We start from the raw sequence: 461,371 nt of genomic DNA on the forward strand, positions 1-461,371 counted from the left end.
AATTTTGTATCTTGTCTTTTAGTAGCTTTGTGATTTCATTTTGCATTTTGATAGCAGATTTCAACCAGTATTAGCATTGTGTACTCTAGGTGAGCATGGGGTATACACTCACTGCCGTCTCCTTATTTTGTAGCACTGAGTAAATTTGGTAATGAAGGATGGTAATAGGAATTCTGTGTAAGAGAGGGTGCATGAGGGAGAGAGAGGTACAACCAGGCAAGCACTTCCATTCTTGGTAGTGCCTGGAGCTACCCTTGCAAGCATCCTATCGAAGTCTCATTGTTTTGTTGAGGATTTGCCATTTAAGAGTTGGGCCCAAACCAAGCAGATTTCAAACCAAGACACTACAACAAAATATTGTTACAGCACAGCATTTAAACAAAAGCCCTTGTTGCCCTCACAATTTGCTTCTGCAAGCATCAAGAATGAAACCTTAAATACACAGGCACATATTTGTAGGGTTTGCATTTTAGAGCCTTTTGAGTTGAGCTCACCACAATTCATAGGATTGTGATTCTCAAAATAGCCATATTGACCATAAATGTATATATTTACTTATTGTAAATATATATACATATATATATATATATATATATATATATATATATATATTATATATATATATATATATTATTATATTATATATTATATATATATATATATATATATATATATTTACTTATTGTAAATATATATACATTTAGAAAGTTGACACTCAGGCTTATTTTAGCACAATAAACCTAACCACAAAAAAGTTCTGGGAAATTAATTGTGGGTTAAATTGTGGGTTAAAAGAATTTGAATGTGTACTTCTCAGAGCTTTTGGTGTCATTAATCTCTTCTGGGATGGCAACCTGAGTCAATGATTAATTACACTAACAACAGTGCCTTGTCACAGAATTAAAGCTAACAGGGAGAGAATTTTGCAGTGGGAATCGCCCACTGCTACTTACCAGCTTAAAAAAACAATATTGCCCATATTTTGAAGGGGGTGGAGTCTAAGAAAGCTTAGTTGGCAATTCAACCAGAAGGGAACTCTATCTGGTGGCTTGGATTCAGACTCGTTTGATACTATTGAAAAACCAAACTAAAAGTCAAGCATATTATTCAAATCTGCAACTTGTATAGGGTATTTAAAAAAGAACCTTTTGAAATAGCTGCTTAGACAATGTAGAATTGGAGAACCTGTTGCTCTGACAATCTTTTTCAGACTCCAGCAACAAAATTGTACACATAAACCACCTGCAACTCTTGTTACAAAATCTAATATTAGTTAGTAATATCAAGGAAGACTATACCCAACCTGTCCGTTAGTGTGGAACTCGGAGCACATGGAAAACGAGAAAGGGGAAAGTGGCAGACTTCTTACAGGACCATCCTGCATGTTGAATTTGGCTAGAAAAGAAACAGAAATGTTGCTAAGGGAACTGGTATAACAGGAGCTAAATGGGACAGTACCTAAGTTTACAACTTACTCCCTCTCTCCTTTCTGCAAATTCAAGCCAGGAAGCACCGTGATACATTGTTCCCTTTTGAACTCTGTTTTACAACTATTTGAATAGGATCTGGTCAACTATCCAATAAAGTTAAGAGGAATTCTGCCTTTGGGACAGGTTTTTATTAGGGAACATCCAGAACCCATCAAAGCACCCTCAAACTTTTCACTTGTTGTTACCATTTTATGTTCTTGTATTTTATACTACCCTTCAACCAAAATTTTCAGTAAATTAAACATAAACCCAACAATATAATTATTAATTATTATTTAATTAAACTGGAGCTGGTATTGTTTTGTTTTTTACCTGTAATCCTGGGTGAAGGGCAGTATAGAAATTTAGTTAATAATTGAATTACAAAGTCTATTCAATGCAGAAGTGAAGTGAACAGGAACTGACTAACCACCTATTTGGTCCTCAAAAGCCAGACAAAACAGGTGTCTTTAGCAGGTGTCAGAAAGCCATCAGAGAGGGAGATCAATGTACCTCTAATGGGAGGGAGTGCCCACATTCCACTGATAAGGGCTCAATGTTCCTGTTTCGTGAATATGTATTCTCCTGTTTTGTACATTAATTGAATCCCAAACCACCAAAGTAGGAATCGGAAGTACCCCATAAATGAGATTCTTCATGGAGAGAGAACTGAGGTAACATATAAGATGGATTAAGGAACACCAGGCAGCCTTCCGATGTAGCTTTGATCCAGTCTGGCCCCTGTAACATTACCAACTAGGTTTGGTTTAGTATGCTGTCCAAGCCCAGGATTATGGTTAAGGTCTCGCCTTAAAACCACACTCTGTAGCCAAGGTTTGCCCTGTGGTGACAGTTTGTGGCGAAGGATGATAACACATGATTCCAAGTTTGGAAAATGCACTAAGCCAAACTTTCATTGAACTCAAGACCCCAGGGGGGAAACAAGTGGGTGCAAGCGTCGCTCTAGGAGCCACATGTTTGCAAGTCATTCTCTGACTTACCGTGAGGTGTGACCCAGGCCACAGTCCCCAAGTACGCCTTTCGCCTTCTTCCATATAAATGAATGGTTGTCATTTAATCGGGGCAGGAAGGAAAGAGTTGCACTTGTGTGTGACCTCCATGCTTGGTTTGTAACAGAAACCCCTCCCTGTGCTGGTTGGGTGTGGGATCCCTCCATAGCTTGGAAGTACTTGGAACCTTAGTCTTAGCTGTGTGGCAAGTCTTTGGTGCTGCACTGAACTGCTCATCTTTTGTTCACAAATAAATACAGCTCCTGAGGTTTTATTGACTCTTGCTGCTTCATAGTATTAGGACTTAAACAGGGAGCACCCTTCACAAACCCCAGGGAATACTCAGGTAGTTGGTGACAATACTGCAGCAGAGGCAAAGTCTCCCTGGCTCTCTCTAGGAAGGACCCTGCAGAATTGCACTGTGGGGTTTTGTTGCCATTTACAAGCTTAGACATGCAGCCCTAGGTCCATCATCATGACAAGCATTTTGAAAGCTATTCATCCAATCCAAATCAATTTTACAAAGGGCATATTGAAGAATATTCACTCTGTAAAATTGCTGCAACTGCTAAAGTAGCCCTTTCCAGCTGTTTTTGGAATTCTGATGAGAGGAATGCGTAATTTGAAAATGACAGCCAACAAAATAGAAAGGGCCTAGATGCACAGTGCCAGCCCTGCACTGAGTTAACAGCACCTAACTATTGGTTTCAGTGGGTTTGGCGCCCCTTAACTGCAGCCTTTATACTTGGGAGATCAATTGAAAGCACTCAACTCCCGAGAAAACCTCTACAGAAGTTGCTACACCTTCCCATTTCTTGTGGGAAAGCTCTTGGCTGCAAAGCACACAACTGAGCCTAGAAGGGAGGGGAAAACAGATGGTAGTTCACAAAATTGCCCGCTCACTTGTATGGAAGTGCTTCCCTTTACTCCCACCAATACCTTGCTTCCAACTCCTTGATTATCCCTTTAATTCAGAAAAGATTGAAATATTTTTTAACAAGGAAGAAATGCATCTATCCATATTTTTATAAATGAATTTTACTAACTACAAGAACAACCCACTTTGCCCTTTTGTTTTTCTGTGCCCTGTCTATATATTATATACATAGCTTATATGCACACAATGTGCTTGAATTTTAAAAATTCTTTTTTCCCCTTCAAAATACCATTTTCAGGATACAAGTAGTTAATCTGAACTTGCTCAGGCTTAGAAAGTTTTATAGCTTTTGCCCTGAGGGATATTTTCTTTTAAATTGAATTATGCAGAGCATGTAAAATATTAAAGAACAATCCCTATGTTTTTATTAAAAAGCTAATTTTTAAAAAATAAAAAGTTCTACACAAAGGCAGTGGTATTTCTTTGCAAATGCCTCCAGGTGGGAAATAATCTTCTCTGTTGAAAGACTCCATTCTCCTGGGTAATCTGTGTTTGGAGTTCACAGAATCGCTGTATCCGTTGTTTCATATCTATATTTACACATTTTTATAGATATAACTCCTAGACTACCTTTGTGATCAGAGGGCAATAACACTCTGGTTTGCTGTGGTACTTTGCTGTATACTCTGTGGCATACATGTTACTGTGTAAATAAACTAGTTTTATTACACTGAGAATCCAGGTGTGCCCTCGCCTTCACTTCTTCCCCTACTGGGAGTGTTGCTGACAATAAAGCGGCCTGAGTGTGGCTCTTTTGTGACAGATGCAAACAGGTGCAGCTTAGGGGAAGGAAGGATCTTTCTTGAGGATACCTGGCAGAAACGGATAGCAGCTTTTAAGGCCAGTGTCCCTACTGCATTCTGGATGCCAACATCTGTGGTGCCTCCCCTGCGGAAGATCTCACACCAGATGGAACTGACCTGTAGAAAGGACTCCATGAATGGAAAGCAGAGACGTATAATGCACCCTTGTTATCTATGAAAACACTTTAAGTGATAGCATGCAGTCTGAAAGACACAAAACAAGGGGAAAGTAATGGGCAGATGGGAAAAATTCTTGTGCAACACTTCACAGACTTTCATTGACACTGTGGGAGGAGAGGAGCCATCTTGTCCTTGGTCCCAGGAGAGTGGGGGAGTGGGGGGGTGAAGAGGCAGCCTCCCCTTTCCCCTTCTGCAGCCAAGAGAAATACTTGCTAGTGGAGGCACTTTGGGTAGGGAAGGAGTCCAGCATTCCTTGGTTGCTGTCCAGGGGGATAGTGTGAGTCTCACTTCATGACTTCTACCATACAAAAGCATTATTATTATTATTATTATTATTATTATTATTATTATTATTACTACTACCACTTACTTATAAATTTATTAATGTCCCACCATTTTCCCATTCTAGGACTCAAGGCAGTTAACATAGATAAAATAGGAAATGAGGTAACTTGATGAAATTGGGGTTGAACAAGGTAGCTGTTAAGCGGCTTTGTAGCTGGTTGACTGATCGAAGAGGACTCATTAATGGTTCCTTGTCATCCTGGGGGAAATGAATGTTTTAGTTGAGCTTCCTGCATTGCGGGGATGGACTAGATGACCCTTGGAGTCCCTTTCAAATCTACAATTATATCATTCTATGACGCTAAGAAAATAAACTATCAGGCACCATGCAGGGGGCTGCTGCGTGGGATCATGCAGCCTGGCAGTCATGCTCGGAGCACTCCATGCAGGAGAAATAACAGGCAAACACTCGAGCTTTGTTACTCACAGGAGAGGCACCAGTTTCATAGAGGGAGAAACCAGTTTAGCTCTGTTCAGGTATTTTCTGCTCCTGTATTGAAAAAGGGCACACACCCCTCCCAACATTAGACCTGCCTTCCCTGGAGCCTGCACATGCATCACAAACATCGTTGGGAAACCTGTAAGCAGGGTTTGAGCTCAGGAGCACGCTCCTCCTCCTCCTCCTGTGGCTTCCAGCAACTGGTACTCTGGGCACAGCTGTTCTATGCAAGTGTGCTACAGCATTCTGTACTCACTGCAGCTTTTGGATCAAGTGCAAGAGAAGCGCACCCCGCACCCCTTCTTATGAGAATATTTTTTGTCAGTTGCTCTGAGAGTCTCCCAGGGTTACGGAGCACGCATTCTACATGCACGCATGCATGTGGAACTCAGTACCACAAGATGTTGCAGTAGCCACCTGATAGCTTAGCTGGCAGAAGCCTAAATGCTATTTTGCTTTAGAACACGCATTGTGGAAGATGCATGTCCTCATCCAAATTCTAACGCACCAAATTTGAGTCCTTTGCTTCCGGATGATGTCGCTGGCGCCTCTAAACTATAAAACAGCACTGAAAAGTGATGAGAGGGGCTGAATGAGAAACTAGCCAAGCAGATCAAAAGAAAGGGTGCAGGATCTCCTGTTCACGAGACAGAACAACATCTCTTTTCCTCCTGACATAAATAGGTTGTGCCCACTTTTGATCCACGGTGGTCTGGTTCTTTAGAAGTGATGCTTACTCAATTACACACACAAGGGGAGGAAAACCCCACTCATGGAGCAAGAGGCATGTCAGTTCTCAATGAAGGCAACATATGTTTTTTGACTAGTGACAGGACCAAAAATGGACTACCAACACTTATTTGATCTGTGACGTGGTCTGGTGTGCTATTTCTCTAGGAACTGACAGCGTTCCAGGCATCTGTGTGCATCTGGCCTGAAGAGCAGCCTTCCTGGATGAGACCAAAGGTCCATGTAGTCCAGCAGCCTCTTTCTGGTAGGGAGCCAGCCACAGGCAAGACAAGAAGACAGCCCCCCTTCCATGCAGCTGGCCTCATGAACCAGCTTGGAGTGGTATACTGCCACCACACAGAGAGGCTTTGTTTAGGAAATGTGGTCCACAGCAATTGAGATATACATTTCCTGCTTAGGTTATGACAGTTCTATCCTGCCTTTCTGGAAAGGAGCTCAAGAAGAGCCCAGCTTGATCAGGCAAGTGGCCCATTGAGTCCAGCATCCTCTCTTGCAGCTGACCAGATACTTGAATGTGTGGCCCCAAATTCTAGCATTAAGAGAGAGGGGGAGAAAACATGCTATCCATTTTCTCCACATCATAGAGGATGAAGGTCCTCGTGACCACAATCCAACACAAACATAGACAGGCTTAAGGTGATTGCAGGCTCCAACTGTTTTGCATTGTACCCATTGTGGGTATTTTTTCCCAAAAAAATAAATACATCATCACCTTCCATTCCAAATGCATCATTAGCTTGCCATCTAGAGGACACTTTAAGAAAAGACAGGATCTTTGCATGAGGATAAATAACAATGGCAGGAGGGAGCCTGACCTTATTAGTTCTAACAAAATGAATGCACTGCTTCATGGTAAGAGAATCTCTAAGCACCAAGGCTTTTAGCTTGTTCTTTTCCTCAAGCAGTAGAGGGATTTTGTCTGCTATTTTTTTCTTCCACCATTCATAGAATCACAGAATTGTAGAGTTGGAATCATCTCAGACTTGAAGTCGTCCTGGGAGGGGCAGACCAGCAACACGACAGGTTATCATTTGGATGGATCAGAGGCAGGATGTTGCGGAGTCCAGGGTAGGTGCAGAGCCCTTTCCATTTTTTGTAATGACAAAGTGTAGTTCCTCTGTTCTTCTCAGCTAGCATCCTTCAAGTCAGGCAGGAGGTCAGCAGAGCATCTGTGTCTCTTGCAGAAGTCCCAGGGTCCAGCTGCCAGCACCTCCAGCAGACGAGTGAGGAGCCAATCCTACTCCCTGCGGGGTTCTGTTTCACCAGCATGTCCCTGGCAGAGCCAGTGGGGTGTAGTGATTAGAGTGTCATACCAGGGTTCAAATCCCCACTCAGCCTTGAAGCTCTTTGGGTGAGCTTGGGCCAGCCCCTGCCCCTCAGCCTCACCTACCTCACAGGGTTGTTGGGGTTAAATGAGGAGGGAGAGAACCATGGGTGCCACCTTGAGCTCTCTGGAGACAAAAGTGGGGGGTGGATGCAACTAACTAAATAAATAAGCCTGCCCCAACCATCAGCTGTCAATATTTCCATCTGGGGTTCCCAAGACAGTGTCTGTGGGCAGGGTGCCCTCAGAAAGCACTTTTGGCACCAGCCAAGGCCTTCTGCCCCTCCCAGTTGATTTAACATAATAATAATTGAGGGGGTGCGGTGGGGGCATTGCCTGCTTTTTTGTATGAGGGAATAGCTGGTTTTCCTGCTGCTTTGGAGGGTGTGCATTTTCTTCTTTGAAATGCTTGTTTTGTAGTACCCACGGCAGTTTATTAGATTCCCAAATCTGCCTCCAGGCCCCAAATTTTGAAATGTGACAAGCAGACCAGGTTGCACTGGAGACCCTTCAGGCTCACTCTGCTGGGTGGGGCCCGGGGTCTCTGCCCCAAAGTCCTGTCCTGTTGGTACCACAAGCCCCAGGCTCTTCCTGGGATGCTTTGCATCTTTGCTAAGCTCAGAGTGTTCCCCCTCCCCACATCCTTTGAATAAGGCTATGCCCCTTAATTAAATGTCAACTTCCTGTTGCCTGTAATCAGATTATCCAATAATACCTGCTCAAAGAAGTCAGAAAATTAAGTCTGGCCACCATATGATTCCTTTTCACTATGAATCATTTGATTCCTGAGGCTTGGATTGAAATAAATTGGAGATCAAATTGTTGCATGAATTAATTAAATCAGACACAGTATCTTTAACAAAGCAACCCATATCCCAGACATAGGCTGGCACTGTTACTGGGAACTTAAAAGGAAATCAGAAGCTTCTTGAAAATAATAAAATAAAATCATTCTTCTACATGTGAAATGGAAAGTCCCTAAAGGATGGATAAAACAAGTGCCAAATCACGTGCCATTGTGATAAAAGACGACTGAGCAGGGATCTTGTAATGATGATAAGAGCATGGTGCTCAGAAGGCTGTGTGTTGCAACATGCCAGGCTCCCCTTTGTAAAACCCACCCAAAGAGCAGCTGAAAGACAAGCCCTCTGAGATCAGACTAAGGGTCCACCAAGTCCAGCTGCAGCCCACATCATGCTCCATGGAAGTTAAATTAACTATGAACCCAATGTTGTCTGCTTCACTCCAAACCAGTGCCAAAGTGTGGCAACAATTTAGCAGTGTTTTGCAGCAAAAATAAAAATAAAACCCCCACATTTTGCAATGTCCCAACAACTGGGCAATTGCTACTCAAACCTACGTTAGTATTTTCACTGCAAAACTTTGGGTTTGGGGGTGATAACTATGACCCCAGTTTGGGCAGCAGTTGCCCAGTTGGTGGGGCCCTGCAAAATGCTGCTAAACTGTTGCCGCACTTTGGCACTGGTTTGGAGTGAAGCAGACAATGTTGGATTTTGGGGGTGATAGCTATCACCTCAGGTTTGAGTAGGATTGCTCAGTTGGTAGGGTGCTTCAAAATGTGGGGTTTTCACTGCCAAATGGGTTTGTAGTTAATGTTAAGTACTAACCCTGAGTTGATGTATCAATTACTCGGTTTGTGGGGCACCGCAAAACACGGGGGGGGGGTGCTGCAAAACTGCTGCAAAAAACCTGCAAAACTTTGACACAGGTTTGCAGAGGGTCCCAAATTTTGGAGTTAGACATGGCTGGACTACACTTCCCATTTTTTCCTGGCCATTAGCCACGTCAGATCAGCTGAGCTCCACCATCCTGTTTCCGGAACCATTACTGAGACCTCTGGGTACAGGGCAGTTTATAAATACAATAAATAAATAAATATTGCCCCCTCTAGCAACTGGCATTCAGAGATACACTGCCTTTGGACAGGGAGGTGATATTTAGCTAGCATGGCTGGAGAAGAGCCCTTTCTCATTCACTTGGAAATGCTGATTTGGTTTCATTCGTTTTGTTTTAACCATGTAGGATAGAACCTGCTCCTTTAAAAGCAAAAAACCCTCATTAATTTGCAGGCCCAAATTTAAGGGGTTTGGGTTGTTTGAGCGCTTGGCAGGCTGGCCTGTTTGGCTGTTTTGTGTGTTTCCTCTTTGTGATAGATGTTAATTACATAACAAGGCAGATTGGTTCCTCGCAGCCTCCCTTCTTTCCTTATAGCTATCTGGCTGCTTCCCAACATGCATAAAAATTGCATTTAAAAATATTGCTTTGTGCTTGAAGAATAATTCAGCAAAGTGCAGAGAGTGGATTATTCCCTTTGGGACATTTCAAATTCAGTCAAGTGCCCTTAAAAAGCAGTAAGCAAAGCAAGAGGGAAATCTTGGCACTGCAGCACCGTGTGACCTGATTTTCTCCTTTGCTACTCTAACTTGATGCCTCATCCCCTCTCCAGCGAGAGAGAATTCTCCCAGCAGGGGGAAGAGTCTTCATTCATTTATTTCTGATCTGATGGATGCTGCAAGAACAAAGCAGGCGAGGGGAAATTGTATCGTCCTAGAACACAAATCCTCCTCTGCTCAGATGACTTTGGGAAAGCAAAAGCAAAATCCATTATTGGGCAAATCAGAGTGGCAATAGGGAGAGGGAAATTGTAGGTCAGTTTTTTCAACCTGATCCTAGGCAAGGGCAGAGAGAAGTTGAGCCCACCCACCCCCACCCCCTCTGCATTTTATTTCTTTCCTGTCTGCACCTTAGGGCCAAGACAGATGTGGGCATTGAAGGCATCCGTGCATTTCACTTGAGCATTTTCCTTTCACAATAGGAGCTGAGAGGGGGCCAGGACCGTGGCATGCAGAGAGAGAGCCAAACTCTCCCCTCCATCGCAGTCCTGCCAGAACCCCACTCTTCCCCCCTCCCCATCCTCCAAGCTGCTATTCATCCCAGGAGGGAGGCTGTTGTTGCATTGTGTCTGGGTGAGATTTGGGGCAGTGGTCTGATGTGAACTGGGAAGCCAGGAGTCGTGGAGCAAAGCTGCCAAAAGAGGACTGAGAAGCAAATCAGGACCACAGACAAACTGGGAGGCAGGATCAAAGAGCAAGCAAAAGAGACAGGGTCAAGCCAGAGCTCCGTTGCTCCTCAACTGAAAGGCACAACTGGAACATGGCGTCTGGTGTAAGCCTCATCAGTTCCTGGCATCTTGGCAGCACCAATTGCCTTAGAATCACAGGTCAGGGTCACCAATTGCACAGAGACCTTCAAACAAGCACAAAGTAGATATGCTATGAACTGCCCTGAGATCTTTGGATGAAGGGTGGTATACAAAATTAATAAATACAAAATAATGAAATAACCCCCTTTCAATCTCCTTGCTGGGAGTGGAAACATCAAGTTCAGAGGAGTCAGGGCTGCTGGCACATATGACCACAACGCCCCAACACTGCGAGATATTTCCTGTTTGGGCATAATATCTGGGCAGTGTCCCCTGTGAAAAGGTTATTGTTCCAGCACCCAACAACTATTCCCCAATGTATCATAAAAGAAGCCTGGATCTGAGTACAAAAGCAACACTCTTCCCTCCTGCAACTGGTATCCCAAAGCATTGCTGCCTCCAACTGTGGAGGCAAGGTAAAGGTAAAGAACCCCTGGGCAGTTAAGTCCAGTCAAAGGCAACAATGGGGTTGCAGTGCTCATCTCACTTTTCAGGCCGAGGGAGCCAGCGTTTGTCCACAGACAGCTTTCCAGGTCATGTGGCCAGCAGGACTAAACCGCTTCTGGTGCAACAGAACACTGTGATGGAAGCCAGAGCACATGGAAACACCGTTTACTTTCCCACCGCAGTGGTACCTATTTATCTACTCGTGCTGGTGTGCTTTCGAACTGCTGGATTGGCAGGAGCTAGAACAGAGCAATGGGAGCTCACTCCATTGTGGGGATTCGAACTGCCAACCTTCTGATTGGCAAGCCCAAGAGGCTCAGTGGTTTAGACCACAGTGCCACCCGCGTCAGTCCTCATGGCTAGTAGCCACTGATAGCCTCTTCCACCACCATGAATTTGTGTAATTCTCTTTTAAAGCCATCCAGGTTGGTGGCCACCCCTCCCTTTTGGTTTAATAGTTTAACCATCTTGGCCGTTATCATACTGAGCCAAATTTTCTTGCATCAATCCATTATTAGAGGTGTGGCAGTGTATTTTTCCAGAGTTTAAAACAACCACAACAACAACAACACATTCAACCCCAGATATAATAGTTTGTGATCCTCAAGGTTTCTGTTGTGTCCCCTCCTGGTGTGCCAGCAGATCAACTTCCAGCTAATTCTCCCCAGTCACCTGTTTGAGGCAGTGTTAAGTGTGTGCGCATGTGAACTTCCAGAGACACGTGCTCACAGTAGCTCTACGGGACTGAATTTGGATTGTGCTGGGTGTTCCTGAGGATGGCTGCCACAAAGGTGGGCCTGGTGCCAGAGGGCAGACCCAGCCAGGCTGTTGCAAATAACAAAGATTGCTGCAAGTTGCCATCCACAAAATGGGACCCAAAAGCTTCCCCAGAGTGTTTCTATTCATTTTCTGACTTTTCCTTCCAGCCCCACACTGGGGAACACTGCTTGGCAGGGGGTTGGACTCGATGGCCCTTGTGGTCTCTTCCGATTCTATGATTCTAAAAACACAGCTTGGGCACTTCTGGTGCTTACTTCCTTAATGGATGTAGCTCCCATGCTAGCAGAGATCATTTGAGGAAGAAAGCAAGGATGATTTGGGAGTAATTGTCCTTGCAAGCTCCCCCAGGGCCTGGGGGGAGTGAGCTTCACTCGTAGATTGTCTTGATAAGTGGCTCTCGCTCTGGTATGGAACCCGAGAGGCAATAGAAGCTGAGTGTAAAAGCGCTTCACATATCGGTACCCCCCCCCCACGCAGCCGTGAAGAGCAGAGGTGCTTCTGTTTATTAGGATGAAATTGGCTCTAATTTACAGACAGGTGCAGAATGAAGGGGACAAGATTATAAACTGGCAAGTGAATCCCATTACTGGGTTGCAACGTTTCAAACTGGAAAGATTTCCTTCACTGAAAAATACGGTACGTGAGGGAGGAGGGGAGTTTTTACCCTTTTTTACATATACTATATTTGCTACATAAATGATTTGGCAAACCTCCCCCTAAACGATAACAAATTGATAAAAAGCAAGAAGAGAAAAAGAGAACGGAATTATATTTATGGATTAATATGAAAATAGTACTGTGTGAGAACACTGAAATGATTTAAAGCATCTAACTTCCACTGGACGGCAATTCGGATTATGGCCTTAGAAGACCTGGCGGGACGCCAGATTGTTAAGAGATCTAAGAATTGGAAGGAGAACTGGAATTTCGCCCAGAGCTACGGCGGGAAACCAGATTACTCCCTTACCCAGACACAAACAACAAAGATGGCGTAATGACGCAGCTTGAATTTCAGCAGAAGAAGAGCAAGATTGGAAAAGCGGAAGAAGAGATGCTCCTGCAGGACATGATTAGAACAATGAAGAAGTAAATGGGAAAATAAACATCTCACACAGAGAATTTACAGGATACAGAACTCTCCTGGCGGGGAAAAAATCTTTTTATTAAATATCTCAACACGAATGGAAGTCAAGAACTCTGTAGCTATGGATAAAGGACTTAATGCAACTGGATTAACTAAGATTTTGGAAGCAGGGGAAAATAAGAACTTTGCATCCCAAAACCCAGCACACAGGAAGTCACTCAAAAATTATAATTGGCTGTATAATTGATCTATATTTGGATGGGAATGGTAATATGATATTGATAAAATGTGGCTGTTATTGGAGTTTAATAACTGAAAATTAATAAAAAATATTTACCAAAAATAACACCGCACAGCTTGGGCTATCTGAGATATTTTTAATTTAAGTAGAGGATCTAAGATTGAACTTGGGACTTTCTGCATGAAAATATGTGCTGTACTGCTGAGCTATGGCACCACTTATGTCTGAGAGGGCAGGGTCTTTTGCCTCACCATCCCCACTACTGACTCCCCGTTGCTACTCAGCTTCAAAGTGTACCTGGATTCATTGAAAAAAATCTGGAAACCATATGATAGGAGGCAGGCACCAAGAACAAAGTTGGTCACAACTTTTAAAGGTTAGCATTTTGGCGTGGACATCCCCTTTGCAAACGTCAGTGGCACAAGGGTAGAGCGTCAGAAATACATCACACATAAGGTGGGAGTATAGTGGCTCAGGCGCAGGTCAAGGTGTCACATTCCTCAGGATTAGTAAAATTTACATAGTTCCAGACAGAGGTTAGGCAGAGCTGGGAATAGGTTCTCCTAGGAATTCATTGATACGGGAATCAGAACATCTGGAAGAAACTGGAGATCCTTTCAGGCGACACACCTGGGGAAACTCTGTCAGGAAGCAGCCTCCATGATCTCAGGAAAGGGGGATTGTGGGGGGTGAACAGCACAAAGAGGCACACATGACCAATGATATAAGATAAAAAACTGTTCCTTTTCCATTAAGGGGTACCCAAGAGCCCATATAGAGTCCTTTTGTAGGTTCTCTATCGGTAGGAGAAAATAACAGAGACCAACCAGAGAATATTGAGAAGCAAAGCAGCTAGTAAGCCTGATCTTTATTAACCGTTGCAACAAGGTGCCCCCTTCACATGCAGGAGAGACGAGGAAGACCCCGATCCATGCATGCAAGCCTTTATATAGACATTTTACATTGCCCGCCCTGGAGTCCAAGACCACCCCCAGAAACATCTGTCTTGGGCCCGGTCTTATTCAACATCTTTATCAACGACTTGGATGATGGACTCAAGGGCATCCTGATCAAATTTGCAGATGACACCAAACTGGGAGTGGTGGCTAACACCCCAGAGGACAGGATCACACTTCAAAACGACCTGGACAGATTAGAGAACTGGGCCAAAACAAACAAGATGAATTTTAATAGGGAGAAATGTAAAGTATTGCACTTGGGCAAAAAAAATGAGAGGCACAAATACAAGATGGGTGACACCTGGCTTGAGAGCAGTACATGTGAAAAGGATCTAGGAGTCTTGGTTGACCACAAACTTGACAGGAGCCAACAGTGTGACGCGGCAGCTAAAAAAGCCAATGCAATTCTGGGCTGCATCAATAGGAGTATAGCATCTAGATCAAGGGAAGTAATAGTGCCACTGTATTCTGCTCTGGTCAGACCTCACCTGGAGTATTGTGTCCAGTTCTGGGCACCACAGTTCAAGAAGGACACTGACAAACTGGAACGTGTCCAGAGGAGGGCAACCAAAATGGTCAAAGGCCTGGAAACGATGCCTTATGAGGAACGGCTAAGGGAGCTGGGCATGTTTAGCCTGGAGAAGAGGAGGTTAAGGGGTGATATGATAGCCATGTTCAAATATATAAAAGGATGTCACATAGAGGAGGGAGAAAGGTTGTTTTCTGCTGCTCCAGAGAAGCGGACACGGGGCAATGGTTCCAAACTACAAGAAAGAAGATTCCACCTAAACATTAGGAGGAACTTCCTGAGTGAGAGCTGTTCAACAGTGGAATTTGCTGCCAAGGAGTGTGGTGGAATCTCCTTCTTTGGAGGTCTTTAAGCAGAGGCTTGACAACCATATGTCAGGAGTGCTCTGATGGTGTTTCCTGCTTGGCAGGGGGTTGGACTCGATGGCCCTTGTGGTCTCTTCCAACTCTATGATTCTATGACATCATACATACATCACAGAAAAGGCGGTCTACAACAGAAATCTGAATGCGTTGTTTATCTCCTGTCTGGCAAGTTACCTGATTGCATTATCTGGGTTTTGGCTGCTCTTTGGTTATTATAACTACTTAATTCCTGAATCTAGGTCACAGGTCACAGGCTTACACCCTCTTTATATCTTGAATGTGCCCTTAAGAGAGGATTTGTGAGGAAAGAGACAATGGGGAGGTTTCCACTTTGACCTTGCAGAGAAATTTTTGAGGTCAATTTGTTCAGGACCTAATCTGAGGGGTTTCAAACATGTGGTTTATATATACAGTTATGAACATATTTTTTATGTGTATGACCTTAAAATTCTTATAACAACCAACAAGTTTCAAAAGCAATAATTATATACATTTATAAACAATTTTATACACTGTTTCATAGGGAAATACATTTTCCTTGTTTTAACATGCTAGCATGAAGGATGAAGGAAGATTGGGGAACATGCCTCCATTAGAACCAGGCAAACAAGGGGGGGAGCTTTCCCTGGGGAGCATGTGACGTGTGGTGCTTTGGGGCAACACAAGGATGTACTTATTTTATGTGCATCCTGGGGACTGTGGGGCACAGGGTGGTGCAAAATTAATGTACAGAGATAAGAAGGGGGAAAGTCCATGGGCATTTTTCTGGTAGTACAGTGGTACCTCGGGTTACATACACTTCAGGTTACATACGCTTCAGGTTACAGACTCCGCTAACCCATAAATAGTACCTCGGGTTAAGAACTTTGCTTCAGGATGAGAACAGAAATCGTGGCGTGGCAGCAGCGGGAGGCCTCATTAGCTAAAGTGGTGCTTCAGGTTAAGAACAGTTTCAGGTTAAGAACAGACCTCCAGTGCACCAGGGGATCACCTGGGTCACCAGGTGTCAAGAAGTATTTAGTCAGTGCCTCTCACTGAAAATGACTCAGAAACAGATTCCAGGAGTACGATGCTCCTTTTTGTCCTGTTGTGTCTGGTTCTGCGCATCACAACATACAGATGGCCTTGTTTTCTCATAGCCTGCAGCTAGGATCAAATTTGTGGAATACCGTTTACTTGAAAGTAATGCCTGAATCCTGAATTTAGGAATTTGGAATGTGAGTCTGGGCTTGCAAGTCCTGTTGCAAAGTTGCCCAATTAAATGGGCACTTTTGACCTTTGGATACAAAGACGGCTGCTACACACTTTTTATTTCCAAGGAAGCAAAGCGCTGTAGAACTTGTGCAGTTTTGTAGTGTGACAGAAAGACCATTTACAACGGATGCTTGAGTTTGCTTTTATCCGGATTTCTTTTCTGGGGTGTCTTCTGGATTGTAAGCCTGAGACAGGGCCTACCTTTTTACTGATCTTTGTAAGCTGCTCTGGGAGCCTCTTTTTTTGGCTGAAGATTAGGGTAAAAATACTTTAAATAAATAAAATCAGAAAGCTGGAAAGGAATGTAAATTACATCTGGTCAAAAATCACTGGTGATGCAGGAAATCAGAGAGAGAAATTTAAGAAATTACTGCTATTTACTTCACGTTTGTTCCCAAATGAGCTACTCAAGTGTTACTTATTACTAGGACTGCCATCTGATTTTTAAAATGTCAGTTAATCAAAGGAGTTTCAATCAATTGATTAAGACAGTGCATGACCAAACCAATAGCTTTTTTTAGGGGAGAAAAGCATAGTTTGTTCTTCACTGGAGCAAAGATTAATTTAGCATCAGACACATTAAGGAAATGCATTCTCACATGCCATCCCTGACCACTGGCCATGCTCATGAGAGCCCAACATCCCAGGGCTGTAAGTGAATGGGCTATCCCCAAATCCTGGCTCACTAACCAGACACAATATAAAACAAGATGAGGAACTCTCAGAAGAAATGTACTTCTCCAGTTACACAAATAGTAGCAAACCTCGGCTGTAACCCCTTCCAACCAGGGGTTCCACCTTGACTAAAATGGGGGGGGGGCAGGTGAACTCCAGCCCACATAATTGATCACATGACAGCACCCACCCACACCATTTTAATGGCAATGCCCATCAACGTGGGGGTGGGATGCTGGCCCCCTCCAATATTTTATGGGGGGGGCAAAGGGACCTCAGCCCCTAGCTGTTGGCTCCCATGCTTCCTACTGAAGCCCTGAGTCACCAGTCCATCAAATTCCATTTTGATCCTGTGAATAATGTTCCTGGCAGGCAGCAGAGTCGCAATTCCTAGGCTCAGTATTTGCAGGCTCTCTTAGAAAAGTAGGTCACAAGGCAGCTATTCAATGAATCAGTCTTCAAATCCACAGGCAAGAAACAGCCACACAAGCCTCTGTTGTGTAACTTTCCTAGCATCGTTCTTTATCTGTTTACAAACCACTGCATCCTAAAATAGTCAAACGATTATTTCCCAAAATAATCCAAAAACACATTATATATTTCACAGAAAGCTGTGTAGAGCAATATTTCACAGGTAACAATATCATTCATTTCAATTTATTGTATATCACCAAAGGCCTTCACAATGAACAAAGAGGATCAAAAGCAAAACATTCCTCTAAAATCACATATTTACAGCATAAAAATTGAAAATTACAAAGCATTAACATAACTGGAATGAAGCTTCTTAGGTGCCAGAGCAAATATGGCTACCAGATGTGTATTTATTGGCTAAGAATTCAACTATCACTTCCTGGGAGGATCAATTTGAGAACCAATAGAGAATTTAAAAATTTCTCTGAACACCATATGTAAAGGGCAAATCTACAAGCAGTGCATCTGCAACCTGATTACATCCAAAAATGCCATTCCATGTGTGCTATTCCAACCAAGTATGCTGAGGGCATCTGTTGAAACCTAAGTTCAACAAGGGCTCAACGTAATTGCAGAAAAGCCAGCATCTCAAGGTAGTGAAGCCCTGAATTGTTGTCCTTGATTTGAGGGGATGAAATAGAATAACAGGCTGTGATAATGGATGCTTGTTCTTGGCTGGCGTCATGGTCCAGTTTCCAGTAAGTACAAAGAGTGCCTGACCACCGTATCTCAACAGGAATACTGCTGTTCCACAAAACAGGGACCTCCTCCCTGAAAACTCTGCTCCAAGTTACTCAGGAGCAGGCTACTGATATTATTGGGACCTGCAAAGTCCAATTTTGTTCACAGAAAACAAAACTAGGTCATCAGCTTATAACAGAATGGACACATTGCGATCCCCAAGAATCAGAGAGCCTGCTCCATTGTGGCACCTAACTGAACCAGTTCAAAACTCTTGAACTACTTCTGAGAGTAGTTCCCAGAGTTGCCAGGTAAACTGAAGGTGAATTAAGTTCATTTTGGGGTAGAACTTTGAATGATTTCATCTTCATGTTCATTCCTGCACTTTCGTGTTTCATCTTCTTTCTTTTTTAATGTCAGTTGGACACCTATAAAGAAAATTAGAAAGCAAAATATGAAGACAGCATTCCAAGTCTTATTAAGCAGATACAGAGACACCGCTGTTGCTGAGGCTGCTCAGTCAGTTAATCACTATTGCTAAGCAATCGGAGGGAATCTGAGGCATTTCCTTTATCTTCCTTGCTGAAGAGACTGACTCTCTTCCAACAGAAGCAGCTTGCAGTGAAAACAGGCACAAGAAAGGATGTGATGCCTTACACCTTTAACAGCTGTGGGGCTAGCACAAATTAAGGAGGGCAAAACTTTTTTTTAGTAGAATACAATTATGGGGAAATTGTCACTCTCTGTCAGACATCTTACACTGCATTACTTGTGTGGCCCTGAATAACACTTGGATCCTGTATTTTGGCACAACAGCTTATAACATTCTGAACCCGGGGGGAGGGGGGGAGGGATGGCTAAGGATGAACCCGAGCTGAACTAGCTAGTTTTGTAAAAAGAAAAACTGGAGTTAGTTCCTTTATGGGCCAGAGAAACTTGAACAACTTCCTTTTTAAAATGAACTTCACAAGCACTATTTATCATCCTGCTGTTCCCCTTTTTAATCGACCTTGTTTTTGTGGTGAACCACAGTACGAGTTTGAACCCTTCTAAGCCAAGAAAAATGAGGCAGAGCAGCAGAAAGACCAAATCAGTTCCTGACTGTGCCTATATTTAGTCTGCCCAAGTTAATCTGGGACAAAGCTAACCAGAAACATCAAACTTGATTGAGATGGGGAAATTTTTTAGGTATTTCTAGCCCTGTTCATTTGGGGCTAGTTTAGATTAATGGGCTAGTGAGATGATGGGATAAGAAGTTCTAAGATGGTAAACCCCACAAGGTCAGTTAATCCAAAAGCGGGTTGGGGATACTCTTGGGGCTCAGAGATGCTAGACCATGGGTAGGCAAACTAAGGCCCAGGGGCCGGATCCGGCCCAATCGCCTTCTAAATCCAGCCCGCGGATGGTCCGGGAATTAGTGTGTTTTTATGAGTAGAATGTGTGCTTTTATTTAAAATGCATTTCTGGGTTATTTGTGGGGCATAGAAATTCGTTCATTCCCCCCCCCCCCCCCGCCCAAAAAAATATTGTCCAGACCCCAACAAGGTCTGATGGACAGGGGACCGGCTACCTGCTGAAAAAGTTTGCTGACCCGTGCTAGACAATGAGCAAAAAGGCTCATCACAAACTACATGCATTAGTTGCAGACATTACGATTTCACCCTTGCTTTAGGCACAAATTGGTAGACGTGTGTTCAGGAAATACAAGTGGTGCCTACCTACATCAAAATGTTGCAGTATGGACCACTCCTGTATAGGGCAGCCAGCCAGTCATACCCTTTTCCAGGATACTCCATTGCACAGAAATACCATTTTCTCCCCTGCAGCTCCTGTGGCCTCAGCATCTTGCCTAAAGCTTTTTTGTTATTCTGTACACCTAGGGGCTTCCCCAACCCTAAGCAGATCTCCCTCCTGTGACTAGACAGTGTGTGCCTTTTGTCAGTTCTTTGCCACATTAGGAAGAGAATGAGAGAATGAGTTTGGTATGACTTTGGAGGCATTCCATAAAGGTCTCTGCAGGAAACAGGACCTAAAAAAAACACCCGAAAGCAAAACACTTCCCCATGGAAACTTCCACAGGTCCCATGTAATTGAACTTGACCTGTCAATCAATAGCTGGCCTGCAAGTGTCAGGACGTTGCCCATAATAGTAATAATAACAACAACAACAACAACAACAACAATAATAATAATAATAATATTTATTTATGCCCCGCCCATCTGGCTGGGTTTCCCAGCCCCTCTGGGCGGCTCCCAACAGAATATTAAAAACCCAATAAAACACCAGTCCTTAAAACCTTCCCTCAAGAGGGACTTCCGGGTTGGTGCCTTCGGCAATGGTAGAATTCCTCTGACCGGGAGGAATTTGCCTCATGGAAATCCGGGTCTGGCCACCACTGCGAAGGCGGAGACCCATCAAAAATCACAGGCGAGTGAAGCCTGTGAACGTGGGATTCAGCGGGCACCTTTTGCGCCTCCCCTACTCGTGGGGAAACCCGGTTTCGGGGATCCGGAGCGACGTGGGGTGAGCGGCACGGTGCTTCAAATCGACTGCTTTTTTCACGGAGCGAAGCCGTATAGCTGTTGCCGGAGAGCGCTGACTTTTTCCTGTGGACAATTTGATCTTAAAGCAACTACCCGTGAGTAGAGTGAAGAATTGGATTTTTAAACGTCTTAATTTGGCATCGAAACGGGGAGGTTCAAAACAGGAAGTCCGCCTTCCCCTTTTGTAAATAGACTGAAGCAAAGAGACTGTAAGCTAGAGTCTTGGAAAGCCTATTGTAAAGGACTAAATTTCCATGAGTAAAAAATATTAAACCCCCCTTGGAAGCAGGAGAAGAGGGGGGAAGTTTTGGATTGTATATGCCTGCAGGAGAGAGTGAAGGAAGCAAAAATACCACCGCTCCGAACCTGGAAACGGGCTGCTAGCAAGATTGATGTGCTTTGGATTGTTTATTGATTGCGAATAGAACGTTTGCTGACAGCTAACTGACAGCTAGCTAAATAAGAGAGATACATTGTTTCAATTGTCTCCGTCTGACCTTAAAAAGGAGTAAAAGTACAGTGGTGCCTCGCAAGACGAAAAGAATCCGTTCCGCGAGTCTCTTCGTCTAGCGGTTTTTTTGTCTTGCGAAGCAAGCCCATTGACGGCTTAGCGGATTAGCGCTATTAGCGGTTTAGCGGCTTTTAGCGGCTTTGCGGATAAGCGGCTTAGCGGCTTAGAAAAAGGGGGGGAGGGGAAAAAACCCACAGGAACTCGCAAGACATTTTCGTCTTGCGAAGCAAGCCCATAGGAAATTTGTTTTGCGAAGCACCTCCAAAACGGAAAACTCTTTCGTCTAGCGAGTTTTCCGTCTTGCGAGGCATTCATCTTGCGGGGCACCACTGTAACTGAAAACTGAAACTAACTTTATTGTTTGAACTGTGTTGTAAAAGGGAACATTAGGTATTGATACAAATAGCAACTGTTTCCCCCTAAAGGAAGCTTTTGAAATCGTTACAAGAGTTGGATTGGGGGAATCTCCAGCTGCAAGATAAAAATTGTGGGACTGTGGGATTGACCTTGAATTTCTTAAGTGTTATGGCAGATGGAAAGGAAAAAATAGACCAGTCAATTCCTGAAAAAAACACAAGGTCTGGGAAGACCTGGTAGCAACCTAGGAGGGCCTCAACATTGGGCCCCCCTGCTTCCTCTGCGGCTGTACCAGTACACTCTAAATCAAGAGGAATGTCAACAGAAAAGACTTTAGCGCTGGCATTAAGTAAGATAAATGACTCATTGGAACAGCTTAACAAGAAAGTGGATGCGGCAACTATTAAAATCGATTTAAATACAGAAAGTATAAATAATCTGGGACAAAAGGTGAATACCAATACAGAAACCATCCAGAAAATGATTCAGGAATCTACCTTGATACGGCAGACTGTGGAGGAAGCTAGGGAAAAAGCTGTTGCTGTGGATTGTAAAGTAACACAACTGGAGAGAGAGAGAGTCCCAGCCCTACAGAGGCAACTTGATGAGCATAAGTTGACGCTTTCTATGATTGAACTTAAAGAAAAACAGACAAATCTGAGGATCAGAGCTTTACCTGAATTGGAGAAGGATAGTTTGATAGATTTTCTTACGCAGGAATTTGCTGATTTTTGGGACTTGGACTTGGAGCAAGAGGAGTTCAGAATTGTGAGAGCCTTCAGACTTGGAAGAGGAGGGAAAAAAGAGAAGAATAGAATAAGAGACTGTTTGATCACCCTCTGAACTAAAGAAGAGACAGAATTTTGGGTTGGCACTACCAGAAGACCTTGGAAGTACAACAGTCAAGAGTGGAAATTTTTAAAGACATCCCGAAATATCTTTTGGATCTCAGATCTAACTATGGAGATTTGGTGGCCCTATTGAGAAGGAATAAAATCGTCTTCAGGTGGGAATTTCCCCAAGGTCTATCTTTCAGTTTCAAAGGAAGGAAAATGAAATTAAGATCAGTAGAAGACAAAGTAAAGTTCTTGTATAATCACGAAGAAGATCTGCAGAAGGAACTTGGAAAAGACCCAAGAGCATCGGATAGAAGATCACCAGATAGAGGACTAGAGCAAAGAGCATTGGACAGAAGATCATCAAATAGAGGAATTGTGGATATAGCAACATTATCCTTTGGACTGGACCCCCCAGTGAATGTGACACCTACACTACTAACAGAAGAAGAGCAAGCATTGGATGCAGTTGGAGGAAAATCAGAGTAATTATATCATGGCGTTGCAAGTATTGAGTTGGAATGTCAATGGACTGAACTCCCCGGAAAAAAGACGGAGAGTCTTTCATTTATTGAAAAAAGAACAATTGGACTTGATTTGCCTACAAGAAACACATGTGATAAGGCTACACAGGAAGATATTGAGTAATAAAAGATTGGGCCATGAATTTATTTCATCAGATAAAGTTTAAAAAAGAGGTGTAGTTCTTTATGCAAAGGAGAGCCTATAACTGAAATTTATATTCAAAGATGACCAAGAAAGATTTGTTGCAATTGAAATCCAATCACAAGGAGATAAATTCTTGATAGTAGGCACTTATGCACCAAATGAAGGAAAATCGGATTTTTTTAAGAGGTTACATGAGACTCTGTTGGACTATATGGATTACAATATGATTTTGATGGGAGATATAAATGGAGTGGTGTCTACAAATATGGATAAGGCACAGATACAGGTAATTACCAAAGATGGTAGACTACCAAAAACCTTCTTTGACATGACTGAAAATATGGATTTAGTTGATATCTGGAGAGTGAAGAATCCTCTGGGAAGAGAGGGAACTTTCTTCTCTGAGGCTAAAATGACATGGACAAGAATTGACCAAATATGGGTAACTAGAGGACTGGCTCCGAAGACCAGCAAAGTGGAGATTTGCCCCAAAACTTGTTCTGACCATAATGCTGTGAAGATGGAATTGAAATTGACGCCAATTGGTTCTTTTAAATGGAGGATGAATGATACTTTATTTAGGAATGAAGAAGTGACCAAGAAGGCCCAAAAAACCTTGAGAGATTATTTTGAGATAAATATGAATACTACAGTGGAAAAAAGAGTAATCTGGGACGCAAGTAAAGCGGTTATGAGAGGATTTTTGATACAACAGAATGCAATTAAGAAGAGAACCCAAAATGGAAAAAAAATATAAAATCCTGGAGAAAATAAAGGAAGGAGAGAAGAAACTGAGAGCAAAACCAAAGTCACAGGAGATCCTGAAAGAGATAAAGTTATACCAAGTACAATATATGAAAATGATGAATCAGGAAATAGAATGGAAGATTAAACAGATGAGACAAAAGACATTTGAATTGGCATATAAGTGTGGAAAATTGTTGGCTTGGCAAATGAAAAAAAGACAAAAACTTAATACTATTATGAATTTGGAAGTGCAAGGAAAGAATGTACAGAACCCAGTGGAGATCAGGAAGTGCTTCCAGAGGTACTTTAAACAACTTTATACACAGGAGAAGCAGAAAGAAATGGACATTGATCGATTTTTGAAAATAAATGGACTACAGAAAATCTCTCAGGAAAATAAGTTAATGTTGAACTATAAAATAACGGATCAGGAGGTGGAAGGGGCCATCCAGAATATGCAATTAGGTAAATCTCCAGGACCAGATGGTTTGACTTCAAGATACTACGGATCTTTGAAAGAATGGTTAATACAACCATTGAAGGAAGTCTGTAACGAAATTTTGGAAGGGAGAAAGGCACCAGAGTCGTGGAAGGAAGCTTATATTACACTTATACCAAAAACAGAGACTGAAAAGACAAAGCTTAAGAACTACCGCCCCATATCGCTGCTTAATGTGGATTATAAAATTTTTGCAGACATTTTGGCTAAAAGATTTAAAAAGGTTCTAGTAGAAGAAATTCATAAAGACCAAGCGGGCTTTCTCCCGGGCAGACATTTGTCTGACAACATGAGGAATATAATTAATATTCTAGAAAAATTACAAGTGAATATCAATACCAAGGCAGTTTTAATATTTGTGGACGCGGAGAAAGCTTTCGATAATATTTATTGGAACTTTATGAAGAAGAATTTACAGGGGATGGGGGTAGGTCAAGGCTTTGAAAATGGTATAGGTGCAATTTATTCAGAACAAAAGGCAAAATTAATTGTGAACAATGTAGTGACAGAAGAGTTTAAGATTGAGAAAGGAACACGACAAGGCTGCCCAATCTCTCCATTGCTTTTCATATCGGTCCTGGAGGTATTGTTAAATATGATTAGAAAGGACCAAGAGGTTAAAGGTATACAAGTGGGAGCTAAACAGTACAAACTGAAAGCATTTGCTGATGACTTAGTATTGACTTTACAGGAGCCAGAATCTAGTACCAAAAGGGTACTGGAACTGATTCAAGAATTTGGACAGGTAGCAGGCTTCAAGTTGAATAAAATGAAAACTAAGGTCTTAGAGAAAAATTTAACTGTGAATGAGAGAGAGAAGTTCCAGGAGGAGACAGGATTAACATTGGTCAAGAAAGTGAAATATTTAGGGGTTAACATGACTGCCAAGAATGTGAACCTGTTTAAGGATAATTATGAAAAATGTTGGATTGAAGTGAAAAAGGACTTAGAAATATGGTCAAATTTGAAGCTATCATTGCTAGGTCGAATTGCTGCGATAAAAATGAATGTATTGCCAAGGATGTTGTTCTTGTTTCAGACATTGCAAATTATAGACAAGATGGATTGCTTCAAGAAGTGGCAGAGAGATATTTCCAGATTTGTCTGGCAGGGCAAGAAGCCTCGAATAAAATTTAAGATATTAACTGATGCTAAAGAAAGAGATGGATTTGCCCTGCCAGACCTTAAACTTTACTATGAATCAGCTGCTTTTTGCTGGCTGAAAGAGTGGCTGCTTCTTGAAAACACTGATGTGCTGGATTTAGAAGGTTTTAACAATGTATTTGGTTGGCATGCATATTTGTGGTATGATAAGGTAAAAGCACATAAAGCGTTTAAAAACCATATTGTTAGAAAAGCACTGTTTAATGTTTGGATAAGATATAAGGACTTGTTAGAAAATAAAACCCCAAGATGGTTGTCACCAATGGAAGCGAAGGCACAGAAAAAACTCAATATGGAGGCCAAATGGCCGAAATATTGGGAAATTTTGGAACAAGATGGAGACAGAGTAAAACTGCAGAGCTTTGAAAAATTAAAAAACAAAGTGCGAGATTGGCTCCATTATTACCAAATAATGGAGGCATATAATTTGGACAAAAAAATTGGCTTCCAGGTGGAAAAATCAAAATTAGAAACAGAATTGTTAGATCCCAAAATTAAGAATTTGTCAAGAATGTATAACTTGCTGTTGAAATGGAACACTCAGGATGAAATGGTGAAATCTGCCATGATTAAATGGGCACAAGATGTTGGACATAACATTATGATGGCTGACTGGGAACAGTTATGGACCACAGGTATGAAATTTATGGCATGTAATGCCCTAAGAGAGAATTTAATGAAAATGATTTACAGATGGTACATGACACCAGTCAACCTTGCAAAAATTTACCATTTGCCCAAAAATAAATGTTGGAAATGTAATGAGATTGAAGGTACATTTTTTCACCTTTGGTGGACATGCCCAAGGATTAAGACCTTCTGGGAGATGATCTATAATGAAATGAAAAAGGTATTCAAATATACCTTCCTGAAGAAACCAGAGGCCTTTCTCCTGGGCATGGTCGGCCAATTGGTGCCAAAGAAGAATAGAACATTTTTAATGTATGCAACAACAGCAGCAAGAATACTCATCGCGAAGTATTGGAAGACACAAGATCTGCCCACCCGGGAAGAATGGCAGATGAAGTTGATGGACTATATGGAATTGGCGGAAATGACTGGCAGAATCCGAGACCAGGGAGAAGAGTCGGTGGAGGAAGATTGGAGGAAATTTAAAGATTATTTACAGAAATATTGTAAAATTAATGAATGTTAGAAAAATGATGGAATGAAGTTATATGGCTTTAGCAGAAATGTTATAAGGAATTAGGTACAGACGGATTGTAAATGTATTAAAGGGAAAAAACAAGGTTAGAATATGTTAAGATAAATTACAGGACAGAAAACAGAGGAAGATGGAAAGGAATTGCTGAAACAGTTAAGTGAAGTGGAATACAAAAAGGGAGGTGTGAGGAGGTCCCTGAAACAAGTGAATGAAAGTGATGATATCGAAATTATTGGATGTGTTTTTAATTGTTTTTGTTTTGTTTGGTTGATTCAAAGTTTTAGGGTTTGGGTGGTGTGGTGGTGTTTTTGTTTTGTTTTTGTATTGTATTGTCTTGATTTTTCTTTTCTTTTGTAATCTTTAAACGGCTAATAAATATTATTTTTTTTTTAAAAAAAAAACCCTTCCCTCCAGAGGGCTGCCTTCAGATGCCTTCTAAACGTCAGCTAGTTGTTTCGTTCCTTGACGCTCCGCAGGGCGGGCGCCACCACCGAGGAGGCGGCCGAGGATCCAGGGGGTGCAGGGCGACCCCTCGGGGAAGACAAGGCAGGCGGAAGGCGGCCAGAGATGCTTCTGCCCAGCGGGGAGGCCGGGGCGAGACAGGATCAGGCCAGCGAAGGCCTTCCTCGGGCGGCTGCGCTTCGGGGGTCCCCCTCCGAGAGGAGGCCCCGCCTGCCGGGACGCGCGTGCGCAGACGCCCTGCAGGCCGGCGGCCATCTTAGAGGCCCTTCCGCCGCTGAGCGCGGCCTCCGGCATCACGTGACGCGGGCGGCGCCATCTTAAGCCTCGGCGAGCCTCGCCCTCCTCGCCGCCGCGATGGCGTCACAAAGGGGCGGAGCCACGTGGCGCAGGGCGGCGGAGGGAGCGCAGTCGGGAGAGCCGAGGAAGAAGAGGAGGCGGCGGCGGCGGAGGCGGCGGCGCCGGCCATGGGGCAGTGCGGGATCACGTCCTCCAAGACCGTCCTCGTCTTCCTCAACCTCATCTTCTGGGTGAGGCGCCGCGCGAGCGAGGGGGGAGGGCCCCTCCCGCCCCCCGCCCTGTTCCGACACGGATATAAACTACACGTGTGGACGCTGCACACGCGGGGCAGACCCGCCCAGGCCTGAATGGCGAGGGATCCCCGGGGGACGCGGGAGAGGCGGGCCGGGGAGGCGGGCCCCGAAAGAGCCGCCCGGGCCAGCCCCTTCCCCCTCCGGGGCCGGGAGGGATTCGCCGGGCCTCAAATTCTCTTCCCGCCGTTTTCGCTCCCTGGAAGAGTGGTTGGGTTAGGAAAAAAGCCAAGGCCGCCTCAGCAGGCGGGCCTCGTCAGCCGGGGGCCGGAGGAAGAGGCCTGTGGGGACCCGGCTGAGGTCCCGCCCCGTTTGCTTCCCCACTTCATCCTCGGCCATAGTTGGGAGAAGGGAAGCTGCGACGCGGCGCTCTTCTTCCTTGGCGACCGCAGGAGCGCGGGGGAAGGGGGTCTGCCCCCAACTAGGACAGTGTGCGGGGCTGGCAGGGCTGCCATTTAGGATTAGGTCGGGCACAAAGTGTGCACAATTTTCAAGACTGGCCCTGTGTTCTGTTTACATAAATGGTTTGTGCCAAATTTTTATTCCCCCTCATTTAAATTTATATCCAGCTGAGCTCAGACTTTTTTGGGGGGGGGAGGGGCTGTTGTCAATATTAAGGTGATGTGTGCAGGTTAGTAGAACAGCAGTTTAGAAAAAAAATACCTCTAGAAGATGGAGAGATGGGAAGGAAGACATGAGATCAGCATAACCTAACTTAAGGGAATACAATTGAAGAACATGATGGCATGTACAGTATAACCTTCAAGCGCCAGTGGGCTGGAGTTCAAATTACTGTAATGTCAGATTCATTATGCCAGCTGTTTGAAAAAAAGGCTCTGGAATGCGGTAATACTATATTAATAAGCAAAAATAATATTGCTATAAATAGTACTTCTACAGTTCAGTTGTTACCCACTTCTAGTCCTTTCAGTGTTATGTGGCATGTTTCTTTGGCAGCTCTCAGTAAGTTTTTCCTGATTTTCTTCTACTTGTTTTGGTATGGCAGTATGAACAGATGCCAATAAAAAAATACAACATTAGGCAGTTTCAAAGTTTTTAGCTTTGTTTACCAAATAAAAGTAAAATAATCATGCTACGTTAGATCACACTCTAGTCTAGGACATCAGAAAATGTTCCAGTTCAAAGGGAAAAAATATTGTGCTATTTGTACGAATATATATATACACACACTCTCTCTCTCTCCTGGCCTTACCTGGAGATGCCAGGGATTGAATCTGGGACGCTCTGCATGAAAATTGGGTGCCCTGCCACTGGGCAATGATCCTTCTTCATCAAACGTCCCAGATAAGATTAGGGTACAGTAGTTTGCAGCAGCAGAAATATAGTTGCAGACGGAAACATTTGTGCCACAGCTGTTTGTAGATCATAGAGGTGATTTTGTATACAAAGGAAAAGTAGAATTAAAGAAATACAAGTAAAAAAGTCAAAATAAACCAAGCTATAATTTAAAGACTAGAAAAGTAAGCAAACCAGTGTTAGAAACTGGAATAGAAAAGCTATTTGCCTCCTGGAACCTGGGTTACAGGAGCAAAAATAGAATGGCTAGTTACCATCCCCCCCCCCCAGATGTGGGAGCACTTTCAATGTTTTTGAAACACCTGAACACAATTCATATCAGTGACACATTGTTAATATCACATTTTTAAGAGCAATTCTTAATTGGACGCCGCAAACATAAATGGGGCTCTGTCTCAGCAATAGTGGTCCACCATAAGTATTTGTAAACACTAGGGTGGTATGTACAGTGGTGCCCCGCAAGACGGAAAACCCGCTAGACGAAAGGGTTTTCCGTTTTGGAGGCGCTTCGCAAAACGAATTTCCCTATGAGCTTGCTTCGCAAGACGAAAATGTCTTGTGAGTTCCTGCGGGGTTTTTTCCCTCCTCCCCCCCTTTTCCTAAGCCCTAAGCCGCTTATCAGTTGATCCGCTAAAAGCTGCTAAACCGCTAATAGCGCTAATCCGCTAAGCTGTCAATGGTCTTGCTTCGCAAGACGAAAAAACCGCTATACGAAGAGCCTCACGGAATGGATTAATTTCGTCTTGCGAGGCACCACTGTATATATATATGTATGTGTCACACACACACACACACACACACACACACACACACACTTAGCCAATTGTGTTCACAATGGAGTCTCTTCAGCATGTAAAAAGGCTTTCTGGGGAGGGAATGCCAGATGCTCAGCCGCAGAAACCTTGCAGCAGGAAATCTCTGCTTGGTTCCAAGGGGGCTTTCCTGAGTTGCCAAAGGTGCCTGGTTGGTTTCGAACACTGAGGCAAATGCAAGGCTTTTTAAAAACAGTGCCTTATAAAAGATTTCAACCAGACCATTGTGTGCTTAAAGTGCCGAGCAATGTGCTTCTGTAGAAGGCAGGATTTTGAAAGATGTATGGGATACAGTGGACACTATGGTCAGCTTTTCTTTCGCGCTAAGATGAGAAGGGATGGCTCATCCATTGTTTCCAAGTTAGTGTCGCTCTGAAGGCAATATTGCTGCTGAGCTAAGTGCATTGTTCAGTTCTCTGGGAATTTCAGAAAATCTGTAAGCGAAAGATACAAATAGCTTGGCCTGTATCAATTTAGAGCTAGTGGGAAATGTTGCATTTCAAACTACCTGTTGTTGTGTAAAAACATTTGAGTTAAAGCTGTTGTCGATAGGTAATTCTAAGACTCTGGGGAGGCGGAGGCATAGGTAGGTGGGCCTGAGCTGCCCTGGAGTAGCAGCTCCGATATTGACAAAAAAAGTCACTATATATTTCAGGAGGGTTTCTGGTATTCAAATCCATTTTTTTCTACAACTAGGAGAAACTACTGTAGTCTGAAAAATGACAGTGGAAACATGCTTTTTTTCATCACAGGCTAGGGGAAATTAGAAAATTCATCTGCTATTTTAACTGGAGATGGTGCCTCTTTTATATACAAGAATTGGAGCTTGTCAAATTAATAGGCAGTAGGGTTACTAAAGACAATAGAAAAGACTTCCCACAATTCATATGGAATTTATTACCACAGCATGATGGGATGGCTTTAGAAGGCGATTTGACAAATGAGTGGAGGAAGAGAGCACTTTCTGTACTGGAGGCAAATGGAACCCCCTTGTTTAGAGGCAGATGTGCAGGATACAGTTTGCCAGAGGAGGGGTGGGTAAAAGTAAGAAAGGGCAACTGCCTTCATGCCCAGTTTGTGGTTGGCCTCTCTGACAAAGAGGACGCTGGACTAGCTAGATACAGTGGTGCCCCGCAAGACGAACGCCTCGCAAACCGGCTAGACGAAAGGGTTTTCCGTTTTGGAGGCGCTTCGCAAAGCGAATTTCCCTATGGGCTTGCTTCGCAAGACGAAAATATCTTGCGAGTTCCTGCGGGGTTTTTTCCCTTTTTTCCCCCTTTTCCTAGGCCCTAAGCCGCTTATCAGCTGATCCGCTGATAAGCCGCTTATCAGCTGATCCACTAAAAGCCGCTAAACCGCTAATAGCACTAATCCGCTAAGCTAAGCTGTCAATGGGCTTGCTTCGCAAGACGAAAAAACCGCTATACGAAGAGCCTCACGGAATGGATTAATTTCGTCTTGCGAGGCACCACTGTACCCTGCTTTGTATGTTCTTATTACATTTTCACAGGGGCACATTTAGTACAGAATAGGGACACGTTTACTCCCCTAACCCTTGGTCAACCAGTGCATCCTTAGATGTTTTATATCTATCTCACCATGGTTTAATATGTGTAGCTATTAAGATCTTGCTATTTAACAAATTTGATTTAAGAAATGTAAAAACACACCAGAGCATTACAGAACAGACAGTTGGAAGTTCTCTGCAGATTTTAAAAAACTGTTTTCTTGGCGGCTTTTCTACCATACAGCTCTCAAAGGTGTTGCGTTGTACAGAACAATTGCAGCACATTCCTTAATAGCTTTGCGCGTATACTAGTTTAGCTTGGCTCCTGTCTGGGTTCAGCCTAGTGCTGCAAAGGTGCACCAAATAAGATTGATTAGTACCTGAGCCTATGAATTATTACTAAGATTGAAACTTGAGAACTACAGCTAATGTTCTCTCCTCCTCTTCAAAACTGAACTAGTGTAATGTGAACACCATTTGAGAGCAGTGAGCTCCTAAGGCAGAACAAGTGGCTCACAGTTGCTTAGAGGTGCATCAGTTGCTGTTTCTCTTGGGATCTTTCTGGGCACCTTTTCTTTCATGGCAGCCTTGAACTGCATGTAACTTCATCTTGGAAGAAGCTTGCTGTGGGCTGCATTGTTCTTACACAGATCAAGGAAGCTGGTAGTGCTGAAGAGCCAGCTCAAGTTACAAAGTGAACAGAAGAGAATGAGGCTATTGTTGTCCTGCTTACCTTTCTTTCCCATTCTTCCCTCCCCCTCCTCCCCCCCCCATTTCCTCTTGCCACTCATTGGGAGTTTTTTTCAATACTAAGCCAGAGGTTTTCAACCTTTTTGAGTTCCTGGCTCCCTTGACCAGCTACATTTTTTTTGCAGCTCCTCTGTGGAGAAAGCAGTTCTTTAAAGGGCAAAATGCATTTGCAAATGATACCTGTTCCATCTGATTCTGGTAATCTTGGGTCAGAGACTGTATGACTCTGAACACCAGTTCTTGGGACATAATAGCAGAAGAGGGCTTTTGCCTTTATATCCTTCCTATGACATCTGGTTGACTTATTAGTGGAAATGGCACACTGGACAATGTTCCAGCAGGGCATTTCTGTTTTGTGATGCTTTTTACCAAACAACAACTGCTGTAGTTTTGAACTGGATTTCAGTCAAGAGATGAGAATGGGGCTTGTCTCTTAGTATTGACAACCTTTATATGAAGAGAAATGTATTCAGTGTACATGTGTGGACATAATTTGAAGCCCAGGCTGTATCAGTGGTTGCAGTGCCTACAACAGGCATTCCCAAACTGCTTTCCACAAACCATCAGTGGTCAGCAGCTCTATTGACCAGATGCCCCTTAAATCTACGTTACAGACGCAACATTGAAATGTCTAGTCACCTTTTCCCCCTTTAAGATTACAAAGCAAAAAAATGCTTTTTGTATATTGTTGACGTTAATATATTTTACAATTCAGTCACACATTTTACCAATTACAGTAATCTTTTTTTTAAAAAAACACGTGAACTAATACAGTGGTACCTCGGGTTGCATACGCTTCAGGTTACATACGCTTCAGGTTACAGACTCCGCTAACCCAGAAATAGTACTTCAGGTTAAGAACTTTGCTTCAGGATGAGAACAGAAATTGTGCTCTGGTGGCGCGGCGGCAGCAGGAGGCCCCATTAGCTAAAGTGGTTAAGAACAGTTTCAGGTTAAGAACAGACCTCCAGAAGGAATTAAGCACTTAACCCGAGTGACACATTTGTAATATCACATTTGTAATAGAAATTTAATAGCAATTGTTAATTGAACACCACAAAAATAAATGGGGTTCAGCCTCAGCAATAGTGGCCACCCATAAGTATTTGTAAATACTGGGGTGTATGAGTGTAGACAAACACACACACAATCACACAATTTCAATCTCTCTCCTCCCCCTCTCTGTGCCAAATACATTGTTTCATTTTCAGCAAGTACTGCAGCCACAGTACTATTATATCAAAATTAATAGTCTATTATATCAAAATTCTTGGAAGAACAGGCCTAACAGCACAATCCTAACCATTTATACACAGAAATAGATCCTATTGCAATCAAAAGGGCTTACTTTCAGGCATATGGAATTGGGATTGCAACCTAATTATTTTTGAATAGCACCTCTCCAGCAACATGCTTATGAACACTCCTTTCACAAGATACCGTTTTTTTGCAGGACTGCCTGTACAGCTGAGTCTTCAAAATCTTGATACATTAAAGGTTGGGCATACCTGAGATGCCACAATTACCATGGCAAAATAACTATGTAAATGTTAATGCATTTTGCAGATATCCACAATTTGAGAATCTCTTAAAACATTGAAAAATTAATGATAGCACCATCCTCCCCCTCCCCCTTCATGGAGGCTATGTCCACTCAAGAGTGTTTCCTTGTGTAAATGCAGCTAATGGGACCCCATTATTAGAGATTCATCTCAATAAAACAACAAGATGTCAGACTTGTGCTACAGTGGCATAAATGAAGCAAACATTTGTAGACTGCAGCCACCTTCATTACCTACTTGATTTGTAAGTTTAAAATTAAAAAGTATGACAATATCCTTGTGTTCTCTCTAACACAACTGTGTTTCAGTGATGCTGTGCATGCATTTTTTCTGAAGAGCAGAAATGCTGTGCTGGGATAGACCCTGTGTGCTCTGCAAGTTTTGCAGCTGTCTTACAAATGGTTCCGTGATCTCCTGGTGAGCCCTTTCTTTTCCTTCTGCACAGTCAATCTAGAAGCAGGCCTCTCTTTCAGATACTTAAGGGAATCTCCATGGACACAAGTATTTGTACTGGCAACTGAATCCCTGCATGTTTAATGAAGGTGCAGCTAAACACTCGCTTGGGATTTCCTCATGCAAACACACTTAACATTGTTACCCTTGAAGAACCATTAATAACTATGATCAGGTTTGATGGATGGATGAGTGTTTCTGGGCGATGAGTGCAGAGATCAAGTTCTCTCCTGGTAGTTCAGGGACATTGAGTTTTCTGTGAATGGGAGAAAGTAGATACCTTTGCTCAAGCCATAGCCTATGATTGGTAACAATCAAAAGGAATGGTGGTACAGTGGTACCTTGGGTTACAAACACTTCGGGTTACAGACTCCGCTAACCTAGAAGTAGTACCTCAGGTTAAGAACTTTGCCCCAGGATGAGAACAGAAATTGGTCGGCAGCGGGAGGGCCCATTAGCTAAAGTGGTACCTCAGGTTAAGAACGGGTTTCAGGTTAAGAGCGGACCTCCAGAACGAATTAAGTTTGGAACCAGAGGTACCATTGTATTTCAGAGACATGAGTCTTCCCTGTTGGATTGGAAATAATATATTGTGGTATTTTAATTGACTTCAGATTGCCGTTTGACTTCTTAGGAGATAACATGAAAGACTCCCCAAATGTGTGTGACAACTTTGTTTCTAACATCTGCTCTACTTGGAACAGGTATTGCTTTTTTTCTTTAAATAAAAGCCCTTTAATTCTGCATGTTTGGATGCCTCATTCGGAAGTTTCCCTGATTTCTGGCCAGTGTGATTACGTGTTTCTTTAAGCTGGTGTGGGACAGAGCAGAACAACGTGGTGTGACACTGATTTTGCCATACTGATTTAAAAAAATAAATGCGTTCGAAATGATTTCTACAGACATTCCACAGTTGCATTAACTTGAGTCAAACGCATACTTGACTGGCATTATGACTGTGGCATTTGTTAAACAACTTTGATAGCCATGTATGGACCCAATCTAAAGTAGCTGTGGTGGGGCTTTGGCAGGTAGCTCAATGTAGGGTTGGAACACCAGTCAATTAGCTGCCTGTTTTGTGGTTGGGAGTTACCGTATTTTTCCTTCTATAACACGCAGATTTTTTCTTCTAAAAAGGAAGGGGAAATGTCTGTGCGTGTTATAGAGCGAATGTGTGGTCCCTGGAGCCGAAAAATCATGCAAAAATCAAATCGCGGCGCTGCACGCTGCACGGAGAAGCGAAACCTGAAAAGAGGAAGCGGCTGCTTTCCTGCATTCTGCCTCAGGGTCTTACTGCCCACCCTCCTCTGTTTCGTTGCTGTGTTTGCTGAAACGGAACAAAGAGCAGGGAAAGCCCCTCCCCTCCAGGCAAGCTCCGGTGCTGCTGGGGGAGAGGGAGAGAGAGGGGGGAAGGGAGAGGGAGGGGGGAGGGGGAGGGGGGAGGGCGAGAGAGGGGGAGGGAGGGAGGGGAGAGAGAGAGAGAGAGAGAGATGGCTGGCTTGGGTGGGGGGAAACTTTTGCCTTTCTTTCCTCCCTCCCGTTAAATCCCTCTCCTGCATTCTTAGCCAGCTGCTTCTCTGCACACCCCTCTAATGTCCCTTCTTTGTTTTTCCTTCGCTCCCCACTTAAAATGTGGTTACAAAGCATGGATCCACAGGGATCCTCAGGATCTTTGCATTGGGTCACCCCAAATTCACCATCAGATCACATAGCATGTCCATGGCTACAGCCTGCACCAAAAAAATCAGGCACCCACTGTTGCTTGGGGCTGCAGTGGTGCAAAAATGTGGTTTAAAAGCATGGATCCACAGGGATTCTCAGGATCCTTGCATTGGGTCACCCCAAATTCACCATCAGATCACATAGCATGTCCATGGCTACAGCCTGCACCAAAAAAATCACGCACCCACTGTTGCCTGGGGCTGCAATGGTGCAAAAATGTGGTTACAAAGCATGGATCCACAGGGATTCTCAGGATCTTTGCATTGGGTCACCCCAAATTCACCATCAGATCACATAGCATGTCCATGGCTACAGCCTGCCCCCCCAAAATCACGCACCCACTGTTGCCTGGGGCTGCAATGGTGCAAAAATGTGGTTAAAAAGCATGGATCCCCAGGGATTCTCAGGATCCTTGCATTGGGTCACCCCAAATTCACCATCAGATCACATAGCATGTCCATGGCTACAGCCTGCCCCCCCAAAATCACGCACCCACTGTTGCCTGGGGCTGCAATGGTGCAAAAATGTGGTTAAAAAGCATGGATCCACAGGAATTCTCAGGATTTTGGCATTGGGTCACCCCAAATTCACCATCAGATCACATAGCATGTCCATGGCTACAGCCTGCCCCCCCCCAAATCACATACCCACTGTTGCCTGGGGCTGCAATGGTGCAAAAACGTGGTTACAAACCATGGATCCACATGGATCCTCAGGATCTTTGCATTGGGTCAGCCCAAATTCACCATCAGAGCACATAGCATGTCCATGGCTACAGCCTGCCCCCAAAAAATCACGCACCCACTGTTGCCTGGGGATGCAATGGTGCAAAAACGTGGTTACAAACCATGGATGCACAGGGATTCTCAGGATTTTTGCATTGGGTCAGCCCAAATTCACCATCAGATCACATGTCTGTGGCCACAGCATGAAGCACAAAAATGATACATCCACTGTTTCATTCAGAATGTTTTTTCCCTTGTTTTCCTCCTCTAAAAACGATGTGCGTGTTATGGTCAGGTGCGTGTTATAGAGCGAAAAATACGGTATATAGTCCATGAATCGAATAAATACTCTTCCCATAAGAAGCGACCTTTTCAATTGTATTATGGGTTGGTTCCCATCTTTAGAATTTCCTCCTCAGAAAGGCTTGTCTGGCACCCTTCCTTTTCACATGTTAGCTGTTAGCACTGGGTTAAAATGACTTTCTTTACCTTGGTTTTTTATCAACAACGAGGTGCTTTGCTGCTGCTGTTTTGTGGTCCTGGTTTTATTGATACTTGTTTATTTTGTAGTTTTGCTGGATGTTTTGGTTCACTTCAGTTGTAAACGTAACTTGTGAACCCGTTGGATTAAAAAAGCTAGATATGCATGTCTGAATTAAATAAATAAATGCCTTGGGTGTGTGGCTGCTATTGCTGCTGTTCTTGCTTGGGGGCATGAGCAGCTGCCAAGGAAACTTAAAAGTTATTTGAAGTTTGTATTAGGAAATAGAGCCCAGCCAAACAGTATTATAAGAGATTGTGTCAACTATTCTAAAACAGATTTGAATGGATTTTACAGTATTTATTTTTTTAAAAGAGTGGTGTACGATATTTGATAAGCCTAGTCGCTTTTTGCTTATTTCTGCTCCTGATGTTGAGACAGGAGTAGCTACTTTTGCTAAACTTTCATTGAAGTACAGTATGATTTTGGAATGGTTGTTTGCTTCCATTTTTCAAAAGGCCACACCTGAAATAACCCAAAAGAATCAAAACAGCAGCAAAAAAGTGGGAAAACACCACATTACGCTTTTAAATTTTTATTGTGCTGGCAATATTCACAATTCATTTTCAGCTCTGTGATCTTGTTTTATTTTAGTTTTTAAAAAAGAGTTCCTAGACATTGTGTTGTTGCAACTGTAACCTAGGCCTCTTCTTAAAACACTTGCTAGACTTCGGAGAACCACAGGCAATTATAGGCTCTTTATGCATTGCTTAATAACCTGTGGCATATGCTGCCATAGAATGTGCCACAGAATAGGCTGGTTTATGTAGGGGGGTTTTAGGAGCACATTAAAGAAGCATGGATACATCAGTAACTATTAACTATGATGACCAAATGGAACCTCTGAATATTAGACAGGAGGGGAGAGCTGGTTCCTTCATTTTCTGAGTGTCCCAGAAGTGCTGGTCGCTATGAAAAAGGAGGGGGGAGCCGATGCACCCTTTGGGTCAGATTCATTGGACTCTCTTTGTTCTTAAGCTTGCCATTTGCCACTCTGCTCTTGGTGTCCCAGGCTGAGGTGGATTATCTTGATCCATTCCAGTTGGGCTTCAAACTAGTCTTTGGGTGATATTCCATGTGTTTGTCTTGGAGTAGACTTGTCAAAATCAGTGGAACTGTTCTGAGGGTGACCAGTATTGGATATCACCTTATATTTTGACTCTATACCAGAGGGCGACATGATTGCCCTTTTTCCAAGGATCCCAGGATAGCTCCATGGTTCTCGCTCTCTCTTTCCTAGTCTCCACTCCCATGCCTTCTTTTGTCACAATCCTGTGAGTAAACTGCGGTTATGAGTGGCCCCAATCCCCCATGAGCTTCATGTTTGCCTGGAAATGTCAACTGGGATCTTCCTAGTCGTAGCTCAACACTAACAGCTGCACCACACATAGGAAGCTGCCTTACGTTGAGTCAGACTGTTGGTGGGACAGGCAGTGTCTTGCCCTGTGTGTGCCGTGCAGTGTTCAGTGGGTTTTCCGAAGTCTTCAAAATGCTTGATCTTCTCTTGTGCAAACTCAACCCTCTGATTGGCATCATGGGGCCTGGCAGTGTTAGAAACTCGGATATGTTGTTGTTGTTTAGTCGTGTCCGACTCTCCGTGACCCCATGGACCAGAACACGCCAGGCACTTCTGTCTTCCACTGCTTCCCGCAGTTTGGTCAAACTCATGCTGGTAGCTTCGAGAACACTATCCAACCATCTTGTCCTCTGTCGTCCCCTTCTCCTTGTGCCCTCCATCTTTCCCAACATCAGGGTCTTTTCCAGGGAGTCTTCTCTTCTCATGAGGTGGCCATAGTATTAGAGTCACAGCTTCAGGATCTGTCCTTCCAGTGAGCACTCAGGGCTGATTTCCTTAAGAATGGATCAGTTTGTTCATCTTGCTCTCTCAAGATGGGACTCTCAAGAGTCTCCTCCAGCACCATAATTCAAAAGCCATCAATTCTTCAGCGATCAGCCTTCTTTATGGTCCAGCTCTCACTTCCATACATCACTACTGGGAAAACCATAGCTTTAACTATACGGACCTTTGTTGGCAAGGTGATGTCTCTACTTTTTAAGATGCTGTCTAGGTTTGTCATTGCTTTTCTCTCAAGAAGCAGGCGTCTTTTAATTAATGGATAATGAATTGTAATCTGGTACATGGTCCAATATGGCCTACGTAGAGGCTGCTGTCCCATAATCTTCTCTACCTATTTTAAGATTTGGATTGTTGCCAAGATCGCAAAAGTGTTTCCGCTGGTATATTTTAGGCCGCCAGTCATTTTCCAGGCTCAGTTTGAGATGCAGGCTGCTGCCTGCAAACCCCTACATGGTCTTGGCCCAACGTACCTTGGCATGCCGTTCCCTGTGCAGAGACTCCTGCCCATTAGCATCTATGGGTGGCTCTCCAGACAGTTGGTGGTAGCAGATAAATTAATTCAGCTCCCTTCCAAGGGCCTGCTATTAAACAACAACAACAACAACAACAACAACAACGTATACACCACCACCACCACCACAACAACGTATACACAACAACAACAACAACAACAACAACAACGTATAAACAACAACAACAACAACGTATACACAACAACGTATACACAACAACAACGTATAAACAACAACAACAACGTACACCTGGCCAGAGCCGGGCTCAGGGCAGCTAACATCAGTAAAATTACAATAAAAACATAATGTGGGGGACAACAACAAAACAATTTAAAATACAGGTTTATATGCAATTTAAAATGCAGCCTCATTTTAAAGGTAGCCCATGGATCAAAGCCGTAAGGGGAGGGAAAACATAAGGGTCAGACTGAGTCCAAACCCAAGGCCAGGCGGAACAGCTCTGTCTTGCAGGCCCGGCCGAAAGATGTCAAGTCCCGCAGGGCCCTAGTCTCTTGTGACAGAGCGTCCCACCAAGTCACGGCGAGTACTGAAAATGCCCTGGCCCCAGTTGAGACCAATCTAACGACCTTGCGACTTGGGACCTCCAAAGTGTTGTCATTTGTGGACCTTAAGGTCCTCTGCAGTGAATACCAGGAGAGGCGGTCCAGTAGGTACATGGGTCCTAGGCCGCTTAGGCCTTTATAGGTCAAAACCAGCACCTTAAACCTGACCCTGTACTCCACCAGGAGCCAGTGCAGCTGGTAAAGCACTGGATGAAAGTGGTCCTGCGGCAAGGACCCCGTAAGGAGCCTTGCTGCGGCATTCTGCACCCGCTGGAGTTTCTGGGTCAGCTTCAAGGGCAGCCCCATGTAGAGCGAGTTAGAATAATCAAACCTGGAGGTGACAGTCACATGGATCACTGTGGCCAGATCAGGGCGAGAAAGGTAAGGGACCAACTGCTTAATACAGCGGAGATGGAAAAATGCCACCTTTTCTGTGGCTGCAACCTGCACCTCCATGTAAAGGGAGGCGTCAAAGGTTACACCCAAGGTCTTGACAGAAGGCGCTGGCATTAATTGAGCCCCTGCAAGAGATGGGAGTTGGGCCCCCCCAACCCCATGTCGTCCTGACCCAGCCAGAAGACTTCAGGATTTAACTTCAACCAGCTCCCACACAGCCATCCAGCCACAGCTTTCCAAGTCAGTGTGTCCGGGGCCGAGTCAGGGCAGCCGTCCATTAACAGATAAACCTGGGTGTCATCATATTGATGACAACCCAGCCCAAAGCTCCGGACAATCTGGGCAAGGGGGCACATAAAGATGTTGAAAAGCATCAGAGAAAGGATTGCGCCCTGTGGGACTCCACACACCAAGGAGTACTGCGGCGACAACTCCCTCCCTAGGTCCACCCTCTGTCCCCAAACTAAGATAAAGGAGCGCAGCCATTGTCAGACTGTGCCCTGAATGCCCACATCGGCAAAGCTGTGGTCTAAAAGTTTGTGATCGACCACGCCGAAGGCTCCTGACAAATCTGAAAGAATCAGCAGTCCCAACCTGCCTCGATCTAGCTGTCTACGAAGATCATCTGTTAGGGCAACCAGCGCCGTCTCAGTCCTGTAACCATGGTGAAAGCTGGACTGAAATGGGTCCAGAGCCGATGTTTCATCCAGAAACCTACCAAGCTGTTCAGCAACCACTCTCTCAATTACCTTACCTGGGTACGGAAGATTCGAAACCGGGTGGTAATTGGATAGATCTAAAGGATCTAGAGATGTTTTCTTTAAGAACGGATGCACCACTGCTTCCTTCAACTCCCCTGGGAAAGTCCCTGTGCCAAGGGACTGACCAGGGGAGCCTGCACCTCGTCTGGACACGCTCTAATCAGCCAGGACGGGCACAGGTCAAGGGACAAGTGGTGGGTCTTCCAGTTCAGAGGAATCTGTCTACATCGGCAGGGCGTATCCAATTGAAGTGGTCCAATACTGGACCCGAGGACAGTTGAGGAGCCTCCAGTTCTATTATTGTATCCAAATTGGCAGGGAGGTCATGGCGGAGCAGCAAGACTTTCTCTGGAAAAAAGCTTGCAAATGCCTCACAGCTATGGCTCAAATTTGTATTTAAATTTGGCTGTTCCTCTAGGGTTGTTAAAGACCTAATTATTCTAAATAGATGAGCGGGGCGAGAGCTAGCAGATGCAATGGAAGCTGAGAAGTAAAATTTCTTTGCAGCTTTCACTGACATCTATAAGATGTTCTTGAGACTCCGTCGCGAGCACACCGCCAAACTCGCTCTAGCCGTCTGAGGTCCCGCTTCATTTTCTGGAGCTCCTCGGTAAACCAGGGGGCCCAGTTTGAGCGGGGTCACAGAGAGCGCTTAGGTGTGATCGCATTGATGGCTGCCGAGAGCCGGTTATTCCAGTTCTCGACAAGCTCATTTAGTGAGCCGTTAGGGGGAGCAGGGTCCCACAAAGCCTGATTAAATCCATCAGGATCCATCAGCCTTCGCGGGCGAGCCCAAATAGGCTTGCCACCCAAGCGGGGTGGGGGCAGGAAGTCAATCCTGGCTTTCAGAGCATAGTGATCAGACCATGGCACTTCCACAAGAGAGGACATGATCACATCTATACCTGCACCAAAAATCAAATCCAGTGTGTGGCCTGCTTGGTGTGTGGCACCCGAAACAAACTGGGAGAGCCTTAATGTCGCCATGGAAGACACCAGGTCCAGAGCCCGTGAGGAGGGGGTGGCATCAACATGGACGTTGAAGTCCCCCAAAACCATCAATAGGAGTATAGCATCTAGATCAAGGGAAGTAATAGTGCCACTGTCTTCTGCTCTGGTCACACCTCACCTGGAGTACTGTGTCCAGTTCTGGGCACCACAGTTCAAGAAGGACACTGACAAACTGGAACGTGTCCAGAGGAGGGCAACCAAAATGGTCAAAGGCCTGGAAACAATGCCTCTAGTCAATGCTTTTTGAAATTAAGTACCATTCGGTACAACTGAGGTGTAATAGTAGCACATACTGAGCAGCGTTAATTCAGATTCACATTATGCAAGGATAGTATCTTGCAATAAGATTATAGTGCTTGTGCCACATAAAAACATTAGCATAATAAGATTTCAGGCTTGTGGTTTCATTTGGTTCTTTATCACTCAACACAATGGTCTCCCTATCTGTTTTAATAAATTAGACTGAGATTTAAATGAACCTTTTGCCTGCCTAGTTTACATTTTGGGGAGACTTGGGCAGCTGGATGTTAAGCTTCTTTCTGATGGCAGGATGGAAGTGTTGGGAGGTTCCTATAGCCCTTGTACTTCTTTTCTGGAGCAACACTGCAGTAATCTGTAGTAGCAATGCAGAGAACTAGACCCTTGGAAGCAAACAGCATCAGCAACAGCTGAGTTTTCAGTGGCCTGGAGAAGCCGGCATTAGGGAACTACAGGGTAGCTTGCAGGAGAGCCAAGATGGTGGAGGGAACTAAGTTCATGGGACAGGTGTAAAGACAGATGTGTGTCCCTTGCAAATGGGCACCAGTGGGGAACATCCATTCTCCATATTTGGGGCCAGCCTGTCTTCATCTTGCACTTTTGCTTAGAACTTTAGCCCTTGATTACGGTTGCTACCACAGAATGTCTAGGCACCCTTTTTGCAATGGAGTTATTATTATTATTATTATTCCACTTTATATTTTAAAGAACACATCTCAAAGCGGTTTGCAACACATTAAAATATCAAATAAAACAATCCAGAATAAAAGAAATTCAAACTGCAAGGGAAATATTTCAGATCCTCCTGTTTTCTGTAGCCTGGCATCCAGAGATCTCCACATGGTTGCAATTGGCCCTGTGCCAGTCACAAAACACGCCTGGCGCCAGGGTGATTTCTAACACTGCCCACAGTGGATCTTTGCATTGGTAGTTAATGGTGATATGGTGGTTTATAATCCAGGACAGGCCCGTCTCCACAATTCCCGCTTTCAGGCAGTGTTTGAAATTAACCAGGGTGCCTGGGAACCGTTCTAATGAGACTCAGCCAAGATTTCTGGTCGCTTGATTTGCACCAGTCTGTGAGAAGCAGAGAAACTTCATTCTTTTCTGGCTGCAGTGCCACCTGAACCCCACCCTGCTTCCTTCAGAAGGACTCCTTGGGCGTCATGAAGGGGGCCGGTGTGAAACCTCAAGCTGAGGAGCCTCCCCTCCATAGCTGTCAACTTACAGATTTGAAAATAAGGGACCAGCAGCCTTGAAAATAAGGGACCAGCAGCCTCACCTGTTCCAGGCACTCCAGTCTTCCTGTCCTCCTGCAGTCTGGTCAAACTCATGCTGGTAGCTTCGAGAACACTGTCCAACCAACTTTGTAACCAGAGGTTCAACTGAATAGAATCTGAATCACATGCACCACAAGGCCTATGCAGCCTCAACTTAAGATGGCTCCCCGGCCTGGCTTGCACCGCAAAGTTTGCAGCAGCACGGGCAACAAAATGGCGTCCAGCATTCAAAAACCTCCTCAGCTTGCATTAACTAGCCACACACAAGGCATTCAAGCTCCACCCCCCCAGTCGTTCTTAGACTTCTTATTGGGTAAGCAACACAGCCAAGCAACACAGTTGGAGCCTCCCTCCTCCCTGGCCGACAGGGAGGGAAGGAGAGGAGCTGCTTCCTTTGAAATTTAAGGGACATCTATCAATAAGGGACAGCAGCGGGACATGGCGCTGGAATAAGGGACTGTCCCTTCAAATAAGGGACACTTGACAGCTATGCTCCCCCCCCCCCCAGCCGCGTGGCTGGCCGGATGGGGTGGCTGCCTGGTGGAAGCAGAGAGGAGCTGCGGTTTTTTAAAGATTGTTGTTGTTGTTGTTGTTGTTGTTGTTGTTGTTGTTGTTGTTGTTATTGTTATTAACTTAGCCCAGGCAAGAGGAGTTGGTAGGGAAGAGCAGCTTGCAGCTCCGGCCATGAGGGGGCTTCCACGTGGGGCTGTCCCTTTCGCTCCGTATCCCCTCACTCACATCCACTGAAACGGACGCCAGTCCTGCTCGCTCTTGTGAAACTCCTTCCTTGAACCTGCCAGAGGAATGGGCTTGTCTGCTGCAGCAGCAGATTCTGTAGGGACACCCTGAAAGGAGGGGGGGGGGAGAGGAAGAGGAGAAATTGGGCCCCTGAGCAGCAACTCTGTGTCTGCTTGCTTGGTGTGTGTGTTTTTGTGTGTAAGGAAGAGAAAAAGAGTAGTGTGTGTACACGCACACACACACACACACACACTCACTATCTCTATATATAGTAGCACTGCCTGCCTGCCTGCCTGTTGGGTTTTGCATTTCTCTCTCATCTTAAGGGAGGCTCCAAAACAGCTGGGCGTCTGCCTCATACTTCCACCCTTTCTTTCCCTGAGGCAGAGGGAATGAATCACACACCCAAAAGTCTAAAGTCCTAATCAATTGAAAATGAAAAGGCAGCCAATAAAAGCACTCCAAAAATCTTCACAAAACCAGGCACAGATGCTAATGGACCAGGGAGCCCAAGACAAAAAGAAGGGAGGGGGAGAGTAGTACAGTGGTACCTCGGGTTAAGTACTTAATTCATTCTGGAGGTCTGTTCTTAACCTGAAACTGTTCTTAACCTGAAGCACCACTTTAGCTAATGGGGCTTCCTGCTGCCACTGCGCCGCCGCTGCACGATTTCTAATCTCATCCTGAAGCAAAGTTCTTAACCCGAAGTAATATTTCTGGGTTAGCGGAGTCTGTAACCTGAAGCGTATGTAACCCGAGGTACACTGTATAATTTTATGGAATTCAAACTGTAATACAATAAATACAATTTATAAGAAACAAAAGAAGCAATTTGGGTACCATTTGGAAAAAGAAAAGGGTTGTTTCCAATCCTGATCTGGAGGCTGCCTTCTACTTGAAAGTAAATCCCTACAGTTCAGTGGGGTTTCCTCCCAAGTAAAGTGTGCATGGATGGGGACCTCAATGGCTAAAGCTGTGTGTGTGTAAGAGAGAGAGAGAGAGATTATTAAGGCTAGGGTAAAAGGGCACATATTAGATATCTAAATATTTATCTACACACACACATATGTTGGTATTTGTAAATATTAATTATTCAAATGACTTACGGTTTTGGCCATTTTTACAGGGTCTGAGCCCCATTTACGTTTATGGTGTCCAATTAAGAATTGCTTTTAAACATGTGATATTAAAAGTGTGTCACTGGTGTGAATTGTGAATTAGTTCATGCATTTCAAAAAAAAAACAAATATAAAGTGTTGCTGAACTGTGAAGAAAAGGCAATTAGCCACTTATGTTTTTTGTGGCCGTAGCCTAGGTTCCAGGAGCCGTGTGGCAAATAGCTGTTCTATCCCAGTTTCTAACACTCCTTTCAGGTAGACAATCCTAGTTGTCCTCAAGAACATAGATTTGAAGACATCCGGCAAAGTTGCTTACACTGAAGCCAGACGTTGCAGGTGGTTCTGGCCAAAAGGTGGTGCCTGACAGCTCTAGTGCTGTAAATTGAAAGCAACAGATATAATGGAGTTTTTCTAGTACGTGTCCTGAAGAATGTTAACTGCTTGATGAATATCCCATGTAGGATCAGACTTGGGACCTATGGTGTGATCCTGTGCAAATTGATTTGTGGAACTTAACCCACTGTACCTGAGGCTGTGTGAGAGCACCTCTTTATGTGTATGGAGGTTAGAAAAACATTCACCAGCATTAATGCTGCTGGTATTGGTGTGGGATGTAATCCACTGGGAGCAGTCAAATACTGGGAGCAGTCAAATACAACATTCCTTGTTTTTCTAGAGTGGACATGCAAGGGAATGTTTGGTCCAGCCAGTTGAAACTTCCTGTTCCTCCTGGCCTGGAGCATCCTTCTTTTCATGCAACTAGTAGGTGGGTGTGACCTTTCCAGACCCGAGAAAAGGCCAAGTCATGCACCCACCTCTCTCTTTTCCATCTTCCTTTCGTCCTGTGAACTGCCGGACTGATAACTGCAGTCACTAGGTCAACCCTTATGGGATAAACCTGTTAGTATAAGTTTGTAACTTTAAGCCTAAAGCCTGCCTTCAGGGATCACACTGTGCTTTGCCTGATCGTGAGTAAACTTTCTTTTTGTTAATTATGAATAAGACACTGGTGTCTTTATTCTTTTAGGAGGGATTCAAGGGGTTTTACCAGGAAAATATTAGAACACATTTCAATCTGGACAGGCCAGATCGAATTGCGTATTGTCAAGAAACTCACACAAGTTTGCAACAAGTTTTCTGCTGTGTAAAGGAACTTGCTAGTGCAATTTAGCAAGGATGTTAATAAACAATATATCCTCTCCTGCCACCCTGAACGTTTCAACAGTTGGAAGTGGAAATAATTTTGCGCTATTAGCACAATCAGCAGCTTGAGTTGGAAGTTTGCTGGGTTTGGGCAATGGGGCTTAAGTTGGCAATGACCTTCGGTGCAGTCGCAATGAATAATATATAACGTAGCTTTTCTGGTTTCTGGGATTGAGGAATATCAGTTCCTCAAGTTGAGAGGGGAAGGAGTTGGTGCATTTCCCATCTGCTAGAAAGTAGGTCGTTAATTGTCAGGGATGTAATGCTTAGCACCTCAATCCTTAGTAGAAGCTTTGTGTGTGAGGCAATTAATAGCATCTCATGCTGAAGTTTGCTGCGGTTCATGCTTAACCAGTAGCTTGTATTAAGTGGTTATGATTGCAACCATAGATTTGCATAATGCTGCATTTAGTTTGGTATTACTGAGCTACAGCATAACCTGTAAAGAAATCACCCCATAAAATATTTGTATATTTGTTGAGCAGAAGCCTGAAAACCTGTGTGTGTTTGCACAAATACACACAACCCAAGTGTTAGGCTAAAAGGAATTCTGATCTTACCTCCCTTTTTTTTGCAGGCAGCAGCTGGCATCTTGTGCTACGTGGGAGCCTATGTCTTCATCACATACGATGACTACGATCACTTCTTTGAAGATGTTTATACACTCATCCCTGCAGTGGTTATCATAGCAGTGGGGACACTTCTCTTTATCATTGGTTTGATTGGCTGTTGTGCCACGATCCGGGAAAGCCGCTGTGGACTCGCTACAGTAAGTCTGATGTTTGGAAAGGGTTTTCTGTTTGACACACTGGCAAGCATTTCCTCAGAACTGCCAGTGTGTTTTGGAGCCTAATAGTTGCTGTAAATGCTACCTGTCTTTATCATAAAATAATTGCTTCTTGAAATGCACCATTTGGAATGCTGAGTCAGCTTCCTAAGCTTAGTGTACCTTGTCTAAAGAAGCTGTATGCTGAACTTGACGACCATTTTGATGTTTTTGAAATGGCGTGTTTGCTTCCTCAAATTACCGGCAAAGACTCTTTAACACAATGGGTATTGAGTGCATTCACCATTAGCGAAGGACTTTATTAGATTATCTGGGTGTAACCTATAAATAGCATAGTTATATCTTCACAGAACTGTAAGTTGCCAACATAACATGTTTTTTCTTGCAGTTTGTGATCATCCTTCTGTTGGTTTTTATCACTGAAGTTGTGGTGGTTGTTCTGGGCTATATCTACAGAGCAAAGGTAGTTGTCTCTTCTTAAGTGCTAAGTATTGTGGTTAACTGTGCTTAGGATTCTGTAGCATTGTATTTCTGATAAATAAAATTGCTGGAGGCTATTGGAATGGAATTATAGATGTAAAAATAAAGTGGGCACATGCTAAGAAAAGTATTTTAAAATTTCAAAGAGATAAAAAGCTAGAGAAAAATAAGGTAGTAAGCAAAGAATTTGGATGACTGTAGCTAACAGAATCCTTCAACCTTGGCGTTATCAGTACCACGCTCTAACCTGCTGAGCTATCCAGGAAGTTACTACTGTATGCCCAGCTGCTGTTCTTATGGCATTCTATTCTGCCTTTGTAGAAATTTCTAAAAACAAAAACCCTAGGGTTAACACTGAACTAGACCCACAGAAATTTCACTAATTTCAAAGAGCTGGATGAATTTTAAACAAATGTACAGTATTAAAATGTGTTTTTTAACATCGTACATCATTTGTTGCTTGTTGCGGGGCCTCAAACTCTTACTGGTCTCTCCAGTTTTTTATGGTCAGATGCTTACTGTTTAATATGTTTGTGTACTGTTGTTTTGTGAGTTTTCAGTTGCGTTTTTGTTTACTGGTATTGTTTGTTATTCTACACCACTTAGAAATTTTTTCAATATTAAGTGTTTATAAATGCTTTTAAGTAAATCATAAAATCATGGAATTGTTCAGTTGAAAGGGACCACCTCAGTTGATAAGTAGATTTCAGTTTTAAAAATTTCCCAAAGCTTTTCCCTTGGTTGAGGGAGGGTAGAAGCGAAGGAGACCAGAAAATGCACGAGGGTTGCAGACATACCAGCTTCCACACTAGAAGGCTGCTGTTTGCCTTCACCCCATCCATTAGTCTTCAACCCATCTTTGCCCCATTTGGGGGCCCCACTTAGATCAGGCTTTGACCAGGTAGTGAGAACCAGCCAAGCCAATCAGCTTGAAGCCTTTGCCCTCCAGCTGTTTTGAATTCCATTCAGCCCCCCCCCCCCCGGCCAGCATGGCTCAATGGACCAGGATGGTCAGAGTTGTAGTTCAAAGCATCTGATCAGACCCAGGTTGGGCAAGGCTGGTAGAGGCCACCATTTCCAAATGGTGAGTCAGAGCAATACAAGCAAATACAGTTGCTTCCAGCTTGGGTGTTGCATTCAAGGTACAGCAGCCTTGCTCTTCCTATGGCAATAGCCGTCTTGTGAGTGAGAAAAGCCCAAAGTCACCACCTGCCTTGCTTCAGAAGGTGAGGGCCCCCTAAGCGATGCATCAGGGAACTATACCTGTACACACTGATCAATAGACTCATAGAGGGAATGGGGGCTCAGCAGGCCTCTAAATGGGATAACTTTAGAAAAGAACTTGCACTTGTTTGTTTTAATAGGTGGAGGCTGAAGTCGATCACAGTATTAAGAAGGTGTATGACACGTATAATGGAACTAACCCGGATGCTGCGAGCCGTGCCATTGATTATGTGCAGAGGCAGGTGAGAGCCAATGTAAACACTGTCAAGGCAAGCACTGTCCTGCTTCCTGAAAAGGGAAGAAGTCCACATTTACAGCTCCTGGCTTGTTGCTTTCTATAAGATAGTATTCCTCTTTTCCCTTCCCAACAATGCTAGGGAGGATGCTGTCAGAAGGGGTCTTCTGTTTCAGTTCTTGCAGGCATTTTGCTTTCTGTGCAGAAGGAAATTTTGAGTGTGGAGCAGCATTTCATCACAAGCTCCTGCCTGTAGCCTGATCTGGGGAAGCCCAGGCTTACCACCTCAGTGAGAACTGGCCTAAGTCTCTGGCCTGGAAGCAGCTGGAGGCACTCTGTGCATGATGTTGCTCACGTAGAAGGGTGCAGGTGTATTGTTCACACATGCTTTATGTGCTGAAGTACGTTAGTTGGAAGATACCCAATTGCTGCTCATCTTTCGAGATAGGAAGAAGTCTTTCTTTCTGAAGTAAGCAGAGGAATCCTGGGACATGCTGCCTCGCCCCACAGACCTTTATGCTTTGCTAAATATGTATCCCTTTTTAGTGAGCACAATTTGATTCACTGAGGGAATTTTTCACCCTTTCTCTCCTTCTTTGTAGCTGCGCTGCTGTGGGATCCGCAACTACAGTGACTGGGAGACCACAAACTGGTTCAAAGAAACGAAAAACAACAGTGTCCCTCTCAGCTGCTGTAAAGCCACCAGCAGCAATTGCACAGGAAGTTTGACTCACCCCACAGACCTTTATGCCGAGGTGAATAGCTCTTTTGCTTAAGCTACAAAATTTGCAAGGAAAAGGAGCCACTCTGTGAGGTAGGCTAGGCTGGGGGTGCGCGGGCGGACCTGATGCAAGGCCATCCAGCCAGCAAGGCAAAGGTGGCTCTGAACCTAAATGGTCTCATATTTTGTCTGCCATAGCCTGCTGACTATTACATATTGGCTAGCAAATACCTTAATTGGGACCTATGGTTCCATTAGAACCTATGAACCCCCCCCCATATGCATATTTTTCTTTTCTCTTGGAAAATTCAGGTATGTGATAACACTTCTGTAAGGGTTTTGCACTGTGTTTTCACCCAAGTGATTTGTATGTGAGTCCTCATATGCTAAAACAAAATGCTATAAAACCCAGGTTATCACAGTGTAGAAAAGGATGATACCAGCAGCGCCATCCGTAAAAGGGTTCCGTGGAGAAGCACAAGTGCCAAGACCTGCTGTTGCAGGCAGTGCATCTCAGCCCTCTTCTAAGGCAGCAACTGTAAGCAAGGGCTTGAGGACAGCTGTTTGTTTCTTGCCTTTCTGGTTAATGCTTAGAACAGCCAAGGCTTCCCTTTTGCCTGGCAAGAGTACAGAGGACACTGGAGGGCAGAGAGAGCAGTACACACAATCTGCAGTTTTCTAAGCTTCATAAATCTAACAGATAGCAAAGGGTTTGGATTGAGGAGAGGGGTGTCCCAGAATGTAGCATAAGCATTTTAGAAGAGAAATACTACCGCTAACAGCACCACTGGCTTGTTCTTTTTCCTTAAGGGATGCAAGGCTTTGGTTGTAAAGAAACTACAAGAGATCATGATGTATGTTATTTGGGCAGCTCTGGCATTTGCTGCCATCCAGGTAAGACTTAAAATATATAACTTTTGATGTGTGTGTTCTCCATCTCCTACAGAGATTTCTACAAAGCTTTCCCATTTTCTCTGTATTCTTCTGACCAGGTTTACCAGGCAAAAAAACCCTCAAATATCATTCTGTCTCCATACATGATGGTTCTTAAATGGCCTCATCTCAATATGGGCATTTCTGGAATTGCCAACACTGTTTCTTCAAAGACTGGTTAAACAGTGTGTTGAACTAAGCACACAAACATCTGCACAGAACAACTAGTCCTGAAGTATTGACAAAAGTGATATTACACATGGGACTATGCAATGTGCCCTTCCCAAAACTGGATGGTTAAACATCCAGTTCCGGAACAGATTGAAGTATGCCGGCAAGCAAAGAGGCTTTGCCTGTTGGCACAGTCCCATCCCTGGTGGGGGCAGGGAGTAAGATGCCAGAAGGATTATTCTCTCACCTATGTCCTTGTCCATCACAAGCTGTTCCAAGAAGCCAGGCAGGGAAAGGGTGTTTGCAGTGGATTCTCCTCCCACCAGGCCTTCCCATGTGGACTGGTTTTCATTAAACCACATCCATCTGACACCAGGTGTGGGAACAGGGAGAATCGGCACCACACCAAGTCTTCATTGCCGAGTCTTCATTTTTCCTTTGCAAGAGATATTCTTTCAAAGATTTTTCTTTGCAGCCTCTGCTTCAGTTCAAGGTGGGCTGCAAAGGAAGAGTTACCTGACATCAGGTAATTGACAAGTGAACAGCTCCGCCCACATGTTCAGATGACCCAGAGGGAGAATTTTGAATCTGGCTTATCAACCAGATAAGCACTTTCCTCGAGTCCAATTTACCTGGTGGTGGTTCATGCTGAAAAGGCATCAACACAAATCAGAAGTTTGAACCTTTACCCTCTTTGCAATAATTTTAGATGTACCATTTTAGCATGTTATGTTTGAGAGGAAACTGATCTCCAGTGAAATTCTCAGATTTTATAAAAGCTGTAGTCAGGGTGCCAAACACTACTAAATACTTGAGTGTGTTTGAACATCAAGATCTGCACAGATACACAGATGCTGTACTTTCTTATATTAAAGTGTGCACCGATAATGTAACAACAGAGAGGTGCATCAGAGTCTATGGGAACTGCAAACCCTGGATGACTGCTGAAGTAAGGTCACTCCTGAAAGCTCGGGAAACTGCCTTCAAGGCAGGGAACATAGATATATACAGAGGGGCAAGAATAAAGCTCAGGAAAGGTATTAAGGCGGCAAAACAACAATATAAGCTTAGGGTGGAGAATTGCCCTAGCTGATAACAACAGGAAACAAGTGTGGCAGGGACTGCAGCATCTAACCAACTACAAAGGCAATACGAGGAACACTGTTAAGGCTGATGATTTGTTGGCAGAGGAGCTGAACATCTTTGCCCCCTATGAGGTAAAAAGATCAGGTATCATAGCGCCTGCCTGCCAGCCTACAAACTCTCAGCCACTTATTCTGTATGACCATCAAGTAAAAGCTGCAATGAGGGCGGTGAATCCCAGTAAAGCTGCTGGTCCAGATGGGGTGCTGGGGATAGTGGTAAAAAACTGTGCCGATCCACTAGCAGGGGTCTTGACAAGGATTTTTAACATCTCTCTGCAAACGGCTTGTGTTCCATCATGTTTGAAAGCAGCCACCATTGTCCCAGTCCCAAAGAAAACAGCAACTAACTGCCGAAATGACTACAGACCTATTGCACTGACACCTGTAGTGATGAAATGCTTTGAGAGATTGGTCCTTCAACACCTTAGGACATGTTTTCCACTGGATTTTGATAAACATCAGTTCACCAATAGGAGAAACAGGTCAACAGATGATGCCATAGCTACAGCCTTTCACCTTGCGGCGAGTCATCTGGAGAGACCGGGGAATTATGTTACAATGTTGTTTATTGATTATAGCTCGGCTTTTAATACCATCCATTCTCAACAAAAGGCTGATGGAACTAGACCTTTCTTCTACCATCTGTGACTGGATTAAAGACTTTCTGAGGGATCGGAAACAAAACAGTGAGGATTGGGCCTGTTACATCTACCTCCCTGAAGCTCAGCACTGGCGCCCCACAGGGAGGTGTGCTGAGTCCCTGCCTGTAATCGTTGTATACATGTATGCTGTATTTCATCTGATCCATCCACTGCAATTATTAAGTTTGGTCTAATTACAGGTGGAGATGAATCAGTGTACAGGAGGGAGGTTCAAAAAGTATCTACATGGTACCTAGAGAATAACTTGCACCTAAATATTATCAAGACAAAGGAGATGGTATTGGACTTTTGGAGGAAGAGAGGGGAACTAGCCGCGTTGTATATCGGAGGGTTGTGTGGAGAGAGTCTCTTTCTTTAAATTCCTGGGAGTTTACCTTAGTGAAGTCCTCACTTGGAAAAACAATATAACTCAGGTGGTTAGGAAGGCCCAACAGAGACTCCATTTCCTCAGGTTCTTGCGAAAGAACAATATTAAACAATAATTGATGACCTCCTCCTACTGGTCCACAATAGAAAGTGTCCTCTCATATTATATCACAGTGTGGTACGTTGGCTTGACAGCCACGGACAGAAAGTCTTTATAGAGGGTGGTGAACACAGCACATGATAGCATGGGCCGTCCCCTGAGCCCGCTAGACAATATCGCAAGGGATCGTTGCCTTAGGAGAGCGAGAAAAATTCTCAGGGATGATTCACACCCCGGGCAGCACCTCTATAATCTTCTGCCCTCGGGCAGGAGATATAGAAGTATAATCAGTTGTAAAGCTAAAGGGACCCCTGACCATTAAGTCCAGTTGCAGATGACTCTGGGGTTGCGGCGCTCCTCTCGCTTTACTGGCCGAGGGAGCCGGCGTACAGCTTCCGGGTCATGTGGCCACCATGACTAAGCCGCTTCTGGCGAACCAGAGCAGCGCACGGAAACGCCGTTTACCTTCCCGCCGGAGCAGTACCTATTTATCTACTTGCACTTTGACGTGCTTTCGAACTGCTAGGTGGGCAGGAATAATCAGTCGTACCAACAGGCTAAAAAAACGTTTCTATCCGTGGGCTGTTAGGCTGCTGAATGGAAAATAATATGGTGCAACTGACTTTCGGGGTTGGTGTGTTCTACGACAAGCACACAGAGAGCAAGGAGATTGAGTGTATGGGGGGGAGGCTCAGTTAATTTCATTATACACAGGTTGTACCTTGACAATAAAGGTATTATTATTATTATTATTATTATTATTATTATTATTATTATTATACTTGAACTTTCCCTACAGAAAACACATGGCAACCAATGACAGCGCTTTTCCCCATGAGGCCTCACTGAATATCATTTCTCCTGTTGTGAGTCAGGGCACTTGTGTGATTGATAAACATGCCTAGTGTGCCTGTGCCAAGTTCTGCATATGTCACAGCCACAGATTTGAACTGTTCCTGCTGAGTACCAGGACCAGATATGCGTGCAGGTTCCTGCATGTGCCAGGTGGCACCCCCCCCTTCAGCTCATGGCAGCCCCCATGGTGGGTTGATTCCTAAAACCTCTGGTGCTAAAGGGAGTTGCAAATAGCAAGCACTTCTGATTCTGAATGAAACACAGAACAAATGAGGGATTGCACAATGGAAAGTAGCTTGAAGGGAGAGGTCTCCTGAAACAGAATGGCTTGAATTGCATCTGTGTGGTGTCTAGGCAGCTTTCAGAAAGCCAATACCTGGTACAAATAATGCTCCTGTGTTCTCCTGTGTTTCCTTCTCCTCTTCTCTGCAGCTGCTGGGTATGCTGTGTGCCTGCATTGTGCTCTGCAGGAGGAGTCGGGACCCTGCTTACGAGTTGCTCATCACAGGAGGAACCTACGCATAGAAGAAGCTGCAAACCTAAGCTTGAACTTCATTTTCTCCACTTCGGAAGGTGGCTTGCCTGAGTCAGCTGCAGCAGTTCCTTTGCTGGCTTTGACTGGGTGAAAGTCCATTTTTCATAAACTAGGAAGACAGGCACATTCACTGGTGATGGGCAAAGGCTTTTGGTTACTGTGACCCCCTACTACCTTAGCCAACTTTCCACATATCTAGACATCATAGTAACCAAGTAAACACTATTTTGAGGCCAACTAGGGGAAGAGAGCAGCTTGGCACAAAAGCCAAAGGTAAATTTGGTAAGTTACTGCTAGAAGTTGTACTGATTTGATTCTTGTATGTGGAGTCCTTCCGATCTTCACTGAGCAACTGGCCAAAGTCTATACGAAGGAAGTCTGGTACCTTAATTTTGCAACACCTTCTTTCCCACCCCACCCCCCTTTTTGCCGCTTGCCTGTCACCAGTGTTTGTTGAGCATTACGTCAAGTCCAGGACACGACAACATGACTACTAACCAAAATTTTAGAATCACACGAGTGCATCTCTTGACCTTAAATTCAAATGAACAAATCTTCCAAACTTTTAGTGTGTTAAAGTACAGGCTGGCTTTTCAGGAGTATAATGTATGCACTACTGTTCTATAATGAATATTTCATTTTTTCTATGAAAAGGCTGTTGATGTGTTGAGTGAATTGTTATCATAGAGTAGCAAAATAGTATGTGAAAGTGAAATGTAAATAGGAAACTTGATTAAATAAATTGTCTGTACATCCCTCTCCAAACTAAATCATGCTTAACTATTTTTTATCAATGCCTCACTCTTAAGATATTTATGCTTTTCGTTTATGTAAAGGATGGGGCAACTTGTACCTGTGGGGATAATATCCAAAGCCCCCCGGATCCTGCCAGCTCAAACCTCCCTCCCCCTGCAGCCTCTGGGGAAGAGGGGTGGGCTGCTCTGCTTTGTGCTCTGGTCCACCCCCCCCCCCCAGTGCTCCCCTCAGCCACATCCTCCACCAGCGTGTGGCCCCTGGACAGGTTCCCCCGAGGGAACGCAGCTGTGGATAGACAGAAAGAAACTCCTCCTCTCTGATGTGTAGCCATAATTAAGCATTTGTAACAGACTGGTGGTGCTTTTTGGGGTGTTCGACACAACAGTCTATCTGGCTGCAGCAAACAGGCTGTGGTCTATCAATCCTTCACCTTTCCACATTTTTTCAGTCCAAATATTATGGTAGCATAAGTTTTCGTGGGCCAGAGCCTACTTCAGCCTGAAGTGTTACCTCCGATTGGCAGGTGCCTCTCTCTTTTTAGAGAGGTGTAGAGCATGGGGGTTGCTATTGCAAGGTGAGGCCCAGGAGCTACAGGCAAGTAAACACAGTCAACTGAAAAGGGCAGAAGATTGCAGGGGTAGTGACCCACTTCCAGCTCTGAAATGAATAGGCAAAACAAGAACTGTTCTAGTCCCTACCAGACTCCATTTAGCCCCAGAACGGATAAGGATGGTGTCTTCATAAGAATTCTAATTCTGCAGCTTCTTTCTGGAGTCCCACTTTTGATACTTTGCAGCGAAAGCATAGCAACTTCCAATTCTGTTAATGAATGTCCAACAAGACTGAAAGGCTCCCACTATTTTGAGTGTTAACATTTTTAATGTCTGATTTGTGTCCGTTTATTCCCCTGCAACTGATTGTATATAAACAGCAGCAGGGTATTGCTGGCACACATTATCAGATTGGAAGATGTGAAGGGATTTTTGATGATGACTTAATTGCTTTTCTTTCTTTTTTTCAAAACACTTGGGGTTAATCTGTCCTCCCTGAGCCTGTAGCAATTGGTGGGTTTACACATTCAAATTAATAGATTAAGAAATACGCCCCAGCATCTGGAATGTGGAACTCCTAACAGCAATGAGTTTCAAGGAGAAGCCAGCTCTGAGCAAGTATAGATCAAAGGCAGTCCCTTTCTTGAGTGCCGCTTGGGTCCCACATTTTGCCCCCCCCCCCCGCCTCCTTGCTCAGCTTAGTATTGAATATCCTAAGCCTACAGTGGCCATTTAGTGTCACTTGCAGTGCCAAGATCTGAGGCACCTGCCATTTTCCATTCAGAGGCAACACTTTTCTCACACCTCCCAGCCCCATTGTCTGATCCCACTTCTGGCTGGGAGAAGGGTGAAAGATCACCACTTTCCCAAGCAGCTCCTCCACTGGCCTCTGTCTGCTCCCTGCAGCCAAATCCCCCCTTCCTGAATGCCACTGGTTGAAGTCACCCTGAGCACAAGCCTTTTGTCATACAGCACCTCCCCTGTACACCATCCGTCAAATCAAATTACAAATCCTGACAAGGGAGCCAAATGAACCAGCTTTCCTCTGGGTCCAGCTGCAAAGAAACCTTCACCAGACGCTTTTGTTTTGACTGAAGTAGGGATTAAGCTGCACCAGTGACAGGCCTTATTTTCCAAGCTCATCAGCTAATGAACACCCATGTTATTTCAAAGGAAATAAGCCTATTTTCATGTCCTTTTCTATTGAAAGAGCAGTAGTTGAAGTGCATGTATCTTAAAAGATTTATCCATAACTGCAAGTGAAGACAGTGGCAGACTCACCCGAGGAAGAAGAAAATAGGAGAAAGATTGACTCTTAACATTTTAATAAGGTTCTCTATAATGCCTGCTAATGGAATTCTGCGGGAAGAGGAAGAAATGTAGTCATTGGAATTTCCTGCAAAACATACCTACAAAAAGTGCTTCAGGTGTGATCTTCCACTATTGTGCAATGCCAGCAGTTATGAAGTGATCTGGACAAGGAATGTGGGGGAAGAACATCATTCAATATAAGACCACTTGTCTAGCCCTGGGACTAGTGGGACTAGAGAGGGAGCTATGTTAGTCTTTTGCAGCAAAAGCAACAGCCTTGTGACATCTTGAAGATTAGCCACTTCATAAGATTGTTATTATTCATTGAATTTATATACCGCCCTATACCCAGGGGTCTCAGGGCAGTTCACAGAATATGCCATGATAAACTTGTCTAGGCTTAAAGGTCCCCACAAAAGTGTGTTTTCTCTGGCCAGAGGGTTATGGTTTGAGCTGTGGGGCCTGCCACTCTTAAGGCGCAGCTCCACACGTTAATCTGAAGACGGCGTTAGGGAGAAGGAAGCCCCTGTTACTCCTAACATTTCTGTTCCTCTGATTTGAGCACTTGGCATTGTGCAGCTATCTTTGGATGGACAAGAGATAAATGTAGCTGAAAGACACATGATACATGGTTTGCATGAATTGGATGTAGTGGTGTGGTGACTTAGCAATGGGAAATTAGGCAGCTATAGTAGTATTAGGTGGTCTTGGAACAGCAAATGTCTTGTCCAAACTCTCCGTCTGTAAAATGACAAGCTAAGAGAGCTTAACAGAAAATTACACCATTCTGCTCATTGCAATCTATTTTTTATTATTTTAAAACTTTTGGATATGCTGTTAAATGATATGTCTGCAATTAAATACTTTAGACTACATTTTTAAAAATATAACATCGTTAATGTTTTACTTGTAACATAACTTTCATCAGTGAAACACGGAAAATTCATTGACTTTTTTGTTTAAAACATATATTAAATTACTCTTAGTATTCACATCACTTGCCGTCTCACACAACCCTGTCAGGTTACAAGACCATTCTTGTCTCCTTCCTTTTTCATTTATTAAAGGCACCTGCTTCCTTTCTATACCTTTAGAGTCAACCCCAAAGCACAGGAGATGCTCTCCCGCCTCCTTCCCAAAGCAAGCAAACTGTGCCTCCAGAGCAAAGCTGGACTGAGTTCCCAGGTGACTTGTTTCTGCGCTCTCTCCTCGTGTAGCTCCTGCATGTGGTGCAATTGGGCGGCAAATAAACGCTGGCATAGTTTGGTGTGGATGGCTCAGAAGGGGCTCAAAAAGGCCCTTGCTCAGTCTATCCAACCTGTGAGCAAATTTGTGGAGGGTATGAGACTTCAGGGTGCGCATACATAGTTGGCTTCCATTGGGAGATGAGTACGTCAGTAGCCTTAGGACACCTGCAGGAATCTGCAAGTTGAAAGAATTTACAGGATGGGTTTCTTTCTATCTAATGAAAGAAACGGTCTGGCGTGTCATTGCAAGAGGGGTCCCTGGAACAGGTTATGTGAGTATTTCTCAGGCCTTCCACTTGCTGCTTGCCACTTGTACAGTGGTACCTTGGCTTTCGAACATCTCCGTTGACTAACATTTTGGTTTTCGAATGCCATAAACCTGGAAGTAGATGCTTCGGAAATTCAACATGCCACACGGCTTCCACTGAGTGCAAGATCCTGAGGCCTAGCTGTCAGCTGTTGAGTTTTCGGTTTTCAAACGTTTCAGAACTTGAACGGTCTTCCAGAATGGATTACATTCAAAAACCGAGGTACCACTGTATTCAAATTCTCAGCTGTTGGTACCCTAAACTCAAGCTGCGGCAGAAACCAGTGTTGGCACCCCAGTGGAACAACTGCAAGTGCAATTCATCCCCCTCCAAAGGAGCTTTTGATCCCAGGCAGCTGAGAATTTGAATGATTGCTGAGTGCAGCTCCAATGACAGCTCCCCCACCTTCATTTCCAGGGGGCAACTGCAGAGCCAGGAAGGGGCTGGTTTGATCTATGTGCTTTGGGTTCTGTCCGCTGGAGAGAAGAGGAATGACACCAGCACCAAGACATCCCTCCAGAGTGGCACTTGAAATGGCTGCGTTGCTGCCCAGTTGGGCTGCGTTGCAACAAAAGGGTCTTTTAGAGAGGTCCTCTGTGGATCCCTTATGAGGCCATCATCTTAGAAATCATAAACCTGGGGTTGCTAACCTGCGCCACCCCCAACTCCAATCACACCCAACCAGTGGTCAGGGATGACAAAGAGTTGCAGTTCAGCAACAGCAGGAAGACTGCAAGTTACCAAAGCCTGCTAAAATAGGGGTGTATCTTGTAGTTGTGCTGTTTTGTTTTTAGCAGCATGGGACACTAGGCAGCAATCTGTTAAATTTAAGTGTAGACCCATAGCTCTTCATTTAATGACATTCACAAAGATTATTAAAAGGCATATCTGGAGGGGGGGGGGATTGGAGAAGGGAAAATCCAAACACTCCAGGTTGCTCCTCTCATCAAAGTTTTTCCAGATAAGACCCAGGCACAAATCCTTGCTTTCCGTTCTGTTCTGCAGTCCACCAGCCATCATCGCCTACTTCGATGATGGAGATGACATCACCTGCTTGGATATCCAGTTCATCCTCATTCTAGAAAAAGAGAACAAATGGAGGACTGAAGAGAGGTTTGCTCCAGCAGCAGCTAGAAGGTCCCAGGCTTCTCCATCACCATCCCAGGTAGAAGGCTAGGCCAGATCCCTTCTGCCTGACTCCCTTGTTGTTCAGGTGGAGACAGCATTTTGCTGCTGTTGGTCCGTGCTTTTCCCACACCTATAGTTGGGAGTGGAGCTGCCCAGTCCCACCCAGGTGCTGCTACAGGTGCTCTGATGGGTGGGCAACCTTGCTCAGCCAGAGGCAAAAGTGGGTGGAGTAACAAGACTAAAGTTTTCCTTTGCACATTAGACAGGCTTCTGCGCGCACACACACACACACACACACGCCAGACAAGCAAGGGAGGTTATCGGATATCAAGGACACATTCATGCCAGGCAAAAACATTCATGCCAGGCAAAAACATTCCAGGTTTGAAGCAGAGCTAGTGGCTGGGAAGTGGAGTGTTGCCTGGGAAGAGTTTGGAGGGCCAGGTAAAGAGACCTGGAGGGCCACAATCAGCCTGTGGCCTTGAAGTGCCCTCCCCCCGGCCCTGCATACCATAAAGGGCCAAGGAGCCCCTCCAGCCTCTTCCCCCTTTTTCAGAATGTTAATTTTAGTAACAAGCACAACCTTAAGCAAAATTAAGTGACTGACTGACCAATTAATTATAACTTAGTTGATAGATCAACACGTTTCTTTAATCAGGTGATGGCCTTCCTTTTCGTTAATGTATGCTAAACTCTATAACCTGGTTACCATGACCCAAATCAAATTGTGAACATACACAGCAGCCAAAGCTGCTCTGGGTACCAGGCGCCCAGACGGAGCTCATTGCTGACTTGTGACTTTGGCGCCCACAAAGCGTTTCTTTACCTGGAGCTCTAGCAGCTGATGACATTCAGAACTACCTGACATTCAGAAGACATCTTAAGGCAGCCCTGTTCAGGGAAGTTTTTAACGTGTGATATTTTACTGTATTTTTGGTTTCTATGGAAGCCGCCCAGAGTGACTGGGGAAACCCAGCCAGATGGGCGGGGTACAAATAATAAATTATTATTATTATTATTATTATTATTATTATTATTATTATTATTATTATATGATGGAGCTGCCATTCAACTTCCCAACATGAATACCATCTGCAGCATTGTGGAGAACAGCAGCAGCAGCAGCAGGACCCAACAGCCCTGCTCCCAGCCACCCTGTGAGGCCAGGGGCTTGTCACTTTGCCCAGGAACCAGCTCTGATAGCAGTGGGGCTTCAGGAAATCCTACCCACGGGCTCTTTGCCTTGGAGTGTGGAGTTAGGGATCTCGAGGTAGTTCTGCTGTGCTCCTGGGCTTCAGCTGATGTCTCCTGTCACTGATTTTTCTTCAAGGCCTACACTAGCTCTCAGGACGTTTCCGAGCACAATTCAAAGTGTTGGTGCTGACCTTGAAAGCCCTAAACTCCCTGGGTTCAGTATACCTGAAGGAGCGTCTCCACCCCCAACATTCTGCCCGGACGCTGAGGTCCAGCTCTGAGGGCCTTCTGGCAGTTCCCTCCTGTGAGAAGTGAGGTTACAGGAAACCAGGCAGAGGGCCTTCTTGGTAGTGGCACCCGCCCTGTGGAACGCCCTCCCATCAGATATCAAGGAGATAAACAGCTATCTGACTTTTAGAAGGCATCTAAAGGCAACCCTGTATCAGGAAATTGTTAATGTCTAATGTTTTACAATTTTTTATGTGCTGTAAGCCACCCAGAGTGGCTGGGGAAACCCAGCCAGATAAGCAGGGTATAAATAATAAAATTACTACTACTACTACTGCATGCAGAGAGATCAGGGGAAGAGCTCTCTCTGCAGCTCCCATTTCTTGGGATAGTTTAACTGGAACTGCTTTGTGGCTTTGTGTTTAAGGATTTTCATCCTTGTTTTTGGGATCACGAAAGCAGCCTGCGAGGGAGCACGGCAGCTGTGCATGGCCTCCACTTAAAGGCAATTCATTCAATCAATCAGCCAATAAAAATAAAACCACATTTACCTCCTGGAGTTTGTGTTCAGATTGATATTGATTTTGTTTAAGCAGATTCTATGCCAGGGGTCCCCAAACTAAGGGAAGGATAAGGCCCGAGGGACTCATTTATCCGGCCCACTTCTGGGTTGGAGGAGCACCGGAAATAATGCTTGCGCATGCGGACAAGCTATTTTCGGTGCTCCTCCAACCCGGAAGTGCGCCGGAAATAGCGTGTGCCCACGCATATGGGCACGTGCTCCCCCACCCTCCAGCCCTCTGGCCCGTAGCGCGATCAGCGCTGGAGATACTGTCCCGAGGTGCAGTAAGTTTGCGGACCCCTGCTCTATGCACCTGGGGGGATTTGATGCTTACCTGGGCTGTGTAATCATAGAGGACTCTGTAGTCCTCAGATGTAGAAAACTCTTCTTCTTGGGCTACGTGAATTGCTGCATAAACACCATCTGCTTTCTCAGCTGTGGGAACAAAGGGGTTAACTGCTTGGAGAGGTGAAGGATCCTGTGCAAGTGCTCAGAAAGGGAGAGAATCTGTTCTCTATACAGGCAACTCCCAGGAATGTACTGAGGCATTCCAAGGTGGCAGCTCAGCAGGTGCCATTGAAACCGTCTATCTAGATTTAGCCTTAGTAACCACATTAATTCCATGATGCATTCATAGCACAAAGAAAATATTTTGGCCTCAGCAATTGTTTTCAAGTACCGGTGCTGTTTTGAAACCTCAAAGAATGGGATCATTTTTTAAAAGGGATTTTATTGTTTATTATGAGTATTTATTAACCACCAGCTCATTAAAAGACTACCATGGCAGTGTACAATAAAATCATTAAAATATCATAAAATTATACAGAACAAACTAGCAACACCAAATCAGATTAATTCTCTGGGGTGGATAACTATTAGAGATCATTGATTTCTATCCTCCTAAAAGGCAACAAACACTATACAAAAAGTGTAAAACAAAAGCAATTGCATCTCACAGCTACTTTTTTCACAGTCGCCAATAACTGTATTTCAGCCATCAAAAGTCTGTGTGAACAGAAGTGTTTTAAAATTCCTCCAGACATGGGTGAGAGAGACGCACATCCGCAAGGAGAGCATTCCATCAATATCAATATTTGCACCAGCTGATATTGGGGGAGGTGCTCTTTGGTCTCAGAGCATGGAGGGCTTCAAGGATGCCTGAGCAGCAGCAACTGGAAAGGGAAGGCCCTAAGTGTGGCAGCACCTCATCTTTGGAACTCCCTGCCTATTGAAATCGAGCTGGCGCCTTCACTGGACTCATTCATTTTGGCACCGGATAAAAATATTCTTGCTTAGACAAGGCCACACATGCTTAGAAAGTTGAGGTAATCTTAATATGCATGTTAACTTTGAGAGGTTTCTTTTACATTCAAGTGGTGTATGAATCTTATGAACTAACTAAATACACAGTTTATCGTCGTCGTCATCATCACACTGCACTGAGCAGCAGGAGGAGGCAGGCAGGCAGCTTTGCACAACGCCTCTTCTGTGCCAAACCCAAACTCAGGTAATCTTTGTTTCTCCAGGCTCCTTCTGCCTGCTCCTGCTTCTTCCAGGGCTGGTATGACCTGAGGTTCCACTTCCTTTGCAAGACAGAGTCCTGACAGCATTGCTGCAATAGCTGCACCCTGTGAACCAGGCCTCCCCATGTGGCCCACAAGCATGTTTTGGCCAAGTCACGCCCACCATCCCACCAGGGGGACCCAAGGGCCTTTGCAGGCACAGCTCCAAAGGGGCGCCAGGTTTTGCCAGGGGCAATAATCAGCTGGTTTCCAGGGACTACATAGCTCTGTGCACAAAGCGCCCAAGCCCCAGCCACCAGCTGATGATGGGGGCCTGCACAGAGCTCTGTGAGGTGCTTTTGCTGATGGCCTTGATTGCTTGGGCAAAAACAGATCACCTGGCGCCACTGTTCCTGTCCCTCTCCCCTGCCACCCCCCTCATCTTACACAGAGGCAAGCAGAGCCTGACGGGAGGCGAACAGCAGCCCCTCCCTTCCCCTGCTGGGCCCCCCTTTCTCCATCAAGTGCTCTTGGTGGAATGGGAAAAAACACCCATCTGTTGCAAGCTTTGAGTCCCTTTAAACAGATTAACACAGCAATGCCCAAAAGAGTGAAGGGGGTGGATTTGTTTAACCCTGAGAAGGTGCCAATGGCCCTTTTAAAATGTGGGCTCGCTTCCTAAGAAGAACATCAGTTGAACAAACATACCAGCTGGTGGAGCTGTGGGAACAATACTGTCGGAGGTGTTTCGATTGTTTCCATGGAGCAATCCAGAGAATCTGTGGAGCCATAAGAACCCAGGATGAGCTTCAGAGCAAGAGGCATTGTCAGCCCCCTCCTTTCTTATTTATCATGGCTCCTGCGCTCATGGCCAGCGTTGAGGGTCATCCTCAGTGGGCCCCTGCCAGCGCCCAGACCCCATCAGGGCCCCCACAGAGGACTTCCATAGCCGCCTGGCCATGCCCCCCTCTTAGGAACGTGAGAGGAGCCCTGCTAGATCAGACCCAAGGCCTGCCTGCTTCACCAGGTGCCTCTGGGAAGCAGGACAAAAGGGCAACAGGCCTCTCCTGCTGCAACTGCTGTGCAGGGGTAGACTGCCCCTGATCATGGTGGTTTCATGTTGCCGTCCTGGTTAGTATCAATGGGCAGCCCCATCCTCCATGAAATACATCAACGCTTCTCGAAGCCAGAATGCAGTGCTTGAAGGGGCAATGAATCCCACAGGCTAACTCTTGCCCCCGCCTCACCCTTGCTGCCTGGACACCTGACCTCCAAGTGTGCAAGCAGTGGCAAAAGTCAGTCCCCTTGCCCTTTCCTGCTAGGTGGATTGGGCCCAGAGTCGGAAGGAAAGCCCATTGCCAGCCATCAAGATGGCACAGTGTCATTGCTCAGGCCTGGAGAGACAGTTCATGCGACACCCGAGATCACTGGTTCAAGAGAGTTGTGTTCATTGGTATTTCAGAGGAACTGAGCTGCAACTTTCCCTGCAGCCCGGGGGGGGGGGGGATGCTGATCCCTCTGGTCTCAAGTCTGTCTTGAGGTTATTTATTACATATATGGCAACGCAGTCGCGTGGGTGGCAAACTCCTTCCCAACTCCTTCCCTTTCTTATTTATTTAATAAAATTTATAGACTCTTTGATTGCAGAAGGACCTCAAGGTGATTTACAATATGATTTTATTTGGCAGCTTCTCTGTCTATTAAATTGCTGTGTTTTCGTACCCAATTTTAATAATATAATAATCATATCTGTTTTATTCCCTCCTGACTTTTTATTTTTATTTTGACTTTAACAAAAGCTCTGTGTGTCGATTATTTTGTTATTCAATTTTATTTTATTTTTTAAAGATAGCAGAGATGTCCTAACTCACAGAGGGGAGCCTGGTGACTGCATATTCCCCAAAACACCCCCCAAAAAAACACATGGCTCTGCACCTGTGCAGAGAAAGCTTCCCCAAAGTCTCTTGGGAGAGTCCCCCATATTCAAGTTGCCCAATGGGCCTGTGTTACCTCTTCATCATTCCACATGTTGGGACGGGGCTGCTGCAGGTTTTAGCCGTCAGGACTCGGTCGTAGTAGTTTTCGTAGCCAATGGCAGCTGCATTGGAGAAGGGGTGGAAGGCATGGGAAAAACCAGCTCAGCATCGTTGTACCATTCCCCCCCCCCCCACTACCGCATGGTCATTCTCTCCTCTGAAGCTCACATTTAAAACCTTTCACAATATTTTAAGAATGGCACGTTTCTAATGGTCTGGCAGGGGAATGCTACTGGTGATGGCTTGGGAGTGGAATGGGAAGCAAAAGATCTTCTGGACATTCCCCTTTGAAGAGGGCACAAGGGGGGTCGGGGGGGGCTCGGAAAAGCCCCAAGGGCCAGATAGGAAGTTCCCCATTCCTGCTGCAGCAGAACGTGGAATCCAAACAAAACACATTCAAATTCCACAAAAAGGGATCTCAGCTAAGTATGTGAACTTCCTGGCAGTGTGGGCCATTCAAGAGTGGAACAGGCTGCTCAGGAAAGATGGTGGACTCTCCTTTCTTAGAAGCTCATCAGCAGTGTTAGAAATTCAGATCTATAAGCTTGGTGTCAAATGGCTCCTTAAACCAAGGTTACAGTTGCCAAAACGGAATGCCTAGTTGCCACCCCCACCCCCCAGAATACAACTTTTTGGTTTCTGAAATTCATTCCGATCGTGTGGATAAAATATAATGGATATAATTTTACAGGTTGTGGTACTGGTGTGTGAAAGCAGTCTAGATCCAAGGACCCCAGGGAGGCCCCGGGCATCTTCATTTGGTCGCAAGGGGATGAGAGCCAGGTGCAACGGGTGCCTGGTGAATTTTGAACGCTGCTTATAAACAGAGGCTGGATGGTCGCCACCTACAAGCAATGCTGCTGCTGCAGAAAGTCTCCTGCAGCAGCAGCAGCTGCAGCAGCCGGGGGCTGGACTAGCTGCCTGGGAAGGGCCCTCCAGTCGCCCTTATTCCCACCCCTCCTTTCTGGAGTTCAGAGGTGACAATCAGACAACCAAAAACGCTAAATAAAAAAGTTCCCTCAGCTGGGTTACCTGGTGGCTCCATCCCAGTCATCTTATTCTGAACGAAGTGATTCATATCCGAGTCTATGTTGCAGTTCTCCAGGCTCACGCGGACCTCTTCATACAGCTGGGAGAGCAAGAAAGGGAAGACATGGGTTGGCTCCTGATCAGCACATTTTATGAACCAAAAACTTTTGCTTCTTTTGACACCAGTCATCTTAGTTCCTTCCTTGAAAATGGGTTTTTCTGAGGCTAAGATTCTAAGACTGTGGGCAGAGCCTGTTGCAGCCTTAATTCTGATGAGGCTACTGAGCACCTTCAGATGCTTCATAAATAAATAGAACAAAAACATGTTTTTTAGGAGTTAAGTTGCGGTTGAAAGTGTTGCGCTCTTCCTCAATGCTCTGGGCCATTTTGTTGTTTAATGGTTACTAGGAATCCCTTGGATCTCTTCTGAGTTTCTGGGATTCCCTTCCACTTTAGCCTCAGTTTTATTTATTTCCTTTCTATCCCACCTTCTTCCCTCCAGGGAGCTCAAGGTGGTGGTAGATAGCCCTCCTCGCCCACCACTGGATCCTCACAGCAACAACCCAGTAAGGTAGGTCAAGCTGAGAGCTGGCCCAAGTGGAGAGCTTCCAGGGGAGAGCTTCATGGCAAAGGGGGGCAGGATTCCAACCCTGGCCTCCCAGGTCCTAGGCTGGCATTCTAACCACTACACCACCGCTGGCATGCATTTCCCTTACCTCATCGTCCTTCACGCACTGCATGGAGAGCTGGTTGCAATGGACCCACAGGGAATTCCGGAGAATGGTGATTCGGTCGCATTCCTGGAGCTGGAAGGCCTGTATCCATGAAGGACAAAGGGGGTTCCGTTGGCTCCATGGTGTTCTGCGTCAGGGCCGCCGTCCAAAGGTGGCAGCTTGGGCATTTGGCAAGGGGCCACACACAGGAGGGGAGCCACACCTAGGGGCCCCCGGGACCTGCTGCAGCAAGGTGGTGCAGACTCACGGAAGGGCTTTGCAAAACCTGGACCTGACCCCATTCCAACATGGCATGCAGAAGTCCCACATGTCAACACGGAGAATGCATAGGCGTCAGTGGACCACGAAAGCTGCAGCTCATATTGAGCCGTGGATACAAAGTGCTTTCCAAATGCAAACCTCTCACCTCGCAAGTGCTGATATGCTCCTGCTCCCAGGCAGTCCGGGCCTGATCCAGTAATTCTATGTTCTGCTTGTACACTCTTTCTGCAGCAGCAGAAAAACAAATGAGAGGTGTTCACCAATGAGGTACAAGTCTCTCTTTGTGTAGCCCCATCCCATGATTAGGAATCCTCCAGGACAAAATACCCAGGACTTAAAAGAACAGGAAGGCCCTCCTGGATGGCTGGCTTGCCAGGACCTGTGCCTGCCCCAGCAGTGTGGGGCACATGGGACCTACTGTAGGTTTTCTGGACAGTACCTGCTTCATTTGCTGCCTCTTTGCACTGCCTTGCTTTGGTCTGACTCTGAAATATAAAAAGAGAAGACTGTCATGGCTCTGCAGAAGAAAGAGAAGGGATGCTAATTATTGTAAATACTGGATACCCTTGCCAACACAAGAAGAGCCAAAATGGCCTCTCTAGTCCTGTTCTCACAATGTCCAACCAAATACCTAGATGGAAAACCCACAAGCAGGACTCAAGCACAAGAGCCATCCGCTCTCCACCTGCGGTTTCCAGAAACTAGTATTCAGAAGCATTGCTGCCTCCAACTGTGGAGCCAGAGCAGAGCGCCCCCCCCCCCCGGCTCCCAGCCACTGACCCTCCATCGAGGTTGCTGGACATCCCTGCCCATTTGGCCAAGGCTGGCCCAGGAATTCCTCTGCAGCTGACATTTCTCCCTTCACATCCCAAATAATCCAAATCCTGCCATTTATTAATTTCTAGGGTTTGGAGGCTTCCCCCCAAATCTATAACAATATACAACATATACAGAGTACATATATCAGAGTTACAGCTCAAATCACCTCCAAACCCCACCCAGCTACCCTCAGTAGTTACCAAAATTCTTCCCATTAGCACAATATACAACACTATCAAAAGCCAGCCCATACAAGGAATAAATATACCATCTTTAGCATACAAGCCAACTGACTAAAATAGCCAACCCAATCTGCACTGAACAGGAACAGACTTATTATTCTTTTTGTGTTAGAGAATTCAATAAAAGGGTACCAGATAAATACAAATGGGTCATTTTCCTGTTGACCACGCACACAAGTTTCTAACAAAGCAATCCTTGGGAACTGTGAATTTTGAAGGATAGCTGTGTTTCAGTTTGCATTAAAATACAGGCCAACCCAAATTTCTCCTCCACCTCTAGCTAAGGGAGAAATGACACCCTAGTTTTCCCACTGTGTAGGAATATTTCATCAGCTGAGTCAAATGGGACAACCCAGGAACCACGGAACTAGGGAGACCACCACAGCGAAAAGCAGGCGTTTGCTGGAGGCCCAACGCCCAGCTGCTCCCGGAAAGACCACTGAGATTCTAGGATACCTTTTCTGTTTGCTTTGGGTTGCCCACGGCACTTATCCTCTCCAAGGTCTGTTCAGCCTCATCGGTGTCTTTGCACTTCTGCTCATAAGACTTCTTTGACTGCAGGCAAAGATATAAATACCGTCGATGTGTTGTGAACCACCTTGAGATCAATGGGTATAGGGCAGTATAAATTTAATAAATAAAATGAATAAAAAATAAGTAAATGAGATTGGGTGGGACGTGGGTGGCGCTGTGGGTAAAACCTCAGCGCCTAGGACTTGCCGATCGCATGGTCGGCAGTTCGAATCCCTGCGGCGGGCTGAGCTCCTGTCGTTCAGTCCCAGCTCCTGCCCACCTAGCAGTTCAAAAGCACCCCAAGTGCAAGTAGATAAATAGGTACTGCTTTATAGAGGGAAGGTAAACGGCGTTTCCGTGTGCGGCGCTGGGGCCGGCTCGCCAGAGCAGCTTCGTCACGCTGGCCACGTGACCCGGAAGTGTCTCCGGACAGCGCTGGCCCCCGGCCTCTAGAGTGAGATGGGCGCACAACCCTAGAGTCGGACACGACTGGCCCGTATGGGCAGGGGTACCTTTACCTTTACCTTTAAATGAGATTGGAGGAGAGGGAGGGAGGGAGGGAGGGAGCTGGCGGCACGACAGCAGGGAATCCCCAGAAGCTGAAGGCCCTTCTTAGGATAGTGTCCTAGGCTAGTCCTACTCGGAATGGACTCACTGACGAACTTGGGCTCATTAATTCCTAGTGACATTAAAATGCATTGCATTTAAAGCCTGCATTGCGGGGGTTGGACTAGATGACCTTTGGGAATCCCTACGAATGTAGGATTCACTGTGATATCGCTTTAGAGTCATGGCTTCCCCAGCGGCGGAGCATATGCCCGCGCTGCCCAGGGCGGGTGCACTCCTGAGGGGGGTGGGGCGCAAAGGGTGCCCTCCCAGGCGCAGGGTAGCCACTGGGGTGCGCCCAGTGGCCGGGGGCGGAGCAAGTCGCCAATGGCAGACATTCGGTGCACCGCCTGCCCGTGACTGCCAAATGTCACCCCCCTCAGTGAAAACACCCAGGGGTGTCCGCCCCCGCCACACACCCCTTCCTGTGCCCCCGGCTTCCCCCGAAAGGATTATGAGAAGTGTAGTTTGTTATAAGAGCTAAGAGTTGTAGGGAGACCCCTAGTGCCCTCACAGTGCAGTCTAACAGTCAATCCCTCTTCAGCACACTGAACAAACTACAGCTCCCAGAATTCTTTGCAAGGAGCTAGACCTCTTTAAAGGGGTATAATAGTGCTTTGAATGCATAGGGTGAATGTGGCCCAAGTGCTACTCAGAGAAGAACCTAAGTTAGTTAACTTCAATGGGTCTACTCTGAGTAGCATCCTAAAAATCTATGCACCTCAATGGATCATACCAAGGTCAAAGGTGGATTCTGGACAGGGTGGCCGGTGTCTCTGCACAGGGCACCGCAGCTATAATGGAAGGAGGGAGGCAGGGTTGCCAAATTTTGGGCTCACTCAGGGCACCACTGGAATTTTAAAGTCTGCCACTGCCAAGGGCCTCTTTCCCATGGTGGCCAACCAAGTGCCTCTGGGAATCCCATAATCCCATGTTTGGAGGGCAACTCTCTTCCTCAGAGGAGACCCACCGGCCAGAAGGGACTTCAGTCACTCATGCCTAGGTGAGCTCCATGGTAAGGGGCCCGATCCTCAGCCTGATTAAAGCCATTATTTAGGTTGTGGTGAAATACGTGTGCTCTTTAAGCTCATTTCTTACCTCCATGGTCTTCTTGTACATTGAGAGCTTGTTCTTGTGCACTCGCTCCATTGTACTTTCATACTGCAGGAAACACAGAAGATTTACAACTCTTGTCCCCCAGCAAAAGAGCTTTTAAACTGGGGCTGCACTACATCTGGAATTTCCTGGATAGAACTGGGATTTGGGGCAGAAATTGCTGAAATGTCCGGGAAAATCCAGACGTATGCAACCCATGTTGGAGGTCTATATTTTGACAAATTTCCTTAAAAATAGCTTAACAACTTTGTCTGCCCCCTCCCATAAAAAAAAACCTTTGGATTTTCCCTTTTTGAAACTGGGCAACCCAATTTTAAGCTCTCCGCCTTGCTTAGATTAAATTTGTGTGATTTCAACAAGCCTGCCGTCAACCGCGCAGAGCTGAAATAGTGCAAGTTACAGACACATCAGATACAATCTTGCAGCATTCACACAATTCCAGACAACTGGTGAACCTTGGAACACCACCTCAAACAGACAAAACCCCTGTGCACACCTCAAAGCAGAACACAGGCAAGAAAAGCAGGCAGCGCCCAACCCACCACCAAACAAGTAAAAAACCAAAGCATAAAAAGTAAACATTTGGAAGGAAGCCTTGAAGGTGTCTGGTCTCCCTTTGGGGATCTGACTGACACAGCGCTTCTCCCTGTGCTCTGGCTGTCTGTTTGTCAGTAGAGCCAATAGGGCAACATCCTCAGAAAGCCCTTCTCCACAGTTGAACCCAGCGGCACTTATCACCTCCATTCAGGAAAAGCGGAGAGTTAGGATACAGCCTGTCTGTCAATCACATCCAATATATTAATGTCTCTCAAACATCAGAGAACCATTTACAGGGATGTTGTCCCTAAGTTATTGGGCGAAGTTAAGTCCCTTCGTACTCTGATCTGCAGCCTGGAGGGACCTGGGTCAGAATTCACGTCTTTGAAAAGAAGCCCCTCAATATCTGATGCAAGTTAGGCTTCATGGAAGGTCAAAGTGCACACGATGGACAGTTTCTTTCTTTCTTTCTTTCTTTCTTTCTTTCTTTCTTTCTTTCTTTCTTTCTTTCTTCTCCCTAAAGTTTTCTTTTAAAATGAAAAATAGCCAAGGAAAGCTGGAATTGGAAGGCACGGAGTGTTGGGAGAGGGGATTGTTTAACCATTTCCCTCCCTGTAGTTCCCCCCAAATTTCCCCACCAGATCTCTTCCTTCTGAATGAGAAAAGCAGCTTAGAGAGGAATGTAAGCAACCAAAGGGAAACAGGAAGGGGGAAGACCAAGTTGTTCTGCCTGTTTTCTCTACTTCTGATTACAGCCTCCTTCAGCTTTTTTCATTTGGAAGAAAGAGCTACAATTCCCAGCATCCTTAAACTACAGTTCCCAGGATTCTTTGGATGAAGTCACATGCTTTAAATGTAAACGCTGAACGTCTTCAAATGTATGGGGTGGATCTGCCCTTCCAAGAATCACAGCAGTGCCTGTCATGTGAAGTTTGGCTCTCAGTCTGACTGAAAGCACAAGAGACAAACTGATTTCACTGGGATTGAGCTGCAACAATTTTAGGTGCATCAGGCCCTGCAGGGTTCTTGTTTTGTTTAAAAAGTATATTTCTACATTGCCTGGGCTGATTTAGCCTTTTAAATAATACACAGGTGTGTATAAAATAGATGAGCAAGAGGAACAAATGAGATTTCCAGTGCATTTGCCCCTCTCAATTATGCACCTGTCCCTTAAGTCTCACATATATTTTAAAGTTACCGTATTTTTCGCCCTATAGGACGCACTTTTCCCCCTCCAAAAATGAAGGGGAAATGTGTGTGTGTCCTATGGGGCAAATGCAGGCTTTCGCTGAAGCCTGGAGAGCGAGAGGGGTCGGTGCGCAGCAACCCCTCTCGCTCTCCAGGCTTCAGGAGAGCCGCAGCACCAGCCCCACAAGGTCGGGGGACAGCGGGGAGGCGGAACGCCGCCATCCTGCGGTCTCCCAATGTGGTTTGGAGGCTGACGGCAGGGAGACGCGTGCTTCTCCCCGCCGCCAGCCCCGCAAGCTCCGGGGACAGCGGGGAGGCGCAGCCACTGGCCATGCTGGCTGGGCAAGAAAAGTGTCCCTGTCTCTTTTGCTTGGAGGAAATAAGGCCACCGTACCCAGCTGGGCCTGGGTACATCAAACAGACTGCTGCTAACTCTCTTGCTCCACAGTTGACTCCAGTTTCTGCTCTGGAGAGAAGGGAACGGGGAAGGCTTCTTTAAAGGCCATGTCTGCCTGTGATGCCTGGATGCATCCTCTGAAAACAAAGAAAAATTCTCTCTCTCTTTAGAACTATTGTTCTTTTCCCACTTGATGCAGACTTAATCAACTGAAATGCATAGTTAATCAACTAACCTTCTTTAATTGGGTTATGGTCATTATCATCACCATTCATATTATTTATACAGTAATTAATATTCATTTTCATTATTAATGATGGTGATATAAACATCTTCATAATCAATAATATAATACATAAATGTCTTTGCTGCTGCTCTGTGCCTTTGCTATCTAGTTGGGGACCCAACTGTTCACTCCTCCTGGGGTGACCATTATTTTATGCCTCACCTTTTTCCTCTGCTCCTTCTGCCTTTCTCTGAATTCTTCCAGGCCCTTCAGTTCCTCCTTCATCATTATGGCCAGCTGGATGTGAGAGTTCCCAATACTTTCAATTTCTGCAGAAAATCAGAATGCAGAGTTTGTCCGGATGAATCTTCTACACAGGAGCTGAGCAACCCCACCTTTGCAGGTGACCTTTCCTTCACAGTCACAGTGAAAGTATCCTTAGCCAGCATGAGGATGTTCACTGTTGGTGTGTCTGCTCAGCATTGCTGGTCTTTGCGTACAAACTGACAGCATCCTTTATTCCCAGTGAGTAAAGTAAAATAAGCAAGCTGCACAAACACACTTCAAAACTAGTGCCTGGTGGGGCACTTTCAACCTGCCACTATCACATCTTGGAAAATTCAGGTTGGGCAATTAGTGCGGATTGAGAGGTCTTGCGCAACAAACCCACTTCCCCAAAACAGATTCAGTTTTTTGCAGTAACAAAAGTGATGAGGAAATACAGGAAAGGGTGAAATAATATTTCCTTCAACAGCGCTTTCTAACCTCCCCACAGACAAATCAGGGTGAATGCTCATTAAAAAGTTGGCATCACCCTCCTATCACCCTGCAAATGAATCAGGATGGCTGTTCAGTAAACAGGTCAGCTTGAAGCACAAGTATTTGTAACTAAGCACACCAGGGACCCTCCCACAAGTTTCCTTCAGGAGAAACCAAGCCTAGGAAAGTGCTTAGCCCCCGGAGCTTCTCACTGCTGAGAGAACTGTAATGTGTGTTACACTTCAAGTGGTCAGAGACTCCAGGGATTCCACAATATTAATTATTGTACTCTCCTTCTGTCTCTTTTTAGTTGCCAAGCCAATAATTTTCCGCATTTATTTGGGGATTCCAAGCTCTTTTTCAGGGTTCAGATTCCTTAGAAAGAGGGTCAAGGGACACTGCAGCGTCTTTAGGCTATATGGTTTTGTTTAAACACATATACCACCTGGGCATAGGATGGAGGGACTTGCAGCGTTAACACCCTGAAAAATCTTACTTCCTCATTAGGGTTCCAGGGGAGCCCCAAAGTCCAGCACAGGTTCAGCATAAAGCAAGACATGCCTCTCTGTGTCCCCACCCACAATTATGTCCATTGTTCTTCTACCTACCAGCCAAGGTAGGGGCCTGGGGGAAAGACACAGCGCGACTTCTCAGGGTATGCTAAATTGTGGACTTTAACCAGCCCAAGTCATCACCTTAACAAAGGAACTGGTTTGGCAAGCTGCTGCTTTCTCAGATACAGGATCCCAGGTTTGGGAGGGCCCCCAGGGCCCCATCCAGACTGACCCCCCACAAACTCATAACAATCTATTAGCATATGAGCTGCAATAAAAACAGTTAACACACTCTAATGCTGCACTTAAAGGGATAAAAACACCCATCTGCAGTGAAAGTAAACTTCTTACTGGTGGGAGACGTGTAAAACCTGCTCTGTTAATCTGCAGCCTGGCTGGCCTCTTCCCCTGAGTAACCTTAGATGTTCTGCCCTTCCACAAATTACTCTCCAAGTGGAAAAGGGCAGCAAGAGGAGCTTCCTACTATACTTACGTTGCTTTAGGATTTCAAATGAAGCTTTCAGAGTGCTGAGAAGGAAGAGATAAAAGGGCAGTTATTTTTCTTACAGATAGAAATAACAAAACAGAAGAGTCCACAGCCACTCGCTTCATCATCCAGACTGCCAACACAACAATCACAGCTGAGGAACACAGGAGGAGCCTGGCTGCAGGATCAGTCCAGAGGCCCATCCAGCCCAGCAGCCTCTGGAACACAACGAAGAACCTGAGCGCAACAGACTCACTTTCTCCCCGCTTGCAATTCCCAGCAACTGGAGCTCACAGTGGTGGCTGGTGCCCTCTGGGACTGGTAGGCAGGAAGCTGGGACCCCAACAGAAGGTGGCGCCAGAGCCTAGGGCAAGCAGAGCCAGCTAACTCTAGTTTTGCCCTCTCCTCCTCCCTGCCAAGTTCTGCAAGGCCGGGTAGATGAGGGCTGGCCAGAGGCAGAGTGACTTTGGACAGCCTCCATGGGGTATTCAGAGGCCGGTTGTCTCTAGCAGTGGAGGTAGAACATCCTTTTCATGGCTAGTAGCCATGACACGGGTGGCACTGTGGTCTAAACCACTGAGCTTAAGGATTGCCAATCGGAAAGTCGGTGGTTCGAATCCCCGCGACGGGGTGAGCTCCTGTTGCTCGGTCCCTGCTCCTGCCAACCTAGCATTTCGAAAGCACCTCAAAGTGCAAGTAGATAAATAGGTACCACTCTGGTGGGAAGGTAAATGGCATTTCCGTGCGCTGCTCTGGTTCACCAGTCATGCTGGCCACATGACCCGGAAGCTGTACGCCGGCTCCCTCAGCCAGTAAAGCAAGATGAGTGCTGCAACCCCAGAGTCGGCCATGACTGGACTTATCCGTCAGGGGTCCCTTTACCTTTACCTTTACCTTTAGCCATTGAGAGGCATATCTTTTGTGAGACCTTTAGCTGAGATTCCAGCATTGCAGGGCTTGGACTAGATGACCCTTGGAGTCCCTTCCAACTCTATAACTCCATGATTCCACAACCTGATCAAGCCCCTTAATGTCTACACACGCAGCAACCACAAGTCAGACGTATACTGTAGACCAACTCACAGAGAAAAGATGTGTGAAATTGATTTCAGAATATCTTATAACCCCAGGAACAAATTTTCTACCTATCTGCTAACTGTCCTAACCTAAAAGCTAACTATATTCAGTATAAATCACTAGCATTTATAGAGAGGGAGAAAGAGAAAGAGTTGGCGAAAGCAATTAAATGCTTAGTGGAGCAGTGAGCTAAAGATGCCTTTGAGCTTTATGTGCCTTTCTTATCAATCCAACCTTACTTACTGTTATCTCCAAACAGCTCCATTTCTTATCATTTTTACTGGGATTTGTGTGTGCGCATAGCAATTTTCTGATCTGTATCAGTGTGCTGGAATGTTACAAAAGCAACTGTGATAATGGATCTGCCTTTTTTAGTGCCTGAAAAGAAATCCGAGCCAATTACTGGTCATTGAACTCCTATATCTTAATTTTCCCTCGCTTCTCCGGCTTCCTTCAAACGAAAACAGGTAGCCCATAATAGAGTCCATAACGATGTTTCTTGGCCGCCCTCTTGTGGCATCGTTCCACCTTCTGCTTAAGACTCCTTAAGTCCTCTGGACAGCGCTTCTCCAACCAAGGGGCCTTGGACCACTTCCAGGTGGAGCTGAGGGCTGCCGCCGCCACCGCCTGCCTAGCGCCTCCTCGCTTGCCCAGCCGCCCCTCTGGCTGTGCCACAGCCTTCAAGTTGGACCAATGGCAGCGCCAGCAGCTCTTTGTCTGCTGAGCAAAGGTTGCCAGGAGGCAGAGGGGATGAGAGGAAGAGGAAGGTAGGAAAGTCTCCCACCACTTCTGAGGGGAGAGGCCCTAAGGAGGGGTCACTGGGAACTGTAGTGCAGTGTATTAACCTTATCCCAACTATTAAATTTAAGTAGTGCACATATTTCCAAATCACTAGTAATCTCCTTAAACATCTGGTCCAAAATCATTTTAATCACTTGAGAAATATCTATCGGAACTAAAATGCCTAGATATGTTACAACATCTGGTCACCAACAAAATGGCCAGTTAGTGTATTAATGCCCATTGGCATTAATTTAAATTTTGACAAATTAATTGTATACCCTGAAATTCTATCAACATGATTAAATATTTTGATTAATACCAATATGGATGTTCCAAGTCTACTAATAAATAATAATAATAAATCGACATCCTGGTTCTGGGGAGTTTGTCACATGCCTTTCCCCCAGCCGGACTCATCTCTGCTTTGTGGCCTCCCTCCTCTCCTGTTTCAGCTTCTGCCTCAGTCTGGACTTCTTTCTGCCCCAGACTCCCCCTGCTCATTAAGCCCTGTGACATTTTCAGCTTCCGACACCTCCTCCCCCCAGTCTTCTTCCTCTCATTGTCATCTCACCCCCAGGCTCTGAGCCTTCCTCCCTGGGGGGCTCCCCAGCTTGTTCCTCCTCGCATCCATCCAGTTCAAGACAACTTCATAAACTCTTGAGGAAATCCACCTTTTTCCAAAGTAATAAACATAACCTCCTAATATACTTTGTCAAATGCTTTTTCAGCATCTAAGGAAAGAGGTGCAGCTGGATCCATTCTGTTATTGTTTAAGGCCACCAGATCAGTTACCAGTGTTAGGTGATCAGTGCCTGACTATGCTACATAAAACCCACTTGATCCCTGTGCATTACTGCCTAAGCTCTACTAGCTAAAATCACGGTTAGTACAGTGGTACCTTGGGTTACGAACTTAATTCATTCCAGAGGTCCATTCTTAACCCAAAACCGTTCTTAACCTGAGGCGCGCTTTAGCTAATGTGGCCTCCTGCTGCCGCACAATTTCTGTTCTCATCCTGGGGCAAAGTTTGTAACCCAAGGTACTACTTCTGGGTTAGCGGACTTTGTGTTTGTAACCTGAGGTACCACTGTATTTCAATATCTATAATTTACACAGTTGGTGTGGTCTTGGCCAGGCTTCGATTTAGTAGGACTATAAGCACCATACATTGAAAGAGACAAAGTGCCTAATCCAAAGCCCTTTTGATAAACACAGAGAAGCTTACAGGTCAAAAGACCTGGATGGGTTTCATACCATTCTGCAGAAAAGAAATCTGGTCCCCAGCACTTTCTCAGTACTTGTTTTATGAATGACATTCCTAATTTCTTCCATCTGTAATGGTTTTGCAAGAATCTCCTTTTGCTACATGTGATGCAGCACAAACAGGAGTGTGCTAATGCAGTAGATGTGTGCAAACGAAATAGATGTGAGATTATGCTAAGATGTTAAAAGGAACTATAGCTACCAAAACCATGAAGTGTGAAGAGGAGGGGAACGTGCTTTTTAAAAACATGATAAAGATCTGTATGTTCTGGGCATCTGTTTTGGAGTCAGAGCAGAAGCTACAGGAGACTTGATGCCCCAGGCCGCAGACTGATTGCAGAAGTCTTAGAGCCCATCTGTGAGCCCTGTTACGCTTGCCCTTTCTGCATTCTCCGTGCCATTTCTCCTTGCAAGACTGAATCTTCATATTTTTGCAGAGTGCAATTGCAGGGAAGATAGATACCGAAACCTCCCCATTTGAAAGACAGGAAGTGAACACTGAAGATGTTGAACAACATCACTCACTCTTTGGGGACTGTTTGTTTCCCAGTTGCCTAGGGAAATATAATCAACTTCTCTCTAAAGACCCATCCTCTTAACAGGAACTGACTCTGGCTTTTCTGAAACTGGGGCTGGCTTTGCCTGCCGATTCAGGCAGCAGACGCCAGAGAGAGGGGGCCATGAGGTCCCTCCTAAGTGAGCGGGAGAATAAAAGGGGAACCACCGGAGAATCAAGCTGAAGGCCAAAATTGGTTAGGAATTATGGCAGATCACAGTGAGAGTCTGGAAGAAGAACCTGGGCCTCCTGTTGAGTTAGATATGACATGGAAGGGTACCAGCTAACAGTAAAAGATTTCCTGGATCTTCCCTATCCAGTCTAATATGCTAAGTCACCTTTTCTGTATAGCCAAAGCCCCAACACTGTTCCACCAGCCCTGAAGCTCAATGTATAATATCTCCTGTGTTGCACAATTTCTATACAATCAGCCACAAGCAAAAACAAGATTAAGTCCTGGTATATAATGTTTTGCCTTGTCTCCAGAAAAAAATGGCAATAAAGCTAACTCAAGGCCTTTCAGAATGCCCACTTGTCAATCGCCTGATGTCATATGCTGTCGGGTGAGTCTTCCTTCTTCCTTGGAAGGTGTGGCTCTGCTTCAAGATGCGCCTGCAACTCTCGATTCTTCCTTTCCAACTGTAAGTGAGTGCATTTTGAATTTGGCTCTATTTTCTGTTGCTGTAGGGCAAAAGGGAAAAAGGTGCCAAATGCTAAAAGCATCAGATTCTACCAATATCTGGAAAGGAAGAATCTGGAGCAGGAAAAGCCAGAAGCTCATCTCCAGAAACCTGTACACTCTGCATGTTCACCTTAAGCCAAATTAGCTGTGATTCCTGCATTGCATGGGGGGGGGGGTAGGAGCACATGGCCCTTTGTGCCCCTCCCAACACTACAATTCTTTGCTTCTATGTTTTGGCTTAGCATTGCATTCAAATCAGCTTGTGTTGTGAGAGCACCCCGCCTTCTATGCTCATCTGCAGGAATATTATACAAGCTCAACAGAGGGAATAGGACAGGCACACTTAGTTATGGCTTCCCGTGGATAAGTGCATAATGCTTAAGCCAGACATTGCAGGGATCAGATGTGCAACCAGGGATGGTCAAATCTGCCAATTTCACTTTCTTTTTTTCCTGTATTTAAGTTCAGTTCTCCAGACCAGTTTGCAATAAAAAAAAGAGTCATCCTGAAAATTCATCAACATTTTAGCACAATTTTTTCCTAATATACACTTTTTTATATGCAATTTAGCCTAACACAATGCATTTTGGTATGTCATTTTCTCTAATATGTGCATTTTATACACACTTCACCCTAGTATATGCATTTATAATGCTTTATACTTGACGGAAGTCATCCAGAAAGGCTGGAGCAACCCACTCAGACGGGGGGGGGGGGGGGGTTACAAGTAAAATCATTCTCATTCTCATTCACACTCCATGGCTAGAGAACTGCACTGCAGACTTCAGAGGTCAGCTAATTCCAAGGGATGGCTGTGCTTCAGCTCTTCTCTTATTCCAGAAAGTACATACAGTGGTACCTCAGATCACAGACGCTTCAGGTTACAGACTCCGCTAACCCAGAAATATTACCTCAGGTTAAGAACTTTGCTTCAGGATGAGAACAGAAATCGTATTTGGTAACTTCACCTTTGAGTGCAAACTGAATCGATTTCTCCCCAGGATTTCTTTGCAACAAACAGGAAATGCACTAGCTGGCTCAAGAGTACATTTTTGCTCCTCCATCTGCAACTATGATTCTATATAAAGCCTAACACAGGAAGTTTCTACAAAGCATAGCTATTTTTCCTGCTAACATGAGTCAGAACTTCTAACATGTACTGGGTTTTGCATTCTGATTGCATTTCTTAAGGACTTCAGCACAGTTGTGACACTCCAAAAGGCTTGGCTACCTTTTCTGATTTTGCACATGGGAATTCATGACACATGTTGTGACAAAGCGTAATTACAAGTTACAGTGGTACCTTGGTTTAAGAACAGCTTAGTTTATGAACAACTTGGATTAGGAACGCTGCAAACCCGGAAGTAGGTGTTTTGGTTTGTGAACTTTGCCTTGGAATAAAAACATGTTTCTTAACTTATTTTAACCTTATTTCCATTAATACTATAATACTTATTTATGCTTAACTCCTTATAACACTTCTACTAAGGCCATATAATTTCATTCCAACATTTTTCTAACACTCATTAATTTTACCCTATTTCTATAAATAAACTTTAAACTTTTTCCAATCTTCTTCCACCGTCTCTTCTCCCTGGTCTCGGATTCTGCCAGTCATTTCCGTCAATTCCATATAGTCCATCAACCTGGTGATCTTCTGTCCAAGGCTCTTAACTCTTTTCCAGGTCCCTTCTGCAAGTCTTCTTCGTATTTACTTTGTCTTCTGCTGATCTTGTTCTTAATTTCCTTTCTTTGATGCTGAAGAGTAGGTCTCAGGGGAGCTCCAACCTAACAATGTTTTTATTCCTTCTCGACATGTCATCCACATCTCCGTGGTTAAAACTAAAATCCAAAAGATATTTCAGGACATGTTTCAAAGTCCCTCCAAATCTGCAGGTCCCCACAACTCCAATTTCCTCCTGACCCAGGTCCAGATCCCAAAGGTCAGTAAATCCCTGCATGAGGTGATCTATCCAACTTTCCTTCTCCAGTCCAAGCAGGGTTCCAATCTGACTTTCTCTTTATATGACAGAAAATAGTGAAAGATGGAAAGGATTTGCTGAAACAATTAATAGAAGTGGAATACAAAAAGGGAGGTGAGAGGAAGTCGATGAAACAAGGGAATGAAAGATAAGGCATTGAAATGGTATGATGTATGTTTTTAAATTGTTTTTGTTCTGTTTTGTTTAGTTTAATGCGTTAATGTTGTGTGGTGTATTGTTTATGTATTGTATTGTATTGTTTTTTCTTTCTTTTGTTTTTTCTTCTTTTTTCTCCTTTTCTTTTTCTTCTTGTTTGTAAGGTTTAAAAGTAATAAATATTATTTATAAAAAAAGGAATAAGAACATGTTTCACTTCCTGTTGATTGTGTTCCATATGTAAACTGAATCCCCCACTGCTATGGGAAAGCATGCCTTGGTTTAAGAACAGACTTCCGGAGTGGATTAAGTTCATAAACCAAGGTACCACTGTATTGACCGTGTGAGTTTGAGCCAAGGCACCTTTGCTTCAATGGGGCAGAAGACAAGCAAAGGAGGCCCTGGATCTTCGGTGGAGAACCTCCTGGTCTTTCTGTGTAGCCCTCAGGACTCTCCGCTGGGCCACCCGCTCCTCCACTGGCCCCGATCCCTAGGCTTTTACCCAGCTGGCATGTGTGCTTGGACTGAGACCATGCCTCAACTGAGGATGGATTGAGGATGTTTTTTGGCAAAATGTTCTTGTTTAGTCAAGTCTACCTAGATATGTAAGCTTGACATGTATGTCATTTAATATTTGATATGTCATTTAACTAATAATAATGTACAAGCGACTTGCCACTTATGCAGGGGTAGCGTTTTGGGGACCCATGCACATAAGTGGGGTGTCCACTGCAATACATACAGCTTCCCCCCATAAGCCCTTGGAGTCTTTAAGAAATAGGGTTTATTCACCTATTTACAGCTTCAGTCTGCAAGGAGGAAGTGCAGATCTCACAGCAGGGTCATCTCAAGAGGGGCTTGTCCCTCAGAGCAGTGCAGTCCTGCAGTCCAAGGCATCTCTCCCAGCCAGCCAGCCTGCAGCCAGCCTACCCAAAGATGGAGCCCAGTCTTTCTTCTCCCATTCTTCTTCCCTGAACACCCTACTAAAAACTCTTTTCCTGTCATCTCACACCCAGTTACCCTGGCAACCTTCCAAGCTCCCAGTCTCTGTTCACACCTCAGGGCAAGAAGGGAGGACAGTTCTTTTGCATTACCAGTGGCCTCCATGGCCCTCTATTGTTCCTTAATGGCCCTTGCTTGACCAGGCTTTTGGCAGAGGCTAGCCCAGGCGATCCCCCTCCCAAATCTATGACAATACTGTACGTTGGTGTGAAAAAGTCACATAATCATCAAAATTTTGCACCTTGTTTGTGTAACCACTGATTGTGTAATCACTATTAATTAAAATCAGAGGTATCGTATTTTTCACCCTATAAGGTGCACTGGCCCATAGGACGCACCTTGGTTTTTGGAGGGGAAATGAATAAAAAATATATATTCCCCCCCCCCCCAGCAGCTCTGCACCCCGCCCCGTGCTTCGGGCTGCTGGCTGCCGCCCCAAGCCTTGCGCGCCCGGCGGGACCTCCCGCGGATAGCTTGCGGATAGCTTCCTGAAGCGTGGAGAGGGGTCGGTGCGCACCAACCCCTCTCGCTCTCCAGGCTTCAGCGAAAGCCTGCATTCACCCCATAGGATGCACACACATTTCCCCTTCATTTTTGGAGGGGGAAAAGTGCGTCCTATAGGGCGAAAAATACGGTACTTTGCAGTCATTGCTATCATGTTACATTCAAAAGGACTTACTTGATTTCTGTTTGGCCTCCTGCCTTCCGAGCAATTTGAACCAGCTCCTTCCCGTACCGCTCTTCTGCTTGTGCCCTGCAAAAAGAGAAGAAAAAACTTCATTATTTGAAGTTCAAAGAGTACCAACGCCCATATATTTTGGGGTCTCTTGCCCTGACAGGCCTTGTACTGGTCACTATTTGGGTACATTAAAAACAGTAAGAAAAGGGAGGTGGTGCAAGCCAGTATTGGAAAGGGGCAGGTGCACACCCCATAAATGAAGACAAAACTGAATGGGATTCTTGCAATAATTAAGAACTGATGCTGGGAGGGAGAAGTAGGTGGGATTTTCCAAAAAGGCCACATGGGCAGTTGTGCTGCACAGCTGCAAAAGGCTCGCCCTTTGCAGAATTAAAGACATGCAGCGGACATGAGCCTTGTGATGTGAGCACTGTGCAACAGTTGCACGGCAAAGTGACACATCACAGTCACTGATAGTGCTAGATGGTGATTGAGTTGCTTTTCTCTGACAATTGCAATTTCTTGTTAGAACTATTGGAGGAACAAAATCTGTCACAAGGGAGGTGCAAAATAATAAAAGTTCCAAGGCCATGGAAACAATTCTAATAGCTCAAGCAACAATGTGTTGTCTTGGTCATCTTCACAGCAACCCTGAAGAAGCAAGTCACTAATATTCCCAGTTTGCAGAGAAAGCCTAAGAAACAGCAGTCTCTCCCACATCAAAGGAATTCAGTTCATATGCTCAAAGAAATAGTTTTTTGTCGTGGATGCGATGGCAGGACAGAGATGCAAAGCCACAGCTGGTTGCATGGCAACATTTCCTAATCCAATGCACTGCCAAGTCCCACATGTCTACGCAAATTCATAGTGGCATTCTTTTCTTGTGAATCTGGTCTGGGACCGTAATACATTTCTTTCTTTCATTCTTTTCTTGTGCCCAGGGCTAGCAGGAATTACAAAACCCAAACAGCACTGAAGGCAGACTGCAAAGCAAGGTCACGTATCCACATCACAAAATTGCCAAGTTCCCCTTTGCCTGGTGACAGCTCTCTTTTTTATCTCCGGACTTAGAACTTGGAAACCCAAACAATCACCGTATGTTTTGCATGTCATGGCAGTCAGAGGAGAGTGTCTGCACAATTGTAACTGCTTGGGGAGGAGCAAGCCAGCTAAACAGTCGTTTGCTTATTTTACTTGTATGATTGTTTGTTATGCTTTTTCAGGTCTATGGCCACATAATGTAGAATCTGAATCAAATTTAACTGAGAAAATGAGAAATTGAGAGAAACTGAAAATGACCCATCCCCCCTCACCTTCTCCAACCCGGCACCATCCAGATGTTGTACAGTGGACTACAATTCCCATCACCCCTGGCCATTGGCCATTCTGGCTAGGGTTGATGGGAACTGTGGTCCAAAACATGGAGGTCACCAGGTTAAGGAGGCTGGCCTCACCCCTTCACCGTCCCACAGCGTCGCCTCATTTGACCAGCTTCATGTCCTGGAGGTCACCCAAAAAACCCCCTAATGCCTCCCATATATTTTAAATGACAGCTCCAGTTGGGAGGAACCAGAAGGATGATGGGGGAAGGTATCCCTTAAACCAGCCAAGTGAGCCACCCCCAAATTAGTTCCAGGGGCCCAGAGCCACTCAAACCCACCTGCGCTTCTCACTCTGCCTCCACCCACAGCAGGTTAACCACTCTGGCGCCTATGCAAAGCCACTGTTTCCACCAGGAGAAAGAAAACTTTGCTCACATGTTTTAAAATAGCTCTGGAGAGATGACAGGGGTCTGTGTCACTTGTGAGTGTATAATGATTCATTAGCAGGACACTGGGAGAGCCCATTTTACTCTCAGGGGCTGTGCTCCTACAAAGGTGGGGGGGGGACAGAAGGGAGCACTGGGTGGGGAGACCACACTGCTTTCCTGAAGCTGAATGTTGGGCAGCTGAAAGACTTCTTCAGGCAGCCCATAGTTACACTATGAAACTCCCTCCCTCCCTCCCTCCCCCAGGAGACAGGGAGGGCCACCAGCTGGGATGGCTTTAGAGAGGATTGGACAAGTTCCTGGAGGAGAAGGCGATCAAGGGCTGCTAGCCAGGATGGCTCTGCTCTGCCTCCACAGTCAGAGGCAGCAGTGCTGGAAACCGCAGGAGGGGAGACGGGGCTCTTGTGCTCCAGTCCTGGTTGTGGGTTTCACTTTGGCGCATCTGCTCAGCCGCTGTGAGAACAGGATGAGGATCTATATGTGCCACTGGCCTGATCCACCAGGCTTCCATTATTCTCTTCTCTTCCAAGTATATAAATATGCATTAGGAAAAATTCACAATTTTCATAATTCATCAGCATCTTAGCGTGAATTTTTCCTAATGCATACTTATATTTCTCTGCAGTTTTGCCTAATACCCACATTTTTGCCAAGCAGCTCTCACCTAATACAATGCACGTTTTCACGTTCCTCTTTAACAACACTTAGCCCCTGGACTTACTACTTCAGCCAAGAAATGTGCTAGGAAATTCAAAGAAGTGAACATTTTGAAGGATGGCGTTGTTTCAGCAAGCACAGATATCAGCTTTCATCCCCACTCAGAGGAGTGCAAGGCGACATATGTGGCTCCCTGCTTCCCCATTTTCTTCCCCTTCTTCCCTTCCCTGTGAGGGAGGTTTCACTGTGGCCCTCGGCCAGAGATGGTAGTGCACTCATAGATTTGCACCAGCAGGACTAGCACCTTGAATTCATCCCAAAACCTAACTGGGAGCTGGATCATTAACCATTACTGTTGCATGTTTTCTCACTGGCTGAGTGGAGATTTGAACTCTGGCCTCCCAGTCCTGGTCTGGCACTTTTAATCTCTACCCCACACTAGATCTCTCCAGCTCAGTGTCTTTGCTTGTTTGCAACTCTCTCTCTCTCTCTCTCTCTCTCTCTCTCTCTCTCTCTCTCTCTCTCCCCTTCCTCCCTATTCAGCAAGGAACAGCAGGTGGAGGAGGAACTTCTTAGTCTCTCCTTCCTCCAGCAACTTGCTCTGCTTCTGAGCTGGCCAGGAAGGAAGAGGTCTCTCTGCTGCCAGCCCAGAAACCAAGTGAGCTGCTGCAGGAGGGACATTGTGTCCCACTACTACCCACCACAGAGCTGGAAGAAATCCCAAGGGTCATCTAGTCCACCCCCTGCAATGCAGTGGAGGAGAGTCCACCACCCTCTGAGGGTGTCAGTCCCACCATTGAATGAAGGTTACCACCGGCAAGTTCTTCGTAATGTTTAGCTGGAATCTCCTTCCTTACAATTTGAATCTATTGGTTTGGGTCATCTCCTCTGGAGCAACAGAAAGCAAGCCTGCTCCATCTTGGTCCATGGTGCGCCCAGCGCCCCAACAGAGGCAGGGCAGTCAGTGTTCCTTCTTAATTACCCTTTTCAGTTACCTTTGTTTGATGAGGTCCTCCACATCCTTGCACATCTTCCTCCCATCCAGCAGTCGTTGTAGAAGTGCATCGTACCCAGCATGGACAGTGAATTCTTTACACTAGGAAATGGAAATTATGAATTCCAATTAGCTAAAACCATTCTCACCACATAAACAACTAGATTAGTCAGTCTAGATCAGGTGGGGGATCTTAGCGCTGCACAGTCATTTCCAATGCAAGTTGCTATCGCTCAGCAGCTCACCAAGCGCTGCCCTTGGTTGCTCCCTTGGTGCTCTGGACAGTGAAAAGACCCACCGCCCTGGGGGAAAGGAGGACAGAGCAAAGAAAAATCACATCTCATGCATGTTTACCTTGCACAATTCCAGCCATAAACGGTTGAAGGCCAGCGGTTGAAATGCCACAAGTTAAATGCAAGTTTAAAAGTTTCAGATGAATTTAATTTGTTTTGGTCTATTTTACTGTCGTTTTAACTTACTGTAGTTTTAAATTATGGTTGTAAATTTTTTACTGATCATTTTATTGATTCATCTTTTTCATAAGCCGTTTTGAGGGGTTTTTCTGCAATCAAACAGTATATAAATTTCATGAAATAAAAAAATACATAGATAGAATGCAAGGAAGGCAGAGAGCTTGGGGGGGCAGCAAAGGTCCAGGAGGCTGGGGGTGCTTGAGCAGAGGTGGTTCTAAGGGGTGGGCTGAGGATGTGATGATGCTGCACCCCAGAGCTACGCCATGTGCCAAGAGAGCATGGAGGAATCTTTACAAATGTGGTTGTACTGTGTTGTTTTATGCAAGCAGCCAAGGGGGTTCCTTTGGCTTGAAACAGAGGAATTAAATAAAATGAATCAGTATCATGATGCAAATTCACAACTGATGTTCTACGCTTCATCACGTATAGCACTCTGTGTGTCCCAGTTGGTTTCATCCACCTCCCCGGGGGTGGCAGTGCCACGCAGGCAAGAGAATACGGATGCTCTTGGGTGTGAGTCCTGGCAGAACTGCTCCCTGTTTGGCAGCCTTTTCCACCTGGCCTGGGAGGGCAGGGCCCTGACGGACTCTAGCAGCAAAAGCTGAGGCTGCTGAAGAGGCCAGAGACCATCTTGACGGTCTCTTGGGGCAGACCCAGGTCTGAGTTTCCACAGCCACCATCCGCCATGAACCACCACTGGCAGGTGAAGGAGTTTGGGGCAAAGGCGCCTGTTCCTGGGGTGACAAAAAAGCAAATAATCACTTCCAGGGGTGGAAATTTCCCCAGACAATCTTACATGACCTTACAGGTCTAAAATACAGAAACAGCTGCTGCAGGATACAAACACACATGGGATGGGATGGGATGTATGGTTGAAAAGGAGAAGGAGTTCAACCGTTTCTACTGCTCCCAGCAGGAGATTTCCTCCATTTGCAAAAGGCAGCAAGGAAGGGATTTATTGGGATTACTGTAGGGAGAGAGGTGAAACTCTTCCTCTTTGCCCACCTTACTCCTAATCCTGCGTGGGCCTCCCATGGTGCCTATTTCCTTTTTTAAAAAATGCCCATTAAAGAGACAAAACGATGGATACACCTAGAGAGGGACACAATTGAAAATACCTGCGCCACAGCATACCCTCTCCTCCCAAACAAACTAAGGAAAATTCCCACAACACTTAACAGGTACACACAGACCACGCTCAAAGCATGGAAAGCAGAAATAGACAAACTATCGCCAACCCCACTAATTCTCCTGGCGCACCACCCATTATTGCACCACACAGCACAAAACCTCCAGATAAAAACCTGGCAAACCAAAGACTTTTATCGCCTAATAGACTTATATAAAAATAAGAAACCTTTGTCAACACAAGAAATACAGGGCAAACTAGAAGACTCCTAAATGCCCACCAATTACATGCCCTCTTAAATAATCCAGCAGTAAAATCAGCAGCAACTAGGCCCCTGACAACCTTTGAAAACCTCTTCCTAACAACAAAGGAACACGGCAAAGGGTTGGTATCCGCCATATACAAAATATACAAAATACTACTCCAAAATACCATGAACCCCCTAGATGCAATCAAAAAACAATGGGAGGATGACATAGGCTTAATCCCATAGGATTAACCCCACTCAGTGGACCAGAATATGGTCTAAACCCCCCTTTAAATCCATATCAACGAAAACGGAAGAACTCACTCTGAAACTCACCTACAGCTGGTACCTAACAACAAGAAAATTAGCGCTAATATGCATAGGAACCTCACCAAATGCTGGAGAGGGTGCACCTCCACAGGCACATACCTCCACATGTGGTGGGAATGTCGCAAAATCCAACTATTCTGGACAACAGCCATATGAGAAACAGCCTTACTAAAAAAATTAACAAATAAACTGAAACTGACACAGGGACAAATAGAAGAAGATGCCTTCACACCGGTATGGCTCCCCTTTATCACATACACAGCTCAACAAGACAACAACAAGAATCCATCAACAGCATACAAATCAATCTGGCTAACCTGATCCAAAACACCCACCCACCCCACTCACACATGAAGACAAAGCTCACCACAGCCAATCACAAATGGAAAACCACACCCTCGGCCAACCCCAACCTCTCTCACCACCAAAGGAACACAAGTGAACAGCAGAGAACCTGCACAAGCGACGCTGGCACAAAACCCCACACATACATTAAGTAAAATAGAAACATCGCCACCTGACACCCCCCCACTCATCTTCCCCCCTCCACCTCTTTCCCCCTTTTCTTCCTAATGTAACACTAATGTCTCAACAAATGAAACTGATCTGTAAAAATGTTGCTTGAAAATAAATGCACATACTTTTTTAAACCAAGAAAATCTTCAATAAAAATACATTTTTAAAAAATGCCTGTTAAATGCCCTATCACTTTTAATGTCGCTTCTTGTTTGGCCCTATGACTTGTGGATGAGTGGAGATTTGAACCTGGGTCTCCCTGGCCTAGTCTGACCTGCCACACATGCCTACCCTTCTTAAAAGTAGAGACAAAGGTTTCCAACTTCGCTGAAGCACAGGAGAAAAGTCAGGTCGTGTAATGACCCAATTAGCCTAAAGAGATAATATGTCACAGTCACAAAATTGACACATAAGGCAGCTGGCTGTAAGAAAAGCAAAAAAAAAAAAAAAAAACACGTTTAAAAACTCTCTCTCTCTATATATATATATATTCTAAGCATATCAAGTGGACCAGCAGCAACTGGTGTGGGTGGGGAAGGGAACAGGTGCCTAAGGCATATACAACTCTTCCTTTAAGGCTTTCTTTAAAAAATGGAATACATCCTAACTTGTCTCCAAAAGGATGGGGGGGGGGAGACACCTTCCAGGCCTCCTGGTGGAAAAGATCCCTAGAGAGGGGGCCACCAAAGGTAAGGCTGTGTCTCCAGCAGCCACTATCCTGCACTAAGCACACTTCCCTGAGAGGAAACGCCAGGGAATTCATAGGACCTGCTTCTGAATAAACATATGTAGGATTTGTGCTGCCATTTCCAGATTTTGTGCTATAGATACAATGACAACACACCGGTAGAGTAGCACAGTGGATATTTCCCAGCCAACATTTAAAAAGAAAACGGATTGCACCATGGTGTAAAATGCCTTTCAGAGCATCTTTTTTCAACCCCCCCCCCCAATAACTGAATAAGCAAACCTACAGTTGTGTTCGCCATCTCTCGAGTGTTCTGCCACATGGCTGGAGACGGACAGCCTGGAGGGCTCTGAGCCTTCTGGAACAGGCTTCTGAAGGGAGCAACTGCTGGTGCTGCTGGCGCTGGTGTGCCAAATGGTCACAGCCACGTTGCCCGTCCCCTTCTGAGGCTGCCTTTGAATCATCAGATTCAAGACAGGGCTCAGCCACTGTCAGGTTTTCCCACCAGGGAAATTACAATGGATATTAGAATACAGGAAGATGAAAAACTGTATTGCAATAAGTCAGATAATGGGCTAATTAGCACAGGGTCATAAGAACATATAGGAAGCGGGTGGTGTTGTGGTCTAAACCACTGAGCCACTTGGGCTTGTTGATCAGAAGGTTGGCAGTTCAAATTCCCATGATGGTGGTGAGCTCCTGTTGCTCTGTCCCAGCTCCTGCCAACCTAGCAGTTTGAAAGCACACCAGTGCAAGTAGATGAATAGGTACCACTGCGGCAGGAAGGTAAATGGCATTTCCGTGTGTTCTGCCACTCATCACGGTGTCCCATTGTGCCAGAAGCAGTTTAGTCCTGCTGGTCACATGACCCAGAAAGCTGTCTGTGGGCAAACACTGGCTTCCTCAGTCTGAAGCGAGATGAGCGCCACACCCCATAGTTGCCTTTGACTGGACTTAACCATCCAGCGGTCCTTTACCTTAACCCAGGCATAGGCAAACTTGGCCCTCCAGATGTTTTGGGACTACAACTCCCATCACCCCTAGCTAACAGGACCAGTGGTCAGGGGTGATGGGAACTGTAGTCTCAAAACATCTGGAGGGCCGAGTTTACCTATTCCTGCCTTAACTCATAAGAACATGAGAAGAGCCTTCTGGATCAGGCCCAGAAGGGGGGCCCATCTAGTTCAGCATCCTGTTCTCAATGTGGTCAGCTGGATGCCCCCCGTGGAAACCCACAAGCAGGACTTAAGCACAGGAGCCCCCTCCCCTCCTGTGGCTTCCAGCAGCAGGCATGCAGAAGCATTAATAGCCCTCTTCTCCATGAACATGTCCATTCATGTTGGTGGCCATCCCTGCCTCCTGTGGGAGCGAGTTCCACAGGATATCTGCCATGTGCCTATACCTGACCCGCACTGGCTGATCTCCAGGAGCCGTAGCCAGCGCAGGTATTGGAAGGACTTGGGAGCAGCACAGGCCCACATAAGAGAGGAACACAGAAAGACACCTACACCAAGACAGACCTGCTAGTTCACATAACACAGCATGGTCTCCACTGACTGACAGTGGTCATTGAGGGTTTCAGGGTCTCTCCTGGAGCTACCTGGAGATGCCGGGGAATGAATCTGGGACCTTCTGTATACAAAATAAATGCTCTACCCCTGAACCATGGCCTTTCCCCTGCCAGCGGGATGTCAGAGAAGTCAGACCACCACAGCGAAAACAGAAAGATTACTTTCCTAGCTCAAAGAATACAGCACGGAAAGTAGATCGTCATAAAGGTGGAAAGTTAGATTTCCTGTTTAGCAGCCTTTTTTTTTTTTAAAGGCATTTCCTTCTTACCAAATGCTTGCACTTGCTACGTAAGTCACCTGACATTGGGCTGGGCAGGTACAGAAACAACTAACCATAAGAAACAGTGCACAGAATGTCCATGGTGTCTCTTGCACATTGCAATCATGTTTTTATTTATTTAATTACAGGCACCTGCATTTTAGAAAGACCACAGTAAAGTAGTTAGGTTTTGTTGGGGGGGGGGATTTCTGTTGCTCTTGGTAGAAGCTTTTTTCAAAGCCAAATTTGCATCACAAGAAAGGCGGGCCAGTACAGATTTTCATTGCAGTTATGATGGTTAAAGTCCCTGTTATGAATGGGGGGGGGGCAGATTCCCCCATAATTCCTGGGTGCCAGATTCCCCCCCCATAAGTTCTAGAGTTAGTAAATGTAGGGGATTGAATGCTTGACATCTTCACCCAGGTGTGAGACAGCTGAGCAGTGCAGAAATGCAGTCTGAATCACCTGGGGAGAAGAACCATCTTGTAATACAAAGGAAGGTGCCTAGTTGGTTTTTTTAAAATCAATTCTATTAAGAGTTTTCAACATACAATACAATAAAAGCCAAACTAATCTAAAGAAGATAAATAGGACAGAAGCAAGAATAAGCAAAAGAAGAAAATAAAAAAGAAGAGAAAAAGAAAACTAAAAATAAATAAAATAAAATAAAAACCAGGTCCACTATTACAATTATATCGTAACCCTTATTCCACACACAGAAGAGTGAGCCATCCCAGCTCTCACCTGGGAGCTTCCCCCTCTTCCCCCAGTCTCCCACCCTGAGAGATCCTCTCTATCATCCATCACCTTCCTGGAAGCATCTTCATCAATCCAAGATAGGAAACTTCAAAAAACGAAGCATAGATATAGATAGACTTAACTGAGAGAAAACAAGAATTAAAGAAAACAGAAAAACAAAATAAGAAGAGAAACAAAAGAAAAGAAAAGAGGATCGTCTGATTCTCTCTGCTGATGATTATGCATATGACAATTATGCAAAATATTCAAAGTATGCCAGGATACCATCTAGCTGCATTAATAGCCAGCCTTTTCTCAGTCTGCTAGGTGTTGTTTTCTCAGTCTCCAGTCCCCCAGGCATCTCAAATTTGCCGTTTTCCACTCAAAAAGTCCAAAAGTAGCTCTTCCGTTATTATTATGTGACCAAAATAGTCCTTCTGTGGTCCAATATGATGAATTTCTCCCCAGGTTTTCTAACAAATCTTAATAGTGTAATAGTCTGTACTTATTTGCTTGTGTCTTCATTAAACCATAGTCAGTTCCTTATATTCCAGTTCCATTTCCTGTTGGTCCTGCTTTATCCTGATTTAAAGAAAAAAGGAAAAATCCTTCTTCCATTATTTTTCCAAACCAATCACTGAGAGCTTAGAGGCTTTTTCTTCCGTGTTTGCTTCAGTTTCTGGCCTCGGCCCTTTCTCTCTCTGCCTCATCTCTGCCATCTCCAATTGCCTCTTAAACCCCTTCCTTTCTCCTGTTTCCATCCTCCCATCCACTCCAACTCCTGCTGCTGTCCCATGCTCAGGCAGAAGTCAATCCGCATCTTTCCCCACAGCTCCTGTGCATTCTGTAGTCTGACAGAGATCAGATCTAACTTCTCTTAAAGTTCTGCGCACCTCGGATTTTAACTCTGCCAGCTGTTCATCTGGGAGGCTTTGTAGGATATCAACGATTGGAGAAGCATATGGTGTTGGCTTTGCCACATTGGGTTCTGCTAAGCTACCCCTTGGGAGAAGTTCCACTTCCAGGAACTTGGTCTCTGCTTGCACATTCCTTCCTCTTAAGAACCTCTGTTTCATTTTCGCAGCCAGCACAGCACGTACAAGACAGAGATTTATAGGCTGTATAAACTGAAAATTTAAAGCAGATTCAGAGCTATCTTATCAGTTAATAATAATAAAAAAATTATTTTTATTTATATCCCGCCCAAGCCAGGCTCAGGGCGGCTAACAACAATAAAATTAATTCAAATCAAATTGATGGCAACCATTGGGCTAGAGTTCTGTGAAGATTGCCAAAGGAGGGAGTCAGGCTGCGCCCTGGCCAAAGGCTTGGTGGAACAGCTGTCTTGCAGGCCCTGTGGAAAGATGTCAAGTCCTGCAGGGCCCTAGTCTCTTGTGGCAGAGCATTCCACCAGATCGGGGCCACAGCCGAAAAAGCCCTGGCTCTGGTTGAGGCCAGCTTAACCTCTCTGTGGCCTGGGACCTCCAAGATGTTTTTGTTTGAAGATTGTAAGTTCCTCTGGGGGGCATACCAGAAGAGGCGGTCCCGTAGGTACGAGGGTCCTAGGCCGTATAGGGCTTTAAAGGTTAAAACCAGCACCTTAAACCTGATCCTGTACTCCACCGGGAGCCAGTGCAGCTGGTATAGCACTGGGTGAATGTGATCTCGCAGTGAGAACCCAGTAAGGAGTCTCACTGCAGAATTCTGCACCCGCTGGAGTTTTTGGGTCAGTCTCAAGGGCAGCCCCACATAGAGCGAGTTACAATAATCCAGTCTGGAGGTGACCGTCACGTGGATCACAGTGGCTAGGTCAGGGCGAGAGAGATAAGGAGCCAACTGCTTAGCTTGGCGGAGATGGAAAAATGCTGCCTTTGTTATAGCTGCAATCTGCACCTCCATGGAAAGGGAGGTGTCGAAGATTACACCCAAACTCTTAAGGGACGGTGCTGGCACTCTTGCCCCTGCAAGAGATGGGAGTTGCCCCCCCCCCAATCCCATATCGTCCCGACCCAACCAAAGGACCTCTGTCTTGGAAGGATTTAACTTCAACCGGCTTTCCCGTAACCATCCAGCCACAGCTTCCAAACATCTGATCAGTGTGTCTGGGGCTGAGTCAGGATGGCCATCCATCAACAGATAGAGTTGGGTGTCATCAGCATACTGATAGCAGCCCAGCCCAAAACTCCGGACAAGCTGGGCGAAGGGGGCGCATAAAGATGTTGAAAAGCATCGGGGAGAGTATCGCACCCTGGGGCACTCCACACACCAGGGAGTGGCACGATGACAATTCCCCCCCAAACGCCACCCTCTGTCCCCGACCAGAGAGAAACGAGCGCAGCCATTGAAGGACTGTGCCCTGGATCCCCATGTCAGCAAGGCGGTGGTCCAGGAGTTTGTGATCGACCATGTCGAAGGCTGCTGACAGGTCTAGAAGAATCAGCAGCCCGACCCGCCTCGATCCAGCTGCCTGCGGAGATCATCTGTTAGGGCAACCACTTCAAAACGACCTTGACAGATTAGAGAACTGGGCCAAAACAAACAAGATGAATTTTAATAGGGAGAAATGTAAAGTATTGCACTTGGGCAAAAAAAATGAGAGGCACAAATACAAGATGGGTGACACCTGGCTTGAGAGCAGTACATGTGAAAAGGATCTAGGAGTCTTGGTTGACCACAAACTTGACATGAGCCAACAGTGTGACGCGGCAGCTAAAAAAGCCAATGCAATTCTGGGCTGCATCAATAGGAGTATAGCATCTAGATCAAGGGAAGTAATAGTGCCACTGTATTCTGCTCTGGTCAGACCTCACCTGGAGTACTGTGTCCAGTTCTGGGCACCACAGTTCAAAAAGGACACTGACAAACTGGAACGTGTCCAGAGGAGGGCAACCAAAATGGTCAAAGGCCTGGAAACGATGCCTTATGAAGAACGGCTAAGGGAGCTGGGCATGTTTAGCCTGGAGAAGAGGAGGTTAAGGGGTGATATGATAGCCATGTTCAAATATATAAAAGGATGTCACATAGAGGAGGGAGAAAGGTTGTTTTCTGCTGCTCCAGAGAAGCGGACACGGAGCAATGGTTCCAAACTACAAGAAAGAAGATTCCACCTAAACATTAGGAAGAACTTCCTGACAGTTACAGATAGGTAGCCGTGTTGGTCTGCCATAGTCAAAACAAAAAAATTCCTTCCAGTAGCACCTTAAAGACCAACTAAGTCAGTTCTTGGTATGAGCTTTCGTGTGCATGCACACTTCTTCAGATACACTGAAACAGAAGTTTCCAGACCTTTCTATATAGTGAGAAGGTGGGGAGGGGTATTACTCAGAAGGGTGGTAGGAATGGGTGATTGGCAGATAGCTGTGATGAGCCTGTGATGAGGCTCATCACAGCTATCTGCCAATCACCCATTCCTACCACCCTTCTGAGTAATACCCCTCCCCACCTTCTCACTATATAGAAAGGTCTGGAAACTTCTGTTTCAGTGTATCTGAAGAAGTGTGCATGCACACGAAAGCTCATACCAAGAACTGACTTAGTTGGTCTTTAAGGTGCTACTGGAAGGAATTTTTTTGTTTTAACTTCCTGACAGTAAGAGCTGTTCGACAGTGGAATTTGCTGCCAAGGAGTGTGGTGGAGTCTGCTTCTTTGGAGGTCTTTAAGCAGAGGCTTGACAACCATATGTCAGGAGTGCTCTGATGGTGTTTCCTGCTTGGCAGGGGGTTGGACTCGATGGCCCTTGTGGTCTCTTCCAACTCTATGATTCTATGATTCTATGATTCTAACCAGAGCCGTCTCAGTCCCATGACCAGTGCGGAAGCTGAATTGGAATGGATCCAGGGCCGATGTTTCATCCATAAACCCACCAAGCTGTTCAGCAACCGCTCTCTCAATCACCTTACCCAGAAACGGAAGATTCAAAACCAGATAGATCTAAAGGATCTAATGATGTTTTCTTTAAGAGCGGGCGCACCATTGCCTCCTTCAGTTCCCCTGGGAATGTCCTGGTGAGAGCCAGTGTGGTGTAGTGGTTAAGAGCGGTAGACTCATAATCTGGGGAACCGGGTTCGAGTCTCCGCTCCTCCACCTGCAGCTGCTGGGTGACCTTGGGCCAGTCACACTTCTCTGAAGTCTCTCAGCCCCACTCACCTCACAGAGTGTTTGTTGTGGGGGAGGAAGGGAAAGGAGAATGTTAGCCGCTTTGAGACTCCTGAAGGGGAGTGATAAAGCGGGATATCAAATCCAAACTCTTCTTCTTCCTCTTCTTCTTCTGGTGCCAAGGGACAAATTGATGATATCTCCCAGGGGGGCCCGCACCTCGTCTGGACACGCTCTAATCAGCCAGGACAGGCACGAGTCAAAAGGACTGGTGGTGGGCTTTCCAGCTCGGAGGAATCTGTCCACATCGGCTGGGGATATCCGGTCAAAGTGGTTGAATACTAGACCCGAGGACAGTCGAGGGGCCTCCAGTTTCGTTATTGTATCCAAATTGGCAGGGAGGTCACGGTGAAGCAACAGGACCTTCTCCGCAAAAAAGCTCACAAATGCCTCACAGCTGTGTGTCAAATTGTTATTTAAATTTGGCTGTCCCTCCAGGGACGTTATAGACCTAATTATACTAAATAATTGCATCAGGAGAGATAACGGATGCAATGGAGGCCGAGAAGTAAGACTTCTTAGCAGCCTTCACCGCCAGCTCGTAGGTTTTCATTAAAGCCCTATAAGATGTTCTTGAGGCTCCGTCACGGGCACCCCGCCATACTCGCTCTAGCCGTCTGAGGTCCCGCTTCATTTTCCGGAGCTCCTCGGTAAACCAGGGAGCCCAGTTTCTGCGGGGTCGCAGAGGGCGCTTCGGTGCGATCTCATCGATGGCTGCCAGGAGCTGGATATTCCAGCCCTCAACAAGCTCAGTCAATGAGTCGCCAGGGGGAGCAAGGTCCCACAAGGCTTGACGGAATCTATCAGGGCCCATCAGCCTCTGCAGGCGAGCCCAAATCGGCTCACCACCTAAGCAGGGTGGGGGTGGAAAGTCAATCCTGGCTTTCAGAGCATAGTGATCAGACCATGGCACCTTCATCGAAGGAGACATGATCACATCTATACCTACGCCAAAGATCATATCCAGCGTGTGGCCTGCTTGATGTGTGGGGCCCGAAACAAACTGGGAGAGCCCTAGTGTCGCCATGGAAGGCACCAGGTCCAGAGCCTGTGAGGAGGGAGTGGCATCAGCATGGATGTTGAAGTCCCCCAATACCAATAGGTTAGGGAACTCCAAGGCCCAGCAGGCCACTGCCTCCAGCAGGCCTGACAGGGTGGCTGCTGGTGCGCTAGGTGGCCGGTACACCAGCCAGACAGCCAAGCTCTCCTCGGAGCCCCACACTAGGCCAACACATTCAATGCCGGGGATCGATGGCGATGGTAGAGCCCTGAAAGAACAATCTTCCCAGATTAATAATGCCACCCCTCCCCCCCCCGGCCCACAGTCCACGACTGGTGGAAGACAGAGAAACCCAGGGGTGCCATCTCTCGTAAGGTAACTGTTTCCCCTTCGCACACCCAGATCTCCGTCACACAAGCCAGGTTGACCCCCTGCGAGGTAAAGAAATCTTGCAGGGTGGCGGTTTTGTTGCCTATAGACCTGGCATTGCACAGCACCAGTGACACCCTACCCTCGTCCCTCAGGATGGGGCGCAGATTGGAAGGGGTACGAGCAAATCCGTATCTCGGTCCCCTTCGCCGATAACATCTGCCCCCACCACCATACCTCCCTCGCCCCTCCACGGTAGCAATCCCAAGCCTCATACTAGCCTCCATTGATGGCAATTGGTGTTATTCTTTCCTAGCCTAGTTGTTCTACTTATAGTATCAACAACTCGATAATTCTAATTAGTCGAGTAGAACAAGCCAGCTAACCTCAGCTACCTCTCTGATTATATGAAACTATTATGTTCTTTATCAGCCTACTATTATAATATTAGACAAACCAATTAATAAAATTAAAAAATAACCCCCAAAACATTCCACAGCTAAACAGAACTACCATATAACATACATAAAGGAAGAAAAAACACCTAAATAACAGGAGAACAACAATCAGGCATCTCACAGTAAGCAAGCAAAAACTTAAATATTATCATGAAACAAAGGACTAAAACAAATGGCAAAGGAAGGGGGGAGGAGGAAAGGGGGAAAAAAGGTTCTTGTAGCAGATGAAGTTCTTGTAGCATCATGCGCCAGCTCAAGTCTGCACGAATGATCTCTGAATCTGCCAACCTGAACAACCAGGCGACATCGGGGGATGGGCAGAGGAAGGCGGGGCAGGCTCAGTAAATGCCCTGTTTGATGCCAGTGCCGTGCCCGATGGTCTCGGGCAACTATTCTCTCAAAGAATAGTTGTATTCTTTTGAAGTCGCCAGTAATTAATTTAAACCTTTTGGTTTATTTTCTAGCCTGTTAACCAGTGTTTCTTCAGCCCCCAGCAGCCCACCTGTTCTTTGGTGCTAATTAACTGACAGATAGAAAATCCAATTAGAATTTACTTCTAGTCTTAAAGGTAAAGGGACCCCTGACTGTTAGGTCCAGTCACGAACGACTGGGGTTTCAGCGCTCATCTCGCTTTATTGGCCGAGGGAGCCGGCGTACAGCTTCCGGGTCATGTGGCCAGCATGACTAAGCCGCTTCTGGCGAACCAGAGCAGTGCATGGAAACGCCGTTTACCCTCCCACCGGAGCGATATCTATTTATCTACTTGCACTTTGATGTGTTTTCGAACTGCTAGGTTGGCAGGAGCTGGGATCGAGCAACAGGAGCTCACCCCGTCGCGGGGATTTGAACCGCCAACCTTCTGATCGGCAAGCCCAAGAAGCTCAGTGGTTTAGACCACAGCGCCACCCGCGTCCCACTTCTAGTCTCAGAAATAGTTAAAAGAATGAGGTTTGCTGACCTGACGCCCTAATTTAAGGGCCATTGTGTGGTGCATGGGATTGGTGAATGTTCCTTCCTTGAGATGTTCCTCCACCCCTGAAAACTTCTGTCTCTGGTATGATGAATGTCTCCTTCTGTAGACATGTGAGGTTTATCCCTGAACTCCCTTATCTCAAAAGGGAGTTTTGGTATACCTTGGTTTCTTAATCAATACATTTCATCTCTGTATAAGCAGTCGATGACCAGTCCACCATCTTTCCTCCCCAGAGGTCCACAAACAATTAACTTTTGTGGTTTTGTGAGACCCTCCTCCCATGAGAGGAAGATGATCAGAGATGGAGGTCAAGGTTAGAATTTCAGTGACCAATGATATAAGCTGGGAGGGGGGAGGTTGCTGGGAGGCATGATGTCACCGTAGGAATAAAAGGGGTTTAGAGGAACAGGAGGAGAATTCCATGCAGGGCTGGCTGGGAAAGGCTGCATGCAGAGACCAGGGAGCCTGGCTGTTTACTGCTCTGGGCCCAAGCAGGCTGTATCTATGAGGGGAGCAACAAGAGACACTCTTGGGGTGTAATGCTCTGCATCCCCTGCACCTAAACTCAGGTGTAAATATGTGTAAATAAACCATTTTTCTAAAAGACACTACCGTCTCCACTGTGCCTTAATCCATAGGAACACAAACCCTGGTTACGTGCCAAGACCCCTGAAATCTTGCACCTGCTCAGCAGAGACGGGGGTAAAGCCCCCTTCCCTGTATGCTGCCGTCCTGATAAAAGCCACACCTTCCCCACTGCTGCCTCTGTAGCTAAATAAAACAGAAAATGAAGATGCGGCTGCAAGAGATGCAATGAGAAGCACATATAGTTAGGCCCATAGAGAATAAAAGTTTGAGAAGAGGTTTAAGACATGGCTGCAGAAAGAAGTTCTTGTGAGATTTCCCAACATAACCACACTTGGGACCCTATGTGCTCTCGGGGCAGCAAGGGCCTTGCCATTTGCTGTTCTGACACAACAACATGTATTGGGGCAGCCCTAGGGTGAGGAAGTTGCCAGGGTACGTCCACACACCATGACCTGTAGCTCCTAACTGGACATGATAGCCTGGAAGGCAAATTCTGAAAAATGTCCCTGTGATAGCAGAGTGTGATGGCCAATCCATAGGCAAAGTGGAGCAGAAACATAGCCTGAAGCCCCCTACATCCAGAAACAAGAGGCCATTCATCATGTTAGATAGATCAGTGCTCCTCAAACTTGGGACTCCAGACGTTCTCAGACTACAGCTCCCATCATCCCCAGCCAGCTTAGCCAAATGGTTATGGATAATAGGAGCTGTAGTCCAACATCTGGGGATACAAGCTTGAGGAACCATGGGCTGGATTTACCCTCCAGATTCAGAGGCAGTACCGGAATATCACTGAATGTCAGTACTGGAGGGCAAGAGGAGCAGAGGGCTGTTTCCTCTATGACGCATTTGCTGGTTTCCTAAGGCATCTGGCTGGACCACGACATCACAGGGGGCTGCATCCGATGGACCCAGTGGCGTAGCGTGGGGGGTGCGGGGGGGCCGGCCGCACCGGGTGCAACATCTGGGGTTAGGGTTAGGGGGCGCGAATCCATGGGTTAGGGGGCGCAAATTACTTGCCTTGCCCCGGGTGCTGACAACCCACGCTACGCCACTGGATGGACCTTTGGTCTGACGGAGGAGGGCTCTTCATGCCCTTATTTTTAGAAACAGCCCCCACCAACTGGGAAAGGTCAAGATATTCAAGGGTGACACCTGAGCACCAGGGTGGGGCAACCTTTGCATAATAACATTCAGGTTTTGCATAAGACACTCTCTGTGTGGTGCCATGAGCATCCCCTCCACCCAAATAAAAGCGGCGCTAGCAAAGTTGTATATCTAACACAAAAAGCACCACGTAAGAACAGAAACATGAGCTGTCAACAGCAATGAACATTAGACCCATGTTCTGCCAGCATCCCCAAGAAAGAAGTTAGTTGTTCAAAATTTTTAAAAAATTAAACATTTAGGAGTTCATTTCCTTCTCTCTTTTTTAGCAATTAAAAGTTTGAAATAAGTGATTCTTTTAACTATAGTACAAGTGGACCCTAGAAGTTCCTTACCTTTTGACTGTGAGGATTCAGGTGTCCTAAAGAGGCCCCTTCCGCAGTTTCCTGTGGTAACCAGTTTGCAAACGTGCCCCAAAAACCTTCCTAACCAAACTTGCAGGCAAAATTGTGACAGCGCGGCACCAGGTCAATTCAGACCACGCAGCCAGCCAGTGTTGCCTCTTTATCTCCATGAAGGTGAAAATCAAGATGTTGGCACTTACCCAGAAGGCGTCTTTGAACTGCAGGTGTGTCATGAGAAGATGCTGGAAAGGCCCCCTTTGGGCAGGCTTCCCCACAGCACCAAAAGTTTGACGGAGAGGAACCCAGTTGGCTCTGGCTGCCAAGCACACGGAAGCCGAAAGAGGAATGCTCTCTTTTGCAGCTTGCAAAACAGCTCTGGGCGGTTTAAGGAAGCTGAGTGTGAAATGACTTGCTACTCCGAAGGAGAAAGCACACCCCAAACCTCACAGGTCTCCCCTTCCTCTTTCCCTCCTCTTGCCCCACCCCTATGCTCTGCTATCAACCTCACTTCAGTTCTGGCAAATGGTGAGTATTGAAATGAGGAAGCAAAAAAACACCCTATCATCTGTGTACAAATGAGGTAGGTTTTTTTATTGGGGGGGGGGTTAGTGACAAGATTAGCTACACCCCAGAAAGCCAAAGTGTTGTCTGATCAATGGACAAAGCTACAAACTCTGGGAAGAAAACTGAGAGCAGGCCCATTCTGTTGACCACGGAGGCTGCATTTCTTGATGCAAGGCAGTTTGCGTGTGTTTTTGGTAATCTTTTGTGCTGGGCTCAAATCATACCCACAGGAAGCAGACCTGTGACATTGCAGGCTCAGCAATTGCTGCAGTAACAGAAGTATTTTCCAATTCTCATAAAAATTAAGGAAATGGGTAGATGGCACTTGCTTCAGCTTAGCCTATTTGGATCTATATGTAGCTTTTGGATGTGCTGTGTTCATTCATTGCAGCTGTGAATATGAATGAAGTGGTAGCACACAAGGAACGTCCCTGGAATACTAATAGAGAGTCTTCTCCCATGAATATCACTGGGCAAGAAGTTTTAAAATGTGACATTTCAGTCGCTGTTTGCAGACGGACCCGAGAACCATCATTTCCTTTGTTTTGCCATTTGCAGATAAAACATAGCAGAGGTTGCTTTTTGCCTGGCTATTTAGCTGGCAAGCACTTTCTTCAAATGAAATGGCAAACATTTTCACTGTTGCTAAGCTGGAAACAAAGAGCAGAAGAGAGTTAGATGCTCAGTAGAACAAAGAAACTTCCAAAGTATCTTAAAAGGGAAATGTAATTCAATGTACAAAATACATGCCCATTAAGAAGCAGCTCTTGAAGGAGTTAATGATGAGCTTTCAGTATAACAACCAGTGCTCTGAACTGGGCTCAGAAATGCACTAGAAAACCAGAACAGCTTAAGCAGGAACAAAATCAGATGCTCTGAAAAGCCAGAAGTGCCTGCATGTGTCAAAATGGCTATAGTGGCTTCCATCAGAGAAGCCAAGCCTGCATTTTGCAATGTAAAAAATAACAACAGTTGTAATACCATGACAAACAACAAGAATATATTATTTAAATATTTATTTTAATGTATACCGTAGATCAAGAAAGGTACTGCTCAGTCCATGAGGATGCCTGCATGGTTAATGAGCAGAGTAAAAATGCTATCAGATGCAAGGAGGCTTCCTTTAGAAAATGGAAGCCTTATCCAATGGAGGAGAACAGAAAGGAGCACAAATTTTGCCAAAAATGCAAGCAGGCAATAAGGGATGCTCCGCATGCTTCATCCTAGTTTTGGCCCTGCTCCGTGTTACGGCTTTGAGCTGAAAACTCATTTTTTGGTGCCTGGGTTATGCTGGAGAGAAGGACCAGCTGGATACAATGCCTGTGCTTCAGAGGGACTAGAAGGGGGGCATCACATGCTCTGCAAGTTGCACCCCAGAATCCTTCACTGAGCAGGGGTGAGGATGCGCACCACAGTGACTGCTGAGCCCCCAGCACTATCACAGATGCCAGAAATCTCTGTTCACTACGTGGCACTTAGAGCCAGCCCAAGACTGGGGGGAAGAATCCAAGCAGAACATAAACCTGCCTCATCAGTTGTATTATTCCCTGCCTCTCATGAACTTTAACAAGACCACCTTCCCATTTGTAAACACATTATATGCATATAAATTGCTCTAAATCAAAGTGCTCAGTTTCACTAGTGGAGGCTGGATTGACTCAGGGGTGCCCTCCAGAGGTGGCTAGACCATAAGAGAGCCAGTGTGGTGTAGTGGTTAAGAGCGGTAGACACGTAATCTGGGGAACCGGGTTCGCATCTCCGCTCCTCCACATGCAGCTGCTGGGTGACCTTGGGCCAATCACACTTCTCTGAAGTCTCTCAGCCCCACTCACCTCACAGAGTGTTTGTTGTGGGGGAGGAAGGGAAAGGAGAATGTTAGCCGCTTTGAGACTCCTGAAGGGGAGTGAAAGGCGGGATATCAAATCCAAACTCTTCTTCTTCTTCTAATTTCTATCAGCCTCAGTCAGCAAAACCCAATGGTTGGGGGCAGGGGTAGAATTCTAATCCGGGCATAGGCAAACTCCGCCCTCCAGATGTTTTGGGACTACAACTCCCATCATCCTGACCACTGGTCCTGTTAGCTAGGGATGATGGGAGTTGTAGTCCCAAAACATCTGGAGGGCTGAGTTTGCCTATGCCTGTTCTAATCTAACAGTATCTGGAGTGCACTGCATTGACTACCCTGGCATGAACTGAGTATCAGTCATGGGGGACAATAAGGAATTGCCTCCACACCACTACTTTGCACCCTGACTCCAATTTTTGGGCCTTGTGATTTCGAGTGAAAACAAAGTCGATTCCACAAGCTTGAAGTCTGACCACCCTCCTTTTCCACAGCACGTCCCATTCTCCAGATTGCTTGTTCCAATTGCAGTGGGAGAAGCAGCAGGAAAAGTTGTGCCTTGGAGGGAGAGATGCTGCTTCAAGAAGCCAGTCTCATCTGTGAATATGCAGTGGTACCTCGGGTTAAGGACTTAATTCGTTCTGGAGGTCCATTCTTAACCTGAAACTGTTCTTACCCTGAAGCACCACTTTAGCTAATGGGGCCTACTGCTGCCGCCACACGATTTCTGTTGTCATCCTGAAGCAAAGTTCTTAACCCGAGGTACTATTTCTGGGTTAGCGGAGTCTGTAACCTGAAGCGTCTGTAACCCGAGGTACCACTGTATATTATTCTAATCTCACTCTGTCCTATTGTCCATCCCATTCCCTAAGTAGGAAAAGCCAGGGGTTGGGTTGGGGCTGCTTTGGCCTGGGGGAACCTCTGCCAACCTTGCACCCTCCAGAGATGTTCTGGACTGCAGTTCCTGTGATGCTACAGCTGATGGGAGTCCTAGTCCAGAATATCTGGAGGACAGTGGCAAAGGCTGGTCTAGGGCGTAGCAAATATTTTTCTATTCCAGACCAGCCTGAAAGGCCTGTCGCTTCACCTGCAAATGGAGGGGTGGAGGCTGTTAAGAGAGGAGAGCTTATTCCTCTAGCAGCCAGTCATGCAAACCCACTTCCTCCAGTGTCACTCCAATGAAATCAATGAGTCTATTCAGCAGTGCCTGCAAGCCTTATCTACTGGCAGCTCCTGAAATAAGGAACTGGGCTGTTTCTTCCCATCTTACAGCTGTAACAAAATGGAGCAAGCAGAATTTGCTAATCCACATAAAAGAGCAGCTGCTGCCTCTGCTGCCACCCTGTCCACATCCACTCCCTTCTCCTTTCCGTGAGTATTCCAGCACAGATGTGGCTGGGCACCTGCGGAGAGCCCAGGCTGAGCACCAGAACTCCCTGCTGAGGATCCTCTTGCTGCTGCCCTTCTCTCTCACTCTAGCCTAGAAGCAGGCCACATTCACAGGTGCTTACCATGACCATGCAAATAGGCTGGCTCCCCAGAGACCACACCTGCTTTGCTGTTCCCTGGGCTTTTTAAGTCAGTGCAGGATGGCAGCTAAGTGAAGGCAATAAGGTAGGAAGAGCCTGCAGCAGCTAGACTGGGGACTGGGACTGGCCGCCGGGACCAGTGGTGTAGCATGGGGGCCCCCGGGTGCATCTTCTGGAGGGGGTGTGACTAGGCACCCCACAGCAGGCTCCCACCAGAGCCTGGCTCCGGGATGCAAGTGAGCTGCTGAAGCATCTTCTTCACACCCAGCCACAGCTCCACTCGTCCCAGCCCCCTCCCAGCTCCTGGGGTCCCAGGCGGGGGCAGGGGTACACAGAGGGCGCCTGGTGGTGGCTGGGGATGTCGGCTCCCTGAATATTGGGGGGTGCTGGGCCCTCTGCCTCAAACTATTGAGGGGGCTAAAGCCCCCTGCGCCCCCTATGCCCAGCACCGCTGTACCAGTATAAAGGGAAGTTGCAGGTCTAATTCTGGTCTCACCAGAATTGTGCTGGGCCTGCTTGGACTCTGGAGAACCAGACTTCTAAGGTTGGATTTCCTCTGCAGAAGACCCTTTGCCACACTAAACTGAGCCAGCCAAAATAAAGCCAGTCATATAAAGTAGCAGCCAGTAATCATTGCTCCTCCAGATGTTGCTGAACTACAACTCCAATCAACCCAAGCAAGCATGGCAAATAGCCAGGGAGGATGGGAGTTGTAGTTGAGCCACATCTGGAGGGCCAAATGTTTCTCACACTTGGCATAGAGGGTTAAATCAAAAGGTAGCCATGCTCACAGTAGACACACTGAGATGAATGTGCAACTTAGGTAATTGCAATGGACATCCTCTGAGTAGAAAGTAGTTGCATATGACTCACATACCAGAGGTAACTCATCAGCGTGTGTCCCCTATGTAGAGGAGGGTGAAAGGTTTAGTAAGCTGTTTGTGAGGTTTTATACCACAAATCTATTTACTACAAGTGTTTTCACATTTACTCTAAAATGCTAAATTTGTCTTTGGTGTTTTCTGAAGTTTCCAACAGTTGAGACAAGAAAAAACAAGCTGATGCCTTCTTCTCTACTACGGTCTTCTTCCCCCCATAACCCTGAACAGCCTGGCCCCTGCCCCATATTCTAGCGCTGGTTTTTGAGCCCTCCTCTCTTCCACTCCCTTCCCCTTCAGGCTGGCCAAAGATTGAAGTGCTCAGCTCTAATTCTCACTGCAGAAGCAAAGCTCTTTTACAACACAAACCTATGCAGGTTTACTCCGCAGTCATTCCAGTTCCTTAACGGACCTTACTTCCATGTCAGGGTGCATGACTGCACCATTAGCGCTTTGAGGGTTATTTGTTATCTATTTCTTTCCACAGCTCTCTAAGTACTTGGATCTGTACTGTATGCATTTTCCCTTCCCTACCAGTCGGAGACCACTGAGACCTTATCTGATGCCCTCAGTAACAACCATAATCTCCAGATTCCACTGGGGAAAAGTTAAGTTTCTAAAGTTTTTATATCCTGAGATACAAGGCAAATTGAGGATGCCACTTGTCTCATTTTTTGGTAAGAAATTAGTGCAGACTTCTAGTGGGCAAGAGGATTATGTTTGCTGACTGGGAACAGTTATGGACCACCGGTATGAAATTTACGGCATGTAATGCCTTAAGAGAAAACTTAATGAAAATGATGTACAGGTGGTACATGACCCCAGTCAAGCTTGCAAAAATTTATCATTTGCCCGATAACAAATGTTGGAAATGTAAAGAGACTGAAGGTACATTCTTTCACCTTTGGTGGACGTGCCCAAGGATTAAGGCTTTCTGGGAAATGATCTATAATGAAATGAAAAAGGTATTTAAATATACCTTCCTGAAGAAACCAGAGGCCTTTCTCCTGGGCATGGTCGGCCAATTGGTGCCAAAGAAGGATAGAACTTTTTTTATGTACGCGACAACAGCAGCAAGAATACTTATCGCAAAATATTGGAAGACACAAGATCTACCCACTCTGGAAGAATGGCAGATGAAGATGATGGACTATATGGGACTGGCAGAAATGACCGGCAGAATCCGAGACCAGGGAAAAGAGTCGGCGGAAGAAGATTGGAAGAAATTTAAAGACTATTTACAGAAATATTGCAAAATTAATGAATGTTAGAATGATGTTGGACAGAAATTAAGTGGCTTCCAGCTGTAATGCTTAAGAGATATGAAAAATAAGGTTTAGAAATAAATAAAAACTAATGGGGAGAATTTGCGGAATTAACAATTTGAAATGGAATACAAGAAAGGGAGGTATGAGGAGGTCTGGAAAATAAATTAAGAGAAAATAAGTAATGGAAATTTTATGGTTTTTCTTTTAATTGTTTTTGTATTTTTGTTATTTTTTCTTTTTTTATTTTATATTGTACTATTTCTTGAAAATTTTAATAAATATTCTACAAAAAAAAAAAAGAGAGAGAGAGAGGGTGCGGGTGGTTGGGCGAGAGAGAAAACACATCTGCCTGCCTGGTCTGTGCTCTTGGGCAGAGATAAATGTACGGGTGAGAAAGACATGCGTGTCTGTGGTCTTTGGGTGCATAAGAGTACACTCTTTCCTGTACAGCAACAGAATCAGTATCTCCACAATCAGGGCCAGAAGCACAGAGCTTCCTTCCCAGGGCAAGCCTGATGTTGTTGTGTTATGCCATGTCCCCCACGGCAGCCATTTTGTGACTGGTGCCCACCAGACTTCCACAGCACTTCCATGTTGATTCATGTTTTCTTTTTGAACTTATTCAATTCATTTATTGTTTCCCACAGAGCAATCCAAAGCGATTTTAACAATAAAAACAATTTCAAATCCAGTACACATACATACAACCTGGGATAAAAATCGCCACTTAAAAGGCTTGATGGAAAAGGGAAGATCTTAAATAGGTGTTGGAAAGACAGGTATTGCACCTGCCTGGTATTTAGCAGGCAGAGTTTCTAAAATGCACATACATCTAGCATAAATCACTGGGAAATGCAATCCTGGCTTGATACAAATATACTTTCAAGTTAAGCATTTAGGATCCTAACAAATGACAAGGAATACATAGCAACAGTGAAGAGTGATACTGTGGACATGGAACAGGCTCCTAAGAGACTCAGCTGGTCCCTTTGCCACTTTCTTTTAAGCGGCTGGAGAAAACAAGGCTTTCAGAGGCATGTAGTTAACAGGGCTTTAAAGAATTTTGATTTGCTGTTTCAAACCAATGTTGGCTTTTAAAGCTTGTATCTGTATCCCTGCATTATATTTGTTTCATGTAAACCACGTTGTGTGCTTTTGGGAGAATAGTGGGTCTAATGTATTAATTTAGCCCTAGTTAAGGGAGTCATAGCAAGAATGACAAGAAAAAATGAGGACATTTTGAGTTTTTAATCTTTAGTGTTTAAAGTTTGTTTCTTACTTAAATACAATACACTTTCTAAAGCGATCATCATTACAGTAAAAATAATTGCTATCTAGCTGCAAAAATAAGATTCTCAGATTATAAACACCATCTGCAGAAGTTAATATACACAGAAACCTTACAAATATGTAAGGTTTTAGTCCTTCTGGATATTCATACAGAAAGATTCTTACAAAGATGAAACAAACACCGTAATAGTTTTTCCTCTTTCCCAAAATCTAACACAAACTAGTGGTATTCTCTATCCTATCACATAGTCACATCTTTACATTTTTTCAAGTATGTTTCAAAAAGCAGGACTAAAACATGAAATGCTGGAGAAGGCTTCTGCTCCCTTTAAAAGTACAATAGGTTTGTAGTACCAAAATTATGGAGGCTAAAACATCGAAGGCAATGTACAAAGAAACCCAGGGATGCAGAAACTGCTGCAGACACCAGTATATTACTGTGTTGCTGTCTTCAAAGCTGAACACATAAAAAAAAATCCAACTCTGGAACAAAGAATAGAGTCTCTTGGAAACTAGAGTTCTTCATGGTAAAAGCTTTCATCATGCAGCTGCCTGCCATAATCTGTGGCTTCACTGTTGAGAAACAGATCTGGATTCTCAAGAATCTCTGCCTCTGCCAGCCTTCCGTTACCATCCAAGTCCATTTCTTCAATGAGGTGGACAGCCTAGAGAATAAAATTAACAAGCATTAAAGTAGTTCACAAATTCATCTCTTGTCTGCCTGTCTGTCTTTCTTATTTGAAAAGACTGTACGGTACCTGTAAAGAGTTTCATAGAAATAATGTATCATCTGCTGTGTAAATATGATAAAAACATGTGATGGAAAGGAGAAATCCAAGTAGTTTCTGCATTCTCTTTTGGCTGTCCATATTACACTGGTGTGTTGCCAGGGGTCAGGGTTGGATTGCCAGATTAAAGTCTCATCCTCCAAAAATCTCTATGCTGCTCAGATATTGCAGCAAGGGAGTAAAGAAATATATAGTGCTGAGCTGGGGAGTTATTTTTTGCTAGAGACCCGGATGCTTAGGTTCCACCAATCTCTTCAGGCCCTCTTAACAGGTAGATACGGCTGCCTACCTATCAATCACCTGATGTCAGGTGAGGCGTTTTCTGTTGCCTATGTGGTTTGCCATCACTCAAGCTAGGACACAAGGTTTTGCAGGCACGGGGGCTGTAATCTGAAGGTTGCCTGTGCAGTGGCAGTCGCAAAGGCACAGGGTTCTGCCTAAGCCAAGGATCAGATAAACCCACTTTCAGCACAAAATTGCATCTTTACCTGCTTAATAATAATAATAATTTTATTATTTATACCCCACCCACCTGGCTGGGTTTCGCCATCCACTCTGGGTGGCTCCCAACAGAATACAGTCAAACCTTGGTTGTCGAACATAATCCGTTCTGGAAGCCTGTTCAGCTTCCAAAATGTTTGACAACTGAGGCACAGCTTCCAATTGGCTGCAGGAGCTTCCTGCACTCAAGTGGAAGCCACGTCGGATGTTCAGCTTCTGAAAAACATTCGAAAACTGGAGAATTTACTTCCGTGTTTTTGGCGTTCAGGAGCCAAAACGTTCCAAAACGGAGGTGTTCGGAATCTGAGGTTTGACTGTATTAAAAACACGATAAAACAGCAAACATTAAAAACTTCCCTAAACAGGGCTGCCTTCAGATGTCTTCTAAAAGTCTGGTAGGGAGGGCAGGTGCCACTACCGAGAAGGCCCTCTGCCTGGTTCCCTGTAACTTCGCTTCTCGCACTGAGAGGACCGCCAGAAGGCCCTCAGCGCTGGACCTCAGTGTCCACACCAAATGATGAGGATGGAGACACTCCTTTAGGTATACTGCTCCACACTAGATGGGCACAGGCTGGCCAAAATGGCCTTGCAGGCCAAATGGGGGAGGCCTTCCGCACTACTGCTAGAGTAGGCTGTTACAGTGCTGAGCCACAATTAGGTGTGTTAAAGTCTAATGGATTCCAGGGAGGACTCAGAACATTTGCAACTGTGTGATTGAAGTCTGGCTATCAAGTTCATAAACACTTACCTCTTCCTGAGCAATACCTTCATTATTAGGTACTACCCAGCTTAATAACTCTTTAGGGTTGAGTTTCCCATCCTTATCCTTGTCGTAATCATTTGTAAATCGATCCTTCTCCACAAGTATCCATTCTGGGTCTTCACTGGCAGCTAAACACAATTTTTCACATGGATTAAGACTCTTTCCTTTGTATACCATCAGTTAAAATAAAGGAATTGGAAAAGCAACCATGCTTTCTGAAACAGTATCAGAAGAAACTTTAAAAATGCTGTCACGGCAATTATTAACAAAATGAAAACTATGTTCCAAATGTTGGATGTGCCAAAAAGGCTACCATTTGGTATAATGCAAAAAAGAAAAAAGAAAAAAAGAGCATTGTGGGGAAATTTAATTAAATAAAAATATCTGAATTATTTTTATTTTTTAAAAATAAACAATTCATATATTACAATTCATTCCAGTGAGGACCAAAGTGATTTACAACCAAAGCAACGTAACAATAAATCATAAACCTCATTGATAAAAAGTCTCTAAAAATCTATCAGCAAAATATATACTATCCCATAGGATCTTTTGCTTATGATCTTAACCTATCTGAATAATACAGATAATTATTATTTCAACTCAGCACCTCTGGCATAGGGAGGTACCGTCTACTACAGAGAGATATTGGAGGCTTAACACTGGGAAAGGCGGGTTGAGGCAAATGGCGTGAGGCTGTCCAGTGTACACACTTTCTGGTCTGACTGCGGTATCTGAATGAATTTTGTCATTACCTTGTGGATCCTTTTCTGGACATTTGGAAGGCTTTTATGAAACATTTAAGTTAACTTAAGATGTATGTTATTGTATCCATGATGTGAATGGATGAGGGACTGTTTGGTTACTATTGGTGTATAGACAGATTAGATCGGGGTCAGCAACCTTTTTCAGCCGTGGGCTGGTCCACCGACCCTCAGACCATGTGGTGGGCTGGACTTATTTTGGAAAAAAAATTAACGAATTCCTATGCCCCACAAATAACCCAGAGATGCATTTTAAATTAAAGGACACATTCTACTCATGTAAAAACACGCTGATTCCAAGACTGACTGCGGGCCAGATTCAGTAGGTGATTGGGCCGCACTCGGCCCCCGGGCTTTAGGTTGCCTACTCCTGGATTAGATAGAGGAAGGCCCCCCCCCATTTACACACGTTTGATGTATGTGCAGCTGTGCATTGCACCGAACCCACAAGTGACCCGGAAACATCATAAAGTCACTGAAATGGGCAGGATGAGGGCGGGGGCAGAATGGGGTTTGCAGGCTTTTTCAATGGGTTTCAATCATACAGGATTTCACCGACGCACGTGGTGCCTCAGAACGTAACCCCTGCATAAACAGGGACTGCTTGTACACACTCCTTATTTTATTGGTTTAATTATTTTTTTCTCTTCCTCCTCTAGTTTGTTAAATCTGCAAATAATTAAAAAACAACTATGCTGATGACAGCATACCTACTGGAACCTGAGAACAGGTTAACATAAATATTTATAGCAACCAGAATCACAGCAGACAAGCAAAACTACCAAGTATGGGCAATATAGAACAGATTCTGATTTCCGCTTGTGCAGCAGGACTTCCACTTTCTCAGAACATCCTATGCATCACACACCCCGCCAAAAAAATGTGGTAGAGAATTGGGGGACCTTCCTAGGAGATGGAGGGGCTGCATGGCAGAGGAAGGGAGTTGAGCTTGTGCAATGCTGGTTATCACCCACTGACTCAACAAGGGTGTTTTTCATTAAATGTGAATGAACACCTTCTGATGGCACACCCCCCCCCAAATTATATTCTTGTTAGTTCAGTTCAGTTCTGAAAAAAATGATATTGCTGTATCAAAAACCAGACAGCTTATATTAACTCCCCACATTACTCCAAAGATTTAGGGCCAAAGAGCATTACTGCCATAGAAAAGTAGATGGACAGATTCCTATTTAAATGCTTACAAACTGAACAGCAATAGTCATAGAACTGCAGAAGCTTAATCTCCTTTCTCCTTCCCACATTTACAAGGCACACAAGGTCACTGCTATTCAGAAACCAACCAGTTGCCAAAGGGAAGATGAGTGGAAAGTTTATGGAGAACACCTGTGTAAAATTAAGGGGCTTGACAGATGTACTTTGCAAATGCAATGCAAAGAATTTATGACACTTCTAAGATCATTCCCCGCCCACTCACTTGGATCTCTTCTGTAGTCACCAAGGAACTCTTCAAGGCTCACAAATCCATCGCCATTCTTATCATGTTCGTCCAAAGCCTCCTGAATTACAAACTCCTAGCGGGGAGAGAAAAGGTCGGGTAACTTTGGCCAGTTAACCAACAGTGTTTAAAGCGCCTGCAAAAATTCACAGGATTCTTAATTAGATGAGGTGCACTAAATTCCAAGTAGAAATACAAGAGGCAAGAATGAACGCACTGTGTAGCTGGGCAAATTCTCACCAACACAGTGAATGCTCATTCTCGTATTTGCATTTTCCTTAGAACTTGTTTCATCATCATCCAAATAAGTGAGCAAGTTGCACTAAGACAACAATTTGAACTTGTGTACTCAGGTAAATAATTTTGTTAGTGAAGTCCAACCATTGTCCTAGGCAAGTGTGAGAGCACAGGAGATAGAACTAAATGGTGCACAAATGGTGCAGAAGATACTGAATATTCTCCCATGCTAAAATTTGTTGAGGTGAGGGCAAAGGAAGGGCCATTCAAGAACACACACTTTTTTTACATGAAGCAGCTATAAGGGTTTCTAACTTGACAGCATCAGAAACAAATACTGAAATGAGGGTTCCGTGATTTCTCCCCTTCATTTCAATGTGGCATATGCAGGACCGCTTGCCTTCAGCTGTTACACAGCATTGCAGGGCCCCAGCCTGGGGAGAGAGAGAGGAAATCCTGCCCCCCAGCGGCTGAGCCCTGGATTGCAGTCTGAAGAAACATCATTGCCACCACCTTTCCTGCGTATGTAAAAGCCCAGTGGTGGATTTTCAATGCTATGGAGAAGCTTGTTTTACTCAGAAAAATCTGTATGTTGTGCACCCCTATAGTGTCCCTCAGGATCTGAAGAATGAACAAACAGCATTCCCCGTGGTAGCCACTTTCTCTCAAAACTTGCCTTCATGTATTCTGCTTCCTCAGGATGTTCAAATGCAATGAATTCATCCAGATTCAGGCCAGAACTTCCATCCCTATTAGCCTTTTCAAACCTCTTCTTGTCCTTTAAATGGAGCTTAGAAAACAGTTTGGGGAATAACAGTTACATGAACGGAAGTCATATTGTATTCATTAGTTTCAAGCTACATAAACCTAACCTGCTTTTCCTTTTATTTTAAATACACGTTACAAGATCAATCTTATATACACTGAGAGGAGTTAGAAGTTCATCATAACTTATATCTAGCTAAAAGAGGGTTGATAAAGGATCTAGTCAGAGTGTGATTAGTGATGTAAAATGAAAAAATACAGAAACTACAAAATTATGTAAGCAAATGCCACATCTGTCATGGAAACCTATGAAGTACAATGTGTCATATTAGTATACATAGTGCTTAATTTTTTAAAAAGCTTCACACAGATGAGTAACTTTACAAAAAACTGTTTACATGCAAGTTATAATTATTATTCTTTCCTTTTGTCAAGCCGACTGGCAAGGAAGGGGGAATTAGTGCAATGGCTAGAAAACTTAGAGAGGATCTCTCATACTCTGAACTTGTGGCATTCTCATCCACAGGGCTGGCCTTGACCAAGGGAGGCAACAGATGTTCCAGGCTGGAGCTACAGGGAAACACATGGTGTCTCACCTGCCGGAAAGATTCTTCTTCGGCATCTTCCAAAGTCGTATCATCATCAAAGTCTATTACACGATCATACATCTGAACATTGTATTCTTCCCAGGATACATATCCATCTCCATCTTTGTCATATTCACCAAACTGTTGCTTCGCATCTTCTACAACGTAATGCTTAAAAGATTGCTGGATCCATGAACTCAGCTCACCTGTGGAGATTCCCCATAACATAAGGAGATGAAGGGATTCCCCCCTCCCCGCCATAAATATTAAGAGGAAGCCAGCATTTTCTAGACTGCTTTAAGCACAGATGCAACCCTCATGCTACCTCCACAACAAATGGTGCCCCACCTGCACTAAACATTTAAAATACTATTATAGCACGTTTCATTTCAATTTCATAATATTTATACACCAAAAAATTGGAAAACTAATAAAAACTATTGGGCAAAATAAAATTTATACACTGCTTGATTGTAGGGGAAAACCCTCAAAGCAGTTTAAAAAAAGGTAAAACAGTGAAAACAGGAAAAAATCACAACCATACTTTAAAACATACAAACAGATTCAAATTACCTCAACTTTCTAAGCATCTTGGTAGGCTTGTCTAAACAAGAATGGTTGTAGCAGGTCCCAAAAGAGTACAGGGAAGGCACCTGCTTGCTCTCAGTAGGCAGGGAATCAACCGCGATAGCTTCCCCCAAAGAATCCTGGGAGCTGCGGTTTGTCAAGTGTGCTGACAGTTGTTGGGGTGCCCCATTCCCCTCCCTAAGCTACAATTCCCAGTGTGGCTCTACAATCAATTCCTCATCCCAGAGATGTGAAATGTAGTTATGTGAGGGCAATAGGGGCACCCTAACAACTCTCAATACCCTTAACAAACTTTGTTTGAAGTGATAACAGTGCTCTAAATATATAGTGCAGATGAGCCCTTGGACTGCAAAAAGATAATGCAGACACAGAATTTGCTGATTAAATGTTGCAAGACTATTTCACACCGTATGTATGCATCAAATCTTTATTACAGTCATAGAGAGGCATAAGTAGGGTGGGGAACAATCATTTTAAATCTGTAAAACATTTTGGGAAACTAAAATTATTAAAACAGAAGGTATATATAAAAAACTGTAAGAGGCATAAAGAATCTAAAAGAAGGGTTGGGATCATTAAATGGGTGTGGAAGAGCATAAAAGGTTAGTATATAAAAGGCTATGGCTATCAATTTACAGAGCACCCTGATATGAGTGTTCATTAAATCTAGTTTGTGGCACAGGTCATCATCCAACAAATTTTGAGCACTGCTATGCAGAACCTGGAAACATTGTACGTTGTAGCAGGGCCGGTCCTCCTTGCAATACAGTGTTAGCGCTCAGTGCTCTTTTGAGGCCAATGGGTGTTCATGAAAGCTTTGCTGCATTGTCTGCCTAGAGCAGAACAGGGATGTGTCTTCCAGCAAGTTTGGGGGAGTGAAAGTTTGAGCTATGGAGATGACCCACCATGGAGTTGATGTAGAAATTAAACAAGAGTAGGGCCAGTATGCAGCCTTGCTTGACACCTTGCTCAGTTTCAAAGGCATTGGTGAGATGGCCCCAGGGGTTACATCTTACTTTTTGAGGTCCCTTCATGTAACATACAAATTAAATGGAGTAGACGTGGATCTATTGAGATGGCCTCCAGTTTTTTTCCAGTTTAGCTCCGAGTATGGAATCAAATGCTGCTTTGAAATCTATAGAAGCAGCAAAGAGGGAGGTTGTGTTGCGGGAGGAATACTTCTCAATGAGATGGTGGAGTACTAGGCACAGGTCAATAGTGGATTGGCCTTACCTAAAGCCAGCTTGCTCCTCTGAAAGTATATTTTCTTGTTCCATCCAGTCGTGGTGTCTTGCGTAAAGTTTGCTCATTACGTTAAGGAGGCTAATCAGTCTGTAGTTTGTAGGATCATCCTTTTTCCCTTTTTTATATATAGGGGCAATGATTACAAGCCCCCAGTCCTTGGGGGCTCGGCCATGGGTGTCAGTGCAGGTGAAGAGTGAGGCCAGAATAGGGGCCCAGAAATCCATATTGTTTTTAATGGCCTCTGGAGGAATTAGGTCTTCCCCTGGGGCCTTCCCCAGTCTTAGCTGAGCTACCAGGTTGTTAATCTCTTGTTACCATCACTGGTGCCCACATAGGCAGATTCTCTATAGTTTGACTAGAGCCTCCACTTTTAGCAGAGGTGTCTGAGTAGAGTTCCTGAAAGTGAGCCTCCCAGGTCTCTGGCGGGATGTGAAAGTCCACCATGGTTGGGCCATTGCTTTGTGGGCTAGATGTAATATGCCAAAATGTGGCTGAATCATTGGATTTGGCTGCCTGGATAAGTCATGTCCAGGTGTTCTTCATGGCATCCCTTTTCTTTCGTGCCAGAAGGTACTTGTAGTATCTCTCCTGCTGGAGGAGGACCATTGCAGTTGTCGGTTTGGTCTTGGATACATAAGCCTTGTAAGTGGCAGCAAGAACTTTTCTGGCATTAACACAGTCCTTGTCAAAGCATGGCTTGGAGTGGTGCTGTTGTTGTCTCAAGGGTGTGCTATTATTCCAGGTTAGGTGCTGGTGGGGCTCTTGCATAAGGGTGTTATAATTCTCCAAGAGTGCATCAGGAACTCAGCAGATGTCAGGGCAGACCAAAGGCACTGTAGGCGATCTGAGGCCAGTAGTTCAGTTATCATTTGGTTTAGATGAGGAGTCCACTTGGGTCAACGGTAAGTTCTTCCTGCTGGCATTAGGAAGGGTTGGTAGCAGTCCTCAGTATGTATCACTTTGGGTGAAGGCTGTTAGCTAAAGGAGAATTGGGAAGTGATCACTGTCAAATTTAGGCATAACTTCTAGGGTCTTAACGTAAGGAAGGAGGTCCCTAGAAACATATAATCTATAGCACTCATTCTGGAGCCAGATAGGTAGGTGAATTCAGCTGGGTAGTCACTTTCAAGGGCACCATTTAAAATGTAGAGGTTTAGCCTAAATGGTGTTTGAGCCAAGCAGAGGACTGCGAAGTTTGATTTCTGATCTTTTGAGCTGCGAGTGAGAAGGAATCCATCAGCTTCAAGGTTGGGAGAAGGACATTTGTGCCGTGCATACAGTGAGTGGTCATTATGGCCCAGTCTGGCGTTGAGGTCCCCTCTCAGAACTACAATTGCATTTGGATTGAGCAGGATAAGGTCAGTGATATAAGTTTCCAGATCAGTCCACAAGACTCTGATCTGAGGATTCTGCCTCATTGGTGGCATATAAGCATTTATTACCAACAGCGCATGACTGGATTAACACTGCCATGGCATATGACTTGAATGGGGGGGGGGGTTGAAATGGCACGTCGAGTAGTGGAGACTAGGACCCCCCAGGACCCCTTTTGCTCTTCTGTGCTTTACCCCTGGTTCTGCCCCAGTTGAGAATGAATGAAATCCATTGAGTAGTAGTATTAAGTAGTGGGTGGACATAGCAGATGGCACAGAGATTTCTCCAAGTGGTTCTTTATAGTAAGCTGGAACTGAACTGAACTGAACTGCTCAGCCGGCCTGCTTTTATAGGCAGGTAGCTGTCAACATTGTAACAACAACACTCCAGGGTTTCCCACCTATATTAACTGACATGGACCTGAGTGAAAACTATATACACAATACCCCTGGTGCCAGGGCGAAAACTTCAATACACAACAAGTAGTTCATCCACAGTCGGTGTTTCCTGGATCCTGATGTTGTCATGATAGGAGAGGAAGTCTTTAAAGCCAGGCTCTCTGGTGGATGCAAACCATCCAGCCACATTCCAAGTTAGAAGAGTGACCTCATGCAGGTCATGTTTTGCTCTTGCTCAGAAGGGGTCTGTGAAGATTTTTTGAGATTTTCTTCCAGGGTCTCATTTTCCAATGGCACGTTTATACCCAGGCCTAGGTCGACCCACCCAGGGAGGAGCATCCTTTTGGGCCCATTTTATGGAACTCACCCTGTCCCCGTTAGTAGTTTCCGGAGGGTCGACTTTGTCCCTTTCTGCTAGAATCACTAATCAGTTGGAAATAGTAGTCTGTGGTGGGTAAAAGTCTTCATTTCCTAGCTGTTTAGCAGCAGAAAGGATGTAATTCTCACAATCTTTCAGGCAATTTAATCCTTGTCAATCCCAGGGCAATGTATTTTTAAGGTTTGCCCATTTTTGTTGCAGCTCAATATCATTATTTTTCGTTGTTTCTTTACTCAAGGTAGCATCTGGATATTCAATCGTTTTGGTCATTGGACATATTATACTCACACCTGTAATCACTGGGCATTTCCTTTCTAAATTGGCCAATGGAGTAATTTCCTTTTGTGTTGATCCAATTTCCTCCTAGGTATCTCATTTCTGTCCAGAGCCCAGGATTTGACATCTTATGAATTGTTTTGGTCGCAGGAGGAAATAAGTTTTCCTTTTCCTCCTTTTTACTTTGTACATTATTATTTGATAACAGATTTATCTCTGCCGTAATGTAATGTGGGGTCATTTTGGGGAGTGATCTGTCCGTTCACTGTACCATCATCCATCACATCTCTGGGCTTGACTTTCCCAGGACTTGTTCTCCCTTTCCCATTTTTTATCTCCTTTATCACTTGCAACTTAAATTCCTTTAATTTTAAGCCCGTTTCTTCTTCTGTGTTGCTTCTCAATAAGTCTAGCCTTTCCAAGATTTCTTTTTGGGCCACAGTTGGCAAGGTCCAATATCGACGCATTAAGGCTTTCTCTTCTGAAGTAAAATTTTCTATCCACTTCATCACAGAGTATTGTGGGTTATGTGTAGGTGGAGTCTTCCATTCTAGTTTTGATGTCTCTTGTTTATAATAGAGGAGGAAGGATTCTTGGGTCCAATTCAAATCTATAAGGTTTTCATCACTGTTTGGTTTCGGAGAATCTCTATCTTTGCACTCGACAGCCATATCACCAAGAAAGGATGCCACTGGTGCCCCGTTTTTAGAAAAATCTTATAATTTCTAGCCTGTCTATTATTTAAAAAAACTCCCTGATTTTATAAATAAAGTTGGCTAGATCTGGGCCCTTGAAAGTAACCACTGCTCATGCCCTAACACTGTCATGGTATAGATATTCTATGAAGACAGTATCATCGGGCCTCTTTGCTCCTGGTAAGGTCTTATCTAGAATAAGCAGCAGATGTGTTATACGTTCTGCCAAGGTAAGAAGGCCTTTCAGTTTTGGATCATTTGCGGTAACTAGTTTTTGTGGGATCATCACCAAATTCCACCCTTTTTCCTGGTGAAAAGTCACGTTGGGCTTCTGGATAATCAGTTGTTGGGTCAAGTTCAGTTTTGTGGACAGTATCCTCTCTGTTTCCCTCGTTCCCAGGTGCTTTCCCTCCTGGAGTCAAAGCAGCAACCTCAACTGAGGCATCTGTTTTATTTTCCTCTGTCGGATTTTCCTTCTCTAACATTTGCTGTGATTTAGCAGCATTTGCTACTATCTTCTTCCTTTCCTCTTTTTCCCTCTGGGCTTTTGATGCAGACTTATTTGTATCCAAAGTGGAATCTGTTGGTATCAACATGTAAAGCTTCTGTAATTGATTTTTACATGCACATTGAGTTTTATTCTTCTTCTGTAAGTCTTTAATATTTTTACTTTTCTTCAGTGCTTTAGATTTTTTGTTATACAGTCTTTTGGTGATTTCTTCAGTATTTTCCTTTGCCAATGCAGTGATTACCGGCTGGGTTTGTCTAGATGTCCTTTCAGTATCTTTTGGCTCTAAAGCTCTCTCTTGAGTTGTAAAATTTTCCACCAATGTTGTAAGCAGCCCCATGCTTACTGTAAGAAAGTTTTTGATGAGGGTTAATTCTGAGCAAACCATATGAAGCTGATCGTGGAGGTCAGTGTCCCTTTCCTCTGCTTGTGTGCCTTTAGAAATGGCTTGTTGTTGGGTGGGTTTTTGCTTAGTTCAAAAGAATGCCTCTGTATAGGTTAACCCCAATTTATTTCTCAAATTGGCCTTGTTTATGTCCTCTGCCAAGGCCAAGTCTAGGGCTAATTTATTGAGGGACTTATGTTCCTAGGTTCCTGCATGTCCCTTTTAAGATGTATTGACCAGTCCAATGCAGGAAGTATAGGGGATACTTCATCTTGTATCAGCTTGCTCGACTCTTCTTTACTCTCCTGAAGGAAAAACTTTGTGATTTTACTTTGTCTTCTCCGAGGTTCAGGAGAGCTACTTGTAAAGTTTGGCGTAATTCCCAGGACTTTACATGCCTTCCTTGTGTTACCATATTGGTCAACCACTCAGGGAGACAATGGAGCCAAGGCTTAAGTCTTAATCTTGCGCAGAGTCCCACAAAGAGTTACATCCAATGAAATGGAGGGGAGTTAATTCTTTCGTTTCTTTTCTTCCTCACCTTACCGGTAAAACACTGACTCACCCAGCGTTTTTCTCAGCCCAGCACTTCTCGTATCCCAGCAGTTTTCTCAACGGTTTCTCAACTGGATTGTCTCATCTGGTAAGTTGCAGTTAGTGCGAATGCGTTAGACTCAGAGGTCGGTGGCCATCTTGAAACCTCCACCCCATATATATTATTTGGGCCAACTCAAACTTATGTAGTGCATTCATACAGAAGCAACTGTATTGGACGGGTCATCTGCCAGCTTGTCCTCTCGCTTCTCATCCTTCAGCCGTTTGCTGAGCAGTTGTTGAAGTTCAGGAAATATTCTAACTGGCCAGAGTGAAGTGGTCCACCTGCAGTTGTGGTCAGACTGCAGGCCCACAAAGAAGCCCACCCTTGGGCTACCCAACAGCTGAATTATGTGGTTTGGTTAGGATTCATATCTGCTGCAAGCTGACGTAAAGATCTTTATACAGTGGTGCCCCGCAAGACGAACGCCTCGCAAGACGGAAAACCCGCTAGACGAAAGGGTTTTCCGTTTTGGAGGCGCTTCGCAAGACGAATTTCCCTATGGGCTTGCTTCGCAAGACGACAGCCCATAGGGAAATCTCCGGGACAGTGGGGAAGCGCAGCTCGTCTTCCCCGCTGTCCTCGGACCTCCTCCGAAGCCTGGCGGCGGGGCGGGGACACCTCCTCCCACCGCCGGGCTTCGGAAGGATGCCCCGATGCCGGGCGGCGAGGCGGGAACGCCTCCCCCTGCCGCCCGGCATCGGAACGATGTCCCGAAGCCGAGCGGCGGGGCGGGAAAGCCTCCCCCCGCCGCCCGGCTTCGGGGCATCGTCCCGATGCCGGGCGGCGGGGCAGGAACGCCTCCCCCCGCCGCCCGGCTTCGGGGCATCGTCCCGATGCCGGGCGGCGGGGCCGCGAAGCCTGGGCGCGCTGGCAACTCTCCGCAAGGAGCGCTCCCGCTGCTTGCGGAGAGGTCCGCGAAGCCTGTCCTGGACCTCTTCTGAAGGCAGGCGGGGGGCAAAAGTCTTTGTCCCCCCTGCTTGCCTTCCCAGGGGCTTTTAAATCGCCCGGACAGCGGAGAAGTCCTCCGCTGTCCCGGGCGATTTTAAAATGCCGCCCGCCAGAAGAGGTCGGGGGAAGGCGGTTTCCATAGGAACGCATTAATTGATTTTCAATGCATTCCTATGGAAAACCGTGCATCGCAAGACGAAAAACTCGCAAGACGAAGAGACTTGCGGAACGAATTAATTTCGTCTTGCGAGGCACCACTGTATATAGTACAATGTCTATATTTTTCATGAATAATTGGTAAATACTCTTTTCATAACATCATACCTTCTGTGAGAAAGCCATCAGCGTCCACATCAATTTTTTTTATAATACCCTTCAATCTTTTCTGCTGCTCATCTGGACTCAGTCTGGCAAACTCTTCCACTTCTTCCTTTGGAGGGAACAAGAAATCATTAAAAATGAGCACGTAATCTGGGTGGGTTTATCACTTTTGGCGTGCTGTCAAAGAAGGTATTTTCAGCAGACAAAACATCTTTGGATCCTCCATTCCTACCATCAAATGCCCAGCTGCTGCTCACTAAAAGGAACTGTGTGGCAGTTGGGCCCCTTCCCAAAACTGGGGAAAGTTGCCTGACTGCTAAGGCTACAACCCGGGGCTTGGGAGTAAGAATGACTCTCAGCCATGGGCATAGCCATGATTTTTGTTATGAAGGACAGGACTTTTGTTAGGGGGGGCAGAACCACCGTGATTGGTCAGTTAAGTATTTCTATTGTTTTACTTGATGGGGGGGGGGCTTGGCTACTCGCATGCTCTCAGTGACACTTTGGAGTTGGAAGGGGCCCAAGGGTCATCTAGTCCAACCCCCTGCAATGCAGGAATCTCAGCTGAAGCTTCTATGACAGCTAGCTATTCAACCTCTGCTTAAAAACCTCCAAGGAAGGCGAGTCCACCACCTCTCGTGGGAGTCTGTTCTCAGTAAACATGAGTAAAGCTGTGGTATATATCACTTTATTCCAGCTGGTTCATCTAAAATTACAGCTGCTGTTAGACTCAGAATCCAGCCTAATAATTGCACAGGGAGGAGATGAGAGATTCTAGCAAGTAGGCAACAAACTGGCTAGAAATAGTTTAAATAACTGTTTCATCATCTGAAATCTTACCAGTTACACAAACATGCCCTCTTTTATCATCATCATCTGAAGGTCCTATTTTGAGGTTCAGATAAGGGGCAGTCCAAAAATCTTTGCCACCTAGTGCTCTCCAGCAATGGCAACTGCCACCCTGCCACTACCAATCTCTTCAGGATCTAGCAGACACTAAGGCTTGGAACAAGAGCATCACCTAAACAGCATGTATGGAAAGGAAAGAGAGCATCAAGGATATTCCAGATTAATAGGCAATTGCCAATGCCTTGGTCCTGCACATCACATATCAGAAATCCTTCTTTGCATAAAACCATACACTGAAACAGTGCAGTGTGGGGAAAGCAATATTTCAATTGCCCTGCCATCCTGATTTTGAATGGCAACTGATGTAAGTGATATGCATTTGTAAACTTGAATGAGGAGTTTGTGTGTCCCAGGGGGAAGGAGTTGTTCCACAAGGGGGGGGGGGAATCTGTGAACCTCCAGATATTGCAGGACTCCCATTCCCACCAGCCCCCACCAGCATGGGTAATGGGCAGAGATGATCAGAGATGTAATCTAGCAACATCTGGAGTGTGATAGGTGTCTCACTTCTGGCTTACAGGATATTTGGTGGCAACTTAAGTTTATTTGTGCAGAGGCAGAGCCACCCCAAGGCAAGATGCAGGAGCAACCTCAGGCAGGCAAATCTGGCGGGCAAATCTGACTCCAAAGTACACAACCCAAGGGAACGTTTTCTGGAACAAGCTCCATTGTCATGAATAGGAACTGTGCAAGAGCACAATGTTATAATAATAAATAATAATAAATTTTATTTATATCCCACCCTCCCCAGCCGAAGCCGGGCTCAGGGCGGCTAACAACACTAAAACAGTGCAACATTCTAAAAACATTATAAAAATTAATTAAAATCAAAATTGATGGCAACCATAAACTAAAGTTCTGTAAAGATTGCCAAAGGAGGGAGTCAGGCTGCGCCCTGACCAAAGGCCTGGTGGAACAGCTCTGTCTTGCAGGCCCTGAGGACAGGATCACACTTCAAAACGACCTGGACAGATTAGAGAACTGGGCCAAAACAAACAAGATGAATTTTAACAGGGAGAAATGTAAAGTATTGCACTTGGGCAAAAAAAATGAGAGGCACAAATACAAGATGGGGGACACCTGGCTTGAGAGCAGTACATGTGAAAAGGATCTAGGAGTCTTGGTTGACCACAAACTTGACATGAGCCAACAGTGTGACGCGGCAGCTAAAAAAGCCAATGCAATTCTGGGCTGCATCAATAGGAGTATAGCATCTAGATCAAGGGAAGTAATAGTGCCACTGTATTCTGCTCTGGTCAGACCTCACCTGGAGTACTGTGTCCAGTTCTGGGCACCACAGTTCAAGAAGGACACTGACAAACTGGAACGTGTCCAGAGGAGGGCAACCAAAATGGTCAAAGGCCTGGAAACGATGCCTTATGAAGAACGGCTAAGGGAGCTGGGCATGTTTAGCCTGGAGAAGAGGAGGTTAAGGGGTGATATGATAGCCATGTTCAAATATATAAAAGGATGTCACATAGAGGAGGGAGAAAGGTTGTTTTCTGCTGCTCCAGAGAAGCGGACACGGAGCATAGAATCATAGAGTTGGAAGAGATCGAAAATGGCTGTTCCTCTTGTTGCTTCTCCCACTTTCTGGACAACGAAGTTGTCTGCAAGGCCAGTGAGGAATCTGTTTGACCTTATGCTCTTGGTTGCCCGCCTCTGGACACGTTCCAGTTTGTCAGTGTCCTTCTTGAACTGTGGTGCCCAGAACTGGACACAGTACTCCAGGTGAGGTCTGACCAGAGCAGAATACAGTGGCACTATTACTTCCCTTGATCTAGATGCTATACTCCTATTGATGCAGCCCAGAATTGCATTGGCTTTTTTAGCTGCAGCGTTACACTGTTGGCTCATGTCAAGTTTGTGGTCAACCAAGACTCCTAGATCCTTTTCACATGTACTGCTCTCAAGCCAGGTGTCCCCCATCTTGTATTTGTGCCTCTCATTTTTTTTGCCCAAGTGCAATACTTTACATTTCTCCCTGTTAAAATTCATCTTGTTTGTTTTGGCCCAGTTCTCTAATCTGTCCAGGTCGTTTTGAAGTGTGATTCTGTCCTCTGGGGTGTTAGCCACCCCTCCCAGTTTGGTGTCATCTGCAAATTTGATCAGGATGCCCTTGAGTCCATCATCCAAGTCGTTGATAAAGATGTTGAATAAGACCGGCCCCAAGACAGAACCCTGTGGCACCCCACTAGTCACTCTTCTCCAGGATGAAGAGGAACCATTGATGAGCACCCTTTGGGTTCGCTCAGTCAGCCAGTTACAAATCCACTGAGTGGTAGCATAGTCAAGTCCGCATTTTACCAGCTTCTTTACAAGAATATCATGGGACACCTTGTCAAATGCCTTGCTGAAATCAAGGTAGGCTACCTATCCCCAAAGAAGGGGGGTCACTGTCCTCATTTTTTTGCCTTTTGTGAGTGCCTTATTCTGATGGGGGGGGGGTTGGTGCATCATCTTTGTATGTGGGGTCACAGTCCCCCTCGCCTAGAAGTAAACCCCACTGAGCTGGGAGGGGCTGGATGCCCGGGCACCTGGCGAAAGCGCGGCCCTCTGCTCCCCAGCCCCTCCCGCCGCCCTCGGCAGCCTCCGGGCCACAGCTCGGGGTGTTTTGCTTCGGGTGTGGAGGGAGGCGGCCTGCCTCAAGCATGGAACCCCGGGGCAGCTGGAGGCGCTGCAGCCGCAGCCTGGCCAGCCCGAAGCCGCCCTCCCGGCTCCCCCGCGGCCGCTGAGGCGACGCTGCGCGCTGGCCGGGTGATTCTCCGCGGGCGCCCAGGGACTCGAAGGGCCTCTCTGCCTCTGTGCGCGGGGAGCGAGAGCGCGGCTTCCCCCGGCCCGGCCGGGCCCGGCGCCGGCGCGCCTCCCTTCCCTCCCTCCCTCCCTCCGGGCGACCCACCTGGCCTCCCAGCAGCGCCTGGCGGTCGTAGTCCGGGCGGTGCTCGCCGTCGCCGTAGTGCTGCTGCCTCTCGGCCGCCCCGCCCAGGGCCAGGCCCAGCAGCAGCAGCAGCAGCGCCAGCGCCAGCGGAGGGCCAGGCGCCGCCCGCATCACGGCCTCGCTCTCGCTCTCGCTCTCTCGCTCCCGCGGCGCCGGCCCGGGCGAGGCTGCCGAGCGACGGGGGGCTGCTGCTGCTGCTCCTCCGCCCGCCCGCCCGCGAGGCCGCGCCGCGCGCTCTCGCCTCCTCCCTCGCCCTGCGCAGCCGCGGACGCCGCCGGGCGCCTGGAAGGCGCGAAACCGTCGCAAAGCAAGCTTTCAACGGGGCGAAGAAACGTCTCGTGAGGAACGGGGAAGCAGCGCACACGCCACGTTCCCTTTCCGTACATAGGGTTTTCGGGGGGGGGGGTTGGGTTGCCGGTATTATATCCTGCTTTGGAAGGAATTCCTAATTAAAATAGGGGAACAAATTACCTGCATTGCACAGGAACGCTAAAAATCAAACTACAAAATCCAAGCTTTTTAAAATCCATTTTGAAAGGTTCCCCACACCATGTTCCCAATGTACAGAAATCGCTTCTGTGCATGCCCAGACGCCAGAAATTGCACCTGCGCAGAAGTGATTTCCGGCATCTGGGCATGCGCAGGAGCTATTTCCAGAGCCACAGAAGAGAGTCCCCACACTGTGCAGCACTGGTTTAGTGCAGCGCATGGGGACTTGCTGAGCAGACAGCTCAATTCGGGGCTGGCTCATGTGCCGGTTAAGCAACCCTCATGGGCCGCTTCCGGCCCATAGGCCTTAGGTTGCCGACCTCTGGTATAGACCAAGACCTGCTCCTTCATTTCGGGAACCTTCATGCAAAAATTGGTTAAAAGCAGCACAGTTCTGAAAATTTCACTCTGCCCTCTTGATTGAAAATGGTGTCCAATTGTATCCACAAAACCTGCTCCTTGATATTAAGAAGCATGAAACAGAATTTAGTTATGACATCTTAAGAGGCGACTTAATGTTTCACAAACAAACATTTCAAAATACCGTATTGTGCGGCTCTTGGGGGCTTTTCCTCGAAGAGGGAGAAGGGACTGACAGGCTGCCCTTCTCCCTCCCCAGGGAAAAGCCCCCAAGATCCCTCTTCGCCGTGCGAAGCCTCTTCAGGACAGGGGGAGCCTTCATCCCGCTGCCCTGAAGAGGCTGTGTGCGGCTATCACAGAAGCCACAACAGCGAGAGGGATCGATGCGCAGTGATCCCTCTTGCTGTTCTGGCTTCTGGGATTCAGAATATTTTTTTTCTTGTTTTCCTCCTCCAAAAACTAGGTGCGTCTTATGGTCTGGTGCGTCTTATAGAGCGAAAAATACTAGTAGATACTCGGAGAGGGAGGAAAAGCATAGTGAAGCATAGTGGACCAACACCAGCTGATGACATGGCTCCCCAAATCAACAGACTGTGGAAACTTCACACTGGACTTCAAGCATCTGGCATTGTGTGCCTCCCCATTCTTCCTCCAGACTCTGGGTCCTTGGTTTCCAAATGAGATGCAAAAGCTGCTCTCATCAGAAGAGAGATTTGGGGAGCCATGTCATCAGCTGGTGTTGGTCCACTGTGCTTTATTAAGTCCAGGGTCAACGCAGCCTTCTACCAGGAGATTTTGGAGCACTTCATGCTTCCTTCCGCAGACTTTGCAGCTCAGTATAGCCTTAGATGGATCAGTTGGAGGGTGATGGGTTTGAATGAAGAAAAAAATGGTCTGCGACAAGACTGTTTTTAGGGAAAACACTGCCTACACTTTGAAGGCTAAAGCAGTTCTGGATCTCAATGCCTCTTCTACATCATGGGAGCAATTGGCTTCCTAATACAAAGCCTAGAAGATATTTCTGGTCTGCAAACTAGTCATGTCAGAGTGGTATGTGCCTTTACAGAGCATGGTGGGGATGTGATCCCAGGTTCAAATCTTTATGAAACATGCTCTAGGACCTCTCAACTCAGAGAGTTGTTGTGAGGATTAAAAAAAAAAACCCTGCCACTTCAGCTCTTGCCTCGAGTCAGCAGTGCAGACAGCACAGGAGTTACTTACTTTTCTGATTTCAATATTGTCATCTATAGTTATAAACAATGACTTGACTCAAAGTATTTTAGTGATGAAGTAATTGTTAGAGCTGACTCTCAACTTACGCCAGGATTATGTTCCAGGGATAGCATGTGAAGCTAAACCCATGTACAGTGGTACCTTGGTTTTCGAACGTCTCCATTGACAAACGTTTCGGAACTTGAACGCTGAAAACCCGGAAGTAAATGCTTCGGTGTTTGAATGCGCCTCAGAAGTCGAACAGGAAACACGGTTTCCATTTTGAGTTTTTGACCGTTTCGGAACTTGAACAGTCTTCCGGAACGGATTGTTTGAAAACTGAGGTACCAGTGCAGAATCAAAACGCACTCTCCCTGCACCTCCAAATGCTCCCCCCACCAATGTATCCAGTCTCCCAAGGCTGCTGAACGTTATCCCTGCACCTCCAAGTACTCTCCCAAGGTGAGTCCAATGGTGGGCGGGATTGCTGACCTTTTTTCCTGGATGCCCACCCCTTTAAAATCCACCCCCCGTCCTGGGTTAGACCATCGCCCCATCTAGCTCAGTACTGCCTACAGTGAGCGGCAACAGATGCTAGAAGTTGAACATGAATCTTCAAATTTAATTAGCAACAATTAACAACCTGGAACCTTCTGCATGCAAAATAGATGTTCTTCTACTGAGCTGCAGCCCTTCCGAGGATGACAATAAATACTTTTATGTACCATCTGCATTAGAATTTGTACTTGAAAGGTGGATAGCAAAATCAGGTAGCACAAAACCAGTTTTAAGCCAAGAAATGTCAGAAGATGCAAGCAACAGTGTTTTCACACTGAATGCCTTTTCAAGCTGTCTTTGTTTACTCAAAGCTCAACAAGATCTCCTTAGCAACAAAAGCAACTTTCCTCTTTACAGCCATCCTTAGCAGGTAAGCCAAGATCTGTTTTGTGAATTTTTAACGTTAGCATTCATAAATTCTAAAATAGTCCAATGATCTTACAAGGGTACAATGCTCGTTTGTTGTTCTCTTAACACTGTATTGAATTTTCTAGAGCTCATGCTTTTCCTGGTTCTTTTGACACTAACATGAGTGGGAATGCATGAAGTACTGGCAGGAGTCAGATGGGTGAGAACAATGAGGCAGATTTACGTGTTGGAGGAAAATGTCAGCAAATGACAAAACCGAATTTGCATTCCTCCCAATTACATGGAAACCTAAAGTTTGAAAAGTGATCTTAGCCAGTGCTTTTTTTCTTAAAAAATGTTTAGGGATACTGTCATTTTGGCTCAAGAAAAAAGTACAAAGATTCACAAAATGTTTAGGGGAATGCGTACCCTAAAGCACTGATGATCCTAGCAATAAGAAGGGTTGCCTTGTTTGTGATAAACAGAAAACCTACTCTTTACAGCTGTCAGCTAATTAAATAAATTTTGGTTGCTTAATAAAACTGGAGGTGCCGTTTGGAAGAAGCATTGCCTCCTGTGTGAGTGAAGAGGAAATGCCTTTTTTAAAGATGCCAAGTTGATTGTTTTGTCACCTTCCAGTAGCACCTTAAAGACCAACTGAGTTAGTTCTAGGTATGAGCTTTCGTGTGCATGCACACTTCTTCAGATACACAGTGAGGTTGATGGACTTCCATTTCATGCGGCTCAATGTGGTGCCTTCCATAGTTCCAGTTACAGATAGGTAGCCGTGTTGGTCTGCCATGGTCAAAACAAAATAAAAAAATTCCTTCCAGTAGCACCTTAAAGACCAACTGAGTTAGTTCTAGGTATGAGCTTTCGTGCATGCACACGAAAGCTCATACCTAGAACTAACTCAGTTGGTCTTTAAGGTGCTACTGGAAGGAATTTTTTTATTTTGTTTTGACCATGGCAGACCAACACGGCTACCTATCTGTAACTGTTTTGTCACCTATTACTGTTTTTGCAAGAGACACTGTACTTATTTTGCACACATTCTTCTAGCTATAATTGCCACTATCTGTCCTTGCATTTCCTTTCCTTCTGACCCCCCTGATCACATTACAAACATGGGTATAGTAGAGACTGCCCCCCTGCTTGCAGCACTCGCCCACCCCATGGTAACCCATTGAACCCTCCCCTTTCCACTCCATGCCGCCATTGCTGCTGCCACGGGTCCCAAAGTCAAATGGCTGTTGCTCCTGAGCGCGAGGGGCAATCAGCTCGAGAGATTGATGAAGCAGCGGCGGCGCCTCCTCCTGGCCTTCCACGCCTTTCCCTCCTTCCAGGTAAGAGAAGAAAAAGAGGAGTTTGGATTTGCTATCCTGCTTTCTCACTCCCCTTCAGGAGTCTCCAAGCGGCTCACATTCTCCTTTCCCTTTCTGCCCCACAACAAACACTCTGGGAGGTGAGTGGGGCTGAGAGACTTCCGAGAAGTGGGACTGGCCCGAGGTCCCCCAGCAGCTGCAGGTGGAGGAGCGGGGAAGCGAACCCGGTTCCCCAGACTACGAGTCCTCCTCCTCTGAACCACTGCCCCACACTGGCTCCCAAGAGCCCTCTGTTAATGGGCGGAGACCCCCGATTCCGGCAGCGCGGGCTGTGGGGAGTCGCTCCGGCAAGAGGCGGGGACGGCCGCCAACCCGGAGGGCTTCGAAGGAGGCCTGGCCTGCCTGGCCACTGGCCCTGGTGGCTCTGCCTGCCAAGTCGAAGGGCGGTCCCGCGAGGGAGGGATCCCGGGGCACCGGAGCACGCCACTGCGGGGCCGGGGCCTCATCCTGGCGCTCCTCCGGGCAGCGCCCCGCCCCGCCGAGCCCGCCAGCCCTTGGCCCGGAGCGGCGAGGGGAGGAGAGCTCGGCCCCCGGGGCCCCAGCCCCGGCTTTCCCGCCTGCTTCTCCCTCGTGCGGCGAAGTGGCGGGCGCGCGCCTTCGGGCGACGCTGCCGCGCATGCCCGGAAAACCAGCCGCGCACGCTCCGTGGGGGCAGAAGTGGGCAAAGGAGAGCGGGAAAGCAAAGTCCGAGGCGGCTTCGGCAGCCCCACGGAGCACGCGCAGAGCTCGCCGCGCACGCTCAGTCGGCTCCCCTCGAGCCGGGGGGAGGGGCAGGCGCTTGCCCCGCGAGCGCCTTTCGTCGCCGCACCGGCAACCGGCGGGACGAGATGACGTCACAGCGGCGGGACGCACGCAGGCGGAACGGCGCGGCGAGGAGGCGCGTGTAAGTGGCCCCGCGGCGCCGCAGGGGCGGGCGGAGTCGGAGGGGCGGGAAGCAAGATGGCGGCGCGCCGGTCCCTCTGCCGGGCCGCCCCGGGAGGGCTGCGCCGCTGGGCCTCGCCCGCCGCCTCAGCCCGGCAGCTGAGGCCCAGAGGCGGGAGGAGGAGGAGGACTCCGGCCTTGCCTTCCCCGTCTCCCTTCGGAAAAACGGAGAAGGAAGAGTGGGGGCAGCCCAACCCCCCCGCTGCCTCGGGGCCGCCTCCCGGAGAGGCCGGGGGGCCCCTTCGCCTCTGCGTGTGGCGCGAGCAAGAGAGGCCCAAGCGCAGGTGGCGAGGCCGGGAGGAGGGGTCGCCCTCGGGCGCCTTAAACACTAACCGAAGAGCATTGCGGACACGGTCTATCCCAGGAGTAGGCAACCTAAGGCCCGGGGGCCCGAGGCAGCCCACTCGCCGCCTCAGTCCGACCCGCGGACGGCCCGGGAACCAGCGTGTTTTTGCACGAGTAGAATGTGTGCTTTTATTTAAAATGCATCTCTGGCTTATTTGTGGGGCATAGGAATTCGTTCATCCCCCCCCCCCAAAAAAATACAGTCCATCTCACCACATGGTCTGAGGGTCGTGGAGCGGCCCACAGCTGAAAAAGGTTGCTGACCCCTGGTTCATCCAGTTGTGGGCGGTTAAGACATGACAGGCACGTCGTGCTTTTAAGGCGCAGTGGGCTTCTTGGATGAATGCCGGGGGTGTCATAAGCAATAGGGGCATATTTCAGAGGGGCAGCCTTGTAAGTCTGTGGAACCAAAAATGACCGAGGAACAATAGGACTTTGGTTCTGGTTGATAGCCATGACATGCCTCCTTTACCCAGTTCCTCCTGCTTTTCTATGTTCCACAGTGTATGTGAACAAGCGTTTCACTCACCTTCCCACACTCTGTGATTTTTCATTAAATGGTCACAGCTGAGTGAAAGCCATGTCATTCTTTTTAATCAAAAAAAGTGTATACACGCTTCCATTTCTGGTCCATGTAGCTGTCCCCTTAATAAACAGTGTTTTCAGAAGAAACGCACTTAAGGCATTGGTGAAATTGGTAAGGGTTTTGTAAATTTCCTCCAGAAGGGAAACCTGTACTGATAAAAGGTACATCTTCTCCCTCCGCAGTCCTGCCTGCCAATTTTATTGAAAAAAGGAATGATGAAGCAACTGGAGGGAGAGTAGGTAACACAGAAAAGGAGCTTATGCCCTGTTACACCGTCACCAAACATGTCATCATGGGATTGCATTTCTTACCAGCTGCAGAACAGTATGTTCATTATCCTAGGTAGACAATATGGAACCGTTTCCTTGCATTACATATCACCACAACCTCTCCAGCTAAAATGCGGGAAGTGTAATTTGTGAATCGTGATAAATGTGCATTAACTGAAGCAGAAGGAGATTCCAGAGTGATCATTAAAATGCTTGAAATGGTTGTGTGATTTTTGGACTGATTCTTCCAGCGGCCTCTGGTACTTTCAGACTCAGTTGCTGCTGGAGGAAAGGTGCTGAAGGTGGTGGTTGAAGCCAGGATAATTGAGTTGCTGAGGAATACTGTTCTGCACGCTCCCCATTCTTTTTTTAAAAAAATGCTAATACCTTTGTTATTGTTATTGAGGCACTACTGATTCTTTGCACATAAGCAATGCCTACCTGAGGGGGTGGGTTGGGAACACACTAAATGTTTTCATTCCATAACTTGATATGTATATATTTTCTTTCTTTCTCCAAAAGTGGCTGCACACTTTATCTGGACTAAAAGTCCCATAACGGACATAACTTTGCCTTTCATGGTATGAACAGCACTTTCCCTCTTCCTCCTATAGACAGTGCTGTGGCACTTAAAAGTTTGTATTAGTTCATCATGGCATGACTAGGGAGGCATTAGATGTTTTGTTGCACGGCACCCTCCCTCATACATCTTGGTCAGCCTCTTCCGCCTCCCACCCCCTCAGCCCCTCCCCTTGCTCCTTGCATGTTTTTAGCAGTGGTCACAGGCACTGTCTCCTTGCTCCCATGCCTTGTCACCTTCTGCAGCTCAGCCTTCCACTTGATGCACCTGCATTGCCACTCTCTCTTCTGTCTCGTCTGGTGGGAGATTATCCTGGGAGGCGCTTCTACAGCTTCCTAGATTAACCAGTTCTTTTCAAAGACCCTGGCTAATCTGAGAGTCTGGCAGCATCTTAAGAATGTTAGGAGACCCCTGCTGGATCATACCAGAGGCCCATCTAGTTCAGCATCAAGTTGATTTTTGTAAACTGCTTAGACATTTTATTACAATAAAGCTATATATAAAGGTTGTGGAAGAAAGACAGACCTGAGTGGAAGACCACTCTCCTGACTTGTGATTCCCAACAACTGATACCCAGAGGCATGCCACTTCCAATACTGGAGGTGGTACACAGCCATCCTGGGTAGTAGTAATTGATAGCTTTATCCTCCAGAAATCTGTCTAACCCCATCTTAAAGCCATCAAAGTTTGTGGCCAACACTTTATCCTGTGGTAGTGATGCCATAGTTTAACTATGCGCTGTGTGAAAAAGGACTAACTGATCTTTTCTCTCAGCTAAAAAGCCCCAGTAGTAACCTTTCCACATAGGGGAGTTGTTCTAGCTCCTTGGTTATTTTGGCTGCCCCTTTCTCAGGGCTTTCCAGCTCAACAATATCCTTTCTGAGTTGCTGTTTTATTGTAGATTGGCACTGTGATGCTAGTATTGAAGACTGTTGGCCAAAAAGAGTCTGAAAGATGATGCGGGTTTTCTAGTGTGGTGCTTTCAGGTAATAGTGCCACCTTAGCTCCTTTCCACCAGAGGAGGGATAATGGGATAAAGCTGTGACGGCTGCAATCAGTGTGTCAAATTCTGGACATGCTCTCATTCTTGGCTGTCCCCTCCCCAGTGGGCTTCTCCTGCCTCGTGTTTGAGCTGCTCCATGGCATGTGCTTTCATAGGCAAAAGCCTGTTTCGTCTGATGCACGTTGTGAATTGAGCAGCTATGTGTCCTCTTCAGTTCATTGGAGGAAAAATGAAAAAAAAATGAAGGCCAAATTTGTGTTTGCTTGTATGGTTCCGTCTGTTGCACCAAGTTGAATGATTCAAATATATATCTCTTGAGCAAAATGAGGTGTTTTGTTGCTTCTATGGAACTAGGATTTAGTGTTTTGCTTTCCATTTCGTTGTGTGTTTTTGCACCAAGAAAAGTCCAAGATAAAGCAATCTTACTGTTTTTGAGTGTGCCAAGGAAATAATGGTAGTCAGCAGGAAAACAGCAATTTACATTCGGTGTAGGATTTTTGTACACAACCTAGTGCTTATTGCAGTTGCAGCTTTGAAAACCTGACGTTTTAGCAGCATCCTTGACCCACGTTGACCCATGTTGTTTTGTTTTATACATTAAGTTTTCAGAAATGTAAATTAGCATAAATTAAATTCAACAATAGATCTCATTGTTGTATCCATTCTGGAATCAACAACAGCCCCTAAGAGAAAAGAGTTGGAAAAGTTTGGTAAATCCCACTTATTCCAGAAGGGATGACTTAGGCCTAATGTCATGAGGGTGTGGGAAATAGAAACAATAAGATGTAAAGCAAAATAATTATTATAATAAAGAGTTGAGGTGACTAGTTTGTTTAAGGGTATTGCTAGGTATGTTGTACTCAGCACCACCACAATTGACGATCTTTTCCCATTAATAGAATTGAAGGTCCTCCTCTTACCTTTCATACAGATAGCTACCACCTCTTGATTTATCCTTGGTTGTCTATTTGCATATTAGGAGTTTCTTCCGATAAAATCATACCATGCAAGGAGAAATATTTTTAAATCCTGTTCAGTTATAGAAGCAACTAAAATGTGAGAAGAATAGAGTGGTTTGTTCTCAAGACATGACAGTATTAATCCTGGTTTAAAGGTGGCTTATAAGGGACGCAGGTGGCTCTGTGGGTTAAACCACTGAGCCTAGGACTTGCCAATCAGAAGGTCGGCGGTTCGAATCCCTGTGACGGGGTGAGCTCCCGTTGCTCGGTCCCTGCTCCTGCCAACCTAGCAGTTCAAAAGCACGTCAAAGTGCAAGTAGATAAATAGGTACCGCTCCGGCGGGAAGGTAAACGGCGTTTCTGTGCTCCTCTGGTTCGCCAGAAGCGGCTTAGTCATGCTGGCCACATGACCCGGAAGCTGTACGCCGGTTCCCTCGGCCAATAAAGCGAGATGAGCGCCGCAACCCCAGAGTCGGCCACGACTGGAGCTAACAGTCAGGGGTCCCTTTACCTTTACCTAAAGGTGGCTTAGGGCAGTGTTATGAATGTGGGACATTGTCATGGATATTTTAAATGTAAGAATTGAAACATGATGCTTATTTGATTGCAATCTTCTTATATCTATGCTTCCCCAAGTTGTAGTTTTCTAGTGGTGATTACTCTGGTTGTTAATGAATAAAATGCATTGTTCATTCATGTTTGTCTCTGTAACAGCAGCGTAGTGCCCCATCATTGTTAGTCTAATACCATAGTCTTGCTAGCATGGCGGTCAGTGTGACTAGTCTAAGGAATTATCTGCTAGGCCAGCAAACTGTGGTTCACTAGCAGTATAATTGAATTTGGTGCCTGGGTGTAAATGTTAGTTGACTTTGCAACTTTAGGAATTCCTGATGCTTGTGACTTGAATATTAAATGTTTCTCTTTTATATTAAACAGCTATGATGACTTCATGGGGTCAGCAAAAAATGTGATAAATGAACCAGTTGATGTAGAAGACAGTTATAACATGATGGTAAGTTGTATGTCTACTATGGCCATATTTTAGGATCTTAACTTGTTTGGCTTGTCCTAGTTCACAGTTTTAGTTTCCACATATGTAGGTAATAGTTACCAGTCTTCCATGAAACTGGAAGGTGGTGGACTGTTCTTCACTGAAGGTTTTTAAGCAGAGGTTGGATGGCCTTCTACCAGGAATTCTTTAGTTGTGATTCCTACATTGAAGTGGGTTGGACTAGATGCCCCTTCAAACTATACCATTCTGTGATTCTATAATTTGATTTCTTCCCCTGCTGCTGAATCCTTCTATGCTGTGTTAACTGATCACTACTAATCCTTTTTCTTTCTTTCTAACCCAGTCCCTTTCTATGTTTTGATGGATTTTCACATTTTGCACTACTAGGAATCAGGCAACTGTTAAACAAATTCGGAATTCATTTCTTATAGAAGCATTGCTATAACCTAGTTGTGTTGTTAAAAGGTCATAACTTTAATTTTATATCTTTTATGCTAGCTTGCACCAAATCCTAAAACTTCTTCATCAAATTTTCCCCACCAGTGATGCATATTATGTCCTTTCTTTTAGGGATGGGCAATGTTTAGCTGCTCTACACACACATATACTGTCAACGTTTCTAGTTTTAAACTGTTCATGATGGTTTTATTACATTTTTGGTTGTTGTTAGCTGCAAAAACAGTGCCCTCCTCACTGAATTAACCTCTTCACATAAACCTTCAAATGCAGTTAGCGGTCTAGTAACTTTTAAACATAATAAATTGTTTTTATTCATGAGATGTTCTGTTTGAAAGTGCTGTAGCCATGTCTCTGGTGAGGAAAGTTTTTTTCCTATGACAAAAGCACCTATATATTACCATAGAGATTTTGAAAGTTGCTATTTATGAAAAGAGAACTAACGTTTGCCTAAGAAATTGCCTTTATTTATTTATTTATTTATTTAAATTTGTATACCACCCTTCATCCAAAGATCCCAGGCCGGTTCACAACAGAAAAATACAAAATGAGAATACAAAATACATAATAAAGAACATGTCACAACAAGTATTTTAATGCATCTTAAAATCTGGTGTGGCCATTTGCCACAGTTTTATAAACAACAGGAATCACACTGTTTATATTTGAAAGGCTTTTTGAAAGCATTGTGAAGAATGGATCCTTTCCAGTCCCTCACAGATCTGTCTTTTATCAACAAAATGATGGGGAGATCGAGGCAGAGTCCTTACCCATCAAGTTCAGCAGTCTCTGGAAGACACCCACTCCCTGTCTCAGATAGAAATTGCAGCTAGTTCACACAATATGTTTTTCCTCAATTCATGAACAATTCTAACTATCCCTGAATCTCATGTGGGCAAAGTTAGGCAAAGAGCAGACAAACTTTGCCTCAGTTCCTATGCTGATCATTGGAATTATTGCCTGCTGTATTCTCAAGTGCCGGGTTCATGGGTTGAGCTGGTTCGGGGCTCCTTGTGTGACTTACTATGCACGGTCATCTGCTGCCTCATGCCTCTGTCTGTTTTCTTTGTTTTTTTTTTTTTAAATAATTTTTATTGGGTTTTTACATTTTATAACAACAGACACACACACAAAGACAAAAACAAACAAACACACAAATACAATTACATACCCTAAGTTTCTTTACCCACTTTCATTGACTTCCCCCCACCCCCTCCTCTTACATCCCAATTCCAAAATTAATTCAGCAAGTTCTTACCTAACCTCTTAAAGATATTCACATTGCTTTTAAAAATTAAAATCTTTTGTTTATCTGTATTCAACTATCCAATTCTCTTATAATCATTAATTTCTTTTTTTTTTTAAGGTCGATCTAACTTCCCCTTCACAAATTTTCCCTTTATTATATTAATTATAGGTCACATTGACCAAGTAAAACAAAACATAACATTTTATAATTCTATTCTCTCCCCCCCCTGCCCCGGTTTCTGTCCCTTCCTAGACAAATGTCCAGAAAACAAACAAAAAATATTTCTAGCCCGGATTCCTCACGTCCGAGGCGTCTGATTCTCTGTCAGTCCCTCTCTGCCAGCTATATTGGTAGTCCTCTTTGATGGTCCTAAGACCCCGAAGGAGTTCAGTCAGAGTCAGATCATATTTTCTTTCATTCAGAATGTTGAAGAGTGTTTGCTGCGAAAGACCATCTAGTTTTCCATACTCAAGAGAAAAGTCCCAATCATATTGCTTTGTTCTTTCTAGTTTTAATATTCCAAGTACTCCAGGGGCTTCTCTCTTCTTCTTTCTCATCTTTCGCAGATCTGTAATCCAGAGGTCTTCTTGCTCATACTCTAACGCTGCAGATTTCTGGTTGATATTTTCCACTTGTAGTGTCTGAGCTCCTTCTTTTTTCTCTGTCAATTCCAAAGGCATCTCTTCCTGCTCAGCTGCAGAATTTTTATCGTGCATCTCCTTTGTGCATTCAGCAGAGTTGTTTGTTTCAGGATTCAAGGTCATAAAAACTTTACTCAAAGCCATACTCTGCTCCTGCAGGATTCCCACGAGAAAAGACATTTTTTCTATCTCCGCCAGTAATTTTCCCTCTGCAGCCATTGTAATGTCACTAATTCCCCCTAGGGGGCTTTCAGTTATTTAGTAGTCCTTTTCCAATAATCTGTTACTTTGTTGTTATCAATACTTTGTTTCCAATCGCCTCAGTCCAAATGTATCAGCTTTAATTCCACGAGTTATTAAATAGCAAAATTCTTTACTTTGTCCGCCCGTTTGACAGCTTCTTTGACAGCTGTCAAACTCCTTTCACTTCTTCCTCCGGGACCCAAATAGGACACTCCCGGGTTTTTTGGGGGGGATACACACAAAGTTCCAAATTCCCTTTCTCTCCAGCACAAAAATCTTGTTCTATCAAATTTGTGAGAAACTTTTAAATCCTCAAAACAGTATTCATTCCGCCTTAATTCTCCGTTCCTTGCTTTGAAATGTCTATAAGTAGAGGGGGTGCGGACTTCCCTTTAACACATCCCCCGATCGTGCCGAATTCACAGGATAAAATTTTTAAAGTCCAAATTCCACTACTCACGGGTCCTTTGTTATCCAGTCCAAATTTTGGGAAGAAAGTCAGCGCTCTCCGGCCATGGCTTGCGGCTTCGCTCTACTGAGGTAGCGGTCTACTCTCAGCACCACGCCACTCTCCGTACCCTCTCCGCAGCCTTTAAAAAGGCTCTTCGTGGGTCGGGGAGGGCGCTTAAGGTGCCCACCGAGTCACCAAGTCCGCAGGCTTCCGCGCCTGCGGTTTCTGAGGGTCCCCGTGTCGCCGGCACGGCAAGACCCGTCCTCAGCAGAGCCGATTCCCTCCGGAGCTCGGAGGGAATCCGCCATTAGCCGTTCGCGCTAACCCGGAAGTCCCTGTCTGTTTTCTTTGACCTCCTTTTATCTGTGGAGCTCCTTGCCACCAAATATTCAATTCTTCAGTCCCTCAACTTCCTTCAGAAGTGACGAAAGCAGTCTTTCCTCACCTGGTGCCCTGCAGTTGCTACTGCACTCCAACCCCAATAATCCCTGGTGGTCAGTGGTAAGAGATGAGGTGGAGTTGCAGCCCAGAAAAACATGCAGGGCACCAGGTTGAGGAACTGTGACCTGGACATATCTATTTTACCACCCCTTCTCTAACTCACTGCGCTTTTAACTGAGATGGGTGGTGTGCCAAGTGATCAGCTTTTGTTGTTGTTGTATTGCTTGGAGGGCTTACAGCCAAGGCGGTAGCGGCGGTGGATCTTTTATTCCTCCTCCTGCTTTTGGGCTGCTGATTGCAGTAGCAGCGGAGATAGCAGCACAAGTCACAGTTGTGCTGCCAACTTGCAATCAGCGTTTTCTGTCCCATCCACCGCCACCCCAAATGCCCCTTAAGTTGTGTAATGCTTTCAGGAAAGAGTGGGGAGATGGCAGCCTGTAGCAGCAGCAGCAGCAGCTGCCTTTTTTGTGGCAACTGTCTTTATCCTTCCCAGAATATGTCTGGGGTGTTCTGGGTGGTAGTGTTGCAATTAGCAGTGACTGAGAGGCTCTCTGTTCCTTCCACCCTGCATAGTAAAAATAGTGTTAAAAGAAAAATACCGTATTTTCTGCTCTATATAAGATGCACCAGACTATAAGACGCACCTAGTTTTTGGAGGAGGAAAACAAGAAAAAGAAATATTCTGAATCCCAGAAGCCAGAACAGCAAGAGGGATCGCTGCGCAGCGATGAAGGCTCCCCCTGCCCTGAAGAGGCTTTGTGCGGCTAAGCCAGAAGCTAGAACAGTGAGAGGGAGTGCTGCGCAGCGATCTCTCTTGCTGTTCTGGCTTCTGGGATAGCTGCGCAGCCTGCATTCGCTCCATAAGACGCACACACATTTCCCCTTACTTTTTAGGAGGGAAAAAGTGTATCTTACAGAGCGAAAAATATGGTAAGTTGATTCTATGACCCATAACGACTACCAACACAGTAGCCAGTAGGCCTGGACAATGTATTGATATATCAGTATAAGGGGCGGTCCGCGATGGCGGCTTCACTCGGCGGGATGTCGCGAGTGAAACCGCCACCTCTCCTGAGTCCCTCTGTCACCAGCTCCCAGCATACCAAGGGAGAAACAAGCTGCAGCCAAGCGCTGGAGGCAGGGGGACTCAGGAGTGGCTGCGGTTTCACCCACAACATACTGCCGAGTGAAGCCGCCATCCCACTCAGTCCTCATGCCAGCAAAGAGGGAGAAACAAGCTGCATTGTCAAGGCGCCAAAACAGCTTGTTCCTCCTCTGCTCCTTTAGACTGCTTGGCTTAGAAGTGGGCAGCTGCCCTTGCCTCAGTCAAGCAGTTTTTAAAAAACCCTGTCTTGTCAAATTTCCCCCGAGTTCTATCCTTCCAAGAAGATAAACAAATCCACTCTCTTCCTCCCCAGAAATTTCAAGCTGAAAGTTCTCACCTGAGAATTTCCAACTCAATTCTACTTGCTTCTTCAGTTGTCTTTCCTTACCTCCTCCTTTATTTCTCTGTTTGCCTAGATGGTAAGCCTAAGAGCAGTTTCTACATTGTCAAGTTTGTTACATATCATACAGTGTCTTGTTTTTAGGTGTCGCAGAAAAAACCCTGATATTAATGGTTAATATTGCACAGCACTGTATTGTGTAAAGTCTAGAATGTCCCTTCTTATACCTTTTTTTGAAAAGAGTGTGATTTATAAGGTATAATTTCAATATAGCAAACTGCAGTGTTCCAGCTTGGTTTGAGTAGCATGTGAATGCCTTTCCAGCTCCCACCTTGAGCTTGCATTAAGGATTTTGATTCTTTTGCAGAATCATTTCACCTGGTGCAAAATTAATGTTGGGTCCTGACAAACCATAGTTTTCAGTTAAGGAGATGGTCTTGATATGTGCAGTTTCATTCCTGTCCTTTCCATACTGGTATTTAACTGTGGTCTCATATGTGCCAAGGCAAACCATGGTTTCCTTGCAAACCAAAGATTGACACCAGTTGTTTGAAGTGGGTTTGTGAAACATGGTTATAAGAGAATTGGCTTATGTTAACCATGGTTTTGTCAGGTTGCACTCATAGCATGACACCGTAGTTAGCACTGGAAAGTTATCTTAACACTGGAAACATAGTTATCTTAACAGAGGAGAGGGTTCACATATTTTTAATACTGGCTCCCTGTTTACAAATTGTGGTTTGTTGGCAGCCAGCAGTCACACTACACTAACCTATTTGTGCCTATTTTGCTTTCACAACCAAATGCATTTATGTAATGTTATTTCTCTGGGCAACAAAGACGTCTGGTGTTTAGAGTACTGTCAAATTATTACAATGCTGTCCTTCTGGGGGAGAAATATTGGATGGAGATGGTTCAGTTCATGTTAAGGAACTTGAGAAGCATATCTAAAATGTGCAGAATTGTGAATAGTGACAGTTCCACCGTTTGCAAAAATTTGGGAAAGCAAAACATTGTGAAAGAAGCAGCTCAGAGATGCCTGTTTGAGTTGCCTGCATGACACTAGATGGCACACTGTGGCTTTGAAATCAAGACACTAGAAAATGATTGGAGGTGAAATAAAATATAAAAATTATCAACATAGCGCAGTATGTCCTCTTCGTATTCTGCATTTCACCCCATCCATTATTGCTTGGAAAAGTCTCTTGCTGAGGGGTTTTATATGTGCAACTGCTTCATTACACGTATCTGAATGTATTGCTTGAGCTTAATTATTAACTTGTTAATTAATATTTTAGACTATAGCTCTCATAGCTTCTCTGACCATTGGCTATGCTGGCTGGAACTGATTAGAATTGGAGTCTAGTAACATCTGTAGGGCCACAGGTTAGCCACCCATTGTAGATCTTTGTGGCTGGTGTATAAAATAACAGTTATATAAAACTTTTGTGTGTGGTTTTTTTATTGATCAGAAAAAATATATTAGTAACCAAAGACTTAAGAGATGGTTCAGAAGTAACAGTAAACTATGATTTGCCAATGGCTGATAAATCAGGATATAAAATAATGCTTTAAAGCTAATTTGCAAACCCCAGTGTGGGCACATTGTGGTTTTTGATAAAGTGTCTTAACTGACAAACCATGCCTTGGGACATTGCTCAGTCCATGGAGGCTGCAGTTTAGGATAGCATCTAGGTACTCTTAGGGAAGGCATAAACAATATTTTTTCTTATACAGCTGGAGCATGAATCACCACTTGAGTAAAGGAAGGTTAGCTCAAACCATGGTTTAGCATTGAATTGGAACCAACCCAATCCAATGACTGCAATCCTATGCCCTTTAGAGTAATCCTCATTGAATAAGGTGTAGTATGGATAGGATTATTGTGCTGTTAGTGAAACAATTTCCCTCTCTTTTCAGGCTTCCTTCCAGCGTTCAAATAGTCATGACAAGGTTAGAAAAATTGTGGCTGAAGAGGGTCGCACAGCAAGGAACCTGATTGCATGGAGTGTGCCCTTGGAAAGCAAAGAGGATGATGGTATGCATTAACCATGGATCATATTTATGTTCAGCAAGTAATTATGCCAGTGAAACAGATTGACATTCTGTTCAGGACAGGCAAAGGAAAGTTCAAATGTGGTGTACTTTAACTTAATGGAATTCGCCATCACATGATTTAGTTGTGGTCACTGTTTTAGATGGCTTAATGGGGGATTAGATGAAGTCATGGAGGAAAAGTCTGTCAATAGCTGTATACTGTTTCCATGTTCAGAGGTCGTAAGCCTCTGGACACCAGTTGCTGGGCATGGCAGGCAACAGCAGGAGAAGACGGTTGCCACATTCACGTCTTGCTTCTGATGTATCTGGAGAGTGGCCTCTGTCACACAGGATGATAATGGACTAGACCAGTGGTTCCCAATTAGCTAAATACTGCAGCCCCCGTGTTTCACAAAAGCCAAGCCATGGACCCTCTACGTTTGAAAATGTTTATATCTCTATGGTAGTTTTGGTTGTGTGAATGGTGCCATGGACTGCCTGGGTGGGTTAGGCAGATCCTCTTGGGTCTGCGGACCACCACTTGGAAACCACTGAACTAGATGGACCTTTGGTCTGCTCCAGCAGGGCTTTTACTGTATTCTTATTATGCCTGTCAATCCCCCCCATAAGGCATGCAGCTAGAACTATAAAAGCAAGAAAAGGTTGAGCACCAGCAAAACTGTATACCCCCAAATTAGTGCTCTAATTATGGAGTGGAATGTTCTCCTTGACATCTGACATGTCTTACATAGTTGCCATTTTTACAGAGTATGATTTTACTAAAATTGGAGAGAGCCTGGGGTTGTGAGCTATGCATACCATTAAGCTCCCCCCCCCCAACCTCTTCTCCTTTAATTTTTGCCAAAGTCCGATAAAAATGCAACCCATCTGCTAGGCATGAAGGAACTCAAGAGTTGTTAGATTTATGAAAAGGTCATATAAATGCCAGTGAAGTTGGATGTTGATTTCCAGCACCCTAACTAACCACTGTCCATTCTGGTTGGAGCTGATGGAGTTTAAAAAGTCGAGCAACATCTGGAGGACCACAGGTTTACCATATCCAATGTAAGCATTACAGAATTATTGCTTGCTTCAAATGCTGTTTTCTTTTCACAGGAAAACAAAAATGGCAAGTAGGAGGGAAATCCAAAAGAATAACTCAGGGAACTCATAAAACTACTAAACAGGTACATGCAAGTTTTCTTGTTGGGTTGCTCTTTATACCACACTAGAAAAGTAATGTGTTCTGAAACAAAACTTAAATGCTTCATTTGCAATGTTTTGTTCAACTGTACTGGAGATAAAATATATCTTAAGCCATTCCCATCTGTCAGGGGCTCAGGAGCAGAGGCACAGGGAAGATGGGAAATGGAGAGCGAGGGCGAGGAATCAGAGGGCAGTGTAGGAGGAGACAGTGGTCCGAGGGATTCCATAAGCCTCTCCAGCGAATCGGAAGATTCACAGAAGGGAGCGCCAGTGGCCAGGGGTAGGGGGGTCCCAAGGGGAACGCCCCAGGAGCAAGGGGGGAGCAGGGACTCCCAGAGTAGTAGTTGGAGATCAGGACCAGCTTCCCCACCAGAGCAGAGTGGGGGGGAAGGGTCCCAGGCATCGGGACCAGTACTTCCCCCACCAGGGAGAGAAGACGAGGCAGAGCTGACCACGCCTTCCTCGGAGAGTCGTACAACGGAGGGGAGGTCAGATTCGGCCAGTGTCACGGAAGAGGGAAGCAGTGATAGAAGCAGTGTAACGGTTAGGAGAAAGGTCACTGGGTTGGCGTGAGAAGCAAGTTCAAATGTACAGGAGCGCGGGACAGCAGAGAGTGAGGATTGGGAACCGGGTCCTAAAGCACGCCGGAGGCAAGGGGAGGAGCTAAGCGACTCAGCGTCGGAAGAGTCCAGGAAGGGCAATGCCCCAGAGGGCAGGAGGACCCAGAGGAGGAGAGAGCAGCGCAGAAGGTGGAGCAGGGCTAGGATCTTAAACTGGTGCGGAAGGGGAAGTGATTCAGATAGGACTTCGCCAATCTAGAGTCTAGACGTAGGGTTGCACACTCTGGCTTTAAAATGGAAACTATACTTCAATAAAGACTTTTGCACATAATATCAGCCTGGCGTTGGTCCTCTGTGAGCTGGGACCTAGAGGCAGCCCTGACACCATCCTTCCACATAGCAGTTTTATTTCAGTGTTTGGTTTGCTGGCATTGTGCTTGTTAAGCTGAGGTATGAAGGTATGAATATGCCAGTTAAGCTGAGGTATGAAGAAGCTTTATGAATGTGCATGCAGTCTCTTCACATGAGCCATAAGACAAACCAGGGCGGGGTTTAAATAATTTTTGTTGTTATTATTATTCCATTTTACCAGAAAGCTGCAGGTAACAGGTATGGAACAAGAAAGTATATTAAGCAACATGGCATTGTGGTTAGAGTGTCGGACTAGGACCTGGAAGACCAGGGTTCAAATTCCCACTTGGCCTTACTTGGTGACCCTAGGCTAGTCACTGCCTCTCAGTCTAACCCACCTCACAGAGATTAAAGGAGGAGGGAGAGAACCATATATGCCACCTCGAGATAAACGAAGTAAATAAATAATAAATTCATGTGACCTGAGGTATTGAAGACTATTTAATCATGTGACCTCCCTTCACTGTCTGAAGCAATATGCAGGATTGTTGTCTCATTTGTGAGAAATAGTCCTTTCTGTGAAATAATGATCACTGAGTGCCTAGTGTTCTCTTGATTCTACCATGCTTTGTGAAATTACGGATGTTCTCCTTGGGTGGGGAAAAGAGGCATGTGTCAACGATCATCTTGAAACCCAACCCCTTAATTTTCTAAAAAATAGTTTTTAGCACCTGCCCTTCTAAGTGTTCTCTGTGTTCCTTACCTCCCTTTTATTCTTCCCTTAATCCTATGTGGTGGGTTCTTGCCAGCTGAGCAACTGTTCAAGGCTTACAGAGACAAGTGTGTGCTGCACATGTTAACAGGCTCCTGGGATGCCAACCAGGAAGCAGGCTCAGGCTCAATGCTGCCTCCAGTAACAGCTCTTCTCTCATCATCGTCTAAGATCGCTGGGGTTTGGAGGCAATACCTCCTTGTTGACTTGTGTGTCTCCTTGAGGCTAGTTTTTCAGCAGTTCCTAAGTGATAGACTTGGGCGATGAGAAGCTTTGCATCACAGAAGGTGGAAACAGCAGCCCAGATAAGTCATGACTCATACTGTGGGATTTAAAATAAACTTTTCCTTAACCTCCCAGCCCCCAATTCTTCATTTAATCTTAGTCTGCAGTCCCACTTACTAGCAGGTAGAAGCCTGCTTCATATGAACACATGAAAGAAACCGAAGATATTGTCTGCAAGTTTGCAAGTCATTGATAACTTCCTGGAGCTCTGTGTGAGTTGGGACATGTCTCCTGTCTGTGCGTCTCAGTTGCCACATGTGTTGGTCAGATCCCTTGTATGTGTCATCTATGGTGAGTGTAATGTAGCTAACCAAGTGGAGCAGTTATACGTGGTCACGACCCCATTTTTCATTTTAAAGGAAAAGGTGGTATTGATGGTTAAAATGATAAAAACAAAGGGTAGTATTTGTCTAACTCCTACTCAGAGCAGACACATTGAAATTAATGAACCTAAATTGTTTGTCTCCAACTTTTATTTTAGGGCAGGCACTTTATCTGATAACTACTAAATGAAGTTATAATTTTCTTTTCCATATTGTAAAAATATCAAGAACATACACATTGCATTTATTTTGCTGACAATCTGTAGCCTGAACTTTAAGGGTTTATTTTGCAGGTCTGGTTTCCCACAGATTTCTTTTAAAAAAGAAAAAGAAAGAAAGAGAAAATCCCTAAGTATAGCCGCATCTCATTTCAATTATTATTATTTTTTGTACCAGATATGCTAAAATATTGCTGAAGAGCTAACAAGAAATAGATTTTAGATGCTCAGCAAATAGAAAATTCTTCTGGTCAGAGCAAGTGGAGGGTGAAACTAACATCCAGACGTGATGAATGTCTGTCTCACTCTCTGGGGGAGACAGAAAATTACACTGATATTTCAAACCGCCTGGAGATTAAAAAGGGCAACACTAACACAAATACCCAACTGTTCCACTTCAATAATGAGGCTTTATGAAACACAAAATGGAGAAGCATAGATGTAAAATGATAGTCAGATATCACTAATGGAAACTTAATACTTTCTCTCTTGGGGCTGTTCGGTCACTTTGACACCAGAGCTGACTGGCAAAGGCAAGATTAATTTCCATAGGTTTTATATTAAAAGCAACAACTCTTATACAGTTCATTTAAAGGTATTTCACAGAGCAGTCCTAATGCATTCATGCCCAAAAGCAAGTCCCACTGTGCTCAATAGGATTACTCCCTTAGTAAGTGTGTTTAGGGTTGCAGCCCAGACACTATACATCAGTGGTTTTCAACCTTTTTGAGTCCACCGCTCCCTTGACCAACCACTTATTCCTGTGACTCCCCTGTGGGTTCCAGCTCATCCTGGGGTTTTGTTACAGGATGTGCGTAAGTGGGGATTCCCCCGCTCTGCCCCAACCCATTCTGCCCTTGCCAGCTCTCCTGAATGTTCCTCGGAGGAGGAGAAGAGTTTGGATTTGATATCCCGCTTTATCACTACCCGAAGGAGTCTCAAAGCGGCTAACATTCTCCTTTCCCTTCCTCCCCCACAACAAACAGTGGGGTTGAGAGACTTCAGAGAAGTGTAACTAGCCCAAGGTCACCCAGCAGCTGCATGTGGAGGAGTGGAGACACGAACCTGGTTCCCCAGATTACGAGACTACTGCTCTTAACCACTACACCACACTGGCTCTTGGAGAGAAAGAGAGATGATACAGGAAGATATGGGCTGAAAGTGAATGAAAGGACAGCCCCCCAGGGCTTCTCTGAACATTCCTCAAGTCTCCCCAGGGTGCCCCGGTGCGCTGGTTGATCACCAATGCTGTACACCTACTCTGCAGGACAGGGATGAGAAACCTGTGGTTCCTCAGTTTCCATGGGCCACAGCTTGCACAGCCAATGGCCAGGGATGGTGAAAGTTCTTGTCTAGCAGCACCTGGAGAAAGAGAGCTTCTCCATCCCTATTTTAGGAGCAGCTTTGGTGGCCAGCAAACATGGAAGAAGGAATGTTAGCCAAAGAATGGAGGAGAGTGTCTCCTGTGCTGCCCTGGATTCCTAGGCTGTGCTTGTAGACACTACAGCAAAATGCTTGGCAGTTCTGCCTTGTATGTGCACAGAGGGCTTTTTTGTGGGAATGGATGGGAAGCTGCTTGCACATGTATAGGAGAGGGCACATAATACCACGAGAACTGAACATGCCTCGTAGGTATATATTGAATTCTCTAGCTAGAGACATTAAAGAGTATTACTGTAATTCTATTGAACATAAGTGCTTTGTAGATTCTACCTGTGAATGTTAATTTAACATTCGCCATTATCACAATGTCTATGAGAAGAACTAAAAAGTTCCTTCACTGTGCTTGAAATGCTCCCTCCTCCTGTCCCATGAATGTGGCTCAGTGGATAACTTCCTGCTTTCATCAAACTGTACTTTGCTGCTTTGCTCAAATCAGCAAACTATGATCTGAGTGAGCCCTCCAAACTAGGATTGTAAACCACAATTTACTCCTAGGGTTGTTGTTTTTTAATTGCTTTTATTGAAGATTTTCTTGGGTTATAAAAGTACAAACATCACCTCTGCTTTCAGATCACAGAGTTCTTTTTACAGATCATTTATATTTGATATGAGACTTTGATGCTGTATACAGTATAGGGGGGGGGGGAGAGGTAGGGGGAGAGAAGGGGGTAATTTGCTCCTAGTTGATCAAGCCAAAATGTTAGGCGTTCAAGGGAGTGCATGAGCAGAGGGCTTCCTCCCCATCCTTCAAACCCTTGACCCCTCCCCCTATGTTGTTGGATTCCAGGCCCTCCCACCACAGACTTATGGCCAGTGGTCGGGGTGATGGGAGCTGGAATCCAGCAGGAAGCTTATCTGTGGAGTCTTGGAAACATTATATTCAGTGCTTTTTTTCTGGGGGGATGCAGGGGGACGCATACCCCTAAACATTTTGTGAATCTTTGTACTTTTGTCCATTTACTATATTTATTGTTCCCATTCTGAACTATAAAATGGTGATTTTCTTGAGTCAAAATGAGAGTACCCCTAAACATTTTTAAAAGAAAAAAAGCACTGATTATATTTGAATACTTTCAGTGCTTTGTTTTAAAAGTGTTTGGGCTGAAGCAAAATGCATGTCCTGTGAATCGCCAACCGTTGGCCACACTTGCTGGATTTTGCATTTCAAGTTGTGCCACTTCTTTGCAGAGTACCACATCAGACTGCAAAATAACATCAGGAGCTGGAGAAAAAAACTTTGATAAAAGCCCAACTAAAACAAGACAGCCTCGGAAAGTGGATCTGCGAGCACGATACTGGGCCTTCCTTTTTGACAACTTAAGACGTGCAGTTGATGAAATCTATGTCACCTGTGAATCAGATCAGAGTGTAGTAGAATGCAAGGTAAGCTCTTCTGGTAGTGCAGTACATGCATGTATGATGCTTGGTTGTTACTTATAATCCTCAAAGTACTGCAGGACTCTTGAATCTTGTTGCTCTGTTCTTTATGAGTAGGCAGATATACTGTGGTCTAAGCTTTCATAGACTAGAGCCCATTTCATCATCTGCCTCTCCAGACTTTAGGTTCTGAACGCTTATGTGCTAGAGAACATTCATTTCCATTGCGGTTGGGATCTGTGGTGAAGCCACTGCCCCATCCAGGGCCTTGCTGGTGAGCTGTGGCCAGAGTTGAGGGTGTGCTTGGAGTGGCTTTTTCTATTTTTGTCTCCTCGCCCCCCCAATAATGTATTTCCCCTTGACGGCATTGAGAGGAAAATTAAATCATTGACTCCAGGGCCCGTTTGTGGTGGGGATGATCCTGTAGATCCATAGCCTCCCTGGACCCACTGCATTCAGGGCAGCACCAGTGGGTCAGTGGCAGCAGCACTGATTGCCACAGCCACATTGGGGAAGGCCTGTGGCTGCAGACCTTCTTCTCAGTACATTGAGAGGGAGCCTAATCAGCTGCAATGTATTTTCATATGGTTCTGTTGGTGGGTGCTTTCATGGTCTCCGGCTGTCTTTTGCAGTAAGTTTTCAATGGAGTGGATGATAGTGGTTGAAAGGGAGGTGTTGGAGCAATTGGGTGGATGGTGTGTTTGTGTGTAAGGTGGACTTGTTAGTGAGGGCGGGGTCAGAGTGACGTATCGTAAATCGGTCTGCTTGGGCAAGAAGGGAGGATGAGACAGAAGGGATCCTTGACTCTGAAAAACTTTTCAAAATGTTCGTGTTTTTGCTTTTCAGAAAAGTTTGTTGTTTTATTTGTTATTACAGGTTTTTGGTTTGATTGTTTATCTATAGTATAAGTTATTTTTGTAAATTGCTGTAAAACTGAAATGAAATAACAAATCTGCAGGTTCCACACAAACCTTTAACCACCCTTCCTGAGAGCTTAGGATAGTTTCCTTATTCTTTAAGTTGCCTTTAGATTCCAGTTTGCTCTTTGTATTGACTGTAACAGGCTAACTTAACTAACCCTTTGAGCAATTGTCATTTTTTAAATTGGCTGTTTAAAACTCTCTAATCTTGTTTGTTTGCAGAAGATTAATCATAATTTAATTTTATAAATACCCTATATGGTCAAAACTGCTTTAAAAACAAGAATATTATGGCAGTGTAAACCACTGAAATCCAATAAAACCAGAAGCTCTCAGAACAGAGGAAGCTCTAAAATAAGAAATCTTAAAGTGCTCTAATTAAAGAATAACTCTGAAATAAATTATTCATTAAACAACATTTAATATTTATATGATTCCCCCATTGCAGTGAGATTAACACACAGTAGACTGTATATGGATATATTGTAGTTGATTTACCTGCAAGTCCCCCAATATTTCAGTAATCAATCCTGTAGGTGGCACTATTGAGATTCAGCCTGAATTCACATTCTTTCGTTTCCTGTTTAATATCTTAATTACACATTGTTCCCTTTCTCCAGAGATAGCTATCGCTCCTCTCATTCACTTGCTGGTGGTAATTATGGAAGATTGATGGCTCAGTATAAACAGTGTCTGGGTGGGTCGTAGTCATAAGTTGGCTTCCCCCATATAATTTTAGATGGAAAACAGACACATCACCCAGTGTATTTTTCGTCAGCTCAACTGAAAGGAAGCTGGCTTCCTTCTTTATAACATCAAATTTACTCCTTGGAGTTTTATAATAAGTAAAACAATTTGAATATATACATACATACACACCCACCCCAAGAAATACATGGCGAGCAAAAGAGAGAAGTTTAACATTATGAAACTGTTGAAGGTATCCAAATTACTTTCCTATGAACTTTGAGTGAAAATATTCACCACATTCTGGAAACCATTATTATTGCTAGTCCATGACATGTAAAGAGAACTTTCATCTGGTCATGAATATTTAGTTTTCTGTTGAAATGAAAGATGACCAAATTGACTCTAGGGTTAGTGTACAAATAGAGCTGGAAGAAAGCAAATTCTGAAACCAAACAGTGGCTTGAGGTTTCCAAGCTGTCTGTTGGTTTAACACAATTTAACTCCCCCCACCACACACAAAAAAAACGAAACACTGAACTAAACTGAACTGTCCTCCTGCTCAGGAAATTTCCCCAAAGACCCTCCCCCCACTTTAAAGAGACCTGATACTCCCTGCAGTGTAATCAGATTATGATTTTCTAAACTTTTGTGGCTGAAAGAACAGTAGTTTATTTGTATGACATCTCCATAGATCCAAAACTGCATTCAGAATTCTGGTCATACCATTCATGCTAAGTTGGGAAGGAAATATTATATATCCAAAACCGCATTAAAACTAAAACAAAAAATCCCCCAAACATTCATTTTACAGAAGAGTTAAGATTGTTAAGTGATACCAGTGTAATTATCCAATGAGTAATTTGTATACAAACCCTAAACATTAGAAAACTGTATAGAATTCCTGCCTTTCAAAAAAAAAAAAAGGGTCTATTTTATTGTGCCACTGGAGCTTTAGTTCAGTCTTATGCATTGGTGACAATCCATGGCCACTTCAGTTATGGCATTTATGTTTTAGAAAGTACAAATGGGACCTACAAATGGGGGGGGGGGTGTTTGTGTATGTCTGAGGATGCTAACTTCCCTCCTGTTTCTTAGCTGACCTTATTTAATGTATATATGTATTTATTCTTTTCCTTAAAATATTGTAAGTCACTTTGGGTTGCTGTGGTAAAAAAGGTGTGAAAATAATAATTTTGCCTCTAGTTCTGTTGGCACAGGGCCACTGACGTCAATGTTAGCAGGAGTGATTATCTCTATTTGCTTTATTGTGTGGGGTGTGTACATGTGTGGGGTGTGTACCCTGTAAAATGCTTATAGCTATGTGTTAGTTGGGGTGGGGGGGGTGGTGCTGTGGTGGCGTTCTTGGGCTTGCCAATCAGAAGATCACAGTTTGAATCCGCATGACTCAGTGAGCTCCCGTTGCTCTGTCCCAGCTTCTGGCAACTTAGCAGTTTGAAAGCGTACCAGTGCAAGTAGATGAATAGGTAGTGCTGTGGCAGGAAGGTAAATGGCGTTTCCATGTGCTCTGGTTTCTGTCACAGTGTCCCATTGTGCCAAAAGCGATTTAGTCCTGCTGGCCACGTGACCCGGAAAAGCTGTCTGTGGACAAATGCTGGCTTCCTCAGCCTGAAGCGAGTTGAGAGCCGCACCCCATAGTCACCTTTGACTGAACCATCCAGGGATCCTTTACCTTTTAGTTGGGGTGGGGAATATTCCACTGCAAAAGAAAGTGAAAATAATGATGGTTACGGTGACACTGCACTGTGATGTTGGCTTCTTCTGGATGGAAGTAATTCTGCTTCCCCTGTCTTTAGCACCAACCTTCTCTCATTTATACCATGCAGTGATCTCAGTTTTTGATGTGACTTTGACTGAGGCTACAGTGGCAGGCTTGAGCTTCCGTATCTGCAAGTTCCATCTTTTTCTGATATCTGCAAGTAAGTAGGACTGGGTGATGGTTGGTTTCCAACATCGCAGTGTATCACCAGCTAAACATTGTGATCTACTGGTATATCACGATGTCGGAAATAAGGATGGAGCTATGTATGGTGGGCCTGGAGACTGGCTGAAGAAGCAGCCACAGAGAGGGAGGCAAGCGAGGGGCAACTGAGGCAAGCTCTTGCGTTTGGAGGGCGAACTCCTTCCACTCCTCCCTAGACAAAGAGAGGGAGAAGGAAGAAGCAGGAGCCTCGATTCCTGGCTGGGGTGAGGATGGATCATGGAGGAGTGAGACACTGAAGGGGACCCCCCCCCCCATCCAGAGCCTGGCAGGTGGTTCTTTAGGTGCCAGGAGGGGCAGGGCAGCTGGCTGAGATGAGCCACAGGGAAGCAGCTGGAGGGGGAAGGCAGAGCCGCAAGGAAGCAATCAGAGAGGAAAGGCAGGGAAAGAAGCAGCCAGCCAGTCTCACTTTGGGGGAGGCAAAACGGTGTTTGGAAGGCAGCAGCCAGCAATCACCAATACACAGGGACAGGACTTCTCAAATTGCTCGCAATTATACCACCTCCTGGAGTTTTGAAGGCTGTTTGCAATGTATTGCCAGATCAAATATACTGAAACAGTTATCGCAATGTGGGCTGCTTCAAACCGGTTTTGAATTATATATTGGTACATCGCACAGGCCTACAAATAAGGTTAAATATTTCCTCCTCATACATTATTCCGTAGTTTGGGGCTTTATTTAAGGTTTGAAGGAACAGAACAGAAATAGCAGTGTGTGATGTGCACCCAATTCTCCAGATGTTTGCTCATTAGTAAGTTCCACTCAGTTCTGTTTACTCCCAAGTAAGCATGCATAGGGGATTTGTGCTCATTTCAGCATTGGCCATGGCTGATGGAAGAGGGAGTGGCGCTATCTCAGTCTCACCTGCTCTCCATCAAGGGGTCCAGAATTGGGTGTTTCCAAAGGTCTGAATTGCAGGTGCTTTGGGAGAAGTAGACACTTTGTTCTCTTTTGTCCCCCCCCCCTTCGTTTTGAAAAGTCTTAACTGTTTTTGTTCCAAAAGGGCGTCAGGAAGGAGGGCTGATGTGTCAAATATTTGGAGGCAACAAACATATAGAGATAGAAAAGAAGAAAGGAAAAATGTGTGGACTGCTTCACATATTACTTTTTAAACAGGTATATATGCAAAACATGTTTGTGTACCTGTGAAAACATCACATGTGCATGTGGCAATCCATATTTATAGACACCTGTGTTAACAGTTTGGGGAACCAGACCTATCTGCTGCTCTCTGAATCATATACAGTGGTACCTCGAGTTAAGTACTTAATTCATTCTGGAGGTCCGTTCTTAACCTGAAACTGTTCTTAACCTGAAACAGCACTTTAGCTAATGGGGCCTCCAGCTGCTGCCAGAGCACAATTTCTGTTCTCATCCTGAAGCAAAGTTCTTAACCCAAGGTACTATTTCTGGGTTAGAGGAGTCTGTAACCTGAAGCGTATGTAACCTGAAGCATATGTAACCCGAGGTACCACTGTACCCACAGCAGCCATGTTCACATTTCAAAGTAAGCCAGGATTCATAATCCAACAACAAACCATGTTTTAAGGCATACTAAAAATCCTGACTCATTAGGAGAGGAACAAACTAGGATCCTGGGTTCAGATGTCACAGGCATACCAAGCTACTGGGTTTGTTTTTCCTCCTCATTCCACAGGAGGAGTGAAGCAGGAGCAATCAAGATGGGTGCCCCAACAGCCTTGGATTGTTGTTATGTGTAAATGCATCCAATCCATGGGCGTAGCCAAGGGGGGCAGGGAGGGGCAGCTGTCTCCCCCCCAAATCAATAAGAATACATAGCAACTGAGGTTCTGCCACCCCTAACAAAAATCTTGACTATGCTTATGATCCAATGTGAAGTGCACATGTGCTGTCATATAGGTGTGTGAAAGGGGCCCAATTTCCCCTTGCAAATAGTACTTGCAATAATATTTTTCCCTTTGCAAATAGTATGTCAGCATTTAGGTTTTCATCCCTGTAAGGAAAGATGGAGAGCCAAGCGCATAAATTTACTTGAAGTTCGTTTGAGGCTTCTCAGTATACTATAAATTGTTACTGAATGAAAATAATGATACAAAATCTCTTTAAACTGTTAATTGTTTTTAATTTTTCTACTGCAACTGAAGGATTTTATCATTTTTCTTAAAGTAATATCAGAAAGGACAATTGTATGTTCATCTGTGGAATATCTGGTCAAGTTTGTTTGCATTTTTGGAATTTGAAATAATATTTATTCAAACACAACAAGTAATATTTATTATATTCCTAAAGCAATTTGTTGCCTTCCTAAAAGAAAACCCCCTGCATTCATTTTAAATGAAGAAAGAGCAATCATTACATTTCAGTCTTTACATAATAGGAATTGGAATGTCTGTGTGCAGTGCAATGAGGGAGTGGGCCAGATTATTGATTTACAGTGTTGTTGAGGATAATGTGTATTGTATTTGAATGAGACAGGGCTCTGGTGACTGTTTGCGGTTGAAACTGCAGATGGAAGGGTTGTGGTGGAGATGCAAACAGGCTTGTGAGAAAATCAGCTGTTGGTAATCTCTCCAAGCTTTGGAGTTTGCCTTAAGGACAGTTGTATTTTACAGCTCAAACCTATGCACATTTACTTGGAAGTAAGTGTTGTGTTCAGTGGGACTTGCTTCTTGTGTTTAGGGTTGTAATCATAGTAGCTCTTCTTAAGCTGCAATATGCACATGCCATTTTTTCATGGTTTGGAATACAGGAACAAATAGTTAAAGCAGGCTGTCTCCAGCAGTTGTGTGTTTTGGCGACTAATGAAATGAAGTCTGCAAATTTTCCAGGGAAAAGCAAATATATATGGTGGAGATATGTCATTGAAATCCATGGAATTTCCAAGTACAGTGGTGCCCCGCAAGACGAATGCCTCGCAACACGAAAAACTCGGTAGACGAAAGGGTTTTCCATTTTTCGAGGTGCTTCGCAAGACGAATTTCCCTATGGGCTTGCTTCGCAAGACGAAACCGCTAATAGTCGCTAAGCCGCTAATAGCCGTGCTGCGCAAGACGAAAAAACCGCAAGACGAAGCAACTCGCGGAACGAATTAATTTCGTCTTGCGAGGCACCACTGCATTCTGGATTTATCAAGGTTTTGAGGAGTTTGATCCATTTTCATTTAAAGGAGCTTTATTTCTGTGCAGTGATTATCCTAACTGGATAATTCTAATTACAGGTAGGTAGCCGTGTTGGTCTGCCGTAGTCAAAACAAAATAAAGAAATTCCTTCCAGTAGCACCTTAGAGACCAACTAAGTTAGTTATTGGTATGAGCTTCCGTGTGCATGCACACTTCTTCAGATGCACTGAAACAGAAGTCACCAAACCCTTATATATAGCGAGACGGTGGGGATCAACCATTCCCACCACCCTTCTGAATAATACCCCTCCCCACCCTCTCGCTATATATAAGGGTCTGGTGACTTCTGTTTCAGTGCATCTGAAGAAGTGTGCATGCACACGAAAGCTCATACCAATAACAAACTTAGTTGGTCTCTAAGGTGCTACTGGAAGGAATATTTTTTTTAGGATAATTCTAAGTGTCTGATTATAGATATTAATGAAGGATGTGACTTGAAATAGTGCCTTCTTTACCTCAAGAGGAGAGGCCATATTTTGGTGAGAGAGCACTTTGCTTGCCTTCAGACGGTTCCAAATCCAATCTTAATAGCTAGATGATGGGAAAGGATGAGTCTTACTCCAAGACTCTGGAACACTGCTGCCAGAGTAGACCACCTGTGGCCTTAAGGCTTCATGTGACCCTTGACCCAAATGTCATGAGAGTGGCAAGGATGGGGAAGCCGGTCTTATCCCTCCTTGGTCCGCAGCCCCCAGCAGATTACACCCAAGGAATTGCAGCCCCTGACAGGAAAAGGGGCTCCACTCTGGAAAGGACAAGACTAAGGCAGATGGGCTACTAATCTGATTTGTAAGACAGTGTTTTATGAACTGGCAGCAGTTCTAAATCTAAGCCGTTAAGGATGTAATTCTGCTAGAGTTGCACATGTACAGGGCTGGCAATGATCACAAGAAGAGCCCTTCTGGATTAGGCCAAAGTCCCATCTAGTCTAGCTTCCTCTTCTCACTGTGGCCAACCAGATGCATAAGGGGAGCCTGCATGCAGGACTCAATTGCAGCAGCATTCTCCCCACATGTGAATCCCAGCAACTCACATTCAGAGGCTCCTTGCTTCCAGCAGGGGCGGTAGAACATAGGCAATAGGCTTCATGTTCTATGCACTTTTCTCAACCTTTTCTCAACAAGATACAGCTCCATAGTCTCTTTTCTGAATACTGTAACCAGTACAGTGGTACCTCGGGTTACATACGCTTCAGGTTACAGACTCCGCTAACCCAGAAATAGTACCTCGGGTTAAGAACTTTGCTTCAGGATGAGAACAGAAATCGTGCTCCGATGGCGCGGCAGCAGCAGGAGGCCCCATTAGCTAAAGTGGTGCTTCAGATTAAGAACAGTTTCAGGTTAAGAACAGACCTCCGGAATAAATTAAGTACTTAACCCGAGGTACTACTGTATTCCAAGTGTGTCTTTACCATGGATATAGTGTCATTATGGTATTGTCAGTGTAGGGCTCAGTCCCTTTCCTAATTATTCCTAGCATGGCATTCACCTTTTTCACAGCTACTGCACTCTTAAGTCAACATTTCAGTCACCTGTGTTTCAGATTCCATTTAGCATCTGTTCTATTTTTTTAAATTGCCTCAATGTGCAGCAGTGTACATTTGCTAACATTGAATTGCATTTGCTTTTACTGACTGTTAACCAATTTTGAAGAGAGTATTTTGGAGTGCCTTCAATCCCTTTTTGTTTTAACCACCTTGAACAATTTGGTAGCATAATCAAATTTGGCTAGCACACTGTTCACCTCTAACTCTAGATGATTAATGGACAAATTTAAAAGCACAAGTCCTAATACTAATCTGTGGAAGAAATCCACTTTCTATCAGTGGGGAAACTGCCCCTTTATTCCTGCTCTCTGCATCCTGTTTTTTAGCTAGTTACTGATGCATATGAGGACCTCTCCTCTTATTTCATGACTTCTAAACTTATTCAGGAGCCTTTGGTGAGTTATTCCTAGATACCAGCATTGCTTTTTCAGTGCTAGCCCACACAGAACTGAATGAATGAATATTTCAGTATAGAGACAAGAATCAAATTACTAAGTTCTCAGGGGATCTGGGCTTTCTCTCGCTATCCAACCTCCATAGACTTAAACAGGAATTGTTGTGTACAGAGTTGCAGCCTTGTTACAGTCTTGTTTCTTCTCCTGCATTTGTTGAGGTGTCCGAGGCAGATGAGTAGGATAGGGAGACAAAATACATGAGATTTGTTCAGGGCTTCTCCCAAGTTACTTTACATTGGTGGCATTCCACATCAATGCTCTTTTTAGCAGTTGACATTTTGGGTTTTTCCCCCTTAAATGTGGCTTAAGTCTCTAGCAGTTTTACAGAGCAATCATACATATTTTATAAACTACGCAGAAGCCATACAAGAGAAACTAGCAAATGGAGGTATTCTACTCAAGTGGATAGCGGGTCGGGGTGTGGTCTAAACCACTGAGCCTCTTGGGCTTGCTGATCAAAAGGTCAGCAGTTCAAATCCCCACAACGGGGTGAGCTCCCGTTGCTCTGTCCCAGCTCTTGCCAACCTAGCAGTTCGAAAGCATGCCAGTGCAAGTAGATTAATAGGTACTGCTGCGGTGGGAAGGTAAACGGTGTCTCTGCGCTCTGGTTTCTGTCACAATGTTCCGTTGTGCCAGAAGCAGTTTAGTCCTGCTGGCCACATGACCCAGAAAAGCTGTCTGTGGACAAATGCCAGCTCCCTCAGCCTGAAGCGAGATGAGCGCCGCAACCCCATAATCGCCTTTGACTGGACTTAACTGTCCAGGGGTCCTTTACCGTTTCTGTTACCTTTACCTTTTAATCTGTAGAACTGTTTTGAAAATACTGTATGAAACTTTGAAGCTTAAGAATCAGACTCACAGAATCATAGAATTGTAAGGGATCTACAGAGTAATCTAGTCCAACCCCCTGCAATACAGAAAGCTCAACTAAAGCATCTGTGATAGATGGCCATCCAATCTCTGCTTAAAAACTCCCAAGGAAGGAGAGTCCACCACCTTCCGAGGGAGTCCCTTCTACTGTTAAACAGCTCTTTCACCCAGAAAGCTCTTCCTGATGTTTAGTCAGAATCTCCTTTCTTATGACTTCAACAGGACCTTCCCTCTGCAGCAGGACAAAGCCAGATTGCTCCATCTTCCATGTGACAGCGCATTAGATATTGAAGATGGCTAACATATCATAGACTTGTAGAGTTGGAATGGACTCCAAGGGACATCTAGTCCAACCCCTTACAATGCAGGAATCCTAGCTAAAGCATCCAGGACAGGTGGCCATCCAGCCTCTATTCAAAAACCTCCAAGGAAGGAGAGTCCACCACCTCCCTAGGAAGACCATTCCACTGTTGAACAGCTCATACTGTCAGAAAGTTCTTCCTGGTGCTTAGTCTGAATCTACTTTCTTGTAACTTGAAGCCAAGTTCGAGTTCTATCCCCCAGAGCAAGAGAAAACCATCTTGCTCCCTCTTCCATTGAGTTACAGCACTTGAGATATTTGAAGATGGCTATCATATCTGGGTATGGCTAAACATACCCAGCTCCATCAACCAATCCTCAGAAGGCTTGGTTTTCCGATCCTTGATCATATTGCTCACCGTTCTCTGCACACGTTCCAGCTTGTCAACATCTGTCTAATTTGTGGTGCCCAGAATTGGACACGGTATTTCAGGTGTGATCTGACCAAGGCAGAATGTTGTTGTTGTTGTTTAGTCGTTTAGTCGTGTCCGACTCTTCGTGACCCCCTGGACCAGAGCACACCAGGCCCTCCTGTCTTCCACTGCCTCTTCAGTTTGGTCAGACTCATGTTTGTAGCTTCGAGAACACTGTCCAACCATCTCGTCCTCTGCCGTCCTCTTCTCCTTGCGCCCTCCATCTTTCCCAACATCAGGGTCTTTTCCAGGGAGTCTTCTCTTCTCATGAGGTGGCCAAAGTCTTGGAGCCTCAGCTTCAGGATCTGTCCTTCCAGTGAGCACTCAGGGCTGATTTCCTTCAGAATGGAGAGGTTTGATCTTCTGGCAGTCCATGGGACTCTCAAGAGTCTCCTCCAGCACCAGAATTCAAAAGCATCAATTCTTGGGCGATCAGCCTTCTTTATGGTCCAGCTCTCACTTCCATACATCACTACTGGGAAAACCATAGCTTTAACTATATGAACCTTTGTTGGCAAGGTGATGTCTCTGCTTTTTAAGACGCTGTCTAGGTTTCTTTTGTCCCAAGGAGCAGCCGTCTTTTAATTTCATGACTGCTGTCACCATCTGCAGTAATCATGGAGCCCAAGAAAGTAAAATCTCTCACTACCTCCATTTCTTCCCCTTCTATTTGCCAGGAGGTGATGGGACCAGTGGCCATGATCTTCGTTTTTTTGATGTTGAGCTTCAGACCACATTTTGCGCTCTCCTCTTTCACCCTCATTAAAAGGTTCTTTAATTCCTCCTCACTTTCTGCCATCAAGGTTGTGTCATCTGCATATCTGAGGTTGTTGATATTTCTTCCAGCAATCTTAATTCCAGCTTGGGATTCATCCAGCCCAGCCTTTCGCATGATGAATTCTGCATATAAGTTAAATAAGCAGGGAGAAAATATACAGCCTTGTCATACTCCTTTCCCAATTTTGAACCAATCAGTTGTTCCATATCCAGTTCTAACTGTAGCTTCTTGTCCCACATAGAGATTTCTCAGGAGACAGATGAGGTGATCAGGCACTCCCATTTCTTTAAGAACTTGCCATAGTTTGCTGTGGTCGACACAGTCAAAGGCTTTTGCATAGTCAATGAAGCAGAAGTAGATGTCTTTCTGCAACTCTCTAGCTTTCTCCATAATCCAGCGCATGTTTGCAATTTGGTCTCTGGTTCCTCTGCCCCTTCGAAATCCAGCTTACACTTCTGGGAGTTCTCGGTCCACATACTGCTTAAGCCTGCCTTGCAGAATTTTAAGCATAACCTTGCTAGCGTGTGAAATGAGTGCAATTGTGTGGTAGTTGGAGCATTCTTTGGCACTGCCCTTCTTTGGGATTGGGATGTAGACTGATCTTCTCCAATCCTCTGGCCACTGCTGAGTTTTCCAAACTTGCTGGCATATTGAGTGTAGCACCTTCACAGCATCATCGTTTAAAATTTTAAATAGTTCAGCTGGAATATCATCACTTCCACTAGCCTTGTTATTAGCAGTGCTTTCTAAGGCCCATTTGACTTCACTCTCCAGGATGTCTGGCTCAAGGTCAGCAACCACACTACCTGGGGTGTACGAGCCATCCATTTTTTTCTGGTATAGTTCCTCTGTGTATTCTTGTCACCTCTTCTTGATGTCTTCTGCTTCTGTTAGGTCCTTTCCACTTTTGTCTTTTATTATGGTAATCTTTGTACGAAATGTTCCTTTCATATCTCCAATTTTCTTGAACAGATCTCTGGTTTTCCCCATTCTATTGTTTTCCTCTATTTCTTTGCATTGCTCGTTTAAGAAGGCCTTCTTGTCTCTCATAGAATCATAGAATCATAGAGTTGGAAGAGACCACAAAGGTCATCGAGTCCAACCCCCTGCCAAGCAGGAAACACCATCAGAGCACTCCTGACATATGGTTGTCAAGCCTCTGCTTAAAGACCTCCAAAGAAGGAGACTCCACCACACTCCTTGGCAGCAAATTCCACTGTCGAACAGCTCTTACTGTCAGGAAGTTCTTCCTAATGTTTAGGTGGAATCTTCTTTCTTGTAGTTTGGAACCATTGCTCCGTGTCCGCTTCTCTGGAGCAGCAGAAAACAACCTTTCTCCCTCCTCTATGTGACATCCTTTTATATATTTGAACATGGCTATCATATCACCCCTTAACCTCCTCTTCTCCAGGCTAAACATGCCCAGCTCCCTTAGCCGTTCTTCATAAGGCATTGTTTCCAGGCCTTTGACCATTTTGGTTGCCCTCCTCTGGACACGTTCCAGTTTGTCAGTGTCCTTCTTGAACTGTGGTGCCCAGAACTGGACACAGTACTCCAGGTGGGGTCTGACCAGAGCAGAATACAGTGGCACTATTACTTCCCTTGATCTAGATGCAATACTCCTATTGATGCAGCCCAGAATTGCATTGGCTTTTTTAGCTGCCGTGTCACACTGTTGCCTCATGTCAAGTTTGTGGTCAACCAAGACTCCTAGATCCTTTTCACATGTACTGCTCTCAAGCCAGGTGTCACCCATCTTGTATTTGTGCCTCTCATTTTTTTTTGCCCAAGTGCAATACTTTACATTTCTCCCTGTTAAAATTCATCTTGTTTGTTTTGGCCCAGTTCTCTAATCTGTCCAGGTCGTTTTGAAGTGTGATCCTGTCCTCTGGGGTGTTAGCCACCCCTCCCAGTTTGGTGTCATCTGCAAATTTGATCAGGATGCCCTTGAGTCCATCATCCAAGTCGTTGATAAAGATGTTGAATAAGACCGGCCCCAAGACAGAACCCTGTGGCACCCCACTAGTCACTCTTCTCCAGGATGAAGAGGAACCATTGATGAGCACCCTTTGGGTTCGCTCAGTCAGCCAGTTACAAATCCACTGAGTGGTAGCATAGTCAAGTCCGCATTTTACCAGCTTCTTTACAAGAATATCATGGGGCACCTTGTCAAATGCCTTGCTGAAATCAAGGTAGGCTACATCCACTGCGTTCCCTTCATCTACCAGGCTTGTAATTCTGTCAAAAAACGAGATCAGGTTAGTCTGACATGGCTTATTTTTCAGAAATCCATGCTGACTATTGGTGATCACAGCATTCCTTTCTAGGTGCTCACAGACTGTTTGCTTAATGATCTGCTCCAGAATCTTCCCTGGTATTGATGTCAGACTGACTGGGCGGTAATTATTTGGGTCCTCTCTTTTCCCCTTTTTGAAAATAGGGACAACATTTGCCCTCCTCCAGTCTGCCAGGACTTCGCCTGTTCTCCAGGAATTCTCAAAGATGACTGCCAGTGGTTCTGAGATCACATCTGCCAGTTCTTTTAATACTCTTGGATGCAGTTCATCTGGCCCTGGAGACTTGAATACATCTAAACTAGCCAAGTATTCTTGTACTATCTCCTTAGTTATTCTGGGCTGTGTTTCCTCTGCTGAATCATTTGCTCCAAATTCTTCAGGTCGGGCATTGTTTTCTTTATCGGAGAAGACTGAGGCAAAGAAGGCATTGAGGAGTTCAGCCCTTTCTGTGTCCCCTGTTTGCATTTCACCACCTTCTCCTCTGAGTGACCCCACTGTTTCTTTGTTCTTCCTTTTGCTACGAACATACCCATAAAAGTCTTTTTTGTTGCTTTTAACCTCTCTAGCAAGCCTGAGTTCATTCTGTGCTTTAGCTTTTCTGACTTTGTGTCTACACGTGCTGGCTATTTGTTTGAATTCCTCTTTGGTGGTTTCCCCCCTTTTCCATTTTTTGTACACATCCTTTTTTAATCTTAACTCAGTTAAAAGTTCTTTAGATAGCCACCCTGGCTTCTTTAGGCACCTTCCATGTTTCCGTCTCATTGGTATTGCCTGAAGTTGTGCTTTTACTATCTCCCTCTTAACAAACTCCCAGCCATCATGAACTCCCTTTCCTTTTAGTATTACTGTCCATGGGATCTCACCCAGCACTTCCCTAAGTTTTATGAAGTCAGCTTTCTTAAAGTCAAGAAATTGAGTCCTAGTATGCTTGGCTGCTCCTTTCCGCTGTATAGTAAACTTCAGAAGAGCATGATCACTCGCGCCTAATGATCCTTCCACTTCTACCCCACTAACCAGGTCATCAACATTGGTTAGGACCAGATCTAAAATGGCTGTTCCTCTTGTTGCTTGTCCCACTTTCTGGACAACGAAGTTGTCTGCAAGGCCAGTGCGGAATCTGTTTGACCTTATGCTCTTGGCTGAGTTTGACATCCAGCAAATATCTGGGTAATTGAAGTGCCCCATAACTACTGTCTTCCTTCCTTTTGCATGCTTGGCCATCTGTTCCAGGAAGACATCATCTATGTCCTCCGTTTGGCTTGGGGATCTATAGTAAACTCCCACAATGAGGTCCCTGTTATTCTTCTCTCCCTTAATTTTGACCCAAATGCTCTCACTTTGGCTTTGAGGTTCTAAATCTTGGATCTCTTCACAGGTATACACATCCCTGACATATAACGCCACTCCTCCTCCTTTCTTGTCTGGTCTGTTTCTCTGAAAAAGATTGTATCCCTCCATTATTACATTCCAGTCGTGGGACTTATCCCACCAGGTTTCAGTGATGCCTATTATGTCATATTTAGTTTGCTGTACCAAGAGCTCAAGCTCATCTTGTTTATTACGCATGCTTTGCGCATTAGTGTACAGACATTGAAGTCCATTAATCATTCCCCCGTGTCTCTTATTTAAGGATTTTTTCCTCCCACCACTAGGTCTGTGTGCTGTTTGCTCCATTTGGTTTATGACATTTGGATGATCATCTTCATCAATTGATAGACTCCTACCTTCAGGAGCACTGTCTCCCTCCCCCACGTTAGTCAGTTTAAAGCCCTCCTGATGAGGTTTCTGAGATTTTTGGCAAAAACATTCCTCCCAACCGTTGTGAGGTGCAGCCCATCGCTTGCCAGAAGTCCATCTTCAAGAAACTGCAGTCCGTGATCTAAGAATCCAAACCGTTCCTGTTTACACCATTTGCGAAGCCAGCTGTTCACTTCCACTATTTTTCACTCTCTCCCTGGGCCACGTCGTTCAACTGGGAGGACAGATGAGATGACAATTTGTGCATTTAATTGCTTCAATTTCCTGCCCAGAGCCTCATAGTCTCTCTTGATCTTCTGGAGGCTATTGCTTGCAGTGTCATTGGTTCCCACATGAACCAAGAGGAAGGGGTATTTGTCAGTGGGTTTTATGATTCCTTGCAGTCGTTCAGTTACATCTTGGATCTTAGCCCCGGGGAGACAGCACACTTCCCGAGACATCTTGTCAGGCCCACAGATCACTGCTTCTGTTCCCCTCAGTAGGGAATCCCCTATCACCACTACACGCCTCCTCTTAGGTCTGGTCGGGGTTCTTTCATGATCTGTCCGTTCCAAGGTCGCCTGCACATTCCCTGAGGACTGACTTTGCTGCTCATCTTCATATACCTGATCGACTGTAACGAGGGAGAGATCCTCAAATGGAGTCTGCTCTTCGTCTTCCATGCTAGGGGAGAGGACCTCAAAGCGATTGTGTGTTTCTAAACAATCAGAGCGAACCCTGGGCTTCCTACTTCTTTGAGTCATGTTTCTCCATATATCTGGCTCCTGTGTCGGTGAACTAGGCTCCTTCTCAGGGGAGTCCCCTGTCTCCTCCTTGGTGGAGGAGGTTGCTTCCAAAAAGAGCTCCAGCTCTCTGATTCTTTGGAGCGTAGCCACACGTTCCTCCAGTTGCTGGACATTGTCTTTTAAGAGGGCAATCAACATGCAATTGCTGCAGGTAAAGCTGCCTGCAACCTTTGGCAAGATGGCAAACATTGTGCAGGAACCGCAGGCGACTGCAACTGTTCCCTCACTCTCCATCTTGAGAACGTGTCGTTGGGGCTGGCTACAGCGGTCCTCCATCATAAGAAGCGTGCAGACAGGACAAATAACCCCCCCCAAAAAAACCCTAGGTCTCCCCCAACAAACGTTTGAGACTAGCTCCCCTAAATCTAAAGATAAATCAAATTGCGTGCGCCGCCAGGTGCGCGCCGCTGCCCTGCAAGCTCTGATAAGCTCCTCCCACAGCTAATCACCTGCCTCAACAGAAACCCTGCCCCCTCTGACCTTTGCACAGGGAGAGCAGCTAATCAGCCACAATCAGCTCTCCTTGCTATTTTTTGGAAATCTGCATTCAATTTCCTGTATCTTTCACTATCTCCCTCGCACTTTGCTTGCCTTCTCTCCCCCGCTATTTGTAAGGCCTCGTTGGACAGCCACTTTGCTTTCTTGCATTTCCTTTTCATTGGGATGGTTTTCGTTGCTGCCTCCTGTATAATGTTACGAGCCTCCATCCATAGTTCTTCAGGCACTCTGTCCACCAAATCTAAATCCTTAAACCTGTTCCTCACTTCCACTGTGTATTCATAAGGGATTTGACTTAGATTGTATCTTACTGGCCCAGTGGTTTTTCCTACTTTCTTCAGTTTAAGCTTGAATTTTGCTATAAGAAGCTGATGATCTGAGCCACAGTCAGTTCCAGGTCTTGTTTTTGCTGACTATTTAGAGCTTCTCCATCTTTGGCTGCAGAGAATATAATCAATCTGATTTCGATTCTGCCCATCTAGTGATGTCCATGTGTAGAGTCGTCTCTTGTGTTGTTGGAAAAGAGTGTTTGTGATGACCAGCTTGTTCTCTTGGCAGAACTCTATTAGCCTTTGCCCTGCTTCATTTTGAACTCCAAGGCCAAACTTGCCAGTTGTTCCTTTTATCTCTTGACTCCCTACTTTAGCATTCCAATCCCCTATAATGAGAAGAACATCCTTCTTTGGTGTCATTTCTATAAGGTGTTGTAAGTCTTCGTGGAATTGGTCAATTTCAGTTTCTTCAGCACCAGTGGTTGGTGCATAAACTTGGATTACTGTGATGTTAAAAGGTCTGCCTTGGATTCGTATCGAGATCATTCTATCATTTTTGAGATTGCATCCCAGTACAGCTTTCGCCACTCGTTTGTTGACTATGAGGGCCACTCCATTTCTTTTACGGGATTCTTGCCCACAGTAGTAGATACGATGGTCATCCGAACTGAATTCTCCCATTCCCGTCCATTTTAGTTCACTGATGCCCAGGATGTCAATATTTATTCTAGCCATCTCATTTTTGACCACATCCAACTTACACAGGTTCATGGTTCTTACATTCCAGGTTCCTATGCAATATTTTTCTTTAGAGCATTGGACTTTCCTTTCGCTTCCAGGCATATCCGCAACTGAGCGACCTTTCGGCTTTGGCCCAGCCGCTTCATCAGCTCTGAATCTACTTGTACTTGTCCTCCGCTCTTCCTCAGTAGCATGTTGGACGCCTTCCGACCTGAGGGGCTCATCTTCCAGCGTCATAACTTTTATATGCCTGTTGTCTTTGTCCATGGAGTTTTCTTGGCAGGGATACTGGAGTGGCTTGCCGGTTCCTGCTCCAGGTGGATCACGTTTGGTCAAAACTCTCCACTATGACCTGTCCATCTTGGGTGGCCCTGCACGGCAGAGCTCATAGCTTCTCTGAGTTATTCAAGCCCCTTCGCCACGGCAAGGCAGTGATCCATGAAGGGGAAGGCAGAATAGAGTGGTACTATATTTTCCCTTGATCTGGACACTATACAGTGGTACCTCTGGTTGCGAATGGGATCCGTTCCGGAGGCCCGTTTGCAACATGAAAAGCCCATAACCTGAAGCGCCATATCTACGCAGAGGTGCGGCGCAATTTGGTCTTGTGCGCATGCGCGATTTAGCACTTATGCGTGAGCGGCGAAACCCGAAAGTAACCCTTTCCGGTACTTCCGGGTTGCCGCGGGATGCAACCTGAAAAAACATCATGAAGCAAACATAACATGAGGTATGACTGTACTTCTGTTGATGCAGCCTAGAATAGCATTAGCTTTTTCCCCCTGCTGCATCACACTGTTGACGCATATTAAGCTTGTGGTCCACTGAGACCCCAGATCCTTTTCACATGGATTGCTAATAGGCAGGTGTCCCCCTTCTTATATTTGTGTATTTGTTCTTTCTGCCTAAGTGTAGAACTGGGGTTGCCATATTTTGAAGAGCAAAAAAGAGGACACATTTGGTGACTTCCACTTTTAACCATGGATCAGTATGATGACTCTGTCCATGAAAAGAAGGATGTGTCCTGGAAAAAGAGGGCATATGGCAACCTTATAATGTGGAGTTTTACTCATGCAGCAGAACTTTCCTTACCCTGGTCTGGTCGCCCAACCCTCTGTAGCAGATTTTGAACATACATTGGTGAGGACTGCAGGAGAGGAGGTGGAAGTTCCACTGCACAAGTTGGATTCAACCCTCTGGCTGTATTTGCATGTACCACTAAAACATGGTTTAATGTTGCAAGAACATGTCTGTGTAGGCCTTGGGCTTGTGTGCTTCCCTCTCTCATCTGGCATGGCCACAAGGAAAGGTCCTAAACCTTTTCTTCCTTTGTAAACTAACCGCAGCTTACAGGCATATTCATCCGGTCAAACTGTGGTTTATGAAGCTGGCTTGTTTTCTTAGCTAAGATTAAGCACACTTTAGGTTGAGCATTACACTAAGCTGTGATTAATTAGCGATGGTTAATCAAAAGTGAAAGTAGAAGCTTCCAAGTTTCCCTGTGTTCCTGTTGGATGAGGAGAAGGGAAAGGGGATCTCAAAAGCCCAAAGTTCACCCAGGCTTGTCCTTGTAACATGAAACCATGGTTTAGCTGTTTACTTGGGAGTGAGCCCCATTGAGCTCTGTGGGGCTGACATCTGAGCATACATGCATGGAGTTGTACTGTTAATAGCCAGCTTCATAAATACAACCCCATCTCAGCTCCTATAAATCAAGTTTTCTTCCCCTAAAAATTGCTGTAGGGGTGCACTTGCCCTTGAAAAATAATGGGATTTCTAAATGATCATGACTATAGCACAGAAACAGACTTTCCTTTTTTGTCAGCACCTTTTCAAGTGGTACATATTTCCACTGCTTCAGCACTGTAGGGTATATCTGCTGCACTCATGACTGTGGGTGAACTGGAGAGCTGTATTGATGGCCAAGACCCCAGGGCCCTGTGCGCAAGGATTGTGTGTCAGTAGGACAAAAGGGATGGCGCCAACCATCCTGCTGTGTGCGCCAGTAACTAGAATTAATTACAAACCAATCGAATCCGTTGCAGCCAATTGGTAAACTAATTGGTAATTTTAGCTGTACATCTATATGTAGTTATCTGGGTGCCTGCCTGTAACAACGCTTTCAGAGCCACTTTTGTTCGGCTGCCTCCTGATGGACAAAATGGCCTTCATAGCTTTAGGGAGAGAGATGTGCATCAGTGGATATGGGGCCACTCCAGCTGCTTGTCTTGTTTGTATTCCCTTGTTCGTAAAACAGGATTCAGATTACAGCTGCATGGTGCTTGCTCTGATAATTTTGGATAACAGCAGAGCTACGCATTTCTTGAAATAGGCTCCTTTAAGCCATTAACTGTAATTTCTGTATGGCAGGCATCTCTTGAAACAAAATGTCATGTTTTCAAGTTAACTGGCTGCTTAGGAACGGGCAAATCTTCAGGTTGAGAGTTCATTTCTTAGCCATGTTCTCTGGGCAAGTTGCTTCTTGTGGCCTGCGCTCCCATCTGTGGCCACCTGAAAGAGAAGAAGGTTTGATCTGCCATTGGCAGGGTTGCGACTGGATGCCAGCTCTAATATTTCATTTTGTGGAACATGTCTTACTACCTGCTGACTTGGCACTGCAAACAACTATCTATTGTGTCCACCTTTCCCTTTAAAAAGGAAAAGAAAAAGGAAAAGTTCATATTAGAGCTACTTCTTCCAGCTGATTTAAAGTTTTAGTGTATTAATCATCTCTTTTTTAAACAAATAATTGATGCAAATGTACTTTTATTTAATATTAATACCTACTTTAAAAGAGCTGTTCTGGGTCTACCCTCCTGCTTTGTGCAGTGGCCAGTCAGAGGTCCTCCAGCAAGGGCATGGTGGTAATAGCCCTCCCAGGCAGACTGACACTTCCCACCAGCTGATATTCAGTGGCAAATTTAAGAAGGAAAACACACACAAAACCAAGTTTTTTTCTTCATAAAGGAGAGGCAACAACACAACACAGACTGTCAACTTACACTGAAAATACAATCATACTTCCTTCTAAAATTAAATGCGAGTTCACATAAGCACCCCACATGTCAATTTTAACATAATGGATAGCAGCCATTTGATAGATCCTCCATGAATTTATCTGGTTGCCTTTTAAATTAATGTGAAGCTGATCTCCTTTACGCTACTGTCCAGGATTCAGCACCTTTAAATAAAAAGGGAGTTGGAAATCGGATTGTGATGTTGTGGCAACGGATCCCATAAATTTAATTCTATGTACTTTTTTTAGACATGGAAGAGAGGCTGGAGGTGTTTTACAATTTAATAAACAAAAACTGCCACTCAGTTTTTGGCAGGGAAGGCCATCTTTAATAGTCTCTCTTTTTATTCCCTATTACACCATCTTGGCAGAATGGATACAGCTTCTTCAGAATAATGAAGTGTGACCTAAACTCTCAGCACCTCTCTTCATAATTAATCAGCTAAAGAGAGGGTGCCCAGTTGCATGTTACCAACAAAGACTTGCCTCAGCAAAGCAGAGGATAGACAACTACGTTAATTTGCATTAAAACTGCATATAGTAACATATGCATAGACACAAAATTGGAAATAATAGGTATAATTTAAATAGAAATATAGCACATCTCGCCATGGTGGAGATGCCTGCAAACTCTGCTGACCACCCGGTGCTGCTAAGTGTTGGTGGGCAACTTCGAGGGCCACCAACCCTCCTTTCGTCATGATTTTTTGACATTCCTCAAATAGAGAGTCCCTTCAAATAGAGGACTTTCCTGTGTAGAACAGAGCACATGGTAGCCCTAAGGTGGTGAAATCACCAAATCCCAAGTCAACTGGGCTCACGCTGGCAAAGTAGAAAGGGTGGGGGAAGCATTTTTCCACACCTTTGTTTCTTCTTCCATAGGCCTATACTCTGGTTTTTTCAGATTTTTGTTTCTTTCGAATTTTGCCTCTCATTGCTCTCCATGGAAGAGGAAATTAATATGGCAGCTCCAGGGCTGTTGTACTCCCTCTCCTCTTTGGGAGCCCCCCTTTTTTCCATAGGAAGAAGAACACACACGGGTGCAAAATGGCGCTCATCAGAATATGAGAATTAGCATAATTCTGGCAGAACTTAGAATAATTCTGGTGCAACAGCAGCAGTCTGGCTTGCTTGGAGTCTGCTGTTAAGGGAATTCAATTTTTTAAAAATCATTCCTTTTTTTCTGCTCTGTTGACTTGGACAAATTAGGTCTCTTAGTATGAACTACTGAATGGATTGCTTGTGCTGGACATAATGATGGTGTCATTGGACACTGTTAATTGACTTATTGAATATATTTTGTATGCATCTAAACTTCATTGTAATGTATTATGGCTATTGTTCTATTATTGTTGTTGTTGCACTGTCTTATTTTCTGTACTATTGTCACTGGTTTCAGAGTCAAGGGTGGCTAAACCCATTAATCTTTGGGAAGGGCTCAAGCTCAGTAGTAGAGCACATGAATGCCCAAGGTCCCAGGTCCAACGCCCAGCAGCTTCCAGTAGGGCTGGGAGAAACCCAGTTTGAAACCTTGGAGAACTGCTGTCAGTCCATGGTAACGGTACTGTGCTAGATGGACCAGTATAAGGCAGCTTCCTAGGCTCATAATATGTGAACTTGGCCTTTAAGTATTGAAGTGAGAGCTAGAGTCGGAATCAGCATTGATGAGCATTTGCTAAAGCCCATGCCTGCATAGGGGGCCACTGGTGACCTCTACACCACCACCACGCCAACCAGCCCTGCTGCTGTTGCACCTTCTACTATTCCTTATTGTTGCATCTTCCTGGGAATTACTTGATAAGCTTCACTAACTCCAAAATACTGTCATTGTTCTCTTAACTTCAATAAATGCCTTGTCTCCAAAGGCTGCAAAACAATGGAAATCAGGTGTGTTCTGCCAGACTAGATATACCGTAGCTGGTGAAATATTATATAGAATAAGTACTGTTTAAAAAACAGTTTTTTTCCTCATAATTATTTGCTGCTGGGTTGATCCTTGTTTGTTCTATTTCATTTCTGTTCTTGGTTTGTATATGATATGTTCCTTTGATAAATTTATGTTGTAGGAGGTGTTAATGATGCTAGACAACTATGTACGAGATTTCAAGGCTTTGATTGATTGGATACAGCTTCAAGAAAAGCTGGAGAAGGCTGATGCCCAGAGCAGGTAATTGGAAAAATATTTCCATATAACTTTCCACATAACACTGGTCCTAAAGGATCTTTACTGGCTCCCAGTATGTTTCCGAGCACAATTCAAGGTGTTGGTGCTGACCTTTAAAGCCCTAAACAGCCCTGGCCCTGTACTCCTGAAGGAACATCTTCACCCCCATCATTTAGCCTGGACATGGAGGTCCTCCTCTGAGGGTCTTCTGGTGGTTCCCTCACTATGGGAAGTGAAGTTACAGGGAACCAGGCAGAGGGCCTTCTTGGCAGTAGCACCCTCCTAATGGAATGCCCCCCCCCATCAGCTGTCAAGGAGATATAAAAAACAACAACATTTAGAAGACCTCTGAAGGCGGTTCAGGGAAGTTTTTAATGTTTGATGTTTTATTATGTTTTTTATATTTTGCTGGGAGCCTCCCAGAGTGCTTGGGAAACCCAGCCAGATGGGTGGGGTGTAATAATAATAATAATAATAATAATAATAATAATAATAACAGTAGTAGTAGTAGTAGTAGTAGTAGCAGCAGCAGCAGTAGTAGTAGTTGTTGTTTTTATTATGCTTGTTCTCTATATGGCAGGCACTTTGTTTCAGATAGTGTCCCAAATGCTAGCATGTTGTGGCCTAACCAGAATTTGGCCTTCAGTCTTGTGCACTCCTTTCTCTATGTGTGCTTCAATTCCCTTCCTCATTTGTAATAGCTGTAGTTTGAAATCAGGTAAACAATTATTATTGTAAACCATAGTTTGCATCTAAACTAGAATGGGAAGTCATATTTGAACTAGATCTGGAGGCAAGCTGCAGTTTGTTCTCACTAAGTTTGTCTGAGATTACTGCAAACCTATTGTTACGTTGAACCAGAAGTGAGGGAGATGCAACTCAGTGCAAGTGGGGAAGATGGCGCATAGCACTTCAAGGCATGACCCTGAAACCCAAGCCATGGTTTGGCTGTTATATCTGAACCAAACTCTATGCACAGTTACGGTTAACTGTGGGTTCCTGGTTTATTTTCTTGTTTATGTGAAGTGTGGAGTAAAGGAGCTGTATGCAGATGTCTTGTGCTTTGTAAGCCAGGATTGTGTAAACCATTTCTCTCTGGCCATTTTTAACGCTAATGTTACGATGGTTCTGTATAATGGAGTCCTCTGATCTCCACCTGGCCCCTTCCCAAATTCATCTGAAGCTCTTGCTCATGCAACTTCATCTTCTGTATCATGTAGATTCTAGATCAAAATTATTATTCAACAGAAAGAAGCATCAGCCATATGAATGTTTGAATTTGAGAACATCACCTAAAAGAAACATTTCCCCTATATATAGCTATTCCATTCCAGCAGGGTTCAGTTTTAAAGGAGTTTTTCTCATTCATTCATTCAGATTGATGCTATGCCTTGTGTGTGTTTTATTTATATGCTTCTAAAGTTTTAATTAACCATTTGCCAATTAGTTCATGGAGGATAGTTCTGTCAATTGCCTCTGGCAACATTAGCTGAATGAAACATTCAGATTTCATAATCTTAAACCTCTGAATTCCAGCTGCTGGAGGGGCAAACAACAGGCATCTTCATTGCCTTCATCCTCTGATGATGATGATGATGATGATGATGATAATAATAATAATAATAATAATAATAATAATAATAATAATTATTTATTATTTATACCCTGCACATCTGGCTGAGTTTTCCCAGCCACTCTGGGCGGCTCCCAATCGAGTGTTAAACACAATAGAGCATTAAATATTAAAAACTTCCCTAAACAGGGCTGCCTTCAGATGTCTTTTAAAGAGAAGATAGCTGCTTATTTTCTTCACATCTGAAGGGAGGGCGTTCCACAGGGCGGGCGCTACTACCGAGAAGGCCCTCTGTCTGGTTCCCTATAACCTCACTTCTCACAATGAGGGAACCGCCAGAAGGCCCTCGGCACTGGATCTCAGTGTCCGGGCTGAACGATGGGGGTGGAGACGCTCCTTCAGGTATACAGGACCGAGGCCGTTTAGGGCTTTAAAGGTATGCACCAACACTTTGAATTGTGCTCGGAAACATACTGGGAGCCAATGCAGATCTCTCAGGACCGGTGTTATGTGGTCCCGGCGGCCACTCCCAGTCACTAGTCTGGCTGCCGCATTCCGGATTAATTGCAGTTTCCGGGTCACCTTCAAAGGTAGCTCCACGTAGAGCGCATTGCAGTAGTCCAAGCGGGAGATAACTAGAGCATGCACCACTCTGGCAAGACAGTCCGCAGGCAGGTAGGGTCTCAGCCTTCGTACCAGGTGGAGCTGGTAGGCAGCCGCCCTGGACACAGAATTAACCTGTGCCTCCATGGACAGCTGTGAGTCCAAAATGACTCCCAGGCTGCGCACCTGGTCCTTCAGGGGCACAGTTACCCCATTCAGGACCAGGGAATCCCCCACACCCGCCCGCCCCCTGCCCCCCCAAAACAGTACTCTGTCTTGTCAGGATTCAACCTCAATCTGTTAGCCGCCATCCTCCAACCGCCTCCAGGCACTCACACAGGACCTTCACCGCCTTCACTGGTTCTGATTTAAAAGAGAGGTAGAGCTGGGTGTCATCTGCATACTGATGAACACCCAGCCCAAACCCCCTGATGATCTCTCCCAGCGGCTTCATATAGATATTAAAAAGCATGCGGGAGAGGACGGAACCCTGAGGCACCCCACAAGTGAGAGCCTGAGGCACCCCACAAGTGAGGTCTGAACACTCATCCCCCAACACCACTTTCTGGACACGACTCAGGAGAAAGGAGCGGAACCACTGTATAACAGTGCTCCCAGCCCCTCTAGACAGTCCAGAAGGATGTTATGGTCGATGATGTCAAAGGCCACTGAGAGATCCAGCAGAACCAGGAAACAGCTCTCAGGTACCTTTGTCCCTAGCCCGCCGGAGATCATAGACCAGCGTGACCAGTTTCAGTCCCATGGTGAGGCCTGGAAGGGATAAAAATGGTCCACATCCTCCAGGCGTGCTTGGAGTTGTTCAGCAACCACCCGCTCAATCACCTTGCCCAAGAATGGAAGATTTGAGACTGGGCGATAGATGGCCATAATGGCCAGGTCTAAAGATGTTTTTTTAAGAAGCGGTTTAATGACCGCCTCTTTCAGCGGATCTGGGAATGTTCCCTTGCAGAGGGAGGCATTCACCACCCCACGGAGCCCATCGCCCTGCCCTTCCCTGCTTGCTTTTATTAGCCAGGATGGACAAGGATCAAGAAGACAGGTGGTTGGTTTCACTCGTCCAAGCAGCTTGTCCACATCCTTGGAGGTAACAGATTGAAATTGATCCCATATAACATGACTAGACAATACTCTAGCACTCTCCCGCCCCGGCCCTGCTCCCACGGTAGAGTCTACCTCCTTCTGAATCTGAGCGACTTTATCTGCAAAAAACTTTGCAAAAGCATTGCAGGAGATCTTGGGGTCCCTACCCGGCCCCGATGACGAAGGTGGTTCCGATAGATTACGAACCACCTGAAAGAGTCTCCTGCTGCTGTTTTCTGCAGATGCAATGGAGAAAGTCCTCTTCGCTGTTGCCATTGCCACTTGGTAGGCTCGACTTTGAGCTCTAACCCGTGTCTGATTCAGAGTGAGTTTTCCGCCACCAGCGCTCTAGCCGTGTCAACGATTGTTTCATCCCCCTCAGCTCTGGGGAAAACCACAGGGCTGTCCAGGCTCCATGCAATTGGAGATGGCACTTCGGAGCCAGACAGTCAATAGCCCTGGTTAACTCCGTATTCCAGCGGGTCACCAGGGAATCAGCTAAAAGGCCATCAACTTGGGATAAAACATCCCCTACCACTCCCTGGAAACCATTTGGATCCATTAAGTGGCGGGGGCGGACCATCCAAATCGGTCCCCCCTCCCTGCAGAGGGGAAGGGTCGCGGAGAAGTCCAGTTGCACCAGGAAGTGATCTGACCATGGCACTTCTTTTGATTCGCTTTTACTTAGTGTCAGATCACCAACATCCATAGAGGTGAACACCAGGTCTAAGGCATGTCCGCGGCTATGAGTTGGGCCAAACTTATTCAGGGACAGCCCCATGGAGGCCATGCTTTCCACGAAGTCCCAAGCGGCCCCTTGTAAGGTTGTGTCGGCATGGATGTTAAAATCCCCTAGGACAACCAAGCTAGGTGTCTCCAGGAGAACATCTGCCATGACCTGAAGCAGCTCGGGCAGGGAGTCCTTGGTGCAGCGGGGAGGTCAGTACACCAAAAGGAATCCTGTACTACCCCTATTGCCCAACTTCCAGAACATGCACTCAGAGAACTGGGTCTTCCCAATAGGACGCCTGGTGCAAGCTAATGACTTCCTAAAAATCACTGCAACCCCCCCTCCCCACCCACATGACCTGGGTTGACGTGTGTAAGAGAAGCCTGGTGGACAAGCAGCAGCAAGGACAGGCCCATCTGCTTCCTCCAACCAGGTCTCTGTCACACATGCCAGGTCAAATCCTCCATCCACAATCAGGTCGTGGATGGCAGTGGTCTTATTCATCATTGACCTGGCATTGCACAGCAACACTTTCAGGTCATGTGGGTTTCCCTTGCTGATTCCAGTATCCTTCCGGTCAAGACCAGACCTGGAGGCAGGGATAGTCCTCAGACAACGACTAAATGGTCTGGTATTAGTATAGCTCTTCCTCCTGCCCGTGACCACTGAGAATTGGGTGTCCTGGTGCTTCTGCCCCAGCCATTCTGTTGGCTGAAGCCCACTCCCAGGCAGCCCTGATCCTTTCCCCTTAAAAAACAAAATACAAACTTTACAATGGCCTAACAAAATAGTAAAAACAAAACAAAGCCAAAAACAATTATACTAAAATAAAACTAATCCCCACCCCACTCAACATTTATCCGACCCCAAACAAAAATAAAATAAAATAAAAATACGTAAATAAAAACCATCGTTCACAGTGGTGCAACAAAGTAAAAACGCTTTTAAAACATTTTAAAATATGTAAAAACATTTTCGACATTTGCTGCAGCAGCACCAGTGTCCTGCGGCCTCGCTGGAGCCTCTTAAAGCTGTGGCGGTGGTGAGTGTGGGCCCCGCCCCCTAGGCCCGGTGGAGGGAGCGCCTTCCCCAACACTCACGACGGGCTTTCCCACAAGCACCTGGCTTTTACTGCTCTAAGCAAGAGTGTGGATTAGACAGACCGAATCATAGAATAGAAAGGGACCACGAGGCTCATCCAGCCCACCCCTGAACTCTCCATATGTGGCAATTATCAGGGATAAACTCATGCACCAAGGAGGGTGTCTGAGAGCACTTCCATGGAGACCACTAGATGCAGTCTGCAGGCCTTGCCTTGTGCACTTTTACAGCATCCAACATTGTGGCTTTAACTGCAAACAAGTAGGAATACCAGTGCCTAGTTTTTACTTAGTGTTCCACGTTGAACTTGCAGGCCGACTTCACTAGCATGGGAAGTAAAGAAGATGTCTCCAGGACGCCATGTAATTCCAAGCCCATCAACTGACAGAATAAGTGTAACATCAAACGCTCGAAGAAGTCTGAACTTTGGGTATGGAAACTAAAACACTTTCCTATTTCAAGAGTGAAAACAGAGATGTTTTGACAAGATCTGTTCATTGGCATAGATTTCTCACTGTAGCTTTTATTACTAAACTTAACTTGCATCAGTTTTCTATTTTTCTCTTCCTGCTTAGCTACTATGTTCCAATCATTGTTGGGCTGTTTGTCCCCCCCCCCGCCCCCCCCATTATGGAATGATTGTTGTTGTAGTTGTTGCTCTGCAAACCTTACAGTTCCTCTGAGCATTCTCTCAGCATTCACCATATGTGTTTGCTATGAGAGGGAATGATTAAAATTAAAAATAAATATCACTGTCTTCATGCACACCTAAACTCATGCTAGAGCCTTTGAGGATGCAAGTTCCAAATTTGAAATTTGCTCCAGTGTAAGAAATAGAGGAAGCTTGCCTCTCTTTTCTGTCATTTTGCTGTGGAGAACTAGATGGAAAAGTAGTTCATGGAAAGAGGCAACACAAGTGAAAGTTAGCATACCGTATTTTTCGCTCTATAACACGCACCTGACCATAACATGCACATAGTTTTTAGAGGAGGAAAACAAGAAAAAAATATTCTAAACGAAACAGTGGATATATGATTTTTGTGGTTCATGCTGTGGCCACAGACGTGATCTGACGGTGAGTTTGGGGTAGCCCAATGCAAAAATCCTGAGGATCCATGTGGATCCATGCTTTGTAACCACGTTTTTGCGCCATTGCGGCCCCATGAAACAGTGGGTGCGTGTGTTTTTTGGTGCAGGCTGTAGCCATGGATATGCTATGTGATCTGATGGTGAATTTGGGGTGACCTAGTGCAAAAATCCTGAGGATCCATGTGGATCCGTGCTTTGTAACCACGTTTTAAGTGGAGAGGGAAGGAAAAGAACTCAAGGGACAAGGAGCATGCGTGGGGGGTGTGGAGAAGGATGCTGCTGATAATGCAGGAGAGGCTCCTCTCCGGCTTTGCTCCTTTTGAACAAGCAGGCTCTGCGTCTCTCCCTCCTCCCCGGCAAGGAAACCATGATAGTAACCACTCTGAGACAAATCAAGAAAAATTGCGACCAACACTCTCCCCCAACAAGCGCAGTGAGGTCAAAACACACACACACGCAGAGAGGGAACTGGTCCTAAAGTCACAGGGCGCTAGAAGTTGCAGGGGCGCTGGGGAAGTGAACGGGAAGCAAGAGAAGGAGAAGGAGCCCTCACACACAGAGAGACACACAGAGTATCAATTCTAAAGTCGGAGGGACAGCGCAGGGAGAGTGAACGGGAAGCAGGAGGAGGAGAAGGAGCCCTCTCTCACACACACACAGACACACAGAGTGTCAATTCTAAAGTCGGAGCGCAGGGAGAGCGAAGGGGAAGCAGGAGGAGGAGAACGATAGCTCAAGCACACACACACACAGCCCCTACAGTGGCTAATCCAAAATCGGACAGCAAAAAACTGCAGGCAGGGACAGAGAGTACGGGGTTGTTTTAAAGCAGCCAACCCCGCTCTGCTTCTCTCCCTCCTCCCGGCTAGACTGGCTGAAAAGCTTCACTGCTACTTAGCAGATCAGTGGGGAGGAGAGAGGAACATAGAGGACAGGGTTGTTTTAAAGCAGCCAAGCCCGCTCTGCTTCTCTCCCTCCTCCCCAGCTCGGCTCGCTGACAGGAGCCGCTTACACCTGCTTTGCTGTTTCAAAGCAAGCCACGGACTGCTCACAACTGCAGCAGATTCCCCCGCCATCTGTAGGCATTCGCTCCATAACACGCACAGACATTTCCCCTTACTTTCTAGGAGGAAAAATCTGCGTGTTATGGAGCGAAATTTACGGTACATACTTTTGTCAAGGCTCAACATTTTGTTTTGTCATGTTTCTAGACCATTTCCCACAAACGTATTCTATATGGTTCTGTGTGGATCCCACTTTGATAAAATCAACCTATTTGGGTAAAATAGTCATGTGACTGCATCTTTATATGTTCAGGTTTTAAATTAGTGCAATCACGGTTAATTTTTGTGCTTTGGATAATTAATGATTAGGTTGAGCCACTAGAAACCATGAGGAACTGAAAAAGTGAGAGACGAAGAATACATGGAAGGTATCAATCTGTCCTTAATGAAAATGCTAGATGTGTGACTTTTTTCTTTGCTTAGGACACCATCTGCAGCAGTGACTCCTAATCGTCTGGCTCCAGTGGGAGTAAGTTGGGCAGACAAAGTGAAAGCAAACCATATAGCAACGGTTACCAGTTCAGAGATGGCAACAGCACAAAAATGCATACCAACGCAGAAAACTTCACAGAGAAATGGCAAGTGGCTATAAGTGACCTGATGAGCAATGTACCTTATGGTCATGTGCATACATTCATATGCCTGTGCACTTGAGGCAAAGATGCATCCATCGCAAGATGCGACTTCTTAGGTATTTAACTTCTAGAGCAGGGGTCTCCAAACTTTTCACCCTCATGAACCACTTGATAGTTGCAGATAGTCTTGGTGGACCATTTAATGATTTTCCTGCCAGACATAACAATTGCAATGCACTGTGCTAGATTCTCTATGATTCTTAATTGTATTTTTATTGCTGCTTTTATTTCTTTCATTGTATTAGCATTTTGAAGTTGGAAATGTAAAAATTGTGGTTGAATAATAGTTGTAATATATATAAATGAGAAAATAGAATAGAATAGAATTCAAATATTAGAATAGAATTCAAATAGTAATACATTAAAGAAGCATTAAAATTACAACTTAAAAACTATGAATATTTAATTTGAGCATGCCACAGACAGTCCTCGCACCACATTTTGGGAACCCCTGTTCTAGAGATACTGTGGAAGCTGACAAACTTGGAGAAATGACAGCTTTAGAAATTCATGCTAACAAGTGCAGTTAAGTGCTATTTACATATTGATTTTATGCTGCTCCATAATGGCTTTAGGCCGTTTGTATGTTATTTAAGTCCAGCCTTCCCCCACCCTGATGCCTTCCAGGTGTTTTGCACTTCAGCTCAACATGAAATCATAGATTGGTGAAGACTGGTTTAGTACTGATGATTTTTATTATTACCGTATTTTTTGCCCTATAGGATGCACTTTTTCCCCTTCAAAAATGAAGGGAAAAAGTGTGTGCGTCCTATGGGGCAAATGCAGGCTTTCGCTGAAGCCTGGAGAGCGAGAGGGGTCGGTGCGCACCGACCCCTCTCGCTCTCCAGGCTTCAGGAAGCTATCCGCAAGCCTGGCGCGCCTGGGGGGAGTTCCCGTGGGCTCGCAAGGCTTGCGGGCAACAGCCTGTTCTGGGGGCTGGGGTCGGGGGCAGCTCTGCCAGCCCTGCAAGCAAGCTCCAGGAGCGATGGCGAGGTTGCACAACCTTGCCATCACTCCCGTACCCGTTCTGCGGGCTGGGGTCGGGGGAAGCTTGGGCTTCCCCAGCCCCCCGCCCCGCAAGCAAGCTCCGGGAGCAATGGCGAGGTTGCGCAACCTCGCCATCGCTCCTGGACCCGTTCTGGGGGCTGGGGATGGGGGAAGCTTGGGCTTCCCCCACCCCTAGCCCCGCAAGCTCCGAGAGCGACGGCGAGATTGCGCAACCTCGCATTCGCTCCCGGACCCCCAGCCCCGAGGCTAAAAACGAAGCCAGGACAGCGAGCGGGATCCATCCCGCTCGCTGTCTTTTTTTCCCTCTTTTTTTTATAATAGATATTTATTAGATTTTCCAATTTAGCAGAAAAAACAGAAATACAAAAGTACAAAAATACAAAAGTACATAATCAAAAGAGAAAAAACAAAACAAAACAAAACAAATATAATTTCCAAAGCTTATTTCTATTACCTTGTTTCTTGGACCTCCTTTCACCTCCCCCTTTTGTATTCCCATTCAGATCTTGATTCAGCAAATCCTTATATAACTTGTTTATAACTTATTTTAGCTTATTACTCCACTTTTACCATCCCGCTCGCTGTCATGGCTTCTTTGCTCTTTGGGGCTCGGGGGGGGGGGATTTTTTCCCCCTTTATTTCCCCCCCCCCCAAAAAAATAAGTGCGTCCTATGGGCCGGTGCGTCCTATAGGGCGAAAAATACGGTAGTTTAGTTTGTATTTATCAATTTTGTTTCATTTTTTCCAAAAATAATTTCAGTCACTGGAAAAACTGGGTTAATTGGGCAGTGTAGACAAAGATCATACATAAACTAGACACTGTCCAAATACAAAAATGGAAATAGTGATTTATCAGGGACAGGTACAAGAAAATACAAGGCTGGCCCTGTAAGAAGCAACAATTGGAGCTGCATTGCTCAGTGTTTGTGCCAAGACTTACTGTTTATGTTTATCCATTAAAAACTAAGTATTTCTTTTGTTTGCACAAGTTAAAAAGATATAGCTTAATAATCCATCTGACTATTTCAGAGGGGTAGGCTTGTTAGTTTTTGCTGTAAGAGTCTTAAAAGACTCACAGATTTATTGTGTCCTGAATGCTGGTGCGTGCAATTTTGTGCCACAATAAATCTGTTCGTTTTTAAGGTGACACAAGCTTCCTTGCTCTTTTCATTGCTGACTACTAACCTAAATGTAAAGAATTAGAAGAGTATTAAGGGTTTTTTTCTTACGTAATTAAAAAGTACTGGATTTGTTCCCCCTTTGTTTTAAAATTCTCATAGACACTTTATACATCATCATGGGCATCAGGGACCACTATTAAAAAAACAACCCAAAAAGTGTTGAGTTTCACAAGTTTAGACAAGTGACCCCACAAGAGCAGCGTTTGGCTAATATTTTCAAGAAAAAGCCGATAGGTAGACCATGTGCCTGTAGAGACACAAGTTTAAAAGAGATAATGGATAACATGTTGTTTGAGTACAGGTGGAATCCTATCTAGCTGTAGTTTCTCTTGCTTTAAAAGTTTCTCTGGATTTTGTACTGAGAGCCTGGAGTTCCATAACAGGTTAATTCCTTATTTGTGTTCTGTTAGTGATCCAATAATTCAATATCTACTCAGTAGTAATTCTATTGATATTAATATGAACACTCTACATACAGGGTGGAAAACGTGGTTTTCTGGGTGCTATTGGATAAAAAATAAAAACCTAGCACCATTCATTTAAAAAAGTCATTCATTTAAGTAATCTTAAAAGTACTACTTAAATTTTAACAACAGTGAACCAAATATTGATTGAGTGATTTATTCATTATATTTCTATGCCGCTTTTCATTCAAATGAATCACAAAGCAGCTTACAAACAATAAATAATAACAACAAGCTAAAACATGGGTTTTGAGATTTGAACATCACATCCTATTGGCTGGGATCAGAAGCCATGGGGTAGTGTTTGCACATGCATCCAGGCAGCTCATTCCTTAGCTCACACTCCTCTCTGAGGAGGGACTTCATTAATCAGGAAGCAGGGCACAGGAGTCACACTGGACCTCAGAAAACCCTCACATGAACAGAAGGCAGCAGTTTAGGATTTAAGAGCAATATAGAATTCACTGAGATATAGACTGTTTGGAACCAACTCATTTTGAGAACCTGTGTATTTAACTCTTATTGAATTAGGGGTCCTGCCCTTGTGTTCCCTATCCATAATAGGACTTGTCCTCTTATTCCTCTCTATTCCTGGACTCCTAAGCTTACTCGGGAATCTTTGTAGAAAGACTTTTGAAAGTCCAAGGAAACCTCTGTCTCATGCTTGTTGACACTCAAAGAACTCTACTAAGGTAGTGAGAGAGCACTTGCCCTAGGTGGTCAAGTTGGTTGAGAGCTATTTGTTCTACCTCCAACTCCTGTTAGAGTGGACTGAAGTGCAGGAAATGAGTCTGTTTCCCTTTTGCAATTACCAGTGACATTTGCTGGCTGCTGGTAAGGTTGTGATTCTTTGTAGCCCTGAAACAGGTCCTTTAGATCAGGGTAGCCAATGTTGTATCCTCCAGATGTTAAACTCCACCTGTCCTCAGCCCCACCAGTAGTCAGGGCTGTGGAGAGTGAGTCCACAATATCTGGTGAGCACCATGCTGGCTATCTTTGTTCTAGTAAAATAGTTCAATGAGTGTGAGCTAACTAATGGTAGAGGACAACATTCAGTGTGACAGATCTCTTTGAAAGAGATGTTTTAATATCAGGAACCGACAGCTTACCATAGTGCAAAGGGGCCCTTTTCTCACTAGTCTTGTTAATAGGGTTGCAGGACAGTTCTTCCAGATGCAGTGATGTTGGAGGCATAACGCCTAAGTGGCTTTGGGAGGTGGGGTGGTGGGGGCTTACAATAACAGATGGTTTGTCACTTCAGTGTAATACAAGAAGAAGCCGAGAGTGGGAAGCTCAGATGTGACTAGAGAATTGTCAGAATACCCCAATGAATTATTCATTGACAAAACTGGGCATGTAACACAATCCAGATTGTGATACTCAATGTGGGCTTGCCCATAAAGTGCCCCACACTTAACTAAAACAAAAACCTTCTCCTTTCTAGTTTCAGTTTGTGGTCTTAGTATGGACACTCCCATCCAACCTCAAAGTGTGTGTCTGGTATTAAGGGCACCAACTGCACACCCTGTTAAGTCATGTAATGTAAAGCACCATTTTTAAAAGGCATATTTCCTATTTATGCTGCCCTCCACATGTTGTGAACTGCAGTTCCCATCAGCCCTGACCATTGACCATGCTAATGGCAGATGATGGGTGTTGCAATCCAACAATGCCTGGAGGGCACTGGGGTCATAGAATCATAGAATCATAGAGTTGGAAGAGACCACAAAGGTCATCGAGTCCAACCCCCTGCCAAGCAGGAAACACCATCAGAGCACTCCTGACATATGGTTGTCAAGCCTCTGCTTAAAGACCTCCAAAGAAGGAGACTCCACCACACTCCTTGGCAGCAAATTCCACTGTCGAACAGCTCTTACTGTCAGGAAGTTCTTCCTAATGTTTAGGTGGAATCTTCTTTCTTGTAGTTTGGAACCATTGCTCCGTGTCCGCTTCTCTGAAGCAGCAGAAAACAACCTTTCTCCCTCCTCTATGTGACATCCTTTTATATATTTGAACATGGCTATCATATCACCCTTTAACCTCCTCTTCTCCAGGCTAAACATGCCCAGCTCCCTTCGCCGTTCCTCATAAGGCATCGTTTCCAGGCCTTTGACCATTTTGGTTGCCCTCCTCTGGACACGTTCCAGTTTGTCAGTGTCCTTCTTGAACTGTGGTGCCCAGAACTGGACACAGTACTCCAGGTGAGGTCTAACCAGAGCAGAATACAGTGGCACTATTACTTCCCTTGATCTAGATGCTATACTCCTATTGATGCAGCCCAGAATTGCATTGGCTTTTTTAGCTGCCGCGTCACACTGTTGGCTCATGTCAAGTTTGTGGTCAACCAAGACTCCTAGATCCTTTTCACATGTACTGCTCTCAAGCCAGGTGTCACCCATCTTGTATTTGTGCCTCTCATTTTTTTTGCCCAAGTGCAATACTTTACATTTCTCCCTGTTAAAATTCATCTTGTTTGTTTTGGCCCAGTTCTCTAATCTGTCCAGGTCGTTTTGAAGTGTGATCCTGTCCTCTGGGGTGTTAGCCACCCCTCCCAGTTTGGTGTCATCTGCAAATTTGATCAGGATGCCCTTGAGTCCATCATCCAAGTCGTTGATAAAGATGTTGAATAAGACCGGGCCCAAGACAGAACCCTGTGGCACCCCACTAGTCACTCTTCTCCAGGATGAAGAGGAACCATTGATGAGCACCCTTTGGGTTCGGTCAGTCAGCCAGTTACAAATCCACTGAGTGGTAGCATAGTCAAGACCGCATTTTACTAGCTTCTTTACAAGAATATCATGGGGCACCTTGTCAAATGCCTTGCTGAAATCAAGGTAGGCTACATCCACTGCGTTCCCTTCATCTACCAGGCTTGTAATTCTGCCAAAAAACGAGATCAGGTTAGTCTGACATAACTTATTTTTCAGAAATCCATGCTGACTATTGGTGATCGCAGTATTCCTTTCTAGGTGCTCACAGACTGTTTGCTTAATGATCTGCTCCAGAATCTTCCCTGGTATTGATGTCATACTAACTGGGTGGTAATTATTTGGGTCCTCTCTTTTCCCCTTTTTGAAAATAGGGACAACATTTGCCCTCCTCCAGTCTGCCGGGACTTCGCCTGTTCTCCAGGAATTCTCAAAGATGACTGCCAGTGGTTCTGAGATCACATCTGCCAGTTCTTTTAATACTCTTTTGCTACGAACATACCCATAAAAGCCTTTTTTGTTGCTTTTAACCTCTCTAGCAAGCCTGAGTTCATTCTGTGCTTTAGCTTTTCTGACTTTGTGTCTACACGTGCTGGCTATTTGTTTGAATTTCTCTTTGGTGGTTTCCCCCCTTTTCCATTTTTTGTACACATCCTTTTTTAATCTTAACTCAGTTAAAAGTTCTTTAGATAGCCACCCTGGCTTCTTTAGGCACCTTCCATGTTTCCGTCTCATTGGTATTGCCTGAAGTTGTGCTTTTACTATCTCCCTCTTAACAAACTCCCAGCCATCATGAACTCCCTTTCCTTTTAGTATTACTGTCCATGGGATCTCACCCAGCACTTCCCTAAGTTTTATAAAGTCGGCTTTCCTAAAGTCAAGAAATTGAGTCCTAGTATGCTTGGCTGCTCCTTTCTGTCAGCATCGCCCTTGAGCCAGTGTACCAACTGGACTCATGCACTACAGCCCCGACTGGGCTAGGTGAGCTGGGTAGCACTGCCAGAGACCTCCTTTCCCACAGGAACAGGTCACAGTGCTGTGGACTCACAGCTTGGAGCTGAGAGCACCGGATTCACTGTCTCAGTAATACAGTCGTTGCGCAGCAGCGTTTTGCAGAGGCTTGCAGAGTATAAACCACTCGGAGAGCAGCTCTGTAAAGTATCTTCCTTTTATTCTATAACTACAGCTATAATACAAGACTATATACAGAGCTAAATATTCTGAGCATAAATCAATGCTATATTCTGAGTGCCTGCAGCTGCTCTTAGCAGCAATCTTATCTATAAACACGATCTCTTGCACTCTCTCTCCGACACACTGACTGACTCTCTCTCTCACACAGACTGACTGACTCACTTGACTAATTAAGTAGAGAGCAGTACATTGCTCCTCCTCTCTGTAGAGTCAGCAGAGACCTCAGGAGATTCTCAGGAGATTCTTGGGTATGGGAGGGATGAAATCTCCTCACTTTCCACTGTATAGTAAACTTCAGAAGAGCATGATCACTCGCGCCTAATGATCCTTCCACTTCTACCCCACTAACCAGGTCATCAACATTGGTTAGGACCAGATCTAAAATGGCTGTTCCTCTTGTTGCTTGTCCCACTTTCTGGACAACGAAGTTGTCTGCAAGGCCAGTGCGGAATCTGTTTGACCTTATGCTCTTGGCTGAGTTTGACATCCAGCAAATATCTGGGTAATTGAAATGCCCCATAACTACTGTCTTCCTTCCTTTTGCATGCTTGGCCATCTGTTCCAGGAAGACATCATCTATGTCCTCCGTTTGGCTTGGGGATCTATAGTAAACTCCCACAATGAGGTCCCTGTTATTCTTCTCTCCCTTAATTTTGACCCAAATGCTCTCACTTTGGCTTTGAGGTTCTAAATCTTGGATCTCTTCACAGGTATACACATCCCTGACATATAACGCCACTCCTCCTCCTTTCTTGTCTGGTCTGTTTCTCTGAAAAAGATTGTATCCCTCCATTATTACATTCCAGTCGTGGGACTTATCCCACCAGGTTTCAGTGATGCCTATTATGTCATATTTAGTTTGCTGTACCAAGAGCTCAAGCTCATCTTGTTTATTTCCCATGCTTTGCGCATTAGTGTACAGACATTGAAGTCCATTAATTTTTTTTTTAATCTGAGAACTACATTGTAAACTCGAAATGATAGCTATGTTCCAGGCTGCTGTTGGCGGGCCCTGCATGCTGGTTTCTCTCATCCTTCTGTTTAGCCACTGTGATAACAGGATGCTAGACTAGATGGGCCATTGGCTTTACTTGAAGTACAATAATGTAAGTGTACGTAGCCCTGGATCAAGATGGATCTGCCTTCCTTGAGGGGGCGTGATTGTTTGCTCCAGTGACAACTGTGCTTGGCTTGGCAGTGGAGGGAGGTCCCTCTGGGGTGGAATTGGAGGAGGGAAGCAGACCTTCTGCCTCACTGTCCCTTGGGTCTCCTCTTTCTCTGCCGCTTTACGGACTGTGCCTCATGGTGGTTCAACAGCCTACTCCTCTCGGTCTTCTTGGTGTTCCGTCCCTCTCTCTGAAGCGGAGCCTGGACCATGACACAGCTCCATCTTCATCAGGATAGAGTCCAGAGGGGCCGTGGTTCCATCTTTCCCGATAGCCTCTGTTATTAGAAGGCTACCCTGGACATGATTTGGTTAAAAAGAGGGTGGGAAGTCAGGGCTTGGGGTTGTCATTAAAGGCAGCTCCTTTATCCCCTCAGTTTGGTGACTGCTCTTTACTACGTCTCTTAATTCTTCCTTAAGGCGAATCTTTTCCACTTTGCCCTTCCCATCTGCCCCCATGTTTGAGCAGCTTGCTACAGATAATATTTCTTCTCAGTGCTTTTTGACTTGACTTCGCATCTTTTTCTGGACATGAGCAGCCTTGAGAAAACTTAGCGTACAGTAATGATTATATAACTCAAACTCTATATGTTATAATAGCCTTTGCTTGCAAATCGGGATGACAGTCTTTTGTTTCCTGTGTGTGATTTGTTATTCTGCCTGAATAGCTATTCTTTATAGATCCTTCTCATTTCGTATTGAAATGCTTCTTTAAAACCTTTTAGATATAAAAGTAGCATTAACAAATATTCATAATTAACATCTTGCTTTCTTTAGGTACTAAATTTTGATTCGAATTTGCCTCCTGTGACCATTTTTCTTTTATTGTTTTTATATTTTATAACTTTCTAATGTTTGTGTTGGCAGTATCCTTGCCTAATGGATGAGTTCCAGTTTTTAAACAGCATTTCTTTTCAAATAGTGCTTTATACTCTTGAAAGCCCCCTCCACCCCAGGCAGGTCACACAAACCATGCTCGTCCTAAAGAGTAAAATTCCCCTGGAGATAAAGATTTGTTCGTAATCTGAGTAGAGTAAAACCCATGTTACTTTACACTCCAGCATTGTTTTCTTTTAAATTTAATTTAAGCCAGCTTCTGTTGGTGCATTTAGAATTGCTAAATTATTTCCCCCCTTTAATGTGCAGTGCTCAGAATCACACGTTGCCTCCTATTAAGTTAGACCATGGGCCAAATCCAGCCCAAGCCTGTCTACTCAGGGTAGCCAACGTGGTGCCCCCCACGGGCTGCTGGACTCCTGTCAGCTCCAGCCAGAATGGCCAAGGGTCAGGGAGTTTTCGTTCCGCAGCAGCTGGAATGCACCACTCTGGAAGCAGATCTCCAGTGTCTCTAGCGTGGAGAGATCTTGCCCAGCTCTGCTGCCTGGTGCCGGGGACTGAGCTCAGGGCGTCCTCTGCCACTTAGCTGAGGCCCTTCTTACATGTCGGACACAGTTGGCTCTAGTCCATGCAAACTGACCCTGTAAAAGTTCTTTTAGGCTTTGAGATGCCACAGGCCTCTCTCTGTTGCTTTTTAAAATTCATAGCGCCTGTGCAAATGTAAGTGCTGTGTGGCTCCATTTGCAGAATCAGAGCAGGAAAGTCAACTAGTTAAGGTATTTGATACGCACATCCCTTTGCCAGAAAACGTCCTCCTGGCAGGAATATTTGAGGAATTAGTTCTTTGTGAATTTCAATATGAGTGGACCTAATCAACGCCCCCCCCCCCCGGACTAATGCACAGATTGGAACATATTTTTATTTTATTTATATACTATAAATATTCTATACTTACCTTTATCTGAGGATTACAGGGTGGTTTATAATATAAAAACACAAAAAAGCACAGCACAGTAACAAACCATAACAGTAACAGTAAAAGGCCACAGGACTATTTACTTAGCCATAGCTATTCTTTGGATTTTGCAATGCAATTTTCAGATCAAAAATATCAAAATGCATATTATAAGATAAGATATAATATATCTTATACTTATAACACATATACTTATAATATATGTGTTTTAGAAAAATCGAAATATCGGCTTTTCTGCAGTTTTTATTTTAAATTTTTTGGAATTGTGAGGAAGTGGAACAGAACTGATTTAGGCATAAAGACTCAGGAGGTTGTGGACTCTCCTCCCATGAAGGTTTTTAAGCAGAGTTTGGATGGCCATCTGTCCTGGATGCTTTAGTTAAGATTCCTGCATTGCCTGGGGTTGGGCTAGATGACCTTGGGGGTCCCCAAAACCCCCACAATTCTATGATTCCATGACACAGACTAACCTGCTCGTCCCTCACTCCTGATTTCTGTGTGCTCAGATATTTGTACTCAATCTTGCTTTTGATTTCTTGCTTTGCTTTTTAATGGTGCCATGTAGAGCGGAGGGATGCTGAAGGATGGGAAACAGTCCATCGTGGAAGACCTGTGAGATCCAAGTCTTCTGCTTTGGCTACAAAACCAACTTCATGTACAGAATTATCACGCTTCAAGGATGACAGCGACAAAGAAAATGTTGCTCTTCAACCACCAGAGAATAAGCAGAAGGCCTTGCTAAATGAAGAGAGTCTATCTAAAACTGTAGAGCCTGCCCCCAAAGATTCTTGCTGTCTGTCTGAGCACCCCCTTGCTGAAAGGACTCAGGTACATGCAGTTGAGGGGAACTGTTTTCAAAAGAATGTTGGGAGCTAACTGTTGCAAGTAAAATTATTAAGCATTAGGTACTTGCTATAAAAAGAAAATTAATGCTGGAGATTAATAAACGAATGTGTTAGGACTGGTCGTTGTCCTCTTCAGATCACCACACAAACGCTTCTTGTTCTTTTATAACTTTTTATTGCGTATTAAGAAACAATCTTATAAACGGTTCTTATCTTTAACTATTATTCCTCTAGAGTCACTTATTTCAGATACCTTCTGAGTTCTGCTTCTGAACTGAACCCTTGCCTTTCCTGGGAACAGCTGGTCCCTCCCTGTTGTTCCTTTTGCTCTCTTCTATTAGATTCACTGCTCTCCTCCCCCCTTGGGGAAAGCTTTCTCCCTCTGGGAAACTGGAAACTTCTAATTCTAACTCTTCCCTGACATAATGTTTCTTGAAAGATCACCATCCCCAACAGCTTTTAGAAAATTCAGCACAGTGGTACTTCTGGTTGCGAACAGGATCTGTTCTGGAGCCCCATTCACAACCTGAACGGAACGTCGTTTTGCGCGTCTGTGCATGCGTGAGTGGCGAAACCAGAAGTAACCCTTTCCGGTACTTCTGGGTCGCCGCAGGACGCAACCTAAAAGACGTAACCCGCAGCGTTCGCAACATGAGGTATGACTGTATTTGTAAAAAAACCAAAAACCTTGATTTTAATTATTACAAGTGTGTAAAGTATTTCAAGCTATGCTAAGCAATGAACTCTTACGCAGAGTAGAAATGACAAAATCCCTTAAGCAGAATTTGCTCTTGGTCAAATGTATGGGTGCGGTTGTGTTTGGAAGCTCAGTATCGATTTCTGTCTATCTTGCATATTAGTTTGCAGCCCGTGTCCTTGAGGACATCAAGATCTCTGAGAAGAGCAACGGTTTGCCAGGTAGTTCTCTACTTCCATCTTCTGAAGCGCCTGCGGTTCTCTTAGAGGCTGAACACACTTCAAAAAGTCTTCAGGTGGAAGAAATAGTCTCTACTGATTCCAGGAGCGATGGAGGGAGTCAAACAGAAAAAAATAAGATTGAAAGAGAAATGGACCCTGCAGATATTTCAAATGTGAGCGCTTGCAGATGGGCAAGAGGATCTGTTCTAAAAACAAGTCCCCAAACTTAATGGCATGTAGTAAATAGTTACCACCTTCCCCTTCTTTAACACAGCTGTATTAGTCAAGTATGAGGGGATATAATGCAGTGATAAAGGAGATGCCTGGGAGGTCACAGGTTCAATCCCCTAGCGTCTCCAAGGTGATAGCAGAGCCATCAGTGCATCTGCATGCTCCTAACGGCCTGGGAGTAGAACCAGAGGAAGAGCTGTTTGACTGGTTTTTAGCAGGTCCAGTGGTGAATCTTATCTCTTTGTTTTTAAGGTCCAGAAGGGGTGCCAAATACAAATGCTGCCTACATATAAATGTAGGAAAGCAGTTACTTACTCGAGTTACTTACTCCTAGCAGTTCGAAAGCATACCAGCACGAGTAGATAAATAGGTGGGAAGGTAAATGGTGTTTCCCTGCGCTCTGGCACTCGGCATGGTATTCTGTGCGCCAGAAGCGGTTTAGTCCTGCTGGCCACATGACCTGGAACAGCTGCTGTGGGCAAACGCTGGCTCCCTCGGCCTGAAAGCAGAGATGAGCGCCCCAGCCCATAGTCAAATTTGACTGAACTTAACCATTCAGGGGTCCTTTACCTTACTATACAGTGGTACCTCGGGTTACGTACTTAACTCGTTCCGGAGGTCCGTTCTTAACCTGAAACTGTTCTTAACTTGAGACACCACTTTAGCTAATGGGGCCTCCCGCTGCCATGCGATTTCTGTTCTCACCCTGAAGTAAAGTTCTTAACCCGAGGTACTATTTCTGGGTTAGCGGAGTCTGTAACCTGAGGCGTATGTAACCCAAGGTACCACTGTACCACCTCCGAGGGAAAGGGAGGAATGGAAAGTCAGATAGTTGGATATATGAATGATGGGGGTCAAATACCATCAGGTTGACACTTGGAATGGAAGAACCATTTACATAGCAGTAAAGTATTTTCAGGCTTCCAGCTGAACTCTGATTTTGGTTTTGCATCTTTAGTCCATGGCTGAAGTTCTTGCTAAAAAAGAGGAGTTAGCAGATCGCCTGGAAAAGGCCAACGAAGAGGCTATTGCAAGTGCCATTGCGGAAGAAGAACAGTTAACCAGAGAAATTGAAGCCGAGGAGAACAATTACATAAACATTGAAACAGACAATGACAGTGACTTTTCCGTGAGTTTTCTGCATGTGTTGAAATAATTTATAGTGGATCAGGTTAATATTCCCAAAACAGGCTAGAATTTGACAATAGTTTTGCATATTTGTATAGTTTTCACTGTAGCAAAGTAACTGTCTGATGTGCCAGGGAGGCAAAAAAAAGTAACACAGGTTCTAGCATGACTGGAATTAGTTTCCAGGCTCAGTTGAAGGCTCTGTTCATCATCATCGTTGTTGTTGTTATTATTATCATATTTGCATATAAGGTACTTGTTTTTTGAAGTCAAGAAAAGGAAAAAAGAAATATACATAATATCACTATAGCAATTGTTAACAATTAACAATTTCAATTTTTAAGCTACTGAGTTTTTATCACTGAGGTTTTTATCACAGTTTTTATGTAATATTTTTAGAATGTGTGAATATTTGATTGTTTGATTGTTGATTGTTGTTAGCCGCCCTGAGCCCGGCTTCGGCTGGGGAGGGCGGGATATAAATAAAATTTATTATTATTATTATTATTATCACTGAGATCCAATTTTCATTATACTTGTCCATGCAAAGTCAAGTTTATAAGCCATCCGCTCATAGGTGGCAAGTGTAAACAGATCTTCAATCCATTGAATAAATGGATCCCTATATTTATCTTTCCAGTGTAAATGCAACAATATCAGTCTTTTGGCCATAGTAAGGGCATGGAGAATCCATTTCCATTGTCCAGTTGTCAGAATATAATCCTCTGAATTTTTTAGCTTTTTCCATACAGTGACATTTTATATAATCCATTGCTTTCCCCCAAAACTTAGTAAGTATAGGACATTGTAAAAATACATGTTTTAAAGAAAGTGCCTTTCTTGACCTTAAAAGCTCTATATGACTCAGGAATGCCACTTCCCATAGAGACCTGCCTGAGTACTGTACTGCAGTTGTCTTCTGAAGCCAGCATGCCCAATCCAAAAAGCTAATGCCGTCAGCTACTGCTGTTGGCCTGAGAAGATGTTGTATCATTTGTGTGTGTTTATATTTTAAATTGTAAATGCCTTAGGTGCCTTCATAGAAAAGGTGTTCAAAAATGCTGTGAATGATAAATAATCTCTAGACTTCTGGAGGTGCTGAACTTCTGCTCCCATCATCCCTGACATGTGCTATGCCTGCTGGGGTTGATGAGAGTTGGCATCCGGCAACACCTGAAGGGCCACGAGTTAGCCACTCTTGCTTTAAGCTATGGTTAATGAGAACAAGCCAGGATCAAATCATACTTTCAGATCCTGCCTTGTTCTCAAACCATAGTTTTAAAAACCTTCAGTTTCCAAATTTGGTCCTAAAAGAACTGAGGTTAGGTTAAAATGGAAAGCTATACCTTACAGGTGTGAAAGGAGGGCAGGAAGAATGTGTAAGGCCCAATCTGCTTTTTCTCACAGCAAAAACATTGGTTTCCTATTATGTCTGAAGTGGGCCATAATAGCGGCAACAGCTGCCTTTTGTGTTGGTCTGCTATTTTAAAGGAGACTGGAAGAAAGATGCTCTTGAACATTTGATTTATTTTTGCATTTATATATAGTTTGCATTGAATGGTGAGTGTAAGAAAGGTTTCTTTTCCAAATAGAAAGTTTGGTTTCTGTTTTCTGTTTTGCACTCTCGAATTTTAGGCTGGCATGGGCAGTGGAAGCACATCTTTCTGTGGAATTTCCATGGACTGGAATGATGTCCTGGCAGACTATGAAGGTAAACTTCCTTGTCCAGAAATGTGAATTAACAATATCAGAGCGCATGTCTTAAGGCTTTCATTCTGTCACCCGCTGCTTTATTCCCCTTGCTTTTTAATCACAATAAATTTGTGAGAGTGATAACCATCACCAAAGTTTGGTGTACCATGCAAATATTATCAGGCAAGTGGTTTTGATATTAATGCAATTGTTTAATTTAAAAAAAAAAACCTACAGAATAATAAAAGGGAACATTTTCACTATATTATTGTTCCAGAATTCTCTCTTTGGTCATTTCCATTCTGATTACATTCCAGAATGGAACAAATTCTGTACATGCACTGTTCCTTTGATTTGTTTTTAAAACTCTATTGTATTTTTGATAACAAAGGCCAAGTTTGAACATCACGTTAAACCATGGTTTGCCACAAACATCAGTTGCAGCTTCCCACTAGCATCCAAGAGAAACAAACCACAAGCCCTGGCTTAGCATTATGTCCAAATCAAGGGTTTTGGTTTATTTCACTCCAGATAAACTACAGTCTGTAGCCAAGATTTGTTCTTAGCTTACAGAACATGGTTTGTTTGAGTGAAACAAACCTCAAACCTTGGTTCAGAGATAAGCCAGGGATCATGATTTGTTTCTCCTGTGCATCAGAGGGGAGCAGCAGCATCCAAGGTCATTTGGTTCATGGTAAACCATTAACTGCGATTTACTGTGATGTGTGAACAAGACCAAAGTCACCAATGTTACGGCACAAGTGCTACAATAGTCAACAATTTTAGAATGTGCTCGTTGAGAGTGGCATGGCCAATTGGGAGTAGGATCATGTACCAGAGTAAATATTGAGGATATTTTGCTTCCCATATGCTAGCTTTTACTTTAAAAAGGGATCCTGCTTTTGTGCAGCTCGGGAATCATGGCGTCAAAATAACACTTGGGGCGACATTGTAGAAGAAGAACCAGCTCGTCCACCCGGCCACGGAATACACATGCATGAGAAACTCTCCTCACCATCTCGCAAGAGGTCTTTAATATTTTTAAACTTTTGGTATAGAATAAGCTCAACAGGATCAAATTCCATAGTTGAATTACCGGTACAGTGGTACCTCAGGTTACAGACGCTTCAGGTTACAGACTCCGCTAACCCAGAAATAGTACCTCGGGTTAAGAACTTTGCTTCAGGATGAGAACAAAAATCACGGCGTGGCAGCAGCGGGAGGCCCCATTAGCTAAAGTGGTGCTTCAGGTTAAGAACAGTTTTAGGTTAAGAACAGACTTCCAGAACTAATTAAGTTCTTAACCTGAGGTACCACTGTATATATTAATCATTAGAGCATAGGAAGCTGCCTTTTACGAAGTCATACTATTTATTTGTCCATCTAACCCAGCCTTCCCTATTCTGACTGGCAGTGTTTCTTCTGGATCTCAGGCAGAGGAGCTGCTCAGAGTGCTGCTGCTGCCACCACCAGAGAAGCCCACCAAATTTATCTTGTCTTTATCATTTATTTTTAACTCCCAACATAATGAGCTAACTTGGCCATTGAGGCAAACTCTGTTATCTCTTCAGTAATTGCTTCAGACCCCGTATGTGATAGCCGTTCCTTACGGTCCATTCTCACTAAACCATGGTGTATTTTCCTAGAAAAAGAGGTGCCGGAACTGAACACGAACGCCTCCCTTGTTCTCTTAGAATGGCAATGGTGCCCATCTGAGAGAGGCCAGAACTTAGTTCCAGTGAGTTCTGGCTGGGGAAAAAAGCCCAGCTAAATCATATGTATAGTTGAACAGAAAGAATACTAGGTCCAATGGTTGTTGTTGTTGTTGTTGTTTAGTTGTTTAGTCGTGTCCGACTCTTTGTGACCCCATGGACCCCATGGACCAGAGCTGGCCAGGAACTTAAGGTCCAATGGTACCTTAGAGCTTAACATATTTGAGAGTTGAATCTTGATTACCGTATATTTCCATCCTTAAGACGCCCCTATGTATAAAACGCCCCCCTATTTTGGTGTACTCATATTTAATAAAATGGGGGGAGATGGCCCCGTGTATAAGACGCCTCCTAATTTTTGACATAATTTTTAAGGAAAAAAACCTAGTATTATACACGGAAAAATACGGTAATTTCCAGAGGGTTTTTTGCCACTGCACATTCCCACCCTGAACATCACCCCTGCTGTTGCTTGACCATGTGGTAAATCACTTCAGTTGTGATCCCAAAGGGCCTGCATGGGACACATGCAGCAGGGCTTTTCTGTCCACCCCCCCCCCCCGCCTCCGAGTCTTTCTTCAGATCCAAATATATTTTCGAGGCTCAAAGAAAGCCCTTCCATGTGCTTCCATGGTGAATAGAAAGTTTTGAGGTTTGTTTCAATGATAATCCTTGCTAAATTGATGGACTCAACTAAGTTCAATTCATTGATTTAAATGGGCCTACTCTGAGTAGCATTTACTTGGGTATAAGCCATAGCTTAAACTATTCCAAAATTATGTTCAGTGCCTGAACTAGATATTTGTGAGGGATTTCTTCAATTGTTGCCCGGTAACATAAGTTTCAGGTTTCCCCACATACCTTTGTTTTGATTCATTGTCCCATTAGCCTTTTCAAATATTTATTTCAAAAGGACAATAGCAGAATCTAAAAAGAAACATGAAGAAAAGCAGATGAAAGCGCAACAGCTGAGAGAGAAACTGCGTGAGGAGAAAACGCTAAAGCTTCAGAAATTAATCGAACGGGTAAGTTTGCTGTAGTTTAGCTTTTCATGCTCCATTGTGACTCATAATCATACCTTTTGTTAGATCTTTGGGCCACACTCATGCCTTTGGGAACAACTGGTCAATGCACATTCAGAAGAGCATTCTCCAAAAATCTGCTGGTTGGATTTCAAAGGTCCATGTGTAGTGTTTGACACGGCAGCTGGGGATTTCAGAAGCCCTTTCTCACTTTAACCCCATATATTCCCTGAAAAGATTTTCCTGAGTTGCAGGGGACCCTCAGGGAACAGTGTGTGATGAGGATGGGAATCATTGACCTCCCTTCTATGTGGATGTGATTATTGTCTGCTCATGTACAATGTACTAAGGTGGGTGTGTCTCTGAATAGGACCTCAGTGTATTGTTCCAGTGCTTTCAGCTTGAAGGTGTTCTGAATACAGCGGGCAGAATCCAGTTTGTCCTCCTAGGGCTCTTGCCTTGCTGAATCAGACCAATGCCTTAAATAGTCCAGCATTCTGTTCTCACAGCGGCATCCAGATGTCTGTGAGAAGCCAGGCAGAACCTGAGGGTAGCAGCCCCTCCCTCCTTGTGATTCCCAATAATTGGTATTCAGAAGCATACTGAATATTTCAGTAGTACAGTGGTGCCTTGGTTCTCAGACTTAATCCATTCCAGAAGTCCAAAACCAAAGCATTCCAAAACCAAGGCACACTTTCCCATGGAAAGTAATGCAAAATGGATTAATCCGTTCCAGACTTTTGAAGACAACTCCTAAAACAGCAATTTAACATGAATTTTACTATCTAATGAGACTACTGATCCATAAAATGAAAGCAATAAACTATGTACTATAAAATAAATAAGACAGTATGGTAGATGATAAAAATTAAAAAAAATTATTACCTGCTCTGATGATAGTCATTGTTTGAATGGGGGGTTTATATCCATTTCTGCAGTCACACAATCAATCAGTAGCTGAACTGGGTTCCACACAGTCAGAAAAACAAATTAACCGAATAAGCCTCAAAAACAAAAATGCCAAATAAACAGCAAAAACAAAAGCACCAAATGTAATCCGTTTCGGAAGTCCATTTGACTTCTGAAATGTTCACAAACCAAAGTGCAGGTTCTGGTTGGTGCTGGTGCCCCAGAAACGGTAGCTGACAGCCACATTGGATGTCCTCTTCCGAAAAACATTCGAAAACCGGAACACTTGCTTCCAGATTTTCAGTGTTTGAGAACCAAGGTACCACTGTACAGAACACTGTACTTTGTAGACCCCAAACCCGCATGCTTCCTTCCCCTCTTGGGAGCTCTGATTCTCTCCCTAACTTCCTGGTTTGTGCTAGCCATGATTTGCCCTCATGTCCAAATTAGGCAAACTATGTTTTGTGCAAACTAGGAAGGGGAGAATTGGAGCACACAACAGAAAGAGAGGAGGTAATAGACAAACCTGAGGCTAGTTTTCTACCCCCTGTAATATGATTTAAAAGAACATTTTAATGGACCTGTTGGTGAGGCATTTCTATTCTTTAGAAACAGCTCCATCTTCAGTGTCTGTTTCTGTTCTTCCAACCCTCCTTAAAGCATTTAGACTATAAATTACTCAGATACTTAAGCAATGACATCCTGTAAAATTATATTTTCCTGATCTTTGTCTGTCTTATGCAAATATTTCCCCTAGCATGGGATTGGTGCTGGTAAATATTACCTGAGGTTTCAAGGTTCATTTGCTTCTCTTACGTTAAGTGAAGTGAGAGCTTTTGTCATGCTGTGTATTGCGTTATGTTAGACCTTTTAAAATGTTGACATGCATTAAACTTGGAATGATTGCCAACTCATGAAATATGAGATTTATGACATCTTTCCTTAACTCCATATTCCTCATGGTTGGTGCCATTAATGCTAACCTTGATTGAAAGACTTCACAATATCTTCACTATTCAGTTTTGAGTTAGGCTGACATTGCTCCAAGATTACTCTAAGCAGTATTTCTAATGGCACTTAAATGGTTATATTTATTGAATTGTTGGCAGAAAAGTGGAATAAAAATATCCTGAGAATTTAACACAATATAGACCTATAGTAAACCATAAATCATGATTTACTGTGCTTAATCAAATCTTGTCTACTTCATTGCTGCTGACTCATGCAGGGAGGAAATAAGCCATGATCCTGACTTAGCATTATGTCCAAACCTGAGATTCTGGGTTTCTTTATTCTCAGTAAATTATATTCTGTAGCCTAAGCTTCTTTTTGGCTTACTAATCATGGTTTCAATCCTCAGTTTGAATGTACTGCTAAGCCAGGGATATAGGAAACAAACAGCCCAGAATGACCCATTCACAGTATAGAACCATAGAACCCAAAGGTCCTCTAGTCCAACCCCCTCCCCTGTAATGCATGACAGATGGCCACCCAACCTCTGCTTTAAAACCTCTAATAAAACCATTAACTATGATTTGCTGTGATGTGTGAACTGAATCATTGTGTGTATGTTGTTAATGTAGTCAAAAGATATCAAGGGATCTGTTGCTTTACTTACTATTTATGTAGGAAAAAGATGTGCGAAAGTGGAAGGAAGAATTGCTAGATCAGAGGCGGAGGATGATGGAGGAAAAATTACTCCATGCTGAATTTAAGCGTGAAGTGCAGTTGCAAGCAATAGTGAAAAAAGCACAAGAGGAAGAAGCCAAGGTGAGCCTCATGAATTTGGGGAAGCTTTTGGGGAGCTCCTGTTCATTTCAGTGGCTCTTGCACAGGAGAGAACTTCATTCTGGATTCTGCTCAATATTTACATTTCTCTTAAGATTGTGAATGGCCTGGTGGAAGAGATGATATCAGAGCTTTTGAATGGTGTATCCAACTATGTCCTACTCAGACAAACCCATTGAAATTAATGGCATAGCTAACTTAGGTCCATTCATTTCAGTGGGTCTATTCTGAGGAGGACTTCGTTTTCTTTAGCCCTATTTCTGTCTCTCAGTTCCAGAACATCCGCTGTCCATGTGGGAGCCCTTAAACCAGGGCTGGGGAATCTGAGACCCCGCTGACGTGGTTGCATGCCGACTCCTGTTAACCCAGACCAATTGCCATGCTGGCTGGGACTGCTGGGCGGTGTGGCCCAACAGCCTCAGAAGAGTCACAGATTCCCCAACCCTGCCTTAGGCATTGTAATTAGCATGGAGATAAAACAGGACTCTTCCTCCCCTCCCTTGCCTCAGTTTCTTGTGGGCTGGTGCTCATCCATTGGTCTGTTGCTTACTTGACCACTTGTTTTGTTGCATATTTTTGTTGTTAATCATCTTGAGCATTTCCATAGAAAATTCAAGGACAAGGTGTCCCATGATATTCTTGTAAAGAAGCTGGTAAAATGTGGACTTGACTATGCTACCACTCAGTGGATTTGTAACTGGCTGACTGACCGAACCCAAAGGGTGCTCATCAATGGTTCCTCTTCATCCTGGAGAAGAGTGACTAGTGGGGTGCCACAGGGTTCTGTCTTGGGCCCAGTCTTATTCAACATCTTTATCAACGACTTGGATGATGGACTCAAGGGCATCCTGATCAAATTTGCAGATGACACCAAACTGGGAGGGGTGCCTAACACCCCAGAGGACAGGATCACACTTCAAAACGACCTGGACAGATTAGAGAACTGGGCCAAAACAAACAAGATGAATTTTAACAGGGAGAAATGTAAAGTATTGCACTTGGGCAAAAAAAATGAGAGGCACAAATACAAGATGGGTGACACCTGGCTTGAGAGCAGTACATGTGAAAAGGATCTAGGAGTCTTGGTTGACCACAAACTTGACATGAGCCAACAGTGTGACGCGGCAGCTAAAAAAGCCAATGCAATTCTGGGCTGCATCAATAGGAGTATAGCATCTAGATCAAGGGAAGTAATAGTGCCGCTGTATTCTGCTCTGGTCAGACCCCACCTGGAGTACTGTGTCCAGTTCTGGGCACCACAGTTCAAGAAGGACACTGACAAACTGGAACGTGTCCAGAGGAGGGCAACCAAAATGGTCAAAGGCCTGGAAACGATGCCTTATGAGGAACGGCTAAGGGAGCTGGGCATGTTTAGCCTGGAGAAGAGGAGGTTAAGGGGTGATATGATAGCCATGTTCAAATCTATAAAAGGATGTCACATAGAGGAGGGAGAAAGGTTGTTTTCTGCTGCTCCAGAGAAGCGGACACAGAGCAATGGTTCCAAACTACAAGAAAAAAGATTCCACCTAAACATTAGGAAGAACTTCCTGACAGTAAGAGCTGTTCGACAGTGGAATTTGCTGCCAAGGAGTGTGGTGGAGTCTCCTTCTTTGGAGGTCTTTAAGCAGAGGCTTGACAACCATATGTCAGGAGTGCTCTGATGGTGTTTCCTGCTTGGCAGGGGGTTGGACTCGATGGCCCTTGTGGTCTCTTCCAACTCTATGATTCTATGATTCTACAATTAAATACCAAAGGTTCCCTTCCTCTGATGGAAGGAGTAGTTCTGTTGGAGCAGCAGAATGTTTGGATACAGCCCAACGGTTACTTGGTTTGCTTGGCTAGTAACTGCAAATTGATGCTGTGTCATGGCAGATGGACAATTATGAAGCATTGTAATTGTATAAACCAATGTTTCCCAAAGTGGGCAATACCGCCCCCTGGGGGTGCTGCAACGATCCAGGGGGGCAGTAGTAGTCTTGGGTGCAATGAAGGGGGCATTGAAGAAAAATTAGGAGGGAATGGAGGCATAAAGAAAGAAGAGAAGAGAAGAAGAAATTGAAAAACTGTTTGTACACATTTCATCTGTTGTGTGAAGATGCTGGTCGACTGTTCATCTGTTGTGTGAAGACTGCCAGGTCGGGTGCTGTTGTGAGATGGTGATGACACCCCTCCCCCCCCCCCCCCGGATCCAGCAGTCGTGCTGGAGGCAAGGGGTTTTCCCAGGCTTGGTGAACCCTTTTCAGCTTCATCCATGCCCAGGAAGTGGATTGCAGCTTGCCTGCCTATTTAGTCAAGGGCAGGCGGCTGCAACATCGGCTCCATCCCTGGGCGGATCAGAGGGTTCGCTTAAAGAAGGTAGATGTTCGGGGGGGGGGGTGTCGAGTAATTCCCCCCCCTGAAAAGGGAGCAGTAGGCCAAATAAGTTTGGGAATCTCTGGTGTAAACTCGTTCTTTGGTTACTGTGGTGATGGCAGTGGCAGTACTTTATGCGTATGAGTTTGCTATGTTGTCAATCAAGGCCAACAGCCTGTTCAAGAGTACAAGTAATGAATCCCACATGGCAGCCTTCCCCAACCTGCTATCCCTTAGATGTGTTGGCCTGCACTTTCCATCAGCCCCAGCCAGCACAGGCCCAAACTATCTTGCGAGGAATAGGTTGGAGTCGGCTGCTCTATGTGATCTTTGGAGAGAGCCCTTGTGGTTGAAGCTCCAAGGAAAAGCACCTTTGGCTTCTTCTGTTAGTGTAGCAGCTGTTTCCATCTCTTAGTTGAGAATGGATGTTACCTTCTAACATCTAACTGGATTTACCTTCATCCTTGCTTCATTAAGCCTATGTGACTTCTGTAATCAAATTAACTAAATAATGTAATGTAATTCTCAGCTAAACAGATGTGTGAAAAGTGTTGCATATGCTAAGCTGTGCAATATCTGTTGTCCCTTTGCTCTTGAAGATCAAGATTAATTGGGTCAGAATTACTAGTTGAGAGGAAGTAGAGGAAGAAAGCTAGGACTTCTGCTGCCAACCATTTTGTCTCTTAAATTCCCATTGATGGCTGCTCACTGAGCTGCAAAATCCATTCTGTAAATGTGGTCCTCTCAGTAAACAAAGCAGAAAACCTGTTTTTTGTTTCTTCATTTAGTATCCCTGTAGACAAAGGTCTTTCATATGCGTGCGTGCGTGCGTGCGTGCGTGCACACACACACAGTAAAAGAGATGCAATGGTGCTGTAATGTTTTCACTGCAGTAATTTTATAAGAATAATAATTTATTATTATTATTTATACCCCACCCTTCCCGGTTCAGGAAACCAGGCTGAGGGCGGCTAACAACAAATTTAAAACACTTAATTGATGCTCCAAAAAAAAGCATAAAATACGGTATAAAGCGTAAATAACCATAAAATCAAAAATCAATTTAGGGGGGAAATCCATCCAATAAGCATTAGATAATCACCAGGGCTGGCTGGCTAAATCAGTCCCACTTGGGCCAGCGAGGAGACCAGGGGAGAACCAGCTGTGGGATCCCAGAGCAGGCAATCTTCACAAAAAGGGGAGGGGGAGGGAAGGAAGGGGAACAAAAGATCGAGCCAGGTTCAAATTGAAAGCCAGGCGGAATAGTTCTGTCTTACAGGCCCTGCGGAAGGAGGTTAAATCCTGCAGGGCCCTGGTCTCATGGGACAGAGCATTCCACCAGGTCGGAGCCATCACTGAGAAGGCCCTGGCCCTGGTGGAGGATAATCTAATTTCCTTAGGGACAGGGACCTCTAAACTATTATTATTCATGGACCTTAAGGTCATCCGCGGGGCATACCAGGAGAGGTGGTCCCGTAAGTACGAGGGCCCTAAGCCACAAAGGGCTTTAAAGGTCAAAACCAGCACCTTAAACCTGACCCGATACTCCACCGGGAGCCAGTGCAACTGGTAAAGCACTGGGTGAATATGCTCCCATGGCAGGGACCCCTTGAGGAGCCTCACTGCAGCATTCTGCACCCGCAGAATCTGGTGTCTGGGAAACAGGAAGCAGGATCCGAGCACAAGAGCCCTCTCCCCTCCTGTGGTTTATAGCAACTTGTATTCAGATACATTGCTGCTTCCTATTCAGAGAAGGCCTATTGAAATTAAAGGACATGGCTTATTTAGGTCCATTAATTTTGATGGGTCCTACTTTGGGCAGAATTTAGGTGGATGCACCTACTTTTGTGCAGTGCTCCAGGTTTGGTTTAGAAGTTTCTAATTTGCAGTGGAGACAGTGGCAAGGAGGAAGGAGCCCTACTGGGGGCATCTCACCCAGTTAAAATAAGCTTGCCTTATGAAGCCGACCCCCCTGCCCATGTTGCCACAACAGAGCAGAGGATATTGTGCTGCTTAACAAGCAAGCACAGCTTACCAGCAGTAGCATTTAGACTTCATGCAAGAGGAGCGCAACTCATATGTCAGGGCACACTATATGGGGCTACATCTCTCTGGCGTCAGGGTGAGCACAAGGAGGAAGTTTGCTTATTGGAAACTTATCAGGAAAGGGCACATAGCAGAAAAAGAACAACACACCCTAGACTTACAACACACATAGGAACTTCTGTATATAAAAATCTTACAGCTTAAACCCACTTCAAAACTGACTCAGATAACTTGGCATTAGGAAAATGATGGCTTTCCTTATATTTGTAGAGCTGATCAGAACTCCTTGTAAGCAATTTAATTAATCTTTTGCTGTTGCTTGCCAAATTAGAGTCACATAACCCCATTATTCTCTTTGACTGTTCCAAGAGTTGGAGGCTTTCCCAGCTCACGCACCAGGCCTGTTCCCAAAGTTTAAAATATCTGAAATGGCTGCCGACGCATCAGTTGAGGCTTCTGAAATTCTGAGTTAGAGAAATTAGTCAGCAACATGGAAAGTGTTTATTTGAAAACATCAAACTTTTGCTAATAATGTTAAAGTCAGATTTGGAAACAGTGACCTTTTTTTGCAGCATGTATTGTAGTGCTTAACCATTTTCTTGGTTGCTTGGTTGGTTGGTTGGTTTTAATATGGCCCTTGCAAAGTCATACCAGAAAGTGAACTGGTTGTGTAAACTGGTTCAGTTGGGTTGGATGCAGATCATCAAATTACTGGTGGAATTTCTCAGGTGCTGATATCCTCAAAACCAGGGCTGTCTAACCTTTTTCACCAGTGGGCACATTTGGAATTTTGAGAAAGTGCAGTGGGCATCAGTCAGAAAATGGCTACTGTGGGGGCCTATCATAAAACAAGATGACTGCCAGATCCAAGAGACAAGAGTAGTTCTTTTGGGCAGGCTGATGATTAGTAAAGGATCCTAGGCAGCTAAGGAGCAGAGTGCTGTGTAGGGGAAGGGCCATAGGGTCTGGTAGAGCACATGCTTTGCATGCAGAAGGTCCCAAGTCCAATCTCTGCCATCTCCAGGCAAGGTTAGGAAAGACAGGTTAGGAAAGTCAGTTAGCAGGTGTCAGGGAACTGACATCGGAGCGAGAGGTGGAGGCTAGGCTCCAAAGCGATGCAGGAGAGGGGACCAGCAGGGGGGAAGGAATTCAGTGTAACACCAGTAGAGAAGGGAGGGAAATGGAGGATTCGGAGAGAGGTCTCCAAGACTCTTCACCCGAGACCAGTGGAGAGAGCATGGGCACGCCTCTGCCCACTCCTTCCTTGCATAGAAGAGTCCCGCGCAGGGAGAGTAGGCGGAGACTTGGCGTCAAACAGCTTCTATGCTGGAAGCGGTTCAAGAAATGCCCACTGACGGATTCTGCAAGCGACTGAACGGCCACGGAGTGAGGGCTGTCAGCCAAGGCATGGTTAGCCAGGCGATCTAGCCAAAAGTTACGGCAACTTACGCACAAGTAACCCTTTATAACCATTACAGCAGGTTTATGGAGCCCCACGTCAGTTTCCTGTGCCTCAGTGAGGCTATTATTCCCAGTAGTAGTTGTTCCTTTGTCCTCTCTAATATTGTCTCCATCTCCCTCAGGATTTAGTATAAAGCTGTCCTGATCAGTTTTGCGAGACTCTTAGCAAACACATTTTTGCCAACTGCTATGAGGTGCAACACATCTCTTGCCATAAGTCCTTCCTCAAGGAAGCCGAGACTGGGTTCTAAGAAGCCAACCTGCTCAGCCAGTGGTTTCTTTCCAGTACTTTCCCCTCTCACCCTGGGCCACAACCTTCAACAGGAAGGAGTGATTTGGTTTCAGGTTTCTGGTTGCTGTTAATTGTCCAGAGTCTTTATGATGTTTTATATACTGCTCTTACCCAATTTTTAAAGACTTCTTTATCACTCATATTCAAACTTTGCTTTAATTGCAGGTAAATGAGATAGCATTTATAAACACATTAGAAGCCCAGAATAAGCGCCATGATGTTTTGTCTAAGCTAAAAGAGTATGAGCAAAGGCTGAACGAGTTGCAGGAAGAGCGTCAGCGAAGGCAGGAGGAGAAACAAGCACGTGATGAAGCTGTGCAGGTATTGCTGGACTTTACAAATGCAACCAGTAATAACAGAGTCAGTATAAAATTGCTTTTAGCAGTTTCATTTGTTTTACTGGTGTGATACTTTCAAGCAGTATAACAGTGCATAAAAATAGGGCCACACTTCTGCCCCCCTGGGCTGAACTATCTGTCCCTGCGCTCATCCAGAAGTTTTTGAAAATGGGCCTATTATAAGCTGCTTGCTTCTTGTGCTCATGTTCTGAGATTTTTAACCTGAGATGCTTGCTCTCCAGGAACGTAAAAGGGCTTTGGAAGCAGAACGCCAAGCCCGGGTTGAAGAGTTGCTAACGAAAAGAAAAGAGCAGGAAGCTCGGATTGAACAGCAGCGGCAGGAGAAGGAGAGAGCCCGGGAAGATGCAGCTCGTGAAAGGGCCAGGTAGCAACCTTGATTCTCTTAAACTCTGCTATCCTCAGCACTTTTTATGGGTCTTGGTAAAAGACAGATTCTTTAGGGTTTTTGTTAAGGTGGTCAACCTTTTTTTCTGTCAAGAGGTTGCATCTCCTCAGGGCCGTGTCAGGGCAGCATGCCGTCAGTGGTGAGGTGCAAAGCCAGCAGCAGAAGGGGCCAGATCCAAGAGTGGCCATGACCACCCCTTTCTCCCTCCATCTAAGCAAAACATCATTTGTGGAGCAGCCATGTTTCTGACATTATGTGGATGCTGTCTCTCACACAGGTTGACCTGAAGTTCTTTGCCATCAGTATCAGATTGCCCAAATAAGTGATATGCTTCAGCTTTGACAAGGCTAGCTATTAACATTCTGACCTAGAATCGAGTTTCACTTGCAACATTACTACTGTAAAGTCAGGACATGCTCTACTATAGAATCTGAATGTGGCCCATTTTTTAGAGGAGAACATAATGTACCAGAAGGTATTTTGAAGGTTCTAGTTGACATAGAAACTGAAATTTTCTTTCACAGCCTCTCCTGAACTATCCAATGTAACCTTAAGTTTTGATTTGAAACTGCCCTGTGAGTAATCTGGCTAGAGAGGTGGAAGTCAGAAAGTGGTTGTTTTATATGTCACTCACACACACAAATAATGGCCATTATTTTGCTAGCTTGTAAACATGCTTTACCTGTCAGGAGAAGATTATGGAGCCCATTTATCTAAGAAATAGTGGCAGGCATTTTGTTCTAGTTCATGTGTCTGTTCTTCATTAATGAAGTTCTGTCTATGTAATATTCATTCCTGATTAAAATATTAGACCTGCAACCAAAGGTTGCAGAACTTAATGCTTGGGGAAGGTCTCAGAGGTGGAGCATCCCCCTTCTTTCTCTCTTCTCCTGACAGGCAGTTGTGGGAGGGACAGGTTACTCTTGCCAGCGGTCTTAACCAGTTGCTTGCAGAGGGCATTTGAAATTATTTAGTGGACAATCTTCCAAGGGTCAAGGGTCACCCACCCCTGCTTTAGGGGGTTTTGTGAATGCTGGTAGCTTCGAGAACACTGTCCCACCATCTCGTCCTCTGCCGTTCCCTTCTCCTTGTGCCCTCCATCTTTCCCAACATCAGGGTCTTTTCTAGGGAGTCTTCTCTTCTCCTGAGGTGGCCAAAGTCTTGGAGCCTACAAGAAACACATGTGACGAGAAAACACAGGAAAATCTTAATAAAAAAAAATTAGGAAATGAATTTATCTCATCGGACAAAATTAAAAAGAGAGGAGTGATATTATATATTAAAAACAAATTAGAAGCTCAACAAATTTTTAAAGATGATGAGGGTAGAATTGTGGTAGTACAAGTTAAGTGGCAAGGTGAAAAATTAATAATTGTCGGAGTATATGCACCAAATGAAAATAGAATAGACTTTTTCAAAGAATTAGAGGAAAAATTATTTGAATATATGGACCAAAAGATTATAATAATGGGTGACATGAACGCAGTTGTGTCATTGGACATGGATAGTCTAAGAGCTACAGGTAAATCCAAAGAAGGGAAATTACCAAAGACATGCTTTTCAATGGTAGAGAACTGTAATTTAATAGATATTTGGAGATTGAAACACCCATTAGAAAAACAATTCACGTATCAGTCAGAAGCAAATCAATCAATGTCAAGAATCGATCAGATCTGGATAACTAATGAGCTTACAACAAGAATATTAAAGATCGAAATTCAACCTAAGGTACTATCGGATCATAATCCAATAAAGTGCATCTTGAAAGGATATGAAGAAAAGTCTTTCCGATGGAGACTAAACGAGACTCTCTTTGAGCATCAAAAAGTTGTAGAGGCGGCACAAAAGTGCTTGAAGGACTACTTTCTAAATAATATGAATCAAGGAACAAAAATAACCACAGTTTGGGACGCTAGTAAAGCTGTAATGAGAGGACTTTTTATTCAACAGAATTCAATTAAGAATAAATTAAGAGAAAAGGGGGGGAAAGAAATTTTAAAACAAATAATGGAGAATGAGAAAAGATTGGTTACTAGTCCCGAAGATAAAAAAACGAAAATGAATATTAAAGCGTTACAAGCACAATTTGCAATGATAATAAACAGAGAAGTAGAATGGAATATTAAAAGAATGAGACAAAGGAACTTTGAATTTGCAAACAAGTTAGGAAAATTGCTTGCTTGGCAGATAAAAAAAAAGAAAGAGCAAAATACTATTCATAGAATAATTGTGGAAGATAATAAGATTGAAGATCCGAAAGGGATAAGAAAAGGATTTGTGGACTTTTACAGACAATTATACAAGAGAAAAGAAAAAGTCAATATAAAAAAAATAGAGGAATACTTAACAGAAAAAGGGGTGCAGAAAATCCCGACAAAAGAAAGAGGAAAATTAAATGAGAAGATAGAATTAGAGGAGATTAGAAATGCAATAAAAGAATTAAAAAGTGGGAAGACACCGGGACCCGACGGACTAAGTGCAAGATATTATAAAGAATTGAAGGACATCCTACTTGTCCCATTAAAAGAAGTTATGAACAACATTTTACTAAACAGAGAAATACCAGAAACTTGGAAAGAAGCATACATCACTTTGATACCCAAGCAAGACTCTGATCTAAATCAGGTTAAAAATTTTAGGCCGATCTCGCTTTTGAACAATGATTATAAATTATTTGCAAACATACTAGCAAACAGGTTAAAAAAAAGTATTGAAGGAATTAATACATAAAGATCAGGCGGGTTTCCTGCCAGGTAGACAAATGAAAGACAATATTAGAAACATAATTAATATTTTGGAATACCTGAATGCTAAGAATGACAAACAAGCGATGTTAATATTTGTAGATGCAGAGAAGGCCTTTGATAATATTTCTTGGGAATTTATGTTAAAGAATTTTGAAATGATGGAGGTGGGACAATCGTTTTTAAATGGTATTAAGGCTATATATATGGATCAAAGAGCTAAATTAATAGTTAATAATGTGACGACGGAAAATATAAAGATAACTAAAGGAACAAGACAAGGATGTCCTTTATCACCTCTGTTATTTATCACGGTCCTGGAAGTGTTTTTAAGGGCAATCGGAAGTAATGATCAGATAAAAGGGGTAACGGTGGGTAGAAAAGAATTTAAGGTTAAAGCCTTTGCGGATGACTTAGTACTAACTTTGGAAGACCCCATAAACGCGGTAACAGAAGAGTTGAAAGAAATGGACCAGTTTGGTCAGTTGGCAGGATTCATTCTGAATAAGAAAAAAACTAAAGCAATTACTAAAAATATTGATTCGGAGAATGTAAACAGATTACAGCAGCAAACTGAAATAGAAGTGGTAAAGAAAGTTAAATATTTAGGAGTTTGGTTAACCCCCGGGAGTATTGACTTGTTTCAGAATAATTATATTCCAACATGGAATAAGATCAAAAGGGACTTAGAGGTGTGGAGAAGAATGAAATTGTCATTTTGGGGAAGAATTTCAACGATAAAAATGAATGTGCTACCGAAGATGTTATTCTTGTTTCAAACAGTTCCAGTAATCAAAGGGGCAGCGATTTTTAAAAATTGGCAACGAGAAATTTCAAGGTATATCTGGCAGGGTAAGAAGCCGAGGATAAAATTTAAGATATTGACGGACGCAAAAGAAAGAGGAGGCTTCACCCTGCCAGACTTGAAACTGTATTACGAAGCATCTTGCCTCTGTTGGTTGAAGGAATGGATGAAATTAGAAGACACGGATGTGTTAGATCTTGAAGGTTTTGATAATAGATTTGGGTGGCACGCGTATTTGTGGTATGATAAGAGACGAGTACATAAAGGTTTTGAAAATCATATTATAAGAAGGTCTTTGATTGAAGTGTGGGAAAGATATAAAAACTTGTTGGAACAAAAAACTCCATATTGGTTGTCACCGTTGGAGGCGATAAGTGTGAAGAAAGTCAATATGACAGGGGGCTGGGTGACATATGAGAAGTTAATGTGTAAAAGTGTAGGAAAATGGAAAGTGAGACCATTTGAAGAAGTTAAGGACTATGTGAATGACTGGCTGCACTATTTTCAAATCAATGAGATGTTTAGAAAAGACTTAAATCAGAGGGGTTTTGCTGATAAAGAATCAAAATTTCAGACAGAAATATTGAATAATGATTATAAGAACTTAGCAAAAATGTATAAGATATTACTGGAATGGTGTACGAAGGATGAGGAGGTAAAATCAGTTATGATTGAGTGGGCCAAAGATATAGTGCATAATATACAAATGGAGGATTGGGAAAGACTTTGGAAAGAAGGTTTAAGATTCACTGCATGCACAGTTATAAAAGAAAATGTTATGAAAATGATGTACCGATGGTATGTAACACCTGTGAAGTTAGCAAAAATGTATATGATAAGTAACAAATGTTGGAAATGTCAAGAAAAAGAAGGTACCTTTTTTCATATGTGGTGGGAATGTAAGAAGGTAAAATGCTTTTGGGAAATGATTTATAATGAATTGAAGAAAATGTTGAAATATACATTTGTTAAGAAACCAGAAGCATTTTTACTAGGCATTACAGGTAATGAGATAAATAAGAAAGAAAAGAAGTTATTTTTATATGCAGTGACAGCAGCAAGAATATTGATGGCCCAGAAATGGAAACAGGAGGAATTACCTACAATAGAAGAATGGAGAACTAAAATGATGGACTATGCAGAACTGGATAGAATGACAGGAAGGATCCGGAATCGACGAGATCAAAGATTTACAGAAGATTGGGAAAAGTTTATCCAATATATGCAAAAACTGAGTGATAATAAAATTACGTTTGTAAGCTTTAAGGAAGCTCTGTGAGGGGAAAGGGTTATAAGGGCAGAAATGTGTAAAAGGTAACAAAAGGAAGGAATGGCAGACAAATTGAGGGAAGTCAAAAAAGATAGGTAAGATGTAATTAAGATGTATGGAATGTATAAATTTGTTTTTGTATTTGAAAACTAATAAAAATTATATATATATATATATATATATATATATACACACACACACACACACACACACACACACACACAAGTCTTGGAGCCTCAGCTTCACGATCTGTCCTTCCAGTGAGCACTCAGGGCTGATTTCCTTGAGAACAGATTTCCTTAAGGTTTGATCTTCTTGCAGTCCATGGGACTCTCAAGAGTCTCCTCCAACACCATAATTCAAAAACATCAATTCTTCGGTGATCAGCCTTCTTTATGGTCCAGTTCTCCCTTCCATACATCACTACTGGGAGAACCATAGCTTTAACTATACGGACCTTTGTTGGCAAGGTGATGTCTCTGCTTTTTAAGATACTGTCTATGGGGACAGCCCTAAGTAAATCAATTAGACAAGGAATGGTGATAAGCACAGCCCAGATTGTGATAAGCACAGCCCAGCCACACAGGGCTTCAAACAGGACGCAATGCATTCATGTGCTGCGATAAGAACAGATCATTTGGGAAACCTAGCCCTTGCAAAATTTGCACATCTGCTTTTGCAAGAAAATGTCCTAAACAATCTTCCTCTCTGTTCAGTGGGGCAGAAATATCAGGGAAGAGTTCACACATCCATAGTGGAAATTAAGGCATTGTTGTGGAAGGAGTCTTGTCTGTCAACCTGCCAGCTTGGATTCCCCCTGCCTACAACATAAATTGAATTGGTTATCAGGAAGGTTTCTGAACATTTTAGATATCAAAGAAGTTGAAGAATACTAGTCCCATCAATTCAATTCATGCAACAACACTGTTTGTGAGGTCAATGTAGGTGCTCTATAGTTGTTGTTGGCATCCGTCTGTCTCAGGAAATGCTGGAGGTGTGTGCCTTTGGGGCTGAAGTCAAACCATTGGAGAGTTACAGCGCCTGCTGTAGCTGTAGAGACCGATATGGGAGAGACATGTTTTGTTGCAGCTGGGGCAGCGGAAGGCATCCGGTTGTGCTCCTGCAGATGCACCAGGGCATTTTTTCTCTCTGTGCTCCTCCCATTGGTCATCCCTCCTCTGGTCACTTCTGTTGGATACACAACCTGGCTGTCTCAAGGCGCTGCAGCCATCTTCAAGGCATTTCCACACAGCGGGGGTTAATGTTGCCAGCCTTGTTTTCTATAAAGTTGTTGTTTATATATTACTTTTTATTGAAACCAGAAGTTTCCGTGTGTGTTTTTCATCAGCTTCAGATGTACAGTAGGTTTTTGTCTTTGAATTCTCAAACAATAAAAGGAACAGTCTTTCTCAGTTATTGGATCCATTTCTGAGCTCTTGAGGGTTGACCTGGTAATCCGCTGTCGGGAATATTCATTGTCACAGCTGGTGTTATTTACAGTGGCCAGGAACTCTGCATAGAAAGGGTAAGCAGGTTAGGCTTCCTTTTAAACCTCAAGGGAGGCATTTCTTTTGGCGCCTTGGGTCCTTTAGGCCCCCAAACAAATCCTGAAGCATAAGGGTGGAAGCCAAGGGTGTTGATCTGTGTCAGCCTTTGCCTAATGCCACCTGCTGCCCTGTAGCTGATGCAGTTGGGTGCTGCTTTCTATTTAGAAGTGTGTCAGTAAAAGCTGCAGCCAGCTTTTAACCCAGTTGTGTGTTTTGCCCCACTTTCATCCCCACCTGCTCCTGCATTGGACACAGTTCATTTTATTCCATTTGGAAATGGTGGGCATTCTTTCTTTCTTTCTTTCTTTCTTATTTATTTAATAAGCTTTATACACTGCTTGATTATAAATCACTTTGAGATCTATATATATTACAAGGTATGGGGTGAATTCTTTGTATCTTTTAAAATGTTTTTATCTTCACCCTCTTATTTGCATAGAGATCGAGAAGAGAGGCTAGCTGCTCTGACAGCAGCTCAGCAGGAAGCTATGGAAGAACTGCAGAAAAAGATCCAGCTGAAGGTAGAGCCTGAAAATTAGTTGCTATTTGTGGAGTTCTTGTCTTTATCTCTGGCATTTTTTGTTTAACAAAGTTATATCAGGACCGAGTAGAAGAAAGCAGTTGTGTGGCAGAAGAAAGCTGCCTGCAGAACATTCCAAATATGTTAGCTCCCTCTCTGGTTTTCTGGTTTTGGTCAGACTTCTCTGGCTTCTCCTTCTTGTGAAAAGTTAGTTCTTCCTTTATTGTCAAATCTTGAAGGTCTTTGGTCCACAGGTCAGCTAGTCATGAGAACCTGCTTCCCAGTGTTGGCACAGTAGGCTTTTGGGCACAGCCACCACGTGTGGAAATGATTGGCGTTGCTGGAAGATAGTCAAACACCAATTTGTCCGCCTGCGAGCATTGTTGTAAGCGTTATAATGATTCTGTACTTAAGTCGCATTAAGCAACAGTGATTCAGTATGGAGACAAAAGATGGGGATGGGAAGCAGATCACAGCAAACAGAGCTCTAGAAGGTGGGACTAACAGGAAACATTTAAAAGGATTGCAAAGTGGGGAGAGACAGGCAGGATGGAATAAATAAGGCCAAAACTAACCTAAAATAAAGCTAAACTCTACCGTTAATTTATTGGAAGGTGTGTGGCACTGAGAAAAATTGCATCTCCATTCCCCCAAACTATTTGTTTATGTTTAGGATTTTCTAAATTAACTTGCTATGACCAGTAGTGCCATTGTTTTACACTGATTTGATGTCAAGCCCTTTAGCTGTGTTTTTGACCATTTTGATGTCACTGTTTACTACTTCTGATTTTGCTCAGCATGATGAGAGCATTCGGAGGCACATGGAGCAAATAGAGCAGAGGAAAGAAAAAGCAGCAGAGCTGAGCAGCGGAAGACATGCAAATACGGACTACGCCCCTAAGCTTACACCGTATGAGCGGAAGAAGCAGTGCTCCCTGTGCAATGTCTTGGTGAGCTCATAATTCTCTTGAGTTTGTGCAGACTGTGGCACATGATCTGCTCCTTCCTTTTTCAACAAACCTTTTGAGTGGAGATAGGTATCCCAGTCTGTGTATATATTGGATTTGAAATTGTTTTTACATCTGAAAGTGTTTTTAATTGGGTTGTACCCAATAGCAGTCCTACTCTGAATATACCCATTGAAATTAATGAGCAGGTTGACTAAGTTAGAGTCATTAGTTTCAGTCCACCTACTCTGGAGTATACCTTAGTGGAATTGACCCCACTATTTTTTATTGCTATATGAAATTGGTTTTATTGCAGATGTTTTTATTGGGAAATCACTTTGAGATATTTTGGAGGGGAGAAATTAATAAATGGAATTAAATAAATTACCATGCAACATCTCAAACTATTGCAGAAGAGTAGCTGAAACTAAGAAGTGTTTTGTGAGACAGGAAGGTCCCCTGTTTCAATTTCACCTCAGCTGGTCCTTAGGCCAGCCACTCAATTTCCCACTCCTGCTTCCTCTTACAAGTGTAGGTGTGCACACGCACAGACAGGTCATTTGCAAGATGGCAATAATAATAATAATAATAATAATAATAATAATAATAATAGTAATAATAATAGTAATAATAATAATACTACAGTGGTACTAGCCTACGTTACAGAATTGTTCTAAGGTTGCTTTGTTTTTTGTTTTGTTTTTGGTGTAATATTTCCACTAGCAATGCAACTCATTTTCTTTAAAAAACAACAACTCATTAATAACATTATTTATGATTGAGTAATCAATTTTGCCTATGGGTAAGACGGTACTTCTGAAGCAAGGAGTATTTTTCATTTTTAGATATTATATGTGTTTCTAATGGAAGGCATGTTGGACAGCTCCCTCTTGTGTGGGAGAAAAGGAGGAGGACACATACACTGCTGCCTCATTCAACGCAGGACTCCTCTTTGCACTGTACTTTTTACTCAGATTATTTTTTTATATCCCTTTTCAGATTTCCTCAGAGGTCTATCTCTTTAGCCATATTAAAGGTAAAATGCATCAACAAGCAGTGAGAGAAAACAGCAGCATCCAAGGACGGGAGCTTTCAGACGAAGAAGTGGTAGGTCTTCGTCCTTTTTCTTTCCGCCTCTTTAAGGTCATGTTCATATTTTCCCTAGAAATCTTTCTAATCTTCCCCAAATTAATAGGTGGTTAAACATTTTTTTTAAAAAATAATTTTTTTATGAGATTATCCACAGTGATAACACAAACCACAAAGCAAAATGATACACAAAAACAGAAAAAGAAAAAGGAAGAAAGAAAGGGGGGAAAGGGGGGGAAACAATAAACAGATAAACAATAACAACAAACTTAATTCTTCACAAATCCAACCTTTTAAACATCTTGGTTGACTTCCTCAAATCCCTCCCTTCTGAGTTTCCTTGTAATTAAAAGTAACAGCTTTCCAATGTCATTATTAAACTAAAACAATTTCCAATTAGAGTCTATCTTATTCACTTTTCTTAACATTCTAAATCCCATTTATTTGATTATAAGTTAATTTAATCCTAGGCCTATTTGTTTCTTTCAAGTAATTTCTAATTTTTTATATTACAATATTTATTCAAATAGTCCTTGAATTTCCTCCAGTCCTCTTGAAACTCCTCCTCTTTCTGGTCGCGGATTCTTCCAGTCAGGTCAGCTAGCTCCAAAAAGTCCATCATCTTCATCTGCCCATCTTCCACTGTTGGTAGTTCTTATGTTTTCCAATTTTTAGCAAGTAATATTCGGACGGCCATTGTGGCATACAAAAATAATTTAACATCTTTCTTGGGCAATTCTAAACCTGTTATTCCAAGAAGAAAGGCATCTGGTTTCTTAATAAGTGTATATTTCAAAAAAAAAAATCAGTTCATTATAAATCTTCTCCCAGAAGTCTTTCACCTTGGGGCAAGTCCACCACATATGGAAAAAAGTACCTTCTTTTTCTTTACATTTCCAACAAAGGTTATCACTATTGTGATAAATCTTTGCTAGTTTTACAGGGGTCAAGTACCATCTATACATCATCTTCATAATATTTTCCTTTAACATCGTACATGCAGTGAACTTAACCCCTTTCCTCCATAGCCTCTCCCAATCCTCCATCATTATATTATGTCCCACATCTCTTGCCCAATCAGTCATAACCGATTTAACTTGTTCATCCTTTGTATGCCACTCCAGCAACAAATTATACATTTTAGACATATTCTTGTCATTAGTATTTAACAACTCCGTTTCCAATTTGGTTTTTTTCTGTTGCAAAACCATTTCTCTTATCCATCTTATATAATTCATTAATTTGATAATATTGCAACCAATTCACTTTATTTTTAATATGTTCAAATGGTTTTAATTTGAAACCTTCCTGATCCTCTAACAACAAATCTTATTACCTCAACCATTTGTTTTCCATATTTAACTTTTTGGGGGCCTGTGCTTCCATTGGCGAAATCCATTTTGGTGTTTTTCTTACTAAGAGATCTTTATATCTAGTCTATATATTGTATAACACCTTTCTAATTACATGATTCTTAAAACCACTGTGGGCCTTTATCTGGTCATACCATAGATATGCATGCCATCCAAATCGATTATCCAGTCCCTCCAAATCTAACGCATCATCATTCTCTAATTGAATCCAATCCTTGATCCAGCAGAAGGCAGCAGCTTCAAAGTATATCTTCAGGTCTGGTAGGAAAAACCCCCTCTTTCTTTTATATCTGTAAGTAATTTATATTTACCGTATTTTTTGCTCTATAAGACTCACTTTTTCCCTCCTAAAAAGTAAGGGAAAATGTTTGTGCGACTTATGGAGCGAATGCAGGCTGTGCAGCTATCCCAGAAGCCAGAACAGCAAGAGGGATTGCGGCTTTCACTGCGCAGCGATCCCTCTTGCTGTTATGGCTTCTGAGATTCAGAATTTTTTTTTTCTTGTTTTCCTCCTCCAAAAACTAGGTGAGTCTTGTAGTCTGGTGCGTCTTATAGAGCGAAAAATACGGTAATTCTAGGTTTTTCCTCCTGCCAGATAAATTTAGACAATGCCTTCTGCCATTCTTTAAAACATTTAACATTATCAATGATTGGTAGAGCTTGAAATAAAAACAACATCTTCACCAATACATTCATCTTAACCACCAATACTCGGCCCATCATTGAAAGTTTTAGGTTTGACCATATCTCAAGATCTCTCTTGATTTCATTCCATAATTTTTCATAATTATCTTTATAGAGATTCAAATTCTTTACCAATAAATTCACACCCAGATATTTAACTTTTTTCACAGAAAGAAGGCTTGTCCTTTCAGAAAGGGTTTTTCTTTCCTCATTAGCTAAGTTTTTTTCTAAAACTTTGGTTTTGCTCTTGTTTAATTTAAATCCTGCTACCTGCCCAAACTCTTGAATCAACTCCAATGCTTTTACTGCACTGGTTTCTGGATCTTGTAAAGTTAAAACCAAGTGATCAGCAAAGGCTTTTAATTTATATTGCTTGGATCCTACTACAGTGCCTTTAACCTCCTCCTCTTTCCTCAACATGTTTAGCAAAACCTCCAGAACAGAAATAAATAGAGGGGAAAGCAGGCACCCTTGCCTGGTTCCTTTCTCAATTCTGATTTCCTCTGAGACCACATTATTAACTATGATTTTTGCTTTTTGTTCAAAATAGGTCGCATTGATACCATTTAAAAATTCCTGGCCAACCTCAATTCTTTCTACGTTTTTCAGCGTAAATAACCAAGAAACATTATCAAAGGCCTTTTCAGCATCAATAAACATTAACATTGCTTTACAATTTCTTTTCGCTTCCAACCTTTCTATTATATCAATTATATTTCTAATGTTATCTTTCATATGTCTCCCAGGCAGAAATCCTGCCTGGTCCTTATGTATATAATTTGATAGAACCTTTTTTAATCTATTGGCCAAAATGTTTGCGAAGATTTTATAGTCCACATTAAGTAATGAGATTGGTCTATAATTTTTTACATCAGATCTATCTTGATCTATTTTTGGAATCAGAGTGATAAATGCATCTTTCCAGGTTTCGGGAGCTTTGTCCCCTCTTAAAATCTTATTACACACATCTGCCAACGGTTGAATTAGCCAATCTTTCAATATTTTATAATATTTTGCAGAAAGACCATCCGGTCCTGGGGCTTTGCCTAACTGCATCTTATTTATTGCCATCTCAACCTCCTGTCTTGTAATCATGCCATTTAGTAGGAACCTTTTATCCTCGGGAATTTTCTGCATTTCATTCGCCGCAAGAAATTGCACAATTTTATCCTTATCTTCTTTACCTTTTTTATACAGCTGTTTAAAGTATTTCTGAAAACATTTTCTTATATCTGCAGGGTTTTCCATAGATTTTCCATCAGATACAATGTTTGTAATAGTACTTTGCTTCTGTCTCTATTTTAATTGCCAAGCCGACAATTTCCCACATTTATTCGCAGATTCAAAATTTCAAAATGTTAGGTCAGAAATACTAGATAGATAGATAGATAGATAGATAGATAGATGTAGTTTGAGAGTCTATGGGAATGGGGACTATTTCTACCTAGAATTTACACATCCAAGGATTATATTTGTGTAGCACTTTTACTTCTGAAATGAAGCACAAAGCAGCTGACCCAAATTTAGAACAGGTTTTACCCCTGCCAAATTTAATGTCCTTTCATCAGAATTACTGCAGGGCAGATTTGAAGGCAAACCATATTCAAAGCAAACATGCCTGTGTGGTTTGAAGGAAGTTGAAACTGCTACTCATGCCCTATTACATTGTCATTACTACAAAGTTATATGCTCTACGTTTATCACTCCAATCATGCAGCAAACCCCAAGCAGAACTGATGATTATTACTTAAGATACTTAATAGGAGACAGGAAACAGAGATTACATTAAAAGTTGCTAAATTCTGTGCTGCTGCTATAAAATTAAGGAGACAAGCTTTGAATGAATCTAACAGCTGATGTCTTAATATGTTTTAAATTAGTGATTAGGGTTTTAACTTATATATCTTAGTTGTTTTATATCTGAGTTATTTATTGTGTATTAGCTCATAGAGCTTAATTTTAATCTATTTATGTTTGTATGCTCTCTGTTGTTGTATAGGTTGCATTCTGGTCAATGACCAAAATAAATTGATTTGATTTCAAACTCCCTTGTTTTTGTTACCACCAAGAGATGTACCATATTTTTCGCTCTATAGGACGTACTTTTCCCCTCCAAAAATCAAGGGGAAATGTGTGTGCGTCCTATGGAGCGAATGCAGGCTCCTTGGTTTCAGCGATAGCAACGCGAAGCCTCCGAAGCGCAGAGGGAGCGCTTCCTCCACGCTCTGGAGGCTACGCGTTGTTTTGCTGAAGCCTGGAGTGCGAGAGGGGTCAGTGTGCACCGACGCCTCTCACTCTCCAGGCTTCAGGGATAGCTGCCTGAAGCCTTTGGAGCGCAGCGGGACCTCACGCTGCGCTCCGCAGGCTTTAAGTTCCTTTCTCTGAAGCCAGGAGAGCAAGACTCTCCTGGCTTCAGCAGAGAGGGAGAGCTGCGCAGCGCCCCTTCAGCGAAGCGGGAGGAGAAATGGAAGGGGCTCCGTTTTTCCTGCCACTTCGCTGAAGGGGCCCTGAGCAGAGAGGGAGAGAATTTTTTTCTTGTTCTCCCCCTCTAAAACAAGGTGCGTTCTATGGTCAGGTGCGTCCTATAGAGCGAAAAACATGGTATGTTTTATTGAAATGCTGTTGAAATGAAATGTTGTTGTTTGGAATGCTGTTGCATTTGTTCTCTGTTGCTTTTTATTATTCCTCTTATGAAACTCTTCTTGCAGTCGTTGATTTTGGGATGTTTTGTTATCATGATTTTGAGGATAGATTGCATACAAATGAAATGATGATGACTTGGGGTAAGATTTCAAAGCACAGGGTAAATAATGTGTTTGTGGGTATGCTTTGTTGTCAGTGCTTCCCATTTTAATTTTAATCAATGAAGGTAGGAACACACTATTCCTACTTAAAGTTATTGCTTGTCATCTCCAATGTCTTCATATTAAATGACCTTTCTTCTTTGGCATATAAGATTTTTATTTATACCACCTCTGACCTAATGAAATTTCACCTTTCACCTTGTGCACTTGACACTTCAGGTAACATACAGTTGATCTTTGACACATTTTCGTTTTAAGCCCTGTACACATAATAGCTGCATGCTGAGAAGCAAAGGCACTTTGCTGGACAGAAAGCTCAATGGGGAGCTTCCATAGGGTTCCCTGAGCTACCAAAGGAGCCATCAGATTATGTGGTATTTATCTTGATCAAGAGAAAATCTACTGACAAAGAGCTGGCCGATTTTTAAAGTTGTTTCATTAGCAATCATACAGCAATGCCATTTGAGGATTGTCATGATCTGTTCTGTAGATTTTCATCCAGGGCAGGGGTACAGGATTGCTGATTTTGTTCTTTAGATTAGTTTTGGATCACTTGTTTATAAAAGAGGCGTAAAAATGATGACAGTTAAGAATCCTTTTCCTAAACTCCATTATATTCTTATTGTAGCTTGTGCTCCTTGGAACTTCATTTTCTTTCTTGGATGTAATCTCCTGTAGTATGTTTGAGTTTTATGGGACACAACAAGATGGCACATACTAGGCAAGACTATTTGTCCACCGGGCCCTATATTGTCCGCCATGACTGGCAGCAGCTCTCCAGGGTCTCAGGCAAGGCCATTTCCCATCACCTGGTACCTGATCCCTTTAACCTTCCTTTCTGACCATGTTTCAACTGATGCAATATGGTATCTCTTTACCTTTTCTGTGCTTTGAGCCGCATTTCATCCTGCATGTGCATTGCAGAGGGTTGGACTAGATGACGCCTGGGATCCCTTCCAACTCTACAGTTCTATGATTTCGTGTTCCTTAAGGGAGTCAAAAATACATTGGATCTGAATGGAGGGCATCCTGGCTTAGGACCCAGCAGAGGGCAGTGGTAACGTGTGTTGCTCTGGATTGCCCAGAAACAATATTATGTTTAATCTTCTTAAACCATCTTAATAGCATAAAAATCTGCAAGCATCCAGCACAATGATTACACATAAAAAGTGGAAGCATGAACCTCATTCATAGTACAAAATTCTACTTCATGTCATGCAGAAGTTCTGTTTGGTTGTAAATCAGTGTTTGACTGAACAAATGAGAATGTGCTTTCTTTAAAAAATGAACTACTAATGGAGAGGTTGATTAAAGTAATTGATTTAAATAGAGGCTTGGTGATACAATTTGTCTTGATTTTAAATCAATTCTGAACACATGAACTCTGATCTAAGCTGGAATTACACTAGGAGTAAAAGGCCCAGTCAGCTGATACTGGGGGTTTTTAAGTAGGAATTTTTTGTTACAGTGTCCCAAGGAGAACTCTTCTGTAATGATTTCACTAGATAGAAGATGATATACAAAGCTTCAGAGGACCAGCTTTGGGGTACCGGAATCTGTTGCAACTGTCACTGTTTTCTGGGATGTTCTTGCCTGGCTCCAGGCTTTGGAAGGCCCTGGAGCAGAAGGCCTGCCTGCCCTGGCCCTCCTCCCTGCATCCTCCCTGCCATTCTCCCTAGCTGCTGCTGCTGCTCCTTTTCTTCTCCTCCTCGCTACCACCGGCCGGCTTGCCAGGCAGAGCACCAAGGAGCAGGGGGTCTGCTGCTTCTTCTTACTGCCACTGTTGTCTGGGCCAGAGTGAGAGGCAGCTGAGCAACCCATCTGGGTTGTCCTGTTTCTCACCGTATATTGTCTTCTCGAACCTAGTGTGTTGTGCTGACATATAGTGTGGTGGGTGGGGGAAGAAGGGGGTTAGAGTTACGGATGGACTGAAGATGGAGGGGTAGGTTATAGAAAGTAGCCCATATATAGTTATATAGATGTTTGTTTGGGGTAGCTTGGACCATTTGGCTCCCAGGTCCTGTGTCTCAGCTGGCATGGATGGCCTTGTCTGAGAACAGGCCGTCCCCTCTTGCGCTTGTGATGGGGGTGGGTCATTGAGATGGTGTCAAGTGCCTTTGTGGTGCTAGTGTTGGGTGTAAAGTTTATAAACAATGTTGTCAGTATTGTTAACAACATTTTTGGTTTGTTGGGGTATTAGGGTAGGGATGTGAGTGTTGGCACGCTCTGGCGCCACCCTTATGTTAGATATTTGTTGGGTTTTAGCCTATTTGTTGATTGTTTTATTGGGGTGGGGATGTTGTTTTAGTTAGTATGAGTTTGCCTTTTTCTGTTTGCCTTCTCTTTTTTTTAACCTGCACATTTTGTTTGTTGCATTTATGTGGTGGGTGGAGATGAGGGGGCGGGTGAGCTCTATTTTTGTTTGTGTGCTTATTTTTTGTATACAGTCATTGGAACAAGGGGTGCATGTGGTTGTTGAGGGATGGGTGGAGTTGGGGAGAATGGAGGAGGATGAGATAAAAGACAAGAAAGAAGAGAGAGCGCTATTGAAAATGGTTGGGGAAGTATGTTGTTGTTGTTGTTTTGTGTGTGTGTGTGTGTGTGTGTGTGTGATCTTTATATTTGTTTGTCTATTGAGAGGGGGAGAAAGAAGTGGAAAAGAAGAGCGTAATAACATGTGATTAAAAAAAGCAGGAGAGGGGGATGAAAACGTAGGGACTTTAAAAAGTTTAAATTAATATTAAAAATGTTGAGGTGTTGGAATCTAAAAAATAAAAGGTAGAAATAAGATGTAGTGAGAGTGAGAGAGCAGACTTTTAAATGAAAAAAATTAAAAAGGGGGAAAATAATTTAAAAGATATATACATCCCTTCAGTGGTTCAGGCCTCCTGCATGGACACGATTACAGTTCTTAGAAGAAGAAGAAGAAGAAGAAGAAGAAGAAGAAGAAGAAGAAGAAGAAGAAGAAGAAAGTATGATAATGATAATATTAAAAATATGAAATATAATAACAACAACAATAATAATAATAATTCAACAACAATAATAATAATATTTCCCAGCAGAGGAGGGCCTGTACTGCGTTTGTTTTCCCCCAGGGTGGCCTCTGGCACGCAGTTTTCCCCGGGCCCCAGCCTGCTCTTGTTGTGCTAGCTGGGGAAAGTGTGTTAATAAGACAGCTGACATGCATTTTCCGGGAAATTATCATTTCTTTGTTTGAAATGCTTTTTTAATATGCCGAGCTGTAATCTATTTGTAAGCTTCATCTGAAGTGTAAAGTCTAACTTTTCTATTCTAATGCATTCAGATGATTATAAATGCATTAGAATAATGAAGTTTACATAAATCTGAGTTTATATATCATTCATGAAAGTATTTATGCACATCAGTATTCTTTTTGTCCTTAGCAGAATATAAAGAACCAAAACAATATTCAGCATCTTCCATTTTGTGTGTGTGTGTGTGTGTGTCATTTTTCACTTCCTATAAGCCATTTTTGTGTTCAAAATCTCTTCCAGCTTCATAGCAATACCATGTGGGGCTTTCAAATGTGATTCAGTCATGTTTTGCTTTTATGATAAAGGTGTAATCATAAAAGTGATCACTGATGTTTCTAAGAAGTATTTGCTTCAAATAACCTCTGCTGTTTCCAGAGTTTACAATACTAAGTGTTGCCTTTGCTTACCAGAATATTATAAAAAAAACAAATTCCTTCCAGTAGCACCTTAAAGACAAACTAAGTCAGTTCTTGGTATGAGCTTTCGTGTGCATGCACACTTCTTCAGATACGTATCTGAAGAAGTGTGCATGCACACGAAAGCTCATACCAAGAACTGACTTAGTTGGTCTTTAAGGTGCTACTGGAAGGAATTTGTTTTGTTTTGACTATGGCAGACCAACACGGCTACCTATCTGTAACCAGAATATTATAGAAACACTTCTTCAGAAAGTGTTAGTGTACTCACACATGAAACAGAATGCACTAGGTTTTTCTTCCCTACCTTCTGCTATTGAAATTTGAAATTATTAATTAATATATTACTTACATGGAAAACTGACTGTTTACAAGTATAAAATTACCATAACATCCATACATAATTAAGATTCACAGTAAAACAATTCCATCAAAGCATTAAAAACAACCTTAATTGAAATATACAACAAAACATGCCAGGTTAAAAAGTTAACAGTTAAAACTATTAAAAATAGTAAATGTTACATGACCCCTGTGCATGTCTTAAAGGGTAGGCCTTCGGATGAGGGACTATTACAGTTTACTTTTGTGCACAGTAGTCTATTAGGTGTTTGATAAATGTTAAGTAATGCTTTAGGAAATAGAACCTGACATTTTGCAGTATATTTCCTGAGGTCTAGAAGAGGGCATCAAGAAGTATTTCTGCAAATATTTATAAACTAAACAAAAGATGGATGATTCTCTTTGTCAAGTGACAAAGAAAGAAGAATGTTATGAAATATAGTTAAAATCAACCTAGATTTAATGGCTTTCCTTTAGATGTGGGCTAAAACCATTATATATGGTATTTGTAGGGCACAATCTAGAAAGGATAACTTTCCATTGAATGAGTCTTTTAAGCACATTTGATAGGAAATTTAAGCAGAAGTTTAACTTAACGGTGTTTCCCTTTGTTTGGCTTGTGCCCATGTGGGATTGATAAAGGCTTGACGGCTTCCTGATTTCAATGGGAGGTTGGGGCATTTATCGTTTTTTACTAGCAGGTGACCCATGTATTGCAGAACCAGACAAGCTGTATGTCAACGGCTATGATAATATGAATGGGTAGAGCAGTATCTCATGTCACTTAAACATTCAGTTTTATCTCCTTTTACTTCCAAAAACTACATACGTAAGTGGGGTTGGTGATAAAATAAACAATTAAACAAAGATGCCCAGGATTGCAAGAACAGCAGGGCCAGGTCTGTGTGTCCATGGGGCCTGTGGGACTTCTCAAACCAAACTGCCCCCTCCCTGCTCCCAGTTCTGCATGGCAAACTAATTTTGAAACCAGTGGGACTTTCAAAAGTGTTGGTGGTATGTCCTGTTGATTTGATCTACGAAAAGAAAAAAACTGGACAACATTAATTCTGTTTGGGTCTCAACTCTTATCTTATCTGGAACAGAGTGTGCATGAGACTTCCTTGCAAGCTATATTTCTCCTTAAGTAAAAGCTTGAGGAAGATTAGCACAATTTGTTGAATATCATACCACTGTAGGCCCTCCAATTACTTTGCATACGCGGACACCATCTTTTTCTGTGTTGAACTTTGCTAAGTTTCCAATAAGTGAAGTGCTCACAAGGTAGATTTCCGTGAATTTAGCTGGATGTGATAGCCAGTGAAGCATAGCACCGCATGGCAGCTCCAAGATTCACAATCTGCCATTGATATTTGATACTTTTTGAGCTTCTGGTTGGATGTCCTTTTCTCCCCCCCTCCCACTTTAGATATTAGATCTGCCCCTGCTGATAATCCCCCACTTTGATCTGCTTCTTGAAGAAGTGACAGTTGGATGTGATGCAACGTGTTATTATTCTGCTTCTGATTTAGAAAGATGAAGTTTGAGATTAATCTGAGCTGCTGCAGCTGAAAGCTGAGAACTCTGGGAAACCCCTTTTTGTTCAAGCTCCCGTTAAGATGAATGAATGTGTGTGCTGTATTCTTATCGTTCGGATAGAGATGTCTGTTGGGTCTCAGATTAGATCAGGAAAGACACGTGAGGAGTTAGAGGAGGTCATACCTCATTCATAATTTCCACCTAACAGGCAGAGTGTTTATCAGTTGTTGCTGAGCATACGGGGGGGGGGGGGGAGGTAATGTCACCTTAGATTTGGTGGTGACCCACATGTGAAGGTACCTGTTTCAGAGAAGGGGGTTAACATTTCCTTCCTTCTGCTTTCAGAAGAAACTAAAATAAATAGGGAGTAATGCCAGGGAGCTTAATTACAGGTTGACAACCCAAGGGGCTGATGTACATTTTTGTTTCTAGCGGTCAGTAGGACACCAGGGGCATCAAACCAGCAAAGTCCAGCCACTATTTACTCTCTGCACCACCGTTGGCTGGGGGCAGGAAAAGGGAGCTTCTGGCTTCAAGCACCATCACTGCAGATGGCCAGGGGTGGTATTGCAGCTAACAGTTCAGCAAGGACCAGGTGACATGAGGGGCCAGTTGAGTTCTACCCATTCCCAAAAAGCTGCTGACTCCAGTCAGGTGCTGAACCAGACCAGTTTTTGACTTGGGGCACCTGCTTGCCTGCAGTCCTGGTCTTTTTCCTCTCCCTCTCTGAGTGCCTTTGTGTGCCTAGAATAAGCCCTTAGCCTGTGATGATGCCTCTTCCTTGCCCAGATGGAGAGAAACCTCTGAATTTGCATGACTTGAGTGTGGCCTCCTGACCAAAAGCCAGCGTCACATCTGTTGCTCTGACGGTTTTTGCTTCTGCCCACACTCATCACTGGTATCCAATGCCTGGTAGGATGCTCACAAGGGAATTTGGCCCTTAGGGTGAAAAAAGTTCCATGCTCCTGTTGTACACCATGTATGTGATTTAAGTGGTTTATAAATCTTCCTTTAAAAATAATATAAATAAATGTATGTTTGGGAGGAAGTACCTTTTGATCTATTCAACATGAGTACAGTGGTACCTCAGGTTAAGTACTTAATTCGTTCCGGAGGTCCGTTCTTAACCTGAAACTGTTCTTAACCTGAAGCACCACTTTAGCTAATGGGGCATCCTGCTGCTGCCGCACCGCCAGAGCCCGATTTCTGTTCTTATCCTGAAGCAAAGTTCTTAATCTGAAGCACTATTTCTGGGTTAGTGGAGTGTGTAACCTGAAGCGTATGTAACCTGAAGTACCACTGTACTTGAATCCGTTCAACAGATTCCTGACCTCAAACCTCAAGGAAAGAGTTCGTTAACTTGAGAGCTAGATCATTGCTTTGTAATACAGTGGTGCCCCGCAAGACGAATGCCTCGCAAGACGAAAAACCCGCTAGACGAAAGGGTTTTCTGTTTTGGAGGTGCTTTGCAAGACGAATTTCCCCATGGGCTTGCTTCGCAAGACGAAAATGTCTTGCAAATTTCTCCGGCTTTTTTCCCCTCCCCCCCCCTTTTTCTAAGCCGCTAAAAGCCGCTAATAGCGCTAATCCGCTAAGCCGCTAATGGGCTTGCTTCGCAAGACAAAAAAACCGCTAGACGAAGAGACTCGCGGAACGGATTCTTTTCGTCTTGCGAGGCACCACTGTAGATTAGTTACAGTGGTACCTCGCAAGATGAATTCCTCGTGAGACGAAAAACTTGCAAGACGAAAGAGTTTTTCGTTTTTTGAGTTGCTTTGCAAGATGGATTTCCCTATGGGCTTGCTTCGCAAGACGGAAACGTCTTGCAAGTTTGTTTCCTTTGTCTTGCAAGTTTGTTTCCTTTTTCTTGAAACCGTGCATTCAGGGGGTGCAGTTGCGACTTGACTTAGAGGAGAAACTCATAGCACGCGGTGTTGTAGCCTTTTTTGAGGTTTTTGAAGACTGGTGATTTTTGAAGCTTCGCAAGACGAAAAAAATCACAAGACAAAAAAACTCGCAGAACGAATTAATTTCGTCTTGCGAGGTACCACTGTATTCCTAATAAAGGTATTTGCAATACTGTTAGATTTTCATGTGGAAATGTTACATAACCCACTTTTTGTCCATTTCCCATGATCATGGTGGCTCATGGTTCAGCTGCAGCGATGGTGGGTACTGGAGAACACAATTCATGCCTTCATCTGCCAAGCATGGCATGGGAGCAAAACTGAATTTCTGAACTGGCCTTGAGCCTGCGATTCTTCTATCATTTTTCATTATCATCTTGCATATTTTCTTTAAGCATGTACTGGTAGTTTTTTAACATTTTAAAATGGTCTCTTTTTGATGCAGTGGAAATAATATTTTATTGCTTTTTAAAATAAAACCCCCCAATACTTTCTCTGTTAAACACTGGTTCCTTATTTCCTCCAGGAGCATTTGTCATTGAAGAAGTACATTGTGGACATAGTAGTAGAAAGTTCAATCCCAGCAGAGCCCTTAAAAGATGGTGAAGAGAGACAGAAATCAAAAAGGAAGGCTAAGAAACTGAAGGCACGGATGAACTCAAGGTATTGGGGGAGATTCATCTAGCTTTGCCATATGTAAACCTTGTTTTTTCTTTTGTCCTTCAAAAAAAAATATGCTATAAAATATTTTTTAAAAAACCTTTTGAAGTTATTTGTTTCAGGAACATCTTGAAAATAACACTGATGAGCCTAATTTATGGCCACTTTCTCTGATTGAAGAAGAAAACTGAATATCGATCTAGAGCCCTTTCTTTCACCTGTTAAGAGCTTTCCTCGTAATTGGATGCTAGAGCCCTGCCAAAACTGTAGCCTCATCCAGCATACAATAGTATGTTTAAGTATGTGTAAACCATGACTATTTTTCTTCCTGGCTATTGATTTTTAAAATGAAGTATCAAAGAAAATCAATAGTAATCAACAAATAGAAGCCTGTCGGCTGGAGTGTCAAATCCCCAGGCTGGGTTTAATCCATTTAGTTGCCTGCCACAACAAGGAAAAGTTAGAAATATCTTAAAATGGAAAGTGAGTTGTCAGACCTGCCCTTTGTCATTGGCCTAAAATGTGACATCTGCGTTTCAGGATGGAATGAGGCATTGTTCTGTCATGAGCCGTGGCCCTGCAACGGTGTCCCCATCAGAGGGTCATCTCTGCTCCAACACACACACACAATTGCTATTGTTAATTTCGTTAAATATCTTCCTCTTTAAAAGATTTCTTTCCCTTGGTTGGAATCAATCATAAGCAATGAAATATTGGCACAGCTCTTCTTAATTGTCAAAAGGACAGTGAATCTGTTCAGCAGCTTTGTTGTCTGTTTTATTACATTGTAATAAAAATTGTTTTGAATTCACATAGCTGTTCCTCTGATGTCAGGATTTTCTTCATTTTTCAGCTCAGTGGCCAATGTCAATGAATAGGCTTATCATTTAGCACACAAATCTTTTAGATATGTTAGCATCTTTGCAACTATTTACTGTTAAAGTGTGATATTTACAGTGGCGTAATTTTGCATGTTACATTCAGTAGGACTCTGCAGTTAATAGTCTTGAGTGCCTTTGCCAACCTGGTGCCCTCCGGATGTTCTGCATTACAAGTCCCATGAGCTCCAGGTAGCACAGCCATAGTTCAAAACATCTGGAGGACACAAGGTTGCCAAAGGCTGCTATAGAGCAGGGACAGTAGACCATAGTGCTAAGCCTTTGGGGTTGTAGCCAATGGTGTCACTCCACTAATGGTGAGTCTTTCATCAGTAAAAATGGGGAGGGAAGCAATATTTGGCAATTTCCCCTCCCACTGAAGCCCCCAGAACAGAGAGGCAGGGACAGGGGATGCTGCAGGAGGGAGGGGGAATTACTGAAAATATATTCTCTCTTTATACCATCAGCTGTACAATAACATGGCTTGTTTTTAGTTTCTGTGACCAGTAAGGTTATTATTTTTTGTTCTTTGAGCAGCAAATGTAGCCTATAGAATAATTTGTAGCTGAACTGGAATTAAGCCCTGTTGAGCCTAATGACACTTATTTCTTTTAAGTGTGCTTTCCAAAAATCCCCTCCCAGTCACTAAAATATGGGGATAAGAACCTGCTGGCAATCTTGCCATTCGCAAGGCTGCTGGCTGCTGCCACATGAGCCTGTTTGGTGTTAGCCTCTAAGCTTTGGAATCACTTTCTTAGCACTGTGGGGCAATTGGGGGAAAATGTCCCCTTTTGAGCAGGTTTTGAAGACCTTTCATTTTTAGATAGGCTTTTTACCTGTAGTTGTTGTTTCCAATGCTGACCCTTGATTTAATTTTGTCTCTGCTTGCAATTTTAGTTCTATTGCAAAAATATTTAAATTGTACCCTACTTTGAGAATCTGGTAAAACAATGTGCGTGCATCCTTAGGGTTAGAGGTTTAAGTGTATGTACATTTAATTTTAATTACACATCTCTTGCTGTACTTTAGCTTACTGCTTGGCACGTTGGCAGCAATGGTAAATACTGTGCATATTAAGGAGGAGATTGCTCATAGCTCGTAAATTAAAGAGGTTATAATCAGTGGAATGTGAGAAGATTCTTTTTCTTGGTTTTAAGTGCTTAATTCTAAACACAATTTACTAGGAAGTAAGCTCCTTGGAACCAAGTGGGACTTGCTTTTATGTAAACATGCATAGGGCTGTGTTGTAAGTGGAATTGTTAGATGAAGAAATAGTTGGAGATTGTTAAAATGGAACTTGATTAGATTTCAGATTTAAAGAAATTAATTAGCTGGAGGCAAGTAAAAGGTTGAAGAGCAAGACCTGCTCTTAATCCATCTACAACATAGGCTTGGAGGTGAGCTGCTCACATCATTCATTCAAGTATGCATTTGTAGCTGTTCTGCAACCTTTATTGTAAGACACATCATAAAGCAAAGCCTGCCCAATTTAAGAACTTGTAATGTTAAGCACACTTCAGAAATTAAGAAAATGGTAACATTTTAAAAATAATAACATATTAAAAATTGAGGACAAGCAAGTAAGTGGACCCAGTTGTTAGATCTTAAATCAAAACCAGAATATGCAACTACCCGTAATGGCAGAGGTGAATGAAGGGACAGCCCTTGATCAATGAGATATCTATTCTCTTAAGAAGTTTTCTTGGTCTTATTAATAATATTTATAACCTGAAGCCATTAAGCAGGTGCTGTTACTGCTGATATATAGCAAAGTAAATTATTCCATATTAACGTGTATGTGACACTATCAAAATAGTGCTTCAAGATGCACACAGCAAATTGGTGACTGACGAACAAAATTCTAAATTGTAGGCAAATGGCATGGCATTAATGAAGTCAACTGATGTGATTTGCCTGTGGTTTTCTCTTGCAGACTGCATATAAAACTTTCTACTTTCCTAAGATTTCAATAGCGGTTTTGGTTTGATGAAGAAATAGATTGCTTATCTGAACTAACTTCATAATGTCACTTTCTAGTTAAGCAGTTTTTACCAGCATTTAGAAACAACATTCTAAAATGTACTCACCTTTAGAGGTAAAACATGAACTGAAGGAAAACAGGAAATAGTGCCCTTCTGAGCAAAGCAAACCTCATATGCGAAAAAATAGCAAAGCAAATTTGAAATTAATCCTGCTGTTGGACTGAAAAATGGTGCTTAGCATCTTGAGTTAGCCAAAGAAATAAAAAAATCACTTGCCAGCCAGCAACAGGAAAACTATGAACTAATCAAGGAAGATAATTAAGGGGCAAAGGATAGCCCAGGGCAAGAATTTAGTGAAGATAAATATTTGCAGAACATACAAAAGCTACTTCTCACTGACTTTGTGCAAACTTGAAAATCAACTTCCTTGCTTGTCACTCTAATCATGTCATGTCTCTCTCGGAATCCTTCCTTTCTCCTGCTAGATAAAGGTCAAGCTTTTCATCCTTGACTTAAGAGCTTTTCATAGTTCTGCCTCTCCCTACTTACCCACCCATGCCTGTCTGTCTGGTAGACCCAATTTGCTGATAGAATCTCACAGGTTTGGGAGATGACTAGAAAGAGAGAGTAAATAATAAGTGCAATTACGTGATTTTTTCCTCCTTCACAACATCAAAGGGGGATATCTTTAATGGGCACTGATGACTATGAATTTATGTATTTTAAAGCCATAGCGTTAGACCAGATGCGTTTTGTCAAGATCTCCCTGGTGGCTATCCAACATTAGTGATGCTCAGCATCAACACATTCTAAACAATGCATAAGTAACTTACCTCCATTGTGAGTATGACTTAGTTGGATTTAGAATCATAGAATTGCAGAGATGAAAGGGAGCCCAAGGGTCATGTAGCCAACCCCCTGCAATGCAGGAATCTCAGCTAAAGCATCCATGACGGATGGTCGTCCCATGGTATTGATAGAAAGTAATATCTAAGTTTATTAATGCAACTGCTGCATTGGATGTGTAATTTAATTTGAAAATGTTGCAGTTTGGGCTCTGTTTACATTGATTACTTCTTCTTATTATTAATATTAATATCATCATCATCTGAAGATCCCAGGGTAGTTCACAACAGAAAAATACAAAAAGCATAAAACACAAACACATTTAAACACATTTAAAAGCCACAAAATCAGCCAAACATAAGGCAGTACAGACATAACTTGCTTACCAAAGTTAAGTAATTGTGAGTGAGCTACAGGATTGCTGCATCCTTTCCCCAGTTTCCATTCTGGGCAGAAAACCACTCTGATATAGTGGTTAGTATTGGAGAGGAAGAGACCTGGGTTTAAATCCATGCCTGATTGGGCATTCTTAAGTCCATTCTCTCTCTCAGCCTCACTTTCAATCAAATGCTTCTTGTGAGGGTAAAAATGGGAAAAACACATAAGCTTCCCTGAGCTCCTTGGAGGAAGGGCAAAATAATAATGTAACCAGGAGAAAACTAAGTAAATGCAAATTCTTTTCAGTCACAGTTAAGTGTTGCAATAATTCCTTTGTTTGCTTATTTATTGCAAAAATGTATGCCCCACTTTTCTTATAAGTAGGTAATGACAAAAGTATTAAAAGCAATAGTGAACACTATAGATAAAAAAAATGTGAACCCTGACCAGAGAGATACAGTCAGTGCAGAAACTCAAAAGCGAGCAGTGATCAGCAACACAGGGAGCAGCAGCCCATACCAAAAATAATTCCACAGAATTGGAAACGGTTGCTAGTAAATAGGGTCATGTTTGCAACTAAGGGTTCTACAAAACTTGCTTTCGTGACTATAACACATGCAATTGCTGGTTTGTTTGCTTTTCTGCTTTTCTTTTTTAGCTTTTTTGGTGTACTTTTTCCCAATGAAATGCTACTACCTTTTAGCTTATTTGTTTCACCTCTGGGCTTTGTTTGCAGGAGCTGAGAATTTAAACATTTCTAAATCATCAAAGTATCTTCTGAATTTAATTTTGCCAAGGCTTTGTTTGAGTCGTTGGCTGGGCTGGTGAATCACATCTTGTCCCAAGCCAGATTGAGCAGAGTTAAGCTGTGTCAAAAGGAGCGTTTGCCTCTGTCTCCAGCATGTTGGCATTTTGCCAACATAAACCTGAATACTTTTAATTGTCTGAACAGGTTTGTACTGCTGACTCCTGCTTACATTTCTCTTAAGTGAAACAGCCATTCCTACAGGGCTTTCCTGTGGGCAGGGGACGGGTGGGGGCTCATGTAATTGCATCAATTGCTAACCCTGTTATTCTGCCACAAAACATTAATGAAACCCAAGTGATTAAAACACTGTCAGCCAATTAATAATTCTGTTATCAATCGGAAGACATACCTTTTTAATGCTAGAAGTGTGTTTTCCTCTCTTGTAGTTAATGCTTATGATAATTATAGATGCTTCAATTGTTTCATCAGACAGTTACTAAAACGGGAGCAGTGTCTTCTCCAAGTATCAGGAAATGCTGTTGATGGGGGAAATGGTCTTAAAATTAGTCTAGTTTTCCAGGATGCCTGCTAATTTCTATTAGAGGAGTAGTAATAGTAGTAGTAGTAGTAGTTGTTGTTGTTGTTGTTGTTGTTGTTGTTGTTAATTGAATTTATATACCACCCTATACCTGGAGTTCTCAGGGTGTTTCATAGAACAAAACAGAAATATAAAATCACAAAATATATACCGTAGATTCCAGCGTATATGGCGACTTTTTAACCCCGGAAAAGAGGTTAAAAAGTTGGGGGTCGCCTTATACGCCGGGTATAGGTGGCACAGAGCGGAGCGCCCCCCCCCCCCCCGTTGCTGCTTTGGAAGCAGCAGCAGCGAGCGGCAGGCTCAGCTCTGCACCGGGCAGCTTTCTCCCGGCCCAGAGCTGCCCAGCGTATTAGGCGACTGGGCTTATAAGACAAATTCCCAAATTGCAGCTGCTAATTTGGGGGGTCGTCTGATGCGCCCAGTCACCTAATACACCGGAATCTACGGTAATCAAAATAAAAACAACAACCGCCTCCCCTCAAAAACCACATTTTAAAAGGGCATAGGATGTCAATCAAACGTTTTTGCCTGGCGCCTAAAGGTGTACAGTGGTACCTCAGTTTACATACACTTCAGGTTACAGACTTCGCTAACCCAGAAATAGTACCTCGGGTTAAGAACTTTGCTTCAGGATGAGAACAGAAATCGTGCTTCAGCAGCACGGCGGCAGTGGGACGCTCCATTAGCTAAAGTGGTGCTTCAGGTTAAGAACAGTTTCAGGTTAAGAATGGACCTCCAGAACGAATTAAGTATATAACCAGAGGTACCACTGTATAATGGAGGCACCAGGCGAACTTCCCTGGGGAGAGCATTCTGCAGATGGGGAGCCACTGCAGGGAAGGTCCGTCCTCGTGTTGCCACCCTCCTGGCCTCTCAAGGAGGAGGCACACGAAGAAGAGCCTCAGAAGATGATCTCAGGGTCTGGGTAGGTTCAAAGGGGAAGAGGCAGTTCCTGAGGTATTGCGGTCCTGAGCCGTTTAAGGCTTTGTAGGTCAAAGCCAGCACTTTACAATGGGCCCAGAAGCTAACTGGCAGCCAGCGCAGTCAGGGCAGGATTGGTGTCATATGCTCAAACTGTTTTTCCCCCGGTGAGCAACCTGGCCGCTGAATTCTGCACCAGCTGAAGCTTCCGAACCGTCTTCCGAACTTCTATTCTGTCATTGCTATGAAAGAAAGGGAGGAGTAAAATTGTAAGGAAGTCTACGAGGTGCCTTGTGTGAGTTATAACTAATATTTTAAAATGTTTTCCTCCTTAGGGCAAAGGAATATGAAAGTATAATGGAAGCAAAAAACGGCTCTTGTGACTCACCTTACAAAGCAAAGTAAGCATTTAGACCTTGTTTTAAATTTGATATGTAGCACTTAGATAAAATTGTGTTACTGGAAGATGAAGATGTGATGTTCAATGCATGTAATATGGTCAGTCATTTTTCGTTCTTGTCACCCATTAAATCACAAAAAGCAAACCATTAGGAGTAAGTTGAATTATCAGAACTGCACATTGTAAAATTGTAAAGTTACCAAAATCATTTAAATTAAAAAATCTATTTTGCAGTCAGCACTGTTTTGGATTTTGGAAAAAAAAAAGTCTGTAACTCTTTTACTGCTGGTGCATATAAAGCTACCTTATAGATAACTACCATATATACTCGAGTATAAGCCGACTTTTTCAGCACATTTTTTATGCTGAGAAAGCCCCCCTCGGCTTATACTTGAGTGAGGAGGAGGCAGAGGGATGAGCGGCCCAAAAGGAGCCCTTTCTCGCTGCTGGTCCTTTTGGGCTGCTTGTTCTTCCTCCGCCGCTGCCACCACCACCAGGTTTGTGGTGTGGTGAACTGGCTTATACTTGAGTCAATAAATTTTCCCAGTTTTTTTGTGCTAAAATTAGGTGCCTCGGCTTATATTCGGGTTGGCTTATACTCGAGTATATACGGTAACTGGCCCACATAGGTCGGCAGCCATCTAATTTTGAAACCCTCTGAATGACCTTCTAGAAATTAATGAAATGAATAAATAAATCTATCCCTTGCGTGAATACTATAAAGGACAATGCACAGCATCTTTGATCTCACTTGATCCATGCACATAAAGACAGTCATTTGTTGGCCTGTTAAAGCATTCACCGGTCAGATATTCTGTGGGCATAGTTTGAAAGCTAAGCTGCATAAATGCATGTCTAAAGAGGGGGAAATGCTAATTCCCACAGATAAAAAGCCATTTTGTGGTTAGTCTTAAATATACCATACAGAGGATCCACATATGTGGTGCTTTGCAAAGAAGGAGTGACAGAAAACAGACTGTGGGTGTAGCATGAGAAGAGGAGGCAAGGGACAAATCTCTGGTCATTTCAGTTACATGGACTTAGGCCTTACTGAAAGGTCCCCCCACCTTGCCTTGTTTTGTCAGCCTGAGGGCTTCATTCCCCTCTGGGCAACCTTCCACGTGGCTGGAGCCAGGGGCAAAAAATGGAACAGAACAATGGATGTGACTCTTTCATTTGTTCAGTAGGCAACATTTTGGATGCAAAAATCAGAGGTGTACACATGCCTGCACACTCACACTCCTCTACCCTCTATTCAGGCAAGCAAGAAGCATTGTTGCAGTCAGGAACACATTGCAGCCAGGGGAGATCAGTCATGAAGGACTCGGAGCAGCCCTGAAGAAAGGCCTCCCTGGGTGGGACCTAGGTCTTGTCGGTATTGTCCCAAGGGCCAGATAGAGAGTCCTGGAAGGCCTTGTTAGGCCCAGAGCCTGAGGTTGCCTGCCTCTAGGAAGTTGTGCCAAAGGCTTCACAGAGAAGTGTGGATGTGGGGGAATATCTGTCCATTGACCTTCCTATGAATACGGGGGGTGGTATTATTTTTCAGATTAGTCTTCATCACAAAACTTCAGATCTACTAGTGGTTTTAAGGGTGAAAATCCTCTGGTTCCCGAGATTGAAAAATGAGAATTTGAGGAGGCTTTGCCTGTATCTGGAGCATATGCTACTTGTGGTGGGATATGGGGCTCATATAGGGACCCTGGGGACCATCTAGTCCAACCCACTGCAAGACCGGGGCTTGACAACCTGCTCCTGGCCCTCCCCCCCCCCCCGTGTATTTCCTACGGCCAGGTAGAGCTTAAAGCACCCACTTTTTTATCATGAAGCCAATTTGGTGTATTGAAGGAAGAAGTGAGGGGATAGGACGATTTTATTTATCAATGGCCTGAATGTAGTTTATACTATAATTTAAAGCTAAGCACAGAGAGAACTTTTTAATAGAGTTTTAACAGTATTTCACAATTTCCTTCTACTGGCAAACCTACCCTAGTATAAATCTCTCTAGCTTGACTTAAGTTCTCTGGAGTTTTGCCAGTATATACAAATGGAGGAATAAGCCTTTCTCCCATGCAATCTTTTAAAATACATTAGTGGGAAAGCGCAGAATGTTGAGGAAGAGGAAGAAGTAAAATCTGAATTTTGTACTACTGTTGCAGTGTCTGTGGAGTTCTGTTTTCTACCACCTCTGCACCTGTGTGTTGTGTGTCTTCCACCCTTATTTCAAGAACCTCCAAAAAGTATACAGTATACTTGCAGCATCCTGTCTGCTTTTGAATGGATGTATTATTGATATTGGAGGGTAATAACATATCTATCGATCTATCTATTTGACAGAGCCAGAATGTAGTCCTCAAGGTCTTAGGATATTTTCCCTTGAGGCTAAAGAGTTACTATTTCATTGGAGATGTTTGAACATTCCTGCAATCATCCTCTGAGGCCCTCCTTCATGTGCCTCCTCTATCAGAGGTCCAAAGGGGGACTTTTCTGCGGTGGCTCCCTGTTTGCGGAATGCTCACCTGGCACCTTCATTACATATCTTTAGGCTGTAGGCAAAAATGTTTCCCTTCAACCAGGCATTTGGCTGATTTTGTGGGGTTTTTAATGTGTTTGTGGGAGAGTGGTTATTGGGTTGTTTTTGTTTTATTTATTTATTGTATTTTTCTGTTGTGAACCGCCGTGGGATCTTCAGATGAAGGACAGTATACAAGTTGTTGTTGTTAATACATAAAATAATGTTAGTATTTTTATTTTTATTTTGCCCTCTACTATACCTTAATTTCTGAGTTCGTTTTTCAGCAATAGCAATGGATACAGATTAGATTATACTTTTAATCTTTATTTAACCCACCTTTAAATATTTCTGTTTTCTTAAAATAACCATCCTAGCAGCTAGCAGTAAATATAGAATCAATTAATTGTTTGAGAAACAAACAGAAAAAGATAAAAAGGTAACTCTTCTTGATTAATAAAACTGGTTCCATCAGAAGATTTCATTGGTCTTGTGTGAGACAGCTGGAGCTTGCTGTTTTCTTGCCCATTATTGTTCAGAAGCTTCCTTCTCAGTTCTAGCTGTGAGACATCTGAGTTTCCTAGTAAGATCATTTCAGGAAATTGGGTATTTTCTTTTAATCCATTTCATCTAACAAAAATAGTGGGTCTGTCGGGTGTTTTTACTATTTTGCTAATATCATGACTCTCAATAGCTAATCTTTTTATTGTGTTGATTGTTTGTAACAAATGGGAATCAGAGAAATTGTGAGCATAATTTTTTTCCCTTCCTTTCCCGTGAAAGGTTTGTGAATTGATTTGGTACAACTGGAAACCATTACATGGCATGTTCTCCATTCTTCTTTTTGAAAATATGTTTATTGAAATCTATAATAAAAAAGGGAAATTACAGCCAATAAGACAAAGAGGGGGGAAAGCAAGAACCTCCCCCAGTAACAACCCCCAAGATTCACAATGCATATGTGCAATTAGAAAAACTGAAATCACTGTCTTTCATTTTTCCTAGTGGAGTTGTTTAAAAGAAGAAAGATGCCTTTCACAGGGCATTCCGCTCCCCACCCCCATGTTTCATTGATGCTCTAGGCCAGGCATGTCCAACTTCAAATAGGCTGCCATCTACTACCCAGTATATATAAAAAAACAGGCAGTGATCTATCCATTGTCATTGGAGAGACGAGGAGTGCGCATGGGTGCGTGTGTGGAAGGAGGTGGCTGAGGAGACAGTCTCCCCCCCCCCCAAGCCAGCCCTTGCCTAAAGTCTTGGTGGCACTGACCACCTTAATTGGCTTATTAAAAGGAGTGATGGTTTTCACTCTCTATTTTGAGAGACTCTCTGACTTCCTGTGAATGAGAAAAAGACATGCAGAAAGTTACTTTGGAATGGGGAGGGGGAATTTTGCCAAAATCCATAGTAGAAGTAAGAAGCTAAAAAAGTTTGAATCTATAACCACAGTGTAGAATGTACAAAATGATTTTGGTGCTGATAAAGGTAATGTTTCAATCAATTCCAAATGTAAATACTCTTGTGTGGATTGTTGCTGCTGCTATTATAGTGCTTAAAATAAATGAAGGGCTGCATGGGATGGTGGGCTATTAAAAAGCTAGTTTTGCCTGAAGGCTTATGATCCAAATACTGGGATAGGTAGAGGGGGAGGGGTTTAGGGAGTCAGAAAGGGCAACTAGAATATGCAGAGGCAATGAGGCAGGGGGCCGTATCCAGTGCTAATCCTCCTCTGAGTTGAGCCGTGGAAGTTAATGATCTTGACTATCTTAGGTTCATTAAGTTAATGGGTCTGCTCTGAGTAGGGTTCAGCTGTGAATCCCTTTCCCCAGGCATAAGGCATTTTCCACTCAGGCACCTTGTGCTGAAGAATAGCTTAAGACAATTGAGCCTGTTTCTAACATGGTCCCCTCATTGTTCAAGCTGGGGTAGAAGAGCATGTACAGTCTCTTGCAAGAGCAGAAACTCAAGAACCTCTAGGGAACCTACCAATTAGGCCACCATGGGAACTTTTGCCAAGCATTTGTGGGACAAATCTAGCACCACAAACCACTGATACAAGATGGGTGGAGGTTTTATCCCCACCCACACAGTGTTAATCTGCTTTGCAGAGACGCAGGTGGCGCTGTGGTGTAAACCACTGAGCCTAGGGCTTGCCGATCAGAAGGTTGGTGGTTCGAATCCCCGTTGCTGAGTCCCAGCTCCTGCCCAGCTAGCAGTTCAAAAGCATGCCAAAAGTGCAAGTAGATAAATAGGTACCACTCCAGTGGGAAGGTAAACGGAGTTTCTGTGCGCTGCTCTGGTTTTGCCAGAAGCGGCTTAGTCATGCTGGCCACATGACCCCAAACAACTGTGGACTTGGCCAGTGAAACGAGATGAGCGCCGCAACCCCAGAGTCGTTTGCGACTGTACTTAACTGTCAGGGGTCCTTTACCTTTTTTTACCTTTATAATCAAGCAGTGTATAAATTTTGTGAAATAAAGCAGTGTATAAATTTTGTGAAATAAATTTAAAATAGTTCCCCTTGCTTCCTCCGACTTTCCCACAAAACAGATCACCAAAAGCTAGTTCTTGATGCTTCTCTAGCCTTTTTTTTTTTTTTTTTAAAGGAGAGCTCTCCACTTACCAGGGGTGAGAGGCCTTGGGATAGAAGCAGTCTTTTGTACAAAACCTGTCGAACGACAGAGCAACCTGAGCCCCAGCCAGCATGGCCAATCATCAGGGATAAGAGGAGCTGAAATGCAGCAGTGTCGGGAGTGTATGACGTTGGAGAAAGCTAAAGTAAACCACAATTAAATCCCCCTCCTAATTTTTTTGATAGAGACTGATTTAAGAATGAACTTCCTACACAATCCAGCATAGTCTTAAGTTTGACAGATCCTCAGACGGTTCCTACAATATTGATAGGGAGGCTAGATGAGCATTTAAAAAGAAAGGAATATGACTACTTTCCTTGAGTCCACAGACTGCTCAGTCCATAGTTCTCCAAGAAGTTAAGCAATTCTGTAACAATCAGAGTTATCTAAGAGAAGGTAACTTTATATTCTGCAATATGAGGGGAAATGAGAGAGAAAAATTCTTTAGGGATGCGGAAATGCAAGTCTCAGTAGATAGGGCTTTGAAGAATTATGGAAATATTGTAAGGCTCCCCTTTGACTTAACTATAGCTGGAAAAACAGATGGAATGCAACACCATTAAGACTATATCTGGGGTTTTTTTTTTGGGGGGGAGGACTATTTTCAAATGTATCTGTCAAGCCAGAACACACATTAGTTGAGTGACAGCCCCCAATCCTGTACCTGGCTGATTAAAAGGAAACTGATAGCAGGGATCTACAGTCTTTTAAAAAATGATCCGGCTTTAAAAGGCCAGTTTAAGGTAATCATGACAATGGCTGTAATCAGTGCTTTTTAAAATTAATTAATTAATTAATTAATTAATTGTTTAGGGGTGCTCTCATTGACTCAAGAAAATCACTATTTTATAGTTCAAATCGGGAAAAATAAATATAGTAAATGGACAAAAGTTCTACAAAGATTCACAAAATGTTTAGGGGTATGCGTGGCCCCCAGAAAAAAAAACACTGGCTGTAATCACAAACACACTGATTTTATTCCAAGTAAACATATGAGTAGCAAGTAATTTGGTGTCAATAGAACACACTCATAACTGTTTCCTGAATTGAGGCCATTTTTACTAGGTCCACTTTGAGAGACCTTTTAAATATATCAGTTTAGATGGAGATTTCTTCTGATATATATATATATTTTATTGGACAGGATTTATATGCTGCTTTACCATCAAAACCTCAAAATACGTTAAAATATTGATAAGGAGATGTTACAAATTATTATTATGCTCACTAAACATCTGAAAAAGAAAGAGTTAAAAATACAAAATAAACAGCTGCTGTCAGCACAATTATAATCACAGCAGAATCCACAGTAGTGAGGAGAAATCAGCTAGCCAGGACTTAATACACAACTACCCCCCCCCAAAGCCAAAGCCCCTCCAGAATAGAAAGGTTTGACAGCAGAACAGAAAATAGGAGTGACAGGGCCAGGCAAACATCTGGGAGTGGCACGTGGGGGGAGATACAACCTAGGCGCATGTATGACTTTATAGATGACAGTCCTCTTTTTAAGGAGCGTCTTATTTGCAGGCTGACCAGTCCAGGAGCTGTTTAAAGAATCAGAAGGAAAAGGAAGGAAGGAAGGAAGGAAGGAAGGAAGGAAGGAAGGAAGGAAGGAAGGAAGGAAGGAAGGAAGGGCAGATGAGCCTTGATGTTACCCGTCAGCTTTTAGCACCTGGATAGCAGACTGAGCAGGCACATAGGTCACCCACAAGGAGAAGAGGGGACTGTGTTTCTATTTAAGCTACAGGAAAAACGGGAAACTTAATGTAGCCAGCTAAGCTGTACTCAAGAGTTGTCCCATTGAAATAGATGGATCTGGCTTAGGTCCATTCATTTAATGGGTCTGCTCTGAATGCAGCTTAGCTGGACACAGCCCAGTAGTTTTTAGTGAAGGGTCTTGTCAAAATGGCCTCAGAAAAAAATCAGCTGAGTGTGGTGCAAGTATAGATACCACTGACTCGTGGGGCGACCACAGTTTGAGATTCTCTGTCCTTGCTCATAACACTGGCTGTCAGCAGTTCTCCCAGCCGGGAAAAATCCTGGAGCCTTTTGCAAGCTCAGCATGCACTGCACCCACTGGAAGCCCTCTCCCTTCTTGACTTTATCTAGCTCCTGGTCAGTCTAATAACTGATAAGTGTCCATTTTGTATCCTTTTTTAAAAAAAAATTATGCTTTTCAGATTTATACATTTCACTAGTTTTACAATCATTTTATAATAATAATAATAATAATTTATACCCTGCCCATCTGGCTGGGTTTCCCCAGCCATTCTGGGTGGCTGCCCACAGATTAAATACAGAATAAAACATCACACATTAAAAACTTCCCCAAATCATTCTAATATTTCAAAACTTGACTTCCTTCCCTCTCTTTCCTTAAATTTATTTTTAATATCTTCTGCATATCCAAATTAACATAATTTGCTCATTTATTCATCTACTTAAAATATATACCCTTAGAAACTGCTGGTTATTGCAGTAATCCTGTCAGTGTTCTTATCTGTTTACAATTTATCTGTAAATATTCAATAAACCATTTCCATTCTTTTATTAAGTTTGTTATCTTGATTTCTTATTCTTCCACTAAGTTTTGACATTTCTGCATATTCCGTAAGTTTTTGTAACCATTCTTTCTTTGCTGGGACTTCTGCTTCTTTCCATTTTGGGGCGAGTAACATTTTTGCCGCTGTAATAGCATACATAAATAAGTTTCTATACAGGATTTTACTTGCTCATCCTTTTGTCTCCCATTCCAATAATATTTTATACATTTTAGACAGCACTTTTACATTACATTCCAATAGGTCTCTCTCCAGTTGCGATATCCCCCGCCCAACCCTCGTAAAAGTACTAGAGGAGAGGTTGGATAGTGAGAGAGGCTTCCGACTCCCAGAAGGCAATCCGCTAACAGAAACCCAACCCTTTGCCTTGGAGCATTTCTCCGGCATTGCTTGCCACTGCAATATAAACACACATTTGGATGGCAGTTACTTACACACTTACCGGGGGGGGGGGGGTTCCATTGAACTTGGTGGAGCTTACTTGTGAGTAGGAGTGCCTAGGCTCACAATGTTTCTCTCTTTAGCATGCTATGATTAATCAAGTCTCAGTGATATATTACAGGAATGCAGTTTTCCCAATTCTGATCTTTATCTTTCTTCTCTCTCTCTCCCCCCCCCCCATTTGCATGGAAGGCTGCAGCGATTAGTAAAAGACCTACTAAAGCAACTTCAAATTCAAGACAGCAACAAAGTCTCAGCTCTGGATCGGATATTGGGAGAGATTTCGCGTATCCTGGAAAAAGAGGTATCCATAACTCTTGTTGCTCAGCTCACCATTCCTCTGCAGACCCATCATTTGGTTACTTAGACACGCAGGGGCGCACTCTCCCTCTTTCATGCACACGTTTGTGTTGGTATAGATATGTGTGTATGTGGATTAATTAATCTGTGGCATTTATGATATTGACTGACAATGCAATTCCATGCAGGTTTATTCAAATCCCAGTATGTTTTGTTCATGTGGCTTTTGAAAGTGTTGTTACATCCAACTAGTTTTACTTGGACAAAACTCACTGAAATGGATGGCCATTACTAACTTACTCCCATTAATTTCAGTGGGTCTACTCTGAATAAAATGTAGTTGGTTGCAACCCCAAGAGGTGTAAATGAGAGGTTTTATGATTATGTGTTATATTCTACAGCTATTAGGTGAAAGTTGCACTATCAATATATCGAAAACAGAAAAACTAGTTGAAAATGCCATCCTGAGCTGCTGCATCCTTTTGAGTTGATTTAATTGTTTTTAAATGTTCTTTTCAAATATTTTTATCATAAATATAGAAAAAATAGAAACCAATCATTCATTAAATATCACTAAATCTCCAACATTAAACCTCAGAAATCTACTACAGCATCAGAGCACAGTGCATATGCATATATATTTATTGTTCTGAAACGAGAAGAAGAATACATTTCACAACAAATTGGGCATCTTATGTTTGCTTCTCTTGTATGCATATGGAACAGGTGGGGCTTTTTTTCAGCCGGAACTCAGTTCCAGCACCTCTCAGGTGGGTGCCATTGCCACTATAAGAAAAGGGAGGCATTAATCTTCTTCTAGAAAAATAGCACTGGGAGCAGGTAAGCTTTTTTTGCAGCCGCCACGTCAGTTGTATTCTCACAGCTCTTCTCCTTGTCCTCATACCTTACAGCAAGGATGAGGACCTGTTGCCCTCCAGATGTGTTAGATTAAAACTCCCATCATGTCTGGCCATTGGCCATGCTAGTTGGAGTTCAGCAGCATCTGGAGGACCACAGCTTCGCTTTCGCTGCCCTACAGCATGGTGGAATATAGAGCCAGGCCTTGCTCACAGATCCTAGTTCTGGAGCACAGAGAAGGAGCCAAACGGGAGAAGGCATTTCCTACAGTGTTTTTCCTACAAGTAATTTACTGTTCCCAAAGTGCGTGTTTCTCCTATTTCATCTAACATTGTGAAAATCCTTAATGCTTTAACCAAACAAAATGGAAAATCACTGCATCTCGATTCAGTCTCATGTAAAACCATTTCTCTGGTTATTGGTTAAAGATGAATTTAACTTCAGGCTTTGAATCGCAACAGAGTAACATAAGCTTTGTGCAGCTTATCAGCAGCTTTTCAGACATGTGTGTGCCATTACTACAAGTAAACAGAATTTAAATGGATGGAGTTGACATGGATCCCCCCACAAAAAAATACCGATCCTGTTTTTAAGAATACAGCCAGACTGCTGCTTAAAGCTGGCAGCATGTCACACAGATGTTACTAAGTAAGTTCATATCTGCCAAAGTTTATAAGCTGGTGGAAGTGAGAAGGCAAAATATTCCCTGACCCATGTCGCCGAGTGTAATGCGGTGCAATATCAGATTCTGGCAAAGCCTGCTTTGGTTTGGGTTCATTGAAATCCAAATACCACAAGCAATGTAAGAAAAATAAATATGGGCTGTAGAAGTATCTGCTTGAAAATGGGAGATCTGTACTGTGCAATGTCTATTCTACATGTCAGCACTCATGTAGCATAGCACAACTGAACCATTCTCCTAGGAGAGTGCAATTTGTGCATTCAACATAGGAGATGTACATGTGAGAAAATGTACCCTGGGGTCTACTACACAGTTATTCATGCCTTGGTAACTTCCGGGTTAGACTACAGCAGGGAGTGACTGGCATGTGGCCCTCCAGTTGTTTGTACTCCAACTCCCATCATCCCTGACCATTGATCATGCTGACTGTGTCTGACAGTAGTCTTAACAACCTCCGGATGGAACTACATTGGCTACACCTGCTCTAACCATTACGCCATATTGACTCTTGACTAAAGATGTGTGTTCACTTCTCAACATGTGAAAAGCTGATCTGAATGGGGTTTTTAATTTGTTGTGGAATGAAGGCTAACAAGTTCCATTTGTACTCATTAATACCATTTGGGCGAATGGTCAGGAATACAGAGCACCTCTCTGGCTACCCCTGGTTAGAGTTTGGACTTGAATTGGGGAGGACCCAGGTTCAAATTCCCTCTTACCTTACCTCTTCCATAAGCCTGCCCGACCATTACAATAATCTTTGGAGCCCACCTACCCTTCCAAAGCCCCCTTTCAATCTGAGATTAGGTGGGTAGTGACAGGAGAGAGGGCTTTTTATGGGGGGAAATAAGATACATGACCCACGTGTGGGTAATTACCCACACCCCATAGTCTCCTTTGACTGGACTTAACCATCCAGGGGTCCTTTACTTTTAATTAAAAGAATTGGCTGGGTGTCTAGATTCAAAGCATGGTGCTTAACACACTCTCCAGCGGGAGTGAGCCCCAAGCAGAGTTTAAAATGGTCGCAAAGTCAAGGAGCAATATAACATGGGAGTAATAGGCTGATGGACCTTTGTATATATCCCGATTAGTTTGCTTGCAGCGTTTCTCCTTTTCTTCCCCCCTCTCAATGAACAGACCACTCTTAAGTAGGTTTTTAAAAAAGGGTTTGCTTACAAAATCCAAAGGTCTGATTTATGCACTATCACATTCAGCAGCAAGGAGAACACAGGTAGAATACTCTTGGGTACAAAATACAGAAATACAGTTTTGAGCATGCAGGCTGAGCTTAGAGCAAGCTTAGACATGTCCTTCCTGGTTACAGAAGGCTGCCAAATAAAGGCTGCCAAAGAGGTGATGATAATAACACACAGAGAGGCACAGACATGCAAGCCTTCTCTCAGGCTAAAAGATATGACCTAAAAGGGAAAGAGGGATTGAGAGGGGAAGGATATGCATTTGTAAGGGGCCTCAAAGAGAAGGATTTAAATTCATTAATTACATAAACAGTTAAAAGATTCAGTTTCCTTGAATAAGACCAAGCTTACCTGAAAGACTGCTTTCTCCCATCCTCAAACATTAATGTCCTAGGAGGCCCTGCTCCGTATTCCCAGCAGAATGAAATGAGGCAGGCCTTTTCAAGTTATGGAATAGTGTTCCCCAAAGGGACACCTGACACCGTGTTTCTGGTCATTTCAGCACCTGGTGAAGATGTTTCTAGTCACCCAGGCCTTTTAAATAGATTGCGCCTCTGTTTTAGAATTCGTTTTAATTCTAGGAATGCAGCAAGTTGGGGGTTTTATATTCTTGTTTTTAATGGTTTTATTTGAATTTCATTAATTTTTTTCACTTATTTATTCAAAGCTGCCATACAAACATCATGTTATGAAGGTGGCACACAAATGTCATCAATAAATGATGGAGGATATTTGAAAAAAAAGGCGAACAGTTTGTAACACTTAACTCAAAAGGTTTATTGCAGTAGATCTGCCCCTATAATGGGACACCATTTCGCTATAAGTTATTTAAATCTTGCACAGATGGCAAACTGTTCTTTAGGCCTCAGGGCAGATAAGGAAAAAATGAACATATGTACAGTATTACGAATATCTGTTCTTAATTGGTCCATTTGAGCCAAGGGTGTGTATATATTTTAACAGGAAAACATGGATTCTTGTTGCTCGCATTGATATCCATCAGCTAACAGCATAATAGGTCTAACTCTTCTCAGGAACTATTGTACACATGAACTTAAAATGTTTTTTAAAAACAAGCCTGCAGTTTAATCAAACAAGTATTTTCCCCTTATCGCAAGGAGGTATCTCTCTTCGGTGGCAGATTTGTAAGCAGTGCGGGTTGTATTTCTGATGCTGTCTGTAATCATACCATTGCTAATTGTGGCGTAATGCAGTAACCTAAACAAACGTTATTGAATTTTCTTCACAAATTCTTCACGAGTCGTTTTACTACAGAGACTGTTTTGTAGGTAGTACAGGCAGTAATTTATTTATTTTTTAAGAAAAAAAAAGAGTGGCACAGAAGTGGTTCTGTTTATATAGGTGTGTGTATACACAAGATAGCCCTGTGAAACTTTATTTGTCTTACTTATTTTGAAAAATTAGACCCGACATTTCTCTATAAATATACTCAAAACATTTATAGATTATACCCAATTTAACAAATTAGCAATAACAGAATAAGTGAAAAATGAAACATAAACCCACACTTTGACAGCAGAAAGAAGCAGAGAAAATAGTGATGCTGCAGTGAAAAACAAATAACACCCGTCCCCCTCCGGGCTCCGGAAGGTGTAGGGAAGCTGTTGCCTGCCAGGTGTCTTCTCATTCCTGACAGTTGGCCGTGTTGGTTGGGGCAGATGAGAGTTGGGAATCCAACAACTGGAGGCCATAGCTTGTGGGGGCGCACGTTTGTGATGAGGTTGGGCGGGTCTCCTGGCCTCCCAAGGCCCCTTGGGGAGGGCACTGAGAAGGCCCTGCTCCTGGCAGGGTTGCGCTGGGCTTTGGTTGGTGGGAGCACCTGGAGCAGGATTTCACTTGTCGAACAGAGGGAGTACACATGAGGAATGGCATCCAAATATTCAGGTTACTTACACCATCATTTCTTTGACTATAATTTAATTTCCATTTACAAGTGATTCTCCACTTCCACTCATAGCTAGACCTGGGTGGTTCAGAATATGGGTAAGCACCTCTTTTTATTTCCAAGCTGTTTCATGTGTTCTTGGCACCAGCTGCTACAAGCGAACATTCTGGTTTAATCTGGTGACATCTTTGTGGTTAGTTATTTAAGTCGTGTGTTGGTTATTTGAGTTCCTTTTCTAGCATTCCGGTCTCCAAGTTGCTCAGAACAAGTAATTTAAATGTTAACATGAATTAGCCCTTCCTCTCACCAAAGTTTCTTCCAGTGCCCACTGTCTTCTCTCCTCTGCTGTCTTCCTCTACACCCCAGGCAGGAACAAGCCTCTCTCCACTGGTAGCCTGAAAGTGGGTGGCCTGGTGGCTGAGGGGGCTTCTTTTACTCCCTAGGAGCAGAAACAACAGAGAGGCAAGATGTTTCTGGCTGCTGTTGGTTCTTGAAGCCATGGCAGGCTCAGTGTGAACATAATAGGGAGCACATTGGATGCAGCATGGTGTGTGCCTGGGCTGTGCAAAGAAGAAATGGCAACAAGGGAGTGGGCCTCTTCGCTTGTGGCATGCTCTGCTGTGCCAGCACTAGCCTCTTCTCAGCATCAGGCTGAGACTTTCCTCTTCAGTTGGGAGCATGATGGAATTTTTATTCTTTTAATTTGATTGTAAGTCACCTAGAGACTGCCCTGCATTAGGCAATTAATTAATTAATACTTATGAATTCATAGAATGATAGAAATGTAGAGTTGGAAGGGATGCCAAGGGCCATCTAGTCCAGCCCCCTGCACTGCAGGCTAAAGCATCCGTGACAGGTGACCATCCAATCTTCGCTGGAAAACCTCCAAGGAAGGAGAGTCCACAACCTCCCAAGGGAGACGGTTCCACTGTCAAACAGCTCTTATCAATTGGTGGGACACAGGTGGCGCTGTGGTCTAAACCACTGAGCCTCTTGGGCTTGTCAATCAGAAGGTCAGCAGTTCAAATCCCCGTGATGGGGTGAGCTCCCATTGCTCTGTCATAGCTCCTGCCAACCTAGCAGTTCCAAAACACACCAGTGCAAGTAGATAAATAGGTACTGCTGCGGTGGGAAGGTAAACGGCGTTTCCGTGCACTCTGGCTTCCATCACGGTGTTCCTTTGTGCCAGAAGTGGTTTAGTCCTGCTGCCCACCTGACCTGGAAAGCTGTCTGAGGACAAATGCGGGATCCCTTGGCCTGAAAGTGAGATGAGCGCCACAGCCCCATAGCCACCTTTGACTGGATTGAACCGTCCAGGGGTCCTTTACCTTTACCTTTATCAATTGCTTGACAGTTGCTGGTCCCATGGCTAAAAAATCAAAGCCAAAATAAATTGCCTTCTTAAAAAAAATATACTGATGGATAGCTAGTTCATAGTTGCTGCTTGAGCAGTAGTGCTCACCAAAATGTGATATAAACAGGATTGAATAATCTGGCAAGTTAGAATACCTACTCTGGCCAGTTTTCTAAAGACAGAAAGGACGCTTTTAGTATTCCTTGGTATTGCAAATTCCCTTAACAATCGACACAGTTTAAGGATACACTAGTGATAGATGGCTGAACTTCCTCTCCTTATGAATAAAGTTACGATGTTCTTCACATTTTGTGAAAATGATATTTTTCTTGCATTTAGTGACACTGCCAAAACCGACCACTTTAGTGTAACAAGAAAGGAAATAAACTGTCAGTAATATAAATGCAGTTCCCCCCAAATGACATCCATCTTCCTTCAACATTACATAATCAGCAGGCTACCAAGAGCTTTAAGTTTCTGAGAATTTTAGTTGACTTTTGTGAAAAGAATTGTACCAGTGTGCATGTTGCTATTGCATACTCCTGGGCAGTGCTTTTTTTCTACGCATACCCCTAAACATTTTGTGAATCTAAGTTTGGCCTCATTGAGAGGGAGTATTTCAATATGGTCCTATCACCTCCTGGCAAATAGAAGGGGAAGAAATGGAGGCAGTGAGAGATTTTACTTTCTTGGGCTCCACGATCACTGCAGATGGTGACAGCAGTCACGAAATTAAAAGACGCCTGCTTCTTGGGAGAAAAGCAATGACAAACCTAGACAGCATCTTAAAAAGCAAAGACATCACCTTGCTGACAAAGGTCCGTATAGTTAAAGCCATGGTTTTCCCAGTTGTGATGTATGGAAGTGAGAGCTGGACCATAAAGAAAGCTGATCACCGAAGAATTGATTCTTTTGAATTATGGTGCTAGAGGAGACTCTTGAGAGTCCCATGGATTACAAGAAGATCAAACCTCTCCATTCTTAAGGAAATCTGCCCTGAGAGCTCACTGAAAGGACAGATCCTGAAGCTGAGACTCCAAGACTTTGGCCACCTCATGAGAAGAGAAGACTCCCTGGAAAAGACCCTGATGTTGGGAAAGATGGAGGGCACAAGGAGAAGGGGACAACAGAGGACGAGATGGTTGGACAGTGTTCTCAAAGCTACCAACATGAGTTTGACCAAACTGGGAGGTCCATGGGGTTACGAAGAGTCGGACACAACTAAACGACTAAACAACAATTTCAATATGAGTAGGAAAATCATAATAGCACTGCTCTTGGGCAGAATTTAAGCAATCTTGTTGCATTGGAAGTGCTTGAAAAACTGAAGAGGTACCAATAGTTGTTAGCATGATTGCTCCCATGTTAATTTGAGATCTCATTGGCTCTATCTTTCCCTGCTTGCCAGAATAGCCTGTGTTTTCTGATCCCTACCTCTGATAAATCACTGTTCTAACCTTGTCCTTCCAGAGGATCCTTGTTAAAAAGTTTAATGTGAGCCGATAAGATTGTTGTTTTTCATGGTTCAGCTCCCTCCCTAGGAGCCTGGTTAAAGTTCAGAGTGGAGAGCAGACACATCACCGAGTGCTTGCGCATAAACCTTAAGATACTATACATTGCACAGCCTGCCATTTCACTAACTGCAGCTGCAGAGGCATTGGTTGAATTGCTGATCACCTCTTATTGGACTGCCATGTGTTCCTAGCATAAAGCCCTGCTGAGGCATTCTGTCACCATAGAAATATGAGAAGAAGCTGACTCATACTGACTCAGACCATTTATCCATCTAGTCAAGTGTTTTCTACACTGACTTACACCACTCTCTTCTGCCTTGGTCAGACCACACCTAGAATACTGTGTCCAGTTCTGGACACCACAATTTAAGAAGGATGTTGACAAGCTGGGACTTGTACAAAGGAGGGCAACCAAGATCATCAAGGGTCTGGAAACCAAGCCTTATGAGGAACGGTTGAAGGAGCTGGGTGTGTTTAGCCTGGAAAACGAGACTGAGACAAGATATGTTGGCCATCTTCAAATATCTCAAAGGCTGTCACATGAAAGATGGAGCAAGGTGATTTTCTTCTGCTCCAGAAGCTAGGACTTGGACCAATGGCATCAAGTTACAAGAAAGGAGATTCTGAGTGAACATCAGGAAAACCTGTCTGACAGCAAGAGCTGTTTGACAGTGGGATGAACTCTCTGGGAAGGTGGTGGACTGTCCTTCCTTGGAGGTTTTTAAGCAGACGTTGGATGGCCATCTATTATGGATGCTTTAGCTGAGATTCCTTCATTTCAGGGGGTTAAACTAGATGACTTGGGGTCCCTTCCAACTGTATGATTCTTATACTCTCCTGATTTTGAAAAAGTCACATTCATCATGAAAGAGAGGGGAAACATTGATTGCTGCCTTTATAATCTTGTTCCATTGCTCGTAGATTGTACAGTGAGAAAAGGGCAAAGGAAAGATGAATATGACGGCATTTGTAAGGAACAGATACATTCCTCCCTCCTTTCCCCACCCAAGCATTATTCTGCCACTAGTGAAGTCTCATTATTTCTGAGTGTCCTAATCAATAGGGTCATGAAAGATTGATTTTGGCAGCTGTCACGCTGTTTATGACACAGATCATATATAGTCATTTATAGAAGTGGGCAGTAATTCTCTTGTTAACTTGCAAGTCAAGAAATCAGTGGACACATCTTGCTTGTCAGGGGTGGTGAAAAAGATCTTGATAGTGTCACTCATTGACTAAGAGGAGGAGATTTGACACTGTTAATTGAATTTCCCAGGGGAACATAAAAAGAAAGAAAGAAAGAGACCCTAATACCATGCCGTCAGGAGGAAGGAGGGGTGGAAACAACACAAGCTGTCACCATGGGGGAACTGCTTACATTGATTTAACGTTGCTAATGGTTGGGCCTGGATGAAGCATTGCCCAAAGGGAGAACAGAGTTCACCACAGTTGCTCCTTCGCACTTACTAAAAGTCTTTCAAACTTGTGGCCCTTTTACTTGTGGAGTTATAAGAGATAATGTACAAGCAGTATTAAAGTGACTTAAAAATAGCTTAAAACAAATGAGACCACTCGTATTTATGTTCTGGCTCTGCCACAACGATTCCCCTCCCCTAATCCCCCCCGACTGTAACATTTCTGGCTACGGGCCTGAGACTGGAGTACAACCTGGTTTGTGTTTCTGCATAATGTGAAAAATGGCCTTTATGAATGAAACATTCTTCCACATGGACAGGATGCTGCACTTCTGCCTGTAAGGCCTGCATTCAAATCCTGAAAAGCAGAGAACTTGTTTTGGGGACATGCTGCACCCCTTGATTTAAAAAACATGGAGGCTGTCTTCCTCTGTATGAGCTGTCCAGGTTTTGAGATCTTTCAAAGAAGTCCTCCTCCCAGTTGTACCTGTTTGGCTGGGACATGAGAGAGAGCCTTCTCAGTGGCTGCACCCAACAGTGGAGCTTTCTTCCTGAAGAGACTCACTCACCTCTTTCTTGTCCTTTTGCTGCCAAGCACAGTCTTATATTTAGGAAATATTTTGGCCTTCAGTGTCACTCTTTCTTGATTTCTTGTCCCTCTTACTGATTGAGTGTTTTCAGTTGTCTGCTGTCTTATGCTTAATGTATTGATGTGCTATGCTTTGATGACATGGCTTTTTCGATTGTTTGGTTTTAGTTTTGTTAGCTGCTTTGAGTATCCTCTTAATAAAAAGACAGGTTTGTATGTGTCTACTGTTGTCTGTAGACCAGGAATGAGGAACCTTTGGCTCTCTTGACCCTGTTGGACTTCAGCTCCCATCAGCCCCAGCCAGCATGGCCTGGGGGTTAGGGATGATGGGAGTTGGAGTCCAACAGTTCTCGATCCCTGCAAAAATAGTTTAGAGTCCTTACCTCTTCCACCTGGGGCTGCTTGTTGGATTTGCTTGTTGCAAAATTTAATGCAAACTGACCTGATCTGAGCCTCCTCGGCTGATTTGCAGATTGGAACTTGTTTATTCTCTGGCTTTTGCTTTTCCCAGACATATCAACCCCCTTTCTCAGTCCAAAAACAGAAATAAATATCAAAGTATGTTTAAAGGTGCAATATTTGAAGGAGAACACATTCACTCAATGCATATTTTAAGAGAAAATACATTGAAATAATATTTTATATGGAGTTTTCCAGTGAATATGTCTTTTCTTAAGAAGATGGGTGCAAAAACAAGATGGTACAATTTACGGGTGAACCCATATGAAAGCAGCATGGATCAAAAGTGGAAAGTTTTGTTTTCTCCTTTCCCACTTCCAGGGCATTTCTCATTTGGCAGAGAAACATGATGCCATTTTAATACCATTTCTTGACTTCAGCATTGCTGTAGGAGTCCTCGCTTCTTTAGCTTTAAAATGTCTTTAGTCTATATCATTCAGCAACTTCACTTGCTGTGTGTATTTTTTTAAGAACAAAGCACAACACTCCTGACCTCCTCCGAGTGCTCCCTTAGTGACCACTAAGGTTGGCTTTTTTAAAGAAAACAAGGCGTCAAACAACATTTTGGGGTTTCATTCTGTTTTTTAGATAAATTTGCCGTCCATTGCTTCACCAGTCATGATGTCAGATATTTACATTTCAGTCCAATGTTTGTCGTAACTTTCAAATACAAGGGACTGTGGGCAGACAGTGTTTATCACAGTGGAGAGACAGTCGGGAATGGTTGGCCTCAGCGGTGCAGAGTCCAGCTTGGTTATTTACTCTAGAATCTGCACATTGTCAGGACCGTAGCAAGTGGCTCATTGCTGCCATGGCTGTCCCATCTGAAGCTTCGAGGCGAAGGGGGATACACTGAAAGTTTCTTTTAAAAATATACATCTAAGAGTTGAAGCAAAATCAGCATATCAGTAGATTTTTATAGTATCTGGAACTCTTAGGAGTTCCTGCAATTTCTTTAGAGATGTATTTTCTTTTTTATACTAAGTGTGAAAAGGGATAGCATTCTTTCTGTTGGTTTTACAGATGAAATTAGCATTTTTTTAATGGATTGTGATTTTTAAACATTGTGTTTTGTTTTTATTTATTTCTCTCTTTTATTTTTTGGTACGCTGCATTGAATGGTAGATGGTTTATAAGTTCTTTAAATCAAGGATGGGGAACCACTTCAGATGTTTTTGGACTTCTAGTCCTATGCGCCCAAGCAAGCATGCCCAGGGGGGAGGAATTATGGGAGTTTTTCATCAAACAGTTGGGGGTCCAGAAGTTTCCACCCTGATATACACATAAAAAATTAACATCTGCTAGCAACAGTTTCAAAACTGAGTACAGGATGGAGGTCCAAAAGATGCACAAGGGTGGAAGGCTTTGGAACTACCCCTTCTCTTTGCAGTTACAGCGGGCGATGAGGTGCCTTTTGGGAGCAGCAGCATCTCCACTTGAGGGATCTCCAGTAGTTGGGTGGGGAAAGACCTCTGAGGCAAGAACATAAGGCCCCTTTCTCATCTCACCCGGCATCCTGTTCTCCCAGGGACCAACCAGATACCTGCTGGAAACCTGCAAGCAGGATTCAAACACAAAAGCCTCTCTCTTCCTGTCGCCTCCAGCAACTGACATTCAGAAGCATTGCTGCCTTGGACTATGGAGCCAGAGCACAGCCATCAGGGCTAGTAGCCATTGATAAGTCATCTTGATAGATGAATTTGTCCAGTCCTCTTTTTAAACCTCCCAAGTTGGTGGCCATCACTGTCTCCTGTGGGGGTGAGTTCCATAGGTCAACTGTATGCTGTTTGAAGACGTATTTTTATCTGTCTTTCCAACATTCAGCTTTATTGGATTTCCCAAGTTCTAAAGAGGGAAAAAAGCCTGTCTCTGCCCCCTCTCTCCATGACATGCTTAATTTTATAAACTTCTATCATCTCACCTCCTACTTGCTGCTTCTCTAAACTATAAAAAGCTTTCTTCATAAAGGAGTCACTTGATCTGCTTGAACATTTTGGTTGCCCTTTTCTGAACCTTTTCCAACTCTACCAAAACTGCACAGTAGTCCAAATGTGGTTGCACCATAGAATTGTAAAATGGCATGATGATATTGTCAGTTTTATATTCAGTTCCTTTCCTAATGATCCCTAGCATCTGGAGGGCCACCAATATTCATTCACGCTGCTTTGGGGACACCATTTTTCCTGAGTTTTTTTGCACAAATATTTCGTGGGTTCGTGTTGTCGCTTCTTATTTCCTCTCCTCCTTCCACGTTTATTGGGAGGAAGAATCTTCCTCTTCTGCAACAGTTCAGGGCAGGTGCACCATCTCCATGGGGCAGAAACCTCTACAGCACCCCCCATGTCCACAAGGATGGGGCCAGGAGGCCTGAAGGGATGCCGCCCCAGACTGTGCAGCGTCAGCCTGACAGGCGAAGGTCACGCATGCAACGCGCAATGCATGGGGTGTCACGTACACTGCATGCATGACGTCACCCCCCCAAAAAATGTTGGGTGCAACTCAGTGCCTGTGTTCGGGGGGCGGGAATGTGGCCTTACTAGTGTCAACCAGTAGCTTCCATTGTACAGCCCCCACACCCCACATCAGAAGACCCAGCAAACTGGCCCAGCATGCATTTTGTAGCATCATAGATCTTGCCTAATCTGAGCACCAATTTGGTTTTTATTCATGGGGAGGTTGAAACTCTTTTTCTCCAGGAAGCTCTGTTGTAAAACTGTATTGGTGCATAAATGTCCTGCTGTTTGTATTTTTCCTTTAAACACACACACACACACACACACACACACACACACACACAGAGAGAGAGAGAGAGAGGGGGGGGGGGCGATACAGATGCCTCAACTTGGCCACTAGAGGGAGCAGTGCTGGCAGGAATATGGTGCTGTCTTTGACTGGGCTTGAAATCACAACAGCTGAAAATGGGAGTCTTCTAGTGTATGCTCAGTATTCAGTGTAACGTATGAAGAAAAAGTAAACTTTTTAATCTATTCCTAGGCATACTTTTACTGAAAAAACAAGTTCCAGCAACTTCAGTGAAGATTAATCCCTTACGTATCTATTCACAAGTAAGGCCCACGTTATTAAGCAGGCTTGCATTTGAAAAATAGACAAACAGTACAGGAGACAAACAGGGACGTGGGTGGCGCTGTGAGTTAAACCACAGAGCCTAGGACTTCCCAATCAGAAGGTCGGCAGTTCGAATCCCCGCGACGGGGTGAGCTTCCGTTGCTCAGTCCCTGCTCCTGCCAACCTAGCAGTTCGAAAGCACATCAAAGTGCAAGTAGATAATTAGGTACCGCTCCAGCGGGAAGGTAAACGGCGTTTCCGTGCGCTGCTCTGGTTCGGCAGAAGCAGCTTAGTCATGCTGGCCACATGACCCGGAAGCTGTACGCCGGCTCCCTTGGCCAGTAAAGCGAGATGAGCGCCGCAACCCCAGAGTTGGCCACGACTGGACTTAGTGGTCAGGGGTCCCTTTACCTTTACCTTACAGGAGACAAACATCCTCAAAGGCTTCTGCTCAAATTCCTCTGATTGCACTATTTTTTCCATTCTTGTGATGACCAGCTGGAAGAGAGAAGTTTTTAGGGAGAACAGCTGGAGAGGCCTTAGTGTCCCATCTCTTTCACTGATGAAATGGCTCCTGTGTCATTTGTAGTACAGTGGTACCTCAGGTTAAGTACTTAATTCATTCTGGAGGTCCGTACTTAACCTGAAACTGTTCTTAACCTGAAGCACCACTTTAGCTATTGGGGCCTCCTGCTGCCGCCACGCCGCCGCAACACGATTTCTGTTCTCATCCTGAAGCAAAGTTCTTAACCCGAGGTACTATTTCTGGGTTAGCGGAGTCTGTAACCTGAAGCGTATGTAACCTGAAACGTATGTAACCCGAGGTACCACTGTAATTCATGTTAAGAAATCAGTAATTAATATTGATAATTGGGTGCCTGAGTTTGCTTCCTCTCTTTCCTCCCCTCCCCCTCCCCCTCCCTTTCCCCTTTCATGTCAGGTATTTTTAGAATGTAAGCCTGATTTTTATTTGGGGTGGGGGGGTTGCTGCTTTCATTGCTTCTAAGCCACTTTGAGAACCTTTCTGGCTAAAGGGGAAGGTATAAATGCTTTGAATGAATAAAAAATAACACTCTGGAGAGTGGGCAGTAGGAATGAATTGCAAATTCTGCCAAGATTCAAATAATTTCAGCAAAAAAGTTTGCCAATTGACCTTTCTCTATTTTTTTAAAAAATAAGCATCTCTGAATATACACCAGTTTACATCATTTGTTTTTTGCAGAGAATTTAAGTTTTTTCTTGGCACAGAAACTGAATAATTCTTGTGTGCCTGTGGTGATGGGGATGCTGCTAGTCTCGGACCCCTGCCAAGAATAATCCCAGAGCCTTCACACCATAGGAATATAAAGAGAGTTGCAATCGAAATTATTCAGCCCCCATTGCATAGCTGTCAACGTTTCCCTTTTTTAAAGGGAAATTCCCTCATTCCGAATAGGATTCCTCGCAAGAAAAGGAAAATGTTGACAGCTATGCCCCATTGCAAATCAGGTTTATTATCAAAATTTACAGACTTTCAACTGTTTGAAATGAGCAAATCAAACAAAAGCAATTGAAATAGCTCAACACAACTGATGCTTCAGGTGGTTCCCCCAAATTCAACTGAAATTGCAACTTCTAGTGGCTTCTCCAGTCTCACTATTATTCAACCCCTTCCCAAAACTTCTGTTTCTTATTTATAGGATTTTGAGCATATTGGAGCCAACCTTTCTTGTGCTTTTAGGTCAGCAGCGGTGTACGTCTTGCAGTTCTAGCCGGGAAACCAGTGTTTAGTACGTGCCTTACTGTGCTCACTGAAACACACCCACCCACCCCTGGTGCTGTTGGCTGGCTCCCACTCCCAGTCAGCCCTGTCCTCCCCCCCTTAAAAGAAAATAACTAATATAAAAAGTAAGCTAAAAATACAAATGCAAGTTAAAACTACTAGTTCTCAAAGTAAAAGAATTTAAAACAACCCCCCCACACACACAAATAAAAGCCCCATCCCTATTAAAATAGTAACTTTGTAGTCACAGGTAAGAGAGCATAATTACTCTTTATAAACCTCAATACAGATTCAAAGGATTCCCATATACCCTAAACCAGTAAATTAGACTTTGAACACATTTATCCCCAGTATGATCACAGCACCTCCTACTTCTTACTGTATTAAGTAGGGACTGGGTAGGGTTTTCACACCCAGGCTAAACTCGCCTTGCCAATAGCTTCTACCTGCCTTAGCAAACGTCCCACAGGCCAGATGACTCCATGTTAAACTTTCTTTCCAGTCACTGTTACACTAAGGAACTGTTACTGGGATCTAAATGAGGTTGCAATTTCTACTGAAATAGCTTGCATGGTAATCAAACTCCTTTCTGAAAGAAATGTCAGAAGCTTTATTGCTTAAATGAGGGAGAGGGAATTTGTAGCTTTCCATATCGGTTTAGCCATGTTGGCCGCATGACCCGGAAAGCTGTCTGCAGACAAACGCCAGCTCCTGCAGCCTGAAAGCAAAATGAGTACTGCACCCCATAGTCGCCTTTGACTGGACTTAACCATCCAGGGGTCCTTTACCTTCCCTTTTTTCTATGCTAGATGAAGAGCAGAACTTTGTAAAGAACTTAGAATAGCCCTATATTTCTATATTACTTGAGAGACCAGGGTTGAAATTCCTGCTCAACCATGAAACTCATCAGGTGACCTTGGTGAGAGAGCCATACTTCCTCAGCCTAATTTACTTCACAGGGTTGTTGTGAAGATAAAATGGGAAGAAAGAGAACTGTGTTTGCCACCTTGGATTCCTTGGAAAAGAGGTGTGATATAATTTTAATAAAATAAAACAAGGTTGCTTCCAATGACAGTTATCAATACATTGCAGCTTTAAACACTTTGAGGTTTTATACCACTTTGAGGGTAGGGGGTAGATTTCAGATAGTAATTTATTGTGTTCCGATGTGGCTGAAGGCATTCACACCCAATGAGTTCATAAGTGCATAGATCTCAGAATACACAGAAGATTGGATCCAAAGGGACCCATGAAGGAATCTTTCACCCAAGGAGTTTAAAGAGCTGCCTTTTGGATCAAGTGGCAGGAAGACAAGCATTGCTGGAAAGCTTTATGAAGAAGCCAAGTAGATTTGATTGTACTTATTGCTATAAATCTAATGTAGTTTATACTGAAGATTACTAATGAACAAATCAGTATTAGCTTTTTGTCAAATGTATTGATTTTATGGATTGGGGAAATTGCGTCACTGCAATTAAATATTTTCTTTACTGTGTTTTGAAAGTAGCAACAGGTTCCCACTGTTTCTACAAGGGTACTATTCAGTCGGGGATGCAGATGGCGCTGTGGGTTAAACCACAGAGCCTAGGACTTGCCGATCAGAAGGTCAGCGATTCGAATCCCCGCGACAGGGTGAGCTCCCGTTGCTCGGTCCCAGCTCCTGCCAACCTAGCAGTTCGAAAGCACATCAAAGTGCAAGTAGATAAATAGGTACCACTCTGGCGGGAAGGTAAAGGGCGTTTCCGTGCACTACTCTGGTTTTCCAGAAGCGGATTAGTCATGTTAGCCACATGACCTGGAAGCTGTACGCCAGCTCCCTCGGCCAATAAAGCGAGATGAGTGCCGCAACCCCAGAGTCATAGAATCATAGAATCATAGAGTTGGAAGAGACCACAAGGGTCATCGAGTCCAACCCCCTGCCAAGCAGGAAACACCATCAGAGCACTCCTGACATATGGTTGTCAAGCCTCTGCTTAAAGACCTCCAAAGAAGGAGACTCCACCACACTCCTTGGCAGCAAATTCCACTGTCGAACAGCTCTTACTGTCAGGAAGTTCTTCCTAATGTTTAGGTGGAATCTTCTTTCTTGTAGTTTGGAACCATTGCTCCGTGTCCGCTTCTCTGGAGCAGCAGAAAACAACCTTTCTCCCTCCTCTATGTGACCTCCTTTTATATATTTGAACATGGCTATCATATCACCCCTTAACCTCCTCTTCTCCAGGCTAAACATGCCCAGCTCCCTTAGCCGTTCTTCATAAGGCATCGTTTCCAGGCCTTTGACCATTTTGGTAGCCCTCCTCTGGACACGTTCCAGTTTGTCAGTGTCCTTCTTGAACTGTGGTGCCCAGAACTGGACACAATACTCCAGGTGAAGTCTGACCAGAGCAGAATACAGTGGCACTATTACTTCCCTTGATCCAGATGCAATACTCCTATTGATGCAGCCCAGAATTGCATTGGCTTTTTTAGCTGCCGCGTCACACTGTTGGCTCATGTCAAATTTGTGGTCAACCAAGACTCCTAGATCCTTTTCACATGTACTGCTCTCAAGCCAGGTGTCACCCATCTTGTATTTGTGCCTCTCATTTTTTTTGCCCAAGTGCAATACTTTACATTTCTCCCTGTTAAAATTCATCTTGTTTGTTTTGGCCCAGTTCTCTAATCTGTCCAGGTCGTTTTGAAGTGTGATCCTGTCCTCTGGGGTGTTAGCCACCCCTCCCAGTTTGGTGTCATCTGCAAATTTGATCAGGATGCCCTTGAGTCCATCATCCAAGTCGTTGATAAAGATGTTGAATAAGACCGGGCCCAAGACAGAACCCTGTGGCACCCCACTAGTCACTCTTCTCCAGGATGAAGAGGAACCATTGATGAGCACCCTTTGGGTTCGCTCAGTCAGCCAGTTACAAATCCACTGAGTGGTAGCATAGTCAAGTCCGCATTTTACCAGCTTCTTTACAAGAATATCATGGGGCACCTTGTCAAATGCCTTGCTGAAATCAAGGTAGGCTACATCCAGTGCGTTCCCTTCATCTACCAGGCTTGTAATTCTGTCAAAAAATGAGATCAGGTTAGTTTACAGTAGACTCACAAGTTACAACAGTGGTACCTCGGGTTACAGACGCTTCAGGTTACAGACTCCGCTAACCCAGAAATAGTACCTTGGGTTAAGAACTTTGCTTCAGGATGAGAATAGAATTTGTGCTCCAGCGGTGCGGCAGCAGCAGGAGGCCCCATTAGCTAAAGTGGTGCTTCAGGTTAAGAACAGTTTCAAGTTAAGAACGGACCTCCAGAACGAATTAAGTTCTTAACCTGAGGTACCACTGCATATACAAGATACAGACATGGATCTTAACTTTCTCTCACACTGAACTCAACTTCAGCTGACTCCAAGCCTCGCCTACACCCACCAACAGACCAACCAGAGAAGTCATGAGTCATTATGCCTTTATGGGTGACCTCGACCAAGAGCAAAATTGTATCCAAGGTTCCCATATCACCAGGCAGAAAAACTTCTCTGCTCAAACTTCCTGGCCTTCCGCCAACTCACTAATTGCTTCTGTGAGAAAGCTGGATCAAAGCACGTAGGCAAAATCCCAACATGAAGAAACAGGCATTCTAATTAATCTGTTAACTTATTATTATTATTATTATTATTATTATTATTATTAGGCTGTTTTCAGTCCGTTTGTCCAAAGGCTAACATGGCAAGTAGGCTCTTAGAAGAGGCCTTCCGTCCTGTAGGAGAGATGAGGGAGATGAGGGAATGCCTCATTTAAGAGGATGATTGTTAGAAGATACATGTGCATCTTCTAAAAACAAAATCAGGGGGGTTTTTTTGCTTGCAAGTACTTAATTTCAATCTGCCTACATATTTAATAGATAGGCCAACATCCTATGATTATAAAAGTTTAAAGCCTGGTGGTGCTTGTGATGATGATGATAATAATAATAATAATAATAATAATAATAATAATAATAATAAAATAATTTATTATTTGTACCCCGCCCATCTGGCTGGGTTTCCCCAGCCACTCTGGGCGGCTTCCATAGAAACCAAAAATACACTAAAATATCACAGATTAAAAACTTCCCTGAACAGGGCTGCCTTAAGATGTCTTCTGAATGTCAGGTAGTTATTTATCGCTTTGACATCTGATGGGAGGGCGTTCCACAGGGCAGGCGCCACTACCGAGAAGGCCCTCTGCCTGGTTCCCTGTAGCTTTGCTTCTCGCAATGAGGGAACCGCCAGAAGGCCCTCGGCGCTGGACCTCAGCGTCCGGGCAGAACGATGGGGGTGGAGACGCTCCTTCAGGTATACTGGGCTGAGGCCGTTTAGGGCTTTAAAGGTCAATGTAGGTCTTTCAAGACCGGTGTTATGTGGTCTCGGCGGCCACCCCCAGTCACCAGTCTGGCTGCCGCATTCTGGATTAGTTGTAGTTTCCGAGTCACCTTCAAAGGTAGCCCCATGTAGAGCGCATTGCAGTAGTCCAAGCGGGAGATAACTAGAGCCTGCACCACTCTGGCGAGACAGTCCGCGGGCAGGTAGGGTCTCAGCCTGCGTACCAGGTGGAGTTGGTAGACAGCTGCCCTGGATACAGAACTGACCTGCGCCTCCATGGACAGCTGTGAGTCCAAAATGACTCCCAGGCTGCGCACCTGGTCCTTCAGGGGCACAGTTACCCTATTCAGGACCAAGGAGTCCTCCACACCAGCCCACCCCCGTCCCCCAAAAACAGTACTTCTGTCTTGTCAGGATTCAGCCTCAATCCATTAGCTGCCATCCATCCTCCAACCGCCTCCAGGCACTCACACAGGACCTTCATCGCCTTCACTGGTTCTGATTTGAAAGAGAGGTAGAGCTGGGTATCATCTGCATATTGATGGACACGCAGTCCAAACCCCCTGATGATCTCTCCCAGCGGCTTCATATAGATGTTAAAAAGCATGGGGGAGAGGACAGAACCCTGAGGCACCCCACAAGTGAGGGCCCAGGGGTCTGAACACTCATCCCCCACCACCACTTTCTGGACACGGCCCAGGAGGAAGGAGCGAAACCACTGTATAACAGTGCCCCTAGCTGCCAGCCCCTCTAAGACGGTCCAGAAGGATGTTATGGTCAATTGTATCAAAGGCCGCTGAGAGATCCAGCAGAACTAGGAAACAGCTCTCACCTTTGTCCCTAGCTCGCCGGAGATCATCAACCAGCGCGACCAAGGCAGTTTCAGTCCCATGATGAGGCCTGAATCCCGATTGGAAGGGATCCAAATGGTCCGCATCCTCCAGGCGTGCCTGGAGTTGTTCAGCAACCACGCGCTCAATCACCTTGCCCAAGAATGGAAGATTTGAGACTGGGCGATAGTTGGCCATACTGGCCGGGTCTAAAGATGGTTTTTTAAGAAGCGGTTTAATGATCGCCTCTTTCAGCGGATCTGGGAATGTTCCCTCAAAGAGGGAAGCATTCACCACCCCGCAGAGCCCATCGCCCTTCCCTTCCCTGCTTGCTTTTATTAGCCAGGATGGGCAAGGATCCAGGAGACAGGTGGTTGGTTTCACACGTCCAAGCAGCCTGTCCACATCCTCGGGGGTAATGGATAGAAATTGATTCCATGCAACTTGACCAGACAGAGCTCTAGCACTCTCCCGCCCCAGCCCTGCTCCCACGGTGGTGTCTAGCTCCTTCCGAATATGAGTGATTTTATCTGCAAAAAACTTTGCAAAATCGTTGCAGGAGATCTTGGGGTCTTTACAAGGCCCCGGTGGTAAAGGTGGTTCCGTTAAATTGCGAACCACCTGAAAGCGCCTCCTGCTACTATTTTCTGCAGATGCAATAGAGGCGGTGAAGAAAGTCTTCTTCGCTGTTGCTATTGCCACTTGGTAGGCTCGACGTTGAGCTCTAACCTATGTCCAGTCAGATTCGGAGTGAGTTTTTTCCCACCGACGCTCTAGCCGTCTCAGCGATTGTTTCATCGCCCTCAGCTCCGAAGAAAACCACGGGGCTGTCCGGGCTCCATGCAATCGGAGAGGGCGCTTCGGAGCCAGACAGTCAATAGCCCTGGTTAACTCCGCATTCCAGTTAAAACCATTTATGAGCTTTAACAGATTGGTAAAGGCACCTGACGTTTGTAATTTGGCTGCAGAAGAGTCTGTGGAACATTTTTAAAGGAAACATAAGGATTTTTAAAATAACGAAGTAGTTAGCCAGCTGATTTTCAGCTTTTCCAATCCTACAGCTTCCAGACCCAGACACCCACCTCTGCCTTGTAAATGAATGTGCAGAGCCTTGTTCCCCATCTGCTGCCTTTGCCTACAGCCAAAGAAGCTCTTCTCCCCACCCCCACCTGGGCCTTGATCACAAAGGACGTAATTATTGTCTGCGGGAGAGTCAAGTACAAAGACAGTTCATCCAGCCTGACCGCCACTGCTCTATGGGCCACCAAAGATTAACAGCTGCTTCTCCTTTGATTAGGTTAGGTAATAACAGTTACTTTAGTTAATAATTGGATGGGTTCCCAGTCTGTGTAATTCAGGTTTAGGCTGTCATTTTTGCTGGCATGTAGCTGAGCTGTAGTATTGGAAGGGAGCCTGTAATCCTATCAGCTGCCACTAAAGTCATAGCAGATTCAGATCCATTAAGGTGTTGTCAGGTAGAGAAATAAAGAAGCCACACGGTCAAGGTGCAGGCTTTCTTCTGTGTCTAATCAAATGTGAACCAAATAGTTTTTAAAAGGGTGTTTTAAATACAGTATACATATATGAATACAAAGAGCTTTGTCTGTTTGGGCCTGCTATTTTCTTTCCTTCCATATATATATTTCCTATCTGCAAAAGCACTCATAGCATTTCACAGTTTAAAATAACTGGTAGTAATTCAATTAAAAAAAATATGAAAAAGGACAAGTAGGGAAAAGGAAAATAAGCAAATTCAGATATTACAGCCTCAGTTCTTGGGGAGGAAGAGCCATGTGGCCTTTGGTCAGACTAATCATGGGGATGCACATTGATGGAGCCAGATCTGAGAGGGTATGAACAAAATGGCAATTAGAAGAATAATATAATTGTAGTTGGAAGGGATCCAAGGGTCATCTAGTCCAACCCCCTGAAATGCAGGAATCTCAGCTAAAGCATCCATAACAGATGCCCATCCAATCCCTGCTTAAAAACTTACAAGGAAGTAGAGTCCCACTGTCCAGCAGCTCTTACTAACAGAAAGTTCTTCCTGATGTTTAGTTGGAATCTCCTTTCTGGTAACTTGAAGCCTTTTTCCCAAGTCCTAGCCTCCAGAGCAGGAAGAAACAATGAGACCCCCTTGAATCCAGAGATTTGGATATACGCCCCAAGTTTAGATTTGTGACACATGGCCATTTCTGCCTGTGGTCACACCTTGGACAGTGGTGAACTCAAAGGTGTTTTCATTGCAGGGTGAAGTCTTTCTCCCCCCCAGCTCTGCTTCTGACAGAGACTCCAACCCAAGTGCTTTCAAGATCAGGACTTCTGGTTAGAAGGAAGCTGGGGTTGAAAGGTCGACTCTAAGAACTCTCTCTTGCTGTCAGGCTAGTGCTGGCACCGTGCTTTTCCTAACGAGCTTCCTGTTGCTTGCCTTGTCAGTCTTTCAGATAGTTCTTCTTCTTAGGCTCCAGTGCTCTAGTCTTTTCCCCTAGCTAAACAGCTCTCCTCAACTTGCTTGCAAGCCCATATCTCCATGAATACCAATTTCTGTTGGTATTCAGCTGCTGGATGTTCCAGCTGTGGCAACAGTTGGATGCATAGGTCTTTTCCACATGGATCTCTTTTCTTTTTAGCTGGAGATGTCAGGAATTGAACTTGTGACCTTCCGCACACAAAGCATGTACTCTTCCGCTGCACTGCGGCACCTCCCCTGTGTGGTCCCTCCTCCCTTTGAGCATGTGGAACTAGCTGTGTAGTTCTCTGTGTCCTGGTCAAATTGCCCAAATGTCACCTAAGTTCATACATTCTGTGCGCAGACTTGGCATAACCAAAAGCAAACAATCCCTAAATCAAGGAGCATGAATCATCGTGGGGGGGGGGCAGTAATAAGGTCCTTTTGCTTTGCATGGCTTGGTTCATGTGTTTGCTCATTCACAATAGAATTGATTATAGGTAGTTCCCACTAGTGGTTGCCAAGGTTTCTCCAAAATATAGTCAAAGCGAGAGGTGTTTCTTTTTCTTTCCCCCGGTTATCTGGCTAAGACCCAAAGAACTGTGTGACTGGTTCTGCACACCAAAAGGATTGGTTTACCTTGCTCAAATAGCTGCCTCCTATGTCTTTTGGCAAACTTCTTTTGAAACTGAAAGGACTTCAGTGGCATGGAGGATCCAATACCTGGAAGTCAAAGAACCCCACTAGCTCAATGGAAAGCTTGGTGCTTGGCTGAACCATTTGTAGTCAACATTTTAATCAGGCACACATGCATCATGACCAGGCATTGAAGAAACATGCTCTCACGGAAGGCAGTGATGGCCCCCAACCAAGAAAGAGGATTAGACAGATTGACGGAGGAGGAGAGGGATGCTGATCACTCCTAGAAAGGATGGCTGTGCTTCTGCCTCCACAGATGGAGGCAGCAAGGCTTCTGGAAACCAGAGGAGGGAGAGGGCTCTCTTGTGCTCTGGTCCTGCTTGTGGGTTTTCCACAGGGGCATCTGGGTGGCCCCAGTGGGAACAGGATACTGGTCTAGATAGGCCTCTTCTGGCCTGATCCAGCAGCTAGCTCTTCTTACATCCTTGAGGGGAGTTCATGCCTAGTTCTCAAAGGTTTGCTGCATCTGAATGTGTACAAGAGTTCTATATAGCACTGAACAGTAAACTTGTGCAGTCAGACAAAACATTGCCTGATAAATCAGTAAAATACTTGGACTAATTACTCTTACTTTTTATGTTTTCAACGCAGAATACAGCAGATCAGGTTGCATTTCACGTGGCAGGGGGATTTACAGCCCTGGAACAAGTCCTTCAAGTTGTGACAACTTCGGCCAATGTGAATGCAGTTTCACGAATCCCTCTGAAGTGAGTAGGATGTTTTTTTCCCTTGCCTTTTTTTCGCGGTCAGTAAATTAATGGCATCATTGGTGGCTAGAACTATTTTTCTGGCTCTTGTTCTATCTGGCCTTCCTCTTTATTGATCTGTAAATGATAGTTGGTTTGCAGAGGGTTTTATATGGCTGTGTCCTGCTTTTGAAATCCTTTGTGCAAGGCAGGGCCTGACGCCAGAGAAAGTTTTAAGCTATGTATTTATTTAAAATGTTTATATGCTACCTTTTGAGACTCTTTCAATGCAGCTTACAATGAAAACACAGAAATACAATGAAACTGCTGATAGATAAAATACTAGATGAGACTAGATGATAACACAGGCAACCCTTCTAAAATTACTAAAATATTAAAATTATTTTAGATGGCTTTGAGTATATTTTCACACGCTTGGACTTGCAGTTGTTGCGTATTTGTACAGAGAAAGTTATCTTGTCAGTCAAGAGCATAGGAAGATGCTGCCCCAAATCTATGGTAGGTGCCAGCTTGCCATAGGTTCCATTTTGTGCCCACATGGAGCCACTTGGCAGCTGAAGTGACTTCCTCAGCACCGGTTGAAAAACTGTTCTGCCGGTGCATCATGTGTTCCCCCTCCCCTGGAACTGAGAAGCCATCATGCACAGGCTTTTGACTTTCATTATTTATGTTGGTGGGATCTGTTGCAGAAGCTTTGTGCTACTTGTGATCTGTAATTTTGAAATAATTCTTTTGAAACTAGAGGACTCAGTGAAATAATTTTGTGTTGGGCAATGGTTTTGAAACCCTACAGGTTTTGAATACCTTTGCAGATTATTTTTGGTTACCTCCAGTCTACCAGATTGTTGTGTATATGCAAGTCTCATGTCACCCCGCTGCACTCCCCAGCCATACCCCATTTTAGTGCTGCCTCATCCTCTTGTCCCTTCCATTGAAGAAGGAAGAAAAGAGGGAGCACACATGCAAACTTTGCAGGCAAGTTTTCCTCCCATTTCTACTGATGGGGGAAACTGGCATCTAGGCTGAGAGTATGTAGGAAATGAGCAGCAAAAAGGGGAGGGAAGGCACATGAGAGAAATGTGGAACTTAAAAGAAGGAAGTTCCTAATGAATGCTGAACTGCTTTCCAAGTTGTGTGAATAGAGCCTTTTGTGAGGGTTGCTGGATTTCTGTGGTACCTTTGGCAGTGATTCCAATTGCAGGTTCAGGACAGGCATACAGTTAATCATAGATAAACCTTGGCAAATACTAATTTAAGGGCTTCAAAAGAACTAATCATAAAAGGAAGGATCCTATGTAATTCCAGTAGAAGCCTACATAGTATCCAGACAAGTGCAGAACGCTATATATCTCACAGTCATTGCAGTTACTGATTTTAGGGTCACTATGACATGTTTATTGTATATGATGATCCTCTAGATTTCAGCAGTCATGAGACACCAGAGGTCATTTCAGAAGTACCTGAAAATTCAAACAGTTTGTAAAGGTACAGGCAGCAATTTCCTACCTTCCTATCTTTTCCCTGCCATTGCAACAGAGCAGTGCTCTGGGTGTGTGTTGTGCTTGTGTCAGGAAGAGAAAACAGCCTAATACTTAAGGAGAGACAAATGGTAGCGTGAATGGAAAAACTCCTTTGTGACTAGTGCTCAGTTTGCACACAAACTGAAACAAAACTATGACTCAATGAGCATATGTTAGTGTGGGGGTACCCAGAGCAAAAATTGTGGTGGCTACACTCCCTGCTCCCTCCTCCAGCTGTGCTGCCTGGAGCTAAGCCATGGTTTGGCTTAGACTTATTTACAAACCCAGGCTTGTCGTTTGTCTTGCAAGCTGTAACTGAGGTTGGTTGTTCATCTTCTGCTTGCAGTTTGTTTTGGGGAGACAAAACATGAGCCCAAGTTGACACATAACACTAAACCAAACCATGACAGAGCTCCAGATAATGCAGTGGAGCTGGGGCTGGAGTAGGAGGGAAGCAGCATAGTATCCACAGGCGCGCACGCTCTCTCTCTCTCAGCCATAGTTTGTCTTAGCGCTGCAGGTGAACCCGGACAGTATTAGTTAAGGTTAGTCTCTTCCACATTCTCTGCTGTAGATGGACTGTTCTACAGAGGAGCTTCCATTAGACAACTTTCTAAAAATCACCAGAGGCATTTCCAATATGGTTACCAAGAGCAATAGGCAAATGCCAAACATCTTGTCCACGTTGTTATATAACTGAGGGTAAGCTCTTGTCTGCCAAGTATTAACACAGAACTGGCAGATTTATATTTAAAGCAAACAACTTAGAATAAAAACCTTAGATGAGGCCCTTCAGAGAAACTTTTCAGTCATAAATTACATTGACGTTCCAAGAAAATATGATAGAGATGATATGCTTATGCAGTTTACGCAATGATTTAAAAACACCAGTTTAGAGATGCTGTGATGTGCCATGGAGAAAGAAGTGTCGGGTTATATGAGGGCAGCATTTGGGTGCTGAGGAACCCTTCGGAGGTAATGGAAGCCTGCCACAAATTGTTCCATAAGCATCATGGGACGCCTCGGGGTTCTCATGCTGCTGGTGGTGACACGTGAACCCCCAGCGCCCCTTGGGTGGAGCTGAAGAAAGGAAAGGACCAAGACAGAACGAGAGCTCCAGACAACTTGGCGGCGTGGCTTAGGACCAGGGAGGCGGTGAGGTGTTGGTAGGAGAGGAATAACAGGCAAAGGAACTTGGCCTAGTGTGGGATTGTATGGCAGAGGTCCAATGCTTCCCAAATCTATTCCATTGAAAGGTATTCCTCCCACCTCAGCCTGGTGCCGCTCCTTGTGAAATTATTGCTTCTAAGCAGCTCTTACATCTGAAGGTGTCTTTATACTGCTAGCCCTGCCAGGCCTCCGGACAATGGTGGCTGGAGGGCCAAGAGGAAGAAAAGAAGGCAGGTGGATTTCTCAAGTGAAATGGCTGCTCTGGAGGGAGGAAAGTGAAGCAAACGTTTCGCCTGGGCAACACTTCTGTGGTGCTAGAAAAATAGCCTGCAGGGCCAACTCTCTTTTGGGGAAGGTTGTCAGTCCCCTTGGATGTATCCCATACAATCTTTCCTGATATTAGTTGTTTCTTTTGGTTTCAGTCGGGTTTCTTTGTTGTTGTTACACATTATCCTTTTAAAAAAGAGAAAATAAAAGGCCCCAGTGGTATTTTAATAGCATACCTGTTTATGTCTCCCTTGGGGTGGATGTGAGGAGATTATATGCACTCTTATCCTCATCTCTTTCCCCAAAATCCTGGCAGCATGGGGCAGCTCAGAACCTTAATCCAATGTCTACAAGATAAAGCTTTATTTTAGCAAAGGTTTAACGGTATGCCTTTTGTTTTGGATTTGCTGGTATTATTAGATCAGCAGGGTAGACAGTGCTATGAAAAAAGTTGCATTTGTTCATGAAAGATGAGGGTTGGTTCCCTTACTGCCCTCTAATAAAACATTCAATCTTACAAAATAGAGGATACATTTAATATTATGAGCCATAGAGATGAACAGTTTTATTAGAGGCATGTGCAGAAAGTCAACAAGACCTGCATATCAAAACCTACAAATGAATGTAAGAAGAGGATTCACATAGCTGCTTCATAAATTGCTCAGATTTGCTACTGAGTGTGCTTGACACGTGTTTGTGTATACCTGTATGATAAACGTTGCGATATCTGGTGCAGAATTGTGATTTGGTTAGGAGTAATATATTTAGATAGACATTTTATCCTGTGCTTCTGGTGCCTATACACTACTCAGGGTGGCTTATAGCAATTTAATATAAGCAGAAAGACAGGTCCTTGCCCCAAGGAGTTTACAATCTAAAATTCAACACAGGGGAAACAACACAGCAAAGAGAAGTGGATGCAGATTATTTACTTTTTGCATTTATAGGCCACCTTTCTGCCATATAGTTCCAGGCAACATATATATTTCTCTCTCTCTCTCTGTCTCTCTCTCTCTCTCTCTCTCTCTCTCTCTCTCTCTCTCTCACACACACACACACACACACAGAGAGAGAGAGAGAGAGAGAGAGAGAGAGAGAGAGAAGCAGCAGCTGCAAGAAAGACTTGTGGTGCTTCCTGCTAAAAACACAAAAGTCAGGTGGTTAAGTTAACTCATACACAGATTTATAATCGATAGTGTTTGCTGTAGAAAAAATGGCTGTCACCTAGAGAGGCAGCTTCTTTACATGCTCCAAAGGGCTTCTTTCTGCCCTTGAACAGCAAGCCAATGTGCTCTATCCCCAACTGCTTTTGAAAACCCAAGTAAGAGGTTGCTATGTGTGGCTATGACTGTATGAAACAATGCAGGTCCACATCCTATTGGACACACAAACTAGTAATTATTTGGATCCTGGCCTATGTCTCTATAGCTAATAAAATGACAGATTAGAGTAGTTAAGCTATGGAAATATTTCAGCTTGCTAGAGTGCTTAATCACTTTATCACCTCCAAATATTTTATTTTCATTGGAAGTTGGGAAATAGAATCAACCTTCATATAAATCATACAGATTTCTATAATCTATCTATCTATCTATCTATCTATCTATCTATCTATCTATCTATCTCATGTTAGGCAGTTAAATCTGAGGTTTGAGAGAGTGTATGAGTGTCATATGCATGCAAGTGTGGGCAAACAGAAGCACTCTATTGTTTTTTATTATTGTTTTCAAGGTACAGTACTAAAGATTCAAACCTTTTCTCTGTAGCTGCATGGCTTGGAAATTCACTTTTAAGAAATGGAATACTTGGATTTATTATCTAATGTAAGATTTTTGTAGGAAGACCGGCTACAAATCCCTAAAATATTTTCATGATTTTACATTTTGGAGCTTTGGGGTGCATTCACATGTTACAGTAAGCCATAGTTGATGGTTTACCATGAACACATGTTGCATCCACTTCACTCCTCCCCTGGCATGAGCAGGAGTGACAAACCATGATCACTGCCTAGCATTATATCCAAACTGAGGATAATTGCTTGATTCACTCCAAATCATGATGTGTTTCCAAGTCTTGTTCTTGACTTAGTAGTTGTAGTTGGAGCAAAACAAACAATGATCCATGGTTTTGGCCTAACACTAAGCTAAGGATCATGATTTGTTGCTCATGCTAAGGAAAGTGCAAACCTCCATGTTCACAGCAAACCATTAACTATGGTTTTCCATGATGTGCAAACTGGGCCATAGCCAGACTTAAAATTTGAAAAACCATAGTAAATTCTATGACGTTTCCAATTCTAACTTTCTCTCCCCCTCCCCCCCCTCCGTTTCCTTTGACTTGAGAAAATAAGCAGATGATAAATGTGCTGGGCTTCACACAAGTTGCTGATCCGAGGCATGTGGAAAACAGTAGCTTATCCATGTGTCTGGGCCATCACCTGTGGCAGGTAGAGGAGTTTGCTCTGGTCCAGGGGGTCACGAAGAGTCGGACACAACGACTAAATGACTAAGAAGCTTCAGCAGTGCTACTCTGGCTTGGCAGGTAGAACATCTTGTTCTGCCAGACATCAAGTTATAATTTCATTATAAATCTTTCTTTTAAAATATCATAGGAACGTAGGAAACTGTCACAAGCCAGGTCAGACTGTTCATTTGTCCTTCCCAGGGTTGTCTGGCCAGACCGGCAGTGGCTCTGCAGAGTCTCAGACAGAAATCTTTCCCCATTGCCTGCAGCCTGGTCCCTATAGGGGAAGATGCCCGGGATCAGCCAGGAAACCCTCTGCCTGAAAAGCATGTGCTCTGCTATGGAGCTCTGGTGCATCCTAGTATACAATGCACCCATTTTTTACCATTGCATGACAAAGTACATGTAAACATGCTGTGAATCAAGTTGTACATAGTTTCTTGCAGCCAAATCTTAGGAAAAATAGGAGGAATTTACTAGAAAAGCACAACCATGCTTCAGAGGTAGACAGATTGTAGGGTTCAAGCTGATTTAGGGAACCTAAGACAAAGCAGCCACCAATCATATTACATTCAACTATTATAATAAGCTCTTTGCATGCTGGATATGCTTTGAGGTGTGTGATGCTGGGCAGGGGAAACAGGAAATGCCCCAATTAACTAAATCCAATAAACTGAAGCTCAGTCCAGATAAGACAGAGGCAATGTTAGTGGATGGCTCCCTAGACCAGATAGGTGGAAGACTGCCTGCTCTTGATAGGGTTTCCCTCCTTCTTAAGGAGCAGGTACATAGCTTGGGGGTGCTGCTGTGTCCACTGCTGTTGTTTGAGGCTCAGGTGGCCTTCTGTCAGCTTCGGCTGGTGGCCCAGCTGCATCCCTCTCTGGACAGCCTAACTTCTGTGGCCTACATTCCGGCAACCTCCAAGCTGTATTGCTGCAATGCATTATGCCATTACAAGATGCAGTGGCCGGATCACTCACCAGAACAAGACAATTTGAGCATATAACACATATAATCTGGCACAATTGCACTGGCTGCTGATTAGCTTCTGGGCCCAATTCAAAGTGCTGGTGTTGACCTTACAGAGATCAGGACCTCAATACCTTAAGGACTGGCTCTCCCCATACGAACCAATCTAGACCCTATGCTTGTCCTCTGTGGCCTTTCTTTGTGTGCCTTCTCCCTGAGAGTTTTGGAGGGTGGCAGCAAGAGAACAGGCCTTTTCTGTGGTGGCTTGATTGTGGAATGCTCTCCCCAGAGAGACTCACCTGGCACCATCGTTACATGTCTTTAGGCACCAGGCAAAAACATTCTTCTTTACCCAGGCCTATGGCTATTAAATATTCTATGGCCTGTGAAAGGGGGGGGGCGACTATTATTATGATGACTATTTTATTATTAGGCTGTCTGTCTGTATGCTTTTTACTGTGTTTTTATCATTGATGTTCTGTAATGTGTTTTTAATGTTGTACTGCAACCTGGGACATTTTGATAAAGGGTGGTATATCAATTGAATAAATCATAATCCCAGTGGTGCAGCGGTAAAACTGCTAGCATATTTGCAAACCTATGCAGGGTCCGGTATGGTTTCAGATTAAATGGGGACTGCATGTTGAGATTCCTGCATTGCAGGGTGTTGGACTAGATGATCCTCGGGGTCCCTTCCAAATCTACATTTTTATGATTCTATGAACAACATACATGGAAAGTGGAATTTTGCAAACCTTTGTGTTTAAGTGCGGGTGTGGGGGTGTCTTGTTTTAATTCATAAACCATTTCATGCTCATCTCAGGGACCTTGTACCGAAATGGTAACACTAGACAGCTGTCGTTTTCTTAATAAGATTAAAATTAAGAAATTAGTTTGCTGACTTTAATCTGCCATTTAACCCTGTAAACCACCTGGGACCTACTCTGCTGCCAACACTTTGCATTCTGAATTTAAAAATTGTATCTCTGAACCTGAGCCGACAACATTTCTGAATATATTCTAATTATCGCTGTCTGAGGTTAACAAGCTTATACTGCTGGTTTTCTGCCTCCATGTTGTAGCATAGAATAAATGACAGAATTTGCCTTTGCCGCCTTGGTGAAGTTCCTGAAGTTTTACCACTCGGGGAATGGATGCTTGTGTGAGTTGGCTTTAGAAATGTTGCAGTAAAACAGCCAATGTGTGGACTTTAATTCAAGATAAACAATTAAAAACATTTTCAAATAAATTTATTTTTCAAACTGTATGTGTTTTAAATTTATTTTTTGTGTTAAGCAAAAAAATAGAAGAGGTTCTTTATTAATAAATGACAAATCTTGATTGAATGATTTTTAAGAACAAACCATTTTAGTTATCCTTTATAGGCAGGGTATGTTGATGTGCAGCTGACTCACCCAGATTCAAATAAACGGTTGGATGACCACACTGCTGAGTTACTATTGGAACAATGCTTTGTTTTTTGTTTCACAAATTTAATTTCTATGAAATATTTCTCTCCTGCCTTTTGAGCATGCGATTTCTAAGGTTGTGCAGAAATAAAATGCTAACATAATAGTATGTTGTAAAAAATGGAAGCTGGCTACTTTAAAAACGGTAGGCAGAAATCCACACAGAAGTGGGAATAATAAAATATCCTTAAACATCTGCGGAATTTTCGTTTCAGCTAATCTCCAAATGTCAAGGCTGGCTCCAGGTTGGCGCAGGCCCAGTCTGGGCCGTCTTCCCTGTCCGTGGGCCAGGATGGACTTGCTGCGTGCCTGTCTCCGGACACCCTTTCTATTTCCCATAAGGCTCCAGAACAGTGTTGACTCTATTCTGGGAAATGAAAAGAGTGGCTAGATCCCACTGTTTGGCACTGCTTGGCGTCCCCAGATTTTGCAGGGGGGGTTAAGGGAGGCCAAGGTCGGGTGGCATCCGTGGGCACTTTCAGGGCAGCTGTTCTTCCAAATGGCACAGCTGCCTGGTAAATCAGCAGATTGAGTTGCAAGACATTATCTCTGGTTGACAACCAGTTTACCTCTGAAGGTGGGGGCACACAGAATGAGACCTACTCTGAAGTTGTCAGGAATTGGGCAGGTCTGGCAGAAGAAAGGCAACTGGGCAAAAGGAAGGACATAACCTTTCCTATAAGAATCTTGACAAATAATCCAATCACAGTCCCTGCTGACAAGCAAGTATATACCTCACATTTGCTCAAATGTCTGGTGGTCACTGTAAATGTAAGATTTGCTTTAACTATCTAGCCCTCCATGGGTGTAGACAAGGAGGGACAGCTGCCCCCCAATCAAGTAAATCAGTACAAAATACTTAACCAGCTAAGGTTCTGCCCCGTCCCCAACATAAATTCTGGCTTCGCCCATGTACCCATCCCTATCTTGAGGGCTATGGATGGGTTGCAACATCTTTAAAACCCATGAACAAGGCAAAAGTTTACTAATCTCAACATGGTTAAAGTAAAACAATTCCGATACTGCTTTACTTTTGGCTACAAGAAGCCATAGCACAAACAGAAACTTGGCCATGGATTTTAAATGTTCCTCTTGTTCTTGTTCTTCTTCTTCTTCCTCTTCTTCTTCCTCCTCCTCCTCCTCTTCTTCTTCTTAAGTCAACAAATGATTCCTGATACTCCTGTTTGACAGGGATATGTCTGCTCTTTTATCTGCTCTTTCCTAAAGAAGAATTGCTAGAATATGCTCATGTTCAGGGGTGCCAATCGTCTCCCAACCTGACCTCCTGGCACTACATAGCACGGCAGAAGGATGACAGAAAGATTTGGATTCCTGTTCACAGGAGAGAAAAGATAAAACTGGAGGGTGACAGTAAGAAGATCTGTCCTCTCCTTGGTCTCTCCTCTTCCTGCCCAGCTTTGTCTTCTTTTTTTTTCTTTTTTTTAAAGTATGTCCACAATTTTATTCAGGTAAAAACCTATTTTGGTGGTAGAACATTATATAAGCAGCTACTGATCCACCCAAAATAATTGTCGTCACCAAGAGTTTTTCCAGAGAAAACAGCATGAAATGTGTGTACACAACACAACCTTACATCAGTTGTTCCAAAATGCAATTTTGCAATATATATATTCCATGTTTGTTCTCTGTTTACTAACATCACACACTCAAAACAAAAGCTCTCTGTACAAAAACAGATTAATAGCACCAATTAACCTCTGGGTTTGGAGAAACACAGGAGAGCAGACCTGGGCAAAAACATGCCCAGTGATGCTTCCCTCAATTCCTTTTTTTAAAATGCTTTTTTATTAAATTTTCCACAAACAACAAATAAAACAATCTTTTACAATCAACATTTTGTGTCATCTTATTTACATTGCGTATCTTCACGCCGCGACTTCCTTCCTTCCCTGCGTCAGTTTTCTTAAAACATATCTTCTTTTGCAGATTCTTATTGACCTTCTATACACATCACAGGATTTATGTTAACCCTGCCGTAGTTTTTAAACTTCTACAGTTATTTCTTATATATATATTTCCACAAATTTACCCCACTTTTCTTCGAACTTTGTACCTTTTTGGTCTCGAATTCTATATGTCATTTTAGCTAATTCTGTGTACTCAAAAAAATTGGCCTGCCATTCTATTATCTTTGGGGTCTCCTGTAATTTCCATTTTTGGGCCACAAGTATTCTGGCTGCTGCAGTAGCATATTGAAATAATTTATGGTCTTCCTTTTTTTACATCCTTCCCTATTATCCCTAATAAAAAGATTTCCGTTTTTTTCAGAAATGTGTACTTGAAAAGTTTTTTCAATTCATTATATATTAGGTCCCAAAACTTTTTCATCTTTTCGCAATCCCACCACATGTGGTAGAGATCCCCATCTTTTAATTTACATTTCCAACAGGCTTTATTGTTCAATTTATACATTTTGGCCAATTTGACCGGGGTAATATACCACCGGTACATCATTTTTCCCAAATTCTCTCTTAAGGTTGAGCATGCTGTAAATTTCATCCCTTCGTTCCATAGTTTAGTCCATTTATCGTATTCAGTATTATAGCCAAAATCAACAGCCCACTTTATCATAACTCCTTTAACCATCTCATCCTTAGTATCCCATTCCAGCAGGTAATCGTACATTTTAGACAGGAGTTTTGTTCTGCTTTCCAAGATGTCTATTTGATATTTTGACTTTTTCTCACTGAATCCCTTTTTTCTATCCTCTTTTACTAAACCATTTACCTGATGGTATTGTAACCATCCTATAAGCCCATCTTTTATTTCCTCATATGGTTTAATTTTCCACCTGTACTCTGTTTTCACTAATATATCTTCATAAGTTATTCTCTTTCCCTCCATATTTAATTTTTTAGTTATTAACACATCTGTCGGGGATAACCACCCAGGTGTAGTTCTCTCTAGCAAGTTTTTATTTTTGTCCCATACGTCGTATAAGGCCCCCCTGAAGATGTGGTTTGTAAAACCTTTGTGTATTTTCACCTTGTTATGCCATAGATAAGAATGCCATCCGTATCTATTATTATATCCTTCAAGGTCCAATAAATCAATATTTTTTAAAATTATCCATTCTTTTATCCAGCATAAACAAGATGCTTCATAGTATAACCTCAAGTTTGGTACAGAGAACCCTCCTCTCTCCTTCTTATCTGTCAATAGTTGAAATTTAATCCTAGGTCTCTTTCCTTGCCAAATGAATCTTGATAGAGTTTTTTGCCAATCTTTAAACTGGGATGTCCCTTTGATCACAGGTATCATTTGAAAGAGAAACAACATCTTCAGTAAGATATTTGTTTTAATTGCAGCTAATCTTCCGCTCCAGGATAGCTTTAATCTGTTCCAAATGCCCAGGTCCTTTCCCCCCCCCCCAAATGCCCAGGTCCTTTTCCACACTGGCGTATAATTATCACTAAATAAATTAATATTTTTCATTGTTAGCCAAATCCCTAAATATTTTACTTTTTTCATCGCATTAATTCCAAATTTTTGTTCCAGTTATTCTGTCTCATTCTTATCCAGGTTTTTAACCATCATTTTAGTCTTTGTTTTATTTAACTTAAATCCGGATAGTTTACCAAATTCCTCTAATTCCTCTAATGCTTTCCCGACACTTGTTCGTGGTTCCTCTAAAGATAAAACCAGATCATCAGCATAGGCCTTCAATTTAAACCCTGCCGAGCTTTGTGAACCACTTGGAGGAGGCAGGTGGGGTCAGAGCCACAAAAGTCAGGGGCACACACTCCCCAAAGTCAATTTGCCAACCTCTACCTTCATGTACATCATGTACATTTGCCTTTTAACTGAAGGAACTGCTGCGACCTTTGCAAATTACTGCATCAGCTGTGCCCAAAGTGCCAGAAAGCATATGTTGCCACAAAAAAGAAGAAAAGTTTTCAGAAGGCCTAAATGGTTGACAATCATATAGCAGTTTGTTCTGCTTGACTGCTGTCTGACATCTAGTTTAGTCCTTTATAACTGTACGCAGCTTAGTACAAAATAGCTGCCTTTGTGTTCTTTCCACACTCTTAAGAGGTGTAAATGGCTCCCTAAACTATGGAATAAGTCCCAGTTGTCTGTAAGGTGATTGGTTATGACCTTTTGTATTCTCAAAAGTCATTCAGGTGCATTGGCAAGGTTCTGGTTTTTTGTTGGCTTTTGTTTTGTTTCCCTGTTTCCTCTTTTGTCACATTGCACCACTTCCCAGGTGATGCTTTTATGAACTGGTCCCAGCTGAGCACTGTCAGTTAGACAGGAAGATGGTGCTCACGTACCCTTGTCGCTGATGATTTTTCAAAAGAATAGACCATTGATTGTCTCTTCCCTAATGCTACATTTATTGTAAAAGATGGTTACATGGCAATGTCAAAATGCTAGAAATGTCTGCTATGATCATTTGCAGATGCTCTTTTAAGGGCTTTTGTATACATATGGAGCCACGTGTGTTTCACCCTTTACCTTGTTATGCCCTGTACAAAGAGGCTGCACTTTTAATGAATCTTAGCTTTCAGAGTTTTTGTTTTATGCTTAAATTTGGCCACAGGGCAGCTGTTGAGACTGCCATGGACAGGCAGAATATTTATTTATTTATTTGCATAATAGGTAAAGGTAAAGGGACCCCTGACCGCTAAGTCCAGTCGCGGACGACTCTGGGGTTGCGGCGCTCATCTCGCTTTACTGGCTGAGGGAGCCGGTGTACAGCTTCCGGGTCATGTGGCCAGCATGACTAAGCTGCTTCTGGCGAACCAGAGCAGCGCACAGAAACACTGTTTACCTTCCCGCACTTTGATGTGCTTTTGAACTGCTAGGTTGGCAGGAGCTGGGATCGAGCAACAGGAGCTCACCCCGTTGTGGGGATTCAAACCACCGATGACCTTCTGATCGGCAAGCCCTAGGCTCTATGGTATAGACCACAGCGTCACCCGCATCCCATAATGTGTATATTGCCCAAATACCATAGATTCCGGCGTATAAGGCGACTTTTTAACCCCAGAAAAGAGGTTTAAAAGTTGGGGGTCGCCTTATACGCAGGGTATGAGTGGCACAGAGCGGAGCCCGCCCCACCCCACCCCCACCCCCGTTGCTGCTTTGGAAGCAGCAGCAGCGAGCGGCAGGCTCAGCTCTGCACCGGGCAGCTTTCTCCCGGCCCGGAGCTGCCCAGCATATTAGGCGACTGGGCTTATAAGACAAATCCCCAAATTGCAGCTGCTAATTTGGGGGGGTCGTCCAATGCGCCCAGTCACCTAATACACCAGAATCTACGGTAATAATGTCCTCTGAGTGGTAACTTTTTATAGAAAGAACCACACTGTTCCAAAATGAGCCCACATTGCTCTATGAACCTAGGGATCATGCTTCATGTGATCGTCTTAAAGAATAAAGGTTTACACTCTCAAATTTTAGGATGTTGTGTGCATTGCAAACAATTACCCCATTTAAATGGGCTGCACCTGAGGGACAGGTGAGAAAGCAAGAGCCGCAAGTACAGCTTGCCCCCTCCCCTTGCAGAAGAGTTGCCGCCTGCCGCCATTCCACAGGGCCACATTGCAGGAGAGATGAGCCACAGCAACCACCTTCGGCTGCTGGGCAGCGACTCCTGGCCGTGGTGACAGTGCTCTTATTATTCTCATCATCATCAGGCTGGACCTGTGGAGAAGCAGCCCAATAATCGTGGATCTCTCTCCCTTTGTATATTTACCTAAGAATCTTACCAAAGTATTTTAAGTAGTTTGCTAGACCTTTGAGGGCCACATTTAACTTGATCTTTTTATCTGGAAATTCAATTTTTTTATTTTATGGGTTCTTTCTTTCCTCCTGTTGTGTTCCGTATTCAGAATTTCCTTTGTCCTTTGGCTGTGGTCTGCTGTTGGCATAAAAATCAAGCTCAAAAGATGTCCCACAGAACTATTGATTTATATCACCTTGATTGGCAATTTTCCCTTAAGATGATTAAAATGTCACTTTATCTCTTAGGTCACTCTGCAGTACAATAAACGCTTATCACCTGGCCTGCAGTAACTGTGTGGAAAACTGCACCTATGTTTTGTTCAGCAACAAGATTACATTTTTAATGGACCTGTTGATGCACCAGTTAATGGTATGTAATGCTTTAACTTTGAATTAACTGTATTAGTGCCATAGTGGTGACTAGAAATACCTGATATAACTGGACCACTTACATCGTGGATGTTGGACATTTGTATCTTCCTCTGACACGTAAAAAGGAGCAGAATCGGGAGCTTGCAAGTTTGCGGAAGGAGGGGCTCAAACCACAACCCCATCATCTGTAAAGTAAGAGGCAACATTTTAGGAAAAAAGGACATTTGCGTGAGGGGACTTATTCTTATTAATAATAACACTAATTACATTTATCAGTTGGTTTATACAGTAAAAGTTCTCAAAGCAACTTGACAAGGTAAAATACAGCATATAAAGCAGTTTATACCAATGAACAATACAAAATGTGTAAAATGCTCACCCAACAACATATTAATAGGAATAATTCGTACCCAGCCCACAATAGATGAGCACCACCATAGGAGACAACACAAATTAGCTTGGGTATACAATAAAAGTCCTAGCCTGTTGCCTAGAGGCTGACAAGGATGGCACAAGGCATGTTTCCCTGGGGAGAGCATTCCACTGACGGGGGCCCCCACTGTGGTCAGGGGTTGAAGCCATCTCACGTTCACTGCTTGCTGCCGCATAACTTCCCTCTAGCTGCTTCCACTTGGTCCAGCAAGGGGATAAGTGGCAAAAGGAGACACTCGGTAAGGAGACAAATGTTTAGGGGCAGGGGCGCATTCGCCTGAAAGAAAGCTAATGTCCGCTTTGTACATGTTGGGTTTGTTGCCCTCTCACGTAGTTGAAGTCTTGGAATTCACATGGGCTCTTCTGCATTCTGTTTCTATTACATGAAAATGCATCATTCTGCATCTTGACAGGTTTTGCAAATGGGGGGGGGTGGAAAAGAAAGACAGATACATTTTAATGGGGAAACTTTTAACTTTCACTTAATTTCAGATGTCATTAAATATTTTATTAGAAACTCATTTTTAATTCATAGTAACCTCCTTATCATGATATATTTAGTCTAGGACTGCTACTTATAAATGGTGTGTATATGTTTTCATGAGCCAAGCAGTTTGTTAATTGAAAAGTTATGTATGTGCCTTGAATAATTTACATTGCACAGTTAGAACCAACACGCCATAGGACAGTTGACAAACACTTAAGAGGAAGCCTTCGTTGTCAACAAAAGGAACCTGAATGCAACTTGTAAATTCTGTTTTTCATTCGTCACATGGTCATTTGCCTTCCTCCAGCTCTTTCCTGGAAGAACTGAGGTATACAATTTGAGCTTGCTTCCACTTAGCTCTCTGTTGTACGTAGGAAGCCACAGTATGGTTGTACGTCCTCTGCTGAATGCACAAGATACTTGTTTGAGCAATTAAAGTATAAAAGAGGTCCACCAGCAGTTAATATGGTTTGATGTCAAAGGCCTATTCTTGGGCTCAGATTTCATTTGTTATAATTATTTCTCTTTTGCATCTGGCTTGGGTTGGTGAATCTGGGGTCCCAGTAAAAGGCACATAGTAGTTCCAATAAGCCTGAAGTCTGTCCTTTCCTGGAATAGGCATTCAAACCCTTTGTTTAGATGAAGAGGCAAAACTATTCCACTCAAAAATGAACTCACACCAGTTCCTTCATCAAGAATCAGCCTCAGTGGCCATAACCTTTTCCCCAGATGGGCCTAGACCACGGAGCTTCCACAGATTTGCTTACATCAGAGCAGCAGATCCTGTGGACCATTTCCAACTTCTGACACTTGGAGCAGCATCCAGTTATCTGCTGGCTCGTTGTTTTCCTTGACTCAACAGTCCTCTTTTCGTCTAACCACTTTAATGCTGACATTTGCTATATCAGAGACATGCAATGCAGTCCCAAGCACATTTACTCAGAAGCAAGCCCCTCTGTGTTCAGTAGGTCTTAGGCCCCAGTGAATGTATATTGGATTGCACCTTTATCCACTGAGACAAAAGCGTCCACTGGAATGAATGCCTGTAGGGTTTTTGTGAACTTATTGCTGAAGGGAAAGTTTAGTGAAACAAATCAGTGAATGTTCTATTGTGTGCATGAATTGAGCCACTGAGTGTCCCACATTTCTGTAATACGGATTATTGCATAGAAAACTAACATTGGGGGAGTGTGGTGTCAAGGTGTGTTTTTTTCTCTAGTGAAAGAATCAAATAGATTGTAAGAGAGGCTCACTGTTCTGTTTGAGCAGTAAACTTGAATTGTTAATTTATAACAAGCAGTTGCATCCTATAAAATTTATAGTTACTTTTTGACATTTTCCCTAGAAAGACATGTGTGCATTGCATGATGAAACCTAAAAACTGAATATTTTTAGCAGTGTCTTAAGTTGGGGAGAGGTGGTGGTGATGTATTTCAGTACAAATTCTTTTGTGTTTTAAAAAATAGACTCTATGGGGCAGGTTGGATTAATTTATTAATCAAGTGCTCTCAGATAGATCTAATGAGTGTTTCCAAATGTCTTTGGAAACAACAGGCTGAGCAAGTTAGCAAGCAATCTGAGCTTGCCTTGAACCTGGTCTTAGGTGCTTTTGTTCATTCAGTTAGTTGCTTTCCTTTCAGAAGTGTCACTGCCACCATGGGTTAAATGTTCCCACCACATTTACTAAGCACCAGATTCTTGCTTCCACTGCCTCTTATGTACAGTACCTATTCCTGAACTATATCCAAACTATGGACAAAACCACGCATGACTAGCATACATTTTACCTTGGATTGCATTAATCTAGGAATCTTAATTATTTAGAACAGTTCCTGCAAGATTGGACTTTCCTTCTTTTTATTCACTATGAAATAATGCATTCCATTATTTATTGATGGATTTGATTCACTTTATATCCGCCCTTCCTCCCGAAGGAGCCCAGGGTGCCAATGTATCCCCCCATTCCTCAAAGACGCTCAGGGCGGCATCCACCATTTTCACTCCTCTTTGTCCCCTCCTTTCATTTTATCCTCACAACAACCCTACGAAGGAGGTCAGCCTGAAAGTGACAAGCCCACGGTCAGTGGACCTTCCCAGTCCTAACGTGACATTCGTAGTCATGATACTACAAAGAATCAAAGTCTGGGATAATTTGAATTTCAAATTTGAGAGCCATCTTGGCAATCCTTTATAGTTCAAAGTGTCAGATATGAATAAAACATTAACAATAGTAAATAAAATGCATTGATTGCTAGTTGTTTCTTGTTTTAAGTATCTCTCTGTTTGTAAACTCTCTAAGGAGCATCTGATAATTATTATTTTTTCCTTTTCCTTTTTTGAGTGGCCTTACAGCTAAAGGAGGGTGAATTCTTGTTATTGCCACTGCATTTTGTAGCTTAAATTACTTGAATGGAGATGCTTATGTCATATTTCAGATTTGAATAAATTATGGAGCAAAATGTACACCCTTAAAGAAAGGTGCTTTTATCAGCCAAGTAATGGCACTTGCATGTTTGACTCTGCAACAGAGGGACTTGCTTTAATATTGAGGCTTACTAGGCTTTTGTCCTCCTCTGGGTTATTTCTTCTTGTTGTCTGTCTGGAGGCTGAAGGACTGGAGCTGTCAGGAGCTAAAAGCTTTGTTTAGTCCCCAGCCAGGTAACACCAGTCAGCTTTATCTTCCCTTCCACCGCCCTGCAATTGGCCTCCACCCTGACCTCGCAGACCACCCACCTTAGGAAGCAGCGCCAGTCGCTCCATAGCTTAATTGTTCGGTTTTGTAAGGGACAAGAGAGAGAACGTCAGTAGTATTTACTGCAAATACTTTCCAGAAGTGCCTCTTTCTCAAAACGTTTCTGTTCAGGCAAGCCCAGAGGTGTTTTAAAGTCTGCAGAAACCACAGCACCACTGCTGATGTTGAGAACGGGCTTCAGACACCCAGGAATGCCATGATCAGAGAGAGCAGGACAAGGTGTGCAGCACCCCTTGGTGCGTCTCCCCCGAGGGCACCCACAGAAAGACGGGTTCTGCTTTGGAGAGGAAGGGCAGTCACAAAACATTATCCTGTGGCGTCAGCCAAGAGATCCTTAAGGTCATCCTGAGGAATGTTTGGAACAAATTAAAACCAACAACATTTTTGCTCTTTCCGTGAGTCTGCAGTAGATTGTACGTGGAAGGCTTCATAGTGGGTGAGATTGATAGATAGATGATTTGAATGTTTCAGTATAGGTTGCCTACTTGTCCCATATTTGTTTCATCTTTTTAAGTTTTAGATGTTGTAGCTTCTTCACTTGCTGTTTGGAGCTGAAAGCTGTAACTTGGGAGAGTATAGAGAAGGGATTTATGTAGGCAGTAAATTGGGAGTTTGCTTTGCAGCAGGATTGCAGATTCATAGGGAAAACTATGAACATTAAAGCTGCATTTTGATCAAAAAGCAGCAACAGGGGCATCAACAATTCAAACAGAAAAATTAAAATGGTCGGTTTTTGTTTTTGTTTTGCAAAGTGCTACCTCACAAAGTGTTGACTCATGCTAATTCCAAAAGAATGTGTATCTCAACTTTATATTCCCTTGGGTTTCACTTTAGATTGTTTTGCACTGTCCACTTCCGGGCAGGATGACGTTCAAAGAACAGCATCCAATGGGACAGTGGTGAAGAGTATTGGTGTGCTCCTGTGTTTTAATACTACTACCTGTTTACAACTGTGGGAGCCAGTAGCATTTTAAAGAATACTAGCCTTTAAAGCAGGATTGGTTCCCCAAGCGCAAACAGCTGCCCTCCCCAGAGCTGCTCCTTCCAGCCTACAATAGCAGTTGTGCGGCTGCCTTTATTGCGGGCTTCATTCAAGCACTGCAAAACTGTTTCTCCTCAGCGCCTGCTCAAGCAAACTGGTTATGCTCAGGGGCTAGTTGCCACCAGCCAGGTACACAAAAGCCAAAAGGACAGGTTATCTCTTCATTCTGCTGCAGTTTCTCATTATTATTATCATCATTATTATTATTATTATTATTATCATTATTATTATTATTATTATTTGTAAGCAGGTACTGTATTACGACTTCAAAATTCAGCAAGAAAAAATGTCAGACGCAATAAGATAGTATAGGCAAAACTGTTCCTTCCACTGCTGAGAAGAATTGTTTGTGCAAGGAGCACAGTTGTTGCCCAGAGTTATCCTGCCTGGATGGCGGCTGCTGTCCGTGATTCTCAGCTGTGGGTAGAACATGCTAAGACAGATTCAAAATGGTCCACGAAGTTTACACTGGAAGCACTAAGCCCATCAAAGAGGATTAGGCCTCCCACCTTTTGAGCATTTCCCTGCTGGACCTTCTTGGATGTCTTGAGGACTGTGCATTAGAACGGAGCAAAGCTCCTGGTCCTGTGGGTCAGTCAGTCAGAGCATGCGGAAAGCAAATGGGAAGAGCCCTCAGTTCAGTTAGCCAGTGTATATGTCAGGGGCTCAGGAGCAGAGGCACAGGGAAGAGAGGAAATGGAGAGCGAAGGGGAAGAATCTGAGGGCAGCGTAGGAGAAGATGACAGTGGCCCGAGAGATTCCATGAGCCTCTCCAGCGAATCAGAACATTCACAGAAGGGGGCGCCGGTGGCCAGGGCAAGGGGGGTCCCAAGGGGGACACTCCAGAAGCAAGGGGCCAGCGGGGACTCCCAGAGCAGCAGTTGGAGATCAGGACCAGCTTCCCCACCAGAGCGTAGTGGGGGGGAAGAGTCCCAGGTATCGGGGCCAGCGTCTCCCCCAGCAGGGAGAGAAGATGAGTCAGGGCTGACCACGCCTCCATCCGAGAGTCAGGGAACGGAGGGGAGGTCAAGTCCAGCTAGCCCCCCGGAAGAGGGAAGCAGTGGCAGAAGCAGTGTCACGGTCAGGAGGAAGGTCACTGGGTGGGCGCGAGCGCCAAGTTCAAATGTACAGGCGCGCGGGACAGCAGAGAACCCGGATTGGGAACCAGGTCCTAAAGCCTGCCGGAGGCAGGGGGAGGAGTCAGGGGACTCAGCGTCAGAAGAGTCCAGAAAGGGGAATGCCCCAGCAGACAGGAGGACCCAGAGGAGGAGAGAGCAGAGGAAGAGGTGGAGCAGGGCTAGAGTCTTAAACTGGTGTCAGAGGGGAGGAGATTCAGACGGAGCTTCGGCGGTCTAGGGTTTAAGACGTAGAGCTTTGAAGTAGAGACTGAACTTCAATAAAGACTTTTGTATATAACAACGACCTGGCGTTGGTCCTCTGTGAGCTGAGACCTTGGGCAGCTCTGACAGTATATCTTCCCTTTTTTTAAAAAAAAAGATATTTATTACTTTTAAAACTTACAGGGGGGGAAAAAAGAGAGAAGAAACAAAAAAAAAATACAATATAGACAATACAAAACACAACCTTAACATCTAAACACCATAAACTATACAAAACAAAAACAATTTAAAAACACACATCATACCTTTACCATAATCTATCTTTCATTCCCTTGTTTCATTGACCTCCTCCCACCTCCCTCCTTGTATTCCACTTCTATATGTTATCTCAGCAAGTCCTTTATCTTAAAATATTTTTAATCTTATTCCCCATTAAATCTAATATACCTATTTACACTTAACCTCTTAAAACATTTCCACTAAGGCCAAAAAAAATTCCATTCCAAGATTTTTCTATCCCTCATTAAATTTTACAGAATTTCCCTATATAGACTTTAAATTTTCCAATCTTCTTCACCGTCTCCTCTTCCTGGTCTCAGCCTCTGCCAGTCCTTTCCGTCAATTCCATATAGTCCATCAACCTGGAGATCTTATGTCCGAGGCGCTTAACTCTTCTCCACATCCCTTCCGCCAATCTTCTTCATATTCTTTAATTCTAGAGAACAGATCTCAGGGAAGCTCCGACCCAACAGCACTTTTGTTCCATCTCGACAGGTCAGCCAGATTTCCATAGTTAAAACTAGGATCCATAAAGTATTTCAAATCTTGTTTCAAGGTTCCTCCAAATCCAAAGGCCCCCAAAGCTCCAATCCCCTCCCGACCCAAATCCATGTCCCAAATGTCAATTGATCCCTGCATAAGGGGATCTCTCCAACCTTCCCCCTCCAGTCCAGGCCAGGCTCCAATCCTCAAAATCTGACCTCTTCCAGTTTCAACCACAAAGGGCCCCAACCTGTAACCCCCTTGTATTACTTTAAGTTCGACAACAGCAACTTTCTCCTTCTCCTTTTCAACGATTTGCCCTGTTGAAATAGATTCCTGTGCCAGATCCTGAGTTATTTCTGTGTTGGTATTCACTTTTAGTCCCGAAATGCCTGGCTTCGGCTTTGTTTACAGGAGATGCGTTAGGTTTATTGCACATCATGCATAGGGGCAGAGGAGGTGGAGTAGAGAAAAGGGCAGGTCTGTGGTCCTGAAAATGTAACAGACAAACAAGATGACAGCCCACTTTCCTATTAGCAGCACCAGGAAGATAGGAAACTTCCTTAGTGAGACCACCAGTCCGTCTAGCTCTGACTGGCAGCAGCTCCCCAGGGTTTCAGGCAGGGAGTTTCTCTCAGTCCTACCTGGGGAAGGAACCTGGGACCTCTTGCCTTCAAAGCGGGTGCTCTTTCCCTAAGGGCTGCAGCCCACTTGTTAGGGAAAGCAGGAAAGATTGCTGTTTCTGGTGGCCCTTGCCCCCTGCTGGACTTGCCACCATAACTGACCTTGTGCATGCATCTGCTGATCTCAGTAAGGACCACTGTGCATAAATTATCCACTTCTGTTAAAAAACCCCGTGTCCTAGTCCTACTAACGCTAGTTTGAGAGTACAACCCACACAGAGGTTTGTTCATTAATTTATTTTAAAACATGTGTTTTGCTTTATTATTCCCAGTATTTGTACCCTACCTTCCTATAACAAATAACAGAAGCACTTGGCAAAACCAAATAAACATATATATATATATATATATATATATATATATATATATATATATATATATATATATGTATGTTTTAAAGGGCCAAAATATATATTTTAATAGTCCAAAAGCAACAATACAAAAACAAAAAAGTCAGAATCAGCAGCATTCAGATCTCATTTCAAAGCATTATCCAAAAAACACCTGCTGAAATAAAACCATCCTTGCTGCTGCCAAAAGGCACACAGCAGTGGGACCAGGCAGGCCTCTTTTGGCCAGCCAGTTCAGATTTTGGGTGCCTGGATTGAAAGGGCCCTGATCTGTTATATCTGCCTGCCATACATCTGTGGTGTTTCAATCATGCAGATAAATGTGAAAGGACCTCATGGCTGCTGATGTCACGAAGGCACAGAAGTGAGTGCTCATGTGCTAGAAGAGAAGCATAATTTACCTTTTCTGTATTGGCAGCTTTTTGTAACCACTGTGACTTTTGGGTTTCCTACCTGTAAATGCAGGTACTCAGCTGTGTCCTTCGCAGCCCTTTCCCCCCTCACACACACACAACACTGCCTGGCTGCATTTTTAAAAGGCTCCAAATTGATCACAGATCATCCAGTGTTGTGTGTAGTTTGAGCCAGACATGTTTAGGGAAAAGAATGGAATACCTTAAGTTGTACAGTGGTACCTTGGTTCTCAAACTTAATCCGTTTGGGAATTCTGTTCCAAAACCAAAGCGTTCCAAAACCAAGGTGTGCTTTCCCATAGAAAGTCATGCAAAATGGATTCATCCGTTCCAGACTTTTAAAAACAACCCTTAAAACAGCCATTTGACATGAATTTTACTATCTAACGAGACCACTGATCCATAAAATGAAAGCAATAATCAAAGTACTGTACTATAAAATAAATAAAAACAGTATTATAGATGATAAAAATTAAAATTAAAAAATTTTCTTACCTACACTGATGATAGTGTTTGAATGCGGGGCTTTTATCCATTTCCGCAGTCACACAGTCAATAAATTAACCAGTAGCTGAACTGGGTTCCACACAGTCACAAAAAAAGCCTCAAAAACAAAAATGCAAAATAAATAGCAAAAACAAAAGCACCAAACCTAATCCATTCCGGAAGTTGGTTTGACTTCCGAAATGTTCGAAAACCAAGACGCAGCTTCTGATTGGTGTAGGCGCCCCGTTAACAATAGCCGATCACTGCATCGGACGTTCAGCTTCCGAAAAACATTTGCAAACCGGAACACTTACTTCCAGGTTTTCGGCATTTGGGAACCAGGGCATTTGAGTACCAAGGCTTTTGATAACCAAGGTACCACTGTACAAAGAATGCTTGCTGTGCTAATGACTTCCAAATTGTAGCATCTTACTTGCTAATTAAATAGGTACACGTGTTTTAAATACAATCCATCTACTTAGGTAGAGGATCAAAATCACCAGGCGTGAATTTCTCCAGGCTATGTAAATTACTGATGCAACACAATATTCTTTCTTCAACTGAACTTCAATAAGTAGCTGAAGACTTCTCACTTCCTAGCTTGGCTCGTTACCAGGAACAGACTATTACAACGGATTTTAAGTACCAACTCAAGGCACAGAGCTGATGAATAATAAAAAAAATGTGCATGTTCTTCATTGCCAAGTGTTACCATATTCCCATGGAGCACTCAACTGTGAGGCAACTGTACTTTATGATTCCACTATTGTACAATAAAAGTGTAAATACCTTTTTTTAAAGTGAAATCACTTTGGAGTTATCATTAATTTCTGAGTTTAGAAAGCAGCCTTATTTGTTTTGGTATTCATTCCAAAGTTCCCTGGAGCCAGCCTTTTTCTTCCTAGAATGATACCCAGCTCTGGACAGTGTTGACAGTCTGCCACTTAAGACACCTCCTTCTGTTTATCTTCATCCTTATTATTACTAATGCACGCCTTAAAGACTCTGGGGTGACTCGGTGAAGGGCATCACCTCACCAGCTGGAGGGCATCCAGAGGCAGGTGACCAGGGTGGTGAGGGCTCTGGGAATGAAGTCCTGTGAGGAACTGTTGAAAGAATTGAAACAAATAATTTGGAAAATGGAGCAGGGTTGTTTTGTTTTTTAATAATTTATTTTGTTTTGATATATGTGTGCAGGTTTACATTCCAGATGACCATAATGCTACCTTAGGAAGAACTGCCAACAAGCAAGTGTTTGAAGGTGTAACCACTGGAGTTCTAAGAATCATAGCTGTGGTGTTCGGGTGCCTGATCTCCAGTGTATCGTATGGGAACAAACAGATTTGTGTGCCAAAATTAATTCAGGAACCAAAGAACAAGGCCACACAAGCTGAAGCCTTTAACAGCAGGATGCAAGATCTCATTAGGTGAGAAAACAACTGGATGTCTTTAACCTCTTCATAGGGGAAAATGAAAGATCAAGTCCTCTCCATCAACCTGGCTGGAGTGAACTGCCATTTGGCCCCTCCTCTTCCAGATTAGTCTCCGCCCACAGTTTCCCCACTTCATCCAGGGGAGAGGTGACGGCCGCAGGGCTGAGCTGTAAGCAGCAGTCCTTTGACACCTCCCCTTCTGCAGTGGCCATGGTGCCTGAGCAGGTTTGTTGTCCTGTTCCTTCCCTTCCTCTTCTCTCTTTCGTATCATTTAATGGTGAACCATCTTGAGTACATTGGCTGATATAGTAAATAAATAAATATTGAAGCCATCTATTTGTTTATCAAATGTATATCCTTCCTTCCCTATATGGCCTTAGATCCCAAAGATGCATAACAAAATCATTTATTAAAGCCCAACATTAAAAATACAATATAAACAAGATACATGTTAGCAAAATACATGTTAAACAAAATCAGTATAGCATTATGGGCCAATAATGTCATCTATCTTCAAAGGCCTGAATAAGGATGTGCATACTTGGCCACTGACTAAAGTTCATAATGTTGGTGCTAGGTACATCTCAAAGGAGATCATTCCAGAAACATGAGGATCCGTGCCAGTATTCTTGCAGTGGTGATTTTTATTGTGCTGATTTTTGTTGTGCAGCCTGTAAGCTTGAATTTGATGGTAATTTTTTTGTGAACCCATGTGAAATTATGCCGATTCAGGAGGATCCATTCTAATTCTGCTGGATCCAAATTTTACACAAACCTTTTTTCAAAATTCCATATATGTCCAGTTGGCAGACCCTAAAGACATGACATATTCGGCATGAGGCTAAAAGGGAAGGGAAATCAGTTGTCTGGTGCCTGGGTTGGGTGATGTGGGGAGCACCCTGCACATCATCTTTTGTCTGTTTCCTCTCTGAATAGGATTCTGGGGGAGTGCTCCCAACCCCACCCAAATATTTGTCTTTCTTTTGTCTTTGTCATCTGTCTTCCACCTTCTCTGGAAGATGCAGTAAAGGATACATTTAATTTTTCAAGGAGGTCTCCCTCTTCTCTTAATAAATTACCTTTTGCCATGTCTTCAACCCCACTCTGCCCCTTGCACTGACCCTGGCCTTCCTTTTGCTCTGACCTCTTGTGCTAGATGCACTTGAAATGCCTTTCTCAATACATTAATTTCTAGATGGCAGGAACTGCACTTGAATGCACAGCTCTTTATCTTTCTGTATTTTATCTACATCCTTTCCTATGTGCTGAACCATTTTTATTTAAATTGGCATTTTTGCTGCCTCTCGCTGTTTTTCCAGATAGATGCAGGGATATTCCTTCTTTACCTTGGTGCATGTGGAGTCCTTTTCTAACGCAGATTTCCTTAAGCGGTAGTCACTGTTGCTTATGAAATTTCCCCTTCATATCCTCTATTAAAATATCTGTGAAGTCTTTGAGAAGATTATAATTCATACATCATATTAAACCTGAATCCTTATTTCTCCCACCTGCCTTTGCACGAATCTTTACATGATGAAGTTACCTGTTCAGTTATTACAGGGAGTCTCTTTGAAGTCTGTTTGCAGGTGTGGTTTGGATTCAAATTGTGCCAGCAAATAGACTCACGGCAGACCTCTGTGAAGGTGCACTGTCGATGGAAGCATGCCTTCAAAGGGGTTCGCTGACAGTGCAGATCAACAGGTTGCCCTGATAGCAAGCCCTCTCAGCTGCACTAGAGAGTTCCTGGTGGCCAGCTCCCTAGGGCAGCTGATCCTAGCGGGGCTTGCTATCCATGTCAGTTAGTTGATCAGCCCTGGCAGCAAGCCCCGCTGGCCAAGAAGCAATTGGAAGCTCACTTTAATTATTATAAAACCATTAGCTGTAGTTCAGTATCATGTCTGATGATAAGCCATTTTTCATGGTATTGGCCAGTAAATCAAGGATTCAGACATTGTAGTTTGAAGTGGGTTTGCAAACCATGGTTTGTGCTAACCATGATTTAGCATGATGTCTGAAGTGACAGCCCATGGTTATGCCCTTTACTGTGGTGCCAGAATACACTGTACCTCTTGAGATGGAAGTGCCAAGCAGGTGAAAAGCCAAAAGAAGCAAGCAGCTGTAAACCATAGTTCAAAACATGATTTCAATTCTAAACAATAGTTAATGCAAAACAAGACTTGGAGAAAGGTCTGAACTGGGTAGAGAAATAAAATGAACAATTAGGCAAAGAAACCAGGAATCATAGCCCTTAGTTTTTTGTTTTTGTGTGTGTGTGTGTTTTGTGGGGGGCATTTACTGAATATTTTCTTGTTTTTCAGAAGTATGTGTAATTTCTCTCGTATTTTTTCCGTGTAACATTTTCACAAATCAGTTTCATTTGTTGAGACATTGGGGGGAAGGGGGGGAGATGGGGGTGGGGTCAGGTGGCGATGTTTCTAATTTGCTTAATGTATGTAGGGTTTGGTGTCAGAGTTACTCGTGCTTGTTCTCTGTTGTTCACTTGTGTTCCTTTGGTGGTGAGAGAGGTTGGGGTTGGCCCAGGGTGTAGTTGTTCATTTGTGATTGGCTATGGTGATCTTTGTTTTTGTGTGTGAGTGGGGTGGGTGGGTGTTTTGGATAAGTTAGCCATATTAGTTTGTATGCTGTTGGTGGATTATTGTCGTTGTCTTTTTGGGCTGTGTTTGTGATAAAGGGGAGCCATACCGGGGTAAAGGCGTCTTCTTCTGTTTGTCCCCGTGTCAGTTTCAGTTTATTGGTTAATTTTTCTAGTAGGGCTGTTTCCCATACTATTTGGTACCATTGGTCCATGCTTACTCCTGACAGGTCTCTCCAGTGTCTGGTTATGGTGTTTCTGGCTGCTGAAAGTAGGTGAGTTATGAGTTCTTTGTGGTGTAAGTGGGCATTGTTGTCTTAGAAGATCTTTAGTAGGGCCAGTTCTGGGGTGATGTCTAATACTTGCTTAGTTATTTTACATATTTCTCATATGGCTGTTGTCCAGAATAGTTGGATTTTGGGGCACTCCCACCACATGTGGAGGTATGTGCCTGTGGAGGCGCACCCTCTCCAGCATTTTGGTGAGGTTCCTGAGCGTATTAGCACTAGTTTTCTTGGTGTTAGGTACCACCTGTAGGTGAGTTTCAGAGTGAGTTCTTTTCTTTTTGTTGATATGGATTTAAAGGGGGGTTTAGACCACATTCTGGTCCATTGAGTGGGGTTAATCTCATAGCCTATGTCATTCTCCCATTGTTTTTTGATTGCGTCTAGGGGGTTTGTGGGATTTTGGAGTAGTATTTTGTATATTGTGGATACCATCCCTTTACAGTTTCCCTTTGTTGTTAGGAGGAGGTTTTCGAAGGTCGTCAGGGGCCTATTTGCTGCTGATTTTACTGTTGGGTTGTTTAAGAGGGCATGTAGTTGGTGTTGTGTTAACCAGGGCATTTGGGTGTCTTCTAGTTTGTCTTGTATTTCTTCTGTTGACAAAGCTTTGTTATTTTTATAGAAGTCTATTAAGCGATATAAGCCTTTGGTTTGCCAGGTTTTTATCTGGAGGTTTTGTGCTGCATGGTGGAATAATGGGTGGTACGCCAGGGGGATTAGTGGGGATGAGGTTGGGGATAGTTTGCCTATTTCTGTTTTCTATGCTTTGAACATGGTCTGTGTGTACCTGTTAAGTGTTGTGAGAATTTTCTTTAGTTTGTTTCAGAGGAGAGGGTACGCTGTGGTGCAGGTATTTTCAATTGTGTCCCTCTCTAGGTACACCCATTGTTTTGTCTCATCTTCAAGTATATATGGGATTATATGTCGTATTTGGTTGGCAATGTAATATGCTTCTATGTTGGGGATTCCCCATCCTCCTTCTGAGGTGGGGAGGTGCAGGTATTTGGGGCTTATTCTTGGTTTTTTATGTGAGAAGATAAAAGAGTGTAGTTTTCTCTGCCATCTGTGGAGTTGTGTTGGGGGAATCCAGATTGGGAGGGTTTGGAATAGGTAGGTTAGTTTTGGGAGGGTGATCATTTTGATCATGGCTATTTTGTCGAATCATTGCCCTTATGATACACAGCTAGATCATGTATTATTACTTACTTACTTACTTAATTAATTAATTAATTAATTTTTAATACATTTTAAAACCACACTTTAAAGTACTGTGTTACCCATTGTTCCACATTATTTGTTACATTTCTAACTCTTCACTTTCTCAAGGTTTCTAACCATCTCTTAAATAGAAAACACTAAAATGTTATATTGAATTTTAAATTACCCCATTAAAATTATGAGGGTGACTTTCCTCATTTAGGATTAGGGCACTGAAAGGCATTCAGCTTTTATATGTCACTGACAACGTGAAGATTTCCATTTTAGAAAGTGGTTCTCTTTTACAGATTTATTAAATTAGATTCCATGATACATCCACACCTAGCAAGACTTGTCACAAGAAACATATGCAGAGAACTGTCTAAATCTGCCTTTCTGAAATCCTGCTGCCCCAGCCTGAGATAATCTCTGAGTAGTGTGACTTGGTCACTAAAGCACATTGGGGGCCTTTGATGTTGCCAGCTGTTTCCACATGTTTCTGAAGGCCAAATTGATTCTAAGCTGGCGCTTCCTCCCAGTTTACTCTTGACTTTCGCTCCTCTTACATCTTTATTGCAAGGTCATTTGCATCTACCTGATTTCTCCACAGTCCTTTCCTGCAAAAAGACTCCACCTCTTGGATCCCACATTGGTTCTGTCTTCTAGTGATCAGAACAATTTAGGGAGGTGGTGGCTGCTTCCAAACAACCGGTTTGTTTAGCATTCACTCTGATTTGTTTGCAGGGAGGTTTTTTATTTGTGTGGCAGTTAGACTATGTTGTGCTAAGTGTGAGTTGTCCTACACTTCCCAGTGCCTCTTCCTGTCATTTTCCATATCACAAACTTTCCAGTCTTTCAGGAAGCAGGTTTGTTGCACAGGTTCTCCCCATCAACTTGACTTCTGCAACCTGAATTTGCCAGCATGTGATTGAAGCCAGCCCTTAAATAGTGACAGTCTGGATGCTCCCAAATTTGAATTGTCAGGAAGAGGGACAATACTGCCCAACAGCAGCAAAAAGATAGCAGGAAAAGGTTCAGGAGTCAGTTTTTTGTAAAGGTTATGTTCCAACTGATGAGACCATGCCTTAGGGTTGATTTGAAATGTCTGCTTCTATCTGTGGGGAAAGCATATTTCTTTGAACAACAAATAAGTTCATCATTTGTTGTCAGCTAAAAAGATAGAGAATGTAGAAACTAGACTTGGGGAAGACTGTGTTGTGATCATATTGTGTCTTGTGTGTTTTAGTTGATTTTTCTCATTCTAAACTATTGCTTAAATATAAAAGCCATTGTGAATCATTTATTCATATATAAAAACAAAGACATCCATTAATCTTGAAGTTATACATTAGGGTTTACAAGTATAAAACAACATGATAATGGCCAAATATATGTGATCGATGCAGAATTATTATTATTATCCCACCCTCATACAAAGCTCAGGACAGCTATTAACATTAATTTAAAAATCAGCATAAAAACCACAATTTACAATAAAATCCAGTTGCAGTAACCTATGACAATCAGTAGTATTCAAGACAAAATAAATGTGTTTTAGACAAATTAGACAACTAGGGCCTCTCTCACTATACTCTGAAGGCCAACAAAAATAAACTGGTCTTAAGATAATGCCTGAATAAATACAGCATGAAGGACAATCAGATATATACTAAGAGGGAGTTCCATAGATATGGTGCTGCCACCGGGAAGGCACTGCGTTGTATAGTGTTTCCACACTGGGGGGAAATTGCCACACACCTTGGGAATATCACAATCGGGGCACCATGACCTGCTTTAATGCATTTCCACCCCCTTCTCTTTCCTTTGCTAGCTATGTGGTAAATATGGGATTGATTGAAAAGCTGTGTTGCTGTTTCCTCTCCGTCCAAGGCCCAATTGATGAAAACCCCAAAATAGCCACTTTCTTACAGAACGCTACAGCAGTACTGCATGGGATGTGCCAGCTGTGTTTTGCTGTCAATGGCAGGTAAGTGGCTGCTGTTTGTTTGTGTGCCATTATCCTACCCTGGTATTTTTCAATCATTTCAGTATAATTCTCAAATCATTTGTGTTGGAAGGAGCACCATTTATATCTAGGAGACTTAACGTGGTGAAATATTTGAATTCGGATCCATTTCTTTTCCCATCCCCATAGTGCAGTGGTTTTCTCAAGCAATGCACCATGGCACGCCTTGAATGATGGTGGGGGCAGTCACGGACAGCACCAGCCTCCGTCCCTCCTTTTAAGAACTAGATTGCATAGATTATATTAATAGAAGTAGCCACGCATGGCGAAAGTTAGCGCTGCATCACCTGCAAAGCGCGCCTGACAGGAAATGTAATTTCCAAGCCCCCCCCCCCCCCGAAATGAAATGAAATGAAATGGAGTTGATTTTTATCTATTCATTGGTTTGTAATACACACCCATCTTATTTACAAAAACGAAGGTCTGATCAAAAACGAAGGTATATTCCAGTATGCTGTGATGCAGCGCTGAGATCAGTAGCAGAGGCTGGAGTGGAGCCACAAACACGGGTGATGGGCTCAAGGGCCCCCACACAGTTGAGAGGGCAGGTCCACCTCACCACAAATGCCACTGCTGACGGAGAGCCCATTTCATGCTGATCCACTTTGGCAATTTCAAGAACCTCAGTTTGCCATCTCTCAACTGTTGGCATTGCCAGAGTTTTCTAATATCTAGCAAATACAACTTTTGCAGTGTTCAGAAGGTTTCCAACAAGCAGTTTTAAAGAGGATTGAATTCTGTCATTCAAAACGTTACAACAAAAGAGTCCAAATTAAGATTCTGCCTATTTGTTCTGTTATTCCCAAGAATTCTAGCCAGTATTCTAGCAGCTAATTACAATTCCACCAAAGGTGCAAAATATTGGCCAATCTACTTCAAATACTAAAAATGAACAGTTCAAATACTAAATGCACACTTCAAATACTAAAAATGAACAGTTCAAAAGAGTCTATTCATTCAAGTTCGAATCCCGTACTATTTTTTTAAAAAACTGATCCTCCTCCTAAACTATAACTTGCTGATAAACCTTTGATGCTTCTGATGAAGCCTGCGCCTCCATTTGTTCATTTGTATATTAATGCTTTGGTTTTTGTTGCTTGGTATGCTAGTAATAATAATAATAATAATTTTTATTATTTATACCCCACCCTCCCCAGCCAAGGCTGGGCTCAAGGGCAGCTGAGTAGTAGCCTATGTTCTGTCCCAAGAGTGAGGATGGTGTAATGGGTAGAGTTTTGGACTTGGACCAAGAAGTCAAGGGTTCCAATCCCCACTCTCTCAGGTCACAATAACACAAACCAAAATGCAACTATTCTTTGAAATTCATGCATCTCATAATTTTGCAGTGAAGTTTTCCAACCAAAAAGATGCATGCACTAGGGGACAGTGCGGACAAAAATGTGTAATAGCAAAGGAAATTGCTTTTAAAAATGCCTAGATTAGGCAAAACTGTATATATTAGGAGGAATGGACATGAAAATGTCCTTTTCTTAAACCTGTGAGAACCTCTTAAGTAAAAAGTTACTGGCTTCTTATGAGCCCTGGATGAAGATGTTAAATTCTGTAACAGACACAAGTGTTAAAGGCTGTAGCACTGTTTGGGCCCACTCCAAAGTTCGCTGAAGTTAGTGGGAATTGTTCCAGAGGCATTAGCAAGCTTCTCGTGAAGCCTCCCAAGATCTGTGTGCCAATGTCTATAAAACAGGACATTTCAGAGGCATTTCACTGCAAGAGCTTGGTGGTGCAGAATAAAAACTCCCAACTAATCACATGCGTACAAAACATCTCCAAATAGTATATCTGCACATCCACCTGCCCTTTAAGAGTGAGCAGTTATTCTTCTTTTGTTCTTACTGTGCTGCATTTTGTAATGAAAGGTCAGCACATGGAATCCTTGCTAGCAGCTCATTAACCTAGAGGTTGAATTGTTAGCTATATGTCCCTACAATGGGCTAGGATTTTTTGTGGTTTTTTTTTAAAAAAAATAATCAAAGTGCAGGTCAAAAAGATCAAAGGAATATGAGCTGCCTTTGTCTTGTGTTTTATTTCAGTAATTAAGATAATGTCTGTTTTGGCTGCTGGGTGACAAATAAAATATATGCAGTTTTTCTTGACAACTGGTTGTTCTGCCTTCCGTTGCCGGCAGACAGCATATTCACCAAATGCTAAGGACTACAGGCAAGAATTAAGTGAGCTTATTTAGAAGAGAAATAGGCAACTGGAAAACCATGATGCCCATGGACTCTTGCTTCCTTTTGGATGTGCTCCTCTGACCCAGAGGAGCATCATATTTATGTAAGCCACACCATCTGAGTTTAGCATTGTGTCAGAAATACTCCCTGGTTCATAAAAAGGGGCCAAAGGCATTTTGAACATATTCAGTGGTCTTTCTGATATTAGCTATCTGTATTAGGAAGATAAGTAGAGTGCACAGTTTAACTACTATTAGTATTGGGCACAATGCAGAGAGAGGCTTTATTATTATTATTATTATTATTATTATTATTATTATTATTATTAATACCCTGCCCATCTGGCTGGGTTTCCCCAACTACTCTGGGTGGCTTCCAGTATGTATAAAAACATAATAAAACATCAGACATTAAAATCTACCCAATACAGAGCTGCCTTCAGCCGTCTTCTAAAAGTAGTGTCGTTCTTTATCTCCTTGAAATCTCATGGGAGGGCATTCCACAGGGAGGGTACTACTGCTGAGAAGGCCCTCGGCCTGGTTCCCTGTAACTTCACTTCTTGAAGTGAGGGAACCGCCAGAAGACCCTCAGAGGAGGACCTCAGTGTCCAGGCTGAACAATGGGGGTGGAGACACTCCTTCAGGTATACTTGGCCAGGGCCGTTTAGGGCTTCAAAGCACCAACACTTTGAATTGTGCTCAGAAACGTACTGGGAGCCAATGAAGGTCTTTCAGGACTGGTGTTATATGGTCTCGACGGCCACTCCCAGTCCCCAGTCCCCAGTCCCCAGTCTAGCTGCTACATTCTGGATTAGTTGTAGTTTCTGGTTCACCTTCAAAGGTAGCCACACATAGAGCGCATTGCAGTAGTCCAAGCGGGAGATAACCAGAGTATGCACCACTCTGGTGAGACAGTCTGCGGGCAGATAGGATCTCAGCCTATGTACCAGATGGAGCTGGGAGACAGCTGCCCTGGACACAGAATTGACTTGCGCCTCCATTGACAGCTGTGAGTCCAAAATGATTCCCGGGTCATGCACCTGGTTCTTCAGGGGCACAGTTGCCCCATTCAGGACCAGGGAGTCCCACACACCTGCTTCCCCCGTCCCCCAGAAACAGTACTTCTGTCTTGTTGGGATTCAACCTCAATCTCTTAGCCACCATCCATCCTCCAACCACTTCCAGATACTCACACAGGACATTCACTGCCTTCACTGGTTCCGATATAAGCGAGAGGTAGAGCTGAGTATCATCTGCATACTGATGAACACCCAGCCCAAACCCCCTGATGATCTCTCCCAGCGGCTTCATATAGATAGATGTTAAAAAGCGTGGGGGAAAGGACTGAGCCCTGAGGCACCCCACAAGTGAGAGCCTAGGGGTCTGAACACTCATCCCCAAACACCACTTTCTGGACACGGCCCAGGAGGAAGGAGCGGAACCACTGCATAACAGTGCACCCAGCTCCCAGTCTCTCTAGACAGTCCAGAAGGGTGTCATGGTCAATGGAATCAAAGGCCGCTGAGAAATCCAGCAGAACTAGGAAACAGATTTCACCCTTGTCCCTAGCCCCCTGGAGATCCTTGACCAGCGTGACCAAGGCAGTTTCAGTCCCATGATGAGGCCTGAATCCCGACTGGAAGGGATCCAAATGGTCTGCATCCTCCAGGCATGCCTGGAGTTGTTCAGCAACCACCTGCTCAGTCACCTTGCCCAAGAATGGAAGATTTGAGACTGGGCAATAGTTAGCCATATTGGCCGGGTCCAAAGATGTTTTTTTAAGAAGCGTTTTAATAACCACTTCTTTAAGCGGGTCTAGAAAGGCTCCCTCACAGAGGGAAGCATTCATCACCCTGCAGAGTCCAGCCCTGCCCAGCTCGCTTTTATGAGCCGGGATGGGCAAGGATCAAGGAGACAGGTGGTTGATTTCACTCTTCCAAGCGGCCTATCCACATCCTCAGAGGCAACAGATTGGAATTAATCCCATGCAACTTGACTAGGTGGGACTGGAATCCATGGGATTTAAGCATTTCAAGTGCTGTCGCTTTCCTCTTACCTCTATCAACTATGCTAATCCACAGCTGCTTCTAGCAAAGATTTCTGTGTGGTCCATGGATTGCCAAGCTGGCTGCACTGAATTTGGTATCTCACCCCCAACAGGTGGTATTCCCAACATGGCACCTATGAAGATCTCATTCCCCTCAACATCTTCCACCTCTCTCACCTTTGAAAGTGAGGCAGGGATGATCTCTTGCCTGGAATGCTAGAGAGATTTGAGAGAGGAGGTGGGAGGAATGTCGTTACTTCCCACTTTGTCTTTTAATTCTTTAGGTTTGCAGAGAGAGATCAGCACCTGAGTAGACTGCACATCCACCAAGTGGAGGTTGTAGTTCAAATGGTTGAGCTTTTAGCAATGCATGATGGGAAGGGGTGGGGGCTTATCAAAGCCATTCTTGCAATAAAAATGACAGGAGGGCTTGCTAGTATATCCTTGGTTTTGCCTGTCAAACGCTGTAAAATGTCATATTTTTATTTATATATTTCTGTGTTCTTAAAGCCTAGCTTATGAAGGCACTGCAATTTTTTTATAGAAAAGCTTGATATAAATAATCTTAGCTCACGTTGCTGGTTTACAAGAAGATACTTTGTTGCTTTCTTCAGCAGGTCTTGGAGCATATTTGATGGTGCTCATCAGGATCCCACCGGGCTAACAACTGCTCTTGAGACTACAGACCTGGTTGGGGTGTTGCACATGTTATACTGCATTCTTTTTCATGGCACAATTGCAGACCTGAGCACAACTAGCCCGAAAGAGAGCTACGCTGAGAACACTGTTCAAGTGGCTCTCAAGAGTTTACGTTTCTTCAACAGTTTTGCAGTTCTTGATCTACCAGCTTTCCAGGTAATATTCTCTGCCACTCTTCAATGTATGCACACACTGGGGTGGTTCAGACACCACCACCCATGACATGGCATGGCGTTACATGGATGAATAGCAAGGAACCTTAAGTAAGCACACTATGTACCTTCAGTCCTACCTAAGATGGCAAATTATGGTTTCTACTTGCCTTGCCATCCAGGATTGGAAACTAGGGTTGGATGGCAGGGGGGAGCACAGGAGCCCAAGGCTCCGGACTGCTCATTGACATAATGCAGCCCACCCCTCACTTGGCATTCAACCTGAACCCCCCCCCCAAAAAAAAAAATTGCTTGAGAACTATTAGACTTCCCCTTGTTACGTATATGTGTTTATACAAAATCCATAGAACTGGAAGCAGGACTTCCTGACACCCACCTCCCCTTTGCTGCCAGACATGTGCATCCTTGAAAAGCTCCTGGAAGTTGCGGGGGGGGGGGGGGGGGGGCAGGACAAAGTCATGTGTCCTGTGGTTCCCCCTCTTTTTTTAAGAGAGTGCTGCCTAAGCAATTTGGGCAAGCAGCTCTTTTTTCTCAAAAGGTGATGAGCCCAAGTGCAGGACTATGGGCAGCATGAAGATTCAGATAAGCACAAATAATCCCCAAGTTCATAGGTACGTTTTCCATTTATCTTCAGAGTCTAAACAATTGGAAGGCGTCAGGGAGAAGCAGTGCAGGATTCTGAAGTGCTATTAAAACTGGTTAAAGAGGAAATACACTGTTTCCTTGAAAAATGACTTTTAACATTTATATACAAACTCTGGTGCCCTCTGGTCTGCTGTTATCAGTGAAGGTTAAACATGGACCACTAGAACATACGGGAACCTGTGTTGGGGAAAACGGACTAAACCCAAGAAGATGTCAGCACGTAATACACTGTAGTAAATGACTCTGAGGCAATCTCCCAGTGCAAGGAGCAGTTAAATGAATGCCAGAAAAGCTTTTCCTGCTGCGTTCTAGCTAGACGTGGACCCAGCGGCAATACCCTACCCTTACAGAAGGATGGGCAGAAACAGAACATAAGACTTCTTCTATCTTTCACAGTCCCATTGCTCACTCAGGAGGCAGGCAGCTGCTTGCTTGGTTCTGACTTTGAAGTGAGGTGCTCCTTAGGCTGGTGACTAATGGTGTCCTGGTCCTGGGTCACAGGGGGGTTGGCCCTCAAACTTGTTTTGGCTGCCGGGTGGTCAACATTTATGTCTTACCATTCTCTCAAGTGCCATGATGTTTAAGGGGTTGATGAGCACAGCCAGAAAGATCCCTCTGCCTGAAGCCAAATCCAGAAAGTCAGTGAGTGGTCAAGTTACTGCACAAGGATACCTGCAGCCTGGAACCTTGTCGTGGAAACCATGCTATCAGACATGGCTCTCGAATTCAGAGCTACACCTGCCACTTTTTGAAAGTACATGTACAGTAGCCCTCTCAGGGCCCCATGGTGGTCAAGCAAGCAAGGTTCCCAACTGTCTTGTCTTAGGACTTGGAAGAGATTTAGTGAAATGACCCAGTAATTTGAGGGGAATAAAATTGTCCAACATGCAACTTTGTTTCTTCAAATCATTTTGATTGGCTGTACCTATTGAACTCAATGGGCCTTACTTCAGAGTCAAGCCTCATCCCACTCAGGGCCACTCAAGCTGTTTTGCTACTAAAAATACAACAGTAATACCGCAATAAATAACTAGCCATTTGCTGTTCTTTCATAATACCCAGTGCAGGGTTCCTCATTTTGCCTAATGGTAAAGGTGGCCCTGATTGGGACCGCCAATTTCTGAGGAAATGTTTCTCTGAATCCCAGTTGCTGTGGGCTGTTGCCTTCATGCCCCGTTTTTGAGCTTGTGGGGGACATCTGGCTGAATCTTGAATTAGGTGAGACGGTTGTCTGATCCAGCAGAGCTTAAGTTCTTGTGAAATTGCGCTAGGAAATGTTTTATCATGGCATATTAATTTGGGTGATGGAAGGTGTATCTTTCTTTTTGAAGCAAATATGGCTGTTGGGGGAGGGAAGGAGGGAGGGGAGAAGACCAGTGGCGGAGCTGTTGGACATAACATAATGATGGCTGACTGGGAACAGTTATGGACCACAGGTATGAAATTTACGGCATGTAATGCCCTAAGAGAAAACTTAATGAAAATGATTTACAGGTGGTACATGACACCAGTCAAGCTTGCAAAAATTTACCATTTGCCCGATAATAAATGTTGGAAATGTAATGAGATTGAAGGTACATTCTTTCACCTTTGGTAGACATGCCCAAGGATTAAGACATTCTGGGAGATGATTTATAACGAAATGAAAAAGGTATTTAAATATACCTTCCTGAAGAAACCAGAGGCCTTTCTCCTGGGCATGGTTGGCCAACTGGTGCCAAAGAAGGATAGAACATTTTTTATGTATGCAACAACAGCAGCAAGAATACTCATCGCAAAATATTGGAAGACACAAGATCTGCCCACCCGGGAAGAATGGCAGATGAAGTTGATGGACTACATGGAATTGGCGGAAATGACTGGCAGAATCCGAGACCAGGGAGAAGAGTTGGTGGAAGAAGACTGGAAAAAGTTTAAAGACTATTTACGGAAATACTGTAAAATTAATGAATGTTAGAAAAATGTTGGAATGAAGTTATATGGCTTTAGTAGAAATGTTATAAGGAATTAAGGATAAATAGATTAATAGAGTATTAAAGGGAAAATAAGGTTGGAATGTGTTTAGATAATTATAGGATTAAAAATAGAGGAAGATGGAAAGGAATTGCTGAAAAAATTAATAGAAGTGGAATACAAAAAGGGAGGTGTGAGGAGGTCACAGAAATAAGGGAATGAAAGATAAGATATTGAAATTATTTGATGTGTTTTAATTGTGTTTGTTTTGTTTTGTTAGTTTAATGTTAGTGTTTTGTTAGTGTAACGTATAGTTGTTGTATTGTATTGTATTGTATTGTATTGTATTGTATTGTATTGTATTGTATTGTATTGTATTGTATTGTATGGTTTTTATTTTTTGTAGTGTTTAAATTGTTGGAAAAGGTAATAAATATTATTTTTTTTATTAAAAAAAAAAAAAAGAAGACCAGTGGCGGAGCTTCATGCTCTGGCACTGGGGGGCAGAGAGCAGGCGGGGGGGCCGCCTGTGGGGGCAATGCTCGCCCAGCGCGGGTGGGCAGCTGCGATGGCACCCTGCCGGGATCGTGCTGGTGGGGCGCTCCCCCTGCACTCCTCTTCCTCCGCCAGTGGAGAAGACCCCAGCTTTCTGCTGAATTTTGGCTGGCATGTGTCCACTCTGCCATGTAGGTTAAACACATCTATTTTATGCAAACTCCAAGACAGGGAGCTAAGAACTGTAGATGGCAGATATTTTCCCACAGGCCTATAGGGTTGTTCCATTCAAGCTAGTAGACTTTGATGTTCTTTCTTCATACATCACGTTCCCCCTTTGACCTTGTGTCGCTTTTTCTCGCTGACATGTTTATTAAATAGAGGCTGGGGGCTGTGCAGATAAAGTGGGCTTCTCCAGAATAAGCAGGGAGCCCCTTTTCTTCTCCCTCAGCCAACCATCATTTAACACACACACACAAAACCAAGCTGACAAGGATCTTCTTCTTTTGATTATACCTTGCCAAACAATTATTTAAAAGTACTATCTTTTTGCTTCCCACAGTGTCTCTTGGAACATTCAGTGCCTTCACTATCCTTTGGTATCCTGCTTCTTGTTTGTGAAGAGTGATGATCTCTTCTCTTACCTTCTTGGACCATTCTCTTGACTAAGTCATATTTTTAACATGCAGCCAAATTTGACACTCAGCAAACCCCTAGCCAGTTCAGGAAAAGCCAGTATAAGCTGCAATTTCAGCTGAATTTGGGGAGTTACTGTTTCGTGTATTTTTGTGTTTTTATATTGTAAACCACTCTGACCTTCGGATGAAGGGCAGTATAGCTATTTAATAAATAGTAATAATGTTTATATGTGATATGAGGGTGGCTGTTCAGCACACTCACAAATTAGTAATTAAGCATATATTTTACCGCATTAGTAAACTAAAAAATTATTTCTTTTACTTTTTTACTGAATTTTTTTATTAGAATTATGCTTTCTTGGAAGATGCATTGTTAAATTGGTCTGATTAAATTGGGTTTTTAATGCTAACAGAGTGCCAGCAAAGTCATCTCTGCCCTTTTAAAATTAAAATTCACTCTTATTTACAGTAGTGCACATTAGGAATATCATGCGGTAGGGGGGAGTGAGACATGAATTGAGAGGATACGCTTTGGTTCATTTAACCAAAAAACAAACACAAATCCTAAAGCACCATATGACTGGTTTATCAAATTTTTACATCCTGAGCATATTACAAATTCTGAGGTAACAAAATGTGCTTTTTCATAGAATTTTGAGTTGGAAGGAACCCCAAGGGTCATCTAGTCCAACCTCCTACACTGCAGGGTTTGGGATGCAAGGTTCTTCCTGAAGTCAGTGGGCACAAGCCAATGGCCAGGTTGCAAAGTCATGTGATTTGTAGCAATACCTCTCTTTGGTTTCATTGGGAATCTGCAAAAAGGTGTCATTTTTCTTTGTTTGTTTTTCAGTCTATCGTGGGCGCTGAAGGACTGTCCCTTGCGTTCCGACACATTATAAGCTCTTTGCTGTGGCACTGTTCCCAGCACACCTGGGAAGCCCTCTTGCACGAAGTCATTGTGTGCATTGGCTACTTCACTGTAAAGCACCCAGATAATCAGGTAAGGCCATCCATTTGCAGATTACAGCTCAACTGAGGTTGCCACTCAGAGGAGGCCCTTTTGCCTTTCTTAGAGCAAAATAGCACAGAGAAGCCACAGCATAGCATCGCCTTTTCTTTAGGGTGCTAGTGAGAACACCCTTACTTACTTGGTAAGCCCCGGAAAAATCAACAGAATGTATTAGAAGTAAACCTGGTTAGAATTTAGTTGTTAAACTGTTTTGGTGCACATTGCATTCAATAGGACTGGGCATTTGGGATTTAATTTAGTGGTGGTTCTTGGTCATAAATTTGATCCCAGTTTTTGTCAATATCATTGCTAATGATGCCGTGTTATTTTTCTTACATCAAACAATGGCGCTTAGAAGGGTTCCTTCTTATGAAGGTCGCTCCCAAACCTGCACCTAAATATCACTTGAATTAAACGCTTTGTGTGACAGACTAGGAATTCACTTTCACTTTCTTGTAACTGTGGCTTATACTGGATTTCATGCTTTTTGCAATATTGGAAGGAAACTGCAAGATTTAATGTATTTTTTTAATTAGTCCAAAGGTTCTGTTCTACTTTGTAAACCTACCAATATCCCCATTAAAAGAAGAGGAGGCCTTCTTGGTTCCCGAGTATTAACTCAGAGCAGAATATGGTTTTTGGTTTTGGTGTTGAAGTATTTGGGCATTTTGTTAGCCAATATTTTTCTGTGCTCCTCTCCTCTCCCATTCATTTACATTAGTTCCTCAGCACCTGAATGCTTTTATACTAAATGCATGGTTTGCCTGTAAACATGGAAACAAGTGGATTTTTCCACTTGTGAACCTTACTACAGGATTCCTGAGAACTGCTTTGGTGCTGCAATACCTTTAGCCCAACGTGGAGCAGTGCATGCCATTTGTGTGGGAAGATGGAAAACTGCCATAGACTGAGTCAAGACCATTGGCCCATCTAGCTCAGCTACTCTGACTGGCAGCAGCTCTACATAGGTTCAAGCAGTGGTCTGCCAGCCCTGCCTGCACTCTGACTGCACTGGCTGCCAATTAGTTTCTGGGCCCAAGTCAAAGTGCTGTTTTTTTATTTATAAAGCCTTAAATGGCCCAGGACTGCAATGCTTCAAGGATCGCCTCTCCCCATAGGAGCCCACCCAGATTCTGTGATCATAATGTGAGGCCTTCCTTCGCGTGCCCCTTCCCCAAGAGGTCCAGAAGGTGGCCACACAAGAAGGGGCCTTTTCTGCAGTGGGCCCCCATTGGTGGAGTGATCTCCCCAGGGAGGCTCTCTGGGCACCACATCATTGCATATCTTTAGGCACCAGGTGAAAATACTCATTTTCAACCAAGTCTTGGGCTGTTAAATAATCAATGGCATTTTAAATGTATATTGGGAGGTGGCATTATTATTATTATTATTATTATTATTATTATTATTATTATTATTATATGCATTTTGCGCTTTTGTGTTGTAAACCACCCTGTGACCTTCAGATGAAGGGCAGTATATAAATCAGTAAATAACACCTGGGAATGTGGAGGAATGTACCTGCGAACTTCTCTTTCACCCAGCTCAAGATCTATAGCCCACCGCCATCCTTTTAGCATGACAATCGCTAGACGTTGAGACTCTTTGCCTTCTCTGGCACCAGCCCTTCGGAATGCTGACTCCAGAGCTAAAAGCAGCATTTTGGAATATGGAGCATCATTTAACTCCAGGGAAGCAGGATCCAGAAAGAGGCCTCTCTCTGCCACTCCTTCCACACGCCCTTCTGACCGTATTTTAGTTATGCATTCAGGCTGAATTCCCAAGAGGCAGGACTGCACTCTTTGAATTCCCATTGCAAAATAAAAGTGGCCTGGTTGGCATACGGAAGTGCCAAAATTCCTCTTACAGGTTAACTTTTTTATTTTATTTTTGGCAGAAATTTAGCGACAGATGTGGCTCATTAGAAAGGGCTGGGCCGTGCGAGCGTGCCAGGAACAGCAGACAACAGAGATTCCCAAGACAAGTCCATTCTGTGCCCATCACTGCTGACACTTGTGCCCCGAGGCAAAGGTCTGACCACCTTGCGAGCAGGCACTGTGCCACCATGGCAGATGGCCTTTGTGAGTGCAGCCAAGAGGCAGCGTCTGAGGCTGTGTTTCGTCTCAGAGTGCTAGAGGCTGTATTGCTGCAAGGCTTTGCAGTCTGTATAGCATGAGGGGCTGAGGCCATGAGCCAGTGTGATGTAAAGACCTGGGAGAGCACAGAGTTCAAATCCCCACTTAGCCATGAAGGTCACTGGATGACCTTGGGCCACTTGCAGTCTCTCAGCGTAACTTACCTCACAGGGTCAATTGGGGGATTGAATGAGGAGGGGGACAACCACAGACACCACTTTGAGCACCTTGAAGGAAAGTTGTGGTATAAATGTAATAGTAAATAAAATAAAATAGACCCTTCGGTGCTTCATAGCTCCATTTAAGAAGCTAAACAGAACTGGGCCTTGCTAGTGTCTGGATGAGAAGCTTCTCTTTTCTGATGTTTCAGCAGCATTGGGGCAATAAGGGCAAGATGCAGATCTAAAACAATTACTTGGTGACTCCATCTATGGTAGGTTATAAGAGCTGCATGGACATATGTTGTCATGTTTTGGAAAACTGTGCCCCCTTTGCAGAGATTTTTGTTGTGTGAACTTCTCACCCTCAGTAGACATGTATGTATTTTAATTATTTTTATTTATTTATGTACAGCCCTTAATCAGAGGATCACGGTTTACAGGTAGATGTATAGTTCCATATATATTTATTAATAGGGGTCTGGATTTGATTGTTTCCTCAGTAGCCTTGAGTACATTTCAGAGTGGGAAGGCAGATTTGGGAGGGGGGATTTTAGCAGCGCTTTCGTTTTTAGAGTGCCAATCCTTTCTCCCTTTTTTGGCCAAGGCTCTGAAAAGGACTCTGAGCATCCTCCTCCCCTTCTTCCTCACTCATCGCCTTAAAGGGGTCAGAAGACCAAGTCCTCCCCCTCCAAAGTGGAACATGGGAAGCTGCCTCATAGCGAGCCAGACCACTGGGCCAGCTGGCTCAGGATTAGCTACCCTGATTGCCCACAGCTCTCCAAATTTTCAGACAGAGGCCTTTCTCAGCCCTGCCTGGGGGTGCCAGAGACTACCCTGGGACCTTCTGCATGCAAAACATGTACTATCCCCCCCACCCTGCTCCAACTGCCTGGGGGCATCTCATAGCAGATTCTGAGCCCCAGAACTATGCACGCTTGTGCACGCACACACACACACTGATGCACACATAGTTGTTTCAGAAAGGGAAGGTTCAGCCTCTGTTTGCCCCCAAGTCAGCTGTTTGGTGGCCCGGATTTCCTCCGCATTCTTCACACTGCCACCTGCAAATCTGGCAGAATCCCCACACTTTATTAGCCACCATTAATTCTGTTGGCTTAACAGGTCCCACGATACCATGGATGGGTGTACAAGTGAAACCGGAGCAATAAGAGTAATTCTCCTGCCTTTGGGTAAGCCAATCAGGGGCTTACTGTGGGATTACAGTTTCTAATTCAAAATGTTGTCTTTAATTAACAACCCTCTTGCAACTTGTGGCACTTTTGGTTTTCTCCTTGCTATCTGATCTAATTAATGAACACAATTAGTATGTGCTATCAACTGTTGAACTCATTTGCATTTTATATTGAATGTGGTCTGATAATTAAATTAACATGAATGACAGATGAGCTGGCTTCCCCCACATTACTGTACTGGGAATTTTAAAAGAAAGAAGCCTTTGCATATCCATTACAAATATTTTGTAATTGGGCAAATCTTTGCAGATTGAAGTACTTGGACACATGAACTTGCATGACGGGATGCAAATGTGATTGTCACGGTTCATTTGTCCCACAATGCCCCAAATCATAAATCTGACAACATAGTCCTTCAACATAAAACATCAGCCTTATGTTTTACTCTTTTTTGTCAGCCTTACAGCTCCAAGACTCTGGAAATGCAATGCACAAATGTTATTGTTCTGAATTGTGTATTTGATACAGACTGACTCAGAATTAGTGGCTTGGGGAAAGATTTTAAACTACATTTCTCTAAATTTAAAATATTGATTGGAAAACAATAATCTTTTGGAAGGAATGTGAATAAATATTCAGAATAATTTGCTGTTAGATTTAATGAGCAGTTCAGTGCGGAACTGCAGTGGAACACTTTGGGCATCATCAGCACATCTGATGGAAGCATTTCGTTAAGAGAGACCTCTTCATATCTCATTTATACCCAAAACTGGGTGGGATCATAAAGTTACTTTCTTGGGATCCAACCTCCCGTGTTTACACTACTGTTGTAAAAGATGCTCACAAAACGGGATGCATTTTGGTTACGTTTTAGACATTTACAAGGTACTAAGTAACTGAAAATTGAATTTTATGTGAAATGGGCATACTCTTGTTTCTTTAAATAAACAAACACTAAAATCAGCTGGTGCATAATTAACTTTAATGGCAGATAGATTCAGGTAGGTAGCCGTGTTGGTCTGACACAGTCGAAATATATTTAAAAACTTTTTTTTTTTTAATTGTCCAGTAGCACCTTAGAGACCAACTAAGTTTGTTCCTGGTATGAGCTTTCGTGTGCATGCAAACTGAGTTGGTCTCTAAGGTGCTACTGGACAATTTTTTTATATATTTAATGGTGGAGGTGGTGATGTAAACTCATACCTTCATTGGATCATATTTTCTTCCATTAGCTGTAGTCATATTCTTCACGATATAACTAATAATCACTCTGGCCTACTAGTAGCCTTTCAGAAGAAAGTGGCGATTACCAGTAGCGACCATTAGGCAATGTCAAAAACCAGTCTTTTTTAGGCATACAGTGGCACCTCGGTATACGAACTTAGTCCGTTCCGGAAGTCCGTTCTTAAACTGAAACTGTTCTTAAACCGAGGCGTGCTTTCCCTAATGAGGCCTCCCGCTGCCAGTGCCCTTCCACTGTTCGGATTCTGTTCTTAGACTGAGGTAAATTTCTCAAACCAAGACGCTATTTCCGGTTTTGCAGAGTTTGTAAACAAAATCATTCTTAAACCGGACTGTTCTTAAACTGAGGTACCACTGTAATTCCATTGAATATGTCATTTCTTGTGAGGCAAGATGATAAGTCTTAAACACTAGAGTTTTTACAACTAAATAGCTCAATTTAGGCAGTAGTTCCCATTCGGTGGTCTGTAGACCCCGGGGAATCTGCACAGCCCACCCAGGGGATCTGTGGCACCATTCACGTAACAAAAACTACCATAGAAATACCAGAATTTTCAAAGGTTTGGAGTCCATAATCCTGCCTTTACTTGCTAGCCCTGTAACCAAGCCTGTCATTCCTTTCCCTTCAAGGCAATCCTGACATCAAACAGTAATTTAAAAAAAAGTCAGCCCTGACATGATGATGAGAGCCGCCGTCTGTTCTGACCCATGCGACAGCTTTATAGGCTGTAAATCTTCGGCTTTCTCTCTGAGTATAGTGGATTCAGCAAGGCAGAAAAACAGTGACTTGCTCTGTGTTTAGGATATTCTAATCCAACAGATCTCAGAAAGCCAGGGATTTTTTCCAGCCAGAACTCACTGGACCTCAGTTCCGGCTCCTCTCAGGTGGGTGCCATTGCCATTCAAGAGAACAAGGGAGGTGTTCATTGTGAGTTCCAGCACCTCTTTTTCTAGAAAAATAGCATTGCAGAAAGCTATATTATGAATTTTCGGAGACAATGGATGGACATATCCACCATTTGGGGATTTTTTTCTGATAGTGATTTCAGTCCACATTCACTGAATTTGTATATTTATCTACAGTGATTGGAAAAGGTATTTGATCCCCTGCTAAATTTGCCCATTTGCCCTCTGACAAAGAAATGACCAGTCCATAATTTTAATGGTAGGTTTATTGTAGCTGCGAGAGTCAGAATAACAACAGGAAAACCCTCAGAAACCCAGAAGACAAAAGTCAGAGATTGATGTGCATTATAATGAGTGAAATAAGTATTTGATCCCCTATCAACCAGCCAGATGTCAGGCTACCTGGTATCTTGACTGTATGTAATCAGCTGAGATTAGAAACCCCTGCTGTAAGGGAGAGGTTTTACCTGTAATCCCAGCTCATTGCTGTACCTGTACAAAAGACACCTGTCGACAGAAGCAATCAGTCCATCAGATTCCAAAGTAGCCACCATGACCAAGACCAAAGAGCTGTCCAAGGATGTCAGGGACAAGATTGTAGACCTGCCCAAGGCTGGACTGGGATACAAGACTATTGCCAAGCAGCTTGGTGAGAAGGTGACAACAGTTGGTGCAATAATTCGCAAATGGAAGAAACACAAAATAACTGTCAGCCTCCCTCTATCTGGGGCTCCATGAAAGATCTCATCTCGTGGAGCTGCAATGATCAGGAGAATGGTGATGAAGCAGCCCAGGACTACATGGGGGGAACTTGTCAATGATCTCAGGGCAACTGGGACCATAGTCACCATGAAAACAGTTGGTAACACACTACGCCGTGAAGGACAGAGATCTTGCAGAGCCCGCAAGGTCCCCTTGCTCAAGACAGCACATGTACAGGCCCGTCTGCAGTTTGCCAATGCACATCTGAATGACTCGGAGGAGAATTGGGTGAAAGTGTTGTGGTCAGATGAGACCAAAATCAAGCTTTTTGGCATCAACTCAACTCACCGTGTTTGGAGGAGGAATGCTGCCTACGACCCCAAGAACACCATCCCCACCATCAAACATGGAGGGGGACATATTATGCTTTGGGGGTGTTTTTCTGCTAAGGGGACAGGACACCTCCACCGCATCAAAGGGACGATGGACGGGACCATGTATTGTCAAATCTTGGATGAGCACCTCCTTCCCTCAACCAGGGCATTGAAAATGGGTCGAGGATGGGTATTGACAATGACCCAAAACTCACGGCCAAGGCACCCTTAAAGGAGTGGCTCAAGAAGAAGCACATTAAGGTCCTGGAGTGGCCTAGCCCAGTGGCGTAGCGTGGGGGGTGCAGGGGGGGCCGGCCGCACCGGGCGCAACATCTGGGGGTTAGGGTTAGGGGGTGCAAATCCACGGGTTAGGGGGCGCAAATTACTTGCCTTGCCCCGGGTGCTGACAACCCACGCTAAGCCACTGGCCTAGCCAGTCTCCAGACCTTAGTCCCATCGAAAATCTGTGGAGGGAGCTGAAGGTTCGAGTAGCTACACATCAGCCTTGAAATTGTACTAACTTGGAGAGGATCTGCAAAGAGGAGTGGGACAAAATACATCCTGAGATGTGTGCAAACCTGGTGGCCACCTACAAGAAACACCTGACCTCTGTAATTGCCAACAAGGGTTTTGCCACCAAGTACTAAGTCATCTTTTGCAAAGGGATCAGATACTTATTTCACTCATTATAATGCACATAAATCTCTGACTTTTGTCTTCTGGGTTTCTGGGGGTTTACCTGTTGTTATTATGACTCTCACAGCTACAATAAACCTACCATTAAAATTATGGACTGGTCATTTCTTTGTCAGAGCGCAAATGGGCAAATTTAGCAGGGGATCAAATACTTTTTCCCCTCACTGTAGCTCTCATTAATTCCTATGTGGTTAGAGGCTAAGTGAGGTCTTCTCCAACAGCCTAGTTAGAACCATTTGGCTCCTCCCTTTCCAGGGTTGTCTCCATTCACCGCCATTCTTCATGGCTGAATCAGAAGCAGAAGTGAGACACTGAAGCCTTCTCTATTGACCTGGTTGGGGCCAGTTGCCATTTTGACCCTCCCCTCTCAAACCTATCTCTTGTATTGTCCATTCCACCAGATCTTTTTGTGACCATGTGAAAGAACTGTTCTTGGAATTACTCATTTTTCTATCCACACTCTGTTCTCCTTTTAAAAAAGTCTCTTTGTTCGCATGGCATGTATTTTTAAAAATTGTATATTTTTATTACACCTGCTGTCTGAATTCAAAAAGCTTAAGGAGCTACTAGGTGAGATCCCATGGTCAGAAATACTCAAAGAGAAGGGAGTCCAAGATGGATGGAAGTTTCGAAATATTGAAGGTCCAAATGCAGACAATTCCAACAAAAAAGAAAACGAATCTATTTCACTAGTGAAATCACTAGGGCACTGAAAACTCTGCTCACTCATGTTTAAGCAGCTCACAGAAAAAATATGCTGTGTGACTACATGGTACAATTACAGATAGGCTAATGCCAGAAAATAATTCATCCTAATCGTCCCTGAAAGCTGTAAAAGAGTGATGAAAGCTGTACTGGGATGCAGTCTCAAAAATGATAGAATGATCTTGATACGAATCCAAGGGAGACCTTTTAACATCACAGTAATCCAAGTTTATGCACCAACTACTGGTGCTGAAATGGCGTTCCATGTGCTGCGCTGGTGCTGGCTCGCCAGAGCAGCTTCGTCACGCTAGCCACGTGACCCGGAAGTGTCTTCAGACAGCGCTGGCTCCCGGCCTCTTAAGTGAGATGAGCGCACAACCCTAGAGTCGGACACGACTGGCCTGTACGGGCAGGGGTACCTTTACCTTTACCTTTTTACTGGTGCTGAAGAAACTGAAATTGACCAATTCTATGAAGACTTACAACATCTTATAGAAATGATACCAAAGAAGGATGTTCTTCTCATTATAGGGGATTGGAATGCTAAAGTAGGGAATCAAGAGATAAAAGGAACAACTGGCAAATTTGGCCTTGGAGTTCAAAACGAAGCAGGGCAAAGGCTAATAGAGTTCTGCCAAGAGAAAAAGCTGGTTATCACAAACACGCTTTTCCAACAACACAAGAGACAACTCTACACATGGACATCACCAGATGGGCAGCATCGAAGTCAGATAGATTATATTCTCTGCAGCCAAAGATGGAGAAGCTCTATACAGGTATCAAAAACAAGACCTGGAGCTGACTGTGGCTCAGATCATCAGCTTCTTATAGGAAAATTCAAGCTTAAATTGAAGAAAGTAGGAAAAACCACTGGGCCGGTAAGATACAATCTAAATCAAATACCTTATGAATACACAGTGGAAGTGAGGAACAGGCTTAAGGATTTAGATTTGGTGGACAGAGTGCCTGAAGAACTATGGATGGAGGCTCTTAACATTATATAGGAGGCAGCAACGAAAACCATCCCAATGAAAAGGAAATGCAAGAAAGCAAAGTGGCTGTCCAACGAGGCCTTACAAATAGCGGGGGAGATAAGGCAAGCAAAATGCGAGGGAGATAGTGAAAGATACAAGAAATTGAATGCAGATTTCCAAAGAATAGCAAGGAGAGACAAGAAGGCCTTCTTAAACGAGCAATGCAAAGAAATAAAGGAAAGCAATAGAATGGGAAAAACCAGAGATCTGTTCAAGAAAATTGAAGATATGAAAGGAACATTTCGTACAAAGATTACCATAATAAAGGACAAAAGTGGTAAGGACCTAACAGAAGCAGAAGACATCAAGAAGAGGTGGCAAGAATACACAGAGGAATTATACCAGAAAGATATGGATGGCTCGTACACCCCAGGTAGTGTGGTTGCTGACCTTGAGCCAGACATAAGACGATGCTGTTAAGATGCTACATTCAATATGCCAGCAAATTTGGAAAACTCAGCAGTGGCCAGAGGATTGGAGAAGATCAGTCTACATCCCAATTCCAAAGAAGGGCAGTGCCAAAGAATGCTCCAACTACCGCACAATTGCACTCATTTCACACGCTAGCAAGGTTATGCTTAAAATTCTGCAAGGCAGGCTTAAGCAGTATGTGGTCCGAGAACTCCCAGAAGTGCAAACTGGATTTCGAAGGGGCAGAGGAACCAGGGACCAAATTGCAAACATGCGCTGGATTATGGAGAAAGCTAGAGAGTTCCAGAAAGACATCTACTTCTGCTTCATTGACTATGCAAAAGCCTTTGACTGTGTTGACCACAGCAAACTATGGCAAATTCTTAAAGAAATGGGAGTGCCTGATCACCTCATCTGTCTCCTGAGAAATCTCTATGTGGGACAAGAAGCTACAGTTAGAACTGGATATGGAACAACTGATTGGTTCAAAATTGGGAAAGGAGTACGACAAGGCTGTATATTGTCTCCCTGCTTATTTAACTTACCGGTATATGCAGAATTCATCATGTGAAAGGCTGGGCTGGATGAATCCCTAGCCGTAATTGCTGGAAGAAATATCAACAACCTCAGATATGCAGATGACACAACCTTGATGGCAGAAAGTGAGGAGGAATTAAAGAAACTTTTAATGAGGGTGAAAGAGGAGAGCGCAAAATATGGTCTGAAGCTCAACATCAAAAAAACGAAGATCACTTGAGAGTCCCATGGACTGAAAGAAGATCCAACCTCTCCATTCTTAAGGAAATCAGCCCTGAGTGCTCACTGGAAGGACAGATCCTGAAGCTGAGGCTCCAGTACTTTGGCCACCTCATGAGAAGAGAAGACTCCCTGGAAAAGACCCTGATGTTGGGAAAGATGGAGGGCACAAGGAGAAGGGGACGGCAGAGGATGAGATGGTTGGATAGTGTTCTCAAAGCTACCAGCATGAGTTTGACCAAACTGGGAGGCAGTGGAAGATAGGAGTGCCTGGGGTGCTCTGGTCCATGGGGTCACGAAGAGTCGGACACGACTAAACTACTAAACAACAACAACAAATAGTCTCTGTAGCCCTTCTGCTTTTCCCCATGGCATTTGCACAAGAAATAGAAGAGCTGGACGTCTGCAGAGCAGCCAGTGAAGGCACAGACACTTGCCCACATTTATAACCGGAGAAGCTGGGGGGAATATTTCTCTCTTTGTTTGTGTATGTCCATTTCCAAGCTTTTTTCTCTTTCCTTCCCTCCCTTCCCCCTTTGGCTGTGTATTTTCTTACATCTGTTGCTTATCTATACACCATTTCTCTTAGAACTAGTTTATCTGTTTTAAATGCAGGGCTGTTTATCCTTTTAATTTTATTAAGATGGCTATCTAAACAATGTTTAAAAGGTGTCACAGTTTTCTTTGTTTTACAGGCTTAGGCTGCAATCCCACCCCTGTTAAGGCTGTTTGAAGTCAGTGAAATTTAGGAACACCTACTTGTACACAAAAACAGGCTGCACATACTCTTGCATGCAGGATTGTGACCTTTAACTGGAGTCCCAAACACATTCCCTTGGAATGCCAAGTTCTACAGAAATTCATTTGGTCCTTTCAATACTGGCTTTCTTTGTTTGTTTGTTTTACAATGGATTTTTAAAATGTGGAAGTGGTAAATAAATCAGTATTACTCCCTATGGCAGGGGAGATCTGTTATTATGATAGTCCTCATTTTTAAATGAAAAAAGTACAATACCAGTCATGGAGTGGGGCTGAATTGGATTAGCATTGCAGCACAAAGGAATCCTAGAATCCTCGAGTTGGAAGAGACCCCAAGGGCCATGGAGTCCAACCCGCTGCCAAGCAGGAAACGACAGAAAGGGAGGCTTATTCCTTTTCCCTCATGCTGCTTTCCTAGTGCTTGTATTTAGCCCTGAAGAGGGGTGCATGGGTGCCCATGTACATGCTACCCTTCCTCCTAGGGGCCAAACAGTGACTGGGGGTAATGGATGCAAATTTAATGACAGGAATAAGGGTTCGTCCTCTTCCTCCTGGTGCTATGGGCTAGTCAATTATTATAAAAAATATTACTGATATTCGTTTTTTCTTGTAGACGTGCTTAGGATGCTGCTTTCAGTGCACAGAGCCTGCAGGTTTAGAGATGAGCAAAAAGATTTTTTTAATGTGTATTTCAGTGTATATATAGACAGCTATTTCTTTTTTGTGACTTACCATATTGGCCTGAATATCTGCCGCACCCAAATATAAGACACCTTTAAAATTGGAAGGGGAAAAGAAAAAATACCTGAATATAAGCTGCTCCCTTCCTCGCTGCTCCTGGCTGCATACTGGGGGGGTGGGGGGGAGCCGTGCTGCGTTGGCGGCGTCCTTTCCCCTTCCTCACTCTCCCGCTTCCTGGGGAACTACGCACGGGGCGGGCACCGCTTGGCTGCGCTCCTGGCGCTGTTTGCCCCGTGTTCCTGGCTGCATACCCTAAGGTCGCGAATATAAGCTGCACCTTAACTTTGGGGGGAAAGTGTGGCTTATATTTGGGGCAATATGGTAATATAATTTATTTTGGAAGGTGGATTTAAGTATGAAGATAAGCTTGACTTTTCAACTGCATGTTCTCTCAGTGGCATTCAATTTGAAGTCTTGCCTTTTTCAAAATACTGAGCACAGGGGGGGGGGGGTTAAACCAGCATTCAATTTTTTAAATAATCTTTTAAACCCCTGAAATAGTACAATTGCCAGTTCTGTAAAACTCACCATTGGGGGGGGGCACAAGATAAATAGTAGATGAAAACTAAGAATCCCCCTGCCCCCTGCCCGGAAAATCAGAGCTTTCCGAATGGTGGAGCCCAAGAAATGGGAAGGTACGGAGCTTGACCTAAGCAGTGACATGCCCTTCTGATTAAACACTTACAGTCTGGGATTTGTTTATAGAGTAGCAAAGAAATAAGGCAGATCTGACTTGAGAGGGACATACTCAAGAAACAACTTCTTTTATCGTTATAAATAGTCTCCCGTAGACTCTAGCATTTTAATTGTTAAATGGGGTTTTGTGCCATTAGAAACCATATACTGCTGAAGTTCAGTTCCTGTTGCTTTGAAACTCTTACACTCCCTGGTATGACTGTCTTTGAAATACTCCTCCTGATACAATGGCATCTTGTCTACAGGATCCTAAAATATAGAAGAACTTTCTTCATTAGTGCTTCAGAATGGTATATGTTGGAATAATGGTCACACTAAAACATTGGTTCCAGCGCTGCCGCTTTGCTTTTGGCACAGGCTAAGGCAGGCTTCCTCAACCTCGGCCCTCCAGATGTTTTTGGCCTACAACTCCCATGATCCCTAGCTAGCAGGACCAGTGATCAGGGATGATGGGAATTGTAGTCTCAAAACATCTGGAGGGCCAAGGTTGAGTTAATCCACCCATTATTGCTATCTCATCCAGGGTGTTCAGCTGATTATGATGTGACTTTCCCCTTATTGGTCAAGATAAGCTGGTGACAGCAAAGACCATGGAATTTCTGGTGACCACCATAAAAATAATGGCCATGATTATGAGTTTTAATTTTTTAAAAAATAAATAGTTTGGCAGTTTTATCTGCATAATTGTGTTTATGTGTCTTTGCTTTCTGCACAAATTGCAGTGGCTGGTGATTGCTGCAATTTCTCTCTCTCTCTCTCTCTCTCTCTCTCTCTCTCTCTCTCCTTTATTTAGCCAGTATGTGGAAAAGGAAATAGTCAGAATCCCCAAACTCCTCACTGGGAGTTCAGCAGCTGAACTGTTCCTAATGGTCGTGTTCCCATTTGTATGGCAGGATTTGAGAGTGGCAGCCAGTGGCCTTTTAGATCCATTAGCTTTTTAGCTTGAGCATCCCTAAGAGACTAGCATCTGGATAGGGAATAAATAGCTGCAAAAGAGCACAGTCGAGTAGAAGAGAGTGTGTTTTGGCACTTTACTCAACATAGAATTCAACTCTGGTGCAAAGAATATGTTTCTGCAGCATTTAGTTCAATCCCCCCAAGAATCAACAGCTATAGCACATAATAGCACATGAAATAAGCTGAAAATGCTGGTATAGAAATATTCGGTGTCTCCAGCAGGGACTTTCCTTTTTGAATATAAAAGTTAGAAAAACATACAGCTGATGGAACCAGTTGCATCTTCTGAAGGACCACTTTCTCCCATACAAAGCTGCCCATCCATCACCCCATAGTAGAATTATTTCCTTCGGCAGATTCAACCATTTATAACTTTTAGGCATCCAGCAAAGTCCACCCAGTTCACTCACGCTTTTAACAACATGTGGTGTCCTCTGTGAATTACTCTGCTGTAGCTGTTTAATTGATAACTACAAAAGATAATGAGAACTGAAATAACAGTGGGAACATTTTTCTGTCATCTGTCTGAAGAGAAAACAAATTCTCATTCTCAAAATGCCCTTTGAACCTTACCAAGTATGTATGTTTAGTTACAAAGAGTGTCCAACTCTCATCTTTAGTCCACAGTCTGTATTTCTTTTTGCTAGAGATCTCCATCCCAGCAGCGAGAATCAGATTTATAATCCACATCTTATGCAAACCTGAATCTAACGGAACTCAGCCCGTTGTATCTGTGGTGATAACCTCCTCCCAACAAATACAAGCTTACATTGTTGTACAGCTCCCAGTGCCATCATGGCTGGACATGGATAAAATTCCAAGAACCGAAAGAGAAATGACAGTCACAGACAGAACCAACCTATATGCTCTGCCATCTGCATTTGAGGATGTGCGGCTCCAACAGTTACCTGTACCTTAACTCTCAGCCCTGTCCGTATTACAGATTGCTGGACTCAACCACAACAGATCTTCCACTGTATGTGTGGTGGGGTTTTTTGGCTGGATCTAGCAAAGGCAATAGAATTGCTATTGGTGATTTCATACTTGAAGTTTCATGCTGTGCCCTGTATTGACATTAGATTAAATTAAATTAATGGTTTTGTGCTTCCTCTTCTGACACCAGCCTGTTGCCGCTGCCAACTGCTGAAATACTTTTTTTCATAGATCATCTGGCTTTAGACGGCTAATTATTACATTTCAATTAATATACACATTGCCACTCTGCAGGTGCTTTTTGAGGAATCAGAAGACCTTGGATATACTCGGAATGGATTCCGGTCCATAACAGTTCTACATGTGTTCATTCATAAGTCTATTCCATCCCATTTCAGCATTTGTGTGGGTGTGGTAAAACAGTGTGAAAGTCCACATTTAAATGTGTATCTAAATTCATAATGAGGAAATTTATCTCAAAGTAGCATTTAAATCCATATTTTTATCTAAATGTTCACTTTTCGAACTGCATTTTATCCTAAAATACCCTATTTTTATGCACTTTGATTAGTTTTTTTAACTGAAAAATGTGTTGCAAAATTTGAAGAAATAAAAAAATCCTTATTGAAGACTTCCGGAGGTGGCGCCTCCGACAATGGCGGATTCCCTCTGATCCAGAGGGAGACAGCTCCACAGAAACTGGGTCTTACCGCTGCAGCGAAGCGGGGACCCTCTCAAAAATCGCAGGCGGAAGAAGCCTGCGACCGTGGGACTCGGCGGGCACCATTTGCGCCCGCACCCCCCCCCCCCCCGGTTTAGCAAAGGGACCCTATTAAGGGCTCCGGAGTGGGACGGGGGTTGACGTGGTGCTGAGAGTCAATCGCTACTTCTGCGGAGCGAAGCTGCATAGCCGATGTCGGAGAGCGCTGTCCTTTTTCCTGTGACAATTCGGACTTTAAACAACAACCCGTGAGTAGGATAATTGAAACTTTTGGACTTAAAAAAACATCTTTGAATTTGAACCGAGATGGGAAGGTGTAAACAGGAAGTCCGCCTCCCGTTCCTTGTATAAAGAATAAAGCAAAGATCTTATAAGCTAAAAGCCGGGTAAATTGACAGCTGGGAATTTCCTGCATTTTTAATCATCAACCCCCCCTAGCCAGCAGGAGGAAAGGGGGAGAAATTTGACTTTTAAATCCTGCTGAGAGTGTGTTAAGAAAGCAAGCTTCCACTGTCCCTAATCTGGGGACGGAATGACAGGAAAGAAACCGTCGGTGATGCCTACAATTTGATTATAGAAAAATTGACAGATAGAACTGGAAAAGGGGAAAAAATAATTCTAACACTCCCTTCTGCCTGTTTGTTGAAAGGAAACAAAATATCTGAGAATTGAAAGTAACTTTTTCCTTGTTGGTTACATTTTAAAAATGGATGTCAAAAAGTAACTATACCCCCTAGAGGAAGCCAGCCAGGGTGTTTGTTACAACCTGCAAAGAGAACACTGTAACTGGGGAAAATAGACCGTGGGACTAGTTTCCTGACCTTGACAAAATGACTAGAAAGGAAATTTTATCTACCCTGGACAAAAGATATGATGTATTGCTCCAGCTGGATGAGAAAGTATCTCGGATGAATCAACAGATGGTCTATATAACAGCTGCAGTTAGCAAGGAGGTGCCAAGGGGAAATGCAGTCACAGAAACCGCACAACAACTTACTCAGGAAGTTGGCTTAACAGAGCAAGTGCAAGGGCAGAGAAAGATGGAAGAGGCTGTGAATGCACCTCAAAAAACTTCAAGTCCTACATGACCAAAAGTTGCAACATTGGGAAATGGAACTTGGAGGACACTGGCTAAATTTTGGATTTAAGAAAAGTGTTATCTTTGGTGGGACTGTGAAACAGGTGGAAGATCATTTCTGGAATAACTGCTCTCTGGATTACAAACTAAATGATGGGGAGTGCATCACTGGGGAATGGGACAACTGGATGAAAGGAAATGAAAAATATTACTACACGGAACTCCCCGGAGATTGGCTCCCCAAAGAGAAAGAGAAGAAACTGCAAAAGAACCCAACAGGGAACAAGGATGTATGCAACTACAAACAGAAACAAGAAAACCCACAGAAGTGACCTGAGGGCCTCAGACATTAGAACACCGGACTGAGGATGATATAATGATATAAGGACTGACATTATCCGGAACCAGAAAAAGGGACGTTGGATAAATTTAGAATGAGAAATGCTTTTTGTAATAAACCTATATTTAGGGAATTAGTGTAATACTAATGAAATATTAAGAGATGTTGGAAAGGAATAATTGGCTTTAGCAGAAAAGTCAAAATGGTGTATGTTTAATAATTTTCAAGATCAAGAGGATAAGATAAGGATTAATGAGATTAATATAAAAAATGAAGAGGTTTGAGTAATAAGGCTGAATTTGCTGAATAATTTTCTAAATGGAATACAAAGAGGGAGGTGGGAGGAAGTCAGGAGAACAAGTGAAAGAATGTCAAAAAATCTGAAAGGAGGGATTTTTTTTTTGTCTTGTTTTTGAGTTGAATTTTTGGTTTTTGTAATCTTTTTTTGTAATCTTTTTGTGTTTAATTTTTGTTGTTGTCTTTGTAATCTTTTTTTTCATAAAATCTAATAAAATATCATTTTTAAAAAAAATCCTTATTTTCTGTGTATTAATCAGGGAGATGTGCATTAGGTCAATCTTCTTAAAAAAATAAGGCCACATTTGACTCTCTTAAAAATCTCCAGCCTCAGAAAAAGGTGACTGAAAAAAGTGTGCCCTTGTCTGCAGCTCTTCACCTTCATCACATCATTCATGTCATTGATGCATGTGCCCAAAAATGCTAGCAGAAGAGTTATAAAGATAAATAATCTTGTGGTCTTCACCACTTTTTCTGGAAGGATGGGGCATTAAAAATATTCATGCTACAATCCCTAAGCATAATTACATGCTTTCTTCTTATAAAGTACAGCTCATTAGCATAATCCTTAGTATGCCTACTCAGAAGTAAGTGTCTTTAAGTTCAGTGGAGACACGGGTGGTGTTGTGGTCTAAACCACTGAGCCACTTGGGCTTGCCGATCAGGTCAGCAGTTCGAATTCCCATGGAGGTGGTGAGCTCCTGTTGCTCTGTCCCAGCTCCTGCCAACCTAGCAGTTTGAAAGCACACCAGTGCAAGTAGATGAATAGGTAGGGCTGCAGCAGGAAGGTAAACGCGTTTCTGTACTCTTTGGCTTCCGACACGGTGTCCCGTTGCACCAGAAGTGGTTTAGTCCTGCTAGCCGCTTGACCCGGAAAGCTGTCTGTGGACAAATGCCAGCTCCCTTGGCCTGAAAAGTGAGATGAGCGCCACATCCCATAGTCGCCTTCAACTGGACTTAACCATCCAGGGGTCCTTCACCTTTTACCTTTACCTACGTCAGCCTGGATAGGTCAGTTGGTTAGAGTGTGGTGCTGATAACGCCAAGGTTGCAGGTTCAATCCCCATATGAGACAGCTGCATATTCCTTCATTGCAGGGGGTTGGACTGGATGATCCTTGGGGTCCCTTCCAACTCTACAATTCTTTGATTCTATAATTCTGTGAAGTGAGAAATTGTATATAGGATTGCACCTTACCTTATAGTTGATTTACATGTGCCATTAATGTGTGAGGCACTTCAAAAAGTACAAGAGGACAGATTCCTACCCCAAGCAGCTTATACCAGACTTTTAGAAGACATCTAAAGGCAGCCCTGTTTAGGGAAGCTTTTAATGTTTAATAGGTTATTGTATTTTAGTGTTTTGTTGGAAGCTGCCCAGAGTGGCTGGGGAAACCCAGCCAGATGTGCTGGGTATAAATAATAATAAATTATTATTATTATTATTATTATTATTATTATTATTATTATTATTATTATACTTAGAATTTCAATACAGGAAAGGCAACAGGAAAAGAGAAAGGAGGCAGAGATAGGATAAACAAGCACTTGATTTGTTTATTTATGCTTTAGACCTTATCCCATGGCGTCTTACAAAATGTTTAAAATTACAGTAAAATGCATTAGAATAAAAACATAAAACATATAGAACTCAAAACACCATAAAGACAAAATACAGAGGACTAAAAAAACCTGGAAAAATAAAATGGCCTTTGCCTAGTACCAAAACGACATCCAGGTGACCTGGAAGGAGTATTCCGCCATCGGAGTGCTCCCACCAAGTAGGACCTTTCCCCTGTAACTAATCACTGCACCCAAAGAAGATAGTCACTTCACTGACCTTAATTTCCAAGTAGATTTTCTAGAAAGAGCACAGCTAGAGATTATTCTCACACACTACTTCAACCTGCTCAGATCTGGTGAGTGAGAGAACCTTCTCATGCTACCTAATCCCTTCTTCACTTTAGTCTTTATCAAATGGGCCGAGTACAAGATACTCTGATAGAACCAGCTGGTTGGTGTAGCATAGCTATCTACTAAAGGCTGAAGTGAGGGCGGGTTATCGGATATCTCCAGGACTGAGATGAAACACTCAGGGCTAAATGGAGGAAAGCGAGAGAGAGATTGAATTAAGCATTCTCAGCTTCCCAGTCCCACCAGGGTGGCTAAGAAGCCATATTTGGTGGGGGGGGTTAATTTTACTCAACCAAAATAAAAGTGAGCCACACAGAGGCGTAATAGTAATTATTTTTGGTTTTTTTGAGGGAGGGATAGTTTCATTTTGTGCATTCTGCATTATTGGCTATGAAACATCCATAACACAGTAAGTTGTAAATTAGTAAACAAATTAAAGGAAAGCCTCAGAGATTATAACAAATTGCACCAAACAGCATTAGTTGCAAGAATTGAATTATTTTTACCGTTATGAATAATAATAATAAACCCAAAGTAATAATGATGTGCCAATAGCAAAACCAAGAAGGGAAGACATTTATAAGAGGTTCTGCAAGCCGTAGGTCCAGTAGAACAGACAAATGCTCAGACTTCCATGGAGTGGGAGTGCCTGAAAGAGGAGTGTTTTGCACATGTTCAAATTTTTTATTATTATTATTATTATTATTATTATTACTATTACTATTATTACTATTATTACTATTATTACTATTATTTTATTTATAGCCCGCCCATCTGGCTGGGTTTCCAAATGTTTTTCAAAATTGTGTTGTCATAAATGTACTAGATATTACCAAGGCGTGTGTGACTGTGGCTAATATGTAACTGTATGTATTTATGTATTGATGGTTTTTTTATTTAAAACATTTATTCAAAAGTTACTATGCAGCTTTGTTCAGCTTTGTATTGATCAGTTTAACACCTGCACACTAGCTCAGTGCTATCCAAAGACACATTGTGGATGGGCCCTTGTTTATGAATAAGGATGAGCAAATGAACTTATTTATATTTCATGTCAGTTTCAAATGCACTCAGCCAAGGGTCCATTTCATCCCAATTTTGGCACATTAAAAAAAGGGAAACATGCATTTAAATTATACATATGTTATGAATTTTTATATGCATTATTTCTCTAGACAATGCATTGTGTATGCTTTTCATTTTATTTTCCTGTAAAATGTGCATTTTTGTCAGCATATTTTGAACCAAAATCGAATTGCAAAATTCAAAGAAATATGTAATCCACTTGAAAGCTGCATTCTGGCCCCACATAGAGGTCTGGGACTGGTGAATTAAGTTGGTTTATTCAGGGGCGGACCTTGTTATTGTTGTTGTTTAGTTGTTTAGTCGTGTCCGACTCTTCGTGACCCCCTGGACCAGAGCACGCCAGGCACTTCTGTCTTCCACTGCCTCCCGCAGTTTGGTCAAACTCATGCTGGTAGCTTCGAGAACACTGTCCCACCATCTCATCCTCTGCCGTCCCCTTCTCCTTGCACCCTCCATCTTTCCCAACATCAAGGTCTTTTCCAGGGAGTCTTCTCTTCTCATGAGGTGGACAAAGTATTGGAGCCTCAGCTTCACGATCTGTCCTTCCAGTGAGCACTCAGGGCTGATTTCCTTCAGAATGGATAGGTTTGATCTTCTTGCGTCGAGATATAAAGATTTTTTGGAAAGTAAAACCCCAAGGTGGCACTCACCTATGGAAGCGAAAGCTTTGAAAAAACTTAACATGGAGACTAAATGGCCAAAGTATTGGGAAATTTTGGAAGAGGAAGGTGATAAATTGAAATTGCAGAGTTATGAGAAGCTCAAAGATAAGGTGCGAGACTGGCTACATTATTTTCAAATAAGAGAGGTTTATAACCAAGATAAAAAAGTGGGCTTCCAGGTGGAAAAATCAAAGTTAGAGACAGAATTGTTAGAAACCAATGCTAAGATATTGTCAAGAATGTATAATTTGCTGTTGAAATGGAATACTGAGGAAGAAACGGTAAAATCTGCAATGATAAAATGGGCACAAGATATAGGATATAACATTATGTTTGCTGACTGGGAGAAGCTGTGGACCACCGGGATTAAATTTACGGCATGTAATGCCTTAAGAGAAAATATTATGAAAATGATGTATAGGTGGTACATGACCCCAGTCAAGCTTGCAAAAATCTATCATCTGCCCGACAATAAATGTTGGAAATGTAAAGAAACTGAAGGTACATTCTTCCACCTCTGGTGGACGTGCCCAAGGATTAAGGCTTTCTGGGAGATGATATATAATGAACTAAAAAAGGTACTTAAGTACACCTTCCTTAAGAAACCGGAGGCCTTTCTCCTGGGCATAGTCGGCCAATTGGTGTTAAAGAAGGATAGAACTTTCTTTATGTATGCAACAGCAGCAGCAAGAATCATCATAGCAAAGCATTGGAAGACACAAGATGTACCCACTCTGGAAGAATGGCAGATGCAAGTAATGGAGTATATGGAGATGGCGGAAATGACTGGCAGAATCCGAGACCAGGGAGAAGAGTCGGTGGAAGAAGACTGGAAGAAATTTAAAATTTATTTACAGAAACATTGCAAAATTTTTGAATGTGAATGATGTTGGAATGAAACGAAGTGGTTCTAGCAATATGATTAGAAGCTACAATATGTGAGGAAAAATAACTAAGGGTAAAATAAGAGGGTATGAATTTGCTGAACAAATTTGTAAATGGAATACAAAAAAGGGAGGTGTGAGGAAGTCATGAAAATAAGTTAATGAGTGGTACGATATCTGAAAGAGTGATTTTTTAATTTTTCTTTTTAAATTTTGGCTTTTGTTTTTTTGTCTGTTTGTGTGTTTTTGTTTTTTAAACCTCTTTTTGTAAAAACTTAATAAATATTATTTTTTTTTTAAAAAAAAGGTTTGATCTTCTTGCAGTCCATGGGACTCTCAAGTCTCCTCCAGCACCAGAATTCAAAAGCATCCATTCTTTGGCCAACAGCCTTCTTTATGGTCCAGCTCTCACTTCCATACATCACTACTGGGAAAACCATAGCTTTAACTATACAGACCTTTGTTGGCAAGGTGATGTCTCTGCTTTTTAAGATGCTGTCTAGGTTTCTTTTGTCCCAAGAAGCAGGCGTCTTTTAATTTCGTGACTGCTGTCACTATCTGCAATGATCATGGAGCCCAAGAAAGTAAAATCTCTCACTGCCTCCATTTCTTCCCCTTCTATTTGCCAGGAGGCGATGGGACCAGTGGCAATGATCTTCGTTTTTTTGATGTTGTGCTTCAGACCATATTTTGCGCTCTCCTCTTTCACCCTCATTAAAAGTTTCTTTAATTCCTCCTCACTTTCTGCCATCAAGGTTGTGTCATCTGCATATCTGAGGTTGTTGATATTTCTCAGGAGACAGATGAGGTGATCAGGCACTCCCATTTCTTTAAGGATTTGCCATAGTTGGTTGTGGTCGACACAGTCAAAGGCTTTTGCATAGTCAGGGGTGGGCCTTGGTAATATGCAATCCTGTGGGAGGCCAAACTTTGACACCCTTCCCCCACCCCTTGCTGTGCCGAATTAACCTGGGTTTAGGGAAGGAGGTGCAAGACTCTGGCATGGTCCTAGAGCCGTCCTACCTCCTTTCCAAACCCTGGTAAGCACTTGCCTGGCTTTGGAAAGAAGACCAGAGAGCTTTAGGACAGTTAAGAGGCTGTCAGCGCTGTCACGCCTCCTTCCCAAAACTGGGCAAGCGCTTTAAGAAGGCACCCTCCTCAGCTGCGTGCCCAGTGCGGCCACATTTCTTGTGCTGCCCCACATCCGCCTCTGGTTAATTCTAAGGATTTCTCTTCCATCCCTGCTGACATGCTTCCAGTCTAAGGACAAGAAGCAATAGGAATGGGGAAAGGAAGGGACACGGATGAAGGGCAAAGATAAATCCGGAAAGGTCTGGAAAGCAAGATAAGGCTTAAATACCATTGCGGGAGCCCATTGGATGTCATGGGAGAGAGCATTCCTATGATAGGGAGCAGCCAAAGAGAAATGGCAGAGGTGGAAAATGGAAACAGAGATGCAGTGCTTTGAACAGAAATTTGTGGCAGAGGAACAAAGAAAACCATAGAATACATGAAGGGAGGAGGATGTTGATTCTAAATTCTATGATTTAGAATTTTAGGTAATGGAACTGCAAGCCATATGGGGCCATGAAATCTAGTGGAGTGTGGATGGATGCATGTGCAATAATTGTTGAAGAAGAGGGTCGTAAGTGATCCCAGAAAACAAAGAAGAGGAGGGATTGCTAACCCTGGTGCAACTATTGCAAAGTGTGTCGTTGATAAATTGATGTTATACAGGCTATTCTTTTAACCCTGTCATTCCCAAAGGACTGCATAAATGTACTTTAACTAGTGACATGAAAAGAATATAATTGCAGTTATGCAGAAACATCCATCATGACCCATTGACACTGATGTTGTAGAGTATATCTGAATCTCCAGTTTGGCTGCTCCCTTTACTCTGCTGCAGGCCTCTGAATGATGCCATCCCTCTGGTACCATCAGTATCCAAGATGCACCAGTGGGAGCTTTAGAACATGGGTGCAGCATTGATTTATAATTTTAAAGACACTCCCTGACACAGGGCACTACTCAAACCTTTCTTAGGAAATGATAATTTGCAGGCATGCATACCCTTAGATCCCATGGGCTTGTAAGAACAAAGTTTGAAACTGTGATACTAACTGCTGAGTCAGTTTCTAGATTCAGGTTGCGCATGTTACACCAGTTCTCACTTTGTATTTATATTTACAGGTCCCCACCCCACCCCCACAAAGGCAAAAAGGTGAATATTCGTTTTCAACTTTAAGTAGTTTCTGCTTAAATTGCTAACACAAATGTTCACAATGGAATGAAGCAGAAACTAGCATGGTCCTTGTTCAATAATAATATGCAAATTCATTAAGCATCCACAATTCTTGAAAAGCAAGAGGAATCAGTCAAAGTAATTCAGCTTTCTTGGGACCCTGTGGCTCTCCTTAAAGTACCCCTTGCAACATAGGCATTTGCCCCTACCATGAGGAAGTGATTGAACTTTGCTTTTTCTCATTGGGTATAACTCAGCCAACTCATGAGATTGTACACATGCTTTAAATCTCACCACTGAGTTTAACTTCTAGAAGGGAAAAGGCAAACATTAATACTTCACAGCAAGTGGAGGTATTTCAAATCATGCTGGTCTACAAAGGATTCCAGATCCCCAGTGAACTGGCTGCCAAGTGGCTACTGGGCTAAGTTCAAGGTGCTGGGTTTGGAGTGTAAAGCCCTATGCCGCTGGGGACCAGGATGCCTGACGGACGGTGTTCTGCAGACGAGGTCCGTTCACACAATGTAGGAACTGGACCTTTGGCACCGTGCCGCCTGCCCCTCGGAATCCCCTTCCTCTGAGTATTAGACAGGTACCATCTCTGTTTTCTTTTTGGCAACTACTGAATACCTTCCTCTTCCAGCAAGCCTTTTAAGTTGATATCTTTCTCAGTCTGTGTCTTTATTGGAATTGTTTTTTAAGACACAGTGTTTGTTTTATCATTTGTTTGCTGCCCTGGGCTCCTTTGGGAGGAAGAGTGGTATATAAATATAATAAACAAATTCCCTATCACTTGACTTCCTATCACACTATCAATCTTTTGCTTCTGACACCACATTGCTCTTTGCCAAGAATTTTTACAAAAAAATATAGATAAATTATACACAATGGCTGGTGAAATAATAATAAGTGCATTTAGAGGAAAGGGGAATGTATCTCAGATTTTCTTCTCTCATATTCTCCCTCTTTTCCAGAAACAATCTTGATTTTATCTATCTATCTATCTATCTATCTATCATCTATCTATCTTATCTATCATATCATCATCTGTTCCCTGATAAATCACCATCCTTCCCTTGCTATTGTGGGGTTTTGTTTTTTAACTCTGTGGAGCTGCCTTTTTAATGTTTTAATATTGGAGTGAGTTGCTATTGCTGCTCTTCTTCAGGCTTCCCTCTCCAGGGTCTTTCAGAGTCAAAACTCTGAAGGCAGATTTGGCCGAACCCCCTCATCTGTTAGAGCTACACATTAGATGGTGAATCTTCATGCAGAGGAGAGCTGCATGTGGACATCCTCTTTCACGGTTCCCAAGGCAAGGCCTGTCTGGCAGGTGCGTTGGCAGCAAGGGCTGGGATCACGCACCCACACAACCCACACAACCCGTTGAGACATGCTTGAAGTGGATGAGAGGGCTCATCTGCAAACAGACACCCCCCCCCCAAAGAGAGGTGCATTTAAAAAGCTTGCAGCAGCCAGAAGAAAGCCTCCAGTGCTGTATATTAGAGTGGTTCTTCTTCTGAAAACAGGTGTTAACACACACATACCCTCATTTTCATCTCAAAAGGTATACCGTATTTTTCGCACCATAGGACGCACTGGACAATAGGACGCACCTTGTTTTAGAGGGGGGAGAACAAGAAAAAAAATTATCCCCCTCTCTGCCCAGTGCCCCTTCAGCGAAGCTATCCGCAGCGAGGGGAGCCCTGCGGGGAACTCCTGCAGGGCTCCCCGCACTGCGGAAGTCTGCCCGGCACGAGGGGTGCTCTGCTTCAGGGTGCCCTTCGCGCCGGGCGGCAGACTGCTATCCGCAGCGAGGGGAGCCCTGCGGTGAACTCCCGCAGGGCTGCCTAGGCTGCGGATGTGTTCCCCAAGCGCCGGGCGCTCTGCTTTCAGTGCGCCCGGCGCTCCGGGAAGCAGGCTGCTATCCGCTATAGAGGCTCCTTCCATAGCCGCGCATCACCTCTCCAGCCGGGAGTGGGTAGCGGGGCTATGGCGTCTTCGCTCCATAGGACGCACACACATTTCCCCTTCATTTTTGAAGGGGAAAAAGTGCGTCCTATAGAGCGAAAAATACGGTACTTTGCTTGGTCCTTCTAGTTTCATCTGAGTCCCTACAGTAGAAAGGTGGAATTTGGACCATAATGTGAACTGTAACTCAAGGTACTCTTGAGTCAGAGGCAAGGTGGTTTGGATCAAATGCTACTTTCTCCCACTCTGGCATGGAATGAGGAAGAGTCGCTATTTCCATTTCTTTGTTAAGAAGGTTATTGTTCCATTGCATGCTTTGAGTTGTAACAGTTTTAGTAGCCATGTTGAATAACATGAACACCAGTTGGTGCAATAAACACCAGACCAACAAGGAGGACTTCCGGAGGCGGCGCGAACGGTAATGGCGGTCCTCTCTCACTAGTGAGGAGGAAGCTCCGCGGAAAAGGGTCGTCCGCTACGGCGAAGCGGAGACCCACTTTGGAAACCCACAGGCAGCAAGAGCCTGTGGTCTTGAGACTCGGTGGGCGCCAGGAGCGACCCCCAAATCGCTGAAGGAACCCCGTAAGGGGCTCCGGAACGTGGAGGGGGTAGCGGCGCTGTGAGTCGTTTCGCAATCTGCGGAGTGAAGCCGCGCTGCTGCTGCCGGTGAGCGCTGACCTCTTTTCCTGGGAACTTCTGATTCGCAAAAGCAACAACCCGTGAGTAAAGAAGGACTTTACAATATTAGAGACTAAAGAAAAATTACTGAATTTGGTTGAAAGCGGAGTGACGAAAAACAGGAAGTCCGTCTTCCGCTGTCATTGAACTTCAAAGCAAAGAGCTGGAGGAGTGGAGGCAAAGAGAGAACTCTTAACCTAAGGGATCTGAGCACCAATTGAACTTCTTTGCAAGTTGATTAAGGACTTTAAGCGCTGGAATTTATGTTTTTTTATCTGTATGGTGACACCTTTCTTCTATTGGATTTATAATTTAAGTAAGAAACCCAGGTGCTGGAGCTGCCTGTGTAACTGAGCAGCCAGTTTGCAGACTTGGATACTTTGATTTTAAACTTGGAAACAATCTGAGGAGTTTGGACTTGTTACTTTGAAGCATCACTTGGAATACCAGTATGCACTGACTGAAACATTGTGGCTGCTAAAACTAACTCTGCTAAAACCTACTATTGAAGGTTCTTTGGACATTAAATTTGATTTTATTAATTTTATTGGAACTGATCTCTTCCCCTTAGACATTTTAAGCTCCCCCTAGAGGATTTGGGATTTACAGCAGTGACATTATTTTTACTTTCATTTTCCCGGCCTCCTGTTTGACTGTTACCATCTGGGATGTTGTTTTCTCATGGGAACAACTCAGCTTGACCTTGATTCTTAGATAACTTTGGAATGAGTGGCGCAAGAAAAAAGGGACCAAAAACCAGACAAACAACTCTAACAACTTTAACTGCAGCCTCACAGACACGTAGATCATCTGTGCCTACTTTGCCTTCTGAGGAAGAAGCTGCCTCTCTGCCACGGGCAGGGGAGGGAGAAACTGAGGAATTACAATTGGAAGATATGGCCTCAGGAGCAACCGCTTCCATTTTAGAGAAAATCTATGAAAAATTGGAATCTTTGGATAAAAAAGTGGAATCATTGGACAAAAAAGCTGATGAGCAAACTGCTAAAATCGATCAAAATACAGAATGTTTAAATAGATTAACTGGACAAGTAGCACAGAATGTACTGGCATTAGGAGAATTGACGGAGGCTACAGGTGAAAATCGGAAATTGGCTGAGGACACCAGCCAAAGACTTGGAAAGTTAGAACAAGAGGTAAGACCACTCAGCAAACAAGTAGGTGAACATCAGACCTATCTTTCTATGTTGGAACTGCGAAACAGGGAGAGTAACTTAAGGATAAGGTCCATACCAGAAGTGGAAGAAGGCAACTTAGCTGAGTTTTTGACTAAAGAATTTTCCAAGTTCTGGAAATTAGAGGAAAAGGACTTTAAAATTGTATCAGCTTTTAGGCTTGGAAGACTTACAAAGAAAGAGAAGCCCAGAGACTGTTTGATAATACTGAGATCAAAGGAGGAAAGGGACAAGATTTTAGGCCTACATTACGGAAAGTCACTGGACATTTTGGACAAAAGAATTGAACTTTACAAGGACATTCCTAAACAACTGCTTGACCTTAGATCTGACTATTTGGAACTGGCTAGACTGTTGAGGAGTAACTCAATTATCTTCAGGTGGGAATTTCCCCAAGGATTATCTTTTACTTTTAGAGGGAAGAAGGTTAAAATTAGAACATTGGAAGACAGAGATAAATTTCTGACTACATACGGAGAGGACCTTCAAAAAGGAATTGAACTACCTTTTGGGCCTGGAGCACCAGGGGTACCGACACCCTTGGACCCTGAAGACCCAGCGAATAAGGTACCACCCCCAGAAAATTAACCAGATTTATTCAGGATGTCTCTGCAACTTTTGAGTTGGAATATAAATGGCTGTAACATTCCGGTAAAAAGAAGGAAAATTTTTCACATATTAAAAAAAGAACAATTGGACATTATTTGCTTACAAGAAACACACGTGACTAGGCTCCACAGAAAAGTGCTAATAAACAAAAGACTTGGCCAGGAATTCTTATCCTCGGACAGAGTAAAGAAGAGAGGCGTGGTGATATATGCAAAAGAGAGCCTGTCACCTAAATTTTTATTCAAAGATGAACATGGAAGAATTTTAGCAATTTTAGCAATTGAGATACAACATCAAGGAGAGAAGATTTTGAAATTAGGAATCTATGCACCAAACGAGGGGAAATCGGAATTTTATAAGAAGTTGCATGAGACTATGCTGGACTATCTGGACTATAACAACATCATTATGATGGGAGATATGAACGGGGTCGTATCAACTAACATGGATAAGTCACAAAGCCAAAACGTTACGAAAGATGGCAGACTACCAAAGACTTTTTTCGAAATGACAGACAATATGGACTGGATTGATATTTGGAGAACAAAGAACCCCTTGGGAAGAGAAGGAACATTTTTCTCTGAGGCCCAGCTGACTTGGACAAGAATCGACCAAATATGGATAACTAGAGGTCTGGCACCCAAGGTCAGAAAGGTGGAAATCTGCCCAAAGACCTGCTCCGACCATAATGCACTGAAGATGGACATGACATTACTACCAACCGGTTCCTTTAGATGGAAGATGAATGACAATTTGTTTAGAGATCAGGAGATTACTAAGAAGGCCCAAAAAGCTTTGAAGGATTATTTTGAGATAAACATGAACACTACGGTGGAAAAAAGAATTATCTGGGATGCAAGCAAGGCTGTGATGAGGGGGTTCTTGATACAACAGAATACTATAAAGAAAAGGATACAAAATGAGAGGAAAGATAAGATTTTGGAGAAAATTAAAGAATTAGAGAAGAAGTTAAGATCAAATCCGAAATCACAGCCGACTCTGAGAGAAATTAAACTTCACCAAGCACAATATTCTAAACTGATAAACCAGGAAATAGAGTAGAAGATCAAACTAATGAAACAAAAAACTTTTGAATCGACAAATAAATGTGGGAAACTGCTAGCGTGGCAGTTGAAGAAGAGACAAAAATTAAACACAGTTACAAATCTAGAAATTGAAGGAAGAAACATTCAGAACCCCGCGGAGATTAGAAAGTGCTTCCAGAGATATTTCAAAAAATTATATACTCAAGGGCCGCAAGATGAGGTTGAGATTAAACAATTTTTGGAAAAAAATGGACTAACAAAATTGTCACAAGAAAACAGATCAATCCTGAATAATAAAATAACACGACAAGAGATTGAACAAGCCATTCAGAACATGCAATTGGGCAAATCTCCAGGGCCAGATGGCCTGACCTCCAAGTATTATAAGACATTAAAAGACTATTTGATTCAACCACTGATGGAGGTCAGCAACGAAATTATGGAGGGGAAGAGGGCGCCGGAATCGTGGAAGGAAGCTTTTATCACATTGATACCAAAATCGGAAGCTGAAAAGACACAACTCAAGAACTATCGTCCCATTTCCCTTCTAAATGTGGATTACAAAATATTTGCAGACATTTTGGCAAGTAGACTTAAAAGAGTTTTAAATGAAGTAATTCATAAAGACCAGGCAGGCTTTCTCCCAGGTAGACATATGTTTGCTAACACAAGGAACATTATTGACATTTTGGAACTTTTGCAAACAGACATAAACACAAAAGCAGTGTTAATCTTTATAGATGCGGAGAAGGCCTTTGATAATATCTCTTGGAAATTTATGAAGGGAAATTTAAAAGAAATGGGAGTGGGACGGGGTTTTGAGAATGGGATTGATGCAATATACTCAGAACAAAAGGCCAAATTGATAGTTAACAATGTGGTTACAGAAGAGTTCAAAATTACAAAAGGAACGCAACAAGGCTGCCCGATTTCCCCTCTGTTATTCATTTCGGTTCTGGAGGTGCTCTTGAATATGATCAGAGGGGACCGGTTGGTGGAAGGGATTCAGGTCGGAGCGAAACAATATAAACTTAAAGCCTTTGCAGATGACCTAGTTTTGACATTGCAGGAGCCAGAATCTAGTACAAAAAGAGTATTGCAACTGATACAAGACTTTGGTCGGGTGGCGGGATTTAAACTAAATAAACAGAAAACTAAGGTGTTGGGAAAAAATTTGACAGATACAGAGTCAGAACGGTTTCAGAGAGAAACAGAACTAACTGTGGTTAAAAAAGTAAAGTACCTAGGGGTAAATATAACAGCAAAAAATCTGAGTCTATTTAAGGATAACTATGAAAAATGTTGGTCTGAAATTAAGAGAGACTTGGACAGTTGGACAAAATTGAAGCTTTCTTTGTTAGGCCGAATTGCTGCTATTAAGATGAATGTATTGCCAAAAATGTTGTTTTTGTTTCAAACTTTACAGATTGTGGACAAGACGGAGTGCTTCCGGAAGTGGCAGAGAGATATTTCCAAATTTGTCTGGCAGGGCAAAAAGCCCAGAATTAAGTTTAAGATATTAACTGATGCGAAAGAAAGAGGGGGCTTTGCCCTGCCAGACTTAAAGCTGTACTATGAAGCCGCAGCTTTCTGCTGGCTAAAAGACTGGCTACTTCTCGAAGACACTGATGTACTGGATCTGGATGGTTTTAACAATGCTTTTGGCTGGCATGCATATCTATGGTATGACAAGGTTAAGATCAATAAGGCCTTTAAGAATCATATTGTCAGGAAAGCAGTATTTAATGACTGGACAAAATACAAAGACTTACTGGAAAATAAAACTCCAAGGTGGCTTTCACCTCTGGAAGCTAAGGCCCGAAAAAGACCCAATATGGAGGCCAAATGGCCAAAATATTGGGAAATACTAGAAAAAGATGGAGACAATTGGAAATTGCAGAGTTTGGAGAAAATGAAGGATAAAGTGCTAGACTGGTTACATTATGCTCAGATTAAAGAAGTCTTTAAAAATGACAAAAAGTTAGGGTTCCAGGTGGAGAAATCGAAGCTGGAAACAGAATTGTTAGAACCAAAGACTAAGGTACTTTCAAGAATGTATAACTTGCTGTTAAAATCGAATACACAAGACGAAATGGTTAAATCAGCTATGATAAAGTGGGCACAGGACATTGGGTATAATATCATGTTTGAGGACTGGGAAGGGTTGTGGACCACTGGGTTGAACTTCACTGCATGTAATGGCAGATGCAACTGATGGACTATATGGAACTAGCCGAGATGACTGGCAGAATCCGAGACCTGGGAGAGGAGAGGGTTGAAGAAGATTGGAAGAAATTCAAGATTTATTTTAAAAAACACTGTAATTTGGTTGAATGTTAAGAAAGGACGCCAGATCATAAATAATTGTGCACCACTAAATTAGAAGGAATTAAGATGATAAGTAAATTTGAGAAAAAATTATAAACCTATTGGAGAATTCATAGATTATATTTAAATGAATTTGACACAAGAGTGTAAACAAGATGATAAATTGCTGGCAAGAATTGACAATGATGTAAATGGGAGCGGGAGGCGTGAGGGAGTCCAAAGATGTTAAGAAAAGATGTTATGATATATGTTATACTGTTCTTTATTTTTGCATTTATGTTTAAAAACCCAAATAAAATATATTTTTTTAAAAAAACACCAGACCAACAAAAATCAACGCCTTCTTGAACATTAACTCCAAGTAATGATACTGTCACATTATCCCAGGCTTAAATATGAGACAGAGGGGAAGATAAAAACATGTTTTCAGGTTGTCTGTGAGCTTGTTTTAGGGAAATGTTACAAATCAGGCATAGGGTTCAGTAGATCATGTAATGGAGTTCAGGATTCATAAAAGGAGAAATTCTGGGCATTGGGAGGGACATTCTGTGCTCATCACTTACAGTTGCTTCAGTGTTGTGAATCAGGATCCATTTTTTAACCATGGGAGTAGTTTATTTCTCCCCTAAAACTACACATTTATAAGGAAATGAAAAATCAAATCAAAAACAATGATTGAAAATACAAAATGGAATGTGCAGCATTGGTCAAAGTATTGTTTCAATATAACACTTTTAGTATTTTAATAAGACTTCTGCTTCAATGGGGTCCGTCCCTTCAGGATGTCAGAAGAGTGATGCCTTAAATGCAGTGTACCTGCTCACATATTTGGCTGTCTTTAAAATTCCATTTGGATTTAGGAGAATTAAGGGGTTCCTATCTGTGTTCACTGAAGGGTTTTCAATTTCATTCTGCCTATTGAACTAAAAAATGTGAACTATTACTTTGTTGATCTTGTTCTTGACCTGAACTGCATTACGAACTGAGAATGTGTTCTTAGTGAATTGTTAAAAGTTCTTTGAAAACTTGTAAATCCCTGTAATTTATGTTCCTCTGGTCTCCATCTCTTCTTTTTTTCCCTTCTGTTTTTAATTTGAGTACTGTTCTGTCCAAGTGTGCATACTTGTAAAATGCTGGTTTTTCAAAGTACAATTTATGGTTGCAACCATAGGGTTTTACAACAGTCCTAAAATTATAATAGATTCCAAAAAGCCAAATTTGGGCCAAGCAGCTCTTTTATATTATTATATAATAAATAATAATAATATTTTTATTATATTATTATTATTATTGTCATCATCGTCAACTTACCAAGTTTCCCTTGTCTAGCTCTGATGTTGACGATTCTCGCTAAGACATTATGGAAGAAGCTAGTCACTTAAGAGTTTCTCTGGAAGATGCCATTAGCAGCTTCACTCTGAGGCTCAAGATGTCTACTGTTATAAACCCTACTCACATGACAACAGTTCCCCTTTTAAAGTCTATGGCACTGATAGAAACTCAGATAAAAGAGCAAATGGGAGGATCTTTCTGGCTCTGTGCATACTGAGTCCCACTGCAGTACAGCATGCAGTCTCCTTCCCTTTTTGGTTCTGTGTCGCTCACAGGCGTCTCTCATCCCCCCCCCCCAACACACATCTGGAGAGGCATTTGATAGGAGCAGCTCCCATTTTCTGACCATCTTTGAATCCTGTCTCCTGCCCTCCGGCAGCTTGCTCTGCCTGCCTGCAGGTATTCATCGCCTCTTTGCAATATTTCTGTCTCGTTTATGACACCTTGAGTGAAAAAGTGTAAGGTTGTGTTATTATGGTATAAGGGAGAGAAGATAGGGTGCAGCAAGAGGGAGGGAAAAAAAAGGAAAATGGGGTGGGAAGTTGACAAAACAAAAAATTATTATGTATTGGAGTGTATATGTGAACTTTATGAAAATTTAATAAAATATAATTGGGGGAAAGATAAAATTAGTTTCTCCTGTGCAGTTACTGTACATGAAAAGAAACTGTGAGGACAACATTTTGAGCTGAAAGGTTTTTGTTTTGTTTTTAATCAACATGTTCAGCTTGGTTTTCTCTCTGTTAACATTTTTCTGTCACCCTTGTGCCTTATTTTGCTCTAGCTTCCTCCTTCCAGCTGATCTGGGAAATCGGCCCCTGTTCCTCTCATGTTGTGCTGTCTCCATTTCCCAGGTGATTGTGCAGTCGGGCCGCCATCCCACTGTCCTGCAAAAGCTCTGCCAGCTGCCTTTCCAGTACTTCAGCGATCCTCGCCTCATCAAAGTGCTCTTTCCCACGCTAATAGCTGCTTGTTACAATAACCCCCAGAACAAGGTGATCCTGGAGCAGGAGATGAGTTGCGTGTTACTCGCCACATTCATCCAGGTACGTGGTTTGTTTGTGTATCTCTGCTTAGCCATTTCTGTGCCTATGAAATAAATATGCATTAACTTACAATAAAACCAGGGTTTCTTTTCTTCTCTCTCCAAAATGAAAGATCCAACATGTGTCCAAGAGTTTTTCCCCTTAAGGAGCAGACATATGCAGAGTAATGTTAATATTATGTTCCATTCTTATTTAAATTAGCAGGACTAGTGAAATGTTGAGGAACTTATATTTAATAATGGATGGGCAAGTCCTTAAAGCCTGCAATCCTATAAGTGTACATTTTTATATAATCAGACTCAAATGTAAAGATAAATGGAAGTACATATATACACAGAGAAACAATGCTTTTTATCACAGATTTTGACTATTGATAGGGTTGGCAACAGTGTATACCAACTATGCTAAATATGCAAAGTTTTAAAACTCTAATTTATGAAAGCAGCCATTTCTGCTTACTTGAACTGTGTATGTTTGCGATATCATTCTGCATCCTGTAATTTTATTTAAAAATCAGGTGCTACACACTTATATTATGGAATTACTATTTTTTTCTAATTTCTGAATGTGCCATGTTTTAGAATTGTTGGAATTAATAGCTGTGGAGTGTTTTTTCCTTCATAGCTGATAGCATATCTCTGCCACCCACCAAGCCCTCTGCTCCTGCCCCTTCTCTCCACCTCAGAGGTGCTTGCAAGGAAGCGGAACTTCAGGGGTTGTGCCTGGACAACTGCAGCCAAATGAAGAAAATTAAGCTTTTTTGTTAATTTATCCAAACAGGCTAAATGCATCGTCAGCTTTTAGGTAGCTTCATAGTTTTACTGCTCAAGATATTAGGAATATAGAAAGTTATTGTAACATATGCATACATAACTGAAACATTTTAGCTCCTGAAACATTTTTTTAATGCATAAAACAGCAACAGCTTGCAAAATTTTTTTTTTTTTTAATGCTTCTGATAGTACTGTTCAGAAGCAGATGCTGCAAGAAGACCCCCCCCCCCCCAGGAGTGCTGGTCCTTATGTGGATAAGGAGTTGTTTGCTTTCCCAGATAAGCAGCTGGCAGTCAACTATTTGATTTGGAAAGTATATCATAAATAAAATCAAGCTTAATTTTACTGAGAATTGATTTAGGTACTTCAGCATTTTGATTTCTGGTCTGCATGAACATATCCAGCTCAGCAGCCTGAAGATATGTTTGTTTCTCCCAGGCTTTGGGGGAATGTTTTAGCCATCAGAAACAAAACTCTAATGTAGTAATATTAAACAAACAAACAAACAGGCTGTAGAAAATGCAAAAAAAACTCCCCCACCCCAGATACTGTGAATGAAAAACAGGCATGCATTTGTTCTTAAATTTCAACTTGCTATCATGGGGAGACACAATCTGTGCGCCTTCCTGAGGCAAATATCCTATTTATTTCAGCAGGGAGAGTCCTCCCTCTGCGGGGGAATGTGAGATAGCTGACCCCAGGATTGGAAAATAAATGTTTACCATATGGAAGAAATGGGGGAGGAAAAAATGGTCTGGTTGCATGCATCTTGGGCTGTATAAACATGCAGTAAAATACAGAAAATGTATAAATGTCTTATTATTAGTAAAACATCACCCTTACAACCTTGCTGCTGTATGGCGTCTTTCCTCTTATTGTCTAGGACAACAGCTTTTTTTTCCTTTTTGTTCCTAAAACTACTTATATTAAAATAGAAGATGGTATTACTTTAGCAAGAATGTTTGAATTCAGCTTTCACCTGCTGCCTAGGGAATCATTCTCTCTTAGTTACATTTCATAGGGTACATAATCCAAGCATTAAAAGCCCAGAATTATGGTCCTCATGTTGACTCCTGAGAACATGAAGTAAAGATGCCTTAACGGGACTGAAATAGGGCAAAAGCACAGTGTGCCTTAAATATACCATCCCATCTCAAGGAAGCATTTTGTGTGTCAGGAGTTCCTGCACTGAGCTAATTTGTTGGGTCGGGTTCCATTTAAGAATCTATTCCCATAAAATATCTCAAAGTGATTTCACAGTAAGAACATCAACCATTTTTCAAAAATCCATGTGCACAAACAGTGAAAACACAATAATATATTTAAAGATTTGTGCCATGTAGAGAAATGATTCATTTTTCAGTCCATAATAGCCTTAAGCCAACAGTTCTATCTTTAAACCCCTCAGGAGAGTAAGCACTGCCATTTGTTCTCATTTGTTGTCTAAGACACTTTGCAATTCTCTTATCATTTTTGTTGCTGTTTATTTGTTTGCAGGTTTATAAATGAATTCACAACCAAAAGCTACCAAAGTAGTGTACAAAAAAATTACAAAATATTACAGACACATTAAACTAAAAGCAGTATTAGTATTTCTACAGTTGTACAATTAATATTTCCTAATAGGACTGGGTCACACTACTGGTAAAGCCTTTTTAAAAGTGTTCAATATCCACCTAAATATCAGGACAGTAGGAGCTCATCTAATTTAAGCTGGTAACTAATTCCAGATGACTAGAGCTGCAACACTGAGGCACCTGGTCTCTCGCACATGCCAGACCCGACCACTGGGGCATGTGGCATTACCAGCAGCGCCCCAGGTGAGGAGAATGGCTATGAGGCAGGAAAGTGACCTGGTATCAGTTGCTGCTGCTGCTGCTGCTGTTGTTATTGATATTAATTGATCAGAAACTCTGGAGACTGGCTGCCAGTCAGTGTTGGCAACCCTGCACTAAGTGGACCAGTGGTCTGACTGCGTATACAGCAGCAATGTATGCCTGAGTCAAAAAAACCACCTCAGCTACCACTGCAAACATTTTAAAGCAGTTTGTTGTTGATTATCTCTTTCCAAGCTGTTGTTTCCTGCAGCACCACTGAGACCTTTCCAGTCACTCCACAAATACATAGACTGATAAGGTCCTCTAGCCCAACCCCCTGCAATGCAGGAATCTCAATGGAAGCATCCCTGGCAGATGGCCATCCAAGCTCTGCTTAAAAACCTCCAGCTCCCGAGGGAAACAGTTCCAGTTGTTTTGGTAAATTGTGTTCAGCAACAGAGCTGCATTGCATTGCCTGAGAAGTCTTACAGTAGAACTTCTCTTTGTGATTCAGGCCCGCTGCATTGTACACCAGCCAGGAAAATCACTTTTGTACAGTGTACAATGTTTGTCATACCCACTGAAATCAGTGGACTTAGTTGGATGTCCTCCAGCATGATGACTTTGCGAACTGCCTTCAGTGCTGGAGGCTGCACTCCTCTGATCATCAGCTGCTGGGAATCACAAGTGGGGGGGGGGGAGAGTGCTCTTGCCCTCAGGTCTTGCTTGCAGGCTTCCCTTGGGCATTTGCTTGGCCCCTGGGAGGACATCACTCTTTTGTAAAATTGCGTGAGGGGGTGGTGTTTGATCTTCCCTCTGTGGTGCTGAACATTGTTGGGTTTTGTTTCTGTAGGATTTCACACAAAGTTCAAGCCAGACAGATAACCAGTCTTCCCAACCAAGGGGTAAGTATAATATGGCCCATTGGGAATTGCATAGCAATCGTGCCTTGTAGCTTTTAGGAGGCAAACAGACCAAAGTGTTGATTGCATCCTGCTCCTCCTGGATCATGTAGCCTCTGTCCTTGAGGGGAAGTCATTGCCTTCTGAAAGAACCTGGGAGACCTCTTCATAAAGAAAGGGATTGTCAGCCAAATAAAACATAGCAACACTGTGCAGCCAGAGAGTTACCAGGTGGTATTTGAATGTTGATGGCATTGTGTGGAAAATGATTGGCCCACAGCAGAAGGGATAAAGAGTTGTGGGGTGCTTTGAAGACTAACAGATTTGTTACTGGCATAATCTTTCATGGACTTAACAGAATTTCTTATGGAGTAGGCTTGGCCCAGCGATAGTCAAGATGTTGCAGATTCCCAACTCGTAACATCGCTGATCATTGGCTGTGTTGTCTGGGTCTTATGGCAGTGCACAACATCTAGAGGGCACAATGTTGGCTACCTACCCCGGAGCCAGCCTATGGTGCTTATGCTGTCATTTTCAAAGCAGCTGTGGGGAAACCTGTGGCCCTGCAGATGGCGATGGACTCCAGCTCTCCTCAGCCTCAGCCAGCATGGCTGAGGTAATGGATGATAGGTCTTGTAGTCTTGCAACAAGGAGAAGTCCTTGTACCAATTTATTCTTGCTTTGTAAGGGGTTGGAATAGATGGCCCTTGGGGTACCTTCCAACTCTCCAGTTCTGTGATTCAATGGGACAACTTCATTGGATGCAATCCATAATTTGTTTATTAGAAGCTTCCTTCCTTCCCATTGATTTTTGTACCACCCACAGGGATGATGCATCTGTTTTTCAAAATTGTAGCGATTATGTCTCTCCTATGTGCAAGGTCTATGCATGCAGGCCAAAAGAATGCAATCGGTTTCCTTAATAAAACCTGGCAACTGACTGCAGGACTGTGAACTTCCTTGAATGTTGCCCACCCCTGCAAGGGGTCTGCAGGGGCATCGGAGGGGGCCAGGTGCACCTCTCTTCTCTTCAGTTTCTTCTTCTGAAATGTTGACCTGTTCTCCAACATATAATGGGGATGACAATTTAATTTCCTGACAGAAAAAGAGTCATGTCCAGCCATTTTACTATCCAGAAACAAAACATACACAAGCATTTTTACCCTCCTGTTTTTTCATTTTACAACAGAATAGTTATGATGACGTTCTTTGTTCCTTGCTTGACAGAAAAGATCTTCAGTTCTCAAGATTACCTTGAGCTCTCTAACCGGTTCCCTCGCCAGACTTGGGAAGAGGCACAACAGTTCTTCTTGAAGAAAGAGAAAAAATAAGCGGTGTGCGTGTGTTTAAACTTTGAAAGCATCTTACCTTTTCCCGTTATTAAGTAATTTGTTGTTCTCTTTAAGAAGGTTTTTTTAAAGATCCTTTTATACTAAAAATGCGTATACTGTAGTTATATATATAAATATAATTTGCACTATTTCAGTCAGAAGAACTGTACATACTTTAAAATCCTGTTTATGGCTGTTTTGAAAATAAAGAGTTCCCCCCCCCCCCCCGCTTAATATGTGCCACATCAAGGATCCTTGTACCTTGTACTCTGTGGTGTAGCATGTCTGTAAAGCTGCTGATTTTTGTGTCTAAATATTGGCAATGGGCACAATGGATCAAGAAGTTCCATTGCACTGAATGGGGGCTGTGCTAGAGAGTTCTAACACTCTCTTGCTTCCGTTCATTTCTGTGGGCTTTTGTGCCAGGAGAATTTCCTAGTGGAATATATCCATGGTTGCGTTCTGTATAACTTGTAATAAAATAATTTATTCTGTTTCATTGTCTGTTTTGCATAACTTTTTATACAATGCTCCTAGCATATTCAGTTATTTAGAAAGCACAAAATCCTAAATTTAGATAAATAAGCTATGGAAATCTAACCCAAATGCTTGGCAAAGCCATGTAAGACTCCTGGGCTTTGTGTCCACTTTACTTTACATTTTGTGGGAACGTTGCAGAAAAATGTGTACAGTCACAGCAATTGTTCTGAATTGTCTGTATATGGCAAGAGTTTTCACTAAACTTATTAAAAGCAATATCACAACTGTTGAGGTTGTTGTTGTTGTTTTTGTTCTCTACCTTGCAGGAAACTCAGCACTAGAAATCTGACCATCGTGGGACCATAGAGAGCTGCCTTATACTGAGTCTGACCTCTGCTCCATCTAGCTCTGTATTATCGGCAGCAGCTCTACAGATTTTCAGACAGGAGTCACTCCCAACCCACCTGGAGACGTCAGGGGTGGAACCTGGAACCTTCTGCCTGCAAAGCAGATGCTCTTTCCCTTTGTTCAAACATGCCTGGCCCCTGAAAAAAATGTTAACTTCTACTGTATAGCCTGCTCAGCAATGAAGCTCACTGGATGACGAACCTGTCACCCCATCCTGGCCTCATCTCCCCCACAGGGTTGCTGTGAGGATAAAATGGGAGCAGGGAGGGAATTGTGCACCTCCTTGAAGGAGGCTGGGTTGGAAAAGAAACAACCACGTCAGCAAACACAAAAGAGCAGCTGACCAGAGAGGCCTTACTTCTGACCCTCTCTCCCACTTCCACAATCACCATCTTCCCTTCCATTGCATTTGTTGAATGAATTGATAGCCCCCTCCCTTCCATAAGTATTTCCAAGGATTAAAATATCTCAGTTATGCAACCCTCTAGCACTTCCTTCCATATTCACATATGTTTCAGGCTGGTTGGGGAAAGGGTCCATCTCATACTGTTTTTTAAAGGCAAAAATGTTCTCACAGGAAATCACAGCTGTGTCAGAACAGATGTAGGGGACAAGAACCAGAGTGCATCTTTCCAAAATAGCATTGCAGTAAGCAGCAGTATCACAGAGGTAAATTCTGAAGTGAAGCTACCATAGAGAGCCACCCCACCCCCCATTCAGCCACGTTGATGCATTGCATATTTGCAGGCACACAGAGATATCAAAGAGAAGCAGTGATCCTATGCTATAGTTTCCTGGGGAGAAGGTCCATTGAATTTGGTGGCACATCTAACTCTGTAGGTTCAAATTGTAAAATGCAGTCAACTTTTAAAAAATGAGTTTGGACCCTCTGAAATGCAATGTTTGGTTTTTAATTAGAAATACAAACTACCTTGCCCTGTGGTCATTTTGGACAAGCCTACCCCCACGCACCTGTCAGTCACCTGACATCACAGTGCCAGTTGAATCAACATGACTCTTTGGGCCTTGGAGTGAGCGCCATCCCAGCAAGACTTGCTGCAAGCTATTACAGCAAACTCTGCAGTGCTCAGCCCATAACAGCGGAGCTTGCTGTCTCCCCCCTTCAACAGACAGCAAGCTTTGCTTGCCAAGAAACCAGGAGCACTTTCAGGCTCCTGGTTTTTCCTTTGCAGCAGCCTTACTTGCTCCACACCTGATGTCACTTTTGTCAGTTGTAAGCCTGTGGGTGTGGTTTGACGGAAACTTTGTGGGCCAAGCTGGGACCTGCGCAAGACCTAGTTGGGTTCATAGACCAGAGGTTTCCCAGCTCTGTGCTGGTCTGAAATTTTAAAAACTCATCAAAGGAAAGGAAAGTAGTATTCAGTCTTTGCTTTATTATTTTCATTCTCTTTTAATACAGTGGTACCTCGGGTTAAGAACTTAATTTGTTCTGGAGGTCTGTTCTTAACCTGAAACTGTTCTTAACCTGAAGCACCACTTTAGCTAATGGGGCCTCCTGCTGCCGCTGCGCCGCCGCTGCACGATTTCTGTTCTCATCCTGAAGCAAAGTTCTTAACCTGAAGCATTATTTCTGGGTTAGCGGAGTCTGTAACCTGAAGCGTCTGTAACCTGAAGCGTATGTAACCCGAGGTACCACTGTACTGTTGCCCTTCCATCCCAAGATGTCTGATTTAATGCCTATAAATTTCAGCTTGGGATCTGACTATCAGGAAATGACTTCAGAAAGCCACAATGAGCAACAAAATGGAGTTAAGTGTCCTGGTAGAATCAAGAATCCATGATACAGTTTCCTGCAAGAATAGACCAAAAAGGAAGGGACTGGAGGCATCTGACAAGTGGGATTTAGACAATTCCTTTCGGCTCCTTGACAGAGATGCTCGCAGGTGTTCCTTAATCCTGTACCAGGAAAAGATAGCTCATTAAGCCCATCTAATTGCGCACAGCACCATGAGGTTGGGCTTGGTTTTGAAAGAAGGCAGAGCTGTGCAAAGAAGTTTCCCTCCACCATTTGGCTTGTTTAAAAGGAGATCACCCAGATAACAGCAAGAATTCTCTGCTGGTGGCATTTTCCTACAAGATGTAGCCTGAGACAAACTGTAGAAATACTTTTGATCAGGATAGGTTTGCTAAAAAGCCGTAAGACGGCTGTGATTAGCCTTCCAAGAAACCACACCAGGATTGCAATTTTTCCTCAAGTCTCAATTTTTCCTCAAGTCTCATTGCTTGATGGAAACATGAGGGGGACACAGGCGTATCCAGGATTTTTGGTGGGGGGGCAGGTCTTTTGTTAGGGGGGCAGAACCTCAGTTTGCTATGTATTTTTATTTATTTTTATTGACTTGGGGGAGCAGCATCAGGGAGGGGTCCCTGCCCCCCTTGGAAGAGGAGGGTACACACTTTGCCAGCCTAGTGCCCTCCAGAAGTTTGGGACTATAACCCCCATCACAGGCATGCTGACAGGCTGAGGGGAGTTGCTAGACTGAAGCATCTGGGGAGCACCAAGCTGGGAAATGCTGGCAGGGCAATAACCCATTCATAGGTGTGTTTATCTGGAATTAAGCCCCGCTGAGCCCAATGGTGTAAACACCTTAGTAAGTGGATTCAGGATTAGTAGTTTATAGAACAATCTTAAGCACGTTTACTCAGTCCCTCCCCCTGAGGCTCAGGGGGGCTCCCATCTTTGTGTGCAATAAAGCTTGAAGTCAGAATCTTTCCACACAGGTCCATGGAGTTCCATGGCCAGCCCTACCATTAGACAAAAGGAGTTTGGTCAAAGCAGCTTCTGAAATTGTTGTATGTGTTTGTGTGTGTGTTTATTAAAAGATTTTCCATAAGTAACAAAAGTACATTCAGTGTCACAGTTTTCAAATCGTAGAATTCTTCATACAGGTCAGTTACAGTCAGTTTGAGACATTTTTGTTGAGGGGGAATGAGAAGTGGGGAGAGGGGAGAAAATAAAGAGAAAAAATGGTGGAGGGGGCAAGGTAAGGAAGACAGCAAACTTTCATTCTTTACATGGTATACGAGTGGCGCTTTTTTGACAGCGTCACATGGATAGGTGTCATATTTTTGTTGGCAGAGCAAGAAGTCAGAGGGCCCAAGAAATGGTTGGTTGCAGTTGATCGGTTGCAGTGTGTTTTGATGGGGGGGGGCGTTGCTGGCTTCAGTTAGCCATACTGATTCGTATGTTGTCTGGGGGTGGGACTGGTCATTATCTTGTTGGGCTGTGTATGTGATAAAGGGAAGCCCCACGGGGTGAAGGCATCCTCTTTCACTTGTCCCTGTGGTTTCGTTGGCTAGTTTTTCTAGTATGGCGATTTCCCATACAGTTTGGTACTAGTGGTCCATGGACGCTCCCAAAAGGTCTCTCCAGTTATGACACTCCTAGCTGCTGTAAGTGACTTATAAGTTTTTTGTCATGTGAGTGTGAGTTATTGTCTCAGAAGTTATTTAGTGGGACCAATTCTAGAGTTCTTTCTATTACCTGTTTTATTATTTTGCAGATTTCTTGTAAGACAGATATCCAAAAGGATTGAATTTTTGGGCAATCCCACCATATTGTGGAGGTATGTGCCCATGGCGGTACAGCCTCTCCAGCACCTAGGTAAGGTTCCTGGGTTCATCATTGCTAGCTTACATGGTGTTAGGTACAATCTGTAGATAAGTTTCAAAATGAGTTCCCACCTGTTGGCTGAGAGGGTTTTAAAGGGTGGTTTAGTCCACAGCTTCAACCATTGGGTTGAGTTTATTTCGTACCCTATGTTGTGTTCCCATTGGTCTTTGCTTGTGGTATTGAAGCCTTGGAGCTGTGTTTTTTATATTGCTGTGTCACTCTGCTGACAGCAGTTTTTCAAAGTTAGTCAGTGGCCTAGTATGTGCTGCCTTTGTTTCTGGGTGGCTTAAGAAGGAATGTAGTTGGTGACGGGCCAGCCAGGATATTTGGTTGTCTCCTAGTTTGTTCTGTGTTGTTGTATGGGGTTGCCATTTTTGTAGAAGTCTGTTAGGTGGTGTAGACCTTTGGCTTGCCATATCCTCATTTTAAAGCTCTGTGGAGCCGAGGGTGGTAAAGCTGGGGGATTAGCAGGGGAAGGGCTGGGGACAATGTTCCTACTTTTTCTTTCCATGCTTCAAGCATGGTCTGTGTGAACCTGTTATGTGTCATGGAGTTTTCTTTAGTTTGTTTTTGGAGAAATTGATACAGTGAGGTGGGGGTGTTTCCAATTATACCTATCTCCATTGTTTCATTTTGTCTTCTAAGATGTATGAGTTTATTTGGTGCACTTGGTTGTTGTTGTAGTCTAGTTCTATAATGGGAATTCCCTTTTTCTTTTGAGGAGGGAAGGTGGCTTTTGAATGAGAATATATAGTTTTTTCTGCCACTTATGGAGTTGGGTTGAGGGGATCCAAAGTGGGAGGGTTCGGAATAAGCAGGTTAATTTGGGGAGGGTTATCATTTTGATCATGGCTAGTTTGAGAAAGTGGCCTTGGTTCTACTCCATCTCCTCAGGTCTTTGTTGATTTCCCACCAGAAAGGGGTATAGTTTGGAAGGTATAGCTTGTTGAGGTTTCTGGTAATTTGTAGCCCTATGTATCTTAATCTGGTTCAGCAAAGTTTTTTCTTTGTGATGTCAGTAATATTTTTCTGAATTTAATTGGGGGGGTAGTGTTGAAGCACATAGACTCTGGTTTTGCAAAGTTCACCTATAGGCCTACACCATTGCAAAAGTGTTGAGTTGTTTTGGTTAAGGTGGTTAAAAGAGATAATCATTTAAAATCATTTAAAATAATAAATGTTAAGCTTGGCCAGCGACCAGGATGCCCAATTCAAAGCGGGGGGGGGGCGGATCCAGGGCGGGGGAGACCTCTCCTGTTTTGCCTCCCCTCCCTGGGTGCTCCAGGGCTGGTCTGGTGGCAGCAAGAGGGAGGCTTCCCTCCAAGCCGAAGAGAGTGGGCAAACTTGGAGGCCGTTCCGTGGGTGCCGGAGCCCTGCGAGGCTTGAGGGCCAAGGCTCGGGCTTCCCTCCCTTGCGCGTCTCGGTCTGGATGTGGCGCATTTCAGGGCGGGAGAGGCCCCGGGCCAGAGAGCAGCGCCTTCCCTTTCCAGCCCGAATCCATGTTCTCCGCGCCGGGAAGGAAGGGAAGGGAGGGATCCTGTCCGGGCCGGACCCTTGGAAACGCCGCCAGGAGACGGACGGACGACGAATTGTCTTTCTAGGCTACGTCGCGGCTCCTTCCGAGGAATCCCCGAGCGCAGCGAGACCCGCAGCAGCCCCGGAGACGAGCCCCCCCCCCCCGCGCGCGCCCGGATCCCTTGGCAGGCGATGCCAGCGCAGATAAGGAGCCGGCGGCCCCTCCGCCGTCTAGACAGGAGCCGCCAGAAGCGCCGCCAGACTGAGCGCGGCCTCCGCGCCCGGGGACGCGCCGCGCTCCTGCTGCGGGCACGAGCCCCGAGCGCGCCCAGCTGCCGCCGCCGCCCTCTTGCTCCGGCTCTGGCCGGCAGCGGCTCTGGGCTGGCTCGGCCTGCAAACGCCCAAGCGGCCAGGAGCGCCGGTTCCGACCGGGAGTCTCTTCCCGCCCCCCCCCCCGCCCCCCCCGGCCTGAGGTTCTGAGGCCAAGTGACAAGGCCTGGAAAGCAAGCAGATCCCCAGGTGTAGGTGGCAGCCATCAGAAAGCTCATCTAACAGATATATCTCTCTTGCCCCTAAGAACAGCCTCCATACCCAAGAACTGGAAAGTGGCGGGTGTGAAATCAGTTTTAAAAAGGGGTCCAGGAAGGTTCCAGGAAATTACAGGCTAGATAATGTCTGTTCTAGGAATACCAGTGGAAAGCATGATTAGAGATAGAATTACGAAGCACACAGAAGAACAAGTATTGCTGCAGAAGGACCAACCTGGCTTCCATAAGAATGAGTCCTGTCTAACTTTGTCGAGTTATCTGAGTGTGTCAATGTTGCTAGGTAAGATCCAGCCCACATTCTGTGCTTAGGCTTTGAAACATCTCCCTTTAGGGGAGAGGAATGTACAGATCTGAGAAGTGGGTTCCTCCAAGGATCAAGAATAGGAACTCTGCTTTTTAAGTCAGGAGTGAGCAATGAGGTGGCCACGTGTCCCAAGGACACCACATTTCTCGAGGTAAGATCAAGAAGGGATTGCAGGGAACTCCAGACTGGCTGAATGGACATTATAATAGGAAATGCAATACAACATAAGCAAGTGCAGAGTGTGTCAACCTAGGCCAGCTCCTTTTAGGGTTTTTAACCAGCATTGTTGCTTCTCTGGTGATGTGCTGGTATTTCTGACCCTTTTTATGGGATTTATCAAACTAGTTTTATGCCAACTTCTTTGATTTATTGCATTTTACTTTGGCTGGCCATGCCAAGTGAGCCAGCAGTGTGATATTATTGCTGTTATTGGCGGGAGTATCCTTCATCTTGCAGAACAAGTCGAGTATCTTTCTCCCCAACTTCCTTCCTCCCCAGCCGATTTTTGACATTTAACATCCGTAGGAAGCCCGTCTTGTCCTTCATGTGGTGCCATACTCCACTGTGCAATAGTCCGTCTGCACTGCTCTTAGGTATTTGAAAACTCTTTCAGGAATTTGAATAAATAGTTATGCTGTCTGTGTGAGTTTTGGAACAGAGGGGGTTAAACCTGAACACAGAGTTCTCCTTGCAGGTTACTGGACAAAGAAAATAGAAGAGGGGAGAAGAGAGTAATATAGATTCCATGTTTGAGAGCAATGAAACACTGGAAAATGTAGACTCCAGGGAATCAGACGCCAGGAGGGACGTTTTAATCTTTGCTCCCTGCTTGGCAACACTGCAGACTTAAATTCCTTAATTAATTACTTCCTCTCCTGGAACAATTTGTACTCAATCCCTGGACAGCTATTTGTTTTGTTTCTTAGTAATAAGCAATGACAATGTAAAACAATTATGCAGATTTGTCTTTAACAATTAAAGGCCATTGTTTGCTGCTGCTGCTGCTGCTGCGTGATTTGAATTGGTTGGCTGGTGGTTACTGAGACTTTTCTTTTCCTGAAAGAGCAGAGAAAATCCAGCAGACAAGTTTCCTACTAATTGAGTTGTGAAATTGGCTAGACAGGTGGGGTGCAGAGAGGATTTCTCCTGGCCAGGCATCTGCAGGTGAAACTCATGGGATGCGCAGCCTGATCAGAGCTCAGGCCCCAGTCCTGGTCTCCTCTTAGCAGCCACTTTTTCTTCTCTTCTTAATCACTATTGTGCAGCCAACATTTTTTTTAAGGATTAGGTGTATTAAATACAACACACACAAAAGTATATTTTATAGTGAGGGGACCTGTAGTCCACCAGATGCCGTTGGACTATCATTCTTGACCCCAGGCAGGGCCACAGCCAGATGCAGGGTGAGTCCGTGGGGCCTGAGGCCGTCACACTGGTGCCTCCTCAGAAACAGAGGACCAGGTCGCAGAAGCACGTCGGAGGCATAGGCTGCCGGAGCTCATGAGGCAGAACCGCTGCTCGTCTTCTGCAGGGCTATCTAAAAGATGTTATTCCAGAAAAGATTGAGAAATAGTGTTTAATCTTATAACTGCTGCTAAGATGATAATAGCTAAATATTGAGTGAGGGAGCATATATCTTACTATATTTGAATGGACTGAGAAAATTTGGCCCATAGTAACTAACTTTATTATTATTACAAAAAAATAAAGCCAGCCTAAGAAGTTTATGGGGAAATGGGTTCTTTGTTTTTGTAAAGCTTTGGAACAACAAGTTCAATGATGATGTCCAACCTTATGCTGCTTTCAACCTACAGTTGAACAGTATTTCTTTATGCCCTTATCTTTGGTTTATTTTATTAATAATGATAAAATAGTAGTAGTAGTAAAGAACTGCTGCTTCTCCGAAGGGCTCCATATAAGGCTGGCTGCTGCTCAGGGACATAGCATGGGGGGGGGGCATAGCCCTGGGCGCATGATTTTGAGGGGGCTTGAACCTGGTGCCCCCATGCAGGGCTCCCTGTCCTGCCCTATCTGCTGCCAGGATCTCTGGGACCCAGAGCCTAACCTCGTCATTGTGCTCCCAGCCCCCTCACTGAAAGGCCCACATTGGCTGGCCGGGCTTCCCCCTGAGCGGGCAGGCAGACAGCACAGCAGAACCCTGTGAGCCCTCCATGCCCCTGGTCCCACCTGGGGGGGAGGGCTGGACTCATGCAGTGAGTTTTCTTCACCCTTTGCGCCACAGCCCAGGCGCTGGCAAAGGACGCAGTGCTGCTGCTGCTGCTGCTGCTGCTGCTGCAGCAGAAACAACACCAGAACGCTTCTCTCCCATAACACTGTCTGGGTCTTCCAATCAGCCTTGGTTTGCCACTTGCCTTGCAACATCGCCCAATATTGTCATTCCACTGTTCTGGGAGAATTAAAATAGAGATTTGCAGACCTTGTTGCCCAATGCAGGAGCAGGTGTCTGGAGCAGAAGTCAGCACTGGTGGCCCTAGCATTGCCTTGCCAGGCCTGCTGCCGTGTAGAGGGGCAATGCTGCTCCACAGCTCCTAGTTTGGGGGCTGGCAGGGGAGGAATATAGCCCTGTTATTGCAGTTCTCACCAAAGGAGGATCCCTTGGCAGAGTCTAGTGCATAACCCTCTGCCTACGTACCCCTTTGCCTTTGGCCATTCTTGACTCAGAAAGTGTTTCTTCCTCCACCTTATTAGGGTGGGAAGGAGCGGGGCCTGGAGTGGTTGGCTGGGTTTAACTAAGCTACTCATTTAGAGCAATTTGCTCAGCAAATTCTGTTAAGCACAATTAAGCTTATTAGCTTATGAAATTCATTACCCCCACGGTGTAGAAATGTCCACTGGCTTGGTGGGCCAGTGGCTCTGCTTATCTGGAATACATTTGAACTCTGCCTGGAAAAGGTCACAGACTGGGCCTCTTGCATTTCATAGGCTTTTGGCCTCAGCGTGTACAATTTTTATTTTTTGCTGTATACACACATCTGCCAATGAGAGTGAACATTTTAGTGTGTCTGATGGAGTGGACCCTGCCCACAAGCACTTAAGTTGCAGTAGATATCATACGTCAGTCTTTAAGGGAAGCTGGGGGACCTGTGGCCCAGCCAGTGCTGCTGAGCTACGACTCCCATCACCCCTGACAAGTGACCATGATGGCTGGAGCTGATGGGTATTGTAGTCCATCAACTTTGGGTTGGGGTGCAAGATTGTCAGCCTTGCTATGCACCCCTCTCTGCCAACTCCTTAGGGAGAATGTTGAAGCGTATATGGATCAGGAGCAGCTGTCCAGATGCTGCCACACATTCCCCCCCATGCAGTGTTCCCCCCCCCATGGTACCCGGCAGCGGCACCTTTTTTCTTCCCCCGTCTTGACCCTCTTGGGGTGGCCTCCCTGAGTGCGCTTGTGCCGGGCTGGCCAGCAGTGCAGTCCGGCCGCTGTAAGGGGACAGGACGGGGGGCAGCTGGCTTATTGAGCGGCAGACGTATTGGGGGGTCCCACAATGGGCCCCCTGTGAAATGGGGGCAGCGAAGGCAAAAGGCCAATGGCCATGAACCTGGTGAACTGCCCTCATGCACATCCCATGCACACACTTGAAGGTCAGAAGGCTCTCAGTTGCACATGTTGCCACAAGTGAATAGCGCAACCCCAAACATACTAGCTAGGGCGTAAATTCCATTGAGCTTAGTGAGACTAATTTCTCACCCATGGATGAGAAGTCAAGCAACAGCTATTGGCTGTACTGTCCATGGCCTATTTTATTTTATTTTATTTTATTTTATTTTATTTTATTTATTGCATTTATACTCCCCCCCCCCTTTCCACCAAGGAGCTCAAGGTACAGTCCATAGTTCTCTTCCCCATTTAATCCCCACAACAATCCTGTGAGGTAGGTTAGGCTGAGAGGCAGGGACTGGCCCCCAAGATGAGATTTATTGCTGAGCAGGGAATTCGAACCCTGGTCTCATCCAGGTCCTAGTCCAGCACACTAACTGCTACACCACAATGGCTCTATGGGCATTGTAGTCTAAAATGTCTAGAGAGTAGAAGGTTGAATAAGGCTGGCCTGGGGAATAGGGAGGGGGAGAATGGATATTATATTTTAAAAAGAAAACAAACAAAAAACTTTATTTTATTTAAACAGATACCTTTTGAATGAAGCAGCATGTCAGCTGTCCTCAGTTTTGTATCCCATCCCCCAAAATCAAGCAATTCTGCTAGAAAATAAATAAATAAATAAATAAATAGTTGTGGTTTAGTCCAACTCTTCATGACCCCCTGGACCAGAGCACACCAGGCACTCCTGTCTTCCACTGCCTCCCACAGTTTGGTCAAACTCATGCTGGTAGCTTCAAGAACACTGTCCCACCATCTCGTCCTCTGTCGTACCCTTCTCCTTGTGCCCTCCATCTTTCCCAACATCAGGGTCTTTTCCAGGGAGTCTTCTCTTCTCATGAGGTGGCCAAAGTCTTGGAGCCTCAGCTTCAGCATCTGTCCTTCCAGTGAGCACTCAGGGCTGATTTCCTTAAGAATGGAGAGGTTGGATCTTCTTTTAGTCCATGGGACTCTCAGGAGTCTCCTCTAGCATCATAATTCAAAAGCATCAATTCTTCGGCGATCAGCCTTCTTTATGGTCCAGCTCTCACTTCCATACATCACTACCGGGAAAATCATAGCTTTAACTATGCGGACCCTTGTTGGTAAGGTGATGTCTCTGCTTTTTAAGATGCTGTCTAGGTTTGCCATCGCCTTTCTCCCAAGAAGCAGGCGTCTTTTAATTTCGTGGCTGCTGTCACCATCTGCAGTGATCATGGAGCCCAAGAAAGTAAAATCTCTCACTGCCTCCATTTCTTCCCCTTCTATTTGCCAGGAGGTGATGGGCCCAGTGGCCATGATCTTCGTTTTATAATAATAATAATAATAATAATAATAATAATAATAATAATAATATTTAATGGCATAGGAAGGGGGAAAGTGCAATTGGTTTAAACGACTCTGAGACTGGTTTGACTTTGGCATTTCTGGCAAGTGTGAAAGATGAACGATATTTTGTTTCTAAATGTTTGGAGGATCACACTGATGGCTCAGTGGTTTCGGTCACCAAGCAAGCTGGTTCCAGGTTTGCTGCAACGCAGGAGGTCAGGCCTCTGCTACTGCAGTCAATATGACCAACAGTATTTTTCTCCACTGTAGGACAGAGGAGGCTTTTAATGAGTAATAAGAAGGGTTGCAACCCCTCCAATAAAGACTACATAGCAAGAAAAGAAATAATTGCATTTCAAATAATGGTCATTGAACAGATACACACACTCTCTCTCTCCTCTGCCTTTGCTTCACTATCTTTCTTGGTACTCTTTCTGTCCTCCTCCAAGTGGCAGAAAAGGGTGGAAGTGGGAATGGAAATGGAATGACTGACCGAAAGGAAGCTAAGCGACAAGCTTGGGCAGAAGGCAAAGGTAATGCACTTTCCTGCAAAGACCTTGGTCCAGCCTCTCTCTCTCGCTCCCTCTCAGCCTAACCTTCTCCACAGGATTGTTCACATCCACCTGAGCTCCATGAAAGAAAAGCAGGATATTTGCAATGTAATAAATCCGCCCCATAGACTTACAGCCTCTACTAACACCCTTTCAATAGGGCTGGGGAAAGCTCCTTGCTGAAGCCTTGGAGAGCCACATGGGCCAAAGGTTGGACTCCAAATCTGGCAGCTGCTGGTCTTCCTACAAGACCATTATAAACCCATTTTGTTACAACCAAATGGCCTATAAATTTTTGTAAACTAAAAAAAACAACTCTCCATTTGCTATACAGAATACAATTTTAAGCTATCTGGTCTGTCAGGACTTCCTCCAAAGAACTATTGTGATTGCTGGCTTTTGTGAGGTTGTTAATAAGGAAGCCCTAGTCTTCCTCACAGAACTGTGGATGTGTCAAGTGTTCTGCTCTAAGTGCTTCAGGGGTGACTTTAGGCTTCCTTGCACTGGTGCTGTGACAGAGATGATGCCTTGAGCCCCTTCCAGTTCTTGGGGTCCTGCACCCAGTGAGGGCTGGAATCTAATAGAAGTGGAACTAGTCAGATAATTTATTTGTAGGCCAATGACCTTAGCCGAACACTTAAATGTCCTCATCAGCATCCCAAAAGGAGCCGCCAAGATGCAATAGCTGCAACTAAGTGATGGTACCTTCCACCACCACCCCTCACCTAGCTGCCAGGTAGGAGCTAGGCTGGAAGCAGGCGGGAAGCTGGAGACACGGAGACCTGAATGTGCTGGAGCCAAAGCTGTAACTCATGGAGAAGCAACATCTCCATGGAGCAGTGATGCAGTGAGTCCCTCCATCCCACACTGAGGTTGCATATATGTGCAAATAAAGACCACAGCCTCTGCTGACCTTCATTCCAAGGAAACCAAACCCTGGGTAAGTGCCGAGAACTCCAGAATCTTTCACTGCTTAGAGACAGAGGAAAACATCCAAAGAGCAGCTTCCCACCACAAAGTGCATATTCGTCAATTCAGAAAGTGCCACTGAAATCCTGAGTGGGTAGACTTCAGCTTGTGCAGATGCCAGCCCTGGAAAAGACAGGTTCTGAGCACATCACATTGCAAAAATTGGCACTAGGCTTTCTCAGAGGCACTTCAAAGCATGAACCAATTTGTGAAAACTGCTGAGTAGTTCAGGGCTGGGGACCCTTTTTCAACCCAAGCACCACATTCCCTTCTGGCAAGCTTCTAGGGACCACATGTCAGCAGCACATGGGGCCAGAGCCAAACATGCATGAAGCAAGGAATTCAAAATTTGCCTTTGCACAGTGAGTTGATTCCTGCACACCCCCCTCTCCATTATCCGTTTCAACCCATCAAGAGGCACGATCAAGGACACAGTCCAGCCAGACAAAAACGTTCAAGGAAGGGCAAAGGAGGCTCAGAAGGGAGTGTGGCTGGGGAGCAGGAAAGTCCTGAGGGCTACATAGAGAGCCTAGGTGGGCCACATCCAGCCCCTGAGCCTGAGGGTCCGTGTCCCTGCACTAATTCAACCAGCACCCTCCCTCTGCTCCTCTCTTGTCACAGGAGCCTCTGACACCACTGGATCTTGGAGCCTCCTCACCTTCCACAGGGAAGTGAGGAGGAGAGGGAAGACGCATGGACACACCTGCCCAGATCAGGGCCTGATCAGGGCCAGGAAGGCGGTGGAGCCTTCAGCTCCCATACAAGCTTCCAGTCTGATGTGTGGCTGAAGGAGAAGCAGGTTTCATCTAGTTCCAGTCTGTCTGACCTGGGGAAACCCTTCCGTGTTAAGATGTCTTCATTCCACACAAACACACACAGGGAATGTTCATGTGGCCTCCATATTTGACGGCAGTGATGACCCTTAATCCCAGCCTTCTGATCCTGTGTGGCAGTGATTCACACAGACTTGCAGCACTTTCTCATCAGGTATTTGTTCATTTTTATTATTAAGGTCAAAATATCAATCCCAACCATTTTATCTTCTGCCGTAACAATAAATAATAATAACAATAATAACTTACTTTGGTCTGCAATGGCCTAACAAACCTCACCTCCATCCAGAAGATAATTTAACATTGGCAAGAGAAGTGGGGGGGATACTTTAAGTCTTGCAGATAGTTTTCCAGCAATCATGCAGGCTTGGAGGGGGGGAGGGAAAAAGAGAGAGAGAGAGAGACAAAGAGAGACAGACAGACAGACAGACAGATCCCCCCCTTCCAGGGCCAGCAAACAAATATAAGGGAGTTCAAGATTTGTCCAGGCTCCTGGCATAGTGTGGCAAATGGCACCGGCAATTCCAAGACAATCAGGTTTGCTTCTTCCCAATGAAGTGTGTTTTGTTTGTTTGTTTAAAAAAAAAAAGACAACGTACTCTAAAGCTACCATTACATGAGTCAGGAAAGTCATCCTAGTACAATCCAGAGGTATTCACGGAGGGTGGGGGCACGGAATCCCTTGGGAGTCTTGCTCTGCTCCCCCCCGGTGTGCTGGAGAGGGCGGTGCAGTCCAGAGGCGGGTGCCGCTTACAGCCATGACGGTTTAGGAAAGATCGGGGAGCTGGGTTTTAAATAAAAGATAATAATTTAAAGAGTTGAGTTTGCTCGGAGCTCAGGAGATCTCATGCAGGGATCAGGAGCATGCAAAAGTCCATGGGGAGGTGGGGGTGGTAAAAGGAGGCTCTTCTCACGTTTCCACCACCGGGCTGGGGACCATGCTGTTGGGGGTATCGGGGAGCTGAGAGGACAAGGAGGTCACGTCGCTGCCAGATGAGTTGCCCAAGGAGCCGGACTCTGAGAAGGAGACCTGCAGGGGCGGAGAGAGAGAGCGACAAGGTTGGGAATTAGTCAAGTGATGCCAATCTTGCAGCAGGAGTGAGCGGGGAACCGTTTTTCAGCCAGGGGCCACACTGCGTTCTAGGCAACCTTCTGGGGGGACACATGCCACTGGGCAGGTGCAAAGGGGGGTGACCTGAGCTATAGAACAGACTGTGGGAGATGAGCTGCCAAACCTAACAAAAGCATATTCTTGCTAGTTAGGATGAGAAGGCGCTAATATCACAGAGCTGGATTGCTGAGGCAGACACACGGCCCATAGAAACGCAGTTAGCAGAGAGGGCTCTGTGTGGCGCCATTTGCCCTGCTCTCCTGGAGAGGAAAGAACAGAGCATCTCCTGTCCCTCCCGCCCATCAGATGCAGACATGCCTCCCCTCGCTGGAGCTGGGTTTACTGTAAGTATTTTGCCTGCATAGTTTTTACTGCTTCCACTGCTGTGAACCAATAAAGTAAGTTGCTGCCTGATATTTTGTTAAGTGGGGTAAGAATGGGGAAGCCAACTTACTTTGTAGCAGGGCTTGCTCAAAACAAGATTTTACAGCTCCTATGCTTTTTATTTTGCTTCCAAGGATGGGATTTTAAAACTCTGTTTAACCCCCAGGTGCCTGGAGGGATAAACTGCAATTTAATTGCATTAAAACTCATCCCACACAGACTCCCCAAAGAGGCTCAGCCAACACCTTTTCTATAGTCTTTGTAACACCAGGTGATGGTGAAGATGTCTTTATTCATGCAGGGAGTTTGGTGGTTTAAATCAGATTGTAATCTGCTCTATGCTGTCTCTGTTGCTCTTTCACTTTAAATTTTATTTTAAAATGATTTTAAGCCACCCAGAGAATATTTATTGATGAAAAGATACAGGAATTTATTTGCCCCAGTTCTTTGGTTTTTAAAACTTAACTCACAGGAGGCTGTCTCCTAGCAGGTGAGACCATTTGTCCCTCTGGACTGGAATTGCTTACTCCTTCCGACAACAACTCTCCAAGGTTTCAGGCAGAGAAAGTCTTTTCCAAAGTGTGCTGCCTGATCCTTTTTAATATCCTTCTGCATGCAAAGCAGATGCTACAGTCCCCAACCCCCAAAAGCTCATCCCAAAAACAGATATCAGTTAATATTGCCAACCCTTTCCTTGTTGCCAGGGCAAACTGAAACACAGCTGAAGGCAGAATGAGAAGCTGCTTAAAAGATATAGTGGATTTGAATTATATCAAAAAGTATTTTGGGGCAGCACTCAGCAACATTTGATGCTGCTACCCCAGCCCTCATGCTGCCTTCCCAAAGCTGGCCAGGTGAGGAGGCACTAGGCTTTGGGAAGGAGGCATAAGGCTCTGGCAGGGTCCCCGAAGCCTAGTTAGGATTTGCCCATCTTTGGGACCCTGCCAGAGTCCCTTCTTCGCACTTCCCTGAAGCACTCTTGCAGCTCACTGTGGGATATTTACAAGGCAGTCAAACCAACAAAGCATGTTTGCTAGACAGACACATGATCAGAGCTGAAGCTCACAGAGTTTTCCTGTAAGTTTGCTAGACAGAACTCTGAGACAGACACTCCCTCTGTGCCCTGACCGGGGGGGGGGGGGGGCATAGCCAAGGCTTGGCACTTCCTCTTGGCTCTTTGGCCTCTCTTCACTCTTACCTCTTCATCTCAGCACCAAGTCAGAAAGGTGAGAACAACCTGCATATCTGAGCTCCATTGCTCAGACATGCTAGACTTAAGCTAGACTTAAGCATGTCTATCTAACTGAATTACCATTTTAAGCCTGTCTGAACAAAGCTGCTGTATCTGTTATTCTGCAACAGAAATGTGGAATGAGTAAATGTTATTTTTACCTTTTACAAGAATGTTTGTATGATTCTTGTTTTAAGGGGGAAATACCAGGAGAACCCGGTCTGCCTTAAGGCATCCTGGGTTACTGAAACTAAAAGGCTAAAACTAACCTATCTAAGCTTCACTTTTAAGCTACAAAGGGATGCACTCTGCTGAACTTACAAACGCAAGGAGGAAGCAAGGAAGGATAATCTCTCATAAATCTATACATGTCTATTCACATCCCTACACGCACTTGGTATGAAAAGCGGGAGCACAATCCAGTGGAATGAAAAGGAACTGAACATGAGCCCGTCCTCCTCATGTGCCGGAGGACTCCCAAAGGAATATTATGAGTGATAGAACCTTCTCCCAAACTGTCAGGATCCCAAACGCTTCATTATTCAAATGTGAGGTGTGCCACTATATATTTCCTAAAAGGACTTAAATTATGGGGAGAAAGTAGGGGGCTCATCATCTGAGCTTCATCAGATGTGGCCAGATCACACTCACTCACCAAACCCATGAATAATGGACCTAAATAATGGGTGCAATTAAAGGGCACTGCTTGAAATTATTTGAACTGATTAATTCAAGCACAGTTGCTTAAACACACCTATTACATAGGGTCAGAAGTTCACAAACTTTGGTCTGTGGTTTGCTGGTAGTCTGTGAGCTCTGTTCAGGTGGTTTTGTGGAAGGCTTGCAGAGCAATGGAGGATCTCTATCCGCAAAGCCTTTCCCTCCCACCCTTCTCTTTTCCAACAACATAGATTCAGTCTGAACAGGCTAGATTTATCAAGCAGTACCACTGATTTAGATGTCTGGGGTGTTCTCCAACCCATTCAGGTAACTTGCCATACTGTATCACAAGAGGAGGGAACCTCTGGCCTGGGGCCCAATGTGGCCCCCCAAACATCTCTATTTGGCCCTCAAGACCGTTCCCAGGCCACATTCCTTGCACCCCAGCCCTGCTCTACACACTCGTCAAGTGCTCTTGCCTGACTGTAGCATGATCCTGCCACTTGGGGGGGGGGGGTAGAGAGGGGTGTGTGAATGTATAGCAACTGGACCCTCTGCAAAGGCAAATTTTATACTCCTTTTCCCAGCCACATTTCCCTCCTGCATTGCCTGGCACTGGCTTATGGCACCCAGAAGGAAATGTGGCCCTGGGGCTGCACAAAACACTTTCCCTTCCTTCCTCTAGCAGGTTTTCCCTCCATAAGGCTCTTGGGAAACCAGAAGGGGGGGTTAGGGTAGAAGGGGAGGCCTTCACCTTTGTCCCAACATCATCCCTATTCCCCCACAGAGCTACAATTCCCAGAGTGGTTTAACAGCTGATCCCTCTTCCCAATGAACTCTGGAATTGTAGCTCTAGGGAACAGGGGAGGCTTCTATCAACTCTCTGCACCCTTAAGAAACTGCAGTTCCCCAGTTCTGGGGAAGAAGCCATGACTGTTAAAGTGGCACATAATGCTTTCCCTCACGGTCTCCAGTTGCAGAGCCCCTTGAGCCTTTCTCCTGCAAAGAGGAAACTGTTCTGTAAGGAATTTGACAGACTTCCTGCACACTCCTCTCTGTCTAGGCAAAGCTCCAGTGGCAGCTATGCAGAGCCGGGCTCCATATTTCATAAAGTGATGTATAGGACCCATATTTCATTTAGTGGCACTTCCGTTTCTAGCAAATGACCATTTAATTATGCAGGCAGCTCACCTGTCTCAATTCTCCATTATCTTAACTAAATATTGCACCAGATTCATTTTTGATTATCCTCTAAAGCATAATCAAGATACAGGAAAGAATGCATTAGGAGGGGGAGAACCCTTCGATGGGACACATTCCTCAGTATTCCTTTGTAATTAACGATACAGTTTCACGGGCTTCCCATCAGCAGTTCTGAGCTGTGATCCAGCAGGAGGACAACTCTATTTTAAGCCTGTTCATTTCCATTAGCCTGGCACACCTAACAACAGAAACTGTAATCCAGTGGTGCAGTTTTGGCATTGCAGCAAAACATCACAGCTGATGAACTGAGGCCAATTCACGCATAGCAAGCTGATATATACCAAATCAGAACACTGGTCCCTCCAGCACAGTTGAAGTGAACTAACCTTTACGTTTTCAGTGTGCCTGTGCTAAGTATTTGACAAAACTGCAGCCTCAGTCCAACACGGAGTTGACATTTTGTATTTACATCTCTCTCCTTCCAAAATTATCCCTCTTCCTCAAGCATTAACATGACCTTATTCTGGTGTATTCAGGTAGGGGATAAGGCCTTTCTTTCAAATACATCCCAGCAACTTCTTTATCACACTGTTCTGTGAGCACAGTAAGCTGCCTTCTTCATACCGCTGGTCCACCTAGTTCAATATTGTTTACACTGACTGGCAGCAGCAGCCCAGGGTTGCAGGTAGGGTGTCTCCCAGCTCTACCTGGAGATACTGGAGATTGAACCTGGGACCTTCTGCATGCCCTGCTGCTGGGCTGTGCACCTTCCCCATTTTGTCTAGGCATCTACCATTGCCTGAAGACTCTGCCCCAAATGTACAGGTAAGTACACCACAATCCTAAACATCTGCTCATGATGCCAACATAGGATCACATTTGGTGATGCTGCATTGGGGCGGTTCTTGATGCAACTCCATCCTAACTCCGCTTTAACTAATGGTGCAAGTACTCCAACAAATCATTAAAGGATCCTCTGATGTTGCAATGGGGACCCAAACTCAGGTACCTGTTCACATACGTATATACACCCAGAGGGGCAGTTTGAATTTATATTAAGCAGCACATACTTCAAACACACCAGCACAGATGAGATTGCACTCAAGATCACTTAACACACCACAAAGCACAATTTGAAGAGCTCTTTCCCTGTCACACAAAAGCAGGAAAAAGTGCTAAAGGGGTCTCAATTCCTGCCCTCTCCATCTTCCCACTTATGTCCACAGTGATCCTCATCCTACACAGAATGTAGTGATTGTTCAAGAGTGCTTAATCCACAGTCCAGAGCACGGATGGTTCTTGTGTTGTGGCTGTCAACCACCGTCCTCCCAACCTCCTTTTGATCCCCAAAAGTCTGAGTCAACACCGAGGAGAATTTGGGTTGAAGCAGACTTGCTTAGGAGATGTGTCCCAGACAGGGAGGTGAGCTGGGTGTCAAGGGAATGAGGAGGGCCAGCGGAGCCACGAGGCAGAGCGAGGCAGCTGGCTGGTGGAAGATGCCCCATCTGCGTGCAGGGAGCTGCAGTACAGAGCTGTGTGCCCCGCATGGCCTTCCCTGTGCCCCCCAAGCAACCTGACTGTCCCCACGGGTGGTAGAGGGCACAGCCTTTAAGGAGGAATCAACTGCTCACATACAGTCTGGGAGTGGGTGGCGATGTTTTTCTTAGGCTTGCGCCTTCCCCACTCTGCTCCCAAGCTGGTTCAAAGGAAGACCTGGTCCTCTTGGCTGTGTATTCCCACCTCTCCTGGTCCCTTACCAGTTGCTGGAAGGCTGGCTGGTCCAAGTCGCTCTGCAAGGCGAAGTCACTGAGTGCTTTCCAGGGGGGCTGATAGGTTTGCACCTCCACTGCGTTGCCCTGCACAGCGCTGTCATGGCGGATTGGGCTGCCGGCCACCAGTGGAGTCCCAGTCAGGCCCTGAAGGCTCTTGTGGAGGAGTGAAAGAAAGGAACAGTCAGCAAAGACTCAGCCCAACCCACCTGTTCCCAGAGGAAGAATCTGGCAGCAGTGACAGACTTGGATGCATCATCATGTCCCAATGTCACATCCAGCCATGTGCTACAGATCAATAATAGCAAATCACCCCTGGTTCTTCTAAAAAATTATATAGTCACAAGACTTTACAATGAAGCAAAACAATTTCTAAGAATCATATGTAGTGACAAAGCAATTTATGGAGGTCTCTTCCCACCCCCACCCCCAAAAACACCCACAGAAAGGCTAGGGTATCTGCATATGTGTTGTCAGAAACTTTTTCAGATCCATTGCAAGTCACCTCAGGGATCTTGTCAGTAGATCCCGATCTACTTTTTGCTCACCCTTGTGATAAGCCATGCCTACAGATGCTGAGTGTAAAGGGGCTGACTCTGGCTGCTCAGTAGCAAGAATTCTTGACATGTTCAGGGACAATCTCCTGTTTCATATTACTTGGTATTTTGCAAAGCCTTGGACTGAGCCCCACCTCAAATCCCCCCACCCCACCGATACTCAGTTGGAAGGCTGGTGTATTTTGGAAAACCCCAAATTGCAGCTGCTTATGATGGCAAAAGGGATGTACCTCGGTCCTCCAGATGTTTGGAGACTACAATTCCCATCATCCCTGACCACTGGTCCTGCTAGCTAGGGATCATAGGAGTTGTAGGCCAAAAACATCTGGAGGGCCGAGGTTGAGGAAGCCTGGGTTAGGGGGAGGAAAATTCTCTTACAAAGTGCTCCATATCAGGGAAGAATGGACAACAGAAAGAAGTGGAAGAACCCAAATGGGGGAGGGGCTAATCAGCAATTAATCATTAATTAATGCTGGATTAGCCTACAAAATCTGGCAGTAAGGAGGGAGGAGAGTGAAAGAAAGTTTCCCTTTATTCTCCTCCTGCCCCAATCCAAATCCTTTCTAATAACCAAACTGCCTTCACCAGCAATAACATATTTTTCCAGAAGGGCAGCAGTTGGTTTTTCCACTTGCCACAAGGAGAGCAAGTGCTCTTCCCCCTCTCAGTTTGATCTGTGGCAATAATGGAATGAACATTAGATGATTTGGTTTCGAGAGAAATTAAGCAACACTTCCACCTCTGATGGTCAAGATACGTCTCCTACCTGCCTTCCTGATCCCACTCCTCTCAAGGCCTCCCCCACCTCAAACTCCTTACCCAGATCAAATATGCTTCACAGTTATTTATAGGGAAGAGCAAAAAGTTTGTTTATTCACTGGCATTTCTACCCCACTTTTTGCTCCAAGAAGCTCAAGGTGATCACACGGTTCTGCCCCTCCTCATTAATGCCCCAAACCAACCCTGCAAGGTAGGCTGGGCTGAGAGGCAGCAATTGAGCCCCAAGTCCACCCAGTGAGATTCACAACCAAGCAGGGGAGTTGAACCCTGCTCTCCCAGTGATAGTCCTAACCACTACGCCACACTGCCTAAATCACATATAGTAGTTTTCTAAAGAGTTTAAAAGGCAAACAAAAGAGGTGGGGGCTAAATTTTGATTCATTTTTCAAACATAATTTTAATATCTTAATTTAATCTATTAAAAGTAATAGGATTCATTTATGATGACATTATCTGCTGGTATATCTTCTGCAGAGCCTTAATTGGAATTATATGGGTGGTGGCACTAACAATTGCTCTGCAGCGGGGGAGCTTCTTTTCAATTTGCTTGAGCTTGCCTGGAAGTTTTGCATGAAACCCAATCAAAAGAGGGTTCTCTCCGGACAAAATCCCTAAGAAAGTGCCTCCCCTCAAGGCTGGAGCTTCCTGCTGTCATTTTCTACAACGCCCATGAACGTGGTTTTTTGGGGCTGGGGGTGAACCACCAGGGGAAAATGCAATATTTAATGCCACCGGGGTAATTATTAATTAATCAATAATAAAAACAATATGAGTGATAACATTCCAGGAGCAAAGTGTTCCCTGCTATGCCGATAACCGTCTCCCGCGAAAACGAAAGCGAAGTGCACGAGGTTGCGAACTCTTTCGCCCTGACCCCGCGCGAGCCTCGCTCTGCTCTCCAGCTCGTCCCTTTCGCGGAGACCCGTTTGCGCGTCGCTTAGAAGGAAGGAAGGAAGGAAGCGCCCTGGAGGGCAGCGGGGGGGGGGGCAGGCACGTGGCAAAGCCCATGGAAGTCAACTCTCCTCGCCAATTTCACTACGGCAGAAAAGTGACAATTGTTCTAGAAGGGGAAAGCGGGGAAATGGTGGTTGTGTTTTTGTTATACTTCATTTTAACAATAAATGGATGCATTTAGATGGTTTCCCATAACAGTATAGATGGAATGACAAAATCCACCGGGTAATTATTCCACACACTGAGAGTTATTGCATCTTTCCCATTCATTTCAATGTAGTTTACGCACAGAGAACCTTTCTGAGAATCCTAATTGTAGACCTGGGAGCGACCCTCCACTCTTGGACTATGTAACCTTTTTCGTTATAGAGTCCTGTGCAGCACCAGTCTGTGCCCGTTTCAGTGGGGACACGCTCCCACATAGCTGGGCATTGAGCAGCAGCCTTCACAATATTTCTGTCCTACAAAAGCCCTGTAAAATAGAGGCAATAATATTGTTCCCTATATTCCAAGTAAGATTACAGTGGTTTGCCGCGGAGGTGTGAGCAGAAAGACTTTTCCGGCTCGTATATTGAAGTAGCACAAGCCTATCCCCGGCTACTCAGAAGTAAACCCCAATCATAGAGGTATTGCTTTAGCCAGTAACAACACAATTTCAACCATGTCTACTCAAAAGTAAGTGTAATCGAATTCAGTGGCGCTTACTCCCAGGTAAAATGGGGTTAGGATTGCACCTGATTTACCTGGGACTCGGGAATAAGTCCCAAGGAACGAAACAGGACTTTCTTCTCAGTGCACACGGCTAGCATTACACTGTTCGTGACACCGGATCTGTTAATGTGCCCCTTTGTGGGTTTGAAGCGCCCTTCAAAAATAGATTATATATTAAAAGCAAAAACATTTTTGTTGTTCTATTTTTAAGATGGGGCGCCAAGTTTATTTAATCGGAACTAAACTAATTTAGCAATAGATTTTGCTCTAAAAACACTTGGTTTTTTAAGAACTTTCGATTATTTTTTTTTTTTTAAAAAAATCACCGAATACATTTCCAGGGACGCTCTAGAGACACATTGTATTAGGGATATATTAAGAGGTCTGGTGTCACGAAACCTTCTCTTAGTCCAGCTTCGAGAAAGGTGCCCTTGTTTAGTTTGTTGTACCAAAAAACGAGAAAGAGTCTTGTGGCACCTTAAAGACCAAGGCACTGGCATCTACATAAAAGGTAATCCAAAACACTGCCCAAGACACGTGGGCGCGCGTGTCTAGGGGTGTTAAGCAGGAGGGGAGAAGGATCCTAGTGATGTGAAACGCAAAACAAAACAGTTTGCCTTTTAAAACAGTCCGTGGTCCCCCACCTGCTGTGATGAAATTGGAAACCTGTTAATACACGTTTGAGTTTCGCTCCGATTAGACCAGATTATAAGGACGTAGCTTCTACAACTGTCACGTACACAACATTTATCTTCCTACATCTTCAGGTGCCGGCGAGTGCCTTTCAGAAACGAGAGAGGAAGGGAAGCCCTGCGCCACTTAAGCCATAGGTGTTCACTGCAGGCTGTGCCAATTCAAACCGTCCGCGGATGCAAAGCGTGGGTTCGTGCTGGTGGATCAGGCCTGTCCAGAAGCCAGTTTAAATCCTCTCCCCGAAATCTCTAGGAAATCCTCCCCCTTGACTTGGGGACTTGGGTCTCTCGAGATGGAGGGGGCTCTCCCGACCCCCTAGAAAAGACCCGGCCATTATTTCAGGGAGGGCGACGGCTATTCAGACGTGCAGAGTAAGGGAAGGGGCACTTACGGCTTTGTCGCTGTGCTGCTGCTGCTGCTGGAGCTGCTTCATGAGGATGGACTTCTTCTTGTCTTTGCAGCGCTTGTTCTGGAACCAGACGCGGATCACCCGCGGGCTCAGGCCGGTCATCTCCACCAGCTGCTCCTTCATGAGCGCGTCGGGCCGCGGGTTGGCCGCGTAGCAGGTGCGCAGCGTGTGCAGCTGCTTCTCGTTCAGCACAGTCCTCACGCGCGTCGTCTTCTCCGCCTGCTTGTGCACGTGTGGACGCAAGGAGGGTTGGCGCCCGGGCACGGAATCTGCGGGGAGGGGAAGGGAGCGGGAGGGAAGATGGCGGGAGAGAGAGAGAGACTGATCAGGAGGGGGGAGGGAAGATTGCGCCCCCCCCGGGGGAAAGGTTGGGACGACCCGCCCAGCTAGTTCAACGGCGCGCCTTCCGGGGCTCAAGCCACCCCCATGTCCCAGACTGAGAAGCCCTCTGGGGTTACCCTTTGTGGCTTTTAGATGTGTTTTAGTTACAATTTTATTGTGTATGCACCGCCGCAGAGAGCTCTTTAAGACGTTCAAAACTATTTCTGGCTAATGTTTCTAACTTATTTTTAATGGTCTTATTGTATGGTCTTATATTCCTGTAAACTGTAAAATATTTGTATACTTCTGTAATATGATACAGGGGTATACAAATATTTTTATAAATAACTAAATAATTAATAAAGTAATTGTTTTTCCTAGTTCTTCGCAGATCATTAGTCAGTGAACCTGCCTTTGCGAAAGTCACATTGATACCAAAAATTAACAGCAGCAGCAGCAGCAACAACGCAAAATTGAGCCCTTTCTCGGAGGGGGGGGGGAGTGACTGGCACCTCAGGACTGGCAGCTCCTCCTTGAGACAGCAGAGGAATTTTACTACGCCCCCCCCCCCGGGCGCAGTCTAGGAAGAGGCTCTCAACTCGGGGCCAAAAAGGCAAACGCGGCGTGAAACAAAACAAAACAAAACAATACCAACACGCGCAGCTTCTAAACTGCCATTTAGTTGTACAATAATTGCACACCCCATAACTAAGTCTCTGGGAGGGATTGCCGCCCCCCCCAAAGAAAACGCACCACAAGGTGTAGGGAGACCACCGGGCAGCGTTTGCACAGTCTCCCCGCTGCTGCCACTCGGTTCCCGCAGGCCTGGAAGGGGGCTCCCGTCTCCCGGCCACCGCCCGGAGCCCCGTCTCCTCCTTGGCACATCAGGCAAAGCTTTCCCATTGAAGATCAAAATAATAATTAAAGAACAGGTTGTACAGGAAGTTCCTATTCCTGTATTATTATTATTATTATTATTATTATTATTATTATTATCATCATCATCATCATTATTATTATTATTAGCCAAGTCTAACAAATAACCACAAATCTTCTCAGAAAAGGACCAACTTGAAAGAAACATGTTTAAATTAAAATATAGTAGCAGGAGTAGTAGCAATCTTATTATTATTATTATTATTATTAATAATAATACTTTCGGCCTTGTTCCCACACTCCACAGGTTCTCCAAATAATGTTAAAGATGTCATTTCAAACGCACAAGCCGAGGGTTGGAGAGGGACTGGACAGTCTCTGGAGAAGCTGGGCTTGAATTTCGCGAGGTTTGTCTCTGCACACACACACACACACACACACACAAATATCGATCAGACTGCGCAAAAATCAAGCTACACCAAAGAGAGAGTTTAGACCAATAAATCCGATTGTTGCAATTATTACTATTATTCTATTTTTTATTAAACAAATCCCAAACTAATGTTGGCCTCGAATATTTACGTCCTTTTAAAAAGGTGCGCGTGTGAGGGGGTCGGCGGGGGGATTTAGCTCAGCAATGACTCAGATGACAGCCCGGCGTTAAAAGGAGACGCATCAGATGTCACACAAAACAGATGTCGGGGGCGGAGGGGGGGGGACCGGGCGGCGGGAGAGGAAAGCCGAGACAAACGGAATTGCCTGCACTTTCCGTCCCTGGGAGCCGCGGCCTCCGGGCGAGGAACGGCTGCAACAGACAGACGCTTTGCGGCAAATGTTAAGAGACGGATTAAAAATGAGTCGTCGTCGTCATCCCACCGCAACGCTTTTAAAACTAAATCATTTATTTCTTTATCTGTTTTTTAGATTGCTATATTATTCTAAACCCGCGTCTTTGGAAGGTACAGGTACAATGCATCACATACAGATGATTATGATAATAAAAATAATTAATAAAAAACCTACAATAACTCAATATAGTTTCTGTGGTTTGGAGATGAAGGAAGGAAGGAAGGAAAGAAAAAGAAAGAAAGAAAGAAAGAAAGAAAGAAAGAAAGAAAGAAAGAAAGAAAGAAACTGTCCCAGTGTTAAGGAATTGCCAGCACAATCCTATTATGCATGTATGTCTACTTGGGAGTAAGCCTCACTGTATTGAATTTGGCTTGCTCCCTTGTAAGTGAGCCCAACGTCAGAGAACTCGAGGCTGAAATGTTTAATTCACTTACTCGAGAGTAAGCCTCAGGATGGAGCAGTGAAATTTCCTTCTGCGTAAACACCAGAGTGTTGCTCAGTTCAGTTGCAAAGCCAGCCTCGCTGTCAAGGGAGGACTTTAGTTCTAAGCAAATCCGGGGAGGTTTGGGCTGTAAGAATAGTAAAAGGAGTTCCCATGTCTAACTTTTGAAATCTATTTTTGTTCTTGTTTTGTTTTGTTTTGGTTTTAAAGATGAACGGAAATCTGGTTATGCGCTGTTCCCCAAATTTTGTTTCAAACCTGATACATGGCCTCTGATTAAATCGAGAGTACATGAACAGCATCAATGTTTTGCGGGTGAGAAGGGTAAAACAAACATATTTTCTTCTGTTTCTAACCCCGCCTCCTCCCCTTAATAACTTAAGATCCCAGGACAATTTGCAAAAAATACATTAAAGCAATAAATTTAAGTAGCCCGTGTGAAAAGCAATTAAAATCCCAGTATTCTAAAAGAGTGCGTACATTAATTCCGAAAACTAACCGTGGGGTAATAGTGCCTTTATTAGGACTAATTCAACAGTCACAAAGGAAGGAATTCCCGTGCTGTTGAGCTGGGATGTCCTCCGCCCCGCGTGGAGCAATAGAGTTATCTGAAATTTAATAAATTAAAATTGAGTGCGAGACACAACTTTCTGTGTTTACACTCCGCTCCTGTTTCCTGAAGAAGCAAGCCCCCCTGCCCATTCAGCGGCACTTGCCTGCCTGGCAACTCGAATCAACTCTGCTTGGGGGGTTAGGTCTGAAAAGAAACTTTGCTGCAGGCTGCACGTGCTCTCTCTTCCGCGGCCCCCTTTTCTCCACGGAGTGGGCGAGGGAGGCGTTCCCCCAGTGGGTGTGCGAGAGAAACAGAGAGGGTTACTTTGCCTCCACTCCGAGGCTGGCAGAGACGTCGCTCAGAAGGGAAGCCCCCTAGGGGCCCAGGCCTGGAGGGGTATATTTTATCTGGTTTTCCTAAAAAGCCCCCAGCTGTGGAGACTGGGCTGTCCAACGAGGTCCAAACGCAGGACGAGAACCAGCGCCTTCAACAAAATCTGGAAGCTCTCTCCCTGTATTTTGGACCTCCCTGCCTATATTGTTCATCACGTGTGTAACTGAGGGGCGAGGGACTAGGACCAAAGTTTGCCACTGGGAGAGACTGGACTGGAACGGGATTCAGACAGAATCCATTCACCCAACACTCCTAAGTCTGTGTGCCCACCATTTAAAGCAGACACGCACACACAGCCCGCAAATGATCTGGGAACTGCGGTGCTTGGATGCACTGAACTACAGTTCCCGGGGTTCTTGAAGGAGACTGCTTTAAATGTGTCGCACTCACAGTACATTCCCTAGAAGTCAGCAGGATCTACTTTCTTCAAAGTATTGATTTTGGGGTGGGGGTGGGGTCAGTGGGTTCACCATCACCTCCGCATGTCTTCTCTGTAGGTTTAAAAGAGGCTAACTGAACAAAGCAAGATTAAGTGCGGGGGGGGGGGACACGGGGGGCTCCCATCAGACCAGAGCTGGAGAGTATCAAAAGTTTGGGACATATACTCCTTCCTAACTCTGGATAGGTGGCAAGATTCTCTCCGTTTCCCCCAGGGATGTTTTGAGGTCCCCTCCCTGGCTGGCGCGGTCTCTCCCCAGCAGAAAAGGGCAAGAGACGCGGGGAACGCGAGAGGGAGGTCCTTGTTCCTCCTTTTATTTTCTCTGTCCTACTCCATTTTGCAAGCGCTTGGGGGCAAAGGATCTTCACTATTTGGTTCGCCTACTGGGGTACTTTTGCGCCTCCCCTGACCTGTTGATGACAGCAGAAGTGATTGCATTCGGTCTCCTAAAGCTAAATCCATCTGTTCGTCTGAAAGGAGTCTCAATACACGTGTGTGTAGAGTGCATGGGTGGATCCAGAAAGGGTCTGCTGTTTGGAAAGACTCCGAGGACAGAAAGAGTTCCGTCGGCTGTTGCGGAGGTTGGGAAAAGAGAAGGCGGGGAGGCTAGAAGATGAAGGGCGGAAGGGCGGGGGGAGTGTGGATAGAGAAAAGAGAGAATCAGAAACGAAGGAACAGAGGGGGAAAGTGAGAAAGGAGTCAGGGCGGAGGGAGGGGAGGAAGGAAGGAAGGAAGGAGCGCTAGCTGAGGTTTCTACATTGCAGGGGGTTGGACTTGATGACCCTGGGGGTCCCTTCCAGCTCTCCAGTTCCCCGGCTCTCTGCTGGGGCGCCCGCCTACCTGCGAGCTGGAGGCCCTGCCGGGCGCCTTGGAGATGTCCGGGGCTGCGCGGGGGGCTCTCGGCCGACCCGGCCCGGTCGACGAGGAGGCTGTGGTCTGCGCGGCAGAGCAGCTCGTGGTCCCGCAGCGAGAACTCGTCTCCCGGCAGGAGCTGCCGGCTGCACACCGAGCAACGGAAGCACTCCAGGTGGTAGACGTTGTCCCGGGCGCGCATCACCAAGTCGCTGCTGCTGAAGCCCGACGCGCACTTGGCGCACTTGATGCCGAAGAGCCTGCGGGGAGGGAGGGAGGGAGGGGGCAGCCGTCAGCGGGGGGGGGGGCCGGGAGGGAAGGGGCACCACGGGCTCCCCACCCCCGCAACCCCTCCCCGCGGCCTGGCAGGGACTAGGTGGCCCTGGGGACCCTCCCGGCCCTCCCATTCTGTGCTACCAGGGCGGCCAAGGGAGGCTCAGGTGAGCTGCGCAACCCCCTCCTCCGGGCAGGAACCCGGCGTTTCCCTCCGCTCATTTAACGACAGGCAGCAATAAGGAGGAAAGAACCAGCCCTGGCGGCCTCTTGGAAGGCTACTATTAGGGATACTCTAAGGCTATCCGTAAAGGGATCCATCGTTAAGCATTTGAAGATTTGTAAGCTCCTCGAGGCGGGGACCTAGGCTGCCAAAGCCGCGAACTTAATAACGGGCAACTTCAGCTCGGCAGCTCTTATGGTATACTATGATGAATAACGATTCAGATTTCAAGTCTCTTCAGACAGAGACCTAAGTTGCAGATGAGTGGTGCCAAATTAAGAATAATAAAAGAAGAAGAATCGGCCTCTCTCGGACTCAGTTACGGAAAGTCCGTTCCGCCTTCCCACTGGCACACTGGTTATTAGCCGTCCTTCTTGCCAAGCTGGCTTTGGGGTTTGCTTTAGGGTGCCCAGGAATTTGTCTGGCCGGCACGTTTGACCCAGGCAAAGCATGGCACAGCGTAGATCGGAAATGAAAAAAACAAATAAGCGGCACCGTTTAGGATAAGCTGGAGCAATATAAGAAAATTAAGCCACCTGGGGGGGTTGGACTAGATGAGCCTTGGGAGCTTTTCCAACTCTACAAATCTATGAAATCCCCCGCTTTCCCTCCCTCCGAACTCTATGTGAAATGTCTCGCTCTTATCGCATCTGTCGGGTGGGAAACCACCAAGAGAGGATTGCGAAAAATGAGGCTTCCACGGGCGAGTCTTTCTCTGGACTTCCGGCCGTCCTGAGTTCAAAGACCAAAAAGACATCCCTCCATCCTCTGTGGCCTGGAATCCCCCCCCCCCGCAAGCAAGATTTCAACAACATAGAGAAGAGAGGGTAGGGGGAGAAGAAATTTGCCAAAATAAAGCAAACATTTGCAAACAATTAATCGAATAAATAAAAGGGGGTTGTGTGACAAAAAAGGCTCCGAAGAGGAGGAAAGAAAACGAAAGGGAAGCGGGGGGCAACTGGATTTGCTAGGCGTGTTTTTCCTTCCGCTCGGTGGGCGTCCCGCTCCAAGAGGGGGAGGAGGTCAGCATCACCTGATATAATCCCTTTTACAGTACGTTTTGCCATCTCTCACAAAACAAGTGCAGGTCTCGTCCAAATACTGGCTACAATCCGCGCATTTCAGGCACGCCGCGTGCCACTCCAGGTCCGGGGAGACCTTCAGGATGTACTGGTCGTGGATTTCGCTCCCGCAGCCCACGCACATGGCAATCCCGGGTTTCTCTGCCGGTGGAAAGGAGCAAAGGACACTAAGAACGGACAGAATCTCTCATCAGGACTTTCTGGAAAGGGGGGCGGGAAACAAGTTTTCTTTTTTAAAAAAACAATCAGTCTAACACCAAACCAAATCAATCCGTATAATTTAACCCCAAATCAGGCACCGGTTTGGGTGCTGCGGCGGCACCTCTTTTATAAATCAACGCCCCCGCCCCAGCAAAGCAGGGGCATAAAAAGAAGAACGGCAGAACTCGGGGAATTTTGCATCTTTGACTTTCCCGTATAACTTTGTTTTCCGACTGCACCGCAGAAAATAATAGCAAACGGCCACGTATTTAATACGCCCCGAAGAAATGAAGAAAAAAGAAAGAGAATCTGGGAATCTTTCCATGACTTCGTTGTATTATCATAATTGCTATCTTTATAGTTATTGCTAATTCTCCCATCAGTTTTCTGGAGGATCGTTCAAGTGTTGGGCGACAAGCCCCCGAATAAAAACATGCTCGTTTAAAAATAAACCAGCAGCAAATTCTGCAACTGCCAGGTTTTGATAAGAATCCAGGAACGAAAAGGCAAGCGGTGGCGTAAAGGAGAGGGGGAAATTTATGCTTATCAATGCATATCGATATAGAGCCGTAGATATATAGATGGAACCCTTTGAGAATATTTGTTCTGTCTGGCCATCTCCCCGCCCTCCGCGAGAGGGGTCTGCAAAAGCAAAGCCCCTCGCAAGGAGCCACATTCCGATGCACCCCAATCTTTACGCCCAAGATCCCGACCAGAGAGAGAGAGAGAAGGAACGGGCGCCACTTACTTTTGGGATGATCCCCCATAGCACCCCGGAAGGACGGGGGGAAAAGCAGGTCCCCCATGCAGAGGGAGAGGCGGGGAAGGGCTCGGCTCCGCAAGGGGGCTGGCGAGCCCCACAGCCGGCCGCTGCCCAACTAAGGCCGGCAGCCCCGCCGCGCGGGGAGGGCGCCTCGCCCGGGCCCCACGCAGCGTGACGTCAGCACGCCGCGGACCGCCCCCCGGCCGGGGCGGGGCGGGGCGGGGCGCTGACCTCACCGCCGCTCCCGCGCCCCGGAGGCCATTGGCCGAGAGGACGGCGGCCCGCGCGGATTGGCCCGCGCCGAACAATGGGGCGCCGAGTCCCGGGCCGGGAGGGGGGGGCGGGGAGGAGGAGGAGGAGGAGGCAAGCCGGGCCCCCCCCGCCTCCCCTCGCAAGTCCCAGACGCCCCTCGACGGGGCAGCCCCAGGGGCTCCTGCTCGGCCGGCCCCTCGCCTTCCGGGGCGCCTCCCCCTCCCCCTCGCCCCCCCGCCCCCCCCCGGGGGGGGGATCCTGCGGGCGGGCGGGCGGAGCTCGGCCCGGGAGCAGGCAGGCGCCGCTTGCAGGGTCCCCTCTGGCTGGCGGTGCCTCTCCGGGAAGCGGGCGGGCCGGCGGGCGGGCGTCCCCTGCGCGAGCGCGCCCTCCCGGCGCCGCCTCCCTTAGCCGGCAGTCAGTCCGCCGGCTCCCGCCGGGCCTCTTCCCTCCCTCCCTCGCTCGCCCACCCGCGCGGCGAAGCGGGCTCGGCCACCCGGACTGCTCGGGAAGCTGCCTCCCAGGAAGGCGCGAGAAAGCGGGGGAAAGTCCGTGTTTTCCTTTCGGATGTTCTCTTCCCCATTTCCTTCCCTAGGCAAATACTGGCATCTTTTCTAGATTTCTGGGTGTTTTATCCCAGTTCATTTACTGTGTTTTCAAAATCACAACTTTCTCCCCGCTGCTTACTTGACCCATGGAAATGGTTAAAACTCCTGTCATGTTGCAGCCTCGGGACTCGGAGAAGCCGCAACAATCCGCCTAGAAAATTCGTTTATTTTTTTCTCCCCCCGGTAAGCCTTATAAGAAACAGAACTACCCGCAACTCCACGTGTTTCAAGCGTTTCTTGAATTTGGAAACACGTTTCCGAAGAGAAGTTTCCTTCGTTTGGATTTTTTTAAAAAAACCTCTGCGTTTCTTTTTAAAATCCGTTAATTAAAATGTTTTGGATGGGTTTTTTTTAACAATTAAACCGGATGCAACTCACCCCTAATTTTATTCAAACGAAAGGTTTCTGATTTCAGTTCACTTCTCCTAAACCATAAGCCTTTGGGCTCTCCTGGTTTGCGAGGCGCCAGAAATTAATAGAAACAAGGCTCCTAACAGAGCTAATTCCGTGACCTCCTTTCCATATATTTAAATCTTTTTCTCTCCCCACATCTTTTTTAAAAAACGATGAGGATGCGGCGTGTGGGAAATGGACTTTCTAGGATAGCCAGAAGCTGTTCCGATGGTCATGTACACAAAGTAAATTTGGTGACAGAAATCGTCTTTAGTTGGCAGCGCGTGCAGGTTTTATTATTACACAGAAATCTTCGTCAGGCAAACCAAAAATTTAGTGAAACATTTGAACTTTTAAACCAACTGAAGTTGTTTCAATAAAATCTACACCAGCTCAATCCCTGCTAACGAAACTATTGCCCAGAACTGCTTGGTAGACTTTTCCTTCAAGGAGTGGGCAAACTTAAGGTCTAGCCACTTTATTTAGTATATATTTAGTATTTATAGTTTTATAGAACAGCATTATATTGTTCTATTAGGATAGGATTACACTTGTTTGGTATTATGCATGCCTATGCGTGCTTCTCTGAAATCCGTGCAGCTTACTCCCAGGTATATGAAGGCATCAAGATGTGAAATACGTTTTTTAAAAAAATAATGTTTGTTTCTCCCTCCTCTTCACATAATGGTATCGACAACTCTATATTTTAATAGGACATAACTCCCACATATAATTTACTGATTTCAAAACATCTTAAATTATAAATTAATATTACCATTATCCATAAAGTTAGGAATAGTCAGAGTGCATATTCAGGCCACATGGCATATATATATACTATGGTTTTTTTGCGGGCGCCTGCCTGCCCGCCCGCCCTCCCCAACCCCGCACGCGAGTTCAGTGTATTCAGAGGAGGCCCTCGCCCCTCGCCCCTCCCCAGGGACCCCTTCGCGCCGCTCGTGTGGACGCCCCCGATCGGACCCTGGGCGAGTTCTTCTCCCTCCTGCCATTCACTCGGATGCGACAGGGAGCTCTGCCGGGAGGACGGCTCCGGCGCCCCAAGCGGGAAGCAGCCGCGGATCCGCCTGAATAATGCAGAGCCGGGAGGAGCAGCTCCGAGCGAGGGCGCCTCCTGCCAAAGGAGCCGGGCCTGGGGAGCGGAGGAACAAAACGGCCCGCAACTAAGCAGGGACGAACCTGCTGCTGCATCAATTTGCATTTTTAAGTTGTTGCAACCTTAGGATAAAAGGCGGATATGAATGAATTGAATGTTCGGACACAGGGCTCACCTCTTGACCCCCCTAGACAAAGCTCAAGCAGGATCTGCAGGTAGATCTCTAGGTGATTTGCAGTATTGGCAAAAGGGTTTTGCTTATATCTGGTTCTCCCCTCCTCACCTGAATCCTCGCAAGAACCCTGGTTCGGCTGGGAGGCACCGGTGGGCTTGATTGCGGAGGGGAGATTTGAACCCTGGTCTTTCCCAGGCCCTAGTCCCTCAGGAACCACTCCACCAAACTGGCGCCCCATAACAGAGGCCTGTCAGTTTCCCACAAGAGCCAGTCAGGCCAGGGGGCGACAAAAGCTGGATCAGGACCTACAAGTGATTTGCAGTATTGGCAAAAGTTCTTATTCTAACCATATTTACCACTGTGTTTTTTTTTTGTTTACCATCTTTATATCATGTCTTTCCTCCAAGGAGCTCAAGGCAAGTATTTTTAGTTGCTGCCTCTCCTCCCACCCAGTAAAAGCAAGGATAGGAGATCACCTGTGATTTGTGTACTTCGTCCCTCCCACCTTTAACAACACTCTAGATCCCTCATCTTCACATTTCCTGCCCTGAGCTTTCCTCTTCCACTTCTACCAGCCTACCTCACAAGGTGTTTCTTTTGGAGGGGGGGGGGTTGAAAGTGGCCATGACCTTTATTGGTTACAATAAATAATAGAGACACAGGCTTTCACAATTTTACTTCTGTTGTTGTTGTTGTTGTTGTTGTTGTTGTTGTTGTTGTAACAAAGTAATAATAAATAAATAGAAATAAAAATGTGCACCCCACCCCTGAGACCATTCCATTATAACTATCTAACTATCTAACAAATACCTTCCATATCTCCTCAAAATCATTTCTCCTACATATTCCCCATCTTACCTTAATAGCACATGTTAATTTATCATTAATAACTATATCCCACACCTCTTTACACCATTCTTCCATTTTATATTCTGCTTGCCCCTTCCACTTCCTAGTTATAATAACTTGTGCAGCTGTCAATACATTTGTGAGCAAGTCCTTCATAGCCTGTGAATCTTCCTCCACATTGTAAACTGATAAGAATGCTACCTCTGGACTTTTGGTCAGCTTTAACCCTGTGATTACTGTTATCTCCTTAAATACCCTTTGCCAAAAAGTTTGTATGTATTTACACCTCCACCACATGTGAATGTAAGTCATCCTGGCATCCCCTCCAACATAACGCCAAATATTCCTTCTTTAATTGATTTAATGGTGTGCAGTACCATCTCCATACTAACATAGTAATTTTCTTTTCTCCACCCAATCCTTTGTTTTAAGTCTTTTCTTTTTCGCTTTTTCAATTTCCTTTTTTCAATTTACTGGGAAATCTTCTATCACTACCACCAGAGTTAGTGGGGAATTTACTGGTAACAAATTTCCTTTATATTTCGCCCATATCTCAATAATGTTTCTTAATAAGGGATTTTCAATCTTCTGCCACCATTGCCTATTTGGTTTGATAAAAAATATATTCACTAACTTCTCCCTCATTTCCTGTGTACCACTCTCACTCTCCTTGTTATATTATCCCATCTATAATATATCTTAACTGATTTGCTATATAATATAACTTTATGTTGGGGAGACCCAGTCCACCTATTTTCTGGGGTTTATTAATTCTGGGTTTATTACCCCAGTTACAAAATATTTTGATCATATTTTGCCAACCCTTTAGCTCTATGTCCGATATCTTAATTGATAACATTTTAAATGAAAAAAATATTCTAGACAAAATTTTCATTTAAATTATCACTATTCTTCCAAACCATGAAAGCTTAATTTTCTTATATTCCTCCAGCTTTTCCTTAATTTCACTCTTTAATTTCACTCTTTAATTTTTCTCTTGTTCTAAATTTTCTAAGTTTCTTGTTCTATTTATTCCCAAATACTTTATTACATTTCTTAGTTTTATATCTATTTTATATCTATTTTTATATAATTTATATAATCTATTTTTATATATATTTATATCTATTTTTTTCCTTCAAAATTTTTCATTTTTCATCTTCGTCATAATTAAATATAATCATCTCTGATTTGAATCAATTAATTCGCAACACTGTTATTTCTCCCCCCAAAAATCCAAATGTGTTTCTATTACCTGCATATTTTCCAATGGATTTTTTTTGTTTTGTTAGCAAGGTGTCATATGAAAATAAGCTTATTTTCTCCTTTCCTTTATTGCTTATTCCTTTTATATTTCCATCTTCTCTAATTACATTGGCCAGAGTCTCAATGACCAATACAAATAAAATTGGGGAAAGGGGGCATCCTTTGTTGTTTGTTCTGTTATACCATCATTCACTATGAAATATGCCTTGTTCATCAAGTATAATTGATTTCTTAATGCTTTAAATAGTTCTGCAAATCCTAAACTTTCTATAATCATTTTTAATGCCGGCCATTCTATACAGTCAAAAGCCTTAAAGATAGCCAATGCTACTATACCAACTTTCAATTTATTTCTTCTTCTTATATCTATTTTATTCAACACTTTCCCTATTAAACTAGACATCTGTCTTCCTGCTACAAAACCACATTGGTTTTTATTTATATATTTATACATGAAATTATTCATACTTTTTCCATTATTAAGGTCAATATTTTACCATCTTGATTTATTAGAGAAATTGGCCTATACAATCCTGGGTCCTTCAAATCTTTTCCTGGTTTTGGCATTAAGCTAATTATTGATTGTTCCCACAATGGTGAGATCCTCTCACCCTCTATTACTGAATTATATACTCCTTTAATTTAGGAACCATTTTTTTAAAAAAATACCTTATAATATTCTGTTCCCAATCCATCTGTTCCTAGGACTTTACCCCCTTTTAGTTTCCCTATAACTTCCTCTATTTCTTTTTCTGAAATTGGTTGTTCCATAACCTCTCTATCCCTACTTTCTAGCTTTATCTTCCAGTGTCTCTTGATATATTCTCTCAGCTTCCCCATAGTATTGTTAACTGCTGAATATAACTCTTGATAAAACTCCTGAAATACACTCAACTTATCTTTCATCAGATTGTGAATATTACCCATTTTATCTTTTATTAGGCTAATTGAATTCTTTACTTTTTTTTACTGTATGGCTCTAGCCAGCAATTTAGAATTTTTATTACTATGTTCAACAAATTCTCTTTTCAAGAATATCAAATCTCTCTGCACTTTTCCCATATCTTTATTTTCTCCTTCCTTTTTGCCCGTAATTGTGCATAACTTATTTTATCGTTATCATTAATATATTGATTTTTAAATGTCCTAATTTCTTCCTATAACTTTTTCATCTCTTCTTGTTGTTGTTTTTACAATTTACCGGATTCCCTAATACCAATTCCTCTCACCACCGATTTCATTGTATCCCTTATTACAGTATTTCCTGAGTACTTTGCCCCTTCTCATTAATCTCACATATGTCTAATGTTTCTTTCCCTTATTTACTGTTTGACTATTGACTGTTCTTCCAGTTCTACCGCCCTACCTCACAGGGTTGTGGTGGGGTTTAGCTGGGTAGGGGGAGTTCCATATACACCACATCAAACTCCCAGGAGAAAAAGTTGGGATATAAATGAAAACAATAATTGTTATTACTTTTATAAAGTGTTCTCATCCCTCTCCTCACAACAACCCTGTGAAGTAGATTCATCTGGGAGGTAGTGACTGGCCCAATCAAGGCTGCCCAGTTAGCTTTATAGCAGAGCTGGGATTTGAACCTGTGGTCTCCCTTGTCCTAGTCCAACACTTTTAACACTACAGCAAGCTGGGTCTCTGGCTTCCAGCCGTTGAATAACAGCAAAATGAAGTGGACATTGGTGCAAAAGCAGCTGTGTTGAACTCAGTTCAGTTCCCATTCTGCAAAACAAATGAAGGGGCTCAGAATGCACTCAGAAGCACCCTGTTATTCAATACTGAATACGTCTTTTGTATCCTGCTCTGGTTGGTAGCACTTAAGGTTCTAGTAAAACAAGGAAACGAAGCAGATCCAATGAGCCCAAAGTCTGCCCACACCGGTGCTAGGTGCTTTCAGGAAGCCCACAAACAAGATGAGAGCAACAAGCTCCCCCCCCCCCATTTCTTTCCCCAGCCCCAAGCAACTGGTATTCAGAGACAGACTGCCTCTGCAGATGGAGGTTCTGTTCCTAGCTGAGATGATTAAGAGCTCTGGATAGACTCTGTCTAGGAACAAAAGCAGCTGCCTTTTCACAGAGTCAGATTATTGATTTATTTAGCTCAGCAGACGGAGTACACTGAGTGGCAGAGGTTCTCCAGGGTTTCAAATGGGGGTCTTTGTAACCCTGGGGCACCTCTGCCACTCAATGTCTTCCCACTCCTACTTGCAGGTGCCTGCGACTGAACCTGGGACCATCTGCATGCAAAATTCCTAATGGAATTTCTCCAGCACTGTGCTGGAATCCCAAATAATTTTGGACATGCAGTATACTAAATTGGTTAGGGTTTCACATTGAGATTTGCTAAATAAGGAATACTTTTCAGGTTAGTCCTTCTTGTCTCATCTGGTTTCAGCAGAGAGCAAGAGAAGGGGTGCAGAATCTATTCGACTGGCTTAGTGAAGAGAGCAGCTCATTTTGGCTGTTTCCATTCTAGGCGATCATTGTAAGATGATCATGTAACTTGGGTGCCAAAATTTGCTGGTTTTCCTCCTCCATCTCTGTACATTTTTAATTTTATGCCATATCTTTTAGGTGTTAAGCCTAACACCTTAAGCAGGAGAGGTTATGACTTTATGGCTGTAGAGCAGGGTCTGGGTGTGTGCTCATAACAAACAAACCAGGAATTCACCTAGAAAGATATATTAGCAATGTTAGCATCGGATTAATTATGGCTCAAAGTTTTACACGATCAGTATGGTTAATTGACTGTAGCTTCCATTCCAAACTAAAGTGTGGTCCTTGATTAACTGATCTAGTGAAGTGAATGGGGAAGATGTTTTGCGGGGGAAGAATTCTGAGTGCTCCTCAGTTCCCCCATCTCAAAGAGGTTGCTGCAACACTCAGCAAAACAATCTCCAAAGAACCTTGTGAAGCAGTCCTGTTTAGGGAGGAATCAGCAAGTTTGGGAGAACCCCAAGATTTGTACTACCAAAAAATATTTAGGGGGGATGATGGAAGCCGAGAGGTGGGGCCAAAAACAGCACAATGAGAACAGAGCATTCTGAGTGAGCACAGAATGCTGACTGGCTGGAACGCTGAACAGGAGACTCTGTGCTGCAAGATTTTGCTGCAGATCTCCCTAGTTATCCCCCTAATACAGATATGTAACTGAGCTCAAAAGATTATGGCTTCTGTGAAGCCTGCTTTATGTCTTATGCTCTATACTGACTCTCTGGAATAAGAAGTTCTTTGTGGCATGCACATGGATTGCAGTATGCTAATAGGCACTAAAAGATAGACTTCATGATATAATATCCAGTGTTTCCATTTCTTCTTCCACAAGATCCCCTTAGGTCTGAGATTCCAGGTCTTTACCAAGCCAAGCCTCTTCCCCTCCAAACCACACACACACACACACACACACACACCCCTACATAAATTTCCACGTATATACATATATAAAATTAGTAGTTTGATATTGGATACAGTTTGAAATGCTGGCAACGCTGAAATGTTTTCCATGTGGGCTGTGTTGGAAAGGTTCCTTTTTGGCTGCCCACATAAAATAAAGGTCTACCACTACATGCATTTTGGAAATGTCATTGATGGGCTGGTCTCTGGGCCTTGCTATGTTTGACATCCTGTGGAAACCTTCTACCTAAGGACAACAGGAAAGTTTCTTCCTAAGAATCTGAGGCAGAAACAGGACTGAGAACTAATCCTTCCCCAAAAGAGGTATCCATTTCAACCACAAAAACAGTTTTTCGTGCAGGGTTTTTATAACATTTTGATAGTCACACAATAGACTAACCAAGTAGTTTATGGCTGATGGCAGGACTCAGTACAACTAATAGTCTGTATTTGCCATTATCTACAAACTCATGATTTTTCAAAGGCAGAATAGAGAACAAAGTTTCTTTTTAAACCACTGTTCTTTGAATTAATCTATTCATGAGCATCTGCCATAAACAGTTGGTTACTACAACAGCTGGGAGGAGCTAGCCAGCAGAATATAACTTTGGAACCAGCTAGTGAGGGAGCCCCCTCCCCAAGCTAGAGGGAGGCTTGGCTGGGAAAGCATCAAGGCAAGCTGAGCAGATGCTAAGAAGGCCAGGACACCCCTCTCTGCTCAACAGAATCCCTACTCTTAATCGTGTAACAAAAACAAGCAAAGAACAATCATGCAAGTAGAAAGCCAGCAGGGACATGGGGGCTTTCCTGTGTTTACCCCCCCCCCAACCCTACTATATGTATGACTATCTCTTAACAGGGCAGAAGTTGTGGCTATGTATGAAATGCAATGAGCTATTGGATCTCTGGGAACGTGTTTGGTTTTTTTCCTTTGAGGCCAAGGTGATGGAACTGGAAAATTTAAGAGAGGCAAAGAAAGTGGTGGAAAGGGCCTTTAGGGATGTGGTCCCACACGCTTGATGACAGCTCCCCTGCTGTCAGGGAGAAGGAAGGTATTGAGGAAGGACAAAATCATCTTGAGATAAAGGGAGGCATTCCCTTGGAAGGGACCCATTTATTGGCAGATGACCATCTATCTTCTCATGCCAAAGGTACCTCTTCTATGGGTGGGGGGGTGGGGGTAGTGGGCAATTCAATTGTTAGGAAAATAGCTGTTTGTGTCTGTGCAGTGCACATAAGACCACTAAGTTAATTGTGGGTTCTGCTCATAGCCTGGTGCTGGGGAGGAGACAGTTGCTTTGGTGCACCAATTATATGGGGAAATGTAGCTGTAAGATCCTGGAAGCCAAATTTAGGGTGCAACATAGGGTGCTGAAAACCAGGACCTCGAAGGTAGCTTTCTCTGAGATGCTACTTATTTCACACTTAGGGTAAGACAGACAGGTCTGTGGTCTCATGAGATTATGGTGTTGGGAGGAGGGGTTGGGATTTGTTAAGGGCAGTCGGAATCATTCTGGGGCAGACTGGACCTTTACCAAAGAGATAGGCACCACTTGTGAGGCGATAAAGGAAAATTTGTTAAAGATGTTTTATAGATGGTATTTAACACCAAGCAAAATATTTAAAATGTATAAAACAAAATCTAAATTGTGTTGGAGGTGCAATCAAGCAGAGGGGACGCTCCTACATATGTGGTGGACCTGTGATAGAATTAAGAGCTTCTGGGATTTGGTATATGAAGAGCTGAAGAAAATATTTAAACAAACTTTTGTAAAAAACAACAACCCAGATATTAGATCCAGATATCACTAGGGAAAACACAAAAATATTCCTGTATACAATATCAGCGGCGAGAATCCTAATTGCCAAAAATTGGAAAAACGAGTCAGCACTAACAAAAAAAGAATGGCAAGAAAAATTATTTGATTACCTTGAGTTAGCTAGAATGACAGATCCAGTTAGGGGGCAGTCTAAACAAAAATTTCAAAAGGAATGGGGAAAATATAGTGATTACAGTGGTACCTTAGCTTATGAACTTAATCCATTCCGGAAGTCTGTTCTTAAACCAAAGCATTCTCAAACCAAGGCGTGCTTTCCCATAGCAGCAGGGGACTCAATTTACAAATGGAACACACTCGACAGGAAGTGGAACATGTTCTGCTTCCAATGCAAAGTTCACAAGCCAAAACACCTGCTTCCGGGTTTGCAGTGTTCTTAATCCAAGTTGTTCATAAACTAAGCTGTTCTTAAACCAAGGTACCACTGTGTCTTAAAAAGCAGTGCCCTCAAACATAGAGGAGGGAGAAAGGTTGTTTTCTGCTGCTCCAGAGAAGCGGACACGGAGCAATGGATCCAAACTACAAGAAAGAAGATTCCACCTAAACATTAGGAAGAACTTCCTGACAGTAAGAGCTGTTCGACAGTGGAATTTGCTGCCAAGGAGTGTGGTGGAGTCTCCTTCTTTGGAGGTCTTTAAGCAGAGGCTTGACAACCATATGTCAGGAGTGCTCTGATGGTGTTTCCTGCTTGGCAGGGGGTTGGACTCGATGGCCCTTGTGGTCTCTTCCAACTCTATGATTCTATGAAATTAATCCCTGGACTTGTTTTGATTAACTTTTGCAAAACAAATTAAGGTGTAAAAGTCTAAAATAGGAATAAAAGTAGGAAAAAACAAAATGAGAAGGAAACAGTTTATTAAATATGAAAGTAGACCAGTGTTGAGGACGAAGGAAGTCAATTAGAAGAAAACAAGAAGTGAAATATGGTTATACAGTATGTTTATTATTTGAAATATGAAACATTTAAGTAAATATGAAAGTAGACCCGCATTGAGGACGAAGGAAGTCAATTAGAAGAAAACAAGAAGTGAAATATGGTTATATGTTTATTATTTGTTTAGTATTTGTATCTATATTCGTACTTGTATTTATATTTTCTTTTTAAGTTTATTCCTTTAGTGTCGTATGTGTTTGTGTTGCAACAATAAAATTTATTTAAAACAACAACAGCAGCAGCAACGAGATGGGCACCACTTCAACAGGGATGGAACCAGACGGTTGGTGCTTAAAATAAAAAAGGTGGCGGAGCAGCTTGTAAACTGATTGAAGAGGAGGAAGGAAGCCAACAAGAACCGAGGAGGGTCTGGTTCATAACAAATCTCCTCCCTGGGATGTAGATGATAAAACTGATGAACATTTACATGGGAGTTGCAGAGAACTGGGCATTGTAAGTGCAGGGGACCAGAGTGCCACAAGCCTGATCTATCTGGCTATTCTTATGTTCGTAGGTTAATTACAGGAATTACTGGTCACATAAGGCTCAAGGGCTGTCACATAAGAACATGGAAGAGGAGCCTACTGGATCAGGCCAGTGGCTCATCTAGTCTAGCATCCTGTCCTCACAGTGGCCGGCACAGGTGCCAACTTTAATAAAATATTAGGGGGCCCCAGGTAAGTCCCGCCCACTCCACAAAATCGATCACATGACAGGGTGCACACACATCATTTGAATGGCAATCCCCATCAACTTGGGTGGGGGCTCCCTGAAAAATTTTATTGGAGGGCCGAAGACCCCTCAGTCCGCAGGTTCATCTTGGCCAACCAGATGAACCATGGGAAGCCTGAAAGCAGGACCTGGAGCAACGGCACTCTCCCATCCTGCAGTTTCCAGCAACTGGGATTCGGAAGAAATGCTGCCGCCTCCTGCGGAGGCAGAGCAGAGCCACTGCTAGCCTCCTCCTCCTCCATGAATTTGTCTAATCCTCTTTTAAAGCCTTCAAAGCTGATGACCACCCCTGCAATTTGTGGGAATAAATTTCATAGTTTATGTGGGGTTGTCATATTTTGAAGAGTAAAAAAAGAGGACGCATTTGCCGACTTCTACTTTAAACTATGGATCTCTATGGCCACTCTCATCATGAAAAAGAGGACATGTCCTGGAAAAAGAGGACTTATGGCAACCCTAGTGGTGCTTTGCTTTGTCTGTTCTGAATCTTTCAACATTCAGTTTTGCTGGGTGCCCATAGGTTCTAGGGCTATGAGAAAGGAAGAAAAACTTTTATCAATCCACTTTCTCGATGCCATGCATAAGCTATGATCTCCTTTGATAAATGGATCAACAATATGATAACAGTCAACTTATGAATGGACTGTTTTGTTTGGATAAATATGACAATATTTGGAATGAGTTTATACAAAATGTAGTAGGCTATTAGGATAATAATATCAAAAAGAATGTATGGGTTAGGGTAAAAGGTAAAGGGACCCCTGACCATTAGGTCCAGTCAAGACTGACTCTGGGATTGCGGCGCTCATCTCTCTTTACTGGCCGAGGGAGCTGGCATACAGCTTCCGGGTCATGTGGCCAGCATGACTAAGCCACTTCTGGTGAACCAGAGCAGTGCACGGAAACGCCCTTTACCTTCCCGCCGGAGCGGTACCTATTTATCTACTTGCACTTTGACATGCTTTTGAACTGCTAGGTTGGCAGGAGCAGGGACTGAGCAACGGGAGCTCACCCCATCACGGGGATTCAAACCGCCAAGCCCCTGATCGACAAGTCCTAGGCTCTGTGGTTTAACCCACAGCGCCACCTGCTTTCCCATGGGTTAGGGTAGTTTTCGTATATATTCATATATTATTTTTTCTACACATTTTTGTGCTTTTTATTTTTATTTTCTGTTTCTTTGTATCACTTAATTTCTTTCTAATTGAAACCTTTTCAGTAAAATAGTAATACCAAAAGAAAAAGAAAAAAATTGTCATGCATAAGTTTATACACGGCTATCATATGGAAGAGGGCAATGTCTTGTTCTCTGTTGCTGCTCCAGATGACACAGGCCAAGATCTCATGCACTTAAGTTACAGGAGGGGAGATTTTGGTTGAACATTACAAGAAATGTCTTTATTGTATTAGCAGGTTGACAATGGAACTACGGACCTTTGCCGAGAGCGTTGTTGGGCTCTGCCTCTGCCTCCTCAAGCTGGACAATAATCTGGTGGAGATTTTCTGCATTGAGCAAGGAGTTGGACTAGATCAGGAATGGGGATTCTTGAGCCCAGGGATCAAATGTGGCCCTCCAGGCCTCTCTATTTGGCCCTCAGGAGTGTTCCCAGGGCACACCCCCTCCCACAGGGCACACCTTTTTTTGAGTATTTTTGCCTTGCTGGAATGTGCCTTCTTGAACTGTGATAATGAATCTCTCTTTCCAGGAAGGAGGATAGAGAGGTGTGTGAGAAGACCTCTGAATTTTGCATGGCAGGAGCTATGGATGGGAGAATATGTTAATTTTTGTTTCAGGCAGGTTTTGGTTTTTCCAATCTTTAGTTCTCTACATTCCTCATCAGTTTGTGATTTTTTAAAAAGAAGTTGTCATGAAAATTCAGCAGCATTTTGGCACATTCCCACCCTAATATACATGTTTTTGTCATCAATTTTTCCTAATATAGGAAATTATAGATACTTTTGCAAAATAGTTTCTTTAGTATATAATGCACTAGTGTGTGTTATTTTCAACAAATGCATTTTATGCATACTTTGCCCTGGTATATGCCTTTTGAAGGTACACATTACTTGGCTGGAGTACTTCGTCCCAGTCAGGCAATGCAGGCAGTGGGCAGGCAACTCCTTAACCCCTTCCCTTTTGTTTGTGTGTTATATGCACTGCTTTCATTAAGGAGGCTTTAAAAATAGTTATTGATTTTCATTTCAGAGGATCTTGGAAACCAAATGAACAATGATATTCTCTCAATGAACAGCTTCCTCGATGTTTGTAAATAATGTATCACTCACAAGCCCAACCAGTTAACCCCACCCCCCTCCATCAAGTGATGTGGCAAAACCTGTTTCAAGCTGCGTTTCTATTATCTAAGATCCAATTAGCCATTTGGAGCAGACTAAAACATAACTAGATCAATCCAGAATCAGATTAATATCCCATCCATAATCACATTAATCACAATCTGTCCATAATTAGCCATCAGATAATCCCACTGGACAGGAGGTAACAGGCAGTATCCAATTATCTCATTAATTATCTATTTTCAGTATCTGTGCACAGTCCCACAACATATGAAAATTTGTTTCTCCAGGAAAATAAAATAAAGAAACTGCAGCCCTTTTAAGGCAAGCCCTGCCCAAAGGCAAACATTCCCTTTTCTGGGACGCTGTTGAGTCTTTGTATCTTTACACCTTCACTCTTTTTTGCTCCCACAAAGTCCTAAGAGATACCATTCTCGCCAAGTAAAATATTACAATCTCCTTCAGAGAGAAATAAAGTCTCCCCCCCCAAAAAAAATCCCAATAAGTACAGCTGAATGAAGAAGCAATAGTTAATAACTATTTTCCAACAGTAGCAGAACTATTATTGCATAAGGATTTATCTTCCTGCAGATATTTCATGATGTATATAATAAATTGCATTCCATTTGTTTTGATTTTATAATGGACTTAATCTGTTGCTGGATTTGTCATTGGGGACAATCCAGAAGAAAGTTTGGATGAATAAACTCTGTTCCTGTGTGGCTCCTATTCATTTCAAAGGGACTTGTGCCAGGTAACTTACCAGTTGATTGGGCCCTTTGCAATCTATGAGCAGACCCCAAATAAACATTCTGCAGTTGTGGTACCACTTCACACTAAAGGTGGGAGGTCACATTTGTCAATGCTCTCTTGTGTAAAAAGCTCCCTGCAAGTATACAAACCTAGTACACCAAGGAGAGACTGGGCTTGCAGTCTTTAGTCCCGAGGGGCTAGATTTTCACTTCCAAGACATTTTGTACACGAGAGATCCTTCAAAAATGGCACCCTCCCCACCTATAACTTGAAGTGATGGTGTACATTTACAAATATACAAGCAGACCCTATTGGAAGCTGATAGACTCCCACAGAAGGCAGCATAACAATTGATCCTGCTTCAGATACTGACAAGACCAACTGTACCCCAACATGATTATTCTTCAGTAATTCACCCACTCTCCCTGTGTAAATTCACACTGCAAAAACTATTTTCCCGAGCCCAATCCCTAGCTTAAGGATGCCACCTTCCCCAGGCAGGGGAGAGGCCCAACCGATTTAGAGTGTGTGCTTTTGATCTATCTTTTCTAGAAAGGCCAACTTCCAAATTCCATGGCAGTCAGAGCAAGACAGACAGGCAAGTTAACAACTAAGGTCAATCTTGGGTGGCAGCACGTTGGACAGCTCCAAGACAAATTGCTCTTGCTCCAGTAAGGTATGGAATGGGAAACCAATGGGCCTCCAGATGTTCCTGGGCTGCAATTCCTCATCCCTGATCAATGGTCTTGCTGGCTGTGGCTGGAGTCCAACAACATCTCTAGGGCCACACTTTCCTCACCCCTGCCTTACATCTTTTTCTGACCCAGCTACCTATCACAGCCCTTCCCCCAGCCCGAGATGGGTTGAGAGGTTTAAAGGCACAGAGCAGGAGCCTTAAGTATCATTGCTGTTCACTTTCTTCAAGCATGGTGTGTTGGCATTAGTGCCAGGTGTGGGTTGGAGATCCTTGGGGACAAGTGCAGGGGCTCCTGTGAATGTTCTGGCTTGAGGGCCTCTGTCTGGGGAGGAGACGCACCAAGATCAGAGGTCCACGACTGGTAGCTTCATCACCTGCACCACCAGGGCCCAGAACTCCCTAGGACTTTGGGGTACCTCCTCCTCCCAATCCATGTCCTGGTCACTACTTGAGGTGGGGGCATGAGATTGGCAGCTTTGCAGGGGGAAGTCCACATGTGATATATGGTCAGTCTTACTGGGGAGGCAAATCCCAATCATCATCCATGCTCTTTTACGGGCTATGTAGGTAGCTATGATTTCAACACTGGGTCACTATTGTATTTCTGTGATTTTGGCCATCTTGAATGGGACAGCCCTAGGCAACTCCTGTGTGGTCAGGGATTTAAGAAAAGGATGTTAAGGTTCCCTGGTGTCTGGAAAACATAGTCTGTTTGGATCCACCCACCTGCTACTCCCATTCCTCTGTGGGTTCTCACTTGTGGACAGGACATGGCAAATGTGCATTTCTTCACATCTCTCCGGCAAGCAGACAAGGAAGAAGCCTTTGGTGGGTTTTGGCTGCAAGGGAGCAGTCTCGCGGGAATAGGAGCCAACTTCTAGGGGCTGAGGTCCCTTTGTTCCCCCTCCAAAAATATTTGAGGGGGCTGCCCCCCCCCCCCGGTTGATGGACATTGCCATTCAAATGGTGTGTGTGCACCACGTAATGTGATCGATTAAGCAGTGTGGGGTTTACCTGCCACCCCCAATATTTTATTCAAGTTGACGCCCCTGCTCACAGGCATGGAAGAGAATCCTTTCCTTCTCCTACACCAGAAGGAAAGGGAAGCAGGCTGAGTTCCAAGTATCAGGAGCCTAGTGATAAGCTAGGCCATGGCTCAGTCTTCCACAATCTGGTACCCTCCAACTGATTTGGACTACAACTCCCAGCATCCCTGGCCATTGCCCATACTGTCAGAGGTGGATGGGAGTTGTAGTCCAAAACATCTGGAGGCCTCCAGGCTGGGAAAGGCTGCTGTGGAGGTTTGCATCAGTTTCAGAGTGCAAAATTTCTCTCTGTGCTTGATGAAGTGGGTGAGAGATTTAACTAGTAGCAAGCCAGAAAATGCTTTCTATCACAAAGTGCAATTGTGCTGTACATTTCTAAAGCAGGCTCATATATTTGAGCACTGTGGGCCAGGTGAGTGATGGGGAATGTTTTATAGTCTAGGTGTCATGGGCCAGGGGTCAGCTTCACCTGCTGGAGAGGGAGTGACTCCACCTGCAGCTGATTACAACCTTCAAGGACATGGAGGAGAAGGCACTGAGGAGAACCAGCTGGCTCCAGCCTTCTTAAACAGAGCTCTCAGCAGCAGTCAGATGCTGGAAAGAATGCCTGTGGTTCCCAACCCTACCTTGCTGCTTCCTGCTCTCTGTCGGGACCCTTGGCTTCATTATCACCCAATTCCCCGACTGCTGGGTTGCCTGACTACATGGATTGCTGTTTGCTTGACCCTCAGAATGGACATGACTTTGTACGCTGACTCTGCCAAGTGTATCTCAGAGACTCTTCTTTTGGTTTGGCCTCGCACTCCACAAGCTCTGTGCACTGTTACTTGGCAATGGGACTACGGCATTGAGGGCCACATTTTGTTCTGCACAACCTTCCACATGTGAGTGGTGGGCAGGGCTAGAGGCAAAATGGGTGGAGCAACAAATGTGAGTTTCACCTTTCTTTAGCAGGCATGTTTCTACTCACCCCCCCCCCACTTCTCCATCTGGGCAACCAAGAGGCATTACTTGAGTTGAAGGACACATTCCATTCACTTCAAAACATTTAAGGAGACTTGGTGAGATGTGGTGAAGGCAGAGTGGTGTGTAGCGCTGGGAGAGTGCCAAAGGTCTGAGGTTCCCTCCCACTGGCCTAAGTATAACCAGACTGAACCATTCTCATGGGACAGTTGTGATCAAAGCTGCTTCCTGGCATTTTCTATCCATCCGTGAAAAGGATTTTACAATTACTGTCCAAATGCTGCCAATTCCACGTGGAACTCCTGGTGTTTTCCCTAGAGCTGGTATATATTAAGCAGTATATGAATATTCTCCAGTAAATAAGATCTTTTCCCACACCTCCCCACCAAATAATCATTTGCAAAGTAACAATAAAGGATGCCTTCACAATTTTTAAATTATCCAGTGGTGTGGTAAAGCAGGTTGGGATTCTTTAATCATTATTGGATTTTGGAAGATTAAGCAGGTGAATCCTTTCAATTCACTGTGGGGCTCTGCAATAAAAATGTGCTGGATAAAGGTGGGAAGGTTGCAGAAAGAAGTTGGCATGGAGAGAGAGTTTATGGCACTGCTGGCATTTTTAACAATGGAACTGACACTCTAATGTACAATGGCAGTGCTGGCCTGACTTATGGCTATATTGGGAGGGACCATGGCTCAGGGGAGGGCATCTGCTTTGCTTGAAGAAGGTCCCAGGTTCCATCCTGCACTGCAGGGGATTGGACTGGATGGCCATTTAAGTCCCTTCCAACAATACAGTTTCATGATCACTGGAATCTCCAGGCAGGGCTGGGAGAGACCTCCTGCCTGAAATCCTGGGGAAGCACTGCAGACAGTGCAGAAAAACCAAGGTTCTGACAGTGTAAGGCAACTTCCTGTGCTCTTGCATGAGTCAGGGCTGCCGAGAGCTGCCTGGGCCACCGGAGACCTCCCTGCCAGACAAGTTTGAGGAAGCCTGGGCACAATGAACCAGTACTGGTGGCGGGTGGGTGGGGGACATTGAGTTAGTAAAATCCAGTCTTACACAGCTGTAGGGAGCCTCATGTATACAGCTGCATACACAGAAAGTCCTTTGCCTGTGATCAGGAACTGTGTTTTTTAATGCTAATAAATGCCTGAAGAGGGAAAGCATAGGACAAAAGCAGTAAAGCAAGGATCTTAGGCGCTACGTGCAGAGTGCTCCAACCTTTTGTATTGCTGATAGCAGGCTTCCTCAAACTCAGCCCTCCAAATGTTTTGAGATCATGGGAGTTGTAGGCCAAAAACATCTGGAGGGCTGAGTTTGAGGAAGCCTGGCTGATAGGAAAGGGCCATAGCTCAACAGAGGCATGCAGAGCTCCCTGGTGCAGTCTTCAACATTTACAGGTAGAGTTGGGAAAGACCTCTTACCTGAAACCTTTGAGAGCTGCTGCCAGACAGTAGCAGACAGTCATAAGCTAGAAGGACTGAAGGTCTGACTCAGGATAAGGCAGCTTCCTGGGTTCTTCCTATGATATGCATGCACTGTGAAGTCCATACGGCTGGACTTTTCAAACTAAGCCTGCTGGTCGTCCAGGGGAGCCCTTGTCTGCCTTCCCCTTGGCAGGCAGGTCTCTGGTGGCCCAGGCAGCTCTCAGGAGACCTGACTCATGCAAGAGCCTTACCAGGCATCCCCAAACTCGGCCCTCCAGCTACTTTGGGACTACAATTCCCATCATCCCTAGCTAACAAGGAGGATGGGAATTGTAGTCCCAAAACAGCTGGAGGGCCGAGTTTGGGGATGCCTGATTGTGCCCTTATAAACATCTGCATTCTTTAAAACATGGGCCTTTCTTCCAAACTGATCAAATCATGACACTTCCATCCTGCCTGTAGTGAGATCATGTAATGCATCATACATTTGAAACATGTACCTCCTCCGCAAATCCTGGAAACTGCAGTGTGTTAAGGGTGCTTGAATCAGCTCTGTGAGGGGAAACTACAGTTCCCAAAGCAGTTCCCAATGGGGTATGTGCTTTAAATGAAGAAACTGTTGCAACATCTTAGTGATATAATCCTGGATAAGAATGTGCTTCCCCTAATTAATTACTCCTTTTTACTATAAGTTCATTACAATATCATGCTGTACTTCACAAAGCGTGCTTAAGCAACAAAGCCATAGGCTCACAAGTAGTTTGCACTGGAGGTCATTAAACAACAAAAAAAGAATTTGTCATGGTTCAGATACTATGGATCATGCTGATATAATCTCTACCTTATTGCAGTTATAAGCTCCTAAAACACTAGCCATAAGTGATAAAAGACTCCCTTTGTATGTCAGGATCTAATCTGCATCAAGCCAGATTTAGTATAGATTATTCATATCCAAAGTGCTGCCATGGTTGTCAAAATTCAAAGCATAAAATCTAATACAGGAAATCTATTGTATCCTTTTAGACTGAAATCTAAAATTTAGGGCCAAGCTTATTGTTTATCTCAGGGCAGTTCACAGCACAAAATGCATAATAAAAACAAGAACAAAACAAACCAGTAACAGATACTCAAAATAATAGTGGAACCTGGAATCTTATGAAAAAGGCCAGGCAAAAATTGAAAATAATAGTAGTAGGAGTAATAACAACAAATTTGTTAAATCTACTCTTTAACATATATAGTTATTATTGAATTCCCTTGACTTGCAGCTAGATGCTTAATTTTGTAAAATTGTAACACACTTTTAAATGTTATAAAACAGTATACGTTGCTTGTGCAAAGCAACAAATTTTTATCTGCATAAAAGAACTGTTTCCTGTTGGCTTTTAGAGGACATCAGAACACCATCGCTAAACTTTTATAACATTATCATCACCATTATCTCACCTTTCTTGCAAGAAGCTGAAGGTGGTCTCACAGTTCCCCGCTCTGTTTTATCCTCACCACAACCTTGTGTGGCAGGCTAGGCTGAGAGACTGCAGCTTGCCCAAGGTAACTGAGTGGAGATTTGAACTCTGGTCTGCTGGGTCCTTGTCTGGTAAAGGTAAAGGGACCCCTGACTGTTAGCTCCAGTCGTGGCCGACTCTGGGTTAGGGTTAGGGTTAGGGTTAGGGTTAGGGTTAGGGTTAGGTTACCACTTCCCACCGGAGTGGTACCTATTTATCTACTTGCACTTTGACGTGCTTTTGAACTGCTAGGTTGGCAGGAGGAGGAACAGAACAATGGGAGCTCACCCCGTGGCAGGGATTTGAACCGCCAACCTTCTGATCGGCAAGTCCTAGGCTCTGTGGTTTAACCCACAGCGGACAAATAGGAATGAGAAATGGATGGAGTTGCTATGAGTTAAAACAAGCGTCTTTTAGCAACTTAGAATTGTAGAGTTGGAAGGGTTCCCAAGGGTCATCTAGTCCAACCCCCTTAAATACAATAGATCCCTCAGAGGCATCTGTTAAAGTGGATTCTTGCTCAACTGCTTATGGCCATCATGTGATAATTATACCTTACAGAGTTATGCGGAAGTTGCCCTGGGTCATTTAACCCTTTTAATAGTTCTCTCTTTCTCTCATAGAAAAGACTACGTATGATACATTGTTTAAAAATAACATATGCCTTTTACTTGGTATATTGAAACATATTACATGAATATGTATCTGAGACTGACTAATATTTACATCCTGATTCTGAGGCACACAGCAGCACAAAAGACACCAGCAGCAGCTCCCACAGTTAAAACTCCCTCTCTTCAGCTGATAACAGAAAAAAACCCTGCCTGCTGTGTTGTGGCATCACAGGATTCTATCCTATAGCATCAGCCTTTTACATAGTATTTTGTATGCACCATTCCCATAGTAAATCCCATTGAACTCAATGGGCTTCCTGGTAATTAGGCATGGATAGTAAATCTGTTAGGCTGTGTGTGCGCTCCCATTTATTCTGCATTTTGGGGTATTTCCACTGGTGGCTTGGGAAGCAGTGGGTGCATGGAGATGTTAGCCATTTCTATTTATTTCATTAAAAAAAGAAATTTTAAAAAAAACTAAAAGCAGTTTACAAAAAAGATGTGTATCTGTCCTGTATCTAAACCACCATTTCTTGAATACTGCATTTTGGTATGTTACTGCCCCCCCAAAACCAGCTTTGATCCGAATTGAAAAATAGAATGACCTCTGTGTTTTAAGCTGGCAATGTGTACTCAGTCTCTCAGTCTTTAAGGGGACACAAGTTTTGCTAGCCCTCTGGAGCATGAATGACATCACTGGTCTTTAACAAGTGACCAAGGTTGGTCACAACAGGAGCACTACCACCATGCAAATTTATGGCAAAATATTAACAAAAATGCATGCTTGGGTTAAAAGTGGATCCTGGGTCTGAAAAGGTTCAAGATACCTACCTTGCAACTATTTGCTGGGCTTTTCATAGCTGGTGGACAAATTTACAATATATATCTCACATGATTTTTTGTTTCTCATACTTTTTTTAAAAAAACAGAACCTGTATTTACTACTTTTTACTGCATTTAACTGTGAACAGCTTTGTTCTCCTCCTAAGTCACAGATCCATAATTGGCTCAAAGGAGCTAATTTTCTTGGCAGGCTTTCCCATATAAGGTTTAGCCTTGTTTTGTTATTTAAGGAAGGAAAAAATCCCAACCTGTTCTATTCTTCATTAACAGCTTGATAACCCCACTAAAAATTCCTTCTGCCTCATCACCCTAGAAGCTGATTTTTTTTTTTTTTGGAAGCTTGAAGTTGGATTAAAAAGGCATGTGTGCCACTCCTTTAATAAGTAAACACATGGTAATTAATGAAGAAAAAGGATATGAAGGGGATTCAAAGCCTCCTTACTCAACACACAGATTCACATGCAGCCTGATTCTATGCCTGCTTACTCTAAAGTAATTACAACAGATTTCAGAACAAAACAAATTCCTTCCAGTAGCACCTTAAAGACCAACTAAGTCAGTTCTTGGTATGAGCTTTCGTGTGCATGCACACTTCTTCAGATGCCCATAGTTCCAGTTACAGATAGGTAGCCGTGTTGGTCTGCCATAGTCAAAACAAAACAAATTCCTTCCAGTAGCACCTTAAAGACCAACTAAGTCAGTTCTTGGTATGAGCTTTCGTGTCAGTTCTTGGTATGAGCTTTCGGTATCTGAAGAAGTGTGCATGCACACGAAAGCTCATACCAAGAACTGACTTAGTTGGTCTTTAAGGTGCTACTGGAAGGAATTTGTTTTGTTTTGACTATGGCAGACCAACACGGCTACCTATCTGTAACTGGAACAGATTTCAGGATCAGGATCAAGTAAATGTTGTGAGGATTGCACCTTGAGGTTGGAGAAACAAATGGTGTTGTTTTACGAGAGTTATATTGGTTTTATCTCTTTGAAATTTATTATTTAGGGCAGGGTGTTCACAAACTGTGCTCTGGGGACCACCAGTGATTCACGAGTTTCATTTTTAAAAACATTTTTATTAAATTTCTGAAAATTTTAAAGATAAAATTCCAATACATTTTAAATAGAGATTTCTTTTCTCACTTCCCAACCCATCTTCCGTGATGTTTTCCTTGTCCCTGTTTTGCTGCACCCTGCCTTCATTCCTTTTTAATGATAATCATAACACAATAGTCTCTAATTTTTTCTGTTGCTCATAGCTCAAAACCTGGTTGTGGATTCTTTATGTTGTAATATTTCTTCAAATAATCTGAAAAGGGCTTCCATTCTTCAAAAAGGTAATCATCATTAGATGATTAGTATAGCTGTTAGCTTTGCTGATTCAGCACAGTCTTATCCATCCTTCTTTAGCAGCTACTTTATCTTTCCATTTCTGAGCATAATGAAGCCTAGCTGCTATAGTTACATACATAAACAAATTAACCATTCTTTTTTGGAATTTCTGTCCCCATAATCCCTAGCAGGAAAGCTTCAGGGGGTTTTTGGGTTGTGTTTTTTGGTAAACTCACTTTAAACATCTTTTTTATCTCATTGTATATCTTATTCCAAAATACCCTTTTTTTTTGGAAAGACACCATATATGAAAAAGGAGCACCTGCTTGCTTACACTTCCAGCAGTTATTGGAGACCTTCTTATACATTTTAGATAATTTATCTGGTGTGAAATACCATCTATACATCATTTTCATATAATTCTCTTTTAAATCATAGCAAGCAGTGAAGTTCATATCTACTGTCCACAACTTTCCTCAAGTGTTTATTTCTATATTAGGTCCTAAATCTTTGGCCGATTTTATCATTACCTATTTCACCATTTCAACTTTTGTCTCCCATTCTAATAATAGTTTAAACATTTTTGAAATCAGTTTTTTTCTTCCTTCAAGCAGAATCTTTTAAAATCTTTTAAAATCTTTTAAAATCTTAAAATCTTTTAAAATCTTTTTAAATCTTTTTAAAAATCAGATATTTGGTCCGTAAAACCTTTTACTAAATCTTTTTAAAAATATTCATTAATTTGATGTTATTATAATCAATTTGATCTCCATTCTCTTGTGTCTTCATATTCTTTTTCAATTTACAGAGATTTCCACACTATATCTCTATATTTACCCCACTTCTCCATCATATTTAATTTCTTTGATGCACCAGCTACTATTGGTGATAACCATAAAGGGGTTTTCCTTTCAAATAAATCTCTGTATCTAGTCCAAACTCAATATAAGCTTCTCCTTATACAATGACTCAAAAAATCCCTATTTCCTTTTACCTTGTCGTACCATAGGTAAGCATGCCACCCAAATTGTTCCCATATCCTTCTGGATCCAACAGTCTTGTATACCTTGTATTTCACCATTTCCCCCTAATTCCCTGCATAACACTTCTTGTTGTTTAGTCATGTCCGACTCTTCGTGACCCCACGGACTAGAGCATGCCAGGCACTCCTGTATGCACTTCTAGTATCAAGATAAACAATAATGGTGATAGTGGGCAACCTTGTCTCGTGCCCTTTGTAAGAAAGTGTACTTTTCTGTTACCACTCCATTCACTATTATACTTGCAATTTGTTCTGTATATATTACCTTTGTCCCTCTCACAATTTTCTCCCCCCAGCCCATTATATTCAATATTTTCCCCATAAAACTAAAAAAACCAAAAACATTATTGAACACCTTCTCTGCATCTAATTGCTTATCATTTCTCTTTTCAAAATATTCTACAGTATCTAATATAGTTCTAACATTGTCCTTTATTGCTCTTGTTGGGAGAAATCCAGCTTTATCTTCATGTACCTAATCCTTTAAAACTAATTTGTCTCCTAGCTAATATTACTACAGTTTGTAGTCACAGTTGATCAAGGAAATGGGTCTATAGTCCAACCTGAGTTGGATCTTGATCTTGCTTTGGTATCAATGTAATATTAGAATATTTCCAGGAATCTGATTCATTAGTTTTATTCAGGTGATCCACCAAGGTGTGTCTGTGGATTTGTGGCTGAAATCAGGAGACAGCATATCCATTATATTACTACTCTCTTTTTTTAGTTTACAGCAGGAGTTGAGAGTGTCCTCTATTAGGGAAGAAATTTAATTCAGTTCTTATTTAAAGGTGAACCTACCTAAATCACACTTCCTGAAACAATACATGAATTGAGATAGTCATGCCCACTAATTTCAATAAGCCTACTCTGAGTAGGGGGGACGCGGGTGGCGCTGTGGGTTAAACCACAGAGCCTAGGACTTGCCGATCAGAAGGTCGGCGGTTCGAATCCCTGCGACGGGCTGAGCTCCCATTGCTCGGTCCCAGCTCCTGCCAACCTAGCAGTTTGAAAGCACGTCAAAGTGCAAGTAGATAAATAGGTCCCGCTCCGGCGGGAAGGTAAATGGCATTTCCGTGCGCTGCTCTGGTTCGCCAGAAGCGGCTTAGTCATGCTGGCCACATGACCCAGAAGCTGTACGCCAGCTCCCTTGGCCAATAAAGCGAGATGAGCGCCGCAACCCCAGAGTCGGTCACGACTGGACCTAATGGTCAGGGGTCCCTTTACCTTTACTCTGAGTAGGACTAATAGTGGATACAGCCCTAGGGTTCAAATCCTCATTCAGTCAATGGTGACCTTGGGTCAGTTGCTGCCTCTCAATCAAGCCCACCTTGAGGAGTTGCTGTGAGGATAAAATTGAGAGTGGGGAGAATCATGTGACCAACTTGAACTGCTTGGAGGAACCAAGGATGATAATAATAATAATAATAATAATAATAATAATAATAATAATAGCAGGAATATGTGTTTCCTGGGTCACAGGTTGCCCACCTGTAATATAGACAATTTACCATAATTTATTTCATTATCTCTATTTTGAACGTTGTGCTCTGCTGACAAAAAGCAAATATCTACAATTCTATGATTCTATGAATCTGGAGAACATCCACAACGTGTTATCTGTCTCAAAAGAAGGAAACTTTATGGACAGAAGATGGTCATTAATGGATTTCTGGTTTGCAAGGGTTATGGGTGTATGTCACATATCCATATGGCCTCATGATGCTCGCCACATTGATCCAATTGATTTGAAACTAAAGGACAGATACATGCTGTTAAGTGCCTCTCAAATGTTTTCAAGGATCTATAACAAGTGCTGTTGGGGGGAAACTGGGCCGCTCGCTTTCCTTGTGCCCTGAACTGGCCATTCACACACACATCCAAAGTTTTTTTAAAAAAAAGAACCTTCAGTCTTCAAAAAAAACCTAGTTCCTGCAAAGTATAGTGTTATCTAGTTTTGATTGTATTCCAGCACTAATTATTGACGACTCTGCTGTGCTTCCATGGAATCATGCTCTTATTATTCATAGCAATGTTTTTATCTCTGTGAAATAACAATTTCTTCACTCTGCATTATTTTCTTTCTTAAGTTGTGGACTGTACGATGTCAAACAGGCAAGCCATTGATAGTTTCTGTATCTCTCAGACATCTGTATTGCTATATGAAACAAAACAATTTAATTAAAAAAGAAGAAAACAAATGAACAAAACAATCACTTTTAAAAAACAAATTTCCCCCAACAAAACTCCCCTTCTACGGTAAGGCAGCTCGCTCATTCTCTGAGTGTCAGGGGCCCCTCAGGACAGGGCCTTTTTGTGGGTGCACTTCTGCAATATGTCATTGACACAATAAAAGCACATTCGTGGTGGATTTATACTGGACCATCCACACCCCATTCAGCTTTATTAGTTGTTCTGTGGTGCCCCAGTGTTACAACATTATTGCAGTCTGGAGGCGCACTCTTGTGCTGCAGTGCAGCAAGAACGAGACAATCCTCCCCCCTCCAGAACATTTGTGGCCTGGAAAGTGACAGGATTTTATCAGAAAGCTATGGAACAAGCACAGATTGGAAGCAAAGCAGCATGGCCACCCTGAAACACTTGCAGGCCCAAACAGCATTGAAAGCAGGATCACATCTATCCACCCTGACAGCATCGTGAGCACAAATAATCACAAATGCACAACAAAAAGGATGGCTGGATTGGCCCCACATCATTATGTAGCCAAAACTAAGCTGTCTATATTACAAATGGCCTTGTCAAAACACTTTGAGAATTGTAGTTCCATAAGGTGGACTGGGGTCTCCAAACAATTCTCAGCGCCCTTAACTGACTATAGTTCCAAGGATTATTTGGGGGAAGCCAAGGTTATTTAAAGCGGTTTGATACTGCTTTAAATATATAGTGCAGACGGGCCTTTGTGGCTTATTCTGAGATGCCACAGGCAGGGTGGCAATCGTATCTGCTGGGTTTTGAACTCAGGAAGCTGCCATAGCCCTTTAACATTGTGGCAGCACACAGCTCTGCCCATGTGGCTGCAGTTGTGCCCAGTTCTTGTCTCTCTTGAGTTTCATGAGTAAATTTAGGCATGTCATTGGTTTTGGAATTGATCTGTCTCATCTGCTTTCTCCATGCACTGGAACGCAAGCCACATTCCAAGGAGCTATCCTCTTAATCACTTTCATATTTTCCAATGAAATTCAAATCCCAAGTTAAAGACGCTCAATTCCTTAAAAACTCCTGAAAGCTCATAAATCACGCAGGCAAATGAAGGAGCCTCCAAATCTGAAATGGGCTCTGCAGACTTAATGGGGCTTGTGCTGGCTCTTGAGGAAGGGGCGTCGGCTGAAGGAGTAGTAAATCTGTCCTCTGGAAATGGGGATACCATACTAGGCTGGTGTTGCATGACTGGTCTTTGAAGTTGCTGGGTCACTTAGACAATTGGCAGGTCCTGCAGTAGCGGGGCAAGAGGGGGGGAGAAGCTTAATGTCTGGTCTTTCTGACCCTGTTCCAGCCACCTACGCACAGATGAAAAGGAGGGCCCCCTCCAAGTTTCAAGCAGATGCAAGCAGAGGGAATGGGAGAGATTTACTGTATGCTCCACTTAGATACAAATGTTGGGTTTCTTGGTTTTGGCAAGATATGCCAAGCACAGCTTCCAGAAATTGGCTGAAGGGGGTGGGAGAGAGACCTCATTTCAATTTGGTAACCAAAGGCCCATGCATTTTTTATTCTGGGTAGACATGCAAGAAAGTGGAATACAAAAGCTCTTGTGTTTTTCCAGAAGGGTCCTTGCTCAGGGATACAGGATACTTCTGACTAGGCTATGAAGAGGCAGGAATGCCTTGTGGGGACTGAGAAAGTATGGTTAACCAAGAAACAAACCATGTGGACCCCGGCCAGGTGTGAGAATGGGCACTCCTTTGTGTTCCCCCACCCACGGGGCCAACAGAGTTGTGTTGACCTTGGCTGACAAGCCCACAGCTGTGCTCCATGTCATCCAACCCAAACTGCCTTCAAGCTGCATCAGGTTTCAGAGGTTCTTAATGTGTTCCTTGCAACAGAGCACTGGCTTGGCCTCAATCCGTATCAGCCACATTGAAACTTTCTTTTCTTTTCTTCCCCAAATCTCTGTTTGCAATAGCTGATGTGGTCTTTAATGAATATGGTGCCGAATGGGACCATATCTCAGCTTAGCCCTGGGTCCAAATCTCAGCTTAGCCCTGGGTGCACAACGTGGCTTTTGCTAAGGGCCCCTCCAGATGTCCTTTATATTGTGCATTCATGACAATTTGTTACCTCCATACCCCTGTATATTTAAAGCACGTGGTTTCCTAGTTAAAACTAGTTAAAATCTGTACAATGGGAATAACGACCTTCCTTTCCAAGATTGTTGTACTCAATAATATACATTAAAAGCAGGACATGCATCAAAATGTAGCAGTTATGTCATCAGCCCCTAACAGCCATTCTGTTCAGGGTTCCAGCCAGCAAGGCAACCAGGCCTTCCTTTGGAATACTACTGGTGTTAGGGGCTCACACAGCCCAATTCACCTTCACCCCCTCTTGATTTCCACCTTTTCTTTTCCAACTTTCCCCCCTGTAGCTCCTGGTACATACCCAGCCCTCACTGGGCTGTTTTGTGTGTGGGTTGCCAATGTTTAATCATTTTAAAAATACTATTTTTGACCTGCAGAGCTGAAGCAGGGCACACACCAGCCAGCGGATTAGAGTATTGCTGGGCTGAATTGTGTATGTTTTTTTGGTAAGCCACATTGAGAACCACTTGGGTACAAATCTTAAAAAATATTAATCCTATTGCACCATCAGTGTGCATGACAACATACACTTACTTCAATCAGCTGCACCAGGCAGGCTTTTGATTAACAAGCTGGGTACTTAGGATAAGTTGAAAAGCATAAATGAGTCTATGGCAATGAGCATGTGTGAAATCTGATGAATACAGTTGGGCCTACTTCACAGTCAATGTGTAAGGAAAGGGCTGGTGCTGTGTTTTTATTGTAACTACCTGTATGCGATCTTTTTATATGTATGTATTTTAATTGTACCAATCCTTGTTTTTAATGATTGCTTTTTGTATGCTCTAAGCTTTTTGTTTTAATGGTAAGCCACCTTGAGTTCTTGGGGGGGGGGGAGATATACATTCATATAAGCAGCAGCCCCGCCAACGTGGCCGCAAGGTGTGGCCTGGCCCCTAACGTGGGCGGCTTTCCAAGTCCACCTCGGGCTTCTAGCCAGGGAACCTGGGCTCCGTCTGCCGCCTGGAGGGCCGGGCGCTGCGGGCACAGCAACAGCCCTGCGAGGGAGGCCGAGGCCCCGGGGCGCCTCGCCAAGGGCTCCGCCCGGTCCTCTGCCCCCGCGCCGCCCCCTGAGGCGGCCACTGGCAGGAGGCCCTTGGGGGCCCGGGCGGCGGAGCCAAGCGCCCCTCAGAACTCGGCGGGCGGGACTGGCCAGGGGGCGGCGCTCCGGCGACAACCCGGCGAGGGAGGCCCGCAGCAGGCGGCCGCCCGCGCTCTGACTCGGCCCGCGAAGGGCCCGCGCTGCGCCCGAGGGGCCTCGGCCGCCGCCCAGTCAGAGACAGGGCGCCCCTCCTCCTCCCCCCCCGGCAAGCCCGCCCTCGTCCCCTCACCTCCGCGCCCCGCTCGCCGCCTTCCCCGAGCTCTCGCGAGATTTCCCTCCGGGGGGGGGGGCGACGGGGAGGGGCTTCCTCTGGCGCGGCTGAGGCGCAGGACGCGGCGGCTTCCAGCGGCGCCATGTTTCCGGGGCTCCTCAAGGCGCAGCGCCTGGCGCACAGAGCGGTGAGTGGCGGGACTTGCGCGGCAGCGGCGGCCTCCTGCTCCTCCTCCTCCTCCTCTGTCGCCTTGCGCCCGTCTCCCGCCCGGGCAGCTCCGCCCAGCCTCGCCGGGGGCCAAGGTCGCGCCGGGGCCTGGTTCCCCTCGGCCTGGCTCTGGCGTCGCAGAGGGCCGGGGGCCCCGGTGGGAATTGGGCGGCTTCCCCCGGCCTGGCCCGCCTCACAGGGGGGTCTGGAGAAGGAGAAGAGGGAGGAGGAGGAGGAGGAGGAGGAGGAGGAGGAAAACCCGTCGTGCCGCCTGGAGCTCCTTTCAGGGATAAATGTCAGTGGAACCTGTGTCTCCCAAGCCAGGTGTTTCTCGGTGTGTTTCTTTTACATTTCAGCATTGCCAATAAGCCCACGAAAGTTCCTGACCGGCACATTCCGCCCCCCCCCCCCGTAACCAAGGAGGCTAATAGTCTTGTTTCTATGTGGGCTGCAGAAAAGTGGACTCCCCTCTCCTCTGCAATCAGAATGAAAATGCAGGATACTAACCTCTTAGCAAGAGTTTCATATATATGAAATTTCATATATATGAGTTTCATTCATATGTGTGTGACGTTTAAAGCATCCCAGAAACCAGATAAAGTGTTCCTCCTTCGCCAGCCCACTCACTCGCCTGCATGAGTGGCTTTCATGATAATATTGTGGGAAACGGGGTTCACAGAATGTAGATTGGTTGATCTCTGGGTGGCTTGCGGGAGCTCTGCAACAATTTCTGATTCACTGTTAGGTCACAAAAGCAGCTACTAAAAGACTCGGGGGCTGTGAGCTCAATTCTGGTCCTGAATTTTTTTTCCCCGAACTGAGCATGTACTTGTGCACTTTGTACTTTGCGGGGTGGGTCTTCTGTCTCCTAAACTTGAGTATGGTTGGTAGAAGAAGAAGAGTTTGGATTTGATATCCCGCCTTTCACTCCCTTTAAGGAGTCTCCAAGCGGCTAACATTCTCCTTTCCCTTCCTCCCCCACAACAAACAGTGGGGCTGAGAGACTTCAAAGAAGTGTGACTGGCCCAAGGTCACCCAGCAGCTGCATGTGGAGGAGCGGAGACGCGAACCCGGTTCCCCAGATTATGAGACTACCGCTCTTAACCACTACACCACACTGGTTCTCAGTGGTAGACCTTGTACTACCAGTAGTTTAAACAATGTAGTTCCTCCAAGTCAGATCTGTCCACCACTGGTGTAAGTACCGTATTTTTCGCCCTATAGGATGCACTTTTTCCCCTCCAAAAATGAAGGGGAAATGTGTGTGCGTCCTATGGGGCGAATGCAGGCTTTCGCTGAAGCCTGGAGAGCGAGAGGGGTCAGTGCGCACCGACCCCTCTCGTTCTGCAGGCTTCGCGGACCTCTCCGCAAGCAGCGGGAGCGCTCCCGCTGCTTGCGGAGAGTTGCCTGCATGCCGAAGCCTGCCCGCGCTGAGCTCAGCGCGTCCAGGCTTCGCGGACCTCTCCACAAGCAGCGGGAACGCTCCCGCTGCTTGCGGAGAGTTGCTTGCATGCAGAAGCCTGCGCGCGCTGAGCTCAGCGCGTCCAGGCTTCGCGGACCTCTCCGCAAGTGGGGGGAGCACTCCCGCTGCTTGTGGAGAGTTGCCTGCATGCAGATGCCTGTGCGTGCTGAGCTCAGCGCGTCCAGGCTTTGCGGACCTCTCCGCAAGCAGCGGGAGCCAGCGCTGGGCTCCCACGGCTTGCAGAGAGCTGCCTGTTTGGGGGCTGGGGCGGGGGAAGCTCGGGCCTCCCCCGCCCCAGCCCCGCACCTGGGGGGGGGAAATAATTTTTTCCCCTTTATTTCCCCCCCAAAAAACTAGGTGCGCCTTATGGGGCGGTGCGTCCTATAGGGCGAAAAATACGGTAATTACTGAAACAAAGATGTCTTATTCTCAAGAGTGTCACCCCCATTATTCCCTCTGTTCCACCAAACACATGGGGACCCCCCACAAGTAAAATTATTTTTCCTTCTTAGTTGATGTACATAGTTGTACATAGATGCTTTACACTTCTGTGAGATTTGCTCTTGTTCTTCTTTAGCCAATGTAACCTGCCAATGTAACTAGGGCTGGGTGATACCTGGTTTTCAACATCACAGTATATCATCAGCTAAACACTGCAATATACTGCTATATCACAATGTCTGAAATAACCATGGAGCTGATTTTCAATTTCGTGATATAGCACCAGCTATACTGATATCTGAAATAAGTCTGATACTGATGTCTGAAATAAGGATGGAACTATGTAGAGGCATGGACTGGCTTAATGGTTTTTCCCACATTGTAATTTTTGCACAGCACACACATGCACCATGATTCACAACATATTGCCAGGTCAAAAATTATGAAACAATATCATGAAATGAACTTCATTTTTGGACGCTATAGCAATATATTGCCCAGCCCTAAATGTAACCTGTTCATGGTCCTCTGGTATCAATAGGCAGTGGGACCCATTGGTTCACATCTATGGGTTAAGGTTAGTACATGTGTAAATATGACACTCAACATGTCATGTGAAATACAAACAATCTTTGCAATAGTTGGTTAAATGTTCAGTGTCTGAAACTGGACAGATTGTACACATCCTGTTTCTGCAGCAATGTCTTAGTAGCTAAATGCTTAAATCTCGAAACAGTTGCCTTAATGCAGTGTTTCCCAACCTTTTTTGGGCAAAGGCACACTTGTTTCATGAAAAAAATCTTGAGGCACACCACCATTAGAAAATGTTTAAAAAAATAACTCTGTGCCTATATTGACTATATATAAAGTAACTCTCTTTAATAGGAATAAAATAAACACAAAGAAAGTATTTTATAATTACTTTATTATGAAATAGTAAGTAAACAGAAATATGAAAAATTATAAAATACTTTATTCAGTGCGCAACCTGGGCCTGTTTGGGTGAACACAAAGCTGATATTCTGGCTGGAATCGAAGAAAGACACACACGTAGCTCTTCGTCAACAGCTCTCAGTCTCTCTCTGTATTTAGTTTTTATAGCAAATGAAGGAAGAGTAAGCAGGCTGGGGTGGGTTAAGTAAGGGCTGAAAGTGCCTAGATGAAGTGGGGGAAGCTAGAGAGGAGGTACATTCTGACGTTTGAGGATAGACTAGGTTCTTTATGTGAATGATAGGTGAGTTATTTGACAGATCGAACTGAGAGCAAGGTGTGGCTTGTGTAGCTGGGGTGGACATGAATGTTTGGGGTGCAAACCCCAGGCCGGCCAGGTCCGAGGGGGGCAGGGAGAGACGGGCCTGCCTGCCTCTGCCTGCGCTGTGGTGTGTTTTGCCCCGACCGACGGACGGACCGACCTGCCAGCTGTCTCCGCAGTAGCAGCGCGGACTGGAGCTCCGTCATTCTCCCCGCCGGTGCCCGGGGAGGGGAGTGTGGGGCGGCCGCTGTGGAAGCGACGGCGTGCTCCTCCTCCTTCTCCTCCTCCTCCTCTTGCCGGGCTAGAGCCAGCCGGCTAGCGCTCGCCCCTCCTTGCTCGAGCCGACCCCGCCGCCGGGGGCCTTCCCGTCCTCTCAGCGGCGCCGCCTCGCGTCCCTCGTCCGGGGGTTGGGAGGGGGCTGGGGGGGAGGAAGGGGGCGAGGGGGAGCAGCCGCCGCCGCTCCTGAGGAGATTCTGAGGCGGTGGCGGGCGACGCGTGGCGGAAGAGGAGGGGTCCCGCCAGCCCCGCGTTTCTCTCTCTCTCTCCCTCACGGAAACCTTCACCTCAGCTTCTGCCGCTTTTTCTCTTCTTTCCCTCTTCCTTTTTTTTTTTAAAAAAAATGAAAAATCTTTCCTTTCTCTCTTTTCCAGCCCCCCCTCCCCTCTTCACGGAATTTCACTGCACTCGGGCGCCGCGGCGCGCAGGCGCACTGCTCGCTCCTCTTTCTGCGCAGGCGCCTTCTCTCGCTCTTTCGCCTCCTTTTCTTTCTCTCTCGATGGTCCGCCTACAAAGGAGCGAGGGAGGCGCCCGCCATGTTTGGATTTGCATCCAGCAGGAGATGCCGCCGCCGCCCCGCCTCTCGCCGCAGGACTCGCCCGCCTCCCACGGCACACCAGGCAACGTCTCGCGGCACACTAGTGTGCCGCGGAACACCGGTTGGGAAACACTGCCTTAATGTGGCACTCTGATCTTATCCTGCCAGTCTTACTATACCATACTAGTCTAACTCATTGACTGGTAGGGCCGCTCTAGGTTTTCAGCAAGAGAGAGGGCTGTTTCATTTGACAAAATGGGCTTCCACAAGTTTGCAGAACACAGTTTCAAATATTAGCAATGCAGCAGTGTCTATCTTGTGGAATTTAATGCAGTGTTACAAGAAGCATTAATAATAATAATAACAACAACAACAACAACAATAATAAAGTAGTAATAGTTTTTATCCCAGGATGCATTCCAGTCAGGCAAAATTACTTGAGGCATGAAGCAGTGAGGATGTGGCCTGTGAAGTGGGGGATCTGAAGCCTGGATAGAGAAGGCTGCATGTGGCTTCCTATGCTCCTACATGTCCTTGAGACAGAGGGAAGAGTATGTATTAATGGAGTGATTTGTAGAATGGGAGAATCTGATGACTCTGTCCTGCGCCTTGCAAAGAATGATGGTTATAGGACATTGTATATGTGGAGCTGTAGTGGTAGTAGTATTGGTAGTGAGAGACTAGGAACAGGAATGTAGTAGAAAATGAAGGTCTTACAATAGGTAATAAAAATGTTCAGGGAAAGAGATAGTGAGAAGGAAGCGGTGAGGATCTGTGTGCCAAGTACACCATGTCCAAACTGCTGCTTGGCCAAAATTCCACTTCAGGCATCTCCAGAAAGATACTCAGAAAGATTTAAAGATTCTGAGCTAAGGAGAAGAACAGCATTGAAACAACAGCATTGTTGCTTTTAAAAATTGTTTAAAGACATTGGAATAGCTAAAATATTTGATTTTATTTCTATATGATCATCTAAGTGTGGAAATTTGATGGATAAAATATATACAGTAGATTCCGGCAAGAGGAAGCCACCCGGCACCCACTGCTGCCTCGGAGGTAGTACCCGGCATATAAGACGACCCCCGACTTTTAAAAAAAATATATACCGTATTTTTTGCACCATAACACTCACTTTTTTCCTCCTAGAAAGTAAGGGGAAATGTCTGTGCGTGTTATGGAGCGAATGCCTGCGGGTGGCGGGGGGGATCTGCTGCAGTCGTGAGCAGAGGATCCATGGTTCCCCTTCCTTCCCTCCTCCATGGTTACAAAGCATGGATCCACATGGATCCTCAGGATTTTTGCATTGGGCTACTCCAAACTCACTGTCAGATCACGTCTGTGGCCACAGCATGAACCACAAAAATCATATATCCACTATTTTGTTTAGAATATTTTCTTTCTTGTTTTTCTCCTCTAAAAACTATGTGCGTGTTATGGTCTGGTGCGTGTTATAGAGCGAAAAATACGGTAATTTTTATTAACAGGCCAATCAAATCACATTATTTCCAAATCACATTAGTTCCAAATTATACAGCCAGATTTTTAAATTTTTGTTGGGGGTACCCATACTTCAAGCTCCAAACGGGTGCAAGCATCACTTATATTGCTGCTTTAATTAGACAGTTCTATCCAGTTCTGTCCAGATAGTCTCTTTGTTACTTTCCTCATCTTCTTGTTGTTATCATATATTCCTTTCTTTGCGATCTCTGATAATCTTCACAAGCGGGTTGAAAACAAACATCCTCTGTGTGGGTTTTACACTCTCCCAAAATCATATCACATAAGGACAGACGCCATTTCCACACCTCCGTAAAGAACTTTCCCTCAGTCTGTCCGTTGATTTCCCCAGGCTTGCCAAGCATATCTCAGAGGGCTCTGCCAGGTCTAGATCACATTCCGATCACCATTCACATTCCGATGACCCTGGTCCTCCTCCTCCCGTCCTTCTTAGGCCAGCCTGTCTTAGCGAGACGCCATTTAAAACTGCGTCATAAAACTTTCCTCCGTTCTCCGATGTTTACCAATCCTCTCTTTGATCAATAATTCACTCCACACAGTTCTTGAATTCCTGCTTGTGATTAACAAATTGCAATGATTCTTCTCTCTGGGGTGGAGGGTTATTAATACTCACATAAGGCAAAAAAAAAAGAAAAGTTTTTTCCTCCACCCCCTTTCCGTTTCACTCCAAACATACCAGTCTCTTAATGGTGATTCATAACTTGATTTATTTGTCCTGCCCGTCGCTCCGCTCACAGAGATCCATTAATCAGCAGTCTTTACTTCCGCTCTTCGCTTGATGTATGTGCTTTAGCTTCTTTCCAATTATATATTTCCAATTATATATTTCGAGCTAAAGCGAACCAGTGCACTGATTGGAGACAGCGTCAGGAAGAGCCGACTTCACCCGAGGGCTTGTGCCAAGTTTCCGCACCCCCTTCTTTTGAATCCGGGGGTGAATTATGGACACTGCTGGCAAGGCAGTCCCCCCCATCTCCTTGGGGGGGCCGGGAAGGCTGCCTCTTAATTACCTCGTGTGGGTCGGAGAGGTGTTATTGTCGGCCATCTTCCAATGTGCCACCTGGTGGCCCCTGACCCCCGACTTTTTAACCTCTTTTCCGGGATTAAAAAGTCGTCTTATACGCCGGAATCTACGGTATTTATTCTTTACATTTATATCACATCTTTTCTCCAATTAGCTCAAGGCAGCATGCATGGTTCTCTCCCCCCGCTCTTCCCTCCTCCATCTTATCCTCACAGCCATCCACTGAGGGTAGGTCAGATGAGAGAGAGGGACAGGCCCAGGGTCGTCCAGTGGGCCTTATGCTGTGCAGTGTTTGTGCTCTATGATGCAGCTATGCCCAACTAGGGAGTAATATAGTTCACACTGGAGGCAAGGGAAGTCTCAGTCTGTGCTCTGGGGAACATAGAGCTCTGGACTGTCTTTCATTGGAAGCTTTAAAGCAGAGGTTGGATGGCTCTGTCACAAATGGCTCTGTCACAGAGCCATTGATTTTCCTGCATTGTAGGGGGCTGGGCTAGATGACCCCCAGGGTCCCTTCCACCCAACATTGGAAATTCACCAGGTGCATTTTGAACCTGGCTATTGGCCATCTGTGACCAAGTGAAGATGCCTGGGTGCCAGGATGGCGCATGACCTCTTCACCATCTGGAGGTGCATGCGTAGGGATCCTTGGATCTGGACTGTTTTCACACACTAGTGACACGCCCTATAGAATTCTATCCATTATATTTTCTCTGCACAATCAAAATGAATTTCAGGAAACAAAAAGTTGTATTGAAAAATATGCCTTTCAAACCGTCTGGCCCCAAAATGGCAATTAGGCATTCCATTTTGGTGACTCTAATCCTGGTTTAAGGAGCCATTTGGCACCTAGCTTATATATCTGAGTTTCTAACACTGTTTCCAACTCTACAGTTCCATTATTCTATGAGCAAGGAACAACCTGAAAATGGGTCCTCAGTCACATGACCTAGCAACCCAGCACAGGGGTTTAGAATAGGTTCAAGTCTGTCCCTGTGCTGTCCAACCCTCCTCTTCTTGGGACATCCTTTTGCGGGACTTAACCTGGCTTTGGTTCAACTGGCTTTGGCTGAGCTGGTATAGAGGACTTACCCTACAGCATCTCCAGCTGAACTGACATGAATAACTTCAGCCTGGGCTCAGCTATAGATCTGCCTGTTCCAAACTCGCTCATCCTGGCAGATCTTGGGTTTGGAGCATGCTATAAATAGGTATGCCATCAGATTTAAATGGAAGTTCATAGCACACTTGCCAAGGGAAGGCTCAATTCTTTGAACACTTAAAAAACAACATTTTGCATGAGCCGATGATAATAATGAATGAATGGAAAGTCCTTGTTATGTTCCACATGAAGGAATAGTGAAGAGGTTGATTTATTTTTATGTAATCTCAGAAATATTAATAAATAAAACCCTCCTTTTACCCTGTTAAATGACTAAGTTACAAAGAGCATTTCTGCTTCTTCGGATTTATTTTAAGAAGTTTACATTATGCTTTTTTGGTAAATAGATAATTATCTATGCTACAAAACTTGTTATAGGAAGACTGAAGCTTATCCTATAACAACCATTCCTCTGACTGTATGTTCCCTCCAACAAACACCAGATTTTCTTTTAAAATACATTTTACTTTGGAATCTTAAACTCTAATCTTTCAGTGGTTCTGCACATTTTGCTTGTGACCGGACTATAAATTTTAGCAAGTGTGGGCTTTTTGCCATGAAAGCATGGATTTATTAATCAAACAGTCCATACATGCTTGTAACTTTTATGAAAAATGATTTATGAAACATAATCAAAAATATGGTTTTTGATATATATTGGCAGTAAGTAATTTGTTACTGGCAATTCACCTCAATGATTTAAAAATCCTTGACTCCTTGATGTGATTTAATATACTTAAGTTGGAACATGAAGAATTTTACAGGAACTTTTACACTTCTGATCATAGTTACAAATTGTAGCCTAATTCATTGTTGCATATAACAAATTGTCTTGGATGACTACATAAATTGAGTTCAGTGACACCTCCTGTGTATGCTAAGCGTGTATTGCAAATGTCAGTTGAGAATAGTGAGTGGAATCTGCACATTGGTTGGGGAGTGTTGTGGAGAAAGACCCACCAAGTTAGGGAGGAAACCTTTGGCCCTAGAATTGCTCCAGCAATTCTGAGATAGTTGGGGAGGAGCATCTTTGTGCTGTATAGATATTGGGGTAAAGGTTTGAAGGGAGGATTTGGAACAACTAATGTAAGAACATGCACCTTCTGGCTTGTGCTATCTGAGTATGTTTTGCCCCCAGCTGTTTCTGGTATGTCCTTAGCATCTGGATTACAAGGGGCCTTGGGGCATGGAAAATCCTAGTTAAACAGAGGGGATTGGGCAGAAGTGTCATAAAATGCACCTGCTCTCTAAACAAACTATTGGTCGAGATAAGATTGCTGACTTCATACCATATCATTCAAAACTCAGAGATTCTCCAAGGACATCTGATATGAAGGTGCATCTGCCTGCAATGTTAACTTCACCAACAGATTAAGAGCTACAAGTGTTATTGTTAAACCCTCTTCCCCCTTCTCTTGTTTTAAAGGTCTCCTTGCTTCACCGCTTTCAGAGTACACTAGTAATAGCCGAACACACAAATGAGGCTGTTTCACCTATTACATTAAATACCATCACTGCGGCAAAGCGTCTTGGAGGGGACGTTTCATGTTTAGTAGCTGGCTCCAATTGTGAAAAGGTAAAAACATTGAAAAGGGGAGGAGGAGGGGAAGTATGCTTTCTGTATTCTGAACTTGTTATTTGTTTAAAATATTTGTATCCTGCCTTGGGGGAAGGAGGGGTGGGGATTCAGATCAGTGGAACATAGTCATGCCTGATCTTTTTTAAAAGACTGCCCAAATATCATTTTTTTTCTTTTCAGGATAGGCACCTTATTAGTGATGATAAATGAGACCACGTTTATGACAGTTGTTCCATTGGCTTTTATCTCTCTGAGCGACTGATATATCCAGTTGTTTATAGGCATGCAAATCACCTAGTAATGGATTGATGTCCTTATATAATGTATGCTTAAATACAAATATATGCTGGGTTTGGGAATTGTAAAATCAGCTTCTCTTATCTATAACCACCATGATAAAGTTGAAAAATTACAAAAAAACAAAATCTAAGGATTTGTCTAGTAAAAATGGTTAACTAGTTTGGCAAAGAGAATCTCAAACTTGCATATATCAATCAAAATCTGGTTGATTTTTTTGAGTGCTATGCTAATTTCGCATTTGGAATGCAATTTAACTCTTGGTGCTTGGGTGCTGGTTTCAGCCAAAATAAAGTATATGTTGAAGCATGTGTCTGAATGACACTTGAGAGAGAGTGAGAGTGTTAAAGCAGAATGCTGCATTCCCCCCCCCCCCAATGCTCTATCAGCCCAGGGAGTCTTCTCTTACTATTTATTTACCACTCTTGCCAGTAACATCTGGTCACAGCAGTAAGGTTTTGCATGCACAGATAGTGATAATAAACCTTTTCATTGCAGGTAGCTCAAGAGCTGAGCAAAGTGCAAGGGGTTGTCAAAGTTCTTGTCTCGCAGCATGATGCATACAAAGGATTTCTGCCCGGTGAGACTCATTTGCTTGTCATTAAGATTCTCTGCAGTCACCACTGTGATGGGAAATATAAGGTGTTTTGACCAATATGTTTCATCCCCAGAGGAGCTGACTCCATTGATTCTGGCAGCCCAGAAGCAGTTTAATTACACCCACATCTGTGCCGGGGCATCTGCTTTTGGGAAGGTGAGCATATATGACATCCACCACAAATCTGTTGTTCCAAAGAGATTGATCCCTAAACTAATTTATAAATTATGACTTGTAATTATTGCATATTGATATATACAGGACTTTTCTAAAACATTTAGTGTGCTGCTTCTATAGCGCTTCCATTACTTTCATTTGCCAGATACGTGTTTAGTGTATTGTCTCAATTTGTAATTTTTAGCAATAAAACTAGAGTAGTAGTCAGCGTTATGCAGGTTTATAACTTGTTAGCAACATTTGCTTCTATCTGTTTCGTTTGTTTAGAATCTTCTTCCCAGAGTGGCAGCTAAGCTTGATGTTGCTCCTGTCTCAGACATAATTGAAATAAAGTCTCCTGACACATTTGTGAGGACAATTTATGCAGGTGAGTGTTGTCAGTCTGTATGCCATATATAGTAATAATAATAAAAAAATTATTTATATCCTGCCCATCTGGCTGGGTTTCCCAAGCCACTCTGGGCGGCTACCAACAGAATTAATGGTTAAATAATAATAATAATAATAATAATAATAATAATAATAATAATGCGATAAAACATCAGACATGAAAAACTTCCTTGAACAGGGCTGCCTTCAGATGTCTTCTAAAAATCAGATAGTTGTTTATTTCCTTGACATCTGATGGGAAGGCATTCCACAGGGCAGGCGCCAATACCGAGAAGGCCCCCTCCCTGGTTCCCTGTATCCTCACTTCTTGCAGTGAGGGAACCACCAGAAGGCCCTCAGAGCTGGACCTCAGTGTCTGGGCTGAACAATGGGGTGAAGACGCTCCTTCAGGTATACTGGGCCAAGGCTGTTTAGGGCTTTAAAGGTCAGCACCAACACTTTGAATTGTGCTTGGAAACGTACCGGGAGCCAATGTAGGTTTTTCAGGACTGGTGTTATATGGTCTCGACGGCCATTCCCAGTCACCAGTCTAGCTGCCGCATTCTGGATTAGTTGTTTCTGGGTCACCTTCAAAGGTAGCCCCACGTAGAGCACATTGCAGTAGTCCCAAGTGGGAGATAACTAGAGCATGCACCACTCTGGCAAGACAGTCTGCGGGCAGGTAGGGTCTCAGCCTGTGTACCAGATGGAGCTGGTAGACAGCTGCCCTGGACAGAGAATTGACCTGTGCCTCCATGGACAGCTGTGAGTCCAAAATGACTCCCAGGCTGCGCACCTGGTCCTTCAGGGGCACAGTTGCCCATTCAGGACCAAAGAGTCCTCCACACCAGCCCACCCCATCCCCCCAAAACAGTACTTCTGTCTTGTCAGGATTCAACCTCAATCTGTTATAGAGGTTTGCATTAGGGCATCTAACATCGCGTTGGTAACAGGAAAAGTGGAAATGGCTTTTCTGACGCAACTAATAGGATCATCCCTAGTACTGCAGGATTGTAGTTCAAAGTCCCAAGAAACCAGATATAGCTTCTTAATTAACAGAATCTGCTGACATGTATTGTATTCCTGTTAATGCATTTCTGATAAGATTTTGCAAACTGTAAGCCATTCAGTTAGTTCCTTTTATTTAATATGGGTTACATTAGTTCTGATTTCAGTAATCCATAGAGTTATCTTTTTTCGTTAGTGAGACATTGATACGATTATTTGTAATATTTAATTGACTTTCCCTAATTATTTTGCTGCCCTTATTTGTCTAGCCTTATCGTGCTTGTCTGATCTCATAATTTAATTTGGACATGAAAGCATTAGCTTCTATGGCTTCTAAATTTGTTATGGCAGGATTTATTTCCTTCCTTTTGTCAGTGTTCCCTTTCCTTCAAAGACTGATGGATTGCTTCTAGGTTTTGATGTACCTTCTAATAATTTCCTTCTGCAGTTATTTGTGCTTATCTATTACTAGCAATGTCTGCCCCCCCCAATATCTTTTTTTCTGCCCCTTTCACCATCTCTTGTAAACATACAAGTGAGAAGAACCACATTGACAATGTGTTGGGTTTATAATGAATTAATTGGAGACTTAACAGCCCAGGTTTTAATGATTGGTCTACCCAGATGTTACATACTCAGTTGCTAGATTTTGTGCTGCCTTGATGGATATTCGCCGAAGGATATCAACAAACTAGGCCCAAAATGCAAGACCTGTGCTCCTTCACGCTCTCTCCCTTATAATCGCTTTTAACTGTTTATCCTTGTTCTATATGTTAAAGTTATGCATAATATAATCACCTTTTAATCACTAGTTTTTATTCTTTACCTGTTTTAAGTCTTATATGTTGAGTTTATCCGTATGTTTTTTCTTATGCTCGTCTGTGACTGAAATAATTTGATACTACAGTGATACCTCGTTTTGAGTCCGCCCTGTTGAGGGTCCAGTTCATCCCACGCCTGCGGCAAGCCTGGAAGTCCCGGAACAGGTTACTTCTGGGTTTGCCGCACGCGCAGAAGCGCTGAATCATGCTTCGCGCATGCGCAGAGCGGTGCTTTGTCAAGCGTCCTTTTCCTCGAGCATCTGGGGCTCCGGAACGGATCCTGGACGCAAAAGGAGGTGGGACTTGCAAGGAAACATATTTAGGACTGCAGTAGGTCTCTTACTGGCAGACTTTCCGAAGAACAAATAGGTGTAGTATGACATAAAAAGCATCAATTATTTCTGAGAGTTGCTTTTTTATAACTTACTTGTAAAGTATGGTTGAAGGAATTAAAAGTGCAGCACTTTTAATCTTTTCTCGTTTTAAATGCAAACCAAATTTGTCAGTAGTTTCTTCATGGCAGTTGTGACTTTCTGAGCTTGTAACATTCTTTTGAAAACATAACTTCATTTCCTTGGAATGAGAATCACAGTGAGCATCCATCTACAAAGTCTGCCCAGGTTTGTTTGTTTCTTTAAAAAATATTTTTATTAAATATTTTCTTTTTACTTTTACAAAAGTACATGCTTTGTCTCTTTTTTCAGGTTGTACAGTCTTTCTTACAAATCAGTTACATTTGTTGTGAGACATTAGTGTTGAGTACAGTATAAAGTTTGGAAAGAAGAGGGGGGAGAGGAGGGGTGGGGTGGTGAGGCTTATATTCTCTTGTATGGTAGGTTCTCTTACTATTCGTTTTTTACATTTCCTTGGTAGTGAGATGTATTAGGGAGCAGGGTATGGTTAGTTGTCCAAGGTTGGCTGCAGTGAGGTTTGTTTGCATTTGTGGGGGGACGGGGCTTGTTGGGTCAGGTAAGCCAGATTGATTTGTATGTTGTTGTTGGGTTCTTGTTGTTATCTTGTTGGCTATGATAAAGGGGAGCCATACTGGGGTGAAGGCATCCTCTTCTATTTGCCCCCATGTCAGTTTCAGTTTATTGGTTAGCTTTTCTAGCGAGCTGATATGGACTTAGAAGGAGGTTTAGACCACATTCTAGTCCATTGGGTGGGTTAATTTCGAAGCCTATGTTGTGCTCCCATTGTTCTTTGATTGCGTCAAGGGGGTTTGTAGGATTTTGGAGCAGTATTTTGTATATTGTGGATACCATCCCTTTACTGTATCCCTCTGCTGTCAGGAGAAGGTTTTCGAAAGTAGTCAAGGGCCTAGTGGCTGCTGATTTTACTGTTGGATTGTTTAAAAAGGCATGGTGATGTGTTAGCCAAGGTATTTGGTTGTCCCCGAGTTTGTCTTGTTTTTCTTGTGTTGGTATAGGTTTGTTGTTATGTTAGAAATCTTTTAGACAGTGTAGGCCTTTGACTTGCCAGGTTTTTATCTGGAGGTTTTGTGCTGCGTGTTGGAATAGTGGGTGATAGGCAAGGGGGTTAGTGGGGATGGAGATAGTTTGCCTGCTTTTCCCCCCATGCTTTAAGCATGGACTGTGTGAACCTGTTCAGTGTTGCTGCCCAGGTTTGTTCATATCTCACCACCACTTTCTGAGCAAATGTTTCTTAGTCATGGAGTCAGTGGATGGCCATGAGCATTTTTTTTTGAGCAGGTTTACGTGTTAATGTTAATGACTTAATAAACCATGTTTTATTTTCCCAAGCTCAGGCACTGGGTTTGCTTGCTCACTTCTCTCCTTGCGAACAGCTTCAGTGTTTCTGCCACGGTGTATTAAAAATGTTCCATCTGGGAAACTGTGGCTTAATCTTGGTTGACTAATGTCACATCTGAAATAGAACAAGTCTCTCATTCTTAGCCTTCAGTCCTTTGCACATTTCATTTGGGAGTAAGTCTCATGGAATTCAGTGGGGTGTATTTCTGAGTAAACCTGCATAGGAGAGGTCGGGTGTACAATGGAAGTAGGAACTGCATGCATCTGCTGTGCAAAACATTTTTTTGTGGTCGGATGACTACGGTACCTTCATGCTGAGGGAATGGATGTTTTTTCAGATACAGTGGTTCCTCGTGTTACAAACACCTCGGGTTTCAAACACTTCGGGTTACAGACTCTGCTAACCCAGAAGTAGTACCTCGGGTTAAGAATTTTACCTCAGGATGATAATAGAAATGGCGTGGCGGCAGCGGGAGGCCCCATTAGCTAAAGTGGTACCTCAGTTTAAGAACGGTTTCAGGTTAAGAACGGACCTCTGGAACGAATTAAGTTTGTAACCAGAGGTACCACTGTACTTAGTGTCTAGTAGATGTGGCTAAACTCTTTTGTAAAAATAATAATATTGGTACTTCTTCCTTTCCACCATCAGGGTCACAACTGAAGGTTTTGTTTTGTTTGTACTATGCTTTGTATTTTTGTGTTTTTATATTGTAAACCACCCTGTGGTCTTCTGATGACGGGTGGTAGAGAAATTTAATAAATAATAATAAGTAGTAGTATTAATGAGTTGTCTGAAAACTTGAATGTGTCCAGTGGTGCTTAGTGGGGTGCCCAGGACCTGGCGGTGTTGCACACCTGGCTTCCTGATGGTGTCTCTGCCGCTTACCAAGAGGTGGAGGCACGAGGTGCAGGGAACTCAGTATGTGCCGGCATGGCAGCAGGAACCTTGGATTGGCTGCACCACCAGGCCCTCACTGTGCCCCCTCCCCCTGTCCAGAAGCGACAGCAATGTTCACTGTTGAGATGCCAGGTGTGCACTACACCAGCATGCCTGAGACACCAGGGAAGGTGAACCTATTCTGAGTCCATTTTTTGGTCTCTTAAATTTTCCTGCCTGAAAGGATTGTTTTGTCTAAGCAACAGCATTACTGCCCTCTGCTAAAAGCAGCTGATCATTGGAGTTTGCAATTTTATTTTCACAGAAAGTGTGGTCTTTTTGTAGGAAATGCCCTGTGCACAGTGAAGTGTGATGAAAAAATAAAGGTGTTCTCTGTACGAGGTACTTCCTTTGAGGCTGCATCAATAAGTGGTGGTAGTGCTACGGTAGAGAAAGGTGAGTGTTCAGTTTGTCTGAGTTTTTTTCCTTCTGAAGTTGAAATTGGAGTAAAAACATTATTGTCAAATAAAAAGACAACGTTGCACAAGTTTGCATTTATTGAATTCTTCCCTTTTTACACTTTGGCACTCTTTGTCTCCTAGAGTCCTCTAATTATTCCACATGGATATCTCTTTTTTTGTAGCCGTCTTGGGTCAGGTTACATGTAAAACTACTGTATCAAAATTGTGAAGCCATTTTGAATGGTTCAGTTGATTCAAAGAAAAAGGAGAGGCTTTCCCCATCGATGCTGGAAAGGATGCATGTTTGTTATTCTGTTAGCCCAATGCATTTCCTGCCAAAGTAAAATTCCCCTTCCCCCAAAGTATGCACCACACCAGGTCTCTTCTACAGCTCATGCTCCATTAACCTGCATGCACTACTTTTGCCCCAGCCAAAGCATCACATAACCGTACCAAGACCATATCTTAAACTGAGTGGTGTTCCACCCTTGCTGTTTCCTCTGTGGTGATGATGTGCTTTATTTCTGTCATGGAGAGTTAGAAATGTCTGTATTCTTGTTTTTGTTTTATTATGAATTCTTATGTTCTTATTTTGTATTTTCGTGTCGTGAACTACCCTGTGATCTTCAGATGAAGGACTGCATAGTATACTATACTGCATACTGTAACAACAACAACAACAATTGTAACAGGCTAAATTGTGGATAACTGTGTACAGTCTGTAAGCCTATCTGTAAGCCTTATTCAGGGGCTTATCTGTAAAAGAAGTAAAAGGACAACACTTACTAAACCACATATAAAACACTTGTAAACTGATTCAAAACCTAGTTTTGGCTGCTTTGATGTAATAATAGACATGATGTAATAATAGACATGCATACTTGGAAATAATCCAGTAGAAATAATTCAGACTTACTTCTGAGTAAACATCCTAGTGACTTCACGTGTTGATTTATTTGCTATATGAGCCCTAATGTTTCTGACGGGCAAAAACGCATGGCGGCATTTGTGTGTGTAAACTAGATCAGTTACCGGCATCTAAAGGACAATTGCATGCACTACTACCATGCTGGATGCTCGCTGTTTCTCACTGTACATTTCCTTCTGGCAGTCTCAGTTTCAGTTGTTTTTATTTTATCACTTGTTGTTAGCCACCCTGGGCTCTTTTGGGAGGAACAGTGGGATAGAAATTTAATAAATAAAAAATCCTATTTAAGTCCTGCTATATTTTGAATGAATTCATATTAACATCCAGAGGTATAACCATATTGATGTTTTCTTTTATTTATTGCGTTTTTTAAATGGAGGAAGGACTGTAGTTCAGTAATACTTCAAACCCTGTCATCTTCAGGAAGGGCTGTGAAAGACTGCTTTCTGAAATGCTAGAGAGCTGCTGCCAGTCAGTGTAGGCTGGGGAAGGGAGCATTTGGCTTTCCACACGCTGCTGGACTACAGCTCCCATTATCATTGACCCCTGTCCCTGTCCCCTGTGACTGATGGGCATTGGGAGTCCAACAACATCTGGAGGGCCACAAGTTCCCCATTCCTAGTGTTTATAGTACTGACATAGATGGAGCAATGATCTGACGTGGCATAAGGCGGCAGCTTAGGTCTGCTAAATTTTTTAATTACTTGAGGTTTGCAACCCCCCCCATTAATTAAATGTACAGAAAGTGAGTTGGAAGGGACCATGAGGGCCATCTAGTCCAACCCCCTGCACTGCAGGAATCTTTGGCCAGAGGTGGAGAACATACACCTCTGGGATTAAGAGTCTCTTGTTCTTATTGACTGGACTGTAAATAATTTTTAACATGTTTTTGTTAATGCAAAGATGTAAGATGAGCTGATATATATAATATCACATATACTGCAGAGTTTGGGCATGGAGGTCGTTTTTATGGCTATGACATTGTACCTTTCAAAAGCTCAGTGTCTTTTCTTTGTTTTGTTTTTTGATATAAACAGTATCTGCAGCTTCACCAGCTGGTCAGTCTGAATGGATCGAACAAAAGTTAACAAAAAGTGATCGGCCAGAACTGACTAGTGCGAAGGTGGTTGTTTCAGGTGGTAAGTAGTGGCTAATTGGCTAGAACTGTGATGAACTAGTGGTGAAATTTCTAGCAAAGTAGAAAATAACGAAAACTTTGTTATACAGTGGTACTTTGGTTCTCAAACTTAATCCATTCCGGAAGTCCCAAAACCAAAGCGTTCCAAAACCAAGGCCCGCTTTCCCATAGAAAGTAATGCAAAACAGATTAATCCGTTCCAGACTTTTAAAAACAACCCCTAAACCAGCAATTTAACATGAATTTTACTATCTAACGAGACCATTGATCCATAAAATGAAAGCAATAATCAATGTACTATGCTATAAAATAAATAATACAGTATTGTAGATGATAAAGATAAAAATTATTATTATTTTCTTACGTGCACTGATGATAGTCATTGTTTGGATGGGGGGCTTTTATCCATTTCTGCAGTCATACAATCAATCAGTAGCTGAACTGGGTTCCACACAGTCACAGAAACAAATTAACTGAAAAAGCCTCAAAAACAAAAATGCAAAATAAAAAGCAAAAACAAAAGCGCCAAATACAGTGGTACCTTGGTTCTCGAACTTAATCCATTCTGAAATGTTTGAAAACCAAGGTGCGGCTTCTGATTGGTGCAGGTGCCCCAGAAACAATAGCTGACAAGTGCATCAGACGTTCAGCTTCTGAAAAATGTCAAAAAACCAGAACACTTCTGGGTTTTCAGCGTTTGGGAACCAAGGTGTTTGAGAACCAAGGTACCACTGTACCTTCTACCATACCTAAAGAATTCTGACCAGTAATTTGTAGTTGGAAGCTGGAAAATGAGAAAGTTCATTGAAGTGGTGTGGGATTGGATGAAGTAAAGTAACTGTAAATATCAGCATTTGTCTTGTAATCAGCATGAATAATAAAAATCTAGAAAAGCTTAGTTTGAAGAGTGATCTGCTTTTACAGTGAAGGCGGTTTGCATGCATGACAGGTGTCCCCTGCAATGATGCAGGGGTTACATTCCAGGCCCCTCCCCATAAGTAAAATCCCGTAAAAGGAGCAGCCTCTAAAAAGCCTCTGAACGCACACATTTTCCTGCTGTCCCCCCCACTCCCTCTCCACACCTCTTTTTTCCATTAGAGTTGGAGCTCTGGGGCTGGCTGGAACCTGGCAGACACGTGGAAAAGTGGTTGCTTCTGCTGCTGTTGTCTACGCCACTTGTCAGTTATTAGGCAGAGAGACTGAGCAGCATAATCAAAGCCTCGCTGTGCCTCCAGTCTCTTTGGGGCTTCCTCTGCCCTCACTGGATGTCCTCTTTGGGCTTTGGGGGGGGGGGTCTCCTCACAAGCCACAAGGACTCTCCAGTTCTGCCATTTCCTGCTATGATTCTATATATTTAATTATTTACTGGTGCTGCGCATATACATGGTCATGTGCGATTAGAACGTGCATAAGTGGGATGCCTATACTACAATAGCACAACTAGTTTATCACATCTATCTCAGGAAAAAATAAAATAGCAAAAAACAGTACTCTACTTTATTACAGTCGTACCTCAGAAGTCGAACGGAAACCTAGGCTCGACTTCTGATTGGTGGCAGGAAGCTCCTGCAGCCAGTTAGAAGCCGCATAAGCCGCGTTGGACGTTCAGGTTCCAAAGAACATTTGCAAACCAGAAGACTCATTTCTGGGTTTGCGGCGTTCAGGAGCAAAAACCTTTGACTCACAAGGCGTTCGACTTCCGAGATACGACTCTACTTGAAAGCTGTAACTCTCAAGCCAGCAGGGGGAGTGAAGTGCAAGTTACTATGCTCTAATTCCTCCATTTTTTCAGTTATGGTAGATATGTAAATAAATGTGTAACCCTCTATCATTCTGAAGAAATAATTACATTAATCTCAAACAGACAACATTCATGTTAAGGCTGGTGACAAAAACCAGTCACCCCTGGCTCCATGCCTGAAAAGAGCACAACAGGGCATGGGCAAAAGTAGCAGAGTAGCGTGAAATCCCGTGGAGTTCCAGTGTAAGAAAACACACACACACAGGAAGCAGAAGTTCTTCAGTAAAATTTTACTGAAGTTCTTAGAGCATAAAATGGTTACAAAGCCCAGTATTCTTGCTGGATCTCCAGGCAAAGTGCAGAACTTCACTCTGAAGAGCCAAAAACCACAGACTGTACTGAAGAGAAAAGATAGAAGGAATACAGAACCATTCAGTAGCAGGATATTTATCTCCTACTCTGAGCATTTTGACCTTGAGTCTCATATGACTGATAAACTGATAAGGTTCAGTTGGAAAATGAATTGTTCCTTGGCTGGGATGTGTATGTGTGCCTGACAGAATGCACTGCAAAAATCGACAGTGGGGTGGAGCGTACAACAACACTTTATTACGGTCATGTATTTAGTCTGACTCAGAGATTTCAAGGCACTTGAACATATCTAACCTCTTACCTTACTTTTAAGGACGGGGCTTGAAGAGCGGAGAAAACTTTAAACTGCTGTATGAGCTTGCGGATGAGTTGCATGCTGCAGGTAACAACTGCTTTTACTCCTTGGTTCTAGAGCAGTTAGGGATGCTATCTATCCTATGGGCATATCTTTTGAAGTGTGTGAAATTTGGGTAAATGGCTTGTAGCTGGAGACTTTTGCGCATACATTAGCTTGGATCCTAACTTCCATGAGGGGAGTGTACTAGGGCTTTCTTGCTGCTTCTTTATGGCTCCCATCATGATCCCCTCATCTGTTCCTGAAGGTTGAGGGCCTATAGCTCCTGAGGGGCCTAAATCTGGAAGGGTGAACTGGGGAAAATCAGGGACCCCCACTTTCATTGGGGCAACCCAGTCAGATGGGTGGGGTATAAGAAAGAAATTGTTGTTACTAATGGGAAGACACATAGGATGAAGCATTAAATGTTGGCTTCTATGTTTCTTGAGATAACTATCTTTTTTTTGCTTCTAGTTGGTGCGTCTCGTGCAGCTGTTGATGCAGGCTTTGTACCCAATGACATGCAGGTTGGACAGACAGGCAAAATTGTAGCACCAGTGAGTATTCAAATTATTTTTGCAGAAGAGACTGGTTAAAATTCCCTGGAATAATTTGGAGGACCATTGCCTTTTCCTAATGGAGCTGTAGGTAATGCAGTCTCCAGGCTTGCATACAGCCTGCAAGCTCCCCCACCCCCTTTCCCAGCCTGTAGTACCTTTAGGATTGCTAGAACCCTGCCCTTTTCTCTTCATGGTGTTGCCTTATCTTGGGAAAGATTCCCTTCTGGAGCATGATATCATTGCAGCAATTTAAGTCGAGCTTCTCATAACTAACTGTCATCACCCGCAGAGCATGTGACATTGGTGAAATGGGTGTGGTTTTCTAAAGTAGACTTGGCCTGATTTGAACAGAGTGACAGAAGCTTTGCCTCTTGGGATGAAGGGAAAAAAGGGAGTGTGATGGAACCTATTGCAACCTCTTAGCTTAGTCATTTAAAATTTACAGCAAACAAACAAACCTAAGCTAGGCCTCAGCATCTTAATACAGCCAAACAAGGGGCATATCTAATGCCAAAATCTTTACTGCTTCATTTATTTCCCTCTAAGAAGGCATATAAAATAAAAACAAAACAAATTCCTTCCAGTAGCACCTTAAAGACCAACTAAGTCAGTTCTTGGTATGAGCTTTCGTGTGCATGCACACTTCTTCAGATACACTGAAACAGAAGTTTCCAGACCCTTCTATATAGTGAGAAGGTGGGGAGGGGTATTACTCAGAAGGGTGGTGGGAATGGGTGATTGGCAGATAGCTGTGATGAGCCTGTTGACGACTCTTAACGACTGCAATAGGTCTTACAGGAAAAAGCAAGGGGTGAAAAGGTGAAAAATGGCTTTGTCATGTATAATGAGATAAGAATCCAAGGTCTTTGTTCAGACCAGGTTTCTCCATGGTTTTAAGTTTGGTGATAAGTTGTAATTCAGCAGCTTCTCTTTCCAGTCTATTTCTGAAATTCCTTTGTAGTAAAACAGCTACTTTGAGATCTTGTATAGAATGTCCTGGGAGATTGAAGTGTTCTCCTACTGGTTTCTCTGTCATGTGATTCCTGATGTCCGATTTATGTCTGTTTATTCATTGGCGTAAGGTCTGGCCTGTTTGTCCAATATAGAGAGCTGAAGGACACTGTTGGCATTTTATGGCATACACAATGTTAGACGATGAGCAATTAAATAGTCCCAAGATGGTATGTGTGATGTTGTTGGGGCCAGTAATGGTGTTGTCCGGGTGTATGTGGCAGCAAAGTTGGCATCTGGGTTTATTGCAGGCTCTGGTGCCAGTGTCCGTGTTAGGTCTGGTTGTAGTATTATTGTGGGTTAGGAGTTGTTTAAGACTGGGTGGCTGTCTGTAGGCAATGAAAGGTCTTCCTCCCAGAGCTTGAGAAAGAGAACTGTCATTGTCCAGGAGAGGTTGTAGATCTCTGATGATGCGTTGTACTGTTTTAACTTGGGAGCTGTATGTGATGACTAGAGGTGTTCTGTTATTTTCTTTTTTGGGTCTGTCTTGTAGCAAGTTCTGTCTTGTAGCAAGTTCTCTGATCAGCGGCACAGCAATGGGCACCCGCATGGCCTCACAGTATGCCAACATCTTCATGGCAGATTTAGAACAACGTTTCCTAAACTCCTACCCACTCAAACCTCTCTTGTACCTGCGATACATTGACGATATTTTTATCATCTGGACACATGGTCAACAGACCCTGGACACCTTCCACCAGAAATTCAATGATTTTCACCCCACTATCAACCTAACAATGAATCAATCTATGCAAGAAATACATTTTTTGGACACTACTATAAAAATACAGGATGGGCACATAGACACCACCTTATACCGTAAACCAACTGACCGACAAACATATCTACATGCCTCTAGCTACCATCCCAAACATACCAAACAGTCCATTGTATATAGCCAGGCACTACGTTACAGCCGCATCTGTTCCAATTCTACAGGCAGAGACTCTCACCTAAGAGATCTACAGCAAACCTTTTTAGAACTAAAATACCCAACAGATGAAGTTACACAACAGATCAACAGAGCCAGACTGATACCCAGAGAGAACTTGCTACAAGACAGACCCAAAAAAGAAAATAACAGAACACTTCTAGTCATCACATACAGCTCCCAAGTTAAAACAGTACAACGCATCATCAGAGATCTACAACCTCTCCTGGACAATGACAGTTCTCTTTCTCAAGCTCTGGGAGGAAGACCTTTCATTGCCTACAGACAGCCACCCAGTCTTAAACAACTCCTAACCCACAATAATACTACAACCAGACCTAACACGGACACTGGCACCAGAGCCTGCAATAAACCCAGATGCCAACTTTGCTGCCACATACACCCGGACAACACCATTACTGGCCCCAACAACATCACACATACCATCTTGGGACTATTTAATTGCTCATCGTCTAACATTGTGTATGCCATAAAATGCCAACAGTGTCCTTCAGCTCTCTATATTGGACAAACAGGCCAGACCTTACGCCAAAGAATAAACGGACATAAATCGGACATCAGGAATCACAAGACAGAGAAACCAGTAGGAGAACACTTCAATCTCCCAGGACATTCTATACAAGATCTCAAAGTAGCTGTTTTACTACAAAGGAATTTCAGAAATAGACTGGAAAGAGAAGCTGCTGAATTACAACTTACCACCAAACTTAAAACCATGGAGAAACCTGGTCTGAACAAAGACCTTGGATTCTTATCTCATTATACATATACATTTTTCACCTTTTCACCCCTTGCTTTTTCCTGTAAGACCTATTGCAGTCGTTAAGAGTCGTCAACAGGCTCATCACAGCTATCTGCCAATCACCCATTCCCACCACCCTTCTGAGTAATACCCCTCCCCACCTTCTCACTATATAGAAGGGTCTGGAAACTTCTGTTTCAGTGTATCTGAAGAAGTGTGCATGCACACGAAAGCTCATACCAAGAACTGACTTAGTTGGTCTTTAAGGTGCTACTGGAAGGAATTTGTTTTGTTTTGACTATGGCAGACCAACACGGCTACCTATCTGCATATAAAATAATTAACAAAAACACGCATTTGCTGTGCCAGTTATTTTTTAGAAAGGTATTTAGAGAGCTCTGCCTTATTTGTCCTGAATGATGCAAAGCTCTGAGGGCTAGGATACATTTCCTAATCTTACGGATATGTAACAAGAATGACTGCAATTACATATTTGTTTGCATGGTTTCAGCTCCAAATGCAACATCACTGGCCTGTTTTGTTTTCATTCTTGCATCCCCAGGACTGCAGTAACTTGACTGGTTACATATTTGTTTAAGGGGCGCAAATAGATACTACAAGGTTCTATTTAAGGCAGTGGCTAATTCAGAACAAAACACAGAATGGCCTCATAACATGAGAGGAAATTGAATTTTGGTTTTGTGGACCTAGATGCAGATTTTAAAATCACAATACTGGCATAGGAAAAATATTGGAGACGGGAGACTTAATCATTCCAGTATAACTAGTTGCTATAATAAACATTTGGCATGCCTAATGAAATGGCTGCCCCTTCCTCTTTTAGGACATTTAGAGGATGCTGTGTGAATTCTGAGTACTAAAATTTTAAACTTACCTGGTATATAATCTGAAATGGGGGGGGCGGGGTATCCACAATATGGGGAGTTTCATATTTAGGCAGCTCTGGTTTTTGCAATAAGTTGTGTTTTGTGTACAACTGCACTTAGTAATATCGTGATGCAGTATGATCTTCTAGGCCAGGGATGTCCCAACAGGTTGATCACGATCCAATGGTCGATTGCAGTGGGTCTGTGGTTGATTATGGGATCCTGCTTCCCGCCTAGTTTGGGTCCCTAAAAAAAAGCTCAATAACTTTGGTTTCCTTAAAAAAAGCTCAACTTTGGTAGATCACTTTTTTATAGTGGGAGTAGATCGCTGTCTCTTGAAAGTTGGACGTGCCTGTTCCAGGCTAAATTTAGACCAATAAATAGCAACTTGCCTATGAAAAGGATTGACTTGATTGTTGATGAACTGTATACAAAAATTTAACAAGAATCTGCATGTCACATGGCTGAGATTTTACTTTCGGCAAGCATGTCTTAAACAATTGCATCAGGTTAATGGAGTAAATCTATTTTTTTTAAGTGGATTGAAAATTGAAATCTGATTGGAAGGGATATACAGTGGTGCCTCGCAAGACGAAATTAATTCGTTCCGTGAGTTGCTTCGCCTTGCGATTTTTTCGTCTTGCGGAGCGCGGATTCCCCGGGTATTAACGGTTTTACGAAAAAGGAAGCAAACCCGCAAGACGTTTTCTTCTTGCGAAGCAAGCCCATAGGGAAATTCGTCTTGCGAAGCACCTTGAAAAACGGAAAACCCTTTCGTCTTGCGCGTTTTTCGTCTAGTGAGGCATTCGTCTTGCGGGGCACCACTGTAAGGAGCAAGTAAAGTTGTGAGGGAAACTCTTGTTCACGATGGTGGGGGAGAGTATTTTTTCATGGATGCTTTTATTACTCTATTTATAGGCTTCAGAACTGGCCTAGTGGGGAATTCAGCTGATATGGAGTAGGGTGTGTATTTGAGGCAGGTTGGAAGAGATTTTGACTGATGCCACTGCTTCTCTGCTAATGGTTGGGAGATGTCAAAGGGAATGGTTTTGAAAGAAGATAGCCACATTTTTCTAACTGTTTGCCTTTAATTATGCTTTCACTGATTTCAAGAGATATCTTTGCTTTTGGCCCTTTTAAAAAAACCCTTCCTGTGCTAACCACAGATGTACACTAGTTTGTTGCAGACCACTCTGGAAAGCTTGGCAGCCTGTTGAGTTCCTTTAAGTGGAGTAGAAGCTTTCTCAAAATGCACTCGTCTTGCTCTGTGAACAAATGGCCAGTTTGTTCAGATACGTTAAAAGTGCGCTCAGTTAGCAGCATAGTCCTTTGGGAACGTTCTTAGAAGTAAAACATTAAAAATGATTGTACTTAGTTGACTGAGGGGTGAAAAAAAATTCCCCATTCAATAGGAATGTTGTCTGAAATGGTTTCATTATAACACGGGACTTAAAGTCTGAGCTGTGCAAATAAGTGGTCCCTACCATTTGAGCTCTCAGCCTACAGCATTGTGGCCTGGGACTGCTGTGGTATGGATTGCTACAGTGTTGGGCATCTTGGCCATCACCCATGTCGTCCTCGTTCCGAACTATTTCCTGGCACCAAAATGTGCAGAGCTGAGATAATAAATGAGCTTTGTCATATCTTGCATAATCCTGAAGGGTTTTTGGCCACCAGAGAACTGTTCTGTCAACATGTTCACAGGCACCTAATGTATCTCTCCTTCTAATAGTGAACTTGGGTGATAAGTGTGGACAGAAATGGAGCCAAGATGGGGCCTCTGAGGAACAAGAGGGAAACATCTGTATGTTTGGTGGAACCCTGAGGTTAGCAGAAAGAGGATGAAATATTTAGAAAATTGCTCCAGCGGACTGTTCTGTAGCTGCAGTCTTAGTCGAAAAAGAAAAACCGAGGTTCCTTGGTGAGTGGAAGGAGAATAAATTGGGCTGTTGGAGGAAGGTAGTGGCTGGAGCACTCCTGAAGAGGAAGCACTCAACCTTGTGTTGGGAATGAACCAGCGATTTTTCAACAAACAAACAGCACGGTCAGCTTGATAATAAGCCCTCTTGGTTTAAAGCTTATTTTGAAACTGACCGGAGTTTCTTTTTTAAGATCCCTGGTTCCTGTGGTTAAGCTTGACAGAAGTCCTCATGGCTGTGTGAGTAGAGTGCGGAGTTTATGACTGACACTTCACTTGGAATTGCGATGGCTTCTTTGCATAATTATGTATCATGGTTTGGCAGTACATACACACCAGTCTATTATTTAAATATTAAACATTTATCTTATACCTCAACAATCTTGGCATTCATTCTGCTTAGCAAGTTGTGACTTTAAAAGAGTACATTCTGGAGCTCCTTACTGTAAAATTTCTGTAAAGATGCACATGATAACTAAATTAAGTTCTCAGAACTGACGGTTTGCTGTTTGGGAAGAGGGAATTTGGGTATTTTATTAATGGATCAGGAGTGATGCTGATGGTGCAAAGGTTAAGTCAGTGCTGTTAACAGATTTGGGGGGGAAATGCCCATTTCCTCTGAATGCGCAGCAGCGTTGTCTTGCTTTTTTGAGCCAGAAACTTCAAAGAGCTGTTTGTATGCAGCTGGGACTGAATTTTCAGGTTCTCTTTCTCTGACTTGCTAAAAAGCTGAAGACTGACAGCCCCTTTCATCCTACATTATCCAGTGTGGCTTTTAAGTCCAAGAGAACCGTGTACTCAAATTGATGCTCTGTTCCTCAGGGGTTGGTGCAGAAACATTAAATTGTACTAAAATATTCATATGAGAGTGCATTTAGCTGAAAGCAATTGATGTGCTTTTCCCACGAGAGCAAAAAGAAACGCTGTATGGCCCTGCACTCAAGCAGACACCCTAAGCACGCTTAAGAGTGGTCACGTGTCCCAGTTGATCAAAGCCCCATATAAGTTCTTAAAGTGAAAAGGATTAGAAAGGGATGAAATTGTTTGACCTGGCAGACTCTATAGTGATGTGAACTACTTCACTGCTTGGGATTTGAGCAGTTTTTTCCAGTACAATGTGGGCTCATGCAATATCCACATTTTTTCTTGCTTAATTGCTGCTTCTTCGCTCTGCAGATTCAACGGGGCTGCATGGGGGGTGGTTAGAGGGCTCCACAGATATTGGCTTCACTTATTAGCCAACCATTGTTTGCAGTTTCCATTCCGCACACACACACACCCTGGTTGCCTGGCATCTGCAGAGAGCTGGAGAGAGAGAGAGAGAGGGAGAGGGAGAGGGAGAGGGAGAGGGAAAGCATGTGGTCTTCTGATTCTTCTCGGAAGATAAGAAACCACATTTATTTCTCATATGGCTTGGAAGAGATTCTCCAAACTGCAGTGCAATTGAGAACTCTGGGATGTTCCCTGTGTGCTCCTGGCTGTTCTGCTCTCTATATGGCCAGGGTACCTGTTGAGCTTGCAAGTGGATTTGTTGGCACCTTCATAAGGAAAATATAAATATTTAACCCAGAGAGCATAGCACATTGCAAATTGCACTGTACTACCACTGCAGGGATTATAGCTTACTGTGACAGGCAGATATGCTATTACAAAAGTTTTGGGTGATGGTTGGTCTTAGAACCACATAATAGGTGTGTGTGGTGCACGTGGGCGCACGCCCCCCCCACATTCCAGATGTGCTTAAGGCATTCAGAAACTTGTTAAATTGCCACCTGTTGTTTCTTTACTAATCCGTATGATTGCCTAACTTTGTATTAATATGTCAAATTCTGCATGCACAAAAACAGACCTCTACACATTTCTTGGCCACCATTGCCCAGTTAGTGCAGCCTTATCACAGCAATGCATTGTCAGCAAGATCCACAAGTGCAGAATTCCCGTCAGGGTCTTGACTCTATTTAAAGTGTTTTGTTTTGTGGGACCTACCTCTCTTGTTGAATCTATACGATTTTGTTTTGGTTGTAACTACCAAAGCCTCGCTTGCTGATGCCACTCTTTGATGCACTTGGGTCCCAAGCCATTTAGAGCTTTGTATGCTAGTACTAACACCTTGAACTGGGCCATGCTGCTTGCTGGCAACCGTTGCAGTGCTTTCAGGTCCAGTGGTACGTGGTCTCATGGGGCTGCCCCACCTAGCAGCTGCATTCCAAACTAGTGGCAGTCCCTGGAATGTCTTCAAGGTCAGCTCCACATACATTGCATTATAGTAGTCCATGTGGGATCTCACCAGAGCATGGACAGCTTCAGTAAAAAATGTTACTTTTACTTACTTTCATAATTGAAATTGTTTTATTTATTTTTATAAATGTATATTATATTGTTGTAACCCAGCCTGGGCAGAGGAGGAAGAAATATTATAAATAAATAGGGTGCAAGCCCTGTCATTGGGACTTTACTGCTGAGTAAACATGTGTGGAAATGCTTTGAGAAGTCAGTGGATAAGAAATTTGCTGTGGGATACAGTTGCTTTCTGAATCTTACATGGTCTGTATGCCTATTTCTCCCCTAAACATTGAGTTAAAAGGCTTCAGTGTCAGTGAAAGAGCAGCTAAAATGACAGATTGAGAATTGCATTGCTGGATCCTCCCTTCTTAGGATCACTATGTTTTGACATGTTGGGTGGTGACTGATGTGGTTTCTTCCCACAGCAAGTAGAATCATAAAATTGAAGGGTTGGAAGGGACCTCAGGGGTCATCTATCCTACCTCCTGCAGTGCAGGAGTCATAGCTAAAGAATCTTTGCCAGATGGCCATTCAAGGAGAGCCCACCACTTTCTGAGGGAGTCTATTTGAACAGCTCTTACCGTCAGAAAATTCATCCTGGTGTTTAGTCCGTATTTCTTGCAATTTCTATCCATTGATTCAGGTCCTACCCTCTGGAGTGGAAGAAAAGGAGCTTGCACCATCATCTATGTCATAGCCATTTTCAAATAACTGAAGAGCAATCACATAGATGATGGAGCAGGCTCCTTAAGCCAGAAAGAATATTGAGGAGCAGAAGCAAAGTAGTCTGAACCTAAGTCACCCACTGGTAAAATTTGTTTGCAGAATGCATTTTCCCACTAGTTTGAGTCTTTATTTCAATTCTATTCTATTTTCTGTTTCAGGAACTTTATATTGCTGTTGGAATATCTGGAGCAATTCAGCATCTAGCTGGAATGAAAGACAGTAAGGTACTGTAGAAAAGTTTATTGGTCATAGTCAAAGCAGAGACAAGCTTCTTTTGGGTGGTGGCAGTTGAGTAAAATATAGAAATAGAATAGATTAATCCCATTCTAGAAAGTAAATCAGTTGTCAATATCACAACATTATTGCCAATAGTGCATTACAGTGTACACATTCCAAAATAAACAGAAACAGACCATTTGTAGAAGCAGACTGAATTTATAGCTTAAGCAAAACAGTTTCTGTTTAGAATCCTATGCCGTAGAGCTATATTCATATATTTCAGAATCTGACACATGAATTCATGCATAACAATGTGCAATTTGAATTATGGACTTACTATTCCATAAAGTAAAAGACGCTTTTTGAATGTTCCATCATTTATCCATTCAAATGGAAACCCTATTATAAAATGATAATAAAACTTTAAAAGGTTTAACTCATTAGTAGCTGAAATGTTTTTCAACTATGTTTTTCCACAAGACTTGTTCAGATTATCTTTCTGTACCTCCAGTGGAAGATGGGTTTCATTATCTCTGAAACAAGAGCTTTCCTGCCTTTTTAAGAGGCAGTTTAATGTGAGAAAATTCACATGTTGAAGCATGAAAACTATAAAACAATTCTGTGTCTTCGCTGTATGTCCCAGTTTTCTTTTTTTTGTTCTCTGATGTGCTTTGTTTTCTCTTTGAATTGTGAAGTCATACTATTTCTTGTCATTAACAAATCATCCTAAGGACATTGGAGCCATGTAGTCAAATAGATATGTCTGGGCAGAACAATGCTACACTCCCTTTTGGGACATAGTTTCAGTACCTGAATAGTGTCACAGACACACACACACCACTGTGGAGACTGCTGGAAAAAAATTGCCCATAGTGGTATATGACACACCAGCTGAAGTGCCTCTTACCTGTTCATTAGCCCAACTCATGTAGCTGATACTCTGGGCAATGTGGCTTTTAAAACTCCTCCTCCTGCTTGGAGTCTCAGAAATATTTGTAGATGGTTAGTGCATTGAGGTTGCATCCAGTGTTCATCTTACTCAGAGCAGACTCGTTGATACGAATAGGCATGAAGAACTTTCATCCATTAATTTTATTGGCCAGGACCCTAAGATTATTACCCTATATAAAGTTACTTGGGGAGGAAACCCCATTGAACACAGTAAAACCTTATTTTGGGCAGATTCAGGTAGGTAGGTAGCAGTGTTGGTCTGACGCAGTCGAAATAAAAAAAAATAAATTAAAAAGTTGTCCAGTAACACCTTAGAGACCAACTAAGTTTGTTCTTGGTATAAGCTTTCGTGTGTATGCACACTTCTTCGGATATCTGAAGAATAACTTATTTTGGGCAAATGTGCACAGGAGTACAGTACAATTCACAAAGTGACTTATCTGAGATAAACAAGAGAACAATTTGCCGTCTTTCACATGAACAGTACTTTGAGAGACATAATTAAATGGCAGAAATGGCAAGAATGAGCATTTTAAAGTGAAGGAACTATGGTTTAATATTTAGGTGGAAAGGAATCTAGCAAAATGATGCTCCTGCCAGAATGGTGAAATTGGTGGAGGAAGATTGTTGATGCTGCAGTTTTCATTCTTAAACTCAATGTCATTAAGATAGTTTCCTGCTCCGTATGATTTTTTTGTGGGGAGGAGGCATTAAAAGTCAATATGGAAAGGCGAACATCCAATTCATGTTCCATCTTGTGTGCTGCTCCCTGACTGGCTTGGACTATATTCGACCATCTTTTTTGTCATGACCATCTAAACAGATGATTCCACCAGTAATGCTAGGGAAAATATTCACCCTCTAATACTCGAGCAGAATGATCTCTCTGTAATGATGGTGAAGGAACTGTCCTATCCAAGCCCTGCTGGGTTGGAAGCTGGTGGGGTGGGCAGCTTTTTCCCTTGGCTGGGAGATTCACTCTGCCATCTCCAGGGCTGGTACATGTTTCTTCCTGGTTTAGAAGTTTCCCCGGAGAACAAGGGAGCTTTTAGGTCTCTCTCTCCCTTGCGCCATTGGAACACAGATGGCATAAGTGTGTGTGGGGGGGGGGGTGCAGCTGCAGAGGTTTCTGTGACCACAAGGGGATCTCTAAGGTGAATCTTCTTTTCATGGGCAGATGAAGAAATACACTCTTTCCTGTGGCCCCTGGGCTGCCCTCCTGGTGGGAACCACTGGTTTGCGCCCTAAGGCAGGGGTGGATGATATCTGGTTTCCAACACCGCAGTGTATCACCAGCTAAACATCACGAAATACCAATATATCACCATGTCTGAAATAAGGATGGAGCTATGTAGAGGCACTGGCTGAGCTCACTGTTTTTCCCACATTGTGATTTTTGCATAGCACATACACACATCATGATTAGCAGTATAATGCCAGGTCAAAAATTATGAAAACGATATCATGATATGGCCTTTTGTCTGGTTTTGGATGATATACCAATATATCCCCCAGCCCTACCCTAAGGCTTCAATGATCTACACACATGCTCAGCTCAGTGGGACAGAATTCTGAATAGACATGCTGAGAAATGTGCTGTAAATTGCTTTGGCACTGGACTTGAATAAAACAAATCTTTCATCACTTCAGTAAGTTGTGCTATTTCTGTCCACTGCTTTGGGCGTTGAAAATGCCATTTTTTTAAAAAAAGATGTTCAAATATGTTTTGCTAGAGTTTTTTTCTGAATAATGTTATATATTTGAACTCGCAGAACATATTTTTGAGAGCTTAAACTTTCTTTTACTTTTACTTGAACTGTGCCCCACTTCTGTGTGTTTATCAGACCCTAGACGGAGTTGGGTTGTATCTGCTCAAACAATGTGTGGAAGCAAGGGAAACCCTTCTATAACCATGGCAACAATCTCCTGAGTGGATCTGTCACTGTGAACTTGCACACTTTGAATATGTTTCTGAAAGTAGTCTACAAAGCTTTTTGCAAGCAAAATGTATAATTTATTTGTTGTTATGTCAGGGTAGAAAACCAGTATTTATTTATCTTTAAATAATGGAATCTCTCTGCTTTCCTCTCTCCCCTTAAAAACTATTTTTAATATCTATATGAAAAATAGTTCACTAAAAGTAAACTGTTGATAACTAGCAAATAAATATTATTGTGACTTACAGCTGCATGTAAATAAATTCATGCTATGCTTCTTCATTCCCTGTAAGCTGCTTTGAGTTAGTTAACCTTTTGCTTAAGTAAATTAACTAAATATTTAAATAAAAGACTTGAAAGTAAAAACAGGTGAGGCTTAAGCATTAATTGGGCCAGTGGCTGATTCGTTAACACAATTTATTGTAGGACAGTGGTGTTGCTGCTATTTGAAAGAGAGAAAGTGAAATGTCCCTTTGGAGGTGCTTGAGCCGTACGTCCTTAGGCAGGTTCAAGAAGCCTGTGATGGCTTTATTGAACTTCTCATGTTCAGAGGCAGTGTGCCACTGAACCTCAGCTGCTGGGGAGCAACAGCAGAGGTGCTCTGGGACTTTTCTGTCCTCCTTGTGGACTTCCCAACAGCATCTGCTTGGTTGCTATGCAGAATGGAATACTGGACTAGATAGACCTTTGGTCTGAACCAGCAGGGCTGCCCATGAGTTTTGAAGCCCTCAGGGATGTTGAAGGTTGCTCTTTGCACAATGGCTGCAATTTCTAATTATCTAGCCCACAGCCATAAGATTGTTGCAGTGATTCCAATCCAGTGGACTGTATCTAATGCTGCAGCTCCTGCAACAGACTTCCCCTCCAGCCCCCCCAATAGTCCCCCAAATTGGCTCCAGGGGGTTGGGGGACATTCCAGAGTAGATCCGGCAGTGGGGGAAGGGGAACTGGGAGTCCTCTTGCCCCAGCTCAGAACTGGAATCAACCCATTGCCTATGCTTATTATTATTATCATCCCATGTCTTTGATTCTCAGGCCCATCTTTTTAGATGTGTTGTTCAGCTTATCTCGAGGCTGGGAATGGGTCTTGTTGGACTCCAGCTCCCATCAGCCCCAGCCAGGAGGGCCAGTGGTGCTCCAGCCCTGCTTTAGAGTGAGAACGGAGAAGTTGAGAGAGCACTAGCAGGTGTTGGTGTTTTGCCTTGGGAGTTGCTTGTGATGAAGGGTGGTAGGCTGGATTTAAAGTGTGATCCTGGGCAGGCAAATAGAATTTCACCATGTGGCATTGCATGTGCCCAGTGTCTGGCTTGACACCTGCATTGCCAACAGATTCTGGGGGGGGGGGGGAATTAAGATTGAGGCACCACAAGACAGGTTGTAAACATTCAGTTTTTTATTTCTGTTGTGAAGAGTGAGAAAGAACCTCCTTGAAGAGCAGCAGGGTCAGCCAAGGCTGCGGGCACTGAGCAGGCGGTTGGGCAAGTGGGTCTCCTCCCACTCTGTGATTCTGTGACTACAGAGAAAGCCACCAATAACTTGTACTCCATGAGTAATCTCCCTCTTTACTTTCTTTTTTCAGACAATAGTAGCTATCAACAAAGATCCAGAAGCACCAATATTCCAAGTAGCCGATTATGGTTTGGTAGCCGACTTGTTTAAGGTGAGTTTTGTTGTGGGGGAACCAACCTGATTACATTCCAAAAGTTGTTGGGCTAAAGCTGCCTATCAGTCCTCACGGACGTAAACAGAGATTGAATGTGTGCTGATCACTTTCCTTCCACTCCTTCACCCACCTCAATCCAAGTAAGGCTGTTTGGGATGGGCACTGATTTTGATAGCCCTGCAAAAAGTCATTATGTCATAGACCTTGCTCTTTAGGATCTTGAAACCTCGTATGGCAAGGGTTATATTCAATGAATCTACCAATATCTATGTAGCCCCTTTCAGCAGCCAGCACCGCCTCCCAAATGGGGTTATACAGCCTTGACCATATGGGTTAAGATAAAGGTAAAGGGACCCCTAACCATTAGGTCCAGTCGTGGCCGACTCTGGGGTTGTGGCGCTCATCTCACTTTATTGGCCGAGGGAGCCGGCGTACAGCTTCCGGGTCATGTGGCCAGCATGACTAAGCCACTTCTGGCGAACCAGAGCAGCGCACGGAAACGCCCTTTACCTTCCCGCCAGAGCGGTACCTATTTATCTACTTGCACTTTGATGTGCTTTCAAACTGCTAGGTTGGCAAGAGCAGGGACCGAGCACTTCCGGAGGCGGCACCATCGGCAATGGCGGACTCCTTCTGAGTAAGAAGGGGAAGCTCTGCAGAAATCGGGTCTACCCGCTACAGCGAAGCGGGGACCCTTCCAAAAACCGCAGGCGGGTGAAGCCTGCGACCGTGGGACTCGGCGGGCACCTTTGCGCTCCCCCTGTTTTGGAAAGGGGCTCGGAAAAGAGCTCCGGAACAGGACGGAGGTGCGTGCTGAGAGTTAATCGCTACTTCTGCGGAGTGAAGCTGCACAGCTGATGCCGGAAAGCGCTGACCTTTTTTCCTTTGAAAATTCGGCTTCTAAACTACAACCCGTAAGAACTTGATAAAAATGGGAGATCAAAGGATTTGCCTCCTTTGATCGGCACAACAAACTTGAATTTGGCTCTGAAGCGGGAAGGCGCAAAAAGGAAGTCCGTCTTCCGCTTTTGTAAATAGGATTAAATCAAAGACTTTTGAAGCTAAGAACTGGGAAAAGTTGAGTACAAGGAGTTTAATTTCAACGCCTGTTGAAAGAATTCCCCCCTAAAGTTGGGGGGTGAGAAGAAACTTGTTGCGTGAGGGGAAAAAAGGGAGGAAATTAAGACCACCGCTTAACCCCTGCTATTGGGCTGCCAGAGACTGAAAGGAAAGCCCTGCACCATTTGTTGTTGCAATATGGTTACTTTGTATATGGACTGTATATGAACTGAAAAATATTGAGAGACTCTTTTTGCAACTGTTGCCTCTGACTGAAGGATATTATTGTATTTAGAAGCAAGCCATTTTGAAAGGAACATTGTTGCCAAGGTGCTCCCCTAGAGGAGGTCTGTGTTATTACTGGGGATTTTCCATTGCAGCTGGCTAGGAAACTTTTCCCATTACAAAAGAATTTGACAGTGAGAGTGACCTTGAGGAAGATAAGTAATGGATCAACTCCAACCTCAGGAAAAACCCCAGGAAAAAGCTCCAAGAGTAAAAACCAGGCAGTAGCAGCGAAGACAATCAATTGTAGCCCCTCCAGTCATAGAAAAGGAAGAAACTGGTCAATCTGGGACAAAAGGTGGGGGCTCTGAAGAGACACTCAGTGTATCATTGGACAAAATTTTTGGAGCATTAGAAAAACTGTCAGCAAAAATTGACTTAAATACTACAACTATTAGTTCAAACACACAGGCCATCGATAGGCTGCTACAGGAATCTAAATTGACAAGAAGGATTGCAGAGGACGCAAAAGAGAAGGTACTAGAAGTAGAGGAAAAGCACTTCCGGAGGTGGCGCCTCCGACAATGGCGGATTCCCTCTGATCCAGAGGGAGACAGCTCCACAGAAACTGGGTCTTACCGCTGCAGCGAAGCGGGGAGCCCTTCAAAAATCGCAGGCGGAAGAAGCCTGCGACCGTGGGACTCGGCGGGCACCGTTTGCGCCCCCCCCGTTTAGCAAAGGGACCCTATTAAGGGCTCCGGAGTGGGACAGGGGTTGACGTGGTGCTGAGAGTCAATCGCTACTTCTGCGGAGCGAAGCTGCATAGCCAATGTCGGAGAGCGCTGTCCTTCTTCCTCTAACAATTCGGACTTTAAACAACAACCCGTGAGTAGGATAATTGAAACTTTTGGACTTAAAAAAAAAAAACATCTTTGAATTTGAACCGAGACTGGAAGGTGTAAACAGGAAGTCCGCCTCCCGTTCCTTGTATAAAGAACAAAGCAAAGATCCTATAAGCTAAAAGCCGGGTAAATTGACAGCTGGGAATTTCCTGCATTTTTAATCATCAACCCCCCCTAGCCAGCAGGAGGAAAGGGGGAGAAGTTTGACTTTTAAATCCTGCTGAGAGTGTGTTAAGAAAGCAAGCTTCCAGTGTCCCTAATCTGGGGACGAAATGACAGGAAAGAAACCGTCGGTGATGCCTACAATTTGATTATAGAAAAATTGACAGAACTGGAAAAGGGGGAAAAATAATTCTAACGCTCCCTTCTGCCTGTTCGTTTTACGTTGAAAGGAAACAAAATATCTGAGAATGGAAAGTAACTTTCTCCTTGTTGGTTACATTTTAAAAATGGATGTCAAAAAGTAACTACACCCCCTAGAGGAAGCCAGCCAGGGTGTTTGTTACAACCTGCAAAGAGAGCACTGTAACTGGGAAAAATAGACCGTGGGACTAGTTTCCTGACCTTGACAAAATGACTAGAAAGGAAGTTTTATCTACCCTGGACAAAATATATGATGTACTGCTCCAGCTGGAGGAGAAAGTATCTCGGATGAATCAACAGATGGTCTATATAACAGCTGCAATTAGCAAGGAGGTGCCAAGGGGAAATGCAGTCACAGAAACCGCACAACAACTTACTCAGGAAGTTGGCTTAACAGAGCAAGTGCAAGGTCAGAGAATGGTGGAAGAGGCTGTGAATGCGCCTCAAAAGATAAAGAGACTTCAAGTCCTACATGACCAAAAGTTGCAACATTGGGAAATGGAACTTGGAGGACACTGGCTAAATTTTGGATTTAAGAAAAGTGTTATTCTTGGTGGGACTGTGAAACAGGTGGAAGATCATTTCTGGAATAACTGCTTTCTGGATTACAAACTAAATGATGGGGAGTGCATCACCGGGGAATGGGACAACTGGATGAAAGGAAATGAAAAATACTACTACACGGAACTCCCCGGAGATTGGCTCCCCAAAGAGAAAGAGAAGAAACTGCAAAAGAACCCAACGGGGAACAAGGATGTATGCAACTACAAACAGAAACAAGAAAACCCGCAGAGGGGGCCTAGAAGTGACCTGAGGGCCTCAGACATTAGAACACCGGACTGAGGATATAATGATATAAGGACTGACATTATCCGGAACCAGAAAAAGGGACGTTGGATAAATTTAGAATGAGAAATGCTTTTTGTAATAAACCTATATTTAGGGAATTAGTGTAATACTAATGAAATATTAAGAAATGCTGGAAAGGAATAATTGGCTTTAGCAGAAAAGTCAAAATGGTGTATGTCTAATAATTTTCAAGATCAAGAGGATAAGATAAGGATTAATGAGATTAATATAAAAAATGAAGAGGTCTGAGGAATAAGGCTGAATTTGCTGAATAATTTTTTAAATGGAATACAAAGAGGGAGGTGGGAGGAAGTCAGGAGAACAAGTGAAAGAATGTCGAAAAATCTGAAAGGGATTTTATTTTTATTTTTTTGTAATCTTTTTGTGTTTAATTTTTGTTGTTGTCTTTGTAACTTTTTTGTCATAAAATCTAATAAAATATCATTTAAAAAAAAATAGAAGTAGAGGAAAAGATTCAGCCAATTAATAGACAACTTGAAGACCACAAGACGCAATTGTCCTTATTTGAACTCAGAGATAAACAGGCCAATCTGAGGATCAGAGCGGTCCCAGAAGTGGAAGAAAATAACTTGAGTGAATTCCTGACACAGGAATTTGAAGAATTCTGGGGCCTTGATCAAGACAAAGATTTCAAGATAGTGACTGCCTTTAGATTTGGTAAAGGTGGTAAAGGAAAGAAGAACAGAGCAAGAGATTGCCTGATCACACTTAGATCTAAGGAAGAGAGAGACAAAATACTGGGCCTGCACTACAAGAAATCATTGGAGATAGAGGATTCTAGGATTGAGATCTTTAAAGACATCCCAAAGCACTTATTGGACCTTAGGGCTAAATACGGAGACCTAGTGCACTTGCTAAGAAGAAACAACATCATTTTTAGGTGGGAGTTTCCACAGGGTTTGTCTTTTACCTACAAAGGGAAAAAGGTGAGAATAAGATCAGAAGAAGATAAAGTGAGATTTTTGAAAGACCACGAGGAACATCTACAAAAAGAGTCAGAGGAAGGAGAACCGAAGATACCAAAGCCAGGAGCTTTGGACACAGGAAAGTTACCACTGAGATTGGATAAATCAGAGAAAGCGAAACCACCAACAGACCAAGAACAACTACTGGGAGCAGTAGGAGGAACAGAATAACTACACAATGTCTTTGCAGGTATTAAGTTGGAACATCCGAGGGCTGAATTCCCCTGACAAGAGGAAAAGAATTTTTCATTTGTTGAAAAAGGAGAAATTGGACTTGATTTGTTTGCAAGAAACTCACGTGACCAGAATACACAGGAAAGTTTTAATCAATAAAAGATTAGGCCAAGAATTTATTTCATCAGACAAAGTTAAAAAGAGAGGAGTTGTGATTTACGCCAGTGTTTCCCAACCTTGTGCCTCCAGCTGTTTTTGAACTACAACTCCCATCATCCCTGACTAGCAAGACCAGTGGCAAGGGATGATGGGAATTGTAGTCCAAAAACAGCTGGAGGCACAAGGTTGGGAAACACTGATTTACGCAAAAGAAAGCCTATTACCCAAATTTGTTTTTAAAGATGATCAAGGAAGATTTGTGGCAATTGAGATACATTTTCAAGGAGAGAAATTTCTGATTATAGGGATATATGCACCAAATGAGGGGAAATCAGAATTTTTCAAGAAACTGCATGAGACACTGTTGGACTTTATGGACTGCAATATTATCATGCTTGGAGATATGAATGGTGTGGTTTCGACAAATATGGATAAGTCAGAAAGACAAGTGGTGACAAAGGATGGAAGACTACCAAAAACTTTTTTTGAAATGACAGACAATATGGACCTAATTGATACATGGAGAACTAAGAACCCCCTAGGTAGAGAGGGAACCTTCTTTTCTGAAGCCCAAAAGACTTGGACTAGAATTGACCAAATCTGGATAACCAGAGGACTAGCTCCCAAGATTCGAAAAGTGGAAATTTGCCCAAAAACTTGCTCCGACCATAACCCTGTGAAGATGGAAATGAAAGTAACATCGATTGGCTCCTTCAGATGGAGGATGAATGACACCTTGTTTAGAGACCAGGAAATTATTAAGAAGGCCCAAAAAATTATGAGAGACTATTTTGAGATAAATTTGAAGACTTCTGTGGAAAAAAGAATAATTTGGGACGCTAGCAAAGCTGTAATGAGAGGATTTTTGATTCAGCAGAATGTAATAAAAAAGAGAACTCAAGAGGAGAAAAAAGAAAAGATCTTGGGAAAAATAAGAGAAGGAGAGAGGAAACTTAGATCTAAACCGAAGTCACAAGAGATCTTAAGAGAAATCAAGCTTTATCAAGTACAATATATGAAAATGATAAACCAAGAGATAGAATGGAAAATTAAACAGATGAGACAAAAGACTTTTGATTCAGCGAATAAATGTGGGAAGTTGTTAGCGTGGCAGTTGAAGAAGAGACAAAAATTAAACACTGTTACTAATCTTGAAGTTGATGGTAAGAATATACAGAATCCACAGGAGATAAGAAACTGTTTTCAGAGATATTTCAAACAACTTTATACACAAGGGCCACAGAATGAGACCAAAATCGACCAATTTTTGAAAATTAATGGATTACAAAAAATTTCTCAAGAAAATAAACTACTTTTGAATTACAAAATAACAGAACAAGAGGTGGAAGGTGCCATTCAGAATATGCAATTGGGCAAATCTCTAGGGCCTGATGGATTAAACTCCAAATACTATAGAACTTTGAAAGACTATTTAATTCAACCACTAAAGGAGGTTTGCAATGAAATTTTGGAGGGGAAAAAAGTGCCAGAGTCGTGGCAAGAAGCTTACATCACACTTATACCGAAAACTGAGACTGAGAAGACACAACTTAAGAACTACCGCCCCATATCCCTGCTTAATGTGGATTACAAAATTTTTGCAGATATTCTGGCTAAAAGATTGAAAAAAGTATTAGCTGAAACAATACATAAAGATCAGGCTAGCTTTCTCCCTGGTAGACACTTATCTGACAATATGAGGAATGTAATTAACATTTTGGAAAAGTTACAAGTGAATATTAATACAGAAGCAGATTTGATATTTGTGGATGTGGAGAAAGCCTTTGACAATATTTCTTGGAGTTTTATGAAGAAAAACCTTCAGGGGATGGGGGTAGGACAAAATTTTGAAAACGGTATAGGTGCGATTTATTCTGAGCAAAAGGCTAAATTGATAGTTAATAATGTGGTGACGGAAGAGTTTAGGATTGAGAAGGGGACACGACAAGGTTGCCCAATTTCCCCATTGCTTTTTATTTCGGTCCTGGAAGTTTTGCTAAACATGATAAGAAGGGACCACTTGATACAGGGTATTCAGGTCGGAGTTAAACATTATAAACTTAAAGCTTTTGCAGATGACCTGGTATTGACATTACAGGAGCCAATAGCTAGTACTAAGAGGGCCCTAGAATTAATCCATGAATTTGGCCAAGTGGCAGGATTCAAATTAAATAAGTAAAAAACTAAGGTTTTGGAGAAAAAATTGACGCCGATTGAGAGAGAAAGGTTTCAGAAGGAGACAGATTTAACATTGGTAAAGAAGGTAAAATACCTGGGGGTGAATATGACTTCTAAGAATGTTAATTTATTTAAAGATAACTATGAGAAATGTTGGTCAGAAGTGAAAAAAGATCTAGAGATTTGGTCGAACTTGAAGCTTTCCTTGCTAGGTCAAATTGCTGTTATTAAGATGAATGTATTGCCGAGAATGCTGTTTTTGTTTCAATCTTTGCAAATTATTGACAAGATGGACTGTTTCAAGAGGTGGCAAAGAGATATCTCTAGATTTGTCTGGCAGGGCAAAAAGCCCAGAATAAAATTTAAGATACTTACGGATGCTAAAGATAGAGGGGGGTTTGCCCTGCCAGATTTGAAACTTTATTATGAATCAGCAGCCTTTTGCTGGTTGAAGGAATGGCTACTTCTTGAGAACACAGACATCTTAGATCTGGAAGGTTATGATAATGTATTCGGGTGGCATGCATATTTGTGGTATGGCAAGGTACATAAAGCCTTTAAAAACCATATTGTCAGGAAAGCATTGTTTAATGTATGGTCGAGATATAAAGATTTTTTGGAAAGCAAAACCCCAAGGTGGCTCTCACCCATGGAAGCGAAAGCTTTGAAAAAACTTAATATGGAGACTAAATGGCCAAAATATTGGGAAATTTTGGAACAGGAAGGTGACAAATTGAAATTGCAGAGTTATGAGAAGCTTAAAGATAAGGTGCGAGACTGGTTACATTATTTTCAAATAAGAGAGGCCTATAACCAGGATAAAAAAGTGGGTTTCCAGGTGGAAAAATCAAAGTTAGAGACAGAATTGTTAGAACCCAATGCTAAGATATTGTCAAGAATGTATAATTTGCTGTTGAAATGGAACACTGAGGAAGAAACGGTAAAATCAGCTATGATAAAATGGGCACAAGATATAGGACATAACATTATGTTTGCTGACTGGGAGAAGTTGTGGACCACCGGGATTAAATTTATGACATGTAATGCCCTAAGAGAGAATATTATGAAAATGATGTACAGGTGGTACATGACCCCAGTCAAGCTTGCAAAAATATATCACTTGCCCGATAATAAATGTTGGAAATGTAAAGAAACAGAAGGTACATTCTTTCACCTTTGGTGGACATGCCCAAGGATTAAGGCTTTCTGGGAGATGATCTATAATGAACTAAAAAAGGTACTTAAGTACACTTTCCCCAAGAAACCAGAGGCCTTCCTCCTGGGCTTAGTCGGCCAATTGGTGTTAAAGAAGGACAGGAATTTTTTTATGTATGCAACAGCAGCAGCAAGAATACTCATCGCAAAGCATTGGAAGACACAAGACCTACCCACTCTGGAGGAATGGCAGATGCAAGTAATAGAATATATGGAGATGGCGGAAATGACTGGCAGAATCCGAGACCAGGGAGAAGAGTTGGTGGAAGAAGACTGGAAGAAATTTAAAATTTACTTGCAGAAATATTGTAAAATTTTTGAAAGTTAATGGCATTGAAATGAACTGAAGGGGTTCTAGCAACGAGGTTAAAAATAAGATTGGTTGGATAACTAGACAAATAAATTGGATATGAATTTGCTGAATTAATTAGCAACAGGGATACAAAAGAGGGGGGTGTGAGGGAGTCAAGAAAGTAAGTGAATCAAAGATGAGAAGCAAAAAGAGGGATTTATGTGTTTTTCTTTTTCTTTGAAATGTGTTGTTTCTTTTTTGAGACTAATTTTTCTTTATTTTTTATGTATTTTACAACTTTGTATTTTTGTGTATTTGTATTTGTTTTTTCTTATGTTTGTTGTTCTTCTAAAACTTAATATATATATATATATATATAAGAGCAGGGACCGAGCAACGGGAGCTCACCCCATTGCGGGGATTCAAACCACCGACCTTCTGATCAGAAAGTCCTAGGCTCTGTGGTTTAACCCACAGTGCCACCCGTGTCCCTGACCATATGTGTTACATGATACTTAATAACATGTTTCCTATCTTATTAGCAGAATGGAACTATATGAAAATTCTGCAGGCAAGGGGTTGACCACAATCTGCATTAACTGAAGCAGGGCTTGTATTTGAGAGCAAATGGCTGTACAACTTTATTTTAGCAGATTACAATTAAAAGATCCTATTGGGTTTGTTACTTGGGAGGCACTTTTACATGCAACAGCAATGGCCGAAATCTTGAGCCCTCCCCTCCTGGTGCTCTGTTTTCTTCTCCCAGTAGCTTGGCCAAAGACAGAGGGAGATTTGCTTCTCTCTATTCCCACTCCAGGGCTGCAGGTTAAGATGGTAGGAGGAGGTACACTCTGATTTTGTGCCAGTGTACACTCCTACCTTCCTTAGAGGTGAGGATGCCCCTGCATAACTGTAGTGCCCCCTGGAGGGACCAGTAGGAAGAATGCATTCAAAGTAAGGAAGCAGAGTGCAATTCTCCCCTCTTCCTCCACCTCCACTGGTGAAGTTGAATATGGTCTAGAGCTTCTCAGCTGGCTTTTGTGATAAAGCAAGCCAATGTAAATAAAAACTCTGCCAAGGATGGGGAACCTCTGGCCCATGGGGCAATCTGGGCCTGTCAAGGGGTCCAATTTGGCCCAAACCTTGCCTACTTTCATGGAAAGCCCTCCCTCCACTGATCCCTACAGTCTCCAAAAAGGACCAGTGTGAGGCAAGCTTTCCAAATAAATGGGGTCTGCTTGCTTTTGCTGCCCATGCAAGGCCAGCTTTTCCCCCTGTGATGAAGGACCAGTTATGTGCATTGCAGCACTCTCAACAGTCTCCCTGCCTTAAAACATCTTTAAAGGAAATGGGAGAAAAGGCTGCTTCAAGGAACACTGCAAAATGTTTCCCAGGCACTCCCACACTCCTTTTAATCTCTGATTGCAGGGCAATGATTTTGACAGGTGGGTGGGACAACTCACATGATGATGATGATGATGATGATAAATCAAGTGACATCATGTATCTGACAAGTGGGTTGCCCTGACCACCTGTCACAGTTGGCCTGTTGGGTGAGGCAAGGTAAACCAGAGCCAAAAAAGGTCCACACCCCTAGACTGAGCTAATGTGGCACTTTGGAAACAGAGGGTACGTATTATTTCTGGCACTATTGCCCCAACCACATAAATTCCACTGGCACCTGTTTTACCTGGATCTATATTGTGCTACCCCACCTCAATAATTGAGAAAAGTGTCAAAATCTCTTTGGCAACTGTGGCAGTGAAGGAACGGGCAGCAAGGGTGCAATCTTGAATAAAATATGGGGGGGGGGCACAGGTAAACCCCACCCCACATAATCGATCACAAGATACAGCATATGCACATCATTTGAGTGGCAATGTCCATCAATTTGGGGGGGTCCTGGCCCTCTCAAATATTTGGGGGGGGGCCAAAGGGACCTCGGCCCATAGGAGTCAGTTCCTATAATCAGCAGTCAAGATATCTTAAGGCTTTGTCTGTATGTGATGGCTCATCCCTCGGTTAAACAATTCCACCTCTTTAGTTCTTAAATGTGCTCCTGGAAGGGCCACATCAGGCTAGATTATTGGGCAGGTGGCGCTGTGGTCTTAACCACTGAGTCTCTTGGGCTTGCCAATTGTAAGGTCAGCGGTTTGAATCCCTGCGACGGGGTGAGCTCCCATTGCTCTGTCCCAGCTCCTGCCAACCTAGCAGTTTGAAAGCACACCAGCACGAGTAGCTAAATAGGTGCCACTGCGGCGGGAAGGTAAACAGTGTTTCTGTGTGCTCTGGTTTCCATCACGATGTTCCATTGTGCCAGAAGCGGTTTAGTCCTCCTGGCCACATGACCTGGAAAGCTGTCTGTGGACAGACGCCGGCTTCCTTGGCTTGAAAGCGAGATGAGCGCTGCAATCCATAGTTGCCTTTGACTGGACTTTCTTCGTCCAGGGGTCTCTTACCTTTACTGGACACACACCACTAGGTCAGCTCTGGTCAGGACTGGGCTGTACTCCATAGAAGGGGCATTTCCTTGTCTGACCTCTTGCCTCCAAGGATTTCCCCTAGAACTTCCTGGGCAGGGCAAGCTGGCCAGGGTTGAGATTCCAGCAAGCCAGACTCGCTCCCTTGCTCTTTGGCTCTGAAGACATGGCTGAGCTGTGGTAGGGGCAAATGGATTTTGGTTGGTAGTCACAATTCCCTCTCTCTACATGTTAATAACAAAAAGCTGGAAGCTTCCGTTTGGTATGTGCCTTGGTGTCTAAATTCATCTTCAGTAGTAAGGAAAGCAAAGGACTCCCATTGCGTCAACCCCTTATCATGCTAGACCTCAGTGGATCACATTCATTTTTATTTTTTTTACAATCTGTGTTATGTCTTCCTAAATCTTAATCAGTTGGCTTCACCCATTACAGAATGTTACTAAAGTAAACACTAATATATAAGGAAGAGTGAAATGGCTTACACCAAATCTAAGATTGGCTTAGTTTGTTATGTAAAGTGACAAGAGTGTGAATTTCCCAGAACGAAACAGTGCTGACATTTATTTCATGCCATCTTATATTTTGTGTTTGAAAATGCTTACTTGTGCTGCTGAAACGGCCGCTTGCCATCTCAGTCTTTTTCTCTCCTCCCCCTTTGGGGTTCTCCTAGCATGTAATCTGTGCCCCTGGCATGGCTGCCTGGTGGTATATAGATGGAGGAGAGGCGGCAGAAACCCTGCCAGCACTTAATGCTATTCCTGAACTAATGCCTGTCGGCTTGGCAGTAAACATGGGCCTTTTAATAAGCTGGAGACAAAGTGACATTCGGAAGAAACAACATGTAGACAATTTCCTTAATAAATTTTGTACGACCACATTATTTCCACCTAATGGAAATGTAGATCTCTTAAATAATTGAGAGGCTTTATTCATCTTGCTGAGTGAGGGCATCCTACAGCCCCTGGAAAGAGAAGGTAACTGATATTTACTAGGTAGCATTTCAGGTGTAGTCAGTAGGCCAATCCACCACCTGTTTTCATGGATTGCTGCTCTTCAGAAGACTAGTAAGAATCACCGTGCAGCATGGGCAGAGCTCAGTTAAGTGACAGATCTGCTGCAGGTGCCAAGGTGCTGGCACATGTCCCTCTGAAACACCGGCTTAGTTAAATGAGCTCTTCTGTCTGCCTTCATGGCCTGATTTTGCACATCCCACCACAAAGTTGCATTTGAAATAAAGTGGACTGCTTGCTTAGTGCTTCTTTGGCTTCTCAAAACTAGAGAAATAAAATCAGAACTCTGTTTTTCACATAAAATTTTTACAACATTCTACAGCAACAGTTCTGAGCTTTATAAATCAGCTGAAATGAAAGTTTGGCTATGCCGTAATTTGTTGGCTTTTTTAATACAAAGACTTCAGCATTGCATGCTAAAGCAGGGAGTGGGGAGCCTGTGGCCTTCCAGTTGTTGTCCAGTTACTGCTCCCATCATCTCTGCCCAGTAGCCACTCTCACTGCCACTAGGTGAGTCTGGATTTAGCAACCTGCTCTAAAGGGGTTTTTTTCTTGGCTGCAGCTGGGACAGGCTTTAGAGCCCAGTGCAGAAAGAAGTCTTCATGTTCAGTCATCCTGCTGATCTTGAGCATAGCAATCAGCAGCCATACACCTTTTGCATCTGTGACGGGCAGAACAAGCATACAATACCTTGAGTATCATGTAAACTTTGTGCTTGCTGTTGGTCAACACGTGGTGGTTTGTTCGTTTTTAAGGTCATCCAAATGTGCTTTAGTTTAGCTGCTTAAACATGTTTCTTAAGCTTTCATAACACTTCTAAGATGTTCCAGTTCTTTGCATATTTAAATTTAGCTGCTTTTATGGCTTTTTCAGGTTGTTCCTGAATTGACAGCGGCATTGAAAAAGTGAAAACCTCAAGTATTCGGGCAGAAATGAATGTGACCAGCTTTGAAATGATCATTTTAAACAATTATTTTTAAATGAAACAAAAAATGTAATAACTGGTGGTCTGTTGCCAAAATTGTATGTTCTAGGTGATATCTGAATGCCTTGTAATATACATTGTTTTTGCCTTTTTAGTTTCCATTTGACTACAAGCTATTTGATGAAGACTTTCTAATTCTGTAATAAAATATGCATCGGATACATTTTGTGTTGTACTTATGTGAAGAGGAATCCCCATGAATCATAGAATCAGAGTTGGATGGGACCTAGAGGGTCATTAGTCCACCCCCCTGCAATGCAGGAATCTCAACTAACGCATCCATGACATACGGCCATCCAACCTCTGCTTAAAAACCTCCCAAAGAAGACTGTTTCACTGTTGAATAGCTCTTACCCTCAGAAAGTTCTTCCTGATGTTTAGTCGGAATCTTTCTTGTAATTTGAAGCCAAGTCCTGCCCTCCAAAGCAGAAGAAAACAAGCTTGTTCCATCTTTCATGTTACAGCCCTTGAGATATTTGAAGATGGCTATCATACCTGGGTATGGCTAAACATACCCAGCTCCATCAACCACTCCTCATGCGGATTGGTTTCCAGACCCTTGATCATCTTGGTTGCCCTCCTCTGCACACGTTCCAGCTTGTCAACATCCATCCTAAATTTTGGTGCCCAGAACTGGACACAGGACTCCAAGAGTGATCTGACCAAGGCAGAATAGAATGAGACATATTACTTCCCTTGATCTGGACACTAGACTTCTGTTGATGCAGCCTAGAATAGCTTTTTTAGCTGCTGCATCACACTGTTGATCCATATTAAGCTTGTGGTCCACCAAGCCCCCATGATCCTTTTCACATGTACTCCTAGCAAGCCAGGTGTCCCCCTTCATATACCGTACTTTTCTGTGTATAAGACACTGTTTTTTAACTGAAAAATTATGTTTAAAATCTGGGGTCGTCTTATACATGGTTAGTGGCTAGGGGTGGCATGGGATTGGTTGATGCCGCAAGTCGGAGATGTTCTGCAGCGTGCTATTGGTGTCTGCGGCAAGGGGTGGTGTTGATTGGATGTTGCTGTGGCAGTTGGGTGGGCAATGGGCTGCTTCTGCCATTGAGGGGACGACGTTTGGAGCCTGTTGCGACGCGCACGAGTGTTAAGTGTCGGCCAGGCAGGTGAGTGATTTTTGACAATCCCCCCCTAAAAAAGCTCTTCAACTGGGCAATCTCCCATTTTCTTAATTTTTAGTCCCCCAAAATAGATAGGGGTGTGTGTGTTATACATGGGGAGGGGGTGTACACGGAAAAGTACATTATTTGTGAATTTGGCTCTTCCTGCACAAGTGCAGAACATTACATTTGTCCCTATTGAAATTCATTTTGTTGGTTTGTGCCCAGTTTGCCAATCTGTTAAGTCATTTTGAATCCTGATTCTGTCTTCTGCAATATTTATCTACCCCTCCCGCTCAATTCCTTCATCCAAGTCGTTTATAAAAATGTTGGACAATGGTGGGCCCAGGACGGGAACCCTGCAGGACCCCCACTTCGCACTTTTTCCCATGCCTTGACATGTATCTACTATGCCCTGAAATATACTGATCTGTGCTGGAATAACTAACCAACTTTTGGTTGTTCAGTGGACAAGGACTGAACACAGAAAAACATGAGCAAACCCCGTGTCTTAAAATGACATTAATGTTGGTAACCCTTTGGGATTTCCTGTGTAAGCAGAATGTAGAAAGCTTGTTTGGCGAATGCATTTTGTTGCATGCACTGATTATAATAAAACATTGTGTCAAAATGTCCAAATTATGCAGACAGATTTTGCACTGTCCTGCAGTTCTAGTACGTGATACTAAACAGATTAAAGACGAAGGTAGCTTCCACTTCCAGAATGGATTTTGCTCCTGGTTCCCTCCCCTCATAAGTTTGAAGATATGACTGCTTATGATATACATGGCATGTTGAATCTACCTTTCTAAACAATATGTCTTACAGTTCTTGAGTTTGGGGCTTTTTGGGGTGGGGGAAGGGAAGAACTAAAATTATTTACCACAATATACTTGCATGCACTGGTACAGTCAATCACCATTTGGGTTTATTTGCTTTGTTCACATTTTCAGTGTAGTTAGAATTCTAAGACTTAGCTGCTAATCTTCAAATATTGTTTGGAAATGCAACAATTGTTCTCTTGTTGAAACAGAAGCTCTTAACACTTGGAAAAATTAGAATATATACAGTGGTACCTCGGGTTAAGAACTTAATTCGTTCTGGAGGTCTGTTCTTAACCTGAAACTGTTCATAACCTGAGGTACCACTTTAGCTAATAGGGCCTCCCACTGCCCCCGTGTTGCCCCCGTAAGATTTCTGTTATCCTGAAGCAAAGTTCTTAACCTGAGGTACTATTTCTGGGTTAGCGGAGTTTGTAACCTGAAGCGTCTGTAACCTGAGGTACCACTGTATGTGCTTTTTTAATTTATTTATAGTGATAGGCCTCCCCTGGTTCCTTTACTAAAATATCACTAGAGCCACTAGCTTCCTTAAAATAGTGCATCTAGCAATACAGCAGCTGCTTTAACAATAGGCTGTGGATTGCAGGCCCAGAGGTCTGTTGTAGGCCCTTGGGAAAAATCTTAACCTGTGGATAGCATGTTGTCATCTTGGTTTTCCTCTCCACCAAGCCTGCATGGTCACTAGGTTTTATTTTACCTTGGGCTCCTATCTCCTGCTCTGTCATGATCTGCATCTTTAATAAATAGATGACAGTTGGGCAGATCTGGTGCCTATCCTGGGAGTTGTGACTTCCACCCTATTAGCAGATCTAATCTGATTGTGACGTGATTAGACAGCCAACATAACACGGGGGTGGGGGGTGGGGGGAGGATGGTTAGCTGCTATAACCAGAACAGAAGCCTTAGAGACAGCCTGTCTGTGGTGGTTAGGCTTCAGAAGATAAAGAAACCACAAAGTTGAAAGAGACAAGAAGCAAAAAGGAGTCAGACAAAACAATCATGTAGGCCCAAAGGAAGCTTGTGAATGGTTTGCAATAAATGGTGTTGGTCCTGCAAAGCTGTATCTGGCTGTGATAAATGATTCAAGCCACTAGGAGCTAGATAGGAATATTCCCTGGTAGGCTATTGGAGGCATTTAGTTACAGAATGTGTAGGTGAGCTATGAAAGGAATCATTGATATTGTGCAAGGAGGTTCCACTGTATAGAAAGCTATATAATGCTCCATCTGTGTTCAGCCAGTTTATATCAGCAATTCCTTCCAGCTTCATGAGACATCAGCTGAAAATTAAAAGGGAGAAAAAATGATTCTCTTCTCTCTTTATAATTCTCTGCCTTTATAATGGCAGTCAACTGGCCTGTCTTCAACTGGATGAGAGCTAATAAATTGAAGCTTAAACCAGAAAAGGCAGAGGCACTGTTAGTGGGTGGTTCTCTAAATTGCATGGATGGATTCAGGTAGGTAGCCGTGCACACGAAAGCTCATACCCAGAACAAACTTAGTTGGTCTCTAAGGTGCTACTGGACAATTTTTTAATTTATTTTGACTGCATGGATGGGATGTGGCCTGCAAGTCCTTCTGAAGGAGCAGATGTGTAGCTAAGGGTGTGCTGCTGGGTCAATCACTATCACTTGAGGCTCGTGGCCTTTGGTTGGTGGGCATCTACACCCCTATCTGGACAGGGATTAACCTAACTTCTGTTGTCTATGCTCTGGTAACCTCTAGGTTAGATTACAGCAATGTGTTGAAGATGACTTGGAAACTGCAGCTGATGCAGAATTTTGACAGGAGGTTGCTCACTAATCCTGGCCTGACTGCACTGCCAGTTAATTTCTGGGATGAATTTAAAGTGCTGGTTTTGACCTATACCTCAAGGGTCGCTTCTAGCCACATGAACCAGCCTGTACTGGTCACCTGAGGCCCTTCTGCATGGTCATTCTCAGAAGGTCTGGAGGGTGGCAACACAAGTATGGACCTTTTCTCCCCGCTGGCTCCCTGCCTGTGGAATGCTTTCTCCAGAGCTCACCTAGCCCATCTTCATTTAGCTTTAGGTGCAAGGCAGGAACTTTCCTTTTTACCCAGACTTTTGGCCCTTAGTTTGAAGGGTTTTTCTTAGTATTTGTGGCTTCTTTTGGTGGCGCATGATCTGCTGTGTCTTTCATTTGCTTGTTTTTAAAAAGTTTTTATTGATTTGTGTTTATAGTAACTGTTTTTTGTGTATTTCCGTTTTGTGTTATTTTTATGAGTAAAACCAACTAAACAACAGTATGTGGAATTTACAGTAATTTACAAAAGAGCCACAGGAATCAGATTTTTCCTGTGTGAATCCAGCATGAACAGATTTTTTTCCTAATAAAAACTGGCAAAAAAGCACCTGAGTCCTCCAGCATAAGAAAGGAGCAGAGATAGCTATAGCTTTGCCCCAGTGTCCATCTTTACGCAAGCCCCAGCCCAACACACACTTCAGCACTTCCTAATGCTAAGCACAGATCACTGTCAACAGCATAAAAACAAGCTACCGGTGTCCTGATGTGACTGGAAAAGCAGGATCCCTTTTAGCTGCTTTACAGAAGTATTAAAAATAATAACCGCCATAGGGGACAGACTGGAGCATTGCCAGATACTGCCTCCAGCTGCTGAGCCTCTGAGCCCATCTGCCGGTCTAGCTTTTGACTTGCTCAAGACCTCTCAGCTTCATGTGCAACTCCCATCTTCAAAATAGCATCTGTCTTGCAGAGGAAGGGGATAACCGCAATCAAAGTTACAACCACTTTGTACCTCCAGGCAAAGATACAGCAAATACCATTAGATTCAGCTGCGGGTATCACATACTTTCTGTGCGAGGTGGTGAAGCACAAGTTGGCTCAATATAATATCCTTGCTGATCTGGCATTGTCCCCGTTTGAAGCCCCAAAGAGCTGCTTCTATTCAGTATGGACAATGCTGAGCTTGGTAGACTTATGATAGTTTCCTATTTTCCTATATTGGTTCATCTTGGTTCCTGAAGTAGAAGATGTAAAGGTCAAAGAAATGAGTGGGAGATCTGCAGGTCACCCACAAGAAATGATTTTGAAAATACAGTGTCAGAAATGCACAAGGAGACAGCTGCCATCCAGACACAGAGCAGGCTTAGCTTCAGCAAGCTGGTGGCCTCATCTACCTTCGGACCAAGAAAACAAATACTACTGCCCTTATGAGAAGAGGAATCATTCCTTCCAGCCATGTGTTATTTAGAGGGGAAAGCAGCTAGGTAGTCTTCATAGGCTTAGTAACTATCTGGAGTTAGTGGGTATAAAATAATTCCTTATCTACCAATATTTTGAAAACAAATTGTTCACATTCTCACCGTAAGAAGGGTGCCCTTGGATCAGACCAGGCATTCACTTTCAAGCTTCCTGTTTCCAACAGCCAGAAGCATCTGGGAAGCAGGTCATGGAGACAACCCTGCCCCACTGTTGCCCCCCAGCCATCCCTGTGCAGGAATTCGGAAAAAATGGGGCCTGCAACAAAATGTGGTGGTGTATCATTGCCTTTCAATAGGAGTGCTCCAGTTCAGGGTTCCAGCCAGCAATGCTCCCCTCCCAGTTATTCCTTCCAGCCTCCATTTTTCTTTTCTAAGTAGCACTCAACTGTGGCTTCTGAGCATTCCTTATTGGGAAGTTTGGGTTTTTTCTTTGTTATCCCTCC

General features: G+C 43.8%; 6 protein-coding genes and 2 long non-coding RNA genes across 13 annotated transcripts; 3 read left to right on the forward strand and 5 right to left on the reverse strand.

Annotated features, from left to right (window-relative positions):
* Positions 1-17,440: 17,440 nt before the first annotated feature.
* Positions 17,441-20,168, reverse strand: LOC309350004. Of its 3 annotated transcripts, XR_014160240.1 has the most exons (3): positions 19,688-20,168; positions 18,178-18,397; positions 17,441-18,146 (listed from the first exon to the last, which is right to left on the reverse strand). It is a non-coding gene; the product is annotated as an uncharacterized lncRNA (long non-coding RNA). The 3 variants fall into 3 exon arrangements; XR_014160239.1 differs by having other exon boundaries at positions 17,441-18,397; positions 19,692-20,168; XR_014160241.1 differs by having other exon boundaries at positions 17,441-18,397.
* A 7,121-nt stretch (positions 20,169-27,289) lies between these two features.
* Positions 27,290-55,581, forward strand: TSPAN3 (tetraspanin 3). Of its 2 annotated transcripts, none has more exons than XM_081876471.1 (7): positions 27,290-27,450; positions 47,175-47,366; positions 47,773-47,847; positions 49,229-49,330; positions 49,926-50,078; positions 50,855-50,938; positions 54,709-55,581. In XM_081876471.1, the coding sequence occupies exons 1-7, from the start codon at positions 27,388-27,390 to the stop codon at positions 54,799-54,801; spliced, it is 762 nt and encodes a 253-aa protein (XP_081732597.1). In that variant the 5' UTR covers positions 27,290-27,387; the 3' UTR covers positions 54,802-55,581. The 2 variants fall into 2 exon arrangements, with proteins under 2 accessions (XP_081732597.1, XP_081732598.1); XM_081876472.1 differs by lacking the exon at positions 54,709-55,581 and adding an exon at positions 54,221-54,663.
* A 1,006-nt stretch (positions 55,582-56,587) lies between these two features.
* On the reverse strand, positions 56,588-102,153 carry PSTPIP1 (proline-serine-threonine phosphatase interacting protein 1). Of its 2 annotated transcripts, none has more exons than XM_081876402.1 (15): positions 101,907-102,153; positions 86,703-86,803; positions 83,283-83,357; positions 75,109-75,143; positions 73,525-73,631; positions 70,937-70,999; positions 69,176-69,274; positions 68,098-68,143; positions 67,804-67,883; positions 67,380-67,478; positions 66,667-66,763; positions 65,609-65,696; positions 64,307-64,377; positions 62,431-62,531; positions 56,588-60,062 (listed from the first exon to the last, which is right to left on the reverse strand). In XM_081876402.1, exons 1-15 carry the CDS (start codon positions 101,937-101,939, stop codon positions 59,931-59,933), a joined length of 1,227 nt encoding a protein of 408 aa, XP_081732528.1. In that variant the 5' UTR covers positions 101,940-102,153; the 3' UTR covers positions 56,588-59,930. The 2 variants fall into 2 exon arrangements, with proteins under 2 accessions (XP_081732528.1, XP_081732527.1); XM_081876401.1 differs by lacking the exon at positions 101,907-102,153 and adding an exon at positions 90,371-90,486.
* Positions 102,154-109,017: 6,864 nt separating this feature from the next.
* Positions 109,018-126,627, reverse strand: RCN2 (reticulocalbin 2). The gene is made up of 7 exons (XM_081876441.1): positions 126,463-126,627; positions 122,658-122,763; positions 114,949-115,145; positions 114,264-114,377; positions 113,330-113,426; positions 111,116-111,258; positions 109,018-109,743 (listed from the first exon to the last, which is right to left on the reverse strand). Exons 1-7 carry the CDS (start codon positions 126,610-126,612, stop codon positions 109,591-109,593), a joined length of 960 nt encoding a protein of 319 aa, XP_081732567.1. The 5' UTR covers positions 126,613-126,627; the 3' UTR covers positions 109,018-109,590.
* A 4,957-nt stretch (positions 126,628-131,584) lies between these two features.
* Positions 131,585-347,797, forward strand: SCAPER (S-phase cyclin A associated protein in the ER). Its single transcript, XM_081876511.1, has 32 exons — positions 131,585-131,736; positions 136,453-136,528; positions 143,375-143,492; positions 144,608-144,678; positions 149,838-150,032; positions 172,653-172,753; positions 178,172-178,288; positions 180,435-180,589; positions 190,745-191,007; positions 191,885-192,115; positions 193,132-193,302; positions 194,937-195,012; positions 195,904-196,021; positions 197,619-197,730; positions 200,266-200,406; positions 206,741-206,896; positions 207,156-207,298; positions 214,125-214,206; positions 215,003-215,155; positions 216,152-216,259; positions 229,108-229,244; positions 235,931-235,996; positions 244,335-244,446; positions 268,155-268,270; positions 282,123-282,246; positions 292,193-292,422; positions 298,334-298,489; positions 303,384-303,621; positions 308,220-308,369; positions 342,014-342,205; positions 345,649-345,700; positions 346,925-347,797. Exons 1-32 carry the CDS (start codon positions 131,681-131,683, stop codon positions 347,026-347,028), a joined length of 4,320 nt encoding a protein of 1,439 aa, XP_081732637.1. The 5' UTR covers positions 131,585-131,680; the 3' UTR covers positions 347,029-347,797.
* A 13,987-nt stretch (positions 347,798-361,784) lies between these two features.
* On the reverse strand, positions 361,785-379,007 carry ISL2 (ISL LIM homeobox 2). Of its 2 annotated transcripts, none has more exons than XM_081877511.1 (6): positions 378,915-379,007; positions 377,917-378,106; positions 376,376-376,647; positions 371,645-371,931; positions 367,547-367,714; positions 361,785-362,230 (listed from the first exon to the last, which is right to left on the reverse strand). In XM_081877511.1, exons 1-6 carry the CDS (start codon positions 378,970-378,972, stop codon positions 362,111-362,113), a joined length of 1,095 nt encoding a protein of 364 aa, XP_081733637.1. In that variant the 5' UTR covers positions 378,973-379,007; the 3' UTR covers positions 361,785-362,110. The 2 variants fall into 2 exon arrangements, with proteins under 2 accessions (XP_081733637.1, XP_081733638.1); XM_081877512.1 differs by having other exon boundaries at positions 377,917-378,165; positions 378,915-378,970.
* Positions 379,008-405,008: 26,001 nt separating this feature from the next.
* Positions 405,009-408,337, reverse strand: LOC309350013. Its single transcript, XR_014160254.1, has 2 exons — positions 408,230-408,337; positions 405,009-405,167 (listed from the first exon to the last, which is right to left on the reverse strand). It is a non-coding gene; the product is annotated as an uncharacterized lncRNA (long non-coding RNA).
* Positions 408,338-408,694: 357 nt separating this feature from the next.
* On the forward strand, positions 408,695-455,880 carry ETFA (electron transfer flavoprotein subunit alpha). The gene is made up of 12 exons (XM_081876438.1): positions 408,695-408,828; positions 417,948-418,097; positions 418,896-418,977; positions 419,069-419,151; positions 419,440-419,539; positions 424,365-424,475; positions 426,446-426,547; positions 428,973-429,041; positions 429,468-429,550; positions 438,231-438,296; positions 442,759-442,839; positions 455,608-455,880. The coding sequence occupies exons 1-12, from the start codon at positions 408,784-408,786 to the stop codon at positions 455,641-455,643; spliced, it is 1,008 nt and encodes a 335-aa protein (XP_081732564.1). The 5' UTR covers positions 408,695-408,783; the 3' UTR covers positions 455,644-455,880.
* The last annotated feature ends 5,491 nt before the right edge of the window (positions 455,881-461,371 follow it).

Source organism: Podarcis erhardii, assembly GCF_964252035.2.
Source record: "Podarcis erhardii genome assembly, chromosome: 9".
NCBI classification, from domain to species: domain Eukaryota; kingdom Metazoa; phylum Chordata; class Lepidosauria; order Squamata; family Lacertidae; genus Podarcis; species Podarcis erhardii.

Bases quoted from the DNA above. Each gene is read 5' to 3' on its own strand.
- PSTPIP1 (XM_081876401.1), bottom strand. From the start codon at position 90,406: ATGTGGCAGAACACTCGAGAGATGGCGAACACAACT. The intron at 86,804-90,370 runs GTAGGTTTGCTT...TCCATTTCCTAG, and splicing joins GAGAGATGGCGAACACAACT to TGTAAAGAATTCACTGTCCA. The intron at 60,063-62,430 runs GTAAGCATCAAA...CTCTTTTTCTAG, and splicing joins TCTATGATTACACAGCCCAG to AATGAGGATGAACTGGATAT.
- SCAPER (XM_081876511.1), top strand. From the start codon at position 131,681: ATGACGTCACAGCGGCGGGACGCACGCAGGCGGAACGGCGCGGCGAGG. The intron at 215,156-216,151 runs GTGAGCTCATAA...ATCCCTTTTCAG, and splicing joins GCTCCCTGTGCAATGTCTTG to ATTTCCTCAGAGGTCTATCT. The intron at 342,206-345,648 runs GTACGTGGTTTG...TTGTTTCTGTAG, and splicing joins TACTCGCCACATTCATCCAG to GATTTCACACAAAGTTCAAG.
- ETFA (XM_081876438.1), top strand. From the start codon at position 408,784: ATGTTTCCGGGGCTCCTCAAGGCGCAGCGCCTGGCGCACAGAGCG. The intron at 418,978-419,068 runs GTGAGACTCATT...TTTCATCCCCAG, and splicing joins ATACAAAGGATTTCTGCCCG to AGGAGCTGACTCCATTGATT. The intron at 442,840-455,607 runs GTGAGTTTTGTT...TGGCTTTTTCAG, and splicing joins TGGTAGCCGACTTGTTTAAG to GTTGTTCCTGAATTGACAGC.
- RCN2 (XM_081876441.1), bottom strand. From the start codon at position 126,612: ATGCGGGCGGCGCCTGGCCCTCCGCTGGCGCTGGCGCTGCTGCTGCTG. The intron at 114,378-114,948 runs GTGAGACACCAT...CTGTTTTCTAAG, and splicing joins AAGAAGAATCTTTCCGGCAG to CTCCATTTAAAGGACAAGAA. The intron at 113,427-114,263 runs GCAAGTTTTGAG...TCTCCCCGCTAG, and splicing joins AGGAAGCAGAATACATGAAG to GAGTTTGTAATTCAGGAGGC.
- ISL2 (XM_081877511.1), bottom strand. From the start codon at position 378,972: ATGGGGGACCTGCTTTTCCCCCCGTCCTTCCGGGGTGCTATGGGGGAT. The intron at 378,107-378,914 runs GTAAGTGGCGCC...TTCCACCGGCAG, and splicing joins TATGGGGGATCATCCCAAAA to AGAAACCCGGGATTGCCATG. The intron at 371,932-376,375 runs GTAGGCGGGCGC...CCCTCCCCGCAG, and splicing joins GCAGGGCCTCCAGCTCGCAG to ATTCCGTGCCCGGGCGCCAA.
- TSPAN3 (XM_081876471.1), top strand. From the start codon at position 27,388: ATGGGGCAGTGCGGGATCACGTCCTCCAAGACCGTCCTCGTCTTCCTC. The intron at 47,848-49,228 runs GTAGTTGTCTCT...TTGTTTTAATAG, and splicing joins GCTATATCTACAGAGCAAAG to GTGGAGGCTGAAGTCGATCA. The intron at 50,079-50,854 runs GTGAATAGCTCT...TTTTTCCTTAAG, and splicing joins CCACAGACCTTTATGCCGAG to GGATGCAAGGCTTTGGTTGT.